The sequence below is a fragment of the Sorex araneus genome, chromosome 11, assembly GCF_027595985.1.
Source record: "Sorex araneus isolate mSorAra2 chromosome 11, mSorAra2.pri, whole genome shotgun sequence".
NCBI classification, from domain to species: domain Eukaryota; kingdom Metazoa; phylum Chordata; class Mammalia; order Eulipotyphla; family Soricidae; genus Sorex; species Sorex araneus.
Window position 1 is genome coordinate 52,141,505 of NC_073312.1, and position 550,237 is coordinate 52,691,741.

Consider the following 550,237-nt stretch of genomic DNA (forward strand, 5'->3'; position numbering starts at 1 on the left):
TGAATGCTATCTATTTATCTAGTGAGTTAATAAAGTTCTTCTCTACTGGTGGAAGGATGGGCAAATGATCACTGTATGAGTGAAATGCAAACACAAAAGTTCATAAGTTTGTAACTGTACATCACAGTGATTCTCTAATAAAAAATTTAAAAAGAATAAAATATTGCTGTAGAAAAAAAAATAAAGCTCTTCCCTCGAGTCTTTATCTTCACACTACCTCACAAAGCAAAGCAGAATATCAAGGCTACATCAATTGATATATTGAATGAATTGAAACCATCTTGATTCTATATGCCCTCTACCAATCCACAACTTGCCCTCTCACATCAGTGGTCAGGCCAACAGTTCTCTGAATGGTCTTGTCTGAAAGACCTCTAGTTTCTGAGCAGCTTGAAACCCCAAAATTTCCTGAGCAGCATCTAAAATGTGAGGCTTTGCTAATGGAGTTTTTCTCGTTTTAGATATTCAAAGAACATCTAAATTAGACACTTGAAGCAGTGATCTGTTAGAAAGCATTGTATTTTTCTTTGGGATTCTCTGACTTTTCTTTTTAAATTTATTTTATTGAATCACCAAGTGGAAAGCTACAAAGTTCTCAGGCTTATATCTCAGTTATACAATGCTCAAACACCCATCCCTTCACCAGTGCCCATATTCCACCACCAATGAAAACAAAAACAAAACAAAAACAAAAACAAAACCAGTATACATCCCACCCCTCACCCCCCCAAGCCCCCCCCCCCGTGCGTGACTGATAATTTCACTTCCTTTTCTCTTTACCTTGATTACATTCCAGATTTCATCACACAACTCACTATTGTTGTTGGAGTTTCAAAACAGACTCACTATTTTTGTTGGAATTTATCCCCCAAGAATACAGCTCTATTAACAAGGAAATATTTGATAATAAGTTTTCCACTGATGAGAATGAAGAGATAAAATGTCGCGCCGCCGCTACTGCACGTTTATAGTAAACCAGTTCTACTGGTTTACAATTTCTGTGTTCTAGTAATTAAGTCCGCAGAGATTTAAGTTGGAAAATGAATCATTTCCCTTCCTGGAACAGCATGTAGCAAAAGCTTAGTTCACAGTCTTCATACATGGTTGCAAGCACTTGCTGGAACCCCAAATCCTAAAGCTGTCTCTGGTTCCCGCTCGTTCTACATCCACCGGCTGTGCAGAGGCATGAGCACCCGGGTCGAAACTCGGCCAGAGCCTGGGCTCCAGCCCGGGCTGAGACTGCCCTGGTAGGGATTCTCTGACTTTTCATCTGGTTGTGCAATCTTTCCCCCAAATCTTGTAGCTTATCTGTAAGATCATGATGCTGTAAGCACAAGCAAGTGTGGAACATTTTTTGGTTCTTTCTGTAGAATTTTGGATACTAAGCACAAGAGCCAGAGAGTTCGTTGTCAGGGGCTACATCAAGCTTTAAATACTATATTGAAAACTAAATAAAGTTTCGTCTTCTATGTTCTGATTTCTGTTGCACATTGTGAAGTATCAACACATTTCTTTCTCCTTGTTCTTCCAAACTTGAAGTACTTGTACTTGGCTTACTCCCAGAGTTATTACTGCTTTTCTCTAACTGTTCTTCTTTTGAAGGTTAAAGGCTTTACTATTTTTCCCTCCTTCTTGTAGGGTTTCAACTTTTATAACACAATGACATAAGAAAGACCTTGCCTTCTAGAGTAACACAACACAGAAACAATGTGTATGAGCATAGCAGATTCAAGAATGTTCAGGGATGTCAAGTTGCTCGTGACTATGACATGCTGTCCTCAGATGAGTTTATGCAATGCATACTGCGCCCCTCTTGGAGAGAGTATCTCACCTGCATGGAGAGCCTGGCAAGCTACCCATGGAGTATTCAATATGCCAAAAACAGTAACAACAAGTCTCATAATGGAGATATTACTGGTGCCCGCTCGAGCAAGTCGATGAGCAACAGGATGACAGTGACAGTGACTGGTAAAACATATGTATACACATCACCCCTAAACACATCATCACAGATTCCTACTCCATGCCTGTGCATGATCCAGGAGGACCAGTGTTAAATGGTTATAACTTTCCATGGATGGGAAGGAAATTTCTGTAGTACTAATTACAGACCAGCAGTCGAACACTACCATCACAAACAGTCCACACAATGTCATCTAGATCAGCCACTATGGAGATTCCTGGAAAATGTAAGACTAGAATGTCCGTGCAAACCAAAATTGCATTCTTAACATCTACCCTTCAAACACAAAAGCAGATGTTCAAATAGATGTATGCACACCTATGTTCACTGCAGTATTTAGTATAAAAGCTGGAACATGGAAGCAATCCAAATGTCCACTGACAGATAAATGGGAAAGAGAAGTTCTGATATACATATATATACATATACATATATACACATATATGCATCAGAACTTATATATATATATATCAGAACATCACTGTATCACTATATCACCATTGCTCATTGATTTGCTCGAGCAGGCTCCAGTAACGTCTCCATTCATCCCTGTCGCATGCTAGTGTAGCCCAATGGCGTCTACTTCTCCAGGAACACAAAGAGCATATTTTATCAGCCTCTCCTTACTCATCCTTCCCAACACTGTCCTATTGGGGTCTCTCTCAGGGTCAGGGGAATAAGACCCATTATTGTTACTGTTTTTGGCATATTGAATATGCCATGGGTAGCTTGCCAGGCTCTGCCATGCAGGCAAGATACTCTCGGTAGCTTGCCGGCTCTCCAAGAGGGATAAAGTTGCGTTCCAGGAGATTCTGCATCATTCTCTTTATTTTTAATTAATTTATTTATTTTTATTTTTTATTTTTGCAATTTTTATACATTTTAATTTCATAAAGTAGTTCAAAATAGTTCATTACAGAGAGTATTCAGACACCCACCCAACCAGCGAGCATCTTCCCACCACAAGAGTTAAGTGTGTGAAGGTTGTTGATTTCATTCTGGGGTCATTTAAGCCCATATAGGAGAATACAAGTAAGTATGTTAAAACCAAACAGATGTGTGCTGCTTTGCATACATCAGTGGGCTAGAATATAAGAGGTCACATGGCTGCTCCAGTAGATTCTGCATTGCTCTCTTCTGGGAGCTTTGTTTTATAATCTCTGGATCTTGGCCATTGATGAGATTACATGGCGCCGGGGGCAGTTTGTGGGTATGACTGTCAAGCTACTGGAAAACTGGGGATCTGGGAGGAGGAGGCCTAGTCCCAATCTGAGGAGGTTTGGAGACCTCAGCCACAGGTCCCACATACCTGGGTACCTCTGCCGGTTCCTTCATGTGTGAGGCTCGTCCAAGTGTGTGGAGAATGACTTTGAGCATGGCTGTAGTTGGGTTCTGAAGGTTTTCAACTGCCGGGGTTCTGTTTGGGGTGGGGAGGGAGACTCAACCCAGCCCCCTCTGAGGGACCCCGGTGATGACAGATTGGCACAGGGGCAGGAGATTCTGCCATATATATTATATACGGTGGAATATTATATAGCTATAAGAAAAGATGTAATTATCAGTTTTCCAGGAGTTTTACTTCTAGATAAATTAGAGGTGGTCACTTGTGAGTTTATGCAATCTTTGTATGCTTGCACAGAACTGACTTTGGTGTAACTGAGCATCACTTACAATGTTGAGGAATCACAGATACTCATCTTGATACAGATATGGGTAGAAAATTGGGAATTTTTTACCCAATTTTACCCAAATTTTACCTAAAATTTCTACAGCCAATCATGGCTCTTGAGGCTATGTCGGAACATGTAGAGACACCACAGATTGAATCCATTACCTCATGAAGAGTTCAAACAAGTCCTTGCAAATAGAATGCTCTTGGTCACTGAGTTATCTTCCCAGACCCTTTATTCATCTCTTCTTTCTTCTTTTTTCAGTACCTGGAATAAAACCCTGAGCCTCACACATGCAAAGCAAGGATGTTAGTGTTGATCTCATCCTCAGCTTTTAATTATTCTTTTTAAATTACAATCATGTTCCAGTCTGCTGTTAGGGCAATCACTTACCAATTGTAAGTTCTTTCCCCACCCATTCAAAGTTCACTCTAGGGCCAGGGTGGTGGTTCAGTGGTAGAGCATCTGCCTTGATATGTGAGGGCCTGAGTTTGGTCCCTCACACCGAGAGAAAAAGCAGGAAAGGGAGAGGGAGAGAAAGAGAAATTTACTAAATCTTGGTGTGCTTTGAAGGCAGCTACCCTGCAGTGTCTACTGCTCACTCGTCATTTTCTTACAAAGGGCTCTGCTTTTCACTGCCATCTCTTCAGGAACTCCCTTGACCTCTCAATATTTTCTGCCCAGCTTTCTTTTTAAAAAACTTTTTTATTGAATCACTGTGATCAATGATTCAATAGTTTAATTCAATTGTGAACCTTACAAAGCTGCTCATGACTGGATTTCAGTCATACGGAATTCCAACACCCATCCCTCCACCAGTGTACATTTCCCAGCACCAGTGTCCCCAGGTTTCCTCCCATCACCCCCACCCCCCATCCACTGTCTGCCTCGCCTCTGTGGCCGGCACTTTTCTTCTCTCTCTCTTTCTCTCTCTCTCTCTCTCTCTCTCTCTCTCTCTCTCTCTCTCTCTCTCTCTCTCTCTCTCTCTCTCTCCTTGTGGGCATTGTGGTTTGCAATATTAATACTAAAATGTTATCAAGAACATCCCTTACCTACTTTTAACCCTCAGATCTTATCCAGCAGGCTAATTCCCAGCTATTATTGTCATATTATTGTCATATCTTCTCTATCTTACCTACCCTCAGCCCTACACACACTTTTGTTAGTGCCAACCATTGGCTAGTTCTCCTAGCCCCTGTTTTCCCTGGTCTTGGATATTATTCTTCTAATATATATATTTTTATATACCACAAATGAATGCAGTCATTCTATATCTGTCCCTTTCCTTCTGACTCATTTCATTCAGCATGATACTTTCCATGTCCATCTACTTATAGGCAAATTTCAAATTTCATGACTTCATTTTTTCTGAGAGTTGCATAGATTCCATTGTGTAGATGTGCCACAATTTCTTTATCCATTCATTTGTTCTTGGACATTCATGATGTTTCTCGATTCTAACCATGGTGAATAGTGCTGCAATGAACATAAGAATGCAGATGGTATTTCTGCTATGTGTTTTTGGGTCCCCAGGGTATATTCCCAGAAGTGATATTGCTTACCCAACTTTCTTATGCAACTTGTCACTAGTTCCTACACTGTTGGTGAGATTTTAAAAGTTCTCTGCTAAGCAGAGGAGGTGATGGCAGCATCCGGCAGAGGTGGGGGTTGGGGAGATAGACATTAAGAGTAGGGAGATACTGAGACACATGGCCCATGTCTCTCTTCTCAAAAAATTACTTCCGTAAGATCACTAAAGAATTTTAGAACTTGTACTCCTAAATGCCAGCTGTGCTCCTGGAAGATTCTGAGTTGGCTCCTTTGGACCTTAGCTGAAGAAAGCTCCTTTCACAAGGCCCTGTTCCTTGCATGAGACCCATATCTCCATACTGATTGACAGAGGGTGTGACAATCTGACTCTCTTGAACCCCACAATCAATCAGATCACCTTTGAAACCTTACGCATTTTTTGAACCCCTACCATCACCATCTGAGGCTTTCTTTGAGACTGAAAAGCAACTGGACTTGGTTTCTATACAGTGACTCCGTCCTGCCCTCTGCCCACATTCAGCTCAGAGTTGGTTTCTCAGGGTACTCAGCGGTGTTATGCTCATTTGAACATTCCCTGAATTTACTGGGAATTCACCGTTTCCCAGAAAACCCAATGTGTTCTTTTATTCCAGTCTTTTCCCAACAAGTTCTGCATGAGATTCCTGGAAAGATTAGGGCTAGGGCAGACAAACAGGAAGGGAGAGAAGACAAGAAGACAAGCTTCACTACTGGAACTGGACGTTGCCATCTAGGAAGTAGTTTCAGCCAAGAGACAGAGTCTGCTTATTAGAATTAGGATAAAGATGGGGGTTGAAATAGTAATCTAGATAGCATTGTAGTAGATTGTTAAACATCCTTTGACAAGGATCATGGGGAAAAAGCAGAGAATAAGGGCCTAGGTAGATTTTGAACCTAGACATCTGGCCAGTGGTCAGTGGGTTATATATTTAGATATAGATAAACTAGGCCAGTTGGACCATGTGCTCTCTCGCTCTCTCTCTCTCTCTCTCTCTCTCTCTCTCTCTCTCTGTCTCTCTGTCTCTGTCTGTCTGTCTGTCTGTCTGTCTCTCTCTCTCTCTCTCTCTGTCACACACACACACACACACACACACACTCACACCCCTGATTTGGGGGAAAGAACTGAGCTGACTCTAAAATACATACATTTCTGATAACCAATGCCATCTCAATTATTGAAAAAAGAGAAAGATGATAGGATAACTAGCTCAAAGAGTTGGATTTGATCCCCAGGACTAAATGTTCCCATGAGTACTCCTAGGATTGACACCTGAGCATCATGCTAGTTGAGAAGTCCCCTCTAAGTACTGCCAGGTGTAGAGGGTTCAAAAAGAGAAGAAAATAACTAGGTTGAGTCAAGCTTAAGGAGCGCTATAGACTTTGAATTAGCTCTGCTCTCCGCAGCATTGCTCTGCAAAATTAATGACTAACTTTCATATTAAAATATCTTGATAGATTCCTTGCAATCATTCTCCATAACATACATAATATATGAGAACAAATCTCCAGGAAACACAATGAAAACAAGAAGTATAAATAGGATCTCTATATTTATGAACAGAGAAGGAAGTGTCAGCCAGTGGCAGGAAACAAGGAAAGGAATACTTGGGTCCGGAAAAGAAACAGTTTGATGATCATGTCTGCTGACTCTGCTCAGCATTTCGGAGTTGGAGAATTTGGATTTCCATGGAGTCCAGCTGATACAACTGCCCTGGTAGAGCGCAGAAAACTCATTTTGCTTCAAGGGAATGAGGGCCCACTCAGTGACTACTGAGCACCCGCCTTCCAGGCATGAAGCTATGGGCCTGATCCCTGGTGTCACTGCACGTTTGGATCACAGTCTGGCTAGCTCTGCTCTTTGTCTCTGGAAGTTCTCTGGAAATTGCTTGTGGGAGATGCCACAAGCAATTTCCAATAGCACTATGGCCAGGTATATGCAAGCACCAGGACTGAGAGGGGTGTCACCCCCAGCAAGCACTATGGCCAGAAAATATAGCCCCGACTGTCAAGCCTGTGTGATCTCTGATGCTCACTGCAAACAAAATGTGAGTGAGCGACAGAACTAAATGAGACCCCCAGCATGCCTCTTGGCCCAATATGCAAATACCACAAACAGACATCTGATCCTTAGAGTGCAGAGAAGTAAATGTGAGGTGATGACACTGCAACCACAAGAAAGTGGAGGGGTGGGGCGGGAGGAAAGGAGGAAAAATGTATTGATTGATGGATTATAAATTTCTTTTCATCAGATGCAATTTGTTCTGTTCACTACACAAGATTGATAGGATTTTGCAATAGGAAATCCCAACTCTATCCATTCAGGTAGTAACATGTGTCAGAAATTAGGGCCAGAGAGATAGTAAAGGGGTTAAGGAGCCTCCTGCCCATATGGCTGAGACAAGTTTAATTCTCCACACAGCAGATGTTCCCCCCGAACACCACCAGCAGTGATCCCTGAGCACAGAGTTTGAAGTAAGTACTGGACATAGATGACCCACCAGACCCCACTCCACAAAACGCCTAGTGTTTACAGGCAACCTAATAATAGCTTTTCAATAGTCACATACCTGTATTATTTTTATGTTCATATACTCACTTTTTTTTGGACTGTACTGCTAACACAGAGGGTAGGGCATTTGCCTTGCACTTGGACAACCCGGTTTCAATTCTTCTGTCCCTCTTGGAGAGCCCAGCAAGCTACCAAGAGTATCCTGCCTGCATGGCAGAGCCTGGCAAGCTACCAGTGGCATATTTGATATGCCAAAAACAGTAACAAGTCTCACAATGTAGACGTCACTGGTGTCTGAGTAAGTCAATGAACCATGGGATGATAATGCTATAGTGCATACTCACTTGTTATCTACTGAGTCATAGACCTTTTTTCCAAGTAGTTTGTTTGTTTTCACTTTTTTTAAGAAAGAACTTGGGCCACACTTGACTATTCTTAGGGATTATTGCTGGCTCTCAGGGATCACTCCTGAGATGCTAAGGGGACCATATGTGATGCCCAAGATTGAACCTGAGTCAGCAGTGTGCAAGGCAAACAACCCTGCCCCTGTACTCTCCCTCCAGCCCCAGGAAGAGTAATTACTATCACCATCACCTGCTATGCCCTGTGCACTTTATATCGATATCTATCTCATGCATATATTACACATATTAAGGACATTTTCCTTATTTCACATAAAATTGTACATTTTAATAACATTAGAAAAGCAAGCAATAAGCCCATACATGATTGGATGTCACTAAATTATCATTTTCTTTGCCTACTGAGTTCATTATAACAAAGAATCATGAACTGGGTGGCTTAAAAACGATCATTTGTTTTTTATGACTCAGGAGGCAGGCAAGTTTAAGATTATTTATACATCTGCCTTCTCACTGAGTCCTTACAAGAAGAGAGGGAGAAGAAAAAGAAGAGAGAGAAAGGGAGAGAGTTTCCTCCTTATAAGGCCATCAGTTCACTGAGATTAGGGTCACATTGATCCAGTGGGAGTGGAAGGGTAGAGCATGGGGTGAATTTAGTCAGTCACTTTAAATCTCACCCGTGGAACAGATAGCCAATCAGAATAGATAATGATATGGCTAGGGTGGGATATGGTAGCAGATAAAAAGAGGACCCTATTCCCAGCTCTCTCTCCCTCTCTCCATTTCTCTCTTTCTTCCTGGACCCATTTCTCACTCTCTTCATAGACTGCAGGATCCAGTAGGACTTTCTTCCCAGAAAGAGGGCTGAGTTCAGGCCTCATCGGCCCAGATAGGAGGAGAATACAGCAGGGCTCAGATGTCCAGCAAAGCTCAGATTTGGTAAGGGCTCAGATGCCCAGGCAGTGACAGATACTAATCACAGGCGTCTCAAGCATGGGAGTGTGACCATGATCAGAGTCTAGGAAAGCCAAACAACAGGAACCTTTCAGGTACTGTGGGGAGGCCCAGTGACAAGTACAAAGCACTGGGATCTTACCCATGTACACATGGCCATGGTCAGAGACTGAGGAAAGCAAACACAGGATAGACAGATGCAGGGACAGGACCAGACTGTCTCTCATGGGAGGAGCAGACTGCATGGGACACAACAGGGAGGTCAGCCATGGGATGGGGCAACATCAGGGACAGGACTGGTGACGTTCACTAGTGGACATCTGGAGAGGGACCTGAACCCATCTACTTAAACAATAAACTCTAGCTTTTCATCTTCTGAGTTTTGTATGCAAATCTTTCATACAATTCTCAAGAACCCACCCATGCAGAAAAATCCACTTTTGTGCTAATGACATCTTATGAACTCATCCTATTACCTCCTAGAGGTCCTATCTCCAAAATCAGCTTTCAACATATGAATTGTTTTTCCTTTATTATTTGTTTTCCAACTGAAACAAAAATCTAACCTCCAGAAAAGTTTTTAAAAGCTGTAACCATGCAAACACTAACCATTAGGCCACCTTCCCTCACATCTCCATCACAGCTCATCTATCATAAAGATGTTTGTGCCAACTCTTGACCTTCAACAAAAATTCAGTCCAAGGGGCCAACCAATCAAAATTTCTAGATGTCTTGTGATGGAATTTTGATTATTTTTGAACCAGCCCCCTTCTATTTTTAGAGGTCTCAGTTGTCGCTGAGTTTGTACTTTAAATAATCTGAAACCTGGACCTCCATACATTTTCTCGGTTTTCTACAACCTTCTAGAAAGTCAGACTAACTGTAGATCTTTTCTCAGGAGACAGCTTTAAAATGTTTGATGGCAACACGTGTGCGGTCCCTTGCCCTGAGAAAAGAGGAACGCACCAGCCCTGATTCCTTTGCTGTAGGTGAGAGAAGACCAGGAGAGATAGGGCTTCTGGGTGGGGCAGCCTGAAACACCTCCAGCCCTACCTTATTTTGAGTGGTAAGGGGCCCTTATTTGCTTTGGTCAGAGTTATATATTTACAAAGTGTCAGTCACATTTGAGAAGCCAATGAGGCTTCTTTGTCTTCTGGGAGGGATATAATACACTCTATTGCCCACGTCAGGTAGCTCAGTCTCACTTGCTGTGAGGTGGGATTAGGATGAAGGTCAGGGGGTGGGGATATCTAAGACTATCTGCAAGTTCAAGAATTCACCCCAGAGTTCTCAGAACTAACTGAACACCGGAGTACTTTCACTTAGGGTATGTTAAAGCTAAAGGTTAGATTAAATGTGGTCAAGGGAAATGAGTCACCAGGAGAGCTCAATGCTTCCAGCTGTCACCCCACAGGAGTCTCTCCCGGCAGCCCGATAGTGATGTGTGACAATTAGGCACAGAGGCAAGATGCCTAGCCCGGAAAACTCACCTGAGCCACGGTGACAAGTGTCTTTGCTGAGACCTGAGCGGTAGATGCTGCTGCGTTTAGCTTCTGGCCCTGTAGTATTGGAGCTGATTGGAACTTTCTGTCACACTTACCCTATAGGACATTGCACGTTGGTTACCCCTGGAGGCGAAGACTTTCCAGTTTGCTCACACTCCTTTTCCTTCTTCCCTGCCTGCAGCTCTCTGTCAGCCTGGTATCTGACGGTGCTCAGGAAACCAGTAGGGGTGTGAGGGATTGAAATTGGGTCAGTCATGTGCATGGCAAGCACCCTGCTCGCTCTAGGCCCCTTCCCCCCTCCACCCCCATTTTGACAGGAGACAGAAGCCTTCATCTGTGTGTGGGTCCCGCCCTATTCCATGCCTCTGTGGCAGGATGGTTAATATAGTCAGTGTCCAAGACCTTTGAGGTGATGCTTCTTCCCCCAAGGGCAGTGTTGTTCCTTGGCCAGTGTCAAGTCACTCCTGGCTCTGGTCCTGCCCTCATCTGCCAATGTTGAGATCCTACCAGCTCCTCAGCCCTTGACATCATCTACCCTCCAGCCTGATTACCTCACACCTAAACAACTAAGATTGCCGAGTCTGTTGCTTACCTCCCTCGGGGAGTGGGGTGGGGGGTGGTCTTCTGGAACCTTTTTGTACCCTTAAAGAGCTAAGGCAGGTTTGGGAGAAGGTACGCACACCTCCTTGCTACCTGTGTTATGCTGTGTTATCCCTCAGGAATTGCACCCGTTCTACCTAGGGCTGTCCTCTCAGAACTCTTAACAAAAACTGGGTCCCAAGTCCCCTCTGCCTCTGTGTCTGGTTCTCCCTCTGCTGATGGGCTCTTCTCCTTCCACCCTGTGGGACCTCAGTAGAAGTATCAAGCTTATTAACGTTTCTCCCATACTAAGCACAATTAGGCCTTTTCTCTGAAGGGGTTCTGGGTTTAATTACACGTTTTGGGAGACCAGAATGGGAATGATGAGTCTTTGGCATAGGCATACAGAGAAACCTTGGAAATGAGACCTTGCAAAAGGGACTCAGGGAACACAATGAACCATAAATACTTGTGTAGATGCCTAGACCGTGTCACGGTGCCAGCTTGCTTTCCTCCCTCATAAGTTAAGTGCTGAAGCCTGGAAAGGGGGTCCAGAAGGTACACAGGAACTGGATGGTTGCTGTGGAAAGAGGAAGCCTCAGTTTCCCCTTATGAACTGCTGTGAGCAGTCCCACTTTTTACTGTCTGGACCCTACATTTTTTACTTCCTGTGAATTGGGCTCTGACAAACAGAAAGTCAACAATTGTCCAACCTAAGATTCTGCCCCAGAGCTTGGTTTCATCCCAAGACTGAAATAATGGACAATACCTAAGGCAAATGACCAGACAAGCCTCAGTGTGATACTTGCATTCTCTGTAACATTCTCGTCAAGCCATAGAAATGTAAAGAGCACAATTTTCATTAAAAGGGACTACACTTTCACAAAAAGAACCTGCTTATCTTTAACTTTTTTGCATTCTCTAACAGATAATTCTCTAACAGATAAGAACTATAGTTAGGGGCTGGAGCAATAGCACAGCAGGTAGGGAGTTTGCCTTGCATATGGCCAAACCCGATTCGATTTCCAGCATCCCATATGGTCCCATGAGCACCACTAGAGGGTAATTCCTGAGTATAGAGCCAAGAGTAACCCTAGTGCATCGCTGGGTGTGACCCGAAAAGCAAAAAGCAAAAAAAAGAGCCAAAGAGCCATAGTTAACTTAGTCCTATCCTGTTTCTCCCCAACATGAGGAGTTTTTTTCCTTTCTCTTCTACTTTCTAACTAAGTCTGGGCATCTTTGTTACTCAAAATTTTTCTGAAAATATTGAAGAACCTGGGAATAGTGGATGAATAGAGCCCCTCTGTCACCGGTTCTGTATCACCTGGTATCACTGTGAGCCGAGGGTACTTCCATTGCTAGAAGTTTCCCCTGACTGCAAAGGGAGCCCTGAGAAGGCAGAGGAGGTGTCTGCAGCCCTCAGCCACTGGGAGTGAGTGAGAGAGAGATAGAGAGACAGACAGACAGACAAAAAGAGAGACAGACAGACAGACAAAAAGAGAGACACACAGACAGACAAAAAGAGAGACACACAGACAAAAAAAGAGAGAGAGACACAGACAGACAGAGAGACAGACAAAAAGAGACAGACACACAGACAAACATAGAGAGACAGACAGACAGACAGATGAGCTGCCAAGGTTGCTGCTGTTAGGAGAACCATGAGACAGAGGCTGGGGCATGAGAGAAGGATGCTCCTGGAAAGGAGTTAGATTCCGCCCCTTGTGTCTGGTTTCCTCCCCTCCTTTTCCAGACCCAGAGATTCCTGGTATGGATCAGGTACATCACAGGGCTCAGAAGAAGGCAGAATCCGTGACCCACATGGGACCCAAAGTCTCCTCCGTGCAGACCAGAACCCAACCAACACACCCTCTTCCAGAAGGGAGCTGCAGTGGGCAGGTCTTGCTTATTCTTTGGCTGCTATTATTTTCCACACAACCCAGCAGGAAGAAGGCTGGATTTGCATTTGCTAGTGTTATTATCATGTTATAACACTTCCTATTTTGTGATCCCTTGTCTTATACTGAGCGTGAGTGCCAAGGGCTCTTTTCAGAGTGGAAGCTCAGCCACTGTGGCCTGTAGCTTTATAAGGTGGGACATGGAACAAAAAAATCCTTTAAATCCTGCTGCCTCTCTCCTCCTGCTTTCTCACAGAGCAGAAGCTAAACAAAGAGTCTTCAATTTTAAGGTTTTGTTACTTCCCCCAACACACCCCAGAGCAAAAGATACCAAGGCAAAGCCCTTGGTCACCTCTTGGACCTGCCCTGAGCTGGGAACTTATGGAGAGCTGTTTTTACTACTTCATTTTGAGTAGTGGTCTAGGGGAATGGTCTGGACTTCTCTTATTGATTTCTTTTTAGAGGAGCCACACCCAGTGGTGCTCAGAGCTTGCTCCTGGCTCTGTGCTCAAGAATCATTCCTGGTGGGCTTTGGGGAGCACAAGGGAGGCGTGTGCATGTCCAGCGATCAAACCTAGATCAAGTCTGTGCCAGGCAAGCATCTACCCGTTGTTCTATCTCTTCAGTCCCTCAGCCTTTTCCTACCGAATGTTTTATGTGTCCCCTGACTTGAAGACACAAAATCCAATCTTTTAAGTCCAGCACAGTTGCATAATTCTTTCCTCCGCAAGAGCAAAAAACCCTCCAGCTATGGGAATGTTCCCACTCCACACATTGACACAACATCATATTTTACTTTTTCTTAATTTGGGGTTTCTTTAGGCTGTACTCACTAAATGGCTGCAGGGAACTAGATTTCAAAGGGAAGAAAAAGAAAGATATATTATCTCTATTGAACCTGAGTAGTTTGGTGCTAATGAGAATCTGCAGTTTACTGAGAAAAGGACTTGCTCTTCCTCTCCCACTTCCCTCTTTCTTCTTTCCATATTTTTTAATAACCTGAAGAGTTCACAGTTTAGTAACTTCAAGTTCCTGATTAGGGAAATGAGAAGAGATTATAATTTAGAAATATTAGTGTTTATAGTACAATTAGCTGCCATTTATTTGACCACTGTCTGCCAAGAACTATAACCCCATTTAACTTTTCCCAAAGTCCAAAAATAATCTCCAATTTACAGATTAGAAAACCGAGGTTCAGAAAAATTCAATAGTCTGCCTTAAGTCCTACAGCTGGTAAGGAGCGTCAATGAAATTAAAACCCTGTGTCAGCTGACTCTGGAGTTCATGCATTAGTGAACTCTGATTCTGAATTGCTTTTCTCTGTAATTTTCACATTGCTGCGTTCCTCATTATTACCAAATGAAGCTATTCAGTAAAGCAGAACTTTATGCTCAGTTGTCTCCATGAAGGATCCCTGGGTGATAGAATAGCAAGTGTGACATTTCAAACCTGGTCTGATGTTGGCAAGCACCTTAGAAATACTGCTGGGATTACTGAGGATCAGCCATTGGGGACTTCACCTTCCTAATCACTTCTTAAGGGAACTTGTAATGACTCTAATTGAAGGCATCTACTTGATTCCCCATAGGACTATGTCACATAAACCAGTAGTGAGAAAGGTGTTAAAAATCAATAAAATTTCAAGGACAGAAAGATAGTACAGAGGTTGAGGCACTTCCTTTGCATGCAGCAGACCCCTGCCTGATTCTTGGAGTTGCATCTGGGCCCCTGAGCACTGTTAGGTGTGGCCCCCAAACAGAACGAATAAAAAGGAGGGTGAGAGGAGCAGAAAATATAGCACTGAGGGCAAGAAGACAAGCAGAGCATTGACTTTGTGGCTCAAGGGGACTATCAAGTGCCATTGGACAACTGCTTTATTTGAGAAAGAAATGTCTGATTTGGTTATGGAATTTTTGGGCACATATTTTGTTTGATAGCAGATATGATCATCTCTGTGGGCATTGATTTAAAACATGGGATACTTACCTCTTCAAAAGGCTGATGCAAAACAGAGTCCATCATTAACACTCCCCTGGGGCCTGGGCTCAGTTCCCCATTTAGCTGTGGAAAAGCTGAGTAGGGCAGGAAGGACGGGGAAGGTCTTGATAGGTGAAGATGTAAGGAAGAGAAGAGAGATCACTGGCATTCGTTGTGAAGAGAGACTCAAAGATGGAAAGACGTGATGCCTATCTGTGGTGCTGAGAGTGTTTTTCTGCAAATGGACTTTCAGAAGGAGGAAAGGGACCAAGCCAGAGGAGTAGAACAGGGTCCAAGTGTAAAATGATGGCTCAGGTACAGGGGTTCTTATAAACAAACCTTCTGGAGCCATGGGGGAACATGGGGAAGTAGAAAAAGCATGAGGCTGAGCTTGGATGAAAGACAAGGGAGCTGATATTTGCTCCTGGCAGGAAAGTCCTTCAGTGATGATGTTTCACAAGTGCCTCAGGGGATTGTGCTCTGCGCATGCTCCCTCATGGGAGGGCCTTTACCACCCAGCAGATTTGTGTCACCTGTCTTCTTCTCCTTTCACTCCTTTCCATTCTTTGTGATCTTACCTTGACAAGATCTGGTAAACGTCTCTGGGGAGATTGCCCACAGTGATGTTTCACCAAAAACAATGCTGTCAGGATGGGCAGTGACCACCAAGATCATGGTAAGAAGTGAAAGTAGTGACAGTCAGTCACTTCTTCAGGAGAAGAGAGGAAAGGGGAGGCCTTAAATAATCCAAGGTCCTACAGTCCAGGAAGAAAAAGTCTGAAGGAGAGAGTAAAGCTGGGTTGCACTACCAGGTCGTAAATGACCAATGCATTTCACCTACCAAATAAGCAGCAAGCAAGTAAAATGAAGTAGATGCTCAGATGGAAAAACTGGTCTTGCCTTAAATAGAACGAACCTCCTCAAAACAAACTTTTAAAAATATTTTCTCACTTCAAAAGGTCTCTGCTTCTGAGGAAATAGTTCTTCACTGCATCCCCAAGAAAACACACTAAAAAGCTAAAATCGCAATGCTGTCATAGGTTTAATAAGTCAGTCATCTAACTGTTCAGTCTGTGTGACAGCAAATGTGCAGATGAACTGAATTGTGAAATGAAACGTTCCATCCCAGCGATGGCTAATGTGTGTACTATCATTTCCATGGAATCATCTTCACTCCTAGAAGCTCAGACCTGCTAGCTCCCACAGTTCTCACAACATATTTCTGAGTTTTTCAGACAGTGGTCTCCCTTTTAAAAATATGCAAATGCTGAAAATAGACTAGAGTCTGAACACAATGGTCACTCAATACCCCTATTGCAAACCACAACACCCAATTGGAAAGAGAGATCAAAAGGAAATACCCTGCCACAGAGGCAGGGTGGGGTAGGGAGGGAGATGGGATTGGGGGATGGGAGGGTACTGGGTTTATTGGTGGTGGAGAATGGGCACTGGTGGAGGGATGGGTTTGCAAACATTGTATGAGGGAAAAACAAGCTCAAAAATGTGTAAATCTGTATCTGTACCCTCATGGTGACTCACTAACTAAAGAATTAAAAAAATTTATCAGTAATATCAGTTGTGTCAGTAAGAGGACCTAAATTAATTTATTCATATATGTATATATATACAACTAATATCTTGATAAAAGCTCTAAGGGATAGTTTTGCTTACTTACAGATATTTTTTCAAATAATTGGTTGTTTTGAAAGTAAAAAAATTTCTTTAAGTGTTGCAGTACTAAACATAAAGATCAGTAATTGAACATACACACAGCAAATTTCAAAAATCATGATTGCCAAGTTCTACCCCCAACTAGATCACTTGTAAATATATCATTTTGTATTTTCCAAACCAAAGAATACCTATTTTATCTGTCTCCTCATATGTCTTTTATCTGTCTTTCCATAATTAAGTGTTTATGCCTATAAAAAATAAAAATAAAATAAAATAAAATAAAAATATGCAAATGGAGGCCTGAGAGATAGTTTAGCAAGGAAGGTGCTTGCCTTGCATGCAGGTGAACTAGGTTAGATCCCATAAGGTATCCTGAAGCCACCAGGAGTGATCCCTGAGCACAAGAAGCAAGAGTAAGCCCTGAGCACTGCCAGGTGTGGCCCAAACCCACCCTCACTCAAAAAAAAAAAGCAGTTCCTTTAGGCACAAAAAGACATTGAATAATAGTTCTTTTTCCCCCTAAGATGTAAATATATATGGTGGGTGTCTTTGTTCCCCAGAAACTCTGGGAGTACAAAAAAACTCCCTGATTAAAGTTAATTTTAACTCACTTCCTTCAGGCTAGGACTGTTCCTTTCTTTTTTAATGACTATTTTTTTTTATGAAGCAAGATAGTTCTGTTTTCAAATTTTTTAATTGAATCACTGTGAGATACACAGTTACAAAGCTTTCGTGATCAGGTTCAGTCATACAATGTTCCAACACTTGTTCATCCTCCACATTTCCCACCAACAATGTATCCAGTATCCAGTATCCCTCCCACCATCCCCACATAACCCCCACCCCTACCTGCCTCTATGGCAGGCGCATTTCTTTTCACTCTCTCTACTTTTGGTCATTATGGTTTGCAATACAGATACTGAGAGGATGTCGTGTCTGGTTCTTTACCCACATTCAGCATACATCTCCCATCCAGAGCAATCCCTCCAATCACCATTGTCCTAGTGGTCCCTTCCCTATCTGTGCCTTCTCCCCCACCACTTGAGGGAGGTTTCCAATGGTAGACCAATTTTCCTAGCCCTTGTCTCTATTGTCTTTGTGTGTTAGTCTCATGCTATGTTACTTTATATCCCACAAATGAGTGCAGTAATTCTACATCTGTCCCTTTCCTTCTGACTCATTTCACTTAGCATGATATTCTCCATGTCCATCCATTTATAAAAAAATTTCATGACTTCATTTTTTCCCTAACAGCTGCATAGTATTCCACTGTGTAGGTGTACCATAATTTCATTAACCAGTCGTCTGTTCTCAGTCACTTCGGTAGTTTCCAGATTCTGGCTATTCTGAACAGTGCTGCAATGAACAAAATGCTTCCCATGAATAGCTAAAGCAATCCTTGGAATAAAAAAGAATGGAGGCATCACCTTCCCTAACTTCAAACTGTACTACAAAACAGTAGTAATTAAAACAGCATGGTACTGGAATAAAGACAGACCCGCAGACCAGTGGTATAGAGTTGAATATCTGGACACATACCCTCAAGTAAATGATCATTTAATCTTTGATAAAGAAGCAAGAAATGTGAAATGGAGCAAAGAAAGCCTCTTCAACAAGTGGTGCTGGAAAAAAATTGGACAGCTCCCTGCAAAAAAAATGAACTCAGACCTCTCTTTAACTTTAAGCACAAAAGTCAGATCAAAATGGATTAAAGACCTCAATATCAGACCTGAATCCATAAGGTACATGGAGGAAAACATAAGGCATCTTTAAAGATGAAACACCACGAATCAAGCAATTGGAAGCAAAGATAGACAAATGGGACTACATTAAGAAACTCCTGCACCTCAAAAGAAACAGTGACCAAGATAGAGAGACAGCCCATAGAATGGGAAAAATTATGTATCCAGTACCCATCAGATAAGGGGTTAATATCCAAGATAAGTGAAGGAAGGTGGTTTAAATTGAACAAAACTTACTTATAAATATGAGTTGGGTTGTGTGCAAGAAGGAAAGGTATATATGTTCTAGAGAGAATACATAGAGACAAGCAAGAGATATGTATTCAAGGGATAACAAGGTCCAGGAGATCAAGCCCTTGATGTTTTTTGGCTGGACCTTTTATATGATTTTTCCAATTTTTTTTTCTCCTGAAGTTTTGTACACAAAAAGTTTATTTGGGGCTGGAGTGATAGCACAGCGGATAGGGCATTTGCCTGGTGACATCCCATACTGTACACCACTGATGTACCAGGAGTAGCACAACATATTGGATGGGACATAAAGTAGAAGGAGACCAATCTCTACAAAAAATATCAGCACACAAGGCTCAACCTGTAACAACATGTTAGTAAACTCTTAGACGAGGGCTTAATGATTCCAGGGTGAGATACAGCAATCTTCACACACCTTCTTCTAAGGAAACTTTTTTGGATCATTTTTAGCAAATTATTCATACCAAGCAATGTAAAATAAATTATTTAGGAACTCCTGCTATTGGGACAGTCTTGGGTGGTGTTTGGGAAAATTCAAAATAATGGTGGTGGGATTGGTGATGGAATGTTCAGTGTAATAAATATTGTAACAACTTTATATAAATCAAATAAAATTAAAAAAATTTAAAACAAAAAATAAAAGTGAACATTCATGGCCCTACACTGATGTAGTTCAGTGGTAGAGCAATTACCCGGCTCCTGTGAGGACCCAGATGGGATCCTCTGTACCTCAAAACAAGACAAAATCCAGGGAGGACAGAGGAGAATGTCATTGTTTAAGTGACAAGTAAATAATACATAATTAACTCCTTCCTTCTTTTTTTCTTTTTGGGTCACACCCAGCAATGCTCAAGGGTTACCCCTAGCTCATGCACTCAGGAATTACTCCTGGTGGTGCTCAGGGTGGGGGCGGGGGCATATGGGATGCTGGGAATTGAACCCAGGTCGGCTGTGTGCAAGGCAAATGCCCTACCCGCTGTACTATCACTCCAGTCCCATAATTAACTCCTTTTAAATTTTGTATTAATTTTTTTTTGCTTGGGGACCAAAACTAGTGTGTAGGGACCAGGAATCAAACCAGGGTTGGCAGCTTTGCAAACTGAGTGCTTTAACCCCTGTACTAACGTCCACCCCCTTGAGCTCCTTTTCAGCATTATATACTGAGAAAGGATCAGAGCAGCAAAAAAACACCCAAGTAGACTTCCAGAAGGATGTGAAAACCACTGGTAAATTATGTATTTATTTATGATTTACCAATGATAAATTTTAGTTCTACTTCCCAGTTTGCCTCAAGACCACCTATGTTAAAGATAAACATTAAAATCAAGTATGGTGCTATTTGCTTCCTTTCTCTCACAGTGAAATCCAAGTTATCAGATACCTTCACTAAGCAGGATGCATCTTTGTTTTCAATGTTGTGCTCAGACAGAGCTATATTTATGGTCTTCCAGTAAATGGAACAAATTGAGTTTAAATGATTTTCACAGATATTATAAAATATGTTGGCTGCTTTGAAAAAAAAAACAAAAGCAACTCAAAACAGCGCCCATAAAAATTGCTATTTACTATTTATAAAAATAGCTCTTTGGAAAAAATTATTTTAAAATATAGACACTCTGGGAGATGGAGTGATAGCACAGTGGGGAGGGCACTTGCCTTGTACGCAGGTGACCAGGGTTCTATCCCCGGTCCTGGTCCCCCAAGCCTGCCAAGGGTGATCTCTGAGTGCAGAGCCAGGAGTATGCCCTGAACACCACCCACTGGGGCCCCCAAACAAACAAACAAACAAACAACAAATAGAAACTGTAACTCTGTCATAGATTTAATGTTATGCCTGATTTGTTATTCCTAAGTAGGAAACTGAGCAGTTCATTAATTGGGGTCATGTACATGGCAGCTTCTATTCGTTCACAATGAGACTCCTATTCATTACTAGCCATTTTATAAGATAGACAGCTCTATCCTTAATTGCACACACATACAGTAAATTATAGTCTTAAAATTCTTTAGCAGAGGGCTAATTTAGATTAATGCTAAGATAATTGAGTTTCACAATTTAGGCATACCAGAATCCCGATAATTCATAATAAAGATTCCTTGCCCACAAGGCACTATCTCAGATGATAGATAGTGAAATGACTGGTACCTTTAGACAAGGAGTGTCTTTTCACAAGCCTTGGATGAAATTAGAGGGTTTGTAGCACTAACGCAATGAAACTTCAACAGTTTATGGAAGTGTTTTAATCAATCCATTTTCTTTAGAACCAAAGAACCATCAGCCATTCTAATTCTTTGTGGAATGCCTTTAGTAATACACCCACTAGTTAAAGCTTGTTTCTCAAACTGGGCTACAAATATTTGAACGCTGATGCTTAAGTTCCATCTACAAATGTTTGAATTGAATTGATCTGGAGTACAGCCCTGACCTTAGAATTTTTACAAGTTCCCCTATGATTCAAAGTAGTAGTCTTGACTGTGAACCTCAGAGGTTTACAGTCTTACAGGTTTGGTGGCAATCCTATAGCATTTGATAATTTCCTCTTCTAAGTGATTCCTTCTCAGGTAGCCAATGAATGGAAAATAGATGGCCAAGTTTGAATCTTGATTTTTATCCTCAGCTGCTGCTTCTCTGCTGCCGACTTTGCACTGAGTTTTTAAAATTTCACCTACCAAACTCTACTTCTTTCACTTTGGATTGTAGTTTTCTTATTTCTGACCATTGCGTCTGTTGAAGTCTGAGGTGAGTCTTTCTAATTTCCCACCCATGCCCCCACCGTCCAGGTCTCTCTGTGAAGGACTCAGATGAGTATTGCTCTTTCTGCCCTGCCATTGGTAGAAACAACAGGATTTTGTTCTATCTCTGAACCCGCCTGTTCTTCGGCTGTAATTTAGGTTCCATAAGTCCTTACAACCAAGACTCCCTTCATGAATTTCTGTGGGAACAGGTGACTGGAGCTAGGAATAAGTTATTAGCACAGTATGTTTGGGACAACCCAGCCACTCCAGAGTTCATGGGTTCACTGCAGGAGCCCCAAACATATTTCCTGTGAGCTATGAGGGAGGGAAGCTTCTGGAAAGCTGGAGGCACAATCGTCTTGTTCTTCTGAAGACCAAGGAGGGTTGGGGAGAATTTAAGCTGAATGAGAGAGTGGGGTGAGGTGAAGCCAAGGGGGTAGATAGAGAGAAAGGGCGCTGAGGCGAGAATGTTCTGGGCTCCTCTACAGGTCTAGAGGCGGTAGATGACGCCCAAGTTGATCTGGGCACTTCTTGTGGAGACAGGGAGAGTTTGGCAGTCAGCTCACCTAAATCAGGTATGTGGAGGGGAGGGTGTGCGGAGGGAGGAGGAAGTTTTGGGATGGGAGTTTTCTGAGGTTCTTTGTCGGCCCAGAGGTACTGAGTAAGGTGCTTGCTTAGGGGCGCTATCACAGAAGTGATCAAACTTGGGGTTTCTTTATGCACAGCATGCTCTCCAGCCCTTTGAGCTATTTCCCCAGCCCCAGGGAAGGGAAAGGAAGGGGAGAGCAAATGAGGGAAGGGAAGGGGAAGGGAGAGGAAGGGGGAGGAGAGTAGAGGGAAGAGAAGGTATAGCTCTTTGGGCTGAGGGCATGTTTTGCATGTGGGAATCCTGAGTTCGATCCCTGGTACTGCCTTTTTCCCTGAGCACCGCGATGAGCAACCCCTGAGCACAAAGCCAGGCATAGCCCCTAAACACCACCAAGTACGGCCCCAAAACAAAAATAAGAACAAATGAAACAGGAAAGAAAGAACAGAGATGATGCCCTTGACTAATTTTGTCTCTCATTTTATTTCAGAGTTTTAAGTAATGTTTTTGATACATGAATTTATCTATAGCTACCAAAAAGATTTCTGCCCAGAATTACTGTTATCATCGTCTAGCATGTCAGTGCGCTGAGTGGATTTGCCTTATCAGTCGAAGTGAATTGTACATAAGGAAAGATTCCAGGAGACAAGAGCAAATCAGCAAGCTGAGTGGTCGTTCACGTTCCATTCAAGTTGTATAATCTACAACATGATTTGTTTCGGGTTGCTTCTACTAGAAGTTGTGTTACATGTGAGGTGTGAGGGAAAATTTGGAGAAATGCTGTTTGGTGGGATTCTCTCAGAAGTGACGCTCTTTTCCCTACTGAAGGAGAGCCTTTCAGAGCTCTTGGCTCATAGGATATGGGTGTCTCTCTTCAAGGGTTGTGCTCAGGGCCATTCTCCCTCTTCTTTCCTGCTGCCTGACTGGGCCGGTCACCACCAACTCCCATGCTAATGGGATACAGGAACGGGAGTAGGAGAGGAGGTAGCAGGTTCCCTACTCTCCCTGGTGAGCTGGACTCCTCGAAGAAGCCTAGACCTGGGCTCTTCTCCCGTGTTAGTCTCCAGTGTCATTTTAAAACATGGATCTTAGGGCCAGAGTAACAGTTCCCTGGGTTGAGCAAGTTCTTTTTATGCAGGAAGCCTTAGTTCGACCCCTGGCACTGCAAAATAAATAAATACAAAAACAATTTTTAAAATAGTTTTTAATTTAAAAAAGTTTTATTGGTTGAGGTTGTTTATAATACTATTAATCATGGCTTCTTATGCACATAATTTCAACAACACACCACCACCAATGTACCCACCTTTGTCTCTCAAGGACCCCCAAGACCCCTCCCTTTCATGTCCCTCCAACTCAGTAATGTGCGTTAGTTCTCCCATTGGGATAATACAAAAATAATTTTTAAACATCTATTTTAACTTCTGTTTGAGGAAGATGGAATAGATGTACTATTTCCTATCTCTGGCACTAAGTAGAATTTTTAAATATTGGAGATTATAATAAGGACTGGAGAGATAGCACAGCGGGTAGGGTGTTTGCCTTGCACATGGCCGACTCAGGTTCAATTCCTCATCCCTCTCGGAGAGCCCAGCAAGCTACCGAGAGTATCCTGCCCACATGGCAGAGCCTGGCAAGCTACCCATGGTGTATTCAATATGTCAAAAAACAGTAACAAGTCTCACCATGGGGACGTTACTGGTGCCTGCTTGAGCAAATCGATGAACAGGACGACAGTGCTACAGTGCTACATATAAAATAAACAAAGAACTCTGAAAGGTAAATAGCAGAAAGTAAACCAGCACAAGGCCAACAGTAAACCCTGAGTACCGTCGCGTGTGCCCCCCAAACCACAGATCCCAATCTAACAATCTGGCTAGAAAATAGACAAAATCCCAGCAAGATATTACTGTCCATTTATCAGAATGGCCTAAGTTGAAAAAATAATTGCATTCCCTGCTGATGAGAACAAGAAGCTGAATAACTCATACGTTACTATTTGGAATATAAAATGTGCTGTCAAGGGGCCAGAGTGATAGGACAGCAGATAGGGCATTTACCTTGCATGAGGCTGACCCGGTTCAATCCCCAGCACTCCATATGTTCCCCTGCACCCACTAAAAGTGATCCCTGAATGCAAAGCCAGGACTAAGACCTAAGTTTAAATGTATGTCACTCCTGAGTACTTTGATAGTTTGGCATTTTTACTTATTGATTAAAAAAATTTTTTTTGGTCACACACGGTGATGCTCAGGGATTACTCCTGGTTCTGCACTCAGGAATTACTCCTGGTGGTGCTCCGGGGACCATATGGGATACTGGGAGTCGAACCCAGGTTGGCCATGTCCAAAGCAAATGCCCTACCTGCTGTGCTATTGCTCCAGCCTGATTTTTTAACTTGTAACCTTGTGTTTTACCAAGTTGTTCATAATGCAGTTGTTTCAGGCATTAGATGCTCCAACACCAATCTCACCACCAGTGTGACCTTCCCTCCATCAATGTCTCCAGTTTCCCCACACACCACCCCAACTGCTCCTTGTAGGCACAATCAAATTTACTTCATAATGTTTGTTATAACACAAAGGCAAATGGAATTATCAAATCTTAGATCAGTAAGAGTCGATTTGTGATCAATGTTACTTATTACGGTGCTGTTACTAAGGTCATTGTCTGAGGATCAGCTGTACTAGTAGTGCGAGTTGAGCGTCTGTGTTTGTTTATGTTCATTGAGTTGGTAGCCTTCTATGCAACTTTCCCATCAGATTTCCTATGGAGCTATAAAAATCTGAGGTGTTGTGCAGCTGTGCACGTGGCTGCATTGGTACAAGAACTATAGATCTGGAGCAGTTTGGTAGTTTGGCAGTTGGATGAAATTCAGTTATGGGGATGGGTCATTTCTAAGTCAGAGGGTCTCAGGTATTGTTGTGAGCTGCTGGGACTTCAGGCAGAAAGAGAATCTGACCACCTGTATTCTGAGAATGCCCCAGAACTCTCAGCTTGGAGATAGTTTTTTGGTTTTGTTTTTAAATGTAAGAGGATTTCTAACTGGAACCTCCACACAACCTAGCAATCATATGCTTGGACATAGTCCCAAACATGGGAAACAGCTCAAGTGTCCTTCAATATATGGATGGTTAAACAAACTGTTGTGATGTAGCTCAGGGAATACTACTACTCAACAAAAAAAGCCAACATGCTATTGATATATGCAAACACTTGTCTGAATCTAGACTATTAAGATGAAAGAAAAAGCCAGTCCCAGAGGATGAAATACTATAGGATTCTATTTCTATAACACTGAAACGACAAGACTGAAGAAATGGAAAATATATCAGTGATCCCCAAGAGAAAGGCGGGGTGTTTGTGGGGGAGGGGGCGGGAGGTGCGGGTTGGAAGAAATTGGCACGTCAATAATAGAGCAATAGAAGGCAGCTTTGTAAGATCATCAAGGTCTCCTTCCACTGCCACTTGAGGGAAAATCAATTGACAGATAAGGTTTCCGAGCAAGAAAGAGCTTCAATGGCAACAAGCCAACCAACCCTTAGGAAGGATACAGACTCAAAGTACAGTAAAAACCTTGTCTGCATGGTCACAAGAAGCAATTTTTGTAGGAAAAGAATAGTTAAGTTGGCCTGAGAGGAATAATGCAGGGGCTTAGAGTGCCTGCCTTGCAAGTATATGACTCAAGTTAAAATCCCCAGAGTACCACATGCACTGAATGTGAGCCTGACATCTCTGCTGTCTGCAATTCCTGGGCGTATGAGCAATTTCTGAATGTGCTGAAGCCAGGTGTGTTTAAGCACCACAGAAAGGGACGTGACCTCTGGTGCATGCTGAGCCCCACAACTTGCACGATTTATAAGCCCTCAGGTGGGGAAGTCTGGCCCCTGGTGAGCACATGTGTGAGCACCACTATAAAACCCCTGGTCAACATCAAACCATAACTCAATTGGGGCTCAACTAAGACTCTGAGCCCCAATGAACATGTGTGCGAGCACCACACTAAAGGAGCAAAACTCTTGGTATCACAGCTAAAGATGTGAGAATGCCACTGCCAGGGTGTATTTGTGTATGTGTGTGTGTGTGTGTGTGTGTGTGTGTGTGTGTGTGTGTGTAGCTTCAACACCACAGCTAAATGTGTGAATGCCACAACCAGGGTGTGTTTGTGTGTGTGTGTGTAGCTTCAACCCCACAGCTAAAGACGTGTGAATGCCACAGTCAGGGGTGTGTGTGTGTGTGTGTGTGTGTGTGTGTGTGTGTGTGTGTGTGTGTGTGTGTGTGTATGTGTGTGCAGCTTCAACAGCAAAGGGAAGGGAAGAGTTGAGAGGGAATAAAACAAAGAGACAGGGAAGTACATTTTTAGAAAGGGTTGATTGTAGTCTGGTGGGAGCCAAAAAGGTCAGTAAATTCCTTCCTGGGCTGGTCTGGCACACCAGACAAAGGTTTGTGAGTAGTGTTTAACCTATCCTTACCTGACACTTTTGAGGGAAATGTAAGATGAGGGTAGCTATCCTTGTCCAGAAAAGCACGCTGGCTTTTAATTATGAACCCAACTCTTAATTCCCTCTAGGTCAATTTCATCTATAGTGTGGAATATGTTCTTTATCGTGACTGTGTCAACACCAATATCACTGTCACATTGTGTTATAGTTTTGTAAAATGTTACTAACTGGGTAAAACTGAGTAAAGGGAACAAGTGATCTCTCTGATGTCATTTATTTCATTATCACTGTAATGTCGATGTATAATGGTTTCAAAATAAAATGTTTAGTAGAATGTTTAATTAAGAAACACAAATCTTACCACACTTTTCTGCAATAATTTTGCCAGTGTTGAAACATAAAACCAAAATACTTAGGGGTTTTTCCTACAACTGTATGCTTTAGTGATTCCGAAACTAGCCCAAAAGAATACCAGAATTCAATCTTAAAAACCAGAAACAATCAAAGTGTCCAATTACAAGTGAATGGTTTAAGAAGTCACTGCATATATTTGCATGAAGTCAGTGACCATGCCTGTCATTTGATTCCTAGCACTGCATAATATCCTCTGGCACCACCAGGGGACACTCCTGAACTTAGAGCCAGAGAGTCCCTGAGCTCTACTGAGTGTGACCCTAAACCATCAAACAAATTGTGCCACATATACACAACAGAATACTATGCGGCCATAATAAATGCTTTTAGAAATATTGTAGTTTGCTGCAACATGGATGGAAATGGAAGGAATCAAGTGAAAGTCAGAAGGAGAAGGAAAAATATTGAATTATCTCTCTCACCTATGTTATATAGAAACACAGAACAAGGAAACAGATGATATCAAATGATAACCACCTTTGGCCTTGAATTACAAAATTGATTAACAAGCAGAGTAGGGGGGCATGGGATGAAAGAAGAGACATAGGTAGTGGTGAAGAGTCCTGAGCACTTTGGTGGCTAATACATCAAAATCCTGAATGGTAACGATTATAATTACATTACCTAAACTGTAGTAAAAATAAATAGAGGGAGAAAGATAGTAGAGGGGGTAGGGTGCTTGCTTTACATGAGGTTTGATTCCTCGTATTCCATATGGTCCCCTACTTTCTGCCAGGAGTGTCCCATGAGTGCAGAGCCATGAGTAAGCCTTGTCTTTCTCACACCAACTTCTGTCTCTTGAATATTGGCATCTGAACCACTTGGTATTGAAACAATTCTTGACCATGCCAGACTGGCAGGTTGTTAGAATTACTGAGGGAGATTTCTCAAAACTGCCTCTTGGGTCCTCTCTGGCTCAATCCCATGAGCATCTTTGGGGAAAGTGGATCTTATTTCTAGAAAAATTATTTTGGTTTTTGGTCCATACCTGAACTACTCAGGGCTTACTCTTGCCTGGCTCTGTACTTAGGACTTACTCCTAATAGTGCTCAGGGAGCCATGGGATGCCAGGGATTGAGCCCAGAACAGCGTGTTCAAGGCAAGCACCCTGTCCACTGTACTTTCTATCTCTGGCCCTGGGAAAATTGATTTTATAATTAATGTCTGATGTGATTCAAGTTAGTCTCACTACCAGATCATAATTATCCACGAGTATAGGAACCAGGCCACTTTTTTCCCCATTGTATTTTCCAGCAACTATGTCAGTGTTTGCCTCATAGGAGGTGCTCAGTAGGTAGTTGCAAAACAACTAACTGATTGACTGAATGAATCCATGAAGTAGAGGGAAAATAAAATATTCCCTCCCCCCTTTATGCTGTCTCCTTGAACCAGTGAAAAGGAAAAATGGGATTAAGTGCATCCCACACTGTGGTGGAGTTGGTAACATTGCTTCAAGAGAGATCTATCCCCTGCGCCCTACATATAAGACTTGGAAATGACAGTACATCCTTCTTTATGCCCAAACAACAACAGAGGTTGACATGGAAACCTCTGGAAAGACACATAATGCTACTCATGCAGAGAAGCTGTAGAAAACATTTTAAATACAGCTGAAGAAAAAAATAGTTGAAGGTTTGAAAGAGAAATGAGTAAAAGAATGTCAGGGATGGAAAAAAGCAAGAAGGACCACAGAAAGAAGGCTCCCACACATTTTTTTTTTTTCTTTTTGAGTCACACCCAGCGATGCTCAGGGGTTACTCCTGGCTTTGCACTCAGGAATTACTCCTGGTGGTGCTTGGGGGACTATATAGGATGCTGGAGATCGAACCTGGGTCGGCCACGTGCAAGGCAAACGCCCTACCCGCTGTGCTATCGCTCCAGCCGGCTCCCACACATTTGCAGAAAGTCTTTTGTGCTGATCATAAAGCCAGCCAGCATGGCCCGCTTCATAGCAAAGAGATAAAAATTACCTGAGACATTAGGAGTTGAGGAATTTTTTGTGAACCTCCTTGCACAAATCCATAGAGACCAGTGTATGGAAAGTTTGTTTTTAGTAACTCCATTTAATTCCCATTACTAGATTATCATTACTAGAACCCCCACCTGGCTGGGATGACAATTTTTGCTTTTGGTGAGGAGTATGTGCTTAAGTGTTTCCTGAAAATTGTTCAGGTTTGGTGTGGTCAAATAATTAGGAAGAGGTGAGAGGTGGTGATGGTGGTTGATGGTGGTGGTGGTGGTGGTGGTGGTGGTGGTGGTGGTGGTGGTGTGTGTGTGTGTGTGTGTGTGTTGGGGGGGAACATCTGAAGTATACTAGCTCTTGAGTGCCCTTTCTATGAAGGTGGAAGAAAGCAAGGCCCTTTTGTTTGGTAGTGGCTGTTTGAACCCGTTCTTTATGTTCCTCCATTGCCCAGATGTTTCATCACTTCTCTGGGTTCTATTTCTTGCTTTCTCCCTTGTGACTGCACTAGAAAGCGGATATAGAACTCTTTTATTTCCAACTCTTTCCTCCCTCCAGATGCAATCGTTTTCACATGGGGGGGGGGTGTGAAGAGACATCCTACCCTCTTTCTCTCTGTTCCTATGCTCACTTGTCTATCAGCCAGGGCTTCAAGTTTTGGAAACCAAAGTCAGTAAGGCCAGCAAGCAGGCACTTTCCTTCCTGGAGGCTGTGCGTGCAGGACAAGCCCTTGACTTAGACAGGGTTGAGGGCCAAAGGAGATGCAAAAGAAGGAAAAGGAACTATAGAGTGGTGAAAAACAATGAATTATTTCAATGTTAACATGAAACAATAGCTAGCATTTATTATGCATGAAACAATAGCTCACATTTATTGCACGCTTACCCAATGTACTAGTGCTATACTTTTTGCTTTATATGGGTTATCAAGTAATCCTCACACCCAGTTATTACTATTCTTTTCAAATTTTATAGGTGAAGAAACTGCGACTTTATGAGTCTTAGTCACTCGGCCGAGATCACACAACTATTTATGTCAGGTCTGGAATTCTAACTCAGCTTTCGACTCCAAAGACTGTTGCCCCTGGTCCTGCTTCAGGTTCTGGCTTCTGGCTCATAATACATGTCAATCTTGCAGTTGCCCGTAGGGGTTAACCCAGCAGACATTAGAGTGCCTGTCAATGGCCCTTCGGGGGTTTCCTCAGAAAGCTTTTGATGTCTTTTCCAGCTTTCAGATGTCTACCCTACCCTTTCCTCCAAAGTCATTTAGTGAATGATTCAACCCTCCATTTCAACAGTATTTCAGGAATGGACAATCATCCTAGTTGCAACTGGTAACTCAAGTGTGTTCATACATGTTGTAGGGGTCCTGTCAGAACGTCAGTCTCAGGGAGCCACAGAAACTGAAGAAGTTACCGGTGAGTCCCTACACAGAGTGAGCAACTGTCTGTCAGTTCTGAAATCCATCTGGTTGGTCTGCTGGATCTGCATGGACTGGGGGCTTCTCCTTGTCACCCCGGAGCCTAGCACTCGGGGCTGCCATGCAGCTTGAGTCTCGATGAGATTTTACTCTTTCAGCTTGGAGAAGGAACCACTTGACGCTTGGACACTATGGTTCTTGTCCTATCAGAAGGAAGAATGCAAGGACAATATGGGATGCAGATAAAAGGCAAAAGGACAAAAAATAGACACTTAAGGTATGGGTGTGGGTCTAAGAGGGGAAAGTTCAGTTTCTGCCAAGTCCTGGGGTTGAGGCTTTTATGGTGTAAGTTAACTGAGGCACAAAATTTTTATGCAGGGGTGTAGCCAGTAGAGCACAATTGAGGAAGTGCTGTCTATAAGTGCATACTGGTATCATAGCCTTGCTCTAATAAGATTTATGTATCCTTAGCATCTATATTTGCTGGTAACAGGTGTGTGGGTTAAAACATATATTTTAGCCTTAATCAAGGAAAAGAAAGCTGAAACCAGAGTCAGAATTATCTTCTTTGCACATATGCTGATTAAAATTACTTTTTTCCCTTTCATTTTTCTTTTCTTTCTTTTTTTTTTTTTTCTGAATTTTCTCGTTACTTGTTAGAAGCTGGTGACCATAAGAACTACAAGATGTTAGTTCTGGATGTTTCTATCCTGTCTTAGGGTGTTTTTCATTTTGTTTTTTTTGGTTACACCTAGTGATGCTCAGGAATTACTTGTGGCTCTGCACTCAGGAATCACTCCTTGTGGTGCTCAGGGATGCCGGGGAACCAACTGCAGTTGGCTGCATGCAAGATAAACAACCTACTGTTGTAGTATTGCTCCGGCCCATATCAGGGTGTTTCTATCTCAATCATTTTCTATCTTGTCTCTCTTAGCTCTTGTGTGCAAAAGAAATCATCACGTCTAGTGACTGAACAAATAATCAAGCATGCACAAGAAAGACTGATCCCAAAAAATTAAATTTTGTACAATAGTAGTATGCAATGAAGAGTTTTTTGAAGATTTTTATGACTGAACTGACACCGAAGTTTTAAAAAATTTTCCAGGTATTTCATTCTTAAACATCAGTTCTTCAACCTGAGAATGCATCAGAATTATTTCAAAGCCTTGGTAAAATTCTGGATTGTTGGAGGTTATCCTTAAAGTTATACTCAGTAGTTTAAGATAAGATCCATAGATATTTCCAATAAGTTCTAATAGATCACTGATGAGCAAAAGTAAAGTTAGTCTGAAATTCAGCCCTTTGCTCCTGACTATGAGGTTACAAAGGCTTTGTGTCTTCATCTCCTCATAACCTCCCACGTCTTGACTCACCTAACAAGACTACCAGAATAAACATCATTTGCTGTGTGAAATACTACCTGTGAAATATACCTATGTAGCCTGTATCAGGCACATTTTCAAATGAATAGGCAGTGAATCCCACTAGGCTCTGAATGATGGAATTATAAGGAGTTTAATACAACTTTCGGTAAGGAAAAAAAACAACACTTTTCTAAATAATTTTTCATTCTCAAATTTAGTTAAGATATTCCTATCAATGGACTGGAGCAATGATAGCATGAGGGTAGGACGTTTGCCTTGCATGTGGCCCACCCGGGTTCAATTCCTCCGTCCCTCTCAGAGAACCTGGCAAGCTACCGAGAGTATCCCGGCCACAGAGCAGAGCCTGGCAAGCTACCCGTGACTTATTTGATATGCCAAGAACAGTAACAAGTCTCACAATAGAGATGTTACTAGTACCCGCTCAAGCAAATCGATGAACAACAGGACAGCAGTGCTACAGTGCTACTCCTACCAACATTTCTCTTTTTTGTTTCTTGTTGGTTTATACCTGCTGGTGCTGAGGGTCATTGCTAGTGTTGTTTGATGCACTATGTGGACTTAAGGATCAAACCTTGGCTTTCTTCATGCAAAGTATATACTCCAGCCCACTGAGCTATCTCTCTGGTTCAGAATGTCAGTTTTTAAAGAGTATTTGCAGGCTGGAGATATAGTACAGCAGGCAGGGAGCTTATACACAGTCAGTCTGTGTTCAATTCCCAGCATCCAATCCCCACTACCAGGAGTAATCGCTGAGTACAGAACCAGAACCAGTGGGTGTGGCTCAAAACCAAACCCAAACTGAAAGCCTTCACAACACCTCCTCTTTATTATTTTCAATAAAATTATAAAGTTTATTTATTTACTTTGTTTTTTGGGCCACACCCGGCCATACTAAGGGGTTACTCTTGGTTTTGCACTCAGGAGTAACATCTGTTTGTGCTTGGGGGCCCATACTGGATTTTGGGGGTCAAACTTGGCAAGTGCTCTACCTGTTGCACTATCTCTTCAGCCACCTAGTTATAAAGTTTTTGGAGACAGAACTTAAGGGACTGTGATAAATCTTAGGAACTATTAAGGTAGGATTGCTAGAGTTAAATAAAACTGTAGCACTGCACTGTAGCACTGTCATCCCATTGTTCATTGATTTGCTTGAGCGGGCACCAGTAACGTTTCCACTGTGAGACTTGTTGTTACTATTTTTGGCATATCCAATACACCATGGGTAGCTTGCAAGGCTCTGCCGTGTGGGCAGGATACTCTTGGTAGCTTGCCGGGCTCTCCGAGAGGGATGGAAGAATCAACTCGGGTCGGCCGTGTGTAAGGCAAATGCCCTACCTGCTGTGCACAATAAAATAAAAATAAAAATAAATTTATACAATAAAAACACGCACAACCGCTGATGACACAAAACTGACCCAGTTACACTTAATATTCAGATAAATGATGAACAATTTTTTAAATCAAAAATATTATTACTTTTTTTAATTGAGGTTATGTGATTTACAATACTGTTACGGGTGGTTTCCCATGCACACAATTCGAACACCACACCCACCAACAGTTTACCCAATTCCCTCCCTCACGGATCCTAACCTCTCTTTCAACACCCCCCCAACTCAATTTTGTGTTCAGTTCTCTTTTGATGATGAACAAAATTTAAGCTAAGTATGTCCCATGTAATTCTTGATAATCCTGATGAGGGAGGCAAGTATTAGAATGGGAGTGACATATCTGTGTGCTATGGAGAAGTAAAATGTATCCCAACCCTTTGTGTTTACAGACACAAAGAAGGAATTTATGAGACTCATTCATTGTGAGCTCAAGTTTTGGCTAAATTGATGTGCTATGAATATCTCATATATATATATATATGTATATATATATAATATAAATTGCTCATTGACATCAAAGGATATTTGGGAACTCAAGTTTCCAATTTCTTTAAACTCAGTAAATTGAGTTTGGTCATTGTTTTTTTTTGCTAGAGAATTTTTTATGTGACCCTAAGTACATAAGAAAGGTACACAAATCATTAACTGGCAATATATATCAATTTCAATACAATATTTTTGCAACTCCCACATTCATTTAATGATCCCGGTGGGATCATGATTCTTAGAAACTCCAATCTTAATCAGTAGCTCTCCAAAAAATATGAAGTGGAGCAAGAAGAACCTCTTCAATGAGTGGTGCTAGGAAAACTAAAAATTAAAAAAAAAAAGCTCAAACCCAGTTTTGATGCCTTGTGAAAATTAAATCAAAATTGATTAAATAAATCAATATCGGAACTCAATCCATAATTACTGAGGAAAACATAAGCAGAAGTTTCCATGACATTGAAGTTAGAAGCATCTTTAAGGATTCAATGCCATTGCCTAAGCAAGTGGAAACAAAGATAATCAAATGGGATTATATTAAGGAGCCTTTGCACCTCAAAGGAATCTATAGCCAAGTACAAATCAGCCCTCAGACTGGGAGAAATTATTTGCCCACCTCTCATCTAGTAAAGGGTTAATATCTAAGATATATAAAGTACTGGTAGAACTTTATAAGAAAAAAAATCCAACCAACCCCATCAAAAAAATTGAGAAGAGATAAGCAGAAACTTCCTCAAAGAAGACATACAAAAAGCAGAAATGCATATGGAAAAACATTCTGTATCACTAATCATCAGGGAGATGCAAATCAGAATAATAGTGAATTATCACCTCACACCAGAGATTGGCACACACATCAAAAAGCACAGAAAAAAACCAGCATTGGTATGGGGTGTGTGTGTGGGTGTGTGTGTGTGTGTGTGTGCATAAAGGGACCCTTAATGACCCTTAATCACTGCTGGTGGGAATGTTGACTGGTCCAGCCTTTTGGAGAAATGATATGGGTAGTCCTCAGAAAACTAAGAATTGAGCTTCCATATCACCCAGCAATTTCACTTGTTGAAATATACCCCAAGAGCCCAAAATCATAATGTAGAAAAGACATTTGTACCTCCATACTCATTGTAGCACTATTCACAAGAGCCAGTGCCTAAGAACAGAAGACTGGATAAAGAAGCTATGATACTTCTACACAATGAAATACTACGTGTGTGTGTGTGTGTGTGTGTGTGTGCGCGCGCGCGCGCATTGGGGGTGGTGGTCTGCCCATAAGAAAAAGTGTCACTTGCGAGATGCATTGCAAGGTATAGTTTGCTGCTACATGAATGGATCTGGAGAGTATCATGCTGAGTGAAGTTAGTAGAGGGAGAACAGACACAGAATGGGAAATAAAGAAACATAGTAGGGGAATAACAAATGCCCCAAAGCAATGGAAACAAAGGACATGTGAACTGGTCTTCAGCAGGAAGCTTATCACTGGGATGGGGGTGCTGGATGGAATCCACAGGGAAGGGAACACTAAGACAGTGGTGGAGGAGGAGGGGGTGCTGAAAGACCCCCCTGTAAAGTGACATGCATGATTCTCTACCAGTAACAGTACTGTAAACCATAGAGCCTAAGGGGGGAAAAAAGCACCTGCCACAGAGGCAAGAAGCGGGATGGGAGGAAAACTGGGTAATTGGTGGAGGGAAGTGGTGAAGGAATTGGTGTTTGAACATTGTACTGAAACGCAATCACGAAAAACTTTATAATTCATGGGGACTCAATAAAAAAAAAAGTGACTTTCAAATAAAGGTGATCTCTTCCGTCTCTTTCCAGGAACATTTGGCTATACCTGGAGACCTATCTGTCACAACTGGGGTAGTGTGATTAGCATCTGGCTGTTTGGGGCCAGGGATGAGGTAAAATCCTAAATGCACCAGATAGTTACTGAGGACCGACTATGATGTGTCCCAAAATGTTCAGAGCTAGGGTTGGAGCAACAGTACAGTGGGTAGGGCATTTGCCTTGCACGAAGCTGACCCAGGTTCAATTCCCAGCATTCTATATGGTACCCCGAGCACCGCCAGGAGTAATTCCTAAGTGCAGAGCCAGGAGTAACCCCTGTACATTGCTGGGTGTGACCCAAAAAGCAAAAAAACAAAAACAAAAACAAAAACAAAAACAAACTGTTCACAGCTGAGGGTGGGAAAATCTGATCTAGATTGTGGTATAGAGAATGTAATGAAACTTTTATCAAATTATTCCAGCCAAATCCCCTCGTGTTTTGGGATTTCCTTTCCAGGAAGCATTTTAGAGGACAGAATGTCTCCTAACTATGAGCTAACTACTGAAATCTTTATCGATGGAGAAGTTTGATATACTTCCTCAAAATTTTACAAAACAAGGGAAGTGCTACTGAGATACCATAAGAAGTGTCACTTGCTCTCTTCTGTATACTATGATATAGATTTGGAGTCTCTGAAAAGTTAAAAACAGGGTCTATGAAACTCAGGTGATCTCATTGTATAAATTTCCCCTCCTTGAGTGTGGGAGATAGTTTTTTTTTTTTTTCTCTCACCCTGCCTTTTAGTTCCCACCAGTTAGGGTCTATCTATTTGCAAATGACAATTGAAAGAGATACTAAACCTCTGTACTCATTATTTTAAGTACTGTCGTCATTGCCATTTTCCTTGTTCTCAGAAGAAAGCTGATTGCTAAATACAACAATAAACATTCACAATACCTTAGGCAATACTCCACGTTTTCATTCATTGTGTACCTTTAATTATCTTTACCTCTTATAAAACATTTTACAGACATATATACTTATTAAAGACCTAATTAATTCCCATAATACCCATGGAAGCAAAGATGGGCTGGGTTATATTATTCAGTTTAAGAGGGAATAATTAAGCTTTGCCTGGAGTTATACATTGACTGTTCGAAGAGCTAGGGGGAAATTAGAAGATTTGCCAATGGTGCTGTGTCAGAGATGCAGCATCCTGCTGATGACATTGATTCAATAGACTCTGGCTAGTGCCCGGTCATGATTCTTATTTAAAGGACCAGGGAACTTGCTCAACGGATGATACAGCAGTTACAGGCTTTTATCCAGCACAGCACGGAGCCTCGGGCACTCGCTCTTAATAAAAGGATTGAAAAATGTCTAATTTTAAAATTCCTCAAAAGTGTGCACCGATTGTGAAGGTGGTGGCTAATTAGGGAAGGATAACACAGCAAGGATATCTTTCATTTATGGTAGTTTCCTTTTTGGTTTTGTTTTGGGGCCTCGTCCAGTGGTACTCAAGGAGTACCCCTGGCTCTGTGCTCTAGAACTGCTCTCCTGGTGGTGCTCAGTGAACTATGTAGTGCCAGAGATGGAACACAGGCCTCCTGCATGAAGAGATGTGCTCCAGTTCATTGAGTTCTTTCTCTGGCCCGAGCTTACCCTTTTAAAATAAAATCATAGCCATGGAAGTATAAAAAGGAGCAAAATACAGATTACACTCCAATAAGTACTCTAAATAGGATACTTGGTGCTAAATCCTTAGGGAGGCATTATGGAGATGAAAGGTACCTATTCTCAGCACATCACTTAATATTTAAGATTCAAGACTAACTGGCAAAGAACAGTGGATTGTGTCAAATTGTTTCTTGCATAGGAAGCTTCTTTGTCTGCAAAGGTATAGGAGTATTTAGAAATAAAGTGGAATTGGAGCTGGACCTTGAAATCCTAGCAGCACAGGTCCAAGTGAACAGTAGGAAATCTAGGTATTGAAATAGTTTCCACTAAGGGGTTATTGATTTTGGCTGGGACCACTTTTTTGCTAGTCTCTGGAAGAGATATAAATACAATTGGTCACTGCCAGCTATTGAACTGAAAGTAGAAAAAGTCAGATTGTAAGGGGCGAGATAAACAAGTGCAGAGAAGATAGAGGAGACTTAGGGTTTCTTTCCAGTCTAGTTCCTTGTTCTGATCTAAATCTGGGCCTCAGCTGCACTTCATGCTCTGCCCCAGGATCCTCAAATAAATTCCAGGTTTTTCTGTTGACCCACAGGAGAATGCCAGCAGTTATTGGAGCCAGGAATCCTAGCCGAAGGCATAGGAATGAATACAGAAGATTGAGTGTTACCAGATCTGAGCTTAGAGACACATACTTGGAACCAGTCCTGTTGTCTGCAGCTGGCTTTTCCGGTAAACCTGGGTTTGAAAACCAGGTTGTGGGTGGGCCAGAGGAGTTTAAAGAGCTAAGCAGGCTCTTGAGGTCTTGTTTTTCTCTCACCCAACCTCTGCAGCTCCTAATTCATGAAACAAATTGCCATGAACACAATGAAGCGTCTCTCCAATTTTCTTGAACTCTAACTACAGTTTGGTGAGTGATCGCTGTTACTTATAGGTCAACTGGATAAAAACAGGCCAGTTTCAATCAGGTTGGTTCCCTTCTAAACGCAGAAGAGTCATTCATTGCAACTTAAAGCAGTGTGGCTCTCTTGGCAAGGGCACTGCTTGCCTCAGTACTGGTTCTCAGTATTAATTTTAATATATTTAGTTGACAGATTGTGACTTGGCATTGATTTCATTTTTATATCATAGTCGTCTTGACAACAATGTAGCTTATGATGTTATGTACCTGGGAACTTTAACATTTTACAATCAATAGATGTTGCTTAAGTTTTTTTTTTTTTTTTCTTTTTGGGTCACACCTGGCGATGCACAGGGGTTACTCCTGGCTCTGCACTCAGGATTCACCCCTGGCCATGCTCAGGGGACCATATGGGATGCTGGGATTTGAACCCGGGTCGGCCGCGTGCAAGGCAAATGCCCTACCTGCTGTGCTATCGCTCCAGCCCCGTTGCTTAAGTTTTTAATAAAAAGTGCACAGGTCTTTAGGGTTAGATTTACTGGAGAGGGACAGTTATTTCTGTTAAAAGCTTAAAAAAAATCACAATCAGTTGTGGCTTAAGGATGATAATTACGTTTCATATCAAAGAGAGCACTCTCTAAAAGTGTGTCTTAATATAATCACTTCACCCAGAACTTTTCTTTACTGAGTTTGTGATTTCTTTTTAGTCCCCACTCCCAAATTTCTCCTCTTCTAAATTATATATAAAATTGTAAATTATTATGCAAAATTATAAGATGAAGTTTTTATATCTTCCGATTTTTTTAAACAGTAGTCATTGAAAACTAGTTAAAATTTTCCAGTTACAACACATTTTAAATCTACAGAAAACTAGAAATAATTACAAGGAGCAATAGAAAACAACACAGTCTTAACTATTTTGTGCTCTTGATTTACTTTTTGGGTGGGGGAGCACTCTCAGTAAATTAAAGACAAGGCTACATCACATGCACCTTATTTTCAGGAAAGCTGAAAGGCAGCCGACAAAAACAACATTCCGATTAAACCAGGCAGCAGTTTTTTGGCACTCCCTTAGCTAGACAAAACCTTACACCACAGAAAAGCCGATCTCCACTTTACCCTCAGTCGCAAAGTGACGAAAAACTTCCAGCTGGCGGACTGACCACGAGCCTGGCCCTCCGTGGACCCCAAAACCCTGGAGCCATAACAGAGTTCCAGCTGCTAAATGACAAAAGCAAGCTCTGACTCCGTGCAAAACTCAGTCTTCGGGGCCACGGAGAGCCCGCGCAGGGTGTGCGGGGCCCTGAATCCCGGGCCCTCGCTGCGTCCGCGGCTGGTGGTGTGGTCTGTATACTTTGCAAACGTTCAAAGCCTCACTTATCCGGGAGCCTGTTCCTGCGACTGCAGGACCCCCTCTCCCCACACCCGGAGGCTTCTGATTCTGCGGGTCGAACACATTCCTAGGTGACGGGGGCGCGGCAGGTCCTCAGCCCGCCAGGACCCCGAGGCGGCTCACGGCACACGCTCGCCACTCCACGTCCCCGTGCCGGCCGCCCGCCCGCAGGGTCTGTGGGGGCACTGCGCCGCGGGGCAGGGCGGTGTCCCGGTCCAGGTGCGCCAGCCAAAGCCGCAGGCCTCCTCGGCAGGAAATCGGTTAGCGGCCGGGAGGGAGCTGGAGCAACAAGGTCGCTGCCTTAAGGACCGGGACCCCCCCCACTCCGCTCTCCGACTTCCGCCTTGGGAGGGGGAAAGCAGTGATGACCCTCGGCCACCCGGAGTCCTCCCCCTCTTGGACGATCTCGCCGAGGTGTTTGCCTCTGGTCCTCCAGATAGACCGAGGGCCACAGCAGCGATCCCGGCGCCCCCACCCCGGGCAGGGCGGAGGAGGCGGATGCGGTGCCGGGGCGTGGCGGGAAGGAGGGCGCCCAGCTCGTGGGTCCAGGGCGACGGCCCGCGGCCGGCCGGCGGAAGATGGCTGCCCCGTGCGCCGCGGACAGTCACGTGTCCCCGCGAGGCCGCCGCGCGCCCTCCCCCCGCTCCCCGAGTCCCGACCCTCTGCGGGGGAGGGGGCGGCGCCTCGCCCCGGCAGGGCCCGGACGCGCGAGCCTGTCCGGGAGTGCGGGCGCGGGGAGGGCGGGGAGAAGCGGGAGGCCAGCTCGGCCGCTCCCGGACCCGGGCCTCGGGGTCCGACTCCCGGAGCCCAAGGAAAACCTCGCTCCGGGCGGCCCGCAACCGGGCCCGGCTACTGGGCATGCGCAGTGCTCGCTGTCGCTCCGGGTTTTCCCCGCAACTCGCCGGGCCGGGAGTGGGGTGGGGCCGGCCGGGACAGGGGCGGCCCGAGTCCCCGCACTGATTCCACCTGGCCTTCGCTGGGTCCGTGCGGGGGAGAGGGGGGCAGTCTGTGAATAGAAGGCTGGAAACGGATCCGAGTTCCTGAGGCCCGCCCTTCCTCGGGCGATGATCAATCGGGGGTTGATCACAGATGTTGCAGCTCTTAGGATGGACTGGGCTTAGCTTGCAAACCCGCGGCCCGGAGTCGGGGCACTAGAATCGTCTTCCCAGTTCGACCCGATTCCTGCTCCCTCCACCTTGAAGTTCGGCTTCAAGTGTTGCAACTGACTGTCCCTGACCCTTAAAGCTCGCCTCCCGTTGGCCCTAAAATACGTCCAAGCTGGACTTTCCCCATCAGCGGGGAGGAAGCACCTTTCGGGCTCTCCTTGACGCAGAAAGCAAAATAAAGTGCGTTCGCGGGGGGAGGCGGGGGGGATGAGGGGGCGTTCCCGGCTACTGGTCGGTGCACCGTGCCGTCGGGCCCGGGGACGAGCCCACCGCGGACCCCGCCCCCCGGCCGCCGCGAACACCCGGAGGAGCGGATCGGCGTCGCGCGGGAAGCCGGCCGGCTCGGGGCCGCGGACTGGGCATGCTCCGCAGCCCGGGCGGCTCGCGGTGGCAAGTCGGAAGCGTTCGCACCAGCCGGCCGGCGGCCAGGGCAGCGGCGGCGGCGGCGGGCAGGACGGGCGCGGACACGTTGGGCCGGGGAAGGCTGCGCTCCCCTGACGCCCTGCGATCCCGCCCCGAGAGCTCGGTCGGGGTGCAGAGCCCCGACGCTGCCCTGGCCCGGATTTCATTCCGCGTTGGGGGGCTCGGCGGACGGAATTCCGGCGGCGGCGGCGGCGGCGGCGGCGGCAGCGGCGACTCTGGTCCAAGTGAGTCGCGGGGCGGAGGAGCGGCGAGCCGGGCTCGGGGGGCGCCGGCCGTCCAGCCGCCTCGCGGCCCTGGCCTGAGGCCGGGGAGCGGCGTGCAGGGAGCCCCGGGGCGAGGGGGCGTGAGCGCAGCCCGCGCCGTGCCGCGCGCGTACCTGGCGGGCACTCCCTCACCCCGCGCCCGGTTCCCGGGGGTGGGTGCCGAGGACGACCCGGCGATCAGGCTGCGGGCTTGGAGGGGGCGCACCGCCCGCGGGGCTCCCGAGCCAAATTGGGTCGGGGAGGAAGGCGGGGGCGTCGGTGGGCACCTCTTCTGCGGGGCTGCGTGCGGGCCGGTAGACCCGCCTGATGTCGGTTTGGGCAAGAGAGGACGGTGGTGGGGCCGAAGGAGGGGAGAGGAGGAATCCTTGGGGCAGTGGCCCGATCCTGGCCCGAAGACCCGTAAGGGGCTGACCCCAAATCACGGCCCCACCCCCACGGCCCCGGCTGGTGGCGTGACAGTTGGCACCTCGCAGCCGGCCAGGCGGCCCCGGGTTTCGGGATACCCCCCTCCCCCAGCCGCCCTCGCCGCGACCCTCGATGTCCCCCGACAGCCTAACAGGTGGGACCGTTCTTCGTGGAGCTGCGAGGTCCCCCTCCCCAGGCGTGCCAGCCTCCAGTGGAGAGGGCAGCTCGAGACCCCGCGGGGGCGTCCCCTGTCTGGGAAGCGTGTGTAGGCGGAGGCCTGGAGCAGCCCCGGGCGCCGCCTGCAAATGGACAGTGTCGTTAGGAGGCGGCTCTTGGGTGAGTCAAGGGGCTCCGGTGATCCCAGGGCGACTGGTCAAGGGCAGAGCAGCGACAGTCTGCCCCCCCCCCCACCCCCAACGCCCTCACCCGGACTCTCGGGCTTGGGGCTGGTGCTAGGGCCCCCCGGGAAAGACAGCCTTGGGTGCAGCTAACGGATGCAGTCCGGTGCGTTCCGGGTAACGCTTGTTCCCCGCAAAGTCCGAATGAGAATGGGGCTGGCCATGGCAGAAGGGAGGGAGGAGGGAGAGCCCGGGCAGGTGCCGCTTCTCGCCGTTTCTGTTCGCCTTCCCACAGCGTAGACTTAGGCAGCGGCGCGCTACGCTTCACCGCCCCTGGGGCGCCAAGGCTGCCCTCCGGAGGGAAGTTGATTCTTCTGGGCTAGGGGGTCCTGCATACTTTTAGTTCTCTCTCTCTCTCCCTTCTCTGTCTCTGTCTCTCGCTCGCTCTCGCGGGGACCTTCCTGGACCTTGGAAGCAGCTTGGACAGGTTTATCGCGCTCTCAGGTTTTTTGCGGGGCTTCCTGGTTGGCTGCAGGGTGTCACAGCGCTAAGTGCCTGTGATGGTGTGATGTGAACTCCCCGCTCTGCTGCTTCTCTCGGCCTGAACGAGGGGAGCGGGACTAGTGACGTAGTCGCAGTACCGTGGGTGTTGCCCCGGCTACCCACACCTAAGGGGGCTGGCCCTTATGGCCTGTGCAGAAGGCCGTGCGTGGGTGTCGGTGTAAGATGTCCACGGGAGAAGCCGGGGGGGGGGGTATGGGTCCCTGTCTGTTCACTGCTCCCAGGGAAGCCCAGGGATGTTTGGTGATTCAGCAGGTGGCAGCCTTCCAGCTCTGAAGCCTTGGCCAAGCCAGCAGCCAGCAGCAAGAGGCAGCCGGCGGCCGCCTGGACGTGCTGGCAGAGGTGCCAGCACTGGGGAGCCTCCAGGAGCAGCCTTTGCCTCTCGCTTGCTTTGCTATATTTCGGTCTGGAGGTCCTGGTCTTTTTAGGGGCGGGGTTCACTCCAGCTTCTCCTTTTTAAACTAGCATGTTTTTGAGTCTCCTCCAAACGCGGGGAGCTCACTCACACGTGAAGTAGTTACTTTATAGCAAGTGATCGCCATTGGAAAAGCAGAAAAAGCCTGGAGTTTCATGGGCTAGCTATTTACATTTTTAGTAAAATAGTAATATATATTCTGGCAAGTTCCCAGTGCTGACAGCTCCCCCCCACCCTGTCAGAAAGCGCGTGCGCGCGCACACACACACACACACACACACACACACACACACACACACAAAGCCGCTGGAGGAATAAATTGTCATTCAATGGACACTGTCATTAGAATTTTTTCTTTGCAAGAACCCTAACATTTTATTTTTTTATTTTTTTTTGCACTCAGAGCGAACTTTTATTTACAATACACAATTTACAATCTATTGTATTTGATTAGTTCAAGTGAAGAACATTATACTTTTTGCTTTAATAACAGTGGGACACAAAACAATTTCTCAGGTAGTCAATATGTGAAATGTGTCCCAGTATTTATATTTTCTATTAAAGGCAGTACTGTATGCCAATTGACAATACATTCTTTTAACTAGATCAAAGGGAAAAAAGCAGCAAATGAAAAATGTTTCAAATGTTCACACATATTTTTGGCATCCTGGATCCTTGAACGTGGTGAACTAAAATCAAATCCCAGGTTTTTATGCTTTATATACTGTCCAGAAGAACCCTAACATTTTACCTAGTGCCTGATTTGTAGGCTTCCAGTAAACGTTTATGAATCTGAAGTAAAAACAAGAAATTATAACAGAAGCTTGTCAGTGTTTGCCTTTTGCCATGAACCCTCAGGCTCAGAGCCACATCCTCAGCCCCCTTCACAGTTTTCAAGTTATGTAAATGTAAAACATCTTCCCTCAGCATTGCTAGAATAAGTACACATTGGTATTAGCATATCTTCCGACATTTAAAGAATCTTATACGGCTTCATGAATCAAACTTGCTTGTATTAGGCCAGTGAGATGATTTGACAGACAGGAGCATGTCTTCCATTCCTGACACCACATATTTCTTCGAGCACCACCAGGAGTGACTTCCGAGCACCTAGCTGCGAGTAGCCCCCTGAGCACTGTGAGGTGTGCACCCCCTTCACCTCTGTTGACCTTAGACTTTTGATTTTTAAATTGAATTAAAATTTAAAAGCATTGACTTTGGTATTTCCTGATTGAATCCCTTAGCTTCCAAATTATTTAAAAAAATCCCCCAAAATTAATTTCCACCTCTCCTTTCCCCCCGCCTTTTCCCTCATTCTTCTGCTGAGGTGACTGGGTGCCATGTGTAAACCTGGTTGTGAGGTTTAGTCGTGGTTCTCACACTGGCTCACATAGGCTCACAGACTGAGCAACATACTCCTTTAGTTGTGGTGCTTGTTCACATTGTGGTTTCAGTGTTCACCAGGGCTCACACCTATCGCTGTGGTACTTGCACGCTTTGTAGTTGGGGTGCTTGCAGGGGCATTGTAGCCTATATTTGGGGTGCTCACACATACTTGGCACTGTGCTCCTGGAAATGGCTTGTAGCCTCGGGATTACAGATAGCAGAGTTGCCAAGCTTGAACAGCAGAGATAGCAGGATCTCATGTGGTGGAACCAGAGATTGCACTCTTGACCATACAACTTGGAGTGTAGGCTTTGTTCAGCCACTAAGCTCTTTCTTGGATCCTTGTAATTTTCTGTTTGTGGCAGATTGTGCACTTGAGCTCAAAAGACCAACAAGTCTTGCTTAGGTATTTCAAGCACTAAAGAACTCAGGGCTGGAGCAATAGTACCGTGGGTAGTGCGTTTGCCTTGCACGTGGCCGACCCGGGTTCGGTTCCTCCATCCCTCTTGGAAAGTCCGGCAAGCTACCAAGAGTATCCCGCCCATACAGCAGAGCCTGGCAAGCTCCCGTGGCGTATTTGATATGCCAAAAACAGTAACAAGTCTCACAGTGGAGACGTTACTGGTGCCTGCTCGAGCAAATTGATGAGCAACGGGATGACAGTGATAGAACTCATATTTAGTCTTTTTTAAAAAAATTGTTTTTGCTTTTATCTTTTCTTTTTCATTGCCAGGGATTAAACCCAGGACCTTACATGTGTAAGCCAAGTGTTGAATTGCTGACCTACAGCTCCTCTAGCTGTTTTAATTTTTTTGATGTAATTTAATTTAGTTATTTGGTTTTTGTGCTGCATCTGGCAATGCTTAAAGGTTCCACCTGGTTTCCTGTCCTCAACAGTCCTCCGTGGGCCTTGTGTCTTTGAATCCAGGCCTTTGATAGGCAAATCATGAGTCTAGCCCACTAAACCATCTCTTTGTCCTAGCTGTTGTTTTTTTGTTTTTAAAATAACAAGTGTGCCTGCTGCATATTAAATACGGTTTATTTACAAAGCTTGATTTTATATTAAGCGTTTAGGGAAAACTTTCTCTGGAATTCCCACCCCCCTTTACTATGCCATAAAACCTGCTGCTTTAGAGAAGACAGTATTTTGGGAATAAAATTTATGGATTGTTTGTATAGGGGAATAGTCGTTTCAGTTTTGGGGTATGGTGTGTTTAGCCTACTCATTTTTTTTTTTTTTTTTTGCACTTTACCTTTGCTATTCCACACCTTCCTTTGGTGTAGTTGTTTTTTGCTCCCTCAAAGACATAATTTCCTGGCATGAACTTGTTTACTTAAAGCTTCTGTGGGAAAAATCTGTTGCCTTTTTCCACTTACATCCAGTCAGAGGTGGTTTTTATTTAATTATTTTTTTTATTGTCCTGGACACTTTTCCTACCATTTTGTACAGTGAACAGTTTAAAGACCCTTGAAAAACCGTGACTAGCATGCTCCTGTAGGGCATGACAGAATACACATGGTTTCTTCTTGGCTTTTTTTTTTTTTTTTTTGGATGGTAGCTGTTGACATAGTGATCTCCTTTGGAAGAACCTTCACTTCATGCCTGTCTTAAAGATTTTGGCTCTTCTCTTACACAACTCTTGTTTAGCAACATAATCAGCCATTTATCATCCTCTATTTAGTGACTTTTAGTTTTAAAGTTTGTCACTTTAATAAGTTATCCAGTCACCAGAGGACCATATTTTGAATCAGTTCATTTGGATGTGGGCATGGGGAGGTAGCGATGGGTGTGGGGAAGGGGGAGAGTAAAGAAAGGGGGAGGGGGGAGAAGATGGGACTCGGAAGATGACTTAATTTTTTATAATCATGATTTCTGGTGTCATTAAAATGGAATTGAATGGCTGATTAAGTGTGGTTCACTGTTTATTCCTTTCCACTATCTTCCAGAAGCCTTATCTACAAATCACTCCTTCTCTTGCCCTCTGCACCATGGTCACAGACAGGAAAGAGACATAATGCAGACACAGATGTAGACTCATACATCCTTTGCCTGAAGCCAACAGGCATGCTGTCTTTTTATTTATTTATTTATTTATTTATTTATTTATTTATCTTTTTTGGGTCACACCCGGTGATGCACAGGGTTACTCCTGGCTTTGCACTCAGGAATTACTCCTGGCTGTTCTTGGGGCGGGGGGCATATGGGATGCTGGGAATCGAACCCAGGTCGGCCCTGTGCAAGGCGGCAGCGGCGACCTGGGTCCTTGACCCTGCAGAGTGGCTGCAGGCTTTAACTGGAACAAACATTACAGGTACATAGGGTGGGTGGACACGTAAAGATAATTTGGTGAGTTTTACTTGTTTTTCTTTTTTGTTTCTTTGGCCACACCTAGCTGTGCTGGGATGGCGGGTGTGTCAGCTAGTTCTGGCGGTGCTTGGGTAGTGAGGGGAGTTGCTCCCGGTAGTGCTTGGGAGACCATGTGGTGCCAGAGACGAATCTGGGCCATCCACATGCAGAACGTGTGCTCCCGCCCATTGAGCGCTCTCTCTAGTCCGGTGTTCTTTATTTCTTAGGTTTGTGGTATTCAGGGTTGAGTCAGTGGGCTTTCGTTCTTGGCACAAAAATCCCCTTTCAGTTGCCAAAGCCTCTGTTGTATTTCCCTTCCTCATTCCTATTTCTGTTTCTCCTGTTGGAGCAAACCTGCTCTCCTGTGCTACGTTCTTAAGCTATGTCTGTATCTTCGTTGAAGGTGCGCCATGGAATGGAGAGAGAGTGCAATGAAATAAGTGCGTCCTCTGCGTGAGGGAGTTCTGGTTTTGATTCTGGTACAGCATGGTCGCCTGAGTGCCTCTGGGTGGAACTCCTGAACGCTGAGCTGGATGGAGCTCCCAGCACCACTGAGTGTGAGACCCCCATCCCCTACCCCCAAACCAAAAGAAAAAAAATGATGTTATTTTCTGTAATTTCTCAGTTCATTCCATTTGGTTCTTTTGCATTCATCATTAAAACCTGCTCTGGACATTTTCAGACAAAAGTTGAATGGCCACATTTTATTTGTGAGATCTGTTAGTCTCAGATCAAGTGGGGCATTGCTGCAGTGTTCTATGTTTGGCTGGTGGGCTCTCCCCTGACACTTGTATTTATCCATGTCCCTAGTGATGGGCACATGGCTCACCATGAGGAGCATCCTGTCACTGTGAGGATGTCTCTAGGGGATGGTTTTCGGACTGGTTTAGCCGCCTGGGAACTGTCAGACATGCAAATTCTTACACTCTAACCCAGACTTGCTGAATCAGCAACTCTCAGATACTCATTGATTTGTGTTTTGACATGTCCACCCTATTCAGAGTCCTGGGCAAGTTTGAGCACCACTGCTATGAGGTGTGCTCGAGACCCTGGAGTGAAGAGAACAGGCCTTCCTGGTTTTACTGAAGATTACAAATTATTATCCAATATTGGTTAACAGTCTCACATGCTCATTAGTGACTGGTATTAGCGACCTTTTTAATATTACCCCAAGCTGATGGATATAATGTGGCATCTCACTGCTTTGTGAATATGAGCATCCTTTAGGGTGCTTGTTAAGGATTACAATGTCCTTGACCCCTTCAGTTTTTGTTTTCTTAAGTGTTTCTTTGCAGATGATTCTTGTATATTCTAGATATTAGCTCTGTTCAGCCCTCTGGTCACTTTGATGGTGGCCTTTAGAAATTTTACTTCTTGTATAGCCCATACCTGTTGATTTTCGCTTGGTTAAGAGTCTTAGGATGTTCTGTTATCTTGAAGTGTTTTAAAGAGATGGCCTATGTTTGGTTATATTAGCTCCCTGTTTTTACGTTTCATAATGATTGTTTTTGGGGGCCTTCTTCAAAGGGCTGGATCTGGCAGTTCTCAGAGAACCATGCAGTGCATCCCATTAGCCCTGTACGCCAGGCATGTGCTCCAGTCCTTTGAGCTTCTTCCTTGGCCCCTCCATCTGTTTCATTTATATCATCATATATGGCAAAAAGCATTCCAGCTTTTTCTTTTTTTCATGAGCAAGTATCACAGTATCACTGTCATCCTGTTGTTCATCGATTTACTCGAGCGGGCGCCAGTAACGTCCTCATTCGTCCCAGCCCTGAGATTTTAGCAGCCTCTCCTTACTCTTTTTTTCCCAACAATTGGAGGCTCTTTTCAGGGTCAGGGAATGAGACCTGTTATTGTTACTGTATTTGGTATATCAAATACGCCATGGGGAGCTTGCCAGGCTCTTCCTATATAAGTTGCCCCTATATCATCTACTAAATAATATACTCATTTCCTAATACTATTTTTTTGAAACTTCATCTTTCTTTATTATAGATCAGGTTCCCAAATGCACACATGAGTTTTCCCCCAACTTTTTATGAATATTGCTTGGTGGTTGAGTGCTTGTTTGCATGAATTTGTCCCCTGGCTCCAGAAAAAAATTTTTTTTTTTTTTGAAATGTAGGTATGGTAAACTTGTGTCCACTCAAAATGTGCAGTTTAATGAATTCTAACAGATGTGCAAGCTATGTCATTTCTAGCGGCAAGGTGCAGAGTATTTCACTCTGAAACTTCTTGGACCTCTTCGCATGCATCTGTCTGTTCCTAGACTGTGCCAGGACTTCTTTTCACTGCTTCTTCTTTTCACTGCTTTTATCTGTGGATAGGGTTTTCTGCTTTCTAGACATACAAATGGAGCTGTGTATTATGCTTCTTTTTGTGCTGGTTCCTTTCCCTCAATATAGCTGTATAGCTGACTCCACAGGAGGGGAGGGGTTGTGGACTGGAAGGGGAAGCCATAGAGGAAGGAGGAGTGGCAAGTAGGGAAGGAGGTGATGGAGGACTGGAGAGAGAACTTAAAGGGCTAGCACCTATTTTGCATGCAAGAGACCCAGGTTCCATTCCTGGCACCACATGGTCCCAAGAGCACTGCCCAGAGCAATCCCTAAGCACAGTGCTGGGCATAGCTTTTTGAGCACCCCTGGGAACAGTGAACTAGACCTAACATACAATTTATCAAGCCATTTTTATTTTCTTTTGGGTGCTGAAGCTGGGAGCTAGGGTCTCATCTATGGATGTGTATTGTACCACTGAGCTACGTCTGTAGCTCCATACCAAACCAGTTTTAAGTGTGCATTTTAGTTGCATTAGGTACTTTCACATTCTTTTTTTTTTTTTTTTTTTTTTTTTTTTGCTTTTTGGGTCACACCTGGCGATGCACAGGGGTTACTCCTGGCTCTGCACTCAGGAATTACTCCTGGCGGTGCTCAGGGGACTATATGGGATGCTGGGAATCAAACCCGGGTCGGCCGCGTGCAAGGCAAACGCCCTACCCGCTGTGCTATTGCTCCAGCCCCGGTACTTTCACATTCTTATGCAACCATCACTGTTGCTTATCTGCAGAAATTTCTCATTTCCCCAAACTGAAATTCTCTTCTCATTAAATTCAATGCCCTGATTCTGATACTCTTCATAGGTCTTTCTTTCATGTCTTCACTATGTGAGGGTCATCTGTCTGTTTCGGAGCTAAAGTATATTTATCCCTGCAGCTCTGTAGTGTGGGGAAAGGTTCTTCCTTTGTTGTTCTTTTCAGACTTGCTTTCTCGTGGACCCTTCTTCCATATACATATTGAAATGATTTTGCTCAGCTTTTGACATCGAAGTCCTGAAAGTGTGATTGACATTACACACTGAATAGTTTAACATGGGGAGAATTGATATCCTTTCTATCTTAATATTATGATTCTGTCCATGAAGATTGGTTCTCATCCGTCTTCATAAAGTGCCTTCTAATAGAGTTAAAAAATTTCTCTGTCACTTACACCATTTTTTACAAAGATATGTCGGTTTGAGCAGAATTTGAAGCGGGATTGGTTGGTTTCTTACTCTGAACCTTAGAGGGAGGCAGAGTTGGAATGTGGGGGACAGGTTTTGTCTGGATCTACTACTTCTCTGTTCACTGACCTTGAAGGACAGGACAAGTTCTTATCTTTTCTTAATCTCACACCACATTCCAATAGCCTGGAGATACTGTGAGAGAGGCAGGGAGAACAGATCTCGAAACCGTTACCCTCTAGTGGATGTTGGTGTCACACTTGGCCTGACTTTAAGAAGCATAAAGCTTCATACTTTTTTGCTGTCCTTTTAGGATTGATAACAAAGGTGTGTCAGCAAAGCAAAGAAGTGAACCAGTTAACATAACATTCTCAAAGTCCACATGGAGTTTTGCAGGGTTTCATGGAAAATATGGATACTTCCAAAGAGTTTTACAGTCTAGTGGGAAAGAAAAGACTAATAGACAAGAAACAATTAGAGACCACAGTGTGACAGATGGTATATAATTAGGGGTTAATTGGCGCGGTATCAGGGGAGTTATGAAAAGACAGAAGTTCCGTTCTTTGAGTTTTGCCTCAACTTTGGTAGGGTTATGTTGCAGGGAGTGGGGGAAGGAGTCTGAGAATTCAGGCGAATTAACATTTCTGCTGGAGGTAGTGAGGGCTTAGTATTAAACCCTTTGATTATAGAATGTTTGCCTGAATTTAAATTCTCAAAAACATCTGCTGTGGGATTGGTGATGGCAGATGCCTAGCAGAGTGATTAAGGGCACTCACTAGAGCAGGGCTGCGAGTACCAATTAGGAGCTTAGGCAAGTATGTAAGCCACCCGTGACTCAGTTTCCCTAACGCTCATTGGTGGGTGTACTAGCAGATGATAGCCCACAGTGTAGTTGTAAGGACCAAGCAAATTAACATATGAGAGGTTCTTAGTACCTGGCACAAGGTAGTCATAGAATCACTGTCACTGTCATCCCGTTGCTCATCGATTTGCTCGAGCGGGCACTAGTAACGTCTGCATCGTCAGACTTACTGTTACTGGTTTTGACATATCAAATATTCTGCCTTGCAAGCGAGATACTTTCTGTAGCTTGCTGGGTTCTCCGAAAGGGGTGGAGGAATCGAATGAACCTGGGTCAGCCACATGCAAAGCAAACACCCTACCCACTGTGCTATCGCTCTAGCTTGAGACAAAATGTGATTATTTTTCTCCCATTAAGAAAAAGGGCTGGAGCGATAGTACAGAGGGTAGGGCGTTTGCCTTGCATGTGACCGACCCGGGCTCGATTCCCAGCATCCTGTATGGTCCTCTGAGCGCCGCCAGGAGTGATTCCTGAGTGCATGAATCAGGAATAACCCCTGTGCAATGCCGGGTGTGACCCAAAAAGCAAAAAACAAAACAAAAAAAACAAACCAAAAACAAACAAACAAACAAAAAACCCCAAAAAACCCCACCACCTTTTAGTGGCTTCTCACTTGTATTGGAAGAGATCAGAGCTCTTGTGGTGGCCAGTGTGCACAGCAGCACCTTCCTCTCGTTCACTGGCCGCCAGTCTGTGTGGATGCTCTTACTCTTCTTTTATGCTTAGTTCCTCGGTGCTTTTGGGTCTTGGCTATCAGTTTGTGTTGTTCTTATACTTCCTCTTTGGCTAACTCCAACCTATTCTCTAAGCCTCAGCTTAAATTATTTTGCAAAATAACCTTTTCTGCTCCTTTCACTATTGGAATCTTCGTATTTTTTTCTCCCTTATACTTAAGAAAATGGAAAATTTATTCAAATGTTTGTTTTTCTTTGTTTTTCTTTGGCTTCGGTGTCTCCCACAAGTCATAGAATAGTCAGTATTAATTGTTCTTTTGACTGCTTTTGTTAATATTCATCTTATTCCTCCTGGACTTCTGTTTAGGTGTAGAACTCATGTCCAAGAGTTGGATGTTTTGGGGCTGGAGCGATAGCACAGCGGGCAGGGCATTTGCCTTGCATGGGGCTGACTCGGGTTCGATCCCCAGCATCCCATATGGTCCCCTGAGCACTGCCAGGAGTAATTCCTGAGTGCATGAGCCAGGAGTAACCCCTGTGCATCACCGGGTGTGACCCAAAAAGAAAAAAAAATTGATACACAAGAGTTGGATGTTTCATTGTTGAGAAAAACTCTCAAGGGGCCAGAGAGCTAGTACAGGGAAAGGCCCTTGCCTTGCTCATGTTCAACTAGGATATAGTTCCCAGTACTGCATATGGGTCCTCGAGCACTGCTCAGTGATTCCTGAGCACAGAGCCAGGTGTAAAGCCCAAACTCTGCGGGGTCTGGGTCCCAAATCCAAATCAAAACAAACAATAAAGCTTTGTGCCTCGTACAGGCACAGCCCTGTACTAGGTGGGCTTTTTCCGTGCTCTGCAGCCGAGTGCTCAGGTTGTAGACTGAATGAGTGACATGTTTCTTCGGTGAAGCAAGGTGGAACAAGGTGCTGCCTTTGTTGTCCCCGGATATCCTCAGTGAGGGCTCAAGATTGGAGTGGTTAGAAACCAGGCAGTTAGCATGTAGGAAGCGGGTTTTGTTTTGCCGTAGTCCTGGTTCTGATCAGAACTTTGGCACAGCTATAGTAAAGAAATGATTCACTCTTGTGGCCCGTGACCCTTTCTTTGTGACAGTCCTATGAGGCGAATATTACTATTACTACTTTCACCACCTTGTAGAGACAGTAGAGTAGAGCAAAAGCAAATTGCCCAGTTGAGGAATGTTGGGCAGGAGTTCAGTGTTGAGGGGCTTTGCCGATGGACAGAAGTGAGCCTTAGGTGCGGTTGGTGGGGAGCCTGCAGCTCTGTGGGTCAGGAAATACAGGTTGGCCCAGCAGAGCGCTCTCCTGACCTGGCAGTTGAGCAGCCTGTTTGGGTTTGGCTCAAATTTCAGCCTGAGAGTGCTAGAGCAGTCACCTGGGGGCTTACTGCCCCCCCAGCCCCCCTTTGTCTGTGAGGTAAGCAGGTTGGGGTAGGTCTGGTAGATGATATGTCTCATGGGATTCCACATGTTGCTGATGGGCTGGGGAACTTCTTTTTAATTTTGGTTTTAAAAATTCAGTCAATGTCCGTTCCACTTACTCAGGATTGGGTTTCAGGCATACAGTGTTCCAGTATCAGTCCCGTCACCAGTGTCCACGTGTCTCCAACATGCCCCCTGTGTCCTTCCCTTCCATCTGCCTCAGCCTGCCTCTGTGACAGGGCTGAGAGGTTCTTTTCGCTCCACCGCCTGAGCAGTGCTCGTGTTCTGGGGGCAGGAGTGCGGTGGGAGGGTGAGGGGGCTGGGGGTGGGCGATGGCTATCCCTGCCTCTGCTTTGCAGTCAGGTGAGAGGGTTGCAGATCCAGAGCTGTTCAGTACTCCCAACGCCGTGCAATGAAAACTCCATCTCAGTCTTGTTGAGGTAGGCTCGCGGAGAGATGCCAGCAGGGGCAGACTGAAACCCGCCCTCTCTGCTCTCTGGCTCAGGGGGTAACCCACCAGGGGGAGCAGACTGGGAAAGGCAGCACTTGAGCAGGAAATGCCATCTTGGCTATCTTCAGGCAATGTCCTGATTTGTTATTTCTCACCATCCCTACCACGGGCATAGAAAGGTTTGTGGGCCCCACTCATGCCCCTGGGAAAATTCTGACACACAGACTGTAAAGTGTCCGGAAGACTCACCCGCCCGGACCGAGAGTCCGAAGGTGATAGTACGTGGCTCGGTTATTTGAACAGGCCCCTGTTTGGAGGAAGACAAGTACCAACAGGGAGGGGTGCTGTGTATTGTTTCCAGCCGTGGGGCCTAGGCCTGTTTCTAGTCCTGGCCAGGGTGAGGGGCAGTGGAAGCAGGGCACTGTTCACACTTGCCAGATGTTCTCCAGTCCGGTCTTCTTAATCAGCTGGGGTTTACGAGGTGAATGTGCATGGAGGGTCTGCTGTGGGCTGGACCGTTGGGGTGGGGGGTGGGGGGAGCCAGAGGAGTGAGCTGGGCCCTGGGCCGCGAGGGGTTAGCTGGGGGAGCAGGCACGTTTACAACCCTAGCAGCACCAAGGAGTGGGTGCAGTATGGTAGCTACACCGCACCCCTCGCCCCCAGCCCCTCCACATAGCCGAGGCAGGGGAGGGAGGACCAGGGAGGTGGGAGGCTGCCTCCAGCTGTCGCAGAGGCGTGCACGGAGGTGCCCGACCTGGAGCGTTGCAGCGAAGGTAGAACTGGAAGTGGTAATTTTATGTCATGTTTTTGGTTGCTGGGGTTTTCTAGTTGTAGTGTGGTAACTTTGACCGGAGATGCCTTCATGGAGTTCATGCCTTAAGTGGTTCATAGCAGAGCGGAACTGGGAACTGGGCCTGCCCTTCAAAAACTATGAGGCTAGGGCAGTCTTACGGTTTTTCATTTTTTAACAGGTAGCTAGTAGGGAGATGGCTGGTGCAAAGGGCATTTGCTTTGCACGTGAGGTTTGGGTTTAGTCCCCGGAATCACAGGGCACCTGTATACCTCCAAGAGTGACCCCTGCATAGCGCTGAGTCAATAGTAGCCCCTGGTATCTCTGAGTAGGGGGAGCATAAAAAACCAAACCAAACAGACCCCAGGAAACCAACAGACCCCAAGCCCTAAGAAACTAGGGATTAGTTTTTAACTAATGCATAGGAATGTGCAGTCTGGAGAAGACCAGTCAGTTTCTCTCTTTGAGTAAAGCAATTCTTTAAAGGAACACTCAACTAAAAGTAAAGTCTCATTTGACCTCAATTTTTGGACCAACTGCTAAATTCCACTTTTGATTTTGTTTTCAGTGATTTACACCTCTCACTTATTTTCTTCTCTCCCTTCCCCCTCCGCCCCCTTCATATATGCGTGCAAACAATCCGTTTACAAACGTCCCGCTTGCAAATGCCCAGATAGCAAATGCCCAGCTTATAAATACTCCCTGGGTGCATGTGCCAGTGCCATGACTCCAGCATCTAGACATGTGCTCTTTATCTATGACTGGGCAGATTTGAAGAACTGACTTTGAGTTCCCCTGTCCTAGCTTCCAGGAGTCCTGTGGTTAGGGGACACCCGAGAAGAGGGGCTCGGGAACTCTGCTTCATCTGTCGCCTATTGTTTGGCTCACAGGAAGCAGTCTTATTTTTATACCATCTACTCTGACCCTAGTTGGGTCCCAAGCACTTGAGAGAATCCAGCTCTAGTACGTGGTGGATTCTTCACTGATGATAATTTCCAGATTGCGCTCAAAGCCCCTCCTGGCTGGCTGTGTTTATTAAGAGAGAAAATGTGTCGTGTTCAGCCTTTGAAAAGTACAGTGCAGGTGTGCGGTGAACCCAGGAAGCATGTCCTCACAACTGTTACATAAGGACAGAATCTAAGGGAACTCTGTGACTAATCCAGGTTATGGGGTGTGAGGGCGAAGCGGGGGTCTTCAGCTCAGCTAGGTGGGTGGATGATGCTCAAGTTGGGGAGGGAGGCTCCTGGATTAAGGTAAACTAAGGGGTTCATGGGAGGGCCCAGAGACGACAAACAGCCCTGCCTCTGGGTAGAGCTAGTGAATGTTGTCCTGTGGAGAGGGGCTTGGCCGGCTGAAGGGGCCACTCCCTGTCTGGTACTGGGAGCAGCAACGGGGACTGGATGGATTGGAAAGTGGTAGGAGCTGGCAGCCGGTGGGGAGCACCATGTTTTGCAAGAGCTTTTCATCCTCCTAACAGACACAGGCTGACAGTTGGGGCAGAAGTGCAGAGGGGGTGGGGGTGTGTTTGTGTGTGTCAGTGTGAGTGGGGAGGTTGCCTGAGATCAGAAGAGAAGAGTTTATTAGTCCAGAGGACATCAGAGGGGAGAGGGAAGCCAGTTGGGATGGGTGGGCGCGGGGTGCAGAGCTGGCGTGCCTGGCTGGCGGGAGGAAGCGGCCCAGGACCAGAAGGGCACATAGAAAAACACTGCGCACAAAGGAGTCCAGGGCCTTCTGCCTGGACTGGGCTGCCCTGGTTCCCAAGCCAGTGGGAACTGGTGACGGGCTGCCTGGACTCACCTTGGAGGTTGGCTTTGACTTCTGGAATTGTTCGTGTGATGAGGTGCTATAAGGACCGAAAAAGGCAGGAACTCTGAGTCTTGATTTTTTTTTTTTGGTGGGGATGGGGGAGTGAAAGGGGTGGCTACACCTGGGTTTGTAGGTGGTTTGTACTCCTGGCTCTGCACTCAGGGATTGCTCCTGGCAGTGCTCAGGGGACCATATGGGAGGCATGGGATCAAACCAGGTCAGCTGCTTGCAAGACAAACATCCTCCTTGCTGTACTATCTCTCCAGCCCCTTGATGGTGAAAGCAATCGTGGTGTGAAAGAAAGGGCAGTAGATTTAGATTTAAATCCACCGGGTGACTGGCTTTCTCTGGTGTGAAATGGGAATAATAGTCAGTGTTAAGGGGAGCTTCTGGAATGTGCCTGTGGACTTAGTATAGAACATTCTGTGTGTGTTGCCACGACCTTGGGGTTTCAGGTCTGAGAAGCAGCGTGTGCTGCTTTCCTTTCCACTCGCTGGGGGGTGTACCCTTCTCTTGATTGGATGGGCTGTGAGAGAGATTTGGAGCTTTTCTCCCGGGGCCAGCTGTCTGCAGCCAACATCACCTCCTAGGGTCAGGGTCTTTTCACCCTGTGCACTCAGGTTCTTCCTTGGTGTTTCTCCCCGAGACCTTCCAGACCCTGTCCCTGGTGTCCCCTGATAATTAGTTCCCTCTCCCAAGGTCTCAAGTGTACACATCGCCCTGCTCTTTGTGGAAATTCTTCCGGGAGGCCAGAATTGTAGCAGAACCCTCCAGAATTTTGGGGAGCAGGAACCTTGTCTAGGAGGCTCAGAAGGGTTGAACAATGCAGTGTCATCCTACACTGGCTTCTTGGTTCCCGGGGCAGGCACACGAGAGGAATCCATCCTTGTTGTGTGCCAGGTGCCAGGAGACAGAGCCTTACCCGTGCTTCCTAATGAGGCTGCCACCCGTTCACAAGGTTGGTAATTTGACATTTGCGCTGTCTGTGTAGTGACACCTGAGTTACTTGGGAAGCCTTACAAAGTTACCAGCAGTTGTGCTGGGCAGCTTTCCAAGTTTCCACAGGGCCTTTGGCGGCCTTTGGTGGCCTTGCTCTGCTCTTTGCTTTTGGAAGCGGACAGAATGATGAGAACTTTCTCAGGAGGATTTCAGACTTCTGATTGGCCACTTGTTTGAAGACCCTGTCCGTGACTCAGGGGCCCTATGTGGGTTCCATGGATGGGTCACATGAAGTCACTGAAATCAAATCTTGGTAACGTGCACGTTTTGTCGGGTGAATGTCTCAAGCTAGAATTAAATTCACCAGGAAGATATTAGAAGGGTTCGTTTGCGAAAAAAGTAGATGCAAAGTTAAAACTGTGCCCTCTGCCATCCGGTTCTTATTGTTGTCCCCCCTTTCAGAGGACCCATGAGGGGCTAAAGAGGGGTTGCAGTCACATACTCAGGGCCTCTTTGTAGTTCTATGGGACTTGCGTTTTATGTGTGTGTGGGAGAGCTTCTTGTTTCCTCCAAGGAAACAAGAGAAGTGCAGTGATATAACCAGTGGCATGGAAGACCAGCTAATGGGGGGGGCGGGGGGGCGGGGAAAGGTGTCTGTGGTGTTGCACTGTGGTTTTGTCCTTCATCGAACAAGGGGAAAAGGCCGAGCTTCAGGAGGAGAGTTGATGAACACTTGAGCAGATGCTGCTCCTCAGATTTCTGTGACTGATGGCACCTAAATAGGTCTAGAGAAACCGGGTTAGGACTTTGTTGATGTCAAAGGCACCTGTTTTAGAAAATTCATGTTTAATATAATCAGGTTTATGTCAATTGTCCTTCCAGGTAACGAATGTATAGAAGGTAGCTTTTCAGAGGGATGACACAGGTACATAGTCTTTGAAGCAATTATGCTTCTAGAAGTTTCTTTTAAGAAGCAATTGGAAAAAAGAAAACAATTGAAAAAAGGAATTAAGAGAAGAACAACAACAACAAAAAGAAGCAATTAAACGTATTGATCATCTCATAGCTGGTAACCACATTGAAAAGAAAGTATCTAATAACAGGTTATTAACTTAACCGAGTCATACCACACAATGGACTACTAGGCAACTCCTTAATATTTAGAAAAATTATATAGCAAGTCACTCTAAATGCACTTAGATGCAAGAAGGTATGTTCTTGCTTTTGCAAAAAGAATATTCCAGCACCTCTATGAGTTTTTGTTTAATATGTGGACAAGACTTTGAGACAGGTGCTAAACCTAAGTCCCTTTTGCAAGCTAGAAATCATTACTCTTTGTTCTATATGAGTTTTGATACAGATAAGAAAGAGCACTAACATGTACACACACACACACACACACACACACACACTCTTATACTCTCATAAAATACTGGTTAGCTTTATGAGTGTGCCAGGACACTGTGATGAACTCAGGTCTAATTCCTGCCGACAGCAGACTTCTCTTTAGTAGAGAAATAGATAAACCATACTGACTTTGTCATAAAGTTTTCTAAATATTCAGAGAAAGGATATAAAAAGAATGACTCTCTGGGGCCAGAGAGATAGTACAGGGTGTAGGGTACTTGTCTTGCATATGGTTCAAATCCTTGGTACCGCATATGGTCCCTGAAGTGCCACCAGGAGTGATTCCTGAGCATAAAGCCAAGAATAGCCTCTAAGCAGTTTTGGGTATGACCCAGTCCTCCCCCTCACCCCACGTACACAACACACACGCGCACACACACACACACACATACACACACACACACCTACCTCTTTAACAGACAGTTTGATTATCAGTAAAGTTCAATCAGGTGTGACTCTGTGTACTATCGCTAGCTATACTATTGTCCAGAAATTATAGAACAGAGTCTTTCAGATATTATTGTTAGGGTCCCATCCTACTCAACAGCCTTTTGTAGTCTCCTTTTCCCCCATGTAGGTTGAGATCCTGGTGGCACCATTACTGTAGGAGTAAGGGACAGTCCCACCCACTGTTTTGACTGCTGTTCTCTGTGCCACAGTCACCAAACCCTCTGGAAAGCCTCTGGTGGCTCACTGTCATTTGTCCTTTGGGCCTCTTTGTTTCAGTCTTGGCCCCGCTACTTACCATTGTCTGTAGTATTTGTAGCTTTATTCTTTCTTTTCTTCCCTTTTTGGTTTTTGGGCCCACCTGGTGGTGTCATGAGGCTGTGCTCAGGGATCACTCCTGGAAGTGCTCAGGCACCATCTGTGGTACAAGGAATCTAGCTAGAGTCTGCCGTGTGCAAGGCAAGCACCTTATCTCTGTACTATCTCTCTGGCTCCTATTCTTAGAAATAACCTGGTTGGAGAGCTTTCTTGAGCCTAGCTAGTCCTGTTCTAGAACCCGGATGTCCTTACTCATCCCAGTGGGCATCTCTTCTGCTGGGTAACAGTGTGCCCCTTCTCAGTCACCAGAGGGATGGCCTTTCCTGGCAGGTTTACATTAGAAATGAGTGTGTATCTCAAACCCAAGACCCCCCCCCCCCCCCCGACACACACACAATCCCAGTAAAGGTTAATTCCTTCAGAGACAAAGGCACAGCAGACCCCTTGAGGAAGAGGAACCGAGCCGCTGCCTCTGGTCCCGTGGGCCACCTGTCACGGTGTTGGGGTAAAGCAACTTGGCAGCGGGAGCATTTGGCTAGTGTGTGAACGTGTATTGCTCTTAGCCAAATTTAGTGAGCTGCTGCTGTGTGCCAGGCATTGTCTGGGCCGTCTGAGTCCAGAGAAGCAGATTCGAAGTACTCTCTCAAGAGCTGCATGCCAGCGAGGGCAGCTGAGACGGGCTTTGCGGGGTTGTGTGTACTGACTGGTGCGCAGAGTTCAAGGAATTTTGGCTCAAATGTTTCCAAAGACATTCACCCACAGAGGGCATGGATGGGGTTGCCAGGGCCACTACTGATTCCTCTGACTCTGCAGTCTGCTTGAATAGCCGCCCCCCCCTCCCGCCCTCCGACTGGCAGCATCATAGAACTGTGCTGCTTGCCCAGCCCCACTCTGCATTTGCTTTTAGACAAACGAGTGTAATTTTATTTATTTATTTTTTGCTCTTTGGGTCACACCTGGCGATGCACAGGGGTCACTCTTGGCTCTGCACTCAGGAATTATCCCTGGCGGTTCTCAGGGGACCATATGGGATGTTGGGAATTGAACCGGGTCGGCTGCGTGCAAGGCAAACGCTCCACCCACTGTGCTATTGTTCCAGCCCCTGGGGAAAACTTTTATTTGTTTCTCATCCCCTTCTTCTTCACACCATTTATTCTGAAAATGTAGCATAAATCAGATTTTACGTCTCTGGGGAGGATTGTACCTTTTCAGCTCTGCCCCGGAGCCTCTCCTTGTGATTTTGGCTGAGAGGTTTGGACCTTTTCTGATGGTGCTGGTGGATCCAGTGGTGCCTAGGAACTGTGCTGCGCTGGGCATGGAACTTGAGGCTTCTAACATGCAAAGCAGATACTCCATCACTTTGAGTTATCTCGTTGGCCCTGTAATTTCCTTCCTTATTATGACTCTGATTCCACTGCCAATATATATTATATTTTATTTTTTCACTTATCCATTGCCAGATACTTAAGTTGTTCTAACCTTTGCTTTTGTGACTATTTATTCCCTTCCTCCTTTTGCATCCAGCAAATATATTTGTAAAGAGTCATTCTTAATCCTGTCACCCACTACCACTGCTGCCATTTCTATTGTGTGTCCTTCCAGCCTCTTTTCAAAACAAATTATTTATAAACTGAATGAACATTTTGACCAAATGCCAAAAGAGATTGTTAAAAGGAATCATACTGTGAAAACGAAATCTCACTGTACGAGAACGCATTCCTAGGGTCTAAGTACAAATAGTATTTAAATATCAAAAAAATTAGATATTTTATTATTCAACTTTAAAGAAGAGTTTGGTTTTGTGCACAGGAACTTTATTTCTTAGTATGTATGGTTAGTGTGGTGAACGTTTGTAAGATTGGATGGATATTAATCAAGATGGGGAAAGAGGAGCAAGGCTTTATTTTTCTGGATTTCAGTTATTATTGTTTGAATAGATGTTCATATACTGTGAGTGGTTTTGTTCCCAGTCACTCTTTCTCTTGGACCTAAAGATTTTCTTGGCAGTGATGATGATGCAGTTTCGTTCTAGTAATCTCTCATGCGAGTTTAGTGCAGTGTTTGAAGGAGACTGTGGTTGCATAATCTCAGAGGCAGAACTAAGATTGTTGCCTTTATATAAGTTTTTCTTGATTTTTTTTCCCCATCTGACGACTGCTTGATTCAACCAAGTGAGGGGGAAAAATACACGTTGTTAAGCCTTTGCCCTAAAAATGTGGCAGTTGAGAAGTGTAATTGGCTTTTCAAGATAACAAAGCTGCTGTCCAGATCTCCACCTGAATCTTGGCTTTCACTGCCTGCACATCAATTTCAGCATCTTCCCCGGGGAGGAATGACAGAAGAATCTTTATAGAGGAAAAATGTGAGAAATGTTTGCTTTCTCCATTTCTGTCAACTCCTTCTGCTGCTAGCCATTGTTGGTTGTTGGTAAGCGTGGCTTTTGATATTGTTATGGGCAATGATGTTGCAGCATTGATGTTATCAGTAAAGTGTTAGGGTTTTCTTTTACTCAAACAGCCTTTTAAAAGATACAGTGCAAGCCATTCCATCCTGTCTTGAGTATATTGTGGAAGTATGTGAAAAAAATTTTTTGGGTGTTAACAGTTCTCTTTGGATCAAGAATTTTATTTTTAGATATGCATGGAATGTTCACTTAGCTTTGGTAATGTAATCTTTGAATAGCAGTGATAAGTCATCAGAGGTAGCCTCATGTTTATCTTACTGATGTCGCCATGCTGATGTGCTGAAACCGACACAGTGATGCAGTTATTGATCATACACAAGCTCAGGAATGTCGGAAGCCACATTTGGGGAAAGCTTTCTGCTCTTTGGCTGTCCAGATAGAAATCAAAGATCAGATTTTCAACAGTGATGCAAATTGAAGGCAGCTTTGGTGAATTCTTAAATATACGTAGAAACATATATTTTATTACATATATTTAAAGTAATGATGTTTCTAAGATGTTGATTAAGAATGACTTCTGTCTGTGGTTTGCTCTTAAAAAGTCCAATCAGGTGGGATGGAGAGCTAGTGCGATAGGTAAGGCACTTGTCTTGTACGCAGCTTATCTGGGTTCAATCCCTGGCACTGTATATGGTTCCTCAAGCACAGCCAGGAGTAACCCCTGAGTGGAGAGCTAGGAATCTGAGCATAGCTGGATGTGCCTTCCCTTTCCAGAAAAAAAAAAAAATTAGAAACAAAACTGGTTAGATAGCACAGGGTTTAAGGTTGAATTTCTTTCTCCTTGAGATGTGAATGTATACTTGTATGTGGGCACTTAGATTACTTCTACCTTGTCACTGTTGTACTTAATGCTTCTGTGAGTCCTTTTGGCATCAAACATTATTATATTATATATATGTATATATTTTGCTTTTTGGGTCACACCTGTGCAGTGCACAGAGGTTACTCCTGGCTTCACACTCAGGAATTACTCCTGGCAGTGCTCAGAAATTACTCCTGGTGGTGCTCAGGGGACCATATGGGATGCTGGGGATTGAACCCGGGTCGGCCGCGTACAAGGCAAATGCCCTACCCGCTGTGCTATTGCTCCAGTCCCCCACATTATTATATTTTTTATGCTGAGATTTGAACTCAGGGTTTCATTCATGCAGACCATGTACCCTATCCCTGAGCAATATCCCTGACTTGTCGAATATCTTCAAGTGGGAATTATCCTCTTCTTCTAGGAGTGAGTCATTCTCGGGCCTCGTGCATGTGAGGCGTGAGCTCTACCACTGAGCACAGTCCCTGCCCCTCTTTTTTCTCCTTTTGTTAAGAAAATATATATGTATATATTTATAAATATATGTGTACATATATAATATAATGTATATTATATATGTAGCACTTGGGTTGGAGCGACAGCACAACGGGTAGGGCATTTGCCTCTTGGAGAGCCCGGCATGTTACCAAGAGTATCTAGCAAGCTCCCCGTGGTGTATTCGATATGCCAAAAACAGTAACGAGTCTCACAATGGAAACGTTACTGGTGCCCGCTCGAGCAAACCGATGAACAATGGGGTAACAGTGACAGTGACAGTGATATGTTTCTGAGAGTTTTACTACATCCTATGGTTCATGTAGCCACCTCTACAAACAGCATAGGAAACAATTCCACTACCTCTTGCCCCCTCCCCTGGTGCTCTGTCTTTGTAGGGAAACCGTCCTCCGTTTCTAAATCCAGGCAAAAATGAACTGCCCTTGGTCCCTATCATTTTTTATAGTATTATGTAGCACTGTAGCACTGTCGTCCCATTGTTCATGATTTGCTCGAGCGGGCACCAGTAACGACTCCACTGTGAGACTTGTTATTGTTTTTGGCATATCGAATACACCATGAGGAGCTTGCCAGACTCTGCCTTGTAGGAGGGATACTCTCGGTAGCTTGTCTGGCTCTCTGAAAAAGATGGAGTAATTGAATCTGGGTCGGCCGCATGCAAGGCAAATGCCCTACCTGCTGTGCTATTGCTCCACTCCATATATGCAAATATATACTATAGTATATTATATATATGAATATATGTGCTGTATATATATTTCCTTAAATACTCGTGGAATATTTGATATGCCAAAAACAGTAACGATAGGTCTCATTCCCCTGACCCTGAAAGAGCCTCCAATCATTGGGAAAGACGAGTAAGGAGAGGCTGCTAAAATCTCAGGGCTGAGTGTAATAGAGATGTTACTGGTGTCTGCTCTAGTCAATCGACAAATAATGGGATGACAGTGATAGTGACATATATATATATATGTGTGTGTGTGTGTGTGTGTGTGTGTGTGTGTGTATGCATATATATATACATATATATATATGCCTTCTGTGATCAATTTTATTTGAGTGCTGTTATATCCAAGTTTGCTTAAGGAAATGCCTACCACATGGATGTAGAGACATGACAGTGCTCTGAACAGTGTTCAACTGAAAGCATTAGTAGTTGCCTGAGGTCAAACGGGGAATTTCAGTGTTTCCGAACAGCCTCACCCATGAACTTGGCAGCAGCCTTGAGTGAGGGCTGTTGGGATTCTTGGACAGCCGCCTGGTGTTTTCATATCTTCTGCTCCGATAGCGCTGGCCTGTCGAGCCTCAAGCGGGGAAATCTGGCAGTCGTTGAGTTGGTTCCTCATCCCATTCTTATCTGGAAAAAAATTGTCCCCAGAACCCTTCCTGGGTATGCAGACAGGATTTATTTCAGCGATTTACTGCGCAGTGAGCGAGTCCATCTTGCAGTGGCAGTTTAGGAATTTCTGGCGAGGGCCGACCATCCGTTCTGGGAGGGGTGTTGGGCTTCTGGCCTGCAAGCTGTGTGCTCACAGTAAGCACTCGATTTGGACTTGCACATTTTCCAAAATTTGTGTGGTCTGGAAGGCCCGATGGAAAAAAAAAAAGAAAGCTGCAGATTCTCCGCAGATGCCATGGGGTGGTCCACTGGCTTTGTGGCACATGGTCATCCTAGAGTGAGTTGTTCCAGGTTCTTTTGGTGGAGATGTAGAAAATTGAGGTTAGCTTCTTGTTTTGTGGTAAAGGTAAATAAAATGTCTGGAACCTTTCTGGGGTTGATATGATCAGTTATGATTAGTGGGATTAAGAAACACCAGTGAAGTCTGTCTGTTTATGCTGCCGTGGATTCTAAAGGCACTCAATAGATGGCAGGAGGTCAGCCTTGTTGAGTTTAGTGATCCGCTTGTATTTTGGATTTGTATAGTAGATCTTTTTTCTGCTGTATGATTTGCTTTTTTGTTCTTCCTTTGTGTGTGTTGGTCTTTTTATTGTAGAGCATGGAGCGATTTTGAAAAGCCCTTGCTTTGGGGCTGGGGCAATAGCACAGCTGGTAGTGTTTGCCTTGCATGCGGCCGACCCGGGTTCGATTCTCAGTATCCCATATGGTCCCCTGAGCATGGCCAGGGGTGGTTCCTGAGTGCAGAGCCAGGAGTGGCCCCTGTGCATCTCCGGGTGTGACCCAAAAAGAAAAAAAAAACCCCTTGCTTTAAATATAGTTGGAAAAAAAAACCCAGATAGTAATACTGTTCACAATTTATGTATTTATTTGTTTTGGGCTTATTAATCAGATAATCCACTTCAAGTAATAATGCTTCCTGAAAAAAAAATTTTTTTGAGTTCAGTATACAGATACAATTCAAGATGCATTTCCGGGAAAAATGACATTAGAGATCTCGTTGTACCGTCAAACTTGGTGCCTGAAGCCAATGAACATGGTGCTGTATCTGGTATCTAGGCAGACAATCGCCACTTTCCAGCTGAAGAGTCGTCTGTGTTATGTCTTAGGTGGCTGACTGGAAGTTGGCTGGGTTTTGACTAGCCCTTGGTCACGATCACGATCACGAAATCCCGTTAATCACCGATTTCTCAGGCAGTTCTCAGTAACATCTCATTTTGTCCTTTCCCTGAGATCTTAGAAGTCAATCTCGACTCAGCCCTCCTAACGATGTTGCACTGGGGGCTCTTTCAGGGTCAGGGGAATGAGATCCAGCTTGTTACTGAATTTTGCATATGAATACACCATGGGAAGCTTGCAAGGCTGTCCCTTGTGGGCAGGAAACTCTCAGAAGATTGCCAGTTTCTCCCAGAGGGAGAAGTAGGCTAAAGATACCGCATGGCTTCTGAGAGCTTGCTTTTAAGTCTCTGGATGTTGGCCTTTGATGGGATTACACACACCTGGGTTCCTCTGCTGGTACCTTCATGCGTGAGGCCCGTCCGAACTTGTGGAGAGGGGTCTCCAGCATGGCTGTGGCTAGGTTCCGGTGGTCTTTGGCTGCCGGGAGCTCTGCTCGGGGTGGGGAGGGAAGCTGGAGCCCATCCCCTCCGAGGGGCCCTGGGGAAGACAGCTAGGTGTGCGGGCAAGAGACTCTGTGGTAAATCTGATTAATGGGTCTGCTTAGGCTCTGGGAGGAATGAGCGCACAGCAGTGCGGCCTGCCTTGGGCCTGTGTGCCTGCCTCCATGGGCCAGTGATCCCAAGTGATCTGATTCCGCTCTGCCGCTGTGTGAGGAAAACCCCTCCCGGACAAAGGAGGAAGATGAGCAATTGTCTTGAGAGTATTTATTTAAAAAAAAAATAGTTTTTGAGGGGGGCACTCTTGACTGTGCTCCTGGTTTTGCTCAAGGGATCACTCCTGGTAAGGCTCTGGGGACCAGATGAGGTGCCAGGGATTGAATCCAAGTCAGCTGCCTGCAAGACAAGTGCCCTCCCCACTGTACTATCTCGCCAGCCTCCACCCCTTCTCCTCCTCGACCTTTGGTGTACCCTGTTTTTGTTTTCATTTCTCACTTTGGACCTTGGAGATCCTCCCTATGTGTAGTTCTTTTATCTTCCCAGTTGTTTTCTATCTTATCTGTGATGTAAATGTTCTCCCAGGTGCAGCGTGGGCCTCCTGAGAATAGGCTGGAATGTATAGTCAGTATGGTGGAGTGGTCCCCTGACATCGAGGGATGAGGGTCCAACTGGCAAAGGGCTCTGATTGGGTATTTTGTTTATTTTGATCACACCCAGCAGTGCTCAGGGGCTACTCATGGAGATGCTGAGGAAGTGGTGATGGGAGAACAGGGATCATGCAGTGCCTGGGATTGAACCTGGCCCTTCTGCATGCAACACATGTGCTCAGTCCATTGTGCTCTCTCTTGGGCTCCAGGACTCTAAATCTTTACTCTTTGGAAGGTAAGTTGTAGATAGGGGCCTTAAAGTAAAGCTCTGTGGGAGGAAGGGATGGAGAAAGCGCAGGTTCTTTCCTGGTAACAAGGCTTTTATTTTTGTCTTACTTCCCCCTGCTCTCCCCTCCCCCCACAGAGGTTCATTGCCAGTTGTATTTTTAAAAGTCCTTTCACCGTTATGGCTGTTCAGTTGAAAATAGTTCAGCAATATTTCTATTCTGACTGCGGAGAATCTGCTGTAGGGTCTGGTTTTTCTTTTCTATTCAGTTCTTTCATTGCCTTGAGTTCACATTTGATATGTTCTGATAGTGCCTATCTCAAAACTGATTTTTATTTTAATTTATTGAACTGTCTGGTAGAGATTTTCCTTATCGGATTCAATCACGTGTGTAGGCCAGGAGTTTGAGAAATGAGAGAGGAATATCAGATATTGGGAAGTAATGTCAGGGTATAATGAAAACAAAACCGAAGTGTTTGTCTCTTGGCGGAGATGGCCTTGGGCTCATGTTCTGTCAGTCAGCAGCAGTGGGGCCAGTGGGGATTGAATCAATGATTTGACTTGTTTGAACCCTTTTCCTTTGTTTTGTTTCTGGTGCCGGGTATCCGGTACAGGACCTTGGATATACAAAATATGTGTGTTCTGCCGCTTGGCCCATTTTGAGATATTTGAATCTTAAGTTCCTCTTCTGCGAAAGGATATAATCTTACCATGCAGCTTTGTTTTACAGTCATGTCTGTAAACCCTCAGAATAATACAGGTGTATTGTAATTGTGGTAATTTTTATTAGGGCTTTCTCTCTGGAGCAAAGATGTATTAAGAAGTGATTATATTTTTCTTTGTTTTATCATTTGCATTATCCATATTTGCTTGAATTCCTTTAAATTTGTTAGTTTCCATCTTTTCTCCCAATTGCTTTTTCAGCTGTGGAGCATGATGTTCAAAACAAGATAAATTGCATTAAGGGTTTTTTCCATCTAGAACCTTTGGAAATGAGTCAGTCTGACTAGCCAATTCTTTCTATGGGGAGGAGTGGTTCTTATGCTTATTTTCACCCTCGCATGAAAAATCTTTTTCAAACAAAACAGATATAACAAGTCCCCAGTTTTATCAAAATGTTGGTGTTCAATTTGTTTTGATATAAATTCATTAAATCCATCTCTTATTTATTTGTTCTCTGTTCCCATTATTGGTACAGTGCCAGGTGTCATGTGCTTGCATGCCTGTAGTGCTTGCACATGACCATGGTCTCTGCAGGGTACCACATCAGGTTTTGATTTTTCCTCCTTGGCCAGGGTGCTCACCAGAGATCACATTCTTTTGGTTGTGTTTCTCGCACATTTTCTGGCTATGATGCTCACCAGAGGTCACTGTGGTGCTCACATGTGCACCTGCCAGGAGTGGCACTTCCTGACCTTACTGACCTTAAGGCTTCTACATCTTTTAGTTGTGGAGCTTGCTGAGGATTGCAACCTTTTTTTTTGCGGGGGTGGGGGGGTGGGGTAGGGGTGGTGGCAGGGAGCACACCTGACAGTGCTCCAGTGCCTCTGTCGGGATGCCAGAGACTGAACCTGCATCGGTTGCATGGAAGGCAAGTGAAATAACTGCTGAAATAACTCTCCAGCGCCTGCACTCTTTTTGTTTTGGTCCTTACACACATCTGGCTATGGTGTAGCCAGAAATTGCTTGCAGTGCTGTAGGTCACAGGCACTAGAGCTGCCAGGCTCAAACAATGGCATTGTCCTGGTGCATATGACAGCTCTTGGGTTAAATTCACAATATATGTATATATATGCTACACTGTCATCCTGTTGTTCATTGATTTGCTCGAGCGGGCACCAGTAACGTCTCTGTTGTGAGACTTGTTGTTACTGTTTTTGGCATATCAAATACACCACGGGTAGCTTGCCAGGCTCTGCTGTGTGTGTGGGAAGTAATCCGTGAGCACTTCAAGATATGACCCAAAAAATTGGTTTTGGTTTTCTTTTTTGTGTCATACCTGGTAGTGCTCATGGATTACTTCTGGCTCTGCACTCAGGAATTACTTCTGGTGGTACCCAGGGAACCATATGGGGTACCGGGAATCGAACCCAGGTTGGCTGTTCTACAAGGCAAATGTCCTACTTAAACTCATGATCTTTGGATGCTGAGCCCCCTCATTTTTTTAATTATTGTTTATAAACAGATATTCATGTTCACTGGACTCCTTAGGAAGCTTACTGTCTGGGTCACTGCTCTCAGGGCAGCCCTTGGTGAGCGAGACTACTGACAACCACTGTGCATTCCTGTATGGAGGCCTTCTCCCTTCTCCTGGAGGCAGCCCTTGACGCAGGTTGAGCTGGCAGGAGTGCACAGCTTATATGAGTTCAGTAAGGACTGCCCTCAGAGGACTCTTACTACCTTGGTATAAGGTAGGACAAATGAGTTCAGAAACCGTTCCTATAGAGACCAGAACATTGGTCCTGAATATGCAGAGCCTGTGTATGGAGCTGTGAGTGGTCAAAATTAGTAACCACTGTGCTGGACAGGCTGGAGCAATAGCACAGCGGTTGGGCGTTTGCCTTTCACGCGGCCGACCCAAGTTCGATTCCTCTGCCCCTCTCGGAGAGCCCGGCAAGCTACCGAGAGTATCGAGCCGGCGCGGCAGAGCCTGGCAAGCTACCCGTGCGTATTGGATATGCCAAAAACAGTAACAATAAGTCTCTCGATGAGAGATGTTACTGGTGCCTGCTCGAACAAATCGATGAGCAATAGGATGACAGTGACTGTGCTGGACTCAGGTAGGTGGGCAGCGCACACTGGGTCCCCAGGAAAGGAACATCTGAACTCGGCAATAGGAGTGATGCTTCTCAGGATTGGAGCTACGTAGTTGGAGGTTGCCGCCGCTAACTTAGTCTCCAGAGAAGAAGGGACCAAAGAATAGATTATTGGACTTTTATTACATATAACTAATAGTGCTCTGCCCATAAGGGAGCTATTTACATACCAGATGGAAACCTGACATTCTACAGAGGAAGAAAGACAAATATTGATGCTCTCACTTATCTCTGGTATATAGAGAAACAAAAAAGGAAAAGACAATTGTTTTCCTCCTCTCCCTCTCCCTCTTCTCTCCTTTTGCTTTTTGGATCATACCCAACAGTGCTCAGAGCCTACTCCTGACCTTATGCTCAGGGTTCATTCCTAGAAGTGCTTGGGGGAACATGTGCAGTGCTTGGGATTGAATTAGGGTCAGTCTCATACAAGGTAAGCATTCACCTCTCTACTATCTCTCTGGCCCTAAATGATTTTTAATGATGACAAAACTTAGATTATTATAAACTGAGATTACCAAGCAGTGGGAAGAGAGATAGGGGGTGGAAGGAAGAGGTGGGCTTGAAGCAGTATAAGGACAGGGGTGGAGGGTCTTGGGTACTTTGGTGGTGGAGTTGCAGGAACTTTGTATATCAAAACCGTTTGCCTAGTGAGAGAGAGGATTTTCTACCTATAGACCAGAATATGCCAAAGTTCATTGTATTCTACACAAATGTGAAGACCAGAATATTCTTCCCAAAGATCAATATGTTCATTCCAAAACCAAATTATACTAAGCACTTATTAAGACCAAGGGTTGCTACTCAAGGACCAGAATATTTTACTCAAAGTTTCCCAATCAAGATTCTCTTCTTAAAAAGGTCAGGAAATTCTATACCAACACCAGGACCAGACTTTTCTCCACAGTGAACAGAATATTCCTGCCAAGTATCAAGTATCAGGACCAGGATTTTAATTGTTTTTAATCTGAAGACGAGAGTATTTTATCAGGACCAGGATATTTGACTCAAGAGCCACCAGGATTTTCTTTCTTTCTTTCTTTCTTTCTTTCTTTCTTTCTTTCTTTCTTTCTTTCTTTCTTTCTTTCTTTCTTTCTTTCTTTCTTTCTTTCTTTCTTTCTTTCTTTCTTTCTTTCTCTCTCTCTCTTCTCTCTTTCTTTTTTCTCTCTTTCTCTTGTTTTCTTTCTTTTTTTCTCTCTTTCTCTCTCTCTTTCTTTCTCTCTTTCTCTCTCTTTCTTGTTTTCTTTCTTGTTTTCTTTCTTTCTTTCTTTCTTTCTTTCTTTCTTTCTTTCTTTCTTTCTTTCTTTCTTTCTTTCTTTCTTTCTTTCTTTCTTTCTTTCTTTCTTTCTTTCTTCTCTCTTGCTTTTTTGCTTTCGTGCTTTCTTGCTTTTTTGCTTTCGTGCTTTCTTGCTTTTTGGGTCATACCCAGCAATGCTCAGGGGCTACTCCTGGCTCTGCGCTCAAGAATTGCTCCTGGTGGTGCTGGGGGGACCATATGGGATGCCAGGGATTGAACCTGGGCTGACTGTGTGCAAGGCAAATGCCCTACTCACTGTACTATTGCTTCATCCCCAGACACCAGGATTTTCTACCCAGATATCAGAAAGCAAATTTGAAGCAGCCAGTATTGGTTTTGATAGGAGAGAGGAGCTTTTTCGGGATGTCCATCAGAATTTTCTGCATAGGCATGGAGATCAGACTTCCATCAGAGACAAGAATGTATGCTTCAGGGAACCATGTACGTTTATGGCAAAATGAGAAACAGAGACTTTCCCCCATCTAATTATCTGCGTCTCTCTCCTAAACGGAAGAACCCCGCTTTGTCAGGTACTCAGACACATTTATCAAGTAAAACTTTGAGTACTGAGAAATGGGATAGATGCATCTGGAACGCCGGAAGCATGTTTGACCCAGGATTCAAGACCTTGCTGCTTTCTGAAAAGTTTCCGTGCCAGTCAGCAGCCAACTGTTGGGGCAGCCAAAAGACAGAGAGAGGGCTTTTGGATGGCAGTATCTTCCACTGCATACCCACAGAGAGACTTCCAAAAGAAAACACGTTTATGATGATTAGTGGTCAGGACTGAACACAGAATTTCAAACTTTTCTGTGCTTTGGTCTGGAAGAGAGCAAGAAGACAAAGAGTGTCCAAAGCTTTTTCTGAGACATAGGTGACACTTTTATGGATATTGAAAGAGAACATGTAAAGTAACAACAAAGGCAAAAAGAACTTAAGAAAGTTGAAGAAAATTAAGAAAAAAAAAGCAGCACCATTGCCCTTCAAAGCAGTGAATACTAAGACTGAGTTTACATGGAGAGTCTTAGGGGAGAAGGTCAGTGCCTGTGACTGGCTACAACTTGAGGGAATACAAGGAGCAAGAGGAAAGCAATGAGAGAGAAAGAGTATCAAAGATACCTAGAAGCTTAAAGATTTCCCCAAATCCAGGAGAAATGGCAGCTGTATACTATTACTTACCGCCCTGTGCTGCCATGGTCATGCGTTTTGAAATATTGATCCTGATACTTGTGCCAATAATTATATTTTCTATAAAAATCAAAGAGCAAATTCCTGAAGGACAGTCAGCTTATTGCATGGCCATCTATAACTTTGTTTTTGCATACAGGCGAACTTTGAAAAATTTGAATGAGAACCTGAAGTATTAATATTTTAACCTTCACTTAAAATCAACCCTGAGAAATTAGGCAGGAAAAGCTATGAAGCGGATAAATGTAGAATCTGGAAAGGACTGTTAAATATAAGGACAGTGGGGCTGGAGCGATAGCACAGCGGGTAGGGTGTTTGCCTTGCACGCGGTCGACCTGGGTTCGAATCCCAGCATCCCATATGGTCCCCTGAGCACTGCCTGGAGTGATTCCTGAGTGTAGAACCAGGAGTAACCCCTGTGCATTGCTGGGTGTGACCCAAAAAGAAAAAAAAATGACAGTGTCTATAATCATCTGATCACCATTATTCCAGTGTCCACTTTGGGATCAAGAGTGAGAGTTAATTTCTAAACTTGTCTTTCTTTGTTTCTTTATAAAGATAGCTAATACTAAACACTACTGAGTGTGTAGAACTATAAACAAATGCAGAGACACTGGACAATAATTTGTATTTTTCAGTAAAACCAGGAGGGCCTTGTATCTCTTCCGTCCTTCCTTCCTTCCTTCCTTCCTTCCTTCCTTCCTTCCTTCCTTCCTTCCTTCCTTCCTTCCTTCCTTCCTTCCTTCCTTCCTTCCTTCCTTCCCCCTTCCTACCTCCCTCCCTCCCTCCCTCCTCCCTCCCCCCTCCCTCCCTACCCCCGTCCCTCCCTTTCATATTGGGTTTCCCGGCTGTGCTTAGGGATCACTCCTGACCGGGCTCAGGGGACCATATAGAGTGCTGCTAAGATGCATACTAGGCAGGAGCCTTATTCATTGTACTATCTCTCTAACCCCCACAGTTCTTTTCTAAACTGCAAAGGTGATCATGTCGATCCCACTTACATGTGATTCTGATTCCTGTTGCCCTTAGGAAAAGAAACCCTGAACATCTAAATTGAACATATTCGCTTCCCTAATTTGATCATTTGTTACCTGTCCCCGACAGCTGTCCTTTCCTTCCTAAATGGTTTCTTGCGTCACTTATGTGATTTGTTCTCATCCATCAAGTCTACACTCAGGTATTGTTCTCTGTGAGGCACATCACTTCTCTAATCTGCCCAGCAGCTGGAGTGGGTGTTCCCCAGGCCAGTCTGGGTAATTCCACCAAGTACACTTGGTTGTGGTTGGTTGCATGGCCATTTCTAGAGTGTATAAGTCTGGGAACATGGCTGACTTGTCATCTCATTCTCCCGAGTACCATTGTGTGATGTTAAATATGATACAGTGTGATATGGTAGATAGAATAGAGGGATGTGTTACGTATAATATAGTGTGATATTCAATATAACATAATATAATGTTAGATAACTAAGTTTCTCAAGGAAGTAAGGCAGATGGCCAGAGGATGTGGCTCAAATGTTGGAGTACATACCTGGCACGTATAAGGCCCTAGTTCCAATTTCCCCAGCAGCCCTTCCCAAATTAGCAGCCTGTAAATGAATAAAAATTGTAGTTGAGGGACTGGAGATACAGTACAGTGGGTGTGGTGCTTCCCTTGCACTTGGCTCACCCAGGTTTGATCCCCTGCATCCCACATTGTCCCCTGAGAATCACCTGGAGTAATTCCTGTGTGCAAATTCAGGAGTGACCAGATCCGGAACATTGATTGTCGGGAGTGATCCAAAACTTGTAGTTGGCCTTTAAATAATGTGGTCGGCATTTAAATAATGTGGAGGCACTGATAATCTTAAACATCTTCATCTTTGCTCTCTATATTCAGTAGGTTAAAGGGAAGCAAGAGGAATGAGAGAGTGGGTTGAAAGAAATGTGTGTATAAGTGGACCCAGGCATTTCAAGCCTGTCTCACTCAAGGGGTGGCTCCACATACATTTTTCCATCTTCCTGAAACAGGAGAACTGCCGCTGGGTCGCAGAAGCATCCTTTCTCACCACCATTCTGTCCATGTCAATCCTAACTTCTACTGATCAGCTTAGCTGTGATGGGAGAGAGCCTATGGCTGACTTGAAAGAGGCAGTTAGGATGTGATTATAGCCTCTAGAAATATGTTCATTCACTCCCTCCCAACCCCAGCACACACGGATAGTAGTAATGATACCGTGTATTTGTCTTTTTATTTGTAATCTCCTTCCGTGCCTCCACAGACATGATCTCATCTGGTGTAGGGCACTGCTAGCCCGAGTGTAGATGCTAGCATATGATTATCCCCATTTTGTAGAGGTAGAAAAGGGAGGAAAAGAATGAAGAAATTAGCTCAAAGTTACTGGTGGGAGAAACCAGACTTTGACTTAGAGTCTTTTGTTCTTTCTTTCATAAGTGACTGAAGCAGGTTATATCAGGCTGAGTTCACATTTAGTTATCAGTGAGGAAAACTGGCAGGAGAAGTGGTGTTGGAAAAGTCTTCTGTGTATTAACTTTTTAGCTTTGGTTTTTCATGGGTCATCTCCTGAATCGCCCTTCATTAAGTGCATGCACCAAGAGATAATCTCACTGTTGAGACCTATGAAATGGTGTGTGAGGAGCAGCAGTGAAAAATTTGTCACACAGTTCAGTTGATTAGTTTGGCAACATTACTGACCTCAAACTGCTTCCTGCTAACAACTGAATATGATGACAAGATCTTAGTCCTTCTTTTTTTGTTTTCTTTTTGGGTCACACCCGGCGATGCACAGGGGTTGCTCCTGGTTCTGTGGCGCTGCAGTCAGGAATTACTCCTGGCGGTGCTCAGGGGACCATATGGGATGCTGGGAATTGAACCCGGGTTGGCCGCATGCAAGGTGAACGCCCTATCCGCTATGCTATTGCTCCAGCCCCTTTAGTCCTTCTTAAAGCCTATTCTTTACATCTATTAAGTCCATTAAAAGTCAAATGATTTTATTTGTTCTAGATTTTTGGAGTCCTTCTATAAATTTCCTTAGGATAAAAAAAAAATCTCATAGCACTCAATCATATTCTTAATTTTCAGGCTTTCTAAAATGTGAAAATTGTAGCCTCTGGAATGAGACACTGTCGGTAACTACACCTACATGCTGTAGTAAATCCTTGGCTCCTAAAAGCAAAGATAGTGGCAGAGGGAGATTGAAAACGTAATTTAGGAAATTTAGGACACAGGGCAGGAGAGTTCCAGTAAGATTTGAATTGTAGAGCTAAATTTCTCACCCCAAACCAAGGTTCTTGACTTGCACACTTCAGCCTCTGTACTGACTTCTTCCATAGACAGCAGGTAGCTTTTTGACTCCTGCCTGCCACCTCGACGCACAAACCAAATTGGCATATTCCTTCACTGACCAAGACCCACCATCCTCTCTGTAGTTAAAACATTTTATTTTCAAAACTAATTTAAAAACATTATCATCCGTAAAGTTCACTTTTGGGGCGTGTATGTTTCTCAGAGTTTTACTATGTAGCCACCTCTACAAACAGCATAGGAAACAGTTCTACCACCCCTTACCCCCTCCCCTGGTGCTCTATCTTTGTAGGGAAACCCTCCACTATTCCTAAATCCAGGCAAAAATGATCTGCCCTTGGTCCCTGTCATTTTTTAGAGTATTATGTAGCACTGTAGCACTGTGTCCCGTTATCATCGATATGCTCAAGGAGGCATCAGTAATGTCTCCATTGTGAGACTTGTTGTTACTGTTTTTGGCATATCAAATATGCCATGGGTAGGTTGCCAGGCTCTGCCGTGCGGGTGGGATACTCTCGGTAGCTTGCCGGGCTCTCTGAGAATGATGGAGGAATTGAACCCAGGATGGCAAGGCAACCTGCGCTATCACTCCTGCCCAGAGTATTATGTAAATGGGATTATATGCACTAAGGTGTTTTCTTGTTTTTTTTTTTCCCCCGGTAAAGTAAAAAAAAAAAAAATCATTATATTTAGGGTATAGGAGAGGGGAGAATGAGAGTGAGAGAGCTTCACAAAGAAGGGAATTTATAAGGGCGACTCTAGACGGGGTGGCCTAGACCCTCACCTTTTGAGACTAGCTTCTCTAATTTCATAAGATATACTTCGGATCTGTGCAAGTTTTATATGCCAACCAGTCATCGCTTTTTATTGTTCTGTACTGAATATTCTATGGTTTGGATGTCCCCCTAGTTTCTTGACCTGTTTACGCATTGTTTCCAGAGTGAGCGAGAGTTCCAGCTGCAGTGCAAGTTTGCTGATGTTTGATTTTTAAAAAAGATTCTTCTGTTTGAAGAGTTTTGTTGTAGTATCTCGGTACAATTTAATGTTGTGTTTTCCCAATAACCAATGATGCTGAACTTCCCTCTTCTGTGCTTATTTGCCATTCATCTGCCGGTTATGTTTGTGTGCATATCTCTGTTCGTTACAATGTTTGTTATCTCCACTCCCATTATCGCAGCCTTTTTCAAAAAAATTGAATTAAGAAATTTTAGTTGATGTGAACCACCGTGAGATACAGAGTTTTAAAGCTGTTCATGGTCAGGTTTCAGTCACACAGTGTTCCAACACCCATCCTTCTTCCAGTGTATACTTCCTATCACCCATGTCCCCAGTTTCTCTCCCACTACCCTCCCCCTAGCCTGCCTCTATGGTAGGCACCACCCCCCTTCTCTCCTTCCTTCTCCCCCTCTCCCTCGCCCTCTCCTTCCTTTTGGGCTTTCTGGTTTGCAATACAGATACTGAGAGGTTGTCCTGTTTGTTTACCCATTTTCAGCATGCAGTTCTTATCCAGAGTATCACAGCCTTTGTGGTGGTCTTCACGCCTAATATTTTGTATCAGTATTTTGTATCAGCATTGTTGCTTCCTTATCACAACGTGTTCATGAGTCAAGCTTCCAAGCGAGGAACGGTGTATCCACAATTTCATTTTATCCTTACAGATTCCTTGTATGATAGGGTGACTTTCTGTTTTCGTGGAAAAGTGAAAATGCCATGTTCCATGTTTAAAAGATTTATATTGAGTGCTTCTCATATGCTCTGAGCCACTTATTAAATCTATTTACTTGTCCTGTGACTTTGGGTCATTTAATTTTTGAGTCATTTCTAAAATGCCTTTTAAATAGGGATCTGTTCTATAGTATTTTTCTCCCCTGAGGCTTACTGAGGAAATGCCTATTGCATTGGGTTTGAAGTGAAAAGAACATGCTCAGCGGCAGGTCAGACCTGTGATGCTGGAGAGAATGTCACCAGTGGTTGCTTCTGTCCTCTTGAAGCACTTCAGACCAGGTGGGGGTGTTTGTGCCTTTCTTTGGTGACCTTCCCTCTGGAAATTTGCCTCTTGCTGGGTTTTTACTTCGCTCTGAACCAGCTATTGCAGAAGCACAGTTTTCAGCCTTTCTCTTTTAGAAGCATGATTCTTAGTATCCTTTTTATGGCTTACATGGCATTTGGTCAAGAAAGATAGGGTTGGATGAATTTTGCAGATCATACGGACATCTCATGGTGTGGTTTCTATTGCTCTCTTGTCCCTTCGCAAAATCCAAGAAGGACCCGTTATATGGAGATTGCTGGTAGCCAAATCTGAATTCACATTTCAAACTTTGCATATAAACGCACCATCTTAGATATGACAAAGAGGGCCACTTTAGAAGAGCATTCTCTCCCACAGTAAAGCTATATGTAGTGTTATTGGACTTTTAAACTTGTTTTATGTAACACTGTAGCACTGTCGTCCTGTTGTTCATCAATTTGCTTGAGCAGGCATCAGTAACATCTCCATTGTGAGACTTGTTATTACTGTTTTTGGCATATTGAATATGCCACGGGTAGCTTGCCAGGCTCTGCCGTGTGGGCTTGATACTCTCGGTAGCTTGCCGGCCTCTCAGAATGGGATAGAGGAATCGAACCCGGATCAGCTGCGTGCAAGGCAAACGCCGTACCCGCATGCTATTGCTCCAGTCCAACTTGTTTTATACTAGTTACTTAATCAAGTTTTTCCTTTATTTTCTAAATAATTTAAAATGATTTCCAGGAAACTGTAAATAACTTGCAGAAAATTGCCATTTTAAAGGAATGCTTAAGAGTTCCTAAAGTTAGTAATAAAAGTTAAATTAGCCAAGTGTTTTGTGTTCCTTCTTGCTCCAATGTTTATGTAAAGAATGTCTAACTTTTACTATAGGTTAATAGATTGATCCAGAAGGCAAGGTTGTTCTATTTAGAGTAGGATAGAAAGAAGAAACATAATATTAGCTAAAAAAGAAAAGGATGAGGAAAAAATTGTGTACAAGCATAGCCTTTTATAATTGATCAAGTTATCCATTTTGAACTAGATGAGGTTTTGTATATAGATGCAAGATGTGGCTAATTAAAAGAGATTTTTTTTCCTACTAGATGACTAGAACAGATTTTCACATAATCTTGTTGTTGTTAAGCAGATGTTTGAGGCCTTTATTTACCATATCTGTTTTATGTATTAGTCTTTTTTCATCCTATAGAAACACTTTGAAATAAAACTTTATTTTACTGATGGCAACATAGGGTAGAGAGAGGTTATGTGCCCTGTGCGCAATAAAGAGGTGTTGTTGAGCTCTGGTTTTCTGACTGTGCTCTCTGCTTTTATTGTTGCTTATCTCACCTCAGTCTGTCCTTGAGCATGGCTGCTCTGTCCACTTCCCAGTACAAAGGCCAGCGCAACTTCTGCCAGCATAGCATTCTTTTTGCCTTTTTTGCTTTTTGGGTCACACCCGGTGATGCACAGGGGTTACTCCTGGCTCTGCACTCAGGAATTACTCCTGGTGATGCTCAGGAGACCATATGGAATACTGGGAATTGAACCCAGGTCAGCCGCGTGCAAGGCAAACGCCCTACCCACTGTGCTATGGCTCCATCTCCAAGCATAGCATTCTTTTTCCTTCATAGAGACTGTTTCTAGGACCTAAAGTTAAAATTGTTAGTATTTGCTTACCATAAACTCTGTGATTAGGAGGTGTTATTATTATTATTTTTTTGGGGGTCACACCCGGCGATGCACAGGGGTTACTCCTGGCTCATGCACTCAGGAATCACTCCTGGCAGTGCTCGGGGGACCATATGGGATGCTGAGAATCGAACCCGGGTCAGCCATGTGCAAGGCAAATGCCCTACCCACTGTGCTATCACTCCAGCCCCTATTATTATTATTTTTTAATATGGATAGAGTATGAACTTAGAAGAGATGATAATCAGGTGCCATCTCCAGAATTTTTTTTTCTTGTTGTTGCCTGTGTGATTTCAGCCTGTGTGATTTCAGCTACTTCATCTTCCAGAGCTAGTTTCTTCAGCTATAAAATGGGAACAATACATAAGTGATAAATATATGGGGAGGATTAGAAATAATATACTGGAGAGAGAATACAAGACCTTTGCCTTGCATGTGGCTGACCTTGGTTCAAATCTTGACACTCCATGGGCTCCCCTGAACACCACCAAGAGTGGTCCCTGAGCACAGAGCCAGGAATAAGCCCTGAGCACTATGGGTCTTGCCCCGACACAAAAACAAACTAAATTAACACAATACACTATAGGTCACCTGGAAAGGTTGGAGAGGCTCTGTAACTGTATTGTTGCCTCCACTGCAGGCCCTCTTGGACTGGTCTTGGGGAACTGAAGCAGCTGTCTGGAGTAGTTATGGATATGGACTCCTGAATAAATGGCCAGGTTCCATTCTCTATTTTACCACTCATCAACTGTGTACACAGCTTAATAGGTTTAGTGTCTCAGTCTCCCTATTTGTAGAATGGGTGTATAATAGTTTCTATGGCATAGCAATAAAGAATTGTGAAGAGATTTATAGGCACTGTCAAGAAGTAGAGTGAGATGGTATGAATTCCCTTAATATTTGCATTTCTTCCCCAAATAAAAGAATTTCTATTTTTATTTTTTTCTTTTTTATGGGGCCTCCTAAGGAATGTCTTGTGGGCCCTCAAGTCACTCCCAGCAATACTTGTCCTACCAAGGCCGGATGGTTCAATGCTTGACCCCACTATGCCACTTTGCTTGGGCCAAGGAAGTACTGGGGAGCTCCCCAGTGGTGCTGACCGTGGTGGGTGGGGAGAACATTTAGTGTTAGGGATTGGACATCCACACACACAATATGCATTCCAGCCCTTTAATCTTTACGCTATCTCCTCAGTATCCATTACACCTACACCTACACACACACACACACACACACACAATGCCATTTTATGTATCTATGTATCTGTATAGTTTGCTACAGGTTGACTTTAGGTTGACCTTGCGACGGGTTGGAGCGATAGCACAGTGGGTAGTGCGTTTACCTTGCACGAGGCCAACCCAGGTTTGATTCCTCCATCCCTTGTCAGAGAGTCCGGCAAGCTACCGGGAGTATCCTGCCTGCATGGCAGAGCCTGGCAAACTACCCCTGGTGTATTCGATATGCCAAAAACAGTAACAAGTCTCACAATGTAGACTGGTGTTACTGGTGCCCGCTCGAGCAAATTGATGAACAATGGGATGACAGTGCTACAGTGCAGTATCTGTATATTTATTTATTTATTTTTTAGAGGGTAAGACCATATGGGATCGAACCCGGGTCAGCCATGTGCAAGGCAAACGTGCTATTGATGTACTATCGCTCGAGCTCATACACACACACACACACACACACACACACACACATAGATGTTTATACAGATCTATATATCTATATCTATATCTATATCTATATCTATATCTATATCTATATCTATATCTATATATCTAGCATATACCCTATGATACCCTGAACACCACCAGTGCATAGCAATGCTCAGGGCTTACTCCTGGCTCTGCATCCAGGAATTATACTCCTGGTGGTGTTCAGGGTATCATAGGGGATGTGCTAGGGATCGACTCTTGGTCAGCCGTGTGCAAGGCTAAAATGCCTTACCTGCTGCTCTCTCTACTCAGGCCCCACCGTCCTTTATACTTAAGTCCAAGATAAACTGTAAAATAATTTTGGCTTTGGATTACACCCGGCAGTGCTCAGGGCTTACTTCCGGCTCTGCACTCAAGGACTACTCATGGCCATACTTGGGAGACTGTTCATGGTGCCAGGAATTGAACTACAAGGCAAATGCTGTAACTCCTGTGCTGTCTCTCTGGCCTCAAGAGAAAATATTTGATATTACATTTTGGTTGGAGATGGGGAGGGATGTTTTGGGTGGGAAGAGGGGGGCTCCCAAAGCGGTGTTCGTGGGGCTGCACTCCTGGCCATCCTCATCCAATTAGGCTAGTGATTCAGTGTGGTGCTGCTCGGGCCTGTGGTACTGGAAGGGACTAGAGCCACCCTGGCTGTGCTTTTGGACCTGCAGGGCTATACTGGGTGATGTTCAGATGGCCATGTGTTGCCAAGGATGGAATTGGTACATGCAAGGTACATGCAAGGTGTGTGCATGTCTTTGCTCCGATACTAGCTTCCTGGACCCAGGTAATCTTACACGTTTAATAGGAATTGAGATTAAAATATAAGTTATTGCTGCTGTCTAAGCAAATCAAGTAACTTGGTGTTAAAAAGAAAGCTTTTTTCCCTTATAACGAACACCATGGTATTTTGGGGGGTAAATTTAATATATTAACAATAAGGGGCAGTTGATTAACTTTTAATCTTGAAATTGGTTGGGTTGCATGGAAGTTAATTTTCCCCCCATTTGGGATGGTAGAAATAAATAAGAATCGACGTTGGTATGAGTCCACCAGAAAGAAAGCGCTCTGTAAACTGAACATAGGTTTAGAAATCTAGTTTGACTTCTGTGGGCAGTGTACAATGGTGGCTGCATCTGCATCATTATTCCCAAGTCTGATGTCCTGTGACTAATATGTTCCAGCTGTCTGGGGCACCACTATGGAATACTCGTTATTTGCAGTACCGATGGTGCAAACAGGAAAAGCTTTCCTTTCAGTTGGTTGAGAACTTTACTGCTAATTAGCAAAACAAGCATGCCTCCTATTTGGCAAGCGACTAGAAAGGCAGCTAAAGAGTCAATTGTATACAGCCACTTTGGAAAACAGTTTGACATTACTTTGAAGAGTTGAGCATGTCCAGTTATAAACCCCGTTCTCATCTCTGAGGTATATATCTATACCTTGGGAAAACTCCTGCTGGGGATGAAGATTAGAATATCAACAGCTACTTTACTCAGAATGACAAAAAGCTGAACAATCCCAACAAACCTCAACAGTATACTAGAACAGAAGGTATGTATGTTCACACAGTGAGAATTGTATATTGTTGAAAAATTAGCTAAGGCTACATTAATCTATAGGAATCTATGTCAGAATCATATAAGGCAACTTTCAGAATAATACATAAGTCTAAATATATTTATATTAGGTTTAAAACTAGACCAGATATAATAATTGAGCATATGCATGTGTCAGAAGAGCAGAGGCCACAAAGGAGAAACTCAAAATTCAGACTAGGGGTTATGGGAAGTGATGGGGGTTAGGTAGTTCAGGAAGAGCCATACAGGTCTAAGAAACCAGTACCCCCACCAAGTGGGCTTTAGGTACATGGGATTATTTTATTATTCTCCAAGCTGATTTATGTTACTGTAATCATTGTATGATTACCGCAGAACTTATTAGCAGCCGGGGGCTGGAGAGATAGTACAGCAGGTAGGGTACCTGCCTTGCTCATAGATGACCGGGGTTCTATCTCTCAAATCCCACGTGGTGCCCTGAGCATCACCAGGAGTAATTCCTGAGCACAAAGCCAGGAGTAACCTCTGAGCATTGCCAGGTGTGGTTCTCCCCTCCCCCCAACCCAAATACACAGAAATTTGAAAGCAACTTAAAATCCTAATAAACATTAATTATCTCTCAGTTTCTGTGTGAGTCAGGAAATTTGGGAGTAGCATAGCTGCATGGTTTTAACTTTGGGGATCTTTCCTAGGGGTCATCCTGGGCTGGAAAGACTTGCTTCTCAAAGTCTTGTTCTCCTGGTCGTTGTGGAGATCAGAGGTGAATGAGGGTTCCTTTCCCACCGGTGTTTCACCAGCTCTTACAAAAGTTTTTTGACTTTTGGCTATAGACCATTCCCACTGGTGTGAGGTGATTCTCATTGTTTTGATTTCCATTTCCCTGATAGTGGTGATAAACTTTTTTTTTTTTTTGAATGCCAGTGTCTACCTTTGTGTTGTCTTTGAGCAAGTTTCTGCCCATTTCCTCTCCTTATTTTCTGATGGATGCATTGTTTTTTGGTTGTTGAACTTGCAAGCCTTGGATATTGGCCCTTTGTTGTATGATATGCAGATATTTTCTCTCAGTGGGGTGTTTCTTTACTTTAGTGGTTACTCCTCATTTCTTGTCTAATGTAGAAGCTGTTTGTAGTCTCATGTGCTTATGTCTCTTTTTGTTTTATTTGCTAATGGAATCATATTGAAGACTCCTCTGAGCTCAAGATCTTAGAGGGTCCTACCTATGTATTCATCAGTGTATTTAGAAAATAGGTTTGATACCAAGATATTCAATCTCTTATGAATTATGTGGACTTTAAAAAGTGAACTTTTAGAAATTGACTTAAAAATTGTCATTACTTTGATGCCTGGGTCTATGCTGTTCTGGATCGATGCTGGGGAGCAAACCCAAGGCCTTTGTAGCATGTCTAATGCACGAGTTCTTGAGTCACATCCTAGGCTCAATTATGCACTTAAAAAATATTTTTTTATGACTCATCAAAAAGATCATACACCATGACCAAGTAAGATTCATCCAAGGCATGCAAGGATGGTTCAACACTCGCAAGTCAATCATCATAATATAAAAGGAAAGATAAAATCCATATGATCATATCAGTAGATGCAGAAAAGGCATTTGACAAGATCCAGCATCCATTTATGATTAAAACTCAACAAAATGGAGTTGAAGGAACTTTTCTCAGTATAGTCAAAGCCATCTATCACAAGCCCCCAGCAAGCATTGTTCTTAATGCAGAAAAACTAAGAGCCTTCCCTCCAAGACCAGGGACAAGTCAAGGTTGCCCACTCTCACCACTTCTATTCAGAAAGTATTCTTTACAGCAAAAGTAATTCGGGTCAAACAAATGCTATTTTTCTTTAGTAATGAATGCAAGTGTCCATTTAAATGAGATCAACTGTAAGTGCCGAATGTGTTACTAGTTGGTATGGAGTCCACTGTGAATGGTGTAAAATTGAGTGAGCAGCAGCAGCCTGCCTGGCTGGAGTGTTTGTGGAGGGAAGCACAGTGGTGAGAGCGGATCTGCAGAAGTAGGCAGAGGTGCCTTATCCCTTACCCAACCTCTCCGCTCCCCGCCCCTTTGGTATTGTATTTAAAAGACATGTATCATTACTAGTAGTAGTTGGTAATCATAACTGCAGTTATGATCCACTGGTTGAGGGAAATTGACACTGGTCGAGGGGTTTGTATTGAATTATCGTATGCCTAAAACTCAACTATCAGTAACTTTGTAAATCTTGGCTCTGTAATAAAAACTAAAAAAAAAAATTAAAAAAAGATGATTACTAACTTAGACTCGAAGCAGCAGACTTCAGCGTGCCCCCTACCCCCTCATGGTGGTGAATGTGTTGTTCTACTGTGCTGCTGAGTTGCTGTTCAGGCAAGCATCCTGTTGTTGGGCTGAGGGGCAGCTGGGGCTGGCCTGTCTGCCAAGACAGTTCTGGATGCAGGGCTAGAAACCCAAGTAAGACTTTCCATCTCTGGCCCTTTCTAGCTGGAGGTGCTTGTCATCTATCATCTCTGATGCCTAGCTGCCTCGTCTGGAGCAGAGGTGAATGGATCACAATAATAAGATAACACACGAATGTGAGGTGTGATGGGGAGGCGCTGTGAAGGAGAACTCTAGGCCCTGGGCCCCTTTGCTCTGTAACATGTACTATAATGGGGTGGATTAGCAGAGTCGGTCTGAAGATGTCTGCCTGTTGGACACCAATGGGAACAGCGGCTCTGTTCCATCCTGAGCATGCATTCATAAATCCACAGTCAGATGGGCAAGAGAGATAGTACAGTGGTAGGGAGCGGGCCTTGCATGCAGCTGACCCAGGATCAAGCTCTGTCATGCCTTATGACCTCTTGTGCCCCTCCAGGAGTGATCCTTGAGCACAGAGCCAGGAAGGAGTAAGCTCTAAGCACCACGGGTGTGCCCCACAAATAAAACACAAACAAAAACAGACCCAGATAGAAATCCATAGTCAGAGTGAAGACCCTGGGAGTCCCATCCTTTATATGAGTGCAGGTTTGGAGCGTCACTGTTGATCTGAAATGGATGTGAAATAAAGGAAACCCCTGGAAGAGTACTTATGTTCTGGAAGTTCCTAGAATTGGTGAGACTGGTTGCCCACATTCAGTACAGAATGGGGTTTATCCCTTTTTTCACTTTTCACCAGGCTTAAAAAAAAAAAGAGTTATGTCATTATACTTTTATCCAAAATATATTTTGTCATATATTAAGAATTTTTTTTCTTACAACTGAGCTAACATTAACTTAATACAAGACCTTGGTGAAATATGTTTTGCTTATTTCTTCAGGGAGAGAGCAGCATGAATGACCCCTGAATGTGCCTCTGGGAAGCTTTAGTCATTTGTTTTTGATTAAGAGGGAGAAGACCATCATCCAGTGACTGGTGAGTGCAGATGCCTGTGTGATTTCCATTTCTTATATTTGTAAATATAGTGAAGAGTTGAAAGACTGTGCAGTGAGTTCCTGTGTACCTGTTAACATTTAAAAGATGTTAGCCTTTTGTCACTGGGTATCCGCATACTTTTTTACATTCTTCTGCACAAATGTGAGGGTAAGTCATAGATATTATGACATTTTATCCGGAGGTTTGGAGAATGAGCTCCTAAAAATAAGTTTATTGTCTTCGGAGAGGCATTGTGAAACAGTCACAAATTATGTGATACAACAATTATGATTTCCTATTAATGGGTATCATTTTGTATTTCACTTCATAGTTACAAATAAAGGCTGATTTGGTAAAATCTTGAAGCAGCAATTTATTTAATGGTTAGATAAGATTATTTTTAATGAAAATACCTTAATAAAAAAGAAATAGACTCGGCCCATCTGCCCAGGTGACTGCTGTTTGTTGTTAGTTCTGTGGCTCGTTTTTATTGTTGTGAGGACTGTCACTGTGGTGAGTGTTTGAGAGCCACCAGGATCACGTACTGGGGGGAGGCATGTGGTGCCAGGAATTGAGCACAGGGCCTTACACATATGAAGACCTGCCACTTGAGCTGCGTTCCTAGCCTGCATCTGATCTGTAACTCTTGCCTGCTACCTGGTGAGCATTTACAAGTAGATCAGACAGTGAAATATAATATGATTGATAATCTTTCTTTCTAGGAGGGTATACCCAATGGTGCTCAGGGATTATTCCTGGCTCTGTTCTCAGGAATCACTCCTGGCAGGCGTGGGGGACCATAGAGGATGCCAGGGATCGAACCCACGTCAGCTGTATGCAAGGCAAGCACCCTACCTGCAGTTGTATTGCTCTGGCCCTGCCACCCTAATATATTTTTAAACCAGAATTCATAGAATGAGTAAATGGTATGAGTGGAATTGCCAAGTTGAGGTTACTATACTAAAATCAATATTCAAAATGATTCCCAGCCCCATAACTTAATGAACTGAATTGAAACTTGACATAAAATCTTTTCAAAGATAGGCCCAGTACACTGATTATCATTGTACTTTATTATATGTGATAGCCAATTCCATAGTTATTAAACCTTCGCAGTTCTTGCAGTGTGGCTATGGATGGTTCTACATTCTAATCTCAGATACATTTTATTTTGTGTCTTCCTCAAGTGATCTCTGAGTATCTCCACATTTCTTCACAGATTTTATGAACTAGAATCACCTATTTAGGGCATTATTTTAAAAGAAGTCTATTTAAGTGAAACATTTAGGGCAGTGGTGCCTTCTCATACATACTCTCTCTTTTTTGATTTAGACCAAAAGGTTAGTGGTGCCAGTTTAATTTCTTCAAAAGACACTGACATTATGAAGGAGCTGTGGCTGGAATTATAGGTAATGCAGAATGATGTAGTTTACTGAAAAGATGAGGAGTGACTGGGATTCCCCAAGAAGCAAAGGACTTTGAAATTTCACAAGCTGATTACATTCACATAACCAGCACTTAGACCAAGAAACAAAACACTACCAACACAGCATCATTCCTCCTCCTAGACAAATCCACAACAACAACAACAACAACAACAACAACAACAACACACTTATTAGCCCTTATTGTGGGATTGCTCTTAACTCCTAGCAGATTAAATCAGGCTTGCCTGTGTGTGTGTGTGTGTGTGTGTGTGTGCGCGCGCGCGCGCTCGTGCGCGTGTGCTCTAATGTAGAGTGTACTCTTGTGTGCCAAGCATTTTTCTCATTCAACACTTATATGAGATTCCTCCATATTGTTGCATATAGTTATGAAGTAGCATTTCTTTTTTTTTTTTTTATTGCTTTAGTACATTCTGTTATGTGAGACCCTAACAGTTCAGTCACTCTCCTATGTGCAGGTGATGTTCTGGGGCTCACCTGCCCAGAGTTGTAACTAGCTGAAATGGGGACTAACCCAGACTTTATTCTCTGGATTGGTTATAACCTCTGTTTAACTTTAACTGTGATTTGAGGTGTCTCGGCAGCAGATAGAAGGCAGAGATTTTGTTGGCGATATGGGTGTAATTTTTTTTTCCAGTCCTGTAATGATTCCTGCTGCTTTAACTCTGACTCATCATGTCCTTTTTTTTGCTTTGTTCCCTGCTGGCATATATTTTCCACATTCTCCTCTTTGCCACTGTTCTCTATGCAGCCCTCCAAGGAGATCGTGCAAAAAATATCAAACAACAGGCAATCAGTGAATGTTTTAAGTTCTCTGGATGTTGGTATTAGGTGTTAGATAAAGGGCAGCAAGGGCCCCAGGCTTGCTGTGGAGGAGCCTTTGTTGTGGTTTCCAGCTCACTGGTTCAGCTGAGGGCTACATCCCTGAGAACCAGTCATATGCTAGAATTCTGCATGCTTGCCTGGGCCATGCTGGTTTAATGACAGAAGTTAGCAAGGGTTGTTCTGTAAGAAGTGATGGGGACCGTGGAGAAAGAGTATATCTACCTGGCCCAATTCTGGCCCAGCAAAATACATCTGATTGATTTTATCAAGTCCACCAATTTCCAATGTTCACAAAACAGAGTGTTCCTTATGAGAAATGGGTTTCTGTGAGATTCGAATTTTTTTTGGTGCCCAGATTCTGTTTTTGTAAACAAAGGTTTATTAAAACATAGTCATGCCCATTTATTTTTGTATTGTCTGTCTCCACTTATGTGCTGTAACAGTTGAGTTGAATTGGACAGAGGCTGGGGTTGAGTAGTTGCAACAGTGATCATATGTCCTATAAACTCTAAAATATTTACCATCTGACCCTTTGCACAAAACTTTGCCAATTACTGCTTTTTTTTTTTCACAAAAGCAAGGATATAAGAGTGATAGTAGTTTTACTATAATGATAATAAAATAATGACTTCTATACATAATAGTAATGATTAACTTCAGCAGTCACAAAACAATCAGTCCATTTGTATCAGTGTTAATGTGTTTATTATTTCATTCACCCAGCAAATATGTACAGATTGCCTGCTGTCTATCAGGTATAAAATGGTGATAGTTCTGATTCTACCCCCTGTGGACTCTATAGTAGGCATCTATGAAGTTAGGTTCTACCTTGGATTGTGCCCTAAAAACAAGAGCACAATTTGAAAACAGAGCCACCAAATCTCAATTTAAAAGTTATAGTGTTAGTTACACGTCATACTTTTTCTAAATAAGATAACACTTTGTATATATAATCTAAAGGTTAGTTCAGTTCTACGTATGTAATATGTCTTATCTCAAAACTACTATAAATGTAAAGGTCTGAATTGTTTACATGTGGTAGGACCAGATTTTTTGAAGGCAGTGAGTCTGGATAGTGCCAGCCAGCTTTGAAGTGCTTAGAAAAGCCAGCCAAGGGGGCTGGAGTGATAACACAGAGGGTAGGATGTTTGCCTTGCATGCGGCCGACCTGGGTTCGATTCCCAGCATCCCATATGGTCCCCCAAGCACCGCCAGGAGTAATTCCTGAGTGCATGAGCCAGGAGTAACCCCTGTGCATTGCCAGGTGTGAACCCCCCTCCCCCCCAGCCAAAACAAAAGCAAAAAAAAAAAAAAAAAAGAAAAGCCAGCCATGCAGACCTCCAATGTAATGCTACTTTAATAGTAAATAATAAACCTGAACAGAAAGAATAGCAAACCAAGGCAATAAAGTTTGGTATGTAGTGTAACAAATTATTCTCTCTGTTGATATGCTAAGATCTTTGCTTACTTGACGTTATACACTTTTTTTCTTTTGCTATTTTCCTCCTTCTTTTCTTTTTTGTTGACATGGTTGTGATGACCAGGGGTCCACACTCTTGACTGTAGTGCTTAAACACTTGGTTGTGGTATTTACTGGGGCTACACACTTTATTTATTTATTTTTAAAAGTTGTATGATTAAATCACTGTGAAAGCATTACAAAATTGTTCATTATTTCAGTCAAACAATGTTCCAATACACATCCCTCCACCAGTGTAATTTCCCAGTACCAGTGTCCCCAGTTTCCCTCCCACCCCTTCAAGCCACCCCCCACCCTAGGCTGCCTCTATGGCAGGCCCCTCTCTTCTCTCCCTCTCTTTAGGCATTGTGGTTTGCGATACAGATGCTGAGAGGTTATCATGTATACCCCTGCTTTCAACACTCAGTTCTTGTCTGAATGATCATTTACAACTAGTATTGTCATAATGCACTCTCCTCTGTCTTAACTACCCTCCATCTCCCACACCATTGACAAACGACTGACCAGTCCCTCTGGCCCATTTTCCATGGCCTTGGATATTAGTCTCATACTGTATTTTTTCTTTTTTTCTTTTTTTAAATACATATCTCACATATAAATGCAGTCTTTCTATATCTGTTCCTCTCCTTCTAGCTCATTTCACTCAGCGTGATAACCCCCAAGTTTATCCATTTTAAGGGAGATTTTACGACCCCATTTTTCGTAAAGTTGTGTAGTATCTCACTGTGTAGACGTACCACAGTTTCCTTATCCATACGTCTGTTCTTGGACACTCAAGTTGTTTCCAGATTCTGGCTATTGTGAATAGGGGGCTGCACACTTTAGCTGTGCTCAGATACATGGCTGTTGTGTGCTGGAGACCACGCGCTGTCATGTTAGTGATCCTCACTGCAGTGTTGCTGGGATTGTGTAAGCATGTGGGTTGGGAACAACCAACCCAGGATCTTATTTCCTTTATGGCAGATGTCTTACTACTGAGCTATCCCCTGCCTTCAAAATTATTGTTTCTTTATAGTCTCTTAAGATAGACTTTAAGACGATATTGTTATGAACATAGAAAATAAATATTTCCCATATTTCCCCAAGGAACATGTTTTTAATCTCTCTCTCTCTCTCTCTCTCTCTCTCTCTCTCTCAATGCAATTAACATTCTGAGGCTAAAAAATTCTGATTTTTTTAGTAGAAAATCAGGCCCTGGTGACTGCTCTTTCCCAACATTTTAAGAAAATTCAACTTTATATTTAGATACCATCTACATAGCTGTTGTCAACAGATTTTTACAATGTTCTTACCTTGATTCCTACTAGCCACTGTCCCCATCCTTTCACCCCCTGAATCTCCCAATGCCCTGTCCTTTCTTCACCTTTGATCTCAGGCAGATAGAAAAGGAAAATAATTGTGTTTGGCTCATTCCTGGCAAGTCATCCCCAAACCATAAAGTCTATGTTGCGTTCATCTGGCCGAAGAGGTCTTTTGGAACATTCATTGGTTTGGATGTTGTAGTTATAATCTTTTCTGCTGTGGTAATAATTCGAAGACATAAACAAGTGCTAGCGCGCTTGACTTGGCATGTGTAAGACCCTGGTTTCAATGCATGGTACTGCTAAAAAAAAATTACAAAAGGGGTGAAAATACATGCAGTCTTGGTAGTGTCTGTGCCATCAGATAGTAGCGAAATGCTATTTGCTATTTGTGAGGTGATGAGCAGGTGGCCAAGTGCTTCCTCTTATGAGTATTTGATTGTCTGAAGAACCCACAGAGGAGAGTCTTCTGTTGCAATGAATAGTTTAATGAATATAATTAAAATTCCATGCTAGTTTATTGCCAAAAGTAATCAATAAAGTTAAGTCTTACCAGAAGAGAAATTATATCTATATTCATACCTCCAGCTGCATGTATTCAGAATGCTTCTAAAAAGTTTATCCCTGTCTTTTATTTTAGTCAGTTTAAAAAAATGGGTTGAATTTAAGAATAAATGATGAATGTGAATTGAGAAGATAGTGTGAGTTTCCAAAGAAAAGCATGGTGTGTGGCATGGGGAAGGCATGGGGGAGGGGGGAGGATTGGAGCGTTTGGTGGCCGAGGACCATTCCCCTGGCCATCCCACGGTGATGGATAGACGAAGGATGGGGGAACGGAGAAACAGGGCCCCAGCCTAGTTGGTTGTCAGTTTATTTCTCTCTTCTCCCCAGCGTAGTTGGATTTCTCCCCTTACCGTACAATCGTAGTCGTAGCTTTGGTTGTAGTCCCAGTCATCATAGTTCCGTCATGCTAGCCTCCTCGTAGACCTCAGAGTCCTCTACTAGTCCTCATCTTCTAGTTCCCTCTTTCCCCTTACAGCATAGTTACATACAAATTGTGAAGGGTGAAGGTACACATAGGGTGGCGTTGAACATTGCCATAACAACAATCAGAGGTAAAACCATTACTTCAAGGGGAAGTTCTAGGAGATTAACTCAAGGACAAAAATCTCATCTGAGGGATCAACATACTAGATTAATAGGAGATCCACTTAAGGGCGGGATTCCATGTAGGGTGTAGTGCTTTCTTCTTTCCTCAGCTAGTAATCCATTTAACCAATCATAGTAAATTTACTTCTTATAATATTTCTAGTCATTTTGTATGAACACAGTAAGAGATATATTAAGCTTAAAGGTTGGCTTTTCCTGGGGACATCTCAATATATATCTCAGACTACAGTCCTCAGACCAGGTTACCCTTTCCCAACCCCAGCAGGGTCCTTAAACAGTTACTTCTTTTTGGGTCATAACAGAGTTTGTTCCGTGACTATGCTCTTAGCTTATTATACATATGGTGCTTCCCTGATTATGCTCCTAACTTATTATACTTATGGTGCTTAGCTTGTCCCCTTTTGATACTAGGGTACCTTATAGTTTGCCCTGGGTCCATCCAGTCCCTTTGTTGGGACCCTCCTTTTGGGGGTGTTAGGAACTAAGGGCAGCTGAGGCTTAAGTCACATAAATATGGAGTAAAATATTATTTTGGAGTCAATTAACTCCCATGTTACAAAGCATAGCATGAACTGTCTTCCTATGTCTATACAAACAGGACATTGCTAAACCATGCAAGTGACATAAAGGAAAGAGAAAAGCAATATAGGATTATTAGTGCTTGATGGAATTGGGGCAGAGTCTCTTGCCCCCGCACCTGGCTGTCTTCACCAGGACTCCTAGGAGGGGGTGGGTTGAGTTTTCCTTCTCGCCCCAAGCAGAGCCCTCATAGCCAAAGACCTTCAGAACCCAGCCACAGCCATGCTCAAGGCCCCTCTCCACAATTTCAGACGAGCCTCACCTAAGAAGGAACCAGCAGAGAAACCCAGGTGTGTGGACCCAGGGCTGAGATCTCCAAGCCTGCTCAGATTGGGACTGGGCCTCTTCCACCCAGATCCCCCATTTTCCTGTAGCTAGGCGGGTCAGACCCAGAAACTGCCCCAGGTGCCTTGTAATGCCATCAATGGCCAACATCCAGAGATTATAAAACCAAGCTCCCGGAAGCGAGATCTTATAGCCTAGTTCTCCCTCTCGGAGAACCTGGCAAGCTACCGAGAATTTCCTGCCTGCATGGGAAAGCCTTGCAAACTCACTGTGGTGTACTCATATGCTAAAACCAGTAACAATGATGGGTCTCATTCCCCTGGCCCTGAAAGAGCCTCCAGTGCGACACTGTTGGGAAGGAAGAGTAAAGAGAGGCTTCTAAAATCTCAGGGCTAGGATGAATGGATACGATACTGAGACTGCTCGGGAAAATCGACAATCAATGGGATGATGATGATGATGATGATGATGATGATGATGAAGAAGATGTTGTTGATGATGGAATTGGGTGTACCTCACAGGCACTGTTGTGGGAATAGCTCAGTAAACCTAAGCTCCCTGTGGGAGGAGCAAAGACAACCCAATGTTATCCAACAAGGTAGAAAAAAATTAGTATCTGTTATCTTTCTTATAAGGTCAGAAATTGCAGGCTTACCTGCTTTGACTAACTGTATCACTGTCATCCCATTGCTCATCGATTTGCTCCAGCAGGCACCAGTAATGTCTCCATTGTGAGACTTGTTGTTACTGTTTTTGGCATAACCAATACACCATGGGTAGCTTGTCAGGCTTTGCCATGTGGCAGGATACTCTTGGTAGCTTGCCAGGCTCTCTGAGAGGGATAGAAGAATTGAACCCGGGTTGGCTGCGTGCAAGGCAAGTGCCCTACCCACTGTGCTATCGCTCCAGCCCCTGCTTTGACTAAAAATAAACAAATTTCTGAAATAAATTTGAGGATTAGCCAGATCACAAAAAGAGACCACTTACACATAATACATAGAATAATGTTCTGTCTGTTCTTTTTGTCAAGACCTTCAGCCTCAGAATGTTTAATTTGTTAAGACTAGCTAATTAAAAATTACTTTATTAGTCTCAAGTCTCAAAGAGGGGAAGTACTTAAGTACAGATAAAATAGTGAATAAATAAAGCAGAACAGTTTGATTGAACAGAAACTGTTTCAGGCAGTTCTTTTGGTTTTAGGAGATAGAAAACCCAATTCAAAAAAATTTTTAATGAGGAAATCTTTATTGACTTGAATAATTTAAAATCTAGAAATGGTTCTGATTTCAATAGGATTTGATTGGGATTCAAACAATGCATGATGTTCCTCTTGACCTCACAATCTCAGACTATAAATGGAGAAGTCTAAGATGCTGCACAAATGACAATTGTGGCCATGTGCTTGCTATTGATGATTTATGGTAGCCAGGGATGTTCACCTATCCTTGATTGGATTGAGAGTCCTGTGCTTCATTCCAAGAGCCTGAGGTCAGTGTGTCTTAGCTGAAGATGAAGCACTGATTAATAGCAGTGGAGATGGTTCCTTCCAGGAGGGTATAAGGAGGCAAACTCATTATTACTATTATTATCGTCATTCATCTCCTTAATTAGCCTCTCTTATTGTGTTTTTTTTGTATTTTTTGTTTTTTTCCTCTTCAGGTGTATTTTCTTGCTTGACCTGAAAGAAGCAACAGGGAGGCAGGATAAAGTAGGGAGTATGGAACTGGGGCCAGACTGCTTGGGTGCCATTGTTGACGGTACAAGCTACTGACAAGTATTTGACTTTGCTGTGTCCTCGTCAGCTGTGCAATGCTGATAAAGGTGTCTCCTTTTCAGGGCTCTGAGAAGGAACTGGAGTTTTTTTTCCCTGGGTCACACGCAGTCATGCTTCAGTCTTATTCTTGGCTCTGCGCTCAGGGGTCATTCCTGGCAGGGCTCAAGGTGGGATGCTGGGGATCAAACCTTGGTTAGTCACATGCAAGGCAAGTGCCTCACCTATTGTACTATCACTCTGGCGCTAAATGACTGGATTTTTATAACTTAGAATAGTGATTGACTCACTGTTAGTCTCCCTACTTCTTGTTATTAATGTAAATCATTAGAACAGCCCTGTCCACATGAGTGTCCATTCATTGGACAGGTGAGGACACTGATGCTCAGAATTACACAACTTGGCATAGGGAGGGGGCAAGCAATGGCTTGGAACTTAGACCTGGCATATGCTAGGCCCTCCATTTGATCTTTTTTTTTTTTTTTAATCTTATTGAATCACTGTGAGATAGTTACAAGCATTTATGTTTGAGTTACAATCAGACAATGATCAAATACACATCCCTTCACCAGTACACATTCCCCACCACCAATATCCCCGTGCCTCCATGGCGGACAATATTCCCCGTACTCTCTCTCTACTTTTGGGCATTATGGCTTGCAACAGGCACTGATGTTTGGTCCTCAATATCAGGCATGAATCTATAAGGTACATAGAGAAAAATGTAGGCAGAACTCTCCATGACATTGAAGCTAAAAGCATCTTTATGGATGAAATAGCACTGACCATGCAAGTGGAAGCAAACATAAACAAATGGGACTACATCAAACTAAGAAGCTTCTGCACTTCAAAAGAAACAGTGACAAAAATACAGAAAGACCCCACAGAATGGGAAAGAATATTTACCCAATACCTATCTGATAAGGGACTAATATCAAGGATATATAAGACACTAGTAGAACTGTATAAGAAAAAACCTCCAACCCCATCAAAAAATGGGGAGAAGAAATGAACAGAAATTTCCTCAAAAAAATAAATACAAATGGACAAAAGGCACATGAAAAAATGCTCCACATCGTTAGTCATCAGGGAGATGCAAATCAAAACAACAGTGATATATCATCTCACACCACAGAGACTGGCACACATTCAAAAGAACAAAAGCAACCAGTGCTGGCGTGGATGTGGGGAAAAAGGGACGCTCCTTCACTGTTGGTGGGAATGCTGCCTGGTCCAGCCTTTCTGGAAAACAATAGGGACAGTCCTCATTTGATCTTGACACTGCGTGGTTTCCCAGGCTCTCCTGGCTATAGTGTTGCTCATCTCACATATTGAACCACCGGTCTGCACAGCTGGGGCAAGTGTTGCTGGAAGTGACACCCTTCTTCCCCCTCCATTCCTCCCCCCCCAGATTCCCTGACTAGTGGGCTCTTCCTCCCAACAGTAAGGAATTATATGGCCCGTAAGGGGGCCACCAACAGCAGTCAGATTTCCTGTCTCCACACTTCTCTTTGCTTCATGACTGCAAGACAGTTGGATTAATAATATATTAAATCAGCATGGAGGAAAACTCCCCTACTAAGTAGAAGTACCGTTCAGCAGTCCCTGAGTGTAGAAAGGCAGTATCACTTGTATAGGCTCCTACAAATAGGTCCTTCTCTCCCGTATAACTGAGTATTCCTGAGTATATTTCTGTGAGGAATAACCCAAGGAACGGTGGGCATGGCCTACCATATCTGTCATTGGTGCTCACTGAGGGAATGTTTGCTGGCTCTCTAACTGGATCCTGTTTTCTGAGCTTTAGAGGAAACTATAATTTTTGTGGTCAGGAGGTGATTTGAACCTATTAGTATCATGTGAAGGTGTAATTTTAACATACCCCAAAATGTTGCCTCCAAGGTTTATGTAAAAGTAGAGATAATTTTCTTCGTTAAGAATATTTGCTTTGAGGCTGGAGCGATAATACACTGAGCAGGGCACTTGCCTTGCAAATGGCTGACTGGGGTTTAATCCTCAGCACCCCAAATGGTCTCCTAAGTCCTTCCAGGAGTGATTCTAGTGGCAGAGGAAGTCCTGAGCACTGCCAAACGTGACCCCAAAACTGTGGAAAGAGGTTGGAATTACCCCTGGCAGTGCTGAAGTGGTGTTGGTGGTTGCAGTACCTTAACCAACTGTACTAGCTCACTGACTCTCACCCCCGAAAGAAGAATTATTTTCATGCACTGTTGAAAGAATGTGTTGTGGGAAAGTTATGCAGTGGCTTCATGAAGGAGGCCTTCCCTGAGATCTCTGGGCTTTGTCTGATCCAGATCCAGGCAAGGTCGGATGCATTCTGAGGATAATAACAGTGATTTCTTTGTGTGCACTATGGATTTAAGGCATTAGAAACTTCAAGCATCACTGCGTGTAACATGTTATACACCCCCTAACTATACAGTCATACATGCAAGGAAAAACAATTATCAAAAACCTCTCATTTGACCTTCCCTGAGTTGCTTTTGAGGAAGAGCTCTGTTCCATCTTTCAGAACTTACTCTATGGCCAGACCTGCCTCGTGTCTCTGCATTGAAAACTTTGCCCACAGAGTGTGTGTCACTGTGCCTGGGACATGGGGGCATGATGATATTGCTGGAATGAACAGACCCATGTGAACCTTGCTCTATCTTCTCCCCCTCCTCCTCAATTTCTTTTGATGAACAATTGTTTACCATGTAGATGCTGATCGGAATTTGAGCTCCAAGTGGTGTTTTACCTTCTGCGTCTGAGCACAATGTGTTGTATTATTTCTTTAGATGAAGGAGGCGGTGTTTTGAGTATTGATTCCAACACCTGGCTTTACAATGGTATTTATATTCTAAATAACCCTTATTGAGATAGTAAAGGGATTAGCCACTAATTCTGTAGAAATGACCCTCCATTTGCCAAATGCTTGTGGGAATTATAACAAGTTCTTAGATTTAATACTGCTCACTTTGTTCTTAACTCCTTGGGAGCTCAGTGCCTTGCTCACACATTTGGAATCGAATATTAATAGTTTCTTTACTGCCTTTAACCTGACCTCATTTTCCAGCCAAGAAAAACAGGGTCAGCCTTGTTTCCTGTAATGCCAGCAATAAAAGTAGTAGCATTACTTTACACTATGTGTTGGATACCGAGTACTCCCGTTGATAATCTTATTTAATATTCTGAGCAATCTATGACCCGTCTTTTGTATTCTAGAGATGATGAAATGGAGAAACAAGCAGAATGAGTCTAAAGGCCCCAACCTGCTGGTTATCCTCACCTGGGTCAGGCTGCCAGGTGGTGTGGTTAAGAGTCTAGCCAAGGCTTGTTAGGGTCACCCTGAAGTCTTTAAAGGCACGCCACGTCCACATCTCTAACCTCCCGCTGTTCCCACCCCTCCCTTCTGGTTTCCTTGGTCTCAGTCTCACTTGGAATGATTGGACATTCAGAATTGAAAAGCTTTGCACTAGAGCTGTGATTCTTAAAGTTTCATCACTGGAACAAATGCATCAGTATCATCTGAAAACTTGTTGAAGTAGAAAGATGGCGGGGAGTAGAAATTCCTAGGTCCCATCCATCCCTACTGGATTGAAAGTCTGAGGATGAGGCCTAGCAATCAGTGGTGGCTTACAATTTTTTTTTTTCATTTGAATTTTTTAGTTTTTGGGTCAGACCTGGTGATACTCAGGGGTTACTCCTGGCTCTGCATACAAGAATCACTCCTCGTGGTTCTTGGTGGACCGTATGGGGTGCCAGGGGTTGGACCTGGGTCAGCCGTGTGCAAGGCAAGTACCCTACCCGCTGTACTATCACTCCAGCCCCACAATTGGTTGAGTTTTAACAAATCTTCTAGGTAGTCCTTTTTATTTTTTGATTTTAATTGTAGAAAGTATCCAACATAAACTTTACCATCACAACCATTTTTGAGTATATATAATTCAGTAGTTTGAGTGTATTGACATTATTGTGAAGTGGATTTCCAAACTTTTCCTCTTGTAGATCTGAAACTCTGAACCCATTGAACAGAAGTTCTTCCTGCACCTCCACCCACTTGCTTAGGCCCTGTGGACCACCGTTCTTGGTTTCTATGAATTTGAGTACTTTAGGTACTTCATGTAAAGGAAACTCCAGATGATGCTTATGCATACTTAAGTTGAAGAATTTAAGCCCAGAAAATACCTGTTTATTGCAATTTAAGCTCCAAAGTTGGATTTGGCTCAATTTCCTTTAGATTCCTACCCCCTTCTTCAATATCAGTCACACTGTGAACCTTAGACGCCTCTGCCTGCTGTGTTTCCTCTAGTCCTGCTTCTCTGGCCCTTTGTTGTTCTTTGTCTTTGATTATGATATTCGAATTTCTTTGGGGGGAGGGGTCCTCTGATTTGTAAAGTGAGGGATAATCCAATTTGCAGAACTTAAACATAAAAGGATTAGATGCATATGAAGGTATTTTTGTAAGTTTTCATATGGCATACTAATGAAATAGCAGTGTAGCACTGTTGTCCCATTGTTCATCAATTTGCTCAAGCGGGCACCAGTAACATCTCATTGTGAGACTTGTTGTTACTGTTTTTGGCATATCGAATTCACCACAGGTAGCTTGCCAGGCTTTGCTGTGTGGGTGGGATACTCTCGGTAGGTTGCCCGGTTCTCCGAGAGGGATGGAGGAATCGAACTTAGGTTTGCCATGTGCAAGGCAAACGTCCTACCTGCTGTGCTATTGCTCCAGTCCACTAATGGAATATTAAGTATTAAGAGTAAATTGGAATACTCAACCCTTTTAAATTTAGTTTTTGTTTCTGTTGATGTTATCCAAGCTTGATATATACATTTTCATTGTTAGTTTTAAAAATTTTGCCCTCTTGTCATGATACTTAAGGCTCACACAGTTGGTTGTGTTGTTTGCTGGCATTTGTTCACTTGATTTTGGGTGTGGGGGTGCTCCCACACACTTGGTTGTGGTACTTACAGTCTGTTGGGTTTGGGGCCCATTGGGTGTGAGCAGTGCTGGCATTCACTTGGTCATGTATGGTAGGGATTGTATGGTGATGGCAGTGCTAGAGATTAAACTCAGGGCCTCCTGTGTCCCTGGCCATATACCTGCCATATACCTGAGCCATATTCCTGGCCCCCAAGCTTGATTCGTAAAGCATTATGTAGTTAAACAAGGTCCCCTACTCCCCTTATGCTGTTGCTTTTCCTTTATCTCAGTGTATCTTACACCCTGTAAACAGAGCTCATAGATTCACTATATAGTTTGATTAATTATCCTAAGCACAGTTTTGTTTTCCTTGAATTTAATTTTAAAATATAATTTGTGTACCTATCACTAGTTTAAAGACAAAGGGCTTTCTTTGTGAACTTCCTTCTAATGCCTGATGACATTGGTGTCGTACTTGTTCCTTTCTTTTTTCTCCCCACACCCAGCATGTTGCTCAGGGTAGTTCACTCCAGCTGATGTTTAAGGGACCATTTGGTGCTAGGAATTAAACCTGGGGCTCCCATATGGAAAATTGTGTCCCAGCCCTTTGGAGCTGTCTCCTGGCCTCAATTTAATTATTTTGAGAAACTCAGCTTAAGTCTTAACTGCATCTTCTGGACCTATTTAACAAATTGCCCAGGAGTAAGACTTTTGAATTGTTGAGATTTGAGAACGTCACATTCTTTGGGGATGGTGGTGGTGGTGGTGGGGGGGGCATACCTGGTAGTGCTCAGGGCTTACTATCGGCTCTGTACAGTGATCACTTCTGGCAGAGCTCTGAGGACCATATGGGGTGCTGGAGATCCAACTCAGGTCAACCTTGTGCAAGGCAAGCCAGTACCTGCTGTGTTATCTCTTAAGCCCTATGTCACATTCATTTTTTAACTGTAGTCTGACTGGCTGTAGAATTTCCAAACTGGAGGATGGACATCCCAGAGTACTGTGTGTGGCCCACTGTCTTCTTCTACTATTGGTGGTGAGAATGTTAATACGTTTCTCCTCCCTAATCCTCCCTAAGTAGCTTTTATTATTTTTTTCTTTCTTTTTCCTTTTTTTCCCTTCCTTCATGATCATGTTCATGAAATCTGCAATTTCATGATAATATTCCTTGGTGGAAGGTTTGCTACCATTTATTGCGGTGAAATTCATGTGGATGCTTTCAGGCTGTAAATTCATGTCCTTCATTAATGAATTTTTTTTTTTTTAAGTTTCTCACCTCTAATCTCCCCCCTCTACTCTGTTCCTTGCCTCTGAAATTCATGTTAGCTATTGATTTAGGACTATTTTGTTTCATTTTTCATCCCTGTATTTATCTGATCATATTTTTAAATTGAGATAATATTGGATGGCATATTTGGGGCCCAGGGATGGGTCTCAGTGGCAGGATGCTGCCTGGCTTGAGGAAGACTGATGAGAGTTGACTGTCCGGCATTGGCCTTCATTGCTGCTAGGGATGCTCTTGAACACGACATGACGTTGTCACCAAGTATATGACTATCCAATAGCAGTGGGGAAAGGAACTGTCACTGTCACTGTCATCCTGTTGCTCATTGATTTGTTCGAGTGGGCACCAGTAACATCTCTCATTGAGAGACTTATTGTTACTGTTTTTGGCATATCCAATACGCCACGGGTAGCTTGCCAGGCTCTGCCTCGCGGGCTCCACACTCTCGGTAGCTTGCCGGGCTCTCCGAGAGGGACGGAGGAAGCGAACACGGGTCAGCTGCATGAAAAGCGAATGCCCAACTGCTGTGCTATCGCTCCAGCCCAGGGCAAAGGAAAGGCAGAGAAAAAGAATAAAAATCGGGAGAAAGAAGAATGTCAGTTTTTTTGTTTTGGAGCTACAGTATTAAGCCACATCCACCAAAGTGCCAGTATCTCTTCCCCACATTCTGTTGAACCCCGTCAGATGACAGATGACTCCCCCAGTTATACTTTTCTGCTCACTTTTCTGAAAAAGCACAGGGACAAATGACTAGAAAAGAGGGACTGGCATGAAAACAAGTTGGGGGAGGATATCCACCAGTATAGACCAAAGAACAGCTTCATATAGAGGGAGCTGGGGTTTGGTTTCCTTTTTCGTTTTTGGCTTTTTGGGTCACACCTGGCTCTGCACTCAGGAATTACCCTTGGCGGTGCTCGGGGGACCATATGGGATGCTGGGAATCGAACCCGGGTCGGCCGTGTTCAAGGCAAATGTCCTACACGCTGTGCCATCGCTCCAGCCCTGTGGGGTTTGGTTTTATGTCCAAATAGAGTGATGTAACAACATACATATTCTAATTGGTTGTTTTGTTTTTTTCTTTGTTTTTGGGCCAACCTGGCTATACTTAGGGCTTACTGAGCACTGGGATCTGTTCAGGGATCACTCTTGACAGGCTTGGGGAACCATATAAGTAGGCTAGAGATAGAACCTGGTTCAACCATGTGCAAGGCAAGTTCCTGTTTGTACTCATGTTTTTATTTCCTGGCAACTCTTTTTGTTTATTTGTTTGCTTTGTTCTTGTTCTCTAAAGAATTGTGTTTTACAGAATAGGATTTTATTTTTTTGGGGGAAGCTAAAACTGGCTCAAGAGCTGTGCCTGCCTCAGTGTGCAGGGGTGACTCCTGGTGATGCTTAGGGGACCCTGGAGTGCCAGGGACCAAATCTGGGTCTCCCCTATGCAAAGTACGGGCTGTATTCCATTGAGCTCCCTGGCTGTACAATCTTGTTACTTTGTGACAAGAAATCATTTAGCTTTGTGGAGGTTAAAGAAACTCCCCTCCATTTTTCTGCGTAATTTTTGTTATTTTACCCATTTTGCTCTTTATTTCTCTATTCATGGTTAGGTGCATTGTTAAATCCTTTATTGGCGGCATTTCAGAATGGGGTCTCACAAACCGCAAGTTATGGCTTCTATTGGGTCTGCTGAGTTGCCCTCATTTATTTAATTTCACACTTGAAAATGTACAGAACTTTAAATCTCCTGAACTTTTGGCTGAACAGCAGTATATATTGTATTGAAGGCTAAGAAAGGAGAGCAGTAAATATTGGCATTCATCACTCTTTTAACTGCAAGACAATATGTCTTCAAAAACAAACAAAAGAGCCCAGAGCAGGATCTGTAAATTGGTAATTAGTCAGACATGCACCTGCAAATGAACAACATGAAGTGGTGGTCTTATATTTTTAAGACTTGTATTTAGTTTGTCTCACCAGAGAACTTGACTTTCTTACTTTGTTGCTTGCAGCAGCTTGTCTTTCTACATTATTGACTTTTTATTTCAGGTGTGAAGTACCAATAACTTTTGAAATAATTTAGTTTTGTGATAAATAAGAATTCTCTAGTTTTATAAAAGAAAGCCTTATTGCTGCTTCTAAAAGGAATTTTCCAAGGGTAAGCATATAATCCTGAGATTAAAATGCAGCTGACACATTAAGCCCTCTTATATGAAAGGCTGAATAATAGGCTCTGGTGCCATTTGTCCTTGGCCACCCTCAAAGGGCAATCTGGAGAGATTGGTGATAAATGCTGCACGGGGAACTGAGACTGGATCTGGGATTTTTAATCCCTGGTCAGTGCTTCAGCAAAGCATTCAAGCTCAAACCATTGAGAATAGGTGAAAAACTGTAGTTAACCTAATTCTGATTAGCAACTCTCCTAAGAAGTAGTTAGTTTTTGAGGGCACGTAGGTTATTTCATTTTATCGGTTTTCGAGTATAGATTTTTGTTTTGGAAGTGTGATATTATTACAGCACACCTACTGTCACAGCACCAGTCTCCTTTCACGACAGTCATAAACCCTTTTAAAAAAGTTTTGCTATTTATTTATTGAGATTTATGTAGCTGTTGATAACAGAGGTTCAGATATTCAGCATTTTAGCTCTGAACCCACTGGCCTTGTCAGCGTCCCTCTCCCAATGCCTCTAGGCTCCCGCCCTCTCCCCATCCTTATTGCTCTGGCCCTCTCTTTGAAAAAAAATTTTTTTTTTCTTTTTGGGTCACACCCGGCAATGCACAGGGGTTATTCCTGGCTCATGCACTCAGTAATTACTGCTGGCGGTGCTCAGGGGACCATATGGGATGCTGGGAATCGAACCCAGGTGGGCTGTGTACAAGGCAAATGCCCTACCCGCTGTGCCATGGCTCCAGCCTCTGAGCATGTTGTTTTCTTCTTTTTATTTTAGTTTGATGTGGTCCCTTCCATTTACCTTTGCTTTCAATTTCCTGGCCAATGGAGCTGAAGAAAAACCAGAATAGTTTTTTAAATTGGCATCCTGACTTTAGATTGTTTCCCGATGGTATTAAGTTCAGTTGCTTCCTGTCCTCTTGGATGTGCTCTTAGTCAGATAGCCTTGTTCTGTTCCTGCTTATTGGAGCACTATCCCTACGAGAAATTCCTTGGTCATTGTCCTGTTGTCAGCCGGTGAGTCCCGGGAGAGGTTGGGACCGACTCTCCATGAGCTCGATCAGGAAGTTGTGTTGCTGCCCCTGAGATCCCCTTGATCCGCTCGCCCCGAGAGCTGCTCCTTACCTCCTGGTTTGCGTGGAATTGTTTTTCTCAGGCTGAAACGAGATTTTGCTCTTTGGAGGAAAGGGTGAAATTATTCCCAAGCTCTGCCCTGCTCCTAGGCGCTCAGCTTTCTCTTAGAATTATTATCTTCTTACTCTTATTAAAATAAGAGTCAGTTGCTCTTATTTTATTCAAGAATAACAGCGATCGAGACAGCAGTGTGTGCTTTTCCAAAGAAAGGAGAGAAAAAGGAAAAGAAATCACATGCCTGTAGTAGGAATGCTGGCAGCTCTGGAGTGGAGGCTGTGAAGTTGCTTTGGGAAGCTGCTTTTATAGGATTCAAAAAAAGAGATATGTTTTCTTTAGCACAAGAGCTTCTATCTAAGTGGTCTTGAGTGGTGATTTTGAGGAAGGCCTCTATACCTGTGCTGTGAGCCACATTTGGGAGGTCATGTGGGGCTGGAGATGGAGTCTGGAGCCCCCTGCATGCCAGGCCTATGAAGGGGTCCTTACCGAGCTTCCTGGCTTGGTGGTCTCTGTGCAAGAGTGCCTGCTAGGTGGTGGTCAACGAAAAGGACTTTGAACTCTGATGGTCTCCGAGGGTCTTACCAGGGTCTTTGTTCTTCTTTTGAATTGTCACCTGTGTGGGGGTGGGGTGGGGTGGGGGTGTGTGAGGGTGCATGAGGGTGCAGCCTGTGGAGTTTTGAGCTGACATCTGAACAGAATTACCTCTCCTAGGCCTCTCCTAGCACTTCTTGGTTTTTAGGGGCCACCTAGGTAGGTCACCAGCGTGATCACCTGTCATCACTGTATGGCGCCCTGTCCTTGCTGGCTATTACTTGGCAGCATCCTCTGCAGCATTCCACGGCTTTGTGCAGTCAAGCTCTGGCTGTACTGACTACTACGGGGGGAGGAGAGGAAAATGGCTCTGCTGCCATGCTGAGTGCCACGGTAGCCTGCCCCAAATAATTCTCCTTTTTCATGCAGGGCTGTGCACAAAACTGAGAAATTGCTTTCTACTTAAAAGCATTGACCTTTTATTACTCTCTAAACCGTTGAGGAAATTGGCTTCTTAGATTTCCAAAGTTTTGAAAGTCGCTTACTCTTTATTATTGAAGCCATCTACCGCAGGTTGAGTTCAGATAAATAGGAAGCGCATTACCGCTGAGACGCCTGGTTTGCTTGTTGAGTTCAAAAATAAAAAGAAAGAAAACCTGCTAAATATACATGAACTATGAGCACTTACCAGCTAGGAAGAGACTGGGAAAACCAGTAGCTCCTCACTTTAGGTTTCTGTTTCTTTCTCATGCCTTCCAGCCCTGTCTCCTCGTCTCCGTTTCTGTGATAGCCAAGTGAACTTCTATCAGAGCTGGGACCCTTAGAAGTGGGGCCGGTTTTAGTACTTAAGGGGGAACCTTGCATAGTAGTTACAGGCCAGCTCCCCACAGCCCAGCTTGGGTTTCCTGATGGAGCTATCTTTTGAGACTCAGAACTGCCCTCTTGTCCTCCTGTGAAGGCAGTTTTTCCTAGGTCTTCTAAGTTCTGAGGAACGGCGTAGTTTTTTTTTTTTTTTTAAAATTTAAAGGAGAAGCTGTTTTTAGTTGAAACTATCCTGTTTCTTGGTAAAGCTAGTTTGTGCTCCTCTCTCCGCCGTATTTATAGATGGCTGGCTAAAGAACCAAGGGAGAAGCAAATACTTCTGACTTCCAAGTGGTTTAAGTGCCAACAAGGCAAATATTTTCCTGTTCTGTTGTCCTCATAGATTCTTACTTTGTGGAAAGAATTTTATATTCTTTTACCAACTTTTATTGGCAAATGTTTATACATATATGTATATTACAGCGCACTGGACGATTAACAAAAGTGCTATTAGGAACGAAAGGGTTAAATTTATGAGATGGATGAGTTGTGATTCAAGACTTATGTGAGACAGACAACAGCTTTGTCTTTTGTCACTTGAGCTTGCCATGAATAGGCCACTCATCTGGTGAGAGAATTTTAATGACCCAGCTTGTCTATGGGAAAAAAAAATTGCTGTTCAGACAGAGTGTGAATGAAATATTCTCTCCATTGTGGGACTGCCCTGCTCTGGCGCGGGAGAGAAGAATGGGTGGCATTTAGGGAATTTGGCTCTTCTGCTGAAAGTCCCTTCAATTGCAGCTGTGTTGGCTGCTGGTAGGACTGTGGGGACAAGGGCGACTCTTCAGAGGGAGTCTCCGAGGTCACTCGAGTTTTGGAGGTTGCTGACTTTTCATGACTCAGGCTTGTGTGGAGGCCACAGTTTAAACATTGCTCAAGAGATTGACAGCTGAGGATAAATTGGCTCTCTCTCTCTCTCTCCCCCTCTGTGTGTGTGTGTGTGTGTGTGTGTGTGTGTGTGTATGTGTGTGTAGAGAGAGCTTGGGTCTTGTCTGCAGAAAGAGCTGCCTTCGTGTGTGCATCACCCGCCTTCTTTGAACCAGAAGCTGGGCCGAGGGAGAGTGGGAGGTGGCTGTGGGTTAGGATCTCTCTCTGGACTTTGGGTAGGAACGTGTGTGGGGGTCCGGCCCTCTTTGACATGGGCAGTGTGTTACCTTTGTGATGAGGCCTCAAGCTCAGGCAGGATGGGGGCCCAGAGCAGTGGGGAGGGACGGACGCATAGCAGCTCTGAGAGAAGGCAGCGCTGAGAGCTGCAGTCAGACACTTGTGTTGATCTTTCACAGACCTGAGGAAAGCTGGTGGGCCAGAGCTACTAAGGCTGAATGAGAGCGCTGGGTCCCCAGCACCTGTGGGGCGGGAGCGCTTGGCAACTGGTCTCCAGACAGGCTCCTTCAGTCTCGAACACTGACGGGGTCTGTGCTCCGTTTCAAACCCTGGAGACAGGCCTTGTAGCCTGCTGTTAGCTGTATTATGAGGAAAGGAGGATGAGCAGAGTTTGGCATAAGGGTAGGGATTATTGGCAAAATGGAGAAATTAAGAGACATGCAAAAAGACATTCACAACACGTAGTTTAGAAACATTACTGGCAGCTTTCAGTGCATTATTACCTAAAAATTTGTCTAGGCTGTTAAGCCAGACTTTGGGTGATACAACTGAATCTTCAAATGCATTTTTCTCGGAGATGGGGTGTGGTTAAAAACCTTTCATCAAGAGAAATTGATGGCTGTGATGTTCTGGTGACGTGTCCCTCCCTTCATGAACCTTACTCACCTATGTCCCCCAAAGCCCTGAGAATGGGCAGGGCCTGCTGACAGGTGAATTCTGTCATTTTTATGGACTGAGAGTATGGCATTTCCCCCCTTACTATGTTGGCAGATGTGACTGTTGTTCTTCACCTCACCTCCACTTCAGGCTTCTAATAAAAACAGCCTGCATGCAGTGATTGAGTTCCTTGGGGAGCCCTGTGGAATGCAGTGTTCTAGTTATTTCCAACTTAGCCCCATGGTGGCAGCTTTAGGAATTGCTTCATTTTTTTGCAGGCAGAGGGATGTGGGCCTTGGGAGAGGTGCCCGACACCTACAAGTCTGGGTACATAGAAAACAAGGGATCAGCTGGCCAGGGCACGCCCAGTGCATTTCTGTTTCTGCTTAAGAGATGACTGGTTCGATGACCCACGTGGCCCAAACTTTGATGAGGTACATGGTAGCAGATTCTGTCATTTTCCTGCCTGCTATTGCAGTTGTTAGACCTCCTTGGGTATTAGAATCTTCTTTGGTGATGCACGATGAATAGAGGATAGGTGTGGAGTGGACAATAAATTTGAGTAGATTTTAGCTCCTTCATTGTGATCCTGGGGTAATCACTTCCTAAATTCTGGTTTTCTTAACTGTGAAATAGGGATGTTGTTTGCTCAGGCCATTTAAGTATTGCATGAGACTTTTGTACATGTATACGTGTACACGTACGTACATATATACATAGATCATATATGCCTTTTGGATTTTTCATTTGCATATGTAGATTGTTATCTGTATTAGATGTGCACATATACATATAGAGCAACGGTGCTTACCCAGTGCCTGTCCCAAGCTGTGTGTGAAATACACAACAGCTGTTATTATCACACAATTGCTTCTTATTGTGCTATACTTATAGTCAAGTGTTGTGGTGTGCCGGGCACCGTCTGATATGCTCTCTGTGCCACCCTTCTGGAAGCAGCAGCATTCACTGATGGGAATTGGATGAGATGCCAGGAGCTATTTGAAATGCATCCAGATTCCTGTTTGCTTTTCTTAGCAGCTTTTCTTCTCATTCTTTTGACTCTTAAGCCATTGTCTCTCTCTCTCTCTCTCTCTCTCTTTTTTTTTAATATTTGTTGTGTTTTCTTAAAGCCTTAACTTCCAGAATGGGTATCTGCCTATGTAGGGTATTTGTCTGGGGCTGGGAACGTGGGCTGCTTGAATCCTGGCAACATGGTCTTGTAAAATAGTTTAGCTGTTTATTTTTACATCTTTAAGTTTACTTTTCCTTCCTCACACCAAGTGAGAGAGCAAGGATCGATTTATAAAACAAACTGGGCTATTAGGCAGACAATAGTTGTTCTACTTTTAGTCCTTAATTTGGTCAGAGCGTGGTCAACAAGAACTAATTGGGATTTGCAATTAAACTTGGTAAAATTCTTGCCAGAATTTTGGCAAGTTAACTTGTCCAGAAGGATGGTGGGCAGAAGTAGGCACTTTTGCCCAATTTTGAAAAAGTAGAGAATTGAGGGGCCAGTATATCTCTTATTTCAGTCAGTAGGTATTTATTTTTATTTTTTTTTAACTTATTTGGGGGTGGGATTGGGCCACATCAGGTGGTGCGCAGAGACTAATTCTGGCTGTGTACTCAGGAGTGAGTGACCCCTGGCATTGTTAAGGGTGACCATACGTGGTGCCAGGGATTGAGCCAGACTTGGCTGCATCTGGCATGCAAGGCATGCACCTTACTAGCTCTCGGGCCCCTGTTCTCACTTCTGAAAAGGAACATCATGTGGAATGAGGTTTTACGAGCTTTATTTGTAAAGGCCAAGAATGTTGATTCCCCCCTCCCAGATTATTAGAAGAAATATCTGAATATCTGTAGAATAATTGAAGTCTACATGGAATGCTCTATTCTTGGGGTCATTAACATTATGAGAATTAACATGAGGCTCAGAACAGATTTACTGCAGAGGGTTTTTGTGATCCTCTGATTTTACATAACTAAATCCTTTTCTTTCACTCTTCTTTCTGCCAAGGCACCATGACTATAAGCTGGTGTGTGACTTTTTTTCACAGGGGAGGAAGGCAGGCTCGGAGAATAAGGACTGTGAAGGTGATCCCTTTCATTTTACCCAGACTTCTTTCTGGGTTGGAAAAACCGGGAAGGTCCTGAAAATTTCTCCCTCCCCTTTTCAGGGCATCTTTTCCCCAGATGATTCAGTTTGCAATGCTTTGTGGGTGAAAGGTTAACTCTCAGAAATGCAGCCCCAGGGGCTGGAGCAATAGCACAGTGGATAGGGTGTGTTTACCTTGCACGCAGTGGACCTGGGTTCGATTCCCAGCATCCCATATGGTCCCCTCAGCACCTCCAGGAGTTAATTCCTGAGTGCAAAGCCCGGAGTAACCCCTGTGTATCGGTGGGTGTGACCCAAAAAGCAAAACAAACAAACAAAAAGAAATGCAGCCCCCAATCCCCCTATCAGCAAAAGACTTGGGATAAATCAAAGCCGGGGAGATGAGCCATCTCGTGGTGGCACGCCGGAGGCGGGATGTCGTCTCGGTGGAAGGCTCTCCAACAGGTCACCCTGGTTCCTTTGGAGGGAACTTGAACATGCTTATAGGTGATACTGTCTGGCAGCGTTCCATGACCGTGGCTGAGTTGGCACCGACCCTGCACCCAACCACTCCGAAGCCCATGCTTTAACCACTGATATCGGTGCCCTCCCAGCGCCAAAGCACCTGTCCACTCAGCCTCTCTAGCCTTCCATCATATCCTGTTGCCCCCAGGCCCTGGGGCTTCTCTCTCTTTACCCAAGCCTTGTTTCTCTCCACACAGCTGCTCCCCCCCCCCCCCCCCGGCAGCCCACCCGGCAGCTCCGTCTCCTTTTGGGCAGAGAAGGGCCCTTTAGTGGCCGGGATTGTCGCTCCTGTCTCATGTCAGGACAGAGTGGGGCCGGGATTCCAGAAACATAAACACTAAATTTGTGTAAGTTGCATCTGTTTAATTTTATCGCTATTATTTTTTTGATCTTTGTGATGACTGGGCTGACACACACTCGTGGTTGTGGTACCAGCTAGCAGAGTTGCTATAAGGACACTGACAGGTGGGCTGGTCCCAGGGATCGAGCTTGCTGCCTTTTAGACGTCATGCATATGAGGCAGGCGCTGTGCTGCTGAGCTCTCACCTACTTTGCCTATATATGATGCAAATGTATAAACATATATATATTATATAACATATATTTAATATATTTACTATTTTTTATATGGGAAAATGGTCTCCGAAGCAGTGCTCAGAGGGCCTCGAGGTCCTTTCCAGAGATTCTCAGCCCACTAGCCAGGGGTTCGATGCAAGGGCCTAGGGTAGTGCTGCTCAGTCCTGGGCTACCAGAACTATACCCAGTGATCTTTAGAGTACAGGGGATGGACCAGCCACATGCAAACATGCGCTTTAACACTCTTCTATCTCGCTGGACCCGCTATATGTTGTTTTTATTTATTCATTTATTTTTTAAGCCAATTTCTAGTTAAAGGTTTAGGAGGAGAAGCTTGGAGTCATGGATTGGCTGGCGTGTGGGAGCTCTGACGGCGTGGCCTCGGACCCAGTGAAGCGAGGGCTTCCGACGGTCGGAATACTGGCGAGCAGCTAGCAGCGGCTCCCTCTGGCTCTGAAACAATGTTGTTCTGTTCTTTAATGTGGTTTTCTCACTGTTTATTGCTTTCTTCATTCAAGACTCACCAGTCATTTTCAAGGCATTTTCAGTGTTGTGGACAAACAAGTGTGAGAAATGTTATCTGCCTTCTTTTCCTGGGATTTGGAAGGAGATTTGGAAGAAATAGAAGTATGTATAGGTAGCAGTTCGGAATGTGATGGTCAAGGTGAAACGTTCCAGAATTGTGACGCTGAATCCCCACTTGCTTTCCCCTCACGCCACCCCCCCCACCGTGAACTAGACAAGTGTTCCTAAATCTGTCCCTAAAAAATGGCAGTACAAATAACATTTCATCATTTTCTGAAAAGAGACATCAGATGTCAAAATAGAAAGATAAAATCAAGAATATAGTAGTTTAGAAATGTAATATTTTTGGAATGTCCAGGGAATGTTTGATTTAAATGGAAAAGGTTGTTTTCTCCTTTTTTTCCTCCAATAGGAAAAGAGAAAATTAAATTGCTTGGGTGTGTGTGTGTGTGTGTGTGTGTGTGTGTGTGTGTGTGTGTGTGTGTGTGTGTGTGTGTTATTTCCAGCCTACTTTATGGCTTACCTAAAGCTAGAATCAAAAACTTAAGTTATTTTTGGGGGCCAGGTGCTCAGAGAAATGGGTTTGGGTGGATTGGGGTGCTGGGGATTGAACTTGGGTTGGCCATGTGCAAAGCCAGCACCTTGCCCGCTATACTATCTCTCTGGCCCCTAGAAACCCAGAATTTTAATGAATTAGAAATGTTAAGCAACACCAATGATGGTGGGACAAGCAAAGTCTGTCTCTGGTTTCCATTTGGTTCAAAACCACCCCGGGAACCTCTCTGGATTGTGACATTGAGTTTTTTCTATATTGTTTTTGTAGCATTAGCATATAAAGCTTAGTGCTCATACCGTCATTACCTTGCTGTTTTACATTTAAAAATAAAGTTTTATCAGTGATATCATTTCCAGTTAAAATTAAATGGAAATGTTTCCTATAATGAATTTAGCTCTAGATGCATATCATAGCACTGTGCACACATTAGCCCTTTATTTTTTTTTTTATTTTTATTTATTTTTTACATTAGCCCTTTAAAAATTGTTAACTGAAAAAAATTGTTAACTGAATGATAGGGAGTATAATAATTTATATCTTCCTGGTTTACAAGAATCAGAGAAATTTGAGAGCAAAAGAAGCTGTTGATGGATGCAATAAAGAAAATCAATATGTTTTCTGGTTGTGGAGCCTTCTGCCGGTCAAGCAAATAGAGAACATTATCAGGAAAAAAGGTGCAATGTTAAAGCTTCCAGCGGGAGAAACAGGAGGGGCACCTCACTGAATTCCCCCTTCGAGTGTGGATCTTTGCTCAGCCTCATTTTCTGAGCTATCACTTCTCTGGTTTGCCTGCCTTTGATGTTTTATTTTTGGCATCCTCTTGCACTTCTGAAAGCCAAAGGTTGTCAGAATTTTCCCACCCTGTCCATGTGTTCTTGGTTTAAAAAAAAAGCAGAAAAAAAAACATTTAAGGGAAGATACTAAAGGAAGCTCTAATAGAGACAGTTCCACAGGGCTGCTAGGCCATCACCATACGGTGACAAGTCAGCGAAACTGTCCCTGCTGGCTCCTTCTGGGCCCTGGATGCCCAGTCTCTCCATCCCTTGACTGCTTTCTGCTCTGTCCCATCTCCCGGTCGCGTGCCCCAGAGTCACAGTCCTGCTCAGTGCATCGATGGTCCAAGGTGTGGTGAAGCATGGCAGACTAGTCGGGATGGAAGAGGGAGGCTTTCCTTCATTCTCTCTGGGGAGCTGCTCCCACCATTACTCCCCAGTCAGAGGGGAGACCCCAGCTTAAGGCTTGGCAGGTGCTGGACACCACTGGACACTGTGTTAGCTTTTAAACCAGTTCCAGAGGGCAAAGATAGAGGCACTGAAGTCTGTCCAGAAGTAGGGGTCTAACGTTATGACAACCAGGCAGGTTTAAAAGAGGTGGGCCCAGGACTTTTCTGGTAGAGCTAGGATTTTAACTCATTTCTGCCAAGTACATGGACTCCCAAATCCATATACTTCAGCTTCCCTGGACATCTTTCATGTAACACACATAACTGCATGTATGACTCTTTCCCCAGTCTCGCCAGAACATACATAAGAAGTCAGTGCTGCCTGACATAGACTGCATTTAATTTTTCATTTAAATTTTTACTTTTTATACACTATGTGGCATTTAATTAATTTTTTTAATTTTAATTTTTTAAAAAGTTAAATCACTGAGATACACAGTTAAAAAGCTTTTTATGATCGGGTTTCAGTTACACAGTGTTCCAATACCCATTCCTCCACCAGTGTACATATCCCACCACCAATGTCCGTAGCTTCCCTCCCACCACCCCTGTCCACCAGCCCCAGCCTACCTCTATGGCTGCCACTTTTCTTCTTTATCTCTCTGTCTCTGTCTCTGTCTCTCTTTCCTTTTGGGCATTATGTTTTGCAGTATAGATACTGAGAGTTTATCATGCTTGTTCCTTTACCTATTTCAGCATGCAGTCCTTATTCAGTTCTTATTCTCATTCAGAGTGATCATTTCCAAGTATGTTTATCACAGAGATCCTTCTCTATCCCCACTGCCTACTCTCCCAGCACTTGAGGCAGGCACCCAAACATGGACCAATCCCCCTAGCCCTTGTTTCTACTGTCCTTGGATATGAGTCTCACATTATTATTATTTTTTTATCCCACGGTAGAATGGAGTCATTCTGTAGCTATCTCTCTCTTCAGGCTCATTTCACTCTGTCTAATACTCTCTATGTCCATCTATTTAAAAGTTAATTTTAGGGGCCGGAGCGATAGCACAGCGGGTAGGGCGTTTGCCTTGCACGTGGCCGACCCAGGTTCGATCCCCGGCATCCCATATGGTCCCCCAAGCACCGCCAGGAGTAATTCCTGAGTGCAGAGCCAGGAGTAACCCCTGAGCATCGCTGGGTGTGACCCAAAAAGCAAAAAAAAAAAAAAAGTTAATTTTATGACTTCACTTTTCCTAACAGCGGCATAGTATTCCATTGCGTAGATATACCACACTTTCTTTAACCAACCATGTCTTCCTGGGCACATAAATTACATTTTATTTATTTGGATTTTTGGGGCCACACCTGGTGGTGCTCAGGGGTTATTCCTGGCTTTTCACACAGGAATCACTCTTGGCAGTGCTTCAAAGACCATATGGGATGCTGGGGATCAAACTCAGGTCAGCCTCATGGAAGGCAAATGCCCTTCCTGCTGTACTATCGATCTGGCCCCCATAGATTGCATTTTAATCTGCTTTAGAGTGTTAGGCTTGATGGTTTATGGACATACATGATAGATAAGCAGCCCCTACACCCACTTCCCGCTTTCTGTTGACATTATTGTGATGATCAAGCATCATGCAGACACTCAGTTGTGGGGCTTGTTCATTTCAGTTCTGATGTTCATCAGCGGACACACTCTTCAGTTGTAGCACTTGAGTGAGTTCTGGTTATGGAGCTTCCTGGGGACCACTTGTGCCTGCTGTTGGTTGCTCTCCTTGCCTTAGTGTTTGTACATCATTATAGAGCTCGCTGGGGATTGCATCTCTTTTACTTGCTGGGCTCACATTCCCTGGCTTTGCTGCAACTGGACATCACTTGTGTTCTTAGGATCATGAACATCAGAGTTGCCAGCCATGAAAAGCAGAGCTGCCAGACTAGGAGACTAATACCCAAGAATAGTAGTGTATAATACCAGGAGGTTGGCTCCATGGCTTGGAAGCTAGCCTCACACGCTGGGGGAAAGTCATCCCAGATAGAGAAGGGAGCACCGAGTAAAATGTGATTGGAAATCCCGATTGGGGAGGGAAATGCACGCTGAAAGTAGACTAGACTGAACATGATGGCCACTCAATACCCCTATTGCAAACCACAACACCCAAAAGGAGAGAGAGAACAAATTGGAATGCTCTGCCACAGAGGCAGAGTGGGGTGGGGGGGATAGGATAGGGGGGTAGGAGGGATACTGGGTTCATAAGTGGTGGAGAATGGACACTGGTGGAGGGATGGGCTCTCAAACATTGCATGAAGGAAAAACAAGCACGAAAATGTGTGAATCTGTAATTGTACCCTCACTGTGACTCACCAATTAAAAAATAAATAAATTATAAAGCCATCTACCACAAAAAAAAGAAGTGGGGGAGATATCAAAGGGTATAGGGAGGTGTGTTGGGAAGTGATAGAAGAATATTGGTACTTTGATGGTGGGTATGGTATGGTAGCATATATTTGAAGAGACATGAAATAGTATTCCAAGTATATATATATATACATGTATGTATATATATGTACATATATATAGTGTTATAAACCAGTTACCTCAGTTTTTAAAAATGACCCCTAACACAGTATCAAGTCCCTAAAATCAAACCTTTCAATCCAGTTGGCTAAGTATCTCAGAAAATGGTCCCCAAACTCTATAGCATTGCTTGTAACACTCCCCCAAATAAAACTTATTATTAAAAGACTTGCAAACATGAAGAGAAAAAAAAAAGAAAAGAAAAGCAGAGCTGCCAGGAATGTGCTTGGCACATGTGATTGCACCAGGGATTCAACCCAGCACCTCACCCTGCAAGGGAAGGTGCTTTGGCCATTGAGCTGTATATATAGTTTAAATCCTAGATATATAAATACATATTTTCTTAAGACTTGGTTTTGTAGCAGATCATGTTGCAAGTGCCTTACAAATATAAATGGGGAAAACATAATTAGTTAAGTCACATGAAGTAAAAAGTCATGATCACTAAGTGAACATAAGTTGCCACCATCCAACTCAAGAAGTAGACATTTTCCAGCATTCTGGAACCCCTCTCGTGCCTTTCCCATCTCTCCCCTCCTTTTTCCTAAGGGTAACTACACGCCAGACTAATCCTGATCCCTTCCATTGATGACTCTCCCCCAGTGTTTTCTATTTCACCCTGTGCCAAGCCCTTTCTCTTGGCCTTGTGTGGTTCTCGCAAAGCCAGTGCTCGAGCACAGCCTCCTGAGCTCATGCTCCAGGAACAGGGCTAGATTGGAGTGTCCCACTGTGGACTTCTGCACTTTAACACCAGGTTGGACTACAAGTTATTGTGCTTATGCTAAAATCGCATGTTTCGTGAGTTGTAGGTAGCACCTGCTTCTCCTTGGGGGAGGAGCTCCTTCCCCTCCCAAGGCTTTTTAAGTCACCAGGTGAGGAATGACATAAAGTTGGACCCAAGACCTGCCAACTGTCACCTATGTGCCCCTAACCCTTGGAGGTAGGTTGTCAGTATCTTGGTTCCCAAGCACATACAAGTGTAATCAGAAACCCTGCACCTGTGGAGCCTGGTAACTGAAACTCTGTCACGATGGGACGGATTGCATTGGAATTCTATTCCCTGCAAGGCGTCTCTTACATAACCGCATTTAACGCAGTTTCGGTGGCATAGTATTTTAGAGATCTGTTTCAGCTATGGCGTAATACAGTCCTTTCATGGAAACAGCAGCCTTCTGGCATTGTTTTGGTTGAGTTGCCAACAAGACTGTTTAGCCCACAGAATGCCCTTGCTGTGGGCCGGGTCTTTGGGATTATGGCAAGTTCACCGTCCTGTTGGTCTAGAGAATGATGTTTGAGAAGCAGTGATTCTCAGCTCAGGGGGCACAGCCTTCCCCTGCCACATGCTTGTTGATGCCCTAGAGTGCCTGAAGGGAAAGCTGGCATTTATTGAGCTGCTTATTAGCTCCCGATTGCTCTGATGCTTTCAGTGCGGATGTTTGGTGCTAGGAATGAGTTGCAGACACTGCCAGGAACTTTGCTGCTCAGACTCCACCCACCCCAATTTCCCAGGAAGAGGGAAGAGCTAAAAATCATGAAATAAGGGCCATAGAAGGGACCAGTCAGAACAAGGTAGGTTTGTTTTAAAGATGGAATGTGTGGATATGGATATAGACACAGGGCCGAGGCACAGGAAAATCTTCCATCCCTAGATGGCTGTGCTTTAAAAGACATTGACTTTGGAAGCTCTGCAGTTGTGTTTTCCAAAACATGGCCTACTAACCATTTGCCTTGTGGGGGATAGAAGGGAGTGGGGAGATGAAGGTTGGATGGGGAGGGGTTATGTCCATGTATGTGCATTCAGGGAGTGCTTGTCAGAAATATATCTCCGAACCTAGAACAGGCTCATTAAACTATAGTCTGTGGATGCAGAGGTTGAATATCGGCCTTTTTTATTTTTTGAGCCACACCCAGGGGTGCTTAGGACATACTCCTGACATGTGGTGCCGGAGATTGAAACATGTTGATGAGAGAGAGAGAGAGAGAGAGAGAGAGAGAGAGAGAGAGAGAGAGAGAGAGAGAGAAGGGGGGAGGGTGGAGAGAGGGGAGGGGAGGGGGTAGGGGCAGGGGAGGGGAGGGAAGAGAGGGAGAGAGAACAGCTCTAGGCCAAAACATGTCAGTTAGGGTGGATTCCCCACACTTTGCTTCCAAGCAAATACTCTGCTTGTGAAATACTCTGAACCCAGATAGACATCTGCTCTCTGGTGGCTTTGAGAAGTCACTGCAACCACCCCTTCCTTGTCGTGGCTGGTGTGTCCTAATGGGGAACCATTAAGAGTGGGGGGGAGGTCCAGCTGAAATGTCAGTGAGCAGAAACTAGTTGGAGAGCCATGAAACTGCTTGTCGTTATGCTTCTGCTCATGAATTCCAAAAGTTGATTTTTTTCGTTTCTTGTGTTCTTTCACCTTTATATCCGGCTAATAACTTATTCCTCCCATGTCAATGAGGAATTTGAATATTCAAGAAGCATTTGAAGCACCCCATAGATTTTTAGTTTGTTTTAGTTTGGCTTTTCTTTAAAGTCAGTGTAAGTCATTGTCTTTCGGTAGCTGCTTTGAACGTTTTAGTGTTTGAAGATAATAGATTTCTTTCTTGTGAAGGACACTGACAAAACTCGGGCAACCAAAGACAGTTCCCTAGAATCACAGGATCATATGTGTGAGACAAAAAGAGCCCCCACAATCCTCTAGGGCAGAGGTGAACTCTGTTCCAGATGGTCTGTGTTGAAGTCTCATTCTGCTCATTGGTACTAGTTGAAGCTACGGCCTCAGTTTTCTTGGCTATCTAGTGAAGGTGAGGATGCCCACTTTACAGTGTTATTATGTGATTAAAGTGAACCAACTGGACAAAATTCTTGATGTATATTAAGTTCCACATGCCATGTCACAGTGTGAGAAAATAAACCCGGAGAATTTTTTTTTTGGTCACACCTGGCAATGCTCAGGGGTTACTTACTGCAGTCAGGGATCACTCCTAGCAGTGTTTTGGGGACCATATAGGACGCTGGGGCTCAAAACCTGGTTGACCACATGCAAGGCAAATGCCCTATCCACTGTACAATTTAGCCCCAGAGAAGTTTTGATCTGCCTGTGTGCTTATCACTAGCTCAAGGTTCTGGATCCACGTCTTTAAACTCCTGGTCTTACTCTAGTCTTGGAGACTCTACCATTTAACTGGTTCTTGTGCTATGATATTTAGTGTTTGAATCTTCCCAGTATAAGTGCCAAAATGGATGAGCCTTTGTTTGACCTTGGTGACCTTGAGTAATAAGGTTTTATAACATAAAGGATGAACAGACACAGTAAGACTCTTCTGTTTTTTGTTTGTGGGCATGGCCAAGTAAGGCAGCCTTTTGATTGTATAGTGCGATAAGGAAGATTGTGGCTCTGATCACAGCTGGACCATGGAAAGGGGACCGGATTTCGATAAATTGATCCACGTATGTTAGAAAGTGAAGTCACTGGGTCTAAGGATATGTTGCTTTCATGGCTGTGTCTCTCTTGGGTCTCTGACTGAAAGGGTTGGGACACTAGTGGCGAATGTCTTCCTTACTCCATCGGTTTCACTTATACCTGTATACTTGTCCCTCACTTTCCTCAGTGCCTCAAAGAGCCTGCACTGGATTCTTGCATCAGCATGAAAAAGTGTAAAGCAACACACACTTGTCTACAGATGTTTAATGTGTATATAAATAAAGGTATATATGACAAATAGAAGGAAAAGTTCTCACTAAAACCTACACTTTTACTGAGCTATTTATACCTGCTTTATGTCCTCTCTTCTGACTTAACAAACTTTCTTTCCTGTGTTTAAGGAAGAGGTGTCAGAGACTTTCCTTCTGTTTATGTTGCTGAATTGAAATTTCTTACAGTTTTATATAGTAAAGAATGGATTTTGTTTTCATGAACTCAGAAGATTGTACAGATACTGTATAATCTTGCCCACAGACACTGAATCTTCTTATCCTCTGCATGCATCATAACCCCCCACCCCAAGCCTAAATTCACAACAAGAATAGTTTAATATTTCTCTAGTGGTGAAAATATTTCATGAACCCTTTGGGTAGGTATAGCCTCTAGAGAAATGTGTGAAAATTCTGCTTATAATAGACTGTAAAACAGGGTCACAGTTTTTACTCAGAACTTTATGACTGGGTAAGATACTTAGTTTAGTTTTGTTTTTTTGTTTTTCATGGTTTTTTTTTTTGTTTGTTTCAAAAACACATTATTGTAGGGCCATACCCATATGGTGTGGCTCATGGTAGGGCCACTTGGTGCCAGGGATGGGACTTGGCATTCAGCAACAGAACCACACCTACTTCTAAAAATTACTTCTTTAGAATTCTATTTCCTTACAAGTAAAATGATAAAAATTTTAGTTTATAGCTTACAGATTTTGTTATACACCTGAAGATCATCAGTATTCAGAAATTAGGCCAAGAGAGCTGTATTAATCATTTTTGCTTCTCCTTTACTCTCAAAGTGGCCTGGGTACCCTTTTTGTATGTGATGGCTTCTGTATATCCGATAATGGATGTGGCAGCACATACACAGGTCGTGAAATGACCTGGAATGACAATTCTGGCTATGCCTCTGGGTGACTCAGCTAGGTAAGAGTCCCTCAGTTGTTGAGATGGAAGTTTGGTTGTTTTTTGAGAAGAAGTAAAGGAAAGTTAAAGATTATGGCCAGCTAGATAACATTTAAGGATTGTCTTTGGCCAGCTTTTTTAGTCACAAGTCTTTGCTGCTGGGTGTATGCTGGGGCATGCTAAGCATCCCATCTGTTTTGGGTCATTCAAGAGACAACAGTCCAGCTGTTGTCCTAAGGGAATGTTGTTATGGAGACTTCAGCAATTTCCACACCAACATGTACTTACACTAATGGAATTAATAGGAGGTGTGGACCTTGGAGTTTCATGTCCTTGAAACTTACAGAATCTAGTTTTCCAACTAATCAGGAAAAGATGCCAGATGCCATTTTTTTTTTTTCACCAGGGTGTTTGACTTATTCCGAATTGCTTAGGTGGGATGTTTTAGGCATAAAACTTAAGCAGCTGGGGAGTAACTTGCTTTATTTCTCATGGATGGGATAGGGAAGTTTCCAGGCTAGGAATTAGTTTTGGCTCATAGGATAAAAGCTTGCGTGGTGTCTTTTAAAGAAATGCTCTTAAAACTATAGAACTCAGCAGATAACTCATAATAATGATAACAGGGTTGTTTGTTTCTCCATTAGTCCATTAAAATGATCAATCTATTCTGATCCTACAGTTCCATGAAATAGTTGCCTTGAAGAATAGAGCTAGTATTTCCCTATAGCACAGAGGGAAGCTTACTCTTTGTCATAAAATATTTGGATTCTCAAAGCCAGTCACTTTCAGTCTTTTTTTTTTTTTGTTTGTTTGCTTATTGTTGATGATTGTTCAGGAGGCCGCAGAGGCCCCACTAGTGTTTCTGGACCATCCTGGTCAGTGGTTCAGTGCCAGGGCCCAAGGATGAGAAGCTGCTCTGGCCTTGCCTGGGGATTTCCAGACCATCCCCGTGGTGCACAAGGGGAACTTCAAGGACACATTAGGAGGTCTTGGGAAGTCTTCACCTGGTCATAGCGGGACACGTGGTGCTGGGGATTGAGCTCGGCTTGGGTGGCTGCTTCCTCCTCGGGCATGTTTCCTCAGCCACTGTTCTATCTCCCGGGACTCCTTTTCAACCCTTTCACATCTTGGACCGGGTCTGGTCTTTTCAACCACTGGAGCGGGGATTGAAAACCAGTCTGTTAAGCACCATTCACTTTTTTCATGGATGGGCAGGAATTTTCTGTGGCCCGCACAGGCCTGTGACTCTGAAAACCACCACTTCAAGCACAGAGGAACCAGTTCACCTCCCCTTCTCTGCTCCTTCTTCCCTTTTGTTGTTGTTTTGCTTGTTGTGACATCCAGGGATTGCACACTTGCTTATTGTGGTGCCAGGGAACTCAGCTTTAGTGTCATGGGAACCACAGTTGACCATCTGTAATGGCGCTGGGGATTGAATTCACACCTCACACTCGCAAGGCAGGCACTGTAGTGCTGTGCCATACCCAGATCCCTCTTTTTCAAAAAAATAAATAAAATTAACTATATATATACATGTATACATATGTGTGTATATATATGTATATATATATATACATATATATATATTAGTTCCCTTGATCTGGTTTTCTGTCGAAATTTATTTTACTTTTTTTGTTAGTTAAGGTTTTCTAATCATAGTATGGCTTCTACAATGACATCTTTTCTTTGAATTTCTTTAGTTAGTATACATATCCCTCTTAATTTTCTTTTCTGCTTAGTTTTGTGTGTGTCTGTGCATGCTGGACAGATAGCACAAGGGTTGGAGATGACTGATTCTGTCTTGATTCCCAATGCTGCCTATGGTTCTCTGAGCCTACTAGGAATGATCCCTGAGCACAGAAGCAGGAGAAATCCCCAAACACAGTTGAGTATGGCCCCAAAATAAACAGAAACAATTAAAAATTTTTTCCTAACAAATGGAGTTATTCTTGTTTGTCAAAGAGCAGACTCCCCTTTTTTTGCAACTTGTATCAACATTTAATGAAGAGTGCTATATCTTTAGTTTATTTACCTAATTTATTATCGTTACATTCGGTAGAACTGGGAACACCTGTTAAGGCAATTAGAGGCTGCCCCCAAAGCCTTAGCCCCTCTCGGAGAGCCCTGCAAACTACCGAGAGTATCCTGCCCGCACGGCAGAGCCTGGCAAGCTACCTGTGGCATATTCGATATGCCAGAAACAGTAACAACAACAGTCCTCATTCCCCTGACCCTGAAAGAGCCCTCAATTCACCATCAGGTTACACTAGCATGCGACAGAGACGAATAGAGACGTTACTGGCGCCCGCTCGAGCAAGTAGATGAACGGGATGACAGTGATACAGAGAATTTATTATTTAATAAATTAGGTAATAAATACCATAGCATTGAAATATAATTTTGCTTTCCAGCTGACAAATAATGAATCTTTATAAATTTCAATGATTTGTGGAAAGTATCATGTTAAGTGAAATGAGTCAGAAAGAGAGGAACAGACATAGAAAGATTGCACTCATCTGTGGAATGTAAAATAACAGAGTAGGAGACTAATTCCCAAGAATAGTAATATATAATACCAGGAGGTTGACTCCATAGCTTGGATCTTGGCCTCACACTCTGGGGGAAAGTCATACCAAATGGAGAAGGGAACACCAAGTAAATTGTGAATGGAGATCCCGCGTGGTAGGGAAATGTGCGCTGAAAGTGGACTAGTGACCGAACATGATGGCCACTCAATACCCCTATTGCAGACCACAACACCCAAAAGGAAAGAGAGAGAACAAATTGGAATGCCCTGCCACAGGGATTGAGGGTGGGGTGGGATTGAGGGGTGGGAGGGATACTGGGTTCATTAGTGGTGGAGAATGGACACTGGTGGAGGGATGGGCTCCCGAACACTGTATGAGGGAAAAACAAGCATGAAATGTTTGAATCTGTAACTGTACCCTCACTGTGACTCACTAATTAAAAAAAAAAAATTTCAATGATGTGCTTTTTTTTTTCGGGGGGGTCATTCCATTTCTGAACTTTATATTTTTTGTTTAAAAAAAACAGTTACACTAGTATTAACATTTGTAGTTTTGATGTACAAAATTATTGCCCACTTCACCTTCATGAAGTGCCTCAGATCATCCATCACTGCCCACTGTCAGTTTTAGTTCACTTTGTCCTTCCCCACCCTTCCTCTACTGATTAGTAATCTTGATTTTGTAATCTAAGGCCAAGAGTTTGTCATCATTCAATACTATCTATACCCTTAGTTTGTTTTTCTAAAATAAGTTGCTTAAAATATTTCACAAGAACTAAATACTTTATCTTAAAAAAATACTTCAGTTTTTTTTTCATTCTTCACTCACACATGGATATCTAAAAGTTGTTTTAAAAATAAAACAATAAGTTTAGTAGACAGTAATTTTAGTCCTTCTTCGTTTGGGCAACCTAGTTCAGCCCTGAGATTTTAGCAGCCTCTCCTGCTTGTCCTTCTCAATGCTGCCTTATTGGGGGCTCTTCCAGGGTCAGGGGAATGCACTTTTAATGCACATATGGCATTGGAAGCATCCATCGAGGACCTGATGGTGCAAGCTTAGAAGATCCAGTATGACGTCATTGGATTGACCGAGATGAGAAGGCATCGATCACATCACACCGTTTTTGACACTGGAGAAGAACTGCTCCTCAGAACATGCGACAACAGAGGCATCAGTGGTGTTGGTGTCCTTGTCAACACAAACTTGGCCATGAGCATTGATTCGTTCGAATGCCTAACAACCCGAATTGGATGCTTATGTTTGAATAGATTTGGCTCATTGCCAGCAGTTTCTGTCTTCGTTGTTTATGCACCAACATCCAACTACAACGAAGAAGAAATTGAGAAGTTCTATATGGAGCTGGAGAAGTTCTATAAAGAAGACCACACCTTCTACAATGTCATTTTTGGTGGTTTTAATGCCAAGATAGTACCAAGAAGGTCGCCTGAAGAACTCCACATCGGGACCAATGGCCTAGAATGGAACGATCAGGGTGAGAGACTGTCTGAGTTCTCTCTTTGACCAAGACCATCCATGATAACTTGCAGTCCAGAAGGCCGAATCTACACGTTGGACATGGGAGTCTCATAGTGGATAGTTCCACAACGAAATTGACCACATCATATTCAATTGGTGGTTTTGCCTGACCATTTTACTGTTGTCCCAAAATTCCAAACAGGATCAGACCACCATCTCCTTTGTGCGAAATTCTACTTCATAAAGAGGGGAGAAAGGGCTGCAGAGTTTAAGAAGCGAACTCTTGGAATGACCACCAACTGGGAGCTCTTTGGCACTGTTGCGGCAATATGGGAAGATGCCGTCGCTGACAACATTGATGAGGAATACAATCCACTGGTTCAGCACCTTCATGATTGTGTGAGGAACACCGAGAGAGAGGAAGTCACAAAAAGACACCTGTCTTTGGAAACTCTCGAACTCATTCTCCAATGTGGTTTGGCGCGAGCCTCAGGCAATCACAAGCTAACGTCCAAGCTTGCAAAGCTATGCAGTGAAGTGATAAAGGAAGACCTCAAAGAGAGAAGAGCAGCAGTGTTGGCTGATACGACAGAAGCTGGGAAGCGTATTCGCAACGCCTGCCTCTCCTTCACCAACTATAAGACCAAGATGACTGCCCTCCGAAGTCCTGATGGAACTATCACATCTTCTAGAGGGGCAATGGAAAAGGTTATCCACTACTTCTACTCAGATCTCTTCGATAGCCACGCCCAGCCGCCTACATACCAAATACCAAAGGATTGATATGTCATTCCTAGCGTTCTCCCTTCTGAAATCCGACATGCCATTTCATCGGTAAAGAAGCATACAGCACCTGATCCAGACAAGGTCAGACCTGAACACCTGAAGACCCAAATGCCAGCACTCAATATACTGGCTTGCCTCTTCACACACTACCTTTCTGAATAGCAAGGTTTTGTCCCAGTGGAAAACCACCGGGACATTCAGTTGTACAAGAAGGGAGACATTCATGACATCACAACTATGCCCAATCTCCCTGTTGTCCATCGTCTACAAGTTGTTCACTGAGTCATCCTGAATAGGAATGGCAGAACACTAGACAAAGGACATCCATGAGAGCAAGCCGGGTTCCGAAAAGAATTCAGCATGATCGACCATATCCACAGTGACCAAGCTCTTTGAAGTTTCATGAGAGTTCAAGATGTTGCTCTGTCTAATGTTCATCGATTTAAAGAAGGCCTTTGATTCTGTTGAGACTGAAGCGGTCATCGAAGCCCTAGCCAAACAGGGCATTCAAACTCAGTACTTCAGGATTCTCCATGAACTGTATCACAGATTCACCACTAGGATCTCACCATTCTACAAGGAAGTGATCAATACCATTTCACCGAAACTCTCCACTGCTGCCCTCGAGAATATCATGCGACAATGACAACTGGAATGGGAAGGAATGGGAGTGAAGATAGACTGTCGGCAACTACACCACTTCCGCTTCGCTGATGACATCATTCTAATAACACCAAACATTAGCCAAATGGCATGAATGCTGGCCGACTTCAACTGTGAATGTCGAAAGGTCAGACTTCAAATGAATCTCATGAAGACAATGTTCATGAGAAACAGACTAGTTCCTGATGGTCCATTTGCTTTCAATGGAACGAATATCTCTGAATGCAGTAGTTATGTGTACCTAGGCCGAGAATTCAACATGATGAATGACCTGGCACCTGAGCTGTGCAGTAGGAGTAGAGCGCCGTGGAACCCCTGCAAGAGAGTTGAAGAAGTTGTTAAGAGGATGAAGAACCTCTGACTCCGGGCACATCTTTTCGACTCCACCATTCTTCCTGTACTAACATATGCCTCAGAGATCTGGGTCCTACGAAAACAGGATAAGAACGCTGTTTGGGTCTCCCAAAGAGGAATTGAAAGATCTATGCTTGGAATATCACATTTCACTCAAGTGAGAGAAGGAATTTGGAGTTCTGACCTCCATTGGTGATCAAGAATCAGGGACGTTGTCTCATTTGCCAAGGTGTGAAAATTACGGGCCAGATACATAATGCAATTTGGAGACGACTGCTGTACTAGAGCTTTTACCGACTGAATTCCAGGGGACACTAAAAGAACACCTGGCTGCCCACCTACGAGATGGTCAGACTTTTTCATCAAGACCCTGAACAGGGGCTGGAGCACAGCAGGTAGGATGTTTGCCTTGCACGCGGTCGACCCGGGTTCGATTCCCAGCATCCTATATGGTCCCCCCAGCACCGAAAGGAGTAATTCCTGAGTGCAGAGCCAGGAGTAACCCCTGTGCATCACCAGGTGTGACCCAAAAAGCAAACAAACAAACAAACAAACAAGACCCTGAATGAACGGTTTAAAGCTTTTCATGTTCCTGGAGCGAGCAGAAACCATTGGGCTACAGTAGCACATGACAGGGACTAATGGAGACATTACTGGTGTCCGCTTGAGCAAATCGATGAGCAATGGGATGACAAATGACAAGTGACAAGTTTAGTAAAATTTACAAAGACTTCTACCTTATGTCAATATTGAAACGTTGGATAACATTTCTAAATATTATCTGATCATGTTCAATTAATGTTACACTTGGATCTTTTAGGAAGATTTCCAGCACCATGTACAATCAGGATTTTTAGAAGGCATGCTGTGTGTAGCTTAGTAATTTTATTTGCAAGACTGACTCAGCATTAGAAGCAGACTAGACATGAATATACTCAATGTGGTAATAACTGTGAGTTAGACTGAGTGAGACTAATGAGTTGACATTTGCTCTTGGTCCACTTCTGAAAATGTTGGCCATAACCTTCACCTCTCTGTGTCTGCATTTTTTGCTTTTGCTCTCTCCTTGATATCACCTGGGTTCTATGTTGATTGCTCATTAATCAGGAGAATTACACTTTCCCCTTATATCTCAGGATGCTGAAATACACATTCCCAAAGGAATTTGGAGGAAGAGGTACTGCATCAAAACACCATTCTCCTTTCACTCCACAGGAGGGCCCTGTTGTCCCCATTTTCTGCACAACCCTCTCTGGGCACTGTTTCTCCTCTCACGCTGGCCTCCTTACCCCTGTGGCCTCTCCATGTGGAGTCTTCTGTGGTCATGCTGACTCCTTTCCTGTTCTTTATGACGTGCTCGCATGTTCTCTTCAAAAGGAGGCAATACTCACCCCCTCCATACAAAAGGTGACCCCCAGAAATCAGGCAAGAACCCCCTAACTGCTTCCCTCTTCTTAGCCATCAGTCACTTATGTGAGCCCCCACTTTGCGGTCATCTTGAGCACAAGACCTTGATGGTACACCCTGCTTTATCCTGTGGACTAGAATTGTGCCTTCAACTTAGTTAGGGCTCTGTAAACATTAGTTGAATGAGTGAATTATGTTATTGAGTATTTCTTTATGGAACAAATGAGAGTGGGGAATGATTGGTGACAGAAAATGAAGTAGGAGACTTTTGCCCAATCCTGAACAAAAGGTCAGGATTTGGGGAGGTCTTAAGCCAAGGGTTTAGAGTGGAGAGAGCATGGTTAAGAGACAGTGGGTCATGTGTGCTTCCAGGGGATCTCAGGTGGGCATGGAGGAGTAGGAAAGGTGGATAAAAATCTTAAATATTTCTTAGATTTAGCTTTGTGATAGGTAAATGGTCTTTCATTCAGCTGATTTAAAGGTTTCCAGAAAAAACACCAAACCCAAGCATTTCTTTTATAAAGCAAATTGTATGAAAAGACTGAGAACAACCTTTTTCTGCAATTTGTTTTTATTTCAAATAGAGTTCCCCAAAGCTCTAAATAATAACCCTTGCTGAAATGTTGTTCTTAATTGGAGGTCAAGATTTCTAAAATGTTTTGAAAGCTCAACATGCAGGGCTGCTTTGTCCTCCAGGGAGTTTATATTTTAGATAGATTTGTTTTTTTCTCTTTATAGAAAGCTATAAAGAGAAAGATATAAAGAGATGTAGTCTCGGAGCTAAACTGGAGTTTCTGATCATCTGAGCTCTTAATTAGCTTTTTAATAGCTTGAGTCACTAGCAATTCATATCTTTAGTCTGAAGCTTACAATTTTTCTTTCTAACTCTTTTCTTAATATAAGGATGGTTTCAGAACCAGAGATATCAACCACATCCTTTATTGCTCTAATGCACCTCTGGGCTAGGCCCATAATTGGCATCTTCTGGCTAGCCTGGATAAGCAGCTATTTGGCAGTCAGCTCCTGCCTTATTTATCTAAGGCCTTGGAACAGGAAAGTAGTCAAGTTCATGAAAATATGAGTTGACTCCACTTCGACTGTGTTTTGAAAATAGAATATGACTCTTAAGTAAATGCCTATTTAGTAATTTAGATGAATTTGGTGTGATTCTAGATATTTGCTAATTGAAAAAAATTTTGTGTCTGTGAAGGTTCTTGCTGATTACAATTGATTACATTGCTCTACAGTAATTTTAGCTCTCTTTTTGCTTCTGCCCTGCCACATGGAAAGCTTTGTCTTTTGGCTCGAGCTGTTTTGGAAAGAAAATAATGGCACAATGCTGGTGATGCCTGCTGGTGTGACCCCAGGCTGAGATGGGGCTCTGGCATCATTCATGTGTGTTTGAAGGTGTCCGGGACCTCTTGGGGACCCCGTCTGTTAAGTGGAGGCATTGACTAGACTTGGCTTTCCGGTCATCGCGCAGCATTGGAATTCTGTGTTGTAACAGTGCGTGGTGAAAGGAATGTGCTAGATCAGAATGTACTGACGTGGAAGGATATCCTCGACATATTGTTGAGTGAAAAAAGCAACTTGTAGAACATTTTGTGAGCCTAGATAAAAAAGGATGCATAGTGATCTGATCTGCTGACAGTTGGGGGAGTGGAAGGGAAGGACGTTCATTTCTTAATTCATATTCCTTGGAACTAAATTCTTTTCACACTTAGGACTTTCATAATCCTAAGAGAAAAGTAACCACAGAGTGATTGTGTGATTCTCTAAATGGGCTGGATGCAACCTGGCACTTTCTTGGGACGAGGGAGGTCCTCTAGGTGGGAGCAGATGAATTCACCGAGGCAGGTGGGCTTATTAGGATAGGAGGTTTGGGGGTTGTACAAATTATGACTGGAAAGCTAGTCCGGGCAGTGTGGATGTGATTCTTTAGGTTGAGGGTTGACACACCATGTGTAGCCTGAGGGCCAATCCAGTTCCTTAATTTCCCCCCTTTCTCTCTTAATATTTTTTTGAATATCTTCCCATGCCTTTGTTTATGTATTATATGTGGCAGCTTTGTTACTGTGATGGTAGAGTGGAGTGTAGAGGTTACATATTTATTCAGTGGCATTTAGAGAAAAGGATTGCCAGCTCTCACTTAGATAAGGGGGAGCTCTTGAAGAATTTGGTCAGGGAGGAGCTATCCTGTTTCTTGCATTAGAAAGCTTGTTTGGCACTTGTGTGGAGGTTAGATCAGAGAAAACAAAGACTGGGAGGCTATGGTAGAGGAAATGAGGGGGGGGGAGGAAGAGAGGGCAGAGACAACTTAGGAAATGGAGAAACAAAGATAATTAAAAAAATAAACCTTTGATCTTAGAATAGTTTTGGATGTATACAGAAAAGTTGCCCAAATAGATTCCCACATCTAGTTGTTCCTATTGTTATTTAACATCTGACATTGGTGTGGTATATTTATTTTAAATAATGTCCACAATGGGTATGTTTTTATTAACTGAAGTCATAGTTTAATTAAGCTTTTCTTAATTTATATCTAATATTCTTTTTCTGTCCCAGAATTCAAGATACCATATCACATTTAGTTATTATATTTCCTTAGGTTTCTAGGCTAAGGCCCTTTGTTTTTCTGAAGCAAATGTTTTAATTGTGTGTGTGTGTGTGTGTGTCTGTGTGTCTGTGTGTGTCTGTGTGTCTGTGTCTGTGTAGGGAGGGCCTTCACCTAGCAATGCTTCAGGGCTACTTCTGCCCTGCTCTTGGGGATCCCTTGAGCATCTTTTGCGACCATGCAGTGCCAGAGATAGAATCTGGCTCCCCAGCATGCAAAGCATACACTTAGCCCTTTGAGCTACCTCTCTGGCCTTCTTACTCCTTTTTTCTTTTGCCTTCTTAATCCTTTTTTCTTTTAAATAGGGACCTTGTGTGTAGCGTGATACTTGGGAGGCCATCAGGTGCTGGAAATGAGACCAAGGTCTCACATATGCTAATGTATGTGCTCTGCCACTTGAGCTCTCTCTTTAGCTCCAATGACCTTAATTTTTTGGCGGAGTATAGTCAGGTCATTTGTGAAATGTCTCTCAACTGGGATTTGTCTGGTGATTTACTCATGATTATATTAGGTTTATTTTTCTGTGTGAGAAATACCATAGAGGTCAAGTACCATTTTAATAGTAGCCACAGCACGTAATGTCAGCATGACTTATCTCTGTTGATCCTGACCTTGAGCATCTGAGTTAGTGTTTGTGGTTTCTCTACCACAAGTGTTTTCTTCTTTTTTGTATTGTGTTCTTTGGAAGTTAGTTACTATATAAAACCCACACATATGGGGCATGAATTATATTATGGTAGGCTTATTTATGTAGAATAATTCTATTGCTTTAATGACTTGCACAGAAGATTAGTATATTCTCATTTATTTTATTTCAGTATGGATTTATGGATATCTATTTCTACTTTGGCTTGTAACCAAATACTGTATAATTTGTTGCTCAGACTGTTCTGACTTTGACCATTGGAAACTAATGTGTGCCTTTTGCTAATATCACCATTGGTGTGTGTGTGTGTGTGTGTGTGTGTGTGTGTGTGTGTGTGTGTGTGTATGAGAGAGAGAGAGAGAGAGAGAGAGAGAGAGAGAGAGAGAGAGAGAGAGAGAGAGAACTCTTACTTTCTGGCTTGATCTTCGAGGAGCTATGACCCATGATAATTTTGAAGTTTTGAAATTTCTGACTTATACATGGCACCCTCCGTCTCTCCCTTGCAAACATCAACTAGTTAGGTGCAGAAGGGAAAACAGACAGGATCCTGGAAAATGCTTTTGGGGATTGGACAAAGGTAAAAATCATCAAAGTAGATTCAGGAGCGAAAGGGGTGGTGAGAGAATCAGGTGGTGGTTGGTGCATTGGCACAGCTCATGAACATCCTGTGTTGATGAGCATTTCAGGTGGGAGGATGGTCGGTGTGCCCTGATGTTTCTGGCTAGAGTGGAAGGCAGAAAAGAAAGCAATAGGAAACAGGACTGGGACCAGATGGGTTGACCTCGCTACCTTCTGCTTTGCCAACATGCAGAGATTCTGTAGAGAGCTAGGGATTTGCATTTTATCTGAGATACTGTTAGAATGGGTGCTTCCCCTCCCATCCCATCCTTTCCTCTTGCTTTTCCCTTCCCTTCCTCTCTTTTAGAGTAGGTGCCTCTCAGGTTGTGCTAAGGGGGCCCTCTACGCTCCTGATGCTACTGGACAGTTTGATATTTGGACTTGGCAATGTACTACATCACTTCTGGTGATCAGGAAGTGGGGGTCAGGGGTGGAGGCATGCCCTAGCCAGGTTTAATCCTTTTTTTTTTTCTGCTATTTTTGGGTCACACCCGGTGATGCACAGGGGTTACTCTTGGCTCATACACTCAGGAATTATTCCATTATTCCTGGTGGTGCTCAGGGGACCACTATGGAATGATGGGAATCGAACCTGGGTTGGCCACATGAAAGGCAAATGCCCTACTCACTACGCTATCGCTCCAGCACCCCTTAGCCAGGTTTCAACTCAGCCTTGTACTTACTGGATGTGTGCTCCAACCCTTTGAGTCATTTCTTGGCCACACACTGACATTTCTTTCTGATTTCACCTCCTGTAGAAACCTGACCGAAGATATTTTCCAAGCCACTGTTGAGGTGAACTTTGTGCTTCTCTAATGCCCGCACTTTAAAGGATGCCGGGGTCCCGGGGCCCTGTGCTTCCTTCTAATATTACACAGCTTCCTCTACCAGGTGATGTTGGTGATGTTCTCTACACAGCACAAAAGCTGGGTCATCATCGTTGAACTGGTCATTGCTCCCCTCTTTGAGTGAGATTGCACACATGCTACCTACCGCTTTTTCCCGAAGAGCGACAGTTATACCAGGACCATGCTTTTTCCCTCTTTTTATGAAAAGCGAAGCAAAACAAACAGAAACAGACCTGTGCCTTTTCATCCACTGCTGAAGATGAGAGTATTTCCAGTACATAGGACACATAAATGTAAAGAGAAATGGAATCTATTTCACATTTCCTTTGGGCGCAAGTTCCTCGGAGCCTGACAATAGAACCTGGTGCCCGAGCTTCATGTGGGAGCTGAGCTTCACAGGAGGAGATGTGGGGCAAGGCTCTGTCTGCAGAGCATTGGCTCGACCCTGGTGGGTACTTTCTGTTTTTCCATATTTTTACGTCACATCTTCAAACCTTTTTTGTCTCTAATAATGGAAGGCTTGCATTTTATTGTTTTATTTTGTTTGGTTTGGTTTTAATTTTTTTTGCAGTGCCAGAAATGGAATCCAGGGCAATACAAAGTGAGCACTGTATTAGTGGACCACATCCATCTCCCTTATTATTTATTTATTTTTAAAAACTCGCTCCTCTCCTCCTTTCCTTTATTGTTGTTGTTGGGACGCCCATGGGTCACATGCTTGGTTGTGGTGCTTTTGGGGGGATGCTTATCAAGTTGTGGTACTCTGACACCTGGCTATAAGGAATTAAAGGCACTTATTTCTAAATGTTCACTGAGGTTTGTATTCCTTTAATTGTGCTTGTACATATGCTTTCCAGGGTTCATACCTTCCAGTGACATACATAAGGTGTGGTGGTCTTTACCAAGGCTCTCTGATGCTCCCACAGTGCTCTCCAGAAGTTGTTTTTCTCTAGCTCTGATGGTTGCACATCTTTTTAGTTTGGTTTCATTGATGATGCTTGTGCACGTCTGGCTGTGCTGCATCTGGAATTTGCTTGTGGCAAGTGAGGATCTGAAGTGAGGATTGCAGAGAGGCTCAAACAGCTGACAGGATCTCTCCCACTATAGTGACTTGAACTTGTGACCCATGCTTGCAAGGCAAGTGCTCTAAACCCCTGTGTTGTTCCTCTGGACCAAGGTTGCATTGCAATTTATTGTTGAATAAAGGAGCTATTTCATTTTTTCTTCTCTTGGACAAGGCAGTTACACCTGATGTATTAGCTTTAGCTTTTTAGTAAAAAATTTGAGTTACATTTTCTATTAAAAAAAAGAACACCTGAATGTGTGCAAAAAGTAAACTTCTTTCTGATTGTGGCAGGAAATCTGTCTAAGGGAGAGATGAAAGCCAATAAAATGGGGGTGGGGTGGGGAAGCAAATAAAATGGGTGTTGGGTTGCGGAAGCAATACAGTCAATCTCTATAGGAAGTCTAATGGGTTAAGCCTTAGAAAGCACTTCAGCAATTTCTGGCACTCTCACTGTTCCCGGATTCTGTTGCTCCTAGTAGATCCCTACAGGTCATGCCCACGTGTGTCAGCATGTATGCATGAAGTAGGCACTTGGGAAATAACTGGAGCAGGGCCTATACATTCAGAGGACCAGTTTCTTCCTCAGGTCGGTCCTTGATGGAAAAAAAGTACAATAAAGGGCACTTGTTTAGTGTAACTCTCCCTCTTTTCTCTGGCTGTTTTTGTTGTGATGACTGAGGGTCTCACATACTTGTTTGAGGAGTGCTCATGATTGCTTGCTTTGTTGTGGTGCAGGGGCCCCTAAATAGCAGTGCCTCAAGATCACACTTGGCTTTTGGGGCAGGGAACAGTGGTGAGCATCTGCAGGAGGGCACTGCCCCAAGCTAACTGTTTCAGGGTATGAGAATGCATTCTTTCAATGGCTTCAGTAGTGGTCAGTTTTGTCTCTTAAGTGAATGTAGGTTTAAATGGTTTTTCTTTTTCTTCTCTCTCTCTCTCTCTCTCTCTCTCTCTCTCTCTCTTTTAAGCTAAAAGGTACTTGGAATCAAGTCAACGGAAAGATATTTTGGTTTAAAAACTTCTGTGGAAGGGTTTGTGCATTGGCCCCTGGTGTTCGGGGCTGTTCTTTACTGCCAGGGGCTGCTCAGCAACTGTTTACTGCTGGGGATTGAACCTGGGTTTGGCTGCATGCAAAGCAAGTGCCTGCCTCTCTGACATCCTGGTTTAAAACTTAGTTGTAAAGTTTGCTCACAAATTTTGTCATGGGGCAGACTAAGCTAAGTATTTGGGTCTTTTGTTTTTTTCGAGTGATTAAGTCACATTTATTGACTGCTGAAGCAATTGCTTCGTGATGGTGATTTTGTTCTCAGAGCCCCACTCTGCACCCTGCTTCTCATCTTAAGTGGAGTGCACGCTACTTCTCATCAGAGTCAGACTTTGTTTGCACTCCACTTCTCATTAAAGTCATACTTTGATTTGTTTCCTTTCCTTACAGGTGCCAGCTCTGTGGAGACTCCTTTTTTTATTTTTTTAAATTTTATTTATTTTTATTTATTTATTTTTTTTGGTTTTTGGGTCACACCCGGCTATGCACAGGGGTTACTCAGGAATTACCCCTGGCGGTGCTCAGGGGACCATATGGTATGCTGGGATTAGAACCCGGGTCGGCTGCGTGCAAGGCAAACGCCCTACCCGCTGTGCTATCGCTCTCCAGCCCCGAGACTCCTTTTTGTAAGAAAATATTAAAAAATGTTTTTATCAGTGGGATTATTTTCTACTTCACTTGCAGATCTCCCCCTTCCTGCCCCTGTAACTGTAACCATGTTAATAGTTAATAAGTTTTTGGTAATTAGTTGTGAAAACTTTGAACCCAGGGCCTCAAATGACAGGACTTGGTCACTGTCTCGTTAGCCACTTCCCAGACATCTTAATTTTTATTTATTTATTAATATAACAGAATCTATCATGGATAGATCTGTGTAACTAGAGAACTTGGCTTTTTAAGTCACGTTCTTATGAGTAGACCTAGGCTTGCTGTGCAGTTGTGCTGAAGTGCGCTGACGTGCTTTTTCCTACTGTCTTTTTTGTTCCCATGTTTCCTAGTCATGGGAAAATCAACCTGGGAAATTAAGTGTCGCTCCTGTCAGGTTGCCAGCATTGCTGCTGCAGCCTCATTCCACCCCTCACCCCGCCCCACCCTCATATCATATCATATTGTAATGGAACATTCGATCCTGTTTTTGTATTGTTATCTAAGAGCAAAAAATCAGTACCTGGTCTCCAATAGAGTTTAGGCGTGAACTGTCTTCCCCTGTGCTGTCTAGGCTGTTGCAGGTTGTATGTGGCTACCTAATGCCTTTTGCTAAAATAGTAAGGGATACACATTGTATGTCTGTGAGTCTAAACAGTGAAGGTGTATCTTTGGTAAGTGGATGCTTATAGGTGAAGGTTCCTCTTTTTTGGCTGTGGGCACTGCATCCCAATAATCAAAGCTACATGTGAATGCTGAAAGTAAAAAAAAAAAAATCAAACAAAAATTATGACTTTCTGAATAATATATATTTATGTATGCTTAATTCATAGTTCTATAATCATACATCTAATATGTATAATACATGTATACTTAATATTTTATATAATGTGCATGTATAATTTAATTTGATGCATTTTATACTATATTTTTTGTTTTCTCATAAACCTATTTTTATTTAAAATTAAAAAATGATTATCGCTTGGGTTGCATATTTGCATCCTAACATAACCTAACTGTTAACATTTCTGATTTCAGTGAGTATAGTTACTCCAGTCTCACTACCAAAATGTTGAAGACCCTCCGCCAGTACTTTTATGTTACTTCTAGTCTGTCTGTCCTTCTCCCCACTACCATAACCTGGTATTCTTAGTTCTGTGATCCAAGGTGAACTGTTTCTATAGATTGATTTGTTTATTCCCTTCTGTTGTTGTTGTTGTTTTTCTCTCCACCACCACAAATGAATGAGATTATGATTATTTGTCTGTTTCCCTCTGGCTTTTTAATGGCTTCATAGTATTCCATTGTGTACATGTACTACAACTTCTTTATCCACTCATTTCTCATTGGGCGGTTTTGTTTTTTTTTTGCCTTTTGGGTCACACCCGGCGATGCACAGGGGTCACTCCTGGCTCATGCACTTAGGAATTACCCCTGGTGGTGCTCAGGGGACCATATGTGATGCTGGGATTCGAACCTGGGTCAGCCATGTGCAGGGCAAACGCCCTACCCGCTGTGCTATCACTCCAGCCCCTCATTGGGCATTTTGGTTGTTCCCATATTTTGGTTGTTGTATGAAGTGCTGAAGTGAATACAGATGTGCACATATTTTTTTAAGTTAATATTTTTATGTTTGGGGAGTAGATTCCCAGATTTGGAATCACTCAGTCCTATGTATGGTACAGCTCCATGCACCATATTATTTGAAAAGGGGGAACCAGACAACATTCCCACCACTGGCAATGAAGATTCCTTTTTCACCATTGGATTTTGCTCTAATTTCAAAGTCCTTAATCCAATTTGAATCAAATTTTGTGTATGATGTGAGACATGGACCCAATCTCATTTTTTGCATGTAGTTATAGTTTCCTCAGTACTGTTTGTACAAGAGACCCTCATAGCTCCACTTAGGTACCCATTATTTTCATCACAGATTAACTGACATAAATCAATGGACAGTTTATCTCTGGGCTCTCAATTCTATTCCATTGGTCTGATAATCTGTCCTTAGTCCAGTACCATGGTGTTTTGATTACTTCATAATATGACTTTATAATATTATAAAATATATAATGTAACTTTATAATATAATCTAAAGTCAGGTAATGTGATACCTCTCAACTTCTTTTTCTTTTTTGGCCAGGAATAGCTTTGGTGATTTGACTAGTTTCAAGTTTTCATAAAAATTTTTGCAGGGTTTGGTCTAAGCCTTTTTTGAAGAATATACCATAATTTCATGGAAATTGTACTAAATTTGTATGTTTTGGATACGATAGTTATTTGAACAGTGTTAATTATTTCAATCCATGAACATGGAATGTTTTTTAAAAAAATATTAAATTTTTTTTCCTGTTTTCTCAAGATTTTTTCTTATGGCAATTTGCTTTTTGTTTTTAACCATTTAAAAATTTTGACATATTATTTATCAATTCATTTTTTTTTGAGTATTTATTTACTTATTTACTTTATTCTGGCATTACAGAAATCTCTCAGGTATCTCAGCTTACTCTTAAGACATAATTCTCAGAACATCTAATTTTCAGATGTCTGAGAATTAAACAAATGGCCAGCACTTCAAAGCAGTGATATATAAATATATTTGTGCATCAGATCTTTTTGAATTTTTAAAAACAATTCTCTAAATACTAATAAACATCTCTCCGGCCATTTTTTCAGGCGCATGGAACTTGGGGAGCTTTGTTTACACACTTCTCTTGTATTCCACTCAGGTCTTGGGAGAACACGAAGCGGGAGCCAGGGTGCAATTATCTGCAGTTTTCTTTCCCACGAGCTCTGGTTTGGCTACAGGCACTTCAGAGCTGTGCTCTGGGAGTCAGATGCTGTCACAGTAGACTTGAAGACAAGTTTGGGGCCAAGATGGGAGACCCTTGGCTTCTCCCCCTTTTGGATGGCAGCGTCTTGATCTCTGCCTACTGGTTGGAGAGAATCAGAACCTCTCCTTGAAGTAAAAGTAATCGCCAGTTTTGTTTGTTTCCTGGAAGGTGTGTCTTTTCACCAGAAAAGGCAGTACCTGCTCTGCTACAGGAATTGAATGCCTTTTCTTTCCCTGCCACCGAATCCCCCCACCCCCCATACTCACAAACTGCAACTTGTTTCTTTGATTGAATTTTACCCCTAAATGTCCCCAGAATGGGTGACTCAGCTAGGAACTGGTGTCTTTATTCGAGTGTCAGGATCTTGGCCCCATCTTCTGGTCTGGTCTCCAAGTAGGGCAACCACAAACAGCTCTGTACATGTGCATGACCTGAGCTTGGCATCTCCATTCACACAGCTAAGGGATGATCAAGGGCCTGCACGTCACATGCAGGCAGAGCTTTGAGTGGACATTAGTAGGTGTAGGATATTATGTCTCTAAAGATGGAATTTTGTTGGTGTGCCACAATTAACAAGGCAAGGAAGTGAAAGCTCTTTAGAAAATATTTTCTATAACAGGAGTTTTTTAATGGGTTGAGTTAAGTAAAGAGAAGTAAAAATATATATTTTTTTGTCCCACAGATACGTACAATCATTCTTTTTCTGTCTCTTTCCTTTGGACTCATTTCACTCAGCATATTCTCCACGTCCATTCATTTGTAAGCAAATACCCACGGACAGTAGAAGCAAGGGCCAGGAGTACTGGTCCATGGATGGGAGCTTGCCACAAGTGTAAGGATAGTGGGAGGACACTTAGGATAGAGAAGGGACCACTATGACAATCACAGGTGGAAATGATCACTCTGGGCAAGAATTGAGTGTTGGAAGTAGGTAAAGGGATATATGTGATAACCTCTCAGTATCTGTACTGCAAATCATAATGCCTGGGGTGGGGGGGTAGAGAAAGAGAGAAAGAGAGAGAGGGGGAGAGAGAGGGAGAGAGGGAGGGAGAGAGGGAGGGAGGGCGGATGGGCAGGTGGGCGAGTGAGAGCAAGATTAGAAGAAAAGTACCTGCCATGAGTCAGGCTGAGTGTGGGGGTTGGGAGGAGAGGAGGAAGTGAGGAAGGTGGCAGGAGGGAAACTGGGGACATTGGTGGTGGGAAATGTACATTAGTGAAGGCATGGGTGTTGGAACATTATGTGACTGAAACCCAATCATGAACAACTTTGTAACTGTGTATCTCATGGTGATTCCATTAGAAAAATTAATTAAAAAATTAAAATAATTCAGCGGTGTGGGGACATGGTTCAGTGGTTGGGAGAGCATGTGCCTTATGTGTGAAGGACCTGGATTCAAGCTCCATTTCATCCAAAAGTAAGACAAATCACAAAATTGTAGTCAGTGCTATAGTTTAGAAAATCCGAGATGTATAGTTATGTCTCTGCAGGGGCAAATTTTTAATAAATGCTGTAACAAAACATAAAATTGAAGTAGGACTAGGCAGCAGAAAATAGTGTTTTGACCTTATTATTTATTGTTTAGAGATGTTGAGATTTTTTTGTTTGCTGGTTTGTTTTTTAAGGTGGTGGGGATTGGCTCCCAACTGTCCGATTGTCACTGGGTGTTCAGTGGGAGGGTCCAAGAGGCAGTGCTGCTCAGCCGTCGGTACTAGGGGTTCCTCTGGCAGCCTCTCCTGTGGTCCTTGGATGCCTCGAGGGCTCTACTTTGCCATGCTGAGGGTGCCCTGATGACCTTACTGGTGTCGGCCACCTGAAGCACGGGCCTCTTAGCTCCTTACTTTGACCTGTTGCCAAGGAATCTTGACTGTAGGCACTTGACCCTAGGCTCTTTAATCAGAACTGCATCTCGGTCTTCTCTTTCTGTCACCACCTATATTCTTTTCCAGGTTGAGTGTTGGCTTGTTCTGCTTCCGAAACAGTAGGATCTTAAACCCACCAACCTTTTCCAGAGGAGATGGCTGGTCTCCATCCTCATTGTGACTCTCTCCTCCCTGTGAAATGCAAATTGAGTCATTCCTCTCCCTCGAGAAACCAAAACCAAAGCCAGAACACAAGGAAACCAACCAGACCTAACTTTCCCTTGGACTCCCACAGTCTTGAGTGAAGTCACGTTCTCAGAACCTCAGGTGCATGTGTGACCTCAGTCCTCCCAAGCCTCTCCCTGTCTGTGATCCAGCCCTGCTGACCTGATTTCAGTTTCTCCTAACCAGCGTTTGCTTCCCCTTTCCTCCTGTTCTCACAGTTTCGCTGGTTTCTCTTCTTTTGTCACTGTACCCCATCAGTACTAGTTTGTTAAGAAAGGGTTGGCTTCGAGACTGCCTTATTCCTAAACAGTGCCTGTTACTCTGTTGATATATACCTTGAGAACCTAAAATGGTTTAGGTTTAAACATTTACTTTTTAGTCTCCACATAAGAGTCTTAATCCCGATATTGTATCGAGTCCACTGAATACAACTCCAGAACGTTTTGTTTTTAAATAAGCTTTAACAAAGTTTTAACATTTTTTACTTTATCTCCACGAAATAATGCCCTTCTCTAAGAATATTTAAAGGAAGGTAGTATGTATTGATAATTTTTTAAAAAAGCCCTTCTCTAAGAATGTTGAAAGGAAGGTAGTATGTATTGATAATTAAAAAGAAGAGAAGAGTTTCGGCATGCTCTGTGAGGCAGCATAGAATGTGTGCGTGGATGCCGCTGCTCTTCCGACCTGTGTGGAGTGGTGACTGTCATTGCCAACTTCACTACCTTTCCTTTGGTCGTGATTGGCCTTTTCGAAACCTTGCATTTTAAGCAGCTGTTTCTTGTTTGCTGGCCTCTCTAAATTGGCAGATGGCATGGAACCTATGTGCCATTTCTTAGCTAGCAGAAAAAGACATTCTGGATTCTTAGGGTTTTGTTTCTTTTTCACCTTGATCTTTAGACATGTTGCATTTGTAACTGGGGGTCCTCACCTGGCAGTGCTCACGCGATACTATTGTCTCCTCTTGGCTCTATGCCTGTGACCCCTGGCAGTGCCAGGAATGCAGATCATGCACTTCAGTAGTTGAGCTTCCGCTCCTGGCCCTGCAAAAACTTCTCGTGCAAGCCCTTCAAATCAGGTACTCAGATGGTAAGATAGGTTATTCTTTCGTGGAGATAAAGATAAAGTAAAAAATGTTGAAACTTGTTAAAGCTTATTTAAAAAAAGTTATGGAGTTGTATTCAGTGGACTCGATACAATATTAGGATTAAGACTCTTATATGAAGACTAAAAAGTAAATTTTCTTTCAAAGTCTTTTTTTTTTTTTTAAGGGTGGAGGGAGTTAAACCTTCTGTGGTAGGTGGGACCTGGGATTGATGACGCTGCTCAGGGGGTGACCATACAGGTCACTGGAGTAGAATATAAAATTTCAAGAAGATGCTAGTTTTCCTTTTAGCTTGCTGTTGGTCTGGGCAGTCAGTATTTCATCTAACTAAGTTCCAGAAGTTTGAGAAGCACGATTCACGTAACACTGAGTATAGTGTGCTGCTTCAGTAGTGAATTTTGAATAGGCTCTACTAAAGGTGGCTCATTCACTGACCTTTTCAGTTTCACCTGATTATAAAGATGACATCAGAAAACATGCCTCTGCCAACACTTTGCAATAAAAGGCAGAGGTATTGATTGTGACTCAATGACCTTATTCATCAGAAGCACAGAAGATCAACAAGGACTTTTGTTCCCAGAGGCTTAAGCACATCATCCTCTGGGGACAATGGCCTTTTGACCACAGCTGACTTGGGTGGAAGGCAAGATTTTTACTATCCCCGGGATGCCCAGTGCTGCAGTGAGGGGGTGGTGCCCTGACTTCATTCTCAGGTGCGCCCTGTAGGGGGCAGGCCGGCCTTTCCTTCCCCTCCACCAGGACTCTCAAGATCCTTGCTGGATGCCTGCTGAGCAAAGAAACTTGCCCTGAACAAGAAGGCAGAAATAATAACAAAAAGTTGTTTTGAAAGCTAGCATTGCCAAATATGTAGGATGTACTTTGGATTCTTATTAGCTCATATAGTCATTGCAAAGCAGGGGAGAGCCAAGCCATGGCTGAGGAAGCATTTCAAAGCCAACTTTTAACCCTGGGTGAAAACTGAGAGGGCTTCCAGGCCCGTCTCTTCCCATCACAGGGTCCTTGTGCCTCCAGGCTTTCTTGGTCTCCTCTGACTCCTTGACAGCATTTGAGGGTGCACTGCCCCATTCTGCGTGTTTCCTGTCACCTCCTCCTTAATGTTTACACATCAAGTGGAAGCAGGTTCTCAGTGGAGGGTGGAAGCATCTTTGATGTTCAAAAAACTCTGGAAACACTTGTTAAATTCTGGTGCCGATGAAGGGATATATATTTACACTTGGCACCTAAATTTCCTGTTGGGACGGTCCATCCTCTACAGAGACGGAGGGTCTTACCCAGATGCTAACGGCATTCTGTGCGAAACTTGGGGGCTTTTGGGTTTTGCCAATATCCTATTCGGTGCTCCCTGAGAATAAACTAGGCACCTGATATTGAATAAATTCACATGGCTAACATGTGCTTAATTACCTGCTGGGAGAAGAAACAAAGCAAAGGTGGTTGAAGCCATCTTCCCACATGTGCGCATTTGAACCCCGACAGGGATGCTGTGCTCTCCTCAGGCTCAGCTTTGCAGCTTCATCCTTCTGAAAGCACAATGCAAATGAGAGTTGTGACCCAGAAAATAATCCTGGTTGGCTTGTATAGTTTTACTCAGGAAATCCTCTGACATTTAAAAGGGCCCCTGCATGTCACCCCCCCTGAAACCTTGATCCCACAAGTAAATTGGTAGTTCGAAGTAAATGAATGTATCACGGAAGGGAGTGGGGAGTGGCGAATTTGGGGTTTTTGCTCTGAAACTATCCCAGGTGAAACTTCTTATAACTAGTGCCCCCCTCCCCCCCAGTGTTTTCCCAGAATGATAGCTGTGTTCTCATCCTTAGCCACGGATGGCTCAGAATTTCAAGGCATATGTTCCGGATTTCCAAACATTCAGGAGTTGCTTTGCAAATGGTGGCTCAGAAAGCTCATGTGGGGACAGGACAGCGTTTGAACTGAGTATTAGAAAAGGTCAGTACAGAGGCTGGAATAATTGCTGATTCTTGTGAGGCCTTCAGTTCGAGATCTCAGAGAAATGTCTGCTGAATAAAAATGTAAGAACACAAAAATGAGAAGCAGACAGGATGACTCAGATCTCATTTTAAAGGACTAAGAGGTAACATCAAGTCTGATAACTTCCTGAACTGAGGATATCTAATAGATGCTGGATTTGAATCTTGAAAACCAGATCATAATGAGGCTAGCAGAAAAGACAGCAAAACCAGAATGGGACATTCATCTGGAGGAGGTTGAGAGAAGACAAAATGAAATGACTCAGAATTGTTTTCCCTGGAAGGTCTCCTGTGACCAAATGAAAAACAGTTTACCCATGCTTTGACCTGGGGAGCCTGCTTCTAGGAGTAATTTCTAAGGACATGATTAGCGCTGTGTTCAGAGATGTAGAATGAAGGATGCTTATAGAACATTGTTTGGAACTGAACATTGGAAGAAATCCAGATGGCCTCCCAAATGGACCAGAGAAGCACATTAAAATACATTAATTCACTGATATAATTTAATATTGTTGTGCCCCGTTGGTGACAAAGAGGTATGCTTTGTATACACACGCACATGTGTGTACATGTATGTATACGAGTATGTATATACTATGTATATACATCTCACGGGGTAGGCATGAGATCCAGACTTAAAAATTGCCTGTCAAGAAGGCGGGCTGGAGAGTGGGAGGGAACCTAGGGGCTTTACTGGAGAAAAACTGACACTGGTGGTAGGGTTGTGGTTGGAACATAGTATGCCTTTTAAATCGTGGTGCTGCAATAAAAATTTTTTTGAAAAAAATACCGTTTTGTGCCCATCACTGCTGATGAAGAAAATTTTTGACATTGGAAAAAATTTGTAAAAAAATTGCTATAGTAGAACATGTCAGATTAACAATGAAAAAAGTATGCATTATCTCTTTGTATATATTGAAAGAGAAGAAATATTTTATATGTGTACACACGTGTGTGCATATCACTGTCATCCCATTGCTCATCGATTTGCTCGAGTGGGCATCAGTAAGGTCTCTCATTGTGAGACTTATTGTTATTGTTTTTTTTGGGGGGGGTCACACCCGGCGATGCACAGGGGTCACTCCTGGCTCTGCACTCAGGAATTACCCCTGGCAGTGCTCAGGGGACCATATGGGATGCTGGAAATCGAACCTGGGTCAGCCTTGTGCAAGGCAAATGCCCTACTCGCTGTTCTATCACTCCAGCCCCTATTGTTATTGTTTTTGGCATATCAAATACGCCACAGGTAGCTTGCCAGGCTCTGCCGTGCAGGCGAGATACTCTCAGTAGCTTGCCGGGCTCTCTGAGAGGGGCGGAGGAATCGAACACGGGTTGGCTGTGTGAAAGGCGAACGTCCTACCGCTGTGCTATTGCTCCAGCCCATGTGTGTATATATGTATGCATATATATGTGTGTATGATGTTTGTGTATATGTATATGCATACATATAGAGAGATGGGGTGAAGCCTGATTGATACTAAATAATTTCCTAGAGTTATCTTTTAGTGGTAGCATTTCAGGTGTCTAGGTTTCTTACTTTCTTTGTTTTCAGGCACACTCAGTGTTTACTTCTGACTCTGCTGGAACTTGGGGGACTGCATGGTGCTGGGGATTGCACCCAGGTCAGCTGTGTGTGAGGCAAGCAGCCTCCCTGCTGCACTATGGCTCTGGCCTGCCTAGAGTTCTTTCTTAGGATTTCAGTACTTTAGTTTGAAGTGAATGTGTTTAAATGTTTAGTTTAAATTTCATTTGTTTTGTGTTTGGGTCACAACCAGCATACCCAGTACTTACTCCTGGCCCTTTGCTCATGCATTACTCCTCGCACACCCTGGGGGACCATCCGGGATACTGGGGATTGGACCTGGGTCTGCTGTGTGTGCAAGGCAAGCACCCTAGCTGCTGTATGATCACCCTGGCTCCCAGGTCTAGTGATTTTTGTTGTGAAAAGCAGTAACATGAGGCTCTACACATAGCTACAGTGGCAGAACAGGTGTTGAGCACTTGCACTGAGCTCAGCCTACAGAATGCCTTCCCCTGTTGTCCCCAGTGCTGCTTGCTGTAACCCCCATTAGCACTGTAGTAGCACTGTCATCCTGTTGTTCATCGATTTGCTTGAGCGGGCACCAGTAACGTCTCCATTGTGAGACTTGTTGTTACTGTTTTTGGCATATCGAAACGCTACGGGTAGCTTGCCAGGCTCTGCCGTGCGGGCAGGCTACTCTTGGTAGCTTGCTGGGCTTTCTGACAGGGACAGAGGAATCGAACCCAGGTCAGCCACATGCAAGACAAATGCCCTACCCCCTGTGTTATCGCTCCAGTTCCCCATTAAAAATAACAATTCGATATGATAAATAAAGTACTGCATTTCAATCCAAACATTTTAATAATTAATCACTTTAAAATAGAAAAATTCCTGGTATTTCCTAGGTGCTCGCGTCACTTACACATTATCTGATTGGATTGACCATTAATAAGCCCAAAAGAAATGAGGATTCTGATTATAAAGAATGAATGTTGGTGAGGGGGACAGCTTGAGTCAAATAGAAGATGGAAGTAGGCCCAAGAGATAGCTCCATGGAGTACATACACGCTTCGCATACAGGGGACCTGGTTCCGTGCCCAGCACCCATGTTCTCAGGCACTGCTTGGGGCACCTTGAGCTTTGACTAGCTTGAAATTCTGTGACGGAAATTCCCTGCTGAAGCATCACGCACTCTTGTCTTACGTGACTGGAGAATGCCCTGGGAGCCTGACTCTGGCTCTCTTGCTCCTAGGGATGGGCAGGAGAGTTAAACGTATTCCTGGTGCCTGGGCTGACTTTCAGAAGAGCCAGGCTTTCAGCTTATGCCTGGTCTGTGATAAGCATCTGATTTTCAGAGGTGAGACTGTAAATCAGCCATTACATATTTCAACAATAGTTTGCAGCAGCATTTCTCATACTATACTGTGAGTATGATCCTTATGAGAAGTCTCCATGGGGAGACACAGCATAGTTCATAGCATGCATAGCATGCTTTGTATGCGGGAGGTCTGGGGTCCATCCACAGCACCATGTATGTTTTCCCTGAGTACCACCTTGAATGCTCAGTGATTCCTGAGCACAGAGTAAGATTTTCCCCTGAGTATTGCTGGATTTGGCCCCCAAACCAAACCAAAGAAACCCCCTGAAACAAACAAAAAAAACCTCGCAAATGACACTTCCATCAGATCAAGCTCTTTGCCATGATGATGATGATGATGATGATGATGATGATGATGATATGAGACCGGTAATGTCTTGTTCAGCTCATGAGTAAAGAATGGTTTTAGGGCAAATGAGACAGTGAAATAGCCTGGAATGCACAGCAGCCCCCGGTTTAATGCCTTGTACCCCAGAGTCACTGGAGTGACCCCAGCATACACACCAGGAGTAACCCTGTTGTGTGTGGTCACCAAACCACACTGAACCAGTTTAATTAGAGACAGAATTAGAAAAGATTAGGAAATAATATATTTAGATTACTTGCTAAAGTACCAGTGTGTTCCCTACAGTTTAACTTTTAGGAAGGACCCTTAAAACATATTGCTTAGAGAAGTTTGATTGCAATTAGTATAGGTGGGGCGTTTTTCAAGTATCATCATTTTTTCTGTCTTCAAGTGGAGACGAAAGAATCCTTGCAAAAAGGTTGCTGAGTTAACAAAAATGACAACGGAGTTAAGAAGAATTTCTCATTAAAGAAACATCATAAAAGTGCCTGTCAAGGTGGCAAGCCCTGGGTGGGGAGGGTGGTGGAGGTGGGGTGGGTGGTGTGGGTGGTGTGGGCAGGGCGTGGGTGAGAGGGAGCCTGGGACGCTGGTGGAGGAAAGCTGACACTGTGGTGGGATTGGTATGGGGACATCAGATCAGTATGCAACTGTGTATGAGTAACCTTGTAAATTTTACTTTAGTAAAATTTAAAATCTATAATATGAAGCATTGTAAAGATTAAGACTCAAACTTTGCAGGGAACAAATGATGAATAGTGGAAAGAACCCCAGTAGGTAAAATTCATTGGGTAAAAATGTTTTGAGTTAAAAGAATGTTTTCTGTGTCGCATATCACAAACATTTGTTATACTTTTTGTTAAAAAACAAATAGGGCTGGAGCACAGCGGGTAGGTTGTTTGCCTTGCACGCAGCTGACCCACGTTCAATCGCTGACATCCCATATGGTCCCCCGATCACCACCAGGAGCGATTTCTGAGTGCAGGGCCGGGAGTAAGCCCTGAGCATCGCTCTGTGTGTGGCCCCCAAAGCAAAACAAAACAAAACAAAACAAAAACAAAAACAAAACCCTACAGTGGTTCAGTCCATTTCCTTTTGGCTACCAATACACTCTGCAGAGGATGGCTTCCGGCTGCCACATGTGGCAACTATCCGTTCTCCCACACTGGAGGGCTGAGTGGGTAGGAGATCCTGGAGATCTCAGTGTGCTGGGTCTGCTGGGACGTCAGAAAAATTAAGGCCAGGAGCTGACATTCACAGACTCCTTGTTACCTTCCCTGGCTGCTGGGCTTCTATTGAGACTGAGACACAAAACAGCTCTGCTTTGGAGGGATAACTCTTTGGTTAGGTGTAATTTCTTGAATTTCATTTCTTAAAGGTCTCCCAACCTTGAGAGACCAGGAATGTGCAAAGATAATACGGAAAGGAGAGGTTACCAGACAAAATTCTTTAGACCTGTGATAAAAATGACTCTAGACCCATCAGTGAGCCAACAGTAATATTGTTAGGATACGGCCGGTGAGTGATAAATGTGGAGCATCCATTGGTGACTTGGGAGAGCTCATCTTTGATCCACGTGATGTGACCTGTGACATTAGCTGTATGACTCAAACAATACTAGGATTCTCTGAAGTGGCCTTGAGGTCCAGCCATCTCCAGACTCATCATGGAATCATGGACCCTTTTTCTCCTCCTCTGCTTGTCCTACCTTCCTGGTGGGAAAGCTCTGGACAGCCCTTCTCTGCCCCTGGCCAAGGGAAGTGGCCCATGAACAAGTCTTCATCAACGGGAAGCAGTTAAGCTTTTCTGAATTCAGCAGAAGCCATGAAGTTCACTCATTTTCACCAAAGGAGATCCTTCTGGTAGGGGAATGAAAAGAAAAATATTCGGGGCTGGAGCAATAGCACAGTGGCTAGGGGTTTGCCTTGCACGTGGCCGACCTGGGTTCGATTCCCAGCATCCCATATGGTCCCCTGAGCATGGCCAGGGGTAATTCCTGAGTACAGAGCCAGGAGTGACCCCTGTGCATCGCCAGGTGTGACCCAAAAAAGCCAAAAAATAAAATAAAATGAATTTCTCAAGTGGGGAGGGCTTGAGCACAGATAAACCTGGATTGTTCCCCCTAAACTCTTATTGTTTGGGGGCATACAGTCATATACTACTGCTTGTAATGGGAAAAGGTCTGAGGACTGAGACAAGGACAAGTGTCTTCTCAGCTTCTGGGGCCTTCACTGCTTTTACTGGAAAGTGATCTGCATTATTCACAGAACATAACAGCCTTTCCGAGGCCCACAAAGCTTCAATTCACCTTTAATTCCTGCATGAAAGTGACATTTACTGGGAAGAGGCCCTTCTCTGTTCATGTAGAGAAAAGCCCATCAGGTCCTTTTGGGCAGATCTTTCCCAAATTAGCTGCTACTCTATTTTCTGCCTGATGTGATTGGGGTCGAGCTTAGACTCATTTAATTGCACATCTGGAATGATCCTTAGAAGCTGCCTAACCATCTCATCTGACATTACAGAAAGCAGAAAGCAGATCGAGAGAGGGATAAGGCCATTTCGTGTTCAGATATTTCATTGTCCACAGAACTTAGAGCTCAGATGCCTTTGTGAAGCATCAAAGCATAAGTTAAAGATAGAAAAAAAATATGTACAGATTTCCAAGAAGCTAAGTCTTCAGTTATTCTGTGTTCAAAAGCTCTTCTGTGTTCACATACATACTTACGTATAACAATCCAGGACTCACTGCTTTTATTGAGTATCAGAGAGTTAGAGATACCAAACACTCTAAATTCCCAAGCAGATAATTCTTCAGTTATGCCCACTCTCACATTGGTAAAGGGATAAAATAAGAACATTGAATATTCCTCTCAAGCAGTCTTTATACCAACAGATGTAGTAAATTCTCTTCTTTCCAACAAATGAATTTTTCCTATTTCAGGGGTTCCAAAGGTCACCTCTTCTTAACAAACATTTGACCTCTGTCTTATGAGTATCCAGAGCACAAATACAAAAGACTGCTTTTAAAGGTAATATGTATTGTTTGTAATGGAGAAAACAGTTTATTCTGAAACATGTATGTGCCTACAATAAACTGCAAAATGTTCTAGTTGCTATGGATGGATACAAAGAGGAACAAGAAAGATGTGAAAAAGCAGTCAATACTTGATATATTTTGCTTATTCTTTAACTGTGTGTTGAATATAAGAATATATTTGTATCCTGCATTAACTCTTCTCATGTATACTCCATAAATGCAGTTTTTAATAGCTACATCCATAATATATGGTATGTGACTATTTAAATTTGATAATTTCTTAAACTATTCTTTTTTTTCTAAACCAGTTTTGCATTTTAGTAGTGAAAGCAATAATAAACATTGATGTGTGAAAACTTCATCATTTGGGGACTGGAGCACTGACTGGCGTTTAATCCCTGGCACCCCATGTGATCCCATGAGCAAATCCACGAGTGATCCCGGAGTGCAGTGGTAAGAGTAAGCTCTGAGCACTGCTAGGACTGCCCCCAAACCAAAGCAACAGTAGCAAAGAACTTTCTAAATGATTTTTTCCCCAATTATTTCCTTCTGCTGGTTTCAAATTGTAACTGGGTTAAAGGTTATGAACAGTTTTCGGGGGAAGGTATTTTGGGACCAGTTGGTCTTTGGGGGCTACTCCCAGGAGTGCTAGGGGATCATGTGGTGCCGGAGTTTGAACCTGGGCCTCTCACATCCAAAGAAAGCGCTTCACCCTGAGAGCTCTCTCCTGGCCCTTTATGAACATTTTTAAGGCTCTTGATATGTGATGCCAATTGCTTCCCTTTGTGGAAGAAGAATTTGTTTCATTTTCTTCTCATTAGCATTGGACCCGAGCACCTGACTCATTACTTGTTTCCTAGTGACTGTACTCTGGGGACTGCTAAAGTAAGTTGGGATAATCAGTGACTCACACATTCAAAGAAATCAACGGTCACTCCATCCCATGGGTTTACGGCAAGTCCAGGAAATCCAAGCCTATTCAGTAGCACTAAAAAAAGATGGGCTGACTCACCTAAGGTTAAAGCTCCAAAGGCTGTCTTTCAAATAATATATTTTAGGGTTTGTGGAGGTAATTTATAAAACGAAGCTTTGGTGGCATTTTTAGGGCCTTTTGAAATGATTTAACAACATGTGTGAATCTTAGTAAGTCACTCCCAGGTCTGAATTTGACTGCAGAATCTGGGGATTCTGGAATCCTGCCCACTTAATCTTCCCCACTCACCCTTATCTTGGGAAATAGTGCCTGTCTTAAGCTGTTCTGGGACTAACCTCATATCTGTATATCTCAAGAGCTCAATTGGTGAAGATAATGAAATTATTATAGGTAGGACCTCCTAAAAGATTGACCCAGGTACTAATTGGGACATTTGTAACAAGAGATAGAGTAACATGAGAAAAACAATTTATTAACATGTATATCTATTTACAAGGGTGAATTTCAGGAAGAGTCATGCAAAGAGTTGAGTACACCTTAAGCTTATTATCTTCATCTAAAACATAGAAAGAAGGGAAGCAATTTAGAGGAAGATGACCAGGAACAGAGCAGTGAACTAGGGGAACATTTCTTACCCAGATGCTGTTACCTTAGTAAGAGATTTTCCTTTCTTTACTTGCTTGACTTAGAATCATTCTTCTCTTTCTGGTACAGAGGGAAACACTCTTACAAATGAAAAATTCCTTTGTAACTCTTAAATTTCCCAAAACATATCCTTTATTTTGTTTGTTTGCTTTTGGGCCATAGCGAGTGATGCTCAGGGATATTCCTGACTCTGCACTCAGGAATTATTCTTGGTGCTTTGGGGACCTTATGGGATGCCTGGGATAGAACCAAGGTGGGTCTGTTGCATGCAAGGCACATACCATATCCACTTACTCGCTTTCTGACCCCAATTTTTTGTTTTTTGTTTTTGAGAAAAATCACAATATTCTTGTTTCTGTTCTTTCTTAAAATAATTAGATTAAAATAATCCTTCCACCAGATACTCATATTTGGCATTAGGTGTTCTGTTCTTCTGTAGTCTCATGTTGAGGACACATGTTTAGGTCTTCTACAGCATGAAAGTTCTGGCAGCAGAACAAAGAAATCAAATTACTGGGTGGCATGAGTGTGGGTTCCAGCCACTGTCTTTGTGGAATATTTGATCTGATGGGCAGAAGAAGAGCTTTGCTTTTTTGCAGGGGAGTGGGATGGGGGGAGTCACGCCTGACTGTGCTCAGGCTCTGTGACTTGCTCCTGGCTCTGTGCTCAGGAACCAGTCCTGGCAAGACTCGGGAAACCATTTAGTGTGCCAGGGTGTGAACATGGGTTGGCCGCATGCAAGGAAAGTGCTGTAACCTGCTGTACCTTGGGCGGCAGAAGAGCTCTGGAGTTTGGCAGAAGCTGGCAGATTTGAAAAGACTTTTGTCAAATGCCTGGTGGAGTCGTGAGTTCTTATTTTCTGATTCAGTGTCAAGCTTACTGATTGATCTGTGGGGCACCACCTTGGGCAGACTCGTGTTGTAGGCCAAAAGAAATCATCCTGTTCCCTTGCAAAGGTAATTTTCATTTTCTGTTTTGGACCCCTTTTGAAAACTAACCCCAGACAAATAGAACAGCTTGTTATTATTAAGGAAATTGAACACTTGGGCAGGGAAGACAGCACAAAGGGTGTGCGTTGAGTGCAGGATTTCCAGCTTCTGTCCCCAGCACTGTGACCTCCCTCAGCACCAGCCTTTCTGGGAATGGCCCTCTAACCCCCTTCCCCCCAACTCCTGCCAAAGGAGCCTCCACGCAGCAAGTGTGAGGTGTAGTATAAGCCCTCTTCCTTCTATTCCCCTTCCCCACCCGCCAATAAGGAGCTTCAAATTGAGAAAAGAGGCAAAGCTACAAATAGGTATACATGTGTGTGCTTCCTTTCAAACAGGAGCTGATGCTCCCCACCATCCCTGTCAGTGATAATGAGATCTTACCCTGTGTTTGCAAATCCACAGATGACGATGGACAACTGCAGCACAGTGCCCGACCCAGCCGCCTGAGAGAAGACCTTTTTCCTGAACAGTCAAAAATAGCTGCTGAAATTTCTGACAACTTCTTACATAGTTACTTTTGAAAACAACCACACCCAATTGGCTTTTCCTAAAAGTTTTGCTTTTGGGAGCCAGTGTTTCTGGGACTTCTCCCTGCTCAATGTGTCCTCACTTATTAAGTATTTTGAAGTCAATCCAAGGAAGTGACTTTTATATATATATCGCATCAGAGTCTCCTATGTACTGTTTTAGGAGATAATATTGTGCTCATAACATTTAGGTAACAAAAGTATACAGAATCACAAATAGATATCGCGTGTGTGTGTGTGTGTGTGTGTGTGTGTGTGTGTGATTTGCCTACAGAAATTATACTAGTCATTGTTAAAAAGGACAATTTTGCTTCTCTGTACTTGGGGAAAGCACTCACATTTTCCCTTTCATCTGAATTATGTACTTACTCTCCACTTCCCCTATTGCTCTGTCAGAAATTTAGTAGCCAATTTTATATTTCATCACACCAACAATATTATTGTGGAATTGGAAAATCTCTTCATTTCATGGTGATTTGTAGTTTTCCCTTATAATTTCATGTGTTATTTGCTCTCTCTCTCTCTAATCTACCTATCTATCTTTCTTTATCACCTTAACTACTTCTTTGAGAGAGATAGTATTTAAATAATTGAATGAAAGTAACCTCTACTAATGGTGTTTTAATATGGGAGAAGCCATTGCCATATACCTTTTGGACATTTGGACAGAAAATTACAGTTTTCACTGGCCACAAGAAGGTTGGGATTTTGGAAGGAAGAAGCATTAAGTAGAACCTAAAAATTTTTGGATGAAGTTCAGTTAAACACTCAAATAGTTGTATGTTTTGGCTGCCAGTCTTACAGTGGAGCTGTTCATTCATTTACAAATGTCTTATTTAACTAGCGTACATGAAAACAATGTCCAGGTTTTCATGGGTGTGGGATGCTGGTTAAGGGACATGGTATTTATGGTATATCATGTGTAGATGTATGATCCCACCATTTTTTTCCTTTTAAACAAAGTAATGAGGATTGGATGAAAATGTTAAGGGACATTGGGAAAAGAGAGCTTTTTTCTCACTATGGGGTTTGAAATGTGTGGCAGGGTTAGTCATTCTTTCCTCTGCATCCTCCTGCCCTTGGTTCCTTTTCACAGGAATTACTAATTGTATGGTATCGTAATGATTTGTTTGTGGTCTGTGTTGTGTCTCTATTGAACTGCAGTTGGCACAGCCTTGTTCTTCTCATGTTAGCTGTGTCTGGCACAGTGCTCTTCAGATATGACTTTTATTTTTGAAATAGCAGACTAGAAGGCATATTTTTGGCCAAGAAGTATTTCAAAATATTGGCAAATATTATGAATACTCGAAGGGGGTCAGGGACGTGCTCTTGTGAATGTTTAGTATTTGTTTGCTTTTCTCCCCCCAATTCAGAAAATACAATCTCCTGTAAGCCATATTTCTGTAATTGTATTGTTCTAAGCAGAATTTTGGTGTTCTGCTTGAATGGTGTATTTAACCTCCCCTTCCCTCTCCTGCCCTCCCTTCCTTCTCCTCCCTGTCCTCTCCCCTCCTTTCCTCTCTGCATTTTTGTTTTTGCCTTGGTGTGACCACCCACCCATATGTGTCATAAGTCTGCAGTTTACTAAACTGCGAGCTGAACTGGGGAAACATTGGGGACAAAAGTGTGTCCTCCTCCCTCGGGGATGACGTTCATTTCCTGAACTTACTCGAAATGAACTCAAGTTGGGGCCCGAGCTATTGTGCTATATGGTACAGCGCATAGGGCATTTGCTTTGCATACGGCTGACTTGAGTTTGATCCCCTGCACCTCATATGGTCCCTTGAGCCTGCCAGAAGTGATTCCTGAGTGCAGAGCCAGGAGTAAGCCCCCATCATCGCCAGGCATAGCCCTAAAAATAAAAACAAACACAAAGAAGCTAGGATTTCCACAGTGAAGTTTCTTGCTAACTTTACTCGACCCACCCCCTTTGTCACACCACAAACCATAATTACAGGACATTGTCATTGCTTTGGCTCTTTGCGTTAAGGATGCTCTGTTGTAAGCAAAATAAGAAAGGAGTATTTTGATGTACTTTTACTCCTCTATGCATTCTCAGCCCAAATATAAACTTTGTGTTATGCCATTGATGTTACCTCATTTTCACCAGTGTCCCAGCTCTCGAACCCAGTTTGTGGCTGTGGAAGTCTTGTTACTTTCAGATAGCCCTGAAAGATGGGTGCGTTCCTGCCCCTCTGGCCGTGTCCCTCAGGGACAGTATGAATAAACTGGATGATAGAAGGAGAACTGGCAGGGCTAGAGAGAAACTCTCGGGAGTAAGATCTTAAGCACAGACAGACCACCTGGGCTTGATCTCCCAAGTTGTCTGATGACCCCTCAGGCCTGCCAGGAATGATCCCTAAGAACAAGCAACAGGACAGACCCCAGATATACAACAGCCACTCTCATTTCGTAAGACACAATACTTTTAAAATTCCCTATTTAAAATGCAAGTGGGAGATCCTTTTGAATTGTAGTAGTTTATGCTTTTTGCTATTTTATGAATTAACGTATTTCAAATCTTATATGTTGCTTCTCCCTAGTCTTTGTAGTCTGAGTCTCCTTGTCAGTGTTTTCCCATTGCATTTTACAGCAAAAGCAATTGCTTTATTTTTATTTGCTTTTATTTTATTGTTGCTTTATTTTGCTTTATTTCTGCATTATTTTTATCAGAATCAGAATCACTGTCATCCCATTGCTCATCGATTTGCTCGAGCGGGCACCAGTAACGTCTCCATTGTGAGACTTGTTGCTATTTTTGGCATAGCGAATACACCATGGGTAGCTTGCCAGGCTCTGCTGTGTGGGCGAGATACTCTCGGTAGCTTGCCGGGCTCTCCGAGAGGGGTGGAGGAATCGAACCTGGGTTGGCCACGTGCAAGGTTAACACCCTACCTGCTGCGCTATCGCTCCAGCCCACCTTATTTTTATATGTATTAAAAAACTTCTTTTGGGTCCAGAGAGATGGTACAGCTGGTAAGGCACTTGCCTTGCACATGGCCAACAAGGGTTCAAACCCTGACCTCACATATGGTCCTCTGAGCACCATCAGGAGTGATCCCTGATCTCAGAGCCTGGAGTAAGCCCTGAGCATTTCTGCATGTGGCCCAAACAACCCTTCCCCTCCCCCCCAAATCTTTTGTGTTTGTTAATAATATCTTTTGTGCCAGGTACTAAAAGTAAAATTCTACATAAAATGTTTCATTTAATCCTTAATGGAGGACAATGAAAAATAGAAAAAGGTCAGGTGGTTTGATCAGGGTCACACATTAGAGCTTTTGAATGGAAACACAGGCATGTGTGACTTTTGAGTCCAGGATCTTTGTTCTCTCTTACCCTGTAGTACATGTTAAATCATTGAGAAAATGTCTTTTAAGAATGGTAGCCATGAATGTCTTGTGTATAACTTTCAGACTGGATTGGTTCCATTTGCTTAGCATGTTGACATGTTTGAGATGTTTTTAAGGCTTTTTTTGTTATTAGATTTTTGTTTGTTTTGTTTTTGGGCCTCATGCAGTGGTGCGCAACCTTTACTCCTGCCTCTGCTCTCAGGATCACTCTTGGTGGGCTCAGGGGACCATATGGAGTGCCAGGGATCGAACCTGGGTCGACCTTGTGTAAACCAAGTGTCTTCCTCACTGTACTCTTGCTCTGTCCCCTTAACATGTGTTTATTTTAAACCATATTCAAGTGTGAGCTACTTGCCAGTGTACTTGCTGGTGGGTACGTGCCAGCTGCAACATGTTCTGTAAAGATCTCGTGTTCACGGTGCAGTTTAAAAATAGCATGACTTACCCCTGAACATTGCACTGTATTTATGTTCCTATTGGGTCCTTATCTTGGTCTGTCCCTGCCCTAGTTCTTAGTGATCAAGTCTGGGGGAGGCAGCATATCAAGTGTGTAAAAGTCCAAGTCCATCACATGTTTACAGAACTGCTGTAAGCATGTGACCTAGTCTAACTATAATAAGTACATTTTTAAAAAGTTTGCTAAGGAGGTGGGGTGTGGGGAGGGAGAGAGCCTTGGGTCACTGGTGGAGGGACAGTGATACTGATGGGAGGTTTGGAGTTAGAACATTGAATGCCTGGACTTTGTTATTAACAGCTTTGCAAATCACAGCACATACTTGAAAGAGAAGAAAAGAAAGGAAAGAAAGGGGAGGGGAGAGGAGGGGAGGGAGAAACTGGTCTCAGTCTTTGTCACATAGGGCTTTCCTGAGATTGTGGCAGTCTGCTGAAAATGTATTCCTGTCTTGATTCCTTCTAAGCTTCCTGGTTACTTTCTAAGCATTTTCTTTGTTTATTAAATATTCTTATTAAATGCCTTATGGGAGAGGGGCGCGAGAATCCAGGACTCTGAAAACTGTCAGCCTGGGATTGGAAATATTTCAGCTATAAGCTTTGTAATGCATTTTAGTTATTTATTCTCCCAGTTTCTTATTTGTAAACTGGGGATGATCAATACTTGAGGGAGAATTAAAATAAAAGACACATATATACATTTGGGCACTGGATGCTTCAATCAGTGTCTGGCAATGAGTATTCAGTCGGTGCTTATAGTTAATGAGCATAGCTACAGGCATCTCATTGTTTTGTCTTCATGTTTCACACAGGCCCTGCCCTGGTGTTCTTCACATAAGCGGTGCTCTATAAAGTCTGTGGCGGGAGTAGGTGGCTATGGATTAACTGGGTTGTTAAACACAAGGCCACTCTATTTTACTCACTTTTTTTGGTTTGTTTTTGGACCATAGTTGTCTGTTTTCATGGCCTCTTCCTGGCTCTGTGCTCAAGGATGACTCCTGGTGGGACTTTGGGATGCAGAAATCAAACTGAATTGGCAGTGTGCAAGGCAAGTGCCCTGTCTGCTGTATTCCTTCTCTAACCCTACATCTTGACGATATTCACGTCTTTAACTTAAACTCCCTTTGTTGCTTCATTAGAATAAAGGACTGAATAGGAGAAGTTGACCAAGGTACAACTGAAATTATTTGTTGATAAATGCAACTAATACTAGCAGGCTGGAAGATACAGGGGGTAGGGTGCTTTGCATGTGACAAACCTTGGGTTCAGTACCTGATGCCAGGAGTGGTCCTTTGAACACTGAGCTTGGAGACAGGGGTAGCTCTTAGTACTACCTGGTGTGTTTCACCCCAACTCGGCCACAGCTAATATTTAAATAACTGCTTACTATGTGATAGGCCCAGTTTATTTGATGATTTACTTACTGAAATATTTATAACTGCCTCATGATATAGGTAATAACCCATTTTATAATAAGTATGTTTCCTTCATTGATCTGATCCCAGTAGCTAAGAGATTGAACTTGGTAGCCACAGGAAACTGGGTGCAATCTCATAGTACTTCCCTCTCAGATTCCCTTAAGTCACCTTTTACTGAGAGTGAAACACTCAGTAGGTATTAAGTGTGTCATCTATAATTACTGCAACATCTGTTTGCAGAATAGAGCCACAAATACCAATACTCCTTGAATAATGACATGGGATCCTTGTTAGTAATTGAGAAAGCTGTTGTGTCTTTGGGCATGCAAACATTCCTTAGTTTACATTTTTGCTTTCAGAACAGTTTATATACTGAATCTAAGACTCTCACAATTTAGATTAAAACTATTTTCTCTGCTCTATTTTCGGTGGAAATGGAAAAGTGCTGTCCATTAGTCCTTCTAGAGGCATGCTTGAAATGATGCTAATGGTGGACTTTTCCTTGTTTTCGTGCCCCTAGATTAAACTTTTCCTGTTTTTTTCATACTTTGTGTTAGATTTTTTAAATCTTCATTTCTTTTTTGACTCTCGCCTGCTTCCCTTTCTTTTGAAATTTTGACCCTGACTGATATGATAATGTAAAATTACCTATCCTGTTCTGTGGCCAAGATCTGCAGTATAAACCAGGGTAACTTATGTGAGGTGATGTGCAGTCTTGAAATTCCCATTTTCTCCATTGTTTTTCTTTACAAAATTGTCAGGGCTGCAACTGATTTTTCTTGCTCTTTTTTTAGTTCTCCAACTCCACAGTTTGTGGCCCCCGAGATATGCATATTAAATCATGATATAGAGGATCCAGGTCAGGATTTTTGCCTACTTACTGATCCTCCCTTATTTATATTTATGTAGAAGCTAACTTGCTACCTATACCCTAGTGGAGCAGTCCATTGGTTGACTATTCTTAAGAACTCTTTGAAAATGGAATTTATTTAATTATACTATATTTCTGGGTTATTTTTTAAAAAATTTTTTTATTGAGTCACCATGTGGAAAGTTACAAAGTTTTCAGGTTTAAGTCTCAGTTATACAATGCTCAAACACCCATCCCTTCACCAGTGCACATATTCCACCACCAAGAATCACAGTATATATTTCTGGGTTCTTACCTCTCAGTGATACTTTATCCCTAATAAGAACTCCCTTTCCCATTTTTCTCACAACTTTTGGCATGTTTTGCTTGACTAAGATGCTGATAACAGACTGACTTGAGGCAAAATGGTGGACCCCGGAGACTCCATGACTTGAAAGAAAACTGATCTGAGAATCTTTATAGGATGGAGAGTGTCTGAACTGCAGGAGGGCAAAGGACAGATAAGCACTGGCTTTATATTAGGAGCTGCGTTTGTTTTTAATTTCATTTATTTTTAATTAAATCACCATGTGGAAAGTTACCGTTTCCAAGGTTATCTCGTTTACACACTGCTCGAACACCCATCCCTTCACCAGTGCCCATATTCCACCACCAAAAACCCCAGTATACTTCCCACTCCCCCACCTCCCATTCCCCACCCCCGGTTGCGTAGCTGATAAATTTCACTTCATTTTCTCTTTACCTTGATTACATTCCATATTTCAACACAATATTCACTGTTGTTGTTGGAGTTTCCCCTCAAAAAAAAACAGCCCTGCTGACAAGGAAGCATTTGATTAGAAATTGCATCATTTCCCTTCCTGGGGTAGCATGGGCTCTGGCTTAGTTCACAGTCTAGAGACATTGATGGAAGCAGTTGCTGGTACCAAAAGTAGTCTAGCTGTCCTCCGGATCATGGTCATCAGCAGCAGAGCGGCCGCACAAATAAACATGTGGCCATTCGAGTCGCATCTCGGCAGAGCGTGCACCTATATCGCCCCGGCCCGAGACTGCCCACACTCGTCCTGCTGTTTTAAGTTCCAACCTCTCTCTCTCTCTTTTTTTTTTTTCTCGTGCCACCAAGTTCATACCTGCTTAAAAGTCCTCATAATATGGTGGACACCATGCCACTTTCCCCCGGCAGGGGAAAGCAAACCGAGAAAGACCTTTCCCCTCCTCGGACGGCATGGGGCTCAGTTCACAGTCTAGAGACATTGGTGGAAGCAGTTGCTGGTACCAAAAGTAGTCTAGCTGTCCTCCGGATCGTGGTCATCAGGAGCAGAGCGGCCGCACAAATAAACATGTGGTCACTCCAGGAGCTGCTTTTTGAAGAATGGTAGAACTTAACCACCTCATTGATCCCTTTTGAGAAATGAACGAGAGAGGCTGCAGTATGGATTTCTTTTTGTTTGTTTGTTGCTTTTGTTTGTTTGTTTGGTTGGTTTTGGGGCCATACTTGGGGATGTTCAGGGATTACTCCTGGTCCTACACTCAGGAATTACTCTTGATGATGCTCCCAGGACCATCTGGGATGCCAGGTATTGAATGTGTATCAGCTGTGTGTAAGGCGTAAAGCATCAGCCTTGCTACTATACTATTGCTCTGGTTTCATGCAGTGTGGATTTCTTTTTTTACTTTTGGGGAATGTTTATTGAGACACCGTGATTTATAAAGCTGTTTGTGAAAGAGTAGCTTTAGGCATACAATATTCCAACCCTAATCCCACCCCAGTGTTGATTTCTGAAAGAGGATGTTCTGCAGGTCAGTTGACGCAAACTGTTGGGAGCAGTGTGTGTGTGTGTGTGTGTGTGTGTGTGTGTGTGTGTGTGTGTGTTTGTGTGTGTAGGAGAAACACAAATGTGAGCATAAAGCTCGTATCTTGCTCAGGGAAAACAGGGAAAGATCTGCTCTCTGCAATAATCACAAGTGATTATTGCAGAAATCCTTATTTCTTACTGTATGGGAGATATGCTTCCCAAGGAGACCACTTGGGGCCTGGGGCTAGTCGGGATGTTTCTTAACCAACCAAGGCAGGCAATCTGTGCAGGTACTTGAGGATGTGGGCTGCTCTCAGCCCTGTGTTGTTGGGATTACCTGGGCTACCTCAGCAGTGGGTCACCCCCCAGTGTGCTTTGGTCCTCTGGGTCTACACTTGGCATTACTCAGGGATTGTGTGGTCCTGGGGACTGAACAGAGCCTCCAGGATCCAAGGTGTGAGTCTTAACTCCTGTACTTAACTGTCTGGCCCTAAAAATACTATACTGGTTTGCCAATTTCCTTTTGATTATCTTGGTGCTTGTGGTTGTGAGGTTGTGGGTCTTGTTTATTTATGTTTGCTTGTTCTTTGGAGGGAAGCAGGCAAACCCGGTGATGCTTGGGGTTACTCCTGGCTCTGCACTGAGGAACCACACCTGATGATTGTCGGGGCACCATATGGAATCCTGGGGATTGTACCTGGGTCAGCTGTGTACAAGGCAAATGCTCCACCTGCTATACTATTGCTTCAACTTTCAAAAATCATTACTTTTGTTTATTTATTTGTTGGGAAGTTAGGTTGCAAACCTAACAGTGCTCGGGAGACCTCCTAGGGAGCCACACTACAATTCTTGGCCAACTAGGCCAGCTGTTCAATGGAAGGGCCTAAGAATGTGGCCCTTTGGGACCTGGGCCACCCCAGCAGTGCTGGTGACCCCCGGGGCTACGCCCTGAGGTGCTCAAGGAGGACGGGGTGTGGGTGGGGTAGGCCTTTAAGGCTGCACACCCAGAAATGCTCAGGGACCATGTGGTCCTGGAAATTAAACCTGGGCCTAGCATGTTCTCTAACCCCAGTACTTTTTCTCAGCCCCTGCAAACGTTTTTTGTCTATTTTCTCACGGTTGTTTTGGAATAAAAATTGCCCCACCCTTATTGTACAAGAAAAGTGAAGAATAGTTTTTTTTTTTTTCATTTATTTGTTTCCTGATTCCATTTGGATTAAAAATTATGGAAATAATAGTAAATATATGTTAGAGTGTTGGTCAGCTGGCTATCTGAAGTATCACCTTTCTGGAAAAACAAGATACATTTCCCTGCTGTTTGCTTGAATGCAATTTTGTACCAGAGCTATAGTAAAAGTAAACTCACACAGTTCTTTCCTGTTTTTTTTTTTCACTTTCTTGTTTTGTGGCAGGGTGAGTACACACAGTGGTGCTGAGGCGGGCACATGCAGTAACTGCTCAGAGATCACTCCTGCCAGAGCTCAGGGGGCCTGAGAGGGATTAAACTTGGGTTAGCGGCCCACACCTACCTACTCCACAATCTCTTCAGCTCCTAAATTTTATACTTGCGTTGCTTAGAAACAGGTTGTTCAAGAGTTTTGGGAAATGTTTGAAAAGAGGGCTTCTATTATATGTTTAAAGTGTTTGATTCTTAGGCGCCATTTTCTCAAACCTCACTTCCTGTGGAAGGCATAAAGAGGAGAGAGCAGGTAACCCGTGCTGCTTCGCTGTCTTGAGATCACTAGAGAACTGGACCCCCGTCAGGCATTTATTCTCATCACTGGCCGTAGGACTGTGATCTCAGGAAGAAAAAAATCTTGGTGGGGTGGGGGCCCATTTGCTCTGGTTTTTCACTGTGCTGCAACAGGAGGGGCTCCCAGAGAGGAGAGGTGGGGGTTACAGAAGTCCCAGGGGCTCTCTCCTCAGGTAGTGGGGAGGGAGGGACTATTTGAGGGGAAATCTAAGCTGGATCCATGAGACCCAGCGAAGAGCCGAGGCCAGCATGCTAGAAAGAGAGAATGTCCAGGCTGGACCGAGCAGACTCAGGGTAGCTAGGGTGGAGAACTCCCTGGACCACTCCTAAGATCACATCTGTCGAGTAAGGCTCATATGCTGTACTAAAATAGAACTAAATAGACTCATCCTAACCGAGTATAGAGAGTCACACCTGCCAGGGTTACAAGGAACTGCCAGACATTCAACTGCCACCAGAACCGAACTGAACACCTTCTAATAGTCTGTCTTGGAATAGTCGAGAAGCACACCACGACACAGGAAGCGTGACTCACATCTCAAATAAAAAGTGATCAGTAGAAAGAGACAGTGCCTCTGCAGGCGGGAGTCTTGGTGGTCCCCGTGCCCTGTGCCCCCTGTAAGTGAAAGGATCAGCATCCTTCACACAGTTTTGTCTAGAACCATTTTCCCCTGAGAGGAGCAGGGCTCCGAAGAGAAGTGGCTGCACCCAGAGCGGAAACATGGCAGATTCCAGGTGAGCCCAGACATTCAGACATCTTTTTCCCCTCTGTTTGAAATAAGAAAATAAAAGTAGAACAATTTGAAAATGAGGGTGGGTGCCATTGAACATGGAGGAGCCAGCTTAAAGGGCCGCCCACTGGTGTCTTTGCGCTTCAGAATTATCAAGTCCAGTGACAAATTCTAAGCCGTTCAAAAAACAGTGTCCATCTTCTTCTGTCCATGCTGATCATAAACAGGTCAGTAGATGAAAAAATACCAGAGAACACCGAGTAGTAACTGACATTGCAGGCGGAATGATGAAGCTGAAGCAGTATGTTGCAACCACCTTAGTAAAGTTTAGGTCTGGCAAAAATGGCTGATAGTTACTAAGTCTGGAGGCAAATTTAATTTATTTTGTTCAAGATAATTAATAAACATTTAAAAAAATTTGGCACTGTGATTTTTAATATTGTTGGTAGCGTTTCCTGCATACTGTGTTCTCACACCATCCCCACCCCCAGAATTCCAGAGTCCCACCACAATGTCTCTGGATCTTTTCCCATTCTTCTCTCCTTGTTCCCTTGGCAAACCTCAGTTCTGCAGACTTATTCTCAGGGACTCTTACACTGGGCTGCTTTAAATTCCCTCACTATGTTTCTTTATAATCCACATAGGAAAGAAGTCATCCCGTAATTGCCCCTCTCCTTCAGTTGGCATGATCCTTCTAGTTCCAGCCATGGAACGGTGACTAGCATGATTTCATCTTTTCTTATAGCTGAATGGTATTCGCTTGTGTGTATATATCCCACAGGTGTTTTTTTTTTTTTTCCCAGTCATTTATGCTTGGGCCCTTGGACCGGTTCCAGATCTTGGCCACTACGACTGGTGTTGCAATGATCACAAATGTCTTTCCCTAATAGAGTTGCTGGACCCTCAGGTAGATGTCAACAAGTAGAATTGCATGGTCATATGTAAGCTCAAGTCTCTTAGTGTTTCCGAGGCAGGTCCAGTAGGCATTTCCACCAACAGTGGATCACACTCTTTTTCCCTACATCCGAGGGCTGGTTGTTTCTACCCTTTCTGATATGTGCCATTCTCATTGGTATGAACTGATATCTTATTGCTGTCTTGATTTAAAGTTCCCTTATGGCAAGTGATGAAGAGCACTTTTTCTGTACCATAACTATCTGTATGTCTTCTTTCCTTTCGCTCCATTTTTTTGATGAGATTGTTTTGTGTTTTAAGTTTTGTAAATACTTTATAGATCTTGCATATTTGCCCTTTGTCAAATGTTTGGGGAGCAAATATTTTCTCCAACACCTGGGTATCTTTTTTTATTCTCATCATTGTCTCTTTTCTGGTGCATAGGCTTCTTAATTTGATACGGTCCCATTTGTTTCTTTTTGCTTCTGTTTTCTTGGATGATTTTCATCAAGTCATTGAAGATGTAGGGGAAACATATAAAGATAAAATACTTTCATGGCGCTAAAGTATCTCCCCATAGATTATTTATTAGTTTAAAGGGAAAACATTTTCACTGGAGAGGATTTGAGCATACCTCGAGCGGGTCCTCAAAGTGGACATTGCCCAGAAGGGACAGATGGACTATTTGCCCTCAGATATATGCACTTAGAGAAGAAAACATCTCCCCTCTGGTTTTCTGGCTGTAATACATGACCTGAACTGAATTATGCAGAAACATCTGACAAGCCAAAATGGAAATGTTTTATTAATATAAAAGGCGGGGGGGGGGGAGGACTGCACTTGTCTGAAGTGTCATTGTCATAATAGCATGGAAAACTGTGTGTTTCAGATCAAAGGAAGTTAAGAGAGATAGCAGCTAGCCCTGTACTGGATTTTAAAGTGATGAGAAATGTTGTGCTTTAAAGTATGTTATTGCACTTGAAAATGTCGGTCGATTCAAGTGTGGTATCAATATTTAATTTACTAAGGTTGATAATGATGTGTGGTTATATAAAACTGGGGCTTGAGAAATAGTACAGTGGATAGGGCACTTGCTTTGTATGTGGAAGACTGGGCTTGATCCCCAGTACCCCCATGTGGTCTCCTGAGCCCAGCTAGCAGTAATCCTTGAGCATAGAGCCAGGAGTAAGCCCTGAGCTCCATTTGGTCTGGCTCAAAAACAACAACAGAAAAACCCAAAATATTTTAATAATGAATGACTCTAACCACAACACCAAAAACAGGAGCAATAGGAAATGAAAACAAGTTTATTTTTCCGGATAAAGTTTGTTAAAAACTTAATCACTAGTCATTCTACTTTTTTGGGGTGGGGAGTTTGAACCCTTACCCAGAGATACTTAGAAGTCATTTCTGGTTGTGCTCAGGAGACCATATTTGGTGCTGGGGATTGGGCTGGTATTGGCCATGTGTAAGGCAAGAACCTTATCCTGGTACTATTTCTCCAGTCTCTCCTTTTCATTTAATAAATATTATTGAGCATTAACTATCTTCCATACCCTGATTTAAGACTCTACACAAACTTAGAATCCTACTCTTTCGGAGTCAGATAGTTGGGACTTAACCAAAACTTACTGTGTGCATAGCTGGGCTGTGAGCCCAGAGACTGACTGATTGAACCCTTTAGACAAATGAAGACATTGAGCAACTCCTAGCGAAGGGGTCAGAAGAAGGTGAGGTTGGTGTTGTCCCAAGACCAGTTGACAACTGAGTTGGTGGCAGAAAGAATTAGAAGGCAGGGAAGATAGTGGACAGGGTGCAAAATGGGAAAGTCGAAAGCCAAGGAGTGGGTGAGTACTAGTTGTGGTTTTGGTACTGTGTGCTCAGAAAAGCCACTTTCCATTAAGTAGAGAATATCCTATTCCTCAGAAATCAAAATCTGCAATAGAGGTGAAGAGTGTGATCTATGGAACTTATCTCAGCATGAACAAAAATATGTTGAGTGAATGTATGGATTTGTAGACAGTAAAGATGCAAACAAGTATATTAATTAAAATACTAATAATAGGTGGCTCTGAATAAAGAGTACAGGATTTTTTTTTGTATTATGGTTATGTGCAATTGTTTTCAATTCAGAAAATGTAAAATTATTTGCGGATAATAGGTGAAAAAATTGTCTAGTGACCTATAATTATCACTTATAGAGAAAAGAAGTGTTTGCGAAAAAGATGCTTGTATTCCTTAAGTGTCGCATTATAGATTTTCTTACCTTTGGGCTGGCTATAGTAAAGAGATTCAATTCTGTGATAGTGTGTCTGTCATGGTAAGGCCATTTCTATAGTTCTTGGATGAGAAAATCTCATCTAGTGCCAATAAAGGTTTTTCAGGTGGAACCTGCATGTCCATTTGGTCTCTTGGAAGAGTTTAGAAGTAGTCAAGAAAGTTTAATTCCCCCTCTGACACTTGCTGGTTGAAGGGTCATGAGAAAAATTCTTTGACCATTGATATTTCATCTGCTGAATTTTAATTTATTTTAAAATTTCTTGGTTTGTTTTTGAGAACTGGAGCGATAGCACAGTGGGTGGGGCATTTGCCTTGCATGCGCCCGACCTAGGTTCTATTCCTCTGTCCCTCTTGGAGAGCCTGGCAAGCTACTGAGAGTATCCTGTCTCCACGGCAGAGCCTGGCAAGCTACCCATGGTGTATTTCATATGCCAAAAACAATAACAAGTCTCACAATGGAGACGTTACTGGTGCCAGCTTGAGAAAATCGATGAACAACGGGACAACAGTGCTACAGTGCAACAGTGCTACAGTGCAACAGTTTGTTTTTGATCCATACCCAGTGGTGTTCAGAGACTTCCTGGCTCTGTACTGAGTGAGGAGTGATCTCTGGTGGTGCTCAAACTAGGACTGCAGCTGCCATAGCTGTATGCAGAGCAAGTGCCTTTAACCCCTATATTAACTCTCTGGCCCTCCTGTTGCATTTTTAAGTACTTGTCTATCCTCAAGATCATGTGACTCAAGTGAAAAAATACATGTGAACTCTTTGTAATGATTTCTGTAGACATTAAATCACTATTAACAGTTTTGGTCAAAGATGAAAAATGGCTTACACTAAGGTAGAAGATCCCCTTAGATATATGCTCCCTTTTCCTTGGAAAAACAATGATGTTGTAAAAGAGTTTCTTTCCTTACTAATAAGATCCTTTCCGCTTTCCTTTCCTTATTACTTCCAGGCAGAAGCTTCTGTGCGACTGAAAGCATCGTGGGTTTTCTGAATTTCAAGATCGCTGAAGTGGTCGCATAGCAGAGCATCTAAAGGACAGCATGTAAGTCAGTCTCAGCATCATGTCCTTTCTCAGGCAAACAGCTCATGAACATGGGGCTCCGCAACATTGCCCTTGCACAGTTCAGAGATCACATTCGAGGCTCTGATAAATCAAGGGGTCTCCCAGGCCTTGGCAGTATCTCGGGTCAAAATCAGCAACCTAGGATTTTTGGGTATTGATTTTATAGCCTGCGACTTTACTGTATAGGTCAATTGTTTCTAAGAGTTTCTTACTAGAGCTTTTAGGTTTCTCTAGGTATAGTATCATATCGTCTGCGAATAGTGAGAGCTTGATTTCTTCCTTTCCAATCTGAATCCCCTTAATATCTTTTTCTTGCCTGATGGCTATTGCTAATACTTCCAGTACTATATTAAAGAGAAGTGGTGAGAGTGGACATCCTTGTCTTGTCCCCGATCTCAGAGGAAAAGCCCTTAGTTTTTCTCCATTGATGATAATGCTCGCCATAGGTTCATGGTAGATGGCTTTGACTATCTTGAGAAAAGTTCCTCCAAAACCCATCCTATATGCAAACAATGAGACAGAGGAAAGGGACATGAAAAAAGCAATCCCATTCACAATTGTGCCCAAGAAAATCAAATACCTTGGAATCAGCTTAACTAAAGAAGTAAAGGACCTCTACAAAGAAAACTATAAAACGCTACTTCATGAAATAAAAGAGGACATGAGGAAATGGAAAAATATCCCCTGCTCATGGATAGGGAGAATCAACATTGTCAAAATGGCAATACTCCCCAAAGCATTATACAGATTTAACGCGATCCCTATGGGGATACCCATGGCATTCTTCAAAGAAGCGGAGCAAGCAATCCTGAAATTTATATGGAACAATAAACGCCCACGGATAGCTAAAACAATTCTTGGGAAAAAGATGATGGGAGGCATCACCCTTCCCAACCTTAAACTCTACTACAAAGCGGTAACAATTAAAACAGCATGGTACTGGAACAAAAGCAGAACTGCAGACCAATGGAACAGGGTGGAATATCCCCACACACAACCTCAAAGGTATGATCATCTAATCTTTGATAAAGGTGCAAGAGATGTGAAGTGGAGCAAGGAAAGTCTCTTTAACAAATGGTGCTGGCACAACTGGACAACCACATGCAAAAAAATGGGCTTAGAACTCGATCTGTCACCATGCACAAAAGTCAGATCAAAATGGATTAAAGACCTCAACATCAGACCACAAACCATAAGGTACATTGAAGACAAGGTAGGCAAAACCCTCCAGGATATTGAAGATAAAGGTATCTTCAAAGATGACACGGAACTAAGCAATCTAGTAAAAACAGAGATCAACAAATGGGACTACATTAAACTAAAAAGCTTCTGCACAGCAAAAGAAACAGCGACCAGAATACAAAGACTATCTACAGAATGGGAAAGGATATTTACACAATACACATCAGATAAGGGGTTGATATCAAGGGTATATAAAGCACTGGTTGAACTCTACAAGAAGAAAACATCCAACCCCATCAAAAAATGGGGCGAAGAAATGAACAGAAACTTTACCAAGGAAGAGATACGAATGGCCAAAAGACACATGAAAAAGTGCTCTACATCACTAATCATCAGAGAGATGCAGATCAAAACAACTTTGAGATACCACCTCACACCACAGAGGCTAGCACACATCCAAAAGAACAAAAGCAACCGCTGTTGGAGAGGATGTGGGGAGAAAGGGACCCTTCTACACTGCTGGTGGGAATGCCGGCTAGTTCAGCCCTTTTGGAAAACAGTATGGACAATTCTCAAAAAACTTGAGGTTGAGCTCCCATTTGACCCAGCAATACCACTGCTGGGAATATATCCCAGAAAAGCCAAAAAGTATAGTCGAAGTGACATATGCACTTATATGTTCACCGCAGCACTATTTACAATAGGCAGAATCTGGAAAAAACCCGAGTGCCCTAGAACAGATGACTGGTTGAAGAAACTCTGGTACATATATACAATGGAATACTATGCAGCTGTTAGAAAAAATGAGGTCATGACGTTTGCATATAAGTGGATCTACATGGAAAGTATCATGCTAAGTGAAATGAGTCAGAAAGAGAGAGACAGACATAGAAAGATTGCACTCATCTGTGGAATATAGAATAATAGACTATAAGACGAACACCCAAGAATAGTAGAAATAAGTACCAGGAGGTTGTCACCATGGCTTGGAGGCTGTTCTCTCATCCTGGGCAACTCAGAGAAGGGAACAGCAAGTAAAATGTGGTTGTTGGTCATGTGGGGGAAAGATGATGCGGGCCAAATATAGACTAGAGACTGAACGCAATGGCCACTCAACACCTTTATTGCAAACCACAACACCTAATCAGAGAGAGAGAACAAAAGGGAATACCCTGCCATAGTGGCAGTGTGGGGTGGGGGGAGACGGGACTGGGAAGGGGGGGTGGGATGTTGGGTTTACTGGTGGTGGAGAATGGGCACTGGTGAAGGGATGGGTTATCAAACTTTGTAAGGGAGAAACATGAGCACAAAAATGTATAAATCTGTAACTGTACCCTCACGTTGACTCACTAATTAAAAATAAACTATTAAAAAAAAAAAAAAAAGAAAGAGTAGAAGGAAAATAAAATGACAAAAAAAAAAAAAAAAAAAAAAAAGAAAACACCATATCCATTGACAGTGGAAAAACCATATTCATTCATTAATACCGGGTTAATGATACTTGGATTCTTCCTTTATTGCCAGAGGAAAAGCATTGGAGGAGGTATGTGTTAAAAGTATTCTGACATCAAGATGAAATGAAATTGTTAAAAATGGGTAATTAGGGGCTGGAGCAATAGCACAGCAGGTAGGGCGTTTGCCTTGCACGCGGCCGACCTGGGTTCGATCCCCGGCATCCCATATGGTCCCCCAAGCACTGCCAGGAGTAATTCTTGAGTACAAAGTGAACCAAAAAGCAAAAAAAAAGGGTAATTATAGAATATTAAATGTTTTTGTAACAAAAAAAAAAAAAAAAATCAGCAACCTAAATCTCCCTCCCTAAAAGGCCAGTATGGTTTGGGAAAGGAAGGAAGAAGGATGGAAGAGACCAGTTTCCTCAGCAGAGGTGGATAGATGACAGAAATGGCTGAGGTGGTAGGAATGTTTCCGAGAAAGAGCACAAGAAGTAGTGTCAAGCATGAGTCATTGGAGATGACACAGAAGGGTGTTGCAGGTTGTGAAGTAACAAATCGGGGAGGAAAGACTACAGGGTAGTTCAGGATCATCCTTTGGGTCCAGAACTTTCCCTTGAATCAGCCAGTGTTACTCAGAATTTCCATCTAAGATGGGATGAAAAACTTGCCCCAGAGTATAAACCAGAAAAATGTTTCTTCCCTGTGAAAATCTGTATACCCAAAGTAAAAAGCCATGGAACCAAATAGAATTCTTGGCATCTGGTGGTTGAATTCCATTTTGTTTCAAAATGGAATTATAGTATTCCGTTTTGTAATTAATATATATATGATATATATAAAGATACACATAAATTTGTGTGAGTGCATGTATGTTGCTTAGTTTTGCTTGTTTTAATCTTGGCATGAATGACATGATTTTAGTGTTCTTAAACTTATATTTTTTATTCAGTGAAGTACTTACAATTTAGTTCTTGCATGTGGTAGAAGTATTACATTTTTATTTTAGGTAAAATAAAGTGAAGGAATTTTAGGTAAAATTTTAGATAAAATTTAAGTGAAGGAATCTATTACAGTAGGTTGCTATGATTTATATGATTTATTGTGATGCTTTCTATTTTGTTACCAGCTGAGTAGGTATAAAATAATATAACTCCATGATCTTTATACATTGTGCCAGAGCTGGACTGATAGCACAAGACACTTGCCTTCCTTTTAGCCGACCTTAGTTCTATTCCTGTTGCTAATCTGGTCCCTGAGCACCAGCACGGTCCCTTCAGAGGACAAAGCCTAGAACAGCCCCCGAGGAAAACTGTGTGTGGCCCAAACTCACTTCTTAATATGTGTTTTCCTGATTAATAGGAAATTAATCCATCTTTAGTTTTTCCTTTGTTTTTCTTTTAGTATTTTCTTTGTAAAACTGAGTGTGTGACTTTGATGTAGGGCCTTTTCAGCTTTTTCTGGGTGGCCAATACAATTTTATTTGTTGATTTTGTACAATGTTCTGTTTTCTTTTTCTTTTTTTTTATTTTTGAGGGTTGTTTGGGGTATTCCTGGCTCTGTGCTCAGGGGGCCACTCCTGGTGTTGCTTGGAGGATCATGCTGTATGTAGGGCAAGAGCATTAACCTTTATACTTCCTCTATGTCCTCTTTTTTTTTTTTTTTGTAGGGGTGGGACATACCCAGTGAGTAGGGGCTTATCCTGTCTGCACTCAAGGATCCTCCTGATGGGCTCAGGGGACATTGGGGTGCGAGGGTTGAACTGGAACTTGGGTTGACCATGTGCAATGCAAGAACATTTTCCATTATATTATCTCTGACACTGCCTTTAAAAAAAATAGACTAGCAATCTCTGTTTGTGTGTTTGGTCTATTTCCAGTGCTAATCTTAATTTTTTTTCCCCTTGAACTGAAGTGTTTGTTGAGTTATATTCTCAGTTTGTATTTTTACCCTCTGCTGGTTTGCAAAGTTTTCATTCTATTCTTGTCCATCTAATGATGACCTTAAAGGTACACTGTGCATACTTGACCATTTTAAAGTCAGTAGTTAAGGTGTGCTAATACACTTTCAAAGGAAGACTAAACTTTTTTATTTTATTTTATTTTTTTAGTGAATCACCGTGAGGTACAGTTACAAAGCTTTCATGTTTGAGTTTCCGTCATACAATGATCCCTCCACCAGAGCACATTTTCCACCACCAATGTCCCCAGTATCCCCCTCCCCATCCCAACCCTCCCCCTGCCTCTATGGCAGACAATTTCCCCCATACTCTCTCTCTACTTTTGGGCATTATGGTTTGCAATACAGATACTGAGAGGCTATCATGTTTGGTCTTTTATCTACTTTCAGCACACATCTCCCACCCTGAGTGATCCCTCCAATCATCATTGACTTAGTGATCCCTTCTCTATGCCAGCTGTATTCTCCCCCAGCTCATGAGGCAGGCTTCCAACCACGGAGCAATCTTCCTGGCCCTTGTCTATACTGTCCCTGGGTGTCAGTCTCATATGTTATTCCCACTCTATATCTGTCCTTCTCTTCCTGACTCATTTCACTTGGCATGATACTCTCTATGACCATCCACTTATAAGCAAATTTCATGACTTCATCTTTCCTAACAGCTGCATAGTATTCTGTAGATACAGCAAAGTTTCTTTAATGAGAGAAGACTAAACTTTTGCCACTGTTTCTGTCCTTAAAATTTGATGGAAACTTCTCTTATTAGAGAAAGTGATATGTTTGGTATTCTCTAAAGTGAAAAAATCCTTCTGTTTTGTGAGCTTCCAGGCAGTGTATTCTATTAGTATAATCATAGAAAGGATAGTTTGTAGCTGATAATTAATATTTTCTTTCTGAATGGTGAATCCATTGTTCAACTGATTTGTAGTTTTTGTGTTAGTAAACAGTTGGCACTTAGTCTTTTATTTGTTTATATTTCTTTTATTTGTGTGTGCCCTGTAGCTTAGCACACATGTAATTTATCTGCTCTGAAAATCAATTAAAATTAATGCTTCGAGTATGGTTTCTTCTTCATGATCTCTGTTCTCTTTTTCTTCCCAAATAGATTTGGGGAATTTTATTTTATTTTAACTTAGGTATAGGAAAATATTGAAGTAGTGTCTCTTTGAAAGTTGGCTAAACTAAAAGTTGGCTGATCTATGCTTAAAGTAAAAAAAAAAAAACAGTGGGTGTTTTTTGTAGCAGGGGTGCGGGTAGGGTGGGGACTTCCTAACTGTGTTCAGGGTACCCAGGAACCACTCCCGTAGTACTTGCCAGCTGAGCCAGTCAGTTCAAAGCTACAGCCCAGTAAGACAGTGCTGCTGAGACTCAGTGGTGCTGGGTGCCCCTAGGGTCCCCGTGGGCAGTGCTTCAGGGACCTCCAGGGCTACAGCTAGCTGTACTCAGAGCATCACGTGCTAAGGATTGATCTTGGAACCTTACGCTGGCAAATGTGCCTCTGGCCTCTGAACTCTCTCTCTGGCTCCGTAATAATATTCCTAAACTTTTACTTGAGTTCTTTTTCTAGCAAATCGTAAAATATTTCCTTCATTGGACATTTGAATCACTGCTTTCAGAATAACTCATGAAAGCAGAGCTCTTAAGTAAGGATCCCTTTCTATGCTGCTTCCCAGTGTATGGTTACAGTGTCGTTTCTTTCCATCCAGAATCCCAGACAGAAAAGACTCTGCTGTGGGTCTCTGCCTATGGAGTCATTCTTCCTCACACTGAGTTCAGAAAATGGGCGCTGACTAGTGTGGATTAAAGGCACCGTCTCTGGAAACGCCACATCCTTTTTTTTTGTCCTTCTATTCTGCATCCCTTTAGTAGGCACGGAGAATAGCCTGAAGGTTTTGTTAGCTGCCGTTAGCTGCCTCGGGCTTGACACACACAAGCCTTGTTTATATCAAATGGAATATCAGCCGAGGCTGTTGATCTAATGATTCTTATTCAGTGTACAGCAGAGGAAGCTTGTCTAGGCAGTCATCCCTTTTCAGAGGCTACACAGACACGACTTAGGTATGTGTGGACGGGGACTTCATGCTGGAAGTGATGCATTAAGCAACATTGCAATTAGCAAAATCTTTATGTCTTGTAGGTCATACTAGAATGATCGTAGGAGAGGCAAGTCCCAAAATGTTCTCAGGAAACGCTGAGTTCTGGCTAGAGACTCTGAGGGATTTCCTGCCATATGCCCCACACTTTGACTTGCAAAACACAAATATTAGACGATTCTGTGGCTTCTGATTTCTTGAATAGTACATTTGAATGAAGAACCATTTACTCTACGTTCCTATATTTTTGAGTTACCGGTTTGCTGCTGGTTTTGCTTTTCAAATGATCTGGCTTTTGAGCATTTTCGAAACTTCTCCTACGGACCTGGACAGTGATGCCATAGATCAGTACCGGAAAGGCCAGTGCTTCCCCAGGAAATCCTGCATTTCCCTGGGCAAGCCCTGCATGCCTGTGGGCCAGGGGACCCTGAGTCACCAGTGCAGATTGCCAAGGGGGAAGAAAGTTACCATTTCCTGCCCCCAGTTCTGCTGGCCTGGACCAACTTTTCAGCTGGTGGGGTAGCAATGCTTTGAGCTGTCCACTTCCTCTCTTACTGTGAATATGTGTTCCTGGACACTTGTAATTTGGGGTTTTAGCAAGATTTCAACAGAGTTCACTTGAATGCAGTTTCTTTTGTGATTCCGGCTGTAATTCTTTTATTTTCAACATGAAACAGAGACAGTCCAAGAATGCAGTCTTTCAGATGTCATTTTTGTTTTCAGTTGTGATGTTAAAAAAGTGGGGCTGGATAATCATTGTCACCGTAAGTGACCATTGGTCACTAAGCCCCAGGTATGTTCTACAGCTCCATGGGGTTCCCTGTATCTTGAGGGGTTTAGTCCTGATTTTGCTCAGGACTAAATTCTGCTCAGGGCTGATTCTGCCCTGGAGACCTAGAAGGTCACTCGTCTTTTTCTGAGTTGGCCCCAGAACACCTGATAGTTTGTGATGTTTTCCTTCATTCTCACACAAGCAAGGAATTGGTATATTTCTAGCTAGGGTTTGGGAAATTAGGGTTACTTGAGATCCCTCTTGCCATAACTTTCCTCCCTCTTGCTTCCAAAAGTAAGCAGAATGTCTGTTTTTCTCCCCTATGGAAGGCCTCTAGGAAGTACAAAGAGAGTAATTTCAGACGCCTCTAAAAAGTGCAAAGAGAATAATTTGCATTTGCCTTTGTGTTCATGTATCAGTGTGTTCAGGCTTAGAAGCATGTGACCCAGGTTCAAGACAAAGTTTTGTTCCTTTTGTATATTTCGGATTAATCACTTAGCTTTTCAGAGTTCTTAGTTTTGTCATCTGATAATTGACAACAGCAGTTCTCAATTTTTTTTTTTTGAGAAACATAGGCATACAGGAGTCTTCTATACCTTTAAAAGTTTCTCAGATATTGAATGTAATCTAAGTAAAGTGAAAGTAAAGTGAAATTTATCAGTTACACAGGTGGGGTGGGGGGCCAGGGAGGTGGGGGGAGGGGGGAGGTATACTGTGACTCTTGGTGGTGGAATATGTGCACTGGTGAAGGGATGAGTGTTCGAGCATTGTATGACTGAGACTTAAACCTGAAAGCTTTGTAACTTTCCACATGGTGATTCAATAAAAGAATAAATTAATAAAAAATGAAAAATTTAAAAAATTATGATATATAAAAACAAAAAACAAATAAAAAAAAGTTTGTCAGGACTAAGAAAGTTTATACATGTGAATTCTGTATAATGATTGGCAGAAAAACAACCCTCAAAGATGTCCACTTACTAACCCTCAGAATTTTATTTTGAGGGTGGCCTTTGGGCGTACCTCGTGTTGCTCAGGGGCTATTTCTGACTCTGTGCTCAGGAGTTTTGCTTTGCAGTGATCAGGGAGTATATATGTGATGCCAGGGATTCAAACTGGGATTGACCTCAGGGAAGGCCCAGTTCTATAGCATTCTCCAGTCCCAGAATGTTATTTTCCATGGCGAGGGAGATTGCATATATGATTAAATTACAGAAATTGTCCTGAGTTTTGTAGGCGATTCATTGTAATCACAGGGAGGTGCTTGTAAGAGGGAAGTGGGAGTGTCTTTGAAAGAAATCAATTGTGTATAAGAAAGAACAGAATCATGCAATTTGCAACAAAGTGGATGGAACTAGAAGATATCATGCTGAATGAAGTCAGTCAGAAGGAAAGGGACAGACACAGAATGAGCTCTCTCAGATGCGGGATTAACGATCCACAGTGAGTTAGCAAAGAAAGGTCCAAAGGCAACATAATGGGAGAACTGATCCACACAGTTGAGTTGGAGGGGTGAGGGTAAGATTGGCAGGAGGAGCCTTGGGGTCTTGGGAGAGGGAAGTGGGTACACTGGTTGTGATGTTGAATTATGTGCATGAGAAACCATCATTAATAATGTTATTAATAACCACAAAACCTCATTTAAAGAACATAAAGTGAAAAAGGAATCAAGAGGATGAGATGGAGCTTGCAGCAATGCCAGTGCTGGAAAGGAACTGTGTGCCAAGGAGTGAGGAGGCCTCTGAAAGCCCAGAAAGCAAGAACAGGGTCTGTCTCAGTGCCCACTGCCTCAGCAGTGGACCACATCCTGCCAGCCCCTTCATTTTATCCCTGGAAGTGCCATTTTTTAAAGACTTCTGACCCTTAGAATGATACATTTGTGTTAAGTGACCAAGTTTGGAGTAATGTAAAAAGCAAAAGGATCCTTGGTGGTGGAATATGTGCACTGGTGAAGGGATGGGTGTTTGAGCATTGTATAACTGAGACTTTAACCTGAACGCTTTGTAACTTTCCACATGGTGAATTAATAAAGGAATTAAAAAAAAAAAAGCAAAAGGACACTACTGCACACATTTCCTGTATTAGAAATTACAAGTAGGAATTTGGAGGGGTCAAGGCGCTTGCCTTGCATCCTACCCACCACTGTTTGAATCCCAAATGCCATATACAGTTCCCTGAGCATCTCCAGGCGTTATTTCTGGGCAAAGAGCCGGGAATAGCACCTGAGCACTGCAGGGCGGGGCCCAAGCACCATCACCCTCTGCCCCAAGTGAGAGATTAAAAAAAAATTCATTTCAAAAAAATCATTATAGATTATCATAACTATTTTTTTTGCAGAGGGATACTTTTACAACTATTAATGAAAGTACCATTACTATAATGGAAGTTCAGCTTTAATGGAAGATAGATTCTCAGCTTCTTAGTCCTTTTATTCATGTATTCAACGATACCTAGTTGCAGAAGAGTCTGGGAACTGTGGTTCTTAGTCTGAGTGCATGCTAAAGGCTGAGGATTTTGCTGTTAAGGAAGAAAGGGAGAATGCGTATTAAGAGTCCTGGGTTCAATTCTTGACACTGCAAAGAAAAAATAAAGTGAGTTGGGGGCGGAGATGAAGATAGATGGAGAGAAAGAAAAAGAGGGGAGAGGAGGAAAGTGATTTAACATCCATAAATTCTTATTTTATCAGAGTATGGTAGACAATAACCAAAATATTGATTTTCCTTCTTATAGTAGCTAGGGAAAAGAGACATATTTGCTTAGCCTGCATATTTAAAAATACCTAAGCCAGGACACAGTAACATGTAGGCAGAGACATAATTGCAGTGAATTGCATTTTTTGCATTCGTAAATAAATTACATAAAATACCTTTTTTGTTTGGTGCTCACAGGCAGCTTTTTGATAACTTGTTTGGTCTTTTCATTTTAACAACATGCTTCCTTCCCTTGGGTAGGAGGAAAGTTGGAATCAGAATGAGATTTAAGACTTGGCTTTGATTCACAGTTATTCATGGGTTTGAAATACAAGGGGAGTGTATTTCCTCTGGGTCATTCTGTAAACATTTTCTTCTACTGACTGGTAGCTTCCTGTTACTAAAGAATAACCCAGTTCTAGGGGCTGGAATGATAGCACAGTGGGTAGGGCGTTTGCCTTGCATGCAGCCGACCTGGGTTCGATTCCTAGCATCCCATATGGTCCCCCGAGCACCTCCACGAGTAATTTCTGACTGCAAGAGCTAGGAGTATCCCCTGTGCATTGTTTGGTGTGACCCAAAAAGAAAAAAAAAAAGAATAACCCAGTTCCAGGGAAAGCTCCATTAGGAATATGTGTGGTAAGTGGCAAATATATATATACAAACACATATATATGTATATATACATGTACATATACAGATGTGTAAATCTCTACATGTAAGGAAACATTCAGGATTAAGTGGTTTGATTTTTATCATAGTAGTAAGCTTAATACTGGTCTTAATCATTGGTGAGTGTGTTTAATGTCATTTTAGTTTTACTGCATCATAAAGACTTGAGATGTGTTTGTTTTTGTTTTTGTTTTTGTTTTTGTTTTGGGACTATAGCCAGCGATGTGCAGGGATTGCCCCTGGTACTGTTCAGGGGACCATATGAGATGCCAGGTATTGGACCTGGTTTGGCCACCTGCCAGGCAAACACTCTACTGATGAACTCTCTCTTCAGCCCTAAGAAGTGTTTTCAAATCTTACTTATGCTCTTGACCTAGCATTCCCGGCACTGGGGTGGAAGAAACCCAGACTCCTCACTCCTTACCTAAATAGACAGTCTTGTCCACTTCTCAAGTGAATTCACCAGATAGGGGTGATTTGGTTGGGATTGTGGGGCTGGTGCTGGAGAAGCAGAGAATGTGATTTTTGCATCTGGAGCTTTTGTGGGGGAAGCTGCACTGAGGGTAAAGGGGTAACAACTTTATCTTGTGACCTTTCTGCTCTGGGGCTGAGAAGGGTTGATTTTCTTTTTTTATTTTTTTGCCTTACCAATGAAAACCATTTTGTGGTTGTCAGTTTCTGTTCTACCTTGCTATGTACTACACTGCCAGGAAGTATGTTCTTCTGTAGAAACCTGGTGTAAAGCAGCGTGGAAGCAAGCTTCTGGTGCTGAAGGTGGCTGCCCGTTTGCAGTCCCGTCCACGAGCATGGTGCCCCGGGTGTATTCATTCCCCACACGAGAGCCTTAGAGAAAATTCAGAAACGAAACTGAGGGTGTCTTTGTTCCTGTCTGTTTCTTGCTTATGACTGTAGGACCTGTAGAACCAGGGCCCGTAGCCCTGGAATTTGCCAGGTGCTCTGCTAGGCAGAGTGTGTCTGCACCGTCCCTTGCCCTTGGCTTCTCAGGAAGTTTACTTTCTTGTGGTTTGCCTGCGGGTGGCAAAAGTCACAAGGTTCTGGTAAAGAGGAATCTTAGTTAAAGCCATATGGTGACTTAATGCCATAGCCAGTGGTTTTGGGTACGTGGACTGCATTGCAAAACAGTTGTTTAGATTTGAGAGCTCCTGATCAATTTGTCAGGGCCAAGAGAGGGTACAGGGATTAAAGCATTGCCTTGCTTATGCTCTTTCCCGGGATGGACCTGGGGCCAGCTTCATGGAAGGTATGTCCCTTAATAAAGCCCCTATACTATCTCAGAAATGGAGCTTTCTGGAAACATCAAATCACTGGTCTAGAGCTCCTAATCACAGCGCAAGTTCTTCTGGGTGTTGTTTCTCTCAGGTGGTAGCCGACTTCCCTGTCTTCCTGGGGTTTGAAGCACCTGAGGGTAGCGTGAAGCCCTTTTCCCAGAGAATTTCCCATCACCAAGCAAGTCAAGGGACTGGCTTGTCTGGCTGTGGCAGTTCAGTGGGAGTCTGTTGACCGTGAATTGGCTAATTTGAGAAGGGAGAGACACTTGGATCCCTATGTAAATGGGCTCTGATGAGTGTGGTAGCTTTCACCACCAGGGAGCATGCAAAATTGGGCACTGTTCAAAGTGCAGGGTTCTGACCTCCCTGATTCAACCTTGTTCAGTGGTCTGTGCACAGTTGTGTTTATGCGCACCGCCGCCGCCACCCCCCCCCCCCGCCCCGCCCCAAGTGAGCAGTGTTTGCAAAGATTGCGTCAGAGTCAACTGCCTTGTGGCCCGTTGCATGGTGCTCCGGCAGGTCTCTGCTCAGGTCCCCTAAGAGAGCATGAGAAGCCGAGATTAGGGGCTTCCTCTGTGAATTCAGACCAGTGGTAGCTAAAAGAAAAGATGATGATAAACTTCTGTGTTTCTCAACTCTAACGGATACTTGAACCTTTTTATAACACTACACTGTTTTTTAGGGAAACTTGTTTTGAGTCATTATTCTGACAGCTTTAAGTATTCGACAGAAGGCAGGGGTGGGTGTTAACTATTTGAGAGTTTATCTGCCTGTGGTGGAGCCTTTGACAGGACCAAACAGCAGTGGGCCCTGATCTTGTCCAGAGATTTCCTTTCTCGGGGCCTATAAGCTGGGATGCTCAGACTAAAGTGGTTAAAAGTGATTTACACTTGGTGCCAGCGCTTTTGGTATTGGCACATTTGGTACTAGAATTCTAGATCCAAGTGGATATGCTTTGCATGGGTTTCAGAGTCCGATGGATGTGTTTCCAGTCCATAAATCCATAAATCCATAGCAAGTGTGAACTCTTGGGAAACAAGTGTGACTTCACCTCCAGCACCTCTTTGAATGGGATCCTGTAACTTGGATCGTGATGTAGTTGTAAAGATTCAGTTAAGTTATATGAGGGCAAGAGTAGGTAAAACATTTCGCAGACTCTCTGGACTTGGTTGTACTGTTAGCATGTAAGTGGGTAGATATGTGAACTGCTTATAGCAAGTTCCTTTGACTTCTTTCACCCGGCGAACCCCTTACCTATAATACAAAACAATTCTGACGTCTGTGGGCCCAACAGGAAGTCATTTCTTTTCCTTCACACCACTTTAGTTTGCTGCTCAAGTGTCTGTTAGTGACCCGTGCAGCCTCAGAAGTGGACTGCCCTGCTTCCTGAGCCTCCCTTCTGGAAAACAATTCTGTGATATGAAGTGAAATGGAAACATGATCCGAGTGAATTAACTCGGGACTTTTCCATTCAGGACTGTGTTATTTCAATGTGGTTCGTAGTTCCCAACTTTTCTACTAGAATAGAAATTCACGAGGCATCAATGGTGCATTGGAGACATGCAAGTGTATGACCCCCCGTGGCTCTTGTTGAGAGGGAATACGGACTAATGTGGGCTGGAAGGTTCAGTCTCTTCCCAGATAGTTATTGAACCTGCTGTTATAAGGCACTGGAGAGACAGAAATGAGTTCAACTGATGTGTCATGGAGATAAATTCAGTGAGGCAGGGCTGGTCTCAAATTACCGGAATTATGATTTAATTATGGTTGTGCTGGTGCTAGGAGAAGTGCATAATAAGTGTGTAATGTGGGCTCAGCATGTGTTGGATGGTCCGGAAAGTCGCCCTGGGCAACGACTTTCAGTGGGAGGTTGAAGGATGATTGGGGAGCGTGCAGGGGGATGGGAAGGTTGCTCTCCAAGCGGGAGGAGCACTGGAGTGAAGGCTGCTGGCAGAGAAGGTAGGCTTATTAGAGACTCTGAGAGAAAGTATCTTAGAGGCTGCTGAGATAGATGGATAGATAGATAGATAGATCTAGGCAAATGCTAGATCCAGAGATTATTCCAAAAAAGCATTGAGCAAGCATTGAGCTATTTAAACAGGGAGCCACATGTGGTTACAGATGATGATGATGATGGTGATGATGATAATTTGTGTAGGGGCCTCCCCAGTGATGCTCAAGAGTCCGGGTGATACTTGGTTCAGCTTTGTGGGCTTAGTGATTAGGTGCTTGGGCCCTGGTGGCCTGTGGGCTTCCCTGGCAGTGCTCAGGGAGGCTGAATAGTGCTGGAGATTGAACTTGGGTTCCAGCCAGACCTGTGTTCTACCACCTTGAGCTTTTTTTCTTAGTGTCCTGGTTATGTTTTTAAAAGATCATCCTGGGGCTGGAGAGAGCTAGTACAATAACCTTGCTTATAGCTGACCTGGGTTTGGTTCATGGCACTCCTTGCCAGGAGTGATCTCTGAGCACCGAGCCAGGAATAATCCCTGATCACTGCAGGGTGTGACCTAGAGAACAAAAAGAAAAAGAAAACAATTTAAAAATCATCTTGGGGCCCAGGAGATAGCTCAGTGGTTAGGGGTGATAATTTGATCCCTGTCTCACTGAGTCCCACCAAACTTAGCTCTGGCGGCCACCAGCACCATAGGTGCAGCCCTGGTGCCTCTCTGTCTGCCCGAGCACTGTCACCGCTGGTGGCCTCCGCTGGGCTGGAGAGCACTACATCTCTGGGCCTAAGCACTGAGCCATCCAGACAACTGGGCCCAGTGTTGCTAAGGGCGGCTCTAGACCCTCTAAGTTCTTCTTGGGAGAAGTCCCCACAGCTTCCTTAGAAAAAGGTAAAGCTGGGTTCATTTTGGGGACTGGACGTGGGTGAATGGGGCATAAAGATATGCAGAGGCCCGTTGTGGAGCTTCTTCGCAGCTGTGTGGTGGCAAGGCTGTGTGTGGCTCGGGCAGCAAATGGAGGGGAATGTTTTGGAGGTGGAGGCACTAGGGCCACCTGACTGGATGGAAAGAGGATGACTCTCAGTTTAATCCTCTCCCCGAACTGAGAGAAGGGTGCTGCCATCTGGGTGATAGAAGATGTGGGGGTGATTATGGTTCGGGTGGGGACGGAGGAGTGGTGTTGCTCAGCACTCTCCTTCCTTTCCGGGAACGCTCATCCTCTAGCAAGTGTGAGGCTTGCTCTCTCCCTCAGGCCTCAGCTCGGGTGACCCCTGATTAGGAGGCTTTGGGACCACCAGTCACATCAGTTTCCTAGTTCCCTGCTCTGCCACTATCTGACAAATTACTTATTTATTATTTATTTTGCATGACCTCTCAGGACATCATCCTGAGGGCAGATACAACTTTCCGGACAAGGGAGGGGGTGCTTCCTAATGACTCCGAAGGTCCTGGAAGTTATTTCTTTAATTCTTAGCTAGTTGGATTAATGGTTCAATGCTAGGCCCAGGGATGTGGTGCTTCTTAGGCCCTTCAGTACCGCGATGACTGGACCACACTGGAGATGCTTCAGGGGGTCTTGTGGTGCCAGGGATCTAATGGGTTGGCTGAATGCCTGGCATGTGCTTTAACCCCTGTACTACTTTGGGGTCCCCAGCTGTATTATTTTATTCTCCGTTGTATCCATAAACACCTCAAACAGTGCCTAACATAAAGACGGTGCTGAATAGATATTTGTTGAACGAATTAAGTTTGATTTGGGATCTGAGTTTTGTACTCTTTTCAAGCTTGATAAACTTTTTATTTCTGATACTTCAAAGAGGTGGGAGAGTAAGAATACTGTTTGACATGCCAAGTCATTTTTTTTTCCTCCCCAATTTCAGGAAAGGCTATTAATAGAAAAAGAAAGGAAGGCAGGAAAACCCCCAAATTATGGGAGTGTCTCCTATAGAAGGATACACTGAAGGCCACTTTTATTTTGGCTTTGGTAGTCAAAATATTAGTATCAATACTATTGTAAATCATAATATATCAATAAATAAATTTTAAAAATTCCAACGCACCTAACCCTTCTCTGATATACTGTTCAGATCTGGAGTCTTCATTTATACCACTGAGCAGTATCTCTAAGCTAATTACTCTACACACCTGTGGAATTTTGGCAGAGAAATCTAATGCACGAGTATTACCTTTCTTTCAACCAGCCTTTTAAGTTTTTCTTTTTGTAGACTCTCTGAGGGCAGTGCGGGAAGCATACAGAAAGCCTTATGCATATGAATCACATACTCTGTCATATTCAGAGTTACACGCCTGGTTCTCCTTTCTGTTGACTTGTTGGTTCAGCAGTGATCTGTCTTTATTGTATGTTCTTTTGCATTTAGAAATTTGGTTGTTCTATCAACTTCCTGGATTCCAGTGGCTGGTCCTTTGTTAGGTTTGGGAAGTTCTTAGTTATGTCCCACATGGCAGAGACTGGCAAGCTACCTGTGTCATATTCAATATGCCCAAAACAGTAACAAGTCTCACAATGGAGACATTACTGGTGCCCACTCGAACAAATCAATGAACAGCAGGATGACAGTCCTACAGTGTGCTCTCTCTCTCTCTCTCTCTCTCTCTCTATATATATATATATATATATATACATATATATACACACATATGTATATATTTTGTTGTTCTTGTTGTTACCTTCTTTCTCACCTTTTAGTATAACATTTGCCCTTCTTTTTCCTCTTTTAATAAAGTCTGATTGTTCTTGAAAGGTGTCTACATTTTTGGTAAGAAAAGTTGAATTATTTATCTTTTGCCTTACATGTGAATCATTACTGAAGTTTTCTCTTTAGTTTCACTTACTGTTTCATTTGTAAGACTGAGTCTGGTATGCTTTCTAGAGAGGTTTTATTTTATTCATTTTTATTCATGGTGTTTTTCATATCCTATTTCTGTTTCGCTGGCAAAGAACTCCCTCTGCTCTGGCATTATCTTCCTTATTACATTGACATTGGTCTGCATTTGGTGTAGGTCACTGATTATTTTTTAAATAATTGTTATCTGAAATATATTGTTAACATTGAATTTCGAGTTTTCTTCCTCATTCTGTAGCTAGGTTTAACTCTGGGGAGCACTGACACCCCCCACTCCCTAGTAGGAGACTCTCTGGCTTTTACTTTCGAGTTCACTTGTTTTTTAGGATCTTGGATATAAGGATGGGAGACTGGATCTGTCAAATGTTTCCCGTAGTTGCCCTGGGTGGAGAGGGCTAGTGTGAATATTATAAAATCTCCATCCCTTCTCCTGCTGTGACCGGACCCATTCTTTCTCTGCATTTAATTCTTCATCTAGGACCAGATAACTCTCAGATTTCGACTTTGGTTGGTGGTTTGCTGTGGAGACAGCTTGTCTGGATTTCCAGGGATGGGGTGGGTCTCAGCCTTCTGGCACCAGTTCTCCCTTTACCTGGTGGAGCTATAGCCAGGGCATGTTTTCGTGGCCTGAGACTCTTGTTGCTGTGGGCACTGATGGCACAGGAGACATTTTTTGCCACCATGTATCTGGCAAATACTTGGGACTTCCGGCTAGTCCCCAACTCCTTACCATGGGCAGACATGAATCCTCTCTTCTGTGAAGGAACTTGTTGGCGCCTTGGAGATTTGCATGATCTCAAAGTTCAAGCACTTTTCCCTTCTTGGATCACAGTGTGGGTGTAGGGAGGAGGTGTACCCTGCCTGCCATACTCAGCTAACATTACCGGGGTTCTTTCTAGTCAGCACACTCAATTTCTGGCAAGCAAATGAATCATTCCTTCCTCTGTGGGGTTGTTCCCTAGGTCCTGGAGAGCTGATGTCCTCAAAGTCCTGACCCCTGCTTGGCTTTTTTTTTTTTTTTTGAGCAGTCAGTAGTGGCAGCAGTTCTGAGTTCCTGCTCCCTCAAATGCCCCAGACACCCTTCAGCAATGTGGGTGTGTGGGTAGATCCGATTGGAATGGCGAGGAATGGATGCGAGTTTTATGCAATAGATAATTGGTTTCTGGTTGTGTAGCAAAGGGCTCTTTCTCTGGGGAGGTCTTCTGCCATGGTTATGGGCCCGGCCTCTTTTACACCTTTCTTTTAAAATGTGTGTCATCGGATGGTTCGTTGAGGGGTGAGGAGAGGACAGATTTTCATAGTTATTCCCGTTCATGACCTACCATGATAGGTTACATTGCTAAATAGGATTTATTTATTTTTTTTATTAGTTTATTTTTAATTAGAGAGTCATCGTGAGCGTACAGTTACAGATCCATACATCTTTGTGCTCATGTTTCCCCCATACAAAGTTCGATAACCCATCCCTTCACCAGTGCCCATTCTCCACCACCAGTAAACCCAACATCCCTCCCCCCCTCCCCAGTCCCGTCTCCCCCCACCCCACACTGCCACTATGGCAGGGAATTCCCTTTTGTTCTCTCTCTCTGATTAGGTGTTGTGGTTTGCAATAAAGGTGTTGAGTGGCCATTGTGTTCAGTCTCTAGTCTGTATTCGGCCCGCATCACCCTTCCCCCACATGACCTCCAACCACATTTTACTTGGTGGTCCCTTCCCTGAGTTACCCAGAATGAGAGACCAGCCTCCAAGCCATGGAAACAATCTCCTGGTACTTATTTCTACTATTTTTGGGCGTTAGTCTTATAGTCTATTATTCTATATTCCACAGATGAGTGCAATCTTTCTATGTCTGTCTCTCTCTTTCTGACTCATTTCACTTAGCATGATACTTTCCATGTTGATCCACTTATATGCAAACATCATGACCTCATTTTTTCTAACAGCTGCATCGTATTCCATTGTATAGATGTACCAGAGTTTCTTCAACCAGTCATCTGTTCTAGGGCACTCGGGTTTTTTCCAGATTCTGGCTATTGTAAACAGTGCTGCGGTGAACATATAAGTGCATATGTCACTTCGACTATAGCTAAATAGGATTTAAAAGAGAACTAAGTTTAAGACTCTCCTTGAGGTACATATTAAGTATATAGTCCCAGGGCCAGCCAGACTCGTGGATTCAGATCTCCAGAGCAGGGGCCCGGGAATAGTGCTGTGTTGTCCGGGTATTGCGCACCTGGATTTTATGAGCCAACCTTGGCTTCAGCTCTTCTGCCTGGTAGATCCAGATGTGTGTATTTACCTGTTAGATTGTGTCTCCGTTTTCAGACATGAATATAATCTATATGGACTTGAACTATAATCATAGAGTCCGGAGACTTGGCCAACTTATTTGGTCAGTCTCTGCCTTTTCAGAAAAACTAATCTCTCAGCACCCATTCCCCAACCCTGTCCCTCGCTCCCAACCCAAGGAAATCAGCCTTCTTTAAGGGAGGAAACAGGAAGTGCTCCCCAGTTACACCTGAAACTAGCACAGCCCCTGCTGGGCCATTCAGGTGCTCTCAGGGGGGATGGTGAGCACTCTCTCTCTCTCTCTTGGAAACATTGAGGAGGCCCATCTTGCTCAGTACATTCTATCTAATCAAAACAGACACAGCGTGCTTCTGAGTTTCCAAAACACAGGTGGCTGTATTTCTCAAACAGCACTGCTGGCCTTCCAGAACTTTTCTTTCTCTATGTGTAGCATGTAGAATCTTCCTAACCTGTGCTGGGAAATAACACACAGAGACATGGTCAGTGTATCCTGCCAGCCTGGGTCCTCACAGTGTCTGAGGCCTCCATCACTCGGCTGTCAGTGCCAGTGACCCTGGAAGCGTTGTCTACACGTGGAGGTGACCCTGGGGTTTGGCTCGGTGGCGGCCGAGCCTGCTGAGCCATTCTTTCCCGGACTGGGAACCAGGAAGGAGCGTTTCACTTCAGTGCACTTAGGACAGCGTGTCCTTAATCAACTGTTCTGGAAGAACAGTGTTCCGTTGTTTTCACAGCAGCCAGCAAGTTCCTTTTCCCTCCCGGCCCGGGCAGTAATGAATCATTTCCTTATCAATGACGAAGGAAGAAGAACATCTCAAAACGTGCTCTCTGAGGGCTGAGCCTCCTGCAGACATTACGGGGGAGTTCCTGCCTCATGAGCGGATCCAGCCCGGTGGGACCCTCCAAACTAGGCGCAGTGTCAGCGGCAGGTCTCGTAGGAGTGCTGAAGAATTCAAGGATTTTCTCAAGCAGCCATTTTTGCATTGTTCATGACATGTTTCCTTACTTTACCTCAGGCTAGACATAAGTGTATCTTCTGAAGTTGACTTGCACGGAGCATCTTAGTGGGTGACATATTCATTCTGTGACCGATGAAAAAATAGCACGCTCTTTGGAGCTGCTGTTAAACTGAAAAACTTGATGTATGTTTATAAATGAGCACAGTTTTACCTCCTTGGAAATAGTCTGAGATCTTGAGAGCATCTACCTAAATGCATTTAAAATCAAGCATCTGGAGTCGGAGAGGGAAGCAGTTCCAATCCCCTCCCCCCGCCCCCGGTATTCACATGTGGCAAAAATTTTTTCATGCACTGAGTTTGAAAATGTGACCGAGTTTTCAAAGCACCACTCTAGGAAAATGTTGTGGTATATGCTGCTGCTTCTGGTATCCCTGGAGCACTCAGTGGGAATGGGGTTGAGAGGTATATGCACGGGAGCCTTTGCCTCTGTTCAGTGGCCTGGGAGAGTTCTCAGTGACACACTCCCCTCAGCTCCCTTGGAGCAGAACTAGAATAGGACCCTGGGCCTGATGCTTTTTGCTTGTTGTCTGATCTTGTGATTTTCTTTTCTAATTTGCAAATCATGGTCTTGGGAGAGACTGAAGTGGAGATTCTGGAGTCATCTTTTTGTTTGTTTTTTTGAGCTAACCCCCCCCCCCCCCGTGGCTTCCTCAGGGCTTACTCCTGGCTCCTGCACTCAGGGATCACTCCTTAAGGGCTCTGGGGTATTGGGGACCCAACTTTGCTTGGCCACTTACAAGAGGATGTCCTACCCACTGTGCTATCTCTTTGACCCTCAGGAGTGATCTCTTTGCCAGCAGTAGAGTTAGTTACGCAGGAAGGTGGTTCTCATCAACTACTGACTAATGTTTCGTGAGGAAGGGTCCTCTGGGGGAGGAAAGAATCTGGCGAAGGGCATCCAGGCCACACTGTTCTGTTGGTAGGAAGGAGTCATGGCACTTGAGGAACATTTCTGCATTAAAAATACAGTTTCTGGCCAGAAAGCAAGTCTTCTGCTCAAGGAAACGTAATAGAGAGAAAAAAATGAAGCAAAATAACAAACTCAGTTCCTTCCTTCCTCTAGCAAACGTACATGAAATACAGCAAAAGCAGGCAATAAAGCAGGGTATGCAATTTTTAAAAATTATTTATTTTGCTTTTTGGGCCACACCCAGCAATGCACAGGGGTTAATCCTGGCTCTGCACTTAGGAATTACTTCTGGCAGTGCCCAGGGGACCATATGGGATGCTGGGAATCGAACCTGGATTGGCTGTGTGCAAGGTAAACGCCCTACCCACTGTGTTATTGCTTTAGCCCCCAAAGTTATCAAATTTTTAATATTTAAAAATACCCATATATAATGTTCAACAATTTACAACATTGCCCTAAGATTTTGTTGTTGTTGTTGTTAGGGTTTTAATAGTACCATGAATTTGAGTGTGTGGGGTTCCAGGCTTATCCTTTTTTGAATCTCCTGCAGCACTAAACCTAGGCCAAAGGCCCTTATAAGGATTCTCACAGGGATGACTTGTTGAATTGGGTTGAAGAGTGAGTCAGTCGGTTTATGTAGGTGGAACTCAGCTCTGCTGCTGTGGGTGTTCACATATTCATGGTGTTTATTTACAAGATGTTTTAGCTCAAGAAATGCCTACTAATTTTTCTTTCTATGTGAATCATATGGAATTATCTCTGCAAATTAATTTCCTTAATTAACCCAGGGAAAAGGGGACAGAATAAGATGTGTTTCATTAAGTGCTCAGCCAAAGGTAATGAAAATACATAATAAAGTTGCTTTGTATATGACCAGAGTTTTGTATAACATTTTGTATGAAGCATATTGCTGTGAAGAGTTGCCACTCCGTTTATACACAGTTTAGAATCCTGTTTTCATTTATATTCGACTGATGGCTTTCACTCCTGCCTCTTGTCTAAGCCTGGAGGGAGTGTCCCACCATGGTGTTCCAGTGGGTAAAGGAGAGAATTTTTTTTGTGGGTTGAGGAGTCTAAATTGGGGGGTGAAAGGGAGGAGGCACAGCATTTGCTCAAACTTTGGAGACTTATATGTGTATCTGCCAGACCATGAGTTGCAAGAGAGGTTGAACGTGGCAACACTGGAGTATTCTTTTGAAGATCAGGATTGTCTGAGAATCCAGGTTGCTGAGAAGTTTGGATTTGCCAAGCCTTCTCCCTGCCCCTGTGCCATGCCAGAGATTGAACCTGGAACTTTGCATAAGTGGGGCATGTGCTCTAATTTTAGCCACACACCCTGGCCCTTCCTCGGGGCATGATTTCTCCGTTAGAGAGATCTCCTGCAGTGTCCAGTGGGCTAAAGCCATCACTGCAGATGGAGGTATCATGGCTGCTAACTCAACCCTCCCTATTTCTGTCTCGACTTTATTTTCTTGGATGCATTTGTTACCAGAGCAGACAGTATTTATTGATGTATTTATCTGCCTTTCCGACCTGGAATATAAAGCTCCTTGAGGGCAGGAGTATGTCTCTCTGTCCCCAGCGCATCCATCGTGACTGGCCTGTAACAGGTGTCCAGTTAGTGTTTATCAACACCTGAAACAAGGGCTCAGAAACTTCATCACCAGTGAGGGGCAGGGACTGTCACTTGGCTGTGAATAGAATACTCCAAGGTCACATTCAAGCCCAGGGTGCAGCATCTCAGTGGCATCAGAGAAAACCTAGAGAAACCCCAAGCAAAGGCCGTTCTCTAAAAAATAACTTTTACCAGTGTTGTGAAAGACCAAAGCTTGAAGCATTGTTTTAATTTAAAGGTGGGTCAGAGATATAGGACTCTGGTCAAGATGCCCGCTTGGCACTGCCTGGCCCCCTGAGGACCACCTGGAGCTATGACTGCTCACCCCCCCCCCCCCACCCTACAGGACAGAGCTGGGAACAGATTTCCTAAGCATCTTGGAATGTGGCCCCAAATTCCCCTTTCCCCGAAAAAAAAAAAAAGACTGAAAAAAATCTAAGAGTTAAGTGTGGCTTAACTCTTAAGTTAACTGTGCAAGATACTTGGAAAATAAAACTGTTTCGAGATAAGATAGTTGGTGAAATTATAGTATGCAAAGAGGACAGGGCAAGCAGGCTGTGAGTGATTGTCCTTATTCACTCCAGATGGGGTGAGCTGGGCGTCAGGACCCAAGGGCAAGAATTCTGCAGAGAGATTCTTCCAGGCTCTGCTGCAAAGCTGTATAGCCAGGGCACAGGGCTCTGAGAAGCAGAGACAGCCCTCCACATAATCACCCAAACCTGGAAGCTACCTGAGTGTCCAGGAACAGGTGACTGGGGAAAGGAACCTTGGAGTACACAGTGAAATATTACTCAGCTATGAGAAAAGATGAACTCAGTACCAGAGAGATAGTATAGTGGATAGGGCACTTACTTGCAGGTGGCCCGCCTCAGGTTTGCTCCCTGGCATCCCATATTATACCCCCAAAACTGCCAGGAGTTATTGCTGAGTCAGAGTCAGGAGTAAGCTCTGAGCACTGCCAGGGTAGCCCCAAAACCAAAAGGAAAAAGAAAATGGAAAGATGAAATCATTCAGTTGCTACTAGTAGATAGATAGAACTGGAGGGTGTTATCTGAGCAAAGTCAGCCAGGAGGGAGACAAACAGAATGACCTCTCTCATTTGGGGGTTAAAAAGAAGCCGAGTAGAAGAGCAAATGAAAGGTGACAGTGTGCCCAGTCAGTACTGGTCTTCTTCCTGGGAGGAGGCCTCTCAAGTGGCGCTCAGGAGGCCTACGGCCCCACTGGGGATTCTTGGCCAGTTAGACCAGAGATTCAGAGATTCGGTTCAGAGGCCTTAGGACACAGAACTGCTCAGTCCCAGGGGCCCATGGCTCTGCTCTGGGACCTCCAGGCCATAGCTAGCCATGCTCAGGGTCGTGCAGGAATGCACCCACCATGCTCTGCAGGTACCCTCCCTGCTGTACTGTCTCCTGGATGGTCCCCGCATGGGCATTCTTACTCTTGTTTCCTTCCTGGTAGTCACATTATTTTAAAACTCAGAGGGAAGTGGATGTCCAGAGCAAAAATAAGTGTAAACATACACACTTCTGAGAAGAGAGTGTACCTTTCCTTCAGAGCAATGAGTCTCAGCAACTTAGAGAGTATGTTTTGTCACTAGGCCCAGTTCTGGCCAGTTCCTTCTCCCTGGCTCCGGTGATCATGGACACGGTGATGTTACCCTGACTTTCCCTAGGATTGCCTGATTGCCTGCAAAGTCAGTTGAGAGCCTTTGTTAGATCTTGAACCACCAAAGAAAGATTTGAAGAATTTCAGAGCTCTGCAAAATGGTTCAAAGGGATGGAGTGCGTGTTTTGCGGGGGGGGGGGGCATGGGGGAGGTTGGGTGAACAGCTGGGGGTTGCTTCTGCAGAATGTGCCGGAAGTAGTCTCAGAACCCTTCTAGATGTGCACCCCCAGTATATTTATATACTTTAATTATTGAGTCCATTGGTTTTAAGCAATATAATATAATATAATATAATATAATATAATATAATATAATATAATATAATATAATATAATATAATATGGTTAAAACAGCGCAGAGTCCCAGTTAGACTTGAGTAAGCATAAACAAATGGCATTATCTGACATCCCTGTGTTTTGGACCTCTTGAGGACTGGGAGAAAGGTTAGCGTACAATCCCGCTAGCCCAGGTGGATTGATGAAGATTGGCCAGACACCTGAAATCAGTAGTATAATGAAGGCTTTTGTGTCTTTGTTTGACATCAATGGGATTACATGAATAATGTGTCAAAAACTTAAGGAATAATTTGAAATGTATTATAATATTAATGGCACCAAATGAGAATCTTTTAAAGTGTTGGTAGATGTAAAGTGCTTAGAAAAACACTGGTGTACCCATGTCAGGGGGCTTGAAGTGTTTTAATGAGTACTTAGCACCTTTTTTATTTTGCTCCTTATTTAAAAATTCTTCTTCCTTGATGTGATTTGCTTAAATCTGAAGTATGCATATCCTTTACAAGTACTTCAGGTCCCAAGTGTTTCATATTCAACTCTAATTTATTATTCTAACCTTAAAAACAGAACAGCAGTAATATAAGTGGGAATTTGGATGAAGTGATTTCTAAGTTTCCCTCTACTCTGATTTTTATTGGGAAACCAGATAAAGATGGCAAAGTGCATTTATACTTTGGGTATATTTATACCCAGCAGGTTTCAGTAGCTCAAGCTTGTTTTTAAATGGAGCACAATAATTCATTCAGTGCCATAAACTTGCAAGATTGCCATTTGGCATTAACTCTTTGTTTTTCCTTTTTGGGTCACACTCGGCGATGCACAGGGTTTACTCCTGGCTCATGCACTCAGGAATTCCTTCTGGCAGTGCTCGGGGAACCATATGGTATCGAACCTGGGTCGGCTGCTTGCAAGGCAAACTCCCTAGCTGCTGTGCTATTGCTCCAGCCCTCATTTGGCATTAACTCTTAATTTAACTGATGGACAGAGAAAAACAACCTTGTTTCACAAGTGCTCTTTCCCCGCCCCCTCCATATACACATGCATACACACACACACACGCACACGCACACGCACACACATGTACACGCACACACACGCGCACACACGCATACACACATGCATACACGCACACACACATATATTAAACTAAGTTCAATTCTGGTTTTATGACAAGTTCTTGTCACCACATTTTCTGATCATGAAAAAACTTTTTTTATTGTTTGTTTTGTTTTTGTGACATCTGCCTGCCTACTCAGGAGAGGATATTTTTGCTTCTTTATAAGCAAATACTCTCTTGCCTGCAATGACAGTTTTGAGGTTTGAGAAGTTTATGGATAAATTATATATAACAAAATTATCTGTATGAGAAATTTTTTATATACATATATGTATGCACATATATGCATATATCATACACATATATACACATACACACAACATATCCAATATCAGATATTCTTTATATTACATACATTTTAGTAGTAATCACAAAATCTTTCTCTTCATCATAAGCCATTATTCTTTTAGTACTTAGCAAGTGCCAGGTATGTTCTAGGTTGCTTTATACAGTTTTACACTTTCATTCCCCTAGTAACTATAATGTGTTGGTATTCTTGTTTTGTTTCAGAAATAAAGAAACTGAGGTGTAGGGGAAGCACTTTATCTAGTTCAGAAATAGTGACTTACGATTTGAACCCAGAGTGGTTCTGTTCCAAGGTCTTTTAAAATTTTATTAATCTGGGGCTGGAGCCATAACACAACAAGTAGGACATTTGCCTTGCACCTGGGTGACCGAGGTTCGATTCCCAGCATCCCATATGGTTCCATGAGCACCGCCAGGAGTAATTCCTGAGTGCAGAGCCAGGAGTGACCCCTGTGCATCACCGGGTATGACCCAAAAAGCAAAAAAAAAAATTTTTTTTATTAATCTAAGTTATTTCATTAACCATTCATACAAATATACTCACAAGCATTGGATTTATGAACATTCTTGATCAGCTGCATACATGATACAAAGGTTCAATTCAGTTCATCAAACTTTAAGTTTAAGAAATAGGGACTAGTGCTACACGGCTGAGTTGGTTTGGTCCCCAGCTTTGTATATATATGTCCACCCTCCCCAGACCCAAAAGCACTGCCAGGAGTGACCCTTAAACACAGAGCCAGGAGTAAGCTTTGAGTACCGCCAGATGTGGCCCCCAAACCAAAGAACAATAAGGAAGTTAAAGGATTGACATTTGGATAGATACTCCTTAGAGAACAGTGAAACCCCCCAAAAATGGTGTTGAGGCTGTGGAGAATTGGAGCCTTATGCCCTGGTGAAAGTGTGGATCAATGTAGCTGCTGTGAAGACAACTTAGTGGATCTTTAGGAAAAGTATTAGCATATGATTTAGAAATCTTCATTTTGCATGTATATCCCAAAGAGCTAAAGCAGGTATTATGAAGATAATTACAACTTACATTTGCAAGTAACATTTCATAATAGATAAGAGGTGAAAACTTGCATGTGCAAAGCATATGCTCAGTCATTTGAACCTCTGGCCCCCTTTATCCTTTTCCTTCTTAATGCTTTTTTTTTTTTTTATAATAGGAGCTACCCCTGTATTGATTAATCCTGTATTATTGAACTGGTATTTACTTAGGACCATCAGGGCTACCTTGGCAGTGCTCAGGAGACCATGTGCCAGGGATTCAACTCGGGGCCTTTCATTAGCCCGGCAAAAGCTCTCCCACATGAGCAACATCCCAATCATGTTTGTTTGTTTTCGGGGAGAAAACCGAATGATGTTCAGGGCTTAATCCTGACTCTGCTCTCAGGAGTTATTCCTGATGGTGCTTGGGGATGCTGGGGATTGGACCTGGTTTGACTGTGTGTGAGGCAAGTCCCCTATCCTCTATACTTTCACTCCGGCCCTCATCTGGGCTGTATACTTGGAAGTGCTTAGGATAGGAGGTTTTATATTAGATGTGTGTTGCATAATTATGAAAGGGAGAGAATAGAATTGAGGTTATTGCCTGGGAAGACTTCCCTCTGAAGGATAAAACGGATTTTGTTTTGTTTATGTTCTGGGGGCCACTCCCCAAAAAATCAGGTGCTGCTCAGGGGCCACACTTGACTCTGTGCTCAGGGGCCATACCTGGCCGTACTCTAGGGACTATCCGGAGGGCGTACTAGGATTCAGACCTGCTCTTGGCCACATGCTTGGCAAGTGAAGTGATCTTTGTAGTATCTCTACAGTCCCAAAAGTGTTTTTCTGCCTTTCTGTTTTTTTGAACCCAAACACTTTTGCCCTAAGTTAAATTATTCCAAAGAGTATTCACTGGAAAAAATTAAGCAAGTGGGAAATAACTGAGACCTTGGGTTTTAATTCCCTATTCTCAACTTAACATGGCGTTTTTGCTATTTTTACCTGGTCCAGTCCAAACGAGTGGGTTTTCCTTAGAAATGGGGAGATGAGGGGAGGTACTATCCTCATACTTTCCCTCTGAACATGAAAGCAGACATTTTGTCAGCCTTAGAGGGAGAGCAGCTTACTTACAGAAATAACTGGGACTCACATTCAGATCAGCAAACATGGTGTTTTCAAAGTGAAACCTGTAACTGACTCATGCTTTTCTGTTAAACCTGGTGCTAGTTCATGGATGAATCATCTGGTTTGAACTGGTCAACTGAAGACTGTGAAGTTGAACTAATTCCCAGTTACTGTTGGTATGACTTAACAGAATGTGCCCGTTTCTTTTATCCACGCAGAAAAGTTTAATGTGCCACAAAAAAGCTGAATTTTTTCATAATCCAACTTTAACATGAGCATGCGCTGTATCGATTGTAATATTTATTTTTGTTTGTCTTGAGGCCACACCTAGCAGTGCTCAGGACTTTTTCCTGGCTTTGCATTCAGGGATCAATTCCTGGCAGGACTCATATAGGGTGCCTGGATTGAACACAGGTTTGTCTTGTGCGAGGCAAACACTCTACCTACTATACCGAACCAGATTGTAATACTTTGAAAAGAGGGGTTCTAGTGTTTCCCATTAGTTTCCCACTTTCAAAAGTTTCCCACAGCTATTTGAGTTGTCTCCGTGCTGGTGCAGTGGTGAAAGGATCCACTCTCCAGTGCAGGATGGTCTTTAGCACACATCTCCCCACTGACAGTGTGAACTTTTTAAAAGTTGGCCTTTGTCCTATTTTTGCAAGGAGATATGTATATATGGGGGAAACCAGAATTCCCCTAGTTAATGGCGGTTAAAATACAACCTGGAACGGTCTGCATTAAAGGTTTCAGTTGACCAGAAAAGGAATGACTGGAGAGAAGTGGGTAGAGAACCAAAATCAGATGATCTTTCCCCATTTCTTAGGTAACTGTGAATCCTGCCTCAGGCTAGTATGGAATTAGGAAGACCAAATAAAAGACTTCCTAAAAGTGATGGTAAAGATACTGGCACACATAGAGGTCAGTTTGTGTGCCTAAAGTTTTCTGTGCCTTATTTGCCATTGACTGTCAGTTAGTTAGAGGTATACAATATTGCTAGCAGCATTTTGCAGAAGTACAAATCCGGGAAAAGAGAAAACAGTTTGTTTACGACCATCCAACATGTACTGAAATGGTGCCAGAATGATAGGCAGGCCGGGGTAAGGTGAGCAATTTTTATTCTCCCCCCCAAAAATATGGCAATCAGAAGCCATGTAATAACCAAGAATGTGGAATAGAAAAGTCTAGAAGAGCTTGAGTGCCTTGAAACTGGGATCTGGGAGCCTTGGGGCAGCTTTGACCACATTTATTCCTTCCCAGGATAAATGAATGACAGCTGCTGTCCTGTAAACACTGGCCTGAGATTTGTTGGAGGAATGGGCTAATTGGGCTTGGGGACAATGACTAGTGCTGTGCCCTTGAGGTGCCCAGTATGATTGGCCTGCTTCTCTGGATGCTGGTGATGGTGGCCAGCGGCAGAGCGCAGAGCAGAGTATATAGTGTAGTGAGCTGTCTGGAAGGTTCTGCCAGTCCTGGATGGAGGAGGGAACAAGGAACAGACTTGAAGATTGAGGGCTTTTGTGATGTTGACACTATATGAGATCGTATGTTTGACCACATAACTTGGTTGACAATAAAAAAAAAATTGAAAGAATTGTGTGCATCAGGATACAGAAACTGACCCGAATATTCTACAGGTCTGTTTCCTGCAGAGCACTGTGGAAAGTACTTATCTCACTTTCTGAAATTTAAGAAAGGTGCTTAGCCCTTCAGTAGAGTAGCAAGGAGCTGCAGTTTTCCACTTTGCTTTTAAAAGTCCTGCTCATCGTGATCATGCTTCCCATTTAATACGTTTTATTTAGTATTTAAAAAAACTGACAGAAAATTGCCTATTTTAAAAACAAAATGAAATTCATGCATATGGTTTGAAAATTTTTTAAGCAACATAAATACAGAAAGTGAGAAACTTCCCTTTGGTTCCTTCCTTATCTTCTTCAGTGAATTTCAGCATTCATATATATTCATATATTATCTAGGCAAATACCAATATGTTCTGTGTGTAATATGCACACAATCTCACACTGCTCTTTTCATCACATAATACTTCATGGAGATGAATGCGTATCAGCACATATGAATATAGGCCAACTGTAGTAGTTGAAATGTGTCAAATGACCAGAATTTATTTAACCTGCTCTCATTTGGATCTTAATGCTTTTTTTTTTTTAAAAAAGGTAATTGCCACTATTACCTAACACATTAGTATTTCTGTAGTCTAGACTTCATATGTCTGTGTGCATTAAAAATCTTGGAGGACTTCCTCTTGGACTTTCTACAGCTAGAATTTGAACTTTGTTATGTGAATGATCAATTCACATAATTCCAATTCCTTTGGAATTTAACTTGATTAAAATGGTTTCCATCCTGCTAGCAGGTGTGAAAAGATACTGATTAAATACATTGCCATTATTTAAACGTTTTCTCCTAAAGATAAGATTTTTCAACCAAATGTTATTTCAGGCAATTACAGTTTTAATCCCTTAAATTAAACCCCCATTAATTAAACCCTTCCCCTGACAAATCACATACAATCTTGCTTCTGAGTCTCCAACACCTGTTAAAACTGCAAGCTTACCATGATGAGCGTGGGATTTAGTTCCTTTCCTGAACAAGGAACTTCACTTTTATTGGGTATGTTGAGTATTCATTCTTGCAAAGTCTTAAGATTCTGAGGCATCAACACTTTATTGTAGCCAAAGAAATGTATTGTTGCTCTATATTCATCTATTATTTATCTCTTATTTGTGTGTCACCGATTGGCGAGACTTCTTTTGTGTGTGTGTGCCAGCTTCATGCATGCTAAACTATCTGTTGGAATTTGGGCAATTTTTTTTTCTGTTTACATTTGATCATGTTCATTTATAATTAATGACTTCTAAACTCCAAACAAAACATGTTGCAGTCTTCTTAAAGGAGTAGCTAGGCAGATAGCACCTCCAACCCAGCGCGCTCTCTGAAAGGCTGACAGCTCAACCCAGCACAGAAGCACCTGGAGCTGGTGGGTCACCCGCCTCCCCTAGGTTGAATTGTTGGCTCGCTTCCACCTTCCCAGGCTGGGGAATCTTAAGTCTTTTAATATCAATGGATTTCTGCAGTGTGGTTTATAATTTTATTTTCCCTCCAGCATTCTATAAAATTAAATCTTTCTCCAGTGTGAGGGTGTTTTTTTTCTTTTTTAAATGTTGTCCTGGCTATTTTGTTTGTCTTGGTTGGAGATTTCAACTTTTAACTTGGACTTTGAGACCTGCTCATTGCTCATTGCTATGACGTTCTCAAACTTACTCTTTTAGTCTATTGCCCTTCTGTTAGAAACAACATTACCCAGCAACTCCTTACCCCAGAAATCTACCTTTTAAAGGCAACAAACAGAGAGTGCCCCCCAACCTACCCAGTGCTATTACTAGTCAGTCCCCTTGTATTGGTCCAGCTACCCCCAGGGGAAGTGGTAATACCCCAATTTAGGAAAAACAGCTTGCAAGCAGGCCTTCTTAAATTTTTTCCAGTTGTGACCCCTTTTCGCCTGAGAAATTTTTTCCATGACTCCAGATATGTAAGTATATAAAGTAGGTAGGCTTACTTACTGATAATAAATCATAATTTATTTTTACAACAAAGTTTTTAAAATTATGTGATTTAACGTGGGGTCATGACCTGCAGCTTAAAAAGTTAGGCCCATCTTTTTCTTCCTTTTTCTTTTTCTTTTTTGTTTTTTTCTGTTTTGGGGGTCATACCTGGTCAGTGCTAGCTCCTGGCTCTGTGCTCAGGGATCACTGTTAGAGAGACCTGGGGGAACATATGTGGTGCTTTGATTTGCTACATACAAGGCAAGACCTTAACCCCTGTACTATCTTCCTGGACCCTTAGATTTGGCTTCTAAAACTTTTCCACTTGTGACTCCTTTTTAGCTGAGGAATGCAACATGGCCAGCCCTGCCAGAAGCATCCAGTTTCATTGTACATTTTAATTTGAATTAATATTTGGTTGTGGCAACCTATTACTGTTGCCATTTTTTCCCCTACAACCCCACATTCAGTTTTGTGATTTTATATGACATCGTGACTGACCCATATTTTAAGGAGCTAGGCTCTGGACTATTATTATTTAAAAAATGTATGCATTTTTTCAATCAAGGTATCAGAGTTTACATAGTATTGGAGTCATTGTCATTATTATTATTATTTTGCTTTTTTTTTTGAGGGGAGGGTCACACCCAGCGATGCACAGGGGTTGCTTCTGGCTCTGCACGCAGGAATTACTCCTGGCAGTGCTCAGGGGACCATCTGGGATGCTGGGAATCGAAACTTGGGTTGGCCATGTGCAAGGAAAACGCCCTCCCTGCTGTGCTATCACTCCAACTCCCCTGGAGTCGTTATTTTATAGTTGCAGAGCTAACACACCTATCCCTCCACCACTGGACTCTGAACTATTCTTTGTATTGTGGAATGCACTTAGAACTTCTTTGTATACTGTACTTCATTAGTCAGCTATTAGTGTATCCTAAAAATAAAACAAAGAACAACAGCCAAAAAAAAAAAAAACCCAAATCAGGCCAGAGCAATAATAGAGTGGGGTAGGGCATCTGCCTAGTATTCGGCTGACCTGGGTTCACATTCTGGCATCTCATATGGTCCCCCAAGCACTGCCAGGAGTAATTCCTGCATGCAGAGCCAGTAGTAAGCCCTGAGCATTGCCAGGTATAGACCAATCTCTTCGAACCTTCAACCCAAAGAACACACCTCAATAAAAATACTTGAAGGTTTTTTTTTTTTTTAATTGGGAGGGGGCATGCTGAGATGTTGTTTTCTGACACTGCTTTGGAAACCATGTGATACTAGAGACTGAAGCTGGGCCTCTAACATGCAATGTTGCACGCAGCTTTTGAGGGGTATCTCTCCCGCCTCTGAGAATTTTTTTCAAAAGACTCATTTGCTCAGATGTCAATATCATTGGTGAATAGGGTTTGTACCATTTTTGCTAATTATTCTTGTCAGTGATGGGATATAAAGTATTGTCTAGCTCTACAATTTGGTTTTTATTTGCCATGGAGAGGGACCATTTATTGTGCACCTTCAAGGTCACGCACCCACAGCTGTGGTATTTGTTCACTTGGTATGTACTCTTGTGGCACTTTTGTTGTGGTGCACACACCCCTTTGGATGCATTGCATCACTCATGGCAGTCCTACCTAGATCGCTCTTGGCATGCGCCATGATGCCAGGGATGGAACTCATAAGAGCTCATGCCCGTAGAACAGATGTTCTACCATTGAGACATGCTTGGGCTCCTCGTTGGCTTGAGTTTTGTGGATAAAGGAAACAAAGGTGAGGTAGGTTGGAGAGATAGTACATGGCTACACTTGCATGTTATGCACATGGTCAACCCCAGTTTGATCCCTGGCACGGTATCTGTTCTCTAAGCACCACCAGGAGTGATTCCTCAGCACAGAGCAAGGATTATTCCCTGAGTACCGCTGGGTGCAGCCGCAAGTAAAAAGAAAAAGACAGTAAAGGTTAAGGTGCACACATAGGAGCTCATAATTTCTAAGTGTAGTATATGAATTTGAACATGAATTCTTGACTCCCAGTCCATATCATGACATACATGTTCATCTGCTGAAGAACCCTTTGAGAATGGTAATAAAATTCCCCCTTTACATGCGGCTAAGAATTAAATGACTTAGCCATACGTCAAGGAAACCGTAAGATTTTTATTAGAAACCGTGCCCTCTCGGACTGCACTCATTTATGGAGTATAAGATAACATCACATGAGGTGACACCCAAGGACAGTAGATATAAGGACCAGGAGGATTACCCCATAGCTGGAAGCCTGCTTCATGAGCGGAGGGGAGAAGGCAGATGGAATAGAGAAGGGATCACTAAGAAAATGGTGGCTGGAGGAATCAGTTGGGATGGGAGATGCATGCTGAAAGTAGATAATGGACCAAACATGATGGCCTCTCAGTGTCTGTGTTGCAAGCTATAATGCTCAAAAGTAGAGAGAGAGTATGGGGAATATTGTCTGCCATGGAGGCAGGAGGAGGGTGGGAAAGGGGGGATATACCGGGGATATTGGTGGTGGGGAATGTGCACTGGTGGAGGGATGGGTGTTTGATCATTGTGTGATTGTAACCCAAACATGAACGCTTGTAACTATCTCACGGTGATTCAGTAAAATTAAAAAATTAAAATAAAATTAAAAAAAAACATGCCCTCTAAAATCTTGATTCTGGGTCTGGGGAGACAGCTCAAAATACTGGAGCACATGCTTAGAATGTGGCTTGTCCCCCACACCACACAGTGCCCCTGGTACCACAGGGAATGGCACGAAAAAGGAAAAGAGAAATTCAAATTTGTTTATTGAAGGGCAAAAGTAGTAGAATGAAAAGAAACTGTAGAATGGAGGAAAACATTTGCAAGTCATATCAGATGAAGTGTTAATATCCAGCATATGTAATGAACTCAGCTGTAACAAAAGCATTCTAGATTCTTCAGATTCGCTTATAGTTCTGTCAAGTAGGTGTTTGGGTGGGCTTTATTCATGTTTTGTAGGAAATTTAGCTTTCCTGGAGCCCACTCAGTACATGCTAGTAGGGACCCCAATTACATCATTCAAAACTGTCCCTATTCGGATCTGATGTCTTATACTAGGCGGCATATTTACATTTCTTAATTTCAAGCTTCTCTCTTAGTCATTCTACTACAGTGCTTCCCATAGCAATTTTATAATCAACAGTAATCAAACTTGACTCTTGCTCATGATTTGGAACAGTTAGAATAATTGGAATAATTGAAAATGCAAATCAACACTGCGGCATTGTACCTTACTCAGTGCCCCCTTTGATAGAACACACCACCCTTTCACCATACACACGTTGTGCACACACAAACACACCTGACTCAGAGGAAAGCCAGTTTTTCACATTGCCAGTTTGCTTCAGGCAAATGTATCTGACTGTGCCGTGTTTATTTTCTAATGAGTGATTTTTACCTTCTCCAAAGGAGACTTTGGAGTGTTGATGTAATTGAGTTGAAACAGCACGCCGTGGAAAGTCCAGATCAAAAATCTGTGGTTGTTTTGGAAAAGTTATTTTAAACACGGTCTTTTTCTCAAGCCATTCTACAATGCTGACAAAATGGAAGGTAGATGAAGAGTCTCATCACTTCTACTTAGCAGGTGCTTGTGCAGGCACTGCCGCCCCCCTCCCCCCGAATTTCAGTAGAGTAAGAGGCAGATTGAGTAAGTGCAGATATGCTAATTCTGGAGGTTCCCATGAGGACATTTGGTGAATGAAAAATGTTGTTTGAGGAATTTACTTGTTCAGAAAGTTTACTGAACGCTTGTTATGTGGGAGGATCCTTTTCTAGGTTTTCGGATGAACTGGATATAGATCTTGTCTGTTGCCTGGGGTGCTGTTGATTTCCTTACATAGGAGCAGGATAGAGGTTAGGTCTAGGAAACCCAAACCTCTTTTCTGCCTGATAGTATTGTTACCCTCAGATTTGTTTAATTCTCATATGCGTCCTTGGGTTATTGAATGTAAAAATCAGCCCACAGAACTCCAGGTGTTTATGAAATGATCTGTTTGATCATGATCTATCTGCTTTTGGAAGGTAGTTTCCGGTCGCTGATGTCTTGTGTCCCAGCATTCCTCAGTGGTTCTGTCCCTTGTCCACCCTGATCTCCTGCTGGTTTGGCTCTTGAGTCCAGACTGGTCTCCTGCTGATGTTGCTTCTTCAGGCTGGTGCTTTGCTTCTCTTTTATTCTCAGACCATGCGCTGCTCTTCCTCCTGTCTGCTCCTGACACTGTGGCTGTTTGTCTGGGCTAAAGAGAATGTTCAGAAGGACATTAACCTGGTGGCTTCCCCTTTCGGTGTTCCTGCCCCTGAGCCATTTCCTTCATCTCTCTGGATCCCCCTCCTATTGGAAAGACTTAAGTTGAACAAATTTTGTTTGTTCTTTTGGGCTATCCCTGGTCATGCTCAGGACTTTCTCCTGACTCCGTGTCAGGAATCACTCCCGGAAGTGATGCAAAATCATATGTGGTTGCTTGGCTTCCTTTAAGGGAAGTGCCCTCTGCGCTGTGCCGTCTTGCCCTGCACCCTAACAGTATAGGTCTTGTTCGTTTCATACTATGCCTATAGAATATGAAATGCGTGGGGTTTTTTTTGGGGGGGTGGGGGAGGGACAAATGAAGAAGTTGACCTTTTATGCAAGAAATGTCATCATATAATTAAATTGTTTTTTTAAAAGTATCTTTTTAAATGTCATGAAATTCATTGGGCCTTAGGTTCGGATTGCAGTGATCAGTTAAGCCACAGAATTTGAGGAAAACACCAGTGCTAAAATGTCTTTTTCGAAATAGAATTTATAGTTTTTATTATAAGAAATTTAGAGAGTGAGACAGGGAGGGAAAGAGAGAGAGAACAGAGTGAGAGGTGTTTGATAGTGACAAGGGTTTCTCCAGAGGGGAAAAAAACTGAAATATCTTTTGAGTCAGTGACGGGAAAGAATTTTCAAGTGTTGAAGTAAACCTTCTCTAAATTTGGAGCCGTTGAAGGATATGCATTACTTACTGACTGGAAAAGAAAAGTTCATCGAAACCGTTGCCATAGATCTTTCATAGTGGTTTAGAAATAGCAGAAGTTGTTTTGAAATCACCTAAGTCTTAGTAAGAGGAAAATTATTCTTCCTTCTCCATTCTTCTTCCTCCACATTATTTGGAGAATAAGAATGCTAGTTGGGAAGAATCTGAACAGTTCCTTTACAGACTTAGACTTATTTAACAGTTCCTTAGATTTATTTTATATTTCTTAATATATGAGTCATTTTATATTTCTTCTCCCTTCATACAGGAGGGAGTACTAATTTAAAAGGTTGAACTGAGGACCTCTTGGCGGAAAAAAAAAGGCCTACCAACAACAGCCAATAAACAACAGATTTAGGATTTTTTTCTAGTGTTCATCCTGATTTGTACTGGGCCGGGGATTGGGGTGGGGAGAGAGAGATCTGGGGACCATATGCTATGCCAGGGTTGAATCTGGGCTCTCAACCTGATGAGCTATGTCTCTGGTCTCTGGCCAAAGTGCTATTGTCCTTAATGACATCCTGGATTCATAGCAATCATGTGGTGGAATACGGCTCTGGAGATTCTTGTTAAAATAATTAGGAAATAACCTCAGAAGTTAGGTTTAAGAGATGGGTACATATTTCTGTTGCAATGTGGGTGAAAACAAATTACAAAACAGCATTTGGGTATGTGCTAATTTGGTAAAAAGCCAACTTTTTCTAGTTCTGGAGTCAAAGATTCCTGTCACTGTAATACCCTAAAACAGGACTAGAAAGAAGTAATTCTTCAAAGTGGTATTTGGTAATTTTTCTTGTCTTTATGTACTCTTATTTTCTAATGTCATTCAAAGGACATCTTTCTTTTGCAAACTGGGGCAAAGGAGAGAAGTGTAGTACATTTTAGAAAGATTTTGTTACTAAAGGAGAAAACAAAAAAATCAGCCTGGAAATGAACTTTGTTGGCTGAAATTTTTCTGTCAACTTCCCACTATATTGTTGATAACTGAACCATTTGAAGATTTTTGTTTATTTATCTTTGGTTTGAGGTCATACCCAGCAATGGTCAGGGGTTACTCCTGGCTCTGCACTCAGGAATTACTCCTGGCAATGCTAAGGGGACCCTATATGGAATATTGGGAATCTAACCCAGGTTGGCTATGTGCAGGGTAAACACCCTCCCCACTGCACTATCACCTCAGCCCGATTTTTGTTTTTATAGGGGTTCCGCTAGCAGTGCTGGGAGCTACACGGTTGTGCTGGCATGGGGAAATGTTGTGTTTGGTACAGGATTCAAGGCCTCATGTATGCCAGACATGTATTCTACTACCTGAGCCATGTATATCCCCGCTTGAAGATTTGTGTTTCATCTCAAGCCTCCAAACAGTGGTGGAGACTGCCTAAGATAATAATTACTTTAAGGATATGAAGTTAAGATATCAGGGTGGTGAGTGCATGGGTAGAGTTTTGGAGAGTTCTTCAGACTCCTTGGGAGATGAGGCTTGCTTTGTCTTTTCTTATAGCTGATTTGATGGAAAACACTTAGCTTTTGGCTGAGAAATACACACAGAGGAGAAAACTCAAGGCGGAATTCAGTCATTTTCTCAAGAATATTAATTTTTAAGTCATGAGCTTCTCATTAGCATACTAAAGGCTCTGAGAAATTCTCCAGCAAAGAAACTACCTAATTGCAGTTAGTGATGAGGTTTTGTGTGTATGTGTGTGTGTGTGTGTTAGTTTGACATCCAGCTAGTTGTGAGTAGGGTAGATAAGAACCAGGTCTCCAAAGCTGAGTAGACAAGGAAGGAGGAGATTCCTAGGAGATTCCTGTACAGCCAAGGGAGTGACATCAAAGTTCTCCACATCTAAGGCTGTGCTTTCAGCTGGGGTAGTTCCTCACGGACATGAAATTTTAAGTGATTTCCTTATTAACACCACACATTGTTTTAGCCTTGAAAAAAATATATTTAAATTGTGTTTTTAAAATGATGTAATTAAATTCCATTTTCTGCCTTATGTAGGAGATTTGTTGCATGCAAGAATCTTTGTAATAGCTATTTGTGTAAAGGCACATGTAAAGGTATTTTCATGCATTAGGTTTACTGATGCAGGAATCCTCCACTATGGATAATTTGTTGGGATTTCTTGTAGCATTTAGGAGGAAGGAATGATATGGTTATCCTCCTATTCACCGAGTGTTAAAGTAGAATCATTTGGTTCAGTATTCTATTATCTGTAGTTTATTTATTTATTTATTTTTGGTTTTGGTTTTGGGGCCACTCGTGACTATGTTCAACGCCTGCTCCCTGCAGGGCTCAGGAGAGCATGTGGTGCCAGGAGTCAAATCTAGGTTCATCATGTGCAAGGCAAGCACCCTACATGCTATACTATCTCTCTGGATCCAGTACTTTTTCCTTTAAAGAAATCTTATTAAGAAAATCGGTAGAGAACCCAGAGGTCTCTGTTTTGTAGAGCTGAAGTGTGGGCTACAAATATGTGGTTTGCTTTGCTAATTTACATAAGTAGCTATTTAGCTCAGGAAACATAAAGAATAACACCAGAGAAGGCCTTTATTGCTGTCATAGTTGTTGTCTTTTTTTTTCTTCTTCTTCTCCTCCCTCTCCACCTCCTCCCCCTCCTTCCCTCCTTTTCCCCTACTCCCTACTCCCTCCCCCCTCTGCCCCATTCCCTCTTGCCCATTCCTTTCTTCCTCCTCCTCTTCCTCCCAAATACCAGGGACTCATTTATTCATAGCCTGGTGTGTTGTGCTGTCAGCAGTTACTGTGAACAATAGCAAACCCTTTCCTTAGATGCTTCTACTGGGGAGATTGAAAAAAAAACATTATCACTGGTAAAGAGGAATTCCAAACAGTTTTTTAAAAGTGTTCTATGTAGATACAAAATGAACATATGTTACAGGTTTGATTCAGGTCAATAGAGAATTAAAGAAAATCTGAGGAGCCGAAATTAAAAGCAGAAATGCTGAAGTGAAATTTATTAATAGAGAACAAAGCTTGTTTTTAAAAAGCAATGAACTGTAATACTTTGGATTCTTCCTGGCATAAGTTATCTTTTCATTTGCCTTGCTATGGATAAGAATTATTTGGGACTCCTGCCAGTTTTACAGAGTTAGGAAATAGGAAGCCAAGGGTGCCTGCACTGTTGACTGAGTTGGTCCCCAGAGCACCTCAGAACAGGGGCCAGTGCACCCTTGGAGGGAAACCTCGGGTTCTTTCTCTTCAGCTCTTCAAAGCCTTGGTCAGTTTTTCTGGCCATCATTCAAGACGTAGTTTTTGAGGAATTTCATTAATTGAATGTGTAATGTTTTAGACTGTAAGGTCAATGCTCATCTGATTTAGTGAAACACGAATGCCAGGTCAGTATTTGGGGAGCACTCCCCCCAGCCCTGAAAATATGGTTACGGTGGCAGCATCGTTTCTTTTTTTTTTTTTTTTTTTTTGCTTTGTCGGTCACACCTGGCAATGCACAGGGGTACTGATGGCTCTGAACTCAGGAATTACTCCTGGCAGTGCACAGGGGACCATATGGGATGCTGGGAATCGAACCCGGGTCAGCTGCGTGCAAGGCAAATGCCCTACCCGCTGTGCTGTTGCTCCAGCTCTGGCAGCACCATTTCTGACTGAAATATTTTCTCGAATAATTGATCAAATAGCTTTCTCTTTGCTTCTTAGTTTCTTTAAACTAAGAGAGGAGCTGTACATGATAGTATCACTGTATATTTTAAATGAAACAATAGCTATTTAAAGGACCAGAAAAGTTCTGTTTTTCTGAGTTCATATACATGTGTTTGCCTGTGAAGTTGCTGTACTTTTTTGTTTGTTTGGCCAGGCCCCAAATCTGTTGCTCAGGGTCCACTCCTACAGGTGCTCTGCGGAACCATAATAAGTGATGCCTGGGATTTAACCAGAGTCAGCCAGGGGCTTGGCTAACACCTTAATCCCTATCATATTTCTCTGGCCCAAGTTGGTGTATTTTAAGAATTTGTAATATGTGATAGCATCATATTAGCACTTGGATAATGGAGGAATCACATGATAACAATGTACTCATAAAACATATAAACATTCATATTCCTGTAAACCAACGTTACTTTAATAAAAGAATTTTTTTGAATTTTTGTAGGAAAATTTGTTAATTCTAATTAAGAATTGAATATAATGAAAATTTCTTATGTGATAGCTTAGGAGGAAATAGAGAATATTTTCCACCACTGCTCAAAACTGTCTTACCCAAAGTAAGGATTCTTGGTGTGAAAGAAATATGTGTTTTTTTTTAAAAATTTTTTTATTGAGTCACCATGTGGAAAGTTACAAAGTTTTCAGGTTTAAGTCTCAGTTATACAATGCTCGAACACCCATCCCTTCACCAGTGCACGTATTCCACCACCAAAAATCAAAGTATAGCTCCGCCCCGTCCCCCCACACCCCTAGACCCTCCCAGCCCCCCCCCGTAACTGATAAATTTCGCTTTACTTTCACCTTGATTGCATTCAATATTTCAACAAAACTCACTATTATTGTTTGGAGAGTCTCCCCCCTAAAGTCGGATCTGCTGAAAAGGAAGCATTTGATAATTTGTTTTCCATTGCTGAGGATGAAGAGGTATGAGGTCGAGTGACTGCACTAGCGGCCTCACGGTTTTGGGTTTCTGTATTTTAGTATTTTAGTAACTAAGTCCAGGGAAATATCTGCCAGAAATTGCATCACTGCCAACTTGTACTTCTCAGTTATATTATATTCCACATATGAGTGCAATCTTTCTATGTCTATCTCTTTCTTTCTGACTCATTTCACTCAACATGATACTTTCCATGTTGATCCATTTATATGCAAATTTCATGACTTCGTGTTTTCTGACAGCTACATAGTATTCCATTGTGTAGATGTACCAGAGTTTCTTTAACCAGTCATCTGTTTTGGGGCACTCTGGTTTTTTCCAGATTCTGGCTATTGTAAACAGTGCTGCAATGAACATAGAAATGCAGATGCCATCTCTACTATACCTTTTTGCCTCTCTGGGATATATTCCCAGGAGTGGTATTGCTGGGTCAAATGGAAGCTCAATTTCTAATTTTTTGAGAATCATCCATATTGTTTTCCAAAAGGGCTGAACCAGTTGGCATTCCCACCAGCAGTGAAGAAGAGTCCCTTTCTCCCCACATCCACGCCAACACCGGCTGTTTTTGTTTTTTGGGATGTGGGCCAGTCTCTGTGGTGTGAGATGATATCTCATTGATGTTTTGATCTGCATCTCCCTGATGATTAGTGATGTTGAACATTTTCTCATGTGCCTCTGAGCCATTTGGATTTCTTCTTTGGGAAAGTTTCTGTTCATTTCATCATCCCATTTTTTGATCGGGTTGGCAGTTTTCTGAAAGAAATATGTTTATTTACCAGAGATGGCCTGTACTGAGATTATAAATCATACACTTTAGATGACTCATAAATTGACTGAATATTAGTTGAGAAATCTGGAGGGAAAAGTTGAAAATAATCAACTTATTTTCATAATATTACTTTTAAAATAATATTACTTTTCCTTTAAACTTTGGCTTCAGGCTTGATATAAATAATTTGAGATGTTTTCTCCAATTCTTAAAAGGTGTTATGTTCTAATAATACACACACACATACACACCCCACATAAACAACAGGTCTTTACATGAAAATTTAACTTGGGTTCCTCTCATTAGCTCTGTCTTTTTGTAGTATCTTGGTTGCAAATCAAGGTCAGTTTTATAGGTTGGGGGCACTGAAGGTGGTGGTCAGATTGTAAAGCTGAAAATTTCAATTCAGGAGCTGGCTTGGATGCAGTTCTCACATTCTGTGATGGGCTTGCTCCATGAGCTTTGACCAAGCCCTGATGTTCCTCTTGGAACATCAGTCTTTCTGTTGTTGTTTTTGGACCACACCTGGCAGTGCTCATGGGTTACTTCTGGCTCTGGGCTCAGGTGTTACTTCTGGTGCTTGGTGCCTTATGGGATGCTGGGGATCAAACTGGTTCAGCTGCATGCAAGACAAATATCTGACCCACTGTTCTATCTCTCCAGCCCCTGTTGTAGTCTTCACTAGCAACTTCCATTTCTTTTGATTCCAGTTTTTAAGCATAGAAGCTGATTGACTTATCTTTTTGGCCAGTGAACATAAATTATGTACTGTTGGTATTCTTCTGAATACAATGTGTGTGTGTGTGTGTGTGTGTGTGTGTGTGTGATGTGATGTGATGTGATGTGATATAGAAGATGGAGGTAGAAAAGCAGATGGATGTGGCAGAATCCTCCAGAAATAGGAGAGGGTAAACAGATTTCATGATTTAGTGCACAAAACCAGTTACACAAAATTAGGTGGATTTTTTTTCCCCTTAAAAACATTTCCATAATCTGCCTATGAATGGGGTTAAATGTTTTAATCTTTTTCTGTATTGGAGTTTAGGATTTTTTTTGAGTCCAGGTTACATTCTTCTTAGCCAGATAAAATTTGCTTATTTTTAGGAACACAAAGACAGCTCTTTGGACTTGCCAATTTTTTTTTACGGTAACTTGGATTACTGATTCACAGTGAATTTTCTTTTGAAGCTCTAACATTACTTCAAAGTATTTAACAAAGGAAATTAAAAAATTCCCATTGTTCTAAGTTCCTTTAAATATTTATTCTGCTCAACATGTAAAAATAATTAAGGCACAAAGGCAAGGCATTTTGGCCATTTTTTAAAAACATATATTAAATTGATGACCTGTTCATATCTTTAGAATATGACATAACTATGTGTATAAAATTTTCTGACCAGTTAGAGAGATAGTGTAAATGGAGGCTATTTGGCTAGTGTAGGTTAGCAGTAGTTTAATTAGTTTTAAAAATGGGATTATACAAGTGTGTGTGTGTGTGTGTGTGTGTGTGTGTGTGTGTGTGTGTGTGTGTGTGTGTGTGTTTGCAGGAATATCCGGCTTGGTGCTCAGGACCATTGAGATGCTTTATGGCAAGGTGTGGTGTAGGGGATAGAATCCAGGGTCTTGCACATGCAAGATATGTTTGTACTGTACTACTTGACTGACATTCCTGGCCTAGAATTTTTATAGTTTGCTATGACACTCTTCTTATTTTTGTTAATATCATATGCTTTTTGGGTGTACAACTCCTGGTAGTACTCAGCATCTCCTCCTGGTCATATGCTTGGAAGTCACCCTGGGCAGTGCTTGGAGGGAGACCCCGTAGTGCTGGGAATCAAACCCAGACCTCCTGCATTCGAAGCGTGCACTCCAGCTGTTGAGCTCTTACCAAACTCAAGTTTTTGACCAAACCCTAGCAAAAAAATTTGCTTGGAGCTAGAGAGATGGTATAGCACTTATATTATACACTGTTGGCCCAGGTGTTATCTGCAGTACCACATAAGGTCTGCCCTTTGAGCACTGCCAAAAGTGATCCATGAGCATTAGAGCTCCTGGTTTTTACTCCTCAAGAACCAGGAGTAAGTCCTGAGCACAGCCAGTATGTTCCAAAAACAAAAAAACAAAGAAAAGAACCAAAAAAAAAAAAAACCCCAAAATTTTTAAAACGTGTCTGGGGGGATAGTGGTTATATAAAAACCATTACACTTTTAATGAAAGGTAAATTGTAATGAAACATTATGTGGAACTAATTTTCAGTCCATAATTTATTAGTCATACATTTATCAAGAAAAATCTTTTTATTTAGTAAATATTGTGTGTACATATCTCCATTATTGCAAATATGGTTATTTCCATTCATTTTAAGACTGATGATGGGTGTGAATTAATAATAGGGGCAGCATGGTATAGAGGAAGAATATAAATAATTGTGGGAGCAGTTCCTTATACTTAGCAATTCAGTAATGAGTAAATGTTTTGGAGGTGGATAGTTGTTTTTATGTTTTGAAAATAATGGCTTAGTGTGGAAAGTAATGGTGGGTGATCTGGCAGCTTGATGGTAGAACTGATAATCTTGGAACAGACAAAGATCATAAGCCCTTTATGGAGTGTTTACAAAATCTGGCCTGACATTGAGCATGTCGGTAAGCACAGAATAAGTGTAGCTTTTGTCCCCCAAGGAGCTGCAATTAAAAACACAAGGAAGATTTCATTGGAACATCATGGATAGGAATTAAATAACAACCAAGACTGCTTCAATAAAGTCAGGCAGCCTTTGTTAATGTGGCCCTTTTGTAACAAAAACTGATATTAGCAAATTATTTCTTTGGTTCATTAATTTCTCACTAAAAATGCTAGGACCCTAAAACTTTTATGAACATACTTTGAAAGGTAAAAATAGGGATTTAAACTTGGGGATTGATCAGGGAATAACTGAAGATTTAATTAGAATGAAAATGTGAAAATTTGTGTATACAAAAACCTTTTATTGCTTGTATCCTATACCCTCTAGTTCAAAAAAAAAAAAAAAGAAAAGGCATTGAACAGTCTCATGGGCTGGTTTCAAGGATTGAAATGACATGCCAGGCACACATGGGAGATATTGGTTTTAGACCATTGCAGTAAAATGAGTGTCAGTACAGTGAATTACATAAATTTTTGCTTTGCCAATGTATGTAAACGTTATGTTTATACTGTGCTGTAGTCTATTAAGTGTTAATATTTTGATGTGTGGAATAAAAAAGGTAATACTTTATTGCTAAAATAATGCTTACATCGCTTGTATACATTTTCTCACTCTAAAACACAAAGTGCAATGAAATAACATATATCTGTATATAAAATTTCCAGGAATTGTATCTGGCCCCTACCAGAGAAGTGCTTACTAGTTGATATTATTTACCTTCCTGGTAACACGTACCACATAAGAATGTAAATACTGACTTATGTACTTGTCTGGCCTCCTGGGTTCTATATAGTCCCACACAATACTTGTGTACTGACTGAATGGTGAATGGGTCTTCCTCAGTCAAATGCATTCCAAAGAGGAAGTGAATAGAAAAGGGAAAACCACTCTGAGGTGTTAATTAGGAAGTTACTACACTCCCAGGGTAGTTAATGGGTGATCTTTTATAATTTGTTCTTTTACACCTTAACCAGGGAACTCCTAGAAGTCCTTTGGTAAACTTTCCCTGAAGAATCAGAATGAGTTGCAAATGGATGCAAGTTTTGAGAAAGGGCTGAAAGGAGACATTAGGTTTACTCTTTTTTTTTTTTCTTTTTGGGTCACACCCAGCGATGTACAGGGGTTACTCCTGCTCTACACTCAGGAATTATTCCTGGCGGTTCTGGGGGACCATATGGGATGCTGGGAATCAAACCTGGGTCGACCGTGTGCAAGGCAAACACCCTACCTGCTGTCCTGTCACTCCAGCCCAATGGTTTACTCTTGATGTCACTCTTTTGCTTATATGTTTACTTATTTTACTCTTACTTTTTCTTAATTTTTTTTTTCTGGTTGTAATTTGGACTAGATGCTTAACAGGAGTGCCAGAGATCAATAATCAACATTGATTCATCAATTGAATTCATCATTCAATTTGGATTAGTTGCTTACAGGAGTGCCAAAGGATTGATGCCCCTATGCTCCCTGCCAAATGTCCACAAGCCTTCACCACTTTACTGCTATCTCCAAGGTCCCAAACAAAGGAAAGGACAATATTGCAGCCTGACACACCCTTGACCTCAGACTGGTGCTGCTGTTTTCTCTAAAGGGAAAAAATAGTGCTATTGAAAAGGGAGGATCAAAGCTTTTCTGTTAAGGCAGCCCGGGAGAGCCAGGAGTAAGATCTGAGCATAGCCAGGTTTCTCAACAATACAAAGTCAACCTAACAAAGCTAGCTTTTCTTGAGCAGAGTGGACTGTCCTTACCCATGTTGAAGAGCTGCTGGCCTCCTAAGTGTCTGCAGGACTTGGACTTTGGATTTCTGGTCACTATGTGCTAGACATGATGCCTGGGGCTTTGCAGCTGGGCTGAAATCCCTCCTGTCTGAGAAACTGGAAAAAGCTCTGGAAGCCTGGAAAGAAAGAAACGGTCCATTAAGTTGCGTTTATGGAGCATTTACTTTGTACTTCGAATTTCGTGTTATCTTTAACTCGGTTATAATTTGCACAACATGCCTGTGACTTAGTTGTCAGGGTTTTTGCCATTCTAATAGTACAATTTCAATAGAAATGTATAATCAAAATAGGAAAATGTCATTATATCTATTTTGTGCTGTTCCTGGTTTCTCTTTATTATTCATGTCTCATTACCATCTTCCCCTGAGAAGGAACAACTAAATTATAATTACAGAGTTGGGGACAGAGGTGGGTGGGGGCAGAAGCAAGCCGGCTGCCACTTGTGGGGCCTGTATTTATGGTGGACAATGCAGCTGATTTTAGCATTGTCTCACAGACCAGCACTCTCACAGGGCACTTGCTCCCTGTCAGTCTGCTTGGCCACAGGATGAAGTGGCTGCCCGCCTCCCTGTCGAGGAGGAACTCAGAAGCTTTGGAAGAACTGGCTTAGTACATACTTATTAATTGGAGTTTACCAAATCTTGCAGAGTTTTGTGAAATGTTCATCTTTCTTTCCTTAGCCTTGCTTCTAATACTCATTCCTTTGGACTTTTAGAACTATGTTCTACATCCGGTGTGATTTTTCTGTTTAAGGATTTGTGGGGGGTGGGGGAGTGTCACACTCAACAGTGCTCAGGAGGCACTCCTGACTCTGTGCTAAGGAGTGAACCCTAGCAGCGGCTCGGGGATCCTATGTGGTGCTGGGGATTTGAACTGGGTTGGTGAGGTGCAAGTGCCTTAACCCCTGTACCAGCTGTCAGGCCCCTGTTGTGATTTTTCTTGAGAGGAAGTCGCTGATAGTAAGCAGTTTAAGTATTGCTCCACCAGAGCTGTTGCATCTAAGGGAAGTCTTCCTCTTTCTCTCCCTCCTCCTGCTCTGCCTTCAGTTATTCTCTTGAATGTCCTTGGATAATGTCTACAGAGGTTTTTGCCTTACTGTATATACTCAATCTTAATAAAGAAGCATGGAGGGGCTGAAGCGATAGCACAGCAGGTAGGGCATGTGTCTTGCATGCCGCTGACCCGGGTTCGATTCCCAGCATCCCATATGGTCCCTCGAGCACCACCAGAAATGATTCCTGAGTGCAGAGCCGGGAGTAACCCCTGAGCATCGCTGGGTGTGACCCAAAAAGCAAAAAAAAAAAAAAAAAAAATCAAAAAAAAATAAAGGAGCATGGAGCCATTGTCTTATGTGTCATTTGGATAATTCATTCTTCTCCTTGTTTTGCTTTGCTAGGCGAGCACTGTTTCCTTGCACAGAAAGAACTTTTTACTCAAGGGGTTGCAGAGTACAGCAAGTACACAGTACAGCAAGTAGGATCCTTGCTTGCAGATGGCAAACCTGGGTTTGATCCCCGGCATACCATATGGTTCCTCAAGCCAGTCAGGAATGATTCCTGAGTGCTGAGCCAGGAGTAAGCCCTGAGCACAGTTGATTATGGCCCCAAAGCTAAGAAAAGGGGGTATAAAAAGAAACTCTCACACTGTACCCTCATCACTGTAAAATCAAGTCTGCTGCATTACTATGCCTTCCTGTACTAGATCCTATATAAAACGATCACCAAAGATTTTCCATCCGCCTTAAGCAGTTACCTAATCTAGAAAGTGAGTCCTTCCGGACCTACTTTTGTATCCTGTCCTCTCGCCATTTGCTAACAAGACATTTCCCCCATCTCGTGGGAGGAAGGCTTGTCAACATCCTGTACTTAGGACATATCAAGAGCAATTGGACATCATTTAAGTAAAAGAGCCATTAAATAATTTTGATTTGGAAAATGGATGGTAGCTTTCATCTCATGCTGAGGTGAGAGTAGTCCTGTGTCTGGGTATGTGACATTGCATTTGTGTTGTCCCTTCCTCACAGTGTGATTTTGAAGGAATTTGTGACGTTGGACAAGTTGCACAGTCGTGCTGGGCCCAGTGCAGCCTTCTCGGACTCCTAAGCTTGTAGGATTCTTGTAGGAGTAAATGTAAATGTATTTCCCCAGGTCTTTCAGTCAGAGTCATGCCATTGATTTAATTTTATATTTATTGTGGAGGAGCCAGAAAGTCCTTCTAGCTACATGCCTTCGAGTATGACATAGAATCTTATATCATCTCCTAAGGATACTGTATTTCTTCTCTCTGTGTGTCAGGAAGCAGAGTAGAAAGTTCTCTTCGAACTGTGTTCCCATCTCCTGCTTTTTCAGAGTACTTATTATGACCCAATTAAATTTTCATCCAGATAAGACTAGCTGTTTGAAGGTGGCATTATCACAAATTCCTCAATAATTTTGCAGTGACAATTTTCCTTCATCTGTTACTTTCTCTGAGGGACATCATGTTCCTTTGATTTCGCTCCTGGCAGTGGGGAAGCATATAGAACAATAACACAAGTTAACATTTCAGAAAACGATATCTTGTAAAGTTTGAAGATTTCTTTTGAAACTTCTTTGAGGTACTAAATGATAAATGGGCCTCCTTTATAAAGGACAGAACCACTCAGTCTTCTGGCAATTGAGATAATAAATTCCTGGTCCTTTTCCTTTAAATGATTGATGGAATATATTGCACAATGCAATATATTCTGTATCTACTTTCAGTGGATTTTTTTTGTGTGTGTGTGTATGTCGCTTTCTGTTTGGGGTCTCTCTAGCTCTGCATAGAAGGACCAGCTTTGCCTTACCTAATAACACATTATCTTTCTATACCACATTTAGCTTGAGATTCAATATTCTTGTCTGCAGGATTCATAGCAATCAGAAGATCACATTGATGAGGCATCAATAATTTAGTTAGCTGATATCACATCCTAGTTTGCTTATTATCTTTATTTTTATAAGTTTTTTTAAACTTAGATAAGAAAGAAGTTGTCCCCTTATTCCCTTGCCCCGTCCCCCCTATCCCTCCCCCCACCACCACCTTGGTCCTCCACCTCATTCCTTGCAGTACCTTCATCACTCCAGCACCACATTCTTCCTGGACAGAGGAAGGCACTTTTCATTCTCTTTATGTCATAGAACAATCACTGGAGAATTTGTAGGTTCGCCTCTAACAACCAGCCAACCTACTCAAACTCCTTTCAACACAATGACATATATGACATTTTTCTGATTTAATAATATTTTCCTCTTGCGTTCGTTGACTATTCATTTCTTTCTACCTCTAAAACATTTTATTTTGGTTGAGATACAGGTGTTTGTGAACTAATTAGATCCCGACTAATAATGCCTTGTCTAGGCACAGCTAATGGATGTTACTCTAAGTCAGGGCAGTACTGACCTTTGTGCCAAGTGGTGGTCATACATATGTGTTCACTTTAGAGAAGTTAAGTAAGCCACTCACTACTTGTGCTTTTGTACATCATATAAAACATTAACACAAATGTCTATTCATTTTAAAGATTAGCTTCCTCTCTCTGGAGGCACCATAATTTATGCATATTTTAAAAATATATTCACATCTTTTCAAGGTGTTGCATTTCATTTTTAGTTGAGAAAGTCTCAATCAAAATGAGTGTTAACTAAATGAAGTTAAATGAGGAAGCATTTCCAAGCCCTAAGGTGATATGGGTTAAAAATCTATTTATATGCTCCTTAATCATACACATATGTACGTGGCCTATAATTGTTCCATTTATTTTGTTGTTGGTGGCATGTTGGCAGATGTGAAAATTCAAACATGTTGCTACAATTGCCACCCTAAAATTACAATTCTTATGGTTCTTATTTCTTTATCTTTTCTTATGCTGCCAATAAGTAGTTATTTACCTGAGTGGAGAGCAGTTAATATGTAAAAGTAATGGTTTTCAAACTTATCTAAACCTTTAGATGTATTGGTGTATAAAAAATATTTTTTTGGCATTGGGACTTACATAATTGCTTCTGCTTGGATTTATCTGATACAGCTTACTCTGAGTACAGTCTCAGATAGAAATTAGGTGGCAAATTGAAAATGTTGTTTGCTATGGATAGAAGATTTAAAAAAGAAAAATTGTTACCTTGGATTTTAGGGTTTTTTCTTGTAAGCATCTTGTTACATTTTCTTAATTTTTTTTTTCTAGATTGGAAAAAGGATCAATGGAGAAAAAGAACAGGATTCAGGTAATTGGATTTTCAAGTTCTTTATGTACCTTTTGTGCTTGGTTTATATTTTTTGGTATTTTCTCCAGAAAAGCACTAAACAATTTTTTTTGTGTGTGTGGCCAAGTTGAACATCATAGGATTGCTTTGGGGATGTTTTTGCAATAGTCCTCTGCCTATTAAAAATTATTTTTGTTGATATATACTAGGAAGGGAAATTTCTGGGTCTCAGGGTTATTGTATTTTAAATATGTTATGTATTTTAAAATTTATCTTTAAACCTCACCTTATTTTCCACTTTGTTTATCAATTTTGAGGGCCTCACCTGGCCATGTCTAGGGGCTGTTTCTGGCCCTTGTGCTCAGCAGTCATGTGTAACCATGTGTGGGGGACCCGAGTGCCAGGAATGAGAATTGGGATGGGCCACATGCAAGGCAACCACCTAATCTCCTATGCTATCTCTTGTACAATACTAGTTTTTCCTTATTTTGTTTTTCTTAATTCCTTGGAGCTCTTTTCATTTTTTTTAAATGGCAAAATTACATCTTTCAATGACTAAGTAATAACACACTACATCTTTATTTGATCATATTTTGACTGGGTGCTTTAGTTGCTTCCACATTTTAATATTTTATTAAGGTAACATTGGTTTGCAATACTATCTGTGTTTCAGTGGTGCAATCCAGTACCTCTTCAAAATACATGTTATTATATGTCGTACCCCCCACCCTAGTGCCTACATTCCTCTGCAACAGTCCATTGGGTCCTTTTCCGCATTTCCACAATCCAGCCGTTTTAAATAATGCTGCAGTAAATATTGGAGGAGGTGAATATGAATTTTTGTGTTCATGTTTCCATGTTCTTTCTAGATTCTCAAAGGTAGGATTGCTGGATCATCTGATAAGCTGTATTTTTAATACCTTTCCATCTTTCAAAAGGAATCTCCATAGTGTTTTCCAAAATGATCATATCAATATATAGCCCCATCAGCAGTGCACAATTCCTTCCCTCTACATTCTCTACATCACTTATTGTTTATTTGGTTTTGGTTTTTGGGCCACACCCTGTGGCTCTGCATTCAGGGATCACTTCTGGTAGGCTTGGGGTACCATATGTGGTGCTGGGAATTGAATTCAGTTCGGCCACATGCACAGCAAATGTCTTCCCACTGAACTGTCTCTCCAACTTGAAAACTTTTAATTGTCTTTGATTGAGTCATTCTCACAGGTGCGGGAATGCTATCTCATTGGCTCTTGATTTTCATTTCCCTGATGATCAATCAGTGATGGATATTTTTTATTATACCTATGCACCATCTGTATATCTCATTTGGAGAAGTGTTTTTTCATGTCTTCAGCCCATTTTCCAAGTGGGATATTTGTTTTTTGGTATTGAGTTGCAGGAACTGTTTATATATTCTGGGTACTAATAAAGCAAACTATTAATACAGTTTTCAAATACTTTCTACCATGCTGCAGATTGCTGTTTTACTGTTTGTTTTACTGCATGGACATGTTTAAATTTGAAGGATCCGATTATTGGTTTTGTTTTGTTTTGATTTGATTTTTATAGCTTAGTATCCTATCTGAGAGCTCATCGCCAAATCCAATGTCATGAAGATTTTCCTCTACCTCATCATTTGGAAATTTTATAGTTTCAGGTTTTCCATTTATATTGATGTCTTTAGTTCATTTTGAGGTTTTTTTTTTAGAGCTTCCAACATTTTTATTAGTCATTGCCACACATTTACTTCTATGCTCAATAGAATATTAGAAACATTTGCAATATTTCTTTTTTAAAAAATTTTATTGAATCGCTTTGAGATAATTACAAGCTTTCATGTTTGGGTTACAATCACACTATGATCAAACACCCATCCCTCCACCAGTGCACATTTCCCACCACCATATCCCTGGTATACCCCCCTTTCCCACCCTCCTCCTGCCTCCATGGCAGACAATATTCCCCATACCCTCTCTACTTTTGGGCTTTATGGCTTGCAGCACAGACACTGAGAGGTCATCATATTTGGTCCATTACATTTTGAGTTATTTTTTTTATTTCGTTTGAGATAGGTTTATGCTTTTAACTTCTATTTTAATACATACTTTCCACTGGCTCCCCACGCCTCTACCCCTTACCCCCTCCTTCCAATGAACTAGTCTCTATTTCCTGTGTCTTTCTGGAGGAATGAGCCAAGTTTTTTCTACTCAGACGTTGTGACTGCTGCTTGTGACTGCAGCTTATTCTGCCCAATAGTCGTATCTTCCAGCTCCGGGAATACATCGATGCCCGCCTTCTGCTCCAATATTCTTCTCTGCATTTCTTGTCCTTTAGGGGTTTATATTTTTCTTCTCTTTCTTTTAATCTTAATGAGGTTCTTGAGATAAACAGAGATCATCAGCTCTCTTACATTGATTATAACTGCCAAATCAGTATTGCTTTTAAGGATGGCATTTAGGCTCAAAGAGATAATTAAGGCTTTGTGGCACATGTATTGACTGCATCTGATCCTGCTTTGATCTCCAGTCTCACCTGGTTCTCTAAACACTCTTGGGTGTTGCTGCAGAGCAATTCTGCGGGGCCCCATTGCTGGCTTGTCCTTGGGCTTCGTTGGTGGAGCTTGACTGGGAGAGTCTCCTGCTCACTGCTTGGGAGATGTCTCAGATGACATTTTAAAGTCTTTTATAAAATTGATATTTAATATTTCTTATTATTGGGCCTTCCTCTGAAAACAATTATTGAATCTGTTTCCTTGCTTCCTTTTTGTTCACCATTTTTCTGTCAGGTGACTTAACCAACATCTAGAATTGGTGTTGATTTCAATTGTTATCCTAAACATGATTTTATTTTGTGAAACAAGTCGTATTTTTATTTGAATATGAGACTTAGTGAGGTCTTGAATTTAAGGTGACGCCCTATTTACTTAGTTACATATCTTTGTGGGAGGGGGAAAAATCTTTGATTTATCTTTAGTTTATCTTTAGGCAGTATATGTCCGGATATATATATATATATATATATATATATATTTGGAGATGTTATTCTTTTATGTAAATATATTTTACTGTGGAGTTTTAATTGAACATAAGCTAATATGGCATATAAACTTGAATATATTATATGTGTAGCATAATATGAGCTAATAAAATTAGTTTGGATTTTTATTTTGTGATGACGTTCTCTGTGAGTGTATATGATTTGTTTTTTAGCACTATTTCTTGTAGGTTGGGTAATGAATGTTTAAGTAAGAGATTATTGATGTAGCAAGGTCCTTATGAACAGTCAAGAATGGTTTCTGTTGTCCTGAGAAAGTTTTATTCACAAGGTTAAGCCTGTTACTTGGTTCATATGTTAGCTACCCAGTTTAGTATATAGAAGCCCTTAGGATTTTAGGATTTTAGGGATACAATGAAAGTTCAGGATTCTTCTGAAATTTGGCTCATAGGAGAATAGGCTTAACTCTCACTAGGGCTTATAAGACTTGTGACAAAAGTTGAAAGACTGAAAACCACTTTCTTTTCTTTCTTTCTTTCTTTCTTTCTTTCTTTCTTTCTTTCTTTCTTTCTTTCTTTCTTTCTTTCTTTCTTTCTTTCTTTCTTTCTTTCTTTCTTTCTTTCTCTTCCTTCCCTCCTTCCTTCCTTCCTTCCTTCCTTCCTTCCTTCCTTCCTTCCTTCCTTCCTTCCTTCCTTCCTTCCTTCCTTCCTTCCTTCCTTTCTTTCTTTCTTTCTTTCTTTCTTTCTTTCTTTCTTTCTTTCTTTATTTTTGAGGTAGGTGGCAAGGGGTTGAACCATACTTGGTAATACTTAGGGACTAGTCCAAGCTTAGTGCTCAGAAATTACCCCAGGCTGTGCTTGGGAGACCACATGCAGTGCTGACCATATGCTGGGCGTTGAACTGTGCTGGACTTTCTGCAAGGCAAGCTCATTAACCCCAAAGCCAACTCGACAGCCCGGGAACTCACTTTCAATAGATTATTATTTTAAAAAATGGAATGTTACTAATTAAATTAAGCACTATCAAAATAGAATGCCACTTTGCTATACACCATTAGAGCCTAGATTATTTTTTGCAAATGACTGTAAATGAAGGACTATGTGAGCAATTCTTTTTGTTATTTGTCAGATGTGAAACACTCTTAGTGCCCTGGTTGTGCACACACCCATTTATACACACATTATTCTAAAATGCAATGTTTATCTGGCTAGTGCTTTGACTTTAGAGAAATGGCTAATTTGTCAGTCAACCCATAAAGTCCCTTAGCAGTTAACCTGTGTTTTCATACTTAAGCTGTCATAGGCAGTTTGTGGAAACAATTATTTATTGACAATTAAGGATGTGTTTTAATTTTGTTGGAGAGCAGGGGGAGGGGACACACCCATTTATACACACATAATTCTAAAAGGCAGTATTTATTTGGGGAGCTTTGACCTTAGAGAAATGACTAATTTATCAGTCAACCTGTTAAACAGCTTAGCAGTTAACCTTTGTTTTCATATTTAAGCTGCCATAGTTAATTTGTGAAAAACAATTATTTATTGGCAATTAAAGATGTATTTTGGTTTTGTTGGGGAGCAAGGGGAAGGGAGTTGGGTCACACCTCGTGATGCTCATGGGCTACTAGTCCTGGATCTGTGCTCAGGAGTGACCCCTGTCACTACTGGGGATTGAATTCAGGTTGACCAAGTGTCGTGCTTTCTGTATTATATTTCTGGCTCATAGATTTTAGTTTAAAAGTGGAAATATATGTATATACATATATATGCATGTATATATAATGACAAAAATACTTTAAAGAAAAATAGGGTTAGAGGTTAGGAAGCTCCATTGTGAAGTTTTTCTTTCCAGCCTTAATGCCTTTGTTTATTCTGAGGCATACTGGGTTTATAGATTCTCATTCAGTTTTAGAATTGTATGATTCCATTTTCAAATGGAATTTTCAAATCATTAAGTTACTTCTCTGTTCTAGGTACATCATTGAGTCTTGGGGGACATAGAAAGAAGTCTGATGGGAAAACTGATGAAGTAGAAGACAAGACTGACCTCAGGAAGTGTACATGAAAATAATCTTAAAGGAACCCATTGGTCAATGCAAAACAGCCTCTGTTGTAGGTAGGTAATGGCTTAGAGTGTGGGTTGAACATGTGTGACCCGCCTTGCAGAACTGTGCCATGTTGGGTCAGTGTCAGGGAAAGGTGGTCTTTTGCAATACAGCCTCACTTTCTGGACTGAAGCATCCTGGGAGCTGTTCTTCCAACTTGACCATGTAAGGGGCACGCCCTCTTAACTGTCCAGCAACTCTGACTTAGCCTGTCCTGTTTGGTCCTTCCTGTTTCCCCAAGGACAATATAGAAAGTCGGTGGAGGCAATTTGAAAGTGATAGCAACTTTCTCACAATTGCTGCATTTCTGGAAAATGGGCAGTCAGTGTCAAAGCTCTGGAATGTGTATCTTGTGAATCACAGGTGTTTACTGACTTTGCTCTGAACCTTTGACATCAAGTCGCCTAATTGGTGGTAGTTGCTTTGAAGTTACTGGTTAATCATTAACTTTGACTTGCTGGTCTCCTTCATACCTCCTTCTAGCATCCAAGTTACTATGTTAAGTGGCTATGTTATTTACTTGTGTATTATCTTTCATTTGTTGTTTTGGATCCATTATTGGCAGCATCAGGGGGCTACTCTCTACTCAGAGATAACTCCTGGCAGTGCAGGGAGACCAAGTGGTGCTAGGGATTGAATCTGTACTTCCCACATTCAAAGCCATCTCTACAGCCCACAGCCTTGAAATCTCAAAATCTCACCAGTGTTTATTGTCAGGGTTAAGGTTACCCTGTTTTTCTTCTTGACAGTGAAGTTAAGTTGATTTCTGGATTTTGTTACACTAGTTCTTATGCCATGTTAGATGATCCTTCGATCCTTTATGTGATTCCTGATCTCTTAGGTTCTAAACCTCTTCCCTATTTGTGCCAATATAGAGCACTATATACCAAAGTAGTTTATTAACTACTTGGTCATCATACCATCATGGTAGTATTAAATAGCACCATTTCCTAGATGAGGATGCTAAGGTTCTAAGTGGTTTAATAACTAGTTTACAGAAGTGAATTCAGTACAAGGTATATGTCTTGTGTTGTGTGAGTGAAGAAGTGTGCTAAATTGTCTCCACTTTTTGAAGTAGGCTTAAAAAGATAGCCTAATGCTTGTGGAATTTCAATCTTAAGTTATACTTTTTTCCCACCATTATGTGCTAGTTTTCCCATTTTATGGTATTTTGTATTCTTAATTATATTTATAACATTTAATTAGGGTATCACATATTTCAATGTTCTTGTCTTATACTTTCACTAAGAGTATGTTACTATGATTTGTTATTAAAATGTGCCCTTTTCTTTAGCATAACCTTACACTGATGTCTTTATTGCTAAGGTGTTATGAGGCTATATTGGAGGTACAATGGACTTTTTGAGGGGAGCACATTCAGCTATGCTCAGGCTTAATCCTGGCTTTGTGCTGAGAGATCAGTCAGTACTCAGGAGTCCATAAGTGGTGCTTGGGTGAACTGTGTGCAAGGCACATGCCCTACCCTGTGTAATGTCTCTCAGACCCCCACAGGGTAGACTTTTACAAATCCTACTATGTCTTTGACTTCATATATACCATTAACCAGGTTCTTTCAATATTGAGTTAGTGATGATAATATAATATAGGATAGATAATATAGGAAATGAATCATTTAGTTTATAGTGTTGTTTCTGAGCCTGAATATCTTTAAATATGGAACATGTGTTCAATTCTGTAATGTTGGCTCAGGGATTAGTCTGTGTAGCTAAGAAGTTACTCTTCAAGGATATGAGTTAAGTAGATTTAAGAATGGCATTCACTTCTTTAGGAATGTGTTTATTTGTGTGGGTGTTTTTATTTGTGTGTGTGTGTTCGCATTCATGCTTGTGTGTGCATGTGTGTGGTATGTTGTGTGTAAGGTGGGGTGGACATACTAGTTGTGCTCTGGGCCTGCTCATTGCTGGGAATTTGGGGGTCACTCTTTGTAGTGCTCAGGGACCTACATGATGTCAGGGATCAATCCCTGGCTTCTACATGCAAAGCAAGTACTCAAGCTCATTAAGCTATCTTCCTGGTTCCTCCCTTCTTCTTCTTCTTTTTTTTAAAGACTGTGTTACAGGATTTTCAGAAATCTAGGAATTTTAGACTTCTAAAATATTTTCTATTAAATCATCAAATACAGTATATACTGATTAACATTTTAATATTAGTGCTTATTATTGGGCCCACACCCAACTGTGCTCAGGGCTTATTCTGGCTCTGTGGTCAGGGATTACTCCTGGCAGAGCTCAAGGGGCCACCTGGGGTGCTGGGGATCAAACCCTTTTTGTCCACATGCAAGGCTGTACCCTCAGTGTTTTCCCCATGGGTGTTTTTCTCCCCATGTGGCAGTAATCAGGGCTTACTCCTTGCAGGGCTGTGCACTCAGGAATCACTCCTGGTAATTACTTGGGGGACCACATGTGATCTGGGATCAAAACCAGATTTGTCAAAATAGGTCAGTCAGGCAAAGCGAGTACCTTAACCCCTGTACTATCTCTCTAGCCTCCTGCCCCATGTTTTTAATTATCATTTTGCAGCACACTAAAAAGTGGGAACAAATATTTTTTTTTGGTAGTAGCATGTTATTCCTTAAGTGAAAAGTTATCCTATTATGGAGTCAGAGAGATGGTACAGCTGTTGGGGCTCTTGCCTTGCAGTGGCCAACCCAGGTTTGATCTACAGCATCCCATATGGTCCTCTGAGCACCACCAGGAGTGATTCCTGAGTGCAAAGCCAGGAAGAAAACCAGAGCATCGCCAGGTGTGGCCCTAAACCCTCCTCCCCACCCCAAATCCAATTTTTAAGTAGATGTCATTTTCCTCCTGTTCAATTAGTACCTTTCCAAATGGAGTTGTAAAATAAGAAGACTGTCATTTTCTGATAACTAATGATGGTTAAGAATATGACAGGATGGGGCTGGAGCAATAGCACAGCGGGTAGGGCGTTTGCCTTGCACGCGGCCAACCCGGATTTGATTCCCAGCATCCCATATGGTCCCCCAGCACTGCCAGGAGTAATTCCTGAGTGCAGAGCCAGGAGTAACCCCTGTGCATCGCTGGGTGTGACATTCCCCAAAAAATATAACAGGAGATCTGGAGATGTGGTTCAATGGTAGAGCACTTCCTTTGCATGTATGGGGCCCTGGATTCTATTTCCAGCACTGCATGGTCTCTAGGACACCACATATTTATCCTCTAGCACCAAGCAGGGAGAAGTCTCAGGCACTGCTGGGTAGGGCATCAAAACCAAAACAAACAAAAAAAAGAATGTGATGAGCAAAACCAAAACCACTTCCTCCATCACATTATGTGATGAGCGGATGACTGTGACTTTTGTTTTTTAGTATAGATGTTATCACAAAGGGAACAATGGAAAGTCTCTTTGGCCTAGAAAATTAGAAACTTTTTCCTTCCTTTGAGATGACCCATCCATGATGTGACATGTAACTTTGGATCTTCCATAGTTAGAAGGAATTTCTCAAATCCCTATTTCTAGGTTGACTTGCCTGATTATTTGCTTAAGGTAGATGGCCCAAAGGCACAGGTGGACAGGATAGCAGAATTCAAAGTCTGTTAAATGATTCTATGTAGTAAGAAATATGTGAATAGCTTTAGAAGCTATGGCACTAAACAAACAAAAACGCAGTCAATTGGGAAAACATGGTGACTTCATTGATAATGTACTAAATAATTAAGCATTTCCTCTCCCTCTTTTTGGGGTAGAGGGAGGGCTGCATATTTCAGATCACCCCAGGCCAGGCAGCTACACTGACATGATGAACCCCCTTGGCCTCTTGAACCGTCCTATGTTTGTGATTTCTTCGAGAAACATTCACCAAGACTACTAGTGTCATGTTCTCATGGAACAAGTACCATTTCTCCTGCACTGAAGAACTCTGTGCTTCTTGGATTAGATCTCTAAGACCACGGAGCTGACTATAACTGAGATGGGTGAATTGTTCATGGGAGCCCTCTCTTGGAAAAGGGTGATATTTCTAATTACCACAATGAGATCCAAGTACAAAATAAAATTTAGTGCAACCTATTTTAGATGTTAGAGTTGAAAACTTACCTTTATAAATGAGAATAAATAATATACATATTAAGGAATTTGAATTTGTTTACGTAGGATAAAATCACCTAGCAATCCTCAATCATTCAAAGTTGACTTTTATTGATTTATTATCTGATAACTCTGTTTGCCATTCCTTGAGATTTTACTGGGGCAAGCAATATGAAATGAATTTGTTATGTGCCTGCTGGCATGCAGGCTGGGAGATGAGAGGGAACCCGGGGTTTTGGATGGAGGAAAGGTCACACTGGTGGTGGGTTTGGGGTTGGAACATTGTATGCTTGAAACAACTCTATTATGAAAAACTTTGTAAATCATGGTATCTTAATAAAACAGAAAATTTAGAGATTTTTTTAAAGAAGTAAAAAAATAAAAGGGTGATACAAAGTTGGGATTGTAATACCATTCCTTATTTTTTTTGCTTATAGGTAGATGAGTTACCATCATTTTCACTAGGTCACTGGCTTCTCAGACATTGTTACGTATTACTCTTGGGATTCCATGTCCCCGGGTAGTGAGTTAAAGAGGAAGACAAAAAGCCCTTCATCTCTTTATTTTCCCACCAGCCAACAGCTCAGTTTTTATATGTCTTATGTATCAACTTTCTACAGTTTTGTTAAAAGAGAAAACTTCTTCCTTGAGGAAGGAAAGGCTGAGAAGCACAGTGCCATATAGAACCTATGGGAAAAGTTATTTATGTTTTTCTTTGGAGGGGAGTTGGGACCATTCCTGGAAGTGGTCAGGGGCTACTCTTGGGCTCTGTTCCAGAGTTATCCCTGGTAGTGCTTGGAAGACCATATATGATGCCAGGGATTGAACCGGGGTTAGTCATATGCAAGGTGAGTGCCTTGATTTCTGTACTATTGCTCTGGCCCAATAGGAGGATTAGACTTGAAACACCAAATGTCCTGTTATCAAAAGTTTTGCAAATCACAATGCTTATATAAAATGGATAATTTTAAAATTATAATAAAAGAGAAGATAATTAGATATCTAAGTAGTTTTCCTTCATATTTCCATTATGTCAGTAATTATTAAATTGGAACACAATCTTCTTCTTATTTTTTTTTTTTTTTTTACTTACTATAGACCTGCCAATTAGAATTTTTTTTACAGGTCTGCAAAGGGCAATGATTTCCAGAGTCACCTCAGAAGCTTAGGAGAGAGGGAATACCTTACGAGTGTTGGTGACAAAAAGTTATCTTTTAGTGATAGGTCTGAAAATAGTGCCAAGTATTGCCTTGTAAAGACCCCAGGAGATGGGTTTCTACATTTCAATTGATATGAGAGGGTTGTTCCTCCGTCACTATGATGGGTTCGTGAAACTGAATCTGACAGTTCATGAAAGCTTCATTACCTATTTCTGGATTCTTTTAAAACATTTGAGTGAGTTCTGTTACATTGAAGACTGACAATGAGTCATAGAACTGGCCACTCCTGAATTAGGAACTTGGGTTGTACTTATGCCACAACTTAGCTGACTAAGAGTTTCCCTAAAGAGAGTTGTAACCAGGGAGATTAAGGAATTGACTGAGGAATTTATAATGGCTGATCTACAGTTGGAAAATCCTTAATCAACTATTTAAAAGATTAATTGTTGTAGTTAGGGTGATAATTCAGACTGGAGTATGTACCTTGCATGTGTGAGGCCCCTGTTTTGATCCCTAGCATCCCTAACTGTTGCTCTTTAAGCCCCGAAACACAGTACTCGATGCAAACACACTACCTGGTGGCCCCCAAGCACCACCTGGGCTGCACCGGGCCATCAGCATTGCACTGAAGAGTTTGAGCATTGAACCATTTGCATGGTTGGCCAAGTAGCACCACAAGTGCCACCAGTAGCCCCTGGCAATTGCTTGGCAGGCACCTCCAAAATTATATTTATTTACAGGAAAGTTGACATAAAAGCACCTTATCTTACTTGAAGATACTAACCTGAATAAATAGTCTGTTATTCAGTGAGAATGAGATTAGTCTTGAGGCACAAATTGGAGAGAAAATGATTGCAACCCTAACCAGGGGTGGGCTAAGCTACGGCCAGTTTGTAAGTGTAGCAGGATATTGGTGGAGTTAAATTGTGTCTGAACTGTCTGCATTCAACCACCACAACACTTGGCCTACTTCCTACTATATTCTGTGACTGTGCAACTGACAGAAGAGGAATGCATGGGAATTGCCATTGGAATTTCCAGCCCTGCAGCCCTGAGTGTTTCCCTCTCTCCTCTCTTTCTTGTGGATTGTGGGTTCCATGCCTTGTACTGGGTAGTAGGCTATAGTAGTAGCAAATGAGCAATAAGAAATAAGACCCCTTCCAGAAGACCGGGGCAGTGTAGTTCAGGGAGACTGATGATAGAGAGGTAATAACATTTCAGACATGGTAATTGCTGTGCAGACAGTAAAATAGGATGACACGTGTGTCTTAGAAAGGAGAGGCTGCTCTCTATTCCATCTTGGATGTACAACCTGTGTTTTCTTGGCTGATCACTTCTTGTACTGCTTACATTTTTGTCCTTACCAATTCTCTTAAATAATTAATTTTTGTTTGATTTGTTTTCGGGAGCCATATCCGGCAGCACTCGGGGCTGCTTATTTCCTGTTTGCTGCTTGTGGGTACTCCTGGTGATGCCGTGGGGACCCAAGAATTATCAGACATCTGAACCTGGGGCTCCAGCACTCAGCATATGTAGTTCTGTCCTTTGAGCTATTTCCCAAGCCGGGTCTTAAATAATTCTTAGAAGAAATTATATTCTTCTACCAGAATTGTGCTTTCAGTAGGAACTTACGAACTAAGCTGTTTCTCAAGTTGCCAGCATTCAGTGGTAGAAACTGAGAGAGCCATTTATTGTTGGTCTTTGTTTTGGCACCATGGCTGGTTGGTATTCAGGGACTATTCCTTACTCTGTGAGGGTTGGTAACTTGTGGTAATGCTCAGGGGACCATGTGGTGCCAGGGATAAAACATAGGACTAAAACTTGCAAAGAATGTTCTCTGCCCTTTGGGCTATCTCCTCAGCTGATAATCGTACTTTTTTTCCTAAAGGTTGTAAATGAATATAGAATTAAAAATAATTGCTGGCCCATAGCATATCAGTAAAAATTTCATATCTATCTGGGGTAGGAATTTGAGAATCAGGGTAAAAGAAAAGTTGGAAGGTGACGTCCCTGGTCTGTAAATGTTTTTGTCACCCTGAAATCCCCAGTTTGGAATTTATGATAAATTATTAACTGATTTGTTCCAGCCTCTCTCCACTCTCTAGAGAAGTTGGAGTGGGACTGAAAATTTCAAGCTTCTAATCATGGCTGAACCAATTTTCCCTGGAACCCACCCAGAGTTTCTTCAATCGAACAAGAAATGTTCCCTCTTAGCACTAGAAATTCATATGGATTTGAGGTTCCCTGAGATAGAGTCTGGGCCAAAGTCAAGTATAAAAACAAGAGGTGCTCATGATGTTATTATTATCTCAGAAAACTAGAGCGACTTCTGGATCTCTGTGCCAGAAACCAGTGCTAGAGGACAGTATTTATTTTCTCCTACCTCGTGCATTCGGAGTAATACTTAATTCTTAAATAATTTCTCAATTATAAGGAGGGCTCTCAAGGTTTGTTATGCGATGTCTTCTATGAACCCATATGATAATGTCATGAGAGACTGATTTTTTTTTTAATTTAGTGTTATGTCATTTGTTCTGAATTGTGAGAATATCACTTGTAGTGAAAATAGATGCATTTGGTAGAGTATGTCAATAATCCAGTAAAGGAATCAGTCTCAAAAAGTTCTTAGCATTATTGTTAGTTTTAAATGTGTGACATGCATATTTGTAGAATTTGTTGTGTGATTTGAAAATTCAGTTTACTGTACTTTTTGAGGACTAAATGTGGGTTGTATATATAACAAGAATTCGTTGGCATCTCATAGAAATATAAAAGTGTGCATGTGCCACTCATTGACCTAAATGAATCACACACTCTATTATGAATGGTAATTAGCAGCTTTTGAGAAGCCCATGAAAATTAATTTTGCAGAGGACAACCTGCTATCCGGTTACTGATCTAATTCGTAGAACCTTGCTGGTGCATTTCTCAGTCTTTGTTGCTACATTTGAACAGTTTCCTAGAAACAGCAATGTATTTGGCATAATTTATATTAATATTTTAATATGTTTCATGGTACTGAGCAAATGTGAGCGGAAAAATATTGAGTTAAATTGATAGAGAGCTCAAGTTAGGATGACCAGAGAAAAAATTATGATTGTCTGGTGCAGATGCATATTTTGAGACAGAAAATTAGCAGTGTGTTTTAAATATTCACCATGAAATGTCCCCAAACCAGAAATGATTAAGCTTGCCAACTGAACTAGTTGCGTGATCTGTCAGTTATTAGCATATATAAAACCATACTATGATTATAAATCTTAAAATTAATAGTTGAATGGCTTAGACAGATTTTCTATAGTTTTTAAAAAGTAGCTGTTTAGAAATTTAAATTTGGTAAAATGTGTTAGCATAGTAGATATTAACAGTTAGCCATGAAAAGGTGGCCTTTTGTTTTTAAAACATTGCAATGTTTACCCTAAATTCACATTGGTGGAAATTGTCTGAGAAGAAAAATGGTTCACATCCCATGTTATAAATATTTTTAAACTTTTAAACGATTTAATCCGAGGCACCCACTATTTGTTTTTTGCCCTTAAATTAAAATTTTTTTTCATTTTTTCTTATTATAGTATATTTTTCATGCAGCCAGTGTATTCTGAAAATAATCCATAAACATAAAATTTTTATTTTATTTTATTTTATTTTGGATCGAGTTTGGGACACACCTGGTGGTGCAAAGAGCTTAGGTCTGCCTGTGCTCAAGGGATAGTTCGTGGTGCCAAGACTTTGAACAGGGTTGACCACATGCAGATCCCATGGCCCCTGTACTCTTTCAGATCTCCAGTGATATTTTTAATCAGTTGAATAAATTTAGATTGATAAGGAAAATTCTCTAATTTAAGCAAATTCTACAGAAATTATGTAGTAAAATGAGGAAAGCTTTCTTTTAATTTTTTTTAATTGAATCACCATGAAATACAGTTACAGACTTAGAAACTTTCATGATTACGTTTCAGTCATACAATGATCAAGAACCCATCCCTCCACCAGTGCCCTTTCTCCACCACCAATGTTCCCAGTATCCCTCCCGCCATCCCCACCCTATCCCACCCCCTGCCTCTGTGGCAGGCACATTCCCTCTTACTGTCTCTCTCCTTTTGGGTGTTATGGTTTGCAATACAGGTACTAAAAAGCCATCGTGTTTGTTCCATAGTCTACTCTCAGCACACATCGCCCAACCCGAGTGTTCCCTCCAACCATCTATTACTTGGTGGTCCCTTCTCTATCCCAGTTGCCTTTTCCCCCAGCATGTGAGGCCGGCTTCCAAACCATGGAGCACTCCTCCTGGCCCTTATCTCTACTGTTAGGTGTTAGTCTCCTATTATGTGCCTCTATGTCTGTCCTCCTCTTTCTGACTAATTGCATTTAGCATGATACTGAGAAAAGCTTTCTTGTCTTTTGTGTGATTGGTCAGGCGGGGGGGGGGGGGTAGGGGGGACCCCCTTCCCAAAGTGCTTGAGCCTGAGCATCTGCAGCTCTGGGGGCACCAGCAAGTGGGGTTGGGGCCCGGGTGGAGTGCATGGGCATCAGCCCTGGCCATCAGATCGAGCTCACACAAGCATGAGCCGCTGGGCCACATCCTCAGGCCCTAGGTTTGTCTTTATTCATTTTGTATAATAAGGTCTTTCATCTTGGATTACTCTGTTGTTGAGTTTTTTTTTCAAATCACCTGGAAGGATGTATTGGATATTTTTGTTTTGACTGTATACATTTTTTTCTACCCATATTGATTTGGGAAACAAGCAAAATATAAACAAGAGACTATATAAAGAATTGCTCATTAATAAGATTTTTTCATTACAAAATGTTTGGAGGAAAAAAATGGTAATTTTCAATGTTTTCACTTACAAACTCCCACATAGTCAAAAAAGCAATTGTTAAGAGAAACATTTGAAGGCGTGATTTATTAAAGTCTTGCCACTCACATACTATAGTTTCTTTCCTCTGTCGAAGTGGGTGAGTCAGAGTAAATATAACTGAGTTAGCCATTTTCTTCAGCATTTGGCCCTTTGGAGGGTTGAGTAGCCAGGAGGTGAAGAACACATAAAATACACACCCAGAATCTGTTTTCAAACTCACTGCCCTCTTGCACTTTATTTTCTAAAACTTCTTTTAGAAATTTAGCAATTTAGTCTCGCTTAGCAGCTCTTTTTTACTTTCATTTTTAAAGTCTTTTGATTCTTAGTTTTCTTGTATCGTCTCTGATATCGTTGCTCTCATACTTAAAAATAACCAAAACATTTCTAGCCCTTGTCTTGCTCTCAGCTGATCCTAGTTTGGTGTCCCGGGCACCAAATGGCAGCCCTAAGAACTACCAGGAATGGCCCCTGAGCACAGAACTTGGAATTGCCCAAGTAGTACCATGTGTGATCCTTATCCCAGCTCCACCCTTTGACCCTCCCACCTCCCCCCCCAAATTCTAGCAGTATCAGATTTTCTTTTCTCTAAAGATAATGCTACCTGCTGTTTACTTGAGTGACTTCCATATATCCTACAGTGTTGATTTTGGGGGAGAGGGGCACACACACCTTGCAATATTTAGGAATGGCTCTCAGCTTATACTGTGAGGAACCACACCGAGCCTCATCATTTATGCCATCTTTGCTGGCCTAAATCAGTTTTTCCTAAGGCTGTTTTCCTTGAGAAGAAATCATTCTGTTTGTTTTATTTTCTTCTTACAACTTCTTGATGTTAATATGGTTGTAATTTTCCTTTTAATTTTTACTCTCTGCCGCTTCACTTCATCATTGTTGATCATGTACCTGTCCCTTCTCAGGACATCCAAATCCAAATCCTTTTTTTTTTTTAAGTGAAAAACTTTTACACTTAAAATTTTTATATATATATATGTATATATATATTTTATTTTATTTTATTGGGGATGATATTGACTTACGAGGGCTTAGGAGGTTGTAAGTGGTTTTTGTTTCCAGCGTAGTGTAGTGTCACCACACCGCACACATGAGCAAAGGGCCTGTATCTTTCCATCACAGTCCACTGAACCCTTTTCAGCCTGCTCCCTGCCCCTGCCCTTTGGTAAACTGAAGTTCTGGGGTCAGAGTCTGAGGTTTGTTTTCACAGGACATTGCCTGTTCCCGCTTTGTTTGTTTATATCTCACCTCTAAGTGAGATCATCTTGTGTTTGTCTTTCTCCTCGTGACTTCTTTCACTTAGAATAATTATTTCCAGTTCATATTGTTGCAGATGGTGTGGTTTAATATTTTTTTAGTTTCTATAGTTTAATAATATCCCCCCCAACTTCTGTGTGTGTGCGTGTATACGCGTGTATACGCATATATATGCTACTGCTTTTTAATTTGCTAACCTGTCTTTGGGGCCTTGGTTTTTTGGTTTGTTTTTTAGTGAAACAGGGTTGTTTTTATTGAATGAAACTTGCTTAGGAAGATGTGAGAGAAGAGAAAGAAGGGAAATGTGTGTTGAGGAGAGAATGCAGGCTTCTCAGGTGTGGAAATCAGCAAGCAAAGAAAGAGACAAGCAAGCGAGATATGTGTTCAAGGAAGGGGCTTAAAGAGCAAGTCGGCACGTGGATTGTAAATAGTATTGCACTGAATTTAGGAGCCATCTTTTTTTTTTTAAAAAAAAAGTTTTATTGAGTCACCGTGAGATAGAGTTACAAACTTGCATGATTTCATTTCAGTCAAACAATGTTCAAGCACCCATCCCTCCACCAGTGCACATCTTCCACCACCATTGTTCCCAGTGTCCTACCCGTGACCCCCACCCCATCCTACTCCTTGCCTCTGTGGCCGGTACAATCCTTCTTACTCTTTCTCTCTCTCATTTTGGGCATTATGATTTGCAATACAGATACTAAGAGGTCATCATGTTTGGTCCTTGGTCTACTTTCAGCACACATCTCCCACCCTGGGTGATCCCTCCAATCATCATTTACTTAGTGGCTCCTCCTCCATCCCAACCACCTGTTCCCCCATCACGGCCGAAGAGCCATCTGTTTGACCGAAGTGCTTTCGTGTGATCTATTTGAGTTAGTACTTTTGTGTTCTGGAGGATGATACTTAGGAATGGAGTTAATTGCTGTATCCTGTGACAGACCCTCCCTCCCCTCGCCCCTCTGGGTTATTGGACCCCACCCTGCCACAGTGCTTGGGGAATACTTCTGACTCAGTAATTTGCTCCCAGCAGTGCTTGGTGTAGTGAAGATTGAACCCAGGGCTCCTGCGTGCAAAGTGCATGCTGTAGCTCATGCAACCATTTCTCCTTTCAATTTTTTCATCTTTTGAGGCTGGAGCAATAGCACAGCGGGTAGGGTGTTTGCCTGGCACTCAGCCAACTCGGGTTCGATTCGCAGCATACCATATGGTCCCCTGGGCACTGCCAGGAGTTAAGTCCTGAGTGCATGAGCCAGGAGTAACCCCTGTGCATCGCTGGGGTGTGACTCAAAAAGCCAAAAAAAAGAATTTTTCATCTTTTCAGATAACCATATATACTTCCTTTTTAGTTTCTAGTTTATTTCCAGTCTAATTTTTATTATTTCTTTCCTTCTTCCGACTTTGGGTTTCACTTGTTCTTTTTTGTAATTCCTTGTGGTATGATATTAGATTGCTTGAGATTCCTTTTATTTTCTCATGTGATCCTTATTGCTATGAACTTCCCTTTTCGTACTGCTTTTGTGAAACAGCATTCACTTTATTCATATTTGTTTCTATGTCTTACTTGATTTCCTGGTGGGCACCATTGTTATTGAGTATCATGCTATTTGATCTCAAACATTTGAGTTTTTCCAACTTCATTTTTATGGCTAACTAATAATCTTGTTTCATTGTTATCCCCAAAGATACATGATATGATATCAGTCTTTATCGTTTTACTGACACTTGTTTTGTGTCCCAGCTACCGTCTGTGTTGGAGAATGTTTCACATGCACTTGACAAGCATGTGTATTCAACTTTTGGGGTTGAGGGGAGAACTATAAATGGTTTTCAAAGCCCACTCTTCCAACTCTTCACTAAGGTGGTTGTTTTCATGTTGACTTTATGTGTGCGTGCTCTACCTGGGCTCAAACATCTGCTGCTAAGAATTCAACCTGGGCCTCCCTCGTGTTAGGCATGTGCTTCCTGGTCCTTTGAACTGTCTCTTGTCCCCTACTGTTGATTTTTTTCCATATCTGTCCAATGGTCAGAGAAAGGTATTGCAGTCTCCACTAATGTCTCTTTTCAGATCTGTTAATAATTACTTTCTATACTTTGATGCTCCTGAATATCTTTTGTCGTATTGATCTCTTAATTGTTACACAATGCTGCTCTCTCAGTTTGAAATCTGTTTTAAGATCTGCTGTCCCAGTCTTTTTCAGACTACTGTTTTCCAGACTTTTACTTCGAGCCTGTGTTTATCATTGTGGCTCTGGTGGAATTCGTTTGGGGATTTGCCCTTAGCGTGGACTACCTTAGAGAGTGGGATAGCATAGAGTGTCCACTGCCATAGCACGGTTGTAAGAGGACACTGAGAAGTTGCCTGCCAGCCACTCCGTCTTCTATAGCCTTTTCGGTTTTTTTTTTCTTCCTGTTTTAAGCAAAGGATTGTGGGCTTTGGAGGATGCTAAGTGTTTGGTGCAATTCCTGTTCCCTGTTAACGTGCCCTTAGAACTATCTTTGAGGGGCTGGAGCGATAGCGCAGCAGGTTGGGTGTTTGCCTTACACGCGGCCAACCAGGGTTCAATTCCCAGCATTCCATATGGTGCCCCAAGCACCACCAGGAATAATTCCTGAGAGCATGAGTCAGAAGTAACCCCTGTGCGTTGCTGGATGTGACCCAAAAGGAAAAAAAAAAATGAAATATCTTTGAAATTTGAGGGGTCAAATCTAGAAACCTAAAAAGAAAGAAGAGAAAAAGACATAGAAAGAAATCTCTTCCTGATGTGAACTTGTTGCCCTGGGGTGGTTTCTGTCTTGGAGATGGCATTCTTCTGTCTCCAGTAAGTCTGGGCTCTTTCCCTTTGACCCTTGCTGGGAGAGCTTTGTTCCTTGAAGATTCAGCTTGTAAGATTGTCCCCTACGGGCTAGAGAGATCAGCAAGGCTTAAGACTCTGCATGCAGTGACACCGAGCCCTGCTTGACTCCCAGCACCACACGGGGTCTTTCTAGCACCACTAGGAGTGTCCCCGGGGCCCAGAACCAGGAGAAAAATTTTCCGATTCTTTTATTAATTCAAAGTATTAATTCAAACTCTGTGCCTTCTAATCCCATTTGGGGACAACCTTTTGGTCTTTTTCTATGGATTTTCTATCAAGTTAGTTTTCATTTACTTCCCTGTAGTTTTTAATTATGTGTTAGGCACTGCACGTGCTGCTTTGTAAATGTTTGGGGTTTTGTTATGTTCCCTTGAAGAGTGTTGAGCTTTGTTCAGCCATATAGTTAAAAGCATGGAAAATCAGCTTGAATATTGTGTAGGCTGATTCTTAGCCCCCTCCATTTTTATTGAGGTACCATGATATATAAACTACTGTTAGTGATAGTTTCATGCTTTGTACCAACACCACACCTACCCCCAGAGTGCTGCCTCCCTCTGGCAGTGTCCCGAAGATCCCTCTGAGTCCCCCCACCCAACCTCTCCCACCCCCTCTCTTTTGCCAAGATCAGTTCTGTAGATCAGCTTTCCAGTTCTATTGCCTTTGGTCCTTGGTTGTGCCTTTTACAATGTGTCCCCGCCCCCCCCCCCCCCCGCAAGATTCCATTTTTAATGGATTCAGAGAAAGTCTTTAATTTTGTTTAATTTCTGACTGTTTGAGTTTTTGCCCTGTTTCTGACACTTTCCATTTTCAGATCATTGTCATCTGAGAAGATAGTTGATAATGATTTCTGTCGTCTTGATTTTATGAAAATATATGTTGTGATCTATCATGTACTCTCGTTTATGCCATGAGCATCACTGTATCACTGTCTCACTGTCATCCTGTTGTTCATCAGTTTGCTCGAGCGGGCACCAGTAATGTCTCCATTTTGAGACTTGTTACTGGTTTTGGAGCATAATCAGGAGAATATGTACTCCACATTCAGGAGATGAAGGACCTATATAAGCCTGCCAGTCCCATCTCTTCCATTGTGAGGGCTTATTTTTTTTGGTTTACTCTTTCCATCTGGCCAAGATTCCCAGAAAATATCCTCTAATCAGGGCTGGTGGTCTTTCTTTAGTATTTATGTGACAGTGCTCCTTTGTGGCTTTAGAAGTGAGGCTGAGACCTTTACTGTCCCTTGAAATCCTACAGGGCTTTACACTCTTCTAGGGTTGCAGCTACTGGAGTCTGTCTGCTCTGTGCACAGTTCAGTCACTTCCCTCCCTGGGCTGCCATCCTGGGAGTCTCCTGACTTTGAACTCAGCCAGCAAATAGAGATTTTCTTTGCAAATTGTATTCTTCACAAAGCTTATTAATGTGAAAGAGTCTTTTCAAAGCTGCCTTGACCAAAAAATAATAAGTAAATAAATAAATAAAGCTGGCTTGACCAGCCTTTATTCTAACCGTGGTTGCTTGATTCTATCTGCTATGGTAGACTTTGTCGTACCCCTCATGGGAGGTGCCCTGTCAATGAATATTAGCATTTGGCATCATTTCCTTAACCAGAGGCTGTAGCTGGTTCATACTCTATCAACATTTGGTGTTTTCCCTTGGTTCCAAAGGTGGTTGTTGTTGGGGGGTGTGTGTGTGTATGTGTATGCGTATGTATGTGTGTGTGTATGTGTGCCAGAGATTGAACTCAGGGCCTCACACTTGTAAGACTAGCTTCCAACTGGTGATCTACATCCCTGGTCCTCAAAGTTAATTTTTATATTTGTTCACAGTTTATCATTATTTTTGGATACAAGTCATAAGAAATTCAATGTCCTTAAGAATCTGGGGGCCAGGGAAACATAACTAGCATAGCAGTAGTAACATAGCAGTTACTAGAGCCTTGCTTGTGTGAGTCCCTGGAGCTGATTCCCAGCATCAGAAAAGAAAAAGGCAAAAAAATTTGTTTTGTGTGGTTTATTTTTAGTTATTTGTAAACAGATGTCAAACCTCATTTTCATTTGGGAGTTTATAAATAGTTTGGAGTCATGTATAATGGATGAAATCATTGCTAACCAGTAGAGGACTGCTTAAACCCAAGTGTTTTTTTTTTTTTATGAAATGCTTAGTGTTTATGAAAAGAAATGTGAGATATTAAAGCATACTCATTTGAAATTTGGTAACGTTTCTGATTTAGGCCTAGGCACAAGTTAGATCCCCACATGAGTTGGAATGCAGCGTACTTCATGCACCTACGGAGAGGATCGAGAGTAAATAGTAGAACTTCGTTTCGGTGACTCCCAAGTTTCTAGTATCTGTATGCCAATTTCTGCGACATTAAGAAGAGACCTCCCTTTTGGAGCTTCTTACTGGCCCCTAATGAATTTTGGTCCCTGTAATTGGTTAGGTAAGTTAGTGTGCATTTTTTAATTCCAAGACGAGAGAAATGAGGTCAACTTGAAATACATCATACTTTAGGAAAAATATGACTGGCCTTAAAAATGAAAATTAACACCCTCAGCATTGTTACTGTCTTGCTTTTAGCTGCTGATGCTCAGCATGGCTAGCTGCAGCATCACAGTGATGTTGGTAGGGGTGAGGGAACGTTTAAGGAGGTCAGAAACTTTTTATGTTGTCAGCAAAGTTATGTTAGATAGTAATGGGATTGCCTCATTTCAGATTTTCCTTACCTTTTAAGCAACTTCAAAGTATTCCCTAATCAGCAGAGATTTTTTTTGTTCGATATACCTTTAAAAGAGTCTCTTGACAAAAAAATTAAATGGTTCTATTATTAAATTTTTTTTAAAAATTTAGAAAGAAAGAAAATACGGGTAAATATAAAAATGGAAGAAAATTAGTTTTACCCAAATTCCCTGACTGAAAACCATCACATTGGAAGGCATATGCCCTTTTAGATACCCTTTTAGTTATTTCTCTGTTTTTATTTACAGGAATGGATCACATTCTGTGTATTTTGTACTTTGTTTCCTCCTAACTTAATTTAAGCGCTTCTGTGTATGATGAGTGTGCATGTGCTATTTTGAAATAAAAAATATGCAGATGCTTGTTTAAATCTGTCTAAACTACATTTCTTTAAATATGGCAGGATGTAGAATAAGATAAATTTATCATTAATTGAAACTATATTTACTCTTATTTACTTTTTTAAAAGTTTTCAATGGAACTTAATTTACTGTTTTTTGGGCCACATGTGGCTGTGCTCAGGGCTTACTCCTGACTCTGCACTGAGAGATCACTCCTCACAGGCTTGAGGAACCCTTTGCGAGTCAGGGACAAAACTCTGGTCCCTGCATGCGTGGTGCTACCTGCTGCACTATCTCTTCAACCTCCTTTGCTCCTCCTTTAAACTGATAACTATGAGGGGAAATGTTGCAGCTCCTGCTTGAACAAACCTAAGAGCGAAAGGCCTGCTTATGTCCCGTTGCATTAGAGGCAGTCTGCCTGTTGGCACCTGGATACAGTGTTTTCTCATCGGCCCTGTCATATCATTTATGCTATCACAGTGTCTAGGCTCTTCCTGCTCCTTGACCTCTTTCCCCCAAGAATTGCAACAGGGGGCAATGCTTCCAGAAAACAGCAGATTCAGTACACAGTTGATTTTGCACTTCATTCGTGAATTTTGCATTTCACTGCTTTGGCATTTTGCATTTATTACACAGTTGATTTTCCAGTTCATTCATTGTGTGTTGAGGAATCTTTTACTTTCTGTTGGGGGACCGGTTGAGGTTTTGACCCTTAGGTTAAGAAGTTTGGTGATAGAGGACAGAAAGGCCCTGAAGTTGCCATTTAAAATAACTCAGCTGAACATAATCATTTATATTATATATTCAGCCACTCAGGCAAGTGTCATTTTGAAGTGCCAGAGTCTTCCGTTTAATCAAGATCTCATTGCCAGTCTTGTACCTGGGTGTTGAGTAGGCAGGCAGCTCTCCCGCGGAGGCAAAGCTAACCTTGCACTGGGAGGCCCAAGGTCAGAGAAGCGTATGGTCAGCGCCTTGACCTCACCTGGGATGTGTGAGGAAAACTTCTTGGAGGAAGAGATGTTTAACTGACATCTCAATGAAGAGCAAGAGTTGGGTAGGAAAAGGAAAGGGGAAAGGCAGGGAGAATTTTCCAGGTAGAGGAAATATCACAGACAGAAATCAGGATTCAACCAGTTGCCTCTGTTCCTGACAGTGGCTTCTGGGGTTGCGTTTGGGACATTGGTTGATTTTCCTCAGATCACCCGTGTGAAAGGTGTGGCGAGAGTGGCCTTCATTGACACAGTATTTTCAGATTGCTTCTTTAAATGTTAATAGCTTTGGATAAACTAATACTGGATAAGCACATCATTTCAGTCTCTTAATCCAAAGACCTCTCTGAACTCCCCTGATAGACCAGGCTCTTGTGAGAATTACTTGGGCTGCTTGCCTGCTGAATGGTTATATAATTTCAAGATTTTTAAAAATTTAAATTGATTTTTGGGGGACCTGACTATGCACAGCTCAGGCCTTACTCCTGGTTCTGTGCTCAGGGGTCGCACCTGGAGATTCTCAGGGGATATATGCAGTGCCAGTGATTGAACCAGGGGTGGCCATGTGCAAGGCAAAGTCCCTTAACCCGTGTACTGTCTTTTTGCCCCAATATAGGGACTTCCCCAGGGGACCCAGAGGCCATTTTTGGACACACTGGACTTGGCTGTGTGGACATGACAGTTTGGTGCTTAGCAGAGTGCTGCCAATCAGTGGAGCCACCCTGATTGGGTTCAGAGGCGACCATGGCCACACTTGGTGGTGCTTAGGTGGGCATGTGATGCCAGGATTAAATTTGTGGTCTCATGCCTTCCAGGCATGTGCTGCAGCCTCTTTGATCTGTCTCTCCATGCCTGTCCTAGATATTTTGTTAGTCACAGCATCTTTCTCTTTGCTTCAGTAGTATGTCCTAGACTTCCTATGGAGGCCAGGTGACTATCTAGGCCAGGGGTTAACAAACTGCAGCTGAAGACGAATTCTGGCTCAAGACCTAGTTCTGCAAATGCATTTTTACTGACACACAGCCCTGTCCACTCATCTCTATATCATCCATGACTGCTTTGAGATACTGAATGGCAGGAGATACCAAATGTTTCTTTGTGTATAAAATATTGACTTTTTTGGTACTTAGCAAATGATACTTGCTTCTCACTGGATAATTCATAACCAGATATCTCCATTTAAAAACAAAGATACACACAAATGCCCTGTCCCCACATTCACATGATTTCTTTGTTTTGATTGGTGTTTTTTGCTGATGCTCTCTGAGCCAGTCTGTTGTTTGTTATTTCTGTGAGCGAGTTTTCCTTTGTTCTCTTCTTTCTTAGCACTTACCTCTGGTGTAACTAATAAAGCTGATAATTTCTTATTATATCATATCATATCACACTGCATCACTTCAAGATTGATCAGTCTTAAAGTTTGATCCTTCACCTAAATTTTGAAAACTACTTTTCCTCAGGACTGGAGCAGTAGCACAGTGGGTACCCGAGTTTGATTCCTCGATCCCTCTCGGAGAGCCTGGCAAGCTATTGAGAGTACCCTGCCCGCACAGCAGAGCTTGACAAGCTACCCATGACATATTCAATATGCCAAAAACAGTAACAAGGCTCACAATGGAGACGTTACTTGTGCCCACTTGAACAAATTGATGAACAAGGGGACAACAGTGCTACGGTGCTACGGTGCTCCTTTTCCTCAGAGCCCTTTTTCAGTGTCACATTGCTTCTTGCTTCATGGCAGTCTAGAGAAGAAAAAGAAAGTAACTTTGGCTCAAGCAGAACTGTTTTAAGCAGAATCTTACTATTTTGGAAATTGGTCATTTTGGGCATGTCACTGCACTTCTCTAGAGTTCATCATCATTATCATCATCATCATCCCATTGATCGTCAGTTTTCTCCAGCGGTCTCAGTAACATCTCCATTCGTCTGAATAGTAGTGATGATGTACTCTGCCTCCACCAGAACTGTGGAAGGATGACGGTCATGGACTTATATTTTGTCCTTTTCTCTGAGCCTGATAGGACTGGATAGCTGACTTCTCACTTTCATTCATTAGTGGAAAGGTCACAATTTTTTCTAATTTTATTGTGCAATAAGTATGTATTATTATTATTTTTTTTGCTTTGGGGGCATACTTGGTTGGATTCAGGGCTTACTCCCGGCTCTGCAGTCAGGGTTCACTTGGGGGTTCAGGGAACCATGTGGAGTGCCAGGGATTGAGCCTGGGTTGATTGTGTGCCAGGCAGGTGCCTTATCCACTGTATTGTCACTCCACACTCCATAATGTGGTTTGATTTTTATATTTTTAATTATTTTCATTCGTTTTCCACTAACATTAAGAAAATAATTCTTTTTGAAATAAGTATTAGGACTGGGGCGAGAGCTCATAGGGCTAGCATGCACGTTTGGCATGTAGGACACCTGGGTCTATCCCCAGCACCATACAACGTCCTAAGCATCACAAGGATCAACTGCCCAGCAGCACATGGGAAGTATCACTTGAGTATAGCCAGGTATGGCCTGAGAGCCAAACACCAAAACACCCCCAAACAAACAAAAAGAACACCCAGTTAGAACAGAAAAACATGAAATTTAAATCATTGGCATTAAAATATCTCTCGTCCCCCCAGGAAAATATTAATATTACAGAATGAAAGTTCTTATAATGTATTTTGAATTAAAACTAGAAGCATTGACTTTTGAGACTAGAAGGAAAATCAGATAGTAAGTCAATGAACTTGAGATACTTCTATGCCCAAATAGCAAGAGTTGTAGGTAATTTGTTTCTAGTTTCTAAGGTAGAAGTATGCAGTTGGTAAAAATACAGACTTTGCCTAATTGAAGATAATAGAGAAGGAAAATGTTGAGTAATAGGTCTTCCTCCCTCCCTCCCTCTCTCCCTTCCTTCCTTCCTTCCTTCCTTCCTTCCTTCCTTCCTTCCTTCCTTCCTTCCTTCCTTCCTTCCTTCCTTCCTTCCTTCCTTCCTTCCTTCCTTCCTTCTTTCCTTCCCCCCCTCCCTTCTTCCCTCACTTCTTTCCTCCTGCATTCTTCTCTCTTCCCTTTTTTCTTTCCCCTTCCTTCCACTCTCCAGCTTTCCCTGAGAACAGCTGTGGAGAGCTATGACCCAGGGGTCTTTAACCCCTTTGTTTTAATAGCTCTCACTATGCCTTCAAACTGTTGTCATTACACAGAAAACAAATTGCTATTTATTTTAAATAATAGAAGTTTCTAAGAGAAAAGAGAGCTCCATCTGCATTCTTAGTAGCCCATCAAAACACACACTGGAAATCTCTCTCTTCAATGATTCTTGTTCAGATGTGTTTATTTCTACTGGAAATATTAGCATAAGCATTATTTGCTTCTATCCAGACAGGCTCCTTACTTACAGGCATGAATTTAGGAGTAGGGAAAGAGAAAGATGAATAGACATGCCGGTAAAAATATTTGTCTAGTCCTCTTTTGTGTTTTACCCCGTACATAGCATCCCTAAGTTTTAAAAATAGGAAGTAGATCATTCATAAAAGAGGATAACCTTTTTATAAGGACAGCGCAGGTTACTTAGGAAACACTGTGCTTTGCTTAAAAAATGAATTGAACATTTAATATGACTGTTTATTTGGTATTACTTTTTTCTTTCGCCACAGAGTTTAAGAGCTTTATCATTCCATGGGAAGTTGCCCCAATTGTTTCCTTAGAGAATATTTGATTCCATATTACTCCCTCTGACACGAATGCTAAAGGTCCATGGACTTGCATATTGAGAGTCTAGGAAAGAGAGAGCCAGGTTGGGTTGCTGAGTGACCCTGACTGATGTCTGGGTGTTTCTGTTGTGTCACTATCTATCAACAGGTTAGGGCCAGGACATCAATGTGGACTTTTTCAGCTTTCAAATGATGTGATTATTACATTTACCACTTTCTGCATTTAACGAGACTGTTGAGCCTAGAAGGAAGTGTTTGGCTCAATAAGTTAGTCTCGTATAGGCTACTTAAAAATTGTTGCTTATTATTAATTCATAGACTTCAGGGTACTCATGTTTGATTTTTTAGTAATCCATATTAGACATTTTACATTTATTTTTATGGTTATCATTAGTTTTAGTTTTTGCATCACATCTGGTGATTCTCAAAGGTCACTCCTGTTTCTGTTCTCAGGAATCACTTCTGGTAAGGCTCAGGGGACCATATGGAATGCTAGGGATTGAACACGGGTTGGCTGCATAACAAGGCGAGTGCCTTACCTCTGTACTATTGCTCCAGCCCTTATTTATTTATTTATTTATTTATTTATTTATTATTGCAGCACTGTTTACAATAGCCAGAATCTGGATAAAACCAGAGTGCCCCAAAACAGATGACTGGTTAAAGAAACTCTGGTACATCTACACAATGGAATACTATGTAGCTGTCAGAAAACATGAAGTCATGAAATTTGCATATAAATGGGTCAACATGGAAAGTATCATGTTGAGTGAAATGAGTCAGAAAGAAAGAGACAGACATAGAAAGATTGCACTCATATGTGGAATATAATATAACTGAGAAGTACAAGTTTGCAGTGATGCAATTTCTGGCAGATATATCTCTGGATTTAGTTACTAAAATACTAAAATACAGAAACCCAAAACTGTGAGGCCGCTAGTGCAGCCACTCGACCTCATACCTCTTCATCCTCAGCAATGGAAAACAAATTATGAAATGCTTCCTTTTCAGCAGGTCCGACTTTAGGGGGGAGAAACTCCAAACAATAATAGTGAGTTTTGTTGAAATATTGAATGTAATCAAAGTGAAAGTAAAGTGAAATTTATCAGTTACACAGGCGGGGTGGGGGGCTAGGGGTGTGGGGGGGCGGGGTGGAGCTATACTGTGATTCTTGGTTGGTGGAATATGTGCACTGGTGAAGGAATGGGTGCGTGAGCATTGTATAACTGAGACTTAAACCTGAAAACTTTGTAACTTTCCACATGGTGACTCAATAAAAAATAATAATAATAATAATAAAATAAAAAATAAAATAAAACAAAATTTTTTGTAGGCACTGTGATTCACAATATTCTTAATAAGAAATGCTCAGGCATAGCATGTTTCAGTATTGCACCCCACACCAGAGTGTTAGTTTCTCTCTTATAATGGTCAAAATCCTCTATGATGTTTGAAACTTGTCAGGGTTTGATGGATGAAACAGTCTTTGCAAGCTAGAGAGAACACCTAATGACCATTTCTAAGGTAGTTATTTCCTTGTTATATCTGCTCCATTATATTTTCCAAATGGCCAGGTTGGGGTGAGAGGGCCTGTGTTGCAAGAGAGGAAATGGAAAGTTTGCCTGCCAGTGTGACTCTCTGACTCCACGCTCTGTCATCCCTTCCCCTCTGGTCTCAGGTGAGCAAATGTGGGGTTGCATCAGAACTTGACTCTCCCATCCCTTGTGTCTTAGATACTGATTGCTGCACACCAATATCCACACAAAAGGTTAACGGACACTGATGCTGCAGTTTGTGTTAGTGTTAGTTTAAACATCTTTCAAGTGTGAGCTACTGCTGGTACATGCTGGCATCCCTGTGTTAATCAGTGCACAAATGATCACACAATTTTTGTGAATCAGTACTTGGGTTGTGAATTAGAGAGGATTTTATAAGGCCACAAAGTGTGAGCAGGTCTGCTGAAGCTCGATTAGAAGAGGATTCACCTCTAAGCTCATGTGATTATTGGCAGACTTTAGTTCTCTATTAACTGCTGGCTGGGGGATGCTCTCAGAGGGCTCTCTCTGTGGGCACCTCACCATGTGACAGTTCACTTCTTCAAAGCCAGCTTGAGAGAAACTCTTGCAGCAGAACTAATGCTCTTGTCTTATTTGATCAGCGCATGATCCTATCATTTTTGCCTTATTTTCATGCTTACAAGCAAATCACAGGTTCCATTGCATTCCATTCAGTAGGGAAGGAATTGCACAAATGTTGAATAGGCTCATGGGGGCCCATTTTAGAGTCTGCCACAGATGAGGCTACTGAGGACTGTGGCTTCTCTTGGTCCTTACTCTGCTCTCTGTGCTTTCTCCTCCTCATTGAGGAGCATATCTTCCTTCCTTCCTTCTGACCTGCCCACCTCCCACTTTTTAAAAATATAGTGGATAAATCTGTACTGTTGCTAATGAGTGAGGATAAAAAGAGAAAACTAGTGTTGGCAATAAGCTGCTTGCATTTCTGTATGGCTTTCATTTCTTAGAGTTGGCTGCTTAGCTCCTTGGCATCCTCGTCCTCACTAAAAGAATTAGTATTATGGAAAATAATTCATTTCCTCTCTAAAGAATTGAATATTGAGAAAAGAAACTCACTGCTGATATGATGAATGCTAACAAATACATACTAGAGCTTTCTGTTTGCACATTAATAAAGGTCTCAACTAAGATGAGAATTTTTTTTTTCTTTTTAAAATAATGCCAGGGATTAATCCCAGGTTGCTACACATGCAAGGCATGTGTTCTGCCACTAAGACAGTTTCTGGCTTGGGGATTTTTATTTAATACTACTTTAGATCAACCAAGATAAATGTTTTGAGTTATTTTCAAAAGTCTGATTTGAGACCTTCTCCAAAATAATGACAAAGGAAAAAAATTAATATAATAGATTACGTGAATTAAATAGACTAATAAACAAAATAATTGCGCTTTTAAGGAATTCTGTATTGGGGCGTGTGTATGCAACTATTTCTGTCTACAGAATTATTTTCCAAAATATGTATTATTGTCCTTATTTTCTGGACCTGAAAACCAAGACCTAGAAGAATTAAATTGTTGGCAGAAACCAAACTGCTATTAAATAGCAGAGGTGGAGTTCAAGCATGTGTATTTGCAACCTTCTGCAGTTCCTAGGCTTCCCTGCCCGGCTGGCAGGACTGTAAAGCGCACTGATAGCTCGTCACGTCCCTTGCATTGTGGGCTGTAAATTTTTAGTCCTGCCCTACTATTCCTTTTTATTTGTTTGTTTGGGGGGTCATGCCTGGCAGTACTTTCCACATGTGGTTGTAGAGATCAGACCTGGGCCTCCTGCATGCAAAGCACATGCTCAGTCCATTCACCAATGTCTCTTGCCACTCTTTCCCTGCTCCTCTTAGGGGTATTGGCAATTTCCCTCTGGAAGCTTTCTATACTTATGCGCTATTTATTCTATTCATTTCCTTCTTTATGGCTCACTCACTGTTTCTCTGTATGCCTCCCTCTCTCTCTCACACACACACGCCTCTTGTAATGGTTTAGATAAATAAGATTTCTATATCTTTTGTAACTAAGATAATACTTTCATATAGCATCTCATTATTTACATCACTTTCTAATTATTAGTAAATCTCTATTCTCTAAATGACTTATAATATTCAGGTGGGCAAAATTAACAGGGTGATTTTTTTTTTTACTATTTTTTAATTGCACTATCTTTTGGAACACATGTTTACAACAGCATTAGTGGTTATGGTTTTGATGTACGCAGTTATTGCATCTCATGTGATTACCACCAATGTGTCCAACACTCACCACCAATGTCCTATGCTACTTCCATCCCACTCCATCGTTCCCCCCACACATCTAGTTCCTGTCTCTTGGGATCCATATGTTCTTATCCTAAAGTGAGCAGTGGTTCCATTTTACTTGTAGAACTGGGGTATTTTCACTTGGGGTTCTGTGCAGTGCAGTAAAGCACTTAGGTTGTATACCCTAGCAGGTTAAGCAAGTTTGAGAAAAGAGAAAACATTGCTCTCAATGACTTACTCTTGGAAAAAGGAAGGACAAGTTAGGGGTATATATTCCATGATTTCTCGAGTGAGAGACTATATATACACAGGAGAGCAGGTCTGGTCATGGAGCATTGGGTGGCCTTAGTGATGAGATAGAATCCTGGTGACTCTAAGCATGCTTGCTCTAGCAAACTTTAGCTTTCATCCTGCCTTAACCTCACCACCACACAGTTTAGTAAGGGACAGTTGATCCTCTGTCAGAAATGAAGGAGTTGGGACTTGGAAAATGAAGTTAATTTTTCTAAGGTATCTAACTAGTCACTAAGGTGACTTTCATAAATGGTAAGACTTTGAACCCAGGTTATTACATGTGCTGTGTCCTATGTTTGATGCTAGTGGTTTGGATTGCCTAATGGTTTCTCTTTTCTGTAAATTTTAAACAATCCTGGAAGTAGAACAAACATGTAAATGGGAATCACATAGCTCATAGCTTTTAAGTACTGATAAAGCAGGATTGGAAAGCCCAGAAGTATCAGTTATCTCCTTCTCTAAAGCTGAAATCTGTATCTGCCCTACAGCCCCGACCTAACCATCCAGGAACTGGAATAGCTGGCTGGCGTACTCTCCTAGCAGCAGACATCCAGACACTGTTCCAGGTGTTCGAGCCAGGGCACTGTTGGGGGTGGGAAGTGAGAGGAGGATTGGAAGTGGTGGGTTAGCTCAGGAAAAATAATTTTTTCCTCAAGGTCATTTCAGTATTATTCTATTAGAGTTCATTTTTGATTTGGGAAAGAAGGGAAGGGATAGCTATATTTTTTTCTGTGGTTTGGGCTTAGAAAAAAGAAAGGAAAAAATAGTGTAGAATAAGGAAATGAAAGGTATGGTTAACCAGATTCTTTTTCTCTATGACAGGTGATGAGAATGTACTGGAACAATGGGAGAAGCCAGTAAGTTATAGAAAACCAAGATGACAAGAATTTTTCTAAATGAACAGTAAGTAAAATTTTGTTAGTTCCCTGGAATTTTTTTGATTAAATTTAATTATTTTTTTACTGCGGAGTAAAAATTTGTGTAAGAGGCCATGGCAATGTAATGGTGATGGAGATCAGTGCAGAGACTTTGCCTTGAATCGTAAGGCCCTAGGTTTGATCCCTGTTACAGGAGTGGGACTGTTTAAAAATATTCAAACCCTTCAGAAAGCTAGATGCTAGCATTTGAGAAATTTCAGTTGTCTCTGTAGACACAATTTTATGTCCATGAATTCCGCCAAGTACAGATCTAAATATTTCATCTATAGTTAAGCCTGTAATGATTGTGCTTGTACTGAACATGTACAGACTTTTCTTGCTTACCTAATGATACAGTATTTGAGAAACCACTTACATGGCACATTCATTGTGTTAGGGATTGTAAAAAATCTTGGGATAATGTAAAGTACATGGGAGAATGTGCAAAGGTTATTTATTTATTTATTTATTTTGGTTTTGGACCATGCCCAGTGACTCCTGGCTCTCTCTGCCCAGGAATTATTCTTTGAGGTGTTTGGGGACCATTTGTGGTACCTGGGATATAATAAATATTGAACATGTTTAAGATAAGCACCTTAACCCCTATACTACCTCTCTGGGTAATATGCATATATTGTAAACAATTATATAATTTTGTATAAGGGAGTTTCATATTCTTAGAGTTTGGTATCCTGGGTGTGTAGGCATCCCAGAACCAGTATTTCTGGATACTAAAGGATAACTATTCTTTCTTGGTAGGATGTGTTATGTTAAGTTGGGTGCATTAGTTTGGTGGATTGAGGTTAGGTTGTTAAAAAAAATTAAAGAATTATATTTTAACTCCAAGCAAACTTGTAATAACTGTTCTCAGTTATAAAATAGTCTTAGTCCCATTGTTGTGTGGACCTTATATCTTAACCATGTTTTGTTTGGTACATCGTGGAGGTAATTATGAATAAGCTTGATGAATATAGATAGAATTTTGAGTTGTCTGTGCCCTCCCCCACCTCCTCATGCATTGTTATTTTCACATGTCAGAACCCATTAATGTTTGGTAATTATCTGACAGCCATATGTGATTGATTTGGATTTCATTATGAAAGTGATAACACTGGTATATGGGATAGCTTGGTGGAAAAATTGTGTATATTTGAGCGAGATAATTTTTGGTGGCCTTTTGTTTTTTTGCTTTTAGTCACTATCACTTCTCAACGTTAGTTGCTCTGTGTGTGTGTGTGTGTGTGTGTGTGTTGTGTATGTATATGTGATTTGATCCAGCCTCTCAAGAAACAAAGACTGTATAGATAGTCCTTTGTGTTACTCCAGTATATCTTAAGGCCACAATAATTGTAGTTTCTATTCTTCCTTATATTTGTTTCATGATTTACAGCTTGCAAGCTTTTATTTTGTCTGAGAAGATTAGCCAGTTTAACTTCCTCATCAGGCATTTGTAGGTTAACACTGCAGGTACTGACATGCCTGAAAACATTCAGACCAGCCCTGCTGGGAGAAGAGGTTTGTATTTTGCTGACTTCCATGATTTAAGAACTCCCTCCTTCATTGATCTACCATAGCAGAGTTGGGAAGTGATGTACAGAAGCACACGATTATTTAGAATTTAACCAACCAGATATAAATTAGTTGCACATAGCGTCAAGAGCACATCTCTAAGACTAAATAGGAAGTGATGAGTTTTGAATATCTGTTATCTTTGCTTTTAAGTATAATGAATTTAATTGTATGTTTATATAGCTTAAATTTTTAATGTTGGTGGTGTTTCACAGTTGTCTTGCCAAAAATCCTGAGAATACAACATTGGGTTCTAGGGGACTCGAACAGAATGACTCAGGTACACCACTGATCACCTGTTTTCTATTGTAAGGACATTTCTGAGTTCATATTTTTTCAGTTCTCTTTCTTGGCCCTGTTGGTAAGATTTGGTTTGGATGATAAAAACAAGATCTGGTGGGTTGGAGTGAGGTATAGTGGGTAGGGCATTTGCCTTGCCCACAGCTGGCCCAGGTTTGATCCCTGGCATCCTAGATGGTCCCCCGAGCACCATCAAGAGTAACTCCTGAGTGCAGAGTTAGGAGTAACCACTGAGCATCTCTGAGTATGACCCCAAAAGCAAAACCAAACAAAAACCAAAAACAAGATGGGTTTGAATCTGTGCTAGCAACCGAAGCTGTCATGGTCATGAAGCTTCTGGAACTAAAGAGAACTGTTCAGACTAGTTTAGAATTTAAACCTTATTTGTGTGTGTTTTGGACCGTACCTCCTGGTGCTGTGGGTGGGGGTGCTGTACCAGGCGGGGTGCTCAGGGAGCCGTGCAGTGCAGGGATCAAACCTGGAGCCTCCTGCATGTGAAGCATGCATTGCAGTCTGTTAAGCTAGTTCCTTCACCCTTTCTGTAAATCCAGCGCTTTTTCTTTAAAACAATTAAAAATATATATATATTTTTTTGAGTTCTCAAGACTTAGCTTTTGTAATCCCTTGCCTCTTCTTTTTTTTTTTTTTTTCCTTTTTGGGTCACACCCAGCGATGCTCAGGGGTTACTCCTGGCTCTGCACTCAGGAATTACTCCTGGCGGTGCTTGGGGGACCATATGGGATGCCGGGGATCGAACCCGGGTCGGCCGCATGCAAGACAAATGCCCTACCCGCTGTGCTATCACTCCGGCCCCCCTTGCCTCTTCTGGCTGTTGAGTGACAGTGCTTGGAGATGAGGTACTGTTCACTCTTGTCTAAACTAAAATTTCTTCTTTTACTTCTCTGTACTCCTTATTATCCCCATTTTCACAGGAGTGAACCCTGTGGGGTCAAGCAGACAGAATGTCACCAGAACCAGATTGGCTTTGGCAGGTGTTTTTGCTTTTGATTTAGAAATGAAGGGTTTTTTGTTTTTTGTTTGTTTGGGTGTGTGTGTGTGTGTGTGTGTGTGTGTGTGTGTGTATGTGTTGGGGCCACACCCAGCAGTGCTCAGGGCTTCCTCCTGGCTCAGGGATTACTCCTTGGTGGTGTTTGGGGAGACCTTATGGCAGACTGGGGATCAAACCTTAGCCATATGCAAGACAAGTCTGGCCCCAGAAATTAAGTTTTAATGAAATTCTTCAGCAATGAGATAATTTCCAGCACAACTGAGAACTGAGGCTGTAGTTGTGGATGAGGGATATGGACGCTTTGGTGTTAGGTGTAATGTACTAGCTTTCTAAGCTTAAAATAGTAATATTAAGACTATCAGAAATCTTGATACCTTATTAAAATTGATTTCTTTTAAAAAGTGAATGGTCTTCAGAGAAGTAACAAAACAACAACATCTGGGTAGTTTTAGGTTTGTATTGGCTTGATTAGTACTTTCAAAAATTTAAGGAAGGGGAGCAGTCTAGACCGGATATGTATTCTAGAAGCAGGTTCTTCAGTTTTCTGATTTGCCCTTTAGAAGGGAACAGTTGAAACCTAAAATTGCTAAGTAACAGACAAGATTGTGATAGTTGTTTTTATTTTAAATCTCACCCACCTAATTCTGAAAGCATACTGTTGATTGAACCTTTGAAATATGCCTCAGATATTTCAAAACATTCATTTGTATCAATTCCCTGAATCAGAATTGCATAATTTTAAACCATTTTCCTCTATATTTCCGCCTAAAACAATAGGTATTTATAGTTCCTACTGAGTCAGGATTGGATGAATTATTGCAGACATAATTCTTGACTATTTCAAGTGGAAGCATGTGAATAGAAATCTGAGAGACTTACTTTTGATTATGAAATACTGGTCTGTGTCCTAATGAAGTCGTATAAGGGTGTCTTCGTAACTTTTAAAAGCAAACATGAGATAATAATTAACAGGGAAATTTCACCAAAGCTAAATGTATAATTTCTTTCCAGAATGAACCATGTGCTCTTTCTGGAATCCCCGTAGAGGTGAATTTTAATTAGAATACAGTGAAGCGTATTGTCAGTAAATGTGTAAATTTTACAGCCTTGTTTTATGTTCATCTCAGCAAACTTCAGTATTTTCTTGGTACTTAGTGGTCATAAGTTATTGGGTGGATTCTGTTAATAATAAGACAGGCTTATTCCACTTCAGGTGCTGATATCAAGCCTGAATATAGAAAATTATAATTCTAAAACAAATATGGTAGATTTCATAAAGCGATATTAAGTACTTGGGAAGCAGACTAAAGAATTTATGTGTGTGACAGGAGTGAGGCTGATGAGGAGGGATTCATGAACAAATGGCATTTGAATTGGTATTTAACATTGCCTTTTCATTAAAATGCCTTTTTTTTGGGTGGAGGGGACCTCTCAAGTGGTTACTCAAGAGGGCTAGGGATGTGGGCAGCAACCACCAACATGCTCTACTAACTGGACCCAGTGAGGTTAAATGCAAAAGCCCAAGAATTTGAGGCTGGTGGATTACCCAGGTGGTGCTGGGGGCCTGCAGACCATACCCGAGTACTCAGGGCGCCTTCAAAGGCACTCAGCAGTGTTGGGGAATCGGGTGGTACCAGGAGTCCAACCACCATGCTATCTTCTAGACTCTAAAATGCCTTCCCAAAATTATGAGCATTAATCAGTGCTAATTGGAAATAACTTAAAAAGGTTAAAATTATCGAAAATATAAAATTCATCAGTATGATACTTAGAGGTAACTTTTTGGTGAAGCTCAGGGGGTCAGACAGATGCCAGAGATCAAAGCAGGGTCGGTCCCATGTCAGGCAAGCACCTTACTTGCTGTGCTATTGCTCTGGCCCCCTGCGAGGTAACATTAAAAAAAAAAAAGTAGATTATTTCTTTGCCTAAATTTTATATCTATTTCTTTCTCTCCCTAAAGTCTGTTCAAAATAATTGTTTTAAAACCATATTGTTGGGGCTGGAGTGATAGCACAGCGGGTAGGGTGTTTGCCTTGCACTCGGCCGACCCGAGTTTGATTCCCAGCATCCCATATGGGTCCCCTGAGCACGGCCAGGGGTAATTCCTGAGTGCAGAGCCAGGAGTGACCCCTGAGCATTGCTGGGTGTGACCCAAAAAGCAAAAAAAAAAAATTAAAAATTAAAAAAAAACGTATTGTTATGGGGCTGGAGTGATAGCACAGTGGGTAGGGTGTTTGCCTTGCACGAGGCTGACCCAGGCATCCCATATGGTCCTCTGAGCACCGCCAGGAGTAATTATTGAGTGCATCGCCAGGTGTGACCCAAAAAAGCAAAAAATATATATAGTTATAAATATTATTTTAAAACCTGATATAATTGGGTATATGCTGAGACCATGTTGCATCAACAGTAAATAATTTTGATTATTGTTATGGTATGTTATGATATGGATATATGTATATGTGGTCTCTAATGTATTTAACCACTTCCCTATCAGTGGGCAAGTGATTTGAACTTTCCAGTTTGTAAAGCAAACAGTGGTGAACACCTCTGTGCTTGCATTATGGCATACTTCTCCAGTTGTTTGGACAGGATCTTTGTATAGAGTTGGGGTTGTATGCATTCCTCTACAATCTCGGTAGAGGAAATAGTTTGAGTAAAGAGGCAGGGGTGGGAAAGGAAGACCCTATTCTGGAGAGAATCTAGAACTGTTGTAGGAAACAAGGAGGAGAGAAACATTTGTTAGGGCTGGAGGAAGCAGAGAGAGGAGGGTCTTTGTGTTGTGCCCGTTATTCATTCTCGGGGGAGCCACATTGGAATCTATACTATATCAGACTAAGACTTTGAGTAGTTTCCTTAATTTCCTCTATTTTAGGAGAAATGAATTGCTTGTTCTGCTTTCCACATAGAAGCATGTGTGTGTGTGTGTGTGTGTGTGTGTGTGTGTGTGTGTGTGTGTGTGTGAGAGAGAGAGAGAGAGAGAGAGAGAGAGAGAGAGAGAGACTGTAAGAGGGGCCTAAGAGATAGTAGAGTGGATAGGGATTGCCTTGTATGTAGCCAACCCAGGTACAATTCCTGGTAGACCTATATGGTACAGAACTTGCCCCAAGTGTGATCCTTGAGTGTAGAGACAGCCTGAACACCTCCTAGGTGCGGCCCCAAACACAAACAAAAAGGAGGTATTGACTAAGAGAGCTTATGAGTAAATTGTATGATTTAGAAATCTTAGAGTATGAAGTGACTAGTGGCTATTAAATAACGATGATAGTAAAGTGCTGAAAGAGCATAAATATGTTCAGATAGGTATTCCTATTCCTACTTTTGTGCCTGCCACCCTTAACATACTCTATAGGCATTTTAGGCTAGCTTCCTTTTCCCTCTCTTCCTGAGCGTGTTTTTACCATACCGTTTAATTTGTATCTCATATTAGACTTCCCATTCTAAATTTGTGTATTTAGTGAAGTAATTTATACCAACACGCATTAATGTACTGTATATGTTCTTTCTTTTCATTTGAACATCACAATTGTATATCTTTTGCTTTCCCCGGTAATGTAAATTGCTAAATACACTACTAGAGCAAAATGAAACTCTTTGTAAATTAGTGATTATTGTTTAATTTACCTCTGGCAAGTTACTGTCTCCTCCACTCCTCATATGTGAAGTGAATTTTATTGCTGTTGGTAAGAATGCTCCTTTGTTTTTTTCTTTTTATGCTATTTCACATGGCATGTTTGACTGTACAGGGGAGATCCAGTTGTCTTGGCTTAGTAATTTCTTACCTCAGTTTTGAATAATTTGTAATTGATCTTTCATTTTCCAGGTCATGTGTCTAATGATATGACAAATGTTAAGATGATCTAACTTTGGTTCATGTTCCTTGAACTTTGGACCTTGAAGTGAAACCATGAATCAAGCTCAGACTAGTTGTTTCTGAATTAAACCCACGGGCAATTTAGCTCTTGCTTATTCTGTGATTGAATTGACCTATTTTCTGTTTAATTAATTCTGACCTCTCTACTCTAACTTTTAAAAGGCACCAGGTTAATTTATTAATAAAATTCTATATGACCATAGGGGGCTGGAGCAATAGCACAGCGGTTGGGCATTCGCCTTTCACGCAGCTGACCCATGTTCCATTTCTCCGCCCCTCTGGGAGAGCCCGGCAAGCTACCGAGAGTATCGAGCCCGCACGGCAGAGCCTGGCAAGCTACCCATGCGTATTGGATATGCCAAAAACAGTAACAATAAGTCTCTCAATGAGAGATGTTACTGGTGCCCGTTCGAACAAATTGATGAGCAATAGGATGACAGTGACTGTGCTGGACTCAGGTAGGTGGGCAGCGCACACTGGGTCCCCAGGAAAGGAACATCTGAACTCGGCAATAGGAGTGATGCTTCTCAGGATTGGAGCTACGTAGTTGGAGGTTGCCGCCGCTAACTTAGTCTCCAGAGAAGAAGGGACCAAAGAATAGATTATTGGACTTTTATTACATATAACTAATAGTGCTCTGCCCATAATGGAGCTGTTTACATACCAGATGGAAACCTGACATTCTACAGAGGAAGAAAGACAAATATTGATGCTCTCACTTATCTCTGGTATATAGAGAAACAAAAAAGGAAAAGACAATTGTTTTCCTCCTCTCCCTCTCCCTCTTCTCTCCTTTTGCTTTTTGGATCATACCCAACAGTGCTCAGAGCCTACCCCTGACCTTATGCTCAGGGGTCATTCATAGAAGTGCTTGGGGGACCATGTGCAGTGCCCTACACCAGATGAGATCATGTCTGTGGAGGCACGGAAGGAGATTGTGAGGTTTTATCCCAAGGTCTCTCTCATACACATAAAACATCATATAATTTTTTTGGTCCCACATACACAAGAAGAAATGGCTGTCAACCTTAGTCACATTGGAAATAGTGCTCAGTGATCTGCCATGGTTTATCAGAAATAATTTACATAATTGCTTGGATGGTGGGTTCATATTCCTGACTGTACTGTTATTTTTCCTAATAAATAACGTGAAGTATAGCATATTGCATGTATTAAACATTGAATAACTTCACCCCCTACCAATTTCAGTCTCAAAACAGTTTATGCTGTTGAATGTATTCTTTTCGTTTATATTTCAGAACTAAGTCACCTCAATCAATTATTTTTGCGACTAAAAACGATGCCTGAGTCTTGTGTTTCATGAATAATGCCCCTGTTATTAATAAGGCAAAAGAAAACTTTCATGAAGTTACCATTGGTAGATGCCTAATTTTCAGATAATCTGCATATTAGCACAAGCATCAGTACTGTTTAAGACTTAGCCTGAGAAATAATTCCTTTTGTTCTTCTGTAGAGAATTTATTTTTCTTAGGAATAGATAGAAAGTCAGTGTTTTTTGCCTATCACTGTAACTATCGATTAGCCCCACCTCTTTTCAGCAGGAAGTGCTGTGCATATTTATACAAAGTATAAATCATTAACTTGTAGTCTCCCCCTCCCCTCCTTGGCTGCTATGAGAATCCACCATAAAAATCCCAGTTTTAGGGTCATGCAGATTTCACTTTGACATTTGGCTCTCACTTTGCCTGCATGATTGACCCCAGGGGTCAAAACCTTTTTCACTCCAAGTTTCCTCATGAACTCAGTGTAGTTGTATGCACCCTGCCTTGCAGTGTTGTGTATAGATTAATTAAAAATAGTGGTGTGTGTGCCAGAAATTTGATGTCAAAGGATCAACCCCTAAATATAGCCTCTACATCCTTCAAAAAAAATGAGTGTATGTGTAATGGAAACCAGTGTTATTACTTAGATACTCAGTAAATGGCTGAAATTGTATATGTCTTCTTGTTCCCTAAAGAATTTCAAGGACAGTTTCCCATAGGAACAATCTTATAACAGGGGTTTGAGTGTAGTAATAGAAATATAATTGTTAGACAATGTAATTTATTAGTTAACAAGGGTTTTAAAGACTGGCTAGAGAAACTAATCTCTCCATTTTGACTATAGCAAAATGTACACAAGTATTACATAGGGTGTGCATTAATTTTAGACTCTAGAGGCAGACTTTTAGAATATAATTTATCACCACTTGGGGACTTTTTAATGAGCGTGGGCATTTGGCATAAAAGTGAATTTCTTGCGGAGGCAGTGATATCTTTGGGGTCAGCAGATAAGCTCTCTCCCAAAGTATGCCTCATCTTCATGCCTCACACTTTGAGGAATTGAACTTCCTTTGTGTAGAACTTACTGCTCTTTCCAGTCAGTTTGGCCTGATATTCTATGTAGACCAGCTAATCAGGGGAGTTGGGGGGCTGGAGCAATAGCACAGCAGGTAGGGCGTTTGCCTTGCACGCAGCCGATCCAGGTTCGGTTCCCAGCATCCCATATCGTCCCCTGAGTACCGCCAGGAGTGATTCCTGAGTGCAGAGACAGGAGTATCGCCAGGTGTGACCCAAAAAGCAAAAAAAAAAAAAAAAAAAATCAGGGGAGTTGGGAGTGTGCATGGACCCAAGTTGGACCAAGTGGAAGTTTTTCTTGAGAATTTTGAGAACTGTAAATATGGAATGGGCTTTCTTAGTGCCAGAACTGGCAGCTAAGTGGTAGAAAGCAAATATCAGGAAAGGAGATAGGTTGAACCAATTTTAGCATGTAAAGTCTCCATTTTATCCTGGTGGGCTTCATGTTGAGTTGATTTGAAGGTACAGCACCCCTATGGCTTTCCTGTTGCTTCTGTCTTGTTCTTGTTTGGGGGGCTGTACCTAACAGTATTATTCTCAGCTCATTGCTTTGGACTTGAACCCAGGCTACTTCCTCTTGGAAATGTGACCTCTCAAGCCCCGTTGCTATATAGTCAATACAGCATTTTCCCTCTGCTGTGCCATGTTTTTTATGTTACCTGCAAAGTAACAAATTATTGACTCATTACTTTGATTGCTTCTCCTTGGAATATTTAAGAATCTGTGTCTTTGTTATAGGTAATTATAATAAATATAATTTCATAGAAGGATAGGTGTTTTATGACATGGCTTTGAGAAGAGTGGTTTGAGTGCTTTTATTCATAACTAATTAAAGCAGACATATTAGCATTAATTAAAGAATGTGTGTGTGTGCACACGCACGCGCATACGTGTGTATGCATGTGTGTGTGAGAGAGAGAGTAAGAGCAAGCAACAGAGTGGGGGCGCATCTGGCTCTTTTATTTTATATTCCCAAACAGATTTGTCCTAACACAGATGTCTTATAGCTTGATTTAGTTTGTATGGGATAGCTTGATTTTAAACCATGTAAACAAACAGATCCTTAAGGTGGTTCTAATAGTGAGCTGCCTTGAAGAACTGGCCTTTGAGATACTTCCAAGTAAACAGTTAGATGTTCTCGATTATTCAATGTACATTGAGAGAGATGTGTAAATTGAAAGGGAGATGAGGTTTTGCACCAGATTGTCAACTCTGTATGCCTGTGTTCCTTAATTTGACAGGGAAGGTAGAACATCCTTTTACCTCTGTTCTCTTTGGTGAGTTGGTATTTGAGGAACTGAGATTTTATGTGGGGACACTCTTTTGTAAACTCTACTTCCCTTTAGGAAGTATCAGATTTGCTTTCTCAGTAGTAGCATTTCTGTATCGTTGGAACATGTTGTCGAGAGCAAAGAAACACATCTGCTGCTAGAGTTCTGCTTGCCAACTGGTTTGAACAGCTATAATATTTGTTTATTCTTGATGTTTTAGCAATCAAAAGCATCTGTGGCTGTTGGCTGTATGTAACTTGGTGGTGAGGGGGTTGGGCCACACCCAGCGGTGCTTGGGGGCTACTCCTGGCTCTGTGCTCATGGGTTGCTCCTTGTAGTGTTGGGAGTAGGGCTCACCCTATTTGGTGCTGGGAATTGAACTAGATTGACTGCATGTAAGACAAGTTCGGTTCTATGTTACTTAAATAATACATCAGAAATTACCCAATATTAAATTATCACATAAATATGGTAATTCACATTTATATATTCACATATATATGAATATATAAACTATATAAAATATTGTATATGACGTATAAATCCAATTCTATTAGCAGTAACTACTTTTTCAGAATTTGTTCCTGTTAGATGTAAGGCCTTTGAAAAGTCTGTGTCAAATAGACTTTTGTCATTTGCTCCTTCAGGGATCTCAAGAAGAAAGACAATGTTAAGTTTCTGTAAGTTCGTTTTAGATGGAGGCAGGCATAAGGGGGAAACCCCCAAGTGTGAAATAGTGAGAAGAGTGTTGGAAAGTGGAAGGGAGAGGTGGTGGAGTGGGGCTGGGGGGTGGGAACTGTTAAGAGGTGTCCCAGGTTGAAGGCATGAGCCCATCTGGGGAGGTGGTCATATGCCCACTGTCTTAGGGGAATAGCAAGTTAGGGTTATGGGGCAGATGAATTTTTAAGTGAATATGAGGGAGATGGAAACCAGCTTTTGAATAACAGAACATCATGGCAATGGATCTGTGGATAGGTAAGTTGCAGTGTTTTAAACTGGAGTGAGTGCAGAGCCAGGAGTAACCCTGAACATCACCGGGTATGACCCAAAAGCCAAAATAAAGAAATAAACTGTGGAATGAATCTTTCTATTTTGCATTTTATCTCTAGGCGACAAAGACGTCTTAGAAATAGTCATGGTTTTCCCCTCTTTAAAACACACACACACACACACACACACACACACACACACACCCCTATCCTAACAACTGGGTAATTACATACTTGATTCAAAGCATAAGGATTCTTGTAAACATCACTTAAGTATTTTGAGTTCCAGATTGCAGGTAAATGTCCGTTTTTTTACTGGAAGAGAGCACCCACTCAGAATTTTTAGCTTGACTAGACCATAGACAATAGAAGCAATTAGATTATCCCTCTCTTTTCTGTATATGATTTCTTTCCCTTCTTCTCTCATATGTCTCAGTATTTCTATATAAGTATGCACACACATGTACAACTGCATTTTTCAGACTAACATGTTAGAAAATGTTTTATACTGTTCATACACATAAAGGCATGTTTTATATATGTGTGTACTTTTATATATGATCATGCAAAATTTTGCTCTTCTTGCTATAGTAGCTAATATATTATCATGTTATCTAGTAAAGACTAGAATAACTTTGTAAGTAGGAAATTAGTGTACTTTATTTTTTGATTTTGGGCCATACCCAGCAGTGCTCAGGGCTTACTCCTGTTGCTGTACTCCTAGATCACTTCTGGTGGGCCCTAGAGGAACCATATGGGGTGCTGGGTATCAAACCCAGGTTGGCTGTGTGCAAGGCAAGCATCCTACCCACTGTACTGTCTCTCTGGTCCCCCAAATCAGTATACTTTAAAAATAGTGATTTACGTGACGGTTTGAGGAAAGTTGTCCATAGAGTGTTTTCTTTTTGCGCTCCTTTGTGGCTGACTGTTTTTAGTTTGGGGACTACACCTGGCAGTACTTGGGAGATGGAGCAGTTTTGGGAATTGAACCTGTGGCCTCACACATGCAAAGCAAGTGCTCTGCCACTAAGCCAGCCCCCTTCCTGTCCCTTTTGATCTCTACTATTAAATTATTATTTAATTGATAAAGAGGAGAAAGGCTTATGACTTGATGGCATGCTGGACTTGGTGTCATTTATCATGTGGTGGTGAAGTGTCAGGAGCACAGAGGCAGGACCTGGCAGCTGTGATCTCGGTCAGGAGACATGCAGCCCCAGTGGCCCTGGCAAAAGTGAATGAATGTCCAGAATGGCTTTGGGTGCAGGACTGGAGTGTGAAATGGTGCTCACTAATGATTCTAGTGAGTGAGGGTAGGGGGAGAGGGAGGAAGGGAGAAGGGTAAGGGGAGAGAAGGTTAATTTTGGTGATTCTCAAGTAGAAAATAAAATAACTGTTCTTTTAAAGTTTTTTATTTTCCTTTTTGGGTCCCACTCAGTGATGCTCAGGGGTTTCCTGGCTCTGCACTCAGGAATTACTCCTAGCAGTGCTCGGGGGACCATGTGGGATGCTGGGGGTTGAACCCGGGTTGGTCCTGTGCAAGGCAAACACCCTACCCGCTGTGCTATTGCTCCCCAATGACTGTTCTGAAGCACATGAGGGTATAAAGAGTATCGCCATCTAGGACAATGATTTTTAATCATATATATCCATGGGATGGTGAAAATAGAAATATTTTGTGAACAGCTCATGCAAAAAAAAGTTTTGTGCATTTGCCTTAAAATATGTTTTAAGTGAAAATTCTATTTTTTTCCCTTTAAAATCGCCAGATTTGGTTTCCTTTCACTCCTTGTGCTCATACAAGTGTCTGTTTCTTTCTCTTTTCCTCAATAATCTTATCCTATTTGGGTCCTAACTTTTTTTATTTACCTCCCCTACCTTTAAAAATAAAGTCTTGCACTAATTTAAATACTAGAATAAAATAACCAGACTAGGAAATCTCTGCAAGTCGATGACCTATATATCTAAGCTTATGAGGGCGGAGAGGGAGGGAAGGAAGGAAAGAGAGAGAAAGAGAGTGACAGAGAAAGAGAGCAGAGAGGAGAGAGAGAGAGAGAGAGAGAGAGAGAGAGAGAGAGAGAGAGAGAGAGAGAGAGAGAGAGAGAGAGAGAGAGAGAGAGAAGAAATCTGCCTTCTTCACCATAACTTTCTTCACCATAATTTGGTCTTCCTGGTGGAAGAATTCTTAGACATCTTCAGAGGAGGAGATGCAGTTACTTATGGCTGTTTACCAGGCAGAGCTACAGTTAGGGCAGAGGTGGGCCCTGCTCCTCCCTGTTGGTTTGAAGAAAAGTATAGCATTTTCAAAAGGCCCTTGGTCTTACTCTAGATCTTATCTTTGTCCAGTTAGGATTTTGAAGAAATCTTACCTGTAGAAAAGCTAATGCTGAACAGATCCAAGGAAGTTAAATCCAAGAGTTCTCCAAAGCCCAGATTTTGTAACTTAACACATAATTCTTTCTCTGCAAAAATTCTCTTCTCCCTCAGATAACCTATTCTCTTTGTGATTGCTGTTTAGAAACTCAATGTTGCTTATTCCCAACCATATGTAACTTAAAAAAAATTTTTTTTTATTCCAATAATGTTTAGGGCAAGAGCACAGTGACTCAGATAGAATGACTACTCAATATTATTATTGTTTTAAGTTGATTTCATTATGACTTGAAATCATTCCAGTGTTGTTATGTGTATATGTGTCTATGTGTGTGTATCCAAACATTCTAGATCAAAAGTTTCCTCAGGTTTGTTTGTTTCTTTTTTTGCTACTTAAGAGACACAAACCATGAAGAACCCATGTTAATTTTTTGTCTATTTTAACTCTGAAAATCACTGTATCACTATCTGTCTTCCCATTGCTCATCGATTTGCTTGAGCAGGCACCAGTAACGTCTCCACTGTGAGACTTGTTGTTACTGTTTTTTGGCATATCCAGTATGCCGCAGGTAGCTTGCCAGGCTCTGCCATGCCGGTGGAATACTGGTAGCTTGCCAGGCTCTCGGAGAGGGGCGGAGGAATTGAACCCAGGTCGGCTGCGTGTAAGGCAAGTGCCATATCCGCTGTGCTATTGCTCCAGCCCAACTCTTCATAGTTTTTAAAATACGTGCAAGTGTGTGCAGTATTTGGGGGTTTTTGATTTTGGAATTCGAAGAATAATGCTTGAGTGCCTACTTTACATCAAGCACTGTGTGGCTAGATGCTTTGCGTATATATTATTACATATAATCTGCCTGGCAAACTGTTCGGTGGCATTTAATTCACCGTGTTGCCAAGCTCATGCTGTGTCAGATCTGCTTTGAATCCGCCTTTGCCTCCATAGAGAGCGGATCGGTGCTTAACCCAAGAACTTTTTACTCCTAGAAATTAACGAACATCCACGGAGCCAATATCTTTAAATAACAAGATCATGCTTTGGTTTGTAGGAGTTTTTAAAAGGCTGCCTACCCCATCCCTTTTTTTCTTTTCTTTTCTTTTCTTTTCTTTTCTTTTCTTTTCTTTTCTTTTCTTTTCTTTTCTTTTCTTTTCTTTTCTTTTCTTTTTTTTGAGCGTTGTTAAAAAAAGTAAAAACCTCCAAGCCTGATATAAATCAAGAAAGAAAAGTTCCGCCTTAGCCAGCAGTGAACACGCTTATTGGTTACGATTGCACGGGGTGACTCATTTCTTTTTTTTCTTTCTCTCTGTTTCTCTTTTTTTTCTTGCTGTTAGAGGGCCACACCCTGCATTCCAAAAAACCTCTGCTGCCTGGCCACACCCGCGGCCTCCCCGCTGGAGTCTCTGCGGTTGGACTTTGCGTCCGCTCTCACAGCTGCCCGAGCTGGGGAGGATCCGCCAGCTGGCCGGGCCGCTGGTGCGGGAGCTGGGGGTGGGTGGTGGCGATCGGGGCTGCCCAGGCAGCGTTGGAGCACCCCAGAAGCCGGGGCGGGGTGGGGGGGCCACCCTCCTGTGTCTCTCCTTCCGCACCCCGGGAGCTGGCTGCGCGCACCCCTGCGCCCCGAAGCTGCGTGCAGACTTGGCGCCCCAAGAACTTTCCCTCGAGCCTCAGCCTTCCGTAAGTGTTACTCCCTGGGGATATTGTGGTTCAGGATGGCTCTTGTAGCACTCGCCCCTTCTGGGTCGCGCACACTCCTGGGTGTCTGGGTTCTTGCGGAATCCCTTCTGGATCCTAAAACGGGGCGCTAGCAACCCCCCCCCCCACACACACACACACTCCCATTGGACAATGCTAAGAGCAGCTGCAGCAACAGTGGGTCACAGGCTAGGTAAGCTGCAGCAACTGACACTTTCAGTTTTGTGCTTTCCAGGGCCCAGGAAAACCGGTGGTTTCGGTTTGGGGATTATCAAGGTTTCTTGATAGAGGTTTCCCCAAGGGCATTGGTCTGTGTTTACACTTGGGTCACGAAGTTTGGGAGATGTCCCCGCTTTCTCCAGCCCCCTGCAGCCACTTACAGCTGTCTTGAGCGACTGACTGCCTCCGCTGGCTCAGGAGCTAGTGGGCAAGTGAGGTTGGTGCTTCATGCCAGAAGCAAGCACATGCAGCCCATGTTTCGGGATGAACGTGTTTACTCCACAGCTATGCTTTCTATTTATTGTGGCCAGGTAGTTGCGCTGGTGGGATTTGTGAAAATAAATACCGGGAAGAGGAAGGCATGTTGCCCTCTGTTTTTCTGCCTGTGTTTGCTTTGTGTACTTGTTACTGAAGTTCTGCCACCGTGAGACTGGGGGAGATCTAAGGTCCATTCCCACAGCCACACTGAACCCCATGGAGTGATGCTCTCTTTGAAAAGTATGTCCGGGTTGTGGCCCTGTGCTTGTTTGAAGAAATGTGCATTTTAGGTAAGAACTTAGTCAGCAAGTGCAAGAGATTTTGTTTGCACTGTTTTCTTGCAGGAGGGCAGCAAGGGAGGGATCAGGAGAAGCAGACTTGTGATTATATTGCTCTTTGGAGAGGACAAACAAAGGACACTGGGCAGTAGACACTATCCAATCAGAAACAGGGAACTCAGAAGTCTGGTGGAAGGCTTCCAAATGGCAGAAAAATGACAGGAAAATTTAACCCACCTGATCAAGGTAAGGCCATGAGTTATGAAGCCATGAGAAGTATTACACACTCTTCTGTTGGCTGCACAGAGTACAGGGGCTCAGTAACCGCAAATAAATTCATTGCAGTTGCCTTGTTTTTAGATCTAGGAAGGAAACTTTTCTAGAAGGAAATCACTGTTAAATAGAATAATTAAAGTGATTTGTTAGGATTTTTAATTAGGTATACTTTGAACTCCTTGTACCACTGGTTCCAAATGCCTGGGCTAATTGTTAAGTTCAGTTTCTCTAAGTTTAACTGATTAAGCTCCTCCTGTGAGAGGCAGCAACTTGGGATTCTCTTTATTCTGAACAGTCACTGATGTTGAGAAAAATACTGAGCTCTGCCAGGATAGTTGGAAAGGCCTCTTTGGGTGGCAAGAACAAAAAAAAAAAGTTTTATTGAATCTAAAGGTGTAATTAAAGTTGATGTTAATTCCAGTTTCTCCTAATAGTTACAGCGGAGCTGAACATTGAAGGGCCTCCTTTTATCAGGCACTGAGATGCTTTATACCTGCTGCCTCATCTAGTTTTCACATTAACGTTGAGAGGTGCAGAGGCATTATTATATGTTTGATAGTTGGAGAAATAGCCTTAGGAAGGTTATATAAAAATCTGTTACAAATTTCATAGCTAGTTTATTTAGTTTATGTTAGAGGTTATCATTTGTACTTTGCAGTTTTCCCCAAGTTGTATAGAAATCTGTTACAAATTTCACAGCTAGTTCATTTAGTTTATATTAGAGGTTATCATTTGCACTTGGAATTTTCCCCAAGTTGTTCTAGTTGCTAAGTTCCCCAAGTTGTTTTAACATTGTTTTGATTTTCCTGTGTGAAATCAAAGGAGGTTCGTGGTTCAAAGCAGATTTTTGTTTTGTTTTTTGTTTTCTGGAGATGGGGGGTGGGGGGGGGTCATACCTGGTACTGCTCAGAGGTTACTTCTAGCTCTGCATTCAGGAATTACTCCTGGTGGGAACAAACCCAGGTCAGCTGCATGCAAAGCAAGCGCCTTACCCGCTGTACTTTATCTCTGGGCTCAAAGCAGAATTTTAAGTTATTTCAGAAGTTCCTCATTAACCTAGGGTCAATACATCAAAGTTCAAGGAATAATCTACTTACTCTGGAAAGTTATAGTTTTCAAATATTAACTACACAAGTCCTGCTTTTGAGATCTTGTTATTGCATGTGGCTGCTTCGTAGATGCCTATTTGGGGTGCTTTTCTCTTTCCTCCACCATGGACTTTCCAACTGTGAATATATGCATTCTTGTTCCTCCTTACAAAGTGCAATTTAGGCTTTCTCTGGTCATAAAACAAGCGTCCAAGTCTGTGGACAGGTGGCAGTTGAGTTCTCTGCATGTGAGCGCACACTTGCAGGATTTTATATGCTATGTGAAATGTCTTCAAATTTCCATTAGCACTTAGGTTTGTGTTGAACCTGTTTGTTAAGGATGGTGAGGTCATGCAAGACACTCTGTGAGTGCTAAAACTTTTCTTGGTAGAGGGAAGTGGGAAAAGTCATTGTGTCTCCCCAGGGGCATCTGCTGGACCATCTATTGGTGTGTCAGAATAAAATGGAATGAGGCCAACTTCTCAGAAGATCATGAACTACAGCATCAATTCCAGAATCCTGTCTTGCTCACGCTCCTATCTCTGGATTCTCATCATCTAGTCAATAGAACTCCTGTTCACCTTCCTAAGCAAAGCCAAAGCCTGAGCTTCTTTTTAATTCTAGCTCTCCCTCATTCTTATCCTCTCCTTAATTCTCCTCTCAATTCTCGCTGCCTTGCATGACTTGGATTTTTCTGGATGTTGAAAGACGTGCCAGTGTGATGCTAAAACCACATGGGGTAATCTTGTGACAGTCATGGGAAGGAGAACAGTATGTTGAACAACTTGATTTTCAGAACTGGAAGGATTCTGGAAACTTGAAATTGAGAGGCTATGTGAATGTCCAGCAGACTTGTAGAAAAATGGCTGGCTGGCATCTGGCGCCAGTCGTCTCTAATTGACCTCGTTTTCTTTTCAAGCTCCTAGACAGGTATCTCAGCATTGCCATAGATGTAGCTACAGCCTTTTAAAACAGTAACAAATTGCTATGTGTCCTTGACTGAAGATGAACAATTGTAGATATAGATTAAGGAATTGTGTGTCAGACCCAGAGAAGAATGATGAGTAGGGTATGTCAGACCTGAGCTAGATGCCTATGACATCAACAGTGCTTTGGTGAGGTATTTGTTAAAGTTGGGAGGCAGAAAAACACTGAGACATTAGTAGAGATAAAGTATTTAGAACCAAGAAGGCATTGGTTCCACTCTCGAGGTGGTTAGAGAGTATAGCAGGTAGGCCACTTACTTTGCATGAGCCTGACCCAGGTTCAAGCCTTAGCATTCTGATGGTCCCTTGAGCCTGCCAGAGGTGGTCTCTGAGCTCAGAGCCAGGAGTAAAGCCTGACCACCTTGGGGTGTGGCCCCCACAAAATAAGGTTTTGAAAGAGGGACTCTGGAATCTCACCTTGTAGACAATTCTTGTCTCATGTGACAATTGAAGATGCTGAAAGTGCATTGGATAGCTGATGTGACAAACATAGCTGATGTGAAATGCTTAAAATCAGAGCCCGACTGTCAATTCTATGTAGTAGATGCTGTTTTTTTTTTCTCCTGCTTTTATTATTTGAGGCAGTGTTATACATGTAGCTGGTTTTTCATTTGTGTCCAGATGGGGTAATCAGGCTTTGGAAAAGTTCCAGAAATTGAGCAGTGGTTGAAGATACTGGGAATGTATATCTTACTGTGAAAGCTGAGACAATTCCAGTGCTTTCTCTTAAAGAGCCATCCATAATCTGGTGTAAAAAGCATCTGTACTAACCTGGGATTTAGAAATAATCTTTCTTGATATCAATACCACTGGTAACCAGTTACATGATTTTAAACAATTAATTTGACTCAGTTGTTTTCTTCTGAGACATTTGATGATGCTGGCTACATTGGTGACATAAATGGTGTAGGAGGCTGCTAAGGTATTTAGTATGTGAAAGCCAGGTGTTCAGTTACTGTCCTGCAGGCCCACAATGAAGAATTATCCTAAGTGTAAATAGTGCTGAGGTTGACAATCCGAACTTCACTCTTCAATAAATGTGCTTATATTTGTGAAATGTAAACATTAATCTTTGTTTTAGCAAATCCAAAAATAACTTTAAGGGTATATTTATCAAAAGACCTTTTAGATTCAATACATTCTTAGATCTGTAGAAGTATACAGCATATATATTTTTAGTACTCATATACACATGGGTATATCAGTATCTTTTGTTCCGTATTTTGGAGAGATTTTATACCGTGATTTGACAGTCAAACCTATTCTTAAATCTCAGCCCTACTGATTTAGCTTGCCAGATGTTTTGAGTAACTTAATCCATATTTTATAGATTTTGGAGAAGTAATCTAGATTTGTGTATAAATCTTACAGCATGGTTTTTAAGGTACAGTAGGAATCCATTGTTATTCAGATTAACTGGGGGCCAATATTATTGAGTCCTCTTTTTTTTAACTATAAAGAGGAAAGAGTACACTGAAATATTTTTGTCTTTAGAATTTTGAAATAATTATCACACTTGGGTAAGATATACTAGATGGAGGGGATGTCAAGAAAACAAGAATCACCTACTTTACATTAGTCTGGAACTAGCCCAAGCAAGAATATAATTTTTCTGTTTGTTAATTGCTCCTTTATAAAAAAAAAAAACCTTGTAATTATTTTTTTAAGCACTGTAGCTCATTCTCTATTTTATTCTTTTCTTGTTGCTGTGCTTTTCTTAACTTACTTTCCAGTGCCTTGAGATGTGAGCAGCACCCAGTCAGGGTATGTACATGAGTGATTTCCTGCACCCTCTCAGCCTCGCCCAGAATATACAGAAAAGCTTTTCTGTGCTCATTCATCCTGTCACCTCCCCTCATGTATCAGCTGTGGGTCTGAAATTTTGGAGACTGTCCATGAGTCCCACTGTTTCCCTGCTGCTATGGTAACCTATAGCAGCATGCAGCTTATCCATCAGGTCAGTTGAAAGTTTACTATCTGACTTAGGAGTATGGTTTTCTTTTTCTTTCTTTCTCTCTCTTTCTCTCTTTCTTTCCTTCTTTCTTTCTTTCTTTCTTTCTTTCTTTCTTTCTTTCTTTCTTTCTTTCTTTCTTTCTTTCTTTCTTTCTTTCTTTCTTTCTTTCTCTCTTTCTTTCTTTCTTTTTCTCTCTCTCTCTTTCTTTCTTTCTTTCTTTCTTTCTTTCTTTCTTTCTTTCTTTCTTTCTTTCTTTCTTTCTTTCCTCTCTTTCCTTCTTTCCTTTCTTCTTTTTTTAATATATAACACTTAGGTGAAAAAAATCTCAAATGTGCACAGCCTACCCACTGTTTGCTTTGTAAAGGCAGAATGTTTAATAGCTTTGTTCGTCTTTCAAGGGAGTAGCAGTAAGAGGTCCACTTATGTCAAGTTCCCTGGTTTGGGAAGAGGCTTTTTGTTCAGGTTGGAAAGTGAAGCAGTCTCTTTTTTGTTTGGTATGTGGGCCATGCCCAGCAGGGACAGGGGGTGGTGGTGGGGGAACTGGGGAGAGAAGGGAGAGATCCTACCCCCAGCTGGGTCCCAGAGGTAGCTCCTAGGAGACTGTGGTGTGCCAAGGATTGAACTTCTTGCATGCAAAGCATGTGCTTGGCCCTTCAAGCCATCTCCCCAGCCTGTAAGTGATTTTTGTTTTTAAGAGAGGTTGCATTTCATTGGCTTCTTCAGGGTTCCTGTTGTATTTGAACTGAATTGTTAAAATCTCCTGTAATATCAAGAGTTAAGCCCTCTCTGAGCCAAGTGTTAGTAGCCTAAGCCCTGGTGGCTTGCTGCTCTGTGGATTTTTGGAAATCTCTTGGACAGGATTGGAAGCGCCCCCAGGGGAAATGCAACAACCCTAGTTTTAGTAGAATGCAGAGTGTGACTGACTTGGGGATCAAAACATCTGAGAAATTTATGACACATGCTCTGCCCTATTAGTGCTTGGAGGTCTTCATTAAATTAACCTTCAAGCTTACTTAACTCTCCCAAATGGACAGAAATAGAAAGTGATGTTCCAGACTCCTGGTCCCAAGGTGCTACCAAGTTGCTAGGTAAGCAATATTGACAAAAACGAGTGATTCTGTTGAAGAATCCTGAACTAGAGAAGTGGGATTGTGTATCTCTATAGGATCAAAAGGCAAGAGTTTGATATTCAAGCCAAGCCAGTAAGTTAGGTTAAGGTTAAACTAAAAGTGTCAATCACACCTTTTCAGGCTGATGTCCACGTCTCTCGAGACTAGGTAGGAAACGTCTCTACTTTCAGCTCATCCCTATCACTTGGATGAGACAAAAGAATTCCATAAGCAACTGAATGTAAAGGATGGTTATGTACCAGAAACGTGACTGAATATTGATGAAAATCTGTATTTTTTTGTACCAAAACCCCAAATGTTAGATGCAGTATTAAGGAGAGTGGAATAATGTATTACCAGTGCTCTAATTCGATATATATATATATATATATATATATATATATATATATTTTTGCTTTTTGGGTCACACCCAGCGATGCTCAGGGGTTACTCCTGGCTTTGCACTCAGGAATTACTCCTGGCGGTGCTGGGGGGACCATATGGGATGCCGGGGATCGAACCCGGGTCGGCCGCGTGCAAGGCAAACGCCCTACCCGCTGTGCTATCGCTCCGGCCCCAATATATTTTTTAAATGTTTGAACATGGCATTTAATGAGTTGTTTAATACACGTTAAATATATGCTATGATTTAATTCAGTTATTTACCAAAGAAATTTCTAATGTCTTAAGTCTTTATTTGATGGGTCAGAGAGATGGTAGAAGGGTGAAGGTGCTGTCCTATATGTGGCCAAGTTCTCTAAATCTCTGGTACTACTTGTTCCCTTGAGCATTACCAGGTGTAATCACATACACGCACACACACACACACACACATACACACACACACACACACACACACACGTGTTTTCCAGTGGAATGATTCACTTCTGCCATAACTGAGGGTTAGCAGTTCTATCCCATTCTCTTTCTGACTTTGGAAAAATACCATACTCCAAAAGAAAAAACAAAAACTATTAAAGACTGTTGCCTTCTTGGGTAGAACAATAACCTCCTGAGAGATACTGATAATGTTAGTCTGAGAAGGGATTTGAAGAGGTGGAACTTGGAGACTGGATGAGTTTGGGACCAGTTTGAGAGGCCAGCTTGTGTCTGTAGGAAAAGGTGCCCAGCCTAGGGGTAGAATGAGCAGATCTTCTTGTGATTCAGAGTCCTCAGTGTCTGAAATTGCACTATTGGGCTGCCAAACAGACACTAGACTGTGATCTTTCCCTGCTCAGTAACTCTATGGAGCCTCCCAATGCAGTATCGGGCCACAAGGACGGGCAAAACACACATCTGTGTCCCTGCCCGCTCTGTATCCTGATTATAATTTGGGCTCCTGGGGAATTATGCTTTTGGGAAGCACATGATTAGCAGATACCTACGTCCAGCATCAAATATGTACATTGGTTTCTGTTTTCCACAACAATGCAGTCATTTGGATTTTTTTTTTCTTTTTGGGTCACACCTGGCATTGCACAGGAATTACTCCTGGCTCTGCACTCAGGAATTACCCCAGCAGTGCTCAGGGGACCATATGGGATGCTGGGAACCCTGGTCAGCCACATGTAAGGCAAACGCCCTACCCACTGTGCTATTGCGCCAGCCCCAAAGACAGTCATTTGGAATTGTAGTTTTGTTGTTGTTGTTTGGGGGCCACATCTGGCTGTGCTGGGGGCTGCTCAGCTCCATGTTTAGTGGTTAGGGGTTGCTCCTGATAATGCCCACGGAATCATGTGGTGTGAAGAATTGAACACAGGGCTCCCACATACAAAGCATGTGCTCCAGCCTGTTGTGGTGTTCAGCCCAGCCTGGCATTTTTACTGTAGATCCCCAAGAGTAGGAGTGCATGAACCTTCTTCTGATCGTCGGAGCTATGAATTTACACAAGGGACCAGCCTGGGACTGTGGTGAGTTAATAATACTACACTGCAGGGATCACAGGAAGCCTGACCCCGTGTTGCTTCTCTTCACTGCCGGTGCCCCTCCTTCCCACATGACTGGTACAGTCAGAGAGTGATGCCCGTCACTCTCCCATTTCTTTCTTTTGAGAAAATATTGAAAAGAAAAATTAGTGTAGCAGTGCTTATTCATGCTGGAACTGTGGTGATCTGTTCTGAGTGACTCATGTCAACATGAATAAAGAAACCTAGAGTACATTGCTCTAGACAGTTATGATGTAAACTAATTCCCCCTCTTCTAGCTAGCATATTCTGTGATTCTTATTGAAATTCTATATGTTACCAAACAGCTGCTAAAATCCCTGATCAAAGCAGTTCATAACCAATAGTTTTGCAGAACTTTTCAGTGAATTTCAGTCTCACTAATATTCTAATGGATTTATGAGTAAAATTTAATAGATTTTATTTGGTTCTTAGGATACTAGACCCAAGTCATTTGGCCTTTTGGGTTCATTTGTGATGCCTTTAAAGTCTACTTATATAAGGACTGCCCTTTTTCTCTTTTTGTACCTTTGAGTAGTTTTTTGGTAAATGTTAGCCTCGTGGCTAGTAAGAGTCACCTTAAATCCATAGCACTTATTTTCCAGAGCAGTTCTCTAGAGAATCGGGAGCCTGATATCATTTACGTTAGTCATGTCCATATAAAGGTCAGAGATGTGAAATTATATTTTCCTGAACCTGAAACTAGTGATCACCTGTCTAGACTGTAGGGAATTCTTCCTAGTTTTAGCAGTGCTGGGACAGATAAAAGTGTGTCTCATAAAAGCCACATAGTCCCAATAAGACCCTGTGGGAATCATCCCGGAAAGAGAATGTGGAGTGGGCCAGACAGTTTAATGGGGGATTAGCAGCTTGTTATTCCCTCTAGACTGAAGAACAGGGAAAGCAAAACAAGAGTTCTAATATTACCTGTGCCCACAGAAAGCTCCTTGCCGGACTGGGTCTGGACTCAGTGCCATTCCGCTCTGTGGCCACCGCCATTTTCTCTTCTCTTTCCATTCCTCCTGAGAGCACACACACAAATGCCCACAGTTCTTGTCCACAATGGAAATAACCATTTGCTGGACATTTCCTATTCAGAGTTGAAGAGCCTCTAACCACACACAGATACTTAATGATCCCATCATTTAATTTTGCTTTGTCTTTTTTAAACTTAAAAACAACAAGTCTTGGGACTGGAGCAATAGTACAGGGGATAGGGCGTTTGCCTTGCACGTAGCCAACCCAGGTTCGATTCCCAGCATCTCATATGGTCCTCTGAGCACCGCCAGGGGTGATTCCTGAGTGCAGAGCCAAGAGTAACCCCTGTGCATTGCCAGGCGTGACCCATAAAGCAAAAAAAAAAAAAAAAAAACCAAGTCTTTTGCCTTAACAAGTTTTTTAGGGAGTGGAGGAAGAATACAGGAGGTAAGATGCAGGTGCTTGCCTTGCATTGGCCAGTGTTACTTGATTCCCTGGCATGATATGGCCCCTGAGTACCACTAGGAGTCACTTTTGAACATAGTGCCTCTTAGGACTGCAGGTGTGACCCAAAGATGATTTGGCCTTAAAAAAAAAAAAAAACAGCTATCTAGGCATTGTATCAATTTTCAAGGAATTACTGTATAAATGAAAGTATTTGTGGGGTTTTATATTGGCCCTTTTGGGCCTTTTGAAGGCTAAGTATTGACAATTTTAGATTTTCCCCCCTCAAGTGTGTGCCTTGGATTCTAAAAGAATCCAAGTGTTGGCTGTGGAGAGTAGCCAGAGTGAATCATTGGCACGTGTGTATGCAGCGAGAAGGGTGGCTGCTTCGTCAGGGCCTGAGTAGAAAAACAGAATCTACTTTTATTTACCACAGAAGGAATTCCTGAAGCCACTTTTATGTGGCTTCCATGAGTGATGGTGCAGAGAGGACTCTAGAATTTAACCCCACAGGAAAAGAGTTACTAGTCCTAGACGGGAGGGACAAGAGGTGGCGGCTGTGAAGCTCAGGATCAGGTAGAGCGGAAACCACAAAGGTGATCCAGCAGCAGAGAGGCAGTGAGATGCACTCCTGGCAGCAGCTTCGTTCCTCCCACCCACCTCCTTCACCTCCATCCCCCTTCCATCCATCCCCCCACCTCTTTGCCCCACCTCCATGCCCCGCCAATATTTCTTTTTTTTTTTTTCTAATTTTTTACTAGTGAATCACCGAGAGGTACAGTTACAGACTTACAAACTTCAGTGCTGGCATTTCATACAATGGTCAAGTACCCATCCCTCCACCAGTGCCCATTTTCCATCACCAGTTGTCCCAGTATTTCTCCCACCACCCCCACCCCATCCCCTCCATCCCGCCCCACTTCTGTGGTAGGGCATTCCATTTTGTTGTGACCCTGTAGTTTGTCCTTTTGGAAAAAGTAAGGAGAAGTGGAAGGGTGCCAATGGATGAAAAGAACATGAATTTAATAAAAGAGAGGGGAAAGGAACGTTCATAATCTTAATATTAAGGTAATCTATGGTGACACTGAAAATACGCTCTAAAAACTGCTTGTGTGTGGTTAATATACAAATGGTATCTAAAGAAACAGAAAGAAAGTAAAAGCCTCCAAGAAAAAATATTTTTTGGCACATATCCTCATCTATTTTGCTCTGTTATGTTTTTAGAGATCTTTATTATTAACACACAAATCTTTCCTATAAGTCTTTCCTATGCATTTTAATGTAATAGGTAAAATATTTTATTGTATATAATAATATATGTGCAATATTTAATTTCACCTTAGGCTTTTTTTTCTGACTATTTTACTAACTGCCAGGTATTTGGGATAAAAGAATTGAAGTTACTGTAATCTACCTTTTCACAAATAAACATCCTTTGAATATATCTGGAGGGGAACTTCCTAAAAGGTATATTGCTAAATCAGAGGATAAATACATTTTAACTTTGACAAATAGTACTAACTTGTATTTTAGAAAGGTTATAGATATTCTTGTTTAACAACATATGTGTTTCGGCGTGGCGTCCGCCATCTTATAAGGACCATTAAGGAGGTATGAACTTGGAGGCACGGGAAGGGAAAAAAAAAAGGTATGAACTTGCAACAGCGGGACAAGCGGGTAATCTCAGGATAGGGGCAATACCAACGTGCTCTCTGCCACTCTGCTGCTGATGACCACAATCTGGAGGCCAGCTAGACTACTTTTGGTACCAGCAGCTCCTTGCAGAAATGTCTCTAGACTGTGAATTAAGCTATAGCCCCATGCTGCCCCAGGAAGGGAAATGATGCAATTTCTGTCATAAATCTCCCTGGACTTAGTTACTAAAATACAGAAATCCCAAACCTTGCGGCCGCTATCGTGGCCACGTGACTTCATATCTCTTTATTCTCAGCAATGGAAAACTAATTATCAAATGCTTCCTTTTCAGCAGGGCTGTTTTTTTGGGGGGAAAGTCCAACAACAGTAGTGAGTTTTGTGTTGAAATATGGAATGTAATCAAGGAAAAGAGAAAGTGAAGTGAAATTTATCAGCTACACAGGCAGGGGTGGGGGGTCGGGGGTGGGAGGTATACTGGGGTGTTTGGTGGTGGAATATGTGCACTGGTGAAGGGACAGGTATTCAAGCATTATATAACTGAGACATAAGCCTGAAAGATTTGTAACTTTCCACATGGTGATTCAATAAATAAATAAATAAATAAAATCATGTCTTTCCTGTTCCCGACTCGCACTGTAAATGATCAAGCTTTAACATATTTCCCAACCTGACAGAATTAAAATGTCTCAGCATTTTTGCCTGCACATATTAATGATCATTTCATAGATTCACTGGCCATTTGAATTTATTTCTTTAAATTGCCTGTTCCTTTGCTTTGTACACTTCTTTTTTTGTTTTTCTTTTCTGCCCTTGAAAGTTCATGAATTATGAATATTAAGTTATATGAGTTCATTTTAAAGTAGGGTATTAGATTAGTTTTTACCCATGTCATGTCCTATTGTCATATTGATTCTAATTGTTTTTATTTGAATGTAAGAAGAATAAATACTTCTTTTTTTTTTTGGAAGAGGGTACAATTTGCCTAGCTATCTCTGCAGCTGAAAATACGTTCTTTTAAAACTGAAGTGTGAAAGAATTGAGTAGGGAAAAGTTGGTCATATATACTTTTAGCTTTTTTTTCAAGACCAGCTAGTTGCAAGTTGGACAAAAAATTATTCCCACTAAATCTTATATACCCTATCATTCATACCATTTTCTTCATATCAAGACTATTTGGAAGGAATCATAGGTCTTGGTGTTATTCCCCTTGATGTTTGACTAGGCGATGAGCTAGGCAATAATTGGGTTTTTAAGAACATCTGAACAGCCATATCTATAAACACCAAAACTGAGTCACCTGACAAGATCGTTCCTAGTAGCTGAAAATCTTACTGACAATGTTCACTTCTGTATTCAGAGCACCCAACAATAGCTAAAATTACAGCTGGAGACAAGTAAGAGTGAGAAGTACCAGAGGGAGAATGCGGAGGAATAAAGAACTTCATCTTGGTTTGTTGACATATCTTAAGAGGCTGGCAGACCTTGATTTCTAGTAGGAATATTTATTCCATTAGCTGTGGTAATTGTAAGATCATGGTGTATATAATTTATCATATATTAAAATTAATAGAATATTGAATGTGGAAATGGTGCTCTGGTTCCAAATGTTAAGTTGAACCTCCTCTTTTTTTGTGTTTAGATGTTAACCTGTCAAGAACGGACAGTCAGGGCTAGGAAGATAGTTCAGCAGGTAAGGCGCTTGCCTTGCATGCATCTGACCTGGTTTTGATCCCCAGGAACCCCATGAGGTCTCCCAAGCATTGCCAGAAGTGATCCTTAAATGCAGAGCCAGGAATGACATTATCCCTGAGTGTTGCTAGGTGTGGCCCCCTCCCAAAAAAGGACAGTAAAAGATAATCATGTCTGTTCACCTGGGAATAGACTGTTATTAAAACTATGTCTTTAAAAATCCAATTTGAAAAAAAAAATCCAATTTGAAAATAATGGCTAGACTTTTCTTCAATTTATTTTTTTCAAGGATAAAACTCCTTTGAACATTTAAAATGGAAGATTGGTTTAAAAGTGAGTATATAAAAGTTGTTACATACTTTTTAAATGCCTTGGTAATGTGGAGCCAAGGAAAATATCTGGTCAGTTTTTTATTTGATTACATATCTCTAGAGATGATTTAAAGGATTTCTTGACAATTCAAATAATATCTCTGTATGGTTACATATACACTTAAAAGCTTTATTATTGGTTTCCTATAACAGAAAATGCTATAGCACCATTTTTTTCTTGATTTGACACAGTGTTGCTACCTAAAGAAACTCAATAAATCATACTTTTCAGTTGGGTCATATCTTCTTTCCATGCCATTTGAATTTGAGAAACGATGTTAAGGGCTTTGTTTACTCATCATAGTTTAATTGGCTCCATTAATTTGACTTTGCTGAAATAAAAGCCTACAGTAGGAAAATAGATTTATTTTTGAGAAAGCTAATGGTAAGCTTTGACTTCTATTATTATTCAATACAAAAATAATTTGACATCAGAATATCAGAGATCCAGCTATTATCGTTTTGAATGATCATGGCATTTAGGAAGCATCCTTTTCAGTGCAGATTAATGAAATAATTGATGAATGATGTCATTAATTATTCTTAACTGGACAAATTAGTTTGGCAATGACAATTTTCTCTTCCAGTGTATTGAAATGAAAATAAAGCAGATGCTAAGAACATTCTAAGTCTAAGAAAAGCTCACAAATACTTTCTCTGGCACAGGTTTTTGTTATCTTTTTCTTGCCACCTTATCCACCTTACATCTTTAACTTTAAGTTGTAAATTAAGTTGTTTCAATAGGGCTGGCAAAAATTTATTTGTGAATTTGTCTTTGGCATTTTAAACAACAGGATAAATGAATAAGGTAAATGGAATCTACTTTGAGAAAGTAGTTTCTGAAAGCAGGGATGTCTGTGGTTTGTTCTATTAGTGAGCGTTCTTGGTAAAACCTTGGTTCAAAGTTAAAACAAAGTCTGCCTTGGAGAAACAAAGCAAATGAAAAATAAAATGCTAATTTAAACTTTGATCTCTGTTAAAAATATAGACTTCCCCCAAAATTTCAGGGGCTACCACAGAATAGTTTTGGCTAAGTGGTATAAATATTTGCTTTATAATTGGTACAAATAGTATGAATTTATGAATGAATGAAATGGCATTGAATTTCATTCAATGAAACCAATGGCATTTATACTAACTAAGAAATTGAAGGTCTTAGAAATGGACATTTCTGCACTGGATTTTCAGGGCTATGAACTCATAGTTAGGAATACTGCTCATGGTTAAGAATACTAGGGGGCTGGGACCATAGCATAGCGCTTTTGCCTTACACGCAGAAGACCCTGATTCGATTCCCAGCATCCCATATGGTCCTCCAAGCACCACCAGGAGTTACCCCTGTGCATTGTCGGGCGTGACCCAAAAAGCAAAGAAAAAAAGAATACTAACACCCAGGTTGGGAATACTGCTTTCTCTGAGCTTCAGGTTTTGTTTGTTTGTTTGTTTGTTTGTTTTGCTTTGTAAGAGTAGAGAATAAAATACTTGCTGAAGAGAGTTTTGAGAGAACTAGTAGCTAGTAGTCACTCAACAAATGTTCAGTGTCTTTCCTTTAAGATTTCTTATATTGTGCAGATGGAGGGTGTGGCTGTTGGTAAAGATCTTAAGGGCCACTAATATTTGAAGTGCAACTTTAGAAAGGTATGCAAAATGAGACTAGTTTAGAGCTTATGGGTTCTTGGCTTTTGTTTTATCAGAAATGCCCAGTTTTGAGCCATGTGTTTAGAATGTGATGATGAGTGACTTTTCCCATTGCTGGCTCAAGTGTCAGATAATTGACCCAAGTTTATATTGTATGTCTCAAGATGAGCCCACAAGTCCCATTGAGGTCAATTATTAGGCCTAAGTGTTTATATTGGAGCGTTTGTATTTCGAGAGCCCTCTGCCATTGGTCTGGTCACACACTAATTATCACCCCAGAAGCAGCTTGGTTGCCCTGGTGGCGACCGCATTACAAGTTGGTCATAACACATTGAGCCAGGGCACTTGGGAGCTTCTCGCCCAGGTACCCTCTGGCCTTGGTGTGGCCCACAGGGAGGTTAGTTACATCAGTGTTGGTCCTAAGACAGGTTCTGAAACTGTCCGACTTTAATTAGTGCTTTATACATTCTGCGCCCATTTCTGATATTTCATGAACCTGAAGATTAAAAAAAAGTCACTGCTTGTGGTTTCATGCTTCTTCCCCCCTACCATTTCCCCCCCACCCCGCCAAAATAGTTTGAGCTCATGTTTTCACCTTCCAAATAAGGAGTTGGTAAGCATGCTGATTGATGGCTATGGAAAAAGCCTACATACTATGTGCTAGACTTTGTTCTAAGCGCCTTTTATATGATATATATACACAAGTTAGCGCTGTGATTAGTTCAGTTTATAGAGGCAGGGAGTTGCAGCAGAGAATTGTTGACTAATTTCATCAAGATGTCATAGCAAATAAATAGGATAGTCGGGATTCAAGTCTGAATCATCTTCTGACCTCTCTACTTCTGTTTGTCTCCATTAGAAAAATAAAGACAGTTCAAAAGATCATTGTAAGATGTAAGTGTTATCAGTTGATGGGGCCATCATTCTGAGCATTTTATTGCATTCAAATTTATTGTATTCAAATTTATTGCATTCACATTCACCTTTGAAATTTGTTGAAAAATCTGCTCTCCATTTTTACTTTCAAGAGTTAAGCATCATGAAAAATTTGGTATTTGTCTGCATGCAAACATTTGTACATGCACCCACACACAATAGATATTGTTCTGCCAGGTACTTTTTCACTGAGCATATCCTGTACTTCTTTGTATGCCATAAAATAATCTTAACATAACAATGTCTCTTTTTTCATTGATCTATCACTGGTTCATCTTATTAAGGAGTATTTGAGGCTTAGTGTCATATGTGTGAGATTGTCACCATGCCCACCACCTAAATTGTCAGTGCCATCTCATCACTGAAAAGACTCCTCTCTTCATTTTCCCTCTTTGCTCTCCTTTTCCCCCTGGTTGGCATCATAGTTTTCACTGAATCTTGGAGTTTTATTCTTGCCAGTTAATTTTCTCTGGTTAATCATATTTCACAGAACTGAAACTATACCATAGTTGTCTTTCATATACTTTACTATTTCACTTGGCATAATCATCTCAACTTTCATACATTTCCTCCCAAAGGGTATAATGCCATCATTTTTAATAACGGAGTAGCATTCCATTGAATGTGTATACCACAGCTTCATTATCCTGACATCTGTTGATGAGCATTTGGGTTAGAGAATCTGATTGTTTTCTTGTGGTCTACTTTAGGGTTTTCATTTGAAATGCATGTATATTTCTTTTTCTTGTTATTTTAAGTGAAAAGTTACTATTATCCAGGTATTTGTAGGGGAAGGCAGTGCTTAGGGGTTACTCCTGGTTTGACACAGTGTTCAGGGACTGCTCTTGGTGGTTCTTGCAGGACTATGTGGTACCAGGGATTTAAAACAGGGTGCCCATGTGCACAAAATGTGTCCTAACCCATTGTTCCATCTTTCCACCCAAAACCTCTGTTTGTTTGAACACACTGTTTGCTGCTCAGAGCTTACTTCTGGCTCTGCACTCGGGGATCACTCCTGGAAGAGATCAGGGGACCATATGCAGTGTAGGGATCAAGCCAGGGTCAGTAGTATACAAGGCAAGCAGCTACTGCCTGTACTGTTTCTCTAGCCCCAAGACCTTTATTTTTTAAAGAAGCTGAGAGAGAACAAGAAAATAACCAATAAGAGTGACACTTTTATAAATGAGACAAAATGGTGTATTAACTGTATTATCAGGTATTTATTACATACTAAAATCCAAAAGAAGGAATTCTTTATATAACTTTTTGAAATGTGCATATTACAAATCAGAAGATAACTCCTTGTTCTGTACTGAAAAAAAATACAGTTTGCCGTCACAGTTTTCAGATGCCCTTCTCTTGAGACATTCTCTCACTATCCTCCCTTCATTGGCCCCATTTCTCTTGTTTTTAAGTGCTGTCCTTATGGATCAGCAACTAATGGGGGAAAGGAGACGCTTTCATTTAAAGGAAATAGACGTATCTTGATTATTTCTGAAATGTGAATGATTCCTTAGGTAACAGCTGTTAAATTTGTGCATTGGCAAGTGGGAAAGACAGCTTTTTCAACTTGTGTTTGTCTTCTAAAGGGAAAGTCAAAGAATGTACAGTGGTTGATGCTTAAAGTGAAAGAGAACTCATCTACACAGGTGCAAAGATAGGTAGGCATTGCGTAAACCTAGATATGTCATTTTTTGGAACATTTTAATGTTAATTTTCTCTTTCCCAAGGTGGGAAATTAGCCGTGGTCTGATATTTGTCAGATTGAAAGTCAACTAGCTAGAGCTCTCCTTTCCCTCTTTCCTTTGCTTTTGTGTCATAATTGACACCTTGTGTTTCAGAACTAACTGAAGCCAACTGTACATGGTACTTCCTGTACACTTCAATGCCTTCACATTGGCCTCTGTGTGTGTGTGTGTGTGTGTGTCTGTGTGTGTATTTCACATTTCAATATCTTTATCTTGTAGAGCAGTAGTGCATAGGCCTTGAGGATGATTAGGCATTGTGCTGGGAATCTACAGAGAACCCTACCCTAAGCAAGACCTTCTCTAGGTGTTCAGTGAACCAGCTCCTCAAGAATGACAACCTGTTGTTTGCAGAGAGCTTCCAGCCTGACTCCCTAAGTATGGCAGTGTCATCAAATTAGATGAATCAGATTCATTCTGAGAAATGAGGTTGAGACTTACTTGCTTTTTGGATCACACCCGGCAATGCACAGGGGTTACTCCTGGCTTTGCACTCAGGAATTACCCCTGGTGGTGCTCAGGGGACCATATGGGATGCTGGGGATTGAATCCCGGTAGGCTGCGTGCAAGGCAAATGCCCTCCCTGCTGTCAGTACTGTCACTCCAGCCTCCACTACTACTGGGTTTTGTTCTGGTTTTTATTCTGAATCTAAATTACATTACTTAAAGAAATGTAAAAATGTAAATCAACATTTTGGGTACCCTATGTATTCCAAACACTCGAGAGAGAAGGTGAGGTATGCAAGAAACATGATCTTGCCCCCGTGCAGCTTTCTTTGCAGTAGGGCCCCTGCAGTGCTGTGTTGGAGGAATTACTGGGCTCTGGAAACCCAACTACTTTATAAAGTCCTGGTGAAAAATTAATGCCATTTGTCTCCCCAAAAGGGCGTGGGGTATGGAGAGATGGCTCAGCAGCTGAGTGAATGCTGTGTACACTAGAGGCCTGGATCCAGTGTGTAGCACTGGTCTTTAGAACCCTGCCAGAAGGACCCCTAAGCAGCACCAGAAATGACTCCAAAACAAAGCAAAATGAAACAGAATGACTAGAGGGGACAGACGTTGGATGTCGGACCATAGACTACTAAAAGCAGCAATGATATATTAGCACATACAGTGCTCACAGTGCTCTAAGGCCTTTGCAACTCTCTTATCTCATTTAAATCCTATCGAGGAGGTGGCATTACCTTTATTTACTTTTTTGTGGTAGTGGGAGGGGCAAGGCCCACACCTCTCTGTGCTCAGAGCTTACTCTAGGTTATGTCCGAGGTCAGAGGTCACTCTTGATGGTACTTGGGAGATCATATGAGATGCCAGGAATCAAGCCCAGCTCTCTTGCATGCAAGGCAATCACACTGCCCATGGCACTATCACTTTGGCCCAATTACTGTTAGTTTTATTTATAAGAAAAATTAGCTTGGAAAGGTCATTAACTTTCTCAGAGTCACAAATGGAATTAAAAATCTAGTCCTTTCTCCTCTGTTACTCATTGGCATTTAGACTAGCCTTCCTATCATTGGCTTCAATATCTCTCATTCCTCAGACTGCAGTTTTTCACATATTCTTCTTGTCTCTTTACTAGAGAGGTGAGCATAGATACTTGAGAACTCAAACATCCTAGAGAATAGAAACACGCCTGGCAAGTGGGAGCAGACTTTGTCTGGCTTTGTTCGTCTCTGCACCCTGATCATCCTCACCCTTAAGTGTCTGGAAGTTGTAAACATGAAGGAAAGGGCAAAGGCAGCACATACACTGACAGCCGAGGATCTGCAGCTGAGACCCCCACTCAGCAGAGACATGGGATATGTGGACTCCATTGGTTATGGCCCCTGAGAGTGGGAGTGACACTGCATTAAGGTGCACTTTCCTCCTTTCATTTTTAAGTTCTTTGTCAAGATACGAGGTAAATACAGTGGGAGGGTCCAGCCAGATTGTGGCTTAGTTCCTTGAAGAAAGTCTTGTCAGGAAGAACTAGGACCTACACTTAAATCCATTAAATTGGAAATAGCAAAAAGGACACATGCCCACTATAAACATTTTAATATAGCAATGCCTGTAGCACTGTTGTCCCGTTGTTCATCGATTTGCTCGAGTGGGCACCAGTAGCGTCTCCATTGTGAGACTTGTTGTTACTGTTCCTGGCATTTGGAATGTGCCACAGGGAGCTTGTTATCTCTGCCGTGCAGGCAGGATACTCTCGATTGCTTGCTGGGCTCTCTGAGAGGGACGGAGGAATTGTACCCGGATCAGCCACATGCAAGGCAAATGCCCTACCCACTGTGCTATCTCCTCCAGAGCAGGAGACAAACCAATAATGTTTTACCTCATGTCAGGATTACTCCAGGCTCGGCTGTTGTGAAAATGGAAGAATCAGGTCCCATGATGAGCTGGAGATAATTTTTTTTTTATGGAGATAATTTTTTTTGAATTCTTTTATTGATTCACCATGTGGAAAGTTACAAAGCTTTCAGGTTAAAGTCTCAGTTATACAATGCTCAAACACCCATCCCTTCACCAGTGCACATATTCCACCACCAAGAATCACGATATACCTCCCCCCTTCCCCCCACCTCCCCAGTCCCCCACCCCGCATGTGTAACTGGTAAATTTCACTTTACTTTCACTTTACTTTGATTACATTCAATATTTAAACAAAAAATTCACTATTATTGCTTTGGAGTTTCTCCCCCCTAAAGTCGATCTGCTGAAAAGAAAGCATTTGGCAATTTGTTTTCCATTGCTGAGAATGAAGAGATATGAGGTCAGGAGGCCGCACCAGCAGCAGCATAGTTTTGGATTTCTGTATTTTAGTATTTTAGTAACTAAGTCCAGAGAAATGTCTGCCAGGAATCACAACATTGTAAGCTTGTACCTCTCAGCTACTTTATATTCCACATATGAGTGCGATCTTTCTATGTCTGTCTCTTTCTTTCTGACTCATTTCACTCAGCATGATACTTTCCATGTTGATCCACTTATATGCAAATTTCATGACTTCATGTTTTCTGACAGCTACGTAGTATTCCATTGTGTAAATATACCAGAGTTTCTTTAGCCAGTCATCTGTTTTCGGGCACTCTGGTTTTTTCCATATTGTGGCTATTGTAAACAGAGCGGCAATGAACATGGAAATGCAGATGTCATCTCTACTATACCTTTAGCCTCTCCGGGATATATTCCCAGGAGTGGTATTGCTGGGTCAAATGGGAGCTCAATTTCTAACTTTTTGAGAATCGTCCATATTGTTTTCCAAAAGGGCTGAACCAGTCGGCATTCCCACCAGCAGTGAAGGAGAGTCCCTTTCTCCCCACATCCACGCCAACACCGGTTGCTTTTGTTCTTTGGGATGTGGCCAGTCTCTGTGGTGTGAGATGATATCTCATTGTTGTTTTGATCTTCATCTCCCTGATAATTAGTGATGTTGAACATTTTCTCATGTGCCTCTGAGCCATTTGGATTTCTTCTTTGGAAAAGTTTCTGTTCATTTCATCACCCCATTTTTTGATCAGGTTGGCAGTTTTCTTCTTGTGGAGTTCAACCAGTGCATTGTATATCCTTGTTATCAACCCTTTATCGGATGGGTACTGCATAAATATCCTTTCCCATTCTGTAGATTGTCTTTGTATTTTGGTCACTGTTTCTTTTGAGTTGCAGAAGCTTCTTAGTTTGAGATAGTCCCATTTATTTATCTTTGTTTTCACTTGCTTGGCCAGTGGCGTGTCAGCTTTGAAGATACCTTTGGCTTCAATGTCGTGGAGGGTTTTGCCGACTTTATCTTCAATGTACCTTAGGGATTCTGGTCTCATGTTGAGGTCTTTAATCCATTTTGATCTGATTTTTGTACATGGTGTTAGATGGAGGTCTAAGCCCATTTTTTTGCATGTAGCCGTCCAGTTTTGCCAGCACAATTTGTTAAACACGCTTTCCTTGCTCCACTTCACATTTCTTGCTCCCTTATCAAAGATTAGATGATCATATATTTGGGGGTGTATGTCAGAGTATTCAACCCTATTCCATTGGTCTGCAGCTCTGCCTTTGTTCCAATACCATGCTGTTTTAATGACTACCGCTTTGTAGTAGAGTTGGAAGTTGGGGAGATTGATTCCTCCCATTTTCTTTTTCCCAAGGATTACTTTAGCTATTCGTGGGGGCTTATTGTTCCATATGAATTTCAGGAGCGCTTGCTCCATTTCTTTGAAGAATGTCAAGGGTATTCCTATAGGGATTGCATTGAATTTGTACAATGCTTTGGGGAGAATTGCCATTTTGACAATATTAATTCTCCCAATCCATGAGCAGGGGATGTCTTTCCATTTCCTTGTGTCCTCTTTTATTTCCTGAAGTAGTGTTTTATAGTTTTCATTATACAAGTCCTTTACCTCCTTTGTTAAGCTGATTCCGAGGTACTTGATTTTTTGAGGCGCAATTGTAAATGGGATTGCTTTTCTCAGGTCACTTTCTTTTCTCTCATTATTTGCATATAGGAAAGCCATGGACTTTTGAGTATTGATTCTATAGCCTGCAACTTTACTATACGAGTCTATTGTTTCTAGGAGTTTCTTGGTAGAGGTTTTAGGGTTCTCTAGGTATAGTATCATATCATCTGCGAATAGTGAGAGCTTGATTTCTTCCTTTCCTACCTGAATGCCCTTAATATCTTTTTCTTGCCTAATCGCTGTTGCAAGTACTTCCAGTACTATATTGAACAGAAGTGGAGAGAGTGGGCATCCTTGTCTCGTCCCTGTTCTCAGAGGGAAGGCTCTTAGTTTTTCCCCATTGAGAACAATGCTTGCCATTGGCTTGTGATAAATGGCTTTGACTATATTGAGGAAGGTCCCTTCTGTACCCATTTTGGCGAGTGTTTTCATCATAAACGGATGCTGGATTTTGTCAAATGCTTTCTCTGCATCTATTGATATGATTATATGATTTTTATCTTTTCTCTTGTTGATATGCTGGATTATGTTGATTGATTTCTGGATGCTAAACCATCCTTGCATCCCCGGGATGAATCCCACTTGGTCGTGGTGTATGATCTTTTTGATGAGTTGTTGAATTCTATTTGCTAATATTTTGTTGAGGATCTTCGCGTCTGTGTTCATCAGGGATATTGGCCTGTAGTTTTCTTTTTTTGTGGTGTCTTTGTTTGCTTTTGGTATTAGGGAGATATGAGCCTCATAGAAACTGTTTGGGAGGGTTTCTGTTTCTTCAATTTCCTGGAAAAGCTTGAGAAGGACTGGCAAAAGGTCCTCTTTAAATGTTTGGAAGAACTCGCTAGTGAATCCGTCTGGACCTGGGCTTTTGTTTTTGGGAAGACTTTTGATTACCATTTCAATTTCCTTGATGTTAATTGGACTATTCAGATACTCCAGGTCTTCTTGGTTCAGCCTTGGGAGAATATAGGAGTCAAGGAATTTATCCATTTCTTCTAGGTTCTCTTGTTTCGTGGCATAGAGATTTTCAAAGTAGTCTCTGATGATCTTTTGAATTTCATTGGTTTCTGTTGTGATGTCCCCCTTTTCATTTCTGATTCGGCTTATAAGGGTTCTCTCTCTCTCTTTCTTTGTGAGTCTTGCTAGTGGTTTATCAATCTTGTTTCTTTTCTCGAAGAACCAGCTCTTGGTTTCATTGATCTTTCGGATTGTCTTTTGGGTTTCCATGTCGTTAATTTCTGCTCTAAGTTTTATTATCTCTTTCCTGCTGCTTGGTTTGGGCATCTTTTGTTGGTCCTTTTCTAAGGTCTTGAGCTGTGAAGTCAAGTTATTTATGTGGGCCCTTTCTTCCTTCCTGAGATATGCTTGCAGAGCTATAAATTTTCCCCTTAAAACGGCTTTAGCTGCGTCCCACAGATTCTGGTAGCTCGTGTCTTCATTCTCATTTATTTCCAGGTACCTCTTGATTTCTTCCTTGATTTCCTTCCTGACCCACTCATTGTTCAGTATCGAGCTATTTAATTTCCAGGTGTTTGATTTGGTTTTCTGCATCTGTCCACGATTAAGTTTTATCTTCAGTGCATCATGGTCTGAAAAGATAGCTGGTACAATGTCTATCTTTTTTATTCTGTTGAGGTATGCTGTGTGGCCTAGCGCATGGTCTATTCTGGAAAATGTTCCATGTGCACTGGAAAAGAATGTGTATTCCTTTTTTGGGGGATATAAAGCCCTGTATAGATCTATTAGCCCTCTCTCTTCTATTTCTTCCTTCAAAGCCAGTATTTCCTTGGTTAGTTTTAATCTGTTTGATCTGTCCAGAGGAGACAGTGCAGTGTTGAGGTCTCCAACTACTATTGTGTTGCTCGAGATGTCCTTCTTAAGGTCTCTTAGCAGCTGTTGTAGGTATTTAGCTGGTCCCTCATTGGGTGCATAGACATTTAGGAGTGTGATTTCTTCCTGATGTACACATCCCGTGATTAATAAAAAGTGGCCTTCACTATCCCTTCTAATCTTTTTCAACCTGAAGTCTATGTTGTCCGATACTAGTAACGCCACCCCAGCTTTCTTGAGGGAGTTGTTTGCTTGCAGGATTGTTTTCCATCCTTTGACTTTGAGTCTGGCTATTCAGATGTGTTTCTTGCAGGAAGCAGAATGTTGGGTTCAGTCTCTGAGTCCATTTTGCCAGTCTGTGTCTCTTAATTGGTGAATTCAAACCATTGACATTAAGGGAGATTATTGTTATGGGATTTTGTGCCATCTTTGTGCAAGGGTTTGTTGTGCTTATAGGGGTTGTTCTTGTCTTACAATAGCCCCTTTAGTGCTTCTTTTAGGTTTGGTTTTGAGTCTATGAAGTTCCTGAGCTGTTGTTTATCCCCAAAGTAGTGTATGATTCCTTCTAGTTTGAATGAGAGTTTAGCCGGATAAAGTATTCTTGGTGAAGCGTTGATTTCATTGAGTTTTTTCACTATATCCCACCATTGCCTTCGAGCTTGGAGGGTTTCCTCTGATAGGTCTGCTGTGAGCCTAAGGGGAGCTCCTTTGTATGCAATTTCCTTCTTGGACCTTGCTGCTTGCAGTATTGTGTCTCTCTGAACAATGTCCATCATTGTAACTATGATATGTCTTGGGGTTTTTCTGTTAGGATCTCTTTTAGCTGGCACTCTTCGGGCGCCTTGAATCTGGATGCCCGCATTGTCCAGCTGTGGGAAGTTTTCCGCAATGATTTGTTTGACTGTGTCTTTTTCGTTGGGGTTGGTTCCCTGTGGTTCTGGTAGTCCAATGATTCTAATGTTGTTCCTCTTGAAATCATCCCCTAGGACTCTGATTCTGGCTAGAGCTATTTTGAGGTCTCTTGCCATGGTTTGTTGTTGCCTGTAGGCCTCTTGCAGGTCATCTTCAAGCATACTGATTCTGTCTTCGGCTGCAGTCATCCTATTGTTGAGGGCAGCCAGAGAGTTTTTGATTTCATGTACGGAATCCTTCATTTCTTTTTGAAGGTTTTTTATTTCTGCTCTCATTTCTTCCCGTATTTTGTCGGCTGTCTGTTGTATTGTTTCTGCCACGTCTTCCTTGAAGTTGTCCATCTTTGCATTGAGTTCATTGAACATGTTGAGGATTTCAACTCTGAATTCTTTCTCAGAGAGGTCAAGTTTGTAGGAAGCACCCATTGAGGTTTCCGGACTCCTTTGATCGTCCTCTGCTTGCAGTGGGGATTTTCGCTGTTTCTTCATGTTGTTGTTGTGGTATGAAAGAGGGCCCTTGAAGATGACTGTCCCTGTTTCCTTTTGTTGCGAAAAAGGATTGTGGATAGGCTCAGTTAATAGTGGTTGGTTTTTTACTTGCTGGTTGTTGAACCTGATCTCCTACTGAGATGTTTCCTTCAATTCTTATGTGAAGTCTTGTGAATAGCTAGGGTGTTAGTCTTGGATAGTAGGTTGAGGGAACTATCTGCTGCCGCCCCAGGGCCATCTGGAAATGAGGCCACGCCCACTTTTCTTAGGCCACGCCCCTGACGATTCCCACAACCCGGCAGAGGTCAACTCGCCCGGCAGTCCGCAGGGGAGGGAAGCGCGGGGTGCTCAGGGCCGGAGAGCTGGAGATAATTTAATTCTTTAAAAAAAGTTGCAGGAAATCAAAGTTTTTCAACATGGGATTGAATGAATTAAATATGAAGTTAAATTGCATGCTCTAGCCCTTCAGATTTTAATGCTTTCGTGACTAGGACCCACAGCCAACAGGTAGATCTCACTGTGAGTAGAGTGAGAGGCTTGCTTTCTTCTTTATAACTTCAGTATGTTGTTTTTTTTTTAAATGCTTCATGGTACTATTTTGGATGAACATGGTACTATGTTTGCATGAACCCAGACAAAAAGTCTCTTCTCTCTGTAATAGGGTTTACCCCTAAGGCAGACAGGAAAACCAGCTATGGACCCCAAAAGCCTTCTTCCAGAGAAAGACCCAGGGGATAGGTCTAAATGAAAGGAACAGGTATGATAGGTACTGTTTCAAGTACCGTACAAACCTCAGGGAGACCTTGGAGGCAGGCCGGCTAAAGGAAGGACTGGACATCATCTGTGCCATGGGAAATGAAGAACCTGGAAATGTGCAATGATTCCTCAGCCTGGGCCCTACTCTCAGCACCAAGAAAAAAAAGAAGCCCGGAAACCAGGAGCCCTCCTAGCCCTGAGGAAGGGATGGGATGAGCATCTTTCGGCAAACATTTTACTAAACTAGAAATACCAGTATTTAGAAATGCTCTTCTTTTTGTTTTTGTCAGGGGTGTGAATATGAGGCATCCTCTGGTTTGTGTTTCATATTATGTTTTCAGTGCAAACCACACTCATGACACTGTCAGTGTCCAGTGTTGGTTATTTTGGAGGGTGTTGCCAAGTTATGCTCAGGGGTCCCATTGCCACTCCGGGTAATCTTGGCCAACCAAGCCAGAAAGGTTAATACAAAGACCTACGGATGTAGTGCTGCGAGGAGTCTGTGGTACTGGGGACCACCAGGGCCTCCACAGTAGTGCTCCAAACCCTTTGTCACTGAACTCAGCAGTGCTTATGGTTCAGGGATCAAATAGGATCGGATGCATGCAAGTCATTTCCTTGCTCCTGTCTTATCTGTCCAGTCCACATCTTTATTTCTTTAAGTAGTATACAAACATCAAAACTTTCATTTTTAAAAAAAATGTTTGTCATGAAGCAAGATAGTTCTTATTGAGTGAAACTTGCTTAGAAAGATTTGGGAAATATGTGATCAAGAGAGAGCAGGGATGTCTCAGAGCAGAAAAAGCAAGCAAAGAGACAGAGACAAACAAGCAAGATACGAGTTCAAAGGAGAACAGGAGCTGGAAGAGCAAGCCAAACAACAAAGCTTTCAAAGGAGCCTAATATTGAATCCACCTACATTTTTTGTTTGTTTTTGTTTGGGGGCTATACCCAGTGGTGCTCAGGGATCACTCCTCGTTCTGATCAAAGGACTATATATGGCGCCAGGGATCAAACTGGAGTCAATTGCTTGCAAGGCAGGTGTTATAGTCCCTGTAATAGTTCTCTGGCCTCAACAGCTCACTTTCTTTCCAGACTCAAATTTCATTAATTATATAATGTTTATTTTGAGTATATGATAACAAAACAAGCTCAACCTGTATAAGCAGGTAGAGGCAGATATAACTGAGTTTCAGTAATCATTGCCCATAAAGCAATGATAAGAGTTATCAGACATTTAGCTAGTATCAGGGACGGTGAGCAGTTGCTTACCCTTCCACATTTTAGTAGACTGTGGTGGAGTCATTAACCAGACCAAGATTGTTCAGAGATTGGTCGCAGTGATATGTATTGGTATACCTGCTCCTTAATGGGTTACACCTGAGATTCTCAGGACCATTCCAGGCCAAGCTTAAGGGAACAGTCTGTGCCAGAGGGCGAGCCTAAGGCATCCACATGCAAAGCATATTTTAACCCTTTAAATCATCTCCCTTATGGTTTAAAGGAATTATTTATCAGTGGTATCCCTGGGACCACCACCAACTTTTTTTAGCTTAATGTTTTCAATATGAATTGCATCCCAGATTGTAAACACTCAACATACAATTCATAACTATAACTCATAGGAGGTTGGGAGCAACATAGTAAGTTGCTGTGTGATTTGAGAGAACAGGACCTAGATCAAGTTAGGACTTTGATGTCAACTTAGGACTTGGAAAACCAATATAGCACAGTGGCCTGCTACAAAATCAATATACAAAAATCAGTCACATCCCATTCAAAGAATGAAACAGAGGGGAAAGAGATCAAGGAGTCTATCCCATTTAAAATTATTGTCATCCCGTTGTTCATTGATTTGCTCGAGCAGGCACCAGTAATGTCTTCATTTGTCTGTCACATGCTAGTGTAGCCCAGTGGCATCTGCCATTGGAACATGAAGAGCATGTTGTTGTAACTGTTTTTGGCATATCAAATGCATCACGGGTAGCTTGCCAGGCTCTGTCGTGTGGGGGAGGAAAATAATAAAAATGAAAATAATATCCAAAAACACCAAGAATCTAGGAATCAGGTTAACCAGAGGCGTGGGAGAGCTATACCATGATAACTTTAAATCACTTAAGAAAGAGATAAAAGGGGCTGGAGTGATAGCACAGCGGGTAGGGTGTTTGCCTTGCACGCGGCCGACCCCGGTTCGATTCCCAGCATCCCATATGGTCCCCTGAGCACCACCAGGGGTAATTCCTGAGTGCAGAGCCAGGAGCGATCCTTGTGTATCGCCAGGTGTGACCCAAAAAGAAAAAAAAGAGAGAGAAATAAAAGAAGACCTTAGGAAATGGAAAAATATCCCTTGCTCAAGAATCCCTTGATTCTTCATTGGAAGAATCAATATTATTAAAATGACTCTCCTACTTAAGCTGCTATATAGATGTGGTGCTCTTCCTATCCATATTCAGATGACATTCTTCCAGGATCTAGAAATGCAAATAATAAAATTTGTGTGGCATTAGAAAAGACCACAAGTAGCCAAAGCATACTGAAAAATAAGAAATTGGGAGATACTATAAAGCTTAGTGATCAAAGCTACATGGTACTGGAATAAAGATAAGAACTCTGATCAGTGAATCAGAATTCAATAACTTATGACAAAAAAACCACTTATGGACAGTTAATTCTCCATAAGGAAGCTGAGGACATGAAATGGAGTAAAGATAGCCTTTCAACAAATGGTGCTGGGAAAACTGGGTAACTACGTTTAAGAAATTAAAGCCAGATCAATATTTTTCACCTTACACCTTAGAAACCAACTCAAAGTGGATCAAAGTCCTTGATATCCTACCAGAAACTATAAAGTACACTGAGCAAAATATAGACAGAATGCTTTAAGATTTGGACCTCAAAGATGACTTCAGTGACTGATACCGCTGACAAAGACAACAAATCAAAAACAAACAAATGGCTCTAAATAAAGAGTTCCTGCATGGCCAAAAAGATATGGGCTAAAACGAAAAGACAGCAAACTACATGGGGAAAAATATTTGTATTCAATGCATCAGATAAAGGTTTCATAGAACTGTCATAGCACTGTGGTCCCATTGCTCATCAATTTGCTCGAGCGGGCACCAGTAACGTCACCATTGTGAGACTTGTTACTGTTTTTGGCATATCGAGTATGCCACAGGTAACTTACCAGGCTCTGCTGTGCGGGCAGGTTACTCTCAGTAGCTTGCCGGGCTCTCTGAGAGGGACGGGGGAATGGAACCTGGGTTGGCTGCATGTAAGGCAAATGCCCTACTCTCTGTTGTATCGCTCCAGTCCCAGATAAAGGTTTATCCAGAATATATAAAGTGTTCACAAAGATCAACAAAAACATTTCAGAGATCTTACAAAACAAATAGAGAGAGGAAATGAATTTAGACACTTCTTAGAGGAAGATAGGAGGATGGCCAGTGGGCACATGGAAAAATGCTCAGCGTTGCTTATCATCTGAGAAATCCAGATCAAGACTACAGCGAGATACCGTCTCACACCAGTGAGAATGGCACATATCAAAAATAGTAGGAACAGTCTGTGTTGGCGGGGATGTGGTGAAAAAAGAACTCTCATCCACTGCTGGTGGGAATGGTACAACCCCTGTGGAAAATAATTTGAAGAATTCTCAGTAAACTTCTAACTGAACTGCCATATGACCCAGCGATTTCATTTTTTGGGCATCTACCCCAGGACATAAAAACGCTCTTTCAGAAGGACATTTGCACAGTTATTCATTGCTGCACTCACTATAATAGCTCAGATGTGGAGTCAACCTAGATGTCCAATAACATGTGGATGGATTATGAAGATGTAATATATATATACACAATGGGATATTTGGTGGCTGCAAAGAATGATGAAATTATGCAATTTGCTGCAATGTGGTTGGAACTGGAAGATATTGTGTTGAATGAAATAAGCCAGAAGAAGAAAGACAAACATAGGATGATCTCACTTATCTGTGGTATTTAGAATACTCGGTGAGGAAATGTAGTGTAGGAAAGGGGGTGCCTAGGTCACCCTTGACCCCAGCATTCAGAGGAAAAGGCCAGAGAAGGAAAGAAATCAAGAGGGGAAGGAGAGAAGAGGAAGTGATAGGTAAACAGGGATCCGAGCTTCAGTTATAATGGTGATATGGGAGAGTGGTGTAGCCATATATACAAAACACAGACTCAACAACACTGAAAGCATGAGAGCTAAGCTGCAATCACTGGATATACCTGTAACATTCTAAAAACAGAAGGGGTAGGGTGGGGACTGGGAGTGGGGATGGAATATGGAAAATTGGTGGAAGAAACTTGATGGGATTGGTGTTGGAATATTATATGCCTAAAACTCAACTATCAATAACTTTGTAAATTACAGTTCTTTAATTAAATCTTAAAAATTTTAAGAAAATCTTAGGACTTTGATATTTATAAATCTTTTGATTAAAGGGATAAGCTCTTTTGTTAGTTGTGAGACTAAACTTTCAGCTCACTTAGATGCTTCTGCCAAACTCTTAGTATGTGAAAGCTAAAAGGAGTTCCATGCAGCATTTAACATTATTCCTTATATGTTAATTCATAAAGTATAATAAGCTGATATGACAGTTTGTTCATTTGGTTCATTTCTTGACATTAAGAAGATATTAATGTCTTTATTTTTACTTTTTCAGTAAGACTGAAAGTATTCACATCAATTATTACTAAATGCTTTGGAGTTGAATGAAAACAAAAACCTCGAACAAAAACAACTTTGATTCTCTTCCTGATATAGGAGTCAAACTTGATTTGCTTTCCTGATCTGGAAGTTAAAATACATATAGATTGAAGCAAGAGTTATGAACAGCTGTAAAAACTTAAATTTTTCACTGCAAAAATATTTATATTACATCTCTTCAGATTTTTTTTTTTATTATTATTTTGGAGGAGCCACACCAAGGGATGCTCTGGGCTTACTCCTGGCTTTGTGCCAGGCATCACCAAGCTTAGGGGATCTACATGTGAGGCCAGGGCTTGAATTCAGGTAAACCACATGCAAGGAAAGTGCCTTACCCACTGTACAATCTCTCCAGCCCTTTAGATTTATTTTTTATTTTCATTTAATAGCGTCTAGCACCACAGTTTGTACAGACCTCTTTTTTTTTAATTTAATTTTTTAATTGAATCACCACGTGGAAATTTACAAAGCTTTCAGGTTTAAGTCTCAGTTATACAATCATCTAAGGTCTGGAGAGATAGTTCAAAGAGATAACACCTTTGGGTGTGGCCCAACAACAAACAGAAAACTCTCAAACTGTCTGAGCAAACTCACAACACAACACTGAGACTTAATGGCAAAATAATTTCCTTAGTAGATAAGATTCCAGATCAAGCCTGGACAATTTCTGCTCTGGCATGTGTCATAAAATAAGGTACAGAACATCGGCAGTGCCTGGAATATACCGTCACCCACATTTTCCATCACTGACTCTTGTGTTTCCTGAAGTAGGATTTTACATGACTGATGAAGGACATTGTGTTTTAGGATTCACAAAATAGACTCTTACGCTCTTGTCTGTATGAATTTTGTTTTGTTAATTTTGTTTTGTTTTTTAGTCACGCACAGCAGTGCTCAGGATTAATTCCATTTTCTATGCTCACGGAGCTTAGAAGGACCATGGGGTGCCAGGGATGGAACCCATGTCTGGCGCCTCGCTCACTGTACTGTCTCTCCAGACCTGCACTGAATCTTAGTTCATTGGGGTTATATAGTTATGCATATTTGCCTCAGAGATTCCTAGTGGTGGCTAATTTAAAAACATAAGACTCAAATTCTTCATAAAATAGGAACAAGCCAGTTTTTTTTAAGAAAGGCAGGTTTTTCTCTTGAAAGCTCAGAGAAAAGAGATACAAAAATGGGATGTAAATAATTTCTCACTTTACACTGGAGGGTTAGCTTATGTAGCCATTCCCCCACCCCCCCCACACACACTTTTTATTTTCACTACCTATATAGGGATAGGACATACAGTGGCAAAGGTAGGGACACATTTTAGGTAGTGAGTACCTTCTTCAGGAAGGTGAACTGAGAATTGCCCCTTGGATACATCAGAGTGAAAAATAATCCTCTTGTTTGGAAATCAGGCCATTTTTTTTTCAACCATACATGCAGTTTTTTTTTTTAAGTTGTCCTGTTCAATCAATACTCTTAAAAGTTGTGTCTTAACCAGGATCCATTTCTAATATAAAAAATGTTTTCATAAGATAATCTTTCTTGTTGTTGGACAAATACAGAAAAGAACCATGATCTTTATAACTCCCCCTAGTCATCAGTCTCAGAACTCCAGGCCTCTCTCAAATGAGATGGAGCTGCACCTCACAACTTACCCAGCTTCCTCACCTGCCATTGTGGTGTTCTTCTGGTATTTCCTGATTCTCTTGTCTCCTTCTGCATCTTGCAGGGAAGTGTAAGTGAAGAAACGATGAGCAGGAAAGCATAGGAGGGTTTCCATAGGTGTCTTCCTTAGATATATTCCTGGCCTACAGCAGGGCTTGGCTTCCTTTGATTTGTCATTAGTGTAATGCAAGGTATCCTTACATGTCAGAGTGAGATATTTATTTATTTATTTGTTTGCTTATTTATTTATTTGAATCACCATGAGGACAGTTACAAAGCTTTCTACTTTAAGTCTCAGTCATACAATGATGAAACACCCATCTTTTCACCAGTGCACATTTTCTACCACAAAGAACTCCAGTATACCCCTCAGCCCACCACTCCCCCAGCCTGTATGGCAGATGATTTCCATTTTACTCGCTCTCCACTTTGATCACATTCAATATTTCGACAAAAGACCCACCATTATTATTTGTAATTTTCCCCAACAATCAGACCTGCCGAAAAGGCATCATTAGGTAATTTGTTTTCAATTGCTGATTATGAAGAGCATATTTCTGATATTTTAGTAATTAAGTCTGGAGGGATTTCTCCCATGGTGCTGTAGTTTAATGCACAGTCTAGACGCATTTCTGCCAAAAGCCACTGGGTTCTGAGATTGATTTGTGTGCCTCTGGGATCATGACCAGTTAGGAGCCAGAGGAACTGTTAGTGGGCCACAACACGGGGCCTCATTTGGGCGAGGAGGGGGAGGGCTGGTTCCACCCCCCATCAGAGTGGGTATTTTTGCCTTATATCTAGGTATATCGTTGACTTAACACTCTTTCTCCGCCTATACTTTCAGGCAAACTTTAGACTTTAGACCATTTTAGACCATTGCCCTTTTTTTTTCTCTTGTGTTTGCTCTTGAGTTATTTGTTTTTAATCTGTTGACTCTTTTCATTATTGAATAATTCTTGGGCTGTGCCCTGGTGATAAATAAAGCTGTGCTCTTCTGGAAAAAGTTCACTTGCATGGTGTTTGCTGTGCTGGTCTTAAGGGATCTGAGGACAGCTCTACTGGTATGAAGTTCACAGAGAGATGTTAGCAGTTCCCAGAGGTATGACTACAACTTCGTAGCATGTTGAGTTATGTGAAAGGCTAGGCCTTTATTTTGTAATGTTGTGTTTAGAGGATGTAACCAAAATCTAAGTCAAAATGATTTGTATTATTTATTAAAGATATATGAAAACAACCTAGAATAGTAGGACTCTCTTAAGGAGTGGGGCAAAGGCCTATATTATTTCTGTAATTACCTATTATTTCTGTAGTTTTGTGAGTTTTCTAGAGAAAAATATTGGCACTTCCATTTTTTACAAAATTTTCATTCTTTATTTTTTTTTCACGCTTTGAGAACCATTGTGTAGCATTTCTTGGTTTTTAAAAGTTTCTGTTGTTTGTCATACTCAAGTTCCATAATGGCATTGTAAGCAAGGAAAGGTAGAAAATTCTGCCCAATTAAGTCAAAAGAGCAGTTGGAAGATGAAAAGTCAATCTTTCTTTTAGGTTCTAGCCTAAAAACACTTCCTGTTCTGAGTGGTTTTTGACTCACTTTGGAGTGGGTTGTGAAATAGATACTCTACTTTTGTACTTGAACCTTGTTATGTTAAATATTTGTGAAAGTCTTGCCACCTCAGGCAAGATACCTGAGGAGGTACTTGTTCTGATTGGTGTCCCTCTCTGAAGGCGGTGCCAGGGCAGGAGGACTTTTTGAAAACTCCCTCACTCCACTTCCCCATCTCTCTCTCCACTGCTTTCTCAACTCCAGTCTCCTCCCCACAGCCACTTTCCCTGTCACACACTGGTTACTTTTTATGACACAGTCTAATTCATTTCAGCCCCATATACCAGAACTTCCCTTAGGAACTAGAAATATTGATCCGGTAGAGAAATTAGTCAGACATTACGCCGTTCCTCCTACCCCCACAAGAAATTTCTCATTTTAAAAAAATAGCTAGAAATAAACATTATCGGTCCAGATTTCCTGAGGGAATTGAGTGATTCTTCAGAGTTTATGCTTTATTTAGAGTTATACTCTCTAAAATTTTATTTCTCCGAGAGACTTTTTTTTGTCTTCAATGAAAGTTATTTTGTTTTAAATTGTCTTGCCTTCTGCCAAGTGTTATTTCATAAAAAAATGATTTTTGTGTTTGTTTTAAAACATTATGCATATTAAAGTGCCAAATATTTTCATAATTTCTCTGCTTATATTCTAGGAATTATTTATTATAAAAGGAATTCGTTATCTATAAGGGTAACCTAATTTTTAACATTTCTTCTTTTTTTTTGCCTTTTGGGTCACACCCGGCGATGCACAGGGGTCACTCCTGGCTCTGCACTCAGAAATTACCCCTGGCGGAGCTCAGGGGGCCATATGGGATGCTGGAAATCGAACCTGGGTCAGCTGCGTGCTACACAACCACCTTACCCGCTGAGCTATCACTCCAGCCCCAAGTTTTTGTGTGTATTTTTTTTTGCTTAATTTTTAATATTTCTTTGAAAAAAATTAAGAAGTCACCAAAAATTGTGGCCAGGGTTGTGTTTAATGGAGTCAGTAGGCTATGATATTTTTCACATAAATTTATCAGAATGGCTAGTTAGTCAAATCTCACACCAAGCTTTTGGTTTTTAGTTTTAACAGATAAAACAAACACACCTGCAGTTTGTCTGTCAATCAATAGGTAGATGGGAATAGCCAAAAATTTCCAAGTGCTTTGAACAGTTTTGCTTATAAACGAAACAAAACAACTTCATACAAAGTCTAATGAGATACTGGGCTTGTTAGAGTTTTTATGTTATGAGAGCAGTAACTTGACTGAATTCACCTGTTAGGATGGACGACCTTAACCAAAAAAAAAAAAAAAAAAAGTTTTGGAAATGGCTTGAGCCCACAAGTTTGGCTTTTACTTGGGGATGGCCGGGCGGGGGGAGGGAGGGGGGTGTCCGGTAGGTGGTAGGGAGAAATATCTAAGATGACAGTCAGCCAGATCTTATGATCCCGCTGAGAAATGTCCCTCACAGCTTTGCCAGTATTGATCATATGACCTTGGTGTAAAGCCCTTTGCGTTTACGGACCCTACTTGTGTATATTTGAAGATTCCACTTGAATCTGACTTTTAAATTTTTGTGTTTGATTTTTTGTGGTATGAGATGGTAGGTCAAGAGGTATGCTATAGCATGATAAATATTTATTTCTTGACACTTTGGGCAAAGACAATATTTCTTTTCTAATGCATATAACTATGACTGAAAAGCAAGCAAACCACAAAATTTGCATGTTGCTTATGTTAAACTTTACAGCTTACAATTTTTCTCCCTTTTATTTTAATGAGTCTGTTAGACCTATGCAAAGTTAGGCTTTCCCATAATGATGTTTGCCCTCAGCATATAGGAGTCTTTGCTTATATATTTGGTGTTTTGGGCCACATCTAGTAGTGGTGCTCCAGACTTACTCTTGGCTCTGGACTCAGTGTCACTCCTGATGGTCCTGGGGGACAGCATTCATATGATATGAATGCTGAGGATCCAACCCAGATTGACAGCATGCAAGGCAAGTACCCCACCTGCTATTCTATCACTCCAAGTGTTCAGAATGGTATTTAATATCTTTTCCTATTCTTAGTTTCTATACCATTTGTACCATTCCCATGAGAACTGATTGTGGATGCCTTTTCTTGTCAGTAGTTGGGTGCTACTGAATCTGGTTAGGTTGGTTATTAAAGCTAGCATGTGACATGTCAACAACGTGGTTTGTATTATCACTTCACTGTCCCTTCTGTGCCAGACATTGTTTAGGGCCTTTCATGAAAGCATTTTCCTCTGTCTTTAATACTTAGATAGGTAACACATTTTGTTTCTGCGGTTCCAGTTTCACTTAGCAGTGTAGCCTGATAAGTATACTGACCACCCAGGTTCATTTCTTGATTCCTTGTTCTGAAACCTTCAAGTGGTGTGTGTGTGTGTGTGTGTGCGTGTGTGTGTGTGTGTGTGTGTGTGTGTAGAGAGAGAGCAGAGTGAGTATAAGCAAATAATGTGAAACTCCTTCATTGTATCTTCCACAGATAATCTTATACAATACAATAAACATACTAATTTATTTTCTATTTTGTTTAATAATAATTCTTACATTTTTAAAAAGCCTGGAGAATGTTATGAGATTGTTAGCTGTGGTTAGCTCAGAAGCATTGGTAAGGTTGAAAAAACTTTCTATCTGCTCCCATTCTTTCCTTCTTTCCCTTCCTTCTCCTGCCTGTCTAACTTAAATATATTTTTGTACTGTCTGAATCTTTCACAAGGAGAATATTAATGCTTTTATAAGTGGAGGTATTTTTTTTGTCTTGTAAAAATATTTATTGAGAAATCACTGTCACTGTCATCACTGTCATCCTGTTGCTCATCGATTTGCTCGAGCGGGCACCAGTAAAGTCTCGATTGTGAGACTTGTTACTGTTTTTGGCATATTGAATACACCATGGGTAGCTTGCCAGGCTTTGCCGTGCAGGCGGGATACTCTTGTTAGCTTGCCGGGCTCTCCAAGAGGGGTGGAGGAATCGAACCCAGGTTGGCCACTTTAAGGCAAATGCCCTACCCGCTGTGCTATTGAGAAATAATTGATAAAATTATTATATGTTTAATGTGTACAGTGTGTTGTTCTGACATACCTGTCCATTGTGCAGAGAGGTCTATGATCTCACATGGTTAATTTCTCTTCAGCCTGTGCTCTGAATCCTTAAGATCTACTCTCAGGGTCCCGGAGGTAGTATAGGAGTTAAAGCACATGCCAAACTGGTTTCCGCCCCCAGTCAAGTCACCCAGACATCACTGGGTGCAGCCAGGAGGCCCCCAGGCATTGCTTGATATGGCCCTGAAGGACCCCAGCTTTGCCAGATTTGGCCCTGGCAGTCCCTGAGCACTGCCAAACTGGCCCTGGTGGTCACCAGCACCACAGGGCCCGAGCAGCACCACATCCTCACACTGTGGCCCTGAGCTGCCGGTCTGGTTGGCAGGTGTTGCCAGGAGTGGTTCCAGACTGCCGAGCACCTGTGAGGAGGCCCCATTTCACTCCCTGAAAATGCATCCTCAGCAGCTTTCAAGTGTGGAATGCTGCGTTCTCAGCTCTAGGAATTCTGCTGGGTGGTAACTCTTTCCATCTGTATCCCCAGAACTCTTTTCTTAGAACTGAAAGCTTGTAACCTTGGCCTGTATCTTTCTGATTCTCTCGGCCCATAACCCCTGGATTAAAAACTGCCATTTTAACTTATTTCAGTAAAGCTGAGGTTTCACACTGCATATCAGTATTCTGGTAGATTCCTCAGTATAAATAAATCTCTCTTTTAGACACATCAGTTCTTAGACAGGATGTTACCTTGGTCCCTGTACTGTCATGAACATTTGAGATCTCACACCTCAGGGACATCCAGTTTTTAATTCTGGACATTGTGTAAATGGCCTGTGGTGCCTGGGCACCCTAGGCTGGCATGGATAGATTAGGCACGTTGAATGACAGCTCAGGCCTCACGCACTTGAGGGACGGCTCTGTCTCAGTTCATGACAAAATTATTTACAGGGTCAGAAATCCTTTTGATGAAAGAAACTGCATAAGGTCTGTTTCTGAAAGAAACTGCATTCAGTTGTCGCAAGCACATCTAAATCAGATATTTGGATTTCATCCTTCAACCATCTCCCAGGCGCTTGAGACGTGGGGTGCCATGAGTGTCCTAGTACAGGGCTTGTTATTTAACTTGGAAAAGGGGAATGACCCGGGAGCTCTCTAAGAGAGACCTCGGTCATAGTTTTCACCTTTGCCTAAATGATTAAGAGGGAGAATACTGTGTTCAGCTTCCTCCTCGTTCAGCTCAGTCCTTGAGGCCACCCTTATGGCTACAGATGTGACTTATACACAGGAATTTTCCATGGGCAAAATCACTGAAGATTCCTCAGACGGCACTCTGAGACCGGAAGGAAAGTTGTATCTGCAGCTCAGTTCTGCAGGAAGGCACCTCTTGTCACCGAGCTCATGGAGCACGGGTGGGGACCTTGTCGGCCTGGGCCAAGAACAGAGGAGGGGAGGGGGGGTCTTTCACTGGAGACTTCCCCAGAGGAGAACTGTTTTAACCCACAAATATGATGACTCTGGAATCTAAGGGCAAGAATGGAGAAGCATCGGTTCTTGATAAACAAGCACACCTCATTTTGAGGAGCTGAAAAGAGGCACCGGAACTTGCTATCAGCTTTCCCTGTGCTTTGAAGGGAAGTGATAACAGTACAACTTGGAGGCGGGATGCTCTGAATAGCTTTGCCCTAGGATGCAGCCTGGAGTGTCTCACTTCACTTCTGGGGCTTAGGTCCTCTCCAGTCAGTGGAGATTCTCAGTCCTTGTTTTCTGAAGCAAAAAGCTTAGATTCTAATCTGCTCTCAGGAGTGTTTGCTGTTCTCATCCTTCTCCTTGCTGAGAGGAGGAGCATAAAGTGAGGAAGTAGGAAAGTAATGAGCCTTACTTACCACAGAGAGCCACAGGGTAAGGGAATTTAGGTTGCTAGCTTAAGTTACTAACTTCCTGGTGTCTGAGGTTGAACAGTTGCGGGGCTTCCTGAGTAATAATAGTATCCTCTTGAAGGGCATTGTGTACATACTGATTTTCTAATTACTTGAATACATGGCAGTGCTTTCATGTTTTATAATTGCACCTAATCTCTGTGAAGTAATGCAACCCGTAGCACAGCCCATCTTTGTACTCTCCCATGTTACTAAATAATGACGTGGCTTTCCAAAACAGGAACATCCACACAGGCGGTGGTGCAGTAATTAGTTTTATGACTCTTCCCATGTTCTAATGAAAAAGTGTTTGATTCTTGCCTTACTATTTCAGAAGCCCAGAAATTAGTTCTGTGTTTTTTTTGTTTTTTTTTTTTTATAGTGCCAGGGATTGATCCCAGAGCCTTACACAGGAGCAACTCCACTGCAGAGCCCTCGCCCCAGCCTGAGGGTTAGTTTTAAGTGGACATTATCTTTTGGCTTCTTCAGGATTAGATTCATATTTTTTAAAGGTGGTGTTGTCTCATAATTTATATGTTACAGGTATTCTAGAATTGCCCTCTTAGTTGATCTATACCCAACTATAAGAACAGAAACAGCTGGAGAACACTTTTTCTTTTTTTGCTTTTTGGGGTCACACCCGATGATGCTCAGGGGATATTCTTGGCTCTGCACTAGGAATTACTCTTGACATTCTTGGGTGATCATATGGGAAGCTGGGAATCGAACCCAGGTCAGCTACATGAAAGGAAAATGTGCTACCCACTATACTATGGTTTTGATCCCAGGACACATGTTGATGTCCTGTGTCACAGCCTAAAATCTCTGTGAGAGTTCCCAGCAAGCAGAGGGTTTTGATTCTACAAGGAATTAAATGAGAGAGAACTCAGAGCATATGGCAGAGAGGCTATGTATTTTGAGCTCTTGCGTGCTGTGGCTAATGTGTTAGAAATCAAGCATGACAGCTTATGCATTCAGGCTCTGCTGTGGTGTCGTGTCTCCAGAGAAAATATGCGCTTGAGTAAGCCAGGCGCCATTGGTTCTTTAGTGCTTTCTCATATGGCATCTTTCCTGCCTACTCCCAGAATGCCCCCCTCCAAAAAAATTTACCTTTTGTCTTTGATTCTAGGTTTCTTTAAGTGATGGTGCTTACTTTGAAGAAAAAGAGTCACTCACTTAAAAAGGTAACAATAGGGGCCAGAGTGATAAACAGTGGGTAGGGCATTTGCTGTGCATGTGACCAATCCAAGAATGATCCCTGAGCTCAGAGTCAGAAGTAAGCCCTGAGCACAGCCAGGTACGACCCAAAAATTTTTAAAAAAGAAGAAAAAAGGTAATAAGCAGTAGTTTTGTGTAATACTCATAAATTCCAGGTACTGTGTCGACATTCCTGGGCTTCATTTCATTATCTTAACAACTTAATTACCACTTTATAACTTCACAGGTACTTTGTCTTTATTGTACACTGAAGGAAATTTGGAGTTAAAATGCTTGTGGTAGATCACATGGCAGATACTGGTGGAATGAGCATTAGATCTAACAAGTCTAACCTGATTCCAGAAGTTCTCTTCTTCATCTGAACTTTGACATTAGCTGTCATTTACTGAAAACTTCCTGGGTTCCAGAGCTGCTGCTTACACCACTCTCTGAGCTCACCAGTTTGGCAAAAATCCAAGTTAGCATTGCTAGAAATGAACCCCCTGGGCAATGTGTACCCATGGCTGTGATGCACTGAATCAGAGATAACATGAGTTCTGGGGTATTCTTGCTCAGAATACATAGCTTCAACAATGAGAAAACATCTAAGATACCCAAAATGAAAGAAATGCCCCAGGATAGTGTTCTTTGGTAGTGTCAAGTAAACAAGGAAAAATTGACGAACTGCCACACACATTGGAAGATTATAAGGAGAAAACTCAAGTAATCACTGCCAGAATATTGGACTTTAGGAGGAAAATCAGTGAAATCTAAGTGATCTACCTATTCATGCATAGTCTAACGGAATTAATGTCCTGTTTTGGTAACTGAACTGTAATGATCTAAGCTGTTAACACAAGGGAATCGAGTTGAAAGGGGTTGTCTTAGTTTTCTGTACTTTAATTGTAGTGTTTCTGTTTATTAAAAATGGGAAAAGGGAGACAGGAGAGCACATCTGTTCAGGTGTAATGTGCTCTTCCAATTGTGGCCAACAACCTCTCCAAGTTTCCTGCTGCCACATGGCCCAGGGCTTACAGGGCTTTCTTTGGGCTTAGTGGTAATGGGAAGTGGTAGATGGACCCAAACCAATATTCTACTTCATCAAGGTTGGTCAAGTATTGACCCTACGGGAGAAGGGGAATAAAACCCACCAGAACTTCCCAGGTCCCAGAACCAGAGAGATGTAGCAGACAAAGAGAGAGAGAGAAAACAGTCCAGCAGACCGAAGGACAGACAAACGTTTTGGCTTCGATCAAAATGTCAGAGTCTCACTGACCCATTGTCCAGCCAGTAAGGGCAAGAGATGGAGACCAGAGCCCCTGCAGTAGGCCCCTTTGCTCTACACCGGTTCCTCCTGGCTGCCAACACTGGTTGCTATGACTCTTGCCCACGTTGGCACCAGATTTGTCAATGAGAATATTTCCACAACTAGTGGGCTCTGTGGTGCAAAGAGAGTTACGCAGCAGAGCTTCTCTTATGAAAAGCAGGTTTATTTTTCTGGGCCAAGAGTAACAAATGCTATAGATGGAGAAACCAAGATCATCCACCAAGTTGGCATACCTGGAGCAGGCTTTTATAATCTACATCTTGGGCCCAGGCGATGATATAGGGCCTTGTTTTGGCACCTTGTCCTAGTGAGGTAAGCTGTGGCCAGGATGGGACCATTAGAATTGCAATGCTTCAGTTTGGTTTTCCTGCCCTTAAGAGGGAAGAGAACTGACCCAGAATGGGAAAGGGTATTGTCTCCTTACCCCACATCCTTTGTCTGGCCAAAAAGTCAGGCACAGCAGACACTACAACACCCCCACCCCCCAAGCTGCAAAAGGGCTTTTGGCACAAACTACATCTGCGACTAGGGACAACAGAGCATACTTAATTATAACCTAATAAACCACCAGTAACACTCACATTCCTTCTTAATAAGAATCTATTGTCTATTGTGTATGACTGACTCCTGGAGTTAATAACCTCCTCCTGAAGACTTTGACCTTTGTTATTTTGATTTGCATGTGTTAGGTGTTTCACAGAAATGTAGAAAACAAGTTGCTGTTTGCCAAAATAGTGCCTCCCTGAGCTTGTGGTGGTGTTATTTTTAATAGTATGTAATTCCTGTGGACATCTGATAAAACTCGAAACTCATAAAATAAAGGCCAGGGTGATAGGCTTAGGAAACGTAGTTTCATAAGACCAGACTATTTCAGGGCTGTTTTGAAAGGAAGTGTAACTTAGATCTGTCTGCTAAATTTAGCCTGGGAGCTTGCTGGGCTTCTCCACTTAGTTCTGTTGATTATAAAGGAAGAGGTGTATATTGAGGGTTGTTTTTTGTTTTTTTTTAATTGAAATGGGGTCATGGAATTTGTGTTGGGGACAGCCTCTATCTTTAAAACATCTACTTATGTTTATAGCCTCTTATTGTATATTATCTACCTATCTATATTTGCATATATACATTCTGATCAGTATATGTATGACATCATTGTGGTCTTTATTTCATACATATAATAAATAATTGGTTAAGGCAGCTTTTTCACATCCTTAGACATTTTCCAAGAAGATAATTTCTAATTTTGTGTAATTGCTTTTGTCAAAACATTTTTATGATCAATATATGTAACATGATTTTCTATGTTAATCATCTTTAAGTGTACAGTTCAGTTGTATAGAGTTTACCCTGAGCACTGCTGGTTTGTAACCCCCATACTCTAAATACCGAATAATAAGCATTGACATTTAAAACAAAATGGTTCTCATAAACTAAAAAAAATTCTTTCTAAATGAGAAACAGTTACAAAAGTTCACAAAAGAACTCTTATCTTGTTTCCCTTATTTTGCCACTTACTATGACCTCCTTTTAAGTTTTTTTAAGCTTGTTTTTTTTTTAAGTTAGCAACAAAAGATTTTGTGGTCACCACTAGTAGCACCCAGCTTTTGAATTGGTGTACTCCCTAAGTTTGTTTGTAGTACCTCAGTACATTTTCTCAGAATTGTTTTTCATTAAGTACACTGCTCTCAAACTTTTACATACCATTCAAGTAAATTCTCAGCTGCATATATCTTTGACTGTTCATTATTTTAAAAAAAATAACTTGTACATTAAGCCTGTTTCCACGGATATTGTCACCCAAAAGGCAATCTTTTGTTTAGAGAAGACACAGAGGCAGGGGGTGGGAAGGGGTGGGAGTGGTGCGAGGGATACTGGGAACATTGGTGGTAGAGATGGGCACTGGTAGAGGGATGGGTGCTCGATCATTGTATGACTGAAACATAATCACATAATCACATGAAGTTTGTAAGTCTGTAAGGTGATGCATTAAAAACAAAAGAGTCAATTTCAAGAATGCTTTAATAAATAGTAGTATAGCTGGTATAGGGAGGTGGTCAATCGGGGTCTAATTGAATAATGTTTGGAAACAGGTTTTAAGCGGTCTTGGAGAGGTTCCATGCGTTTCCATTGCAGCTTCTGGTAGTTGAATGAGGGCAGGTGGGCAATGGCAGGTCTCTCCCGCTGGGCAAAGTCCATGTCTCCTTCTGATCTGGGTTCCTGGGGAACTGCCAGTCTCGGGCGTGTTATTGTTCTGGTCATGGTTTTACTGCTTGCAACTTTGGGAAAGGAGAGGAGGGTGGGGAGAGGGAAAGGGAGGAAGAGGAGAAGCGAACAAGGAAGGCAGAAAGGAAAAAAGAGAAGGTCTGCTTTGTGAAGTCTGTGTGTTAATTTGTTCAAATCCCAGCTAGAAAGAGAAAGGCTTCTTTCGGTGATCATGGTGGGTCTTTCTGAGATATACACAGGCTCTCTGAATCAGCCGGCGATTTTGTCACTTAAAGGTCAGGGCTTGGTGAATGAGAAATATAAAACTGGGACACAACAGCAGTACCTGCGTGGAGCTTAGGAAGGGAGTGGGAGCTCTTCCTTCCCTCCTGTGTCTCTTTTATTCTTTCTAGAACTGCCGCTGTATAGCAGGTCCCGAGCAACAAGCGTTTCCATAGAGGGAGGGGAGTGGAAATGACACGACAAAAGGCAAATTCAGGCCGCCTGCCGTGGGCAGCTCTTCATATTTTAGAGGATGTATGGAACTGGACTCGACAGTTCTTTAGTAATATTCTTCCCTTCCTATCTCCTCCTGTTCTCCTTTCTCATGTATTATATTTTTTCTTATATTATTGTAATTTTTGCTTTTCTGTTATTATTGTTTTGCAGTGTTGATAGTCTAATTTTCCTTATCAATGGTTACTTGATTGACATACTATTGGTTTGTATATAACGTTAGGGATTTGAAAGGCTTTAGTTCACACTTCTATTGTATTATTCTTACCACTGCTGCTGCCAAACTCCCATGCCATTCTACCTGTAGCCATCTCCATTTTCTTAGTAATGGCCATAGTGTTTGTAGAGCCTAGGAGTCATTTTAATTGTTTTGCTTGTTTGTGTCCATTATCTAACCTTGGTAGTTTTTTATTTTTATTTTTTTTAAATAATAAAAATTTTATTTTTATTATTATAGTAGTAGAGGTAGTAGAGGTAGAACCCAGTGTCTCATATATGCAACTTAAGGGTTTTATAGCAAAGCTACATACCCAGACCCCAATCTTTTTATTTTTTGTTTTGAAGCATAGACTGATACATTATTATTAAATACATGTTTTTGAGAAGGAAGTAATATCCCCTTGTCCATGGAGAATGGAGAACTCTAATTCTCCATTTCTATTTCTCAATAGCTTCTTGATTTTGTATAAATCAGGATCCTATATTGATTCATTCAGTGCATATACATATACACATTTAAAATGAAGATAAATATTTCTAAAGGGATCTATACATATATCTCATACTTTCAAATTACCATGTGGTAATCTATTGAGGTATACAATATTTATTCAGCCAAAGCACAACAAGGAATGTTTAGATACTTTGTATGTTTTGCTATATAAACAGACCTGCAGGGTTGCATTCAATATTTTGAACACATTTTTATTCATTTGTTACTCTACAAACATGATTCTTTGAAATGAAAGTTCTGGGATATGATGTCTGGTATAGAATTTAATAAATAACGTCACATTTCCTTGTTAAAGGTTATGACAAAGTTGGCCTGTATCAAATCTTAGCATGTATTTTATGTATTTATTTCACATCCTGTATTTTGGTCACATTTTGTTTTTGTACATCCTACTTCATTATGTTTTCTTTGTCACTCTTGCTGAATTCAACCAGTTATTTTCAGAGGTACATATAGTTGTAAGTTTTAGAAGCAAAAATCCTCCCAAATTATATGAAAATAATAAAGCAGCTATAAATTCATGTCTTCTGCAACTATTCTTGTGGATATCAGATTTAAGTTTCTTAATGATGAATAATAGTCATCAGGTAAAACCTGAGCTGCTAATTAAGAGTGAATGCTCAGGTTTGCTAGGCATTAATAGTGATTAATTCTACTTATTTGTTCAGTAAATACTTAGAGCTTATTTTGTGCTAGGTGCTATACTAGTCCATTAAAAGTTTTAGGTCAGGCGATAATCATCATTATCATTATAATATATGGAGTTAGTCTGAATAAAAGTTCCAGTTAGGGGGCTGGAGCAATAACACAGTGGGTAGGTGTTTGCCTTGCACGCGGCCGACCCATGTTCGAATCCCAGCATCCCACATGGTCCCTGAGCACCACCAGGGGTAATTCCTGAGTGCGGAACCAGGAGTAACCCCTGTGCATTGCTGGGTGTGACTCAAAAAGAAAAAATAAAGTTCCAGTTAGTCTAGCATAGATATTTCCTTGAATATTATGTGTTTTAAGTCTTATGGGAATGGCCATCCCCATTAAGTTCTGTAGACCAGTTCTCAAGTTCTGTTGCCTCTAGTTATTTGTCATTTGTCATTACATGCGAGTGAGATAATTCTGTATCTCTCTCCTGAGTAACTTTGCTCAGTAGGAGACCCTCCAGCTTCATTCGTGTAGCAGCAAACTGCATGATTTTATCTTTCCTTAGAGACTAGTAGTATTCCATTCTTTATCTGGACCTCAGTTTCCTTAGCCAGTCATCAGTTCTTGGATACTTGGGTTGTCTCCAGGTTTTGTCTGTTGTGAATAGTGCTGCAAGGAACATAGGAATACAAATGTCTTTTCTAATTAGAGTTCTTGTGTTCTTGGGGTTAATGCCCAGAAGTGGAACTGCTGAGTTGTTTGGATACCTAGTTCTTTGAGAAGTGTTTGTGTTGTCTTCCAGAAAGGTCGAGCCAGTGGACATTCCCACAAGCAAGTGAATAAGGGTCCATTTTCCCCTGCATCCCCACCAACACTGGTTGCTTTTGTTCTTCTCAGTGTGTGCCAGCCTCGCTGGTATAAGGTGATATCTTGTTTTAATTTGCATTTCCTTCATGATCGGTGACATACCCCATACCCAATGATGCTCAGGGGTTTCCTCCTGGCTCAGCACTTAGGAATCACTCCTGGCGGAGCTCATGGGACCATATGGAACATGAGGGATCTAACTATTTCTCCTGACTGCGTGCAAGGAGAGCTAGTGCCCACTGTACTGTCTCTCCAGTCCGTGTCAAGCATTATTTCATTTACTTATGGCCCATCTCTGTGTCTTTTTTGAGGTATTTTCTGTTCATATCGTTTAGCCCATTTCTTATGGGGTTGATTGTTTTTTCTTCTTGTTCAGTTCTGTAGTGCTTTACATGCCTTGTATATTAAATCTTTGTCGGATGAGTGGTGAGCACATAGTCTTTTCTAATCCATGGTATCCTTCTATTCTCGTCATCATTTCTTTTATAGTAAAAAAGAAAATTCTTAATTTGACTTGGACTACTGTGGACTACATCAAATTAAGGTGTTAAATTTAAACACTCCCCAACCGCTCTCCCTCTTCATCAAGAGAGTATTTTCCTTCAAACATAGAACAGAGTTGTTGTTCTTAGTCATTTTCTAAGCTATGGTTCCATGACTTGTGTTTTGTTCTTTTATGAATTAAATTCATATTTCCTTGCTCCTCATTTCTCATTCATACTGAAATAGCCTGTGACATTTGAAACTTAAAGTTTTTGATGTTACAGTTTGTAACTTAGACTATGTGACAAGATTTTGAAGGTTTTTGGTTGTGACAACATAATGTTCTCATTGCATGTGAAACTGATTTTTTTTCTCAGTGACTTCGGTGTTAATGCATACATGCAAATGCGAACATAATGAGCCTTACATGAGCAGGGCATTAAAAAATCTCTACTGGGAACAGTGACAACTGCTGTTTCATTTTAGGAATTGCAGGCACCAGGCGCCATAGGGACATATCATTTGATACTGCATTACTCAGGTGTGCCTGTATTTCCTAATTAATCCAACTGGTTTCTCACTGAAACTATCGATTCAAGAAAAACCCACCTCTAAAGCCTGTGGAAATCAGCAGACTTTTAGAAGCTGTTTGGAAACATCTGTAAGGTTCTGTATTGTAGGCAGCTATATTCCCCACCATGGTACTCTTAAATCTGATTAATCATACCAGTGAGGAGGATTTTGATTACTTTAGCTTTAATGGTAAACTTGTACTTTTTGGAAGTTCTACATCCTAGTTTAATTAGATGAGATTGAAGGCTAGCTTAGATAGGTTGCTTGCCTAGAAAACTATGGTAATGGAAACCTAATTGTAGATTTTCTAAGTACACATTGATACTGTGTAATAGAAGAAGCATTAGTTGATTGCTTATAAAACAAGGGTTCGTTTTCTCAGAATTAACATAACCAGGTTGTGTTGCTTAGGGCCAGGATCTCTTTGGGAAGATGTCTCCAAATCCTAGGTATCTCCGGAAAAGTCCTGGGAGAGGATGTCATTTCGGAGACTTTTTGCTGCCCCCTGGTGGTATTCTTAGTCCAAAGCTACAGCTATATTCCCTTTATAACCGGAGCCTGGGTTACAATGGTAATGGACAACCCAGCATAATGGCTAAGGAACATCTCTTTTAGTCAACTTAACTAATAAATTGACTAAGAAGTTAATAGAACTTCATTGCTATCAACCATTGTTCAGTTGACAAGGAAGCTTAGTGAAGGTGGCCCTGGAAGTTTGTGAAATGATCAAGCTAGAACTGAGAAGCCATGGTCAGCGGTGGCTGGAGCGAAGGTAATGATAGCAAATATTCATTTTTAGTCAGCATAATTGATCTCATTTTCCTAAAAAAATGCTTGAGCATGGAGGTAAAGGTCTCTCCTTGTAATCCTTGATTCTGTTTACCTCCAGGATCCAAGGAAGGAAGCAGGCGGCAGGAATGTGGGGGTGGGGAGGTGAGGGGGGAAGCGTTTATGAGAGAGAAATAGAACAGTAGAACAGGGTGGGAGCATGGACAGCGCCTTCATGGCAAGGGCTGCCAAAAGTGCCATCAGTTTCAAGTTTACCCTTTTGGATGCTCTGTAGTCCAAAAATAATTTGAACTCATCTAGCTATCAAAGTAAGTATTAGAAATTTATTTTGGGAGATAGACTTAACTTGCTTTCTCCTATGTGGGCCTGTGAGTCGTTGCTAATTTTGAAACACGGTGTTAGTCCCCAGGGTCATATTCCTTAAATTAGTTTTTCTTTTACCTCAGTGAGTTAAATTTATTTTTAATAAGTGTAGGTTTTAGAAGAGATGTGGTAGACTCACTGCGTGAAAAATCTTTCATTATGCAGCTAGTGGATATTCAGTGAACTACGAAAGCCTTAACTGTAGATAACATTTAAAGTTTTTTTTATAACAACCAAGAAATTGTGTTCTTTTCTTTCAGCCTGCTATCAGTTATCAACACTAGGCAGTCCTGAATTTAAACAACAAAGATACACTTTAATGTTAGTTGTGTTTTATTGTTAAGTTTGATCGGGGCCTCACTCTGTCTTTCAGTCTGTAGATCGGAAAGCGTGGTCATGCTTCTGAGTAAAATCATCACATGCCTAAGACATTTTTACTGCTAGAAAAAGAGGAGAGAAGTAGCTTAGAAGCCATACTGTTAAGAATTCTAGGGCATTTTTAAAGCTATCCAAAGAGAAAATATATTTGAAACCAGAACTTCCTTAGAAAATCTTAGGAAAATGGTTGTTATTTATAAAATATAGCTAATCTTTTGGTATAGCTACTCTCCTTTTGTAGTTTTTAAGAGGTAACATGGCCCATTACCGTAGCATAACCATATCTAACCATAAAACTATAAAGAATATACAAAAAATACCTTCTGTCCTAAGGGATAGAAATTCTTTTTTACCTACTCATTTTAGATTCTCTGGCTACAGTCCCATAAAGCAAGCTGATAAAGAGACTTACCAGAGAGAAGCAATAAAGTGGATTCAAGTGCACGGCATTAACACATGGCCATACAGGCATGAGCTCAAAGGAATGGTCAGAGCTTGTGTTTACGCAGCATCTTAACAAAGAATTTTTTGGAAAAAAAATGTTTAGAATAGTAACTTGACAAGAGGAAGGCTTTGGGACTGAGAGGAGCTACAAATAAAAGAAGCAGACATCTGGGAGAGTACACTGACAGGGGAGAAGGGTCAGGCTCAGCAAGGCCTGCCCTGTGGACACTTGTTCCTGTGGCGCAGCTCTGGACCGACAGAGTCTAGAGTTATCTCTGGTGATTAACTCCTGCCCTTTCCCTGCAGGAGAGCGGGCATTCTCTTACAGATCTGTCTTACGTCTAGGCACACGGGGGAGGATGAAGGACTCATCTGTTTCCCCTGCAGATTCTCAGTTGCTTTCAGCTTGAACGAATCCTTGGGGTTTGCAAGTTGTGCTGTGTCTCCAGACCAAGAACTGTGTTCTCTGTGCTCTAGTGATTCTTGTGACCAGGAGTAGAAGTGCAGTAAGAAAGGTCAAAGGTGGAGGGGCCGGAGAGTACAGCAGGTGGGACGCTTGCTCTGCATGCAGCTGACCAGGGCTCCATCCCTGGCATCGTATGTGGTCCCCTCAGCCCACCAAGACTGACCCCTGAGCACAGAGCCAGGAGTAAGCCCTGAGCACTACTAGGTGTGACTCTCAGCCCCCACCCCCCCTCCAAGAAAGAAAAGGTAAAGGATGTGTAAAAGTAAACATTACACTATTAACCTCTGACCCCACCATTGTAAATGTTTACTTTTATAAACATTATCTGTTTTATACATATAAAAGTGTATGTACTTTTTCCCTTTAAATAATTTGTTAAATATAGAAAAATAGTGGTAGAAATGTATTTTATTTGCAGTATTTGACAGACCCCTGTAACCTGGCAATTCATGTCCCCTTGCGTACTAACAGTTTCTCTTAAATCATTTTGGACTGTACCTTCCCTCTTTATTTCCAATTCCCCCCACCCCCACCCCGCACTTTCTCAAGCTCTAGCTACCCACATCCAGAACTGCTGGGCTTACTTTCTTTATGTTTTTATCCTCTCCATATTCCATATTTCTGTCACATGTTTCTGTCACTTTCTGGGAGATTTATTTTCAGCTTTCTTTTCTCTTGCATGTTTCACATCAATGCTGAAATTCCAAAAGCTTTCTTTTTCAAGTTTTCAGATATCCCTCGGAGAATGTTAATAGTTGTTTTTCCTAACATTATAATTCCCCCCACTTTATCTGTTTAAAATCTTTTTTGTTGATTATGCTTTTATCTTTGACTTTCATAATAATTATAAAGCATCTTCAACTGCCTGTTGATTATTATGAACTTATTATTTGCAGGGGGGGGTTGGATTTGACCCACACCTGGCAGTGCTCAGAGCTTACTCCTGACTCTATCTATACTCAGGGATGACTCCTGGTGGGGGTTGGGGGACTGTATGGGGTGCTGGGGATTGCGTCCAGGCCAGCTACATGCAAGGCAAGCTCCATACCCACTGTACTATCACTCCAGCCCAGCCCGTTCCTACTTTAAAGGGAGCACTAACAACACAGCCTGAGCGAAGTGTGTGTCTGTGGATTTCTGTGCAAATATCTTAGTGCCGTTTTCTTTTAAACTGTCTGGAGTCTCCAGGGCAAACAAAGTTATCTGCTCATCCACCTGGAAGCTTTCCTCCTCTCTCCCAATATACTGTGTCTGAAGGGCTAGGGGATGTCTGACATCTAGCATGATCAATCTCCTGTTTTCCATACAGTGTCCCTACTGGCAGTTGCTGGCGACCCTTAATACAATGATTTTCCATTTCTCTTTCCCAGAATAAATTTTCCACTCTCCTGTATGATGAAGAGATGGTTTGTCTGTGTAAGTAAGAATCCAGAGATATCTTCTTAAATTGTATTGCAGCATTCCTTCTGTTTTTTTTCGCTACATCTTCACCCCATTTCTGCACTAATTCCTCATCTTTCTGTGGTTTCTATTACAAAATTTAGATTGCTTCTTCTCTTTCCTCTTTGATGGCTTATGCTCCATTTCTTTGGCGCTGCTCAGTTGCTACTAGTCCATTGGCTTCTCATCTTCCTGATCTAGTCCCATTGCTATCTCCATTTATGAGTGTTTTAAATGGCAATGGAAACTACTTCATATCTTCAGTCAGACATGTTTTTAAGTTCTTATTCAACTTTTGATTTCTTAGACTCAGTTTTCTATTCCTTTGCTTCCCCAACCTCTTCAAAAGAATGTATGGATGCTGATGACTTGTTTAGAAGTAGGATCCACAGTAAGTCCTCTCTCTCTCTCTCTCTCTCTCTCTCTCTCTCTCTCTCTCTCTCTCTCTCTCTCTCTCTCTCTCTCGTGGAATTTAAGAGGCTCAGGGCTCCTACCAGCAATTCTCAGCCATCTGAGCCTTCAGTTTGACGCAAGAACCTGAGGGTGTGATACTGCTTGGGCCCTGCCGTGCAAAGGATCATTGGGACCACCCCAGCAATGCTGGTGGCCTCCAGGACCACACTCAGTGATATTCAGGAGATCGAGCCCCAGGCAGTTAACCACTCACCCCACCATTGTAAGTCTGATATATCAAGTGATCAGATTTTATATTAGAAAGACCATTGACAGTAGACTGGAGGTAGGCTTCAGTTGAGCCGCATTGGAAGCAGAAACTAAAGCATTTGTAAGTGGGAATAAGAAACAGGAAGCAGATTTCGAGACTTTTCAAACTAGAGTCTCCAGGAGTTACCAATTAGATACAGCACACAGGTGAGTGAGTGAAGTCACAAAGTGGCAGTCCCATGAGCCAGATTCAATTGCATGTTTGTTTTTCCACTAAGCAGGTTAAATTTGAATGTGGTTCTGGCTTGCCTTGTCCAGTTTGCCACAGTCCTCACTCTTCCTGATTCTTTCACCCAACTAGACTTTACCTGCCTCGTCTCAGAAGGCAGGGCCTTCTCATCAGAAGGTGAGAGGCGGCTGGGACAACTTTCCTACACAGACTTTGTTATTGTATCTGCTTAGCCAGTGGGTGTGAAGAGACACCGAGAGGAGAGGAGGAGTAGGAATGAGGGAGCAAGATGACCTCATTCCTCTTCTCTGTTGCCGGCATTCTGCCTCCATCCGCAGCCTCTAAACTCCATCTGAGCTCAGTCTCTTGCCTGGCCACTCTTACATTTTCTGTAGGAAAGGGGAACAGACAAAGGATCTGGACTAAAGTAATTCTACTACATATCGTATGAGGATTGTGTGCTATTCCTTGCTTTACATTTGCAGACGGGTATGCGGGTGCATATTTTGTACTTCTTAGTTGAAAGATGAACAGTATTGGATAATAGGAATTGAGGTCAACTGGCTTTTATCGTTATTGGGAACTGGAAGTAGATTGGGCCACACCAGGCTGTGCTTAGGGCTTACTCATGGCTCTGCATTCAGGAATTATTCCTGGTGGTGCTCGGGGACCATATGTGATGCTGTTCTACAGCCCAGGGCAGCTGCTTGCAAGTCAGGCACCCTACTTGCCATACTCTTGCTCTGTCCCCTCCATGTGTGATTTCTTATTTTTTTTTAATTTTTCCACGTGTGCTTTCTAACTCTTATTAATTCTCTACGGTAATACAAATTGTGCTTTGACTATACTGATGTATGAACAGAGACTGTCTAAGTGAGCCATACTGCGTGTATGCTTTAGAACAGCAGTTTTCAACGCCCACCCCCCACCTCGATATTCCACAGGAGGGGGTCCAGGTAAAAAAATTGCCTAAGAAAAGAAACCACAGCACAGGACAAGAGAGCCACCACATAGAATGGGGGCCACAGGAAAGAAGGGGGCCATGGTCAGAAAAAAAAAAGATTGAGAAAGAACTTTAGAATATGCCGTTGAAGTTCCTTTAAAACAGAATAATAAAGCACGGCTCATCTGTTTCTCAAGCCATTGATATTTTTCACATCCCTGGTTTACTTTTATGACGCATGCCATCATTTTTATTCCAGCTGAACAAGCAATAAAGGAGAAGGGCTTAGCTTACATTTGAAAAAAGAATGAGAAGGAAAGCAGTGGAGTGTGTGTAATGGAAATAAGTCAGTGTTGGTCTTTCAGGCCTCTTGGGCCAGATGAGATCACCGTGATACACACTGGCTTGACAGGAGAATCAAAGTAATTTGGAAACATTGATTATGTCCTAATGTTCTTGAGTGCTGTTAGAGTCCATCTGTGTCCAAGAACTACAGAATAAGTAGATGCATATTAAAATAGCACTGTTGGTTTCACACTTAGAAAGGCAGTTAATAAGCTGGGCAGGAATAGATCATATTCAGAGTTTCAGCATTTGGGTTCTATGAAGAATGAAACCGGAAGAGAAGAACTATAGTGATTATTTGTCATTAGAGCTATGCAAAGAGTTCCTTATTGTGATGACAAGACGAAGCTTTTGAATGATCTTTTACTTTTGGCAGTATACTGTGTAATGGATAGATATTGAAGAAAATATAGATGATAGACTATTGTAATTCTGATGTTTTGTTGTTTTTCCCTTTGGAATGATGGAAAATATCTGAGGCCAGAATTTCTTTATACACATAGGCTCAGATTTCAGCTTTATCTTTGTTGGTGGTTTGGCTCATATCCTGGGACTGTGATGTTTGGAGATTTTTGAAGGATTTAGGGACTTAATTATACACAAGGGCAAAAAAATCTAATTATTTATTGAAATCTGCAAGTCCATCTCATACTTAATGCTGATGTTGAAAGCATCTGTTTTTAATTTTACAGTGTAGCCTGTATATTTAATTCAGGGAATATGCTTGAAAAAAATTAACCCCTTTCTGTGTATAAGTAATTTGTATTTATTAGAGTAATTACACTATACTGAAAAAAATTAAGCAAAAACATTCTTATTATTCCAACATAACAGATTGATAAGTTTATCACTTTTTAGGCTGCCCCTCCCTCCCTCACTATTTTGTAAATACACGTGTAGCACAAGTGTATTTACAAAAATGTATCTATTCTCTTCCATAACTTGCTTGACTAATCTATAAATATAGAATTATAAATTTATATGACATAATTCATATATAATTATGTGTATTAGTTATTAATAAGTACTCTGGTGTAATACTCTAATATAATGATGTATTTAATCATTTGTCATGTAGAACCTTTAGGAGGCTTATGAGTTTTGCTATAATTGTTATAATTTTGAGAGGAGTCAGCTTGGACTTGGGGCCCCATCCAGCAGTGCTGGGACTCTCTCTCTGCCTGCACTCTTGGTGGGTACTCCTCTAGTTGCTCATGGAACTGAGTGTGTCTGGGGATGAGCCCTGGACTGTCTGCATGCACAGTATGTTCTTGGCCTGTTGAGTTATCAAACCAGCCTTGCTGTAGTTATATTTTAGTGTTCTGGTTACTAAATGTTTATGTCCAGTCAAAGAATGGCTCAGTGAAGGCTTAGGAAATGGGAAATGAGAATTTGACAGTCCCGTGATGGTAGGATTTTCCTTGACATTCGTGGGACAGATTTTTATATCAGACCACCAGCAAAAAGCAGAATCATGAGAAGTAGTATATATTGAACATAACCAGTTTCATTCCTGTCATCCTTTTGTTTGTTTGTTATTGTCTCTTTGTTTTGGGGCCACACCCAACAATGCTCGGGAATTATTCCTGGCCCTGTGCTCAGGAATTATTTGTGGTGGAGCTCAGGAGATCATACGGAATGCTGGGAATCAAACCCAGGTTGGTTGTGTGCAAGGCAAACTCCCTCCCTGTTGTACTATGTTCAGCCCCTCATCTTGGCTCATTTTGTCAACCACAGTGAATCTTTCTTGCTAGAACATTGAGAGTTGCCTACATTAGAATAGGTCATAGCGAACAATGAAATAGTGTATAGAAAGGGAAGCTTAAAGTTAGGAAAGTTAGAGGAGAATATATTCAGAGACTTGGAAATCTGTCAGCATCGTTAAAATAAACAAGACAACTTTCCTCCCTCCCCTGTCCCCAGTGAGACCCTGAGTCGCCAAATGGCCTTTCTGGCTCCTGATCAGACTGCTTAACGGCCATGATCCCAGAGACTCAGAAGCAAATCTCAGAACCCAGTGGTTTTTGGCAGAAATCCCTCCAGATTAAATTATTAAAATTCCAGAATTCCAAAATTCCAAGACATCATATGCTGTTAACTACCAGCTATAGAATCCAAATTGTCTAATGTTGTTTTCTCGGCAGATCTGAGTGTTGGGGGAAAATCTCAAATAATAATGGTGGGTTTGGTGTCAAAATATTGATTTTAATCAAAGTAGAGAGAGATGTGGAAACCATCTGCCACACAGGTAGGGGGAGGGTGTGGGATTGGGGGTATACTGGGGTTTTTGGTGGTGCAAAATGTGCACTGTTGAAGGGATAGGTATTTCCTCATTGTATGACCGAGACTTAAACCCGGAAGCTTTGTAACTACTCTCATGGTGATTCAATAAGTTTATAAAATAAATAAATAAACAAGATGAGTTATGTTTATGCTCAGTTGGCAATGCTTGGTGGAAACAGTAACTTTTGTAGGAAACCAAAAGTTGCCATCATATGAGCCATTCATTACTCTCAGCCTGAAGTCTTACAGTTAGGTGGATTGTAAGACACTCTCGCAAACTCTTCTCTTTTTAGTATCTGAGCAAAATACACTCAGTTCAAGGAGTCATTCTGTAAGAGTGATGACTTAATTCACAAAACAGTCTGTCTACGGAATTGCGAACATTGCAAGTAGTAACAATTTAAACTGAAGAACAGTTTCAAGACTAAGGCATTAGAAGTAATGTTATAAAATTTCCTCAACTGTAGAACAAAATTAATTTGTTCATTTACTATTTACTATTACTGCTACTAGTTACCAAAACTATTAGTCATTTTTTCTCAAATAGGTATAATTTTATGAATTTGTTCCATTTAACTCTACATTTTGTTAGGATAAAATATAGCTTATTTAATTGGTTTGGAGAAAAGCATTTAGGAGCTATCCAGATAGAGTTAGAGAAGAATTAAACACCAACCTTGTGAGTATTCTATGACCTATGTTGCCCAAAAGGTTCCATTAACTTATTGCTGACTTTAATGGAAAATTTTAGTAGATGTAAAGGCCTTTATCTGGACTTGAAATGCTTACAAAAAGTAGTTTGTCTGTTTCACAATGTCAATTCTTGATTTAACAAAATTCCTCTAGGCAGTTTCTTGTTATAGTCTGAGCTAAATATTACTTGCTCACCAAATTTTAATCTTGCTTTTAGTTGATTACATAAGCTAGTAGAATAAAATTACATATGTATCATGTTAATTTTGGTTTTATTTATAGATATTTAATTCATGAGGTAGAATTTTCAGTTTACTTAAGAGGCTAATTAAATACCAACTACTTCCTCTTTCATTTGCAGTTATCAGCAATAAATACATCTAGAGTTTCACTGACATGATAGCTATATTTTTTCAATCCCAGTCCTGTCTTCCCTTAAAAAAAAAACAAACATAAATTCAATTCACTTCTTAATTCTATAAGTATTGAGTACTGTTACAAAAAGTGATAGAGTGATACTACAGTGGGTAGGGAGTTTGCCTTGCCTGTGGTTGACCTGGATTGGATCCCCAGCATCCAGAAGTAATTCCTGAGTTCAGAGCCAGCCAGGTGTGGCCCCAAAACCCAAATAAATAAGTGAAAAGCTATTAATGTTTAGACTCTGTGTGCTCTTTTTCCTGAAATAAACCCAATAGGACTCTAAAATTTTTTTTTTCCAAGAATTTCTTTAACTCCCTTTCACGTATTCAAGTCTGTGAGACATTTGAATATTTGCAGTGAAGAGCTCTGGAAAGCTCTTTTAAGCCCCACTTGGTGTGATGCATTAGATTTTAAAGAAATCACTGTCTCACTGTCCAGTGTAACCAAAAATTACAGAAGAATGAGAATTCCATCTCTCAAGTGTTGTGGTGTTTTGAGGTCAAGACTATGTATAAATTGTATTCCTTTTTCACTTAATAGTTTTTAGAAGTAATCGAATGATTTAAGCTATCAGTATTACTTCACTCACCCCTAGTAGTGGATTCAGGGTGACTTTCCAGATGGTAGGGGGAGAATATTTTCTGAGTCCAGCCTGATGTTCAGTCTGCTCAGTCTAGAGGTGGAAACAGTCTCCTATCCCCCTTTGCAGAAGCTTCGTAATACATTCTCGCTTGAGCATATGCATCCCGGGGAGAGTAACCTTCGCTCTCCTCCATGGCTCTACTCTGAATATTCCCCCCCTTTGAGCAGTTGCCCCTGAAGTCCTCAGTAGCTGCCCAACAGTTACCTCCATAGAGACGAGCTGCTTCTCTCCTGCAGGATTTCATCATCTGCTGCAGGAACACAGTAGTATGACTTGATTTGCAAGCTCAAGGCCTGCTTCAGAGATAAAGGTTTATTTTCTCATGAAATTTTGAGGCGGCTCTTATTCATGTGTTCAGAATGACTTGGGCTCTAAAAAATGCCATTCGGAAGCAGCAGCTTCAGTAAATATTTATGCAAAGTCACAATAGGCCCAGTTGGGCACCAAGAAAGGAAATAGGCACATTGCAAAAAAGAATAAGACATATTTCCTGGAGTAATTAATAGCTTTTATTCCTTTTGCATGATTGGGTCCTCATTACTTGCGGTTGTCTAAAGTAGGTGAAGTGGTTAATTCTGTTTTTTGGGTGTTTTTTTTTTCCCCCAGAGGAAGTTGAGGCTTCGGAAGGTTAAAGGAATTTGCCAAAGGAAGTAACTGCTTGGATCTTAACTGCAAGCTCCTCAACTCCTACAGCTTTTTTTTAATACCTCACCATAAACACAAGATAATTAAATTATGTCACAGTTATATCAACAAGGTAGGAATTGAGGGCTGCGTAATTATGAAGAAGTAGTTTGAAAGGTTTTTCAGAGGGACCTTCTCCTGAGATCTAAGGGAGGAATCTGAACTTGTTGAAGAGTAGTTGATGACAGAGGTCGGGAAGGCACACAGGACTGCCTTTGGGGAAAAGGATTTTATTTTCCTAGTCAGTCAAAGCAAGACATTGTTATCTTGTTTTTTTTAATAAGATAACAGGCTTCTCGTTTCATTTCTCTTGCTGTCGTTCAGCAGTGTTAGCTTTGGAAACTACCTGATGGACTTGATTGTTCAGGATACGTTTCCTTTGGGCAGAGGCCCATGTGCACTGGGCATCAGAGAGAGAAGGGGAGGACAAAGTGGGAACCCTCTAGTGTCTCCTGCCATTTTACGTTTTATTCTATTTTAAAGACTGTTATATCTCTAAGAGATCAACAATTTCCTCGTGAGAGAGAAGTGTAGTAGTGCCTTGGTCTTTGTGGTTCTGAAGGGGTTTTTCCGTATGCAGACTGTTTGCTTTGGGGAAGGGGGCAAACGATGACCTTACCTAAAAAGCCCATGTTCGTTTCCTTGGGTCTGAACATTCCACAGAAAACTTTGCTTTAGCATACTCACGGCCGCAATGTTCTTGGCGCTGCTCCCCCTTCTTCTGAGGTCTACAGGCAGGGAAGCCTGAGTCTCATGCCACGAGTCCCCTTTTCCCACAGCACCTTTTGCAGGACTCCTCTTTGGCATGTGTCTTGTCATTCTGGGCAGGACCAGTGATAACAAGCTCTTCTGTAGTGGGCTTTTGGTTTGTTTTCATTTTTGATATTGGGGAGGTCACACCTGGCTTTGTCTGGAACTTACTCTTGGCTCTGTATACAGGGATCACTTCTGGCAGGCTTGGGGTACCCTGTGGGGTCGGCCACATGCAAGGCAAACAACCTACCCTCTACTTTTGCTCTGGATCCTCTTGTAGTGGTTTGGAGCTTTTTGTTTGTTTGTTTGTTTTGAGGGGGGTTGTTTGTTTTTCAAAGGTGGTACCGGAGGCAGGGCACACCTCGCAATGTTCAAGACTAACTCTTGGCTCTACACTCAGGAGTTACTCCTGGTATGGCTTGGGGGACTATACCAAGATGCCAGGGATTGAACCAGGTGGGCTGCCTTACCCACTGTACTATCACTCCAGTCCCCTCTGTAGAGGGTTGTAAGTGACCAGAGATTCACTTCAGTGTCATAATTCTCTGGAAAATTTCCACCTTAGTCTCTTTCGTCATCCAAATTATTGGTTTCGGGGACCACATTCCATAGTGCTCTATTGTGTTTACTCCAGCTCAGTGCTTTGGGATACTCTGGGCAATACTCAGGGGACAATGTAGTGTTGGAGATTGAATCTGTGCCCCCCACATGCAAAAAAGACAAAATACATGCACATTCGTCTGTTGAGCTCTCTAATTGTTCCACGGTAGTGCTCAGTAGCAGAGGCATGTGTGGTAGCTGTATTCTTATTGAACCGTTTATGTGTTTCTGATCCTAAGGACATTTCCTGAGATAGTGAGCAGATAGATGCTGATTCCTTTCTGAGACCTGGGCTGTGAGATGTGGATGCTTAAGATTGCAGCCCATCCCCAGTCACTCACAGTCTCTTGGGATTTGACAGAGACTTTTAACCCAGAATTGTGATAGGAAAGACATGTGTCCTATAGATGCTCCAGAAGAGAGACTTCTCAGTTCATTGCAAAGCCTGGAATGTCTCTTAAGTTTTTATTGCAGTTTGATTAGTTGTGACTTGAATTGGGAAACTGGGGAGTGAAGTGAACTTCTGCCTACCTCCATTCCAGAATCAGACTTTGGGGTTCAGTAGAGTCTTTGAAATCAGAAGTTAATAGTATCACATCTTATTTGTGCCAGTACGTCCACTATGTTCTACGGAGAATGCATAGTAGTTATGTGGAGGCAAAGGGCTGAGAAAGATGACAGTCTCAGAAGACATAGTAGAGAAATCCTGGTGATCCTGGTGAATTACTTCTTCCCTTTGAGGTGGTCTCTCAAGCAATGCTCAGGAAGCCTGGGAGTCCCTCTCATCACTCAGAGCCCACTGAGCCAACAGTTGAATGCAAGGCCCCAAGAATATTGTGCCAGTTACCTGGGCCTCCCCTTCTGGTGCTCAGGGACCTCCTGGACTGCACCTGGAAGTATATGGGGTACCAGACCAGTCAAAGATCATACCAGCATCATTCTCACGCAAGACAAGTGCTGCCCTATCTTCCTTATTTCTTTACTGGAGAATTTTCTGGAACTCCTAATAGGCTAATGTGTACTGTTCTCCCTAGTTAAGACTGTACTTTGTAGTTTGTCTGGGATTCTTTTTTTTGAAGCTTGGAGCATTTCATCTGATTATTATACAAAACCTAGATAAACACTGTCATCAACAATTTCTAGCTCTTAAACCTGTATACCTGTGTACATCTCCTACAATTAATATCACATTCATTAATCTTTTAAGGAAAATATAGCTATTATTTTGCACAGTGTTTTCTTATGTTGAGATGTCCTGAATAGTCTCTGTTGGATATGGTAGAAAATTTGAGAAAAGAGTACGAGCAAGGATTTGGGTGCCAGCAGGTCCCTTTTAGATGTTAGGTTATGTATATTCAACTTTTACATAGGGTTTTTTTTAAGTGTTAGCAATCCTATGAAGGAGATGGTTGATTATAACTATCTTACAGGTGAATAAATAAATTGAGGATCACCCAGTGGTAACCCACTATGGGAGATACTGAAAATCAAACAATAATCTGTCTTCTGCCAAAGGCTATGCTTTATTCTAAAACAAAGTTTTTAATTTTGAACTTTTTTTAAAGCGTATCAAATTATTGTTATAAAATTAATACATGTATGCTGCTGGTATCAAAAAATAGCAGGGGGACCCCACACTCATCTTCAAATGTAACTTCACTTGCTTGTTGATGCATTTCTTGTTATGGTTACTCATGGTAGTTGAGGCTAACTGTATGTGTATGTAGACTATCCATGTGTACATAACTATAAAATTTGAATCCTGCTTCTGAATCTCACAGATGCACAGTTTGGTTATTGCCTTGTATTTAATATTTTATACTTAAATTTTCTAATTGACATAGTAAACCAAGAGTCAGAAACTTCACTTGTATTTCTTCAATGCAAGGTGCCCTGTCCACAAGCAAGTTCCTTGATCTTTCTGGAACTCAGTTTTCTCATTTGTAAAAGAGGGAATTGAAGCAAATTTGGAACCCTTGATTCCACAAAGCCATCTGGAGGCTGGATGTAGAAGGGCCGTCAGTAGATAGCAGTGGACATCTTAGGAGATAACATAGTAAATATCAGTAAGCAGTCACTATTTTCACTCCACCTCTGTTTCAACCCAAGTAACTGGGTTTATAACTAATTTGAGATTCAAGTGTATTTGGTAAAAGGAGCTTAACATATTTTTTTTTGTGGCAGAGTATAATATTGTTGGATCAGATGATCTTGAAAGTTAATGTTTCTGTGATTATCTTGTGATATCTACTAAGTAGTTGTGTGTTACTTTAAAAAAATTTTTTCATCATCTTTTAGAAAGCAGAGCTAAGCAGATGTGGCATGCTCTTCATGTTATCTCTGGAGACCTGTCCATGTCAAGAGAATAATAGCCATACTGAGCAGTGTCCAAAGCACTGTTGAATTATTTCCTAGGAAATGCATTGTTGGAATAAATGTAAACATCTCCCTTTTAGTTTATCCTTCTTAAGTCTAATTTAATGTGCTTTTTTGTTTGTTTCGTTTTTGAGTGATTCTCAGGGGTTACTCCTGACTCTGCACTCAGGCATCACTCCTGGTGGTTTTCAGGGGACCATATGGGATGGCTGGGTATCGAACCCGAGTCTGCCACATGCAAGGCAGGTGTCTTCCTCACTGTACTATCACTCTCGCCCCAATTTAATGCTCTTCTGGTGAAGACTAGCCAGGAAATACATAGTGACCTTTAATGCATGCTTAAAAGCCATCTGTGTATGTGTGTGTGTGTGTGTGTGTGTGTGTGTGTGTGTGTGTGTGTGTGTGTGTGTTTGTATTTACCAATATCTGTTTTCCATTTTTCTTGTATGCATTTTAAGGTTTTACATTTTGAGGGGATTGTTTTGGGAGTCCCAGTGTCTTAACGTCTTCTCTTGCCTCCACAGAAAGAAGAATCCTGTTCAAAAATGAGGTGAATCCATGCTCCGGCATTCAGGAACCCTAGACAGCTTCATGAGGTGTTTAAAAACTGCCCTGACCATCTCGTCACGCAGGTCTCTGCCATGAGGCCCAACGGGACAAAGGTGCCAAGGAGGGACAGTGTCTGGCTGTGGAGGCACAGTGACTGCTGACCTGCGGGAGCAAACGGGGACTGCATGTTTCTGCCAGTACAATGAAGGAAGTGGTTTATTGGTCACCCAAGAAGGTGGCAGACTGGCTGCTGGAGAATGCCATGCCAGAATACTGTGAACCTCTGGAACATTTCACGGGCCAGGACTTGATCAGCCTCACTCGAGACGACTTTGCAAAGCCCCCCTTGTGCCGAGTCTCCTCTGACAACGGGCAGCGGCTCTTGGACATGATAGAGACCCTGAAAATGGAGCACCACATGGAAGCACACAAAAATGGCCACGCCAACGGGCACCTCAGCATCGGCACAGATGTCCCTGCCCCCGACGGCAGCTTCAGTATCAAGGTCAAACCCAACGGGATGCCAAATGGGTATAGGAAGGAGATGATAAAGATCCCCATGCCAGAACCGGAGCGCTCCCAGTACCCCATGGAGTGGGGCAAGACATTTCTGGCCTTTCTTTATGCGCTTTCCTGTTTTGTTCTCACCACAGTGATGATCTCGGTCGTCCATGAACGAGTACCTCCTAAGGAGGTGCAGCCTCCACTACCAGACACGTTTTTTGACCATTTTAACCGGGTGCAGTGGGCCTTTTCTATTTGTGAAATTAACGGCATGATCCTTGTAGCACTCTGGTTAATGCAGTGGCTGCTCTTAAAATACAAGTAAGTAAAGCGAAAGCTCAAATTTAGCAATTGATGGTCGGCGCCGTTGATGTCTAATAATATTTATTTGGAAATGGAATTCTTCAGGTCGTTGAAATCAGAATCTTCCCTTCCTCCCCTCTCCTTCCCCAGCCCTCCAGACCTCCCCTTTTCTTTCTTCCCACATACCCTTGAATTCACTTGAACCTCTGGCAGCATTGAAGAAAATGCCGTGTTACTGCTTATTTGGTAAAAGTTCCTTACACAGTGATGAATAGGATTTTTGAGATGGTTTTCTATATTTTTACTTCCCAGTAGCAGAAACCTTTAGCCACCTTCAGAGAGCACACGAACTACTGAACCACGATATGCTACTCACTCGTGGCGTTATAACCTGTCAAATAAGTCACACACAGCTGGCCTGTCCCCCATAAATGACTATCTAGCTTTTCCCATGGAGTCAGGTCTCTGGAACCGTAGCAATATGTTTTTAAAGATGTTCCACAGACAGAATTTGGAATGGCTATTCCAGAGTGGCTCAGGCTGTTGGGAAAGTGAGTTCTCGGGGAATGGCTTTGTGGAGGTAGGTGAAATGCTGAGGAAGCTGCACGGCTTTCACATAACTAGGAATGGAAGCAGGATATGGCTCTTCCATTCAAGTTTCTCAGGATTTTCAGAAAGCATCCTCTTTTGGTCTCAGGTAGATTCAAAGTGGCTTTCATTTCCCAAACTAAACTCATCACCGATGCCCTCGGGCAAGCTGTGTGCTTGGGGAGTTCCTTCTAGGCTAAGCTCCTCCCTCTCATCATGGGTGTCCTGTTTTCCTGTTACAGAATCATTCTGGCTTTCATACATGGGAGTCAGAAATTGGTTTGCTAAGGCACTGAAATTCTGTGTGCATGATCCACATAGTGGGTTGAATATTACCATAATGTGATTAAATATTAAGAAAACGCTCTTTAATTGAGAAAAAAAATGCAGACTGAAAATTTGGGCTGAGTTTATTTATCTAGCAGGATTGGTGGGTTTTTCCCCCCTGGTCTGTTTCATCAATAAATACTGTATTCTTTTTCCTTATAATTATGTACCTGCAAATGAAAAGGAGTAGCTCTGACTTGTTGCCTAGAAGGACTATCTTAGTCTTGTATAAAGGAAGTTATTTAGTTGGTTAGTGTTTATTTGAGGGTCGTTTAGCAGTCCTAGAACTTATGGCGAATTTTAAAATGGAACAATAATTTGAGCAGCCTTTGATTTGGATGAAGACTTTTTCCTATTTTCTTTACTTTTCAGAGTTTAAGCAGACAGCCATAGACTTCTGAAATGCTAAGGATTTATTAATTACATTTTTTCAGGTGCTGAAGTTCCGTTTTTTGCTTTCTATTTATTTTGGCTTTAGGGCCACACCCAGCTCAGTACTCAGGATTCATTCCAGACAGTGCTGATCGGATTGTGCAGTGCTCGAAAGCTAAGCCAGGGTTCCTGCAGGCAAAACATTATTGTTTTGTTTTTGTTCTGTTTGGAGGCCATATTTAGTGATACTCAGGGCCACTTCCTGGTGGTACTTGGGGTATCATGTGATGTCAGGGATTAAATCTGGGCCTCCTACATGATCATGCACTGCAGCCCTTTGGAGTTTTCTCCCCGCTTTGCTTTGTTTTGTTTTTGGTTTGTTTGGTTGTTTTTTTGTTTGTTTTTGGTTTTTTTTTTCTTTTTTGGGTCATACCAGTGATGCTCAGGGGTCACTCCTGGCTCTGCACTCAGAAATTACTCCTGGCAGTGCTTGGGGGACCATATGCCATATGGGATGCTGGGAATTGAACCCAAGACTGCTGTATGCAAGACAAATGCCCTAGCCCTACCCGCTGTGCTATTGCTCTAGCCCCGCCACCCCACCCCACCCACCCACCCCCGTAGTCCCCCACTTTGCTTTGCTTTTCTTAAAGGTTCATTTGAGAAAAATACCAGTATTTTTTTTCTTTTCTGAAGCGAGGTCAGCTCAAGTAGTTTCCTGAATATTTCCTTGATTTTAATTGTCCTATTTTCAGGGTTGATTTTCCCACTTTTTTTTTTCTTTTTGGGTCACACCTGGCGATGCACAGGGGTTACTTCTGGCTCTGCAATCAGGAATTACCCCTAGTGGTGCTCCTCAGGAGACCATATGGGATGCTGGGAATTGAACCTGGGTGGGCCATGTGCAAGATAAATGCCCTACCCACTGTGCTCTTACTCCAGCCCCTCCCCAATTTTTTATCAAAATTCTTACATGCAAGCAAATCATTTGCTGCCTTCAGAGCAGAATATTGTGTGAGTTCTACCATGCATGAGATCGAGTCTTTTACAGAACTGTAGCTTTCTAATAATGTCATTCTTATTCCCTGAAATGTCCTAAGCATAGGGTGAATGTCTTTAAAGTATACCACTATTTGTATTTCTCTTAGCAGGAACTTTTCCAGAAATCTGTTTCTCTTTAAGCTTTCTAGCGTTATGCATTATGGGTATGTTTTACCAGCGCTGGAGACATTTATGTATTTGAAGTGTTCAGCAGTAATACATGAGTTGGCAACATTAAGTGAATTGGTTAATGCTTTGGGCACAGTGAACCCAGAGCTAAGAGGCAGCTAGCCTGGTTTCGGGCCCTGTTCTTCTCCTAACAGGCTGGGTGATGTGAATGATACTCCTTGTCAGGATCCTTGTGTTTTTTCAGGATAAATTAATGACCTCAGTATGGTTGATTTCTGTTGTTTATTCTGTACTGCTAAGTTCCATTAGACTTTAATGTTACTGAGCGGACTACTTATGTTTGAGTATTATTAACTGTAAGACGTTTTCCCTCTACATTATATCCAACTCAGATTCTTTTAAGTTCTCTCTCTGGTTTCCACCTTGGCAGAATCAAGGACATGAAGCTGTTTGTTTTCGTAATAATCATAAGCATCCCTAGCCTTGTGTTTTTTGTTGTTGTTTTGTTTTTTTTTTAATGGGGTCGATCCCTGGTTTTCTAGGTCCCTCTACTGGAGGATACAGTTTGAAATGCCAGGCAGTGGGTATTGTATGAAGAGTCTTCTGATGCTTGTGAAGATTTAAATGTTTTGTCCAGTCAGAGAGACCCTGTGTTTTGAATTCTTTGGCTTTTGTGACAGTATTTATTCAGTATGTTGGGGAAATGGAATAATCTTTGTACAATGGACTTCTTCCTGTGTTTGTGCTGGACTCTTTTGAGTCTTGTCCCTTCTCCTCAACCTCCACCAGAAACACATTTTATATAGCTCAAAGGAGTTAAGTCTGTTTAGCTGGTAATTCCCAACTGGGCTGTTTTACTTTGATTTTAAGTGTCTTGGAGCCCTTTAAAAAATCCACCTGTTCCTTTTGCTTCTGTGATTTTTGTTTATTGGTGAAGAATCAGAAGCTGAAACTGTTAGAAGATGATATGTTGGAAAAAAGGAAATCACTGAAAATTGGGTAACATGTCTCCACAACAAAACAGTCATTCAGATGCTGAATTTGTGACATAGTGACATTTGGTTCTGTCCTTATGTTGTATATAATTGTCCTTAGCTGTTCACCATAAGTTTTAAGATTTGATGGTACTTAAAAAAGTATTTTGGGGGCTTACTTTCATTCTTAATATCTCCCCTTCATATCTGTTTATATCTATGTGCTCATACATACATACATTTATCCACGTGGGATTTCCATGACATTGTGACGTGGAAAGCAAAAAGTAATGCCTGTCCTTAAGAAACATTTTTCTTTTTAAAATTGTGAATAATGTTGTCTCCCTATTTAGAATTGGACTTTCAAGCCACTGACTAGGAAAAATTCCTGGGAAACCTCTGCATTTGTGTCAGACTTCTCTGCAAAACAGGTATCCCTTTTCAGAAAGCATGATAAAGAATATGTTAAACGTGCAGATTTGGTAAGGACTTTTCATGCATGGCTAAACCAGGGCCGACACAGTGGCACTTGTGTTGAGTCGTGTGGCTCAGGGCAGTCTCAGTACCTGAGAAAGAAGGTCAAGAACAGGAGTACAGAGTTTCCACTTCAAGGATCTACTAGCCAGCAGCAAAATCATATAACTTAGTATGGTAACCAGAGATACCTAAAACCAGAGTTACTATCTTTTTCTTTCCAATTTCTTCTCCCTTTTTTCTGAGCAGTGGCATTTCCTCGAGACCTAGAAGTCCCCAGTTCCTTTATACATATAGTCAGCGAGTTGTGTCAGTTCTAATTTCTGATCCATTACCTCTTTCCAAGGTTCTCCAATCTACTCACCCATAGTCTCCCTGGAACACTCCCGATTCCTCTCACCTTTCATCTTACTCATTGAGCACATGTCTTTTTCACTGCTTCATTCTAAGTTCTCCAAGGGGGAAAAAAATTGATCCAAATCATCATTCAGCTTTGTATCCCATTGCCTCAGACAAAGTCTGGCAAGTAGAAAGTGCTCATTTAAAATCCTTTCCTGTGTGCTAGGAGTGTTCAGAAGCCCCTGAACTCCTGATGGAGCTTATATCCTGACAAGGATAAGGGGAGCAGGAAACTGATGAATCTAATAGCAGGTAGGAATAAGGGAGTGAAGAGAAATTAAGATGTGGATAAAGTTAGAAAGTGTCAGTAAGTGTAGAGTCTCAGACTTACCTGGACCACTGCAGCCCCAGGTGGCAGAGGGAGTCATGTCCTGGGAGATGGGCAAGGTGTGACCGGTGGGTCAGCATTGTGGGCCCTGAGCAGAATCGGGGATCTGTTCCGAAGATGGTATTAAGTCAGTAGAGGAAATAATATGATCAGATTTGTTTTTTAAAAATAAGTCACTCCAGCTGCAATATAAAAAACAGGGAAGCACTACTGGGCATAGGGGGTGAGAGGTGGGTGATGGGTGCTGCCTAGGACGCCATTGATGTCATCCAGGTGTAGGGTGACTTCAACTTTAACTCACCCTACATTTGGCCAGTGACTGCATTTTGTATTGCTGTGATGAGAATTGATTAATTCTTTTCAGAAGTGATGACTTCCAGTGCATTCAGAGCTCCTTAACTTGAATAATCATAAGGATAGATTTTGTTGTAGGATTTTTCGCATACGAGGGTTTTCTGAGTCTCTGTGAGTTCCTGAACTTTTTAGTGGAATTTAATGAGGAGAGAGAAAGCTTTTACGGCTTCACTTTGAATACTGTTTTATTGCACAGCAAAGTTTGGTCACATATATTTCCAGATTTCCAGATGAGCGTTTTCTACCATGATTTCTTTTGGGTCAAATATTTGCCCAAAAGGAGTAATGTAGGTCTCTTGGGGGACAGGGTAGTGTATTTTGTCAAGACAATTAAATATCACAGGATGTATTCCTTCTTGGTTCACGCAGGTACGGAGACACTGGTAGAGCAATCATTGAGGAGTTCTTTGAAAACGAAGGAAAGGAACTAGGAAGGGAAATGGTGCTGGCAGATTCTACCTGTCATGGCAGATTCTGCAGTGACAGCACTATTGAAAGCTATTTCTGGGATCCTTGTTGATCCCACAGGAAGGAACAGGTAGAATATTCCAGCGTGGCTTGCTGGGATTACACTCTGAGAATATTGAAACGGAGTTTTAGGTGTTTCACAGCATTGTGTAGTTTCTCAAGGCCACTTTGGGAAAGACTTATTTGGATTTTGGTTCTTTCATAAATGCTCGGTCGGACCTTAGGGAGCTTATTTCTTAGAATGTCTGCCCAATAGGGAAGTTTATCGGTAGTGTTGAGTCTTCTGCGAATGGAATCTAGTTTCTGGAGAAGGTCATCCTTGCATCCTTTAGCTGATTGGCAACTGCAAAAAATGATGGTTTGTGTGTGTGTGTGTGTGTGTGTGTGTGTATGTGTGTGTCTATGTGTGTGTGTCTTATAAAACAGACTGAACTTTCTTCTTTTGACCCCATTTTAATTCAGTCATTGTTTCTTTTCACAGAAAAATTGATTGGGTCAAAGTCCTTATCTCTCTCCTCTTTTAATACCCAAGAGAATTGGTAGCCACAGTTATTTTTAACATTTTTTTCCAGTTCCTTTTCCATCTTTTAAGGTTATGATTAATTAAAGTTCTAAAAAGCTTCTGATACACATTTGCTATGAAGCCAATGTGTGAATCTCTAGATTCCTACTCAACAGTTTTATTTCCATCCTCCAGAAGTCTTTTCTTAAAATCCTTTTGCTTTATCGAAAATTGCCATTAAAGTACAGCGCATGAGGTACTCCTGCGATGTGGGGGTCTAACCCAGACCCTCACATATTCAAGGCAAGTGCCTGACTGCTAAACTGTAGTATCTCTAAAGAGACACTGCATTTTTACATTTGGTTATTTCTCAAAAGTTCTTGGAAACTCTTGCTGTGGATGCAGACATATGCAAAACAAAACTGCACAAAGATTATTTTCTGTATTTTTTTTTCCTCTCGGGGAAATATCTGTTTTTGGAAATGTTATTGCTTGGAGGAAATTATAGGTTTGGGAGTACCTGTCCCTTTATTTAAAAAGTTGGTAAGCTGCGTATTGCTCCAGTAATAAATCAAGTGTGAAATTGTGTCATCCCTACCTTTGCCCTCTTTCTCCATACATAGCTACATCTCTTTCTTGCTTACTCAATCCCTTTTCTTCTCTGCCTTTTCATCCATGTTGTCAAAAATCATTATCACCCCCCTAAAGTGGCAGATTCTAAATTAGCTATTTGACTAACAATTTTTTTTTAACATGCTTGTGTCACTTGGTCCAATCAACACTTAAAGTGAGTATTGGTGTGTTATTCTCTCTCAGTGAAGATAACAGACATTAGAGGAACACTTGGCTTGTCCAAAGTCCCACATGGACTATTTTGGGGATTGAATGCTCTTCCTTGTAAAGCCAGGCTAAAATTGTCCTGATAAAATAGGTACTTGCCCTCCAAAAATAAACTTCCTAGCAGATATAGTGGCACAGATTGATGTGCTTTGGACAGGTAGAATGAAAGTATTGTGTTCAGTATTTGATCACCAGTTCACTGTTATGTGTCCTGTTCAATCTTAGACACAGATGCACTTGCCTCGGGATGTACCTAACAACCCATGTTACTGCTCCACCTTAGTTTGTAGATAATGTACTTCTGTGCTGTAGCCTTCAAGGTATGACATGTGCCTGCATTTAAGCACAGGTCTGGGAATTCCTCTCTGCCACCAGCTCCAATAATGCTTCTTCACTGAGGACAATAGACCAGTAGTGCCCAGCCTGATCATCCTTCCCCCCTCCCTCCCTCCCTCCCTCCCTCCCTCCCTCCTTCCCTCCTTCCCTCCCTCCCTCCCTCCTCTCCCCCTTCCCTCCTTCCCTTTCTTCCTCTCCTCCTCCCTTTCTCTCCTTCTCTCCCTCTCTCCTTTTCTCTTTTTTGGTTTTTGGGCTATACCCAGTGGTGCTCTGGGGCTAATCCTCGTTCTATGCTCACAAGTGATCCCTGGTGGTACTTGGGGGTCTTTATGGAGCTGGTGATTCAAACCAGAATGAGCCAAATGCAAGTCAAGGGCACTAGCGCTGGGCTTTCTCTCTGATTCCCCCAACTTGATTTTTTCCCTCATTGATTCTACAAGTCTTCTTCCCTTTGATTTTAACCCATTGCATATGTGAACTGCACAGCCTGGTCTGAGATTCTGTTTTCTTCTCTTCCCTGGGATCTCTCCACCCCATTATCTTCACACACAGTCTTGACTTCCTCAGCTTTTGCTGGCCTCTCTTTCATCTCCTTTATGTGGGGTGTTACTTGGAGTGGGAAGAATGTTGTCAAGCAAAATGAGGGATTCAGTGCAGGGACAATAACTTCCTTTTTCTTCTCATTTTTACTGACAGGTTGTTTTGCCTATTTTCACCTTTTCCATTTTTATCAGTTTACGCCTCAAAATCCAACCATATGTTAACCTACACTCTAGTAGTTGCAGGGAAACTAGTTTTTCCTAGTATAGCTCCCTAACTTTAGTAACTTAGTTACTATAGAAATTTAGTTTTATAAGAGATTTTTTTTAACTGAAAATTAGGACAAATGGGGGAGAGAGGAGAAAAGCACAGGTACAGTAAATTACAGTTTTGTGTTTTTATTTATAACTTTAAAGAAATTAAATGATGCATCTTGCTTAGAGACAAGCTAGAAGGTAAAAAGAAAAGTGACCTATGTTACCAGAGGTAAATGATGCTAACATGTGACTCATATCCCTTTTGGTATTTTTCTGAGTGTTCATATCTGTAATTTGTATATATATATTTGGTTAGGATCATATTTACCTTCTGTTTCTTAGCATATTCAGGGACTTTTCTCTTTTCCAGTTTCTCTGCAAAATCATCAGGGTGTCTGTCTACTAATTCACAACCTGATTTACGAAGTCACCACATCTTTTGCCTACCAGCCTTTTGGTTTGGTGACTGAAACAGGCAGTAAGATATAATGTAAGATCATCTTATTTCCATAATCAGTCACCTGCTGAGTGAGTTTTCTTGTTATTAACTCCTGTAGTCCCATCGTTTCCCATCTCTGCAAAGTAGTAATGAAAAATAATGTCTTATTCCAGCATTGTTGTGTGGGCTGCACGAGATAATATGTATGAAAACCCTAAGGCTGAGTCCTTAGCAACCTCTTGCCCCCCCCAAGGTGGCCTCACTCCTCATTTCAGCATTGTAAATGGGATCTGTGTCCTTTGCCACTTTCGGGCGAACATCTTGATTTTATTTTTGATGTCTACTTCTACCTCACAGCTTGTCATTTTATTAATTTCACCACTTTGGCTGCCTCTGTTCTGCCCTAGATGTCATCAGTCTTGTCTATCTCCTGGGTTATTATTGTAGAGCCTCTTGCTTCTCTTAAGTCTCTGTAAAAGTAAGTTGGCTTTTGTCACTCTGTTGCATACAGGTTTAAGTCTAAAGCCCTCATGGCAACCAAGGAGGTCCTTCTTTTTAAAAAATTTTTAAACTTATTTATTTTTACAAAGCTGTTCCTGATTGGATTTCAGTCATACAGTTTTCCAACGCCCATCCCTCTACCAGTGAACATTTCTCAGCACCACTGTACATTCCCCAGGTTTTCTCCCATCACCCACCACCTTCTACCCCTGCCTGCCTCTATGGTAGGTGCCTTTCTTGCCTTTCTTTTCTCTCTCTCTCTCTCTCTCTCTCTCGCTCTCGCTCTCTCTCGCTCTCGCTCTCTCGCTCTCTCACTCTCGCTCTCTCGCTCTCTCACTCTCTCACTCTCGCTCTCTCTCGCTCTCTCTCGCTCTCTCTCCCTCTCTTGCTCTCATTCTCTCTCTCCTTTTGGGCACTGTGGTTTGCAATATTGATACTAAAAGGTTATCTAGAACATCCCTTATCTATTTTTAACCCTTGGCTCTTGTCCAGCATGATCATTCCCAGCTATTATTGTCATAGCGTTCTCTTCTCTATCTTACCTACCCTCAGCCCCCTCCACACACACTTGTGGTTAGTTCCAACCATTGACCACTATTCCTAACCCGTTTTCTCTGGCCATCCTGGCCATGAATATTATTCTTCTACTGTATATAGGTAGATAGATAGATAGGTTGATAGTATAAAGGAGGTCTTTCTTCTAAGATCTCCTAACCTCAGTCCGTGCACCCTGCTCTCCAACTCCCTTGAAGGCCAGCAGCATCTACAAAGGCCAGCCTCTAGAAGGCCTCGTCTTCCAGAGATGCACCTGGTCAGCCCCCTCATACTCACAGGCATGCTACTCCAGCCAGCTGAGCCCCAGACCGGAAGTCCTCTTTCTTGTTTAAACTTAGCCATCAGCACTAATATATCAGGCTCTATATTTTGCTTAAGTGCCTTGTTCATTGTATACTTTGTCCACTAGAGTATAAGCATACCACAAGGCAGCTTTTTGGCCTGTTCTGTTCATTCCCAGAGCCCAAAATAATGCCTAGCACTTATATATTTATGTGACCGAACAATAATAGCAGCACTAACATTTATTGAGTGTGGCACTAAGCTAGTTACTCCACCCAAAATTCAATAAATGTTAACCACTGTGACAATGTGTCTATTACGTTTTGGAAACCCCTTGTTAAAATGAAAGTGTGTTACTTTTTTTTTTTTTTTTTTTGCTTTTTGGGTCACACCTGGCGATGCACAGGGGTTACTCCTGGCTCTGCACTCAGGAATTACCCCTGGCGGTGCTCAGGGGACCATATGGGATGCTGGGATTTGAACCCGGGTCGGCCACGTGCAAGGCAAATGCCCTACCCGCTGTGCTATCTCTCTAGCCCCGAAAGTGTGTTACTTTTAAGTCTAGTCTATTAGGCCCAACATTTTAATTGTGCAGTTCCATGCTGAGACTACACACCTCTCTGGATGTGGTTCAAAGAGGGAGAAATTAATAAAGGAGAAAGAATGTAAAAAAGAGCTGCATGCCAAAACACATATTTGTGTTATATAAGTTGTATTATATAACTACAGATATTTATTTGTATATTGTCTCTGTGCACATGTATATGCATATATCATTTTTTGTTAACAGCCTAAAATACCAATCAAAAATGTAACTCTCTTTACACATATGTATGTTATGTATCCATTTCTGGAAGATAACTTGATTTTAATTCTCCTAACTAAAGAATATCATATTGATATTGTCTTTCATATCTTGATGAACAACTTTATTTTTATTTACCTTATGTTCCAATCTATATTTAACCTGAGTGATAATACTTTTTTTTTTTTTTTTTGCTTTTTTTGGGGGGGTCACACCCAGCGATGCTCAGGGGTTACTCCTGGATTTGCACTCAGGAATTACTCCTGGCGGTGCTTGGGGGACCATATGGGATGCCGGGGATCAAACCCGGGTCGGCCGCGTGCAAGGCAAATGCCCTACCCGCTGTGCTATCGCTCTGGCCCTGTGATAATACTTTTTAAAGGTGAACAGTTTTATAATGAATTTAATTAACCCATGCATATATTTGATGTGGGGCTTAGAAAGCAATTTGAACCCATATTTTGTTATTTTTGTTCTATTCTGGACCACACTGGCTGGCTCCCGCTTACGCCTGGCTCCGCACTCAGGGAATCCCTCCTGGTGGGTTCCAGGGACTATATGGAACTGAATCCAGGTCAGCTGCATTAAGGCAAGTGCCCTACACGCTGTACTATGTCATTCCAGCCCCAGGACCACAAGTTTGTGTTTTCTTGTTGGTTTGTTTTCAACTTGACTATTTCTGTAGTGAAAAGTGCAACTATCTTAAAATTTACAGACTGGAATCCTGCTGCGGCTCTTTCTCTTCATCCACTGACTTTGTGGCCCCAGGCTAGTACTGGAACTCTTTACATATGAAATTTTTCCCTATAAAATGAGTTAATAATATATGTTAACAGGAATGTGGTTGGTATAATTAATACCTATGATGTAAACCTCTGATTTGGATTTTGTAAAAGTAATGGGACCCCATGCATGTACATACAAATGTCTGGCCTGGTGCAGATCTGTCTCATCCAGCTATGCCTTCACTCTGGCACCCAGGAAATAGTGATGGAGTGGAGAACACCTTTGTGGAAAACACCTATTTTTATTTTACTGCTTGTTGACTGGAACGATAGCACAGCGGGTAGGGCGTTTGCCTTGCATGTGGCTGACCCGGGTTCGATTCCTCCGTCCCTCTCGGACAGCCTGACAAGCTACCGAGAGTATCCCACCCACACGACATGAGCCTGGCAAGCTACCCATGGCATATTCGATATGCCAAAAACAGTAACAACAAGTCTCACAATGGAGACATTACTGGTGCTTGCTCGAGCAAATTGATGAACAACTGGACGACAGTGCTACAGACAGTGCTGCTTCTTGTATAGTATTTCTTCCTTGATTTTGATCTGACTCACAGAGCATACAGAACTTTGCTTGCAATTGTCTTTCCTAAGTACTGAATTGGACTCTGGGTTTTCATGGTCCCTTATCTGGAGCAGCTGAGACTTACCCATACAGGACAAGGGGGAATCTCCAGGGGTTTATGAGCCTCGTTGGATGAATTCAGCAACAATAGTAAATGTTAGAAATAAAATGGAAATGTAGTAAGAGTACAGGAGGTAGAATAGCAGAGCAGCATGGCTAGTCAATTCTGGCAAATATTGGAAAGAATTGGAAGGGAGAACACTTATAGAAAGAAGCAGGAAAAAACTGTCAGAGGAAGTAAGAAGTAAAGTTGTAAAGCAGAGAACTGCGTGGTATTGCCTGTATGACAGGGACCATCGTCTCACTGTGTCTGAAACTGTCCTCTGTTAGAAAGGAGGGGACCCTCTGTTGGTAAGAATGGTGCCAATTTTCCTAATACCATAAAATCAAAATGGAGTTCTGAGATGTTTGGGGGATGAATATCATTTCCAGGTGAGGACAAGGCTTTCTGCAGAAGCAGTATTTGGAGTACATGGATACAGCTATATTGTAGCATGAAGAATGATGGGAGCGACCACAAAAAGAGACTTTTTGGAAATACTGGGAAACTAGAGTCTTAGAAGGAGTGGCTCTTTCAGAGCAGGAGAATTCACATCTATAAACAGGTAGTGTGGCTTGAGGCAATATTGGAGGGGCCATGAGGAATGTGTGAATTTAGTAGTTTGTTGTGAGTAACTGTTGCACTCCAAGTAATCCAGAGAGCTAGTAACTAAGAAGTAAAGGGAGAAAAACATTTAATGAATGCTTGGGAGTTAGCTACAACAGAATGTGGGAATTTAGAGATCAGAGGGTGGAGGGGTATCTCATTGACTTGGTAAATATTTTAGACTATTCATAGTCTATTTGGCAAGCAATGGAAGGTTTTTAATAGCTTGCTGTATTCTGTGTGTGAGTGCGTGTGCGTGTATTGCCAGAGTTGGGGGGGGCATGTAGAGGGGCGGGGGTATGATCTGGCTGCTTCACATAGAATAGATTTCAAGGAAGCACAAATAAAAAACCAGTACTGACCATTGGTTAAGTAGAATGTTGAGAAATGGGTGACATCTCAGAATGACTGATTGAATAAAAATTGGAGGAATTATAGGCAGATTGACTGGATGCATCCTGTATAAACTATCATGAAAAATAAATATATTTAGTACTGGGTGGTCAGCAAGCTACACTTTTTCAATGCTTTAAAAACAAATGTAGTTACTAGGTAATTGTCAACGTGCTTTTGTTGTAGAGCTTCTAGACCAGTGTGAAATATGACAAAATACAGAACAGTGAAAATCTGAGTTAACTAGGTTTTGAAGAGCCAAAGGGATAGTACAGCAAGTAGGGCCCTTTCCTTGTACGCTGGCCACCTGGATTTGATCTCTGGTACCCTATATGGCCCCCTGACTACTGCCGGGAGTGATCCCTGAGAGCCAGGAGTAAGCCCTCAATAATGCCAGGTGTAGCCCCCAAATAAAGTAAATGAGTGGTTTTTAAATGTAATTTAAATGTTTCCCTACCCGAGAGCACACAGTGGTGTGCTCTTAGAAGAAAACTGGACTCCTTACGCAATTAGAGGTTTCCTCAATTTTTCTGTCTTTTGTAGCACATTTATATTACAGTTTTACAGTTTAAACTCAGAGCTGCAATGCCTTCATCTGTAAAATAAGGATCAGAGCCCTGCTTCACAAGTTGTTTGAAGATCTAAATAGCACAGAGCTTGACATACAGGAGAAAATGGGCAGCTCCATTTGCTACTATGAGTAAAACTGTGGGAAATACCTCAGTAACATTCTCTGATTCATTCGCTGGCCCAGAAGCTAATCTTCAAGGAAATTCATTGGGATGGTCCAGGTTAAGACTTGGCCTTCATAAATGGCAGAGCTAGCATCTGTATGAAGATAAGCTTAGTACTGCCTTGTACGTGTAGCACAGGCTGGGATAGCTAAGCAAGGACCTGACTCATGCCCTGGCTATCCAGCTTGCTCAGAGACACGTACCTCTGTGTCTTCCTCGGCGCAGCCTCCCCTCTAGACCTCCTTAGTTTGGGGTCTGTGTTTAATTCCACTGCTCTCCTTCACTTCTTGTTTGTTTCTGGAGGCCAGCTGTTTCCATAAAGAGCTTTCAGACCAAGGCTAAACTTGGGAAAATTGATGCACATCTTCTGCTGTAGCTTAGTTGAAAGAGTCAACTAGTATGAAACAAGAGGACCCAGAAGTGTTTTATGTTTACTTTCTGGAATGTAAATATTTTTCACCAGTTTTCTTTGATGATTAGTTAAATATTTGGTACTGAGTGCCCAAAGCCATGGGGTACTGCTCTGATAAGCCTATTCTGGGTAGCAGTTAATCAAGTTCTGACGACTTTTTTCTTCTTAAATTGCTACTTTTTGATTTGATTGTCACTTGTTTGAGATATAACATGCTACTCTGAAAGTCTTATTAAGTTGTAGGATAATAACAGTGGTGTTCAAATTTTATTATGACCAAATTTAATCCGTTACTTTTCTTTCATAAAAAGAAGAACACAAGCCAATTAGTCTGTTGCTTGGCAGAGGAATAGATAACCTTGACCAAATAAAAGTGTCTGTGAGGTAATTGTCACGGCAGGGTGTGAGCAGATGAGAAGCAGACTTCTCTCCGACACTGGGAGAGATGGTTTAGAAAGAACACCATTGTGCTTTTGACAATTACTGCAGGCATCCTGTTCTGGGAATTCACTCAGTCTCATATAATAGTTCCTTTCTGTTCCTTTTGTGGCTTTTTTTTTCTTTTTTGGGTCACACTCAGCGATGCTCAGGAGTTAACTCCTGGCTTTGCACTCAGGAATCACTCCTGGCGGTGCTCAGGGAACCATATGGGATGCTGGGAATCGAACACAGGTCGGCCATGTACAGGGCAAATGCCCTACCCGCTGTGCTATTGCTCCAGCCCCCCTTCTGTGGCTTTTTGGTTTCCTTCTCTTCTTTAACCACTTGAATATTGTTGTTGCTGTTTTTTAATAACACACCATTGAACTTTAAACTTCTAAGTATTCTCATGTGTGAAATTCTTTAATTAAGGAAATAAATACCTTACACAACTCTTTAAAATGCTTCTTATCGTGCTTCTTAAAGTTTGTAGTCAGGGATCTTTACTTAACATTGAGCTCTGAAGAAATCTAAACCTGATTTCAAAAAGGTTAAGTAAATGCCAAAGATGAGGAGATTCTTATTAACAGCCACTTCCAATTTGTCACCTTGTTATGTTGATGAAGTCACATGGATGGTCATTTGACTTTCACTTCAAATCAAGGAGTAACATAACTGAATTGTCTGTGTCTTTCACTTTTAGCATACTTTTTGTAAAAGGATTTTGCTTCTCATCCTTAACCATTTTTTTCATGTAACTTTTTCTCAGATAATCCTGTAATTCTTTAATGCTTCTTATATTTGACTCAAATTTGAAATCTAGATATAGTTACTGGTGTTCATATGTGTGAGTGTCTCATGTACAAGGAAACAGGACAAAGTGACTTTGAGACAACAGTCTCCACCAAAATTTAGTGACAGTAGTCATTTTTCTTCCTCAAAAGATATTAATAATTCTATACAAAAGTAACTATTTTATTTCTTAGGTCTTCCATGTATAGTCTTGTTCACATAAAGTTCAAATGAAATTACGGACTATTTCTGTTAGAGCAAGGTGGCCAGCAAGGGCATTCTCTTTTAAAGAAAGATACATATTTTACAATTTTAAGTATTCATTAGGCAAGACTTTAGAGGTAGTATTATTCTCTGATGTCCTTGTTTCAGGACTTCGTGTTCTTTGTCCTCCTTGAAATTAAAGGCACATACCTTTACAAGACAGTTTTATGATGAATAAATTCCTGTCCTTGAAGATGGCACACTAGCTTTATAATAAGAGAAGAAAAGATAACCTCTGTGATAAGCAGTTCTAACCCAGTTTTTGAAATCTAGGTAAGGAGCAAGATACTTTAATTTTACCAAAATAGCCTGAGTAATTTAAATAAATGATACCATTTGAATAAAGTACAAATAAATCACTGTCACTGTCATCCCGTTGCTCTTCGATTTGCTCAAGCGGGCACCAGTAATGTCTCCATTGTGGGACCTGTTGTTACTCTTTTTGGCGTATGGAATACGCCACGGGTAGCTTGCCAGGCTCAGCTTTGCGGGCAGGATATTCTCGGTAGCTTGCAAAATAAATAAAATTGCGAAATAACAGTGATAACTGCATTTTGTTTTGTTTTGTTTGGGGGCCAGTCCAGCAGTACTCAGGGCATATTCCTGGCTCTACTACACTCAGGGGTCACTCCTGTGAGGGCCCTGGGTCCACATGGGGTGCCTGGGGTTGAACTCTTGTTCATGTGCAAGGCAGGTGCCCTTCCTGCTCCACTAACTCTCTGATCATTAAAGTTATTTTCTAATCACACAAATGACATCCTTTTGTCTCTTCTGTCCAAATGATACAGATTTTCTTCCGACTACCACACTTAGGAATGACCATCTTGCTTAAAATCTGAGCTGTGCTCTACAATTGTAGGGAGATCAGGTGTTAAATATTCTCAGGGCAAAGTCTGTGCATTGTTTCATTATTGTTTGTTCTATGTATTTAACCCAGCTTTCTTCAAACCAAGAGACCTTGAATCACTCCAGGCTAAGAAAGAAGAGACTCACAGGACCCAAGACCCACAAGACTATGATGCTCGCCTAGGCTAGAACAGGATAGAAGTAAAGACGAATAGAATGTTTTTGTCCGAGGGTACACTTTAGTTCATACAGTGTAATCAATTAAAGTAAATATGTGTACAACCTGATAGTAAGATAAGCTTTAAAATTTATTATTATACACATTTACACATATATTCAAAACTATCACTCAAAACACAAATTAAAATGGAGAGATTTCTATTTCCAACTCTTGCTTTATTTTGTTACTTGTCTCTGTGACCTATGCATTTGATGACAGCCATTGCCCATCGATGGCAGGAATTTCTTCTACAATATCTCAAATGTTGTTATCCTTGAGATGAGAACATTCAAAGATTCAAAAATGTCAATAGGCCATCCCAAGACCACATAGTAAGCAGAGAGAGGTGAGACAGGGCACTGTCATTCTGACTGGCTCTTTATTCGACGCCATTCTCTCTTGGAGATTAGCTAATAGAAGTAGATTGCGGGATGTATAAATAGTTTTTTTTTTAATACCTTTTACTCGTCAAATGTCAAAAGTGTTGAATTTTCATTTTATGTTGTTCTAATACTCTCAACACTTTCTCTTTTATAAATTGCCTCCAATCAATCTGAATAGGGCCCACTTGTCACATCAGCTGGATATCAATTCAGATTTAAGCCCTTTCTGTGATACTATACTATTTAATATCAATGTCAAGCATTCTAAACTGTTTGCCAGTAACTATTGAAATGCAAAAGTAAAACCACTGCCTCATTCTCAAAGATCCTTGCCATAATCTGCTATCGGCTCTAGTAATACTCTAGTAATAACACCCTAGTTCTAATTTCTCAGGCATTTCTGGGACTTGTTTTTGATGGGTCATCAAAATTTAAAGTAAATGAACCTGTGGAATTTCATGACTGAGTGTCTGCCATTTTTCCCTTTTTCTAGGTCTATTATTAGCAGAAGATTTTTCTGCATAGTTGGCACGCTGTACCTGTATCGATGTATTACAATGTATGTTACTACTCTCCCAGTACCTGGTATGCATTTCAACTGCTCTCCGAAGGTAAACCATTCCTCACTGGATTTCCCTTTTTTGTTTGTTTCTTGTCTTGCCCAAGGTTCCTTTGACTAAGGCGGGAGGTATAGGAGTTTCCTGACACCTATGAGTCCCACCACCCTCATCTGGGAATGTAACTAAGCACTGTGGCGCGGAGTCCCACCCTTCTCACCATTGCCAGCACTCGCCACACTTGCTGGCTGGGGAAATTTGTGGTCTAGCGAGCGTGCTGGAAGCATTTAAGCTTTGAGTGGGTGTAGCTCTTTGGTTTCTTGCCAAACTTTTAAAATATCGTTCACTCCCTTGACACAGATCCAAAAGATTTTTTCCTCTCATAGAGGGAAAGTTCAGTTGATAAAATGGGGGGTGGGGGATGGGGGGAATTACACTCTTCCGCCTTTCTCTTAATCCCCTTGCTGTTAATCTTTAGTGTCCCAGGAAGAAACAAACATTATTCCTGTGTCCTTGGACCTTTCACCCCACCCAAACCCTGCTTTGGAGGGGGGAAGGAGGGGCGGCACATTTTGCTCTATTGAGCTTATCTAGTAGCATAGAAGCCTACGTTTATTTTTAATGACGACTTTATTCCTCCTATTGCACCAGCTTTTCCATAACATTCCTTACTCCTGACCTATACACTGAAATAGTTTTCCCTGGGAAGATCATTCGAGCTTGGTGAAATGATCAACAAATTTTTTGCTTAAAATTTTTTTTTATCTATATGAATTCTCCCTAATGCACAAAGAAGTAGAAGAGGCTACTTTTACTACCTTGGGTGGGAGAAAAGACACTGCACTTCAATGTGTTTGTAATTATTTCTTGGCACTGTGCTTGTGCTGGTGAATCACCCATATCTTTTCAGTTTCATTGCTGTGTACCTTGTTCTATCCAGAAGAGAAATTCTCTCTTGTAGGACCTTGGAAGAGCATTGAAAGTGACACTGGATTTTTTTTTTTTTTAAGAGATGTCTTTATCATTTGAGATTTTGGCTCTCTGGGCTGTTTGCTTACTGTGGCTCCCCTTCCTTCCTGATGTTCTCAGAAAGGTCACTAGTTTCTTACTTCACTGTCCATTTTCACAGCAAGCTATTTCCTTAACTCCGGGGAAGCCATCATGAAGAATGAATGGCTCCAGCTTCCCCCTTCCCTCTCTCTGCAGTCCTTGCCCCCCGAACCTTCTTCACTCCTTTCTTCAGCCCTTGCAGAGAAGTCAGGCTCCGATCTTGTTTATTCTCTAGAAAAGTCCTCAAAGTTGTGCTGGCAGCTTCTCAGTTAGAGGAAATGCCTCTCCTTGGGGGTCTAGTGATGTGGACTCAGGCTAGGAAGCTGCCTTGATGAGTCGTATATTCTCTGTAATAGTTAACAGTTTAGAATATTTGTCTGTGTTTCAGTTCAGCTGTTTTTTTTTTTTTTTTTTTTGCTTTTTGGGTCACACCTAGCAATGCTCAGGGGTTACTCCTGGCTTTGCACTCAGGAATTACTCCTGGCGGTGCTTGGGGTACCATATGGGATGCCGGGGATCGAACCCGGGTCGGCCGCATGCAAGGCAAACGCCCTACCCACTGTGCTATCGCTCCGGCCCCCACAGTTCAGCTGTTTTTAAATATCTGTGCATTGGGAAATTTTTCTTTCACCTACAAGTTGGAGTAGATGTGCACATAGGCCAAACACGAGTTGAGGATGAATCCAACATGGAGGAGGATTGTTGCTTTGCAACCTTTCTCCCAGCTCTGATTTGTTCAAACTCTGTTTCTGCTCAGGACTTCTGCAGTTCTGTCCAGTTGCCAGCAAGTCCAGACTTAGCATGGATCAGCATTGGTACTAACAGTTACTTCTGAGTCATCAGCATAATCTAATGAAGGTTCCCCTGACTAAAATTAACTTTGGGGCATCTTAATAATAACTGAAGTAATGGTGGGAACTCTGCACAAAAACCAGGCCAAATGTGTCATCCATTGTGTTGCCAGGAACCCCTGCTAGGGCCAGCAATCTGTGTCTATCTGGAAGTTGGAATACTGCAGAAGATGAAAATGTCAGCAAAAATTACTGTTTAAGCTCATTCAATCTAATTACAGACTAATTTTTCATTACGAAAAATTTTAACTGTGTCCCAAAGTAGACGAACTAGTCTCAGGCATCACCCCATACCCAGTTCTCAGATTCAGTAACTATAAAGATGCTAACATTTGCTTCATCTATTGTCAGTTGGTTTGGGGTTTTTGTTGTTGGAACAACATTATGGTAATAAGCTAATATTGAATACAATCAGTGATATACTTTCATGTCAGTTACTACCACAGTTCACCGTGTAATCATTGCAGATTTTATGCCAGCTCTTTGTTTCAAAAACAATGTAGTGCAAATATCATTTATTAACTTTTATTTGTGCTGGTATTACTTAAAAACAGTGTGCAGCAATTATATGGTGACAGATGACTGTCACAGTCACTATCATCCCGTTGATCAATGATTTGCTCGTGCGGGCCCAGTAACATCTTCATTCATCCTAGCTCTGAGAGTTTATCAGCCTCTCTTTACTCGTCCTTCCCAATGGTGCCGCACTAGAGGCTCTTCAGGGTCAGGAGAATGAGACCCATCATTGTTACTGTATTTGGCATATGAATATGCCACGGGGAGCTTGCCAGGCTCTCCAGTTCAGGCAGTAAACTCTTGGTAGTTTGCCAGGTTCTCCAAGAGGGAGAAGTGGGTTATCAGATGTCGCACCAGAGGAACACCTGGGTTCCTCTGCCGGTTCCTTCATGCGTGAGGCTTATCCGAACGTGTGGAGAGTGGCCTTGAGCATAGCTATGGCTGGGTTCCAGAGGTCTTCAACAAATGACTATGCCGTGAAAACCTTAGTTCCTATTATAGATTGCTCAAAAATGCTTTTTGTTTTTAAAAAATGGTTGGTTTGTATCATGATTCAAGTTCTAGACTCTTTCCTCTGTTGAACTTCTATTTTTAATAAATAGACATTAATTTCTTACTGTATTTTAGGTGCTCGAATGCAAGGGGTGAGCAAGGTAAATACCAACCCCTGCCTTAGTGGAAAGTGTTTTAAGACTACCCAGTCCAAATTTGTATCTTATGTAATAAATATGTGAAATGCTAATTAATAAGATCCTCAAGCTAAGCTACCAGTTATACAAGTGAAAAGGAGGACATAAATTTGAGCAATATCTAAGTGCCCTAATCAGTATAATTTGATAATACATTTGACTTTGGGAATAAGGATTTCACAGCCATGGAGTTTTACCATAGGCTAATTATAAGATAAAGAGGAGAGGGGAGTTAAGTTTGAAGTATCTATGAAATGTCTAGCAATAAAAGCCTGAAATCAAAAGGAAAAATAAGAGCTAGAAATAAAATATCTGTTACTAATCATATTTTGAATGATGATAAAGCAATGGGTGTGGGTGAAAGCCAGAGAGAGGACATAAAGCACAGTGCTTTCAGGCTGACTTAAGACAGCAGCTGCAGCATCTCAGTCGGTGGATACTCTAATCCTTACCAACCATCGTTAAACCATCAAAGATGAGGCTTGAGCTTTAGATTGTGACTTCCTATTTAAGAGGGTTATGTGAACATAATCTGCCATGGTTTTTTAACCCATGATTGATATACTTATTTCTTCCCTTAATTCCAGTAATCAAAATATATACCTTCAGTGAAAAATGTTCCACAAATATGCAGTGGCAATTATAAGTTTTTCTGGGTGTTTGTTCAGTTGATGGCCGTGTACTCTTCATGTAATGTAATAGCATGGAGAAAGAATCATATGATCTGGATTCAATTTCTGGCACCATGTAGACCCTCCCCAAACTCTCCAGCAGAGACCCCTGAATACTACTGAGTCTGACCCTCAAACAAAAATTTTAAAATGATAATTGTATCAAATTACTAAGCAAGGACGGAAAATGGGTCCTCCATCAGACACTACTCCTGCAGTGATAAGCTGCGGGCAATATGGAAAAGGAATTACATACTCAAATTTCTGGGTTAGTGATTTCTAGAAGCATTTGTCTTGTATCCCAGTGTATTCTTGTACGAATTCATATGGGAAGCAATTAAGTGTTTGATACCCTGATTAGCTCTTATTAATCTCATAACAGTTCCAAGGATCTTGCGTACAAACCATTTTAATAGCTGCATGATAAAAATCTAGTAATTGGATATTAATGAGCACTGTAGGTTAGATTCCCTTTTGCAGTCTTCATAGTATCCTTTACCTTTGAAATTCTTCAAAATGAGAGTTACAGTTTAGCAAAGAAAAAGATTTTCCCTGGGAATGCTCCTCCTATTCATTTATATGGAAAAGTTTTTGATCATCCATTGATTCAAAAATAAAGCTTTCAAACAATAGGAATACTCTGAGGTAGTGACAGAACTCTGGGCTTGGTTGACAGCCACATTAGTCTGAGAGTTTATACTGAAATGATATCTTAAACTTGAAAAATGTGTTTTTATTTTTATCCCTAACATATGTGTACATATCCCACTGTTGGATTAGGGTGATGTTTGGGTGGCATCTGAGCTTAATTGTTTTCAGAGTACTTAAAATGAATGTAATGGAAGAAAGACCTCCATATTCTCTTCTGCCTCTGTCAGCTTTTCTGCATTTCATGGCTTAGAGAGATCAAAGTGCCTCCTTAACTCATTGCTAAGCTGCAGTGTTCTAATCATCAGCCTAAAGGGTCTTTTCTGGCCCGAGTCCAGTCATAACTCTTCTGGACTTTATAAGCCAGAACTTTTTTTAGTCCCCCTTACATTCTTAGGTGAGCAGCTTGACTGTTCTTGCCCTCCACACTGATAAATGTTGATATTCTGATTTGCACCAGCTGCTCAGTATTTTATAATATGATTTCTATTATATTACCAGAATAGCTTCTTCATGTCGTCCTGTGAATTGTGTGGAACTGTTAATACTTGAGCTTACCTAATTTTATGCTTGCCTTCAGTTTCTTATTATCAGCATGGTTTTCTTTATCATTACATTTACTCTAAGTGTTATATTCATTCATTATATAAATGTTTTTGTAATATGAATGTTATATTTCTGAATATGTAGGTATTTTATTTCTAACCATGAATATGTTACATTCATTATAAATGATAAGTCGGAAAATACAAAATGGGAAATTATAATCGTATGACTTTATCTACAGTTCATGTCGGTGTATTCATTAGGCCTTGTATGCATTTGGGGTGGGGGGAGCTGTTTTATCACACTCTGTGGTGCACAGAGCTATTCTTGGCTCTGTACTTGCAAGTGACCCTGGGAGGTACTCAGAACCTTATGTGGTGCTGGGAATTTGAACCAGGGTCAGCCATAAGCCAGGCAAGTGATTTACTTCCTCCTGTACTATCTCTACAGCCCTATGCTTGTTTTTCATATATTCGCCCATGCTTTCTGTAGTTATTCCTGTGTAGAGTTAGCATTTGATATTTAAAATCTTACATGATTTTCTAAACCCTAAGAATTCTAAACAGTTTTCTTATTTTAAGGGAAGAAACCAAGGAGACTCACCCTCCCAGATTGTGAGATCAGCAAATTTGAAGCGTGACTTATTTTGCAAAACAAGCAGGTCGTTTTTTCCCCAAACAAAGATTTTAGAATTGCTCATTATACAAAGTAAAATTTTGAGGCTACATGATTGATAAGACAAGGGTCCCTTTCAGAAATGGGCATCCAGGAGTCGTGACAGACATAGAACCCAACAGATTGCTCCAACTTGTCGGTCCTTTCTGCAGTATGCTTGTGATTCTCAGTTGCCATGGAAGCACGTGGAAGGTAGCAGACTCCTGGAGTGTTGGCTGCATTGAGGAGGTGCCATCTGAGCCAAGTCTCAAAAGGATAAGTAGGAGTTTGTCAAGTAGAATTGAAAAGCGTAAGAGTTTGACAAGAGGAGAAAAAAGAAAGTAATTACAGATAAAGCCAGAAAGGCAAGTCATGGGCATATTTTAAGGGGTCTTTGTACCCCTTTAAGGAATTTGGGCTTTTTCTAAGAGTTGGGCCATAGGAATCCAGGAAAAGATCTTTGTGGAGAGTGTTTTGTGATCATACATCTGTCTCTTAGAAAAATATCTCCCTAGGGACTTGAATGATAGTACAGTGGATAGAGTAACTGCCTTGCATGAGACCGACCCAGGTTTGATCCCTGCCACCGCATATGGTCTTCTGCGCCCTGCCAGGAGTTATCCCTGGACACAGACCCAGGTTTAAGCCCTGAGCACAGGTGGGCAGGGCCCAAAAAATAAAGCTTTATCCCCAGAAATCCAGTAAGTAGGCTATTTGGGAGGGTAAGGAAGGTGGTCGTCTCAGAGCGGTGTCAGTTTTTTGTATCTCTTATGTCCAGGTAGGGTTTAAGTGTTTTGTTTTCATTTAGTCCTCACTACAGTATGGGAAGAAATAGCAATTTTTTGAGACTTCCCAGTTGTCTCCCAGTCCTAATGGTATTAAGTGGCAGAGGTAAAACCTTGGTCACGGATGCATTCTTGGTACTTGATGTGAGGGAGACAGGTGAGGCTGCTTTTGCAAGGTTATCTGAATTAGAGATGTAGGAGACCTCGCCTGGGGTAGAGGCCTGTTCAGGACATGATAGGAAATGGTAAGAGGTTTTCTACACGGCAGGGGTTGGTATATAACTCCACTCTCCAGTTGCTGGAGTTCAGACACATGGGCATTGGGACTTTCCTTATAAATAAGGGTTTGGTGCCACCCCGCAGAGTTCCAGTCAGTGGATTCCATTCAAAAGCCATATCATATCCTGGAGAGACTCTCATTGGCTATATTTGAGTCCATACTTGAGAACTAAAATGATCCACAGCGCTAATTGATTATAATATATTAGAAGAAACATTTAAAAATTGTGTTGGCATGAAAAAGTGCTCTGCATCACTAATCATCAGAGAGATGCAGATCAAAACAACTATGAGATACCACCTCACACCACAGAGACTAGCACACATCCAAAAGAACAAAAGCAACCGCTGTTGGAGAGGATGTGGGGAGAAAGGGACCCTTCTTCACTGCTGGTGGGAATGCCGACTGGTTCAGCCCTTCTGGAAAACAATTTGGACGACTCTCAAAAAATTAGATATTGAATTCCCATTTGACCCAGCAATACCACTGCTGGGAATATATCCCAGAGAGGCAAAAAAGTACAATCGAAACAACATCTGCACATGTATGTTCATCGCAGCACTGTTTACAATAGCCAGAATCTGGAAAAAACCCGAATGCCCCAGAACGGATGACTGGTTGAGGAAACTTTGGTACATCTATACAATGGAATACTATGCAGCTGTTAGAAAAAAGGAGGTCAAGAATTTTGTAGTCAAGTGGATGGGCATGAAAAGTTTCATGCTGAGTGAAATGAGTCAGAAAGAGAGAGACAGACATAGAAAGATTGCACTCATCTATGGTATATAGAATAACAGAGTGGGAGACTAACACTCAAGAACTGTAGAAATAAGTACCAGGAGGTTGACTCCATGGCTTCGAGGCTGGCCTCACGTTCCGGGGAAAGGTCAACTCAGAGAAGCGATCACCAACTACATTGTAGTCGTAGGCCATGTGGGGGAAGGGAGTTGCGGGCTGAATGAGGGCTAGAGACTGAGCACAGCGGCCACTCAACACCTTTATTGCAAACCACAACAGCTAATTAGAGAGAGAAAACAGAAGGGAATGCCTTGCCACAGTGGCAGGGTGGGGTGGGGGGGAGATGGGATTGGGGAGGGTGGGAGGGACACTGGGTTTACGGGTGGTGGAGAATGGGCACTGGTGAAGGGATGGGTTCCAAACTTTGTATGAGGGAAGTATAAGCACAAAAGTGTATAAATCTGTAACTGTACCCTCACAGTGATTCTCTAATTAAAAATAAATAAATTTAAAAAAATAAATAAATAAAAAAAATAAAAATTGTGTTGGAGGAGAAGCTAGTAAGCATAAAAGAAACATGGAAAATAGGGGCTGGAGCAATAGCACAGCGGGTAGGGCATTTGCCTTGTACACAGCTGACTCAGGTTCTATTCCCAGCATCCCATATGGTCCCCTGAGCATTGCCTGGGGTGATTCCTGAGTGCAGAGCCAGAGTAACCCCTGTGCATCGCCAGGTGAGACCCAAAAAGCAAAAAAAAAAAAAAAAAAAAATTAAAAATAGAAACTTTTATATCTACTTTTAACTTTTGGAAAAAGTTGCAACAGAAACTTTTCCAAGAAAGAGAAACGAATGGCTAAAAGGTACATGAAAAAATGCTCTGCATCACTAATCATCAGGGAGATGCAGATCAAAACTACCATGAGATACCACCTCACACCACAGAGACTGGCACACATCCAAAAGAGCAAAAGCAACTGCTGTTGGAGAGGATGTGGAGAGAAAGGGACCCTTCTGCACTGCTGATGGGAATGCAGACTGGTCTAGCCCCTTTGGAAAACAATATGGATGATTCTCAAAAAATTAGAAATTGAGCTTCCATTTGATCCAGCAATACCACTTCTGGGAATATATCCTGGAGAAACAAAAAAAATAGTTGAAATGACATCTGCACTTACATGTTCATCACGGCACTGTTTACAATAGCCAGAATCTGGAAAAAACCCGAGTGCCCGAGAACAGATGACTGGTTAAAGAAACTTTGGTACATCTATACATAGTATACATAGTATTCTATGCATGCTGTTAGAAAAGATGAAGTCATGCACTTTGCATATAAATGGGTCAACATGGAAAGTATCATGCTAAGTGAAATGAGCCACAAAGAGAGGGACAGGCATAGAAAGATTGCACTCATCTGTGGAATCTAAAATAACAGAGTAGGAGACTTACATCCAAGAATAGTAATATATAATGCCAGGAGGTTGGCTCCATAGCTTGGAAGCAGGCCTCACATGTTAGTGGAAAGTCATCCCAGATAGTAAAGGGAACAAAGTAAAATGTGATTGGAGATCCTGCACGGGGAGGGAGATGCGTGCTGAAAGTAGACTAGAGACTGAACACGATGGTCATTCAATGCCCCTGTTGCAAACCACAACACCCAAAAGGAGAGAGAGAACAAATTGGAATGCCCTGCCACATAGGCGGGGTGGGGTGGGGGGGATGGGATCCGGGGTGGGAGGGATACTGGGTTCATTGGTGGTGGAGAATGGACACTGGTGGAGGGATGGGCTCTCGAACATTGCATGAGGGAAAAACAAGCACGAAAAGGTGTGAATCTGTAACTGTACCTTCACTGTGACTCACTAAAAAAAAAAATTAAAATTAAAAGAAAACATGAAAAATTGAAACTTTTATATCTACCACAGTAATAATTTGGGCCAGTGAACAATTGGGTGGCATATTGTTTGCATAATAACAAAAAAGCCACAAATTGCAAGATAATTGTAAAGAACAAAGAAATGTAGTCAGTGAAGAAAGTTGGCAGACATTTCTGTAGCCAAGGAGTAAAAACAACAGTGGGACAGAAGACATCAGAATCTTTTTAATGTGATGCACTTACACTGAGAAGGACTCATTGGTGCTACTAACATTTAACCTCAATTTAAACATAGGGAAATAACTAGATGAAGTCAAATTAATAGTCATTCTATAAAGAAATTAGACTGGACTTTACAAAACTGGTTATGTCATTAAAAGTAAAGGAGCTACAAAACTGTAGTAAGCTAAGAAAAAGGAAAGAAGATGACATGGAGTGCCAATATATTTTCTCTGATTGGATCTTAGAATAGGGAAGACTCAGGGTGCTACAAAGGACATCATTGAGACTGTCAAAAAGTTTGAATAAGATTATCTACTAACTGAGATAGTGTTAAAGTCCATATGTAATTAGAGAACTAGATGTCCTTGTTTTCACAATTATGAGTTTTGTGTCCATCTTATTCTCAGTTCCTAGAAAAAAATGTTACGGAGAAAGGAGAAGCAGATGTGGCAGAATGCTTGAAGTTTCTCCTAAGACAAGAAAAATGTGGATGGATATTCACTGTAATTCACATCTGGAAAAATTTTTTGCAAAAATTTGAAGGTGCGGGGCTGGAGCAATAGCACAGCGAGTAGGGCGTTTGCCTTGCACGCGGCTGACCCGGGTTTGATTCCCAGAATCCCATATGATCCCCTCAGCACCGCCAGGAGTAATTCCTCAGTGCAGAGCCAGGAGTAACCCCTGTGCATTGCCAGGTGTGACCCAAAAAGAAAAAAAAAATTGAAGGTGGGGCTGGAGCAATAGTACAGTAGGTAGGGCACTTACCTTGCATGCAGCCCACCTGGATTTGATCCCCAGTATCCTTTGTGGTCCCCAAACATCACCAGGAGTGATTCCTGAATGTGGAGCCAGGAGTAACCCTGAGGCATTGCTAGTTATGGAACTCCCCCTCAAAAATTTTGAGGACTCTTTGGGTTTTTTTTTGGGGGGGGGTTGTTTTTTTTTTTTTTTTATTTTCACTTCATGACCAGGTAGGCTTAAAGAATATCTCAACTCTTCAAGCAAATGCAATTTTGGCAAAGGGATATCTTGCCTGACTGAAATGCTGAATTTCTTTTACATGACATACACAGATTGGAATGAATAGATAGAAATGCATAGGTGACATTTAGGGTTTTATGACGCCTTTGATAAATCTCTTTTACTGGACGCCACAAAAAAAATGTAAAAGTTTTTACTGAGAGATAAGAGGCTTATTGAGCATTGGTTTTTGTTGTTCATAATTACTTAAAAACCTTCACCTCCATCCCGGCTGAAATGCCTGCCTAGGTGATGTAAACCTGGCTCCAAAGAACCAAATCCTTCAAAGATTAGTGGAGGGGAAAATCTTCTTATAGAAGAATGAAGTGTATGTGAGTTTAAGAGGGATGTACCTAATGGACTCTACATCAAATCACTTGGGTGGTTGTATTTTTGGATGAAGCCAAATCTTTCCAGAAATTAAGTGATTGCCATCTGGAAAAATAATTTTTCTTTTGTTTTGCTAGTTTTTTTCATTTGTTTGTTTGGACCGTATCTAGCTGTGCTCAGGGCTTACTCCTGGCTCTGTGCTCAGAGATCACTCCTGGAGATACTAAGGGGACTGTGTATGGTGCCAGGAATTGAATTCAGGTCATCATTGTGCAGGCAAGTGCCTTGTCTGTTGTAGTCTCTCTCTATGTTTGAAGTGCCCTATGATCACAGATAATTATCTGTTATGGCAAACCAACATATTTCACTTTGAACTGTTGGGCCCTGAGTTCTCACTTAAGGAACCTGAATCCACCCCTACCCCCACCCCATTATTAACCTGACTTGGCCATTGAAGTACTGCCTTAAATCTTTTAAGCAATTTATGATTTTAGCAAACACCTATCTCAACTTTTTTCATGAGTGTTGAAGATAAGAAAGTGCTTTAAGTGCCTTTGTGGGCATTTTATGGATGAAAGAACTGAAACTAGAATGGCTAAAAGTAGTATATTCAGAGTCACTTTGATGGTTAACCCAAAATTGGAGTTTAGGATTGAGTTTATATTTGTTGTCATTCCTATGGAACTTGGCACTTTTGGACCATTTCTCACAAAAAAGAAAGAAAAGTTAAATTAAAAATACTTTAAAAGGTAGAATGTATGTGATTTGTTTGTGAAAGAGTTCAGTGAAAAATCATCTCAATTTTTATTGAGATGGGTGAGCTAAATTGAAATGGGTAAAATTCTTAAAATCTAGATCTTTAATGAAATAGTACAGTTTTAGCTATTTAGCTAATTTTAATGACAGAAAATGGTTTAAACTTCATTAGAACGGCAATAACACATATGAACCTGGAGACAATGTCCCTTGTGGTCCTTTAGGGGGAGAGGTTGGTGACAATAGCTGGCTCTTTCCTAGGCTGCAGAGGCAAGCTTTTTTAAGTGAGAAGTTATGGATCAGATCCCAACTGACTCACTGGGTAAAACTGAGAAATAGCCTCTTTTTACTTGTCCATCTGCAAAATGCTTATGACAATAACATCTGCTCTAAACTTTTCCTCTAGATTTTTGAGGATACGATGAGAAAATTTTTGGATAACTTTGCTTTTGAAAACAAAAAATGGGAATTGCTATTCCAGTGGAAGGTAATGAATGTTTAGTGTAAAAAATCACCGTGCCATTTTTTTTTTAACAGTGAAAAAGGAAGGAAAAATTATAGGGGATAGTTTTTAGTCTCTCACTGCCACTGTGTAATTTAAAGTAGTCATCACACCTCTCTGTGTCTGTGTTGCAAGCCATAATGCCCCAAAGTAGAGAGAGAGTATGGGGAATATTGTCTGCCGTAGATGCAGGGGGAGGGTAGGATGGGGGGGTATACCCGGGATATTGGTGGTGGGGAATGTGCACTAGTGGAGGGATGGGTGTTTGATCATTGTGAGATTGTAACCCAAACATGAAAGCTTGTAACTATCTCACGGTGATTCAATAAAAATAAATAAATAAAATAAATAAATAAAAATAAATAAATAAATAAATAAACTAGTCATCACACTTGTAAACTCACTACTGCCCCACCCCCACCCCACCCCACCCCACCCTTGGGGTCTTAATAGTAATGCTCGAGGACATTTGCTCCATATTAATTCCTCAGTGTCATCATTGTTAGTCAGGAAGAGTAGAGATCATCTAGAACTCAGGAGATGACATCTTTTAGGTGGTTTGGGCCTTAGTCATTTGAGGGTTGAAGACGAGGGGGAACCTCAGTGTGCAGCGTGGCTCTCTCAGTTGAAAGCTTCTCGGGGTGTGGATTGGTGGGGAATCCACCAACCCTCATGCTACTGGGTGCTCGGTGACCTCAGGAGTTCTGATCAGTGAGCTAGGTGTTTGCAAGTCTTTGGAGATGGGAAATCTCTGTATTAGAGAAAGATTTTTCTTCACTAACAAGGCAAGAGAATATTAGTCTTGGGGGGTGGAGTGATACTACAGTGGGTAAGGCTGCCTTGCACACAGCCAACCCAGGTGCGATCCCTTGTATCCCATATGGTCCCCAAGCACCGCCAGGAGCCAGGAGTAACCCTTGAGCATCACTGGCTGTGACCCAAAAAGTGAAAAAGGGAGAGAGAGAGAGAGAGAGAGAGAGAGAGAGAGAGAGAGAGAGAGAGAGAGAGAGAGAGAGAGAGAGAGAATATTAATCCTGTGGTAGAATGTAGATTATTTGAATGAATGAATGAATGAATGAATGAATGAATGAATGAATGAATGAGGACTTTGAGAGCTACCTGGCTATTCGTAGTGCTGGAATAGAGCATGAGTGCAGGACATGATCTGTAAGAAGCACCTATGTTGCTCAAGGAACTTACTATGTACGTATCCAGTTCCTGGGCTTGGCAAGCTTATAAGGGCCTGGCAACACCCAGGTGGCAGAGACCACTCACCGGGAGGCAGAAAACAGGTACCCAATGGTCATAACTTCCCAGCACTGATGCATGGTGCTCCTGATGGGATTAAGCCCTGCCTTCCTCATTTTTCAGGGCTGCTGTATGGTGAAGTGTGAGTGAGGGACAAGGATTCAATTCCAGAGCATTTCTACTCTTTATCTCATCTCTGCAACCCTTCCTTGAAGTCATACCCTAGCTGATGGTTTGTGCAGCATTATCTGGTGTGCTTTTTAGCTCTATCTTCCCTCTCCTGTAAGCAGGAGGTAAAGCACAGTTGAATGTCCCTGTTCTTCTTGTGCTGTTAGGAGGAAAAAGTGCACTTGGCCATCAGCAGACTCGGTGATGGTCATCAGCCTCACCAGATCATTGTGTACTTAAGTATTGATTGAGATACTCAAGGAAACCGGTTTTGCTTTCTTGCTTGTTTGGGGCATCCCCAACAGTGCTAAGGGACCTCAGAACAGTAGAGGTATGAACCTGCTAGATCTATGCTTAGACCCCCTGCAATGTCTGTGTGGGCAGGGGAGGGGGAATTTCCACCAGGCTACATCTGATGATGCTTGTTGGGACTGTGCAATGCTGGGGTTTGAACTCAGGGCCCTCAAAATTCCAGGCTTGTGTTCTTTCCACTTAAACTCTCTCTCCAGCTTCCATACCTGCTATTTTAATAACCAAAGATTCACTGGTTCTCTGTACTGGGGCCTCCTTCAGTATAAGCCTCTCTCACTGTCTCTCAGTTTCTTTTTGTGTCTTGTTATTGCTTAAATGATTGACCAGTTTACATAATTTCATGTCCATTCTTTAAAAATCGAAGAAAATTGTGTTATTTTTCCCCAAGGCTGATTTGTCTGTGACCCCAGAAGACAAATAGTGAGTTAGAGTTGAAACCTTGTTATAACTTGATAGTTTCTACTGAGAAATAATTTGTATAAATGTCCTCCAAATAGCTCTGTTTTTAGAAAAGGAGCTTAAACTGAAAATCCCCTTATGGAGAGGAGGTTAAGGCTCTAGTTAGAGCCAAGTAAGCATTCTTTGACTTTTTTTTTCCCTCGCTGTGTAGCACAGGGCAGAATGTGTGAGTAGTTTTTTTGTTATTGTTGATTTTGTTTTGTTGAAAAGTCTGAAGGGAACAGGCAAATTGGGGAAGAAAACTAGAAGGAGAAGTTTGAAGTATTCAATCTTGACTTTCCTGGGGTTTGAAAGTTTGTAATTACACCAAAATTTTTAAAATGCTTTTCTTTTAATAAAAATGTTATGAACTCAGTACATAATTACTATAAACTGATTTTAGTTATTTATTGTCTCTTTTTTAGTTTGAAGTTTTTTTAAAAATTTTTCTATTAAATTTTATTTGAGGCACCTTGATTCACAATACTGTTTGTTTAGGTTAGAGGTTGATGCGTACAGTGTTCTAGCCCACACCTCCACCAGAGTGGCCCCTTCCACCTCATGTATTACAGTTTAGTTTTGTGCGTTTGAATCATTTTACTCTATGTTTGAATGTCCACAGACTCTGGTTCAGGCAGTCCCAAGAGGGCATTCATAGCACACTTCACATGTCTCAGATTGGGCTTGGAATAGCCGGGAAACGTTTATTGAACAATTCCTATTCAAGCAGTTTCCAGTTTACTGCTTTTCTAAATAAAGTTGCAGTGGAACATGTAGACATGGTTTTTCTTCCTTAAGTAGGACTGTTCCTTTTTTTCTTAATTTTGTCTTTAAAAAAATTTTTTTATTGAATCACCATGAGATATAGTTACAAAGCTTTCATGATTGAGTTTCAGTCAAACAATGATGGAACATCCGTCCCTCCACCAGTGTGCATTTTCCCACCACCAATGTCCCCAGTATCCCTCCTGCCACCCTCACTCCACCCCACCCTCTGTCTCTATGGCATACAATTTCCTCTTACTCTCTATTTTTGGACATTATGGTTTGCAATACAGATACTGAGAGGCCATCATGTATGGTCCTTTATCTACTTTAGCACACATCCCGAGCAGTCCCTCCAACCATCATTGACTTAGTGATCCCTTCTCTATCTGAGATGCCTTCTCCCCTAGCTTGTGAGGCAGGACTGTATCTTTGAGGCAGCAGTGGAGTGGAGTCAGAGTATCTGGCTGCCTGACTGGTCAATATTGGTGATGTATTTTGCCAAGGTCTTTGCCTGTTCAAATATATTGCACTTCATGTTGTGGATAAGAACACTGGGGCTGGGACTGGAGCAATAGTACAGCGGGTAGAGCATTTGTTTGCACACAGCTAACCTGGGTTCAATTCCCAGCATCCCATATGGTCCCCCGAGCACTGTGAGGAGTAATTCTTGAATGCAGAGTCAGGAGTAACCCCTGAGCATTGTTGGGTGTGACTCCAAAAGCAATTTGAAAAAAAAAAAAAAGAACACTGGGGCTTCCCTGAATTAATTCAGCTACCCAAGGGGTAGCACAGTCATTAATCAGGATCTGTGGTTTTTTGCCCAGTCTGCTTCCTAGCCCAGCGTCCATGCCTGTTGGCAGTGGCTTTACCTCATCCTCAAGGGAGCTTGCTAGAGAAGATCAGTGGCCTTATTCCTCCACACACATATGCTGGCTGCCTTACTTTATTTTATTTAGTTTTTGATTGGGGGTTATGCCCAACAGTATTCAGGGCTTACTCCTGACGCTGTGCTCAGGGATCACTCCTGGAGGTGCTCCGGGGGCCAAATATGGTGCCAAGATCACAAGCACCCTACAATTCATGCTCTTGCTTTGGCCCCTAACTATCTTATTTTAAGCTTACGCTCATTCTCATTCCTCTCTTTTCCACATTGACTAGCTGGTCACATCCCTTTACCTTTGACAAGTTTTGTTTCCTCTTTATTAGATTTCGGTGAACTGTAAACATAATGAAGTTATTGACTTGTTTCTGCAGCTTTCTAGCTTGCTTTCTAACGTGTCTGTTTGCTTCTTAAAAGTAACTGAGATAGGGTCTGGAGCAATAGCACAGCAGATAGGGCGTTTGCCTTGCATACGGCCGACCCAGGTTCGATTCCCAGCATCCCGTATGGTCCCCTGAGCACCGCCAGGAGTAATTCCTGAGTGCAGAGCCAGGAGTAACCCCTGTGCATCACCAGGTGTGACCCAAAAAGCCAAAAAAAAAAAAAAAACAAAGAAAAGTAACTGAGATAGTTGTCTATGGGGAAAGGAGGTCTTCCAAGCCAGTGCTTGGAGGTTCAGGGTTCACGCAGAGGAATACTTGGCCAAGTGAGCTGGCCCTGGCAATAACATTACTCAGGCTTTGCTTAGGCACTGCTCAGACTCTGTTTAGGCTCCACAGTGGAGGAGCCACTAGAGCCAGATCCAGCACTGCTGGGTGACGCGGGGAGCATGCAGTGCTGGGGATACAGCTGATGGCACTTCCCTGATCCTATCTTCCCAGTCCCTGTAATTAAAATTGGTTAGCTATAAACACCCATCTTTTCCTGTTCCCCACTAACCTAAGAGACTTCCCAGCTGGGCCAGGTAGATGACTCAAGGGGGTAAACCACTTACTCTGCAGATCGCAAGCCCTGAATTCAGTGCCACATGGATTCGGTTCCATATATTCTCTTAGAAGTATCAGGAGTGGCCCCCAAACAAAGACCAAAACAAAAAAGAAACTTCCCACTCGCAGAGTTTTGACAAAGGTGGAATGCTTGGATGTTTTAAGGGCATTTAGAGGGAAAGCAGCTGCAAATTTCAGCTAATTTTTCTCTAGGCTCTGTCTACCTGGTAATTTCTCCCTCTTCCCCTCTGTGTATAGTTTCCACACGAATATATTCCTGCTCAAATGGGAGAACAAATTATGTGGTGATAGTGCCTGAAAATATGACTCACAGTTTTCGGAACCCAGTGGGAGTTTTGGAAGGACAATTTGAAATAATATTAAATGAAGAGCTACCTAAGCTTTGAAATCCTACTTTTCTTCTACATATTGTCCATTGTTATGGCAGAGCTAACCCAAACTTTCTAGTAAGCTTGTAGGAGAATTTTAGCATGTCTATAACAGGAATGCAACATGAAAAATAAAATGGAGAAGTATGACTTCTTTGGAAGAACAATAGGCCTCTAACCAGCCTGCTTCCCTGCTCCTTTTAACTGAATCTTGTGGTGTCACCATCATATCTTCCATCCTTTGTATTGATGTGTGTATGTATGTGTTTAATCTTCAAGTCTAAGTTCCATGGCAGTATTGCATTATTCAGTTCTTTATAGCATTTTATTTTCATCATATTATTATAATATGTAATTGTTCTCTATACAATACTATTGTGTCTTAGGCAGGCAATAGTGTTGACTTTCTAAGTAAGTAGAAGGCAGGGTCTCCTGCTTATGGACCCCACTGCCTCCCCTCCCAGCCTACACACCCTCTAGGCCTTTTCCTTCTTTTCTTACCTTGCCCTCATGCTCCCCCTGGGGACCTCACATTTCTTCCATTTTCCCAGGGTTCTTCTGTCTTTGCTTTAGTGCATACACGGTTGCAATTTTGTTCGCAAGCAAATTGTGTCGTTTTCCATAATTACTTTTCCTTTTCGGCCGGCCCAATGTTTTACCTCCTAGAGTGTTTGATAATTGTCACGTTCTTGCTTTATTAGTTTTCTTGGCATTTACAGCCCCTGAACTTGTGACTTTCCTGTCAGTGAAGTCATGGGGGTTCTGTTCCTTGTGTCGCCTTGCATATGCCCTTTGGGCACCTGCACCTCTAGGTGCTTCTCAGAGTCCTGGCTGCCCTGCAGGAAGCTCACTTCCTTGTTTATTTTCCACTCTTTGCTTTGGAGAGCATATCCTCTGTAACCACAGGTCGGTGCTGTTTTTGAAATCACACACACACACACACACACACACACACACACACACACCAAGAATAGCTTAATTTTGTCCTCAGTTTGTCCTGATGATGATGATGGTGATGATAATGTTTAGGGTCACACCCAGGATACTCAGGGTCTGCTCCCAAATCTGTGCTCAGAGTTGCTAGGGATTGAAGCTTAAGTTGCTAGGGGACCAGGCACTGCAAGGAGTCAAACTCACGCCTCCCACATGGACAGTGTGGGCTCAGCGCATTGTACTTTAATTCCAAGGTGCATTGTAAAATACATGTTTCCCACCACCTGGAAAATTATCAAATTACCTGGACTGTTACCCGGAATATCATCATTCCAGGAGTTAGAAAATATTGAAAAGGTTAGAATAATAGACTAGGAGTCTAACACCCAAGAATAGTAGAAATAAGTACTATGAGGTTGACTCCATGGCTTAGAGGCTGGTCTCTTATTCTGGGCAACTCAGAGAAGGGAACACGAAGTAAAATGTGGTCGGAGGTCATGCGGGGAGGGGTGACTCGTGCTGAATGTAGACTAGAGACTGAACGCAATGGCCGCTCAACACCTTTATTGCAAACCACAACACCTAATCAGAGAGAGAGAATGAAAGGGAATACCCTGCCATAGTGGCAGTTTGGGGTGGGGGGAGACGGAACTGGGGAGGGTGGGAGGGACGCTGGGTGGTGGTGGAGAATGGGCACTGGTGAAGGGATGGGTTCTTGAACTTTGTATGGGGGAAACATGAGCACAAAAATGTATAAATCTGTAACTATACCCTCACGGTGATTCACTAATTAAAAATTAAAAAAAAAAAAAGAGTACCACGTGAAAAAAAAATATTGAAAAGGGTTTACGGTGATTAAATTGGCTAATTAGAGTTTGAGAGTCCTAACAAACATAGCAACAAGCGGATGTTTTGTTTCAAAGAGCAATTAAAAGTTGCAGTGAGTGAGTGTTCAAGTCATTCGTCCCCCTCATATTGAGCACAGATTAGTAGCAGAGCTGGGCGTATTTATTTTCAGTCTCATTTAAAAGTAAAAATACTCAGTTCTACATAATTTCAAAAGATTTAGGATGTAACTGCTTCAGTCCCGTGTTTCAAGTTGTTCTCCCAAAATTATATGACAAAAATAATCATATGTTTGACTGCCTCAACGTCCACCTGCTTTAGCTAAATTAGTAAAATAGTTCATCTCCAGGACCAAATATGTGAAATATTTCTGAATTTTACCTCGGAATATTAATGATACTGAGTTAGCTAGTCTTTATTAGTGTGCATTTTTTAAATGAGTAAACACCTACTAACATCTAAGGAAGGTTCTGAAGCACACGCTTCACATCTCAGACCATACCAAGAGCCACTCAAGGAATACTGAAAATGGCTCGGACAGAACTACTATAGATATGAAGGAAAACCCTTCAATATCTCCTCTACTTTAAAAATCCAAGGAAAGGAAAGTATTCTCCTCTACCAAAAGGTTTTTCCGACTCTCTTTCACTCATCTGATACCGTGTAATTAACAGAAGGTCAACTCATGTTCCTCAGATTAAGGATTTACCTCACTGCCTTTCTATCTCCACACCAGTCACAAGTTCAGAATGGCACGTGTACTTCTCACAGACTACCAGTTGGAGGGTGCTGTGATCCCCTGCATTGACTCTGATTCGTTTGCTCGAGCATCAAGAGAATCAAACATCAAGAAAATATTTTGCTTACCGAATCACCAGATTATTATAAAAGAGTATAATTAAAGAATAGCCAGGTAGAAGAAATGCATAGAGCAAGATAGAGGGAAAGGGCAGAGACCTTCTTTCCATTCCCCCCTTTAAGGCACTGTGTTTCCCCAATCACATGTTTGCCAATTGGAAGCTCTCCCAAACTCATTCTTTTATATGTCTGTAGCAATCTCACTCTGTAAGAAAGGCTTATTTAATCACTGATCCTTGATAAGTGCTTCCACTTCCTGACCCTCTTGGTTCTTAGGGGAAATGGTAACCTGGTTGGTTCCCCAGCAGCTATTACCATCTTTAAGGCCTTGCCAAAAGTGATGCCATTGGTAATAAGGTCAGATGTGGTGAAAGGGGTTTGTTATGAATAACAAAAACAAAAGATTCTGTTATCTCTCTGGAAATTACAAAAGCTGTGGAAGCACTATACTATGTCAGTAAGAAGGACACAAAACCAAGTGTGTATTTCTTGGAAGTCACCATGTTACAAAGCATAACTTCCAGTATAAATAGTAATCACAGAGCACGTTCCCATGGTCTAATAATGAATCCTGTTTTCTCTCCTCCCTCCCGCCCCCAGCTTTTTGGAGACTGGGAAGCCCAACTGCGGAGAATCATGAAGCTCATTGCTGGTGGCGGCCTGTCAATCACTGGCTCACACAACATGTGTGGAGACTATCTATACAGTGGACACACAGTCATGCTCACACTCACCTACCTGTTTATCAAAGAGTGTAAGTCCTAACTAGTATGGAAGCCTGAGAATTCTTCCCTGTTCATTACCTGTCCTGGGAGGGCGGCACTATAGCCATGCCCAGACACAGTGGGCATGGTGGGAGGGGGAGGGAAGGTGATTCAGATGGAAGGAAGTAACTGCCTGCTGGCAGGAGTGTTTCCTTAAGTTCAGTGGTAATATTGGGAAGCTTTCAAGCTGCTGGGCCTGTTTGGATTGTGGCAGGTCATGTGTTCACACATTAGCCATTTCTTCAAGTCCCTGACACTCTGCTGTGGCTTGAGGAGAAAGTGATGAGTTGGTAATGTCTCTCTCCTCAGAGAGGCAGGCTCTCAGGGGTACTGATGGTGCGAACTAGTGTCCGGTTAGCAATGGATACTATTGCTATGAGGACTCGCCCTTCAAAAATGTACTCCAGGGGCTGGAGCGATAGCACAGCGGGTAGGGCATTTGCCTTGCACTCGGCCAACCCGGGTTCTATTCCCAGCATCCCATATGGTCCCCTGAGCACTGCCAGGGGTAATTCCTGAGTGCAGAGCCAGGAGTAACCCCTGTGCATCACCAGGTGTGACCCAAAAAGAAAATAAAATGTACTCCAGATATTTTATTAGGAAACACATAAAAATGAGATTACAGATAGCCTTGTATGTTATAGCATATTTATTCAGATTTAACATATATTAGAATTTGCCATGTGTATTTCAGAGATCCCTTTAAAATGTAAGTTAAATGTTAAGATATGTTTAAAGCCAGTCAGCCTTCTAGTTTCCTCTATCATTTATTTCCATGTAAATTTTTCTACACGTGTTTTATCATGCCATGGAGTCAGTAGTTTGGGGGTTTTTTTTGTTTTATTTTTTTACATTTATGTAATTAGTATCCTGTTTTATATGTTATATATTTAATCTTTGGCCACTTTTTTCTCCAAAATTGTGTTTTTGAGATATGAGACAGGTTTATTTTATTTTTATTTTTTTCTTTATTTTTTAATAATTTTTAAGATGGGCTCATTTTAATTGCTTGGTATTTTATTACTACAAATTTACTACAGGTTATTCATTTCTATCCTTATAGAAAATTCAATTGTCAACATAATACTCAATGAGTATTATGAAGACAGTTTTCATGTAATAATATAAGCGAAACCAGGCTGCTGGTACCACAAAAGAGGGACATAAATTGTTGCCTAGTGAAGTCTTAGGAGAGTCTTAAGTGACATCTTCTGGAAGTTTCATATTGTTAAAATTCAGAGTGATGCTAATAATGAAAAACAAGAATAATGTGCTGAAAAGTGGGAACAGATGGTGGATCTTGTCTTAAGCGATGAAAAGAAATCTAAACTAATTCTGATGGAGATGTGGTTCCCAATGAGGGACTCTACTAGTCGATCAGTGTCATATTATTTGAGAGAGCAAATGAGAGAGAGAGAGAAAAAGAGAGAGAGAGCGAGACTGAGAGCCAGCTCTAAGTGACTTTCCAGTGGAGTTCAAGCACATATTTACAAGTATTTCATTGGTATTTCCTGGTCTTTGGGAATGTACTTGAACTATAGAACTATAATTCTACTTGATCTTTTAGATCCAAATTCAGGCATTTGAATTCTTTGTATTTGAGAAATGAAAATATTTAAGACTTTTTAGATTTGTGTGATTATGTGTCTTGAAAAACAAATGGGACAGCCGTATCAATTTACCTACTCTAGGTGTAAAAATCCATAAGCCAAATATTAATTTTTTTTATAAATCACTAACCCCCCAATTTTTTGTAGGTAAATTGAATTAGATGTTAGTGAAGTTGTAAAAATTTATTTAATGGTGCATTACCTGCCCTTGTTTATCATTTAGAATATGGGGGCTGGAGCAATAGTACATGCAGCAATAGTACATGCCTTGCACACAGCTGACCTATCCCAGATACCTGATGTGGTCTCCTGTACACTGCCAGGAGTAATTCTACGGTGCAGAGCTGGGAGTAAACCCTGAGTATCATCAAGTATAGCCCCCAAAACAACACAAAATAGCATTCATATTATGAGTCAGTTCATAACTAGATAGAAATTACTGTTGTGAATAGGGTTGCTTTATAAAATGAGCTGCTTCCTCTCTGCCCTTGGTTACATACAAACCTAGATTTGGTAGCTTAAGCCATTTGGGATATCTGCAAGAGAGAGAGATACTCCAGTGGAGGCATGGTTGTGTGTCCTTAGAGTTAACCTTGGATAATGGGGCTCCTGCAAATTTCTCTTCTTTTCAGATTCTCCTCGACGACTCTGGTGGTACCACTGGATTTGCTGGCTTCTCAGCGTGGTTGGAATCTTCTGTATTCTCTTAGCGCATGACCACTACACTGTGGACGTGGTGGTGGCATATTACATCACCACAAGACTCTTCTGGTGGTATCACACTATGGCCAATCAGCAAGTGAGTTTTCTCCTTTTGTTAATTTTAGCTTCTACTGCTCGTGGCCTGGGATAGCTGGTTTGGCAAGAGGAAAATATACAAAGAGTCCCCAAATGACTGTTTTCTTATCAGGGGTAGTTAACTACCAGTGTGTTAACTTTGGGGTTAATCTGCTTTTGAATCAAAAATGAATAGAAAGTGGGCTGGAGCAATAGTACAATGGGTAAGGCATTTGCCTTGCACATAGACAACCTAGGTTCAATTCCTGTACCCCATGTTGTCCCCCGTGCCCTACCAGGAGCAAGCCCAGAGCACTGTGGGTTGTGACCCAAAAGCAAAAGGATAAGAAGTGTATTAGTATAAATATATGAAAGATCATGGTTTTTTAATTGTTTAATAATTTTTTAATATTATATTATATTTTATTTTTCTAAATTAAGTATCATGCTCTATTTTCCCTGGAAAGTATTTTCAAAGCTATGATCAGTCTCTGCTTGACTTGCATTTCTGCCCCCTTTTTGCCTATGGCCCCTCGTCAACTTGCTGCTTCATGTTTAATTGTTCATTTCCAATGTAGAAGAGTGAGTAACTTAAAAATTAATTGCGGCATTTATTTATAGAAAGGAGGCTGAGTGCGCCACATGTTCTCCGTGCACTCCTAAAATTGGAGTGGCTTTTCTGCTAGCGGGGAGCCCAGTTTGCAGATTAGTACAGAGTAAAGACTAATGATGCGAGAGTGAATCTGGGGTTTGTGGCATGGACCTGACGTTCTTTATGAATTTCAACATAGAAAATGTTGAACCTGGGGCTGGAGACCTAGCGCAACAGGCAATTGATCCTCAGCACTGCATGTTTCCCCAAGAATTGCCAGGAGCGACCCCTCAGCATGGAGCTAAGAGTAGCCCCTTGAGCACCACTGGTGTGGCCCCAAAGCCAAAAAGAAACATTTGAACTTCAAGAGATGTGTTATTTGAGAGGTAGACCGGTTCTTTTCTGAAGTTGGAACAAGTAAGTTATTCTTCCTAACCTGGTTTTCTTTCCCTTGTTACCGTAGGTGCTAAAAGAAGCTTCCCAGATGAACCTCCTGGCCAGAGTGTGGTGGTACAGGCCATTTCAGTACTTTGAAAAGAATGTCCAAGGAATTGTACCTCGATCTTACCATTGGCCCTTCCCCTGGCCCGTCGTCCACCTCAGTAGACAAGTTAAATACAGCAGGTTGGTGAATGACACATAACAGCTGTATGGAGTGGGGGAAAGAGAAAACTGTCCGAAGTGCTAAGAACTCCATAAGAGAAGATGCCATAAAATAAACACCTCCCCAATCCTGTTCTCTTTCAACAGTTACCTTGACTTAACCTATTGAGTTACCTGGTCAGCACTGTGATCTTTTTTTCTCTCCAAAGGACCTGCGTTGGACAACAATAAAGAAAATTTAACCTATCATGCACTGTACACATTTCCTGTTCATAAGTTTGGGATTTACATACCCTGCAGCCACCGTGTTCCTTTGTATATGATGCAACACATAAATGTAAGCTTTTATATCATAAGTTCTGGTCTTTCCAGTCACACCTGGAAATAAAGCGTATTATTTTCTTGGGAAAACATACTTTTCATATCTCTTGCCCCAAAGATTGGGCTGTAAGCCATTTTCTAGCAAATGTCTCTGAAGGTTTCTTAGTACCTGAATGGGGTTTGATTCTGAAATCTTTTTACCTGTTGCACCGATATTCAAATAAAAATGAGACAGAGAAAGGTTTGGTAACTTTGGGTTTTGTAAAATTCAGCAGAGACAGTGTGTCCAAAAGTGCAAAAAAAAAAATCTGTTATTAAGTGATTTTCTAAGTATTTCCTAACTTTATTTTTCAAAATGATGTTATGAAAACCAAATTTAGGATTTTTACATGTCAGAGAGAAAAGAGTTGAAATTTAAAGATGCTTCTTGGGAGAGAAATTTGTCTATGTTTCTAGTGCCTTTCTTGTCTTGATTGTATGGTCAGTAGGCAATCTTAAATGTTTTTATTTAAAATAAAGTATTCCATAAAAATAGAAATGTATGTATACACAACTAAATTTTGCATTTATAGCTAAATTAAATCAGAATACTGCTTATGGTTTTTAAATTGCTATGAATTAAAGAATGGGGAGTTCATTGGGAAGTTCAAGCCTGTTCCCATATTGTGAGCAGGTGGCAACTCCACGTAAATTATTTTATCACCTATTTGGTAGTTCGATTTTAACTATACAATGAAAACAGCCATGAATATTTTTTAAAGAGAGTTTTGAAAATGATCACTTATCTAAAACTTGAAAGCTATACATTAGTTATCCATACTCTCATGACAATTTTGTTGGTGAACAACAGAAAAGATATCTATTTCTTTAAAATATATTTGTGCAGAAACTGCATGTAACTCTAAGTTTTACTCCTAACATAAATATGTTTGGGGAAGTATTCTATTCTATACTTGCCAATATGGAGAACAAAATAGTTTTTTAAGAATGAAGAAATATATATATATATATCCATTCTGTATTTTATGTGCAGCAGAATTATCTTCCATAGGGTTTTTTTGTGTGTATGTATTCACAAGGTGATATTTGTATTGTAAAACAATAATGGTGAAGGAAATAAAAAGGCTTTTAAAATTTTGTTTGTTTAAATCTTTGTAAGGTCATTATTCCAGTGAATATATTGACATCTTAACAGCTTATCTAGATCATAAATTAATTAAAATGCACTTTTTAATAAAAACATGTCTAAAACACTGGGTATTATTTCTAATGTGTTTAGAGTAGTCCTATAAGTTGTAAATGAAGTCATTCAAGCAACTTCAAGAGCTTTTTCATCTTTGTCATGGTGTCTGAGATATGTAGGACCTTTGACAGAAATCTTTTATGGGTGTCTTTAATATTATATTTCTTACAACCTTCAGCTATCTTTACCAATTGAATATATAGGTTTTAAATACATTTTAAAATTATAGATAAATTCACTCTGCAGACTCTGTTTACATGAGTTTTCTGATTCTCAGTCAGGTTGCTAACTGAACTTCTTGCCCCTGCAGCTGAAAGTAGTAATTGGTTTTTCAGATGAAAAGGAAACCAAATCTGAAATGAGAAATACAGTAGCCATATTTGAGTAATCATTGGTGATGCAAAAGAAAACAATATTCCTGAGGTGGTAAGGGAAGAAAAACGCAGATAGTAGTGGCCTGTCTTTGATGAAGAACGTGTTCAAGAAGTGTAAAATTGAGTGAGATTACCTTTGTGGAATATTGCACTCAGATCTCACTTTCCCTTTTTTTGTTTGTTTGATTGGTTGATTGGTTTGATGATTGGTTTTGTGCCACACCCACATTAATGAGGGCTTACTCCTAGTTCTGTGCTCAGGGATGGCTCCTGATGGAGCCTGGGAGGCCATATGTTCTGGAGATCGAACCCAGTTTGGGTTCATGCAAGGTAAGTGCCTTATCTGATGCACTATCTCTCTTGCCCATGTGGTGGCTTCTTAAGGCAGATAGGATTGTGTTTTATGAACTTCTACAGCTTTTTACTGACCTGAATGCATGCATATTCATGAGCAGTGTAAAGGAATCATTAACAGATGCTGAAAGAGGGTCTCCCTCAAAATTCATTATTCAAAGTTTACATCTGTATTAAGAATTTCACTTGCTAATTTCTCTTCCTGCCTGACAGCATTGCTCTATAAATTGACCTATCTTATGACTCTGGTCTGCAAGACCCAGGAAGGATAAAGCGAAATTCTGTATTCTAGAGAACTTATGGTCCACATGATGGCACCTGCTTGAATGAGGAGGTGGGCTTTTTTTTGTCCTTTACTTTGGTAAGCAAAGCCCTAGACAATGACATGGCATTTTTTTCTCTTTTGCACTCATTACAAGTTTGGCTTTTTCGGGTAGGGCGTTTGCCTTGTACTCAGCCGACCCGGGTTCGATCCCCGGCATCCTGTATGGTCCTCCAAGCACTGCCAGGAGTAATTTCTGAGTGCAAAGCCAGGAGTAACCCCTGAGCATCGCTGGGTGTGACCCAAAAAGAAAAAAAAAAAAACAAGTTTGGCTTTTTGTAGGTATTATTGTATGAACCTTCACAAAACAGATGTGGGCAGGTAGATTGGGAAGGGCCCCCATGGCAATGGAATTCCTAGGATGTAATAAAACCAATAGCCCCAAGGCTGCAGAGAGCTCTGTTTATAAGCTCAGGAGCCTGATAAAACTTTATCTGGTGCCAAGAGACCTTGAGAAGGCTGGATCAAAGGCTTCAGAAGGAATGAAGGCCAAGAAAAGAATTTCAAAGAGGACCATCCATCACTCTCAATCTACCCACTTGACAGCTGCCCTAGCACTCTTACCTAGGTAGAACCCCACCTGAGGCAACTTGAGAAAAACCCTTTAAAAGTCACCTTGAGGGCTGGAGCGATAGCACAGTGGGTAGGGTGTTTGCCTTGCACACGGCCGACCAAGGTTCGATTCCCAGCATCCCATATGATCCCTCAAGCACCTCCAAGAGTAATTCCTGAGTGCAGAGCCAGGAGTAACCCCTGTGCATCGCCGGATGTGACCCAAAAAGCAAAAAAAAAAAAAAAAAAACGTCGCCTTGAACAGAGGAATAGCATGCATATGCTGCCTGAGTCCATATACTACTTGTGCCCATGTGGCCAAGAAGAACATATGGTGCCCAAGCCCATGTGTCACCCACATCTCCTTTCTTGAGGTGTCCTGGGGATCTCTCCATCTTTGAAGAAGCCACATTCTCTCTTGCACATGTTACTTTCTCTCTCTTTCTTCCTTTCTCTCCCTCCTTCCCTTTCCTCAAAAAGCCTCCAAATCAAATTTGTTTTTACTTCATTGTTTGCTCGTCTACTCCTGAAATTCCTGTGTGGGTTAGGACAGAGATCTGGAAGCCCTGAGTAAAGTCTAAAATGGACACTTTTCCTGAAAAGAACAATTCCTCGCTCCAGCCTAAGTACACGTGCAGTTGCTAACTGGTGAAACTGATTAGAGAGTTCCGCTCTTCAATATTGGGAACTTTTATAAACTCTTCAGTAAAAAATCTGCAGTGAAAGAAACATGTATGTTTAGTGGTAAAACTGGCCCTTACTATAAACCAAGTAGCAGAAAATTCATGCATGAAGTTTTGCCAGTTTCCTAATTGCCCTTTGTATCTCAACAGATACCTAAATTGATAAATACTTCAAACTTGATGTTACAGAAAATGAGAATACATGGTAACCTTGATGTGACCATTATTTTACAGAGCCAATGACTCGTCCAATTAACTAGAATAAAGCCTGGAGTCCCTGAAACTGATATCCTCTAGCTTCTTTCTTTGATGGGAAAGCTTTGAACAAATCAAAACTGCTGAAATTCTGCTTATCAGCACCTCAGAATATGTCACATTTTTGCGGATTTAGAGTGTAACTCCAAAGAAATTTAAGCCATGTGTGTCAGAATTCCAAGGGCCCAGATTTCGGCTCCCAGGTGGAAGTCAGAGATGGGTCGTGGTCAGTGTATCTACCAAGAGTGAGGGGAAATGTAAGAAGAAAGGATGGGACCCAAGGCTGAAAAGGATTTTGATGGTGAACAAAGCAGCACTTGAGGAGAACAGCTGTGGATGCATGGCTTTCAGTATTGGTGAGAAAGAAGAACACTAAGGATTTGTCATGAGTTCACTATGCTTTGTGTATGAGAAGTCCATTTAGCTCTTGAGCCCTGGCATGGCACAGTAAATACATACTGTTTAACTTCTAGTGATTGAGAAAATTCTGGCCAGGGAACCACAGAGACTATATTGTACCTATTCCTATGAGTCCCTGACTCTAGTAGCTTCAGCATCTAAGCAAATTCTAGCGATGTTGCTGAGAGCTGGGTGAACCTATCTTGGGCTCAGATTGGTCTTTGGGTCTGTCACCCCATTTCTGTGGTAGTACTATAGCACTGTCCTGCAATTATTCATCGATTTGCTCGAGCAGGCACCAGTAACATCTCCATTGTGAGACTTGTTGTTACTGTTTTTGGCATATAGAATATGACATGGGTAGCTTGGCAGGCTTTGCCGTGCAGGATTTCTGTGGTAGGTCCAAGAAAAGTTGTTTTTTGTGTGTCTAGCCTTTTCTCATTCAGGAATAGAAATAGCTACTCCCAAGCTCTTTATTCTGAAGCAGAGTCCAGAAGCTCTTGATAACCCTGTTTTCATGGTCAAATATGGTCAATAGTAAATTAGCCATTGTCAGTATAGTGTCTTTAATGGACTTAGGCACAAATTTCTGTCCCAGTACTATTGGAAGAACTGAAAATGGCTGCTACTGTTTTAATGACAGCTCTCAACACACACCATTGTCTAGATGAATATGAGAAAAATTAGCATAGGATTAGCAAATGGAAGGACTAGGATTGGGGTATTTTCTCAGTAGTGTGCCCTGAGAACTTTAAGGCCATTCTCTGGGTTTCAAGCTTTTACTGTGCTCTTCTACAGAAGACCTAGACTGCAGCTCAGTATCGGGGAAAATCTAAGCTCCAGAATGACTTTAGTTGTTTTGGGGCCGTTCCCGGATCTGCTCAGGGCTTACTCCTGACTCTGCATTCAGAGATCACTCCTGGTGGGGCTCCAGTGACCGTACGTAAGAATCAAACCGGAGTCAACCACTTGTAAGTCACAGTTCTATCCAGAGTAACTTTAAATTTCCCTTTTGACGATACTAGTTGTCTGAGAAACTAGTGCCTGGGAAAGAATTGTGAGGGATATTAGTTAGTTTCAAATTCAGTTGCTTGTTTGTGATGAGCTAGGTGGAGAAAGAGAAAAATCTAAGTTCCAGGAAAATCTAAGCCTTGCTGGGTAGATAAAGAAAAAAATTCAGTATCAATGTTTTTGAAAACATGTATTTTTTGAGTAGTGAGTTTCCTCTTTAGCTTATATGATTGACATCCAATAAATGTTGGATCCTTGAAAGAATAAATAAATGAGTGGCTCCATTTTATTTATACATATATCTTCATCTACATATATATCTATATGTAAGAAAGTAATTGCCAAGGAGGAAAGACAAATTCTAGGAGGATATTGAGGAAGAATGGCATTTTCAGAAGAACAGGGATTGGGAACTTCTGTTCAAATTCCAAATTTGCCGCTTTATCAGCATTCTTGACAAATCTTTGAAGCAGAATGTCTTAGATAAGAAACCAAGCTTAGATTCAGCCTTCATTTGAACTTCAGAATAGACATCATTGCCTTTTGTGAAAGACTTGCTCTGGAATTCTGAACATCTGCCAGGTGTGCACAAGATGACAGAGTATGGCAGACTTGAAGGGGAGAGACACTCATCTTGGACCAGAAACATGCAGGGCCACCGCGACTTGTGTGACACCTGGAATCAGCTCTCCTTGCCAGCTCTGTGTGTCAATAGAGGAACTAATATTGTTTGCACTGCGTTCTCATAGTATGCCTCAGCAGGGAAATGGTGAGAAGAGACAGGTCAGCCAAAGAAATCTGTCCATTAAGCATTCTCTTTTTAAATTATATAATTTGGAGTGGGGAGTGAATTGGGCCACTTCTGGTGGTGCTCGGAGCATGCTCATGACCCTCTACTCTGGGATACTTCGTGGCAGTAGTCGGGAGGACCATATGCCGGGGCTCAAAATGGGACTGGTGGTAGACAAGGCAAGTCCCCTGCCTTCTGTGCTCTCTCTTGCCTGAAGCATTCTCTCTCTCTCTCTCTCTCTCTGTCTCTCTCTTTTCATAAAGAGTCTATAACCATGGAAAGATACTAACCAGGTGCCTTTGGGGGACATGGAAAATTTTTCTAATATTTAGAGATGTTTTTGAAAATATATCATTTGGAATCATGATCTAACTATTAAAAATGATTGGTAGGGCGATAGTACAAGCTGGTAGGACAATAGTACTACAGCTTGTAGGGTGTTTGCCTTGCACATGGCTGACCCAGGTTCGATCCCTGGCATTCTATCTGTCCCCCCACCCCCACCCCCCCTCAACACTGCCAGAAGTAATTCCTGAGTGCAGAGTCAGGAGGAACCCCTGAGGATTGTCGGGTGTGAACCCCAAAAAGCAATAAATAAATAAAAATAATTGTTTGAAAGACTTTTTTGAAATCATTGGGTTTGAGTTTCAAGGGGAGAGAGAAATGTGTTCATTACAAGCTCCAAGGATCCAGGGAGCCTTTGGGTTTGGGTATAAAGTATCAAATTAATTTGGGGGGTAGTTGGGCCACCTGGCAGTGCTCAGAGCTTAGCTGCTGGCTGTGTGCTCCTCTGAGCACTCCTGGGAAAGCTCAGAGGACCATGTGTGCTGCCAGGGATCAAACTAGTCTCAATTGAGGCAAGTACCTGCTGTATTTTTTCTCTGGCCTGAGCCAGGATGCCCTTAGACCACTGGTTGGCATCGCATTCTGATAACAGTTGGGGCAAGGAGTGTATTCTCTGCACAAAGTTCCTTTTCACAGCAGGGAACATTACAGTGGCTTCCATGAGCCTCTCAGTCTCCAAACCAGAGATGGGCAGAAGAAATTGCAGGTGGTTCCACTAAACCACAGGCACTGGCACATAAAGCAAAAAGCTTGGAAATGTGGGTACTGCTGGCACATGTCTGCGTGAGGAGTGTCACTGCCCCTGGATTCTGAAGCTGGTCTTGTGCTCGTGAGCTGACACCAGGAGTTCCCATAAAGTTTAACATCTGTCCACCTACAGCTTAGATACCCAGAATCTCTCGAGCAAGTGGCTCCCTAATGAAGTTTCCCCTTGGGTTCATGGTTTCTCAGGCAGAGGCCTGCCCCAGAAGGAGGACCAAGCACAGGACCCCAGGACGAGAGCCAGAAAGTCTTCTTCCTCATTCTTGTCTGGCTCAGTCCTTCGCACCAAACATACCCAACACATAGCAAACGTTGTTGTTGGGGGTGGGAGGGAATGCCGTTTTTTCTTCAGGAGAGAAAATGTCAATGTATTCAGCACACATAACCCCCACATACTATTAACATTCACCAAGTGTGAATTCAAACAAAAAGTAGCCAGAATTAGATCGGAAGGTATCTGAAATGTCAGTTTAACACATGGCAAGTACGGAGAACTGTGACAATTTGGCTTCCTGTAGATCTGGGCTATCAACACTGGCTCAATTTCTCAAGATGTTCAGGCCTGAGTCGCCAATTAAAATCAGCAACAATGCATTTCCCGAAGCTTCAGCAAATCCGTTTTCTGCTTGGGAATGAAGAATCCCCCAAACCAAATCCTTTTCATTTGACCAGAGTGATGAGGAATTGATCATGAGCTTCCTACTCTGAGAGGAGGTAAGAGCTGGGAAGGCAGTTAAGTGTTCTGGAAAGATCTACTGATTTCTGTTCTGGTTTGGATATAGCAGCTTATTTTAGGCATCTGGGACTGATGGGATTGGGGCTGAAAGTCCAGGGATGGGGGCACTAAGCATTGTCCCTGAGGGGCAGGTGAGCATTAAGTATTGGAGAAGTGTCCCAATACCTAAATGAAAGAGAAGTTCTCCCTTCTCTTTCATTTTGATTTTGATAGATAAGTCAGGAAGGACTGAAAGGAGGAGGTGGAGGGTATCTAAGCACACACACATGTTATCAGTTTGGCATTCATTTCAATACATTTGATTCAAATATATTTTCCCTTAAAGAAATCAATTTAGGGGCCAGAGCGATAGTCCAGTGGGTAGGGCGTTTGCTTTGCATGCAGTCAAGGTTCGACCTGGGTTTGATCCCCGGCATCCCATATGGTCCCCTAAGCACCGCCAGAAGTGATTCCTGAGTGCAAAGCCAGGAGTGACCCCTGAGCACTGCTGGGTGTGACCCAAAAAGCAAAAAACAAAAGGAAAGAAAAAATCCATTTGTCTTTCATTAAACTTATTTTTCAAGTTCATTTGTCCTTAAATCCTTTTATTTGGGGTTTGATATTGTTGCTTTGGGGCTACACCTGGCTGTGCACATGGCTCTATGTTCAGGATCACTCCTGGTGATGCTCAGGGGACCATATGGGATGCTGGGGATTGATCCCAGTCAGCATCAGGGAAGGTAAACTCTACCCACTGTAGAATCACTCCCACCCCTTGAAGCCTTTTTATACAACCCTTCCCCCTGGCTAACATGATACTGGGGATATTTTTAAACATACACTGAACATGTTGAATTTCAAATAGACACCACTCAGTGTCTACTATTATTTCATTAATTTGCTTTATCAGAGAGAATCCATTCGTCTATCTTTTTTATCCATCTTCTGATTTCTAATGCACTTCAAAGTAAATTGCACTTATCAGTTTCTTATCCATGGATGCATCAATATTCATAACATTAATAACAGTAAAAATTAGTACACACATTTTATTATTAAGAACGTTTATAGACAGATCTACAAACAGCAAGCCAAACAGTACAGATTTGCTGTTTTGACAAATGCAAACACTGTAACTCAATCACCTGTGTCAAGTGAAGTAAGTAAGTTAAGGCAAGATCAAAGATCAAAATTGTAAAAATTAAAAAATGCTTAGGGGTCAGAGTGATAGTACAGTGGGTAGGGGGTATGCCTTGCCTGTGGCTGACTTTGGCATTCCATATAGTCCTCTGAGCACCACCAAGAGTGATTCCTGAGTGCAGAACCAAAAGAAAAGCCAGGATACTGATGGATGTGGCCAAAAAAACAAAACAGCAAAGTTTATTTGGGAATAGCAAAGGAATTGCAATTTAGGGCAAGTAAAGGTAGTACGGGTAATAGATTCCATATAAGTCTGTGGAATGTTTAGGAGAGATGGAATTTATGAGAAGAGAGAATTTGTTCACAAGATTCAAAAACAAGTGGAAAACAACCCTGAATATTTTCCCAAGAAGACAAATATAGCTTCAGACAAATTTTAAATTTAAAAAAGCTGAATTGAGCCCAGTCTGCAAAATGAATTTGACCTTAGTAATTTCTTATCTATGCCTCAGGGGCTCATTGAACAACACTTCTCAAAGTTAAGTAACCTTTGGTTAATCCCTATAATTTGCAAAAATTCCAAGGCTACCATAGGCCACTGTGAGGAATGAAACAGTTCCTGTTTTCTCATGACAAACTGCTTTGTAATACTGTACTCCTGAGTGGGTTTTTTGTTCTTGTTTTATAATTTTTATTTATTTATTCATCCATGTTATTGCATCATGTATGTATTGAGAATTCATTTTTTTTTTATCACACTGAACAGTGCTTTGGGGTTACTCCTTGTGTGGTGCGTAGGGGTCACTCTAAGCTCTGCTTGAACCTAGGGACTCACACAGGCAAGCCAAGTGTTCTGCCACAAAACTATCCCTCATTCATTTTTAAAAGTATTCCACTGAGAAGACAGGAGATAGTATAAAGGTGAACATGTCCAACTCAGGTTCAATTCCCAGTAACATGTGGTCCCCTGAGCACCAGCAGAGTGCGCCTGGAGGCTCCTGACACTACGGGAGGCCTGATTTTCCACAAGGCCAGAGTTGGATTCCTTATGGTTTTGTTTTGGGGCCAAACCTGACAATGCTTGGGAGTTCCTTCTGGCTCTGCACTCAGGAACTACTCCTGGCAGTGCTCAGGGAACCATATGGGATGCCAGGGATTGAATCTAGGTTGGCCGTGTGCAAGGCAAGCACCCTACCGGCTATAGGATTGCTCCAGCCTGCATACTTGGATTCTTACATGGCATCTGTAGCCCGGCTGGCTGAGAGTCGGTCACTCATAAGGACCCCTGACCTCTCAAGCACCACTTGGGAACACTACCCTTCACTGGGTCAAATCAAATCAAATCAACCAGTATTCTACTAAATATTATGGTTTGTTTATCCACTTTCTATTGATTAATACCTGGATCATTTCCAAGCTTTAGGGACTACAAATAAGATAGCTTGGGACAATCTTGTATGGGAACATTCTTATCCATGAGAGGACGTGTCATGAGAGCTCCAGCAGAAGCTTGATGTGCAGATACTATCAAACCTGAGAAGCAGTTTTAGCTGATGCATAATACTTATGGCATAATTTAATTTGTAAATGAGGGACAATAAGAGGTTGAAACAAATAACAAAATACAATTATAGCAATGTTAGGGGAATAGTCTATAAACCTTTTCCATCTGTCTGTGTATGTGTGTATATGATTCCAGTTTTCATGCGCAAACAAATATGTAGGTGTGGATTGTTGGCTTGCAGGGCAGCTACAGGTTTAACTTGTTGATAAGTCAGCAGTTCTGCTTCTAGGAAATACTTCTGCTCTTAACAAGAGACCCACAGGGGGTTGGAGCAATAATACAGCTGGTAAGACACTTGACCTTCCATGCAGCTGACCCAGCGTGGTTCCCGCTATCCCATATGGTTCCATCACGGAGATCCCTGAGTGAAGAGCCAGGAGTAAGCCCTGAGCACCAATGAATATGGTTCCCCACCCCAAAGAAAAAGAGAGACCCACAAATAAAAATTCTTCCTTCCTCTGTGTAAGATTATGTCCAGAAACACAGGCAGCTCTAAGGACAGGCGATACTTTGAAAGGAGCTGATGCCTGAATGGTTCCTGGGACATGGAAATTTCTTGGAGTCCTTGAGTTAAAGAAAATTCATCACTATTAAGGTCACTAATGAATTAGAGACACTTATTTTTTTATTTTATTTTTTTTCCTTTTTGGGTCACACCCAACGATGCTCAGGGGTCACTCCTGGCTCTGCACTCAGGAATTACCCTTGGCCGTGCTCAGGGGACCATATGGGATGCTGGGAATCGAACCCGGGTCTGCCAAGTGCAAGGCAAACGCCCTACCCACTGTGCTATTACTCCAGCCCCAACACTTATTTTTTTAAGTAATGGTATTTTTACAAACTTCATAGAAACTTTACACATGCACAGAAAGGCACATACAGATTAATTTTTATAAACTGAAGATTGTAAGCAACCATCTCTAGAGAAACAGCATTGCTAGAATCAGGGGCTCCATGAGGACAGGGGGCTAGTTGGCACATTATCAATATTAGAAACAAAATTTGTGGGGTTTTATTTGGGGGTAGGGGGGTTGACACCTAGTGTTCAGGGATTATTCCTGGCTTTATGCTCAGGGATCACCACTAACAGTGCCTGGGGAAACATGCAATGCCAGCGATGGAACTAGGACCAGCTATGGGCAACTTATGTGCTGTACTATCTCTCCAGCCCTTAAATAAAATGTGACTCGGAGACGAGCGTGCTAGTGATTTTTTCTGAACATTTCAAGGAGAAATTAATACTAGAAACAAAGTTAAGACTTTCCTGTGAGAAATTCCTTCCTGTATTTCTCCAGTGTTTCTTATTTGACTTCACTCTTCCCAAACCTTTGTAGGGGTCACTCCAACACCTTTCTTTCTTCCACATTCTTTCTCCAAACTCCTTCCAATTTGTTCATTGTATTCAGCAAGACACCCACTAGAAACAAACAAAAAAGCAACCCAAAACAAAAACCCTTTCCAGAGTAGTAATAATAATTAGCCAGAGTAGTAATCAGGAAATCTTTGTCCAGTTGTCCAGGGGACCGGTTGAGGGAGGCTTGGGACACTACAGCCAGCTTTAGTGAAGTAACCAAAGAATCTACCAGTTGCTAATTTTCTGTTTCAGAGCTTGAGAACTAGGTCCATAAAGAATTGTTACTTACCAGCTGTTACTCAGCCCTGGGGGGTGAGGAGGTGGGTTTGGAAGAACAGCAGCCCTAGGTAGGAACTGTTTCTGAGGATTACAAGCAAGGGACCCTGATGTGTTCTGGAAACGCAGTGGCAAGGGTCATGTACTGAAGTTCATGGGATAATTTCTCTCTGAGCAGGAAGGCTTTTTTGGTCGAAGCCTGGGGAATGAAGGTCACTGGAGTTTAGAGGCACCAGCAGACCCAGATTGAACCACCAAGTGGAGTTTGGGAGAATCTGCCTGTAGCTCTGAGTAGACTGTAGTGAAGGTAGACACTGGCTTTATGCAGGGCTTAGGAAGACACACTTATTTTTCTCTAGAAATCAAGCAAATGATAAAGGTTATAATTAGCACAATGGTTGATCAATTATATATGAACACAGGGTAAAAGTTATTTATAAAGCCTATATTTGACTTTGGTATGGGACATATCACACAGGAGCAGACCTCGTGTGGAATAAAAAAGCCAATGTGGAGACAGTAGCAGACCATTAGACAATTGCGAATGAATTAGAATTTTAATGGATCAGAGCAAATCCTGTGATTAAATCTTCTCAGAGTTTGACCTTTAACCAGATATTAACTTACAAACCAGTATTTCCCACAGTTCGCCCAATGGAAAACAGCTAATATGATCTCATCCCTTAAACACTTGTAATTTGTACTGTAGTTTAGCATTTTTCTTTCCATTAATTCTTTTTTTTTTTTTTTGGCTTTTTTGGGTCACACCCAGCAATGCACAGGGGTTACTCCTGGCTCTGCACTCAGGAATTACTCCTGTAGGTGCTCGGGGGACCATATGGGATGCAGGGAATCTAACCGGAGTCAGCCGCATGCAAGGCAAATGCCCTACCTGCTGTGCTATCACTCCAGCACCCCCATTAGTTCCTTTTAACATTTTTCTTTAGGGGTCAGTGGGTAGGTGCTTGCCTTCCACACAGCTGACCCAGGTTTTATCCCTGACCCATATGGTCCCTTGAGCCTCACCAGGAGTGACTTCTGAGCACAGAGCCAGGAGTAATCCCTGAACACTACTAGGTGTGACGCAAAAGTAAAAAAAAAAAATTGTTTTATCCTCACTCCATATTTATATTTCAACATTATAAAGCCAATTTATAACTATGCAAAGAAATGTTTACTCTATGAACAACCTGTTACCCATGGGGTAGACTTTGTCTGTCATTGTCTTTGCAGAATTTGGATCGCATCTGATCACACCTGAGGTGGTCATTTTTATAAGGGATTGTGCTATAGAGTCCCTTCAGAATTATATTTGCAGAGGTACCTGATGTTTGATTTTTTTAAAAAAATCTAAATCTTCTCCAACACTGTACCAGTTATTCAGTCTAGAAAGCTTTAGAATTAGTCTTTAAAAAAGAAAAAAAAAGTTACTTGCAAAGGAGTCTTGAGCTCACTTGTTATAAAGGGTGATTTAGAATATTGTGTAGGTTTCTAATGTGCAGCATTATGAATCAGAATCTAAAAATCCGCCTGGATTCATGGGGAGAAAGGAATGGATCCACACTTTTCCATGAATGGCATGTCATGTTTGTGCCAGAAATGTTTCTGTTAAGAGTAGGGGGTAGGAATCAGAAGGACATTACAGAAGGTAAGGCACATGCCTTGCACCTGGGTTTGATCCCTGGCATCCCATATGGTCCCCCAAACACCACCATGCGTAATTCCTGAGTGCAGAGCCAGGAGTAACCTCTTACCACTACTAGGTGGTTCCAAAAACCAAAAAAGAGTGGAGGGCAGGTGAGTAGTTTGGGGTGAGGACAAAAGTCAGCAGGGCCAGGAGAGAGCAGGCACATTTAGAAACCATAAGAGATCTCCCTGTCTGTTGTTTGAGACCAACCTAGAGAAAAGTCCAAGACAAAGATTAGTAAAAGGGCTTGTGCTGGAGTGAGGTTGAATACCTGGGTGAGGTATCTAATCTTGTTTTGATACACCAAGTAAACTATTTTGCATTCATCTCCTTAAAAATTTTTGAAAAACACATTATCGGTTGGTACGTAGTTTTCTTCTTTTTCTTTCTTGGGTCAAACTCAGTGATGCTTAGGGGTTCCTCTTGGCTCTGCACTCAGGAATTACTCCTGGCGATGCTTGGGGGGCCATATGGGATGCCAGGGATTGAACCCGGGTTGGCTGCGTGCAGGGCAAATGCCCTACTTACTGTGTATTGCTCCAGCACCTGTAGTTTTGATGTCTGTCGCTGGGCCCCATGGGTGACTTATGTGAAGCGGGGAGGAGAAAGACAGTCACCTTCTCCCCAACCGCCTCTACCACCCGGGACCCAGGGTTCTTGTCTTCGCTCGCGGAAAAGAATTTCAGGAGTAGACAAGCAGTGAAGTAAACACATTTTATTTAGGGGCTTTTGAGGATAGGAGGAAGGGATAAGGAAGGGAGAGAGAGGTAAGAGTAACGCGTTTCAAAAGAGAACGCGGGCCTCTCCAAGGGTGGAGGAAGCCCCTACACATAACCGAGTTTTAGACACAAAAGTATGAAAGCATGAAAGTACACATCTCAAGAGGGGAGATGCGGGCGACACGTGCTCGGGCGACACATGTGCTCAGCCACGTGGGCACAAGCAGAACAAGAGCTCAGGCAGCCTATGCATGCCCTTCCTTTGTTCAAGGTGTCTTTTATAGGGTTTCTTCAACCTGCCCCCACGTGGGGTTTCTTTCCAGGTAAAAGTTCATTGCTAAGGTTACCAGGGAGGTGGTGATGGCCTTCTTTGGGGAACCTCCTGGGAAGGGGTTCATTATCCTCAGGGACTGCTGAATCTGGGTCTTTTGTCTTCTTGAATCTGCAAGTCTTAAGATTCTCCTTCCCAGAGACTGTTAAATCTAAATTTTCATTGCCCAGGGCCTTTCCCTATCTACCTGCCTACATCAGTTTTTTTCTGATGCCTTTCCCTAGGTGATTTTTGTGAAAGAGAAGAGAGGCTAGAGATTTAAGAAGGTAATCTGCGTTTTTCTTTCATCCCACCTCTTCAACTGGGTGATGTCTGGGAAAATAATCTAGGACTCTTGAGAGTGTTCTGTGAGTCTTGCTTTTTGCACAAAAGGAAAGTTAGTCCTAGACCTTACCCAGAACTTTTGGCTTTTTCTCTCAGAAAAGAGTTTCAAGAGGAGACAAGAGCAGTGAAATAAAAAATAAACAGGTTTTACTTGAAACTTCTAAGGAAGGCGAGGGTGTGTGTGTGTGTGTGTGTGTGTGTGTGTGTGTGTGAGAGAGAGAGAGAGAGAGAGAGAGAGAGAGAATGTAATCACATAAAGGGGGCACTCGGGGTTTTATCTCTCCCGCCGCCCGCGCTCCATAGTTGATAGTCTCAGGGCGCTTCCCCCACCCTGGGGAGGTTGATGGTGATGATGAGGGGCAGGCAAAGGAAGGAACGAGGGTCAGGCTGGTTGGTCTCAGTTGCTGTTTATTCCATTCCCATCTCCATTCTCCTCTGATTCTCCTCCTGATTCTTCCTCCCCCACCCCCCCATGCTACCTCATTCTCTTTCTCTCTCGGGATCTGGATCCCGATCTGGCTTCTCCAGATCTGGCCCCAGAACCCCCAGCCAACTCTTACAGCCCAGTTAAATCCCCCAGCATGAGGGGTTGGGGCTTACACATAAGTGTGGTCACAATTCTTTCCCTCAGGGGATGCTGCTTCTAGGATAGATTCTCTACAGCAAGATGACCTGTTTAAGGGCAAAATACCATCTAGGGGTGTGTTTCTCCATTCCTTAGTCCAACAAGGATACATTCATAATATTAGTCATTTTGTATGGACACAATAAGAGATACATTAAACTTACAGAATTGCTCTCCTGGGATCATCTTGATCTCAGACTGCAGTGCACAGGCCAGATTAGTCTTTCCTATCCCTAGCAGGATCCTAGTCCCTTCGTTACCTTTGGATCATGACAGCATTTGTCCATGATCAAGCTCTTAACTTATAGTTAAGAATCGTGGCTCTTTGGCCTGGCCCATATTGATGCCAGGGTAGCTCACAGCTTGCCCTGGGTCCTTTCAGTCCCTCGTCGGGACCCTGCTTTTGGGGTGCTAGGAACTAAGGGCAACTGCGGCTTAAGTCAAGAAAGGAGATGCCCAGGAGGGAATAATATTCAAAGCCAATTAAATCCCAAGTTATAAAACATAATATTGACTGACTTCCTTTGTCCATACGAAAAGGACATTGCTTTAAACTAAACTATTCAAAACACATAAGGAGAGGAGAAAGGCAATGTTTCACTCATACATATAAAATCATAGATTTCTGAGGAATCTGACATTACAAGTTAACAGAGTCTGATTAGGGGGGAAAGGTGATAGACCAGTTGGGGAAGAAAGCATGGAGAGGAGTTTACAGTGGAATGGAAGTGCCTCAGGAGCACTGTGATAAACCTAAGTTTCCTGTGGCAAGGGAAACAGGACATACCAATGTTGTCTTAAAATGTTTAGAACTACATTCCAATAAATACAGAGGAATGGAGGTGCTTCAAGAGCACTGTGATGGGTATTACCAGATGAACCTAAACTCTGTGGCAAGGGAGAAAGGACAAACCAAAGATATCCTACAGAGAGAGAGAGAGAGAGAGAGAGAGAGAGAGAGAGAGAGAGAGAGAGAGAGAGAATCTGGCTGCTCCAGAGTGGAAGAGTGGAAAAAGAGTGGCCCAGGTCACATTTCAGCATAAAAGTATGAAAGTCCACACCTCAGGAGGGTAGATGCTGGCAACACAAATGCTCAGGGCACCGCAGGCAAGCTTCTTCTTTGTTCCAAGTATTTTTTTTATAACGTTTACCCCAACCTGTCCTAGGTAGGGCTTTCTACATAGGTAAGAGTCCCGCCCCCTCCCCCTGCTCCCACCCCACACCCTATGCTAGGGTGGTTGCCCAGGGGAAGAATTGGGAGTAGTTGCTGGGCCTCTTTGAAATTCCTTTCTGGCCTTTGTTCCTGGTGTAGTCTCTCGGGCAGGGTTCAGCCTTCTCTGGGTCTGCTGTAGTGCCAGGTAAAGGTCTTATTACATCTTACTTCCTGGGTGCTGGAAGCCTTAGTGATAGCTGGTTCAGTTACTTCCTCAAAACTCATTGCTATGCAGGGGTGGGGTTGGGGCTGGGGGTTATTTTTCCCCATCTGCCTGCCTGCTTCATCTCTACATTTTAAAAGCGACTGCAGAGGCTGGAGAGATGGTATAGTTGGTAGAGTGTTTGCTTTGCACATGCCCAAACCAGGTTTGATCCCTGGCACCCCATGTGGTCCCATGAGCACCACCAGGAGTGATTCCTAAGCACAGACCCAGGAATAATCCCTAAACATTTGCTACATGATGCCCAACAGACAAAAAACAAAACAAAATAAGAGTAACTGCAGAGGCCAGAGAGATGGTACAGGGGTTAAGGCATTTGGCGTCCAAGTAGCCAACTCCTGCTCAATGCCCAGCACCACTTATAAACCCCTGAGCACAGACCGAGGAGAAGGCCCTTAAGCACTGTGGGATGTGGTCCAAATCCTGCCTCCAAATCACTGTAATCACTGTCATCCCATTTCTCATCGATTTGCTCTGGTGGGCACCAATAACGTCTCCATTGTGAGACTTGTTACTGTCTTTGGCATATCGAATACAGGCAGCTTGCCAGGCTCTGCCGTGTGGGCGAGATACTCTCGGTAGCTTTCTGGGCTCTCCAAGAGGGGAACAGGAATCAAACCTGGATCAGCCAGCATGCAAGGCAAACACCCTACCCACTCCAGCCCGCCCCAGATAAAAAATAATAATAGACAAGAAGAAATTTCTAAGGTCAGCAGCAGTCTCTGTGTGGCCATTCAGGCTGATAGAGGCTTTTCACTTTTCCTTTCTATAACCTTTCACGTCTCTGAGTCTCTCTCCAAGAGTGCACCCACTGACTGGAGGATAATACTTGGCAAAATTTTGAAAGGTCGGGTATAGAATGCCTGCATGTCACTCCCTACCTCGGTGACATGGTGACTGCTAACCACAGGGGTGGCTGGGCAGAAGCGAAAATACAGATATTGTGGAAGTGCCAGCAATCATGCTACAAAATGTGTCTAAAGCATTGAACACATCTGTTGGCCATCAACAAGCATTTAAGACCGGAGCTGCTCACTCTTCATACAGCAGGAATGAAAAAGTGGAATGCCAGGTGAATTTAGTTGGTCACTTTAAATCTCACCCAGGGAATAGGGAGCCCATCAAATAGGTAGCCAATCAGAATAGATAAATGGGATGGGGGGGGTGGGTGTGGGAGATGGCAGCCAATAAAAGGAGGCCCCCAGCCAAACTATCTCTCCTCCAGGACCTGCTCTATCTGAGCTCTTTAGTCCTGCTCTTTTCGTTCTCTTCCCCCCCCCCCGCCTCTTTCCCCCACTTCCCCCCCTTCCTCTCTGCCTCTTCCTATTCTCTGTCCCTTACCGTCCCTGCCTCTCCTCACCCTGCTCTCTCTCTCCCTCCCCTCCTTATTTTTCTCCCCCCTCCCCCTTCCCTCCCTCTTTCCACACCCTCCTCTCTCTACCTCTCTCCCTCTTTCCTCTCTCCACCCCCTGCCCACCCCCATCCCACCCTAGACAGGAACAAATTCTGAGTGCAGGGGACAGTTGACAAGCCCAGCGACAGATACAAAGCACAGGGGTCTCACCAGCTATCTGGCAGGAGACTTAAGAAAAGCCAGGACAAGACTTCAGGGAACCGTTGGAGAAACCGTCTGACAAGGGCCAGGGACACAACTTCAGACTAGGAAAATATGCATGGGACAGAGAGCAACATGGCGCAGGACCTGGCCCCCAGACATTGAAAGGAATAGACCACGTGGGACGGGATTGGAACACTGTACACGGGACAGGCAGTGCCAGGAACCTCAGGACAAGTGATGGCAGACATGAGTAAAGGTGAGGCCCAGACAGTTGGGGAGAGACCCATAAACTTACATGTTACAATAAACTCGAACTTTTCATCTTCTGAGTTCCATATGCAAATTTTTAATACAAGAAAGCACAGGAAAATCTACTTCTGTGCTAATACTGCCATTGCACATTCAGTTACGGGCTGTGCTCTGAGTACAGATGGACCCTCATTCTCTTTGCTGGAGTTTGTAAGCCCCTGAGATATCTGTATTTTGGGCCAGAAGATCCCAGAGTCTGGGATTCAGTCAGTAGCTGATAAACTTGAGTTAGCCAGGATGCTGCTGCAGGCGGTGGGAGGCAGGAGCCCATGCAGTAATTTGTAACTCTTGAGCTGAGTTTCCTGCATGCGTCTGGCCTGAATGCATCACGTCTGCATCGGGCCTGTCGCTGATGACTCACTTCCACCAAACACTGTACTATTTCCCTGTGTGGCAGCCAATTCTGACTTCCCTGTGAGTTCCACAGCAGACTGCTATGCCTGCAGAAAATCCAGGGTTCTCTCCAGGTTGAGGTTGTAAGTTGCTGTTCTAAGTGACTCAACAATAACTGAAAATGCAGCACTAGCTTTTCTTGAGGAATTTGAGGTTTTGGTGCATCTGAAGGACCTCATCAAAGATTGAGCATCTTTACTTTCTTTTCCCTGACTTTTTTCTCTGCTATTATGGCATCTAAATATTAAGGATTAAGGAGTTGTTATTGTTTACTAGGGTCTGGAGTAAAAGGGGCAGTGGGGCTGGAGCAACAGCACATCGGGTAGGGCGTTTGCCTTGCATGTGGCCCATCCAGGTTCAATTCCCAGCATCACATATGGTCTCCCAAGAATCGCCAGGAGTAATTCCTGATTGCAGAGCCAGAAGTAACCCTTGAGCATCACTGGTGTGACCCAAAAAGCCAAGTGGGGAAAAAAGGGGTGGGGGTCAGTACTACTGGGAACAGATAGCGTTTTTGCCTGAGAAGGGCACCAGGGTCAATGAAAACATTGTCTTATTTGCTACCTAACCCACCAAGGTGGTGACCATGTGCAATTATTTCCTATGTTGAGTTCCAGTCTTTCTAGAAAAGCGGGGGCATCCCTCTCCCAATATTCATCTCCCTCATCTCAAGTAGCCTTCACTTCTCTGAGCTGATAAATCTTGTGAGGTCTTTTCTCTGCTGATGGGGTGGAGAATTTAATGTTTTCTAACTGAAACAAGGAGGAGCAGATCCGTCTGAGAAAAATACTTCCTTCCTGTGTTGCAAATGTGCAGGGGAGAAACCGGTGAGTTCTAGGTGTAGCCTTCCAAGGATGGTGCAAGATTTTGCCTCCGAGCAAGCTCAGCTTGGGGTGCACCCTGCTCCAAGTGTGAGTCAGCAAACAAGTAGTTAACTTGACACGCCTTGGCTTCCCGGGTTTGAGCATCCAGCTTCCAAGAGTTAACCTGCAGCACGGCTCTGAATAGCTGGGGCAGAGGATACAAAAACGTCTGGCGCGCGGGCTCCCTAGGAGGAATGACACACGGTTTTGAAGAAGCAGCTGCTGCAGCAGGTCTAGGTACGTAGCTTGGCTTGGCTGGGGAGTGTTTTGTTTTCTCCTGAGAGAGAACAAAGCAGTGGTTGTTCATGTTTGCACACAAGGGCCCTTGGACATTGAAAAGGAACAGATGTTGATTAGCCTGCTGTTTTGAATGCAAATAAATAATGGGGATCAAGGGGGCTGCGGGGAGCAGTGTCTTCAGACTCATTAAGGTTTCTCTGGGAATGGCAGATTCTCTTGAATTCTGTCTGATTTCCAGTGATGTGTGCTCCGGTCATTTGAATGTCATGATTCCAGGGACTATTAAGAGGTATCTTTCAGCTGTTCTTCCTGCGTATCTTCCTATCTACGTTTGGAGGTATGGAAACGGTTGGAAGAGTCATTTGCTGAATTTAGGAAACCAGGTGGCAAAAATCCGTTTTCCAATCCAAGTTTGGGAAAGCAAAGTTCAAATCCTGAGGCTCAGAGAACAAATTTCTCATCTTGTACTATATGCCTGAGTGAGAGCATTAGCCAGTAGCGTTGTGGAGATCGTCTTTTTTAATTTTTTTGTAAACTGACTGCTTCAGTCTCAGGTATACACAGGGTCCGGTCACCTGAATAACATTTAGCATCACAATACTTTTCATGTACTCATCTGGGTCACCCTGACCTTCCTATTACCTGGGGTATTTTCTCTATTCTATACAATAAAAAAATACCAGAAATTCAGAATAGAGCTCTCCCCACAGACTTGGGTTTGATGACATTTTCAGGATATAAGGACTTAAAGTTTGTCTCTTTCTCCATCTCCTTTGTGGTTCCTGCAGCATCATCCACTGACTGACACCAGTGACTTTTCCCCAGATCATTTCTCCTACAGATTTAGCAAGGTCGAACTTACATACTATTTAACAAGTTACAGATTTCTAGCCCAGTGATCAAAACTAGACTTGAACTACCATTTTTGCATTTCAGTGCTCACAGTCTCTCTGACTTGTCTGATGAGTAACACCTTTGTTTGCTTGTTTGTTTTGGCCACACCTACTGTTCTTAGGGCATACTCCTGGCTCTGTGCTCAGGGGTCACTCCTGGTTCTGTGCTCAGGGGTCACGCCTGGCAGGGCTCATGAGATCATATGTGGTGCTAGGGATCAAATCTAGTTCAGCCACATGCAAAGCAAGTTGCCTACCCACTGTACCACTCCTTTGGGTACACAAAATTCACTTTGAAAAGTGCAAATGATACTTCTGAACTGGAGCAGCCTATCAGCCATCAGTACTTACCCAATTATTAGTTTAATATCGTTCCAGATCTCTTCCCCCAAAATAATGGTGTTTCTCCTAGAGTGAAAAAAAAAAGGCAATGAGAATAAGAGATTTGGAACCTGGGCTCTGAAGGCAGAAGGTTGACAAAATATACAAAAGTAGTGTCCAGGACTTGGAATATGACTCAGGAGGTAGTTCAAACCCTAAGAAAAGGGTAGCTGGGAGGTGAGGGAAGGATCTAGGAAGCTCTGTGCTTCAATGGGACAGGGATGCAGTCACGTGGGCATAGTTAGCATGTGTGAGAATTCATTGCAAGACCCTCAGCTTCTTTTCCAACTAAACTTCTGTCCGAGAACAAATCTGTTTCAGAAAATAATGACAAACATCTTACTCTAGAATCTCTCTCAGGGCACAGACCCTCATTTCGGACCTAAGGTATGTGGGGATTCACTGAACATGAGACAAAGGAGTGATTTCACAACACAGAGACCGCCTGGTGACAGAGCCACAGACAGAAACAAACCGAGTCTTATTTTTTTGAGGATGCTAGCTCACCCCGAAGCCTCTGCTGTCTCTCATTCTGAGAATCACAATTAAGGAGTGAGAAGGTTATGAGGACAGGCTGTCTGCGGGAAATGTTAGCTGAATGGTAAAACAGGAATTCAGATGTTTGCTAATAGCAATTCTAATTTGGCTGCCTGATTTGATGATGAAATTTATTTGACTAATAGGCCCAGATGAATATCTTCTGTAAATTTAACAGGTTGACTTTGCACTTCAAGGGTTTGGCCAACATATATTTAAAAATGCTTACAATATAAAAATTAAATGTATATTTTGCAACAAGTTTCAAATGCCATTTTTTTTTTGCCTTTTGGGTCACACCCAGCGACGCTCAGGGGTCACTCCTGGCTCTACACTCAGGAATTACCCCTGGCCGTGCTCAGGGGACCATATGGGATGCTGGGATTTGAACCCGGGTCGGCCGCGTGCAAGGCAAACGCCCTACCCGCTGTGCTATCACTCTAACCCCTCAAATGCCATTTTTAAAAATGTGCAAGTGAGTAGATTTTTTAACAATTCTTTTAGGGTTTTTATGAGCAACGATTTGGGGAAACACTAGTATCTACTGTTTTTGGGGGGTGGGGAGTGGGGAACACTCAGTGGTGCTCAGAGGCTGTTCTGGACTTTGTTCTTGGGGCTTACTTCCGGCAGTGCTGGGTTCAACTGAGCCAGATGACTGACCACAATCAGGGCAAGCACGTTAATGCCTGTACTAGCTGTCCAGCCCCAAGTATCTATTATACTCAAGGTAGGATAATCTGACTGATGGCCAGTGTCTCAGCCATCAGGCCAATCCTCAGAGTCTACTTGTCTGCCCATGATTTCAAAATCCTATAGTTTCCCTCATCCAGTCTCCATGCCATTTTCTAGACAAACCAGCAGGTTTATTTTTTTGGTGTGTTGACTAGTTGCCGAGTGATTCGACGGTACAATGTGCAAGGACAGAGCAAAATTTTCCTAAGGCCAAGGTAAAGAAGAGGAGAATTTATGCACTGATACAGTCATCAGGGATGTTTAAATCACCCAGCACAGTAATGCACTCGCTGCAGCTGGAACCAAGAGATGTGAATCCAAGACACGTGTCTTATTGCTCTTTGAACTTCCTTGAGCTTCAGGGGTTTCCTGTTTGGAGTGGGCTCAGTGGTAGAGAGAGCACTGGATTGGGATTCTCACACTGAGTCTGGTGGGAAGACAAATTCCTTATATATAAGGAATTAGGTACCAGAATAGAGAAGGGTAGAAACGTGAAGTAGGAATGGGTTGGAGAGGCATTCACACTGGTGGTGGGTGTGGAGTGAGGACATCGTTTACCTGAGATTCTTCTATTAACCATATTGAATGCATTGATTTGACAAACCAATGACTGCTTATCTGCTACTAAGGTTTCCACAATAGATGCAAGAAAAATTATTTTGCGTGTGAACTCTTACTGTCTGCAAAAAGAGCCTGTTTTGCTCTTGAGAAGAATTTAAAATAATTAGGTTTAAAAAAAACTATATAATTATATATGTATGATCTATATAGAAACTATATTTATTAATATACAGTTTATGAACTATATATGGATTGCAAATTATTGTACCTGCATAAAACAATACAATTAAAGAAGAAATGGATGAAGCCACAAACTCTGTCTAGAGAATTGCTGTTCTGATTATTTGCATTTTCTAGTACTGTTTTTCACATGGAAACACTTCCTCGCCCCTCTGGCCTGCACAGCCTCTGAAGCAAGCATGTGGTGGGAGGAGGAGAGGTGTTCTTGTCTTCTTCCACCCTCAAGACCTTTGCCCAGTAATGCTGGGAACAGCCTCCCGGGTCAGGGCAGAGATGCGAGAGGCTGACTCTGATGTTCTTCCAAGTGGGCTCCTTTCCAAACCATTCTGCAGTGCATTCTTTGCCAGTCTCTCCTTTTCCTGTCAGAGGAGAAAGTGCCTACTTCTCTGCTAAGAGACAAGGTCAAGTCAAGTGTAGGTGAGAAAAGGGAGGGGCATTTTGAATCTCTAGAGCAAATCCACTGCTAAGGGGGAGGGACAGAAAGAAATAAGTTTGGACCAGTTCTCAGAGTGAGCCCCTTCAGTTAGTCCAGCCTCAGACAGGAAGAACTGGTATTAGACTTGAAGAACTGGTACTAGTGACTTGGAATAAGCAGTTATTTATCCCTAGGAACTGAGGTATAAAAACACATCCCGTATTACTGGGTTTGAATGTCAGGGAGAAGCGAACTCTGATATTAAAACTCCTTGTCACAGGGCTAGAGAGAGAGTTCAAAGGATTGGAGAGTGTGTCTGGCAGGCTCAGGAAATGGGAGTTCCCTCCCAGGTATTGCAGGTCACCATTAGGTGAAGCTCTGGTGGCTTCCAGTACCCAAACAAAACCAAGCCAACAATGACTGCAGCAAGGACACTCTTGACTGTGACTCTAACTTGTACCACTTACCGCTCTTCTTATCCAGCAGGAGGAAACGTGTCCCGGGTATCTCCAATGAGGTGGGGTGGATGGCTCCTGAGGCCGCTCCTCCTCCTACTTACACTGACTTCCGGTGAAAAGATGCTCTAGGGGAAGGGTTGAATGTTAGTCATCGGGTGGTGGCTGTTGAAGCCCAAGAGGGTAGGGCAGATGGTGGCCCTGGTAACTTTAAAGGACAAGTGTGCTGCCCGCCCAGGAAGCTAGCAGGAGCTTCTCAAAAGCCTCCCAGGAAATAAGTTCCCTGTAGAAGGACCTCTAAAAATCATGGAATTTTTCTTTTTATTGCTACCATGTTTCCTGATTGCTTTTCCAGACTGATCTGGTGAGGGAGGAGTTGTTGATTTAAAAACGAAAATGGGTCTGGAGCAATAGTTCAGTGGTTGGGACACTTGTCTTGCATGCAGCTAACCTAAGTTTGACCTCCAGCATGCTAGATGGTCCCTTGATCCCTGCCAGGACTGATCCCTGAGTGCAGAGCCAGGAGAAAGCCCTGAACACCTATGAGTCTGGACCAAAAATACAAAACAAAAGCCTCAACATGTTTTGATAAGGAAAAGAACCTCTGAGGAATCACTTTTTCGGGACACTCATTGTTGGCAGCTGTTTGAAGTTGTTCATCCAATCATGTTGAACCACAGAAAACTTCATTCTTGAAAGTTCAATCTCTCCTACAGATGATATGTACTTAGAAGAGCAAATATGTACTAGCATTAGCTGAATGTCTAACTAAAAATTATTTTTATCATAGTGGTCCTATTTTAATCATTTTTCTTGAAGTGATCATATTTACTTTATTTTTAAAATTTATTTGGGTGACTTCCCAAGCTGTGGCCTCACCAGCAATTCTTAGTCACCTGAAAGTGGCTTAATGCAAGGACCTGAGGCTGTGATGCTGCTTGGGACTCTGGCGCTGGGGAGACCGGGGCCACTCCAACCTTGCTCGAGGGCCTCCAGGGTCCAGTGATGCTCAAGGAACCACTGGATGCTGGAAATCAAAATCGGGTCCATGCTGGGCATGTACTTCACCACTGTTCTATTTCCCAGCCCTGAAGTGACCATATTCCATCATTTAGGACACTGCACATGTATTTTTCTCATAATAACCTTAAAAGATGGTTATTAACATTAAGTCCCATTTTACAGTTGAGGAAATAGATCCATTGGGCACTTCAGTGATTTTCTCAGATTGGGGCAGTGTGGGGATTTGAACTCAAGAAATCTTAATCCACACAAAAGAATCTTGGAACCAAGCAGCTCGCTGCAGAGATGCCTCTGGACTTTGAGCCAGGTCAATTTCACCATTGTGCCTCAGAGGGGAGCAGGTGTTGTCCCTCCATCTGCCCCCTAGGAATCCTGGCGGCCGTCAACTTCCAAACCAAATGAGAAGCCCAGGTACATGCAATCTGTGATGGCAAACACCAGGCCTCAAGGATAGGCGATTAGTTGGTCCTTCTCATCTCCCGTCCCTATGAATCCCTGGTGGTCACGCCCACGAACTGCCTCTGACTGCTGTTTGAGCCCCTTTAAGGGTCATGATCCAGAGACACACAAAAGAATCTCTGAACCCAGCAGCTCACTGCAGAGATTTGTCCAGACTCTAATTATGTAAAATTTTAGAATTCCAGGAGCACATAGCCGCTCTTGCGCTCTTATGCTATTCATAACAAGGAATATAAAATAAATGATCTAGCATCTGTCTTTTCGGCAGGTTTGAGTGGTGGCAGAAAAATTAAAAATAATGGTGGTGGGAAGGTGTAAAGGTGGTGGAACTGGTGTCGAATTATTGAATGTCATCCATTATTGTGGACGACTTTATGAAAAATTTTTTAAAAAGCAAAAAAAAAAAATTCTCAATCCAGAACCCATACTCCCAGTCACGACTCTTTATTATCTGTCTGTAAGGGAAAAACTGAAGAGTCGACTCCGTCTTCTGAAATTAGGCCCTTGTTTTGGTCACATGAAAAACCGTCTCAGTGTGAAAAGTGGCAGAACAGGGCTTCCTAATTTGATCTAGTCTTCCAATATCTCACTGTCAGAACTTCAGACACATAGAAGAGGTTGAAGATGGAGTAGGGGACCAGGTAAATAGTTCTGGAGCACAGGCCTTACATGCACAGGCACCTGAGTTCCATTCACAATAGCCCGAGACCCCTGAGTGCTACCAGGTGTAGCCCTGGTGGTCCCCAACACTCCTGGGCCTGAGGGTTTAATAGCCTGGCCCACAGAGTGTGAGTTTTGCTGGAAATTGCCTCAGGACTGAGCACTGATAAGGAGACAACCCATCCTCCAAAAATTTTAGGTAGGAAATTTTAAGGTTTCAACTGGAACAGTAAGAGCCCAGGATATAGAATCCCTTCATCCAGATTTTTTCTCATGAAAAAGAATAACAAAACTCTGGGCCAGAGGGATAGCACAGAGGAGAGGGTGCTTACTTTGCATCTGGCTGAACTGGGTTCAATCCTCAGCATCCCATATGGTCCCCTGAGCCCTGGCAGGAGTGATCCCTGAGTGCAGAGTCAGGAGTTACCCCTGAGCTCTGCTGGGTGTCATCCCCCAAACCAAAACAAAACGAAACTCCTTTGTGGACAATTTTTAAAAATCTTTCTTCTTCTGAAGCTATCAGGAATCTTCAATGGTGCATTATTTAAGGGAAAGAAGTATCTCATTGATAAACATGTTACTGGGATTTTGAAATAAACATTTAATCTACAAGAGTTTTATTTTGTGTTGACACAAACATCAGCCTTATCCCTTATTCCTAGTGATTTTAGACTTTTAGTATTCAGACTGAATCAATATTCTTCTTCCCTTTATAAATCACTGTTATCTCTTGTGATTGGTACCACAATTTCCTCCCATCCTAGAAAGAAAGTTATAGGGCTCTTGCTTTGTGCTTAGCCAATTCCTGCTCAATCCTTCACACTGTTGATAGTCCCCCGATGACACAGGGAGTGATCTCTGAGCACAGAGCCGGGAGTAAGCCCTCAGGACCACTGACTGGGTATGGACCCAACATAAAAACAAACAAAAGGAGTAGTATTGCTTTCCTCTTCATCTCTCAAATTGGGTAAACCTCAAATGCAAATGATGTACGTCCTCTATGCTCCTTAAATGACTCATCTTTTCTGTTTCCACTGTTACCTCTACATACTGCTTTGCTCTGCTCCCCCCTCCACCATCTACAGCCCCTGTGTGGCAAATGCATTCTAATTTGTCTTTTGAGCTCTCCCTCTATCTAAATCATGAGAGTACTAAGTTGGGAAAGTTTTGGAGGATCTACTGGTTCATCTTGAAAAAGAGTCCCTAGAAGCCTTCTGTATAAAGAGATGTTGCATGAACGAAGGCTGTGCTATCAAATAGTGTTCAGACCTTTGGAAACACAGAGGGTGGAAGGAAGAATTCCTGTGTCTAATCAAATTAAAGATCTACATGTGATAGTGACAGTTCTAAATGTTTTGGAGGAAGGAGAGAGAAAGGTAAAGATGGAAAGTGCCTGCTATAGAGACAGACTGGGTTGAGGGGATGGTGAAAGGGAAACTGGGACATCGGTGATGGGAAATGTACACTGGTGGAGGGATGGGTATTGGAACATTGTATGCCTGAAACCTAAGCATGAATATCTTTGTAACCTTGTATCTCATAGTGACTCAATTAAAAAATGTTTAACATTTCATTGGAGGGATTATAGAGACTATCTTTACGGTCCAGAATAGAAAAGGTGAATATTTTAGTTAATTATTTATGTTTGTGTTATGCAAACTCAAACATTAACTGCTTAATTGTTTTTGCTAAAATAGCAATTTTGATATTACTATAGCATTTGTTATAATTATATGTAGAAATTATTATGCATAAATAATTATGAATAACTTATTTGTCTAATATTTACTTATATTTTTTGAACTGATTTTATGTTATGTAAAACAGAACCCCGTTGGGTCACATTTATTTTTCCTTTATATGGAATATTATTGTTCAAAGAATCTATAACAGTTTATATCTCAAGCCACCTATTTTATTATTTTTTATTTTATTATTATTTTATTTTATTGAATCACCATGTGGAAAGTTACAAAGCTTTCAGGCTTAAGTCTCAGTTACACAATTCTTGAACACCCATCCCTTCACCAGTGCACATATTCCACCACCAAGAACCACAGTAAACCCTCCCAACCCCCCGCCCCCCGACTCCCCACCCCGCCTGTGTAGCTGATAAATTTCACTTTACTTTCTCTTTACTTTGATTACATTCAATATTTCAACAAAAAACTCACATTATTGTTTGGCGTTTTCCCCCCCCCTAAAGTCATACCTGCTGGAAAGGAAGAATTTGATAATTTGTTTTCCATTGCTGAGAATGAAGAGATATGAGGTCATGTGGCCATGATAGCAGCCGAGAGGTTTTGGGTTTCTGTATTATATATAGTATTTTAGCAACTAAGTCCAGAGAAATTTCTGCTAGAAGTTACATCATTGCAAGCTCGTACCCCTCTGCTACTTTATATTCCACATAGGAGTGCATTCTTTCTATGTCTGTCTCTTTCTTTCTGACTCATTTCACTCAACATGATACTTTCCATGTTGATCCACTTATATGCAAATTTCATGACTTCATCTTTTCTAACAGCTGCATAGTATTCCATTGTGTAGATGTACCAAAGTTTCTTTAACCAGTCATCTGTTTTTGGGCACTCCGTTTTTTTCCAGATTGTGGCTATTGTAAACAGTGCTGCAGTGAACATAGAAATGCAAATGTCATTTCTACTATACCTTTTTGCCTCTCCAAAATATATTCCCAGGAGCTGTATTGCTGGGTAAAATGGGAAGTCAATTTCCAGTTTTTTGAGAATTGTCCATGTTGTTTTCCAAAAGGGCTGAACCAGTCAGCATTCCCATCAGCAGTGAAGAAGAGTCCCTTTCTCCCCACATCCGAGCCAACACTGGTTGCTTTTGTTTTTTGGATGTGGGCCAATCTCTGTGGTGTGAGATGGTATCTCGTTGTTGTTTTGATCTGCATCTCCCTGATGATTAGGCTTGTAGTAGATGGCTTTGACTATATTGAGGAAAGTCCCTTCTATACCCATTTTGGCCAGAGTTTTCATGATAAATGGGTGCTGGATCTTGTCAAATGCTTTCTCTGCATCTATTGATATGATCATATGATTTTTATCTTTACTTTTGTTGATATGATGGATTATGTTGATTGATTTCCGAATGTTAAACCATCCTTGCATCCCCGGGATGAATCCCACTTGGTCATGGTGTATGATCTTTTTGATGAGTTGTTGAATTCTGTTTGCTAATATTTTGTTGAGAATCTTTGCATCCGTGTTCATCAGGAATATTGGCCTGTAGTTTTCTTTTTTTGTGGTTTGTGGTGTCTTTGTTTGCTTTTGGTATTAGGGAGATATGAGCCTCATAGAAACTGTTTGGGAGGTGTTTCTGTTTTTTCAATTTTCTGGAAAAGCTTGAGAAGAACTGGCAACATGTCCTCTTTAAATGTTTGGAAGAATTCACTAGTGAATCCATCTGGACCTGGGTTTTTGTTTTTTTTTCTTTTTGGGTCACACCCAGTAACACACAGGGGTTATTTCTGGCTCTGCACTCAGGAATTACCCCTGGCGGTGCTCAGGAGACCATATGGGATGCTGGGAATCGAACCAGGTCGGCTGCGTGCAAGGCAAACGCCCTACCCCCCTACCCGCTATGCTATTGCTCCAGCCCCTTGGACCTGGGTTTTTTTGGGGAAGACTTTTGATTACAGTTTCAATTTCCTTGATATTAATAGGACTGTTCAGGAATTCGTGGTCTTGTTGGTTCAGCCTTGGGCGATTGTAGGAATCCAGGAATTTATCTATTTCTTCTAGGTTGTCTTGTTTCATAGCATACAGCTTTTCAAAGTAGTCTCTGATAATCTTTTGAATTTCTTTGGTTTCTGTTGTGATGTCCCCCTTTTCATTTCTGATTCTGTTTATAAGGGTTTTCTCTCTCTCTCTATCTCTCACTCTCTCTTTCTTTGTGAGTCTTGCTAATGGTTTATCAATCTTGTTTACTTTCTCAAAGAACCAGCTCTTGGTTTCATTGATCTTTTGGATTGTCTTTTGGTTTTCCATGTTGTTGATTTATGCCCTTGGGGGGGAGGCTCTCTGAGAGAGGGACAGAGGAATCAAACATGGGTTGGCCACCTGCAAGGCAAACGCCCTTCCTGCTGTGCTATCACTCCAGCCCCTTGGCCATTATTCTTAGGGACTTCCAGGTCAATCTTGATGTGCTCAGGGGCTAAGTAGTCCTGGAGATCAGACCTTGCACATACTATGGAAGTGCTCTACCACTTAAACCCTGGTCCTTCCCTTTTTGGTTTTATGTCCCTGGCTTCTTGGTTGCAATTAAACTGCCCATATATATATGATTTACATCTGGGCTCTCAGTTCCCTGCCAATGGTTTGTGAGTCTACTTTTATTCCATTATCACACTGTTTTCATTATTATAGCTTTATAATACAGTTTGAAGTCTTGGTGTATGGTTCCTTCATTCTTTTCTTTTGGATGCTTCTGCTGTTGGGGATCTTTAGTGGTTCATACAGAATTCAGTAATGTTTTTGTTCAATTTCCTTAAAGAATGCCATTGCTAGAAAATATTTTTGAATGAGAAGAGCAATGAGATAAATTAGATTGTAACATACGATCAACATATGTTCAGTTTATTGCACACAATTGACTTAGAGAATGATGACTTTTTAATCTTTCAGTTTTAATTTAAAATAATTGGGTTTGGAAAAATTGCTTTGCATGAGGTCAATCCAGATTGATCCCTGGCCTCCCATATTGTCTTCTGAGCCTCACTAGGAATAATGAGCAGAGTCAGGAATAAGTCTTAAGCACCACTGGGCATGAAACTCACCCCCCCACTCCATGTGTTGTAGTTAAAGAAAAGTGTTTACAATCGTATTGACATTTACTGTTTCCTCACCTCATCACCATCCTAGACTCACCTCCAACTCCCTGTCACATACTGTCAATCTAAAATTGTCTACATAAAAAAATTAAAAAATTGAGATAAAAGTTGTTAAAACATTTAAAAGACAATTTTTTCCCATTAATAAATGGCAAGAGTCCTCAAGAGTCCTCAACATTGGACTTCTTGTCCTCTTTTGTTTTTATTTTTAGGGGGGGTCATATCCGGTGATGCACAGGGGTTACTCCTGGTTTTTCACTCAGGAATTACTCCTGGCAGTTCTTGGGGGACCATATGCAACACTGGGAATCGAACCTGGGTTGGCTGCACGCAAGGCAAATGCCCTACCTGCTGTACTATCGCTCCTATCCTGGACTTCTCGTCCTCTTTGCAGCAATGTGTCTCTCTTTCGCTGGGCCCACACTTTTTTTTTTGCATGTGGGTCACACCTGGCGTTGCACAGGGGTTACTCCTGGCTCATGCACTCAAGAATTACTCCTGGCGATGCTCAGGGGACCATATGGGATGCTGGGGATCGAACCCTATTCGACCACAAGGCAAATGCCCTCCCCACTGTACTATCGTTCCAGCCGTTGGCCCACACTTTTAAACTGTAACAGTCTACCCATTGTCTGTCCCACACCATTGATACATATGATCACATCTGCAGTTCTGTTGCAGACATCTGCACCCTCTCCTCAATTACTTAGAGACTGACTCTATTATTAAACCAAGAGAGTTGCTGGTAAAACGGTCACCTTATTCACTTCTGTCCATATGAGTGTGATGCTGGCAGCCTTCTTTTTCTCCTTAGGAAAAATTTTAAATGTTGAATATAATGTTATTTTTCTCTTCTACAAATTAAGTTGCTTTTAATCCCACCATAGTATTTTCAAGGACAATTGACCCTAAAATCCTAAAGAAGAACAAGATGTTATTCCTTGTCTTGTAATTCAGTTTTATTATGACAAGAACTGTAATTTGGCTGGACACAGCCTCACCCAATGGTGCTGGCAGGCCTGTCAGGAATGCCAGGCAAATTTTCTGATTTTTTCCCCCTTTGATAGTGTTTTTAAGTGAACACTACCATTGGTGCCCTATATCCTTCATGATAGATGAAGGAATTTTTCAGCAAAGTGAGTGAGATTGAAGAGCTCTCTTTTCCTTATACCTCCTAACCATCTCCTTTTAAAAAATAAGCCTTACAGCACAGTGACTGTGTCTTTGAAAAAGAAAAGTCCCAAGTCAATTCAAGATTTTAGATTTTCAAAAGGAACTCATCAAGGCAGGTTGATGTTCACACCAGGAGTGCTTTGGTGTCACAGTTATTTACCTTGTTATCTATTCTGATTGATGATTGCCCTGGCCAAACCAGTGGTTAAGTCCTTTGACCATAATCAACCCAGGCATTGATACACTGGGATGGTAAAAATGGTAGTTTTCCATTTAAAGAAGACCTGCTGCCTGTTTTCCTCAAACTTTTCCAGGAAATTGAAAAAACAGGAAATCTCCCAAACAGTTTCTATGAAGCACACATCTCCCTAATACCAAAAGCAAACAAAGACACCACTAAGAAAGAAAATTACAGACCAATATCCCTGATGAACACCGATGCGAAGATCCTCAACAAAATACTGGCAAATAGGATCCAACAACTCATCAAAAAGATCATACATCACGACCAAGTGGGATTCATCCCAGGGATGCAAGGATGGTTTAACATTCGGAAATCAATCAACATAATCCACCATATAAATAAAAGCAAAGATAAAAACCATATGATCATATCAATAGATGCAGAGAAAGCATTTGACAAGATCCAACATCCTTTCATGATGAAAACCCTCGCCAAAATGGGGTTTGGAGGAACTTTCCTCAAGATAGTCGAAGCCATCTATCACAAGCCTACGGCAAGCATTATCCTCAACGGGGAAAAACTAAGGGCCTTTCCTCTGAGATCAGGCACAAGACAAAGATGCCCACTCTCACCACTCCTCTTCAATATAGTGCTGGAAGTACTTGCGATAGCTATTAGACAAGAAAAAGAGATTAAGGGCATCCAGATAGGAAAGGAAGAAATCAAACTCTCACTATTTGCAGACGATATGATACTATATCTAGAGAAGCCTAAAACCTCTACTAAGAAACTCTTAGAAACAATAGACTTATACAGTAAAGTTGCAGGCTACAAAATCAATACCCAAAAATCCATGGCCTTCATATATGCAAACAATGAGGCAGAGAAAAGGGACATAAAAAAAGCAATCCCATTCACAATTGTGCCCCAGAAAATCAAGTACCTCGGAATCAGCTTAACCAAGGAAGTAAAAGACCTCTACAAAGAAAACTACAAAACGCTACTCCATGAAATCAAAGAGGACATGAGGAAATGGAAACATATACCCTGCTCGTGGATAGGGAGAATCAATGTTGTCAAAATGGCAATACTCCCCAAAGCATTATACAGATTCAACGCGATCCCTATAAGTATACCCATGACATTCTTCAAAGAAATGGATCAAGCAATCCTAAAATTCATATGGAACAACAAACGTCCAAGGATAGCTAAAACAATTCTTGGGAAAAAGACGATGGGAGGTATCACCCTCCCCAACTTCAATCTTTACTACAAAGCAGTAACAATTAAAACAGCATGGTACTGGAACAAAGGCAGAGCTGTAGACCAATGGAACAGGGTGGAATACCCTTACACACATCCCCAAATGTATGATCATCTAATCTTTGATAAGGGAACAAGAGATGTGAAGTGGAGCAAGGAAAGCCTCTTTAACAAATGGTGCTGGCACAACTGGACAACCACATGCAAAAAAATGGGCGTAGACCTTGACCTGACACCATGCACAAAAGTCAGATCAAAATGGATTAAAGACCTCAACATTAGACCACAAACCATAAGGTACATTGAAGACAAGGTCGGCAAAACCCTCCACGATATTGAAGATAAAGGTATCTTCAAAGGTGACACAGAACTAAGCAATCTTGTAAAAACAGAGATCAACAAATGGGACTACATTAAACTAAAAAGCTTTTGCACCGCAAAAGATACAGTGACCAGAACCCAAAGACTATCTACAGAATGGGAAAGGATATTTACACAATACCCATCAGATAAGGGGTTGATATCAATGGTATATAAAGCACTGGTTGAACTCTACAAGAAGAAAACATCCAACCCCATCAAAAAATGGGGCGAAGAAATGAACAGAAACTTTACCAAAGAAGAAATACGAATGGCCAAAAGGCACATGAAAAAGTGCTCTGCATCACTAATCATCAGAGAGATGCAGATCAAAACAACCACAAGATACCACCTCACACCACAGAGACTAGCACACATCCAAAAGAACAAAAGCAACCGCTGTTGGAGAGGATGTGGCGAGAAAGGGACCCTTCTACACTGTTGGTGGGAATGCCGACTGGTTCAGCCCTTCTGGAAAACAATATGGACGATTCTTAAAAAATTAGAAATTGAGCTCCCATTTGACCCAGCAATACCACTGCTGGGAATATATCCCAGAGAGGCAAAAATGTATAATCGAAATGGCATCTGCACATGTATGTTCATCGCAGCACTGTTTACAATAGCCAGAATCTGGAAAAAACCCGAATGCCCTAGAACGGATGACTGGTTGAGGAAACTGTGGTACATCTATACAATGGAATACTATGCAGCTGTTAGAAAAAAGGAGGTCACAAATTTTTTATTTAAGTGGATCGGCATGAAAAGTTTCATGCTAAGTGAAATGAGTCAGAAAGAGAGAGACAGACATAGAAAGATTGCACTCATCTATGACATATAGAATAACAGAGTGGGAGACTAACACCCAAGAATTGTAGAAACAACTACCAGGAGGTTGACTCCATGGCTAGGAGGCTGGCCTCACATTCTGGGGAAAGGGCAACTCAGAGAAGGGATCACCAACTATAATGTAGTCGAAGGCCATGTGGGAGAAGGGAGTTTCGGGCTGAATGAGGGCTAGAGACTGAGCACAGTGGCCACTCAACACCTTTATTGCAAACCACAATAGCTAATTAGAGGGAGAGAACAGATGGGAATGCCCTGCCACAGTGACAGGGTGGGGTGGGGGGGGAGATGGGATTGGGGAGGATGGGAGGGATGCTGGGTTTACTGGTGGTGGAATATGGGCACTGGTGAAGGGATGGGTTCCCGAACTTTGTATGGGGGAAGCATAAGCACAGATGTGTATAAATCCGTAACTGTACCCTCATGGTGATTCATTAATTAAAAATAAATAAATTTATTATTAAAAAAATAAATTTAAAAAAATGGTAGTTTTCAATTATGTCTTTAACTGTGGACTTGTTTATAAGGCGGCAGGTTTAACTGCTTTATCACATATCCATGCTGCCAGGTTTTAGCAATTCTCTTAGGCAAATACTAACAAAATTACCCACTTCAGAAGAAACTTTCTCTTCTGTTGTATCCCATGTTTATCTCACCTCACTCTAAAAAGGCAAATCAACTTATCTTCTCATTAGTAAAATGAGTAATCAGGCAGAGCATGCTCTATTCCTTTAGTCATGACTAAATTAGCTGAGGCTTCAGGTTTTTTGTTGTTGTTGTTTTTTGTTTTGCTTTTGTGCTTTTTTGGCAATGCTCAGGGGTACTCCTGGCTTTGCACTCAGGAATTATTCCTGGTAGAGTTCTGAGGACCATGTGGGATGGCCAGGGATTGAACCCAGGTCAGCTGTGTGCAAGGCAAATGCCCTACCACTGTACTATCACTTTGGCCCCTTTCTTTCTATTTTTAAAAGTTTTTCTTAGAAGCTACTCCCAGCATGGTCCTGATAGGTTGCTTCAGGTGGTGCTCAGAGGAACATAGGGCTGCAGGGAACCAACATTCTTCCTAAGTTTCTATAACTTGGAGATGTTTATTTTATTTCACTGTATCACTGTCATCCCGTTGCTCATTGATTTGTCCGAGTGGGCACCAATAACATCTCCACTGTGAGACTTGTTACTGTTTTTGGCATATCAAATATGCCACGGTAGCTTGCAAGGCTTGCTGTGCAGGCGAGATACTCTCTGCAGCTTGCCAGGCTCTCCAAGAGGGGCAGAGAAATCGAACCTAGATGGGCTGTGTGCAAGGAAAACACTCTACCTGCTATGCTATCGCTACAGCCTGTCTTTATTGAAAAACAATTTTCTTTGCTTTTGTTTTGATGATGATGTACAGTTACATCAAAACAAAAGCAAAGAAAATTGTTTTTCAATAAAGACATACATGTGGTCATTCAGCAAATAAAAAATGTTCAACATCATCGGTTATTAGGGAAGTGCAAATTAAAATCATAGTAAGATAAGACTTTATGACCACAGGATGGTTATAATAACAACCAAAAAGACAATAACAAGTATTATTAATGACATTGATAAGCTAGAATCTAGACTATAATATCTTGCTGGTGGAAATATAAAATAGCAAAGCTACTTTGAAAATAAAAGTGTGGTAGATTATGAACACTATATATAAACCTAGGGGTCAGAGAAATAAGGTACCATTACATGCTCCCTTGTGTACAGTCAACCTGGGTTTAATCTACAACACCACATACGATCAGTCAAGCCGAATGATCCCTAAGTGCTAAAAATAGGAGTAAGCCCTGAATCTAGCTGAATATGACCCCAAGCCAAAATAAAATAAACAAAAGACCCATGAACCTAAAAAACATTTAAAAAATTAAACAGGACACACGCAGTAATCCCATTCCTGGGTATCTATCCAAGAGAAATGAAAACTGTTGCTTCCCATAAATGCTATGCATAAATTCATAACAACAATTTATAATATCCCCAAATAGGAAAAATCTAATTATTTACTTACTGGTGAATAAATAAGCAATATGTAGTATACCCACAAAATGGAAAATTAAAAGACAATAAAAGAAACTGCATACAAAAAAAAAAAAGGAAACTGCATACAGGTATAGTGCAATATGGATGAACCTTAAAAACATCCTAAGTTAAAGAAATCAAATGTAAAAATAAGTTGCAAAGTTTTATTTTATTTACCAGAATAAATTACATCCTAGAATTGAGACTGCATAAAATATTATCCCTGGAATAGAGCTTTAAGTATTTAAAAATGTAATATGGAATGAGTGCCTTTCCAAATGCCTGTTCACCATTTGGATATTTATGGAAAACACATCTTATTTATCAACTCTGACCATTTTAAAATTAGATTTTGTTATTGCTACTGGGTTAAATCCTCTTAACTGTTTTAGATGTTAATCCCTTATCTGGTACATAAGTTTCGGATACTTTTCTCCCATCCTCTAGGTTACCTCTCCATTTCATTGATTGGTGTCTTTGCTGTTCTGAAGCTTTCAGTTTGATTTAGTTCCACGTATTTCTTTCTTTTCTTTCTTTTTTTTTTTTTGCTTTTTGGGTCATGCCCAGCAATGCTCAGGGTTTGCTCCTGGCTCTGCACTCAGGAATTACTCCTGGTGGTACTCGAGAGATCATATGTGGTGCTGGGGATTGAAACCAGGTTGGCTGTGTGCAAGGCAAATGCCCTATCTGCTGTACTATCACTCTGGCCCTTGCTTTTTTTCTTTTGTTGCTTGTGTCATATTTAGAAAGACATTGCTAACCATCAGGATTGTGCCTAACATCTTCTTCTAGAAGTTTTACACTTTAAAACTTTATGCTTTAGGGGCTGGAGCGATAGCACAGCGGGTAGGGTGTTTGCCTTGCACACGGCTGACCCGGGTTCGAATCCCAGCATCCCATATGGTCCCCTGAGCACCGCCAGGGGTGATTCCTGAGTGCATGAGCCAGGAGTGACCCCTGTGCATCGCCGGCTGTGACCCAAAAAGCAAAAAAAAACCCCAAAACTTTTTGTGCTTTAGGTTTTCAAAAAGTTAGTTTAAGTGCAGGAGCCCAACTTTATTTTCCTGCACGTGGTTATCTTGAGATAAAACCATTTGATTTATGGACTAAAAAAAAATTGAGGGTGGGGGATGTTAGGGCCACACCCACTGTACTCAGGGCTTACCCCAGCTCTGTGCTCAGACATTACTCATGGTGTTGCTAAGGGGACCATATATGGTATTGGTGATTGAATGGGGTGGGGGCTGGTGTCAGCCACATGCAAAATAAGTGCCTTATCTCTTATACCATTTCTCTTGCTCCTTGAAAGAAATCTTAAAAGGAGATTTGTAACTTAGCTGAGCAGTCATCTTCATTAGCACATCTTCATTAGCATTGTAGTGATGTAGTCAGTTGTTCATCAACTTGCTCGAGCTGGCACCAGTAATGTCTCCATTGTGAGACTTGTTGTTACTGTTTTTGGCATATCAAATACACCACAGGAGGCTTGCCAGGCTCTACCATGGGGGCAGGATACTCTCGGTAGCTCTCCGAGAGGGACAGAGGAATCGAACCTGGGTCGGCCACGTGCAAGGCAAACGCCCTACTTGCTGTGCTATCGCTCTAGTCCATCTTCATTAGCTGGTGTTAATTGTCATTTATGTTATGATTACTGAGGTGCCTATGTTAATCTGGATGGACAGAAGCTTGTTGTGGTGACAAACCCCTCATATCTAAGTTGCCTAACACATAAATATTTCTAATTGTATGTGCAAATTAGTCTGAAGACTCTCTGGGGTAGATTTCTTCCAAGTGGTGACACAGGATCTTGTAACCTATATTCTGAGTCTTGTAGTTACCAGGGTCACTGCAACAGTGGAAGAGAGATCGTGGAGAACTGACTGCCTTTACGTTAAATTCTTCGGTCCCACATACACCTATCTGTGACTCACAGCCCATTGACGAGGGCCCTGAAGAGCAGAAGCATCCTGTGTGCATGAAGGGATGGAGAACTGGCGATAAATGACTGCTGAAGTCTCCACCACAGAGACTACGGGCAAGTATTTTATCATATGACCAAGGGGTTGGACTAGATGAATGGGTGACTTTAGAATCCTTGCCTCTTCTCACCATCCCGGAGTCTATTTGCTTTCTGTTTTGGATACCTTGTAGGCACAATCAGAAGATACTAGTAAAGGATGACTGTATTGGGTTGTGTAGCTGATGGCTAAGTTAGAGGGCTCTAAAAACAGATTACCAGGTTTTAAATCCAAATCTATCACTTTTAGATAACATGCATTTTGATTATTTAATTTCTTTGTGTCTCATTGTTTCCCTTTTTCATTTAAATGTGAAACAGAAATAGGAAAAGTATCATCCTCATAGGATTATTGTGAGTACTACATTCTTGTAAGTTGAGCTACAAAGGTAGTTCTTATAAATTTATTAGAATAGGGTCTGAAACATACTAAATATTCAAGAAGTTTATTTGATATTTTAAAGTTTATTATTGTTATTTTTGTTTTTCAGTCCTTCTTTGTTTTTGCAGCATAGTTTGACCCTAAGATTTTATCAGCCTCTCCTTGTTCGTCCTTAACACTGTCATATTGGGGGCTGGGTCAGGGGAATGAGGCCCATTGTTGTTACTCTTTTTGGCATATCGAATATGCCATGGGTAGCTTGCTAGGCTCTGCTTTTGCAGGTGGGATACTGTCAGTAGCTTGCCAGGCTCTCCGAGAGGGATGGATGCTTTTAGGGCGGCCTCCAATCACCATTATAGGTGTTTTGATGGTTCACACCATATTTGAATCTCATCAAATATGGCGTGGTAATGGTGGAAAATGGGTAGGAATTGTTTATGATGTGTTACGGTCTGGAAAGCGACCTGGAGCATGGCGGCAATTGGGTAGTGGAGGTCGACTGATGAGGAATTTATTCTGGTGCTGGCAGGGTGGGTCTTATGGGTGTGACCCCTGGGTTGCTGGAGATTGATGGAAGCTGGCAGAGGATCTCTGTTCCCGGGTCCCATTGAACCTAGAGTCCAAGGTCACAAAGTTCCATATTACCTGGTTCTGTGGGACTTCACTCATGTGTGAGGCTCGGCCCGAGCGTCTGGAGAGCGGCCTGGAGTGTGGTGGAAGTTGGCAGTTATTTTTGTTGCTGTTTGAGGGCCTTATCCAGTGCTGCTAAGGGCTTGCACCTGTCTCTGTGCCTAAGGAACACTCCTGGGGGAACTGGGGGTCATATGTAGTATCTGGGACTAAAACTGGGTTGACCACATGCAAGACAAGGACTCTATCCTCCACACTATTGGCTCAGCTCCAATATTATTCTATTTTTAAGAATTATTATTATTATTTGGGTCACACCCAGCAATGCAGAGGGGTTACTCCTGGCTCATGCACTCAGGAATTTCTCCTGGCGGTGCTCGTGGGACCATATGGGATGCTGGGAATAGAACCCAGGTCAGCTGCATGCAAGGCAAATGACCTACCTGCTGTGTTATCACTCCAGCCCTATTATTCTATTTTTAAAATATGACTGTCAACCTGTCCTGGTTTGATAAGTGTTTACATAGTAACAATTTCAGTAGGTTGTCCTTTGTGTCCTCCTGTGATAGTCGCCTAACCCACGCATTTGCTAATCTACTGACTCATAAAGTGGAATCACAATCTATAAACTATAAACAGCCGTTGTCCAAGACCACCAACCCCATTGGACTTGCGTGTCATCTACTTTAACTTAGAATCTGTGTCTGCATGAATCTGCTTTGACTCCCTCAGAACTGAATTCTCTGTACTTCCTGCATGCTTGAGATTTGTGATAGTTTCTTCCCCTGACCTCCTATTCTGATTTTTTCACCTCGGATTCCTGCACTGGTCTCTGAGATTCTTGGAATCTGGGTGGCTCAAGCAGAAACCCCCACACAGCTTCAGTTCCTCAAACAGAACTCAAACCCTGAATCAGCTCTGGTTACTCCAAGCCTTACTCCTGGCCTCATAGTGAGGAATCAGACAGATAGCCCCTCTCATTCCACTGACCGTATTTTCTAAGCTCACTCTTTCCACCATCCCAAATCAATACAAACCAGGATATTAACTACTCCTGCAATCATTATCTCTTAAGGTAGACATAAATAGCAGGAACTTTTTTCTTCTCTCTGGGGCTCTTAACTGAGTCGTTCTTGGGAATAAGTCAGACAAATCATAGTAAGAGAGAAAGTACAGCTGGTAGGGTGCTTGCCTTGCACATGACCAACCATAATTCAATCCTCAGCACTTTATACAGCCCAGTGATCCCTGTTAGGTGTGATTTCTGAGCACAGAGTCGTGATTATGTCCTGACAACTACCAAGCTCGGCCCAAATTCAGAGAGAAGTGGGGAAAGGAACAGGGGAAGAGAGGGGGAAAGAGGGGAAAAGAGTGGGGGGGGAAGAGGAGAGAAGGAAGAGGGGGAGAGGGAGGGAGAGGCAGAGAGGGGGATGGAGAGAGGGAGGTAGTGAAAGAGGGAGGGAGAGAGAGGGAAAGAAAGAGAGAGAGAAAGAGAGGGAGAGAGAGAATGTTTTCATCCTTGAGTTCATCTAATGAGAGATCCTTTTTGAATGGATGTCAGTGAACTTGTCAGGGCAGGAAGAGAACAAATATTCTTCCCAGGTAGAGTTCCTTCCATACTTGTATCTGCCCAGTACAGAAAGACAGAATGATTTTGTGTCAAGTCTCACCCAGGTCATCCTATTCCTTGTTGACCAGAGAACATAGAATTAGGCAGAACTTTTTTACTGGCAGATTCATTTTTTTATTCTTTTGGTCCTTTCTTTCTAAATTCTTAAAGGACACTGTTATCATTTCCCTCAGATTCATAATATGGGTGGGAGGTGCTAAGCGCCTAAGATTTATGTAGATGGGAAAAATTATGTCAAAAGATAATATCATCCTGTCCCTGGAATTATGATAAACTCAGCAGCAGTCCATTCTCTCCCAATCTGGCATCTTAATCTTGCATGAGAAACAGGTCATATTTGTCACTGTCAAGTGCAATAAATTCTTATCTGTCACTCTGGAAAAGATAAACTATTAGAGAATAATTTACAGAATACTCAGATAAATTATATAATCTGACAGTGCCTATCTAACATTGAACTCTCTTGGTTTTTATCTAACAGAGAAGTCAAAAAGTTTTACAATTTTTATCTTACCTAAATTTTAAATCCTCTGATACTTTGAGAGTAGCTAAACTTAAGCAAAATAATATCCATTTCTTCTCATGACTAAGTTTGTTTTTGGCTTTTTGCCAATTCACTATAATTAAAATTTTAAAATTATTTTTAATGAGGTATTAGAGTTTACAATTCTATTGATATTGTTTTGTAGTAGCAGAGATGCTACGCCAGTCTCTCCAGCAGTGTCTCAGGATCTCTCTCCATTACCCGGCAGCACAGTTTTCTTACTCATATCTCGTAGTTATTTACACTGGGAAGTGTCTTAATTCCTTTCTGTTTTTTTTATACTCCATATATAAGCACCATCATTTGGTATTTTCCTTTTACTTTTTGATTCACTTCACTTACCATGGCATGCTCTAATTCCATGAAAGTTGCAGTAAACTAAAAAATTTCATTTTTTCTTTATGGTTGAATCATATTTCATTATGCATATATACATACCACAACATCCTTACTCACTCACTCGTCTGTTATTGGGGTTCAAGTGGTTTCCAGATTTTGGCTGTTGCAAATAGTGCTGCAATGAACATTAGCTGCACAAATGTCTTTCTGGATTAATGTTTCTGTATTCTAAGGATAGAGTCCCAGGAATGAAATTGCAGGGTCATATGGCAGTTCATTCACAATATTTGGAGAAGTCTCCAAATTACTTTTCAAAGAGGCTGAACCAAGAAATTCCTACCACCAACAGTGAATGAAAATTTTTTTTTTGCCACATCCTACCAGCTTTGCTGTTTCTGGTTTTTTTTTTTTTTGATATAAACTATTATCTCTGATGTGAGATGACATCTCATGTGTACTTTTGATTTACAATCTTTGATAATTAGTGATGATGAAAAATTTTCTTATGCCCTTTGACCATTTTTATGTCTTCTTTGAAAGAATATCTGTTCATCACCTCTCCCTGTGTTTTGAAAAAATAATTTGTTGAGGCTGGAGTGACAGCACAGTGGGTAGGGCATTCACCTTGCACGCGACCAACCCAGGTTTGATTCCCAGCATCCCATATGATTTCCTGAGCAACACCAGGAGTAATTCCTGAGTGCATGAGCCAGAAGTAACTCCTGTGCATCGCTGGGTGTGACCCAAAAAGCATAAACAAAAACCAAAAATAATTTGTTGTGGTTGTTGAGCTTTGAGTGTGCTTTGGGCATTAGCCTGTTGTATGGTGGGTAAGTATTTTCTTCCACTTAGTATGGTGCCAAGTCTAAGTTAAAATCACACAGAACCAAGGGGCCTAGAAAATGGGTCAGTGGCTTAAAGTAATTACAAATGCAAGACTATGTGTTCAGATCCTGTTGCGGTATGCAGTTTGGGAGTTTGTGATCCTAAGTGACAAAAATGTGGAGGGTGGCTCAGTGGTTTAGAAAGCATCCAGGCAATGATGAAACCTGAATGCATGAAATGTCAGGATTTCAGCTGGTGGTGTGGTGCAGTGGTAGAACATTTGCCCTGCCTGTGTGAGACTCTGGGTTTGATTCCCAGCATCAATTGATACCCTGAGGACCACTGGGAGCAATCTTTTTCTCCTGAAACATAGCCGAAAGTGACCCCAAATCCCAAATAACTAAAAGAGTACAGAACCCATCACTCTTGGCCATCCACATTTAGTCTTGTTAAAATAATTCACTTGCATTACATGGCCAAGTTAAAAAACAACTTTAAAATCATTTTCTTTGTGAATTGTTTAGCAAGGTAGGCTTTTATGAGTCTCTTAAGTTCAAAGGACTTCGGATTCTCAATTCCAGCCTTTTTTAGGTCCCCAATATTTCTCTTTATTTTTGTACTTTACATTGGAGGAGAGTCTGGGGTAAATTTGGGGAGAACAATTCTGCAGCCTGAAATAAGTTATGAATTCTTTTTTTTGTTTGTGATTCCCAGGGAGAGGAGGATACGGAAGGGCTGGAATCCCAGCGAGGTGCAGGATGTCCTTCTCTTCTGTACTCTCTCGCTTTCAAGTGAAGTCAGAACTGGAGCTGAGACTGCCCTCACAGTGCAGCCAGGAGCTCCAACTGCAGTGAACAACCCCTTTCGTCCTATTCTCAGACACAGTGTAAGATAGGCACAAAGTGAACTTAATAAAACGCAGTCTCTCCAGCTCAGAATAGAAAGGACCTTTCTTGTATCACTTGTTTGAGGTCAAGGTTCGACAGAGATGAGAAAAAAGGTACATCTATAAATAATAAACAGATCATGTGATTGTTTTAGGGCTCACAGGGATTTTTCAGTCTGTTGCAAAACCCAAGACGTGGGAAGGTAGTACAATGGCAGGTCCGTGGTGTACTTCTAATAAATTTCTTTTTGGAGTGTGTGAAAAATTTATTGTGACAGATTGCTCATCACTTTAACTTTGAGATTGTTCCCAGAGACAGCTTGGCATGCAGAGGGTCCTGTGATCACTATGTATCCATTCTCCCAAGGGAGGCCCAAGACTCACATTTGTGCAATAGCCTGGCAAGCTACCCGTGGCGTATTTGATATGTCAAAAACAGTAACAACATGTCTCACAATGGAGACGTTACTGCTACCCGCTTGAGCAAACCGATGAGCAATGGGATGACAGTGACAGTGACAGTATGAACATAGTTGGAGATAGCAGAATTCACTTGAGGCTGCTTAAGAAGAAATTATTAGGGAATGGCAGTAATTTGCAGTAATTGCAGTGAAAGCTAAAGACAGAAAAGAGGTTCAGCTTGTGAGAACAGTGACACAACTTAAACTGCACAACTAACTGCAACTGATTTGGGCTCCTTTGGTTAGTAGCGTGGAGTAAGGAAGCATCTGCAGATTCTAGGAGCAGCCAACCAGCAGCCAGAGAAGGCTTGTTGTCTTGATCCAAATGGTGAAACAGATGTCCCAAGCCCCATCTCTCTCCCCAAGTCACTATGCTCTGAATAAAAGTCTCACACTAGTATATCTGGAAGTCAGAATTTAAGCCACATCTGAAAATCTAGGCAGATGAGAATTTAGCTCACTTGATGGGGGTAGAAAGGGGTTTCGAGGAGCACTCAACAATTTCTTGTCATGGTGTTTCTAACATCTCTGCCCTGTCCAATAGGGTTTTAGAGAATAAAGCTCGTTTCTCATCCATCCGTTCTTTTTCATCCATCTCTTTATTCCTCCATCTAATGTTTCTGCTTTTGCTATTGCTTCTTCATAAAAATCTATGGAGATGCCTAAGGGTGTTTTAAGATCCCACTAGAAAGTGGAATCTTAACATTTAAAATATTACACCAACATTTTAATAATAATTCCTTAATATCATCAAATATCAAGATAGTTTTCAAATTTTCCCAACTGTCTCAAAATTTTGAAATAGTATTTGAATCAGTAATAATGATTTGGTTATAGTTGGTTGATTTATTTTTTCAGTCTTCATAAACACACAGATTCCTTCCCGTATCTTCTTAAACTTCTCATCTTTTCCTCTCCTTACACTCTTTTTTTCCTTCTCCTTCTCACTCCATCCTCTCTAGCCCCCCTCCCCATACAACTTCATCTTTGTTCCTTCACTTTCAATGTACTTGTTAAGGAAATTGGATCATCTGCTTTTCAGACTTTCATAATATAGATTTTTTTTCCTTGCTATATTATGCTTTAACAAATTGGGTGGCCTTTCACATTCCCTAAAAGCAGGAGTTTAAATATACATGCAGATCTAATTTCATTTTAGTTTTTTTGGTAAGAAGACTACGAAGGTAAGTTTGCGTACCTCACCCCAAAATTTGTACTATCTGATTTTCTTTGAGGAACATAGCAGCAAGCTATTATTTATTATTGAGTAGAATTATTATTTTGGGGGGATCTGCAAAACATTTAGATTGTGATTCTGATAAATTTTCTTTACTTATGAGCTAGAATACCTGGAAGGTGATAAATTGTCTCTCATCTGTAACTTACCTTTCCCCAGCACACTTTTTATACAGAAAGGAGAGAACATTCTTGATTTATTGATATTTCCTCTCCTTTCTATCAGTTTCAGAAAACAAACTACATTTTTAGCATCTCCTCCCATCCCTCCACATCTGGAAGATCTTAGGGCTTAATTCTGACTAGGTTCTCAGGGATCACTCCTGGAGGTGCTTTAGTACCGTATGGGGTACTGGGAATTGAACCCATGTCCTTCAGGTGCAAGGCAAACTTCCTGCCTCCTATCTTTCCATTCTCTTCTGTAGCATCTTTTAAAAATGCAAATGTCTTTTTTTAAAAAGTATCATGATGACAGTGATAAGGGAGGCCAAGGGTAACAACTGGCTATACTTGGGCTAGTCCTGGATCTATGATTAAGAGTCACTCCTGTTATTTCTCAGGGGCCATCTAGGGTAGCAGGGATTAAACCAGAGACAAGTTCTTGCTTTTCTTGCATCGTAACCCTTGCACTTTCTCTCTGACCACAAATTGCATAGATTTAAAAAAAAATATTTCAGATTCCCCAAATTTTAGTTACTGGGAACCTCTAGATCTTTTTTGGCAATTCTAATCATCTTGATGACATCTTGCTTTCTGAAATACAAAATGTTGCTTGTTTAATTCAGGTGTTTCCTGACCCAGACCCAGGCACAACCATTGCTTTAAAGATATTTCATTATATTCAGTTAGGAATAGTACTAATTAAGTTCTATTATGTGTAGATCTTGTTTTTTATTTTTATGATTTTAGAGATTTTGTTGGGGGGCCATCCCTCTTGGTGCTCTGGGTGCTACTCCTGGCTCTGTGCTCTGGAGGTGCCCCTTGTGATTGTTAGGGATCATGTAGTGTGAAGGATCAAACCCAGTCCTCCTGCATTCAGAATGTGCATGCCAGTCCTTTGGACTATCTCTGTAGCCTTAATTAATTTGTTACTTTTTATTCAACATACCATTATTTACAATATTGTTAACTATAGGGTTTCATCCATAAAACCTCTTAGTATAATGGCTGGATCCATAGCACAGCCGGTAGGGCATTTGCCTTGCATGCAGCCGACCCAAGTTCGATTCCTCCATCCATCTCAAAATGCCCAGCAAGCTACCAAAAGTATCATGTCCACATGGCAGAGCCTGGCAAGCTACCCGTGGTGTATTCAATATGCCAAAAACAGTAACAACAAGTCTCACATGGAGACATTACTGGTGACTGCTCCAGCAAATCGATGAACAACGGGACAACAGTGCTACAGTGACAGTGCTACAGTTCTACCTTCCACCAGAGTGTCTGCTTCCTTAACCATCCTTATTTGCCATTTTCTTGCTTTAGGGGGTTTTCCCTGACTATGCTCAAGACTTACTCCTAGTCCTGTGCTCCTGGTGGTATAGGGGAAGCATATGTGACATATGTGATGCCAGGAATCAAACTAGAATCAGCTGCATGCAAGGTAAATGCTTTAACTGCTGTACTCTTTTTGAAGCCCTTAATTTATTTTTAATAGAAGTAATATAACATTAAGAAATAGGATATGTAGATTATAATCTGGGATATATATATATAAATATGTATATATGAAATATTATGTTTTTTAGAAAGGAAGTTATGTGATCATACTAAAGATGTGATTGTGGAGTATATGAAATTTGGTATCAATCTCGTAAGATCACTACTCCATAGGCACAGGTAGAATATTAGGAGAATTTATAGTGTCAATGACTATCACAAATTCATGATGTAGATTTGGGGATTTGAAAGAAACATTCTTTTGGCTTGAATACATTTACCTGTTTCTCCTCAGTTCCCCTTATTCTGTGCTGGGTAGTTTCTTCCTTGTGATAAAATTTTAAGATTTGACTGTACAGATTCAATGCGATCCCTATAGGGATACCCTTGTCATTCTTCAAAGAAATGGAGCAGGTGCTCCTGAAATTCATGTGGAACAATAAGCCCCCACGAATAGCTAAAGCAATTCTTGGGAAAAAGAAAATGGGAGGAATCAACCTCCCCAATATCCAACTCTACTACAAAGCGGTAGTCATTAAAACAGCTTGGTACTGGAACAAAGACAGAGCAGCAGACCAATGGAACAGGGTTGAATACTCTGACACATCCCCCCAAATATATGACCATCTAATCTTTGATAAGGGAGCAAGAAATGTGAAGTGGAGCAAGGAAAGCATGTTTAACAAATTGTGCTGGCAAAACTGGGCAGCTACATGCAAAAAAATGGGTTTAGACCTCCACCTATCATCATGTACAAAAGTCAGATCAAAATGGATTAAAGACCTCAACATCAGACCACAAACCATAAGGTACATTGAAGGCAAGGTCGGAAAAACCCTCCACAACATTGAAGATACCGGTATCTTCAAAGCTGACTGGCCAAGCAGATGAAAACAGAGATAAATAAATGGGACTATCTCAAACTAAGAAGCTTCTACACCTCAAGAGAAACAGTGACCAAAGTACAAAGACAATCTACAGAATGGAAAAGGATATTTATTTACACAGTACCCATCCGATAAAGGGTTGATATCAAGGATATGCAATGCACTAGTTGAACTCCACAAGAAGAAAACTGCCAACCCGATCAAAAAATGGGGTGATGAAATGAACAGAAATTTTCCCAAAGAAGAAATCCGAATGGCTCAGAGGCACATGAGAAAATGTTCAACATCATTAATCATCAGGGAGATGCAGATCAAAACAACAATGAGATATTATCTCACACCACAGAGACTGGCCCACATCCCAAAAAACAAAAACAACCGGTGTTGGCGTGGATGTGGGGAGAAAGGGACTCTTCTTCACTGCTGGTGGGAATGCCGACTGGTTCAGCCCTTTTGGAAAACAATATGGACAATTCTCAAAAAATTAGAAATTGAGCTTCCATTTGACCCAGCAATACCACTCTTGGGAATATATACCGGAGAGGCAAAAAGGTATAGTAAAGATGGCATCTGCATTTCTATGTTCATTGCAGCACTGTTTACAATAGCCAGAATCTGGAAAAAACCAGAGTGCCCCAAAACAGATGACTGGTTAAAGAAACTCTGGTACATATACACAATGGAATACTATGTAGCTGTCAGAAAGCACGAAGTCATGAAATTTGCATATAAATGGATCAACATGGAAAGTATCATGTTGAGTGAAATAAGTCAGAAAGAAAGACAGACATACAAAGAATGCACTCATATGTGGAATATAGTATAATTGAGAAGTGCAAGTTTGCAGTGATGCAATTCCTGGCAGATATTTCTCTGGACTTAGTTACTAAAATACTAAAATACAGAAACCCAAAACCATGAGGCCACTAGGTGCGGTCACTCGACCTCATACCTCTTCATTCTCAGCGATGGAAAACAAATTGTCAAATTCTTCCCTTTCAGCAGGTCTGACTTTAGGGGGGAGACTCTCCAAACAATAATAGTGAGTTTTGTTGAAATATTGAATGCAATCAAAGTGAAAGTAAAGTGAAATTTTTCAGTTACACAGGCAAGGGGGGGGCTAGGGGTGGTGGGGGGGCTAGAGGTGTGGGGGGGCTAGGGGTGTGGGGGGACGGGGTGGAGCTATACTGTGATTCTTGGTGGTGGAATATGTGCACTGGTGAAGGGATGGGTGTTCAAGCATTGTATAACTGAGACTTAAACCTGAAAACTTTGTAACTTTCCACATTGTGACTCAATAAAAAAAATTAAAAAAAAAAGATTTGACTTTGCTTTATCACCTATGAGAGAGAGTGAGTACTGGCATATTCCCCGAGGCTGACTCACCAAGGTACAGTTAAGGTGACGTAGAGAGCAAGGGTTTTATGAATGCAAAAATAGGAGTTCAAAGACTGGGCTTGCATCCTGGAATAACTATTTGTGGATCATGTTATCCTTAACTATCTTTTCCTGATCGAGAAGCTCTCTCTATGACTATGTCTTTATTTGTCAATGGGCAAAATATATATGCATGAGTGAATGTAATGTGAATGGAGGAGAGTCACCCTTATCCTAGGATCCATATAGAAATATAAATTTGTCCAATATACTTTTCACCCCCTCTTCACTGATACTTGAGTGATGGGGGGGTGTAAGTAAGCTTGTGTTTAATTTCCTGCTTCAATTTGCAGATATTCTATAAACTGGGATGGCCATGTTAGAAATGGACTTAGACCAGCAGATTATTTGTAACCACTCATCCCATTATCAGGCTGTCCAGGAGAGATGTATTTATCTAAGCCTTTTGCTATCAACACAGTTTAGTCTTATCCTTACACCACACCCACATTTGAATGCTAAGGAAAACTAACTTTTGATACTCTTTTCCTCAGTAGATACTGGAGAGCTCCGAGCAGTCAAACAAGCAAAGTTCACAGCAGAAGGACTCATCATTCTGAGAAACTGCTTGTCATACCGGGATGCAAGTTTCTTTTGAGTGATCGAATCAGGTAAGAGTGTATGTATTTTTTTAGTTAGGGAGGGGTCTTGAATCAGCCAGTGTTCTGGAGGTTTTAATGAAATTCAATTGTTTCACTTCTGGGTTTTGGAAATATGTTTTCCTAAATGATTACTTTTTACACTCACAATCCTGAAAATCAAGGAACTTAACTTGGAAGGATTTGCTATTGTATCTTTAGAAACTCTTCAGGATTTTAAAGAATTTAAAAGCTAAAGTATCGACCATTAGGAAACGTAGAATCCTTCAAAGTGCTTTCATGAATTTTGATCTTCAGGATGTCTTCTGAAGACGAACATAGCATGTACTTTAATATTAGAATTCAGACTTTAATCATCAATGAGAAACAAATAGTGCTAGTGGATTCAAAAGAATGATAGTATGCTGGCATTGTGTCTTGGCTATCTCAAAGAGAGGTGAGACACTTTGGATACATTACTGAAATCCTAGTACGAGGTAGAAAATTTAATATTAAATCAATTAAATCAAGTGTTTTTGACTTGGGGCCGTGATGGTAATTAGTCGCTTTGTTCACAAAGCTAGCAAAAATAAAAATAATAGGTAGAAGAAGAAGTTGAAGAACAAGAAAAAGTAGAAGAAGAGGGCATGATTTTGTGAAATGATTTCTTTTTTAAATGCAGACCTTTATCCTGAGAACATTTATGTAGGATATTTGGAGATAGATGCTTGGCAGTTGAGAAGTCCAGCTGTCTGTCTTCCATTTTCGCTTTCTTTGTGCAAATTAAGCTTTGAGCTTAGAAACTAAAGCAAGAACTTGGTATAATGGGTTGGAAATTTACTACTGAAACATGAGGTAATGACTAGTGAATTTCTCTGGGTAACTAAAACTTTAGAGATATTTTATATGTATTGCCTGACTTGGGGCTGAGCGACAGCACGGAGGGTAGGGTGTTTGCCTTTTACGTGGCTGACATGGGTTTGATTCTTTTGTCTCTCTTGGAGCCCGGCAAGCTACCGAGAGTATCCCACCCACACGGCAGAGCCTGGCAAGCTACCATGGCATATTCAGTATGCCAGAAACAGTAACAACAAGTCTCACAATGGAGATGTTACTGGTGCCCGCTCAAGCAAATCGATTAATAACGGGATGACAGTGCTACAGTGCTACGGTATTTCCTGACTCGGGGCTAAGTTTTGAACCAAGAAAGAACTAATTTGTTTTATCCTCAATTTTAAATTGTTTGTGTTGGTAGTGGTAAGTATGAGAATAGTGGTAGATGGGGAAATAACTATAACCAATAAACAGGGTACTTGCGGTGATATTGCAATATTTTCCTTCCTTCCTTCCTTCCTTCCTTCCTTCCTTCCTTCCTTCCTTCCTTCCTTCCTTCCTTCCTTCCTTCCTTCCTTCCTTCCTTCCTTCCTTCCTTCCTTCCTTCCTTCCTTCCTCCCTCCCTCCCTCCTTTTCTCCCTCCCTCCCTCCCTCCCTCCCTCCCTCCCTCCCTCCCTACCTCCCTCTGGCCCACCTTCCCTACCTCCCTCCTTCCCTGGATGCCATGGATGTCATCTGCTGCCAGCAGTTGAACCCAGAGGTCCAGGCAGTCAGCCTTCTGAGTTCTCTTTTGGCCCTCTAGCCTTTTTCTTTTTTTCTTTTTTTTTTTTTTAATTTATTTATTTTTAATTAGAGAATCACCGTGAGGGTACAGTTACAGATTTATACACTTTTGTGCTTATACTTCCCTCATACAAAGTTTGGGAACCCATCCCTTCACCAGTGCCCATTCTCCACCACCCGTAAACCCAGTGTCCCTCCCACCCTCCCCAATCCCATCTCCCCCCCACCCCACCCTGCCACTGTGGCAAGGCATTCCCTTCTGTTTTCTCTCTCTAATTAGCTGTTGTGGTTTGCAATAAAGGTGTTGAGTGGCCACTGTGCTCAGTCTCTAGCCCTCATTCAGCCCGCAACTCCCTTCCCCCACATGGCCTTCGACTACAATGTAGTTGGTGATCGCTTCTCTGAGTTGACCTTTCCCCGGAACGTGAGGCCAGCCTCGAAGCCATGGAGTCAACCTCCTGGTACTTATTTCTACAGTTCTTGAGTGTTAGTCTCCCACTCTGTTATTCTATATACCATAGATGAGTGCAATCTTTCTATGTCTGTCTCTCTCTTTCTGACTCATTTCACTCAGCATGAAACTTTTCATGCCCATCCACTTAACTACAAAATTCTTGACCTCCTTTTTTCTAACAGCTGCATAGTATTCCATTGTATAGATGTACCAAAGTTTCCTCAACCAGTCATCCGTTCTGGGGCATTCGGGTTTTTTCCAGATTCTGGCTATTGTAAACAGTGCTGCGATGAACATACATGTGCAGATGTTGTTTCGATTGTACTTTTTTGCCTCTCTGGGATATATTCCCAGCAGTGGTATTGCTGGGTCAAATGGGAATTCAATATCTAATTTTTTGAGAGTCGTCCAAATTGTTTTCCAGAAGGTCTAGCCTTTTTCTTAACTCCAGGTTTAGCTCTATATATGAAGTGTTTGCTGTTTAACTGATTTTAACTTATAGTTCAGGGATTGCAAAATGCAATGAGTACAAAGACTAGATAGTAACTTCACATTGATAAAATCCATGGGTTGGGACTATGATATGATGAAGATATGCCCCACCCAAAGGGAAGAGCAGCTAAGTTTCATGAAACGTGACATAGGACATGCTGGCTCAGTTCATCATGTTTTATCAAATATTTTGAGAGAATACAAATTTTCATATTTATAAATTGACTATAGATAAAATATAAATCCTTTTATTTTCCAACTCAGCCAAATTGACACAAAAATTGTTTCCCTTGTTACAGTTTGTGATTCTGGAGTTAGTTTCATCTTGACCAAATATTTCCTGTTTAGGGACAAGTCTTGCATTTCCATTCTAATTTTACTGCTCAGGCTTCCTAATGGCTGGTTAAAATAATGGAGCTTGGATCTAGGGATATAGTACAGGGGCTGAGGTACATATATTGCATCTGTCTGATCTGGAACAATCCACAGCCACAACATGGCCCACTGAGCCTAGGAATGGTCCCAGAGGCCTGGTATTTCCACAGAGCAGATTGCAGCATTCTCAGGTCCCAGCATTGTATGGTCTGGTCTGATTCACAAGGAGTGTTCCCCAGCTGCCCTCTGCACTGCCTAAAAGGTCCAAAAGGCACTGACATTCTTACTGGTGATTCCAGTAAGCCCTTATAATTCCCCATCCAGGGGGCTGGAACAAATGCAGAGTGGTAGGGAGCTTGCCTTGCCCACAACTGACCTGGGTTTGATACCCAACATCCCATATGGTGCCTTGTGCACAGCCAGGAGTAATTCCTGAATGCAGAGACTGGGGTTACCTCCAGCATTGCTGAGTGTGGCCAAAAAACAAATTAATAAATATACATGTTTATTAACACTCTGTAAAGACAGCAAGGAGTACAGAGTCTTTTTCCATATTCATAGAGTACTATGTGAAAGTTAAAACACAGGAAACTTGGGGCTGGAGCAATAGTACAGCAAGTGGGTAGGGTGTTTGCTTTGCACGCGGCCGACCTGGGTTCAATTCCCAGCATTCCATATGGTTCTCTGAGCACCGCCAGGGGTGATTACTGAGTGCAGAGATAGGAGTAACCCCTGTGCATTGCCAGATGTGACACAAAAAGCAAAAACAAAACAAAGCAAAACAAAAAACACAGGAAACTTTTGTGTTTTTGTTTGTTTTAGTGGTGCTTGAGGGCTACTCCTGGCTTGTTCATCAGGGGTGGTACTCAGCAGTGCCTGGGGCACCATGTGGCTGCAGTGTGCAAAGAATGTGCAATCTGCAATGTCCTAGCCCTTTGAGCTATCCCCTCAGAATAAGGTGTTTAAAGACCAAAATTAATGGCTTTCTCCAACACAAAAACAAAGTAATTTTGCAGAGTGTAGCACTGACTCCAGTCAGCCATCTCATAAGTATAAGCACTTGTGGGTATATCAGTCATCGCTGATGACAGAAATTTTCCACCTAGACCCAGGTATAGGTCAATAAGGCATATTCAACATTATAAATGAAAGCAACTGTGATGTAGTCAAGGAACACAAATACATTTTTTCTTATTGGTCAAATGAAGAAAGGTTATTAAGCAAGATGAACCCTGTGCTGCGAAGAAAGCTCAGCTTATCAGGAAATGCCATTGTGGCATTCCTTAAAAAACTAGAAATTGAGGTTCCATATGACCCAGAAATACCACTTCTGGAAATATATCCTGAGGGTGCAAAAAAACAGTATAAATGACATTTCACCTGTATGTTCATTGCAGCACTGTTCACAATAGCCAGAATCTGGAAACAATCCGAGTGCCTAAAAACAGATGACTGGTTAAAGAAACTTTGCTACATCTACACAACTACTATGCAATTGATAAGAAAGATAAAGTCATGAAATTTGCTTATAAGTGGATAGTCATGGAGAGTATCATGCTAAGTGAAGTGAATCAGAAAAAGAGGGACAGACATAGATGAACTGCACTCATTTGTGGAATATAAAATAACAATATGGGCCGGAGCAATAGCACAGTGGGTAGGGCATTTGCCTTGCACGCGGCCGACCTGGGTTCGATCCCCGGCATCCCATATGGTCCCCCAAGCACTGCCAAGAGCAATTCCTGAGTGCAAAGCCAGGAGTAACCCCTGAGCATCGCTGGGTGTGACCCAAAAAGGAAAAAAAAATAACATAATACGAGACTGACATCCAAGCACAGTAGAGAGAAGGGTCAGGAATATTGGTCCCTAAATGGAAGCCTGCCTCAAGAGCTGGGGGAGAAGGCAGCTGGAGTAGAGAAGGGATCACTAAGTCAATGATGGTTGGAGGGATCATTCGGGATGGGAGATGTGTACTGAAAGTAGATAAAGGACCAAATGTGATAGCCTCTTAATATCTATATTGCAAACCACAATGCCCAAAAGTAGAGAGAGTGTGGGGTAAATTGTATGTCATAGAGGCAGGGAGAGGATTGAGATGGGGGGTACCAGGTACAATGTTGGTGGAAGATGTGCACTGGTGGAGGGATGGGTGTTCGATCATTGTATGACTGAAACTGAAACATGAATACTTTGCAACAGTGATTCAATAAAAAAAATCCTGCCCCCCCCAAAAAAAATTTTAAAAAGCATAGTGTCAAAAAAATAAAAGAAAGAAATACCATTGCTCTTATCCTCCCTGGGCTTGGGGTATAGAAATAGTGACTACTGGATTTGGATTTGAATTTACTGATGGTGGAGTAGTCTATTCATCTGAAAGTGATATGATGTCTTAATGCTTGCCAGCTCTAAACACATGCACTTCAATTTATGGTTCTGTATATTTTGGTCCCTTCCATCTTTCTCCACTTTGTTTTTCCCCCAGGAGACATGGCCAAGCGCACCTTTTCCACACTGGAGATATTCCTCATTTTTGTCCTTGTGATGATGACTGCGATCACAGTGGCTCTTCTCAGCCTCTTGTTTATCACCAGTGGGACCATTGAAAATCATAAAGGCAAGTGTCATGGCGATTATCTTGCATGCTATTACTACTTAATTACGGAGTTCACCAAGAGGAGAGTGTTTCCTGATAATGCTGATAGCACGAAAGTTCAATGTGTACTTAAGTCCAAGGTGATCATTTAACCATTCATTGAATTATCATTTCTATATTTTTGAAATATAGCAGTAGCACAGCGGGTAGAGCATTTGCCTTGCAAGTAGCCGACCTGGGTTTGATTCCTCCACCCCTCTCAGAGATCCCAGCAAGCTACTAGAGTATCCGGCCCACATAGCAGAGTCTGGCAAGCTACCTGTGGCATATTTGATATGCCAAAAACAGTAACAAGTCTCACAATGGAGATGTTATTGGTGCCCACTCGAGCAAATTGATGAGCAATGGGATGACAGTGATACAATGATATTTTATAAAATCAATTTTTACCAAGTTTACCTTTGCCTCCTATATGTACTTATTTGTCCTATATTCTTTCACTGACTTGTTCAAGGTCATTGACTCTTCCAGGTCCATGGTTCAAATCCTTGATAACATATAAGGTTTCCTGACCACTGCCATGGTGGTGAGCACAGAAGCATGAAAAATCCCTGAGCTTCTCCAAGTGTCCCTATTCCCCCCAAAAATATTCTCCCGGCTCCACTTAAGAATCTTGAACCCCTAGATACTTTTCTCTTTAGGGGCCATTATCTTCTCCTGGGGGCAAAAAGGAAATGAAAAATCCATTGGTAAGCAATTTGCCAGTGAAAAACTTTAAAAGAGGAAAACTTTAATTCCTTACGGGGGGCTTATAAACTGGGAGACAGGCCAGAATAGGCAGTTTCAATATGGTGCAGGGGATCTGTAACCCTTCCTGAGTGCCCTCTGTTTGTTATCTTGACATCACATAGATTTGGATCTCTGGAATTTTCCAAAGAACCTGGAAGTTGGGGCTCTTAGAGATTTTTTTCCCAGTTTTTTTTTTTTTTAAGAGAATTCATAGTCACGAAGTTTATTATTTTAGGCCACACCTGGTGATGTTCAGGGCTTACTGCTGGCTCTACGCTCAGGGATCACTTCTGAAGGTACTCAGGGAACCATACATAGTGCTGGAGATTAACCCTGGGTCAGCTGCATGCAAGACAAGTGCCTTAACTCCTATACTATCTCTCCAGCTCCCCCACACCCTTTCTAATGTTGGAAAATATAGTATTTAAAACCTAGGTTACATTTATCACTGTTAGCCCGTTGCTCATTGATTTGTTCAAGCGGGCACCAATAAAGTCTCCATTGTGAGACTTGTTACTGCCCGCATGGCAGAGCCTGGCAAGCTACCCATGGCATATTTGATATGCCAAGAACAGTAACAACAAGGTTACATTTATAGACAATTTTAAACTATGGGTCTATGATGAAGCCTGTTCTTTGGTATTAAATTGCATATCTGTTTAGAATCTGTAGAGATGAGGCTGAGAACTTAGTACAGAGATTAGGGCATATGTCTGTCCCAGGTTCTGTCCCACACGGCCTCCTGAGTACTGCTGAGTACAGCTACAGAGACGCCATGCGCTGCTGGGTGTGCCCTTCAAAGGCCCTGAGCATGCTGAGGTGGTCTTCGTGGTTGATTCCCGGAATCTAGGACTAAACCACTGTCTCAGTTGGATAAGTAGCACAGGCAGTAGCCCCCCAGGGCCACTGAGCACTGCTTGAGAGGTACTTCCCACTCTGTAGAGAAGAAACGGTGGAGATTGACTGCTGAGTCAAAGAAAGGATTGGCTTTAGGCCAATGGAGGAGACAGCATTTGCGGTGTTGGTGGTAGAAGGTGGGAGAAGATTCCGTAGCAGTGCCTGGGACCTGGGACCACACCTGACAGTTCCCAGCCTATCAAGCAGGACAGTTTAATGCTAAGGCTGGGGATGCTGCATGGCGTTGGGGACTATAGGAGTCACCTGACCTTTGCTGGGACAAAATGGAGGACGGGCTCCAGGGCCAAACCAGTGATGCTCAGGGGATCATGCGGTGTGCATATGTTTACATCCTTGGTCCCCATGCTCTCTCCCTGGCTCAGGGATGAATTATTCCTGTCAGTTTTTGATTTGGAGGTCTTTACTTCTTTTCTGTGTATACTCTACAAGGTTAGGGCTGGAGTGTTAGCACAGCGGTAGGGCATTCACCTTTCACGCAGCCAATCTGTGTTGATTCCTCCGCTCCTCTCGGAGAGCCCGGCAAGCTACTGAGAGTATCGTGTCCCCACGGCAGAGCCTGGCAAGCTACCCGTGGTGTACTGGATATGCCAAAAACAGTAACAATAAGTCTCACGTTGAGAGACGTTACTGGTGCCCGCTCAAACAAATCGATGAACAACGGGATGACAGTGACAGTGACTCTACAAGGTTCCTGTGTTCTGCATTCCTACATCTGTTCTCAGAGGAAAAGATCTTCTGAGGTCTTAAATTTCTGCATGTTAAGGGATCTGTAGAAATTGTTTAGTTTTTGCTCATAAATGAGAAGATTTGAAGACAGGTTTAGGGAAGTTGTCAATGATTGTTGTGGAAGAAGTTGCTTTTGTTTCAAGCACTACAGTCTGTAGTCTAGATCACTTTCTCATTTGAGTCACGTAAAACTTTTATGTAGGTCTTACTATTATTTTATTGGCAAGGAAATAGAGCTATGAAATGCAAAGAACTTGCCTTTGGCTCTGACTAGGTTTGGCTTTGGTTGTACCCCAGTCATTAGAACCAGTTAAGCAAGATTTAGTATGTCTGCTTCTTTCCTTGAGGCATTGGTATCTTGTAGTAAATGTGGCTCGGGATGAAAGGATAGAATTTCAACTCCATTCATAATATTGTTTCAAAAGCATCAGATTCTGAGTTAAAGAAGTTGGTTTGTTCACTATGAAATCCTGGTTGAGTAACTTTCCTGTGAGAGAAGAATATACAAAGACTTTTCCTCAGGAAACTGGATCTACCTATTCTTATTTATGATAAAAAAGTATGCTGAAATGTTTTGTTTTTTAAAGTCAAAAACGTAATTATGCATTTTATAGATAAAATTTCAGCTCTTACTGAATGCATTTAAAAAATATGTGGCATTGCATATTTTTTAATTGGTAAGAGAAGATTCAGCATCATGCCTATCCTTAGTTTTAGTATTTTCCCCTATATTTAAACACCGTGGTTTACAAAATTGCTTCTCATACAGTTATTACAGGCATTTAATATTCCAACATCAATCCCATCACCAGTGTCACCTTTGCTCCACCATTATCCACATTTTCCTAATCACCCTCCAGACCTGCCCCCTTAGCAGGCACAAAATAATTTATTAATTTATTCTCTACTCCTTGTTACAACAAAATGGCTAATGGAATTGTAATAAAAAAGTCAGTAAAAGGAAAATTGTGAAAATGTATCTCACCATGGGGTTATTAAGTCCTTGTCTTAGAGTTCAGTAAGCTGTTTGTTGCTAGCTGAGCCTTCTATGGTATTGTTTTTTTGAGCTAAATTGGCTTCTATGTTACTTTCCCGTCTATTTCAGTGTGCTCCTACTGGGATACTGTAGAATCTGGAAGTGTTGCAGGGCTGTAACTCCAGGATCTATAACTGGACCTTGAGTTGACACGGTGGCAGTTGTGGGATGTGGGTGTGGCTGCCTGGTTTCCAGAAGTCCGTGGATGGCAGGGAGGCTGCCTGCCCCCACTTCTAGAAGATCCAAAGTTTTCAACCTGAAAACTGGTTTCTCTGGCATTTTTGTCAGTTTGGTGTCTTCGCAGAGATTAGTCATGAAGCAGTGGAGGTGGCCCTTTGGTTTGGTGGCAGTTGTGGGCTATGGGTGTCGCTGCTGGGGCTTTGGCAGGGTGGGGATTTGTCCTGCTCTCTCCCGAGGGCATCCCAGAGTTGAAATGTTGTTTCTTACATATCCAATTCTTGTGTTTTTATAGATTCAGTGTTCCCAGCCACTCAGAACCCTTCCACCACTGTCAGTTCCACAACCCGCACAACCACTCATGGTTCAGTCCCCACCACCAGCACCGAGACTCCAAAGACTACAGCGACTACCACCCCAGAGCCGCCTCTGTTTCAGAACTTCAGTGGCTACCATATTGGTGTTGGGCGAGCTGACTGCACAGGACAGGTGTCTGAAATCAATTTGGTAGGTACATCATGAGCTCCTCGTGATTATATCTTATGTATAAGGTCTTTGAGTCACACCTGGGGATGCTCAGGAATGACTCCTAGTTCTGGTACTCAGGGATCACTCCTGGCAATGCTTGGGAGGTGGGGGTGTCATATGGATTAGGGGGGAATCAAACCCAAGTTGGTTTCATGCAAAGCAACCACCCTACCCTCTGTACTATGAATACTCTGGCCCAATAAAACTCTTTTAATGTGTCAGGAGTGCTATTGCAGTTGGTTCATTGGTTGCCACAAAGAGCATGCCATTCCTTGGCTGTGATGGTATAAGTATAGGTATTCCTCACTTTTCTAAAGTTTTCAAGTAACTCTTCAGTTTTACAAAAGGCATATGGTGGCATTATTTTCACTAAATAAAATATGAAAAGCAAGAATAGCACTCAGTGTTTTATTATACGACAGCCATTCTAGAGTATGAATCCAGACACAGTATGACACTGCCAACTTCCTGCCCCAGAACTGCTTTCTATGAGCTGTGTATTTTTCACCACATTTCTGCTTTTACTGTATAGTCACATAATTACAGGTTTTATGTATTATTTGATGTGATTCAGGTAGGTTACTTTTGTGTGGGGGGATGTAAAATTTTTTTTCCATATAAATTGATGTTAATTGCTTCCTTATGCCTTTTCACTGTATTAAAGGATTCATGTTTATCACTGTTCTGCAGTGGAAGAGTCCCCTGGTGCTTTGGGGGCTAAAACCTATCCCCAACCGTTAAATAAGAAATGGGTTGCAGACAGATCGCTAGACTATAGCAACAACTTTTATTGGAAATCAAACAGATTTAATATAGAAAAAGGGAAATTGCTAGGGAGAGAGAGGGGACAGTGGTAGAATGGGAAACAATGCTGGCAAGTGTAGCACAAAGGAGTTTAATACAAGCACAGGGAATTGTGAGTAACCCTGGAGAGTCAGTGAGCCACAGAAGCATGGCAATGAGTATCACTAGAAGGGTAGCTGGTAACTCAGTTAACATGATCTTCTAGCAAGGAAGAGGAATAGACCTGAGCCAAGCCAAACTGCTTATAATAGAGGAGCAAAGATGAACCACAGCAAATTATCAATGATGGGGAGATGGCACCCTCCCCAATGACCTCCAAGGTCATTGGTACTGACCTTTGTCATTTCTGGAGTAATGGCTCTGAAGCTCTCTGACCTTAAGGAGAATCCCCCATATGTTTAATCAACAGAGTGGCATTGTTCAGATAGCTCGGAAGCAGTGCCACTGGGGGATCCAAAAGATTTACAGGAATGTTCCACTGTTTTCAGGTATCGGGGCTGATAGGGGTGTATCATTGATGTTAGTTCTGCCTGAAGACATGAAACTGTGAGGTTGTTTGAGGATATTTTTTTCTCCCATCTACCAAATAATTTTAGGTTCTAGCAATTATTCCTTGCTGTGTGCATGAAAAGAACATAAATCTTAAAATAGCTCATGTTGGATAGAGAAAGCAGTGGAGGAAGAATTCTGAAGACTTGGCTTAGCTTTTTTTTTTTTTTCTTTTTGGGTCACACCTGGCGATGCACAGGGGTTACTCCTGGCTCTGCCCTCAGGAATTACTCCTGGTGTTGTTCAGGGGACCATATGGGATGTTGGGAATTGAACCTGGGTCAGCCGTGTGCAAGGCAAACACCCTACCCGCTGTGCTATTGCTTCAGCCCCATTGGCTTAGATTTTAAAGGTGGGATTTATGGTTAGTGAAGGAACTTGGGGTAGGTTGATTTGATCTGACTTAGCTTAAGGAGGAACACCATAATAAAAGCCAGGGTGAGCTACCCTCAGTGAAGATTACTGGGGGTGGGGGTTGGGGGATTCATGCATTAAACAGTGAGAGAAGCTTCAGTTTTCAGGTTGTTTCTGGACAATGTGGGGTAGTGCTGGGGAAAGAATTCCCTTGTGTAGTGATTGGGCAAGTAAGAGAAAAGATTTTGTCTTTTAAAAAAAGGCTTTAAAAGCTCTCAAGAGTGGCAATAATATTCTAAAGTCACCCTAGCTCTTACTCATCAGTAGACTAGCTAATAGGTTTTGCTGAATGATAAATTTACATTTTTCTACAGAGAAGACCAAATTTTCTTTTATAATGTTGGAGTCATTCTTGAAAGCATGTCCATCATCTCATTTGGAACTGCAGTGTCATGTTTTCTCTTGTCTTAAGTGTTCTTGGGTGGTCATGCCTAATTTCTGGCAGCAGGCTAGTGTGATAAAGTGACTGGCTGTTCCTTTGCAGATGGGTTACAGCAAATCTGGTCAGAAAGCTCGGGGCCTCCTCACCAGACTATACAGTCGTGCTTTCATCATGGCAGAACCTGATGGGTCAAATCGAACCGTGTTTGTCAGCATCGATATAGGCATGGTTTCCCAACGACTCAGGCTGGAGGTAAGTGACTATAATGACCTTTGAGAAATCAAAAATTCATTAAAGAAATAATAAACAAATTTTATAAAAGAAATGAAAGAAATGTCATGATTAAAAGAAAAGTATGTGGATGGATGTGATAGTGACCAAGTTCTCTGGCTTTTTCATCCCGTAAAGTTTTTCTACCATCATATCCCAAATGAGCTTGATAGTCCAACAGATGATTATATTAAACGGCTATTTTTTCATATTTGGAGATCATAGGGTAACACCTGGTTGTGTTCAAGAGCCATATCTGGTTGAATTCAGGGTCCTTGCTTGGTAGGACCTCAATTTGAGCCACAGTTGTAGCTGTAGTCTTAAGTGCTTTAGCTTTTGTACTATCTCTTCTGCCTAGCTTCTCACTTGAGATCCTCCTGGCCAACATTTGCTTTCAATTCAGTTAATGTTTCACATCATTATTAATGCTATTTTTCAGAAAGCTTTTAGGAGAACTTCACATACATGCTTTCATTTAATCCCTATTGATGTAAGTCTGGGAACACCAACTAATCAATCACTAGTTCTCCCTTTAAGTCTTTAGATAGTGGCGAATATATGCAGGAAAACCGATGGGAATTAAAATATAATATTAAGGTGAGGTTGACCATAAATTATAAAAACACTGGGAAACAGTCCATGGAGGTCTCAATATACTACTCTAATTTGGGGGGAATGTGCTGGTAAATTTACATATTAAAATGGTATTTGTTTATCCATTGTGAAGCAAAATAGTTTTTATTGAACAAATCTTGCTTAGAAAGTTGTGAGGGGAGAGAAAGAGAAGAGGTGTTCAAGAGAGAAAACAAACTCCTCCAGAGTAGATAGAGTAAGCAAGCAAAGATGTATAGAGGTAAGCAAGTGAGATATATGTTCAAGGAAGAACATGGGCTTGAAGAGCAAGCCTCCATAATAAAATTTTAAAATAATGTGTCATCGCCTATTTTTTACTGCATTGTGAATATGTCAAACTTTTCTATCCCCCTACCACCACCACCCCACTCCTACCCCCACCTTCCAGTATAGATCTTGCTATTCACACGTAGAGAGGTGAAATTTAGCAGAAAGGTTACAAGGGAAGGGGTCTTGACCTGCTGAGTTATGTGAACCAGAAAGAGGAGAGTGGGTAGGGGTGAGGGAGGTGGGGAAAAAGGAGAAGACAGGCAGAGAAACAAAAAGAGTGATAGATGGTGGACATCCAATGTCTGTCTAAGTCCTTTTTTAGGTCCCCACCCACTTAGGTTTCTGCATGGGATCAGATCACAGATAGTACTTTCTTTTTAAAAAATTTTTATTAGTGAATCACCATGAGGTGCAGTTACAAACGTATGAACTTTCATGTTTGCATTTTAGTGATAGAATGATCATTTACCCATCCCTCCACTAGTGCCCATTCTCCTCCGCCAATGTTCCCAGTATCCCGTCCACCACCCCACCGCCTCTGCGGCAGAACATTTCCTTTTGTTCTCTCTCCTTTTGGGTGTTGTAGTTTGCAATAGAGATATTGAGTGGCCATCATGGTCAGACAGATAGTACTTTTTAAATGTCTACTGACATATTCACAAATGCAAGAAAAAAGAAAGTCTGGAGTACCTGGAACATGACCATGAAAAGCCAAATTCAGTGGCAAATTCTGTCAGCCTCACTTAGGAATACTGCTTCTGTTGTCTGACAGGACCAGTAAAAGAAGGTGATGGAAGCGTGTAAAAATATTTTTTCCTGGTCATTCCCTCTCAAGTTGTGGAATAGAAGCAGGAGGAATAGGGAATTATATGTCTTATGCTTACATTTACCACAAAACTGAAATAGGTCTATTGTCACCATTTTATGAGTAAGGAGTCTTAAAGAAGGATGTCTTTACCAAATTTGTAGCCAGCAAATAACAAAACTGGGTTCTGGACACACAAACATGTGTCAGATTTCTGAATCCACACTCTAAAACATAATATTATTATATAACATGGCATTATTATATTATTTTAGGTGGGGAATGCATTAGTCACCAATTTTTTTGCAATGTACTTAGATAATTCCTTCAGGGGAAACACCAGGTAAGTGAATCATAACCCACTATCCCTGTGAGCTCACTCCTGGTTGGGGAATGGGGAGAATTATAACAAAAATAAGCAAATAACCATAATTAACTGGAGTACAGTGGTGTATTTGCTTTATTTCACTGAGCAATAAACAGTCCCAAAATATAGTGACTTAAAACAGCATTCCTGATCCCAGTACATTCTATGTCAGGAATTCAGGACAGGTTTAATGAGGTGGTTTTGACTTAGGGTACCTTGAAATCATAATATTGGCGTTAGTCATCTGAAGACTTAACTAGGGCTTGAAGATCCATTTCTACTAAGATTCACTTATATGGCTTTTCACAGAGGACCTTAGTTCCTCATTGTTCTGAATTTTTCATGACATAGCAGCTGGCTTCTCTCAGAACAAATAACTCAAGAGAGAACAGAAGGAGTCAGTGTCTTGTCTGATCTGATCTCAGGAATAACACCATCACTTTCACTCTATCCTATTCATTAGAAGCAAGTCAGTCACTTAGCTAATTTACACTAAAAGGTAGTCAAGTTAAGCTTCCCTCCTTGATGGTAGGGGTATCAAAGAATTTAAAACAGAGGCCAGTGGTTAAGGCACTAGTCTTGCATGCAGTAGATCTGGGTTCAATCTTTGGTACCACATATGGCCCACTGTGTCCTACCAGGAATGATCCCTGAGCACAAGTCAGGGAGTCCCTGAGAACTTGCCAGTTGTGGCATAAAAGCGAAAACATTTTTTTTTTCAAAACTATCAAGAGGATTTGGAAATTAGGGAGGATGGAGCTGCAGAGATAGTACAGCAGGTAAGGTGATTGATCCATGTTTGATCGGCACTACAAATGATCCCCTGAGCCCTCTAGGAGTACTCCTTGAGCACCACTGGGTGTTCCCCCTTACCTCCACATCCCCCAAAAAGGGAAATTAGGGAGAAATTTCAAAAATTAAATGGTAGAAAATTTTTCATTTAAAAAACCGAAGCACTATTGTACTAAAACATTATGTTTTAGGTAATATATACAACACCTGTATATATTACATTAGCCACATCATGAGGAATCTGTTTCTACCTTAACCATGCAGTAGACTCCTTTAACCAGATTTTCCCAGTCCCCTTTTCAATGGTCAGGATTTAATTAATTGCTTAATTTGTTTTGTTTGATTTGTTTTTCTGTGCCTGGGATTGTTATCCAGGGCCTCAGAAATATAAGGCGTATTACTACTGAGCCTCATTTCCCAGCACTGAATGGGCAGAAGGTTTTGAGGTTAAAAGGGGTAGAGAGAACATGGACACAGGGCGGCATAGGGAGGAAGGAAGATTTTTTTTTTTTTAAAGAATAGCGTCAGTTCTGCTAGGATACATGTAGGCATGTAATTGGAGCTGTATCTCCCAATGGAAGATACAGGAAAAGTAGGGAAAGAGGGCTGTAATAATTGTCTGAGGTCCTGGGATATGACATTGAGTATAATTTGGCAGGTAATAAGGAGTTCTCAGAGACTTTTAAGTGGAGAAGTGATGCAAACACAATTTTGCCTTAGGATGTTTACTCAGTGATATTTGAGAGATAAATGATCAGACTAGAATTTAAGGTAACACTACAAATGAGCAGATTGTTTCTATTAGTATAAGGGTTCTGTTGAGAAACAGTAATAACATTTGGCACTTCAAATACTAAAGATTTCACCCATGAGTTTTATGATGTATTGAAAAGCTGAAACAGCTAGACAGAAAATTCAGGAGGCAGAAGTATTTTTCTATCTATTTTATATGGTTATCTTTATTATTGAGGAGCATCATTTATAATAGTATTCATTTCTGTGCTTTTGGGGTGCAAATTTATTTTTACCCTTGCCAAAATGCTGGAAATCCTCCACCATGTCTTTATGGAACTTCCAGTCTATCTCTTCCTACCCTAACACCTCTCCCCACAACTCTTGGTAGCCTCAGTTGCAGTAACAACTTTTTTTGGTCATTATTTGGTAGTTTACCAATATCATGTGAGACTGGCATGAAAATCCTAAATGGGGAGCAATGAGACATCATGGTATTGAGAGGTTGGTTTTCTCATTATCAAACTAAATATTAACAAGTTGGGGAATGAATGGGCATAGCTACTGTTGACATTATTCTCATAATGAATCAAGAAGCATTCAAAGAGCTTCATGTATATTTCCATTTAATCCTCCAGCTACCTCACATATATTTTAATTAGTCCACCAAACAATTAAAATAAGGGAGGTACTATTTGACAAGGTATGTAATTTGACAATTGGGAAACTAAATTGCAGAGTCAAATAACTTGTCCAAGAGAACACAGCACGTAGCGTTAGACGAGTATCTTGGTGTCAGAGTCCACATTCATTATTTCTGTATTACAATGCTTTTCTGATGAGTCAGAGATGGTTCTGATTGGGGAAGTGGTGAAGTCCTTTGCAAAAATAGAAACGTCAAAACATAGGCTTGCAGGTTTGGAGCTCTCAGGGGAAGAAGATTTAATGTGTTGGTTTGTAGATGCTACTGTCTCTTCTTATTTGTCCCCAATGTAAAGTCCTCTAAATGAACCCACTTTGTAATTCCAAGTGAAACAAAGGAAGTTGTGGCAAATGAATGTATGTGAATAGTTATATATCTTATTTATTATAGTTTCTGGCAAGTTCTCAGCTTCCACTTTAGGACTGATGAAATTTCTAGCACTGAATCATCATCATCATCCCATTGATTGTTGAATTTCTCGAGCGGTCTCAGTAACGTCTCCATTTGTACTAGCCCTGAGATTTTAGAAGACTCTCTTTACTCATCCTTTCCAATGATGCCGCGTTGGAGGCTCGTTCAGGGTCAGGGGAATGAGACCCATCATTGTTACTGGTTTTGGCATATGAATACACCATGGGGAGTTTGTGAGGCTCTCCCATGTGAGCAGGAAACTCTCAGTAGCTTGCCAAGTTCTCCCAGAGGGAGAAGTAGGCTATAAGATGCTAGGCAGAGAGTCTCTTGCCTGCGTTCCTGGCTGTCTTCCCTGAGACCCCTCAGAGGGGCTGGGCTCCAGCTTCCCTCCCCACCCTGAGAAGAACTCCTGAGGCCAAAGACCTCCGGAGCCTAGCCATGGCCATGCTCAAGGCCCCTCTTCACATGTTCAGACAAGCTTCATGCATGAAGGTACTGGCAGAGGAACCCAGGTGTGTGGGACCCAGGTCTGAGACCTCCAAGCCTGCTTGGATAAGGACTGGGCCTCTTCCTCCCAGATTTCCCATTTTCCAGTAGCTAGGCGGTCACACCCAGGAACTGCCCCCAGCACCAGCACCATGTAATCCCACCAACAGCAAAATCCAGAGACTTAAAACCAAGTTTAGCACTGGATATTAAGGAAGATTTCTGAGCTGTGAGACACAGCAGAGACAGACAACTTCCTACTCTATGTCATGTTCCCAAGAGTGTCACTAAAAGCAAGGGGCGGGGGATAAAGATAAAAAATTAAATTTTAGATATTAATACAACATCTCCATTAAAATGCTCTTCCCTTAGGAATAGGAAGCATGCTATTCATGATGAATATTTGCAGGCTTTGTTATTAGATAATTGAATTTTAATTTCTTTTCCCCAAATATCCTCTGTATCTGACCTTATATCAGATTGAAGTTTAGGATAAGAGTTTTGTTATTTGTAGTCCTTTTCTTTAGTTTGAAAACTCAAGATTTGTAACTTCTAACTTAGAGCATGAATCTTAAATTAAAGCAGAAGTCTTTCCTGTGCTGAGGTTGAACTCAAATGTGTGGGAACTGCAGTGGTTCAAAGACCCAACTGAAGCGAAACAATTTACTTCTTTCAAGTTGCTCCCTACTGGGGCTAGCAAGAGAGGGCTGACAAAGTACATGGTTAACTTTCCTTCAGATTGTTGGGTATTTTTAAGTCAGAAAAGCTAGCTTCCCTTAGACCAGCAATTTGTCAGTGAATATTGACTTCATCATTTTGAGAAGTGAGGCGATAAAAGGCTTTTGCAGGTTATTTCCTATGCATGGGACACTTTCCTGCCTGAGGTTGCAGACCCAGCTTATACTCTAATCTTCCTTCATTAAAGACACTTTCCTTGGTGTGATATTAGAATTATGGGCATGAGAAACCATTATTAACAGTATTGTAAACTACACAATCTCAATTAAAAATATTTTTTTAATGACAACGTTGAATCCGAACACTAACTCCACACCCCATCACTATCATTGGTGTCAGCTATCTTTTTTAGAGTCTGTGATTAACCAATTATTTAATGAAATAGTTGAGTTAGTCAAAAAGTTAAGTGTGCTGAGTAAAGCTTGTGAGGAGAGGGATAGATGCAGCATGGTCTTCCTCTTTTGAGTTTTATGAAGTTATATATGAAAGAAACAACAAACACTCAAAGGCAACAGCATCTGAGACTGCTCTTTAGGGAGGGTGGTGTGATAGGGTAGTGGGGAGGGGGACACTGGGACAGGGTGGCGCGGAGCGAAGCTGACACTCTGGTGCAGAATGTGGTTTTGGAAAGTTTTTTGAACGAAACCTTGCCAGTCTCATTACTGTAAATCACAGTGCTTAAGATAATTTTTTTTAAAGGTTAAAAAGCAAACAACCCCCTCTCCTATCACTTTTCCTTTCCTTACCCAGTTCTATATATTTATATACATACATAAAATAACATTTATCAGTACATATTTTATGCAAATTACTGTGCTGCCAGCCTAGATCTTTGAGAGCTTGTACATAATGATTTCCAATCCCTAAGAAAGCACTTGGGCTTTAAGGTGGGTACTGAGGGTGGCAGCAGGCAGGAGTGGCCAAGCAAGCTGAACCAAACCAGTTGAGCAAGCTAGGCCAGTAGCATCAGGCTGGTCAGGGTGCCCTAACTTCATTACAGCTTTGTCAGGAGGGAAATATATACCATACAGAGCAAAGGCCAAGCAAAGAACAATCTAGATAGAGCCGTGGGAAAGATTGTTGCTTGGGGAACAGTCAAACGCTGTACTGAGCACAAAGCTGATGCTTGCACTTTCCTTGCTGGCTACTGTCTGACTGTGGCAGTTCCCCAGGCCGTCTCTGGTTTCCCACCCAAAGAACCGAGGCCGAGGGTCAGTGTCCATTTTCCCACAGACTCATTTTTATGTGTCTTTTTTGCCTCTCTTCCCCATTAGCATAGAAGCTTGTTCCAAATGGAAACCTCACATATTCCTTGTCCTTAAAACTGTGCCTAAATACTAATACTTTGGGCCTGATGAATGCTGCAGCCATAAGAGTAGCCGTTCTAGAGCTGCAGAACTAGCTCTGCTATTTATTAGATCAGGGGGGCAAATGATTGAACTTCTGTGAACCTCAGTGCTCTCTGCTAAATCATCTATCTCCCGGGGTTGTTCAATATCCCAGCATTGTGCTTGGCACAGTGCAAAAATCTATGTAATGTTAGATATTACAATTGTTGCTACTGGAGTGATACATTGAAGCATAGAGTGAAAGGCCACTTGACGGAAATGTTGGGAGTATGCATCAGTGATTGGATCCATCAAAGTTCAGTCTCTTAATAAGCACCTATGTTATTTTCTTCTTAATTGTGTTTTCCTTTCTCTTGCCCGAAGGTCTTGAATAGACTGAAGAGTAAATATGGCAACCTGTATAGAAGAGACAATGTTATCCTGAGTGGCACTCACACACACTCCGGTCCGGCTGGATATTTCCAGTATACCATCTTTGTAATTGCCAGTGAAGGATACAACAATCGAACTTCTGAGTTCATGGTCTCTGGCATTGTGAAGGTAGGCCGCAGAGGAAGCTAGCTGTTCACTGCTGTTTACATATTTCTGGAGCAGTTTGGTGTGACTTGAAGAGTCTCTGGAGGGTTTTGGTCTGAGCACAGTTTTACGACCTATGAGATACTGACTGGATTGGAAGCAGCAGGTTCTGTGGTGATAGCAAACACCATGCAGTCGTCCAAAGAAACAAACCACTTTGCATGAAATCCTTTTAAAATGATTGGGTGCCACATAGTCTAGTCTCTGTACAAAGTCATGAAAAAACCCATTATAGGGCTATAAGTAATTATAGGCAGTTCCAATTTTCCTTTTATTCCTAAATATTTTCTTGTATTTATCTAAAAGCATACTAAAGTATTCAATTTATGAACACAGACCCTCAGTTTTCAAGTCCTTCTAGACTCATAAGAACTTTTAGAATCGCCCCAAACTCTTCTACCATTCCTGGCTAAGATAGATTTTACGCCTTTTTCTACTGTTTTCCATCATATTAGATAATTTTATAGCATTCTTGCTAATAATTTCTTTATCCCTTTTCCTTTCAGATACAGCCTCTCTCTACTCTACTTTTCTCATAAAGTATTCTTGCGCATTCAAAAAACCAGTTGTCAGAGATTATTTCCTTATAACAATGTTTTTCAAATTCTACTTGGTAATCTATGAATGACTTTATAAAACTGAAAGCTTTGAATTCTATAATAATTAAAAATTGAGATAATAATATATTATAACATATAGTGTATAACATCCTGTATGAATATAGTTTGTTTTGTGAATTCTTATTTATGTTTATGCAAAAATAGTTATATGCATATATTTGCATATATATCCATATATCTAGTTTGATATATATATAGTTAGGAAAAATGTGCTAATGTTTGTGTTTCACAAAGTGAAAAGATGGGTGGTATTAAAGGATGGTGTGATGGAAATAGCAGGCAATGTGGATATGCATATGTTTCCCATTTTGGCCATTTGAAACAGGAGATTGTGCCTAACCCATGGCTGTGAGAGGCAGTCTTTCAACTGATAGATTAAAGTCCTTCATACAGACAGAATTTCTCTATCTCATCCATGCAGACTTTCATTCTTAACCTCTGGAAGACACTCCCTGTGTGGCAGTTCTCCAGCTTTCCCCTTCATGTGTAAACAGGTTGGACACAAAGGAAATTGTCCACCAGAATCTCTGTTTATGCTGACAAGGTCATTATCCCCGCTGGGATTATTAACATTTTTTAAAACTATTTTTAACGTACAGAGCATTGAGATAGCACACAGAAACCTGAAACCAGGCAAAATCCTTATCAATAAAGGAATTGTGAATGGGACCCAGATCAATCGAAGCCCTACTTCTTACCTTCAGAATCCAGAGTCAGAGAGATCAAGGTGAGGGATATCAAAATGATATCATGTGTTTTGATTTTAAAAACAAGGAAATCTTGGTACTTGGGGAAAATTGTGGACTTTTAGAAAAAATTGAAAATATGATAACAATTTACAATCAGAACACGCAGAAATGAATATTGAAGGTAGAAACATACCCCTGGGCAGCCCACTTTCCTGAGTGTGAGAATCATGTCAATATTTGAAGAATTCTGTGTTTAGGACTCAGGCACTACTATGGCTTCCATCTTAGCTTTCTCTTTCATAGTTATGTGACATTCAGTTATTATTGACTTTCAGTTTCTTTCTTTGTAAGATTGACATAAAAAATGTATGCAATATGCTGCTGTTAAATAAACGCGTGGCTATTATATTCAGGGAATATTAATTTAAAAGAATATGGTGAGAGGAAGGACAAAAGAATAAAAACTGGAAGAAAAGAACAAAAAATAAAACTAGCATATTGAATAAAACAACTAAGGATGATCATTCATTTGTTGTTACTGTTGTTATTTTAATCTTAAGCAATGAGTCAGGTTTGTGACAGAAAAGAAATATTTGGTTACTGTGATTATACTGTGATTTTATGTATATATATATTTAGTTACTTGGTATAAAATAATACCTCAGTTCAATTTGACCGTGGTTTTCTGCATAATTTAGCAGGTTTTAAAGAAGTTGATTTTTCAAAAACAATCTAATCTCTCTTGAAAGGACATAGAAGAATACTTTAAGTTACAGGTCATTAGAACGCTTGATTTTACATATTCCATGCTTTTTGGGGGAGAAATTCCATTAAATTTGGTAATAAAAATTTCAAAGACAAATCTTCTTTTTGCATCTGTCATGTACTTCTTATGTCAGCTTCAACTGTATGTTATTCAGGAGGTTCACCTTTGGTTCTAACTGACTTTCTTCTCTTTTCTACTGACCAGGTATTCTTCAGATGTAGACAAGGAAATGGTGGTCTTAAAAATGGTAGATCTGAATGGAAATGACCTGGGTCTTTTAAGGTACTGTATTTTCGAAAAGCAAAACAAAACAAAATTCTGTTTAATAGTAGTGATGATAGCTGCTCCTTGGAAATTATTTTTTATTTTTAATTGAGTCATCCTGAGATAAACAATTTTAAAGTTGTTTGTGACTGGGTTTTAGTCACACAATGTTCTAACACCTTCCCTTCACCAGTGTACATTTCCCACCACTAATGTACCCAGTTTTCTTCCAGCCCCAGTCCTGCCTCCACCTGCTACTGATGGTAGGCACTTCTCTCTCTTTGTCTTTCTCTCTCTCTCTTTCTTTCTCCCTCTCTCCCTCTCCCTCCCTCCCTCTCTCTCTCTCTCTCTCTCTCTCTCTCTCTCTCTCTCTCTCTCTCTCCTTTTGGCATTATGGTTTGCACCACAGATACTGAAAGGTTATCATGTTTGTCCTTTCATCTACTTTCAGCAATCCTTGGGCTTAACTAAAGAACAGAGGTTGCCAAGTGGTTGCGGGCGGAGGCTGAAGGTGGAAGGGAAGGAAGAGACACAGGTGGAGTGATTTAAGGATAGAGACTTAACATGGTGGAGGCAGAGGCGAAGTAACTTTGTACACTGAGAGTAGAAACATTAACACAATTGTAAGTAGGTTACTTCTATTATAAAAAAAATCGTCTGGATAACTTTAACTTCTTCAATTAATTTCCTTAATTAAGAAGGGGGTGAGGTAGGGTGGAGATATAAGTACCAGGAGGTTGTCCCCATGGCTTGGAGGCTGGTCTCTCATTCTGGGTAACTCAGGGAAGGGACCACCAAGTAAAATGTGGTTGGAGGTCATGTGGGGGAAGGGTGATGCGGGCCGAATACAGACTAGAGACTGAACACAATGGCCACTCAACACCTTTATTGCAAACCACAACACCTAATCAGAGAGAGAGAACAAAAGGGAATACCCTGCCATAGTGGCAGGGTGGGGTGGGGGGAGACGGGACTGGGGAGGGGGGGAGGGATGTTGGGTTTACTGGTGGTGGAGAATGGGCACTGGTGAAGGGATGGGTTATCGAACTTTGTATGGGGGAAACATGAGCACAAAGATGTATGGATCTGTAACTGTACCCTCACGATGACTCTCTAATTAAAAATAAACTAATAAAAAAAAAGGAAAAAAAAGAGAAAAAAAAAAGAAGGGGGTGAGGAAGCTAGAATAATGGCAGCAGAGGCTGACAATAGGGGAATGGTTAAGAGTGCAGACACACCTGGGATCCAATCAAGCAGTCATGGGAAATGTTCTGAGAGACTCACGGCTTATCTGGATGCAGAGCCTAACACTGTCTGGCACACAGTATAAAGATCAGTTATTGCTGTATCAATATCTCATCTCTGGAGCTCTTATCATGGTGGCATTGTGACTTTGGTCAAGTTATACAATTGCTCTGTTTCTCATTTTTTCTATTTTTAGAGAAGTAAATTCTTAAAAATATTTGCAGTATGTTTTAGTAAAGTTGGTAGGAGTCTGCCAGGTAGAATGAATGAAATATCTATGTGAATTTTTTTAATGCATGTTAAATTTAAAGTATTACGAGAAAACAACAACATTGAAGACTACAATCCATAATCCAGGTACTAGAGTTGACCCCAGAACTACTTGGGGAACAGCATGGCAGTATGAAAAAGAGTTCAGATTTTATGGTTTGGTTTTAGGGCCTGGATTCAAGTATCAACCCTGGCATTTAGTAAGCCTGAGACAAGTTGCTGACCTACACATGTCTCAACTATTTTGTTTGAAACTGGAAATGATAATACTTCTAAAGTTTGTTAGAAGACTAAGTGCAATAGCACATGTATATCTCTTATTCTATGCTTGGCATAGAAAATTTGTAAATGATTTTTAGCTAAATGGTAAGAATAAGAGTAATACAATAATACTCCTTTATTAACTTATCAAAATGCTTGAAATTCCTAGACTTAGAGTTATTTCTTTGGGTATGAAGTGGGGGCCTAAAATTTCCCTGGTAAAATAAAGTTTCTTATATCGACAGGTGTAATAGGATTCATACTCATTCTTCTCTTAGAATAAATTGGTTACTTGTCACCTAGCATTTAACTAAGGAGACATTTTGAGTTAGGCCTGTAGCTATGAGCCAATCCCACCACCACATATTTGGGATGTTTTCATCCCAAGCCCTAATCCCTGCCCCAAAGCAGAAACGAATAATTCATTTTGTATTTTTTGTTATGAATAAACTGCTGAAAGTGGTCCAAAAAAGTTTCCTTAGAGGGAAGTGTATGAAGATTGTTTTATCTCACCCAGGGCCCATTAAGCCCTTCTATAAGAGATTGCTAATATGTTATTGAAGGTTGAGCCTTGTGTGCTTTAAACCCCACCAAATATGGTGCACTGTGCTGCTTTTAGAATTTGAGTGGTGTGAGGTATGATATGTCATTTGTGGCCATGTGGTCCGGGAGAGAGTTCACTCCTGGGTGAGGCTCCGCTGAGCGAGTGGAGAGCAGGTCTGAGTGAGGCAGTGATTGAGTTCTGGAGGTTTTCTGTTTCCAGGGCTGGGTCCCTTGGGGTGGGGAGGGGACTCACCCCCCCCCCGGGTGCCCCTAATGGAACAGCCTGGCACAGGGTCCTGTGGCGTGGCTATGGCATGTGTCCTTTTATGATATCTTCTAAGAGAGAGGACAATGAGTCTCTGGATTGTGGCTGTTGTCTGGCTCTGGCACCAGCCAGAGGCAGCCTATGGGTGTGACTGCCAAGTCTTGGGAAACAGGGGGAGATGGGGTGGGGGGAAGAGGACACCCATGGGAGAAGGACAATCATAAGGATTTCCTACAGTGTAAGGAGAAGTAGTGTTATAGGTCAAGAGGATGGGCTGAGTTTGGAAGGGAATAAACAAAGAATCTAGGAAGATAAGTCTAACTTTAGATGGTGGAATGCTTTAGTGGGAAATTTGGTTGGGGTAATGTTAGTATAACAACAAATATCTAAGACTTCTTAAAAAGTAGCTCTTGGGAAGGGGGGAGGTATATCATGATTCTTGGTGGTGGAATATGTGCACTGGTGAAGGGATGGGTGTTTGAGCATTGCATAACTGAGACTTAAACCTGAAAGCTTTGTAACTTTCCACATGGTGAATCAATAAAAGAATTAAAAAAAAAGTAGCTCTTTACAAACCTTGGTAGAATGACTGAGACCATTTACATCTGCATTTTACCTGTTTCTAAATCACTTAACAATGAGAAAATAAAACTCAAAAATGTTAACCTTTTACCCAGCTGCTCTTTGGTCCCTCATATGTAACTGTATGATATGACTAGAAGTCCCAGGGTCAATCATCAAGGTTATGATAATGCTTCCCCATCTGCTGTGCTTAACACCCAGCACTAATTTTCCATTGTTTCTTCAGGGGCCATATGTTACCCCTGATGTAATTGCTCCTATGATTGCCTCTTGTTGCACAGTGATAATTTCTCTTTGAATACATTAAAAGTAACCTACAATGTAAAGTCAAATCTGGGCTGCTGAGTAACTGAACTATCACATGTAGCTGCCTGCTGTTAGACAGAAAACTAAGAAATGAGGAGTTTGGAAGCACAGAATCTCAGAATTGATTCATAGCTTATTCTGAGCTAGATCCTCAGGGCAGAGGATCTAGCTCAGAATAAGAATACTGATACACTATCCAGTGCCATAGTGAGATTGTTGTCTTCAACACTGAAAACCACATTGAAGTTCATCATTCATTTCTTCTTACTTGCATCTTTGCTTTCATTTCTTTACCTATTCTGTGTCCAACAATATATCCAGTCCTTGGAAGGATATATTTCCTGGCTTTGAAATCAGGCATCAAATACCTAGATCAGATGCTGTGTCTATATTCCCTAATCAAATCTTTCTGAAGTCCCTGAGACTTAGTTACCACATTTTTATCCTTCTTCTCCCCTCCCATACCCTCCCTCGTATCTCCTCCCTTCCCCTCTTCTCTTCTTTTTTCTTCTCTTCTTCATTTTTGAGGCCACACTTGGCATTGCCTATGGGAATACTCTGGTCTGTAGAGACCCTGATGTAGTAAAATACCAGGTTATAAATAAACCGGGGAGAGGGCCAGAATGATAGCACCGTGGGGTAGTGCTTTGCATGTTGACTTGCCTTGCAAGCAGTTAACCCGGATTTGATCCCAGGTATCCTATATGGCCCCCTGAGCATCTGCGGGTGTGACATCTTCTCAAACAAAAAGAAACTGAAGAGGAAAAACAAAGCAAACATTCAATGTCTGTAGCAAGAAAAAAGTGAAGGGGCAGGGTAGATGACTCTTAGCTCTGGCTGGGGGTGTCATTCCTCATGCACATCCTCAAGCTTATGCCAGAAGATAGGTAGTCTCACCGCTCTTTCCTTATCAGATCTCTTTTGCTTCTTTCAGTTTCTTGGATTTGCAGGTAATCGATATGGACATTCCCCTCACAGTCCTCCTTTCCCCCTCACACCCTTTTCCCATACTTTACCTATGGGCTGTAAGAATTGGTATGATTATACTGGCTGGCATAACTTACTATGATGATTCATTGGAACTATAAGAAAGTTTTAATAGTTGTTTGAAGATTGCTCCGTTGTCTCCTTATTTTGTACAATGCAAATCCTCTCATTCTTACAGAAAGAGTCATAGAAAGGGCCATTTAAAAGACAATGGGTCATCACTAATTATCAGGGAAATGCAACCTAAAATGCCTTCCACCAAAGTCAGGGAAACTGGAAAATCAAGGTAATTGTAAAGCTGTATACTTCTCTGAGTAGTGCCAGGAGTGATCCCTGAGCAAAGGCAGGAGTGAACCCCACCTCCACCCCCAAAAAAGAGAGAAAGAAAGAAAAATAAACTCATTATATTTCCCAAAGTCAACTGTGGTTAATATCCAGGTGCATTTTCTTCTTTTCATTTCTTTGTGTGGAATATATAATAATAAGTCAGCTGGACTGGGAGGTTAAAGCAGGACTTTAGTGGTTTCATTCACTTTGGGAACTAGCTTTATGATATTGTTAAAAAATAAAAATACTGGGGCTGTGTAAAAAACTAAGGCTCACCAAGGGGCGAGTGCACTTGCGGGCTCTCCGGGCAGCTCTGTCTCACCGCCCGCGTTCGGTGCCCTGGAACCGCAGTGTATGGGCTGGATTGGGACAGCCGTTGGCCAAGGACAGGCGAAGGAAGAACGAGGACCAAGCTGGTTGCTGATTAGTTACCGTTTATTCAATCTTCCATCTTTCTCATCTCCCGCACTCCCAGCTCCCGCCTCTCTCTGGATCTACTGCCGCCTCTTTTCTAGTCTCTCCTCCCCCTTCTCTCTCCCACCTTGCCTTCTAGGCTACACCCAGCCAGGTAGCAAAATCAACATAAGAAAGCCCTTCCTGAGGGCAGAGCATTCCAAAGCCCTTCCTGACTCTTAAGGTTTTTTCTTTTCCTTAGTTCAGGAACTTATTAACATCTTAATACTAGTTATTTTTGTATGGACATAGCAAGAGATACATTGAGGTTTGCAAGGCAGCAATCCTGGCAACATCTTGCCACAGGCTCAGACCACAGCACTCAGGCCAGATTAATCATTCCTCACCCTAGCAGGGTCCAGATCTAGTTATCACTGTTTGGATCATGACAGCATTTGTCCATGATCAAGCTCTTAACTTATAGTTAAGCATTAGGCACTTTGGCCAGGCCCATCTCGATGCCAGGGCAGCACACAACTCACCGCTTGCCCTGGGTCCTTCTCATCCCCCGTTGGGACCGTGCTTTGGGGGTGCTAGGAAGTAAGGGCAGCTGAGGCTTAGGTCAAGAGAACAGATGCCCTGGAGGAAAATATCATGTAGAGTCAAAAAACTCCCAGGTTACAAAAGCATAACATTTGTTAAGTCTTCCTGTGTCCATACAAAAAGGACTTGCTCTGAATAAACTATGCAAAGGACTCAAGGAGAAGAGAAAAACATTATTTACAAGTCAACAGAACACTAAGAAAGAAGCTACAAATAAACAAAGAGGGATAGGAGCACTGTAACGGGAGTAACCCAATAAACCTAAACTACCTGAGGCTATGTTATCCTACAGGGCTGGAGTGATAGCATAGCGGGTAGGGCATTTGCCTTGCACGCGGCCGACCCGGGTTCAAATCCCAGCAACCCATATGGTCCACTGAGCACCACCAGGAGTAATTCCTGAGTGCAGAGCCAGGAGTAACCCCTGAGCATTGCCAGGTGTGACCCCAAAACAAAAACAAAAACAAAAAATAAAAAAAATAAAAAAATAAAAATACTTTGGGCTACTTGAGTGATAGTACCTTGAATAGGACACTTACCTTGCTTGCAGCTGACTGGGTTCGATCCCCAGCATTTCATATGGTCTCCCAAGCCCACCAGAAATAATCCCTGAGCACAGAGCCAGGAGAAGGCATTGAGCACCACCAGGTGTGGCTTAAAAATCAAAAGAAAAAGACATAACAAAAAAATACTCTGAAAATAGTAATGGCTCTATTCCCATTATAGAGACTATTGTGTGTTTGCATGCATTATGAGTGATTCCTTTTAAGTGCAGCAAAGATCTTTCTCTCACAAAGTCTATGATAGCAGTACTCATTATTTATTCAGTTCTCTGAACTTCAAAAATTAACATTTTAAAATGCTAAGTATGATGGTTTATTATATGTAAACATATATTATGCAATATAATGTTTTAAGTAAGATCTTATGCTCAACTAATGAGGAATCATTTGATAACTTACATCTGTTTTTCATCACAAAATACACTGGTAAGCATTCTTGAACAGATAATATTTTATATTTGCCAGTGATGTTCTTTTAAATTCCTTGAAGTTAGATTGTGGAGACAAAGAGGAAAGTGTGTTATTAAATCTTTTCTCACAAAGCACCAACTGTTACTCTGGAAAGGTTTTGATGGTGCACATTGCTGCTTCCCAAACAAGAGTAGGTGTGCTGTCCTTGGCAGTCTTTGGTCGTATCATGTTTTATAATTGTTGGTAAAGGATGGACCAAAAAAAGTCATCACTATTGTTTGCCATTCAATTTCTTCTTCAATTCCTAGTTGGGCTAAATTAAAAAAAAATACTCTTATTGGTTATTTGTTTTTATGTTGATCTTTGATTCAAGAATTTTGATCATAAGAATTAAATGAGTTAAAGCTAAACCAGAGAGCTATCTGCTAATATTACTGAGAAGAGATTTTACACACAGGACTCTTGAAGAAAATAGTGTCTTTCTCTGCAGCAGAGACGATAGAATGATTTTCCAGGATTCAGACCTTGTTTACGTGAATTGGGACTTCTCTGACTGTAGTTTTTTTTTTTTTTTTTTTTTGTATCTGCCTGTTTGAAATTCAGGTTGACCTTTGGGTAAAATTCTAGGGTCTGTCTACTTTAGTGAACTAAGCTTTCCTTCATCAAGTAGCTTGTAAAAAGATGAGGTAAGACTGTTAAGGAGGTGAGACGAGGCATGCTAATCTGGATAATTAATGCCAGAAACCACAACGGACAAGGACAATTATGCCAGGCATATCACAGTGAATGTGAAAATTCCAGTGGCCTCACACAAATAAGTGCTTATTTCCCACTTATGCAGCTTCAAGTAATGATTGAGTGGTTCTCATGCTAAAAGTTATTGGCCCAAGCTGTTCATATGCCCTACCTTTATACTAATAGGAGTGGGAGAAATGAACACGTGGACATAAAGTGTCTGCCACAAGAGGGCAGGGTTTCCTTATTTTAAGTATTTTGTGGTTCTAGCATACAGATTGAATGCCGGTGCTGTATACACACAAAGATATGCAGTGCAATGATTATATAACCATATCTTTTAACACATTAATCTTATGAAGAAGTCTCTTGGAGGTTTTGTCTTTTGCCTTATCACTATCATCTGGAATAGCAGCAGTAACTGTATCATCATTAACATCATAGTGATGTTTTAATGGAATAGACCAGTCATTTTTATTGTGAGATCAAGGGGAGGCAAACCTGGCTGTGCTCAGATCTTAATCCTGGCTTTGCACTCAGGAATCACTCCTGACTGGCTCAGGGGATCAACTGGGATGCCGGGGACAAAACACAGGTTGGCTGTGTGCAAGGTGAACACCCTACCTGCTGTACTGTTATTGCTTCAACCCCTATACCAGTCATTATGCAAAACAATTATTATTATTATTATTATTTTGCTTTTTGGGTCACACCCAGCAATGCTCAGGGGTTACTCCTGGCTTTGCACTCAGGAATTACTCCCGGTGGTGCTTGGGGGACCATATGGGATGCCGGGGATCGAACCTGGGTCGGCCGCGTGCAAGGCAAACGCCCTACCCACTGTGCTATCGCTCCGGCCCCTATGCAAAACAATTTAGATATTTATTCCATTAGTTATAAAATGTTTTAAGGTAGATAATGCTATAACCATTATGTTACAGATAAGAATATGAGGGTCCAATAGGCTGTCACTTATCTTTAACTCCAGAGCTAGATTTTTTAGTCATTAAAACAGAGGGCTATGATACTAGTTTTTAGGGCTTTCATAGCAAATTAGTATGGGCTGGCTGGCTTATAATAGTACAGATATATTCTGCCACAGATTTGAAGTCCAAAAGTAAGGTGTTTGCAGAACTGGTTCCTTCAAGAGGTTCTGAGGGAGAATCTCTTCCTTATGTCTCTCCTAGCTTCTGACTGGCGGCTTGTAGACACATCACACCTCCATCTTTGCAATGCTTACCTTTCTTTTCTTCTGGATGTTTCTCTTTTCCTTTCCTCTTGTTATGATGCAACCTATAATCAGATTTTAGAGCAAGCTCTGCCAGTTTGATCCCACTTGGTCTTTACTATAATTGTATCTCTAAGGACTCTATTTCCAAATAAATCACTGTATCACTGTTATCCCGTTGCTCATCGATTTGCTCGAGTGGGCGCCAGTAACATCTCCATTTTGAGACTTGTTGTTACTGTTTTTGACATATTGAATATACCACAGGTAGTTTGCTGGGCTCTCTGACAGGGGCGGAAGGAATCAGTTCACTTTCTAAGGTTATGGTGAACATGAGTTTGAACTTATTTGGAAATAGAATATTTAGAGATGAATCATAGTGAACTGTAGTGGGTTGAATAATGTCGTCTCAACATTCTGAAGTTCTGGTGGGCATATATTTTTGAAAGGGCATTCATTATTCAACCTGCTATGGTTTACTGGAAAAAACTCTCAGGTTACTTATCTTTGTGAATACTGTCTTTGAGTGGAGTACAGTATTCTCTGTACCACATATTTCAGCTGGTGAGTCTACCTCTAGAATGTAGGATCTTGGAACAAATTACACAAAGATAATCCCTTTCTGTGACTGGATTTCAGCCTAGCTAATGTGTTTTTGTCACATTGTACTGGAACAAATTGCATATGCAATATGATGACCCAGAATCCTAGAATGGGTTTGATACTGCTTAGAATATTAAGAAGTTAGATTTTTGGGGCTGGAGCAATAGCACAGCGGGTAGGGCACTTGCCTTGCATGTGGGTTGCCCGGGTTTAATTCCCAGCATCCCATCTGGTCCCCTGAGCACCACCAGGGGTAATTCCTGAGTGCAGAGCCAGGAGTGACCCCTGTGCATTGATGGATGTGACACGCACAAAAAAAAAAAAGAAAAAAAAGTTAGGTTTTATGTTTGGCTTTTTCATTTTTTTTTCATTTTATTTTTTTATTGAATCATCATGAAAAAAGTTACAAAGCTTTCAAGTTTAAGTCTCAGTCATACAATGATCAACCCCCCACATCCCTTCACCAGTACACATGTTTCACCAACAACAACCCCAGTATACCCCCTCCCACCTGCCCCCAACCTGTGTGGCTAATAATCTTCACTTTATTCTCTCTATACTTTGAATATATTCAATATTTCTACAGAAAACTCACTATTATTATTTGGAATTTTCCCCCAATAATCAAATTTGCTGAAAAGGCATCATTTGATGAGTTTGTTTTCCATTGCTGAGAATGAAGAATATATGGCTCTTGCGGCCACACGGTTTTGGATTTCTGTTATTTTAGTAATTAAGTCCAGAGAGATTTCTGCAAGAAGTCCCCAAAAGAAAATGCCGAGAGAGAAAAACCTTTCCTCTCCCGGGGCGGCATGGGGTTGTAGCTCAGTTCACAGTCTAGATGCATTTCTGTAAGAAGCCGATGGGTGGCAAAAGTGGTTAGTAGGCCTCCGGGATCATAGTCTTTTAGGAGCAGAGGAGCCGTTTTGTGTGCAGCTGCTCCGGATCTCATCTGGCGGCTTTTCTGTTTCAAAATAGTAAATACACAATTCAATTGAAAGAGGCCCTAGAGATTTTTTGCTGCAAATGTTTCCATTATACTTATTAAAATAGTTTGTTATACATTGGTTTACAAGCATAGTAGAAATCTGTTATTTTTAAGCTTCGGGAAACAGGGGTCAAGAAATTTTGACTGGTTACAATCTAGGAATTGATCTCAAATGCCTTGATTTAATATTTTTTATTGCATCAGGCTGGTTTTGTTGGTTTTGGTTTGATTTGAGAACTACAACCAGCACTCAGGACTTGCTTCTGCCTTTGAGCTCAGGGATTAGTACTGGCAGAGTTGAGAGTGCCGATGGCGTGCTGGGAATCAAACTAGGGGCAGCTGTATGCAACGCAAACTCTATGCAAGTTGCATGCAAACTCTATGGCTTGTAGCATTCCTCCAATCTCAAACCCTATTTTTTATTGGACACTTTATTTAAAAATGTTTATGAGTGATATGCTTATAATATTTTTAGTCTAAAATTTTTGGAAACTGCCACATTTTTTCCCTTTTAGAACTTTTCTTTGATGAATATTTTTGACCAGATTTGAATAGAGTCTTCTTAAAGGAAAATAACTAATTTTCAGCACATACTTCAAAATATTTATCTCTGGGGCTGGAGCAATAGCACAGTGGGTAGGGTGTTTGCCTTGCACGTGGCCGACCCGGGGTTCAATTTCCAGCATCCCATATGGTCTCCTGAGCAATGCCAGGAGTAATTCCTGAGTGCATGATCCAGGAGTAACCCCTGTGCATCACCGGGTATGACCCAAAGAGAAAAAAAAAAATTCATCTCTATCTTGATAATAATTTTTTTTTTTGGTTTTTGGGTCACACCCGGCAATGCACAGGGGTTACTCCTGGCTCTTCACTCAGGAATTACCCCAGGCAGTGCTCAGGGGACCATATGGGATGCTGGGAATCGAACCCGGGTCAGCCGCGTGCAAGGCAAACTCCCTACCCGCTGTGCTATTGCTCCAGCCCCCCATCTTGATAATAATTATTATTGTAACAAGCCAGATATTGTAATAGCATATATGTCAAAGGGCAGTGGAGGAAAAACAGGGAAATGTCTTACTTTAAAAAACAAATAACATTAATTTTTTTAATTAAAGAACTGTAATTTACAAACTTTGTGTATTTATGTGTTTAGGCATTTAATATTTCTTTTTTTAAATAATGTAGGAGTACTGCTATTTATTCAGCCATTGATTAAGCTGTTTGAATTGTGCATGAATTCCACCTTACTTTATTTTTTATTCAAAATGTCAATTTTATTTTATTATTATTGTTTTTCCCCCTTTTTATTGATTCACCATGAGATACAATTACAAAGCTTTCATGTTTGAGCTTCTGTCATACAATCATCAGACACCCATCCCTTCACCAGTGCACATTTTCTACCACCAAAATCCTTCCCCAACCCTCCCCCGCCCCATTCCAAACTCCCCCTGCCTGTGTGGCAGACAATTTCCCCCATATTCTCTCTCTCTACCACATTTGATATTTACCACCACTCAAAACTGCTAAAAAGGCAATGCTAGACGATTTGTTTTGTATTGCTTGTTGTGGATAGAATATAACATCCAGGAAACTCTGTGTCATTCTCTTCTGGGAGCCTTAGTTTATAGTCTCTGGGTTTTGACTGTTGATGAGATTACATGGTGGGGGGGGCAGTTTGTGGGTGTGACTGCCAAGCTAGCAAAAATCTGGGGACCTGGGGGGAGGAGGCCCAGTCCTGATCCAAGCGGGCTTGGAGATCTCAGTCATGGGTTCCCGCATACCTGGGTTTTCCTGCTGGTCCGCTTTTGGGTGAGGTTCATCTCGTCTTGGTTGAGGCTTGTCCCCCTCTTGGGTGAGGCTCATCCGAGCTTGTGGAGAGTGGCCTTGGGCAAGGCAGAGGTTGGGTTCTGGAGGTTTTCAGCTGCCGGAATTCTGCCTGGGGCAGGGAAGGAAACTCAACCCATCCCCCTCTGAGGTGCCCTGGTGAAGACAGCCTTGTGCGGGGTCAGGAAATTCTGTGGTTCTCCCTTCTTACCTCTGGGCCACTGGCCCTAACTGTGTCTTTTGATCTCTTTTGAGATTTATGGGTCTCTGAAATAAGGCCAATAAACGAACTTATATAGCTAAGCCGGAGGTGGTTTGTGGGTGTGTCTCCCACATACCTAACTAATTCCTTGATAAACATGGCCCCAATTTGTTGGGGTCTGGCAGCAATCTTGGGGTATCTAGAAGTCTGAAGGTATCATCAGGCTGCCGATGTACTCACCCTGCAAGTACAGATTGACCTGCTAGCAGCACTATACCTCCAGCATTTAATATTTCAACACCAGTCCCAACACTGTGTCAACTTCCACCTGGTGTTCCCATATTCCCTTGAAAAATAAATACCTTTTTAAAATACTTATTTTTTGTTTTTATAGAAAAAATGGAATTCATTTTAATTTATTGTCAAAAATAGGTAGAATAAATAAGAATTCCTCTTTGTTGTCTACTTATAGACAAAAATTCTTCAAGTTTAATAGACCTGACTCCTATGCTTCTTGAGGTCTAATTCACTGCCAACGCACACTTGACTACTTATAATTTCATGTTGATTGAATAAAAGGAACAATTGCCATTTCTCCTTGCCCTGGCCACTCTATCTATTTCTCGGCACATTGCAACCTTTCCTTGTCTCTATGTCTTTGCTCTAAATGACTTTTCTCCAGTAATCCCTTGCCAAGTTCCTGCATAAGACACAGTTCAAATATCACATTCACTGTGAAGTGTTTCTCAAGGACAAGATGACACCTTATTCATCTCTATTTCCTTAGTGCTTGGAAGAGATTCAAAGTGAACTAAATGTGCATTGAATGAGCAAGTAAATGAACAGAAAGAAGGGACAGAGCCAATATCCCAAAGTAGATAAGAACATGGGGCTTCTGGTCTGATAAATCAGCTTCTTCAATTGCCACTGTGTGCCCTTAGCCAGGTTACTTCATCACTCTGAGGCTTCATTTTCTTAGATGTACAAGCAGATTAATGATATCAAATGAATGAAAGGGCTTTGGGAGCGTAAAATGTGATTCGGTATATAAAACTCTCTACCCAACAGGTGCTAAATATGAGTGTTGACAGGATGGTTGTATAGGTTTCCTTCCATGGAACAGGAAGGGTTGGATCTGACCGACCAGTGTGATCATATGGTAGGGAAATCATGAAATCATTCTCCACTCCATTTTTCTTCTAAATTAAATAGAGTAAAACTATAAAATACAGACTTCCATTAATGAGAAAATTCTGGTTGACAAGAATTTCCTTTGACACTTGATTTTTAAGAGAAGAGACAAACCATTAAAGTGAAAGTAACAAAAGGAATTTCTGAAATACAGAAAACTTGTGAATAACTTAGAAGGGATAGCTGTAGGATATTGTCTACCTAAACCTCTGTACCTTAGCATGATGGCAATTTGATGGAAACTTAGAGATTGAATTCAATCTCCAGAATAAATGATTTGGTGATTTGACCAAAATTTTTGAATTGTATATAAACATTGGAAAATATTTATTGTGGAAAATTATTGTGAAAAAATTTAAATACAAACCTATTTAGAATAATTAATCCATGAATATTCATATAACTATTATCTATCTCCAATATTTAGCATTGTTTTGCTGTTCTATTTGTTCTCTCTGCCTGAAAACCCTCCTCCACACTAAGTATTTAAAACAAAATACCAGATTAATTGTTTTACTTATAAAAAGTTCAGTAACACTATCAGATTAAATACTTAAAGATACAACCACATTAAATACTTAAAAAAATATAATCCATTATCAAAATCAACAAAATAAAACATTTCTTTTTTTCATTGAAAAAATATTATATTTCACAAGATTTTGAAGACAAAGAAAAATTATTTTTATGATATTTTCTCCTCCTAAAGAATGCCATATATATAATTAAAATAATGTACTCACAGTGCTTTCACCTTATTCATTGAGGGATGAATAATCTCCTTCCTCATGAAGCTATATTAGTAGTCATTTAAAACTATTCTCAATTTTATTTATTAAAATCATTTCCAATTATTTCCAACTCTCCTCTTCAATGATCTTCTTCCTTTCAATTAATGAAAATAAAAAATTTCTTTATATGACCTGATAATATAATTTTAGTTTAGTTGATGGTAACAATAGTCTTTTTAAGTCAGTTGTCATTAAGCAGATCCAAAATATAGTCCACTATCTTCAATTGGCATGGCTCTGTATCTTATGTGTCAAGTTGTAACAACTTTGTTGGTTTCTATTATCATTTACCTGTTCTTTAAGAATTTTTAAGAGCAATGAATACTTTGCAAAAACATTGATCTGTGGTTTCTTTCCAAAAAGCAGAAATAATAGGTAATACTGGCTTATGCTTCCGTAAGGCAATGTTTTACTAGTGCATGGTAGAGGCTAAAGACTTACACTCTGGAATTGCTGCCAAATTTCACAGCCCACACAGTCCTATGGCACAAACCAGCTTGATTTATTTGTGCAGTGTGGCCGAACCCCTGAATATTGAGCTGGCCATCTCAGACCTGCTTTTACAGTAGACCTTCATAAATGCAGAGATAAACATTCATACCGCTGATCAGAAAAAAAATGGTTCAGATTAATATTGAATAAAACTTTGTTCTGTTTTGTCTCATGGGCCATAACTTGGCTCGGCCTTACTCCTGGCTCTGCACTCAGAGATCCCACCTTGCAGTGTTACGGAAACTATACGAGGTGTGGGGGATTGAATGTAGGTCTTATATGAGCAAGACAAGTATGATACTATGCATATACTATACTAATCCACTATAGTATCTCTCTAGCCTCCAAAGCAATTTTATTTGAGGTGCAGGAGTGATAACACAGCGGGTAGGGTGCTTGCCTTTCAGGCAACTGACATAGATTCAATCCTTGGCACCCCATATGGTCCCACTAGTACTGCCAGTGTGGCTCTAAAAAAATCCAAACAGTTTTATTTGAGGACCTAGTTTCATCATGCCTCATTTGAATGTTGCAGTTAATTAATGTTGCAGTTTCCAAGACTCTATTGACAACATTAAGTGAAGGACTTATTGAACATCTGTTGGGCAATGAGAGAATTCTGAATGATAACATTGAAGTCCCCAAACATGTCTAGTCTTTAATGAATATTCAGTTTTGGGCACTTATGTAACATAAGCTGAACTGTTTTAAATTTTTTTGATGTAAAGCTTTAATCAGTTTTTAAAAATCCTAAATTAGACTGAAACTTTATGAAATGACATCTCTCTCTCTTTTGAGCATCCTAGTTGATCTACTGTATAGTTTTCCACTTGTGAATATATTTTTCTGCTGAGTGTAACTTTGATCCTGTAAGATAAGATGTGACAAGACCCATACTTGAGTCTTGGTCCTTTATTTTAGTGGGGTTTCTTCTCTGAGACAACTATGCGGATGGCGGTACTAATAGTCTGTCTCACAGGTTTGCTGTGAAGGTCAAATAAGATAAGAGATGTGAAATTAGTTTGTAAATTACCTAGATCAATGCTTAAGCAAGGTATGTTGTGCAATAGGATATATTAAATGATGCATAATATTCCCTTTCATACCTTTGTTCATTTACTCAATGATTCCCTCTCCCTGGAATGCCTTTCAGAATTAATTGCTAATCCTCCTGGGTCCTAAAAGGTTTATGCCTATCTCTTTTAACACTAGTCACGTGAAATTAAAAGCATTTGTTCATTTCTGTTTTATATAAGATTATGAGAATAAACTTGGACTTTATTCAGTGTTCAGTACATATCTCACACTCAGATAATTTCTGTTGAATTGGATACATTCGAATAACTATTATATGCAGATTTGCCTTAAAGGGCACATTCTATGTCTATATAGTTCTTTAGATGCCTCATTGGATGATTTCCTAATCTTAGTTCTTTACAGCTTCTGAGGAAGATGGGAATGATGAAATATTCATAAGGATAATTTTGTATTTTTAATTTAAGTCAATGATTAAACCTCTGAGAATGTTATTTATAATTTAAGCCCAGTGACAATAAAGGAACATAGGGATTGGAGAGATAGTACAGCAGATAGGGTGCTTGCCCTGCATGAGATTGACCTGTAGGTCAATCCCCAGCATCCCATGTGGTCCACAAACACTGCCAGGAGTAATTCCTGAGTGCAGAGCCAGGAGTTATCTCTAAGTATCACTTCGTGTGGCCCAAAATCGAAAAAAATATGAAGGACCATAAATGTGGAATCCCTGTAATATTTTTTTCCTTGTTGGAGGAAACTTAAGGCCCTCATCATTGTCTTGAGGCCTCTGCATCAATTTAGTACTTCTTTCTCTTTTACAGCTGGTTCGCTATCCACCCAGTCAGCATGAACAATACCAATCATCTTGTAAATAGTGACAATGTGGGCTATGCGGCTTACCTTCTGGAGCAAGATAAAAACAAAGGATATCTACCTGGAGAGGTGAGAGTTCATGACACTGAAAACTTAATCTTAGTTTATTGAGTCTCATTCTTCATGCATGTTCTGAATGGTTGATTCTACTCTCCAGAGGAAAAAGTCATCATTTGTATTATATTCTCATATATTTAGATTTAAAAAATTCTCAGTGTTCTTTAATTAGGAAAGAAAAATAAAAAGTGATAATAATCTTTATTGCAAATTTTATTTGCGAGTGTATAATTAGTTGGATAAAGAAGAATAAGTTCAAGATTTTTGCTATGTATGAAGTTTTTTTTTTTTTGATTTTTGATCACACCTGGCGATGCACAGGGGTTATTCCTGGCTTTGCACTCAGGAATTACTCCTGGCAGTGCTCAGGGGACCATATGGGATGCTGGGAATTGAACCTGGGTCGGCCGCGTGCAAGGCAAATGCTCTACCCGCTGTGCTATCGCTCCAGCCCCACTATGTATGAAGTTTTGTTGGCTATAGGATAAACACTGTTGATCTTTAAATTTGTATTTAGAGCAGTAAAACTAGTGAACCCTTTTTAAGGCATAGAAATATGAATTATAGGTTTTGTTTACTCATCTGGGCTTCCCTCAGTGGTAAATTTCCTTTCACAGACTTATTCTACTTTCCTACAATAAGGCTAGTCCGGCAGAGTCTTAATCCATAGGATTTCTTTTGGTAACTTGAAAACAGTGAATGGCAGAGTCAGGAGCTCAATTGAGAAGTTCCTCTGCTCTCTAAAATAATGACTGCAAATAGAAAAGTGGGAAAAGTGACACTGTTCTGTTCTACTTCCTGTATCTAAAACCCAAGTACTGTACATTTGATGGTATTAGAGCTTGTCTAAAACAAATGCTATTATAAAAACATTAGCCCCATGAACACTTGGTCTGAATTTTTCAGTGCTTTTGCTACAAAACTCCTTTTTTTACTATAGGCTACATTTTATAAAAAAATAAAGGAAGTTTGCATTTATGGCTGGGTGCTAGGCACTTTGAGATTGATGGTCTTTTTAGTATAAGCAAAGACACATGATCTCTGATGCTTGATTAACTTTTTATCCCCAGGAAAATAGAAAATGTTTCAGGTGGATTGAAACAAAAGTTGGGTTGCATTTAATATCTTACACTCCTCAAAATACTGTTTTCTTTCTTTTACGGAGAGAGAAGGGGCCAGAGATATAGTACAGTCTTCTATGTGACTGCTCCAGGTTCAGTCTCTGGCATCATATATGACCCAATGAGCACTGCCAGGAGTAATCTCTTAACATTGCCAGGTGTGGCTCCCCCCCAAAAAAATGACAACAACAACAGCAAAATAGAGATAAGAGAAAAGAATACAGAATGTAATCCTGGGAATATATTTAAGTTGAGTTTTCTAACACAAAAATCAAGATTGACTATTTTTTGAATCACTGTGAGATAGATCCTTGCAAAACTGTTCATGATTAAATGTCAGTCATGCAGTACTCCAACACCCATCCCTTCACCAGTGTACATTTCCCAGTACCAGTGTCCCCAGGTTCCCTCCCATCACTCCTCACCTCTTGCCCGTCTCTATGGCAGGTGCTTTTCCTCTCTATTTGTCTGTCTGTCTGTCTGTCTATCTGTCTGTCTCTCCCCTTTTGGGCATGTGATTTACAGTATTGATACTGAAAGGTTATAAAGAATATCCCTTCAGTAGAAAAATTTTTTTAAGGAAATGTTGTCTCTGAGATTCAGAAATAACACCAGAGACTAGACTAATCAGCTAGCATTTTATAATTAGTTGTTTCACACTTTGTTTCTTATCATAATGTTTTATTTGAGGCACAGCTTTGAAGGTTTGCTACTTATAATGACTTTATTGACAATTGGACTATCACCAGTGATATTATGCATATTGATAATAGTATGTGAAAGGTCAGAAATAAACTTTTCTTAGAATATAGTATGTATTGTATGTTTTTACTTTATCACATTTTATTTAGAATAGTTTACCAGAGTAAAATGAATATTTGCATTTCTAAAGAAAATCATTATGGGAACTAATGAATAAAAAGCAATTGCGTGTTTCTTTTGGCAGGGACCTTATGTAGCAGCATTTGCATCATCAAATCTAGGAGATGTATCTCCCAATATTCTTGGACCCCATTGTGTCAATACAGGAGATTCTTGTGACAATGCCAATAGTTCTTGTCCTGTTGGTGGGGTAAGTAATGAGGCGCAGAATCTTTGTTATTGCATCTCATGTATGTTTACATTTTAATATGCATTTGTAATTTATAAATGTTTTCTTTAAGTGTATATACACCTACCTACTTAAAACTTTAGAATATGCTTTTATAAAGTACCCAATAAATTTCACACATGTAATATTGTATATATTTAATATGATTGTTAAGGCTTTTAATAGTGAAGCAATTTAATTTAAATTCCAGAGATTAAATATCCTTCTACAGATTTCAGAGTCTGAAACATTCCGCCTAGATGTTTCTGACGTCAAAATTGGTACCCAGGATCGGTACCTGAGATATTTCTCATGACTCAAAGTCTATAGGGTTTTAAAAAAATACATCAGATCAATTCCCTCCCCCTCAACTTTTAATGTTACAAATAGGAAAATCTTTCTGTAAAGGAACACAAAAGTACAGAGAGTAGGAAAAGTGAAAGTCCCAACCCATTTTCTTTTCCTCTCCTCTTTCCAGGAGTTATTACTCTAATTCCTGCTACCCATATATTTGTGCATTCACAAATAAAATTTTATTATCTACTGATTTTTAATCGGCCGGTACAGGACTTAAATTTTTCACTATTTTGTCAAAAATATTTGAATGTTCATAAATAGGTCTTTGTGATGAGCCTTATAAAGCAAATAATGCTGTCTGCTTCCTCCCCATATTCCTTTATATTTTTTCAATTTTGACCTGAGGAGCAGATGATGGTTCTGGGATTTTTGCTTTATGTGTGCATCATTTATTTTACCAGTGATAATACTTTTTCTTTTTTTTAGCCTCTCAAACTGTGCTTCGGAGGCCATGGGAGAGGCTCATCAGTGATTCTTGGTTCAGTGTAAAGGTCAGATGGTCTGCAGTTCTGGGAATACCCAGGCCACCCCCCACCCAGATGTTATGGAGGCTTCCAGGGCCATACCCAGTGGCCAGTCTCCAGGGTTGTAACTAGAGTCGATGCTCAGGGCATCATTGTGGTGTCAAAATTCAAACTTGAGTTGAACATATGCATCTGAACTTACTATGTCCCTGACCATGTGATATTACTTTTATGAGACACTATTTCTTGACCATTTATTCTGTTCCCATCACTTCCACCCATTAAGTAATATTTTTTCCTTTTTTTTTAATGACCAATACTTTTTTTAAAATTTTTATTGAATCACCATGTGGAAAGTTACAAAGTTCTCAGGTTTATGTCTCAGTTATACAATATTCAAACACCCATCCCTTCACCAGTGCCCACATTCCACCACCAAAAACCCCAGTATACCCCCCGCCACTGCCCCCCTACTCCCAACTGTATAACTGATGAATTTCACTTCATTTTCTCTTTACCTTGATTACGTTCCATATTTCAACACAAAACTCACTATTGTTGTTGGAGTTTCCCCCAAAGAAAGACAGCCCTACTGCCAAGGAAGCATTTGACAATTAGTTTTCCATTGCTGAGAATGAAGAGATATGTAGCCCCACTGCTCCAAGTACATAACTCTTTTTTTCCTCCTTTTTCCTTTTCCTTTTTTTTCCCCCCCTCATCCCCCTTCCCGCACCTCATAGTATGGTGGACACCATGCCGCATTTCTCCCTGAAAATGGGAAACAACTGGGAAAGAGGGATATTACCTCTCCTCGGTCGGCGTGGGGCTGTTGCTTAGTTCACAATCCAGAGAAGTGGCTGCTACTTTAATAACCATCAATATTTCAACAAAAACTCACTGTTATTATTTGGAGATTCCCCCCAAGTCAGACCTGTTAAAAAAGAACCGTTTCACATTGCTGACAATTATAGATGTTAAGTTTTGGATTTCTGTATAAAGTCCAGGGAAACTTTTGCCAGAAATTCCATAGCCCAGCTCACAGTCCCAGTGCATTGCTGTAAGAAGTCTCTGGAATCAAAGTCTTTAGGCGCAGAGGGTCCGTTTCACTCTCAGCAGCTCTGAATTTATCTGGGCTGAGGGCGTGCCGGTTACACCCACTTCCCATGATTCCCTAGGAGCCCCAAGCATAAAAATCTTATACCTCTGGGTTAGGAGTCTTAGAAGATGGCACCTGCCATGTGGATGCTGCTGCCACCACCATTTTCTGTGCAGGAAGACAGGGTGGGGAGGAAAGATCCACCCCAAGGCCGTACGGAGTTGTAGCCCAGTTCACAGTCCCAGTGCATTGCTATTAGAAGCTGCACTGGATGCCCGAATGTGTTAGGTCTCTGGAATCAAAGTCTTTAGGCACAGAGGGTCCGTTTCACTCTCAGCAGCTCTGAATTTATCTGGGCTAAGTAATATATTTTTTAACAATTATTCTTTTATATCATGTATCAGTGTATCACTGTCATCCTGTTGCTCATTGATTTGTTCGAGCGGGCACCAGTAATGTCTCCATTTTGAGACTTGTTGTTACTGTTTTTGGCATATTGAATACACCATGGGTAGCTTGCCAGGCTCTGCCGTGCGGGCAAGACACTCTGTAGCTTGCTAGGCTCTCTGAGAGGGGTGGCGGAGGAATCAAATCCAGGTCAGCCGCGTGCAAGGCAAACGCCCTACTGCTGTGCTATTGCTATTATTTTATGAAGAAAGCCTTCCTTTGTTACCCCTCACTTGGAAAATTTTCACACATTATTAATTTATATTAGCCTTTAAGTATCCTTGTTTGATTTCAGAATTTATAGATGAAATTGCTTACTATGTTGTTACACTTATTTACAATCGAACATTATGCACCAGTTTAATGGGATACTTAATGATATGGAAAAATCTCATAATATTAAAACAGTAAATGAGAGTTAATGTCACACATTCATTGAATTGCAGTGTTGAAGAGAAATGTATTCTGGTGAAAAGACAGGTGAGGGGTCAGAGCAATAGTACAGTAGGTTGTGCATTCACCTTGTACATAGGTTCAATCCCTATTATCCCATATGGTTCCCGAGCTCCACTAGAAGTGATCCTTGAGCACAGAACCAGGAGTTGACCCTGGGCACTGCCAGGTGTGGCCCCCCAAACAAAATAAAACACAAAAAAATGAAGCACTACATTTTTTAAAACTGTACATTTTCTCCCTATTTTCTACACAAAGCACCCTTTTTGCTTTTGTTTCCATTTTTCCCCTTGCCAGGATCTCCAGTGGTAGGGCTGTCAGGATCACTTTGGCATGTGCCAGTGGCGCTGGTCTACAAACTTGCAGCTTCAATCTCTGTACACAAGTTTTTTAGGTCACAGTTATTATTCGGTTCTCCCCACATTTTATAATCAGGAAAAAAATTTTAAAAACCCCAGCCCCTTCCTATAACAGACTTATGTTTTTCTCTGTCTTCCTTGTGTTTTATCCTGTCTTCTTTCTTTTTTTTTTTTTTTGAAATAAACAGATTTTATTTAGAGGTTTCTGAGGGAAGGAGGAAGGAATAAGTGGGAGAGAGAATAGTAAGAATAACACGCTCAAGAGAGGATTTGGGCTTCTCCAAGGGTGGAGAGAGCTCTCACACATCCTAGCACTGGACACGAAAGCATAAAAGTACTCATCTCAAGGAGGGAGATGCGGGCGACACATGTGCTTGGGCACCACATGTACAAGGCCACGTGGGCACAGGCAGCACATGGGCTCAGGCAGCATATACGTCTCTTCTTTCTTTTTTGTAGTGAGGAAAGTATATTTTCTGCCACTCCTTTCTGCCATCCTGCCCTATACAGTAGGGGAGAGAGGAAACCTCTCCTCCAATCAAGGCACATGCATTTTCTTCAGTCTGATTGGGTCGGTTTATGTTACTCGCCCATTCCTGAACCCGAAACTTTCTTGGGGAATGATAAATGTAGTTTGATTCAAGCACTAGGCATAACCATGATCTCTTCTAAGTAATCTGAACTGGGAACAAAATCCTTACTACAAAGGGACAGATGACTTTCTGGGTCAAATCAAGATTCATTCAAGAAAGAGGTAGTTGGGCCAGAGAAGTAATACAGTGAATAATTGTGCATATCTTGCATGCTGCTGAATTCAAAGCCGGGTTCAAATTGCTGGCTTCCTGTATGTCCCCCAAGCACCACCAGGAATGATTCCTAAGTGCACAGTCATGTAAAATCCCTGAGCATCATCAGGTGTGGCCCTCAAACAAAAAAGAAACAAAAAAATCACCCCTCATTCCCCCCCCCAAAAAAAAAAGACAGTATTTGCTTTAGGCAGGGGAGTTGGGGAAGGATCCTCAAAGTGGTGCTCAGGAGGTCTTAGAGGATGGGGCACTGTCCTACCCCTATGGTGTTAGGGATGCCCAGGTCATCTCACAGTGCCGGGTGGTGAACATCTAGGACCACAGTGGTGGTCTGGGGATTAAAATAGGGTTGATCACATGCAGTCATGTACCATAACCTATGTACTATCTTTTCAATTCTCCATCTCCAAAAGAAAAAGTGTTTTACGATTTACTGTGTTTTTTTAAAAAATTTGATATTGAATTTAATTTGAAATTTTTGAGCCATTGTCTGGATAATGAAAGACAAGAGTAAAATATCATCATCATCATCATCATCATCATCATCATCATCATCATCATCATTATCCTGTTGATTCTCAAATTTCTCGAGCAGTCTCAGTACTGTCGTTTCTTTAAAAATATTTTTTAAATTTAGAAAATAGCTCTACTGTATCTTTGAGCAATGCTGTATGATGGTTAAACATTCAAACAATATTGAAAAGTTTTCAAAATTAAATTCATAAAAAGATGCATCTACTTATTCTAAAATGACCCTCACAATTATTTTGTGTTTGATTTTGGGATTGGGGTATATGCTCTGCTAAGTGGTCACTCTGATGACTACTGAGGTCATCAGATCATATGTTGTACTAGAGGATCATATGTTGTACCAGGAATTGAACCGCAGTCAGTGGCATGCAAGGCAAGAACCTTAGTCTCTGTACAATCTCTCTGGCCCCTTACTTGAAACTATAATGAACATTCTTCCAGACAAGTTTTTCCTGCCTTTGTGTAATATAAGTATGTGCATGTAATTTTACATATATGGTATCAGATGCTTTTGCTATTCTAGTTCCTGCTTCCAAATTTCCACTAAATCTACTTTAAAACATAATTGATTTCAGAATTTTCAATTTTAAGTCTATAGTTAAAATTAACCATTCCCTATTCTTAAATATTTCCTTCCTACTCTGTCTTTCTTCTGTCATCCTCTATTTTTCTTCTTTTATTCCTTTCGTTCATATAAATATGCTGTGTCACTGTGATTTTGTACACATTTCACATATATGAGTTTCATTTTCCATAAAATTCTCAACAATGTGTTTGTTGTCAAAGAGAAGGAATGTCGAACATTCTGCTACATATTACACCGATGTTCTCTGAATCACATTGCCACCCACAGCACATGAGTGACAGATCCACCCAATTCTCACAAACATCTCTTTTAATCTTTGCCAACACTCTATGCAAAGGTTCTCTCTTCAAAGTTTAAATGTATGTTTAGTCATGAGATTGAGCATGTTGTAAGGTTGCATGTCCATTTGCATTTCTCTTTTTGAAACTCTCCTATTTCATCTGAACTTCATGGAGTGTCTATTGGTAGATTGACTGCTCCTCTTCTTTCTCCTCCTCCCCTCTCCCTCCTCCTCCTCCTCCTCCTCCTCCTCCTCCTCCTCCTCCTCCTCGTTGTATTCCTTCCTAGATTTACAGTGATATAATTAGTTTTTTTAGGCAATAAGATAAAATTTTTATTTTTTTAAACCACAACTAGGAATTATTTTATTTACTTAAAATTTTTATTAAGTTGTTTGGGGCTGGAGTGATATCACAGTGGGTAGGGTGTTTGCCTTGTATGCGAATGACCCAGGTTCGATTCCTCCACCCCTCTCCGAGAGCCCGGCAAGCTACCAAGAGTATCCCACCCGCATGGCAGAGTCTAGCAAGCTACCCATGACATATTCGATATGCCAAAAACAGTAACAATAAGTCTCATAATGGAGACATCACTGGTGCCCGCTCGAGCAAATGGATGAACAACAGCATCACAGTGCTACAGTGCTATTAAGTTGTTCATGATGATTTATTACATTCAATATTCCAATACCAATCCCACCACTGTTGCACCTTCCCACCACCATTATTTCCAGTTTTCTCAACCACCACCCAAGCCTGCCCCAATAGCAGGCCCTATATGATTCATTTTATATTGATTGTTATGAATAATTCTTTATAAATGATCAAAAAAATTCCCTTAGAAGAAAGTGTGTGAAGATTGCTGCATCTTACTCTGGAGCCATTAGCTCTTGTATGGGAGATTACTAACATGGTGCTTCAGGTTAAACCTTATGTGTTAATATTTTCTTAATTGAGATTAGTTACCTTTTACTTTACATCCCATCCAATGTGGTGTGCTACTTCTAGTATATCAGTGGTGTAGAGTTTAAGATGTCCCAGCCACATGCTCTGAGAATTCTGAAACTATGAGTGGGGTGATACAGCTGGAGTTAAATTTTTAACTGGATGTTGAGTTGGGGTCCAGATGGATTTCTGCCTCTTGTTAATCTCTTTTGAGATTTACTTATGAGTCTTTGGATTATGGCCAGTTAATGAGCTTATATGGCAACAGAGACAGTTCTTGGGCAAGACTACCAGGCCTTCCAGAGCACAAGGAATGGGAGAAGGTAGCCCATCCCTGTCTCCATGAGAGCCTGGAGACTTTGCTCACAAAACCCACATACCTGAGTTTTTCAACATGTTTATTCCTGGATGAAGCTCATCTGGAGCCTATAAATTTGTCCATGACCACGTCAGTGAATGGAGTGTGGAGGTTTTTGACTGCCGGGTCTTTGTTTGGGCAGGTGGTAGACTCATCCCCCACCATGGTGATATATTTAGTGCATAGCATTGTGAATGTTGAATGAATCCAATATGATTTTGCTTTATATGTAGATATTTTTTCCTAAAAATAAGAGAAAAACCAAAGCCAATGTTTGTGCACATCTGGCAGCGCTCAGGGTTTATGCCTGGCTCTGCATTTAGGGATCACTCTTCACTGTGCTCAGGGGAACATATGTGGTCCTGGGGATCAAACCCAGATCTTTATGTGCAAGGCAAGAGACCTCCCACTGTGCTCTCTCTCCAAGGCTCAGTTTTCTAATATATTTTTTGGGTCACACCCAGCGATGCTCAGGGGTTACTCCTGGCTTTGCACTCAGGAATTACTCCTGGCGGTGCTTGGGGGACCATATGGGATGCCAGGGATCGAACCCGGGTCGGCCACATGCAAGGCAAATGCCCTACCCGCTGTGCTATTGCTCTGGCCCTCAGTTTCATAATTTTTAAAGGTATATTTACTCATATTTTTTTCTTTCTTTCTTTCTTCTTCTTCTTCTTTTTTTTTTTTTGCTTTTTGGGGGTCACACCCAGTGATGCTCAGGGGTTACTCCTGACTCTACACTCAAGAATTATTCTTGGCGGTGCTTAGGGGGCCATATGGAATGCCAGGGATCAAACCCAGGTCGGCTATGTGCAAGGCAAATGCCCTCCCCACTGTACTTTTGCTCCAGCCCCTCATATTTTCTTAAGTAATTTTATTCCATTTATAATACTTTAGTATGTGATCATTCTCAAAATTTCCAGAATCAGATAAAGAGGCAGGTTTTCATATTTTTCCAGGAGATTGGTCCAGTGTAATTCTATTTGAATTTCCATTTAAGATTATCATGAGAAAAAGGTGTGGACAACAACGCAAGTAGAAAAGAGCTGCAGTGAACAGAAAGATGAAGGTGCAGTTTTAGCTCAGATGTTGGCTATCTGTATGAACTCTGGCAAGTCTTTTAACAAAGTTGAGCCTTAATTTCTTTATTTTCAAAAGGAAGGTGCTGGAATAGATGGTCAAAAGACAGTCACTGTTCCATTTTCATGATTGGTTGTACTGTTTTCATCTTTAGATTGAGAGAACATCTGAGAAGAAACGCTAGAATGTTATTTAAAAACAACTACTTTTCTTAGATTCACTTGGTATTTTACATTTCTTTAAAGAGTTGCTTATTTCACTAAGAAGATATTTTGTCTTATTTTATCCCAGCCGAACATGTGCATGTCCCAGGGACCTGGGGAGAATATGCTTGACAGCACACAAATCATAGGGCGGATCTTATATCAGAGAGCAAAGGTAAGCCACGACCCAGCTCCTTATGCCTTTATTTGTAATTGACTGACATTTTCATTAGGAAAGAGATCATTATAAGGAAGACAAGCTCGAACCTCAGCTGGAAACATGTCAGTGAGAAGGCTGCTTCCATAAGTCCCAGTGACTTCTTGTGTCTAACTCCTTATAGGAAGTACCCTTAAAACCAAGTTATCAAGAAAACACTCCATTTCTTATTGAAAGCAGATTGAAGAGTTGTGTGCCATAGTCTGTGTTACAAGACTAACATATTTGTGGAGAATACACCCAATCCATCCATCTTTGGGACTTTTGAACTTTTGTGAACCACCTACGGTTGCTAGAGAAATTCATGTGTAATAATTGGATATTCACTGGTGTGAGAATTCATTTGCTTATAACCATAATCTTGTGTGTATTTTCTAGGAACTGTCTGCCTCTGCCTCCCAGGAGGTGACTGGACCCCTGGCTTCAGCCCATCAGTGGGTGAACATGACGGACGTCACTGTCAGGGTCAATAGCTCACACAGTGTAAGAGCTTCTCAGTCACTGGTTAGAGATCGCAAGGCTGCCACTCTAGGCTGAGCTCATGGCTAACTTGAAATTTAATGACTGTTTCCCTTAGGTAAAAACATGTAAACCAGCATTGGGCTACAGTTTTGCAGCTGGCACAATTGATGGAGTTGGAGGCCTCGATATTCCGCAGGGTGAGGTGAAGTGTGTTGAAATGAGTGGTCTTAAAGCCTAAGTTTTATTCTTTAATAAGTTTAATGTTAGCCTTAAGATGTTTAAAATGCTTAAAATAGCAAATAGCCAACATACGTATTTGCTATTTTATAAATTAATATCTGTATATGCTACACTATGTCACTAAAAGTCAATCTTTTCTCCTCTATATTACAATATAGAGAAGAAATTTTTCTTTTTTTTTGGTGGGGGATTGGGACATGGCTAGTTAAAATCAAGGCTTACTCCTGGCTTCGTGTTCATGGATCATTCCTTGTGAGGCTCAGGGAACCCCATGGGGTGCCCAGGATTAAACTCAGGACATGTAACTCTGTTAAATAATTTGAGGACCTGCCAGACTATTTCCAAAATAGTTGTACATTTTACATTCCTGCTAGCAGTTTGACAATTCTGGTTTCTTCACATCCTCACCAATACTTGTTTCTATCTGACTTTGTGAGTTTAGACACTGTGGATGGATTAGAGGGTAGAATAGTATATCATTATTATTTTGATTTGCATATTTCTAATAGTTTATGACCTTGGTCATCTTTTCTTGTACCAGCAATTTTTTGTATCTTAGAAAAATATCTATTCATACATTATTTCATTTTAAAATTGAGCTGTTTTCATTTTTCTGATTCAACTGTAAGCATTCTTTACATATTCTCTTTACAAGTTATTTATCAGACATGACATTTGTCCACATTTTCTCTTATTTGGTTGTGTTTTCACTTTCTTAATAGTATCCTTTCAAGAACAGAGGTTTTTATTTAGATGAGATACAAATTATTATTTTTCTTTTGTTCCTCATGCTCTTGAAGTCCTTACTAAATCGAAGATCATAAAGATGAATCCTAATTTATCTTAAGAGTTTTATAGTTTTGGCTATTTCTTTTAGGTCTTTGATTTATTTTTTAATTAACTTTCACATATGGTGTGAAGGGTCTAACTTTGTTCTTTATTGCTATCTAGTTATCTCAGTACTATGTTAAAATATCCCCGCCTCCCCCCCACCCCCCCCAGTGATTAAACAATTTCGGCATACTTGAAAGCCAGTTGCCCATAGACACAGAACTTTATTTATGAATCTTCAAAACTATTTTGTAGATCTATACATTTTTGTTTTGTTTTTTGGGGCCACACTGGTGGTGCTCAGGGCTTACTTTTGGCTTTGCACTCAATAATCTCTCTTGATGGGGCACAGGGGACCATATGGATGCACGAATTGAATCTAAGTTGGCCGAGTACAAGGCAAGCCCTACTAGCAATTGCCTTGGCCCCTTTACATCTATTTTTGTGTATCAACCTTTCTGGATTACTGTTTCTTCTCAGTAAATATTGAAATAAGAATGTAAGCCTTATTATGTTCTTCTTCAAGATTGTTTTCAGTTAGTCTGAGTCCTTTGCAATTCAAATTTTAGAATCAACTTTTAAATTTCTACAACTGGGGAACATTGTAAACTTAATCATTTTGAATTTTCTGATCCATGACTATGGAAACTTTTTTTTTTTTGCTTTTTGGGTAACACCCGGTGATGCACAGGGGTTACTCCTGGCTCATGCACTCAGGAATTACCCCTGGCGGTGCTTGGGGGACCATATGGGATGCTGGGAATCAAACCTGGGTTGGCCACATGCAAAGCAAATGCCATACATGCTGTGCTATTGCTCCAGCCCTGACTATGGAAACTTTTTCATTTATTTAGATCTTGAATTCCTTTCAACAGCATTTTGTAGTTTACAGAGTGTAAGTCTTGTACTTTTGTTAAATTAATCAAGTACTTTATTCCCCCTCCCATTGTTTCTATTGTAGTGACCAGGGGTTGCACACTCTTATTTATGGGGCTTGCACACTTAGTGGAGGAGCTCACCAGCTCACACAATTTAATTATGATGCTTGTAATCATACTGTCTAGGGTTGTATATACTTAACCTCTTAACTCTAGTACCCAGGCCCATTCTGAGTATAGTGCCTGCTGGGGGTTACTGTGCTGTTCACACACATTCAGTCAGGGTTATAGTCCTGGCTGCAGTACTCACACAGTTTAGCTGCAGTGTTCATACATACCTGAGTGTGTAACGGAGATTGTGAATGGAGTTGTTAATGGAGTTTCAGACAGCAGGTCCATTGCATGTGAGAATGTGCACAGCACCAGGATTGCAACTAATGATCTCCAGTCTCCAAGGCTCTTTGCCACTGGGCTACTCTTTTTTTTTTAAGTTTTATTTTTTTTATTTTATTAAAAAAATTCTTTTATTTTTTTGGTGAATCACCATGAGGCACAGTTACAGTCTTACAAACTTTCGTGCTTACATTTTAGTCATACAATAATCAAGTACCCATTCCTCCACCAGTGCTCATTCTCCACCAACAATGTTCTTAGTATCTCTCCCACCACCACCTCATTGCCCCCTCCACCCCCACGCTGCTCCCCTGACTCTGTGGCAGGCGTATTCCCTTTTACTGTCTGTCTCCTTTTGGGTGTTGTGGTTTGCAATACAGGTGTTTAGTGGCCATCATGCTCGGTCTATAGTCTACTTCAGCACACATTTCCCCTCCATAGTGGACTCTCCAAGCATCTTTTACTTGGTGGCCACTTCTCTATCTGAGCTGCCTTTTCCCCCAGCATGTGAGGCCGGCTTCCATGCCATGGAGCAATCCTCCTAGTCCTTGTTTCTACTATCCTAGGCTGTTAGTTTCCCATTCTGTTGCTTTATATTCCACAAATGAGTGCAGTTCTTCTATGTCTGTCTCTCTCTTTCTGACTCATTTCACTTAGCATGATATTCTCCATGTTGATCCACTTATATGCAAATTTCATGACTTCATCTTTTCTAATATCTGCATAGTATTCCATTGCATAGATGTACCAAAGTTTCTTTAACCAGTCATCTATTCTCAGGAAATTGGTTTTTTTTTCAGATTCTAGCTATTGTAAACAGCACCGTAATGAACGTACAAGTGCAAATGTCATTTCTACTATATATTTTTTGTATCTCTTGGATATATTCCCAGAAGTGGTATTGCTGGGTCAAATGGGAACTCAATTTCTAATTTTTTTAGATACGTCCCTGATGATTAGTGATACCACTGGGCTACTCTTAAGCCCCAATGAATGTTCTTCTTTATGATTGTTTTGTAAATGGAGTTCTTTTTTAAAGAAATCTTTTGGGGTTATATTTGGCTGTGTTCAGGGATTACTCTTGGCTCTGCACTTAACAATTACTCCTGGTGGTGATTGGGAGACCATTTGGGATGCAGGGTATTGGTTCCAGTTCAGCCGTGTGCAAGGAAAATACCTCACCTGTTGTTCTATAGCTCTGGCCCTGTAAATGAAATTCTTTATACTTAATTTGAGATTATTTGTCACAGGTGTCCAGAAATGTGATTAGAACTATATACTGATTTTGTAGAACTTGTTTATTTTAATATTTTAGCGGATTACTTGGGGTTTTATATAATCTAGAAAGTAGAACAAATTTTATTTCTTTATTGCAATCTTTGCTTCTATTTCTTCCCTAATTACCCTGGGTACAATCTCACCTATATGGTAAAATAGAAGCGGCAAAAGTACAAATACTTGCATTATTCCTGAAAGTCCAGGGTAAACATTCAATCACTCATTAGTAATTATTATACTAGATATAGTTTTTCTCATAGTTTCCCTTTATTGGGAAGATGTCTCTTTTTATTCTTAATTTGAATTATTATGAAGTGAAGTGACATCAAATTTTTTTCCAAATGCTTTTTCTACATCTATTGAGCTGGTCATTTAAATTCTGGTCACTCAGTGAGTTGGTCACTGGTGACTTAAATTCTATTGATATTTATTGAATTAATTTTTTATGTTAAATCTATTTTTTATTTATTTTTTATAACATATAGTCTTTTTTATATATTTGTGGATTCCCTTTGTTGGGATTTTGGTTTTGGTTTTTGCCATGGGGACCATACCTGGTGGTACTTGGGGCCAAGATCACTTCAAGGGTGCTCAAAGGCCATATTGTGGCAGGAATTGAACAAGGGCCTTGCACATGTAAGGCATGTGCTCTACTACTTCACACATATCCCTTGTATTAGTTTGCTGGAAATTTATTTCAGATCTTTGTATCTATATTCATAGAGATGCTGATTTGCAATCTTCCTTTCTTGTGATCATTTTGCCTTTTTTGTTAGGGTAATATTAGTATCAAATAATGAGTTTCAGCTACTTTTGGTTCTCTATTTCTTCTAATTGCTCATTTTGGTTTTTGTATTTTGGTGCTCAATTATTCAATTTATGTATATTTGCAATTGTTTTTCTAATGGAGTAGAGATTCCAAATGCATGTTTTTGTAGCAAGGAACTTTGTGGATTTTAAACATGGCTGTTATTTTTTTCCTTGTTCCTGGATGTGTGTGTGTGTGTGTGTGTGTGTGTGTGTGTGTGTGCATGTGTGAGTGTGAATGCACAAATGTGCATGAATATGTGTATGTGTAGAAAATCAAGTGATAAGCTCTTTCAAGTCAATTAACTTTTACTCAGGCTGAAGATGTCATTCTTTCAGTTGTTCAACCAGGGAGAAATGGACATGGTTAGTTCTATTGTAAATTAAACATGTCATGTTGTTTTTATTATTTTTATTTTGTTATTTTATTTGTGCATGAAAAACAAAACTTGCTTCTCCTATTATGTAAAATGCTTGGAATCATTGAACAACTTTGAACAAATATTTGGTGCTCCTAAGTGTATTTTTTGTAAAATATTTTTTTAAATGGTGACTTTCAGAACATTCGTGTATAATAATTAAAGTATTCTAAATAGGGACACTGGAAGGGATTCCATTTTGGGATACTATTCGTGATCAAATACTGGGCAAACCATCTGTAGAAATCACAGAATGCCATAAACCAAAACCAATCCTTCTTCATACTGGAGAGGTAATGCATCTAGATTTTATACTGAAAGTATTAGTGTTTTTTGAAATTGTGAATAATATATAATTGGTAGATCTCTGTTCAAATTGGTCTTTTATTTAGATATTCTAAATCTAACTGCTGAGTTTTCTCTTTTTGTGTTTGGTTTTGTTTTGGGGCCATACCCAATTGTGCTGAGGGCTTATTCCTCATTCTCAGGGACCACTTCTGGCTGGTTCAGGGGACCAGAGGGGATGCTGGGGATTTCACCCAGAGCAATCATGCAGGGCAAACTCCCTACTTGCTGTGTTATTGCTCAGACCCCAGACATCAAAGTTTTCACGTTAAAAATAAGAAAACTATAAGCTAAGGAACAAGTGATAGAACTTTATATGAACTGACTTAGAATTTTTGCATTCTGATAAATAACTAAACATTAGAACAGTGGAAAAAATAGAATTTTTCTTATTTAGATTTATTTTGTTTATGCCTAGATGGGAATTTACAAAGAATTCCTCAGAGAAAAGCATTTCTGAAATGTATTCATGTCGCAGTTTTAACAGCTATTAACTAAATCAGTTTTCTTAAGACACTCCTTTGGAACAATGATTTTCACATTATAAATGTTAAAGGGTCATGTTAATGTACATAAAATCATTTATTGACAGGAAAATGTGTAGATAAATTTCCCCTAACATTCAAATAAAATTCTTTAAGAAGAGAGGAAAAAGGAAACAGTGAAGGAAAAACTTGATATTAATCTGAATATGAAAATAAATATTCTCTAGGAGAAAATTTAGAAACTCAGGCAAAATTTGGGAACTGAACATTTAAATTGCTATTAGTAAAAGAAGGAGATCATTATGTTCATCCATTCTAACTTATGAAGGTTTTAGCTCATTTTGTATTAGTTACCACTGTACTCTAGGAGAAATATTGGTTGTTTTTCTATGTTGTAATTTCACAGTGACAAATGCCTGCCCCCAACTTCATTGATGAGAAACATTGATTAGAAATTAAGTCTAGGTTAATGGGTCAGTGACATTAACATTTGAAATTCTTATTATGACTAGCTATTTAAGACTATCTAATAAAATAGAAAGAAAATCGGTAATGGTAGGATAATGGTAGGATACCAAACAAATAAAAAACCCAAAAACAACAACAAAAACGCAAGAAACAAGCCTGATGAAACCAATAGCTAGAAGTGCTTTAAATCCTTTAATAAAGGAATTTCTGTGAATACCACTTATCTCTTAACCATTGGAAGAAGTTATTCTTAACAGTGCTTAATGTTTTTAATTCCTAGTTGTTAAAGCCTCATCCCTGGCACCCAGAGATTGTTGATGTTCAGATTATTACTCTTGGGTCTTTGGCCATTGCTGCCATTCCTGGGGAACTTACGTAAGTTGTTTTTATTTTTTTTCAGTAAAAATTATTGTTATGGTTGGCTGTTACTGATAGGTAGTTTGGTTTAAAAATAAAATTTAGAAAAATTATTTCCAATTTAAATAACACAGGAATGATTATTTTAATGGAAATACCTGAAAGAATGTTAAAATGAAGGTAATTTAAACAATTTTATCAGATATTAGAATTATGAAAAAGTTTTACTAGCTTTATTGAGAGAGAATCAGTAACACTGCTATAAAATTTAAGTATATAGCATAATGATTTTGCATTTATGTATACATATGTATATATGTACTTGTCACAACATTTTTTTTTCTTTTTTGGGTCACACCTAGCGATGCATAGGGGTTACTCCTGGCTCATGCACTCAGGAATTACTCCTGGTGGTGCTCGGGGAGCCATATGGGATGCTGGGAATCGAAGCCAATCTGCCTCATGAAAGGCAAACCCTACCCTCTGTGCTATCGCTCCAGCCCTTTGTCACAATAAATTGAGTCTTCACTGATCATCTATATTCTGATATAGAACCAAAAATGTTTTGTTTCTGCTTTTGTGTCACACTTGGCTGTGCTCAGGGCTTACTTTTGGCTTTGCACTCAGGGATCACTCCTGGTGGACTCAGGGATCACGGTCTACTATCCTAAGTAGACACCGGGGATCTAATGTGCAAGGCAAGTACCCTACCTGCCTTGAGCCACAATAAGTGAATTTTTAAAGTTTTCAACCACACCCAGCTATGCTCAAGTGTTACTACTGCCTCTGTGCTCAGGCATCATCGCTGTGAGGCTCCGAGGACCATTTGAGATGACAGGGATTGAACCTTGGTTGTCTGCGTGCCAGCAAGTCCTTCCACTCCACTGTATTAACACTCTGGCTCCTGGCTTTTGATTTTTCTTTTCCCCGTTTAAGGAGTGGATGGTGACAAAATTGGGTGGAGATGGTAACAAGTTACAAACTTGTAATTATAAATTAGTACTGGGATGTAATTTACCTCACAGGGCTGTAATTAACCGAGTGTGCTATATTTGAAATTTGTTGATGAAGTAGACCCCCAAATTCTCTTCAGTATAATGTTTTAAATCTATTCCTTATAAAATCTTTCTAAACCTACAAGTATTTTAAGCATTTTAAGAAGAATCTTTACTGAGGTCCCAATTCCTGGATTGTTGGAAATCCCTGAATATTCTCTTTTCCAGTTTTCCCTCTTCCAATCAAATCCACCATCAAAACTTATGATCTATCCAACACTTTCATTTGCTCCCAAACTGGGTTAAGCCAATTATATCTTCTCAGATTGTTACAATGCTGGGTTCAATTCCCAGCATCTCATATGGTCCCCTGAGCACTGCCAGGAGTAATTCCTGAGTGCAGAACCAGGAGTAGCCCCTGTGCATTGCTGGGTGTGACCCAAAAAGAAAGAAAAAAAATAGAAAAAAAATAAAATCTTATCTCACTTTTCTGCTTTCTTCCTTTTTTCATGTGTGGGTATGTGGTTTTTTTCTCAACAAAACAGCCACAGTAATCCCTTTTAAATATTAAATTAAAGTGTATTATCATTGAAAACCCTTGTTTCCCATCTTATTTTAAGTAAATACTCAAATATTTACAATATCACATAAGACTTACTGCATCCTGTGGACTTGGAAGCCTTTCTGATTTTATTTCATACCATCTTCCCTTTGCTCACTCCTACTTCTGACACCTTTACTTAACTGCACTTGCCAGGCACACCAAGCAGGCTCCCATGTTAGGGATATTGAACGTCCAGGGTTTTTTTTTTTGCCCATAACACTTACCCTCTTCTGGTCTCTAGGACCAATTTTTTTGTTGTTGCTTCTTCTCTATTAAAATCACTGATTGGAAATGTCAGTCCTGTTTTTCCTATATGACATTGTCTTTCCAAACCATCACTGCCAGCATCACATCACCACCAACTCCAGCATTAATAGGAACACAGTGACCTCCACCACTGCCATTCATCTTAACCTGACTTTATTACTCTCCAGAGCATTTGTGAGCTTTGAAAATATGCTTTGCTTAAACTTTCATTTTTATTTGCTGACCAATTTCTTTCCCTAGGCTGTGAACAACTTACTGTTGTGTCGTTAGTAACAGTAGACAGTATAAGTAGATTTGGTAGAGAAGTAGTGTTTTGCTGAAGAATTAAATCAACAAATTAAATGATAAGTTCTTCATAGGGAGGACCATTTTCTACTTGCCTTTACTGTTATTAAACTAGAGCATAATTAAAATAAATGAATGGAAAATAATTGTGATATTCATTGTTCTTATTTCCTACCATCAACTTTTCCTTTTCAGCCTAGAATGTGCTTTGAAGTTAATCAGGAAAGAAAGCTCCACTTTAATTTCATACTTTCAATGAATTCTTAGATATTTTATTTTACTGTTTGTGTGATGAACCAGGGTAACTTTTGGCTTTTGGTACAAGTCTTTCCTTATACTTTTCACACATTCTGACTAGTAAAACACAAATAATTCTGTTTTCTTGACTTAGGACCATGTCTGGACGAAGACTTAGGGAGGCAGTTCAAGAAGTAAGTTAATAAAATATCTGTATTAATATTTGGTGAAGAGAAAAGAATTCCCTTTTTCTTTATGTGACCATTAAAGTTAATATTCCTAAAATGACTAAAATGACACCTCTTAAAAATAACAACCAGAGATAAGTAGGATTACTTGCTGGATAAGCACAAATTTTAAAAAATGAATTATTATGAGGTCAAAATATTTTATTGGTATTTTAAATACAAAATATTAAAAATTTTAAGTTGATGTTTTATCAATAAAATTACTAAATAAATCATATATACCTAAATATCTTAAAGTCCTATATTTCTTTATTCTAAGTTCAAGAATTCACTGGATCACTGTCAGGATCACTGTCATCCCATTGCTCATCAATTTGTTCGAGCGAGCACCAGTAACATCTCTCATCGAGACACTTGTTACTGTTTTTGGCGTATCCAATACGCACGGGTAGCTTGCCAGGCTCTGCCGTGTGGGCTCGATACTCTCAGTAGCTTGCCAGGCTCCCTGAGAGGGGCGGAGGAATTGAACTCGGGTCGGCCACGTGAAAGGTGAAAGCCCAACCGCTGTGCTATCGTTAAAATTTATGTAGGAATTTTGTAGTTTACCAATCTTTATGATCTTCTATAAATTTAGTAAGTACCAAAAATGACATAAATGTTCTAAATGACAGCCATTATACTTTTTAGGAAACTCTAAAATTTATACCTTAGTAGTAAAAAAATTTTACATTGGCAAATGCACTTGTAAAGATGCCTTTAGAGCTACTAACTTGTTCAATTGTTGATCAGAGTTATGGGTTTTATTTTTCATCAAATGTATTGCATATTATGCATTCCCTGTTTTTTAAAAAATTCAGGAATTATATTGAGGCATTTGATACTAATGATTCTTATGTGTGGTCATGGGTCAAGAATAATTGGGACAATACTGTTCTTTTAGATAGAGAATTTACTGGGGTCAATCTTCCCTTCTTAGGAATTTGCATCTAATGGAAGGCAGAATATGACCGTTGTTATTTCTGGTCTATGCAACGTCTATACACATTATGTTGCCACCTATGAAGAGTACCAGGTAAAGAATACCACTGTGTTAATCAGTTACCTCTATGACTATCTCATCCTCATCTTTATTATTCTCACAGCAGATAAACTGAAATGTTCTCATTATATTTTATGAACAATACCCCGGTCAATACATAATGTATCAATGGACAGTTACTTTCTAGAATTCTTTTATTTTTTATTTTTTTTTGCTTTTTTGGGGGGTCACACCTGATTATGCACAGGGGTTGCTCCTGGCGCATGCACTCAGGAATTACTCTGGCGGTGCTCGGGGGTCCACACAGGATGTTGGAAATTGAACCTGGGTCTTCTGTGTGCAAGGCAAACTCCCTACCCACTGTGCTATTGCTCCAGCCCCTAGAATTCTTTAATCGTGTTATTGAGAGATGTTTTTATCTAGAACATGTAAGAATATGGTAAACCAAAGGTTGTTTTTGGGAATCCTAGGTTTACTCTCAGAATTCTAATCTCATTGAATAAAGTTATTTTATCAGAGGCATTGATACTAATTTAGGGTGTGGTATAAAATCTTCGATTTTTAACCACAATGTTTCTGATTACTTTGGCTTATCTGGAATAAAGGGAAGGTTCTGCTGATAACTGTTATTTATTGAATGCCCTGGTTTAAGCACTCTGTAAATGTTATTTTAGTAATCCTTTAGATAAGCCCTAAATTAAGAATCAGTCTCTCACATAAAAACAGTCAATATTCAAAAAAACATCATCACCACCACCACCACCACCACCACCAAAAAAAGTCAGTATTCTACCTCAGCTCTGATAATCTTGCTAATAATAATAATAATAACAATAATAATAATAATGGAGTATGAGGCAGAAAGGCGGACTAAAGAGCTGATGCAATTTGCCCCTCATAAATTCTTTTTATTACATTGTCACTTTGAATAAGAGCCTAGTATCTATTCTCTGATCTTTCAGAAAATCCTTGTAGATGGTAAAATATTAAAGCTGCTAAGATGTTCTTATGTTTCTAGAAAAATTTGAGTTAACTTTTTCCTTTGAAGCATGTTTATTGGGCTACTTAATAGAAAATTATTCCAGAATATAATTAAAACTAAACATTAGTATGTAAAAACACAAGATGCAGTATGTCATAGAGTATAGGGGAGATTGTGGCTGAAAATGTTACTTTGTTATCAAATAGAACAAAAGAAAAGCCCAAGTTATACAACTAAGGGTTTCTAAAATATCTGCTGGTATCTCTTTGAAGTGCGTACCAAATCACATGGTTTATCCCTTGGCAAGTGTTCCGTTCAGGTCAGCAATGAAATCTGCTCTACTGGTGTTTGTAGACTTTATAGATAGTTTCTTTTGCATATCCTCTCAAAGCAAGGTTCTTAATTAGGGTGTACTTGGATAGGAATAAATTTCATTTATCTATTTTAAAATTATTTTTCTTATTTAATATTTTCCTCAATTATGAATATAGGGGACAAGAGATACTAGCAGTACTCTGTACTCATCAACAATAAGAATCCCAGTTATTTTCATGACATGAACAGTTATTGAAGATCTAGAAATATCTTTTATGCATCACCATTAAAATTATAGGTGCTACTAGATTTGTTATTTAATAATGTAATAAGCACAGTACTAATTTGCAACATAATGATTTATTAGTCTACTTAATTAGTTTTCTTTGTCAGTCTCTGTATTTTGTTTGATGCATTCTGAAACTTTATTCTGAGAAGAGTAAATAGACTGCAGTTGATTACCAGAGGAGTTCATGTTCAGAAACATGCTCTTGTGAGAAAATAATTTATTCAGTCATTTCCTTAGTAAATATGTGTTGGGACAAAATTTCAGCCACAATCTGGGAAAAACAAGAAGAATCTTCTACTGATCTCAAGAGCACTAAATTTCATGGTCTAGTAAATAAAATTATTACATATCTGTGTAAAAGATGTATAAGATTGGCAGCTCTTTTGAAAATTGTAACATCTTGAGAATAAATAATAACTGAGAATGTAGCACTGTAGCACTGTCTTCCCATTGTTCATCTATTTCCTTGAGTGGGCACCAGTAACGTCTCCATTGTGAGACTTGTTGTTACTGTTTTTGGCATATCGAATATGCCATGGGTAGCTTGCCAGGCTCTGCCATGCGGGCGGTATATTCTCGGTAGCTTGCCAGGATCTCTGAGAGGGACAGAGGAATTGAACTCGGGTCAGTCGCATGCAAGGCAAACGCCCGGCCCACTGTGCTATGGCTCCAGCCAATAACTGAGAATAAATAGAGTAAATTGAGTAGATAAAAGGAAGGTGTTACAGAGTGAGGAGTTTTTACATGAAAATATCCAGAGAGAAAGATTCAAAATCCTGAAGGGGCCATAATTATATGACTAGCATGAGCTGAGCGTAGCTTGGGTACTGAGGAAAGGATTAGAGTGGGGGGCAGGGCGTGATTGGTGGAGATCTTGTGTATTATAAGAATTTTGACCCCGTGGAGCAATAATAATTTTTTCTAACTTTGAAGTAGAATTCAAGGAAGGAATATTGTAGTCCAATCTCTGATTTTGAGCTTTTACTAGGATTACTGTGTGAAAAATGCATAGGAAAAGCAAATGTGGAGGCAGAAAACTGTCTCAGAAGCTACAGTCACCGTCATCATGATCTAGGTTTGACTTAACTAAAAGTGGTAGGTAGACACAGAGGGAAATGAACTCAAGAGATTGTAAGGAGTGCCAAGACTTGGAGATTTATAGGATGTATGATAGAGAGTCAGCAGAGTCTGGCAAGCTCCCTGTGGTGTATTTGATATGCCAAAAACAGCTCTGACTCTGAAAGAGCTTCCAGTGTGGTACCCTTTGGAAAGAGAGGCTGCTAAAGTAAAGAGAGGCTGCTAAATTCTCAGGGCTAGGATGAATGGAGACGTTACTGGCGCTCACTCGAGCAAATCAGTGAACAACGGGATGACAGTGAAACAGTGATACAGTGATGACAGAGGGTAGTCTAAGATAACTGCCAGATGACCCTGGCACAGAAGGCTGTAGGAATAGCATTTGTTGAAATAAAGAATGTAACAGGGAACAGCTGGTAAATTTGGAATTAGATTCAGATAAATTTGAGATTTCTATGGAACAATCAAAGATTCGATGCTCAGACCAAAAAAGAGGAGATGCATTTGGTACTATTTCATAGTTCTAGTAGGGATTAAAAGTTCTTAGTCAGATGGTCCTTCTTTAGCCCATTGTTAATTAGTGGGTTTAGCCCATTATTATTATCATAGGTCCTTCTTTAGACCTTATTCAAATGGTCCTTCTTTAGGCCATTTGAATAAGGACTCATTCAAATAGATTTTATTCAGGGGCTACTAGGGAAAAATGTGTATATTCCAAATACTTAAGATAGAGGTAAACCCACAGGCTGTTAATGTTAATCTTTTGTTAATGTTAATGTTAATCTTTCTGGTTAAATGTCCAGAGGCACACCCAACACCCTTTTAACAAGCAGTTGATGAGAATTACTTTAACTGCAAAACAAAAATACCCTCCTTCTTTGGTTATAATTAGTGTTGTTATGCCAGTCTGAATTATGTAAGATGTCCATGCAACACTCCTAAGCAAAAGATAGTTTCTCTGTGAATGGACTGAAATGTGCAGAAGAATGTACAACTCTGCCCTGCTTTACTTACAGGCTCAGCGGTATGAGGCAGCATCTACCATTTATGGACCACATACTCTGTCTGCTTACATCCAGCAATTCAGAATCCTGGCCAAAGCCATTGCTACGGTAAAAAAAAAAAAAAAATCTGTGTGTTTGCCTAGGGGTAGAAGAAGGCAGTAGGAAGCAAAATAAAATGTTAGTTTTGAGGGAAATTTTTTATTATAAAAATTGGTATTATAAAACTTTGAAACAGTAAATTCAGATTTGGCAAATATCTTTTGGTAGAGGCAACTTCTTTTCATAAATCTTACATTATCCTTACGATAATCATGTAAAGTATGATTTCTCCCTATTTTTCAGGTGGTAAATGTATTTGGAGATAATAAATTGCTGTAACTATGCATAGGAGTTAAACAAGTATTTTTGAATCCTGTCCAGATTCTCTCCAATCACTTCACAAACTAATCATGTCATCAGTTATGAGTTCCTTATCTGATTACAGCATTTTGGAAATTGGTTTGCATTTTCAGTCAGCAGGATCTTACAATAATAATTAGTGTCATGTTTTTCCTTTTCGGGTGGTTCCATTGTAAAAATGCTTATTATCATATATAAGTGGAGGCATTAATAAAGCATAACAGTAACTTGGAATATACATATATGTTGTATCTACCTTAAATAATTGTACTTTAAAATATACACATTGGCATAGTTATTTTTGAAGTTTCATTGTGCTTTCTGAATTTTAGTCAATGATTAGGATATATAACTTAAAATATCATAAAGGAACTTTATTTTTAGCATTTTTTTTTCTTTTTGGGTCTCGCCTGACAATGTTCAGGGGTTATTCCTGGATCTGCACTCAGGAATCACTCCTGGATTTGCTCAAGGGACCATAAGGGATGCCAGGCATTGAACCCAGGTTGACTGCCAGCAAGGCAAACTCCTTCCCCATTGTACTATCACTCCAGCCCTGATGAGGAACTTTATGTAATAACATATATGAGCCTCAATAAAGGCTAAAATATAATTATGTACTGCAAAACCAAATATTTCTTTAAAAGAGCTTTTTCAGAAAAAGAGCTTGGAGTATATCAAAACAAACAAAACTTGTTGTTTCTGTAGATTAAAACATTTGAATATGGGCAATTTTATATGTTTAACTGAGCGACAGCACAGTGGGTAGGGCATTTGCCTTGCACACGGCTGACCCAGGTTATATTCCTCCATCCATCTCTCCTGGATTCCTCCATCCCTCTCAGAGAAACTAGCAAGCTACCAAGAGTATATTGCCTGCACGGCAGAGCATGGCAAGCTACCCATGGCATATTCAATATGCCAAAAGCAGTAACAAGTCTCACAATAGAGATGTTACTGGTGTCTACTTGAGCAAATCGATGAACAGGATGACAGTGCTACAGTGCTATGTCTAATTTAGTTGTTGAATATGTTAAGTTTTTGTTAATGTATTTAATTATAAAATGGGCTGGATCAATAGCACAGCCATAGGGCATTTGCCTTGCACAAAGCTGACCCGGGTTCAATTCCTCCGCCCCTCTTGAAGAGCCCGGCAAGCTACTGAGAGTATCTCTCCCGCACGGCAGAGAGCCTGGCAAGCTCCCCGTGGCATATTCGATATGCGAAAAACAGTAACAAGTCTCAAAATGGAGATGTTACTGGTGCCCGCTCTAGCAAATCGATGAGCAACAGGACATCAGTGACAGTGACAGTGATTATTTTCCAATAGCTTGGCAGCCACACCCACAAACTGCCCCCTCACACCCAGTGCCGTGTATCCCATCAACGGCCAAGATCCAGAGACTATAAAACAAAGCTTCTGCATGTGCTTTGGGCGAGTGTGGTCGTTCGACCTCTTATAGCCTAGTTCTCCCTCTCGGAGAACCTGGCAAGGTACCTGAGAGAATCCTGCCCACATGGCAGAGCCTGGCAAGCTCTCCTTGACATATTTTATATGCCAAATACAGTAACAATGATGCTAAAATCTCAGGGCTAGGATGAATGGAGATGATACTGGCGCCCGCTTGAGCAAATCGATGATCAATGGGATGACAGTAATACAGTGATACCTGACTATTATTTTAACTTAAAATTTCTCCCAATTTTATATCTGTTATTCAAAGTAGAATTAAATATTTTTATCATAAAAGCTGTAATTAGTTGTTTGATCTATAGATTGTATAGAAAAATATAAGTCAGAATCCATCCCTAGAGATGATTACTTTTAAATTTCATTGAAATCTAAGGTCTATAAATTTTTCCATTAAAAATGAACTTTATGCTTTATAGCAATATTTAGGAAGAAAACATTAATTTTGTTGTTTATTTTAATATTTGCTTCAGAGTGTTATGGCTTTATATCTAGTATTACCTACATGGTATTAAAAACAGGCTTTTCTTTTAAAATCTCCATATACATTTTCTCATTTGCATAGTGGGAACGAAAACAAGTTATATTGTCCTTGTAAATATTAAATATATAAAAAGAGGATAAAATATTTTTATATATTCAAAAGGACTATTTAGAATTTCATATGAATATTTTAAAGATATTATTAAAGGTGACAAACTTTTTGTGGGAAACATCTATAAAACCAGGTAGGATATAAATATAGGATAATCTTCAACTTTAAAGTATAGTCTCTTATCTAATTATCATAGAGAAGGATAGACTAGTAAGCTCTGGTAGAAGAGGGCTCAACATTTTATTTTTTTTTTTATTTTTTTTTTTTTTACAGTGATACGTGATACTTTTTTTCAGTTTACTTTTTTTTTTTTTTTAATTTATTTATTTTTAATTAGAGAATCACCGTGAGGGTACAGTTACAGATTTATACACTTTTTTGCTTATACTTCCCTCATACAAAGTTTGGAACCCATCCCTTCACCAGTGCCCATTCTCCACCACCCGTAAACCCAGTGTCCCTCCCACCCTCCCCAATCCCATCTCCCCCCCACCCCACCCTGCCACTGTGGCAAGGCATTCCCTTCTGTTTTCTCTCTCTAATTAGCTGTTGTGGTTTGCAATAAAGGTGTTGAGTGGCCGCTGTGCTCAGTCTCTAGCCCTCATTCAGCCCGCAACTCCCTTCCCCCACATGGCCTTCGACTACAATGTAGTTGGTGATCGCTTCTCTGAGTTGACCTTTCCCTGGAACGTGAGGCCAGCCTCGAAGCCATGGAGTCAACCTCCTGGTACTTATTTCTACAGTTCTTGAGTGTTAGTCTCCCACTCTGTTATTCTATATACCATAGATGAGTGCAATCTTTCTATATCTGTCTCTCTCTTTCTGACTCATTTCACTCAGCATGAAACTTTTCATGCCCATCCACTTGACTACAAAATTCTTGACCTCCTTTTTTCTAACAGCTGCATAGTATTCCATTGTATAGATGTACCAAAGTTTCCTCAACCAGTCATCCGTTCTGGGGCATTCGGGTTTTTTCCAGATTCTGGCTATTGTAAACAGTGCTGCGATGAACATACATGTGCAGATGTTGTTTCGATTGTACTTTTTTGCCTCTCTGGGATATATTCCCAGCAGTGGTATTGCTGGGTCAAATGGGAATTCAATATCTAATTTTTTGAGAGTCGTCCAAATTGTTTTCCAGAAGGGCTGAACCAGTCGGCATTAGAGGGCTCAACATTTTAAAAAGTTATTATACAATGTCATTTTAAAAACAGTATCATGTATTATCTCCTTGTCCAAAGTTTACACAATAAGATCTGTTTTCTAGATAACAAAACTGTGTAGTGTGTTTCCCAGCTCGTTTTTATAGGGGAATAAAAGTGTTGCCTGTGACAAAAATTTCCTTCTGAGAATGGAAGTTTAAGTTTTGGTCAAATAGGCTCTACTTTAACAAGCTTCACCTCACATTTTGCTAAAGGTTTTGTTTGTTTGTTTGTTTGTTTGCTCTTTGGGTCTCACCCAGCGATGCTTAGGGGTTACTCCTGGCTATGTTCTCAGGAATTACTCCTGGCGGTGCTTGGAGGACCATATGGGATGCAGAGGATCGAACCTGGGTGGGTCCTGTGGAAGGAAAATGTCCTCCCTACTGTAGTGTCACTCCGACTCCAATATTTTGCTAAAGTTTTAAACTCTTAGAGAGAGGGGGGGTTGGGGGAGGGGGAAGGGGAGAAGGGGGGAGGGAGTAAGGGGAGAGAGAGAGAGTTTAATGAATTAATTAAAGCATTTCTGGTGTTGGGCTCTGGGAGAATGTTTTTAACATTCTGTGTGTTTCTTAAACAAATGTTTTCTGTTCTAGGACACAGTAGCTGACTTGAGCAGTGGTCCAGAGCCTCCATTTTTCAAGCAACTGATAATCCCATTAACTCCTAATGTTGATGACAATGTACCAATAGGCAAAAAATTTGGGGATGTCCTGCAGCCAACAGAATCTCAATATAGAGTGGTAAGACTCATAAAGGGAACTTGGAATCATTCAGAAGTCGGTGTAGGGAAACGGAGCACGCTGTGTAATGGCACCACCTGCCTCTAATCATGCCAGGGAACAGCTGGTAGCACCGAAAATTTTCACAATTGTTTCTATCTCTGCAGAGGATTTGCAAACTTGGGACTGGAAAATATTTTTCAGTTAGTAGCTATGTGAAAATGAATCGCTAGGTCTGAAATTTCTAGTACAGTGTGGAGGGCACTTTCCTGGCATGCTGCCAACTCAGATTTGATCCCTGGCATCCCATATGGTGCCCTGATCACATTATCAGGAGTGATCCTGAGTGCAGAATCAGAAGTACCCACTGTGCATCTTTGGGTATGGTCCCCAAACAAAAAATGAGTGAATTTCTAAAATTTAAGTTATTTTCTCTTTCCTTGTCTCAAATAAATGATCATAGAGTTTAAAGCTCTTAGAAAGCACATAGAAATGAAAGGCAGAGGAATAAAGTACATAGAAATGAAGCAGAATTTGTGTTGCTACCATTTTATATCAACCGTATTCTGAAACTTCACTAAATCATTTCTTCTAACAAACTTTTTGGAGTTATATAGTCTTTCTGAGAAATTTCTATGTGCAGTTTTAATTTTTCTGTTATCTTTGAATATGCAGCTTTGTTACATATCCGGTTGAGAATTTCTTATTTTTTAATTTTTCTTTGCTTTTGAATTCACACTCAGCTGTGCTTTATGCTCAGAGATTACTCTTGGCTGGGTCAGGCCATATGTGGTCCTGAGGATCAAATCTGGGTGTTGTGTGCATGGCATGTGTCCTACCCTCTCTCTCCAATCTGATTGAGAAGTTGACACTTTTATGTGGTACTACATTATCTGTGGTCCTTTATTCTTAAATGAGAAGTTAACTGTTAATCTTACCATAATTACCCTTATCTAAATAATGATTCATTTCTCTCTTGCTTTCATATTGTTTTTATCCAGATTTCTATCTATTTACTGCAATGAACCTTATGATTTTAATGATTTTTTTTTACCTGTTGATCACATGTATATCTCTGGAAAATTGTCTATTCAAGAGCATCTGATTTTTCAGCCGAGTGGTTTTGTTAAAAATATATATTTTCTATGATAACCACTTATCAGACATACACAGACTTGCAGGTTTAAAAAGATGAATGAATTTTGCTACATTTTTAAATATAATAATTTTTCTATAAAATATAATTTTGCTATATAGATAGTACCTTGAATTCCAGCTTCGTTTTTCAACCCCAGAGTATCTTTTGTCCCTTTAAAATTTAATTTGGACCGGATAGATAGTAAAGGAGGTAGCACATTTGCTTTGCTTGCCATTCATGTGGTTTGATTCCAGGAGGCTTATGGTCCTCTGAGCATATGACTTTCCAGGGGTCGCTCCTGAGAACAGAGAGAGGAATAGTCCCCTAGCGCTGCTGGGTGTGTCCTCCCCCATTCTGGGCCCACCAAAAATTTGATTACTGAAAATAACAACAACAAAAAACTTAGACTACAGTAGTAAAGCCTCCAAATTTGATTACTGAAACAAGTACAACAGCAATAATGAAAACCTAGACTGCATTTTGTAAAGTCTCCATTAAAATGTGTGACTACTGGTAGTTTTGTTCAGTTTTTCAAATTTTGATAAAAAACTTTAAGTCTGGTTCAAAAGGTTTGGTTGATTAGTATGTAATTTAACATTCAGCAAATATTCAGCAGATTCTGTGCTTGGCATTTTTGTTTTGGGGAGTACCCTGTGGTGCTCAGGGTTTACTCCTGGCTATGCACTCAGATAACACGCCTGGGTGCTCTGGGAGACAGTATGGGATGACAGGGATTAAACCCAGATCAGCCACATGCAACAAAAATCTAGTAGTTTTAACAACTAATCATTTTTTTACTTTTTGTTGCTACCCGAAATACCAAAGTGATTGTTTTGGATGGATTTGCTTTAGATATTTGGTTGATTGGGGAAAGACTATTTGTTTCCCTCACTCCTACTTGTCAAAATCACCTATAATATACCACTATTTTTTGAATTAGCATTTTGCCTTTGAAATAGGATTGCTTATTAGAACTAAGAGAAGTACTCATAAATAGGAAATTTTGGATATAGAAAAATAAGAAAAACAAACTTTTTCAGTGGTTAGGACAATTTGGCTAATTAGATACCAGATGTAGTTGGATGGTTGGAACATTTTGCTCAAAGTTAGAATAACTAGTTTGGTATTTTCACTGTTGAAATCAATAAGAGAATAAACGCTTGTGAAAACCATTCAAGGGAGAATAAATAATATAGTAAATAGTTAAACAGCACATCTCGACTGAAACAGTCATCACTGACTCTAAATCATGACAAATTTTTATTAAATTTTTTTTTCTTGCTTTTTGGGTCACACCCGGTGATGCACAGGGGTTAATTCCTGGGTGTGCACTCAGGAATAACTCCTGGCAGTGCTCGGGGACCATGTGGTATGCTGGGAATCAAACCCGGGTTGGCTGCGTGCAAGGCAAATGCCCTACCCGATGTGCCCCTAAGAAAATTTTTTTAATGTGGACTAAATCTTGGAAAACAAGTAGAAACTTACTGTTTCCACTGACACACAGAACAAATCTAGGCATATGTTTTTGAAGATTTAAAGAAGAACAACAAATGGGAATTTTGTTTTCTATTACCCAATGATCACTATTTTCATGGTCTGATGTCGATTATCTTTAAAATCATGATATAATATTACATAATACAGATATTTTTAGGTTTTAAATGTTGTTTTAAGTGGAAAGATAAACATACACTCTGTTTTATCGTTTTTTAAAATTTGGGACATTTATATGTGGGTGAAAGAATTTGATTTGCTTTATTGTGTGTCCTATGTGTGTGTGGCAGGGAGGTTTGAGAAAATATTAAGCAGCCAAAGAATCCATTTAAATGTACTCTTCCTAGTATGCACTATAGTTCTATGTTTTTTATCTGAATCAGATAAACATAAGATTTTTGGCCCAAAATTCTGGAGTAATTTAGTGGCTTTAATTACCTATAATCATTGTTGCAGAGCATGTTCTCTAGTGTTCTTAGAAGATTACTTATTTGGTTAATATTGCATGTATGCATATATACATACATACATATCTAAGATCATAACCTGTTTAATAAATAATACCTCAAATGTGAACATGAGAAAGATTTATTGTAACTCATGAAATAAATATCTGTTTTTAGGGAGAAATTGCTGAAGTTACATTTGTAGGTGCCAACCCAAAGAATTCTGCAGAAAATCGAGTAAGCTTTAATGATTTTTTTTACAAACTTAAAATTTTTCTAACTTTTTAATTGAATCACTGTGAGATAGACCCTTACAAAGCTTTTCATGATTGGGTTTCAGTTATACAGTATTCCAACACCCATCCCTCAAGTGCACATTTCCCAGCACCAATGTCCCCAGGTTCCCCTCCTCCTCCTCCTCCTCCTCCTCCTCCTCCTTCTCTTCCTCCTCCTCCTCCTCCTCCTCCTCCTCCTCCTCTTTTCTGCTTCTGCTTTTGCTGCTGCTGCTTCTGCTTCTGGAGCTTCTGCTGCTGCTGCTTCTGCCTTCGTTTCTGCCTCCTCCTCCGCCTCCTCCTTCTCCTCCACCTCTTCCTCTTCCTCTTCCTCTTCCTCTTTTTCTTCCTCTTCCTCTTCCTCCTCCTCTTCCCCGTCACCCCTCCCCCCTCTCTTCTTTTGGGCATTGTGATTTGCAATATTGATATTGAAAGGTTATCAAGAATATCTCTATCTACTTTTAACCCTCAGATCTTGTACAGCATGATCATTCCCTGCTATTATTGTCATACTGATCTCTAGCTTACCTACCCTCAGCCTCCCACACACTTGTGGTTAGTTCCAACCACTGACTGGTCCTCCTACCCACTGTTTTCCTCAGCCATGCATATTAATCTTCTACTATATATATGTTTCTATACCACAAATGAATGCAGTAACTCTATTTCTGTCCCTCTCCTTCTGACTCACATCACTTGGCATGATACTCTCCATTGTCCATTCATTTATAGGAAAATTTCATGACTTCCTTTTCCCTAACTGCTGCATATTCCACTGTGTAGATGCTCCAGTCATCTGTTCTTGGGCACTCAGGTTGTTTCCATATTCTGGCTATGATGAATAGCACTGCAATGAATAGAGGAGTGCAGATGGTGTTTCTGCTGTGTGTTTTGGGGCCTTCAGGGTATATTCCCAGAAGTGGTATTGCTGGGTCAAATGGGAGCTCAATTTAAGATAACTTTTAAACATTATCCTCTAAGCTAACTACAAAAGGTTAAAATTTTCCAAGATCCCGCTTATTTTAAAGACATGAGAAAATTTTTGTTGGGCACAGTTAGTGTGGATTAGTCTGGAAAATGATATTCAGGAAATACTTAATGTAGGAGCATGTATAGCACAACAATAAAGACTTGTATTGTTTCTTGAATATATGTAAATTCAACACAATTCCAGTTTTGTATTTAAATTTTAAAACTCTACTGTATCACTGTCATCCCATTGCTCATCGATTTACTTGAGCAGGCACCAGTAATTGTCTCCATTGTGAGACTTGTTACTCTTTTTGGCATATCAGTATGCCACAGCTAGCTTGCCAGGCTCTGCTGTACGGGTGAGATACTCTCAGTATCTTGCTGGGCTCTCAGTGAGGGGCAGAGAAATTGAACCCAGGTTGTCTGTGTGAAAACTCTACTATATTTGATAAAATAATGAAAGAACCAACTCAATTGTGCCTTTGACTTTTCTCTTCTGGCAGTGATTCCTCCAATGTTGTGAAATCATCATGGATAGTGTAGATACTCTGTCCATGTGCTTTCTTTCTTCTGCATTGGCCATTTTCCTACTTATCACTACTGGCACTACTAGGTATTTTACTAGGAGGGTATTTATTTACATTTTGAAAAGGATCCCAAGAAATAAATATAAGTTTAGTGCATAAATGATGAAAAACCACATCAGATAGAATATGAGGTACCCCTCCACAAACCTTATACACTTATTCAAGGGTAATAGTTGGTTCTGAAAATATAATTTCATATCTTTTCATTTTATCATATATGTATATTAACATATGCATATGCAATATGTTACAAAAGTAACTAATTTTACTCTTCTGTAAATCTATTAGAATGTTGATATAACTATATAAATAACAACTGGCCATATTCTAGTAGTAAACATTAAACAATAAACCAATATATATGGAAAAATAAGAGTGAGCATATCAAAGTGATTTTCAAGGTCTAAAATTATTTTACTGTAACTAAAGAATTATCATGCTTTTTTTAATGTTCAGTCCAAGATCAACTATTTAAAGTATTAAAATACTTTTTCAGTAAATGTAATAAAGAGAGTAAATACAATTGTTTAGTTCAGTTATTTGTTCTCCAAGTATTTCTGACAAAAACATATAAAAGTATTTCCATGAACACCTTGTGCAAGACTAACGGGCCCTCCTGCCCTACCCTTTCTTTCTTCTGCGGTTCTACAAATATGTACATCGAAGCTAAACAAAGATAAAATTCAAATACAGAAAAAAAAAAGAATTATCATGCTTTTCAGTGGCTATATTCACTTATATTCCAAGCTACTCTCCTTCCAAATGAGCACTTCCATTTCTGCTCATTAAAATATCATTACTGTTGTGATAACAATTGTAGCAATATGACATAGTCAAATATGACATTGGGGAAAATGTTCTTCCTGGATAATAAACATGCACCTGTTTGAAATAATTTCTCTTGGCACTAAAGCTAAGCCAGAATACATTCATAATATGTTTTTCTGATGAATTCAGAGTCTTTGAGCAAAACCGCAGGATGCATTATCGTTTATTATCCTTAGCGTGGAGAAATGTTATCGTGGAGAAGAAAAACCAAATTCTTAAAGCCCTATAATTAGAAAAGAATAGTAATACTCATTGTTATTAGTAATCATCTTATCAACACTATTTATTGCATACCTAATATTTGCTTGCTCTTGGACAAGTGCTGTATATGCATTATCACATGAGTCCAGTTTAATCCTTACTAATATACAATGAGTTAAGTTTTAGTACTTGTATTTTTAGATAGATAAATTGATCCCTCAAGAGATTAACTTATTATGCATTTGGCTGTGATTACTACCAGGCGGTGGGGAAAGGAGAAGCATATAGTACATATTTTTCAGCTTTGTCTAATTCTATAATCTGTACTCTAGATCTATAAACTGGGGCTCATGCCTTCAAAGACTAGAGTCTAAAGATTTTTAAGGAAAATTGGACATTTAGGGCCTTTTTATCTTTTTTCCCTTCTTGGGGGTATGGGTGGGAGTGCATATCCTGCAGTATTCAGGGCTGACTGCAGACTGTGCGTCAGGACCACTCCTGGTGGGGCGTAGGGGACCATATACAGTGCTGGGCGGCAAAAGCGGGGATCCAACTGTGGCTGGCCTCGTGCAAGGAAAGCACCATCTTTGCTGTACTATCTATCTGTCTATCTATCTCCAGCCTGGCCTTTGTATCTTTTAAGTGGTTGCATTATTCAAATACATTATTTATTTGAAGCTAAATTCTTGGTCTGAAACCACTTACTCTTGAATGTTTTGTTTTACTCAACATAATGTATGCTTTATTTTAAGATGTACAGAGTTCTTTCCAAAGCTTTTGCTAAAAAGAGGTAAAAAAAGGGTAATATTACATACAAGAAGAGAAACCAATTGGCCCAGGAATGCAATACATGGAGAAATATAAAGGAATCTAGGCACCCTTTCCCCTTAGCTTACAAGTCACTAAGTTACTCTAGTATCTTTTCTTTCCTTCTTTCTTTCTTTCTTTCTTTCTTTCTTTCTTTCTTTCTTTCTTTCTTTCTTTCTTTCTTTCTTTCTTTCTTTCTTTCTTTCTTTCTTTCTTTCTTTCTTTCTTTCTTTCTTTCTTTCTTTCTTTCCTTCTTTCTTTCCTTCCTTCTTTCTTTCTTTCTTTCTTTCTTTCTTTCTTTCTTTCTTTCTTTCTTTCTTTCTTTCTTTCTTTCTTTCTTTCTTTCTTTCTTTCTTTCTTTCTTTCTTTCTCTCTCCTTCCTTCCTTCCTTCCTTCCTTCCTTCCTTCCTTCCTTCCTTCCTTCCTTCCTTCCTTCCTTCCTTCCTTCCTTCCTTCCTTCCTTCCTTCCTTCCTTCCTTCCTTCCTTCCTTCCTTCTTTATTTCTTTCTAAAAGCAGCTCACAGAGCTGCTGTCTACAGCCTTCCAGTTTATCACTTGAGCTATTGAAGGACTGGAGCGACAACACAGTGGGTAGGGCATTTGCCTTACACATGGTCGACCTGGGTTTGATTCCTCCAACCCTCTCAGAGAACCTGACAAGCTACAGAGAATATCCCACCCACACAGCAGAGTATCCTGCCTGCATGGCGGAGCCTGGCAAGCTACCCGTGGCATATTTGATATGCCAAAAACAATAGCAACAAGTTTCACAATGGAGACATTACTGGTGCCCGCTCAAGCAAATTGATGAACAAACGGGAGGATAGTGCTATGGAGAAAGTACATGTCACTGGAATTTAAAAAAGCAGAATTTTTTTTCTTTTTTTTCTTTTTTTTTGTTTTATGGTCACACCCAGCGATGCACAGGGGTTTCTCCTGTCTCTGCACTTAGGAATTACTCCTGGTGGTGGGACCATATGGGATACTGGGAATCAAAATTGGGTTGGCCACATGCAAGGCAAATGCCCTACCTGCTGTGTTATCACTCCAGCCACCTAGTATTTTCTAATGGGAAAATAAAACTGGTTTGTGATGTGTTTTCTAAGGATAAGTTACACCAAATATAAGGTTTACCATACCATACAAGAAATATTTATGCATCCTTCTTAATTCTTTTACTTGGGAAAGCCCATTTACTAATAATTCATTTTCCTGGAGATGGAGAAGATAAAAGATTTTCTTCTTTTCTTTCCTAAATCTTGAGGTGACCAGAGAAAGTTTTAGAATAAAGATCAATAATATGCCACGAAAAAATTTAATTTAGTTTTAAAAATTAACAAGTTTTGTTCTATTTTTTGTCCCAATGTCCAAAATTTGCTCTAAGTTCTAAAATTATGCTATTTTTTTCTGAAATTTTCTGTCATTGTCATTGTCATCCTGTTGCTCATCGTTTTGCTTGAGTGGGCACCAGTAACGTCTCCATTTTGAGACTTGTTGTTATTGTTTTTGGCATATCAAATCACCATGGGTAGCTTGCCAGGCTCTCCCGTTTGGATGAGATACTCTCGGTAGCTTGCCGGGCTCTCTGGGAGGGGTGGAGGAATCAAACCCGGGTCGGCCGCTTGCAAGGCAAATGCCCTGCTGCTCTGCTATCTCTCCAGCCCTACTTCAATTTTTCTACAAAGAAAAATTCTGGTTTTTAATAGCTGTTTTGAAGATATTATGTTACTCTTAGAAGAACACATATAACTTGGGGTGAAATTTGAATGCATTTTTACAAGACGTAATATTGTAGGTGAGAGCAAATAAGGGAATATTAAGGGAATATTTATGAACAGGTTCTTTCTGCCACTATGCAGTATCTGATCAATTGTGTTAATTGCATTTCAGACCTATGATACCTTCCTCACTGTGGAGAAATATGAGGCCACTTCAAAAGCCTGGCAGGTGGTGCATAATGATGCCTCGTGGGAAACTCGGTGAGCGTATATATGGAGCATTCTATCTTTCAAACCTTGACAATAGTGGGTTATATAGGGAAGATATATAGGAAGACTAGCTCAATACCCATTATTAATAATATTAAAATCCCAAAGAGCCTTCTGGCCATATTTATATCTAGTTGATATATTAGACTATTATTTGTTTCTGTTTTATAAACAAACATTGCAGTATAGTGAATGTAAGTGTAAATACTAATGAAGGCATGACCTCCCTTCGTATAAACATGTGAGTTTTGTTTCATTCTCATGGTCACAGACAGTGCCAAAATGCTGACTTGCTTCTTGTGACTTGATGGACACGGGCTCTAGATGCAGTTGTTGTGATGGCTGATCTTCATTTGGGGGAAATGGCCAATCTATCCTCAATATGTTTTGCCTGTTTCTGTTTGTTTGTTTGTTTTGTTTTTATTGGGGGTTACACCCAGCGGTGCTCAGGACTTAATCCTTGCTCTGCACTAGGGATCACTTCTGGTGAAGCTGGGGTTTCTCTATGGGGTGCTGGGGATTGAACCTGGGTGGGTCGCCAAGTACCTGCCAATGTACTTTCACTGTGATCCCATTGTTTTGGGGTTTTTGTATCACAGACATTGATGCTCTGGGTGGGCTATTCCTGGCACAGGCTTACTCCTGACTCAGGGCTACTCATGATTCTAGGCACATTCCAGTGGTTTAGGGGGACATTTGACACTGAGAATGGAACTGGGAACCAGTAGTGTGCAAGGCATGTGCCTTACTCCCTATACTACATCTCTGGCTGTTTTGCATGTTTTGACTCTTCATTTAAATTCATAAAACACAAAGGACAAAGAACTTGAACTTTTTTTTTCTTTTTTCTTTTTGGTTCACACCCAGCGATGCACAGGGGTTGTTCCTGGCTCATGCACTCAGAAATTACTCCTGGTGGTGCTTGGGGTACCATATGGGATGCTGGAAATTGAACCTAGGTCGGCCACGTGCAAGGCAAACAAATGTCCTACCTACTGTGCTATCACTCTCGCCTCAAAACTTGAACCTTTGACTCATACTTTTACTCTTTCATAAGCAAGAAGGAAGGCTCATATAATTCTCAGAGAATTATATGAGAGAGTCACAGAGAGTTAGCTCTGTGACTTGTTTTCTACTCAAATAGCTAAGAGTGGTAGATATTTTAAGAACTTTGCCATGTGTCTGAAATTTTTTTAAATTCCATTCCTATCTATAAATTTCATTCTATAGGATAAGGGGCATGGATGTGAGCAAACATTTTTGAAATTTTTATCTAATTTAGAACATCATAAATTAGGTAGTTATTTGTATGTTGGTTTGGTTTACATGATGAACTGAAAATAGAAATTTGACCTTCTAGTTCATTTGATAGTAATATGAAAATCTGGGCAGAATTTTGCCCCTGATATTTAGGATACTTCAGGATATAGATTGTTTTATTTAAATTCTTAATTTTCTAAGTTTAAAATTTTGAAAATTTATTAGCATTTAGGTGTTAGAATACTATTAAAGTTTATATTATCAGTATGGAAAATTATTGCACTCTACCTCCACCAAAGTGCTCAAACCCTCCACCTCTGTCTCTATTTTCATCTCTACTCTGGTCTCCTCCCAAATCCCCCTGCATCCCCCGCCCCACCCCATACACACAAAATACATGGTCGTTTGTTTTACATTCCAGTGCCAAGTGTTTGCAATTGTTTTGGTATTGAAAATTCTTTTGCTTTGTCACTCTCTATACTACAGATGATGAGGTCATCTGTTATTTATCTTTCTCTCTCTGATTTATTTCACTTCACATGATACTCTCTAGTTCCATTTGTGTTTCAGTAAGCTTCATGTATTTATCTTTTCTTATAGCTGCATAGTATTAAAGTCTGTATATGGTATTAGGTTAGTTTTTAAAATACATTTGTATTGTTCAAATAATACTGTATAGATAATAAAAATGGTTTCTCTTTATTTAGAAAAACCCCAAATGAGAATAAGAGTAAACACTGAATCTGTATTTACGCTCTCTTTTGTACATCAGCAGTAAAGTTAGCAACTATTTGTGGAGGGCACGGGGGCTATCAGTAAGAAACATTATGTTGAATAAATCCGCTGTGTCAGGGGATTTATTAACTGAGAATATCAGTGAGTTAAACTTTTATGTTTCACTCTACTTAGAAGAGTCCCTAAACTCCCTGTTGTGGTCTACAATGACCAGCTGAATCTGCCTCCATCTTTCCCTTATCTTAATTACTCTTGCACAGTGTACCATGCCAGAATTCTATTGAACTGTATTCTCTTCTTGGACTTGCACATTTTCAGACTCTGCATTTTTTCAGTTTTTCTTTCTGGACTGTTCTTCCTCTGTATGAGTTCAGTTTAAGTGACATCTCTTTAGAGAGGCTTTTGTATCACTTTCTGTTTTTTTTTTTGGTTTTTGGGTCATATCTGGCGATGCTCAGAGGTTACTCCTAACTCTGCACTCAGGAATTACTTCTCGTGGTGCTGGGAGACCTTATGAGATGCTGGATATCAAACCGGGGTTAGCCGCATGCGAGGCACATGTCCTACTCACTGTACTATCAATTCCAGCCTTGTGTCACTTTCTTCATGCCAGTTAATCACTTAAAAAATGTTTCCTGTGCCAGAGAGATAGTACAGCAGGTTGGATGCTTTGCTTGCATGCAGCATAATCCAATTTTGCCTGTGGTACCGTGTACATTCCCTGAACACCACCAGGAGTAATTTTGCGTTTTAATTTCTACCAGGCAAAACTTTCTGGAATCAGTAGAGTTTATTCATCCCCCAAATAATTTGAAAGGTAGATCAAAAAAGATACACCAAGGCTTGTTTTGTTTTATGCTTCACTAACCCCACCCCTAGCTTCAATGTTTTTTTTCCTTTAAAAATTATTATTTATTGTGGGGCCGGAGCGATAGCACAGCAGGTAGGGCATTTGCCTTGCACGTGGCCGACCCGGGTTCGATCCCTGGCACCCCATATGGTCCCCCAGCCACTGCCAGGAGTAATTCCTGAACATTGCTGGGTGTGACCCAAAAAGCAAAAAAAAAATTATTATTTGTTGTGAGATGGACTGGAGCAATAGCACAGCAGATAGGACGTTTGCCTTGCACACCGCCGACCTAGGTTCGATTCCTCCATCCTTCTTGGAGAGCCTGGCAAGCTACCAAGAGTATCCCACCCGTATGGCAGAGCCTGGCACACTACCCATGGTGTATTCGATATGCAAAAAAAAAACAGTAATAAGTCTCACATTGGAGATATCACTGGTGCTGGCTTGAGCAAATTGATGAACAGGATAATAGTGTTACAGTGCTATTGTGAGATAATCTGTTAAACTTGTGTTAATGTTTATGCTTTTGCTATATAAAACTTTTACACCTTCACCACCACTGAAGTGCCAAAGGCCCTCGAACATTCTTTAATGTTACTTTTAGTTCTCAACTGTTTTTTCTTTAAGAACCACTTTGAGAAAGTAAACATTAACTTCTGTTTCTCTGAAGTATTTTTAAGTGTGTCATTTGATTGTTGTGCTAGCAGCTCCTTACCTTGGGATTCATAACCTTACGGTGTTGAAAGGCATAGTTTCCTGCAATGTGAAACCACTGAGATGTTTGTAAATGTTGCTAAAGATGTGTAAACAATGTTTAACTAGTTTACTACATAATAATTAAATGTTAGCACAGAAACCTTTTAAGAGATTATTTAGTCTGATTACAACTGCAGATGGGAAAAACTGAAGTTTTGTGGATTTAACTTAGCCTGGATTTGTTTTCTATCCACAGTTTCTATTGGCACAAGGGACTCGCAGGTCATAGTAATGCAACAATACAGTGGCATATTCCAGACGCTGCCCAGCCTGGAACATACAGAATCCGATACTTTGGACACTCACGGAAGCAGGGATTTTTCAAGCCAACACTCCTTCCATTTGAAGGCACTTCTTCCAATTTCGAAGTTGTTTGATGTGAAGAAAAGTTGAACAATCATTTGAAGAATAGCTATACTATATATAATTTATATAGTTAACTTTATGTGAATATAAATTATTATGTTAAATACCGTAATTGTCCCTATATAGGGACAGATTATTTACTGCTAATGGAACATGTGTTTCTCTGTGTGTGTGTATGTGAGAGAGAGAGAGAGAAAAAGAGAGAGAGAGAGAGACCATAAGGTATGTCAATGTCCCATTTGATAGTTGTGCTAGCAGCTTCTTACCTTGGGATCCATAACTTTATGATGTTGAAAGAAATAGTTTCCCTCAATCTGAAATCACTGAAATGTTTGTAAAAGTTGCTAACGATGTGTAAACAATGTTTAACTAGTTTACTTACAAAATAATTAAATGTTGGCACAGAAACCTCTTAAGAGATGATTTAGCTTGATTACAACTACAGAAGGGAAAAAATGAAGTTTTATGGATTTAAATAAGCCTGAATCTACAAAACCTTTCCCCATTGCCACATTTAAAAAGTGTTACTTAAAAAATATTGATTATCCTGAGTATCCAGAACCTTTCCCCATTGGCACATTTAGAAAGCACTACTTAAAAAATATTGGCCAGTAATATGTAAGCCCAATTAGAGAAAATGAGCATGTTAATCATCTGCATTGAGCATAGTTTCTTAAGGTAGTTACCCTGGAGTTGACTTGAATCCAGAGTTGTTAATGCTCCAAACATTTCTAGGATTACTTTCAAACCCTATTATGAGAATGTCAAACTTGTAACATTTTAATCATGCCTTGTATTTTTCTAAGTGCCCTTTGCCATGAAATTATATCTTTTCTTCCGAAGATCTGATCTATGTAATTTTTGACTGTTTGCACAAATTATGTTTACTACCAAGTGACAAAGCTTTGCCATTATTATAGATATTAAAATGGAGGTATATTGGCTTTGGAGAAAGTCTTCAAAGATAACATTCTAAATTCATCATTCAATTACTTTTATCACTCGAACGTTTTATCATGACCTGTTGAATCATAAAATACTTAAGTTAATCTCATATAGTGTAGCAACTAGTGAGATATTTGAGGTGAAAGTATTAATTTCTAAAGGTTACTATTTTGAATGAGAAAATAGTGTGTATAAATCCTGGTAAGGCAATTCAAAATCAATCATCGCTAAGTCACTTGTGTATTATCCATATTGGGTACTTTTCATTTGGAGTTCAGAGGCACCAGACTACTTGCAAAAGCTATCTTGAAAATTATTTTATGGTCTTGTGGACTACTCATCTGAGACATGTAACCTGGCACAGATTGCCTGAAATTGCTAATTGCATTTGAAATTGTTCAAATTAATTTGAAACTCCCAGGGTGCAAAGTAAATTTCTGAAAAGTAAGGAATGCTTTTGTTTGTGTGTAAAAGCTTTTTAGCATTTAAAAAGAAATGCAATTTAATTTCCAAAAGAAGCTCCAGCATTTTAAAATGATGGCAATATTAGTAACAATAATACCAACCTCCATATATGTGTGGCTTAACCATTTGAACATGCAATAGTGCACTAAGAAGAACCTGGAACACTTTCTAACAAGCGGTTACTTGAAAGTCAATTTTTTGGCCCTTTGCTCAGGAGTGATCCCTGGCAATTCTCAGGGGATTATGTGCTGTGCTGGGGATCAAACCAGGGTTGACTACTTGCAAGGCAAGCACCTTAAACCCTGGTATCATTTCTCTGGCCTCAAATCTGAATTTTCAAGAGTTGTATAGTGATCACTATATCCTGAAGACACATCAGAATTTAGTGGAAAGCTTTGGAGGCTAAAAAGTGCAGGTGGTTCTGAAAATTGTTGATTCCAGATAGGTAAATTAGACTAGAACTGATATGATTTTTAAAGCATTTTTCATGACTCCAGAAGAGTTTATAAGTTATTTTCTACCTTCTCCGGTCTTCCCATTAAACTTTCCTCAGTCACCATGTGATTTCCTATTGTTTACATGTAACCATGCTGAGGCATCTGCTATAGTGCACACCTCTGCTAAACTGCTAATCCTTCTGTAACCAGTCCCCTGTCTACCTGTATTTTTGGTCCCAAGTAAGCCACAGAAAACTGTTTTCTCACTAGCCTTCCAACTTCCAATCCATGCAGATCTATTTCTGGAAGTTTATGGTTTTCACATGAGATTAAAGAGCACTGCAAAAAGAGGGCTACTCTAAATCTTCATGAATTTAGAACATTCATCATCATCATCATCATCCCGCTGATCTTCCGTTGATCGTCGAATTTCTCGAGCAGTCTCAGTAACGTCTCCATTTGTCCTATCCCTGAGATTTTAGAAGCCTCTCTTTACTCTGCCTTCCCAATGATGCTGTATTGGAGACTCTTTCAGGGTAAGGGGAATGAGACCCAGCTTGTTAATGGCTTTGGCATATAAATACACCATGGGAAGCTTGCAAGGCTGTCCCATGTGGGCAGGAAACACTCAGTAGCTTGCCAGTTTCTCCCATAGGGAGAAGTAGGTTATAAGTGCTTCTGGGAGCTTACTTTTAAGTGTTTGGATGTTGGCCATTGATGGGATTACACACACCTGGGTTCCTCTGCCGGTTCCTTCATGTGTGAGGCTTGTCTGAGGATGTGGAGAGGGGCCTTGAGCATAGCTGTGGCTAGGTTCCGGAGGTCTTAGGCTTTGCTCAGGGCGGAGAGGGAAGCTGGAGCCCATCCCCTCCGAGGGGCCCCGGGGAAGACATCCAGGCACGTGGGCAAGAGACTCAGAATATTTAGAATATTATGAACAATTTTTGTAACTGTATGTGATGGTGATTTAATAAAAATAAATAAATCTCAGACATCCAAAGTCATTTTTACCATCATTCCTCCAGAAACCTTTTCATATTAGACCATATTCATGGTCTACTTGCTGTGCACACATGCACACATAATTACCTTTTAACTAATATAATTTTTTGGGTGGTGGGCTTCTGTGTTCAGGGATGACTCCTGGCTGTGTGCTCAGGAATCATCCCTGGTGGTACTGAGGGAACATATGGAGTGTGCATAATTAAACCTGAATTGGCAGAGTACAAGGCAAGTATACCTGCTGTACTATCTCTCTAGCTCAAATATTCCCTAAGTTCATAATATTCATAATATTTTTTTTGTTCATCACTGTCACTGTCACTGTCTTCCCGTTGTTTGTCAATTTACTCAAGCGGGCACCAGTAATGTCTCTATTACTCCCAGCCCTGAGATTTTAGCAGCCTCTCCTTACTCGTCTTTACCAACAATTGGAGGCTCTTTCAGGGTCAGGGGAATAAGACCTATCGTTATTGTTTTTGGCATATTGTTCATAAAAGCACACAAATCTTTATTAGTGGTTACTTGTGGGAATGGCTCATTGGAGCCAAATTTCTGAAACTGGAAGAGATTATGGAAGACTGGGGACTGTGTTTGAGGGAGAAGTTTGGGCAAGATATTTTTTCTCATAACAAATCGTTATTATTTTTATTACCTGCATATGCTGAATTTAAGGATCCTATGACTTCTTCAAAAAAAAAGCACTGAATCATACCTCTGTATTTTACAGAGTATTATGTAAATTGTCACTATTCAATGGGATACTTAATAATAAATAAATAAATTTGAGAAAGTAATTTCGAATGAATTGTATTTTCTAATTAACTTGGTCTTATAGAAAATCAATACATTTCTTTTTTTTAATAAGATTTTTATTTTATTGAATCACCATGTGGAAAATTACAATGCTTTCAGGCTTAAGTCTCAGTTATACAACGCTGAAACAACCATCTCTTCACTAGTGCCCATATCCCACCACCAAAACACACACACACACACACACACACACACACACACAAATACCCATACAATACACCTCCCATCCCGTGCCCCCCGCGCCCCCCCACCTTGTAACTGATAAGTTTCACTTTACTTTCTGTTTACTTTGGTTACATTCAATATTTCAACACAAACCTCACCATTATTGTTAGGAGCACCCCACTAGAGTCAGACCTGTTGTGAAGAGAAATGAGGTCCACGGCCGCAGTAGCGGCTGCGCGGTTTTGGATTTCTGTACTTTAACAGCTAAGTCCAGGGAGATTTCTTCCAGATATTGGATCATTGCAAGCTTGTAAACTCCATCTGTGGTCGTCATAATATGGCGGTCCCCATGCCCTTCATCCCTGGGAAGGGACAGACGAGAGAGAGAAATACCTTTCCCCTCCTGGGTGGGCATGGGGTTGCGGCTTAGTTCTCTGGCTGGAGATAATCTGCAAGGAGCTGCCCATGCCAAAAGTAGTTTAGCTGGGTCTGGATTCACGCTCATGCAGCTGCGGGGAGGCCGCACACACATGCGGCCCCCGGGATCACATCTTGGCGGCAGCGAAAATCAACACATTTTAAAAACTAGGATCATCAGATAGAATAATCCATACCTGTTCTCTATTCAGAGTGCAGATAGAACATGATGACGGATTTTGCATGATTCATGATTAGTGTCTCTGTGTGATTAGGGCTCACATCACCCTAATCACTCCTGATTCTTACTGGGAAAAAAATGGAATAAATAATAGTGGATTTCATGTAAGTCAGTTGCAAAGAGATGTATATGACCACTGTAAATACAACATATGCAAAGGGAAAACACTTCATCAAATCTTTTTTCCCTTCAAAGATTTAACAAAGGCAAAGTATAGTGGTTGGTCTTTTTACTACTAGGGTAAGTGAGCATTTCCAAGACAGGTAGTTATTAAATTGTTTTATGAATTAATTCCAATGAAGGTGTCAAAAATAAATATACTTATGAATATTCTTTCTCTGTGTACCCTGTTATGCTTCTCCCCAAGTGTAATAGGCAGTTTCCTTTTATAGTATTTGTACATGCATTCCATCTTTAGCTAAAAGATCTGATCTTACCCTTAGATGATCCCTTTATGTCTTAAATTCTTCCAAATAAAGTCATCCCTTGGGTACATTTAACGTGCTTGTTTATCATGGCATTTGGAACTTGTATGCATGACAGAGAGGGATAAATTTAAGTCCCCCCCATAACTAGTCTTTTTTTGCTTTTTGGGTCACACCTGGTGATGTACAGGGGTTACTCTTGGCTCTTGCACTCAGGAATTACTCCTGGCGGTGCTCGGGGGACCATATGAGATGATGGGAATCAAACCCTGGTTGGCTGTGTACAAGGCAAACACCCTACCCACAGTGCTATTGCTCCAGTCCCCACATAACTAGTCTTTATGTATTCATCTCTAAGTTAAAAATTCCTGACCAGAAAGGTACCATACATTAAAGAAATTTACAGTCTCACTTGGCAATAAGTCTTTTTTTAAAAAATTTTATTTTATTGAATCACCATGTGGAAAATGGCTTAAGTCTTAGTCATACAATGCTGAAACAACCATCCCTTCACCAGTGCCCATATCCCACCACCGAAGACAAAAAAAAAACAAAAAAACACAGTACACCTCCCATCCCGCCCACCCCCACACACCCCCGCCTTGTAACTGATAAATTTCACTTTACTTTCTATTTACTTTGGTTACATTCAATATTTCAACACAAACCTCACCATTATTATTAGGAGCACCCCACTAGAGTCAGACCTGTTGTGAAGAGAAATGAGGTCCACGGCCGCAGTAGCGGCTGCGCGGTTTTGGATTTCTGTACTTTAACAGCTAAGTCCAGGGAGATTTCTTCCGGATCATTGCAAGCTTGTAAACCCCACCTGTGGTTGTCATAATATGGCGGTCCCCACGCCCTTCATCCCTGGGAAGGGACAGACGAGAGAGAGAAATACCTTTCCCCTCCTGGGTGGGCATGGGGTTGCGGCTTAGTTCTCTGGCTGGAGATAATCTGCAAGGAGCAGTCCATGTTGAAGTTGGTTCAGCTGGGTCTGGATTCACGCTCGTGTAGCTGTGGAGGAGTCGCACGCGCGTGCGGCCCCCGGGATCACATCTCGGCAGCGGTCACTTGGCAATAAGTCTTAAGGTGACAAGGTTGCTTTTGGTGCAATTACTCAGTGGTGTCACTGAATGTAAAAATAGATTCACTTTTTTTCTAATCCTAGGCTTATCTCCTTGTTGAGAAGCAACTACTCGATTCTTCATACAACTGCACTCAGCAGCAAAAGGGAAAGGACAATGGTCCATATCTGATTTTGGACAAGGTGAAAAATATTTAGTAGAAACACAAATAGAAGCTACTTTTTGTTTTTGTGTTCTTAACTATATTCCATAGCTATAAGGAAGACGGAAAAAAGAACATATAGCATTTTCTACCTCTAGAGAGGGAGGGATTTTCTGATACCAAGAAACAAGAGATGGTGAATATAGCTGCAAAGTAAATGTGTCAGCCAAAATGGGCTGGTTATGCTGCCACTTTACACACATGATGTGTGTCCTGATCTCACCACATATCCACTAGGGTCAGGTTGGAGAACTTGTTTCACTTCTCACTCAGAATCTCAGCCTGACAGAGAATGCCACTCACATTTGTTTTATTAAGAAATGTCTAAACTGGGCTGGAGAGATAGCACAGCGGGTAGGGCATTTGCCTTGCACGTGGCCAACCCGAGTTCGATTCCCAGCATCCCATATTGCCCCCAGAGCATCGCCGGGTGTAATTCCTGAGTATATGAGCCAGGAGTGACCCCTGTGCATCACAGGGTATGACCCAAAAAGAAATAAAAAAGAAATGTCTAAACTGATCGGCCACCATCCAGATTGCACATCCTTCTCTTCCAGGAGGGAGCATAACATGGCACTTGCCATAACCATGCCACCAGACTCCATGCCAGGCTGTTTCACTTGGGGTGCCCCAGAGGGGGTGAGTGAGAGTCCTCCCTGCCCAAAGGGACCAGCCCCAGCAGCTGAAAACCTCCAGAACCCAACTGCTGCCATACTCAAGGCCGCTCCCCACACATTCTTGGGCCGAACCTCACGCATGAGTGAACCTATTCCTGGACTGTGCTGGTGGATTTGCGGCTGGGTGACACATCATAAGACACACCCTACCCATATTCCAAGAGTTCTGCACCATATTTGATGGGGTTCAATAGTAGGCAACCAATCATAGAGGGAAATATATATATACATATATATTTACATATATATGAAAGTTCACAAGTCTCAACCTTTAACAACATGTTAGTTAGTGATATCTTATAGAATGTCTTAATGGCCCCTGTCAAAATAGAACAATGTTCACACTCTTTCCTCTAAGGATACTTTTTTGTAGTATTTTCAGCAGTTTTTCGTAACAAACAATACAAAATGTATTATTTCAGTTCTGCTTTGGACAGAAATTGGGGTTTGGGATGGAAACATCCCAAATATGGTGTAATGGTGGTGGGATTGGTATTTGAATATTAAATGTCAAATAAAAAAATTTAAAAAATTTAAAAAGAAATGTCTAAATTGCAGCCAAAGAGACAGTTTAGGAGATGGGGTGCTGCTTTGCACATAGCAAGACCCAATTTCAATTCTCAGGGGTCCACCATGGATCCCAGTTTAACTCCTGTACTATGTCTGTGGTCTACAATTCAAAAATATTTAAAAGTTTCTTTTACAAAGATTACTTCTGGATCTGTGCTTTGTGATCACACCTAGAAGTGTTCAGGGAACCTCATATCTTGCCAGGGGTTGAACCAGAATTAGTTAGATGCTCCAATACTGGTATTTGAAGTTTTAAGTTAAGGTAAAGATGGATATATGTATGTGTGTTATATATGTTATAGTATATATAGTATAGTTATATGTTAATGTATTATTAAAGGGAGTATATTTTTTCTTCCTATGGTTTATTCTCTTCATATTTAAAATAAAATAACATTTTTATATTTTTTTAAAGTGTGAGGTCACACACTGCTGTGCTCAGTACTTACTCTTGGCTCTACACTTAGGGATCACTCCTGGCGAGGTTTCACAGGACTCTGTGGGGTGCTGGGGCTTGAACCTGGGTTGGATGCATGCAAGGCAAACAGCCTACCTTCTGTACTGTCTTTCTGGTCCCAATATTTTCAATTTTAAGAAATGCATTTTATTAGAGAATTCCTTAAATACTTCTAAAACAAATTATTATTTCAAGGCACATTTTCTTAATTTAATCAAGTAACACCTCAACTTTTAGCATGATTTTTTTTAGTAGATTCATAGGAAAATATGATTTTTCCTTCAAAATGGGGCCAATAAAATCCCAAAGAGAAGTCCTACAATCTTCTATAGAATTCATCTCTCCCATGCCACTCCCATGATAGGAAAATCATGATATCTTCTACCATTGTCATATAACAATTTAAGTAACATTTGAACTCTTACTATATACTCAAAAAACACATCTTTTTCAGTTTTTTTTTTATAAGGTTCTGGGAATCGATCTCAATTTCAGGTATACAAAAGCACAGTCTACAACTGAGCTCCATCCCTGACACAATTTTTAATAATTTTAAATATTTTGGTTACTTTAAGTAGAACTGGAGTAATAGCACAGTGGGTAGGGCGTTTGCCTTGCACGAGGCCGACCTGGGTTTGATTCCTCCATCCCTCTGGGAGAGCCCGGCAAGCTACCGAGAGTATCCCACTTGCAATATATATGCCAAAAACAGTAACAATAAGTCTCACAATGGAGATGTTACTGGTACCCGCTTGAGCAAATCGATGAACAATGGGATGACAGTGCTACAGTGACAGTCATATAGTACCATTAATATTATTCTAATAGTAAAAGAAACCTGTTATAGGGGGTAGCAGCCCCTAGCACATTGGTGATGTGGAGATGTGTCTAAAACAAACAGTCAACAACATTGTAAACAGGAGACCCAAACTACAATAACTAAACTTAAAAATGAATCTGCAAGAGCTTGGGGTGGTGGTAAGGGTGGGAGTGGGGAAGCAAACCTGGGAACACTGTTGGAGAAAAAGGCTCACAAATGTGGGGATATGGTTTGGAACAGTGTGTTCCTAAAACTTTACTATGAGCAACTTCGTAAATCATACTGCCTTTATTAAAGAAAAAGTACAATACCCTGTTATAAGATGGCAACTAGATGTCAGTGTGAATGAGAAAATTCTAAAACAAACTCTAAAGGCAAATACTTTAAAAAATGCCTGTGGTAGAAAAACTGAAACATACAACTAAGGACAGAAGTAGTATGATAAGACCTGCATATTCCATCTTCCAGCTTTAGAGATATAAAATTTGCCAATTATATTTAATCTATACCTCACATTTTATACAAGGTAGATAAGACTTATATACATACACATATAATATTTCTCTAACACATACTTTTATCATTTATTTAGCCTTAGAGTTTGTTTATTTAATAGGGATCAAACAAACATTTAGTTGAGCTTTTACTAATAACTCCTCATCGGTCACCCTCCAGAACTCATGGCTGCTTCTCCCTGAAGGGAGCATAAAATGAGGTTCCCATAACCATGCCAGGCGCAGGCTGAGCCTCACGCATGAGTGAACATATTCCTAAGATACTCCTACCCATTTTCCATAAAATCATAGAGAGAAATATATATATATATATATATTACATTACTAGTGCCTGCTCGAGCAAATCAGTGAGCAATGAAGTGACAGTGACATATCATGAATCATGAATCACGAAATCCCATTAATCATTGATTTCTCAAGGTGGCTCAGTAACCTCTCCATTCATCCTTTCCCTGAGATCTTAGAAGTCTCTCTCGACTCGGCCCTCCCAACGATGTCGATGTCGCATTGGAGGCTCTTTCAGAGTCAGGGGAATGAGATCCAGCTTGTTACTGGATTTAGCATATGAATACACCATGGGAAGCTTGCAAGGCTGTCCCATGTGGGCAGGAATCTCTCAGAAGGTTGCCAGTTTCTCCCAGAGGGAGAAGTAGGCTACAAGATATCACTTCTGGGAGCTTGCTTTTAAGTCTCTGGATGTTGGCCGTTGATGGGATTACACACACCTGGGTTCCTCTGCCCGTACCTTCATGTGTGAGGCCTGTCTGAACGTGTGGAGAGGGGCCTCGAGCATGGCTGTAGCTAGGTTCCAGTGGTCTTCAGCTGCTGGGAGCTCTGCTCGGGGTGGGGAGGGAAGCTGGAGCCCATCTCCTCTGAGGAGCCCTGGGGAAGACAGCCAAGCGTGCGGGCAAGAGACTCTCATCTATATATATATATATATATATATATATATATATATATATATGAGACCAGCAAGCTACCGAGAGTATCCCGCCCACACAGCAGAGCCTATGCCAAAAACAGTAACAATAACAGCTCTCATTCCTCTGACCCTGAAAGAGCCTCCAGTCATTGGGAAAGACGAGTAAGGAGAGGCTGCTAAAATCTCAGGGCTGGGATGTATGGAGACATTACTGGAGTCGATTCGAGCAAATCGATGAACAATGGGATGACAGTGATACAGTGATACAGTGACTACTAATATAGATCTTTATATATAACAGTTTTTCTTCGTGCTACTTGCTTGTTAAATAAATCATGCTATTTATCTAGCATATTTTCTCATGTCCTGACCTTTGATTTCTTCATGGTGAAGAACACACAACTCACGGTGAGTTTTAGTTTTGTGCTCTACATTAATCTGTTCTGTAAACATTAGCTACACTGGAAAGTTTGGTTAGAGTAATGCTAATTTTGTTCTTTCTCTCAAGAAATCTTTGGTAACACTGTTTATTGTCTATTTTATACACAGAACCTAAATTATGTTTGGTTGTTCCTCTCAGATCAGAAGTGACATGACATTTAGAATTTTCAGTCTTCAATTTTAAAATCTAAGCAAAAGCAAACAAAGAAAGAATGTTCAACCTGATTATCCATTGAAAACATCCCCATAAACATTTACTTCAGATTTCACAGCAACGGTTATTATCATATGGGATTGAAAAAGCTATTTCTTAGGGATTAAAAAAGCAGTAATTTGGGGGCCATAGGCATAGTGCACACCAGGTACAGCATTTGCCTTGCACGTGGCTGACCTGGATTCAATCCTAGCACTCAAGCACTGCCAGGAGTAATTTCTGAGCACAGAGCCAGGAGTAACTCCTGATCATTGCCAGGTGTTGTGTGGCCCAGCCAAAAAAACAGAAAGCAAGAAAGGAAGGAAGGAAGGAAGGAAGGAAGGAAGGAAGGAAGGAAGGAAGGAAGGAAGGAAGGAAGGAAGGAAGGACTGAGGGAAGAAAAAGAAAGAATCCAAGTTACAAACTGAAATCCAGCCTATGAATTGATTTGCTCAAGTGGGTGCCAGTAACATCTCCATTTGTCCCTCTAGTGTGCCAGTGTAGCCCGATGGTGTACTGGGGGCTCTTTCAGGATCAGGGGAATGAGGACTGTCCTTGTTACTGTTTTTGGCATATTGAGTACGCCACGGGTATCTTGCCAGGCTCTGCTGTGTGGGCAAGATACTCTCCGTAGCTTTTGGCAGAAATTCCCCTGGACTTCGCATTAGGTTACTGGCTCTGGGCCACCCCAGGTGGGAAAAGGTACCGTCCCTCCACCTATTCCCTCTGGCGGCTCGGTGGCCGCCATCTTCCAGAGGCCATTGGGTACTCAGGTATGGGCCAGCAGTGATGAGACATTCGAGGCCTCATGGGATGGGGGTGGAGATGGCTCTTGTCCTCCCCTGATGAACAACAGGATGACAGTGAGACAGTGATGTGCACTTTAAAATATTACATCCTCATAGGTAAAAATTTGTTTACATGTATGTGTACACCCATCTGTTGCTACATTTATCCTTATATACCTTTTTCTATACATAGAAAATATTTATTTTATCCTCAATCAAGGACTTAATGTCCTGATTGTGAGGTACAATTTTCACAAATTTTCTTCTACAAAAATATTTTTTTTGATCATTCCATTAGCCATTTAACAGTCACAAGCAATATAAAATAAATTATTTTGGGTCTTCTCTGGGGACAGGCTTGAGGGGTGGTTGGGAAAATGGAGACAATGGTGCAGGGAAGGTGGTAGTGGTAGTGGGATTGGTGTTGGAATATTGAATGCCTGTAACAAATCATCACAAACAACTTTATAAACTATAGGTTTAAAATAAAGTGGGAAAAATAGTAAAATATTTCTCTCTTCAAAAAATGTATTTATTTTCACACTGGATAAAAAAGTATGAGGGTTAATAGTTTGCCTTGTATGCAGCTGACACTAGTTTAATCCCCAGTATTGTATATGGCCCCCTGAGCATCACCGGGAATGATCCTTGAGCACAGAGCTAGGAGCTATCCTTGAGAACAGATAGGATAGTAAGGCGAAGGAGAAGAGGTAGGTAAAGTGATGGGAAAGAGAAAAAGGAAAAGAATGGTAGAAAAAGTTCCTTAGCTTACATGAAACAGAGCTATTTACCACAAAAGGCTAACTTTATCTTCATGGTGATGGAGATTATGTGTATGGTCAGCCTCCATCACCAGACAACCAAATAGCTACAATAATTTGAGAAAACAAAGCTGGAAGGAGAGTAATATTTTTTTTGGGGGACCACACTTGCTGGTGCTTAAAGACTACTTCTAGTATAGTGGCAGAGTGTCCTGGGGTTTGTCCAATGGGGCTTGGGAGTCCATGGGGTGCTGGGGATTGAACCCAGGCCTCCTGCATGCAAAACGTGTACATTGGTCCTTTAAGGCATCTCTCTGGTCTGGGAGGATAGCAGTTTATAGGAGGCCATTCAGTAGTAGTCTCAGAGTTGGTTTCAGTGTAGCAAATATTTCAGTTCTTGATTGTTTGAGATGTCTTTATTCTTCCTTCAAATATTAGTGACAGTCCAATGGGGTAAAAAGACTCTAGATTGAAGGTTTTCTTCATTCAGTTCTTTGAATATATCAGTCCATTCTCTTTGTGCCTATAGGGCTTCATGTGACAAGAATATGCCCATAAGCAGCCCTGTGATTTGGGATGTGGCTTTGGCGGCTACTCAGCCCTGGGTGGTACAGTACAGAAAGGCCTTTTTTGGATATGTGCCAGGCCAGCCTCACCTGCAGGAGTACTGAGGGCTTTAATATTTTATTTTCTTGCAGTGTCCTTGAAATCAGGATAATACTGACCTTGTAAAATGAGTTAAGTAACTGTCTACATCAAAAACCACAAGTGTCAACTCTATTGCACACAGGTGACCTAAATTATAATAGGTAAATTAAAAAAAAAACGTTTGCCAACAGGTGGGGTGAAGGGTTTGGAGGTTAAAAACATCGGTGGAAGGACACTGAAACTGGTGGTCAGAGCGGGCTTGGAACTTTCTAGACCTGAAACTCTATTATTGACATTTTTATAAATCACTGAGCCTAAATAAAAGTTGAAAAGAAAAAAAAAGAGTAGAATTGTTCCCTTTTACTCACAAACCCTTGTAATTTTCCTCTGTACTTTATTTCACTTAAAATTTACTTAGCATCTATATTTGATTTGACTATTCAAATGTGTTTCTTATTGGCAGTAGAATGTTGGATTCCGATTTTTAATCCATTTTGCCACTCCATGTCTCTTAGTTGGTGTGCGTAGACCACTGATATTGAGAGGGATTATTGTCATGGGGTTTTGTGTCATCTTTCTTTAGAAGTGTGTTGTATTTATGAGATTTGTCTTGCCTTAGAGTAGCCCCTTCACTTTTTCCTTCAAGATTGCTTTTGCGTCTATGAAGTTCCTAAGCTGTTGGGAAATATTATTTACCCAGTGCCCATCTGATAAGGAGTTAATCAAAGATACATAAAGCACTGGTAGAACTTTACAAGAAAAAAAATCCAACCCATCAAAAACTGAGGAGAAAAAATGAACAGACACTTCCTCAAAGAATACAAAAGGCCAAAAAGCACACCAAAAAATACTCTACATCACTAATCATCAAGGAGATGTAAATCAAAACAACAATGAGATATCATCTCACACCAAGAAACTGTCACACATCCAAAAGAACAACCCTTACTAGTTTTAATATTGGGAGAAAGGCATTTTTAAAAAAAATTTATTTTATTATATTGAATCACCGTGAAAAAAAAATACAAAGCTTTCAGATTTAAGTCTCAGTCATACAATGACGATAACCTTTGTACCTTTATTGCAAATGATAATGCCGAAGAGAAAGTGGGGGGTGGGAGATGGAGAGGGGGAAAGAGAAGATGAGAGGGGGAGAAAGAAAAAAGAGAGGGAGGGAGGGAGAGTGGGGGAGAGAGAGAAAAAGAGAGAGAGGTGTCTGTCATAGAGACGGGCTGAAAGTAAGGGTGGTGGGAGGGAAACTGAGGACATTTTAATGGTGGGAAATGTACAATGGTAAAGGGATGGGTATTGGAACATTTCATGACTGGAACTCAATCAAGAGTAACATTGTAACTGTGTATCTCATGGTGATTCAACTAAAACAAATTACTTAGAAACTATTTCATTTTACACAGAATTTTTTCTCATGATTTTTTCATTTTTTATATTTTATTTTTATAAAGTTCTTCACACTATTGTGTGAACTATTTTATTTCAGATAATATTCAAACACCAATCCCACCATTGTGCACCTTCCCACGACCATAAGAGGAAAGTGTGTGACGATTGTTGTTATGCATCCTGGAGTCACTTAAGCCCTTATATAAGAGATTACAAGGGGCTGGAGCAATAGCACAGCGGGTAGGGCGTTTGCCTTGCACTCGGCCTACCTGGGTTCGATTCCCAGCATCCCATATGGTCCCCTGAGCACCGCCAGGAGTAATTCCTGAGTGTAAAGCCAGGAGTAACCCCTGTGCATCGCCGGGTGTGACCCAAAAAGAAAAAAAAAAGAGAGATTACAAGCATGCATATTAAAACCAAACAAATGTGTCCTACTTTTGCTACATCAGTGGCTAGAGTATAAGAAGTCATGCAGCAGCATTTGTGGCCCGCACCAAGGATGTTCTGTGTCACTCATTTCTGGGAGCTATATTCCATAGTCGCTGGATCTTGGCCATTGATGAGATTATATGATGCCAGAGGCAGTTTGTAGGTGTGACTGCCAAGCTACTGCAAAATTCAGGAGCTGTGGGGAGGAGGCCCAGTTCCATTCTGAGAGAGCTGGGAGATCTCATTCACGGGTCCCACATACCTGGGTTTTTCTGCAGGTTCCCTCATAAGTGAGGCTTCTCTGAGCGTGTGGAAAGCGGCCTTGTGGTTGGGTTCTGGGTTTTTGGCTGCCAGGGTACTGCTTGGGGTGGGGTGGGAAACTCAACCCACCTCACTCCAAGTTGCCCTGGTGAAGACAGCCTGGTGCGGGTTTCATGATTTTTATAGCTTCACATATGTCATGGAGGTTTAAACAGGATTGTGTCCAATCTTTTGCTGCTATGAACCATGTACATTTTTGTAAGTGCATCTTTGAGATAGATTCCTAGATAAAGAATTACTGCACAAAAGATCAAAGCATATGTGACTACAAATTGCCAAATCTTTCTCCACAAGTTTCATATTTCACACTTCTTTTAGCATTGAATAATAATGTTTGTCTTCCTAGAGATTTTCTTTCTTTCTTTTTTTCTTTTCTTGCCAATGTAATAGGTAAGAGGTGGTATATCAATATTACTATTTTGAGTTTCTCTTAAGACTGAGATCACAGGTACGTTTTACATATTTCTTCTGGTTACTGTTCACGTACTTTTTTTCCATTTTCAAATTGGTTGGTCTTTTTTTTCTTTTTAGAGAAAATAAATGTGTTTGGTTTATTGGGCTATATGATCTTTAGGGAGAATTCTTTCCAATGAATGGTTATGGGATATATTTCCATTTCCTTTGGTCTTCTATGTGATCAACATTTTGTCAGAAATTTAGTATTTGTAACTGTCATCTATATTTGTTTTTATTTATAGATTTTTCTCCCATTTAAATTTTGACTAGTGATACATTACTTTAAATTTGATAGTATTTCTAGTGAAAACTAATGTTTTGCGTCTAGATTTTCAAGTGTTTGCCTTAATTTCTTCTTTACTCTCGTGTGCCCCTCCATCTTACCCATAATTTCTTCTAGTGCTTACTTTGGTTTTATTATATACAATGAAAAATCTGATACATTTTAATGTATATGATGTCTGATGTTATATATCGTGTCGACTCTTCTAAGTGACCTCTCAGCTACTCTAATAGTAACTGAAGACATATGTATTTTCTCTATTGGTTAAAATTATATATATATATATATATATATATGTAGCACTGAAGCACTGTCATCCCATTGTTCATCGATTTGCTCGAGCGGGCACCAGTAACATCTCCATTGTGAGACTTGTTGTTACTGTTTTTGGCATATCGAATATGCCATGGGTAGCTTGCCAGGTTCTGCCGTGCGGGCGGGATACTCTCAGCAGCTTGCTGGGCTCCCGAGAGAAACGAAGGAATCGAATCAGGGTCAGCCATGTATAAGGCAAATGTCCTACCCACTGTGCTATCGCTCCATGTATGTGTATATATAGGTATATATATATATAATTTTTTTTTGTTTTTGAATCATATCCGCGATGCTCATTATCCTTGGCTCTGAGCTCAGGAATCACTCCTGGCAGAGCTTTTGGAAGCACATGGGATGCTACCGATTGATCCCAGGTTGGCTGCATGCAAGGGATGCATTCTTTTTCTGATCATTATCTCTATGGATCCGAAATTTTGTATTTTAATACTAAATTTCTAATACTTGGATTTCTAGATATTTGTCAAAAGTTTAACTAAACTCCATAACATTGCTGCCTTTTCTTTTTTTTTTTTTTTTTTTTTTTTTTTTTAAAGAAATATTTTATTGAACCACAGTGAAAACAAAAAAATACAAAGCTTTCAGGTTTAAGTCACAGTCAAATACTGATTAAACCACCATCCCTTCACCAGTGCACCTGTTCCACCACCAAGAACACCAATACACCCCCCTCCCACCCCTTCCCCCATCTAAGTAGCTGATGATATTCCCATTATTCTCTCTATATATTGAGTACATTTCATATTTCCATACAGAACTCACTATTCTTGATTGGAAATTTTCCCCAACAATCAGGCCTGCTGAATAAGCATCATCTAATAATTTCTTTTCCTTGGTAAAGGTGAAGACTTTGAGTCCGCGCGGCCGCGATAGCGGCCGCGCGGTTTTGGGTTTCTAATATTTTAGCTCAGTTCACAGTCAAAATGGATGGCTGCAAGAATCTGCTCTGGTGCCAAAATGGGTTAGGAGACCTCAGGATCACAGTCAGTAGGCGGGAGGCTCTGCTTCTCGTGCCGCGGCTCTTGGTTCATCTCTGGGCGGAAGGCGCGCCGGGAACACCTCCCCTCCCAGGATCACCTACAGGCTACGTCACTAAAGAAAGTCCTACCTCCTGGTGTAGGGGTCTTAGAGGGTGGCTCTCACCGCGTGGCTGCTGCCGCTGCCGCCATTTTCGCTCAGAAAAATGGGGTGGAGAGGGAAAAAATCCCTTCCCGGGCTGCACGAGGTTGTAGTTCAGTTCGCAGTCAAAATGCATGGCTGCAAGAATCTGCTCTGGTGCCAAAATGGGTTAGGAGACCTCAGGATCACAGTCAGTAGGCGGGAGGCTCTGCTTCTCGTGCCGCGGCTCTTGGTTCATCTCTGGGCGGAAGGCGCGCCGGGAACACCTCCCCTCCCAGGATCACCTACAGGCTACGTCACTAAAGAAAGTCCTACCTCCTGGTGTAGGGGTCTTAGAGGGTGGCTCTCACCGCGTGGCTGCTGCCGCTGCCGCCATTTTCGCTCACATTGCTGCCTTTTCATTGACTTTGTACATGCTTCCTTCAAACCACAGTGCTCACTTGCCTGCCTACACACCTGCTCAAGATAATAGCTCCCAGGGCAAGAAGGAAACTAAGTTTCTGGTATGTCACCTCCCCTCTGACCCTTGCAGTAGTTTCCCCGCCTTCCATGACCTTCCCATTTTATATCACTTAGAGAAGAAACTTGAGCAGGTTCTGGCAAGCTACCCATGGCATATTCGATATTCAAAGAAAAGTAACGGTAGCTCTCATTCCCCTGACCCCGAAAGAGCCTCCAATCATTGGGAAAGATGAGTAAGGAGAGGCTGCTAAAATCTCAGGGCCGAGTGTAATAGAGACATTACTGGTGCCCGCTCGAGTGAGTAAATCGATAGAAAACGGGATGACAGTGACAGTGACAGAGAACCTACAGAGCTTATCAAAACCCTGCTCTGTTTGATTTAAATTGGGTTAGCCTTGAAATACCTGAGGTCTCTACTGAGCGGCTAGAGTACAGGTGTTTTAGATTCTACCATTTCCTTTGCCTGCACCCAGCCTTGACCTTCCTATATGGACCCTTGAAGTATGCCATGTTGTTTCCTGAGGAACTTTAGGAATAAACTTTTCTGTTTCAATTCCCCTTTTCGGTCTCTGTGGTTGAATCTCAATCGCTTTTGTGATCTTTCGTTGAACCTCAGTAGCACAGCATCTGACACTTTGGCCCACTGAGCTGCCTGGCCTTCTCGTGCAGGAGGATGATGAGGCACCCACCTGGGGCTTCTCCAAACCCGGGCTCCTCCTCATTGGCCTTGCGCAGGTGCTTCGGCACTTCCAGCTGTTTCTGCTGCCATTCCAGATCCAGGCACCGATGCTGTACAGCTGCATAAGCTGCTCTGAACACATGTCCAGCAACTGATCAAGATCTATGCTGCGGTAAGTGACCTTGCAGAAGGACAACTTCTTTTGCTGCGCCTGTTGGCTCGCCAGAAAGGGTGGATTTCCCAGTCAATTAAATTGCAAACAATTTATATTGACAGGGACACTCCAGTGGCACCAACATATCATATTAAAAGTGCTGGCCACAGAGGCAGATGAGGACGGAGAGGGAGGTGGTGTGGGAGGGAAACTGGGACACTGGGGGTGGGAAATGCACACCGGTCAAGAGATGGGTGTTGGGACGTTATATGACTGAAACCCATCGTGAACAAACTTGTAACTGTATATCTTTCCATGATTTAATAAAAAAAATTAAGACAAACAAACAAAGAGAATTCACCAGGGACCTTGCCGAGAAAATCCATGGGAGGACCCTGGAGGCAGTAGAGCAGGACTCTTCCTGGGCTAAGATAAACAGGTCTGCTAGGATTAAAACAGCATGGTGCTGAAACAAAGGCAGAGCCACAGACCAATGGAAGAGGTTGGAATATCCCTACACACAACCCCAAATGTATGATCATCTAAACTTTGATAAGGGGGCAAGAAATGTAAAGCAGAGCAAGGAAAACCCCTTTAACAAATGGTGCTGGCATAACTGGACAACCACATGCAAAGGAATTCAGCCTTGAACTAACACCATGCGCAAAAGTCAGATCAAAATGGATTAAAGACCTCAACATCAGACCAGAATCCATAAGGTACATTGAAGACGAGGTGAGCAAAACTCTCCATGATATTAAAGATAAAGGTATCTTCAAAGGTGACACAGAACTAAGCAATCTTGTAAAAACAGAGATCAACAAATGGGACTACATTAAACTAAAAAGCTTTTGCACCGCAAAAGATACAGTGACCAGAACCCAAAGACTATCTACAGAATGGGAAAGGATATTTACACAATACCCATCAGATAAGGGGTTGATATCAATGATATATAAAGCACTGGTTGAACTCTACAAGAAGAAAACATCCAACCCCATCAAAAAATGGGGCGAAGAAATGAACAGAAACTTTACCAAAGAAGAAATACGAATAGCCAAAAGGCACATGAAAAAGTGCTCTGCATCACTAATCATCAGAGAGATGCAGATCAAAACAACCACAAGATACCACCTCACACCACAGAGACTAGCGCACATCCAAAAGAACAAAAGCAACCGGTGCTGGCGAGGATGTGGAGAGAAAGGGACCCTCCTACACTGCTGGTGGGAATGCTGACTGGTTCAGCCCTTTTGGAAAACAATATGGACGCTTCTCAAAATTAGAAATTGAGCTCCCATTTGACCCAACAATAGCACTTCTGTGAATATATCCCAGAGAGGCAAAAAAGTATAGTTGAAATGACATTGGCACTTGTATGTTCATTGCAGCATTATTTACAATAGCCAGAATCTGGAAAAAAACCCGAGTTCCCGAGAACAGATGACTGGTTAAAGAAACGTTGGTACTTCTACACAATGGAATACTATGCAGCTGTTAGAAAAGATGAAGTCATTAACTTTGCATATAAGTGATCAATATGAAAAGTATCATGCTAAATGAAATGAGTCAGAAAGAGAGAGACAGACAGAGAAAGATTGTACTCATCTGCAGAATATAAAAGAACAGAATGGGGAACTAACACCCAAGAGTAGTAGAGATAAGTACCAGGGGGTTTGCTCCATGGCTTGAACTTGCCACTCAATACCTCTATTGCAAACCACAACACCCAAAGGAGAGAGAGAACAAAAGGGAATGCCTTGCCACAGAGGCAGGGTGTGTGTGTGGGAAGTTGTGGGGGGGTGGGAGGGATACTGGGATCATCGGTGGTGGTGAATGGAAACTGGTGGAGGGATGGGTACTCGAGCATTGTATGACTGAAACACAAGCACAAAAATATGTAAGTCTGTAACTGTACCCTCACGGTGACTCACTAATAATAAAAAAGAAGTCTGCTAGGCAGTTGAACAGATAACTTTTGGTTTTCACTTCTGTTTGCTCTTTCAATCCTCAGCTCCAGATAAGGGCCCTATTGCTTAATTATGTGAATGTGGGCCTCAGATTTTAGTAGTCTGCCTCTTAGTTCTAGGGAACAAAGACAAAGGGCAATGCAGCAGTCTGAGTCGAGTACTAGGTTGTTGTCCTGCTGCTGTTTTAAACCATCTGGCAATTTTGGGAGCTTCTTAACAACTGAGTCTAATAAAGATTCTGATATTGAAAGGCTTTGAACTCTGTGGCAGGTATATAAGTAGGTTTGGTGTCTTTGTTAACTCATCTCTACAGTTAACTCATCTCAACACATATGGCTTGGTGAAGTCTATTGCAAAAAATAGAGTTGTCTAATTCAGTGGGTAAGGATGCTCTGGTTGATCAGTGACAGTGGTGGGGTCTGAGTTAATGGCCTAATATTTATCTTGAAAATGATCTTACTGTTGTGAATAATTCTAAGACACATTTTCCAAGAGCAGACTTCCCAATGGGAAAGTCATTCCTTTTTTGGAAGGGGGTGTGTGGTAAGCACTCCCAAATGGTACCCAGAAGGCCATGGGGCCTCCCTAAGTACATTCTTGGCCTGGCTGTTCAATGAGAGGATTTGAGGATGTGCAGTTGCTTGGCCTGGCAGTGCCGGAAAGAGGTGGGCAGGGCTGCACACTGTGAATCTTATGAGATCGAATGTTGCTGAGAATAGAACCAGCATTGACTGCAATTGTAAGGCATGCACTTTGGGGCTGGAGAGATGGTACATCAGGTAAGGCACTTGCCTGGCATGCTGGCAACTGGGGTTTGATTCTCTACACTACCTATGGGCCCCTGAGCACTACCAGATGTGATCCTTGAGTATAGATGTAGGATTGCTGAGCACCCTTGTGTATACCCCAACACATATGGCATGCACTTTAACCCCTGTAACAACTTTCCCATCCAAAAAGCCTTTTAAAAAAATTTTATTGAATCACCATGAGATAGTTACAAGCTTTCATGATTGGGTTACAATCTCACAATGATCAAACACCCATCCCTCCACCAGTGCACATTCCCCACCACCAATATCCCGGATATACACCCCCCTTTCTCACCCTCCCCCTGCCTCTAAGGCAGACAATATTCCCCATACTCTCTCTCTACTTTTTAGCATTATAACTTGCAACACAGACACTGAGAAGTCATCATGTTTGGTCCATTATCTACTTTAGGCACGCATCTCCCATCCCAACTGGTTCCTCCAGCCACCGTTTTTCCTAGTGATCCCTTCTCTATTCCATCTGCCTTCTCCACTCTGCTAATAAAACAGTCTTCCAGCTATGGGGCAATCCCCCTGGCCTTTGTATCTACCGTCCTTGGGTGTCAGCCTCATGTGATGCTACCGTACACTCCACAAATGAGTGCAGTCCCTCTATGTCTGTCCCTTTCTTTCTGACTCATTTCACTTAGCAAGATACTCTCCATGTTTATCCATTTATAAGCAAATTTCATGACTTCATCTCTCCTAACAGCTGCATAGTATTCCATTGTGTAGATGTACCAAAGTTTCTTTAACCAGTCATCTGTTTTAGGGCACTCGGGTTGTTTCCAGATTTTGGCTATTGTGAACAGTGCTGCAATGAATATATAGGTACAGATGTCATTTCTACTGTGCTCTTTTGTATCCTCGGGATATATTCCCAGAAGTGGTATTGTGGGGTCATATGGAAGCTCAATTTCTAGTTCTTTTTTTATAATAAATTTATTTATTTTTAATTAATGAATCAACATGAGGGTACAGTTACGGATTTATACACATTTGTGCTTATGCTTCCCTCATACAAAGTTTGGGAACCCATCCCTTCACCAGTGCCCATAATCCACCACCAGTAAACCCAGCATCCCTCCCATCCTCCCCAATCCCATCTCCCCCCCACCCCACCCTGCCACTGTGGCAGGGCATTCCCTTCTGTTCTCTCCCTCTAATTAGCTGTTGTGGTTTGCAATAAAGGTGTTGAGTGGCCACTGTGCTCAGTCTCTAGCCCTCATTCAGCCCTCAACTCCCTTCTCCCACATGGCATTCGACTACATTATAGTTGGTGATCCCTTCTCTGAGTTGCCCTTTCCCCAGAATGTGAGGCCAGCCTCCAAGCCATGGAGTCAACCTCCTGGTAGTTGTTTCTACAATTCTTGGGTGTTAGTCTCCCACTCTGTTATTCTATATACCCTAGATGAGTGCAATCTTTCTATGTCTGTCTCTCTCTTTCTGACTCATTTCACTCAGCATGAAACTTTTCATGCCCATCCACTTAAATACAAAATTCGTGACCTCCTTTTTTCTGACAGCTGCATAGTATTCCATTGTATAGATGTACCAAAGTTTCCTCAGCCAGTCATCCGTTCTAGGGCATTCGGGTTTTTTCCAGATTCTGGCTATTGTAAACAGTGCTGCGATGAACATACATGTGCAGATGTTGTTTCGATTGTACTTTTTTGCCTCTCTGGGATATATTCCCAGCAGTGGTATTGCTGGGTCAAATGGGAGCTCAACCTCTAATTTTTTGAGAATCGTCCATATTGTTTTCCAGAAGGGCTGAACCAGTCGGCATTCCCACCAGCAGTGTAGAAGGGTCCCTTTCTCCCCACATCCTCTCCAACAGCAGTTGCTTTTGTTCTTTTGGATGTGTGCTAGTCTCTGTGGTGTGAAGTGGTATCTCATGGTTGTTTTGATCTGCATCTCTCTGATGATTAGTGATGCAGAGCACTTTTTCATGTACCTTTTGGCCATTCGTATTTCTTCCTTGGTAAAGTTTCTGTTCATTTCTTCACCCCATTTTTTGATGGGGTTGGATGTTTTCTTCTTGTAGAGTTCAACCAGTGCTTTATATACCCTTGATATTAACCCCTTATCTGATGGGTATTGTGTAAATATCCTTTCCCATTCTGTGGATAGTCTTTGGATTCTCGTCACTGTATCTTTTGCGGTGCAGAAGCTTTTTAGTGTAATGTAGTCCCATTTGTTGATCTCTGTTTTTACTAGATTGCTTAGTTCTGTGTCACCTTTGAAGATACCTTTATCTTCAATATCGTGGAGGGTTTTGCCGACCTTGTCTTCAATGTACCTATGGTTTGTGGTCTAATGTTGAGGTCTTTAATCCATTTTTGATCTGACTTTTGTGCATGGTGTCAGGTCAAGGTCTACGCCCTTTTTTTTGCATGTGGTTGTCCAGTTGTGCCAGCACCATTTGTTAAAGAGGCTTTCCTTGCTCCACTTCACATCTCTTGCTCCCTTATCAAAGATTAGATGGTCATACATTTGGGGTTGTGTGTAAGGATATTCCACCCTGTTCCATTGGTCTACGGCTCTGCCTTTGTTCCAGTAACATGCTGTTTTAATTGTTACTGCTTTGTAGTAAAGTTTGAGGTTGGGGAGGGTGATGCCTCCCATCGTCTTTTTCCCAAGAATTGTTTTAGCTATCCTTGGACGTTTGTTGTTCCATATGAATTTTAGGATTGCTTGATCCATTTCTTTGAAGAATGTCATGGGTATCCTTATAGGGATCGCATTGAATCTGTATAATGCTTTAGGGAGTATTCCCATTTTGACAACATTGATTCTCCTTATCCACGAGCAGGGTATATGTTTCCATTTCCTCATGTCCTCTTTGATTTCATGGAGTAGCGTTTTGTAGTTTTCTTTGTAGAGGTCTTTTACTTCCTTGGTTAAGCTGATTCTGAGGTACTTGATTTTCTGGGGCACGATTGTGAATAGGATTGCTTTTTTCATGTCCCTTTCCTCTGCCTCATTGTTTGCATATATGAAGGCCATGGATTTTTGGGTATTGATTTTGTAGCCTGCAACTTTACTGTATAAGTCTATTGTTTCTAGGAGTTTCTTAGTAGAGGTTTTAGGCTTCTCTAGATATAGTATCATATCGTCTGCAAATAGTGAGAGTTTGATTTCTTCCTTTCCTATCTGGATGCCCTTAATCTCTTTTTCTTGTCTAATAGCTATCGCAAGTACTTCCAGTACTATATTGAAGAGGAGTGGTGAGAGTGGGCATCCTTGTCTTGTGCCTGATCTCAGAGGAAAGGCCCTTAGTTTTTCCCCATTGAGGATAATGCTTGCCGTAGGCTTATGATAGATGGCTTCTACTATCTTGAGGAAAGTTCCTCCAAACCCCATTTTGGCGAGGGTTTTCATCATGAAAGGATGTTGGATCTTGTCAAATGCTTTCTCTGCATCTATTGATATGATCATATGGTTTTTATCTTTGCTTTTATTGATATGGTGGATTATGTTGATTGATTTCCGAATGTTAAACCATCCTTGCATCCCCGGGATGAATCCCACTTGGTCGTGATGTATGATCTTTTTGATGAGTTGTTGGATCCTATTTGCCAGTATTTTGTTGAGGATCTTCGCATCGGTGTTCATCAGGGATATTGGTCTGTAATTTTCTTTCTTAGTGGTGTCTTTGTTTGCTTTTGGTATTAGGGTGATGTGTGCTTCATAGAAACTGTTTGGGAGAGTTCCTGTTTTTTCAATTTCCTGGAAAAGTTTGAGGAAAACAGGCAACAGGTCTTCTTTAAATGTTTGGAAGAATTCGCCAGTGAAACCATCTGGGCCTGGGCTTTTGTTTTTGGGGAGGTTTTTGATCACAGTTTCAATTTCCTTAACATTGATGGGTCTATTCAGGTGTTCCAAGTGTTCTTTGTTCAGTCTTGGGAGATTGTAGGAATCGAGGAATCCATCCATTTCTTTTAGGTTCTCCTGTTTTGTGGCATATAGACTTTCAAAGTAGTCTCTAATGATTTTTTGAATCTCACTGGTTTCTGTTATGATGCCCCCCTTTTCATTTCTGATTCGATTTATTAGGGTTCTTTCTCTTTCTTTCTTTGTGAGTCTTACTAGTGATTTATCAATCTTGTTTATTTTCTCGAAGAACCAGCTTTGTTTCATTGATCTTTCGGATTGTCTTTTTGGTTTCCATGTCATTAATTTCTGCTCTAATTTTTATTATTTCTTTCCTTCGATCTGGTTTGGGTTCCTTTTTCTGGTCCTTTTCTAAGGTTTTGAGTCGTGAAGTCAGGCTGTCTATGTGGGCCCTTTCTTCCTTCCTGAGGAATGCTTGGAGAGCTATAAATTTTCCCCTTAACATGGCTTTAGCTGCGTCCCATAGGTTTTGGCAGCTCATGTCTTCATTCTCATTTGTTTCTAAGTATTTTTTGATTTCTTCCTTGATTTCCTTCCCGACCCACTCATTGTTCAACATTGAATTGTTTAATTTCCAAGTGTTTGACTTGATTCTCCGTGTCAGTGAGTGGTTAGCTTCTATCTTCAGCGCATCGTGGTCTGAAAAGATGGTTGATACAATTTCTATTTTTCCGATTCTATTGAGGTATGTTCTGGGGCCCAGTACATGGTCTATTTTAGAAAATGTTCCGTGTGCACTGGAAAAGAATGTGTATTCTTTATTTTGGGGGTGTAAGGCCCTGTATAGGTCTATTAGGCCTCTCTCTTCAATTTCTTCTTTCAGAGTCAGTGTTTCCTTGTTGAGTTTTGTTCTTGTTGATCTATCTAGAGGCGATAAGGCCATATTGAAGTCTCCGACTACTATTGTGCTGTTAGTGATGTCCTCTTTGAAGTCTGCTAGGAGTTGTTTTAAATATTTAGCTGGTCGCTCATTAGGTGCATATATGTTTAAGAGTGTGATTTCTTCCTGTTGTACATATCCCTTGATAAACAGAAAATGACCTTCGCTGTCCCTTTTAATTTTTTTCAACCTGAAATCTATGTTGTCGGATATTAGGATGGCCACTCCAGCTTTTTTAAGGGGGTTGTTTGCTTGCAGGATTGTTTTCCATCCTTTGACTTTGAGTCTATGTTTACTCTGTTTGTTCAGGTGTGTTTCTTGCAGGCAGCAGAATGTTGGGTTTAATTTCTGGATCCATTTTGCCACTCTGTGTCTCTTGATGGGTGCATTTAGGCCATTGACATTGAGAGAGATTATTGTGATAGGATTTTGTGTCATATTTCTGTGGTATTTGTTGTTTTTATGTGGCTCCACCTTGTCTTACAGTAGCCCCTTTAGACCTTCTTTCAAGTTTGGTTTTGAGTCTATGAAGCACCTGAGCTGTTGTTTATCCGAGAAGTAGTGTATGGTTCCTTCGAGTTTGAGTGAGAGTTTAGCCGGATAAAGTATTCTTGTTGATACATTCATTTCGTTGAGTCTTTTCACTGTGTCCCACCATTGTCTTCCGGCTCAGAGGATTTCCTCTGACAGGTCTGCTGTAAATCTGAGGGGTGCTCCTTTGTATGTGATTTCCTTCTTTGACCTTGCTGCTTGCAGAATTGTGTCTCTATCCATAGCATCCGTCATTCTGACTATGATATGCCTTGGAGTCTTTTTATTCGGGTCTCTTTTTGCTGGTACTCTTCGGACTCCTTGTATCTGGATGCCTGCCTTCTCCAGCTCTGGGAATTTCTTAGCAATGATGTCTTTGACTATGTTTTTTTCATTGGGGTTACTTCCCTGTGGTTCTGGTACTCCAATGATTCTTATGTTGTTTCTCTTGAAGTCATCCCCCAGGGCTCTGATTCGCTCTATAGCCATTTTGAGGTCTTTGGCCATGATTTGTTGTTGTCTATAAGCTTTCTGCAGCTCATCTTCCAGGTCGCTGATTCTGTCTTCAGCTGTAGTCATTCTACTGTTGAGGGCATCTAGTGAGATTTTTAATTCGTCTACCGATTCCTTTATTTGTGTGACTTCCGTTCGTAGGTTTGAGATTTCTGTTCTCATTTCTTCCTGTATTTTCTTGGTGGACCATTCCAGTGCTTCATTCATCTCCTCCCTTAGTTTATTGGATGTCTGTTCCATGGTTGCTTGGAGTAGGTCGACTCTCCTACATATCTCCTCTCTGAATTGTTTATCTGAGAGGTCGTAGATGTGAATAGCCCCCATTGATGTTTCTGGAATTTTTACTTCTCCCTCTCTTGGTGGAGGGGATTTTCGCTGCTTCCTCATATTGTTACGGAAGTATAAAGTTGGAACTTTGTAGTTATTTATTCCTTTTTCTTCTTGTGTAAAGAAGGGGCTCTGATCGTGCTAAACTTCCCTTATTAACTGACAGCTTTTATAGTGTCAGACTAAGCTAATGGCTATTTTGTGTGTTTGAGATCGCAAAAGTGAATTTTCAAAGAAATACAAGTACCGATTGAGCTGAGGTAACAAAGAATAACTGCGGCCGCATTAGCGGCCGCCACTCTGAGAGGATGCCACGCCCACTTTTAGACCACGCCCACTAAGATACCAGACACGCCCCCAGTGTCTTCCTTCGAGGGCAGGCCGAAGTTAGGGGGCCAGGTCAGGAGATGGGGCGCGGAGGACACGGGGTGGGGCGGCTGCAGGGTCTCGGGGAGTCCAGGCGGCGGGCAGCGGGGCACGGGAGGGCATGGCCAAGGGTCTGTGATGGTACCTGCGAGGGCGGGCTGCAGTTAGGGGGCCAGGTCAGGAGACGGGGCACGGAGGACACGGGGTGGGGTGGCTGCAGGGTCTCGGGGAGTCCAGGAGGTTGGAAGCGATCAATTTCTAGTTTTTGAAGGACTGTCCATATTGTCTTTCAGAAAGTCTGGACCATTCGGCATTCCCATCAACAGTGAAGGATCGTCCCTTTTTCCCCACATCCACGCCAGCATTGGTTGCTCAAAAAGTCATTTTTTAATTCTACTTAAACCCCTGTCTCCTCAAAATAAAGAGCTCTCCCATAAGCTGATAAAAACATTGGACACAGGGAAGGGTGTGTGGAGGCTTGTAGCAAAATGTTCATCTCAGATGAAAACCTCTACCTGGTCTCTGGATCTTTCTCTGTGTTCAATCTACAGTGCCATCTACTGACTCAGTCAGGAATTAATACCAAAATAGTAAACTTATGTCAGAAGGCAATGAGAGAAAATCCTATTTGTTTTCTTTTTAAATTTTAAGACCACTTCTTTTAATGTTATAATTTAGCAATATTTACATTTTTATATTTTGATAGTGGAATACTTTAGTGAAACACTCATACCAGTTTTAATAGAATTTTAACAATTATGAGTATTTTGGCACTCCATCATCTGCTTACTTTTCAAAATGTAGTCATGTAAATAACAGGATTAAAGATTAAATGCTCAAAGGCACTTGTCTGATATTCTTGTAGTCACAAGGATCAACATGTTTCTTTCATAAAAAATGTTGCAGTTTCTATACTTAAAATTATTTGTTGAGGTAAAATTAGTTTACATAAGTACAAATATTTTTATGTTTTAGGGGTAAATATTGCCACACAACATTAAACACCACAGTGCCAATAACACTCTTTATCAAGAATCCATAGGACTCATCACCCCTCACCTCTAGCCATCTCCCCTCCCCACCAACTTAGGTCACCCTAGCTCTGTTGTCTGAGGTTTGAGTCTGGTGTTGGGAGGTTGTTTTCACTGAACATTTCTAGTTCTTTCTTGTCTGGAATTTTAGTCTTTTAATTTGTTTTTGCTTAGCTTGTACCCTCCAGTTTCATCCATGATGTAACAAAAAGAAAGACTTCATCTTTTCTTATAGCTGAATATATTATGTGTATATTCCATACCTTCTTTTTGTTTGTTTCTGGGCCACCACCACCATTTCAGTGGTGCTCAGGGATCACTCTGAAATCCAGGGACCATATGGGGTGCTGGGAATTGCACTGGGGTTGGCAGTGTGCAACCTGCTCTATTATTGCATCTATTCCATCCCTTCTTTATCTACTCATCTGTTGTTGATGACTTGTGTTGTATCTAGATCTTGGTTATTATAGATGTGCAGCAATGAACATAGATATGTACACATAATTTTGAATTAGCGTTTTTGTGTTCTTGGGAGAGATACCTGGAGTAAAATTGTTGTATCATATGGCAAAAAATTGGGGGAGAACTCATCAAAGTTTTTTTTATGTTAATTTCAGGGGCTAAAAAATGTCTGGTTAGGAAAAGAGGGAGGTGAGTAATATTTATTAAAGTTCTACTAGATTATGCTCTGAATTTATGTTCCTGATAATTTTTATACTAGTGTTGAGGAAAAAACTATGATATAGTAAATTCGAGAACTACTATACATTTAAGCCTCTAGCACAGATTCATGTTCACAAATAGGAAAATAGAGGTTGTTAGATGTTTTGAAGGCAAGAAATCTGTTAAATTTTGTCTAATTCAATATTTCCTCATTTTAGTTCAGCATGGTTTGCTTATTTTAAAGAATTTGTAATACTGGTTTCTTATATGCCAGACACAGTGCTATGTGCTTCACATATGTTAGCTAATTTATGCCTCCTTATAGTCTTGTACTTTTGATCTTGTTTTACACAAAAAAGAGTTCAGAAACTTAATATAATTTTTTGGGTAAAGCAAATAGAAAGTGGAAGTGTTAGAATTATAACCCCAAACTGCTGATTCCTAAACACATGTTATTTCTAGACATACCAAACAGGACATCTGGTTTTCAGATGGTTGAGGACAGAACCTTCTGCCTGGCAAGAGGATGGGCACAAGCACCTCCATTCATATGATTTGTCATGGCTTAGCGATGCTTTAAAGATTTCCCTAAAAGAAGCAAGAGATTTACTTTCCCCCAATGATTATAAGTCATCACTTGCAGGTATTAGATGGTTATTGTCACTCTGGAAAATTCAAATGTCATTTCCAAAGCTAACCTTCATTTGAAGGATAACTCTCGCAACTCTAGAGCCTAGTTTATGAAACTGTGACTTGCAGTCTCATATGGTATTGGATAACTGAATGTGGGGGTCCCTTCCATCAGGGAATTTGCCCAGGTCAATGCTGGAAAAACCTTCAGCCACACATCCTTCTTTTCTTTCTGACTACTTCTGGCAACACTCGTACCTCCCAAGAAGTAGATGTGAAGATGAGATTAGAACAGAGAAGATATATCACAAAACATAACTGCTTAGAATATAGGGAGAAGGAACAGTAAGAGATTTGAGAACCTTCAGACGGCAATGCTGGCCTTTGTGAAAGAGAAGGAAGAAAAGAATGATTAGATAGGAACATCCTGAGATTATACTGGAGTCTTGGTCAGGCTGATGAGGAATCTTTGAGCAAAGATAGCTTTAGAGAGAAACGTCTTGGGCATTATGGCCCATCTTTGCTATGCTTACGTTGTTTGTGAGTAATCTAGAAGTATGTCCTTGTCATTACTGACATGACAGGTCCTTGAAGGATGTCTGATTGACATCCCCTTATGACTATCCCACTGATTAATAACTTTAATAACTTTGTTATTGTGCTAAGGTGCCAGTGTTAGAAACTTGTTTGTGCAAGTTGGTAGTCATGTCATTGTTTGCAAGGAACTTAGCTTTTTAAAGTACCGATTATCTTATCTTGATTTTAGGCACAAAAGTCACCTCAGTCTAATGGCTTCTTTGTGTAGCAGAAGAAAAAATTCCTCCTCCAAAGAATTTTTCTGTTGATGGTTTTGAGTTTGAGAGGCAGGACCATCTTTAGAAATAAATCACTTTTGCATAGAATCATGTTGCATACCAACCGGTAATAGCATATACCTCACAGAACAGTTGGAACATAAAAAAAATTTACAAATAATTGAGACTAGAAGAATATCTAGTTCCATTCTTTTTGATAACAAACATAGCAAATTCTTCATTATTTGGAGGTTAGCTTTCCCCAAAATTACTTGTCTAAATTTCTAAATTGTCAAATAAAATGCTTTATTTAATTAAACAGTACTCAAACTTATAAGTACTTTTTGTTCACCTGTAGCACTGTGACCCCACTGTTCATCAATTTGCTTGAGTGGGCACCAGTAACATCTCCATTGTGAGACTTGTTGTTACTGTTTTTGGCATATCAAATATGCCACGGGGAGCTTGCCAGGCTCCGTCGTGCGGATGGGATACTCTCAGTAGCTTGCCGTGCTCTCTGAGAGGAACAGAGGAATCGAATCCGGGTCGGCTGCATGCAAGGCAAATTCCCTACCCGCTGTGCTATTGCTCCAGTCCGTTGTTCAGCTACTATATGTAAAACAGAATACATAATTCCCTATATCAAGGGACTCATTCTTAGTAATTTTTAAATAAATTCATAATTAGTTTAAATATCATGGAATTATTGTGTGTTAGCTTCATAGTGTTCTATATTTATATTATCACACATACTACCAAAGTTCCAAGGACATCAGGAGCCTCTTCTACTCATTCTTTCACTAGTTCCTTTGCCTCTGGTAACCACCATAGCGTTTACAAAGTGGGGAGTTAATTTTATTATCTTCCAGTTCATTTTCTTTAGTTATTTGTATTTCACATATGAATGAGACCATCTGGTAATTATCTCTCATTTTCTCATTTATTTCACTTAGCATAATCACGATTAGATCCATCCATGTTGTCCTAATAGGCATGGAAGCACAGCTTCCTTATCAGTCATCTCTCGAAGTGCATTTAGGTTTGGGATTTTGTGAATAATGCAGTGATGAGCATAGATGTGCAAATACCTTTTCAACTTTGATAATGGCTAGGAATGGTATGAATGGTTTATATGGAATTTGCATTTTCAGTTTTTTTTAAGTCTCAGTCATATAATGATTAGATCCCCATCCCTTCACCAGTGCACATGTTCCACCACCAAGAACCCCAACATACCCCCCTCCTACCTCCCCCCCACCTGAGTAACTAATGATATTCACTTTATTCTCTCTATACTTTGAATACACTCAATATCTCAATAGAGAACTCACTATTATTATTTGGAATTTTCCCCCAACAATCAAGCCTGCTGAAAAGGCATCATTTAATAATTTGTTTTCCATTGCTGAGAATGAAGACTCTATGAGCTGTCGTGGCTGCGCGGTTTTGGATTTCTGATATTTTAGCTCAGTTCACAGTCAAGATGCATTTCTGTAAGAAGCTGCTTTCGGTGCCAAAATGGGTTAGAAGACCTCTTGGATCATAGTCTTTAAGGAGCTGAGGGTCGGTTTCGTGCGCAACAGCTCCGGATCTTATCTGGGTGGAGAGCGTGCCGGTAAACCCCCCATCCCATGATTGCCTGCTAGCCACGTCACTGCAAACTCATACCTCTGAGTTGGGAGTCTTAGGAGATGACGCTTGCCACATGGGTGTTGCTGCTGCCGCCATCTTCCATGCAGAAAGACAGGGTAGAGTGGGAAAATCCCTTCCTGGGAGGCACAGGGTTGTAGCACAGTTAACAGTCTAGATGCATTTCTGTAAGAAGCTGCTCTGGGTGCGAAAATGGGCTAGAAGAACTCTCGGATCATAGTCTTTAAGGAGCGGACAGTCGGTTTCTCAAGTGGCAGCTCTGGATATTATGGCTACATTTTCAGTTTTTTAAAGGAATATTTGTACCATTTTTTGTTTACTTTCTACCATCAGTGTAACTGAGAAGTCCCTTTACTCTACAACCTTGACAACATTTGATACCTCCAATCTTTATGAGTAGGACATTCCCATGGCTGTGAGATGTTATCTTATTGTGGTTTTGATTTGCATTTCCCTTATAATTAGTGCTTTTGGGAAGTTTTTTTTATGTATTTGTACCTTTTTAATGTCTTTGGAAAATTATTCATCCTATTTCCTTCATTATTTTTGCTTATTTATTATTTAAAGTGGGTTGCTTACTTTTTGATTGTTCAGTTCTATGAATTATTTATATACAATATTGTACAATTAGCTCCTAGTTAGATCATAATATGCAGATAACTTCTAGATGTCAGGCTGTCTTTTTTTTGTTGTTGTTGTTTTGCATTTTGGTAGTTTCTTTTGCTGTGTAAAAGTTCTTTAACTTGGACACAATGCCCTAACAGGCTCCAAAGCAGACACCTAGAATTATAGCCAGCAAGATCAAACTCGTCAACTCCGACTATGAGTCAAGGAAAGAAGGGGTCCAAAACAAGAGCTCAAAGCCCAATTGAAAGACCGCAAGAAAGGAAAGAACAGAGAAGAAAGCAAGCACAGAGGACATAATATGTTGGACCAAAAGAAAAAGGAGACTTTACACAAACTAGCTGAAATGGCAGCTGTTGGTGAAGGGGTGACATTGGAAATTGAAAAAAATAGACAATGTGATGTCAGAAATGTTAGGGGCGATGCAGATGGCCAAGGCTGTCAGAAAAAGAGAGCCAGGATATGAAAACAATACTATATCAGCTATGAGATTATCTGTGTGGGCAAGAGACTAAGCAAAGAAGCATGATGTCAGAGCACGAGTTGTAATTGCTGGCAATTAAAGGAAAAGTGGATAACGTGCTAAGTATGCTAGAGGACATCCAGAGGCATCCCAACAAGCTCAGTCTTTCATCCTTTGTCTCCAACGTTGCACCGCAGAGGAAACTTGACCTCCCAAGTGCTCTCGGACCCTTAATACAAAGCACTTGTATGTCGAATCTACCCATGCTTCCCGGTCTTCCTTCCTGGAAGTCTAGCTAGGGATGTGTCAGACTTCTTTTGGAGGTTTGATTAAAGGAATGAGCACAACACAACGGGATTCAGATGCGAGGGCTTTAATCTCCCAACCTACTGACTTATATAACCACCTGAGCAATTAACTCCAATGGTCATCACGTCCACTGAGGCTAATGCACCACTGTTTAAGCACAGCTGAATCAAAACCATCATGTAAGAGTATCAATATCATGACTTACAGCACTTCTAAACAATTCAATTTTGTATAAACAATCTGCCATTTACGTAGTAGCGGACGGTGTAGGAGCCAAACCACCCTTCTGCCTATACAAGCACCACGGGTTCATCATGATTCAAACCTGCCCAGGGCGACTGCATCGCCTTAAGTTCAAGAGAGTGGATCCAGTGTTTAGCTAGGAGCCCGACGGTTAACCTCTGCAGCCTGATAGCCTGCGCCTCACCCTACGCCTAGCCTACATATCCTTTATTTAGACCTGCATTCACTTAATAGCTAGCTGACACTCCCTCAAACACTCTGACCTAACCAATTAAAGAAAAAAAAAAGTTCTTTAACTTGATACATTCCCAGTTGTTTATTCTTGCTTTTGTTTCTTTTGCCCTTGAGTTGAGTCTCCAAATACATCTTTGATTTTATAGTCCCAGAGTGTATCACTTAGCGTTTAGCATAAGTGAACAAAATCCTTAAGCAGGGCTTAACTTTTGACATGTTGGAATATTGCTTGTATCACTTCACTTGTCATCCTGTTGCTCATCAATTTGTTCGAGCAGGCACCAGTAATGTCTCCATTCATCCCTGTCGCATGCTAGTGTAACCCAATGGCGTCTGTTTGTTCCAGGAAAATGAAGAGCATCAAACTGTTTGTTTAGGGTCTTGAAGAAGAAGTCTGCTATCTCGTAGGTGGGTGGCCAGGCATTCTTTTTAACATCCCGTGGAATCCAGCTAGTAACAGCTCCAGTCCAGAAGTTGTCTCCAAATTGCATTACGTGTCCAGCCCATCTGATATTTGATGACTTGGCAAATGAGACAGCGTCCCTGGTTCTCGATTATAGGATAACATTGGGTATGTCCTTTCAGCCTTGTGGCAGGGAAGTTAGTTTACCTTAAAACAATGTCCTTTCTCTATGGACAAAGGGAAGACAGTTAATATTAAGCTTTGTAACTTGGGAGTTAACTGACTCCAATAATATTTACTTCTGAGCATCTGCTTTCTCAACTCAGTTGCCTTTAATTTCTAGCATCTCAGCAAGGGCCAGGGGGATTTCCCCTTAACTGGAAGACTGCTTCATGAGCAGAGGGGAAAAGGCAGATGGAATGGAGAAGGGATCACTAAGAAAATGATGGCTGGAGGAACCAGTTGGGATGGGAGATGCATGCTGAAAGTAGATAATGGACCAAACATGATGACCTCTCAGTGTCTGTGCTGCAAGCTATAATGCCCCAAATTAGAGAGAGAGTATGGGGAATATTGTCTGCCATAGAGGCAGAGGGAGGGTGGGAAAGGGAGGGGTATACCCGGGATATTGGTGGTGGGGAATGGGTGTTTGATCATTGTGAGATTGTAACCCAAACATGAAAGCTTGTAACTATCTCACAGTGATTCAATAAAATTTTAAAAATTTAAAAAATTTTTCTAGCATCCCAAAAGCAGGGTCTTGACGAGGGACTGAATGGACACAGGGAAAGCTGTGGGCTACCCTGGCATAGTAAAGGGCCATGACAAAGCACCACAATTCTCAACTATAAGGTGAGAGCATGGTCATAGACAAATGCTGTCATGATCCAAAAATAACGACAAGACTAGGACCATGTTGGAGTTAGGAAGACTAACCTTGACTGAGGACTATGGTCTGCAATATATAGTGAATGTCCTCAGGAAGAACCATACTTTAAGTTTGATATATCTCTTACTGTGCTCATACAGAATGACATTGCTAGAAATATTAGAAGTAGATTTACTACAACTAATTAAGTGGATTACTAGCTGAGGAAAGAAGAAAGCAACACACCCTGGATCAGATCTCACCCTTAAGTGGATCTCCTAGTAATCTGGAGAAATCTCCTTAGATGAGATTTTGCCCTTGAGTTAATCTCTTGGAGGAGTGGTCTTACCCCTCTTTATTGATTTGTTAATGTTTAACCCACCTTTGTATCACCACTCTATGTGACTGACATATAAACTAAGACTGTAAGAGTGAAGGGGGTCAGAGTCAGAAGTAAGGGTCAGAATCTGAAGTAAGGGTCAGAGTCAGAGGTAGGGGTCAGAGTCAGAAGTAAGAGTCAGAGTCAGAAGTGAGAGCAAGAAGAGCTCCAGAGAGAGAAGCAGAAGGGCTCCAGAGAGAGATTGGAAGAAGAGAGATCGGAAGAGACCAGAGATGTCAGAGACAGAGAGAGGTCAGAAGAGACCAGAGGAAAAACTACAGAGACAGAGTCAGAGATAGAGAGACACACAGAAGAGAGTACAGCGGCACACACAGAAGCAGAGCACAAAGGAGGAGCCATCCCGATCTGGTCCATACACAGCAGCTCAAGAGCACCAAACGTGAGTGGAGAGAGACAGAGAGAGAGAGAGACAGAGAGAGACAGAGAGAGATAGAGAGAGCACCTTCCCAAGAGCCCTCGAACACACATCATCACACCCTTCTGCGTGCGGGCGTTTGTATTTTTAACACTCAATCGTAGATGGAGGTCGGAAGTCCAGATTCCTTCTCTCACTTGAGTGAAACCTAATATTCCAAGCATAGCTCTTTCGATTCCTCTTTGGGGACCCAAATAGCATTCTCATCCTGTTTTCATGGGCCCAGGTCTCTGAGGCGTATGTTAGTACAGGAAAAACAGTGGAGTTGAAAAGATGTGCCCGGAGCCGGAGGTTCTTCATCCTCTTAACAACTTCTTCAATGCTCCTAAGGCGTTCCACGCTGCTCTCTCCCTCCTGCATAGCTAAGGTGACTCTAGATTCCGGAGTCAGACTCTTCAATTATTACTTGCAAGCTTGACTATTTAAGTTAGAAAGTTTATTAATCTTTATGCTTCTTTCTTTTTTCTTACCCATTTTGATAAAGATAAGGTTTTGCAGATACTGTGGAGTAAAGCAAATACAGGAAAAGTTCTTTTGCAATGCCTGCAACCAAATGGAGAATATTAGTTTCAGTTCCTTTTCCTCAATTGAAACCTTTTCAGCAAATTTAAGTGCTTAAGAGGTTAGAACACCCTAGGTTATTTCAGTCTCTAAGTGTCATTAACCAACTAGGCCACTGGATGTCACACTTGATCTAAGCTCTCTCTCTCTCTCTCTCTCTCTCTCTCTCTCTCTCTCTGTCTCACACACACACACACACACACACACACACACACACACACAAGTTCAGTGCTCTTTGCCTTGGACAGTCTAAGACTTTTCAAAAGACAAAACAAAGAGTTATATCTTAGCTAGTGGATCTTAGCTATGATGCATTCTCTGATCTTTCTGCTCTCAATTTTGGATATGAAACAGTTGGTAATCTTATTTCTCCTCAAAGAAAAGCAAAAGGTCTTTGAGGTCAGAGTTCCCAAACCGCAAGAGGCCAGTCGTAGTCAAGTGTTTGTTTCATATAAATGCGTATACATTTTCTTCCTTTGCATTATGCGTGTGTGTGTGTGTGTGTGTGTGTGTGTGTGTGTGTATGTATTGTTTGTGGTGATCAGTTTTTGTAGAATGCATTTTTGAATGCATTTAGATAGAGGGTGTGCTGTGTTCTTTAAAGGGTCCTTCTTGGTGTCTACAAACTTGATTTAGCCTCTTGGTTCCTTCAGGCAATAAAGCATGGAATACTTGATCTCACTTTACAGAGAAGACTGGCACACAGCCAGACAGATTAAGTTGGAAGAAAGTCAGGAACTTCAGTTTACTTGACTCCAAGGTTGATCCCTAAAATTAATCAGCTGGAGAGCTCTGTCGACATGATGCACTATTAGGAAATTTCTAGACGCAAAGATGAGAAGAATCATTACCTAGCTCTGATTCTCTCCTAAGGTCTGTTCAATCACAGGTCTTAGTGTATTTTGACTTTCATAATGGCACAAATTGGGTGTTTGATCTCATCAATGATTTATCTTGTGGATTTGGTTGGGGTGGGGTAGGTTTCTGATTAGACATCAGAACATGTTTCCCAAGGTACTTAGCAGAGACATATTAGGCTAACAATAAAGTCCACAATTCCTAACAGGAAGCCAGTAAGACAAGCCAAAGGTCATGATTTATTTCAGCTCTTATCAGAAAAGCAAGCCAAAAGAGCTCACTCAGCCCTAATAAGTTATAATAGAACTACACACACATATGAGTTTAAATTTTAATAACCACCAGATGGAGGCTCATATCACTCAGAGGCTACGCAGTGACTTTGGAAAGAATATGTCAGAGAGAGTAATTATCTCTCAAATTTAGATCTCCCTGGGTTGTATTCTTATTAGCACAGCAGAAGGTTATTTCTGGGGTTATGTCAGCAATAATAGAACTGCAAGAGAACACCATAATAGAAAATCAGGTTTCCCTTGAAAACATTTTATTTCCTGGGGCACTTGTTTTGAGCCCTTGTTACTACAGAGTTTGAGGAGGATGTAGTTTATTCCTGGGACCCCAAATGTTGAGTGTGAAACATGCCTATCTCTTTAATTGCTTGGAGTTCTTAAATGAAATGTTTTATTACTATTAAGTTTTTTGTTGTAGTTTAGTGACACAGTAATAGTGTTAATATGTATGTTTTTGATGTACAAAATTAACTGCACCTAACCCACCAGCAAACTGCTCAAATTTACCACTATTTTAGGTTAAAACCTCATTTGGCTTCTTCACTGACCAAATAATTTTTCAGTAGCATGTTCAGTAGTAGTTTTGAGATAGCCCTGGATTTCTTCTTAGGGTTGATTTCTAGTATTGTGGCATATGATCTAAAAAGATGTTTAATGTGATTTTAAAAAATCTTCATGACTTTTTTGATAGTTTTTATTTGGAGGGAGTTCCAATATATGGTCTGTTGTTGAAAATGTTTTATGTAGGTTTGAAAAGACAATATGTTCAACTTTTGGGGACTATGTGGAACTCTATATACATCCCAGTGCCCTACTCACTGTAATATCTCTTAAGTTTCACATTTTCCTGTTAAATTTTTTTTCTACTTATATTCAAGTTCACTGATTTCATTTTAGCTTCTGTCCAATGATGTAGTGTTGATGTTAAGTTGAATTTGGTAGTGACTGGGTCTTGATTTCCCTGTAGTTGCTGTGACTTCTTGCCAACCTTTTTGATGACCTAGGGTTGTAGTTCTTGGCAGCAGCTTTATCTCCAAGGTTAACGAGGCCTTGGGGTAGGGTCAGAGGTGCAATTTGCAAGAGCCTGGCAAGGCCTGTGTGCCAAATTTGAATGGACTTGGGTAATGATCAGGGGTTTCGAGTCATGAGTACTGGCAAGTGTGCCAAGCTTCAATGGGTTTGAGCAACTTTCAGTGGATTACAGCCACTAGGGCTCAGTGGCCTCTGTGCACCAAGTTCAAGTGAATTTGTTGATGACCAGGGATTCAAGGTTATGCGTGCCTAGTGGCAATTGTGTGTGCTAAGCTCAGGTGAGTCTGGTTAAAGAGCCAAGGGATTATAGTTATCAGCTCCCAGTGCAACTATGTGCTATATTTGAGTGTATCTGGCACAACCAGGGATCTGACACTGCAAATGAACATCAGTCATTAGGTTGGTCATACAAAATGGGTAGTGGATTGAAAACTTTTGCTTGAATTAGTTTGAGAGAAGAATGGGTTCTTAGTTTCAGCTGTGATAGCTGAGACTAGTTGGTGGTCTGGCAAGGGAGCACAGTCAACTGTGATATCCACTTGCTTTCTGACTGTACTTGGAAGGTAAGAAAGACAATTCTTTCTCCTCTCATTTGGTTTTGAAGTACTGTCAAAAAGTTGTGCATCTATGAGTGGAGGTCTATTTTTGAACTCTTTTGTGTCACTATCCTAGTATCCTACCAATGTCACAATGTCTTGGTCAGCTTTTAAACTATCTAGAAATTCGATAGTATATGACCATGACTGTAACTTTGTGCTTCAGCATATTTTGTATACATTCGTAAATATTTTAGAGGCATCCTGTCAATATCTAAATAAGATTGTTGGGGTCTGATGGTATTGCCTGAGAACATTTTGAAAATTGACATTTTAACATAGACCAATACATAGATATATATGTTTATTTCAATTTATTTAGGATTTATTTATTTTTTAAGTATATTTTATTAAATTATTCCCAGAAATATTTTACACTTTTTTTGGTGTGGTGTTAGGTATTAATCTACATTATTGTAGATGTTATCATACTGGCCTGACATAGTGTCAGACATATTCTTAAGTATGTAAAATATCAGATATTTTTGTATATGTTATTATAAACTGCATTTCTTTGTAAATGTTAATTTTGGATTTATTATTGCTAATATTTATTATTTTTAATTTTTTTGACAGACCTTGTGATAGTCAGGAGTTACTTCTCAATCTGCACTTAGGCATGACTCCTGGAAGTGCTCAGGGTCTGTATGGGATGCTGAGAATTTAACCCTAGTTGACTGCATGCAAGGCAGATACCCTACTCACTGATACCCTATGATACCCTACGATAACTCTGACCCTTTATTGCTAAAATTTAGAAATACAATCTAATTAGAATATGTATCTTCTACCTATTATACCTATTTTTTTATAGCAGTGACCAGATTTCCTACATAGACAATTAAATTTTGTGTAAATACATTTGTAACTTCATGAATTTCTGAGGCTGGAGATGTAGTACATTGGGTGAGGCATTCTGTCAACCCTATTTGGTTCCTCACACCTCATATGGTTCTCTCAAACACTGTCAGGAGTAATCCCTGAGCACAGAGTCAAGAGTAAGCCCTGAGCACAGTCAGGTGTCACCCCAAAACACACAAAACAGCAACAAGAAAGTTTTTTTACTTCCTTTACCCTCTTTTTAGGGTGTGTGTGATAGATGATTTTGTGGTAAACTCTGATAGTTCCCATCAGTGTGCATTAATTCCTTTATTCTTTATTCTTTCACAGTGAAATAATATTAATGTTTACCTACATAGTGACTATATTTCTCATTTTTGACATAAAGGTATGGCTAGGTACCTAACTTCCATCCAATGGGATTTAAACCTCCGTTGTGCGTGGTGGCTTCCAGTATTTCTCTTGTAGAGAGAGCCGGGTGCTGGCTGTCCTTTCCTCTTTGTGTTCCCTCTTTCTTTTAGTTATAATGAAATGTGGTTATCTTAGACCATGAGATAAAGACTTTGCAAGCAAAGGAAAAAGAAGAAAGACCTGTTCATGACACTGTAAAACACAATGCCAGCTTTTTATAGGTTTTTGGGACTTTGCCATGAGGGACACAAAATTGCCATCTTATTTAAATCATTGATGTTTTGGGAACTGCCACTGACAGTCAAACCTTAACCAAGCTGATACAGAATTAAGTTCCTAGAAGTGGAGTACTACTAATAATAGGACTTAAAATATGTTGTATTGATTTCACACAGGACAGACAAACTTTGTAAATAGTCAGATATTAACTATATCAGGCATTATTATATATTTTGGTTTTGGGGCCACACTTGGTGGTTCTTTGGAGTTACTCCTGGCTATGTACTCATTAATTACTCCTGGTGGGGTTTGGAAAACAATATGGATAACCAGAAATTGAACCTGGGTCATCCAGGTGCAAGACAAATATCCTACCTGCTATATTATCACTCCAGCCCCTGTATTAGGCATTATTGAACACCAGTACTCTTTTTTTAAAAGACATAAATAGGTCTTTTATTTTAATTTTTAAAATTTTTATTGATTGAGATTTTTGTGGTTTACAATACTATTTTTTAAATCTTTTTATTTTATAAGGTGATTCACAATATTTGATTACAGTTAATATTCAAACACCAATCCCACCACCATCATACCTTCCCACTACCAAATTTGGGATGTTTCCATCTAAAGCCCCAATCCCTGTCCCAAAGCACAACCGAAATAATATATTTTGTGTTGTCTGTTATGAAGAACTGCTGAACATGCTTACAAAAAGTATTCATATAGGAAACAGTGTAAAGATGTGTTCTATTTTGACAGGAGCCATTAGACATTAAGTGATATCTATAGGATATCACTAACATGTTGTTAAAGTTTGGGTGGTGTGAACTTTGGTATATATATATCTGAAAATATGTATATATGCATATATATTTCCCTCTATGATTTGTTACCTACTATCTGAACCCCATTAAATATGGTGTGGTAATTATGGAGAATGGGTAGGGAGTGTTTTATGATGTGTTGCATGGCCGCAAATGTGGCCACATGGTCCAGGAATAACATTCACTCTTACGTGAGGTTTGGCCCGAGCATGTGGGGAAAGGCCTTGAGCATGGCAGTGGTTCGGTTCTGGAGATTTTCAGCTGCCAGGGCTGGGTCCTTGGGGAGGGGAGGGCCACCTCCCTCTGGGTGCCCTAAGTGAAACAGCCTGAACACTAGTACTTTTGATCACAAATTCTTCCTTAAAAAGAGCAAATCTTTATACATCTAAAAAACATTTTAGCTCAGTTTTTTGAGATATAGTGATCATTAACTCAAAAGCCTACAAAATATAGATAATTTGATCTGGCTTTCAAGATAGTTTGCTGACCTCTATTCTTGCTGATAGCACATGCCTTTGTGGCAGATACTGTCATTAGAATACACTTACCTTTTTGTAGCCATGTTTTCTTATTATTTTACATTTCTAAGACTTTCTCTATTGTTTTTACTGAATGGAAAACAATAAACTTGACTGTTCACTTAACTTTAGTCTGAATATACACTGAAGGAAACTTTTATAAACAATGCAGATAGAAGGAAGTCACCAAAAGGGTGTTGAAATTATGGGTCATTAATATTTAAGAATTTGCACAGAATGGGTTTGGTTTTAAGACAATGAAAAGAACACACAACTCATGTTATGTTTTTAAAAATTATAATGGTATTTGAAAAGGCAATTAAAATCATTTCACCATCCTGGAATTGCACTTGTCATCACAGTATCATGTTTTTCATTTCATGTAATTGATGATTTTACAGTACCCATTATGTTTATTTTTTCCAAACAGTGATTATTTCCCCATGAATAAATGGTATAATTTACTTAACATATTAAGATAGAAGCACAGAATTCTATAAAACATTGTACTCAAAGTACAAAAATAAGTGCTTTGTGCACATTCTTTAATACTGTTTTAATCTTTTTCTTTTGGTAACTTAGCTAAGTAACTTTACATAAATAAAGTTAATATAACAACAAGGAAAAGAAATGAGATTGTTTAGCATATAGAAACTAGAATGTGTTTTACCGACAGTTTCCTTTACATTGTGAGACAGAGAATGGTTACATTATAGTCAGAAAAGTAGAAAAAAGACTTTTGAAAAAATAATAAAAATACCTGAAATTGCATTACCTATTTAAATCATTGATAGTGGTGGTTTGACTTTTATAGGCTTATTTGCCTACTGCTAGCCCAATAATCTCTTATAACTTATAGTTTTAAAATAAAAATTTAAAAAGCATATACTCCATTGTTAATCTTACTGCAGAGAACATAGACACAATGCAATTTGATATGTGTGTATGTGTGTGTGTATGTCTGTGCATATGAGGGGAAAGTGGGAGAGAGGGAGGGGAGAGTGAGAGAGGGAGAGGGAGGGAAAAAGAGAAAGAGGGAAGAGGAGAGAGAAAGAGAGGAGAGCGTCGAGCAAGCAAGCAAAAGGAGAGAGTGATACTAGAGATTTAACGCAGGAATTCACATAGGTGTTTTACCACTGAGCCAGTAATCGAAGTGTTTTAGTTTTATAAGCCTAAGTATCTTTAGGAAAAAAGTGATTAAGGACCAAAATGTTTTCAAGTAAATAAAAGTCATGAATGCCTACTTATTAATGGTATAAATATGTAAATTAATCAAGCTCATGTTTTTTGCCTGTTTGTTTCGTTGGGGCCATACCTGGAGTGCTGAGGGATTACTCCTGGCTCTGTGCTCGGGGATGACCATATGGGATGCCAGGGATCAAACTGAACTGGCCATGTGCAAGGCAAGCACTCTACCTGCTGTATTACTGCTCTGGCCCTCAAACTCATGTTTAAACACTTCTGGATTTCTAAATGAAATTTTGTCTTTCCTCCTGCATAGTCTTTCACAGTTCTCGGGGAGAAAATATCTTAAAATTCTGCTAATTAAACAGCAATTATAATAAAAAATATCCTAAACTGATCTTTTAAAAGGCTTACCCAAATTGTTATTTGGCTATAGTAGTGGAAACAATGTTTAGAAAAGAGTTGATTTATTCCTTAAAATTCTAACTAGATCAAAAAATCTACAAGATGGTACACTCTAATAAATATGATTATTTTAAGTTAAAAAGTTCAGAATGGAATGCTAGATTTTATAGCAAATAAGTAAAGAAATATATAAAAATACTTGTATTCACAGTTTCTGGCACAAGAGTACGTGCATAGTAAACAGAGACTGATGACATATTCTGTAAAGAATAGACTTAGAAGGTAGTAGCAGTAGAGACAAAAAATGTTTAATTAAAACATTAATAAAGACACTGGAAAAATTAAAAGTTCTAGAAAATTGGAAAATATTTAACAGTTTTCTTTAAAAACTTCAAGTAGTGTTCTTGAAGGTTTTTGATGAAGAATATGAGTAATCATAATGGCAAGGTTAAATGCAAGGGGATTAGTATTTGGGCAAATCTATAAGACAGCAGAAAGGAGAAAGGCAACATAATTTTGAAGGTTAATGTTTACAAAACAAATCTATCTATATTTGAGTATAGGTAGTCTGGTTCAAGGAGGAAGGGAACTAGCAAATAGTTTATGATGCGACTAATACTCTATTCATCCTGAAAGACCAGAATCCTATCTATGTTCTCAAGAGCTATCTTTAAACTTGTCTTATATTCAATCTAGTTAGTGGTTATTCACTCTTTCCACCAAAGTTAGGACTCAGGACCACTCTTCTTTGGGACATTGGGGTGAAACTAGAACCAGGATATAGGATCCAGGTAGAGGGATAGCTAGGGTGGGTTGAGAGTAACTGTAGAGGCGATGATAATTTTTTTCTCAAGGACACTTCTGTTCCAGTTGGAAAAAAAAGTAGAAGTAGCTGGGTTCTTTTTGAAAGAAGGAAGGGAGGAAGGCAGGAGAGAAAGGGAAAACCATGAAGATTGGGTCACTGCTTAATTTGTTCTCTTAATGGGGACACAATTGGAAGTAAGGGTGGTGAAGTATACAATAAAGGTGGTTCAACAGGTCAGTACTCTCTTGGCAAACCAAGGAGTTATGCCCCCAAAAGTTCCTGTTGACCACTCTTCTGTTTTGGGGCCAATCTGGAGGTATTACTCCTGGCTCTGCTCATCTGCCACATGCAAGTGCCCTACCCACTATACTATCACTCTGGCCCTTGATTACTCCTTTTGTAAAAACCAATTTATATATATATATATGTATATATACACACATACATATATATCCCACTCCCTTCAGATAAAGCATTTTCTTTTTCTTGATTTCTCTCTCAAATTAGGAAAAAAGTATCTGAGGGATAGGTAGATATACTTTTGCTATTTTAACTCCTACATTCTTGAATGAATTGAAAATGTTTGGTTTCCAAATTCTTCTTCATTTTAAGGTTGGTTTTATATATAGGTGAGATGTGGAGGGTCACCCCTCTTTTTCCTAAAACCTCCTCTCACTAGAGCAAATCTTGTGTTTGTTGTGTTCTATCATTGGCAAGTGTAAACATATGATTTGATAGATACAGCCACTTTCTATGAATATGTTATAGAAAAATTCAGAATATTTATTTTATTTTTTGGTGTTTAGACCACATCAGGTTATGCTCAAGTAGGTAACTCCTTGCTCTGCATTCAAAAATCACTTCTGGAAGTGTTTGGGGAACCGTATAAGATGTAGGGGATCAAACCCTGGTTGCCTGCATACAAGACAAGCACTAACCACGGTACTATTTCTTTAGTCATAGAAAAATTTAAAGATGTAATTAGATTGAACTAAAATTTTAAAATAAATCTTGAAAGTTTGTTTACCAAAATCTCTATATATGTCTTGCATGTTAGCAGGAATATTTGTTTAACAGAAGTGGCATACGGTAAAAGCTAAGGTATAACATGGAAATAAAAATATACAGTAGTTCAGAGCCAGGACTAAGTCCTGAGCATGACCAGGTGTGTGCCCCCCAAAGAAAGATCTTTAAAAAGTACCAATGGCAGGGCTGCCTCCAAGACACTCTGATGTACTTGGTTTGGCATCTGATGAAATTGGTTTAATTGGAATTTTGAAAAGCTCTCCAGGTGTTTCTACTGTGCTGTCAGATTTAGGAGCCATGCCCGAGTTATATGAGAAACAAAATGAATGCCTTTCAGAGTTTACACTGAGGCTTTGAGACCCTTGATATCTTACTAGAATTAAATGAATAGAAAGATTCTAATCATTATTAGCATCAACCTGTTTTGGGATTGAAATCCGACTTGACTTAGGATCACAGAATTGCATTGAAGACTTGAGTTTTCTCCTGTTTTTGCATTTGTGTTTTCCCTTGCACCATGTAAATCTTATAAAGGCCAAGTAATTTTCCTAATGGAGACTCTAGTGCTGCAAGTATTAAACCACAAGTGAAATTGAAGTAGTAGTTACAGGTTTTGATTAATTAATACTTAGATTAGTTCTATGTAAACAAAAAGTTATCATTACAAGTATGGAAAGAAATCAATGTCTTTTCCTCTGCATCTCAGTTTTCATAGCACTTTCACCCCCAGACGTTCTTGGAGAAGAGGCTTAAAACTAAAGGATTTTGGTAAAGAGCTTCCTGACTGAGATCTACAGAATCATCTTCTATTCATCAGTGATGAAGGTAAGGTTTCCTGTGGCAGTTTCAAGATTAAAGGATTCAGATATGGCAAAGCTGTCTGCTACTTACTGAAAGTGAAAGAAAGAGTAGGTAGAGAATCTCTCTCTGAATACTGATGGTGGCCTGGGTGCTACAAAAAAATGTCAAAGAAATGAAAGCAAGTCTTCACTTTTCTCTTCGTTTAAAAAGACTTTTCAGTCAATTTCCTAAATAGGAAGAATTATCACAAGTAATATGCTATAGAGCTGTAATATTAGAGTTGAGCAAAATGAGAATAGATTAATACAGACAAGACAAATGTTAAAAATGGGGGAAAAGAACTTCAGATTGGAATGTCTTATTGTGGAATTCTTGGGGGGAGTAGGAGTTCTAGGAAACAACATGTGTGGTTAATAAGTTAATGCAATTATAGGCCTTGATTCATTTTATCTGTATCCACAGAACATAAAATCTTTTTCTAGAAAATCCTTGGGGGTTACAAGGTCAAGAAGATTCTGATCTATCGCCAGTTGACTGAACAGAAT

At 41.3% G+C, this 550,237-nt stretch overlaps 2 protein-coding genes, 1 non-coding gene and 1 pseudogene across 19 annotated transcripts; all 4 read left to right on the forward strand.

Annotated features, from left to right (window-relative positions):
• Positions 1-40,772: 40,772 nt before the first annotated feature.
• On the forward strand, positions 40,773-371,860 carry SGMS1 (sphingomyelin synthase 1). 12 transcript variants are annotated; one of them, XM_055119140.1, is made up of 12 exons: positions 40,773-41,025; positions 85,675-85,769; positions 166,483-166,575; positions 217,486-217,525; positions 222,474-222,616; positions 249,526-249,606; positions 277,878-277,928; positions 327,567-328,416; positions 345,923-346,040; positions 366,548-366,701; positions 368,954-369,120; positions 370,154-371,860. In XM_055119140.1, the coding sequence occupies exons 8-12, from the start codon at positions 327,794-327,796 to the stop codon at positions 370,331-370,333; spliced, it is 1,242 nt and encodes a 413-aa protein (XP_054975115.1). In that variant the 5' UTR covers positions 40,773-41,025; positions 85,675-85,769; positions 166,483-166,575; positions 217,486-217,525; positions 222,474-222,616; positions 249,526-249,606; positions 277,878-277,928; positions 327,567-327,793; the 3' UTR covers positions 370,334-371,860. The 12 variants fall into 12 exon arrangements, with proteins under 12 accessions (XP_054975115.1, XP_054975118.1, XP_054975116.1 ...); XM_055119143.1 differs by lacking the exon at positions 277,878-277,928 and adding an exon at positions 305,126-305,180; XM_055119141.1 differs by lacking the exon at positions 277,878-277,928 and adding an exon at positions 316,341-316,386.
• LOC129399492 (small nucleolar RNA SNORA40) lies at positions 58,217-58,349 on the forward strand. Its single transcript, XR_008627127.1, has one exon. It is a non-coding gene; the product is annotated as a small nucleolar RNA SNORA40 (small nucleolar RNA).
• A 19,119-nt stretch (positions 371,861-390,979) lies between the features above and the next one.
• Positions 390,980-506,304, forward strand: ASAH2 (N-acylsphingosine amidohydrolase 2). 6 transcript variants are annotated; one of them, XM_055119594.1, is made up of 23 exons: positions 390,980-391,235; positions 410,162-410,362; positions 421,758-421,871; positions 427,259-427,390; positions 431,311-431,522; positions 433,795-433,944; positions 441,612-441,788; positions 443,044-443,171; positions 444,104-444,181; positions 460,833-460,953; positions 463,009-463,134; positions 471,204-471,290; positions 471,711-471,815; positions 471,910-471,991; positions 476,818-476,933; positions 478,219-478,313; positions 480,838-480,877; positions 481,848-481,943; positions 485,590-485,685; positions 489,841-489,987; positions 493,222-493,281; positions 498,602-498,690; positions 502,497-506,304. In XM_055119594.1, exons 4-23 carry the CDS (start codon positions 427,264-427,266, stop codon positions 502,675-502,677), a joined length of 2,313 nt encoding a protein of 770 aa, XP_054975569.1. In that variant the 5' UTR covers positions 390,980-391,235; positions 410,162-410,362; positions 421,758-421,871; positions 427,259-427,263; the 3' UTR covers positions 502,678-506,304. The 6 variants fall into 6 exon arrangements, with proteins under 6 accessions (XP_054975569.1, XP_054975570.1, XP_054975572.1 ...); XM_055119595.1 differs by lacking the exon at positions 410,162-410,362 and adding an exon at positions 418,763-418,880 and having other exon boundaries at positions 421,755-421,871; XM_055119597.1 differs by lacking the exon at positions 410,162-410,362 and adding an exon at positions 418,763-418,880.
• A 780-nt stretch (positions 506,305-507,084) lies between these two features.
• LOC129399462 (U8 small nucleolar RNA) lies at positions 507,085-507,213 on the forward strand (annotated as a pseudogene).
• Positions 507,214-550,237: the final 43,024 nt, after the last annotated feature.

Bases quoted from the DNA above. Each gene is read 5' to 3' on its own strand.
- SGMS1 (XM_055119140.1), top strand. From the start codon at position 327,794: ATGAAGGAAGTGGTTTATTGGTCACCCAAGAAGGTGGCAGACTGGCTG. The intron at 328,417-345,922 runs GTAAGTAAAGCG...CCCTTTTTCTAG, and splicing joins TGGCTGCTCTTAAAATACAA to GTCTATTATTAGCAGAAGAT. The intron at 369,121-370,153 runs GTGAGTTTTCTC...TTGTTACCGTAG, and splicing joins ACACTATGGCCAATCAGCAA to GTGCTAAAAGAAGCTTCCCA.
- ASAH2 (XM_055119594.1), top strand. From the start codon at position 427,264: ATGGCCAAGCGCACCTTTTCCACACTGGAGATATTCCTCATTTTTGTC. The intron at 431,523-433,794 runs GTAGGTACATCA...GTTCCTTTGCAG, and splicing joins AGGTGTCTGAAATCAATTTG to ATGGGTTACAGCAAATCTGG. The intron at 489,988-493,221 runs GTAAGACTCATA...ATCTGTTTTTAG, and splicing joins CAGAATCTCAATATAGAGTG to GGAGAAATTGCTGAAGTTAC.